Genomic DNA, 576,716 nt, shown 5'->3' on the forward strand with positions numbered 1-576,716 from the left:
CTGTACCCAGCCCAACCTCTTTTATAACGACACTAATTCCATACACAAGGGTGATGTTCTCATGACTTAATCAGTTCCCAAAAGGCTCTAACTCTTTTTTTTGAGACAGAGTCTTGCTCTGTTGCCCAGGCTGGAGTGCAGTGGCGTAATCTTGGCTCACTGCAAGCTCTGCCTCCCGGGTTCATGCCATTCTCCTGCTTCAGCCTCCCGAGTAGCTGGGACTACAGGCGCCCACCACCACACTTGGCTGATTTTTTTGTATTTTTAGTAGAGATGGGGTTTCACCGTGTTAGCCAGGATGGTCTTGATCTCCTGACCTCTTGATCAACCTGCCTTGGCCTCCCAAGTGCTGGGATTACAGGCGTGAGCCATGGCGCCCAGCCTGCCTTAACTCTTAATATATCACGTTGGATATTCTGTTCCAACATATGAATTTGAGGGTGACACCACAATTCAGACCATACCACATACTTAGCATTTATTGCATGTATAATAGGTGCCAGCAACTTTCTCTCTCTCTTTTTTTTTTTTTTGAGACAGAGTTTCACTCTTGTTGCCCAGGCTGGAGTGCAATGGCGCGATCGTGGCTCACCACAACCTCCACCTCCCGGGTTCAAGGGATTCTCCTGCCTTAGGCTCCCAAGTAGCTGGGATTACAGGCATGTGCTACCACATCTGGCTAATTTTGTATTTTTAGTAAAGATGGGGTTCTCCCCATCTTTACTAAACATGGGTTTCTCCATGTTGGTCAGGCTGGTCTCAAACTCCCAACCTCAGGTGATCCTCCCACCTCGGCCTCCCAAAGTGCCGGGGTTATAGGCGTGAGCCACCGTGCCCGGCCAGGTGACAGAAACTTTCTAACTGTACCATATGTATTAACTAATTTAATCTTCATAGCAAGTTTATTAGGTAGATATTACTATTATCTTATAATTTTGTAGAGGATGAACCTGCAGCACAGAGAGGGTTATTAAATCACCTGAGGTTGGAAAGTGAGAAAGCTAGTTAGTAAGTTAGGGACACAAAACTTGAAACCAGACACTTAGATTCCACATTTTCACTCACGTCCATGTGAAGAGAACACCAAACAGGGTTTGTGTGAGCAATAAAGCTTTTTAATCACCTGGGTGCAGGCGGGCTGAGTCCAAAAAGAGAGTCACCGAAGGGAGATAAGGATAGGGCCGTTTTATAAGATTTGGGTAGGTGAAGGAAAATTACAGTCAAAGGGGTATTGTTCTCTGGTGGGCAGGAGTGGGGGTCACAAGGTGTTCAGTAGGGGAGCTTTTGAGCTAGGATGAGCCAGGAGAAGGAATTTCACAAGATAATGTCATCGCTTAAGGCAAGGACCGGCCATTTTCACTTCTTTTGTGGTGGAATGTCATCAGTTAAGGCAAGGAACAGGCCATCTGGATGTATACGTGCAGGTCACAGGGGATATGATGGCTTAGCTTGGGCTCAGAGGCCTGACACACATTATTCTCTTTTCTCCCAGTAAGGCCTTCCCCAAGGGGAGTAGACATTAGCCAGAGTTCATGTTCCTCGTCTCTGTTCCTTAGGCCTGGAGATCCATCTCCTCTTTCTGCTAAATACTTAAAGCCAGAAGCTCTCATGCGTATCAACTTTTGCAGATAAGTGCGTGGGTGTATGAAGCAGGGCTGCCAGATCCTCCCATTTAATGACTTAGGATGTCACAGCATGATAAATTATTCTTCGTCACAACAGGATTATTTCAGATGGAAAAGGATAATATTTTGTCTTATTTTAGAGAAGTTTCACGATCCAGAAAAAAATATTTTTAACTTGTCTCAGGTCACACTTGTTGGAATCAGGAACAAATCTTATTAATAGCTTCTGATGCCAAGGGACAATGAAGTTTTGCATGTAAGAGGATGCTCAAGTTCTGGCCAGTTAAATCTCTGAAAAGAGACAAGAGGACCACTCTCAGTCCCGTTGTGAGCCTGGCTGGGGGTCTTAGAAAGCCATGAGGAAGGGGCATTGTAGAGTTCAAGTGCATCATCAGCAACAAGTGATTGGTTTATATGGGTGCTTCTTGTGATGCTTAGAATTCTTCACGGGGCTTCATTTACATATCACACCACATTCAGAGCAGGGAGTCAGACTGCAGGTCCAGCTACTCAGATATGTGACCTTAAACAAGCTAGCAACCTCTTTGCCTTGGTTTCCTTGTTTGTAAAATGGAGATCATGATAGAAGATATTGCATAGAGTTGCTGTGAGGATTCAGTGATTTAAAGAAAGCACTTATAAATGCTCAATAATATCAGCTACTGCTAGTTTTCTCCATTGTCCTGGTTTTCAAACGTTTTTGTACCTGATCTCTTTTGACAACTTTATCTTACCTACCTCTGTTATGATTTTTTTGGTGTTTTTTGTTTGCTTGTTTGTTTTGTTTTGTTTTTTTTGAGACAGAGTGTCACTCTGTTACCCAAGCTAGAGTGCAGTGGCATGATCTTGGTGATCTTGGCTCACTGCAACTTCCACCTCCCAGATTCAAGTGATTCTTCTGCCTCAGCCCCCTGAGTAGATGAGACTACAGGCACCTGCCATCATGCCTGGCTAATTTTTGTATTTTTTTAAATAGAGACAGGGTTTCACCATGTTGACCAGGCTGGTCTCGAACTCCTGACCTCAAGTGATCTGCCCGCCTCCGCCTCCCAAAGTGTTGGGATTACAGGCATGAGCCACTGCGCCCGGCCCCTACCTCTATTATGAAGGGACATATTTTCCCTATCAGTTTATTATTTATTTATTTATTTTAAGAGACAGGGTCTCGTCATGTCGCCCATGCTGGTCTTGAACTAGACTCAAGCAATCCTCCCCGTTCTGACTCCCAAAGGACTGGGATTACAGGTGTGAGCCAACAGGCCCAGCCTCCCCATCAGTTTAAATCTCAGGGTTTTGTTTTTTGCCCTGGGGAAGGGGAACATGATCTCAATAATGGGCCAATTCAACCAGCAAAAAATTGTAAAATTTGTAATTATATATACGTTATTCCATTTATATAAAAACTTAAAGCTTGCAACACAATATCCTATATTCTGTATGAATATATATGTATGAATACATATGAAGGAGAAGTATGAAAAGATTCATGGGAAAGATGTACACCAAGCAGTGCTGCCTGCTTTTTTTTTTTTTTTTGAGACAGGGTCTTGCTCTGTTGCCCAGGCTGGAGTGCAATGACATGATCATAGCTCATTGCAGCCTCCACCTCCTGGGCTCAAGTAATCCTCCTGTCTCAGCCTCCCAAGCAGCTGGGACTACAGATGCACACCACTATGCCCAGCTAATTATTATTATTATTATTTTGTAGAGATGATTTCTTACTATGGTGCCCAGGTTGGTCTTGAATTCCTGGGCTCAAGTGATCCTCCTGCCTCAGCCTCCCAAAGTGCTGGGATTACAGGTGTGAGCCACCCCACCCAGCTAAGCAATGCCCTCTGGAAAGGTGATAAAGGGGCTGTTTTCAGGAAGTCAGGGTATAGGGGCTTCACATGTATGTAACTGTCTTATTTTTTAAAAAAAATGTTGGAGGCCGGGCACAGTGGCTCACGCCTATAATACCAGCACTTTGAGAGGCCAAGGTGGGCAGATCACAAGGTCGGGAGTTTGAGACCAGCCTGGCCAGTATGGTGAAACCCTGTTTCTACTAAAAATACAACAATTAGCCGGGAGTGGTGGCAGGTGCCTGTAGTCCCAGCTACTTGGGAGGCTGAGACAGGGAAAATCCCTTGAACTTGGGAGGTGGAGGTTGCAGTGAGCAGAGATCGTGCCACTGCACTCCAGCCTGGGGGACAAAGTGAGACTCCATCTCAAAATAAATAAATAAATAAAAAATAAAAAGGATGTTGGTCCTACCTACTTGGGAGGCTGAGGCAGGAGGATTGCTTGACCTCAGGAGTTCTGGGTTACAGTGGGTTATGATCACACCACTGCAGTCCAGCCTGGGTGACAGAATGAGACCCTGTCTCTAAAATAAATAAATAAATAATTAATTTTAAAACTCTGGATAAAGAAGACAAAATGTTAAGACTTGTTAAGTTTAGGTGGCAAGTATGTATTTATTATATTATCCTCTATATCTCATGTGTTTGAGATATTTTACAAAATCTTTTTGAAAATAAACATGTTGAGAGTACAACTGGGCCTTAACAATTCTAAGTAACATTTGGCTAGCATTGTCTTTCCATATTAGCCAATTCCTTGACTAAACAGACTAAATTGTCTTATTTTGTCAGCCCTGGTGATGCATTTATTCTGCCAGTAGAGGTCACCATGCAATGAAATATTTCATTAAACAATAGACTACATGATATAATGCAAAGATTTTTCAATCTTTCTTTTTCTTTAATCTATAAAATTCATTCTTACAAGTTCACATGTAACCCCAATATGCCAAAGGGCTAAACACAAAATGGGGCGGAGGCCTGAGATCCCTGAAGCTGGTTTGAAAGCTACTGTGCAAATACAAGTAACATTTATGACTGCGGCATATTATGTTTGCTTTTCTGGCCTTAAAAATTTCTGCTGATTTCAAAATCTAAGTTTCCTCTATTTGTTCTCCACAGGGCACCAATGTGGAATCTTTTGGAACTAAGTCTATCAGAGGGAGCTGAGGAGCATGGAGCCACCTTTTCAGAGGGTACCTTGGTGGAAAAGGCCAAAGTGGTACCCACTGGCACCCCATGCCCCCACTAGTATTCTCCTCTGCCTCCCAGAAGGGTCCTTTCAATGCTCACTCTGCATCAGGGCTGCTTTTATTTTTACTTACAACTATTCTCTTTTCTATCATAGATAATTTACCTCTCTCCTTGGATCATTTAGCATGATTTTGGTTGAAAATAGCAGAAAACCTCATTTACAATAGTTCAAATCACAAGGAGAATGTATTATATCGTATAACAAGAAGGCTGGATGTGGGTCACTGCCAACGTAGGTCAATCATTGGCTCAGCAACATCATCAAAGGCCCAGGTTCTTTTCATCTCTCCACTCTACCCCACTCGGTGCATCCCTGCCTTCTTTTTGAATGCTCTCCTTCATGGTATAAGAAGATTCGCCAGAGAGAATTCCTCTTGCATCCTGTAGAACAGGGGTCCCCAAACCCCAGGCCGTGGACTAGTACTGGTCTGTGGCCTATTAGGAACGGACCTGCACAGCAGGAGGTGGACGGCAGGTGAGTGAGCAAAGCTTCCTCTGTATTTACAGCCACTCCCCATCCCTTGCATTACTGCCTGAGCTCCACCTCCTGTCAGATCAGTGTGGCATTAGATTCTCATAGGAGTGCTATATTAGTTAGCTTTCTCTAGACGGACAGAACTAATAGGATAGATCAGTTATATATATATATACACACACATACACACATATATACATATATATAACATATATACACATACACACACACATATATACATATATATAACATATATTATGTTACATATATATTATGTTTCATATATATTATATATTATATATATGAAACATAATATATATGTTACATAGATGTAACATATATATTATGTTACATAGATGTAATATATATATATATATGAAGTATATATGAAGGGGGGTTTATTAAGGAGTATTGACTCACACAATAGCAAGATGAAGTCCCACAATAGGCTGTCTGCAAGCTGAGGAGCAAGGAAACCTGTCTTGAGTCCCAAAACCTCAAAAGTAGAAAGCCAAAAATGCAACCTTTGTCTGTGGCCAAAGGCCCAAGAGATGCTGGCAAATCACTGGTGTAAGTCCAAGAGTCCAAAAGCTGAAGAACCTGGAGTCCGTTGTTTGAGGGCAGGAAGCATCCAGCGTGGGAGAAAAATGAAGGCTGGAAGACTCAGCAAGTCTGCTTTACTCTAGCTGCGCTGGCAGTTGATTAGATGGTGCCCATCCACATTGAGGGTGAGTCGGCCTCTCCCAGTCCACAGACTCAAATGTTCATCTCCTTTGGCAACACTCTCATAGACACACCCAGGAATAATACTTTGCATCCTTCAATCCAATCAAATTGACACTCAATATTAACCATCGTAAGTGTGAACCCTATTGTGAATTTCACATGCAGAGGATCTCGGTTTTGTGCACCTCATGAGAATCTAATACCTGATGGCTGTCACTGTCTGTCATCACCCCCAGAAGGGACCATCTAGTTGCAGGAAAAAGAGGTCAGGGATTCCACTGATTTTACATCATGCTGAGTTGTATAATTATTTCATTATATATTACAATGTAATTATAATAGAAATAAAGTGCACAATAAATGTAGTGTGCTTGAATCATCCCGAAACCATTTCCCACCACCCCAGTCTGTGGAAAAATTGTCTTCCATGAAACCAGTCTCTGGTGCTAAAAGGCTGGGGACCACTACTGTAGAAGACAATATTGGCATTCCACCCAGAACCCCTTGAATCTTTTTCTTTCTTTTTTTCTTTTCAACCATTTGTGTAGCCGTTCCTCCTTTTTGCTTCTGATAATCAGCTCCTATCGCTATTAGAACTGCCTTTGGGCTACTGGAGCTACTCAGCCAGCAAGAGCACAGAAGATGTGCTTGGGCATTGTCTTCCCCCTGGGAGGCCCCTGACCAATGACTGGTGGGGCAGGAGTACGAAGTCTAGCTCCCTTGCCTTCATGGGACAGCTCTGTGGTGAAATGTACACTTCCAGAGTTCTGTGGAATCAGGGAGAGTCACCTTTGCTTGGTCTCCTCCCCTTCCCTGTCCTGCTTCCTCCACTTCCTCCCTTGTCACACCTGGGACCACTTCCATGATAAATTATTTGCACATAAATTTCCATCGTGTTGTTAAACCTGACCTAAGCCACATACCTTTAATTTGAAAAGAAATTCTCACAGGAGACCCCCAGCCAACTTCCCCTACCTCTCATTGACCAGAAGAGGGTCACATGTTTATGCCTTAGCCAACTCTACCGCAAGGGGAATGAGATCACCAAGGCTGACTTAGAGAGTAATCATGGACCGTGTGTGGTGGCCCCCATCTGTAGTCCTAGCACTTTGGGAGGCCGAGGTGGGAGGATTGCTTGAAGCCAGGAGTTCCAGACTGGCTTGGTCAACATAGTGAGCCCTGTCTTTTTTTTTTTTTTTTTTTATAATCCAATCTTTATTTAAAAATCTAATCTGCCAGTTTAGCGTTTTCCACCAACTCAGGGAGCTGAAACTTTCACAGGCTTCACAATCTTTTGCTTAGGTGCTGCCTTCGTAGGTGCCTTAGCAGCAGCCATTGCTGTCTTTTTAGATGCTTGCTTAGCCTTTTTTGCTTCCTTAGCAGCCCTGATAGCTTGTTCTCGTTGAGCCTTTCTAACTTCAGGTTTCTGATTCCTCTTGGCCATTATATCAGCAAGAGATGCACCAGTAATGGCCCTCTGGAATTTGACTGCTTGGCGGGTTCTTTTCTTTTGAATTTCTTCCGACTGTCCCTTTTTGTGCTTCCTTCTGTAGAGGACAGTCCAGTTTATCTGCCGAGGATTCCTCTTGGAAAGGAACGCCGACTCGCATTTTGAATTAAGAAACTGGAAAACCTTCCCGTTGGTCCTGGCGTAGCGCCTCCCGTGTCCAGGGTAGATCTTTTACCCGCTAAAACTGCACAGCTCGACCTTCATGGCGACGGCTCCATGGGAAGCAGTGAGCCCTGTCTTTAAAAAAAAAAAAAGAAAGAAAGAAAAGAAAGAGACCAATTATGATTTACCTCTGGAGCTGGAGCTGGGGGAGTTCCGAGTCTCCTGAAGCATATGGCTGTGGATACTGGGGGGTGAGAGATGTGGGGGTGGATATCAGGCTTTGGCCTGCAGGAGAATATTGAGGCAGAAAAAAGGCAACCAACAGTGCCTTTTTCTCCAGGGTCTGACTCTCCATATGGGAGGTAACTATTCTTGCCTAAAAATGCAATAATTCTCCCTTCCCACTGAAATGATAGTTTGAGTACAGGATGCACAAATGGAAATTGCTGGAAGATATTGCTCATTGTCTTTTAGCTTCCAGGAATACTATAGAGAGATCTGATACATTTATAGTTTTTAATCCTTTGTTTGGAAGCTATTTTTTTTTTTTCCTGTCTGGGAGGTTTTACAATTTTCCCTTTATCTCTAGTCATTTGAAATGTCATGATACTGTTCTCTCATGTCGTTTTATTTTTATTTATTGTACTGGACCCTTGGTGGTTATTTTTAATCTGGAAAATCGTATTATTTATTCAATCTCATATGTCGATAAATTGTGTTATTTCTGGTAATTTTTTTCTCTCCATTTTTCTTCTGTTCTCTCTTTCTGGAACTCTTAATAGTCATAAAATGGCTCTCTGACTAAATATTTCAGTTTTTTAAATCCTTTCTTTCCATAAGAATTGTCTCTTGACTGGGCACAGTGGCTCATGCCTGTAATCCCAGTGCTTTGGGAAGCCAAGGAAGGAGGATCTGTTGAGGCCAGGAGCTCAAGACCAGCCTGGGCAACACAGCAAGATCCCATTTCTACAAAAAAACAATTAGCTGGGTGTGGTGGTGCATGCCTGTAATCCTAGCTACTTGAGAGACTGAGGTGGGAGGATCACCTGACCCCAGGAGTTTGAGGCTACAGTGAGCCATGAACACACCACTGCACTCCAGCCTGGATGATAGAGTGAGACCCTGTGTATTAGTCTGTTCTCATGCTGGTATGAAGAAATACCCAAGACTGAGTTATTTATAAAGGAAAGAGGTTTAATTGACTTACAGTTCTACATGCTGGGGAGGCCTCAGGGAACTAACAGTCATGGTGGAAGCAAACACTTCCTTCTTAATATGGCAGCAGAAGAGAGAAGAATTAGAGGCAAGCAAAGGGGGAACCCCTTATAAAAACCATCAGATCTCATGAGAACTTATGATCCCAAGATTAGTATTGGGGAAACTGCCCCCATGATTCAATTACCTCACACTGGTAATTGAAGGATCCACCACATATGGGGATTATGGGAGCTACAGTTCAAGATGAGATTTGGGTGGGGACATAGCCAAACCATGTCATTCCACCTCTGGCCCCTCCCAAATCTCATGTCCTCACACTTCAAAACACAATCATGCCTTTCCAACAGTCCCTCAAAGTCTTAGCTCATTCCAGCATTAATCCAAAAGTCCAAGTCCAAAGTCTTGTCTGAGGCAAGGCAAGTCCTTCTGCCTAGGAGCCTGTAAAATCAAAAGCAAGTTAGTTACTTCCTAGATACAATGGGGGTACAGGCATTGAGTAAACATACCTATTCTAAATGGGAGAAATTGGCCAAAACAAAGGGGTTATAGGCCCCATGCAAGTCCCAAATCCAACAGGGCAGTTCTCAAATCTTAATGTTCCAAAATAATCTCCTTTGACTCCATGTCTCACATCCAAGTCATGCTGATGCAAGAGGTGGGCTCCCATAGCCTTGGGCAGCTCTGCCCCTATAGCTTCGCAGGGTACAGCCCCCCTCCCGGCTGCTTTCACGGGTTGGCACTGAGTGTCTGCAGCTTTTCCAGGTGCACAGTGCAAGTGATTGGTAGATCTACCATTCCGGGGTCTACCATTCCGATGGTGGCCCTCTTCTCACAGCTCCACTAGGAAGTGCCCCAGTGGAGACTCTGGGAGCTCCAACCCCACATTTCCCTTCTGTACTTCCCTAGCAGAGGTTCCCCATGTGGGCTCTGCCTGTGCAGCAGACACCTGCCTGGACATACAGACATTTCCATACATCTTCCGAAATCTAGGCAAAGGTTCCCAGACCTCAATTCTTGTCTTCTACCCACCAGCAGGACCAACACCACGTGGAAGCTGCCAAGGCTTGGGGCTTGCACCCTCTGAAGCAATGGCCTGAGCTGTACTTTGGCCTCTTTCAGCCATGGCTGGAGCTGGAGCAACTGGGATGCAGGGCACAAAGTCCGCAGGCTGCACAGAGCAGGGAAGCCCTGGGCCTGGCCCAGGAAACCATTTTTCCCACCCAGGCCTCTGGGCCTGTGATGGGAGGGGCTGCGGTGAAGATCTCTGACATGTCCTGGAGACATTTTCCCCATTGTCTCATCAGCATTTGGCTCCTTGTTACTTATGCAAATTTTTGCAGCTGGCTTGAATTTCTCCTCACAAAACGGGTTTTTCTTTCTGTGGCATCAACAGGCTGCACATTTCCTAAACTTTTATACTCTGCTTCCTCTTTTTTCCTCCTTTTTTTTTTTTTTTTGAGACGGAGTCTTTCTCTGTCCCCCAGGCTGGAGTGCAGTGGAGCAATCTCGGCTCACTGCAAGCTCCGCCTCCCGGGTTCATGCCATTCTCCTGCCTCAGCCTCCCGAGTAGCTGGGACTACAGGTGCCCGCCAACACGCCCGGCTAATTTTTTGTATTTTTGGTAGAGATGGGGTTTCACCGTGTTAGCCAGGATGGTCTCGATCTCCTGACCTCGTGATCCGCCCCCCTCGGCCTCCCAAAGTGCTGGGATTACAGGCTTGAGACACCGTGCCTGGCCTCTCTGCTTCCTCTTGAATGCTTTGCTGCTTAGAAATTTCTTCCACCAGATATCCTAAATCATCTCTCTCAAGTTTAAAGTTCCACAGATCTCTAGGGCAGGGGTAAAATGCTGCCAGTCTCTTTGCATAGCAAGAGTCACCTTTACTCCAGTTCCCAACAAGTCTCTCATCTCCATCTGAGACCACCTATTGCCTGGACTTCATTGTCCATATCACTATCAGCATTTTGGTGAAAGCCATCAAGCCTCTAGGAAGTTCCAAACTTTCCTACATCTTCCTGTCTCCTGAGCCCTCCAAGTCTCTAGGAAGTTCCAAACTTTCCCACTTTTTCCTGGCTTCTTCTGGGCCCTCCAAACTATTCCAACCTCTGCCTGTTACCCAGTTCCAAAGTCACTTCCACATTTTTGGGTATCTTTACAGCAGCACCACACTACTCCCAGTACCAATTTACTGTATTAGTTCTTTCTCACGCTGCTAATAAAGGTGTACTCAAGACTGGGTAATTTATAAAGGAAAAAGTTTTAATAGACCCAGTTTATCATGACTGGGGAGGCCTCAGGGAACTTACAATCATGGCAGAAGGGGAAGCAAACACGTCCTTCTTAACATGGGCCACAGGAGAGAGAAGAATGAGAGCCAAGCAAAGGAGGAAGCCCCTTATAAAACCATCAGATCTCGTGAGAACTCACTATCATGAGAATTGTATGGGACAAACTGCCCCCAGGATTCAGTTACCTTCCACCAGGCCCCTGGTGGGGATTATGGGGACTACAAGATGGGGATTGTGGGAACTACAATATGAAATTTGGATGGGGACGCAGCCAAATCATATGACCCTGTCCCAAAAAAAAAAAAAAAGGAAAGAAAAGAAAAATTTTCTTTTTATCTTTTTACTTTCTGTGAAATAGTCTCAATTTAAACATTTCTTTTGAAATCCTTATAGCTATTTTTTTTTAAATATCCAAGAGCTCTTTCTTTTCCTCTGAATATTCCTTTTTTAAAGTGGCTTAATGTTCTTGTTTCACAGATGTCAGATCTTTTTTTATCTTTCTCAAAGTATGTGTTATATAGTTTGTCTCTAGCCTGATTACTTCAGTGTTCCCCTCTGACTTCTTTGGTTATTTGCTTGTTTGTCTTGGTTTCTTCTTTAATATTAAATATTTTCCTCAAGTATCTCACAACCCTTGTCCATATTTGAGAATGGAACATGGAGAGGTGAGTTGGGGCCAGTTGTGGTGGCTCGCACTTGTAATCCCAGCACTTTGGGAGGCCAAGGTGGGCAGATCACTTGAGGTCACAAAGTTCGAGACAAGCCTGGCCAACATGGTGAAACCCCGTTTCTACTAAAAATACAAAAATTAGCTGGGCGTGGTGGCACATGCCTGTAGTCCCAGCTACTTGGGAGGCTGAGGCAGGAGAATCGCTTGAACCCTGGAGGCGGAGGTTGCAGTGAGCCGAGATCACACCATTGCACTCCAGCCTGGGCAACAAGAGCAAAACCTTGTCTCAAAAAAAAATAAATAAATAAAAGTGAGTTGGAAGCTGTATATGTTGTTGCTAGGGCTGGTCTACTGTAGGCCACGCTGTAGAATGATTGAGAGAGACCTAGATATTTCACTGGAACTCTAACCTCTACCAATTTTTAGTATCTAGAGGTCTTTTTTTTTTTTTTTTTTACTTGGATGGTTTCTGTGGAGAGGAACCCTCCCTGTAATTTCAGCCAGAATGCCCATGGTCTGGGAGCCAAACTGAGGGAAAGAGCTGGGGTTTAACATTCAGAATATTGACTTTCACACAAAATCTCTGTTTTTAGCACAGTGCCCTACCCTACTTCAGCTGGGCCTGTGTACCTGAGGATGTGGTGGTGAATCCTAGTTGTATACTTGGGTGGGCAAAGCATCTGAATTTATCTGCACTTTTTTTTTTTTTTGAGACAGCATCTTGCTCTGTCACCCAGGCATTGGTGTAGTGGTATGATCACAGCTCACCACAGCCTCGATCTCCCAGGTTCAAGTGATCCTCCCACCTCAGCTCCCACTTCAGCCTCCTAAGTAGTTGGGACTACAGGCATATGTCACCACACCTGGCTAATTTTTAAATTTTTTTTGTAGAGGTGGGTGTCTTGCTTTGTTGCTGAGGCTGATCTTGAATTCCTAGGCTCAAGCTAGCCTCCCAAGTTCTGGGATTACAGGCATGAGCCACCTTGCTCAGCCTATCTGTATCTTTTTGAACCTCACACTTTATTTCTGCTTTCAGAGTTACCTGGTTTGTCTAATTTCTTAGGTTTTCTAGAGTTCTGAAGAATTCCCTCATCCCTGACTTTAGTTTCACGCTTCTGTGATGTGCTAAGTAAGTTAATGACCCCTGATTCATCTACTTTCCATAATTCTGTAGACATCTGTTATCTACTGCTATCTCCCTATCTGTTCTCTATGTTAGCAAGGGCTCTGTCTTTTTATTAAATCACTTATTTACTTTCATTTTAGAGGCATTGCAGAGAGAGGTAAAAATGCGTTCACCCACCATTTTTAACCTGAATTGTTTCATTGAGTAGGGTTTTTGTTTTTGCCATATTACATATGAGAATGTTAAAGCTCAGAGAGATTAAATATCTTGACTAAGCTAGTAAGTGACAGAGAAACTAGCACTTACTCTTATAAACCTTTTTAATAGGGGATAGAAGATAACGTTATGAATATCCACAGAACAGGACAATATTAGTGATGTGACTTACGTGTTAACTACAGTTGTGAGCTGTGTAGCTTTTGGGAAACCTTTCAATCTTGCTGTGAACTTCAAGATCCATTTTCTATTTTGCCTTCCCTAACCTTTATAGGAAATTGTTAAAGCAGGGATCACTTTGAAATAACCAACTAGAATGTACATTGTTAAATGTTTTAAACAGATCTAACAACATAATGGTTCCCAGAAAAAGTTACTTATAAACCACTTAGTTTAATGTATTTACTGCTGACTGATTAACTCAGGGTTGTTTTGTCTTAAATGACATTTGGCTTTCAGTTATTAAGACATAATATAATTTTTTATTTAAACTTCTATCTTCTCCTAGTTTTTTAGCTTCGTTGTAATCTTTAATTAAATATATAACATATGTTAAAATTCCAAGTGAGGTGCTGCCAAAAAATAATAAATATGAAATGTTAAAGTGAGGGACCGAATAATCATTAAGTTTTCAGGTTTTCAGAGGAAATAGCTAAGAACCTATTCTAATTTCCCTCACCTACTTTAAGATTACACAACAGTCCCAGATAATGGAAAAGGGGAGATTTTCTGAAAAAATTTCTTTGTACAGAGCTGTTGTGTCATGAGCCTGTACTTCTTTATTGGAAAGGTATGGGAGGTAGTTTCTATTTCCTTCACATCAGGTCTAATGAAGCTTCCTCAGACACCTGGTGAAGTTTCTCTTACAGGAATCTTAACTTGTGACCACATAGTTGGGGGAGTAGTAGACTGAGATTTACTCCTTTTCGGGAAGTATGGAGGGCAAGAAAAGAGCTCTTGCTTTGGTGGGGGTGGCTAAAAGTCACTACTTTGTTGATTTTGTGGTGCAAAGGAGGTGTGAGTGATCCCTACGGACCAGATGTAGGCAGCACTCAACTGAATCAGTATGGAGTGATCTTGAGTCCTGACCACTAGGCCTGCCTTGAGTAGTGAAGGCACTTCAGCAGCAAGAAGCTGAAGGCGAATTCTTAGAAGCTAAAGAAGCTGTGATTAGGAACAAGCTTTGGTAGAGAAACACCTGCAATTTATCAACGGAGCAGAGAAGTATTGTTGGAGGATATTTTGGTAAAAACTCAACTGGTGTGTATTATAATACAAGTCTAATGCTAATCACCTGGAGTTAGTGTCAGAGACTCTACAGATTTAAGGGCATGCTCTCCAACAAGACTGGTCCCCAGGCTACCTGTACTTCCTACCCAAAGGACTGTATATTTGAAGGTTCTCATGACCCACTCAACTGACAATTTTCTATAATGACTCACAGAACTCAGGAAAGTGCTATACTCATGGTTACAGTTTTATTATAAAGGAAATGTATAGAGTGAGGTCTAGGGGAGAATGCAGAGCTTCTATGACCTGTCTCCATTGAGTCAAGGCAGGTTACCCTCTTAACACATCAATGTGTTCAACAGGCAGGAAGCTCCATAGAGCTTCTCTGTCTAGTTTTCATTGGTCTTTTATCCCCTAGGCATGAATAATTAAATCAATGGCCACATCTTCGAACTCAATCTCTAGCCCCTTTCCTCTCCCTGGAGGTCCAGCTGGCCCAAAGTCTCAACCCTCCATTCACATGGTTGGTCTTTCTGGTGACTGGCCCCTATCTTAAAGCTACCTAGGGACTACCACAAGTCACCTCATTATCATAACAAAGGCATCTCTATCACTCAGAAAATTCCAGGATTTTTAGAAGCCCTGTGCCAGGAACCAAGGACAAAGATCTTACAAATAATTATTATACCGTAAAGGGTTCAGTAGGAACCTCTGAAGAGCCCAAGGAAGCACCAGGAGACAGATATCCGTTTTTTAAACTTCTGCCAGTCCCAGAATGTGAGAAAGCAGCTGATAATGGTAGGAGTTCAAGCAAGACCTTTGCTACTTTTTCCCTTCTTCTCTTCCAGTGTGCCAGCCCTTTAGGGGTAAAACTTAGGACCTAAGAGAAGCAAGAACAGAGAAACAGAGATCCAAGAGAAAATGATGCCAACCAACAGCCTCCCACCCTCACCCCATGACCCCACCCCCACCACCACACCAGGCTTCCATTCTGAACTCAAGCTAGGGCAAGAGATATTTGGAATTAAATCAAATTCAGAGTTTTGATTAAACTTCTGGACTAAATATGCTAATTTGGCCTGTGTTTGTCCATTAAAGTGGCCATAGGACCTAAGAGTGAAGACTAGAAAAGTCAGAGAACTGTCAATAATTTTCAAGAGTTGGAGTACAATTATCCACAGTAAGCAACATTTAAAAGGAAGATGGAATATAAAAAGTAGATGGGTTTTGATTATGTCGTAATTAGTGCTTTTTCAACATATCAATTTCTTTTTCTTTTTTTTTTTTTTGAGATGGAGTCTCACTCTGTCACCCAGGTCGGAGTGCAGTGGCAAGATTTCAGCTCACTGCAACCTCTGCCTCCCAGGTTCAAGTGATTCTCCTGCCTCAGCCTCCCTAGTAGCTGGGATTATAGGCTTGTGCCACCATGCCCGGCTAATTTTTATATTTTTAGTAGAGATGGGGTTTCGCCATGTTGGCCAGGCTGGTCTCGAACTCCTGACCTCGTGATCCACCTGCCTCGCTCATGATCCACCTGCCTCAGCCTCCCAAAGTGCTGGGATTACAGGCGTGAGCCACTCTTGCTCTGTCGCACAGGCTAGAGTGCAGTGGCACAATCTTGGCTCCCTGCAGCCTCCACCTCCCAGGTTCCAGCGATTCTCCTGCCTCAGCCTGGTAGCTGGGATTTCAAGCATGCACCACCATGCAGGGCTAATTTTTGTATTTTTAGTAGAGACAGGGTTTTGCCATGTTGGCCAGGCTGGTCTTGAACTTCTGACCTCAGGTGATCTGCCCACCTTGGCCTCCCAAAGTGCTAGGATTACAGGTGTAAGCCACCATGCCCAGACTCAACATATCAATTTCAAATGTACTTAAACACATGTTTTTGAAAGTTTCTGTTTAAGCTAGGATTTCTCAACCTTAGAATTGTGACATTTTAGGCCGGATAGTTCTTTCTTACGGGCTCTGACCTGTGCATTGCAGGGTGTTTAACAGCGTCCCTGGCCTCTATCCACTAGATGCCGGTGTCACTCCCCCTTGGTGACAACCGTAAATATCTCTAGATATTGCCAAATGTTCCTTGGGGGAGAAACTGCCCCAACTTGGCAACCACTGACTTAAAGTAATGCTTTTCTAAATCAAAGAGTTTTTGTGATTCAAACAATCACCCTCTATTTGTTTTGTAAATCTAGATGGTTGTATGTATGCTTTTTTTTTTGAGACGGAGTTTAGCTCTTGTTGTCCAGGTGTCTAGGCTGGAGTGCAATGGCACGATCTCGGCTCATCGCAACCTCCGCCTCCTGGGGGTTCAAGTGATTCTCCTGCCTCAGTCTCCCTAGTAGCTAAGATTACAGGCATGTGCCACCACATCTGGCCAATTTTGTATTTTTGGTAGAGATGGGGTTTCACCATGTTGGTCAGGCTGGTCTCGAACTCCCGACCTCAGGTGATCCGCCTGCCTTGGCTTCCCAAAGTTCTGGGATTACAGGCATGAGCCACCATGCCCAGCCTGTATGTATGCTCTCTAAAGTAGGACATAGCTGCAATCCCACTTTTGTCACTGTTGTTACTTTGAAACAAATTCATAAGCCTCTTGTGGAAAATTTGTCTCACATTGGTCAAAAACACTGATGGAATTTTGAATAGTCTTTGTTGCTTAGTAGTTATATCATTACAATATCTTTAATATTAATAACTGAAAACTTAAACAATGCTGGCTTTTATTTTGTGAAATATCAAATTATGATTACATTATACCAGTTTGTTATTATTACTGGACTCTTATGTCAAAAGCTTACCCAAGCAAATCCTCTTGCAGTGTCTGATGCAAGGAAGAAAACATACGTATGGCTTGTGTGTGTGTGTGTGTGTGTGTATATGTGTGTGTGTGTGTGAAACTGTGTTTTTAAGAAATTTGCTATGCCTTGGAAGCTTTGACACAACAGTATTGACAAACTATTTTGGCCACACAGATCCTTCCTTTCATATGTCTTGACAATAGTAGGAAGTTAGAGAAGCTGAGGTAGTTGGAGTGATCCCTGCCACCACTTGCTAATCCAGAGGCTTGGATCCAGAAAATTCCCTTCAACATATCAAAAGCACATTTAATTTTAGAGAGAGTTAAGTGATACATACAACTAGTTTTCATGTTTCAACATACTCTACCTCCCTTATCCCATTCATTGTTTATTTCTGGCCAATATTTCAGTTTACTACTATATTAGAAAAAAAGTGTGAAAGGTCTGAGATTTTATAATTCTTACAAGTTAGCCTGTTGCCATTTCATAGATGGTAGCAGAAGGCATGATGATTCGGGATCAGAAACAAAAGACTTTATTCCTCACAGTACAGCAAGCATGAGCATAATATTGCATTGCTCCTCCCTCTCCTCTAACTCCATTGGGGGTGATACAGATGGGTCCAGGTGGATGCTCTGCACACAGTGGGTTGTTACACTGAGGGACACTGAGCTTGAGGGAGCCACTGCTTTTATAGTGGGTGATAAGCAAGCCTTTTTTTTTTTACCTTCAGGGGAATCATTGCCTCAAGATTATAACAGAGACAACCCTGAAAAAATGGTCCAGCTAAAGAGCTGTCAGGACCTTGCATTCTTGGCATAACCAGCAAGAATGTGCAGGACGCTTAGAACCTTTGTCTCTAAGAGGCAATTACCTCTCCCAACAAACAACAACATGTGTATACAGGCCTTCTCAATGTGTTTTGGGCAAGCTAAACAAGTCAGTTAAAACAAACAGATAAACTAATTTGAAGCACTTTGACTTAAAGCATGTGATTTCAGTTTTCAGTGGCTTGGCTTAACTATCCATACCAACCTGGACTATCAATATTTTTCAGTCTACCTGATTTCTTACAGCCAAATGAAAGGATACAAATCCAGAAAGAATTTGGGACAAAGCCTCTTTGTCTCAAAGCAGAAAGACACTTAGCAGTAAAATGTGTGTTTGATCAGTAGGGCCATGTATTAGTCCATTTTCATACTGCTATGAATAAATACCTGAGACTGGGTAATTTATAAAGAAAAAGAGGTTTAATGGACTCACAGTTCCACATTGCTGGGGAGGCCTCACAATCATGGCAGAAGGCAAAGGAGGAACAAAGGCACATCTTACATGGCAGCAGGCCAGAAAGCATGTATAGGGGAAACTACCCTTTATTAAACCATCAGATCTCATAAGACTTATTCACTGTCATGAGAATATCATGGGAAAACCCATCCCCATGATTCAATTACCTCCCACTGGGGCCCTCCCATGACATGTGGGGATTATGGGAGCTATAATTCAAGATGAGATTTGGGTGGGGACACTGCCAAGCCATATCAGGCCAGTTCCAGCTATGTCTCCAGGTCTTTGCAAGAGACTTAGAATGAGGAGTGTGGGCCTCTAATATTTCCTAGCAGTTTTCATTAGGCTGTGGTTGACACAGAACAACCCTGATATTCTCAATACAATTATTTGTTTTAGATTTAAATTAGATATATTTGGATTTCATAGATTATTTCAGGCCATTTAATAATGGAAAGATATTCCAGTGCATGTTGAAAGAAATTCCAATGTATAGTTGCTGGGTTAATATTTATTAATAAGATAACCACTTTGTTGCAGTTTAAAGACATCGGTTAGAGTTTTTAAATAACTCTTTCTTGTTTTCAACCAGAGAGGGAAAGACAGTTTTAAGAAAGTCGGCTGGGCGCGGTGGCTCACTCTTGTAATCCCAGCACTTTGGGAGGCCGAGGCAGGTGGATCACGAGGTCAGGAGATCAAGACCACGGTGAAACCCCGTCTCTACTAAAAATACAAAAAATTAGCCAGGCGTGGTGGCAGGTGCCTGTGGTCCCAGCTACTCGGAGAGGCTGAGGCAGGAGAATGGCGTGAACCCGGGAGGCGGAGCTTGCAGTGAGCCAAGACTGCGCCACTGCATTCCAGCCTGGGCGACAGAGACAGACTCTATCTCAAAAAAAAAAAAAAAAAAAAGAAAGTCTTACTTGAAGAAAATGAAATGATATGAATTGGAAGACAATTTTAGTAGCAAGGTAGCTTTAACAATTTAAAAATAATGGGAACCACAATTTATCGTTCATGGCTACATTGCGGGCACTGTGCTGAATGCTTTATAATATCATCAGGTGAATTCTCATACAATCTCTGTAATATGTCATCCACATATTCCAAATGAGGGAAACTGAGACATAGAAAGCTAAATAACCTGTCCAAAGACAGGTATCTAGTAAGTGATGGAGCTAGGATTAGAGTCTATGTGCACTGATGTCAAACTCTCATTTTTTTACTCTTAGAATGACTCATTGGAATGCAAAAAACATATACAAATAAAATGTTCCAACAAAGAGACTCTAAATTTTCTATACTTAGTATCTTCATTAAGTGATAATCTCAGGAAGCAGGCATTTAGGCCAAGTAATTTTCTAGTTCAATGCTATCCACAGCGTGGTCTACAACTGGTGCCCGTCTGTGAATGATTGATTAGTGACTCGCAAAGTTCAAAGCTGAAATTAAGTGTTTAGAAACCTTATAGCAGGAAATATTGCTAAGACATGCAAGCATATAATCAGTGGACTTGTCTTGTTGAGCAAAGGTCTAGACAAGTTCGGGTGTTGAACTCAATATGGTGAATCTCATATGAACATATGGCAAGACCTGCAAACTAGTCATGCACAGCAGAGATTGGAAATAAAAAAAGAAACTGATCCTTCACCACAGATTGTTGAGGCACTGTTCTCAAATGACTTAAACATATCAATTAAGCCAATTCAAAAATTAGTCAGTGTTACTATTTCAGAAAGATTTCTGAAAGTTATTATACATTCTTTTGGTCGCAAGAAACTATGTTGCAGGTCTTGCACCAGGTCACTACGGGGTTGAAGCCTCTGTGGGTAGCAATGAATGGGGAAAGCAGAAGAAAATGGTTATGGAGCCATCATATCTGGGAGGGACAAGGTTGTTTTTGGGCTTCTGACAAAGAATCCAAAGTATGTGTTCAGGTGGCTGTGGAAGACTTTCCCAGGACCAGTTAGAAAAGCAGGAGAACACACACAACCATAAGATTATAAACAATGGAAAGGCCAGCACAAAACAACAGGTAGGAATGATGTGATTTTCAGGAACAAGGAAGATGATCACACACGAAGGGCAAGAAACCCCAACAGAACTATGGGAGCAGGGCAGGACAAGATTCAGAGAGACAAATATAACAAGGCCGTGAATTATGTTTGTAAAAGTTCCTATATAGTCATGGGCCTGTTCTCTGTGTAGCTTGATCTGAGGCTGGTAGGCCTGGGGATAAGTGAGGACACTGAGCTGGAGCAGGCAGTAAGAGGAAAGAGAAAAAGGCACTCAGTTCTTTCCAGGTAGAGATTGGGGTTGTCTTATCACATTTTCAGTGATGAATTTTTCTTAGAAAACTGAAATGATTTAAAATCTTAGTTGGATTAATTCCGCTGTCAGAGAGGATTATATGTCTGCCTGTCTTTTTATCTATCTACATATCATCTATCTATCTACCTACCTATCTACTTATCTGTCATCTATCAATTTATTCACTCTTCTACCTATCATCCATCCATCCATCCATCCATCCATCCAATATCATTCCACAAAGTACTTACGGCAAAAATAAGACATATAAGAATAACCTGAGCCTGGTGTAGTGGCTCACGCCTGTAATCCCAGCACTTTGGGAAGCCAAGGTGGGTGGATCACATGAGGCCAGGAGTTCAAGACCAGCCTGGCCAACATGGCAAAACCCTGTCTCCACTAAAAATACAAAAATTAGCTGGGCATGGTGGTGCATGTCTGTAATCTCAGCTACTGGGGAGGCTGAGGCATGAGAATTGCTTGAACCTAGGAGGTGGAGGTTGCAGTGAGCTGAGATCATACCACGGCACTCCAGCCTGGGTGACAGAGCAAGACTCTGTCTCAAAAAAAAAAGGTGAAGAAAGAGAAAGATGGTAGTCTTTACCTTACTATTATGATTTTTAAATATTAACTATGTAAACCTCTGTTAATGACAAAAGTATTAATTTCTAAAGATATATCAAATTCAAACCATGGTACTACAAAGGGTAAGGATGTTGACTAGAAATATCCTGATAAATTCTAAGATACCAACTCATGTTTAAAACATTCCGATTGCCAACATAATTTTATTTAGTATGTCAATGGCCTGGTGAAAGTTTCTTGGTATAATTTTTGAGAGGTTGTAATGTAGAAATTCTGAATAGAAATAAAAACCATCATCTAAATGTCTTCTACTAATTTGCCCGGGGGCAATTTTCTAGTGAAAAAAATTTCCTATAAAGCTTTATAGCTGAATACTATATGTATTGATTCTTTAAAAATAATATTCTTACTATGCTGAATGCATCTAAACCTTATGTTTATTTCAAAAGTGTTATGAAAGGATCAATAATTATGCTCTTTTAAGTTATTGCTATACAATCTTAGAATTTCAATTTGTTTTCACTGTGTTATTTTACTGGCTTAAGAACTGTAGATGTTCTTCATGTCAGATTCACAGGTATTTCTGTATAGGTGACCACTAATGCATTGTGACTAAAGGGTCCCCTGGAAGGGTCCATTGTTGTCCAACGATCCCCTACTTGTCTCTCTTTACTAAGTAATCAGGCATGTGAGAATAAGCTATAGAAATGTTTTATCAACAACATAATACCATTTATTAAGGTGCTAATCACCTCAACTCATGAGATTGGATGGATGGATGCATGCATGCATGCATGATGGGTGGATAGACAGATGGGTAGATAGATAACAGTTTTCTATTGTTATGTAACAAACCACTTCCAAACAGTGAATTCATGTTTTTCTCATGAATCTGCAATTTGAACAGGGCTACACTTTGAACAGGGCTCATAGGGGATGGCTCATCTCTGCTCCATACAACATCAGCTTAGGTGGTTTGACTGAGGGGAGGAAGATCTGACTATAAGATGGCATACTCACATGTCTGGCTGAGTTGCTACTACTTGTTGGCTGGGATCTCAGCAGGGGTTAAAAGCCAGGGCTTTAGTTCTTCTCCATGTGGATCTCTGCCTATGGCCTGGGTTTTTCATTGTGTGGTGGCTGGGTTCGAAAGGTGAGCAACTCCCAAAAGTGCTTGCCAAGCAGAAGCTATATTGCCCTTCATGACCTAGCCTAGGGAGTCATAAAGTATCACTTCCACCACACTCTATTACAGGGTTGCTCAGCCTTAGCACTACAGACATTATGCATTATAGGATGTTTAGCAGCAGTAGCACCTGCCCCACCAGTATGACAACTAATTGTCAAATGTTCTCTAGGGGGTAAAATACCTCTGGATGAAAACTACTGCTCTATTATTTGATGCAGTCACAAAGTCCTGCCCAGGTTCCAGGGGAAGAGACATAGCTTCCACCTATTTATAGGAGAATGGCAAGGTTCTGGAAGAGTATGTGAGATAAGAAAGATTGTTGTGGCCATTTAAGAAAATATTGGCCAGGCGTGGTGGCTCAAGCTTGTAGTCCCAGCACTTTGGGAGGCCAAGGAGGGTGGATCATGAGGTCAAGAGTTCGAGACAAGCCTGGCCAAGATGGTGAAATCCCATCTCTACTAAAAATACAAAAAATAGCCAGGCATGGTGATGGGCACTTGTAAGACAAGACTGTCTACCACAGTGACATTTTAATGAATGCTATGAACTGAATGTTGATGTCTCCCCAAATTCATATGTTGAAACCCTAATCCCCAGTGTGATGGCATTTGGAGATGGGGACTTTAAGAGGTAATTAGGTCTTAAGGTGAAGCCCTTATGATGGACTTAGTGACCTTACGTGAAGAGATTGGAAAGAGCACCCTCGCTCTGCCATGTGAGGATAGAGCAAGAAGCTGTCCATCTGCACAGGAAAGGGCTTTCACCAGGAACTGGATCTGCCACCACCTGGATCTTAGACTTTCCAGCCTCTAGAACTGTGAGAAATAAATTTCTGCTGTTTATAAATTACCTAGTCTATGGTGTCTTGTCTTCATAGCAGCCTGAACTAAATAAGACTACTAAGGAGAACAAATTTCTTTTCTTAGTATTTTCAATGCTGATTGTTAAAAATATTTCAGAGTTGTGGTACGGTCTCTGGCTCTAGAGAATTCTCATCTTATTTGTTCTTATTAAAGAGAATATTTTACTCCGAATCCACTATCTTGACAATTTTGTTGATATCTCGATTGTATGAAGCAGTACTAAGGCGAGAGCCCCTAACTAATTAAAAGACATTCTTTGTCTTTTAATCCAAGAAATTGGACCATATACCTTTATTCTGCCCGTTATTCCTAGTGTACAAATTTGTGATGCATAGACATATCTTTTCATCAAATTTTCAATCTTCAGTGATTGTTTTCCAATTTTTAGAGCTGCTTAATTCTCTCTCTGCTTCTATTGCCGTATCTCCTCAAGAGATCCTTTCACTCTATCCCAAGAAATTTAACACCAGTGCCGTTTTTTTTCTGGCCGGGCGCGGTGGCTCACGCTTGTAATCCCAGCACTTTGGGAGGCCAAGGCGGGCGGATCACGAGGTCAGGAGATTGAGACCACGGTGAAACCCCGTCTCTACTAAAAATACAAAAAATTAGCCGGGCGTGGTGGCGGGCGCCTGTAGTCCCAGCTACTCGGAGAGGCTGAGGCAGGAGAATGGCGTGAACTCGGGAGGCGGAGCTTGCAGTGAGCCGAGATCGCGCCACTGCACTCCAGCCTGGGTGACAGAGCGAGACTCCATCAAAAAAATAAAATAAAATAAAATAAAATAACACCAGTGCCGTTTTTGTGTGCTTTTTCTAGTTTATCAATGTTTCTTGTGCAACATCAATAGAAAACAAGGGACAGGCATGGTGAGCGCAGGCCTGTAATCTCAGCTCTTTGGGAGGCTAAGACAGGAGGATCACTTGGGCCTGGAAGCTTGAGACCAGCCTGGGCAACATAGTGAGACCCTATCTTTATTTTTTAAAATTATAATTAAAAACAACAAGTTTTTAGGGGCTTATTTTCATATTGACAGGAAGTTTCAAGAATTCTCATTTAAGAAATAATTGAAAATAGCAGTTTTCTTTGTTAAAGTGGAGCTTAAAGCGCTGCCCAAAAATATTTTCAATTATCATTTAGAAGCATTCCCTCCTACAGATCTATCCAGTAAAAAATGCCCTATAGCATTTCCTCTATAATCCTTCCAGTACTACCATGACAACTCCCTGAAGAAGGTTTGGAGGGCTATAGAATGTGGGCTTTTCATTCTCAGTTTCATTTTATAAAAAGATTTTTGAAGGATATGACTTCATTTAAAAACTTGCAAAGACTTTCCATAAAAACCTATCTCATGCCTTTGGAAAATGAGGTGTCTAACATTTATTGAGTACATTCTATGTAGATTATCTCATTGACGGTTCACAACAACCCAGTGAGGTCCTTACCATCATTATCCCTATTTCACCAACAGGGAAACTTGCCTTGGCTTGCCCATCTTGCCAATGGTGGAGCTCTTAATGACCCCAGCCAGTGCAATTCTAGAGCCTGTGGGCCTCACCATTGCTCTGTACTCCCAACAGTCAAATGGAGCTAGGAGGTTGTGTATATTGTCAGGCCTGACAATATATTGTGTATATTGTCACACTACATGGCATGCTTGGATTGTCAGGCTACTGGTGCTTGTGGTTGGCATGGGGAAGCCTGAGGGACCCAGACCAGACAAACCAGCCAGGAGCCAGATAGGTGAGTTTTTTTTTTTTTTTTTTTTGAGACAGAGTCTCGCTCTGTCGCCCAGGCTGGAGTGCAGTGGCGCAATCTGGGCTCACCACAAGCTCCGCCTCCCGGGTTCACGCCATTCTCCTGCCTCAGCCTCTCCGAGTAGCTGGGACTACAGGCGCCCACCACCACGCCCAGCTAATTTTTTGTATTTTTAGTAGAGATGGGGTTTCACCGTGGTCTCGATCTCCTGACCTGGTGATCCGCCCGCCTTGGCCTCCCAAAGTGCTGGGATTACAAGCGTGAGCCACCACGCCTGGCCACAGTATTTTTTTTTTTCTACTGTCCTTTGCTAGGCAGAATGCTACCCCTAAACTTACTGGCTTAAAACAAAACAGTTATTTCTCACGATTCCATGGGTTGACAATGTGGGTGGTCTTGCCTGGGCTTACTCATGTGTCCACAGTAATCCACTGGCAGAGGGTTCAAGAGGATCTCACATTTCTGGCAGATGGAGTTGGCTGTCAGCAGGGTACCTTGGCCTTCCTCCATGTGGCTTCCCACCCACTAGTAATTTAACCTGGCTTGCTTCTTCCAGCATGGTGGTCTTCAAGTTCCAAAAGTGTGAGAGCTAAAGCTGCAAGGCCTCCTGTGGCCTCGGCTCTGGGACTTGCACAGAGTTTCTTCTGCCACATTCATTATCTTATAGTGAGATATTGCTGTACCTCCCATCAAGAGGTAGAGACCTGTGATAGGAGGTACAGCAATATCTCATTACAAGGGAGCATAGACACAGGGCAGCCTCATGCTTTGGGGGCCGTGATTACAATGGTCTATCACAGTATTTCTGTCAGTTACCTACCGCTGTATAACAAACCACCCCAAAACTTAGGGGCTTATAGTAACTGCTTTATTGCTCACAAATCTGTAGGTCAGGAACTCGGGTGCATCTTGATGGGAATAGCCTTCCTCTGCCCACAGGATACTGGCTGGGACTGGAGAAACTGAGATGATCTCATTCACATCCGGCACTTTAGCAGGGATGGCTCAAAAGACTGTGGGGTGTCCAGGCCTCTCTCTTCTCATGGTATCGGCTGGGCTCATGCATATGTTGGGAATCCTTGATTTTCTTCATGTGGCCTCTCCTTCCACATGATGTCTCTTTCAGAACCTGTCTTCATGGCTTCTCTCTTGAGTAGGATACAGTGGACTTCTTTCCATGGCAGCCAGACTCCAAAATAGCAAACACAGACACTCAAGCCTATAAGGCCCAGGCATAGAACAGCACAGTGTCACTACCTCCCTGTCCCTTTAGTCGAAGCAAGCCATAAGGCCATCCCAGATCCAGTGGTGGACAAGTAGACCCCACCTCTTGATAGGAGGAGGAATGTGCCTGTCTGGGGCTGAGAGGAGCTGTTGAAGGCTATCTTTGCAGACGATGTACCAGAGTGTTTGACTGAATGTAAAAATATGAGAAGTTGGGGTCAAAGTGTTAGTCTAGGCTGGTGGTTCTCCAAGGAGTTGTACCTAATAGCCGAAATGACTCAATGTTAGAGAAGGCAGATAGACATGGGCAAAATACAAATATTTCTATCAAGTAACAAATGAAGTAGAAGGAGACAGAGATTGAGAAAGTAGAGAGAATATGTTCTGTCTATGGCGCCTTCATGCTAGGCGGCTGTGAGATGGTCAAATAGGAAAACCTGAACCTCTGTAGCCAGGAGGAATGTTTAGCTCTTACATAGGAAGCACCAGATGGGGTCTATGTGTGTTCTCCAAAGCCATTTTGTCCTGATCAGACTAATATGGAATTTATCCTCCCACTAAATGGATGAGATCATAAAATACCCCTTCATCACCACAACTTGGGCAGAGCCCAGAAGCAGATGGCCAGACAATATGGAGGCTCTAATTAGGGAGAGAAAGCTGCAGGGCCACCAAAATAGAAGGAGACATCTTCCCCCAGTAGTAACTAACCAGTTGTAGGCATTTTTCAGAGTGTTGTGGAGGAAAATAAAGCCTTATTTTTGTGCGAGTATGTTATACAGGGTCCAGGTGAAATGCTACTCCTCCCAGTGTCTTTTTCGTTTGGTTGTTTTAACCATTCATGCCACATGGAAGTATGTTTGCTTTTTATTTTTAAAGACTTTGAACAATTTCTGATATTCATGACCCTGGCAAAACTGAAGGTGCTAAAAGTTTTCAGTTTTATGTATTCAATATTTTGTGATCCATATAGGCTCTAGTCCCAAGGGCTAGTGTTGTTATGAAAACAGCAAGAACAATAATAATACACAACTGATATTTTAAAGAAATGTTTACCCTTTTCATAGCACATTCACATTTACTTTTTTTTTTTTTTTTTTTGAGACAGAGTCTCACTCTGTCATCCAGGCTGGAGTATGGTGGTGCGATCTGGGAGAACTTGGTTCACTGAAACCTCCCCCTCCCTAGTTCAAGTGATTCTCCTGCCTCAGCCACCTGAGTAGCAGGGATCACAGGTGCATGCCACCATGCCTGGCTAATTTTTGTATTTTTAGTAGAGATGGGGTTTCATCACCTTGGGGTTTCACCATGTTGGTCAGGCTGGTCTTGAACTCCTGACCTCAAGTGATCCACCAGCCTCGGCCTCCCAAAGTGCTGGGATTACAGGTGTGAGCCACCACGCCTCCCCCACATTTACTATTGATCTTATTCTGTCTTGCTGGTGAACCTGGGTTTCTGAAGGCTCATGGAACTCTGGATAGGCCATGAAGAATCAGAAACTGTGAAACAAAATGGTGCCACTCTTGCATTAATTTCCTTTTGATTATTTGGGCATTTTATTATTTCCTTCTCTAATGTAAAAGTTCACTCTTTTAGTGAAAAGCAAAAACATCATATCCAGAAGCCAAAATTTAATTAGAATCCATAAATGCTAATTTCATCTTCCTTTTATGAGAGTCATTACTTGTAGTTCCTCTATGTGTCCCCATTAACACACAAAATGAAAAGTAGTGGTGTTATCAGTTTCATTAGGCTTCGCATTTAAAATTGTGTGTTCAAAGGTTATTAAGGTTTATTAAGAGCCAAGGAGTAGTAGGTTCATCAGATCTGGTTTACTTATAGGTTTACTTATAAGGCAACCAGAGAGAAAAGATTGGATCCACCCCTTCCTCATAGTCCCTCTCTGGATAAGCCTGGGAGCTACTGTGGGGTGTGGCTGTAAAGATGCCCTGAGACCCCAGATTAAGAGATACTTAGCCAGGTGCAGTGGTGCATGCCTGTAACCCCAGCACTTTGGGAGGCTGAGGTGGGAGGATCACTCAAGCCCAAGAGTTTGAGACTAGACTGGCCAATATAGGGAGACCCAGTATCTATAACAAAATAAATAATTAGCCAGGCCTGGTGGTGTGGGCCTGTGTTCCCAGCTACTCAGGAGGCTGAGGTGGGAGGATCACTTGAGCCTGAGGGTGGAGGCTGCAGTGAGCCGTGATGGCAACACAGCACTCCACCCTGGCGACAGAGTGAGATCCTGTCTCAAAAAATAAAATAAAAATAAAAGAAATATTCTTGTCACATGAAATAGGTTCAGAGCAGATCCAGATTTTGCGAAGTCTGAGCTGTTGTCCCTTCAGGGATCTGGAAGAGGCCCTTGCAGTAAGGTGTCCTGAAGCTAAAGTTGCACTAATTTTACAGAAAATGAATACTGCTTGGGCTGCAAGGGCTGCAAGGACTGCAAGGACTGGGCCCTGCAGAACAGAGAGAGGCAAATGAATGGGAGGGGGACTGCAGAGAGGAGTAAGAGGTAAGAAACAATCCCTGGAAGACTGCTGTTTTTAAATGGTTAACTTTATTTTTAATTTTCCCAATTTTAGTCAGCACTCACCAGACCTTTAGAAAATAGCATGGCAACAACTATGTGGACACATTTCGTGTGTGGACACAAAACTCAAACAAAATGAAAAATAAAGTGAAAAATTGGAGTTTTTCTGACACCTGAATTTTTCTGCCTACAATTTGTTCTTTTTGGAAAAGAATCATAGTAAAACATTATAAATTGAAATTGGACTACATTTTGGACATTTGTTATGGTCTTGAATTTGAAGTGAAAGAAATGACAAATTCCCAAGGACACAAAGTAATCGATTCCAAAGCCGCACCTAACCTGGTTGTCTTTCCTCACCCTGAGCCCAAGGGGAAATTCCAGGACTCTCTGGACAGCAGTGGCCTCCTGGGGCCAGCGGGCTGGCCATTCGGGAAGCGGTGCACCTTAGGTGTTAAATGGGTGTTTGTAGTGGTAACTGGAGACAACAATATGACAGGCAGTAAAAGACACTTGTTATCTCCTCCCACTTACTCTCTAGGCCTTAGCCCCAATGTCACTTCCTCTAAGGACATTCCCTGACCTTGCAGGATGGTCAGAGGCATATCCTTTTGTCCCCCTAGTGCCTTGTTTCTATTTTTCTTAGGCCACTCACCATCCTATGCTAATCATTCCTCCCCACTCCATGACTGTCTCTAACGGTTTTTAACTTGTGAGAGATGAGGACTATGCTTTACTTATTTTTTATTTTTTGAGTTATCCAGACTGGAGTGCAGTATCACCCTCATGGCTCACTGCAGCTTCGAACTCCTGGGGTCAAGGGATCCTCCCACCTCAGCCTCCCAAACGGGAGGGATTATAGGCTTGAGCCACTGCACCCAGCCACTTTACTCATTTTTATTTTTATTTTTTGAGACACAGTCTTGCTGTCGCCCAGACTGGAGTGCAGTGGTATGATCTCAGCTCACTGCAACCTCTGCCCCCCCGGGTTCAAGGGATTCTTGTGCCTCAGCCACCAGAGCAGCTGGGATTACCAGCATGCATCACCACGCCTGGCTAATTTTTGTATTTTTTTTCTGTAGAGATGGGTTTTGTGATGTTGGCCAGGCTGGTCTCAAACTCCTGGCCTCAAGTGATCTGCCTGCCTCGGCCTCCTAAAGTGTTGGGATTACAGGTGTGAGGCACCACGCCCGGCCTACTCATTTTTTTAAAGCCCCAGGTCCTCCTTTGGTAACTGACTTTGGTAGATTAAAAAAGAAAACAACAACAAAACCGAACTTTATGAAAGCATTATAATTTACATAAAATAAAATGCACCAATTTTAAGGTATAGTTCCCGGGGGGGTTTTGTCAAATGTATATACGTATGAAACCAACCACCCTAGCTGACTTTTTCTTTCAGCACTTTAAATATTTCATTTTCTTCTCTTCTTGCTTCTTGGGCGGCTCACGACAAGAAGTCCATTGTAATTTTTTTTTTTTGAGTCAAGGTCTTGCTCTATTACCCAGGCTGGAGTGCAGGGGTATGATGCTGGGACACTGCAGCCTCGGCCTTTTGGGCTCAAGAGATTCTCCCACCACAGCCTCTGGAGTAGCTGGGACTACAGAGGTACGCCACCATGGCTGGGTAATTTTTTGATTTTCAGTAGAGATGGGGTTTCACTGTGTTGCCCAGGCTGGTCTCGAACTCCTGGACTCAAGTGATCTGCTCACCTCAGCCTCTCAAAGTGCTCAGATTACAAGCATGAGCCACCATGCCCAGCCCTGTAATTTTTACCATTATTCTTTTATAGGTAAGATGTTCTTTTTCTCTGGCTTATTTCCTGATTTTCTTCTGATCTTTGGTTTTTCCACTTTGAATATGATATGCCTACGTGTAGATTTTTTTGTATTTATCCTGCTTGGTGTTTGCTGAGATTCCTGGATCTGTGGTTTGGTGTCTGCTATTAATTTTGGAAAATTATCAGCCATTATTACTTCAAATATTTCTTCTGCTTTGTTCTCTTTTCTCCTGGTATTCCAAGTACTCATTTGTTATATCTTTCCAAATTGGATTTCACTTCATGGATTTCAGTTTTGTTTCTATCTCTCTGCCTTTCCGTTTGAAAAGTTTCTGTGGACACAGTTTTGAGCTCACAGTGTCTTTCTTCGGTTGTGTGTGGTCTGCCAATGAGCCTATCACAAGTATTCTACATTTCTCTCACAGTGTTTTTGATTTCTAGCATTTCTTAATCTTTTTTAGATTTTCCATCTCTCTGCTTACATTACCCATTTGTTTTTACATGTTGTCTACTTTTTCCAGCAGAGCTCTTAATGTATTAATTATAGTTATTTAAAATTTTCTATCTGGTAATTACAAAATCTGTGTCATATCTGATGCTGGTTCTCATCATGCTTTGTCTCTTTAGACTGTGCTTTTTCTTGCTTTTTACCATGCCTTAACTTCTTTTTCCTGAAATTAGGGCATGAGGTATTCGTTAAGAGGAAAGGAGGTAAAAGACCTTTAGTGTGAGGTTTAATGTTAATTTGGCTAGGAGTTGAGCTGTGTTTAGTGTTTGCTACAGTTGCAGAAGCGAGAGGTTTCAAATTACTCTAGTGTTCTTTTTGTGGTCTTTATTGTCTTTGAACTTCCTTAAGAAGTCCTCCTTAACTAGAGTCTGAGCCTTGCAGCTCTTTCAGCAGCAATCCATTGTTATTATACTGGAGGCTTGCTGAGGTGGTGGTAAAGTGTGAGGGAGGGGAAACATTCTATAATCACATAATTAATCTTAGCCTTTTACTGGTCTTATGTTCCCTAGGTTGTGCCCTTTGCAAGTATTTTTCAGCTTTTTTTCTTCCATCTTAGGTGATACAGTAAGGCTAGGGGGAGTAGAGTTGGATAAATGCCTTTTCTGTAGATGGGGTAAGGCTCTGGTAAAGGCTTTTTGCTAGAGATTTGACCTTCATTTTGGGGAATGCTCTGGAGTACTCAGTGTATTTCAAAATGGTTACAATCCCCCTCCCACTGCCAGAGATATGGGGGGATCTTTCTTGGCTCTCCGATGTGAGAACCTGTTGGAGTTCTTGAAGATAAAGCCCATGAAAGTATGTGGGTTCACCCAAGACTACAGCCCACAGGAGTTTCTCACTCTCATTCTAGTCCATTCAGCCTCCATGTAACTGTTCCTACCACTTTATGACTCCAGTGGTTTCTGCTCCAGGTCAGTAGATATTGGCTGTAATTGTCTGCATTCAGCTGTCTTTCCAGATTTGGGGGTGGCAGTTTGCTCTGTTACCTAAATTCTCTGATGGGTCCAAGAAAAGTCATTAATTTTCAGTTTGTTCCACTTTTTTCTTGTTTTGAGAATGGGAATGATGACTTACAAGCTCTTTACACACTGGACCTGAAACTGAAAGTTCTACTTGACTTTTTGTGACTATTATTATCCTGAATTCACAGATGAGAAAACTGGGGCTCTGTGATACTGTGTGACCTACCCAAAATCACTGAGCTTCCAAATGGCAGAACTGACTTTGAATCTAGATTCTCCTACTCAAATTCAGAGCTCTTTCTCTCATATCTTAGTTAACACACAAAATGCAGTATCTGTATTCCCAGGAGTTTACAGCAGAGCTGGGGAATAAATTTGACTGATTTGGGAAGTAAGTCTATGAGACTTCAGAGAAGAATATAATTGTTTCCGGCTGGAGGGAAACTCAGAAGACCCCAATTAGTAAAAATTCAAAATAACTAAAACTATTTATTTAGCTTTTAGTTACCTTGTTGTTTATTTTCTTATTAAGCTCCTTAATGTACCAACTGAGGTCTCTAAGGCTATTTTAAACTTTATGATACTACTTATTAGCAGATCTTGAAATAAATTTAGTGGGTATCTAAAATTTTGTACAACATGAAATAAAATAGTATAGAAAAATCAGTCTCGGCTGGGCGTAGTGGCTCAAGCCTGTAATCCCAGCACTTTGGGAGGCTGAGGCGGGCGGATCACCTGAGGTCAGGAGTTTGAGACCAGCCTGGCCAACATGGTGAAACCCTGTTTCTACTGAAAGTACAAAAATTAGTCGGACATGGTGGTGTGTGCCTATAATTCCAGCTACTCATGAGGCAAAGGCAGGAGAATTGCTTGAACTCAGGAGGTGGAGGTTGCAGTGAGCCGAGATCGTGCCATTGCACTCCAGCCTGGGCCACAGAGTGAGAGTCTGTCTCAAAAAAAAAAAAAAAAAAATCAGTCTTATCTAGTAAAGTTATTGTGTCATCAAATTTTTATGAATCTTGATATAAATATGTTTGTAGTTTTGTATATATATGTATGTGCTGGGTTACAATGTAAAATGTACTACATATTGTTTGGTTCTAGGACTTAGAGGTTTGTCTATTTGACCATAATGTGAATTTGTTAAATCTTTATGTGAGATGACAGGATTTCCATTATGCAGCTGGACCTGTTAGAGCCAGTTGTGCCAGAAGCCATAGCAGAATGGGTATGTCAAGTCCAAGTTCGGTAACTTGGAGAACTGCCCGAAGGGAACGGTCTTTGATAGTTCATTTTTTCTACTTTGAATATAACTTGGGCTAAAGAGTCTTCATTTGAAGCATTTACTTAACTAATTATTTTCAAATACATATTTGAAAAACTAAAGGAAAACAAATATCCTTATTTTTGTAAAGGTAAGGATCTTTGGAAAGAGAAATGAAATTTTTAATTTTTAATTTTTTAAAAATGGAATCAGATTCTTGCTATCTTGCCCAGGCTGATCGTGAACTCTTGGCCTCAAGTAACCCTCTCGGCTTAGCCTTCCAAAGTGCTAAGATTACAGGTGTCAGCCACTGTGCCCAGCCAAGATGGAAATTTTAAATGAAAAAATTCAGCATGCTGTTGGGGTCCCACTATGTTTCTTCACTTGTGGTGATGTGGCTTTCTTAGTAATAGCTAATGTTATCATACCAAGCAAATGGGCTTCCTGCCTGATGTGCCTAGAAGCCAATACTATGGCACTAACTTTTGAGACAAGAAAGCCTTTATTTTGAGACCTTCTAGCAAGGAGGCAGGAGATGCAGCTTGATTTCATCTCCCAAGTTTGGGGTTTGGGGTTTGGGACAAATTTTAAGGGGTCAGAGGTCAAGGGAAATGATTTAGGAATGTGGGCTTTGCAGAGTCTGATTGGAGGGCTTTAAATTTGACCATTTAAAGTAAGGTATGTTGAGGTAGATTTCAGTCCCAGATCTTCTGGGCCAATGGACCCCCTCACTTCTGAAAGGTTCTGATGTTCAGGTTCTGGTCATGTCTCTGTCTCCTTGGTTCCTTGGAGAGGCATTGTTGGTTCCAGGTATTGTTAGAAGTCAAAGCTTTTTCTATTGCAAATGCCTGAGTCAAATGACTTGCAGTTTTGGTTCTGTTATACCTACAAGGTAACTTGACATTTCGTTATGCACAGAGTAGGCCCAGTTTGGGCTGGTCCTGCAGTTACACCAACACCTTTATTAACACAGGGCCATATACTTTCATGTATTAAATTATTTAATGCTCACATAGCCCTATGAGGTAAGGTCTATTGTTACCTTCATTTTGCAGATAAGGAAACTAATTTTCAGAAAGGTTATGCAACTTGTCCAAAGTCACACAGCTGTAATGAACTGAGGCAGGACATGGACCAGGCACTGTGGATCCAGTGTATGTCCTCTGAAATCAATCCACTCCAGAGAGGAGCTCTGAAGAACTGGCCCAGGTAAAAGAAAGACTTTTCTAGAGCACATGGAATTGATGCTAACAAGCAAAATTTTCGTTGAGTCATTGCTATTGTTCTTAGAAATCACAGATGTTTGCTTGGGACTTTAGAGCTGATCCAAGCCAACCCTCTCATTTTTATAGACAAAGTAACCAAGATTCCAAAAACCAAATACCACAGAATCAAAACATGGTAAAAACAAGTTTTCTTTTGAAAATGACTCTAGAGTCTTAGAGAAAGAGAGTTTTAATTCCTCTTAAAGGTTCATAGTTAGGCAAAAGAATAATATTTTACATTTAGAACTGTTAAGTATTGAATGGACAAAGGAAAAAATCATGGAATCTTTCCAATTTCCCTGACAATTGAAAAGGTGTTTGAGTAAAACAGAGGTTATTAACCTTGGAATAGGTGGTTGTCTGTTGTTTTCCCTGCCCAGCTTCCATTCTGTCTTCTCTTAGGAATGATGACATTCCGATTTTTCTCAGGGAAACACCATCCTTCCATTCTGTCTGTCCCTGTGTGTTCTTGGGTGGGGATGATCTTCCCAGCCCTCAGTGACACCAGTTTGGCCAATCAGAGCTTTGCATTTCTCTGAGCACAGTGATTTGTTCAGGTTTGGGCATGACATCGAGACAATGAGACTCAAATCTGGGAATATTAAGGAGATATGCTTTTTTATTCATGTTTCCAAGAGAACACTCCTGTTGGGGAAAGCCTGCCTGAGAATGGAGCCAACACAGAGAAGGCAGAGCCGATACAAGAGCATTATTTGAGCCACTGGATCCAGCCCTGTCTAAAGCCAGAAATCCCTGTGTTTTTGGATACTGGAGCCCATATACTGTTAGTCATAGGTAGCACTTTTTAAGTGCTTTGTAAGTGCCAGGCACTGTTGTAAGCTCTATATGTGGGTTATCTTGTTTGGCTGTCACAACAACCCTATTAAACAGTCACTGTTTTTATTTCCATTTTATAGATAGGAAAACTGAGATTTGCAAGGGTTAAGTTAGTTGCCCAAGGTACAAAGGTAATAAATGGTAGACAGGTATGAACTCAGGCCATCTAACTCTTGGACTTGTATTTTTAAACAGTTACATTTTTACTAGATTCTAATGGACAGTTCTGACCCCCAAAAAGATTAAAAACCATTACCGCCTGCTTTTAATGGAGACTAGCTAATGAAACTGCCTTTGCAAAGATTATGACAATGAGAGAAATCCAGCATGGCTGACTCCATCCTGCTTCTGGCCTCACAGACCAGCTGTCCTTGCTCTTTCCTGGGCTTAGGTCAAACTAACCATTTAGCTTACAGTTTAACTGTAAAGCAAGGGTGATAACAGTCCTGCCCAACATTTTGTAAACATAATGAAAGGCTCCAAGTTTAGCATATGAGAGGGGTCTAAATTCTGCTAAGATGTAAGCATAAACAATAGCCAGCTGTTGGTCAGGAGGTCACAAGATTTGTAACTTCCCCAATTACCCCGTAGATAACATCACTATTGTAGAACCTAAGGCTGGTCTTTTGAGATGTTTTTCAGAATGACTCCACTCAGACTCATGACTCATGCCTCTACTGCTCCTGTAGCCCCCACCCAAAGGCAGGCTCAGTGCACAAGGACCGTTTTCCACATCCCTATGATTGCATCCCTAACCAATCAGCAGCAGCCATTCCCCGGTCCCCTCCCCACCAAACCATCCTTGAGAAACCCTAATCTAAGCCTTCTGGGAGACTGATTTGAGGAATAACCCTGGCTTCTGTGTGACCAGTCTCATATTAATTTAACTCTTTCTTTACTGCAGTACCACGGTCTCAAATAAACTGGTTTTGTCTGTGCAGCAGCCAGGAAGACTCTGTTGGGTGATTACAAAGATTGCCCTAGATCTTTTCTGTAATTATACTCTATGACTCTATGTTGTATTGTTTTTATCTTTTGCAAAAATGGCAGCTGTTTTCATTTTAACTTTTTGCATCTTGGTTCATCTGGATAAAGAATGTGCCTTAATCTTGTTAAAGCTATTTTTCTTCCCCGGCAAATTTAAATCGGCCTGCTTTTTCTGTTGATGGTTAAACTATTAATAATACTTTGAGTCTGGAATTGCTTGGCCCATCTACAAAACTGCAGCCTAAAAGGCAAGGTAGACAATTTCTCAGAGCCAAGGGAATTATCCCACTACTGCTAAGTCCCTTATTTCCTACTTTGCTGCTTTCATCTATAATGGCGGAGTGGCCACTGTGATGGCAGCTCATTTTTAAAATGGTTACATTTATGAAACTAGGAATAAGTGGACTTGGTGCTTACAAAGAGGAAATGGCTCTTTGGAGAATAATGGTTGATTGCTTGTTCAGTGAGAGCAAGTTTTTCATTTCCACAAAGAAGAATTTTTAGGCTGTTTGGGAAATTTCTTTCAGTGCCTCAATATCTGTGAACTGCCCAGGGCAAATTCAAGCAAGTTTAAAAGGAAGTATAAGGCTACCTCAAAATGTTCACAGGATGTGCCTTTGGAAGCAGAAAATTCTCAGCAGGCAGGTCAGTGGGAAGGAGGAAGCAGCCACTGGGATTGTGCACCGTCAGGGTCCACGCCAGCATGGCACAGAGTCTGTTACCCTACCTTTCCCTGCCACTCATCTTAGTTTGGAGATATTTCCCCGAGGCTTATTCTCTGACCCTAAAACAGTGGTAAGGAGCAGGGTAGGATGTGATCAGGATGAAAGAAAAGGGAAGATGAGCCCAGATGTTCCACCTCACCTCCATTCTTTGCGTTTCTTGAGTTTAGATGACCTCTTGAAGGAAGTCAGAATATTTTACCCCAAAATATATTTCTTTGGCATATTTTGAGATGGCTGCCACAGGGCCAACAGACTGAAGCGACCCTGCCAAGCCGTTTTTTTTTTGTGGAGGAAATTTGCGTCTGTAGAGAAACTCTGTTAATGTAGCCAGGCCTTCCCTTGTCTGGATCTAGGAAAGATGAATTGAGAGTTTGACACCTTAAAGATGTGAAAGAAACATTTATCATGTATTCTTTCTGAAGGCTGCTACCTGTGAGCCTTCATCTACAAAACAAGGCCACCTGTGTTAGCCGAGCCTCTTCCTTTCTCCCTCCTATAACCTATCTTGCCACTAAAGCCTACTTTTGGCCACATTTTGAATGCCCATTGTTTCTGTAACCTCGAGATGGTACATAAGCTTCTGTACCCCACTGCAGGGTTGGGTCTTCATTCTGAAAACTCCTGTGTAAACGTGTTAAATAAATTTCTATGCCTTTTCTCCTATTAATCAATTTGTCATGGGTAGTCAGTGATTTTCAGTGAAGCTTTAGGGATCCAAGGGCCTTGGCACCCACATGCTTGCACTCCAGCTGTGGTCTTTCCCACTTTGCTGCTATGATCAATTTTTTTTCTTGTCTTAAACATTTTTTTTTTTTTTTTTTTTTGAGACAGAGTCTCACTCTGTTAAGCAGTAGCACCCTAACGGCTCACTGTAGGTTCAGACTCCCAGGCTCAGGTAATCTTCCTGTCTCAGCCTCCCAAGTAGCTGGGACCACAGGTGCTTGCCACCACACAGACTAATTTTCTGCTTTTTTGTAGAGATGGGCCTCACTATGTTGCCCAGGCTGGTCTCAAACTCCTAGGCTCAAGGATCCTCCCACCTTGGCCTCCCTGCCAGGCAAGGTGTGAGAGCCCCCAAAACAGAAAGTGATTGTCTCATGGGTAATAAGAAGAATTTACTGACAACAGTATAGGAAAGGAAAGGAAAAGGAAAGTGTCAAGAGAGAACACTGCAGAAGAGTGTAGCGGGGTGCTTCAGTAAAAGAGGACTGAGCTCACTGCCATGGTGGATTTTTCCTTAGGGGTATTTATGGACCTTAAAGCAGGAATGTAAGGGTAATTTGGATCATATTAGTCACATAGGTCATGATAAATGATTACATTTGTAGACATTTTGGTGACTTGACCAAAGATTGAATAATGAGTTTCAACATGCATGCAGTCTGAAGATGTATAGAAATTCTAGTTACTTACAAATTTTTGGGAAAGAAGCCTGGTACCAGATACTTTAGACAATAAGAAAGTCTAATTACTTCTGAATTCCTCAGATAAGTTTTGGCTCTGGATGGTCTGCTTGATGGTCTGTTTGATGGCTACCAGGTAATCTTTGTTCTCCTCACTCCCAAAGTGCTGAGATGACAGGTGTGAACCATTGTGCTTGGCCTGTTTTTTTGTTTCTTTTTTTTTTTTTTTGAGGCAATCTCGCTCTGTAGCCCAGGCTGGAGTGCAGTGGTGCAATCCCACTCACTGCAAACTCTGCCTCTTGGTTTCAAGTGATTCTCCTGCCTCAGCCTCCAGAGTAGCTGGGATTACAGGCACGCCACCACCACACCCGGCTAATTTTTGTATTTTTAGTAGAGACGGGGTTTCGCCATGTTGGCCAGGCTGGTCTCAAACTCCTGACCTCAGGTGATCGACCCACCTCGGCCTCCCAAAGTGCTGGGATTACAAGTGTGAGCCACCATGCCCAGCCTGTTTTTTTTTTTTTTTAATTTGAAAACAAATTACAAGCATGTGAAAAAAAAATCCGAATAGTACAAAAAATTTACAGCAAAAAGTATTAAATCTCCCCAACCCAGCCCTGAATGTTTAGGCTGGCCTCCTTCCCAAAGGCAGCCATGATTACCATTTTATTTTTCATGTAAGAAACTGTCTTGGAGGTACTAATCTACCTTATTATTATTATTATTATTAACAGCTTCATGGAAATCCATTTTCTGTTCTTAGTGTAACCACTCTCGATTAATTGACATTTAAGTTTCTTTAGTGTTGTTCTTTTAATAGATTGCAGTGAATATTCTTGTATACATATCTTATTGTGTGGGAATTTTTTTTTTTTTTTTTTTTTTGAGACGGAGTCTCGCTCTGTCCCCCAGGCTGGAGTGCAGTGGCATGATCTCGGCTCACTGCAAACTCCGCCTCCCGGGTTCACGCCATTCTTCTGCCTCAGCCTCCCGAGTAGCTGGGACTACAGGCACCCGCCAACACGCCCGGCTAATTTTTTGTATTTTTAGTAGAGACGGGGTTTCACTGTGTTAGCCAGGATGGTCTCGATCTCCTGACCTCGTGATCCACCCGCCTCGGCCTCCCAAAGTGCTGGGATTACAGGCTTGAGCCACCGCGCCCGGGCGTGTGGGAATATTTTTTTAAAGATAAACCCCCAAAGATAAATTGCCAGGGCAAATAAAGTTTTAAACTGTTAATAGACATTGTTAAATTTTTCTCCAAAGAAATTGTACCAATTTGCATTCCCATAGTGTATGAGATGCCAGTTTCCTACACAAGGTCCAAACACTTTATGTTGTTATTTAAAACAAATCCTTGCTATTCTAATGGGAGAAAAATATCTCATTGTTGCTCTAATTTCTATCTGATTTGAGTGAGGTTGAGCACTTTCTCGGCCCTTGGGAATTCTTTATTGTGTGTATGTGAACTGCTTCTTTAGGACCAACTACATGCTGTCTACAGGAAATACAGTTTGGAGTCACAGGCACAAATAGGTTGAAAGTAAAGGATGGAAAAAGACATATCATGCAAATAACAGCCATAAGAAAACTGCAGTGGCTATACCAATATCAGAAAAAAATTTATACTTTAAATGGGTGAATTCTATGTCTACACGTTGTACCTCAATAAAGTTTTTTTTTTTTTTAGATGGAGTCTTGCTCTGTCACTCAGGCTGGAGTGTAGTGGCACAATCTCAGCTTACTGCAACCTCTGGCTCCCAGGTTCAAGCGATCCTCCTGCCTCAGCCTCCTGAGTAGCTGGGACTATGGGACTATGGTCGTGTGCCAACATGCCTGGCTAATTTTTGTATTTTTAGTAGAGACTAGGTTTTACTATGTTGGCTAGGCTGGTCTCGAACTCCTGACCTCAAGTGATCCACCTGCCTCAGCCTTGCAAAGTGCTGGGATTACAGGTGTGAGCCACTGTGCCTAGCCAATATAACTATTTTTTTAAAAAAGACCTTTGGACTCCAAATTTTCTGCATCATAAAGTGGGCTAAAGAAGTTGTCCAAACTACCAAAAAGATCATATTCTCCAATACTCTCTTCAGATATGACTGAGGAAATGGAAAACCAAGACTTCTCAAAGCGGGCAGCCAAGAGTCATGGAGCACAGTAGATTGGAGAGCTGTAGAGAGCTATGTCTACGGAGCGGAACCAGGCCCTCATCAAATAATATATCCTTTTCCTAGAGTAGAGAAAATGTGCAAACATTGCCCAAAAGATTTTTGAAATTTTCAGATTGGCAATTGCTGTATGCCTATATGCCTATCATACTTCTCCATTTTGTTTTTCCTTTTTTTTTTTGATGGGGTCTCACTCTATTGCCCAGGCTGGGGTGTAGTGGCATGATCTCTGCTCACTGCAACCTCTGCCTCTGGGGCTCAAGCAATCCTCCCACCTCAGCCTCCTAAATAGCTGGGACTACAGGTGCACGCCACCATGCCTGGCTAATTTTTGTTATTTTTTTAAGAGATGGGGTTTCGTCATGTTGCCCAGGCTGGTCTTGAACTCCTGGGCTTGAGCAATCCACCCACCTCAGCTTCCCAAAGTGTTGGGATTATAGGCATGAGCCACCACACCCGGTCTTCTTCACCTTTTTGAATGGCAGTGTTTACTGCAGTTATTCCATCCCTGTTCTGCCACTATATGGTGGATGTGCTGGGGCAGATAACTTGCTTGGCAGTTCGTAGGCCTTCAGATCAAGTAGAGCTGCAGTTGGACCTGATGTACATTCATGAGATTATGGACCTGATGCAATGATTAGATGAGACTTTTGGGGTGTCTTGGTGAGGGGTGAGGGTATTTTCCTTCCTGGATACGAATGAATCATTTGTGGCAAAGAGGGAGAACTCTGGTGGATGATGATTTTGGTTCATGATTCTTCCTTCCCTCTCTGCTTTTGCCATGATCCACCTGGGCAAAGTATACCTTCCTTCTCAACTGACTTTTGGCTTGGTCATATGACTTGCCTTCACCCGTGGTAAGTAAGCAAATATAATGTCCAATCTGAGGTTTTAAATGCACTTTCATTGTTTGGCTAGCCTCTTTCACTTCTGCCGTCCACCATGGGAATGACAAGCCCTCGGTAGCCATGCATCCAAGAATGAGAGGCAGAGTCAGTCTAAATCTAGACCCACTCCCGAGTCACAGCCATCCCATTTCACCTGTGAACCTGTGAGTGAAAAGATATATTTGTAATTTTAGCCACTAAGATTTTGGGGAGTGTTTCACAGCATTACTACAGACCTGGTGGTGGCGGCCCTGAGGCTAGCAATAGACCCCATTCACTCAGGCCCTGCTTGACTTCATGAAACATCCAGATCCCGTCTTTGACACCAAGAGAAATTACTGAACAAAAGGCTGCTCTACTCCCTGCTCAGGTGTATGTGTGGGAACCAAAGCTGGATTGGGGCCAGCTGCTTCAGGACTGGCCAGTGGAGGCCACGACCAGCAAGATCAAATGACTTAGGTATTAACATGTAAACATTTGAATAATGCTAAAAAATGAGAAAAATACAGTTACCATTAATTTTTTTAAAACCAAGAATAAGTATTTGATAAGCAACTAAATGAGTAAACAGTACTTATTTGACAGAAAATGTGGGGAGGAGGAGAAGAGAGAGCACAAGAGAGACAGAAAGAGACATGATAATGCCACATGGCTGGAAGTTAAGGGAATTTCACATTTTAATACTTTTAAACCACTTTAAAATTTTTCATTTTTAATTATAGTTTTAAGAAAAACTATTTTGAACAACCCCAAATATAGTGCATCTAAAAACTAATGTATATTTGAGTAGACATCACTAATAGTGGAACAGTAAACTATAGTACATGGTAATTTTTCTTTTACTCTTAACATACAATAAAACATGACGAATTTTGCTGTCAAAAATGTAAAGAATAACAATAAATGAAGTTTTTATATTTAAAAAAAAAGATCAAATGACTGAACTTTCTGAGGCATACAGAGCACATCTTAAGCGGGAAGCTCTGGAGGAAGTGGCAGAAGCGGTACTGCCGAAAACTAGGTGTACAACGGTAGGGGGTAAAACCCTTTTATAAACTGGAAATAATAATAAAAATATTTATCCACCACAATAGAGTAAAAATTGAATTAATTTCTATAATTCTCCATAGAAAATGTCCAAAACTGTAATATGAAGAAGTGTTCAAAGTTATTTTAGCCAAAAATATAGAAAGAAAATATTCTAGAGTTGTATCAGGAAGTTTACTACTACTACTACTAATAAAGTATGATACTAATTTTGTCATGTAATGCTTTGGTATTTGTCAGCTTTTTTTTTTTTTTTGTGAGACAGGATCTCACTCTGGTTGCCCAGGCTGGAGTGCAGAGACATGATCTTGACTCACTGCAGCCTTGACCTCCTAGGCTCAGGTGATTCTTCCACCTCAGCCTCCCAAGTGGCTGGGACTAAAGGTGCACACCACCATGCCTGGCTAATTATTTGTATTTTTAGTAGAGATGGGATTTCGCCATGTTGCCCAGGCTAGTCTCAAACTCCTGAGCTCAAGCTATCTGCCTGATTTGGCATCCCAAAGTGCTGGGATTCAGGCATGAGCCACTGCACCCAGCCTTGTCAGTTTTTAAAATTTGTAGTTTCGTATGATTTCTTTTTGCATTCTAAAAGTTATTTTCCTTTATATCTGATTTTGTTTTTCTTATTCTTTTTCTTAAAGGGAGCCACAATGTTATAGGAATCCTGAAACTGAGGCAGCTGTATTTAGTGAGGAGGGTAGAGCTTAGAGCTGCCAAAGCACCACGAGGTGACTGCAGATAACTCTGACCCCAAAGGTGGTAGAGCAGTGGGATCGACTGCATTTGTGTCATTGGTGTCATAGTTTGGGTGGCCAAACAGGCCACACTTGAAATTATTACTGGCACTGGAGTTTTCAGCTCCTGAGCCAGTAAGTTCCTTTTATTATTTAAGCAAATGTGAACCTTTTTTTTGTCACTTGTAATACAAAGTGTGCTAATGGAAATAATGGAGCATAATGCATGTAAAATGCAGTTCTCTAAAATACCATTCATTCTTTTCATTTCTCTTGGGCCTTATTCTGTCCCAGTTCAGACCCTCATTATTTCTTATCTAAATTATTAAAATAGTGTTCTTGCTTCCAAAACTCAGTTTCTAAGCTTCAATTTCTATACTATAAAATGGGTAGCAGGAGTGCCTTCCTTACTCATGTGGCCCTTGTGTCTATTATATAAGATTAGGCATGTCAAACTCCTAGCATACTTTTTACTGCATGACAAGTAAGTGCTTGGTAACTTTTTCCCCCTGTCAAATTTGTCCCATTTGCTCGAATGTCCTATTCGCTTCCTATCAGATTATGACACTCTCTTCTTCAAGAAATCTCATTCTTTATTGTGTAAAGGTGGAATTCCTTAGTATAACTTTCAAGATCCTATAACCTATAACCTCAAGCCACTCTATACCTGTAATGGTTAATTTTAGGTGTCAACTTGACCGAATCAAGGAAAATCTAGAGAACTGGTAAGGCATTACTTCTGGGTGTGCCTGTGAGAGTGTTTCCAGAGGAGACTGGCATGTGAGTTGGTGGACTGAGTGGGGAAGATCCCCTGTCAATGTGAGCTGGCCCCATCCAATCAAATGGGGGCCTGAAAGAACAGGCAGAGGAGAGGTGATTTCCTCTCTCTCTTCTGGAGCTGGGATATTTCCTCTCTCTTCTGCTGTCCTTGGACATCAGAACTCTAGGTTTTTCAGGCTTTGGACCTCAAGTCTCACACCAGCACTCCCACCAATCCCTCCAAGGTCTCAGGCTTTTGGCCTTGGACTGAGACTTATATCATCAGCATCCCTGGTGCTGGGGCTTTTGGATTTGGACTGAGCCAGGCTATCGGTATCCCAAGGGCTCCAGTTTGCAGACAGCCTGTTGTGAGACTTCTCAGCTCCCTAACAGCATGAGTCAATTCTAATAAATCCCCTCTCATATGTCTACTCTATATCTTTATCTATCCTGTTGGTCCTACCACTGGAGAACACTGACTAATACAGCATCTTTACGCATTCTGCAAAGTATTTGCTGCTTCTGGAACACACTGGGCACTGTCTTGTTTTTAATCATGGTGCCCTTCCTTCCTTTCCTTTTTTAGCTCCCCAAAGCCCTTCAACACATATGTTGCTTCCTTGGTGAAGCCCTCTGAGGTCTCCACGCCTCATTTCTACATCCTCCGCTGTGTTACTGTACTCTGCTTGCACTTTGGTCCTGGCATTTATTTTTCTTTGCCTCTATTTATAGATGGTAATTTACAGGATGTAGCTTCCTTGAGGGCAGAGGTTGCTTCTATTTCTCCTTTGTTTTTCCCACAAGGCCTTGCATAGTGTAAGGAGCTCAGCCTGGTGTGCTTTAAGACATCATTCCTCTCATGTACCTCCTAACAAGGGATGCCCCTGTTCCCTCTGTGTGTGTGTGTGTGTGTAAAGCTTTTCTATTTAGCGTAAGGCTTTTGAGATACATCCTTGCTATTCATTTTCTCTTAATTACATTTTTTAAAAAAATTGATAAAGTTTTGTATATTTATTGCATGCAACAGGATGCATTTACCTTGACTTCATTGGATCTATTCCTGCTTTCATCTTTTTGGGATATCAGCATCTCCTTTTCATTTTTCTACCCTCAATTGCCCACTTTTTCATTTAATAAATATTTATTGGGCACTATTCAGGTGCTAGAACTATGGAGATGAAAAGGCAGACTAGGCTCTGCTGCATAAAATGCTCATTCTGAAAGGATGAGGTGTAGTTTGTAGAAAACAAACTACAAATAAATAAAGCAAATAAATAAACATAAGAAAATATCAGAGTAGGAGGCCGAGTGTGGTGGCTCATTCCTGTAATCCCAACACTTTGACGGGCTGAAGTGGGAGGATCACTTGAGCCCAGGAGTTCGAGACTAGCCTGGGCCACACACAGAGACCCTGTCAATACAAAATATCAAATATAATAAATTAGCTGGGCACAGTGGTGTGTGCCTGTAGACCCAGCTACTCGGGAGGCTGAGGCAGGCAGATTGCTTGAGGCTGGGAAGTTGAGGCTGCAGTGAGCTGTAATCATACCACTGCACTCCAGCCTGGGCAATAGAGGGAGACCCTGTCTCAAAGAAAAAAAAAACAAAACTCAAACAAAACAAAACAAAAAACAAGCAATGAAAAAGATTTCACAGTATGATAAACTATGAGGGAAAATAAAGCAGAGGATGTGATAGAGAACAATATGGCTAGGATGGCCAGGAGTTGAGTGTTGACTCTGGCTTGACTCTTGCCCTCAACAGTGACTCAGCTCCTCTGGTGAGGTGCACTGGAGTTGCCTTGGTGATGCCCTTTCTGGCTGCCCCAGGTCCTCCATCCCCCTCTTTGCACCACACCCAGTGATGTGATCACCATCCATGGGGCCACAGAAAGGCTTGCACCCTTGAAAGAGAAGCATCCAATTGATGTTGTTGGCAGACCTCTGGTATCTGGATAAAGTCTCTAAAGGGAGGCAGTGCTTAGGACTCATGATATGCTAGACTTTCTCTTCCCTTGTGGCTTTTCCAAAATGTTGTGCAAAGGGAAAAAAAGGAAAATAAAGGAACAAAAAGACAGATGCCTTTGTGTCTTTTCTTTGTCTGTGTTTCCTGATTTGATAATAATCTTGGTAATTTGTAAATTGCTTTTCCAGTTTCTCCTTTTTCTTGTGTACTTTTTTTCCTCCATTGCACTGGCATGTGCTTTGTTCTTTCCCTAAGATAGTCACTGGAAATTGGAATTCTAGTTTGTTTGAGAAGGTCTATGTTGGCCGGGCATAGTCGCTCACACCTATAACCCCAGCACTTTGGAAGGCGGAGGTGGATCACCTGAGGTCAGGAGTTTGAGACCAGCCTGGCCAACATGGTGAAACCCCATCTCTACTAAAAATACAAAAATTGGCCAGGTATGGTGGCACACCTATAATCCTAGCTACTAGGGAGGCTGAAGCAGGAGAATCGCTTGAACCTGGGAGGCAGAAGTTGCAGTGAGCCGAGATTGTGCCACTGCACTCCAGCCTAGGTGACAGATTGAGACTCAAAAAAAAAAAAAAAAAAAAAAGAGAAGGTCTATGTTATCTTTACTCTGGGTAATGTTGGGGCTGGGACCATAGGTTAGACTTCACCCTATAGACAATGGGTTTAAGAATAGATAAAGCCAGATAGTCCTATGTGATGGAATATAAATGTAAGAATGCCATTATTTAAAGCTGAAAAACAAAATGGGATTTTCTAATTTAAAGCTCTAGCTTATTTGGGAAATGACTTTATAATAAACAATGTAAGGCAATTTCTTGTTGAAATCAGATGCAACATAAATTATGTTTTTTATGAACTCTGCCTAGAAAAAAATTGAATTCTTAAAATGGAAAAATATTGTCTAATGTTTTTCATTGTTTTTATTTCTTCTTTAAATCACTGGGTTTTCAGAATCAGTTTGTGTCTACTGATAATGTATGTTCATGAAATTACACCCATCCTAACATAAGGTATTTCAGCACAAATTAATTTATTCACACGAGTTACAGTAATTCATTTGCGTGAGTTTCCAGGCCTTAACCTTTGCATTATGTCTAGCATTTGGTTTGAGATACATTTGAGAATAATTCTGTAAGCAAGATTTGTGCTTCAGCACAAAAATGTAGATATTCGACCAACAGAGGTTTAAAAATATATTATCGTAAATTGCTTGTCTCCCCCCATTACTGATTTGTCATCTGTGCTAAGTGGATATGGAGACAATTTAATGAATACAATTTACCATAGACTTTAGCAAAACATAAATTTGATTCTGGAGCACCACAAATTATAAAATCTCGGAAATGAAAAGAACACAGAAAGGTCATCTGGTTTGTCCTTCTTCATTCCGACAGGTTTGCACTTCTCATTACAACTGGGGGAGAATCTATCCTAATTCTGAAGACATCCTGGGAAGAAGATCTCACCAGCTGTCTCATTATCGCTAATGTGAAACATCCATCACTTGTGGAAAATTTGTCTGAAGGACATCTAATTTCCTCAGACTGGAGTTTATTCCCATTTCCTTTAAATGAGACTTCAGTGAGGACCACATAAGATTTCTGTTAACCAACCACTTAGAGAAACGGGATTGAAGGAGCTAGGAATGCCTATAAAGCTCTTAGAACAGTCTGGCATATAATGGGCTTTCAAAGAACATTAGCTGCCATAATAGTAATGATTGTAAAATTATGGAGGGAGACATCAGGTTTTTTGTCTATCTGGTGATAAAAACACTGAATAGTTTTGGGATTAGCAGCTCTAACTGCCTGGTAGTGGTTGATTTGGGTGTTGTACCCTGAGGTTACATCCTGGGTCAGTGGCAAGGAACACATGATTAATGGCTGACATGAGTGAGGGAAGGGGGCAGCAAAGGGATGGCCACCTTGCATCAACCGTCTGTCATCCCTGTAATGATGACTGTAAGCTCTTTGAGGTGAGGGACCCCATCTTATTAGTCTTGTGTCCCTAGTACTTAGCACAGTGTCTAACAAAGAAGAACAAAATATGTATTGAATAATTGAATGTTGACTATCTTTAAAAAATCACTCAAGAAAATATAAGTTATTGTATGACTGATATTCCTGTCACCTAGTCTGGTGGTATACTTAGAAAAAAATTTGTTCTTGAACATATTGCTATTTCTCAGGTCCACCTTCTCTGTTTCCCCTTTGCTGTTTTCTTCAATTTGGCGGAGAGGCCACCGTGACTCTCTTCTGGAGATGCTTTAAGTTCATCCAGGGTATTTGTGAGTTATAGAGGCCAGAAGTAAACCCTGTGTCTTGTGACAACCTTGAATACTGTGATGAGTTTGGCTATTTCACGCTATGCACTGACACTTCCTGGTATCACACTGGTTTCTTATGTGAAGAATAATAATGTTTTAAGTCATGTGAGCTGTCACCATGTTCCAGCCAATCAGAGACGTTCATGCAACATTTAGCCCTGATCAGAGTCATTGACCACTTTGCCAGTGGTGCTGTAAAGTTGTTGCTGGGGGACTTGGATAAATTAGCTCTTAGAAGACTGCCAGAGGAGTTCTAAGGGCTGAGAAATGAAAACCCTGGGGCTGAATATGCTCAGTTTTGGCTCCAGCATTCTCTCTGCTATTCTGCAGCCGCCTGAGTCACACTGTTAAACCCATCTGTTTACATGAGGTTGAATATGGAAGAAGGTGAAAAAGGAAGAAAAAATATCCTTTTTTTAGTTCTCTTAGAGTAGATGCCATGCTCTTATTCCCCCTCCCAACTTCATCTTTTGTGGCCCAAATTGTGCACTGTCGGATTTGTTTTTCTAGGGCTGAGGGAAGAGGCTGAAGAGGGCGACTGGAGGAGAGAGAAGGGACCATACCTTGGGGTGGGAATTTTGCATTCAGCCAGGTCAACAGAGGGAAGACCTGTTTTAATTCAATTTTTCTTAGTTCAGATGGAATATACGAGTGGATGACTCCTCCCCAACTTCTCCTAGTTATTTTCGGTTAGTCTGTTTCTCCTGATCTTTCAAAAACAAGGAATCAGGAGATGAGTATGGTGGATAGAAGGGGGAAACTGAAGTGGGAGAGGATTTATATTTCCTTATGTGGACAGAGTGCCCTTTCTCTGAAGACTGCCGGCCCTCTGGGATGACTAAAGAATCCTACCAAGCTTTTGACTGGAACAGCCGCTCCTGGACGGGGGAAGGGGTGTGCAGTCAGGCCTGAATGGTGTGGGTAAGGCAGGCTTTTTAAGTATCCTTTCCTCATCTATGGCTTTGACCTTGAGCTTTGGCCCAAAGTAGAAGGGCTCCTGCAGACTGAATGAGCATGGAGCACACTGCTTCTTGTCTAATTCTCAGAATACGGGACCAAGCTACCCTGCATTACCAGTGCCCACCTCTTATGTCCATCAAAATGCATCTTTTATGTGCTTCTTCCTCTTCTAAACGAAATGGCACCTAGAGTGTCAATTGTTCATGCATTCTGGCCCCTCTAATTTCAGGAAGCTGCATGGTGATATCTGAACCAGAAAGGCAGAGGGAGCAAATGGAGGAATGTGTCATTCCACATATGTGTCCAAAAGCCTACAACCAGCCCTTTTTCCTTGTCACTTCTCTCCTCTCTGTCATTGGTGAAGAGTTGACTTAGAGAGACCAGGCATTCTGCACTCACATCCGTGTTGGGGCACAGATACACCAGCAATATTTTACTCAATATTTATAGACATCTCTTGTTAACTCAGGCAAGTGTCTTTGGCAACAGGAGTGGGGAACGGTTGCTGTGGAGAGCTGCAATTTTTCAAAAGGAGTCATCCTTAAAATTTTTATAGTATTATGCAAAGGTCTTTAAGATAAAGAGTGTAATGCATAGCCCCAGTGCTCTGTTAACAAACAAAATGATAAATTTTTTTTTGATGAAAAGGCATCACAGCAAAGCAAGAGCCAGCACAGCTTCAATGGTCAGGTGCCCAAAATTCTGTAGCCAGGATGCCTCAGTTCAAATCCTGGCATTACTAGCTGTATAACATTGGGCATGCCATATAACTTCCCTGTACCTTGACTTCCTCCTCTGGGGATGATAATAGTACTAGTGTTATGAAGAATGAATGAACAAATGAACATATAGGACTTGGCACATTGTAAGTGCTATATCAGAGCTTGTTGGGCCGGGTGTGGTGGCTCACGCCTGTAATCCCAGCACTTTGGGAGGTCGAGGTAGGCAGATTGCTTGAGCCCAGAAGTTTGAGACCAGTCTGGGCAACTTGGCGAAACCCTGTTTCTACCAAACAAATCAAAAACAAAAACAAAAACAAAAACTAGCCAGGTGTGGTGGCATGCGCCTGTAGTCCTAGCTACTCAGGAGACTGAGGTGGGAGGATTGCTTGAGCCCAGGAGGTCGAGGCTGCAATGAACTATGATTGCGCCACTGCTGTCTATCCAGCCTGGGCGACAGAGCTAAACCCTGTCTCAAAAAAAAAGAAAAAAAAAAAAGGACTTTGTTAAATAAATAAGCCTCTTTCCTCACTATGTGTTAACCTCTTGTCTTGAAGAGACTGAATCAATGAGAAGTCTTATCACTACCTCACTGGTCAGGCAGGACTGGCCATATAATTGTGGGGCCTAATGCAAAATAAAAATACAGGGTCCATCATTCTAAAACTATTAAGAACTTCAAGATGATGACAATAAGGCGTTAAATTAAGTGTAGGGTCGTTTTAAATGTCTGCACTTCCATGCAGCTGCACAAGTCGCACACCCATCGAGCTGGCCCTGGTGTCAGGAATTAAGACTTAATTTACCCAACAAGGACTGTCAGGAAATGGCAGAGAGAGACTACCTCAAAATTATCTTTAAGCTTTTTGATGATCTCACCCCAGAATTTGAACAAGGTGGCTTGTGCTGAACTTTTTAAAAATATCAACCAAATGATACATCTGTTGGCTGTGTAAAAGGATTCATTTGAAGAGAGTACTATCTTTCTTTTCTTTGAACAGCAATGGATCCAACTTTTATTTATTTTTCCAGATTTCATCATTTTATTCTACACTTCCTCCAAAAGCTGCCTGTCTAAAGAGTCAGTAATGAGGTGTCAAAAACCACGGGTTGTTGGGTGGCAGGCATGTGTGCCATGTTTCATGTTAAAGTGGCTTCATGCAGAGAAGCGAAATGACACGATGATTCATTTACACATTTATTTTCTATCTCGCTTATTCTACCAGACTGAAATGGAGAACAATGCCAGCAATTTTATAGACATTTTGACATAAAGTAAACAAGTATTTTGATGTTGAACAATTGTACAGACTACTACATGCATATAGGTATGCTGATTGGTGCAGAAATATTGAGTTGATCAACAAAACTATTAATACGAAATCACATTTCCTTTTTATGAAGTTAAAATGCAGCAGATATGGGAACATTGATACAAACACCATTAAATGGCAGAGAAAGGCATTGCAGTAACGATGCAGGATGGACAGCTGAACAAACACGAGTATGCTAACTCATATCCTCTCTATAAAACTGAAATAAGAACATTTTGTATGCAAATAGAATGAAAGAAAGCATGTTGAGGCAGGTGAATGAGACTAGACAACAAGACTAACCACTTATGTTTAAGCTTCTATTGAGAGTTTGTATTAAAAGTATTTCAACATGGTATAAGATGAAATGCTAATGCTATTATGTGTGTGGACAGGATAGGATAATTCAATTGAGAATTCATAAAAAATGAAATACTGCTTGTGCTTCTTTTTCCCTGCAGCATTCAGAGCATTCATAGACTAGTATGAAAACCCTCTAAAACACTGAAGTTAATAAAAGTCAATGATGCTTCATGCGACTGTACCTAGAAATCTAATACCACGTATAACTTAGAAATAGGAAATTGTTTTACTTACCATATACATAGCAACTTTAAGAACTATTAATTTAATGGTTAATTTCTGATACTCTTTTCCTTAAGTTTAAAAAATAGTTTTGGTATTTTTTATCTGGGAAATGTTAGAGACTTAATAGAAACAATCAAAGCCTCTACAACTTGAGAAAAAATAATAACTTGAATATTAATTTGTTTTGCAGGGAAATCACCCATAATTATTCACAACAAGTTTTTTTTTGTGCGCGTTAATTAGTGACAGTACTGAACAACTTCCTCATAAGTTTTCATAAAATTACTTTGTGAATCTCCACAGAGCTGTCCTGAGTTTAACAATAATCTTATAATTTCAGTACTACATGTCGGATTAATAAGTTTTGGGCATTAGACAAAGTTTTAAAAATAGGACTAGTTAACCAAAAAAGCAGTAGATAATTCAGGCTCCCCCTCCTGACCTTATACACAGACATGCCCATGTGCATACACACGCAAACACATACAGCCTCCTCCATGCCAATCAACTTTTAGAGAATATACCATGTAAACTTTATTTAAGCCTTATTTAACTCATTTAGAGATTTACCTTCCTCTATTAGCTTTTTTCTGTTCTTTTCTTTCCCCTTCCTCTCCCTTCATCTCCTCATCACCCTTCCTTCCTTCCATCCTTCCATCCTTTCCTTTCCCCTCTCCACCAATGCTGGCCTTTGAAAGTCTACATATGTTAATTTTTTAGACATCCAATTTTAATTTTTGGAGACAAAAATTAAAATAAGATGCACTTTTGAATATTGGACCACGGTAGACGGTCACCTCTGAGGTATGTACATCCTTTGACTAGTGAAAGAGCTAATGTCAGACAGGTAAAAATTCACCACAATAGCCTCCCTTTATTTTACACATACAGATAGTGGTGAAAGACACCATTCGAGGCAGGTCTATATTGGCAATGGAAAATAAGCAATTATATGGGAAAATCAGTAGGTATTTCTCTTTAGTTTGTTAGTAGGCAACACTTTTAAACTGAATTACTCAATGTATTTTGACTATGTAGATATGACATAGAGATATTTATTACAAGCCTGAAAAAACAGTTAAAAAATACTACTTCAGTATTTATGGTAAAGAATACACAGATGTAAATGATTCCAACAGTGAGCCAGTTTGACTAAAAGCGTTATTGCACTGCCTCAGACCTTTTCTGACTAGTTGTTGAGTAAGCAGTTGACAGTCACTTTTGTACCATGGCCTATATACATGACACCATAACATAAGGCATTGGCATAGCAAGATGATAGAATCACAATGAGCTTTTAAATGCAGCAGACACGGGACAGTCAACATTGAGTTTTTACATAAGCTGCATAGAGACAGGTATTTAATACATTTAGTGGGCTGGTGGGCAGCATAAGGCTTTATCTGAATACTATTTCATAAACTAGAAACTTTATTTTTTTTGAGAAAACAGAGGAATACAGTATTTGTTAGGCTACAACTAAATAGTAATAAGATCTAAACTGTCATGCAATTATGATTTAGAACATGGATTTTTTTAAGCATCATGTTGATTTCAAGTCCAAACTAAGTAGTGTGTTATACTAAAGTTTTCATAAAATAAATAAGCAAAAAAAACCCTCAACAAACCAACCAAACAAATAAAATACCCCAAATAACCACCTGAAAACCAACCAAACAATAAAACCTCATTAAAATCAAGGTATTATTTTCCTTTTACTGATGATGGCTAGCAGATACTCTAAAAGTGAATTTTTAGTGTATTTGGAAACTCCTTTGCAGTTTCAATGCAAGAATTTCCAGGTTAGCCTATCTTTAGCATTAGTGTTGGCTGCACCCTCCTCGTTCCACAGTGCCTATCTGCTTTGGTTGAGTAGATGCATTTAGATAGTGTAAGGACTGTACAGCGTGCTTGCTGCATTATATGTAGTCCTTGGTCATCACCCAGCTCCACTGCTCTCGTAGAAAATAAGGGCCCTATCTAAATTTATATGACCTGGCATTTTAAACAAATCAGAATAGAAAATGAGCCTCCCTCTTTGTTACCTTTTCTTGATCAATAAGATTGACATTTAAAAAGTAAAAAAAAGTCTCTGATGAAATCAATACAGATGACAATTTAGACTAGATAATCAAAACAAAATTTAATGAAAAAAAATTTTGACACCAAAAGCTTTTATTCTCATTTTATAGTTTATTCCGGCAGATAGCCAATTATAGTAAATCTAGAACCAAACTGGTTATGAATTACTTTACGAAATACATCCTTAGGTGTACAAATATTTAAATCAGAAAGATGGACCAGTTTGTTGAATATTCACATAATGACTAAACGTATTCAAATGTGTGGTAACAAGGAGGCTGTAAAAGTCTCCTCAAATAGATAGTATATTTGAAGTCTTAATAATTTTAAGGGCTGGGTGTGATGGCTCACACCCGTAATCCCAGCACTCTGGTAGGCTGAGGCAGGAGGATTGCTTGAGGCCAGGAGTTTGAGACCAGCCTGGGCAACATAGCAAGATCCTATCTCTATAAAAAAAATTAAAAAATAATTGTAGGAGAAGTGGACAAAGAATTTCTTCCTTAAGGAGAAATTTGTATTTGTCTATTAAACATTAAAAAGTTAAGGCAATTAGGAAAAAGAAATGCACTACTTAGTTTTAATAGAATGTTGTTTGTCCAAATAATGTCAATGTATTTTTAAAGCCACATGGAGTGTATATGTATAATTTATATAATAGTATATACGTATAATTATATATAATATACATATGTGTATTATATATAATATATAATACACATATGTATAATATGTGTAATATATATAATATATATTACACATATGTATAATATGTGTAATATATATAATATATATTACACATATGTATAATATGTGTAATATATATAATATACATATGTATAATATGTATATTATATATAATATACATATTATACATATGTATGATATATATAATTATACATATGTATAATATGTATAATATATATAATTATACATATGTATAATATGTATAATATATATAATTATACATATGTATAATATGTATAATATATATAATTATACATATGTATAATATGTATAATTTAGCAAGTAAAATGCCCTCCATTTTACGTAACAGTGAGTTACACTCACATACACATGTAAAATTTTGACTGTTTAGGAAGCCACAGAAGAATTTTAGAAGACTAAGTCATTAGCATACTAATGTGGATTGAATGATTTTTTTGGAATACTTTTAAAAAAGAAAATCTCTACCTCTTATTTGTCAGACATTGTGCTAGGTGCTTTACTGTATATCATCTTATTTATGCAATTTTTTAAAAAAACCTATATTTATAAGAAAATAAACAGTATTAATTTCAAATGATCACCTAAAAATATTTTTACATGAAAGAATATTAAAAAAAAAGAATCCAAATGCAAATTATTTGTAATTGGATGTATAGCAAAGTACAAATTTTCAATATGGCTTTCTCTCTACACCTAGAATCTTTTGCTAAAGTTTTGCTTAAATTGCTGTTACAGTTTGGCCAAGAACCATATAAAAACTACCAGAGCAATATCAGTTTTCTCTGACTGAACTGTTTATTACCATTGAAAATGATAAACAGTTTGGCGGCCGAGGTGGGCAGATCACAAGGTCAGGAGATAGAGACCATCCTGGCTAACACGGTGAAACCCCGTCTCTACTAAAAATAAAAAAAATTAGCTGGGTGTGGTGGCAGGTGCCTGTAGCCCCAGCTACTCGGGAGGCTGAGGCAGGAGAATCGCTTGAACCCAGGAGGCGGGGGTTGTAGTGAGCTGAGATTGTGCCACTGCGCTCCAGCCTGGGCAACAGAGTAAGACTCCATCTCAAAAAAAAAAAAAAGAAAATGATAAAAAGGGTAATATTGGTATTTTCGCTTTTGTATACTGCCCTGAAACAGGCACACGAACAACCTGTTACACACACAAATTAGATGGAGAGTTTGCATTTAGGATGATGCCTAAATCCTTGTGATAAACTAGTGAATTAGTGACCACCTTTCTCACCAGCCAGCTATTTACCTTTGAAGTTAAAGAACTTAATAGAGGCTTAAAACATACTGTTTTTTGTTTTTTTTTTGTCCATCACGGGGGAAAACACTATGTCCTTGTTTTGTTGGTCAAATCATATTATTATACTGTATAGAGACAGTTCCTTTGTCCTCAGGCCTCGCCACGTTTTCTGACTGCTGGGACATCCTCCTGTTGCTCTTGGCTTTGGGCTTCAAGTTGTGATTGCTAATGGCTCATTTGGTCTTCCCCTTGACCTGGTACCTGATATATTCTGCTCAGGGAGATCCTAGGGAAGGATTGCTGGGGGTACTCCAGACAGGAGAGGAATGAAATTTTTTTTGTATTTTTTTTTTATTATACTTTAAGTTGATACAAATCTTAATTAGCAGGATCTGAAATTTGATCACAAGAATCTGTTTCCAAACCAGGATGGTAAAACTTGACAAAAAGGGGGAAGGGATTGTGATGGCTGAGGCATGTCTACAAATGGTTTCTATTGTACTCCAGGTACAGTAGGTAATGTTAATAAGTTGCCCAATAATATTTCTTTTCAAACATTTTCTCCCACCTACCCTCACTTCTCCAAACAAAACAAATCAAGTAAGCAAACACACAAGTAACAATATCAAACAGAAAGACTTCAGATTGAAATCAATGTGCTAAAAGCAAACATAGCCGCTATGTAGTTAAATTAAAGGTTATTAAAAATGCTTCAGTGTGTTAATGGTACCTCATATTTACTTAGTAAACCTTCTTTACGCATTCACTGAATTTTTTATGGTTTAATGTCATACCTCTTTAAAATTGCGTTGTTTGGAACGTCACTATTGTGTGACAAGATAGCGTCACACACTAGTTTTTGTACGTGTTTTGTAAGTTGCATATTTTTCTTTTTCTCTTCTCTTTGGTTTTGAGCTAAATATTAATAGGAAAATTTTTGCCAGTTCTTTAGTGAGATTTTCATAGAATATGTATATTTTTATTAATTAATTCTGGTGATAGCATTTTGTTGGATAAGTAATTTGGGTAATATCAATACATGTTCCTTTCTGTGTGTTTTCCTTACAAAAATCTTTTAATTGTCATTAAACATTATGATGTGAGTATAATTTACAGGTTGAAAACATAGCGTAACCCATACCCAAATAAAAATGTTAGAAACATCTTGCTTTAAAGATGGGCCAGAAATCTGGCCGTAGTAGAATATCTGGCCAGCACACACAGATGTCTATGGGGAGTTTAGAAACCACTTTTCTTTTCCAAGAGTCAATTCAGGGGTATTTCAGGCTCTACTTGTAATCTTCAAGTCGAATGGAAACTGTGGGTTTTGGAGTCAACCCAAATAGCCTTGTCATTACAGATCCATGATTTTTTTTTAAACCCACCATTTTGAGTTCTTATCTTGCTTCCCACTAATGGCAGAAAGGTTAAAATAGCATTTACTGTGTATCCCAAGTGTAGACTAGGGCACTGCTAAACATTCAGCTACACTTGTGATTTTGTTTTGATTTTGGAGGTAGGAATACTCTGAAAGTGCTGTGCAAAGGGTAGCAAGAGTTTTATCAAATATTTTGGAAAAAGAAAAAAAAACCTGAGATGTAATCACTGAAAAAACAATGGAACTGTGGTTTTGGCTAAATGCAGGGGGAAATGAAGGTGGAAAACAAGGTGGTTTTCAAGTCCTTTCTTGGACTGTACACTTCCACCTTCTCTCAGACTGACCAGTAGAGGGCACTGGACACAGGGAATAACAAGCCGGACGGCGGAGCGCCCCTGACATCCTCTCTGAACCTGTATCTTTCCACGCTGCTCTGTCCTCACTATTCCGTGTCAGTTTCCCTGAGTTTTGATTTTGAAAGTCTATTTTAAGTGTTTGGTATACCATCCTAAGTGTGTTTTAGGTTGAAATGGAGCAAAAATAGTTAAAAGAAAAACTATGTCGCCATACTGTTGGCCAGCCTTGCCCACCGTGGAGGGAAGATAAACATTGCTCAGATGGGCGTTCGGCTTTCATAAAATCAGCAGCTTGGGGTGGCATCTAGCTCAGCATACAGCCTAGGATTTAAAAAAATCAAACAGAACAGTTACGGGAGTATAAAAACGATCATTTTCAAAGTCATTTTTGGCTAGAATTCTATTCTGCTGAAGTGGGAAATGTCCTTATTCAAATACATTGTCACTAGATTTCAGACAGCTACTGCAATTTTAAGCATGGGTGTTTAGAAACCCTATGTGGTGGAAATTCAGATTCTAGATCAGAGAATGGAAAAAAATAACTTGGGTCTGAAGGAAAATAAAAGGGAGTTACAGACATTTTCCAACAACAAACTCAAATCTACTGTCATACTCTTATTAGCTCACTGCAATCCACTGGATTTGGATTTTACTTGGGAATATAACCTCTTAAATATGAAACCTTTGCTAGACTGCAAACTTGAGGGAATGAACTGTACCTATGTTAATTTTGGGCACATAGGTGACCCTCAACACATATTTGTTGAATAAAACATTTTATCAACGGCAATTTGGAAATATCTGTCAGATGATAAGAAATAATTTCTTCAGGAGAGAAAGTAGAATTGGAATTATGGTCTGAATTCTAGATTTCCTATAAATAATAAGTATTTAGTCTAAATTTTATGCAAGTGCATGCCTATATCTAATATAAATTTCTCTGCTTAAAAACATATTTAATTGGCCGGGCGCGGTGGCTCACGCCTGTAATCCCAGCACTTTGGGAGGCCGAGGCAGGCGGATCACGAGGTCAGGAGATGGAGACCATCTTGGCTAACACGGTGAGACCCCCGTCTCTACTAAAAATACAAAAAAAATTAGCCGGGCCCGGTGGCGGGCGCCTGTAATCCCAGCTACTTAGGAGGCTGAGGCAGGAGAATGGCGTGAACCCGGGAGGCGGAGCTTGTAGTGAGCCGAGGTAGCGCCACTACACTCCGGCCTAGGCGAAAGAGCGAGACTCCTTCTCAAAAAAAAAAAAAAAAAAAAAAAAAAAAAAAAAAAAAAACATATTTAATTTATTTACTTACATTTTTCTTAGTCTTTCTTCTTTGTTTTTGTACATGTATCTTTGGCTGGCCTTGGATGACCTTACTATTAAAGACAATCCCTCACTTCCTTTTATTTATATGTGTATTTACAGGTTAAAATTCTTTTAGACTTAACAAGGAAGAGATTATGGTAAATAAGGATTTATAAAATTAAGTTAGGCTGTTTTAAAAAGGCAAGTAGAAGAAATGGTCATTGAAACCACTAAAGGAGAGCATTTATGTCACTATGTCACAATAAATGCTAAACTGAGTAATATGAGGTGTTCACCAAGATTTTGGAGTTGGGACCTTTCCTCTTTCTTAGTAGGGATGGGCTTTTAAACTTTTCAATTTTAATTTAGATTTTGTAGCTTTCTTTTACTTTCTTTTTTTTGTTGTTGTTCTGTTTTGGGGGAGGGCAGTGCAGTGGCAAAATCCATATGGACCTAGAGAATAAATACCTTGAGTCAAACTAAGTAGTTTTTAAATATTGAATTTTAAAAATCTTTCATTTAGAAATTTAGAGGACTAAGCAATGATTAATGATATATCCCTAAAATGTTGCCGATAGTTAATAGGAAGAAAAAGCATTAAAATGCTTTGCTTTTAATAATATAACCATCAAACACACTATTAAAGCATAAACTTTTTAAGACTTTTCCACTAGTATTAAATTTTGCTCTAGTGATTTGTTACAGACTATAATTAGCTATTTTGACAAGCAATATTCTAATAAAAATTATTTTTCATTGTATCAGGTAAGGAAAGACAACCCATAACCTCAATCAGATTAACAATTTGTTATTTCAAGCATGAAATCTAAACTGTGATTCAAAAATAACTATAGATTAGACTTTACGCCATCCATCTACTTTTTAGGAAAACAGTTCTTTGGGAAATCATTTCATTTGTTTCTGTTGTGTGCTTCCCTGGCTTGATAATTGAATGGTTTTTCCATCCTCAGAAAAGACATGTTTCAGTAACCAAATCCTCAGCTTGGTTTTAAGTGGGCCAGGCAGTAAGCTCCATGAAGCTACGGGTTGTACCCTAGCACCATACAGGGATGCTCAACTAGTATTTGAATGAATGAACAGTGAAATGATTATCAAATTCAATTAGACAATATTTTTGAACTTAGAAGTATTTCTAAAGTTCTATTTGCTTTTGTTTCAGATTAAGTGTCTTCCTACAGCCCTCTGCTTAATGAGATGTCATGTGATATCAAGAACAATGAATTCTTTTCTTTAACCAAGGAATGTATATCTTACGGTCAGAATTCCAAATTGGGAAACATATATGCAAGAGATGGTCAATGCCAGTTCTCTCATGTTTTTACCATTTGGCATAATCTACTGCTGCTTTAAACAAACTGTGTGACTATAAATACACCTCCAGTTTTATTTACATATTTTTGATATTATTAGAAAAAAAAACCAAGCCTAACTAAACATACTTTCCTGTAGTATATTGGAATGCCAGACTTGAAGCCAGACGACGTGGATGAGGCCAAGTTCTATTCACCAGGGACGTGTGTGAAATTGAGCAAAATGTATAACCCCTCCAGTCCTTTACTGAATATTCAAAAGGCTGTTGTGAGATAAGAAACTATAAGTACTCCATATACATATGGCTTTTTTTTGCCATTCAAATTTCAAGAGAAAATAGTCGAATTGTTGACTTTCCTAGGCCAGTGTCTATAGGAGAGTGAGACTGTTTGAGAAGAAATTAATGGGAACAGACACTTGGCACATATTCTCCTTGTTAGCAAATGTAGTTATATCAGGATAATACTTGATCAAATGCTTGCTTCAAAGCAGCTGGTTGTGTCACAGTAGAGAGATTTCTAGTAAAAATGTTTAGAGATGAATCAAGTCAATTCCAGGGACCCACTTAGCATAGCATCCTTGTATGTGTGGTCTCACTCAGGACACACATTGATGCACCCATTTCTATCCTCGTAGGATTGGACTCAATCTTTGACCTCAAACAATATTGTGGCAATTTGTGCTGGTTGTTAAGAGAGTCAGAAGAATCAAATTAGCCATACGAGGAACTGAGTTATTTTGTAGTCATTCAAATAATCCTCACTTGTAACAAGGGGTGAGCGCTCTCAGCAGCAGAAACCTCCAGTGGCCCTCAGGGAACCAATCTCTGTTCCTGCCATTCATGCAGTGCATCTCAAACTGGGGATCTATTTTTCCAGGGGATACAAAAGACGTATTTAAAGTTATACAAGTATCCATTTTACTAGTTGGTAAATAATATAAAACATTATTTTTAAAATATTTAAACATATGGAATATATAAAATTATGAATTAAAATGCAGCATTTACATGAATTTTTAGTGTAAAACATAAGACTTCAAAAGAACTCTGTGCTTGGGACATTCCTAGACCATTCCAGGCACACGTTTATTCTCTGCGTTAGGTGCAGTTCATGGAAAAGGCTTAGGAAGTGCTACACAAGTGCATCCTGGGAGCCTTCAGTCCCCACACTGCCTTCGTGTGAAACACCAAAGTCAAAGATGTTTTTTAGAGGAGAATTTTCTTTTTTTCCTAGCTGAAGACTTTTGGCTCAGAGGAATTAAGGGAAATGGAAGGATAAGCTTCCATGCGTTGTACTAGAAAATTCTCTAAAACTTAAATGTACCTTAGAATGAAGGGAAAAAAGATTTTGGGGAGGAATGTCTAGGATTCTTCCACTAGGCAAGCTTTCTAATATTAAACATTCTGGAGTAGTGTTCTCAGCAGAAGGCCTAACAGACTTAGGAAAGGTGGGCATCAGTCAACTCTTAGTGCATTAAGACAAGTCCACTTATACAGAAAGATGAATAAAAAGAGTTGAGATTCATCAATAGGAGATGTTCAAAAATAATTGCTTTATGAGGCTATGTAAATAAAATGATTTTCATAAATTATTTGCTATTCATCTAACAGCAGATATACCTGTTTGACCTTGAAAAACTATAGATAGAAAATTCAAACACTCTATTTACAAAACTGATCAATATTTAGCTTTAGACACTGAAATAAGTATGAGTAATGTAAATATCAACGATTAATGACCAGAAACTCTTAAAGGTTATGTTTTGAAACAAACATGAAAACCACTAAGAAATTCTAAGCACAGTGAAAAAAGAAATGTTTAAAATTATTTTTAGCAGTAGGTCTGCTTGTGTTTCAACTAAGATCAAAAGGTGTTTTCTTATCTGAGATATAATGACCAGATTCTGTTAATAAAGAAATGTTTTTCTTTAAAGCCTTAAATAAGAGTCTAAATATTTGGGCTATTTTTTCCTTTTAAAAATAAAATAAAATTTAGAATTTTTTTCTTTAAACATGAATTGTGTTTTAAATTTGGCCCAGCATCTTCCTATTTCCCTGAATTTTACACACACACACACACACACACACACACACACACAGACGTGTACAAAGTGCATCAGGCTGAGGCAAAATCTGGACCTTCCTGGGAGACCAAGGAATCATATTAAAGTCTTATGGGACCTTGGAAACAATTTTGTCTTGATTTTTACTGGGGCAAAACTGAGACCAAGAAAGGTTGTACAGGCTTGCCTAGAATCACACATCTGGTGGTTGCAAATTTGGACCAGAGCCTTGATTCCTGTGAAGCAAAGTGAATTATGATGACCTGGGTTCTAGCACAGACTTCACCAACAGGGCAATCTCTGGTCAGTGCCTTCACTGCTCTGGATTTCACTGCTCCCAGTCAAAAATACTGAAAGTCATTTTGGACAAAGAGAGTCCCAACCACCCCCTGAAAAGGTTGGAAATGCAAGGGGGTGTTTCTAGTTGCTGTAATTACAGGAGGGTGTGACTGCCATCTGTGCTCTGGGTTCTGTAATTCATATCCTGCAAAAAGAACAACTTCCTCCCACACATTGCGGAGTTCCCCCACCTCTCATCCCATGTTGAGAAATATAGGGTGACCCATTACCACGCCTGGGCTCTTTTCGTAGTAACTGATTTCCCAGCCAACTCTATGAGTGGCGGTGGCAATCTCACTTAAATGACTCTGCTTTTAGTTTGTCAAGTCACTTTTTGGAATTTCCATTTTGGCATATCTGTATTCTATTTTTAGAACTTTAGTTAGAAAAGGTTATGTTATGTTGGATACAAGTGGAAAATACAGTCATCTTTAGGTGGCCAAATTTTTTGACAGAACTAATTTCCAAATGTAGACTGCCATTAAAAACATTTAAGTGTATGATATAACCTTTTAAATAATTTCAGGTTTTTAAAGAATGCATTTCTGTAATCGGCTGTGGCATGACATATAACTTATTGGCAAAATTTCAAATATTTTGATATCTGGTCATTAAATCTTGCCCATGTCTATGATTTATAAATGAATCACAAATGCCACAACTAAGCAGAAGCAAAAAAGTAAAATGCAGCCTATGAATTATATCACAAATAAATAAAAAAATACTGTATTCCTTTAAACAAATGTACTTTAAAGAGCTTTATAACTCAAAGCAAGATATGCGAGATGGTTTAAGGAGAGGTTGCAATTTTGCAACAGGAAGTCTGTACAGCTCCTCCAGGCAGTAGCTGTGAAGGAAATACCTGTGTCTCAGAAACTTGTTTCCATGTGTTCATGACACTTTTGCATCCAGGCCCCATTATTTACAAAGTTATGCATTTTGCAAGCTCACAGTACCTTATTCCTCATAATTATGAATGCATGCGATGACATTTCATCCTTTCATGTGAAAATTCTAAGCTTCATTGTAAAATAAACGTTAAGACTTGAAAATTGGCCTACAATTTGAAATGAAAGGATCAAAAATGTCAGACATTGCAGAATACTGGTTCCTAATAGAGCTCTTTTTATTTGTTCACTGTTCTTCAGTCATTTTTGTTGGTTTGTTACAAAATGTAGTCTTGACTCTTTATTTAAACAGTACTTAAGCTAAACTGTTCATGCCATGCAAAAATAACATTTTATGCACTTTTTTTGGGGAGGGCTTCCCATTTTTTTAGTTCACAGGCATTATTAACCGCATTTTTAAGAAACAAGTTTTTTTTTTTTTTTTTTTTTCAATTTATTGCTTTTGTAACTAGTCACATGCTGGTTTCACGTGTGGGACAATAACCTGTGTCTCCTGGGTTGGAATGAATTTCTGGCGCAAACAAGTGATTTTCCATCTTGCACCCTTCTTGACTACTGTCCTTTTTGACTTCACTCACAGCATGGTAAATGTCTTGCCTACAGTTGTGACCTGTGTCCTGCGGGGAGGAAGAGCCCACACTGCCCTCTTCTCTTAAAGGGTCTCTCCCATCACTAGGCTTATCTGCAAAACAATTTGGGCTGGAGTCCACCTGCTTCTCCTCTCTTGCCCCTGGGAGCTCTAAGAAGTCTTCGTCTTCACCAGTATCTATTTCAGTGAAGCTCCTCCTCTCTCTTGAAGAGAAAGGGAACAGTTTCTGCTTGGGAAACCTGGGGGACAGCCCTTTGGAAGGTCCTTGACAAGGCGCTGAAACCTCAGTGCCCAGCAAGGGTCTGTCTCCCTGGGAGGGGCTTTCTTCTAAGAGGATGGTACTGATGTGCTGTGGGGTGGTGAGCGAAAAGTCAGCTGTTGTGACTGGCAGTGGCCTGGCTGTGCTGGGCGGGGTCTGTGGTGCACTGCCTCTATTTTCCTTAAAGTTCACTTTGAGGGATCTGGACTTTAGTGGGTTGCTGCCTTTTAGAGAGCTCTTAGGACTGTCGGTGGCATTGTCAGACTGCAAAGGACTATGTAGCCCACACTGAGAGCCACTGGCATTGAGGTTCACAGTTATGTCGACTGGGGCATACTCCAGCATGCCATCCCTGGCAGCAGGCCCTTTCTCTCTGGATAGAGTTAGAAACGGGGGGCCCCTAGCTCTTTGGTGCTCTTCTGTCCCTGGGAGGTCGGTTGGGAACTTCATCTGCAAGTGAGAGGCAGAGGGCGGCGGCAGTGGCGATCTCTCTGTCTCTGTGAAGTCGGTGGCACAGCTGGTGAAGCTGTCGATGCTGGAGGTGCTCTTCATGTCCACAATGACCTCGGCCTGTGCCACGGCCAGCTGCTCCTGTGGACACACCACTTCTTCCATTTCGATCTCTTCTTCATATGCAGATGGCCTTTCAGGCTTTTCTTGGCAGTCTGGGTTTGGGTGAGAATGAGGCTGTGTCTTGGTGATTTCATTGTATAGCATCTCCAGTTTCTGGGCACTCAGATGCTGTGGGCTGGAGGAAGACGTGTTGTTCAGCTGCTCGTGGGAGTCTTTTTGGCTAACCTCCTGGTACTTATTCTCGAAAGACTTGTTGGAGCTTGTTTCTGACAGAGCCTTCCTGGCCCACTTCCACCGGCTTGGCGACAGGTGATTATCGTCGGCGGAGTCCTTTGTGTTGGCGGACTCTCCGGCCTTCTCAACAGCCACATCTATCAGTTCCATACTTCGAGCAAAGGCATCTTTTAAGTTCATAGAAACAATGCTTCCATTCCTTTTGGCCCGCTCAAGAGCTTCCCTCCTTTTAATTGCTTTCTCTTGGCGTTTCTGCTCCTTGTAAAACTCAGAAAAATTGTTCACAATAATTGGGATAGGAAGGGCAATAACCAGAACCCCAGCAATACAGCACAGGCCTCCCACAATTTTCCCTAGTAATGTTTTAGGGTAAATGTCACCATAGCCGACAGTGGTCATGGTGATGGTGGCCCACCAAAATGATGCAGGGATACTGGTGAACTTGGTAGCATCTTCATCCTTCTCAGCAAAAAATACCAGGCTGGAAAATATCATTATCCCCATGGCCAGAAACAATATCAACAAGCCCAATTCATTGTAACTCCGCCTAAGGGTGAAACCCAGAGACTGCAGGCCTGTCGAATGCCTGGCGAGTTTCAGGATCCTGAGGATGCGCATGATTCGGAAGATCTGGACCACGCGCCTCACGTTTTGGAACTGCAGCACGCTCTTGTTGGACTCCGTGAGAAAAATGGTGACATAGTATGGCAAGATGGCCAGCAAATCAATGACATTGAGTGGGCCTTTGAAGAACTTCCATTTATTTGGTGAGGATAAGAATCGCAAAAGGTACTCCATGGTAAACCAGGCAATACACACAGCCTCCACGTGTGCTAACTGACGGTTGTCATTGAGTTGTCCAAATTCGTCCGTTTCCTGCAGCTCCGGCAGCGTGTTGAGAGACAAAGCAATGGTGGAAAGCACGATGAACAGGATAGACACGATGGCCAGGATCTGGAAAAGAGAAAAGTCCAAGTCAGCAAATCCTCTTAGTTGCTTAGGCAGCTAGGAGGCAGTTGGGTCGGTGATTCTTTAACTAATATGGAATGCTCCAAGTTCTTCCAAGAAGATTATAAGAAGGTAATTTTACAACTTAAAATTCCCTAACTAACACAAATCCTTCACTTAGAAGCCTAATGTATATTTAAATTCCATTCCCCCCTCCACACTCATTGTTCTTAGGAACATGTGTATGGGCATCCACCATTTGGATGACGGCCACATATGGCTGGAATAGTTTTTTGGGGAGTAATTATCTCTCCTCTCTTAGTTATCTGTAATTTTTCTCTCTTAACCACCTGGTTTGTGCTTCGTTAAGGGAATTGTCTGACATGCCACATACGCTACACAGAATCGATGATCACTAGGAATTTCATTTTACAATTAAAAATATAAACTCAGACCGACACCTGAAGAGAGAACATGGCACTCAGTACAACAATGCTTCTTCTAAGAACAGATACTATTCACGTGGCAAGCACTGACATCAGAACCAAGTCAGTATGGCCTTTGTCCTCAGATGTGTGGACTTCTGGCCAGCATCATGTGGAAAAGGAAGATTATATGCTAACTTCACAGAGTGCAGGAAGGTTTCATAAAGAAGAGTTTGAAGAACATCCCTGATGATTTCAGTGCAGGGCTGACATTCCGGGGGGCGTGATGTCAGACATGGAAGGAAAGAGGAAGAGCTTAGAATGAAGTAAGGAGAGGACTAGTGACTGGGTTTTAGAGTCAGGCAGTCTGAGCTCTGACCCTGGCTTTACCACTTATTGGGTGACCTTGGGCAAGTTATTTAACCTCTCTGTCTCAAAGCACAGATCTGTCGAACAAAGGCAACAATCATAGCTACTCCGCAGCTGTTATAAAAATTAAGTGGTACACAGACATCACTAATTAAATGAAATGACCCAGAACTGCAGTCTGGAAGGACAAAGGCCAAGGACAGGTATGTGGAATATCTGTAAAGCCATATAGGACATAGATAGCCCAAGTGGGGATTTTCTCACCAAATCCAAGTGTTCTAGATTTATGGGGCAAGCAGAAGGATGAAGGTTTGAGGGTAAGGCAAAGGAAGTGCTTCTTTGCTTAAATTGTGTATTTAGTATACTCAATTCTTGGTGGAGCAGGAAACCTCTCTTACCTAGATTAGGTCTGGCTTGGTTTCATCTGACCTTTGCCAGTGACCTTGGGAGGTGTCATTGGTTTCAGTTACCATATGTAGCACTGAGAAAAATATTCTGAAGTGACTGTTTCATTTAGAGATTGAGCATCTAGTAAACATTTCAAAGGGCAGTGATTAGACACTTTGACACCACACAGCTCAGTACACATTAGATTGTTAAAAAATTAGTTTACATCAGGACTTCTTACTTCTTCCTCCCTGCATTTTCTTCTTTTTAATCTCTCTAAATTTCTCCACTTCTGGGTTATTCTCCTTTCACTTCCTCCTTTCTCCTCTTATGCCTCCTTTACTTTTTTTTTTATTTTTGCAGGGGGGTGAGGCGGGAAAGGTCTTGCTCTGTCATCCAGGATGGAGTGCAGTGGTGCAATCTTGGCTCACTAGCTCACTGCAACCTCTGCCTCCCAGGCTCAAGCGATCCTCTGGCCTTGACCTCAGACACCTGAGTAGCTGGGACTACAGGTATGCGCCACATGCCCAGCTAATTTTTTTTGTATTTTTAGTAGATACGAGGTTTTGCCCTGCTGCCCAGGCTGGTCTTATGATCCACCTGCCTTGGCCTCCCAAAGTGCTGGGAGCCACTGTGCCTGGCCCCTTTATATCTTTCATTGTTTTCTTCTTCCTCTTCTTCCAGCTTCCATCTTTCCTCCTTAAATTGCTATAAAGTGAAACAATAGTATAATGCATTTCAGAATGTGTTGTAGAGTAAATAAAGATTTATGGACCTTTAACTTAAAGTGCAGTGTTTTATTATTAGTGTTTTATACTTTTTTTTCTTAGAACTAGGTTAAATACTTTCTACTTGAGAGTACTTCAGAATTTTCTTTAAAAATATGGATCAGTGAATCACAATAGAAAAATAAACGTCCTCTTTAACTCCTCTAAGAGGTTGTGAAGGCTAAAGTTGGAAACTCCCTTGAGAAGATTTAGATAAATCCCTGGCTAATAGATTCATATGGTTTTTAAAGGCAAGTTGGGAATGCTCACTTTGAATCCCTACCCTCAGAAGCCAATGGCAGGGTAACATGTACAATATTCTGCCACTAAAATATTCCTGAAAAATCAGTGCTCAGATCCCATCCATTCCTATGCTCTTATCGTAAGGAACCAAGATATTTTTTTGGGAGGTCACGCTGTTGCTAATACATCTTTGGGCATTTTAAGTATTGGGATTACTGCCATTCTTCTTGTACTGACAATCCATACTCTAGATTTTCCACATCTAATCTGTTCATTTGTTAATTTTGAATGCATTTTACTGATGTGTGTTTATCACTTCAAAGAGAGGAGAGAAGTAGAAATACAAATGAATCCATTCTATTGTCTTCCACCTTTTGGCAAAGGATAAAGTGAAAGGTCCAAGGGGGCCTTCAGTCCTTGATTCCACAATCAGAGCTAGACTGTAGGTCACTTTTCTTCTGCAGCTAATTTTGGGAAATGATGATGAAACATAGTAGAGTCCTGCTGTAGTCTATTCTCTAGTTGACCACAGCTTAATAAATATGACCACTTTAACACTTGGAAATTTAGCATATGCATAACACGACTTAGGGCACATTCTTGAAGACAAATAGTTACTAAAGGAAAAACTAATCGTTCAAGCCCTTAGCCATTCCACATTCACGTTAAAGAGAACCACAGATACGGAAGCGCATTATTATCTGTCTCATGTTAAAATACAATTTGTCAAAACCCATTTGCTCTCAGTTTAGAGGAAGGACTTATTTTAAACATCTTGTGAAGCTTGGAGTTCTCCCAGAAAGACAGCACTTTAGATAAATGATTCAATAAATACCAAGGTGATGTGTGGTGCAATGAGCCAAATGCAAGTTTATTGTCTTATTGTAGAGTTTTTTTTTTAACACAGTAAATATAATAAATGTGAAATTTTGCTTTAAGCTTGAGGATGCACTTCAAAACATGAATATTTACTTTATAGCAAGCTCTTATGGCACTTATATGGCAAGCCAGGTCTCACTAATGCAGGCGTCCACAACAATTGTTTCAGCGCTGACTGAGTGGTTAAGTTATACACTAAAAGCTGAAAGAGCCAATGCCCTTATATAAAGGTTGGAGTGTAACAAAAGCCCACCAAGAGTTTTGCCCAGGCCTTTCCTGGGCCTTGAAGCATGACAAGATAATGAAGGAATTCTTAACAGGACCTGTTTAGGATTAAACAAGTTTTATTGGGGGTCTAAGGGACCTCCCCAGGTCTCCACAAACAAGTTTTCTGGGGGTCTGAAGGAACTCCCCAAACTTCTGTGATTTAGCAGGAGACAAGGGTAACCACCCCAGCACCTGGACCCATTTAGATTAGGCAAATTTACTGAGGCTCCAGAGGAGGGTCTTCAGGACTCAGGCCTTTGTTACAGATTAAAAGAAGTTAATCACTTATGTCTTTAGATGAATGCACACTTACGCGTAGACATATAGCTTAGAAGGTATATAAGCTCTAGAAAACTTTGTAATTTTGAGTTGGTCTGGGGATAATTTCCAGGCCTTCTCCCTGTACCTGGTTACAGAGATAAACTCTCTCCTTTCCCAGTTCCTCTGCATTTCATTATTGGGCCATGAGAATAAGCAGCCTCACCCTTGGTTTGGTCCGGGAACACTTAAGTATTGCTTCACTTACCACAACCATTCACAGGTTAGAATCTCACTGTCTCAGGTGTTTTTTTTTCTGTTTGTTTTTCAGACAGTGTCTGGCTCTGTTGCCCAGGCTGGAGTGCAGTGGCACAATCTTGGCTCACTGCAACCTCCGCCTCCCAGACATAAGTGATTCTCGTGCCTCAGCCTCCCAAGTAGCTGGGAATACAGGTGTGCACCACCATGCCCAGCTAATTTTTGTATTTTTAGTAGCAACAGCGTTTCACCACGTTGGCCAGGCTGGTCTCAAACGCCTGGCCTCAAGTTGATCCATCCACCTTGGCCTCTCAAAGTGGTGGGATTACAGGCATAAGTCACCGTGCCCCACCTGCCTCAGGTTTTTAATCCCTTTCACCTCCAACAACTGACCTCTAGAGCTGGCAGGAGTGAACTATTTCAGCTCTAGCAAACAGAATTATGTGCAAAAATCACAAGCATTCTTATACACTAATAATAGACAAACAGAGAGCCAAATCATGAGTGAACTTCCATTCACAACTGCTTCAAAGAGAATGAAATACCTAGGAATCCAACTTACAAGGGACGTGAAGGACCTCTTCAAGGAGAACTACAAACCACTGCTCAATGAAATAGAAGAGGACACAAACAAATGGAAGAACATTCCATGCTCATGGATAGGAAGAATCAATATTGTGAAAATGGCCATACTGCCCAAGGCAATTTACAGACTCAATGCCATCCCCATCAAGCTACCAATGACTTTCTTCACAGAATTGGAAAAAACTACCTTAAAGTTCATATGGAACCAAAAAAGAGCCCCCATTGCCAAGTCAATCCTAAGCCAAAAGAACAAAGCTGGAGGCATCATGCTACCTGACTTCAAACTATACTACAAGGCTACAGTAACCAAAACAGCATGGTACTGGTACCAAAACAGAGATATAGATCAATGGAAGAGAACAGAGCCCTCAGAAATAATACCACACATCTACAACTATCTGATCTTTGACAAACCTGACAAAAACAAGAAATGGGGAAAGGATTCCCTATTTAACAAATGGTGCTGGGAAAACTGGCTAGCCATATGTAGAAAGCTCAAACTGGATCCCTTCCTTGCACCTTATACAAAAATTAATTCAAGATTGACTAAAGACTTAAATGTTAGACCTAAAACCATAAAAACCCTAGAAGAAAACCCAGGGAATACCATTCAGGACATAGGCATGGGCAAGGACTTCATGTCTAAAACACCAAAAGCAATGGCAACAAAAGCCAAAATTGACAAATGGGATCTAATTAAACTAAAGAGCTTCTGCACAGCAAAAGAAACTACCATCAGAGTGAACAGACAACCTACAGAATGGGAGAAAATTTTTGCAATCTACTCATCTGACAAAGGGCTAATATCCAGAATCTACAAAGAACTCAAACAAATTTGCAAGAAAAAAACAAACAACCCCATCAACAAGTGGGTGAAGGATATGAACAGACACTTCTCAAAAGAAGACATTTATGCAGCCAAAAAACACATGAAAAAATGGTCGTCATCACTGGCCATCAGAGAAATGCAAATCAAAACCACAATGAGATACCATCTCACACCAGTTAGAATGGTGATCATTAAAAAGTCAGGAAACAACAGGTGCTGGAGAGGATGTGGAGAAATAGGAACACTTTTACACTGTTGGTGGGACCATTGGGGAAGTCAGTGTGGTGATTCCTCAGGGATCTAGAACTAGAAATACCATTTGACCCAGCCCTCCCATTACTGGGTATATACCCAAAGGATTATAAATCATGCTGCTATAAAGACATATGCACAGGTATCTTTATTGTGGCACTATTAACAATAGCAAAGACCTGGAACCAACCCAAATGTCCAACAATGATAGACTAGATTAAGAAAATATGGCACCTATACACCATGGAATACTATGCAGCCATAAAAAATGATGAGTTCATGTCCTTTGTAGGGACACAGATGAAGCTGGAAACGATCATTCTCAGCAAACTATCACAAGGACAAAAAACCAAACATTGCATGTTCTCACTCATAGGTGGGAATTGAACAATGAGAACACTTGGACACAGGAAAGGGGACATCACACACTGGGGCCTGTTGTGGGGTGGGGGGATGGGGGAGGGATAGCTTTAGGAGATATACCTAAGGTAAATGATGAGTTAATGGGTGCAGCACACCAACATGGTACATGTATACATATGTAACAAACCTGCACGTTGTGCACATGTACCCTAGAACTTAAAGTATAATAATAAAAAAAGAAATAAAAAAAACAATTAGGTGTGTATATGGCCAGGGAAGTGGAAATTCCAAACAATTAACTGCGTGATGTTGGTTAAACCCTTTGGAAATTTGGATTAGGTCATCTGCAAGGTCACTTAACCTCTAACATTTGGTGATTCTCTGTCTAAACTAAAACATTTTACTAATTCCAGTCATGTCTGTCAACCAAACCCAGGACAAGTCACAGCTGATGCTGTCATTTTAGTTGAACGTCCAAAGTAAATTTTTGCTACATAATGAGTAAAACATTCAAAAGAGAAGACTGAAAAATAATTGAGCTGTGTATGTTCTAAGCATTTAGTTACTGGGAATAGACATTCTTTCTGGATACAACCTTTTTTCCCCTTGAATCACCTGGATGATTACGTTATTTCTTCACTTAGACACAGACATTCGCAGGATCACAGGGAGTTCAGAACAGGGCTCCCAGCACTCGCATTAGTAGAGACCAACATTGGTTGTATTGATTTCTGTTTGTGGGAGGAAGTAAAGCAGCCGGAGACCTGCCTCAATTGAACCAGCTTGTTGATTTTAGTCCTTTGAAGATAATGGACGTTTTGTGGTGGAAAGAAGCACAGGAGCAGCAATTCAAACACATGGTTCTACCTCCGCTTGCTGCATGCAGAAGCCAGGTCCCTCTCTGAGCTTCAGTTCTCTCATCTGCAAAATGAGGTGCCTCATGCTTGCCTCAGCTGCCTCAGAGGGTTATTAAGGCTCAAACTGGATCATGCACATGAAAGCATCCTGCCAAGTGCAGAATGTGATACGTGTAAGAAATGCTGGAGATGTGTTTGAAAAGTGCCTGTAGCCAGCACTGGGAAACAATAAAAAAACAACTGTTTATCTCCCAGTTAAATACAATTCCAGAACTATTTAGTGCTCATTTTTAACACTTTGAAACACATTCACTTAAACAATGGTTTGCATGACAAACCTAGACAATTGAATCTTTTTTTCCTTAGGACTGAACTATCTAGTTTGCCAATGTTTATTAAAGAGTTAAACTGAGGTTTCTCCAGGTGAACTTGACCTGTTTCATGTCTTAAAATATGTTTTTTTATAAAACTGTGTGTGTGTGTGTGTGTTCCATGTAATCGAAAGTAAAGCCCCACAGGAAAGTAATAAAAGGTCATAAAAATGTAAACTTAAGAATGCTGTATATTCCATTTAATAAATGTATATTTGCAAACATGATTTGTTAAACTACCACATACACATACATACAACATCTTAGATATGTGGAGATCTAGAACAAAATAAGAAAGTGGAGGTGGCTCATGCCTGTAACCCCAGCACTTTGGGAGGCCAAGGTGCATGGATCACTTGAGGTGAGGAGTTCGAGACCAGCCTGGCCAACATTGTGAAAACTTGTCTCTACCAAAAAATTAAAAAAAATTAGTCAGGTGTAGTTATGTGTGCCTGTAGTCCCACCTACTTGGGAGGCTGAAGCATGAGAATCACTTGAACCCAGGAGACGGAGATTAGAGTGAGCTGAGATTGCATCACCGCACTCCAGCCTGGGTGACAGAGGAAGAGTCTGTCTCAAAAAAAAAAAAAAAAAAAAAAAAAAAGAAAGAAAGTGGAAAGAAGTCCTCACTTTTCTCCTTATCAGTTTTCTAGCTCTTTGAAAAGATAATTCATGAAAACCTGAGGGAGAAAAAACAGATTTTGAATACTTGGAGTGTTTTGAATTTTTACACCAGGGTATTTATGGCTCTATTCAGATTCTATAACACTCTTCTTTTTCCTGTTGGAAAAGTGTTTTATTTGGTCTCAGGATAATGCTAATCATAAATCTTTTTTTAGAGGGAGGCCTTAAAGGAGTCATAGAGGTTTCTACATAGAAAAGGGATAAAGGGCATTACAGACTGAGGAAAACGGTGGGCAAAGGCTTTGAAGCCCAAAAGACGATGGGTTGCTTAGAAAATTCCAAGTACTTTTCTGTGGCTGGGGCATCCATAAAGAGGCATGACACATAGGGGTTTGTGATTATTTCAGGACTGCTGCATATAAGGGTATAGGCTGTAAACTGGTCAATTCCAGAAAGAACCCATCAAGAGAGTATAATGTGAATGATGCCTCTATCTTTTGTGCAGTGCACAACTTGCACAACCAATTGCGAGAGCCTTGATTTCAGAGAATTGAGTAGTGTGGTGTGGTTGAATGCAGGTAGAGGCACAGAAAAGAGTGGGAGGCCAGTGCAGTGGCTCACGCCTGTAATCCCAGCACTTTGGGAGGCCAAGGCTGGTGGGTCATCTGTGGTCAGGAGTTCAAGACCAGCCTGACCAACACAGTGAAACCCCATCTCTACTAAAAATACAAAAATTAGCCAGGCATTGTGTCATGTGCTTGTAATCCCAACTACTCGGGAGGCTGAGGCAGGAGAATCGCTTGAACCTGGGAGGTGGAGGTTGTAGTGAGCCAAGATCACACCACTGCGCTCCAGCCTGAGCGACACAGAAAGATTCCATCTCAAAAGAAAAAAAAAAAAAAAAAGAAAGAAAAGAAAAGAGTGGGGGTGAGACATTTATGGAGAGTTGGATGATGGACAAATTCTGAAGGGCACTCAGTGTAGTGATGAAGACTTTGATGCGCCTCCTTCTATAGACCAGTTTTCCTCAAGGTGTGGTCCCCAGAACAACAGCATCAGGTCAGCAGCACTGGCTTTATGTGGTAACTTGCTGGAAAGGCTAATTCTCTGGCCCCACTCCATGCCTCCTGGATCAGAAACTCCAGGGAAAGTCCTAGCAATCTGTGTTTTAACAAGTTCTCCAGGTGATTCTGATGCTTGCCAAAGCTTGAGGACGCTGCTGTAAGGAGTAAAAACCATTCAAGGAATTCAGGCAAGGCGAAGCTATGCTCAGATTTGCATTTCACAAAGATTACTGACTGCAATGCATAGGACTGATGGGGGGCTCAGAGTGCAGCTGAAGATAAGGCAATATATTTTTAATGCCATGGCAGCAGCAAAGGGAAAGAAGGGGATACATTATACAAATGTATATGAAGTAGAATCTCGACCCTGCTTGCTATGGAGATAAAAGGATCTAGGACTTCCCACGTTTATGATAAAATTTACCAGGAAGATTGAGTAGCTCCAACAAATCTCCACTATTATCTTATAGATGTAGAAAGAGAGTGATCCTTGACTTAAATCATCATTTATCTTTCTAAATAATATTTCCTTATGTTAAGAAAAGCTAATGGATGCTGGGCTTAATATCTAAGTCATGGGATGATCTGTGAGCAAACCACCATGGCACACATTTACCTATGTAACAAACATGCATATCCTACACATGTATCCCTGAACTTAAAAGTTGGATATAAAAAAATGATAAAATGAAAATAATAAATGTGAACACATTTTAACTAGATTTTATAAGTTGAGAGCAAGATAAAGTTTATGTGTTCTGGAAAAAATATTTCCTCCTGTTAAAGAGTATTCTAATAAGAACTTTAGGCTATGAAATTTCTCTTAGAGTTAAACATTTCTTTCTCTTTTTCCTTCAACGTTTATTTTAAGTTGTTGGGTACATGTGCAGGATGTGCAGATTTGTTACATAGGTAAATGTGGTTTGCTGCACAGATCAACCCATCACCTAGGTATTAAGCCCAGCATCCCTTAGCTATTCTTCCTGATGTTCTCCCTCCCCCAACCCCCAGTCCTGACAGGCCCTAGTGTGTGTTGTTCCCCACAATGTGTCCGTGTGTTCTCATTGTTCGGCTCCTACTCATAAGTAAGAATATGTGGTGTTTGTTTTTTTGCTCCTAAGTTACTTTGCTGAGGATTAACGGCTTCCAGCTCCATCCATGTCCCTGCAAAGGTCATGATCTCATTCCTTTTTATGGCTGCATAGTATTCCATGGTGTATATGTACCACATTTTCTTTATCCAGTCTATCACCATTGATGGGCATTTGGGTTGATTTCATGTCTTTGCCACCGTGAATAGTGCTGCCATGAATATACTTGTGCATGTATTTTTACAATAGAGTGATTTATATTACTTTGCATATAAACCCAGTAATGGGATTACTGGATAAAATAGTATTTCTGCCTCTAGATCTTTGAGGAATCACCACACTGCCTTCCACAATGGTTGAACTAATTTACATGCCCACCAACAGTGTGAAAGCGTTCCCTTTTCTCCACAATTTCGCCAGTTTGGTATCTCATTGTGGTTTTGATTTGCATTTCTTTAATGATCAGTGATATTGAGCTTTTTCTCCATATGTTTAAACATTCCTCTTTTAAACAACAGTTCATTGGTACATGAGAAAATGATGAGATAAATACTATATTATTTACCAGACCTTTCTTCTTTTATAAAATTGTATCTTAAGTGTACATTCTGAAATCACACAGGGAGAAGACCAGTTTAAGGACCTATTTATACTAGCGGTCCCCTGAAAGCATACTCATTTGTTGAATTATTTCTCTGCCACTCCAACTTCCAATTTCTGCAAGGAAGTCTTCTAAATTTCCAGAATTAAAGTGCCATTAAAAGCTGGCTTTGTTCCTTGGACACGTAGTCGGCTTCATCATCTCATCTATCACCATTAACAGAGAATTGCAGGGATTTATTTCCACCATTATCCCCATATCTAAAGACCATGTCCCAGCAGCTTGAAAGAAAGAAAAAACAAAAGCCATAATGCAATGCAATCACTTTTCCTTTTAATGAATCTCTGCAGTAAACCTCTTTTGAAAAGTACTTTTGGGGTCAGCATCATTAAGACCACATTACACAATGCCAGAAAATAGAATATATGGACGGTCATGCTGAAATGGAGTGGTTCTGCCAATGGAAAGTCAGATGGGAGCCAAATCCAGCCGTGACTGCAGAGAGCTTGTGTGATCCACTTTATATCTGCTGTTATGGGAGGCTGCTATGCGTTCCAGGGCCGTATGAACAGTAGTGTCTCACTGAATCTTCTGTTGCAAGCATGACAGGTGTTCTTCCTGTCATGAAGCTAAGCATCACAGACAAGGGCCTTTCATTGAGTCCTATTTAGCCTGTTTGGGCAGCAACCACCAAGGACTCATAATTTGAATGGGCCCAAGCACTTCTGTATTTATTAGAGACTGAGGAGGTGTTTATTGGGCAGAGAGGCCCTGTTTTTTATAGCTGTCTGATGCGGACATTTTCTGCAATCACATAGACACATTCTATTATCTGCTCCTGGGTTCTGTTATGAAGGCTGCATAAGGCCTTGCCATTCAAAATGTGGTTCTTCAATCTTTAGCATCACCTGGGAACAGATTAGAAATGCAGAATCTCAGGCCCCACCCCAGGCCCACTGAATCAGAATCTGCATTTTAGCAAGATTCTCAAATGATTCATATGTGCATTTAAATTTGAGAGGCACTAACCTCAGACATAAATATATGCCACTTAAAAAAAATCAGAATTGGAGGTTCTCCTATACAGTTTTAACCAGCGGATCTCAGTTCTGGGGACAGGAATGGATTCTCATGGGCTATGGGGCTTTTCAACACTGTTTAGAGGTTCTGGGATGGGTGGGTGTAATTAGCTAGAAAAAAACCTTGGAGATGATGCTGAAGTGGTCTCTAATTCCACCCTGACCTCCTCTCCCAGCCTGTGCTTGACAGCCATTGCTTTAAACACTTTCACATAACACAATTCAACTTGGTAGTTGAAAGAATGCTGGATTTTGAGTCAGATGACTTGACCCTCATCCTGGTTCTGTATTACTGAATTAACTGCATGACCTGAGTCAAGACACGGAGCCTGTTTCTTCATCCATAGACTGGTGCTAGTCATGACAATTACATTTATAGTAGTAGGATGTAGTGCTGAAATGATATAATGCATGTGAAGATGTTTTGGAAGTTTGACATTTCAGTATAAATGCCAATTTTTAATGATAATTAATTACATTTTTAAAATAAATGAACTAAAGAGTTTGGGCAGAATTATTAACTACTATATAATGTTAGGGGTAGAAGAACTTTATCCTTATTACGTCTTGTTTGACGTTAGTGCCTCCTTTCTTATATAATTGCCAGTTAGCCCATTTCTGTGCATGTTGCTGCCTGATTTCAATAAGTTTGGTAGAGATAAATATATAGTCTGTAAACCAAAAATAAAATTCTAAGCCCCCCAACCAATTGAATGGACCACCCCCGACTCCTTGACTAAGGGCATTCTAAATTAACCTGAAAAGCTATTTCAGGCCATGATGGGAAGTGGGGGTCGGACATGCCTCACTATTCACTCCACCCTTTGGAATTCAGGGACAGCTGACCAGCATATAACATTAAAGCAGAGACCTTAAGACTGACAAAGCAGACTCTGTAGCAATAAGATACCAACATGACAGATAGCAGGCCCTAAAATAAATCTAAGTGTTTTACCCCAAAACATATTTCTTTGGCATATTTTAAAATGGCCCTACAAAGCTGTCTTTTGTGGGTAAAATCTGCATTGTGTAGAGAATTCCTTTCCATTTCTAGGTCTCCTGCCAACCCCCCTTATCCAAGAGAGAATTAACCAAGAGTCAGGTACCTTTTTAAGTCTGATAAGAAACACAATCTATTCTTTCTGAAGCCTCCTACCTGAAGGCTTCATCTGCATAATAAAAACCTTCCTCTCCACAACCCTTTATCTTAACTCAGACAGTCCCTTCTATTGATTCCAGGTTTTTAGACAAACTCTTTCAACCAACTGGCAATCAGGAAATCTTTGAATCCACATATGACCTGGAAGCTCCCCTACTCCCCAACCCCCACTGCCTGAGTTGTCCTGCCTTTCCAGACAAAACCGATGTACATCTTACATAGATTGTTTGATTCAAGTCTTATGTCTCCCTAAAACATATAAAACCAAGCTGTAGCCCAACCACCTTGGGCACCCATTATCAGGACCTCCTGAGGCTGTGCCATGGGCATGTCCTTAACCTTGACAAAATAAGCTTCTAAACTGATTGAGACATGTTTCAGATCCTTTTTGGTTTACAGATCCCTTTGGGAAATCAGCATACTGGGTTGAATAGTGTAATGGTCTGAATGCTTATGTCCCTCCAAAGTTCATGTGTTGACACTTAATCCACAATGAAATAATACTAAGAGGTGGGGCCTTTTGGGAAGTGATTGAGACAGAGAGGGTCTACACTCATGAATGGAATTTGTGCCCTCATAACAGAGGCTGAAGAGAGCATGCCTGCCTTTTCCACCACGTCAGGACACATCAATGATGCCCCATCTTTGAAGCAAAAAGTGAGCCCTTATCAGACCCTGAATCTTCTGGAGTATTCATCACAGAATTTCCAGCCTTCAGAACTGAGAAATTAATTTCCATTGTTTATAAATCACACAGTCTAAGGTATTTTGTTATAGCAGCAGGAATGGACTAAGGTAAATGACATCTCTCCAGAATTCTTGTACATCCAAAAGCTGAGAGTGTGATCTTATTTGGAAACGGGGTCTTTGCAGATGTCATTAGTTATGACGAGGTCATATTCAGTCAGGATGGGCCCTAAATCCAATGACCAGTGTCCTTATAAGAAGGCCATGAGAGACATGGAGAGGCCCACAGAGGGCAGATAGCCATGTAACAACAGAGGCAGAGATTGGAGTGGTATTGCTACAAGCCAGGATTGTCAGGAACCAGCAAAATCTAGAAAAAGACAAGGAAGGACTCTTTTCTAGCACATTCGGAAGAAGCACAGCCCTGTCCATACCTTGGTTTTAGACTTCTACCTTCCAGAACTGTGAGAGAGTACCTTTGTTAGCCCGAGGAAATGAATATGGCCAGGTTATATTATTCAGTGAAAAGGTCCAGAGTTTAATGAGAGATAGAGCTAAGAACACTCACAGAGCCATTTCATACATTCCTTTCAAAAGTAAATCTAATGTCATTTGAAAAGGAAAGTCACAGGGGTATGGAACCTTAGTCAGCAGGAAAACCAATTTAATTTGGAGAAACTAAGTTGTATTTACTGCTGGAAGTAAATAGTTATGATTTGTTAAATAGGTAATTAACACCTGGATTCTAAATAGCAGCCCAGGACAAGTTAGAACGTGTGGTCCCAGAAGCTATAAAAATCACTTACACCAGGGGAATGAGGGAGAAATATAAATAAGGAAATACTACAAAATAACATATTAAAACAGGTTAGCAACAAGAAATTTCTCTGATGTTAGGAAATTTAAAAACCAATTTTTAAAACACTTCCTCTAGTGGTGGTTTGTAAGTTAAAGGTGCTAAGGACTTCTCATCCTGTTGTCTAGATAAACCCATGTTTACATCCGAAATACCTGTAAGTTTAACTATGTACCATACCTCATCTCTCTGCTATTCAGCTCCTAGTAAAAGCAGGTCCTGCTGAAACGTGGTGGCAGTTACCTATGTGTGGCTCACGAGAACAGCATTTTTTCACATTGTGGGTAGCAATCCGTTGTTGGGTTATAAATCAATTTAATAGGCTTAATCAGCATTTTTTTAAAAAAGTGGAATAGAACAGATGAGAGTAGAACAGAAAATGTAAGGGTAAACAGTGTTTTGTAAAATGTTTGTTGATGTTTGCATGTGTATACTAAGCCATATTCCTACCCCAAATGATGATAATAGTAATTATTAAATTATAATAATTATTACACTTTGAGATTCATATGAAGGTAACATGATCCCAATGTTTCTCAAGCTGAACTTTGGATAATTTCACTCAATAAGAGAGAAGGTAGCCTACCTTCCGCACTCTGCAAAAAGGGACAGAACTCATGCTCTTTTGACATAACTTTAGCTTAGGAGTTCTACAACTTATCTACCTGTTACACCCTGTGTATACCTTATCTACAACTTACTTATATGTGCATAGTTTCTATGTTATGGTCCTATTGGTCCTTTCTTAGTTCTAACATTTGTATTTCTGATCTTTTATTTACTGCTTTTTGTATTCTGTTGCTATTTGGGTTTTGAATAAAGTAGTTTACTTCATAATATTTCCTAGGATTTAAACTGGGTTGATACATTTTCATTAATCACTAGCAAAGCTACTTAGTACTTAAATCTTCATCATAAGAAAATGCCATATATTAAATTACATCTGGTCTTTAGTGCTATATTAGGACAGCATTTTTGTTATTATTTTATATTTTGAGACAGTGTCTGGCTCTGTTACCCAGGCTGGAGTGTGGTGGCATAATCAAGGGTAACTGCAACCTCCACCTTCTGGGCTCAAGCCATCCTCCCACCTCAGCCTCAGCATCCAGAGTAGCTGGGACTACAGGTGCACACCACCACAGCCAGCTAATATATATATATTTATTTTGTAGAGAGGGAGTTTTGCCATGTTGCCCAGGCTGGTCTCAAACTCCTGGGCTCAAGTGATTTGTCTGCCTTGACCTCCCAAAGTGCTGGGATTTTAGGCATGAGCCACTGTGCCTGGCCAGGACATTATTTTAAACTTCTGATGAAATCCTTCAATATTTAAGCAAAGTTAACATTATTGATAGACTATTGATTGATATTGGTTGCTAAATATGTGGGTTTTTTTCAGTTATATGATTTGTCTCAAAATAAGAAAAAAGACCCAATTTTTGATTAGGTAAATGTTTATTGATCTTACATGACTTGAGATCTAGTGATCTTACATGACTTAAGTTATATATAACTTAAGTAATTAATTTTAAAATAATGGATTCAATAGTTTTAAACTATAATATTAGGGTATAGGTCACATTTTGCATTCAAATCTCAGTTCTATCGCTCACCTGGCTATGAGGCATCTACTCTTCAGGTAATAGATGTGATAGCATTGAGATTAGAGCTTAAATATGTCTAGTACCTAGTAAGTGCTTTTAAATAGTGGCTAACATTGCTGCATATATTCAACAAATAGTCTTCATAGATGAAGACATATGTCTGCAATAATATCTGATTATCAAAGCAAAATTTAACCGCCAAGATATTTAGTCTACAGATAAAAATACACCGAGTATATTACGACAAATATCCAGATAATTTTCACATGTAACCTAAACATTTTCATGTTTAAATTTCTTACTTCTTATGTAGAAGTTTAAAATATTTCTGTAATTTCAAGCTAGGGATCCTCACTTGGTCAAATGCAATCAGTTTGTCAGTGGTAGACCTACATATGGTCACTCCATCACAGCCTATGGCCACGCCTTATTTCCTGTAGCCTGTCAAATATTCATCAGCTGCAAAGGGGAGGTGGCAGGTCACGTCTGAAGGATACCACACATATCTTCTCTTCTGATGATGGAAAAAACAGTGGTTGTTCAGAAGCCTATCTTCTGTGTGGTACACAACTATTTTGAATCAGTCCCAGTTTAAAAACTACCCATTCCCCCCCACCCTCCCAAAAGTCTTTCTTAATCTCCATAGTGACAATCACTTCCTTCTGTGGTTTTCAGAAGCCTAGGGGTTCTTTGGATGTGCCTTGGGGGGCCACTGCTGAAAGAAGGAGAAGACTTAGTGGACAGGGCTATGGGAACTCGACTTCGGCCATGAACCAGGTGGAGCTGTTCCTCCATATAGTGCTGAAGATGCTTAAATATGTAAAGAAGTGAAAAATTCTCATAGAAACACCTTATGCTATGGTGTAACATATGCACGCATATAAATACATGCATTTACATATATAAACAGATGTATATCTCCTTTGGAGATGATACTACTGATAAATATTGCTAGCTGTGCTTGAAGATATGGTGGAAAAGACCTGTGGGTGCCCAAAAGCCCCCATTCTATTTACCCACAAATAGATGGTATTTTATTTGTGGTCACAGCTGTTGTTTGCAGAGTTGGTCACTGAGCACAGTGTTGTCTTTTAGACTTCCAGGTTTTCTAAATGCCAGGCTAGTTTTGTATATGCCAGGAATCTAAAATTTGACCTCCTAAAACAGGCAGAGGGCATGACTAAACACATTATATTACAGTAGCACATAAAACTGCAACCCAATGAGCCCTGGCTGCCGCTGGCCAGCTGCACCACATTAAATGGCCTCTAGGAGGCTGAAAGCTTTGTGCACCAGGAGAGACTGAATCATTGATTTTCTCCTACTATTGGAGTAATATTTTATGCCTTTGAATCATTTATATAAACATAATAAAATATACAAAATTCATTTTGCCACATTATTTATAAACTAGTTTAGAATTCCTTAAAAAGGGGAATTTTAGGAATTTTCCCAGATCCGAGTATTTACCTTAAATGCCTATTGAATATGTGTTATTTTTATCAAATTTTTATTTATGCAAATGCAATCCAACAAATACTATCTGTGGCCCTTAGGCTTTCTTTATCTTATTTTCTAAGACATTAAGCTAAGCAAAACAAATTCTAAGCTTTCTACATAAATAAAGGAGTTAACATAATAATAATAAAAAATATGCCCAGGGTCATTCCCACAACCCCATTCTCTCATTGCTTAAATAGTGTTTGCTTCTGAAAGTCTAAGCAGACAAAAGAACAAAGCACAGACAGAAGATGACTTAGCACTGCTACAGAAGACACAACTTTTATGCTGCTTGATCTTTTTGCTTTAAAGTTCTTATCCTAATGATATGGTTGGGAGATTGTCAGGTACCACAGATTTGGCAGATAAATAAAGAACACCAAAATTCACAATAGAAATAGGCTGAAAGGAACTAATTTTCTCTCTGTAAAATCATGACTAGGTAGGTTGAAAACGAGAATATAATTGCCTGTTTGCATATTGGCATTCCTGATCAACCTGGGAAACACTGTGGGGCAAGTTTTATTTACCTTGGATACCCTTCAGCCTGCTTCCCCTTCTCTCTACACCTTTCACATCCCTTTGGGTCCTTTCTCTTCCCTGTCAAAATATCTGCCCAAGCAACCATTGCCTACACCTCCTGTTCTACCAACCTGATACCACTATGAGAGTCAGATTATATCTTGACCCATCAGTAGAATTCCATCATCATCAGTAGAATTTCAGGCAATGGAGCTATTTTTGATTAGTGGGAGCTTTTAAATTATACCACAAAAACATTCACCTATTATACCTAGTTGTAAAGCTGATATTACTGGAAAATATATTTTGTTATAAGGGACCACCATTCTTTTAAAAATTTACCACTTAAATTATATATAACCATCCTTTTCCTTTCCCGATTTCAACACCATTGACAGAATACAAATTCTGTTTGAACTGAAACCAAAATACTATGTCATGTCACATACAATTGCCAATTAAGAATATTTTAAATGGAGTTGATTTAGTGACTAGGTCTCAGGCTTTTAACTCTGGAACTTTTTCTAATTTTCAGTAAAATAACCATATGCTCATTTAATAACAGCATAAATTCTCTATTATTCATATTGTCTCTTTTTGCCTTTTTAAAACATCTGAACATTGTAATAAGGGTGATATCTCACATATTAATGATTACTTTTAGTCAACTGATTATAGTATTTACTCTGTCATTCCACTGGAAGTTTATTTGGTGCTAAATTCAACCTTTTGATCCTTGTTTCTCTTTGCTGTACATGAGTTTATTTCATTTTGATTTATTCACTCTTTAAATCATTTCTCAACTTTAGTACTCATCGAAAAAGCCTCAAAAGGAAATGATTTCCTTCTCAGATTAATGATTTACTATTGTTTATGTCTAGAAACTGATACAGACAGAAGGCAAGAAAATTCTGGGGGGAAGAGGGTGGGTCTGCAGTGAGGGGACCCTCAAGCCCAAAAGCCTGATACTGTGGCCCAAAATGATAAATTCCATCCCTGTTTTCCAGCTCGAATGTTGCCTTTTCTAAAATGACCCATGGCCTGCCCCATCTCCCGTCCTATGCCCATAAAAACCTCAGGCTCAGCTGACAGAGAGAGGAGAAGCAGCTGGACATTGGAGACTAAGGTTGGACACTGGAGAGAAAAAGCTTGACTTCAGAGGGACAGCTTGATGATGTAGCTTTAGAGAGAAGTCTGGCTGGGGATGGCCAAACTTCATGGGAAGAATACCTTCCTGCTCTGTCCACTTTTTAGCTCCCCTTCCTGCTGAGAGCCACTTTCATTAGCAATAAAATCTCCCACATTTACCATCTTCATTCAATTCATTCATGTGACCTCATTCCTCCTTGATGCCGGATAAGAACTTGGGTGCCAGGAGTGCAGATGCAAAAGGCTGTCACGCTGAACCTACACTGAGCTATTAATACTTAAGCTGTCCACGGACAGTAAAGTTAAAACAGCACTGTAGCACTCCTTCTGGGGCTTCAGGGGTTACAGACACCACCCTCAGATGCTGCTGTGGGGCCCCCATGGAGTTTTGCTCCTGCTGGTGCCTAAAAGCTCTCACCCTGGCTCCTCTCACCTGTGCTCCCCATCTCATGAGGGGGTGGAACACAGCGGGACCAAGCAAGTGGAGTCTGCTCCTGCCACCAGTGAAGTGGCTAGCTAGTTCCTGCATCTGTGCACTCCAGTTCCTGCTCATGAAGGGGTCAGGGAAATATCCTGCCTCAAAAATCTCCCTTATAATCAATAATCTTTTATATTTAGCCAACCTTTTCCAAAAGCATGTGGGAGAAAAAGTGATTTAAAATTAACCCTTAATATAAACAAATTAATATCATTTTTTGCATATGATATCAGTGAGCTCCCAAGATCTCCTGGATCCACTCCATGGATCTCCTGGCTTAGAAATGGTCTCCTGAGACCAGTTCCACATTTCCAAATTCTTCTGTGATATTTTCACTTACAAATCAATTGGTCCCTCTAGCCTTACAAATGGTTGAAAAAGGAAACTCATGATGTTGCTTTCTATTCTACCTTCCTGCAAAGAATCCTTTCAGATTTTTCTTTTCTTTCCTTTTTTCTTTTTTTTTTTTTGAGACAGATTCTTATTCCGTTGCCCAGCCTGGAGTGCAGTGGCACAATCTCTGCTCACTGCAAGCTCTGCCTCCCGGGTTCATGCCATTCTCCTGCCTCAGCCTCCTGAGTAGCTGGGATTACAGGTGCCCACCACCACGCCTGGCTAATTTTTTGTATTTTTAAGAGAGATGGGGTTTCACCGCATTAGCCAGGATGGTCTCAATCTCCTGACCTCATGATCCGCCTGCCTCAGCCTCCCAAAGTGCTGGGATTACAGGCATGAGCCACTGTGCCTGGCACCAGATTTTTCTATTTCTGTTAAAAATACTGCCTTTATTTCATTTTTCCACTTGGAAATTAAAGTTTCCCCCCCCTAGTTCTAATATTCTATGTCTATATCTATGTTTATGTTCAGCTCTTCTTCCATAAGCTCTACATCAAACTCCCTAAATTTGATTCATTCATCCTTTACAAATTTTTTCCCCAATCCATACCTCCTTCCCCCTCCCATGTCAATTAAGAAACTTAACTTCTCATTCCCAAACAATAGGATTAACCTTCTACCTGGTTCAACTGCCTCCAGTCTTGCTTGTTTTCTGTTTGGGATAGAATGGATGTGGAGGAAGAGGGAATTCAAAAAGTGAAGGGTGCTTTCCATTGTCCTTATCTGTTTCATTCTCCCTGCAGCTTCTTCCTATTGTTTTAAAGATTAGTCCTGCTGGGCGCAGTGGCTCATGCCTGTAATCCCAGCACTTTGGGAGGCCGATTGTGGAGTCAAGAGTTCGGGGTGGATCACAAGGTTAAGAGTTCAAGACCAGCCTGACCAACGTGGTGAAATGCCGTTTCTATTAAAAATACAAAAAAAATTAGCCGGGCATGGTGGTGTATGCCTGTAATCCCAGCTACTCAGGAGGCTGAGGCAGGAGAATCACTTGAACACAGGAGATGGAGGTTGTAGTGAGCCGAGATCGTGCCACTGCACTCCAGCCTGGACGACAGAATGAGACCCTGTCTCAAAAAAAAAAAAAAAGAAGATTAGTCATTTATCTTATCTTTCCTGCTGGATTACAACTCCTCAATCATCAGGATATGTCTGATTGAGATCTGTTTACAACACCTAACACAACGCTTATACTTAGGTGCTTCATGAATAAACTCTAATCAGTAATATTCATGAATTTATTTTTAATATTAAGTCTGTATCTCAATAGTTGGCTGAATTCTCAACACCAATGTATCGTCCATTAAATTGTTTTAAATTCTTTCATCCTCTCTTCTCCCTTAGATCAAAGTATCCTGTTTGGATCTGAGGTGTAATCACTTTTGTATCATTCAGTTGCACTTTCAGGTACGCAGACTGTCTTACTTTAACTCCAAATTCCACATCGAAACTAAAACCAAACCACATAAACTATTGCATTCAAACAACCCAACTGAGAACTATTTCTTCTAAAGCCATTAAGAGTTTTCAATTATAAGTAAGCACGGCTAGGAAGTTTAGAAAGTTTAAACTGAGAATCCAAAGTGTTTTAACTAATAAAACAAAAAAAGTAATATTGTCATCTCCCTATATAGTTTTATTTTCTCCTAAATTTCATTTTCATTCATCCTCCTACGGTTTGGATGTTTGTGTCCCCACTAAATTCATATGTTGCAATCATAACCCCCAAGGTGACTGTATTAGAATGGGGGAATGCTTTGGGAGGTGACTAGGTCTTGAAGGTGGAGCCCACATCAATGGGATGAGTACCCTTATAAAAGAGGCCCAGGAGAGATCACATGTGAGGACGCAGTGAGAAGGTACCATCTACAAACAAAGAAATGAGCCCTTACCAGACACTAAATCTGCTGGTGTCTTGATCTTGGACTTCCTAGCCTCAAGAATTGTGAGAAATAAATTTCTGTCATTTATAAGTTACTCAGTATATGGTATTTTGTTGCAGCAGCCTGAATGTACTAAGACACATCCTTTTCCCCATTTCTCCTGTCTGAACCCTTTCTCCTAGTCAAAACTTAGGAAAGTACAATATTCAAAGTGCAATCTCAACATCAACCAACTGACATGTCACAAGAGAGAATTCAAACAATTATATATTCATGAAATGTTTGTTGAAAAGTGTCATATCTGAAGAACCAAAGTAACATCTGAGTACTGCAGAAGAGATACAAACATCTGATCTGATAAGACCAGGTCTGATCCTGGAACTCCAGACTGGCTGGGAAGTGTCTGTCAAGGGCAACCACAGACATTTAGAATGATCAGACCCTTAGCTCCTGGCTTCTGAGTTGAGAGTGCCTCGTGGCCCTCTGTCTCATCCATCCTTGGAATGCCAGTGTTCAATCAACAGACACTGTTGATTGAGATGAGAGGAATGCAGGACTCCAGGGACCTTGCACCTAGCCTGGTACTTGCCTCATCCAAGTACAGCTACTTATTGCAGTACCCTCAAAAGTACCTTGGTATTTCTGTAAGGGAGAATAGCAATCCTGTGCTTGAGTTATTACATAAATAGTTGAATACATATGATATTTTCTTTTTAAAATGTAATCTCCTGAAGGGAAGACTCTGTATCTTACAACCATACTGTCCATATCCAATACATTTCAAATGATAATGAGATCATTGTCATTCCTGAAATAAATTATGATAGAAATCTATGAAGTGAGAGTTGCTCTCACCAGTAGGTGTCTCTGTTCGATCATGCTCTGCTAACTTGCCCAGGGTTCTCCTGGAAATATTGATGTTACATAAAAGGCACCTTTTCTTTAGAAACTGTATACTTTATAGAGAAGAGATAAAATAACTTATCTTTTTACTTATATTCACTTTAGCTCTGAGTTTGGTCTTGCTTCACAGAACTGGTTGCCGAAAATGTTGGAGTGCATTTTCAAGATAAACCCCCTTTCACCTTTTGGTACTTAAATTAGCTTTGTTGCTGAGCTTTATCTCACACAAATCAGTGGTGCATTTCTGAGCAAAACAGCAACAACTAAGCTTCTAGGTATGTGAAGCTGTTCAAAGGTAAAAATCTTTCTCCAAAACATTTATTCCCTTGCCCATAAAATGAAGCCCTGGGTTGAGCATCCTTTGGGATAATCTCAGGTGTTAATTACTGAGTGATGGTATAACAGTTAAGTATGCAGCCTCTGGCTCCAGACTATGTGGGTCCAAATCCTGGCTCTGCCTCTCATTACCTGATTGATCTTCTTTGAGCTACTTACTCATTTTGTGCTTCAGTTTCTTCATCCTCAAAGGAGGATACTGATAATGCTAGTACTACATGATAAAGTTGTTGTAGAGGTTAAATTATCTAAAGTGCTCAGAACACTGCAAGACATGATAGATTATATACATCTTTTACATATATAGGATATATAAACCCTACATATCATATTATATATTACTCACATATATATATATATGAATAAAAACTAGTTATCACTTTGCATAGCTGAACTGAGTTACTAAGGTTACTGTAGGGAATATGTGCACCTTTTTTTGTGACTTGTCTCATAAAGGCTATGAATGTTGGAATGGATGTAAATCTTGTGGCCTTTTCCCTGAAGTTAGTTATTTCATCCACCTCATGTATTTTCATAAGAGGAGAGCTGCCAGTCATCTTCTGAACACCTGAGAGGTTTTCCACTCCCCACAACACAGGAAACCCCTTTCCATGTGGAGTTGGGTTACACATTTTGGGTTGTTACAAACACAACTTCAGAAATGAAGACAGTGACACAAATTGGGAAGGAATCATAGGAAAATGACCCACATGAAGATGCACACAACTTTTGATGACAAAGCCCAGGAGCTAGCCTGGTTTTTTAAACAAGTTTGACTAGAATATAAAGTGAATGACGTGAGATATTTAATAATGACAACTAAACACTTACATTCATCAGCTCATGCCAGACTCTTAACCACATTTTAAGGTTGGTACCATTATTACCCTTGGTTGTAGAAGGGGAAAGAGAAAGACAATGGTTAAGGACCATGCACAGTGCTAAATACTTGACATGTGTTAGTTCCTGTTGTCCTTGCCTCTACCTACCAGGTGATACTGTTGTTCTCATTATACAAAACAGGAAACTGAGGCACAAAGAGATTAAGTAAATTGTCCATAGCTACTAAGTGGCCTAGCTGGGATTTGAACCCAGACAGTCTGGCTCTAGAGATGGCCCTGTGAAAAGGAGGAATTAGTGCAGTAGTTCTCAAACTTAAGATGGCACAATAAGAATCACCTGCTGCAAGTCAGCCCATTGAGATGATGCTGAACATTGGAGACTACCATGACAGCTGGAAAGTCCTGGCTAAAAAGGCAGTGTTGGCCTTTCATTTGAAGGCCATAATGGGAAGGGTATTCAGCTTGGGACCTGGCTCTAGTTTGATCAATGATGTCATGGTACAGTCTTGGCTAAAACGACTCATTTTGTGCCTCAGTTTCCTTATTTGTTCAATGCTATTTCCAGGTCAAAGGCTTTGAATGGTGTGTGCCCCTGCATGCACGTGCATGTGTGTATAGGAGTGTGTGCTTCTCTGCATGTGTGTTTGGACAAATAAAGCTTATTTCATTTGAGGGTAAAGGCCCTAACACAGATCATGTAAAATGTCCTCACAAAGATAAATGAATCCTGAGTACCAGTCCCAAATCTGTGTGTTCTCTTTGATAGTGAAGGGAACGCAAGGCTGCTTTCGAATCCACAAAAGTCATTGAGAAGACCCTGAAATGGGATCTAGCGATGCAGACTGTTGTCAGAATTCCTGTCTGATAGAGACCTTATAATGCTGTAAATGGGAAAATGAATTCTCCAAGTGAATACACATGCAATGCAGAAAATTGCTACTGATGCTATATAGAGTTTAATTCCTTTTCAAAAAAGCCTTGAGAACAGAATAAACACATTATACTTGGATGGTGTATTCAAGAAATCTCCTCTATAGGAAATGACTTTAGGATTATTATTTTCCCTTTCCTTCGGCAGTGTCTGACAATGCACGATAAAGAACTAGAATGGAGCGTCCAAATTCAGACCCTGAAGGTCTTTTTGTTACACTTCAAACCACAGCATGAGGCAAACTCAAATTTCAATAGTCAGAATACACTTTTAACTTTGTTCTTATGCTCCTGCCCTGCACTGTTTTTAATGAGAAGTATTTGCATATTAAATAGTGATCCATATCTGGCAACTTCTCTCAACCTGTTATAATTTTGCTTTTATCCCTGCCCTTCTAATGAAACACTTGTCTCAGGGGTCACAGATCCCAACTTGTCCCTGAATTCAATGTCACTTTACAGTCCTTACCTTTATTGACTCTGGTAGAATTTTACTCCACTGACCACTTCCAGTAGAGTTTCTTCAAGCCCTCTCCTCCCTTGGATTCCATGATGCTATGGCACTCTTTTCATTTTCCTCTTACCTTCCTAGCTACTTTTCAATCTCCATTGTGTATGCCCTTTATGTATCCCTTCAATGTTGGTGTTTTTTTCTACACTCTTATCATCATTTCCTCCAGTGGTTCCTGGTATCATCTATGCATTGGTGGTTCTCAAATCCACCTTTGATGGTTCTATGCATTGGTGGTTCTCAAAACTACATTTCTAGGGTAGATGACATTACTACTCCCACCAACACTACTCCCACCACTGGCACTACCACTACTGCCACCAGCAAAGATTGATTGAGGCTAAGTGCCTTACAAAGATTATTTCATTTATTTCTCTCAATAGCCTATGAAGTAGGTAACATTATTAACACATTTTTAGAATGAAGAAATTAAAGCTCAGAAAGGCTTAGCAATGTAACGTGTACAAGCCCACACAACTCATAAGAGACTTGAGCCTTGGTCTCCCCTGACGTGAAAGTCCACGTTGTTATGACTGTTGTATATGCCTACATGTGAGGACTACCAACAAGAGGAGTCACACAGACTATTGGGATCTCTCTCCTTAGCTCCAGATCTGTCAAATCAAGTAGCAGCTGAATATTTCCCCTAAGATGTCCCATGGATACTTTTCACTCAAACATACCTCAAATAGAATTCACCATCTTTCCTCTGGCACTAAATCTATTCCTCCTCCATGTGTCACAGCTTAGGGGAAGGTCCCATCATCCCGTAGTGATGCAAGCATCCTTGATTCCTCATCTCTTCTTCCCTTATCATCCAATCAGTCCCCAAAGCCCAACCAATTGACCCCTTAAATATCTCTCATACCTCCTCATTACTCTTCATCCTTTTTGCCACTACCTGAGTGTGGGACTGCCATCATTTCCTCCCAAGATTCATGCCCAAACCTTGGAACTGTCCTTCCTCCCATTTCTTGCTCCTCGAGTGCATCCACCATGTTGTAACAGTCAGCTCTTTAATACTCCCATCACCTCTAATCTTCCCATTGTTCTCACCATAAAGCTTGCACTCCTGAGGTGGATTACAAGGCACTGTGTGATCTTGTCCTGCTGAACTCTACAGGTTCTCCCTCACCTCTTGCCCCTGTGCCTTCCTGCCACTCCTCTCCTCCACACCATGCTCCAGAATCCCTCTCCCTTCCTCTCACATGCAATGTTCTCTCTTGTCTGTGACTTTTTGCATACTTTGGTCCCTTTGCCTGATGTGTTCTTCTTCCCCCTTCTCCCTTGATTAACTCTCCTCACTGGGTTCACATCTTAGAGCACATGTCTTCTGGGACCACGTGTCACCTGGGACCCATGAGCTACACCCATGTGAGCCCACAGCTCTCTGTGCCTTCCCTATCAGAACACTTACCACATGGAACTGCCCTGGATTATTTGCTGTTGTTTTTGGCGCATTAGTCTCTAAGGTTTGCAAGGACAGTGGCCATATCCACATCAATTAAAAAAAAAATCCTTCTATCCCCAGGACTTGGTACATGACCAGTGCTTAATAAATATTGTTCACTGTCTGACTACATCTGGAATTCCAACTGTCTGAAAAATGGCTGGGAAGAAAAATAGCAAGTCATTACTCTGCTGTATTGCCACATGTGTCAAAACCAAGTTTGGATCAGCCCTTGGTTCAAGTCTATTTTTGTCGTGTGGGTCCCCTGGATCAGGGAGTTTCTGTAAGCCAGGCCCCACTCTATGGGAAGGAGATAATCTTTTAAAGCGTCTTCCTTGCAACCCTGATTACTCTTCCAAGGAAGCAGAGGGATGTGTGAGGTGTTCTGACTCAGCTCCTGTGCTCCTGCTGCTCTGCAGCTGTTGCCTTTGTCTAAACCACATCTCGTTAGCATCTTCTTTCCAGCAAAATAATGTGAAAACACCTTAGCCAGGCTGTTTATAATTTTATCCCATTCTTACCTTTCCAGTCTCATCTACTTTCCCTGCCCAGCTATACTTCTTTTCCTATACTATGCTATGAGCTCTTGGAAGGAAGAAACTATGTTTCATTCATTGACCTATCCATTCATTCATAAAGTACTAATCAGTCCACCAATTAACTGAGCAGTATTGTGGGCCAGGTACTGGAATAAATAGGTGAACAAAATCAGACATGGCTCCTGTTCTAATGTTGGAGAGATAGACAATAATAAAATAATCAATAAATGAGTTGATTTACAACTGAAATCAGTTCTATAAAGGAAACACTGAGGTTCTATGCAATAAACATGACCAACATAAACTAGAAGGTCAGGGATGCTTCTGTGAGGAATTGATGCTTAAGATGAAGGAAAAGAAAGAGTTAAATTAAGTATAAAGTGGGGAGAAAAGTTTATATTCCTTCATAGTTCAAAGATCTCTCCAGTGCATGGCACAAAAGAGGAGCTCAATAAATATCTGCTGAAAGAATCAGGCAAGGTGAAAAAAAATACCCAAGAAAAAGTCAGTTTAGACATTTTCTTAGAGGAAGAATAACCAAGCTATGCACACAATGTGATTCAAAGGCTTGAAATTTTCAGGATGTGCCAGAAGAAGAGATAAATGGTCTTTGTTCAAGTGGAGGATGACAGTTCTTGTAGACAGGTGTACAGCTTTTTTCTTTAACTCAAAAAGGAAAAAATAAATTGGAAGTTAAATGTAAGAACTTATTAATTCAGGTTGTAAACCTTATTATATAACACTCAGGGTATATTAAGGCTATAAACTTTTAAATTTGCCCATTGGGTTCACAGACAGTAGGGAGGCCACCTTCAGCTACCTCTGACTCTAAATGACTAAACATAGGAACATACAGGCAGAGAGAGACTGATGCTTTCGAGCCTACTTTTGGCATGGTCTGACTGCAGAAACTTTTAAACACAGCTTTGATTTTCTATTTGCAAACATTTTTGTGTTAGAGAATCCAAATATGTCTCTGTATTCCTGCTAGGTTGAATTCTCCTTTTAGGTTGCATGAAGTCTTTAGGGAGGGGCTTCAAGCAGAATCTGCTCTGCTGAGCATACCATGAGCCTTGGATTGACTTTATCTGTTCCATCCATCTTCTACTTTGCATAGTGTACAGCTCTTCTTCTTCCTCTTCCTCTTCCTCCTCCTCCTCCTTCTTCTACTTTTAAATAGTTGTGTGTGTGTGTGTGGTTTTTTTTTTTTTTTTTTTTTTTTTTTGAGATGGAGTCTTGCTCTGTCCCCAGGCTGGAGTGCAGTGGCATGATCTTGGCTCACTGCAACCTCTGCTTCCTGGGTTCAAGTGATTTTCCTGCCTCAGCCTCCTGAGTAGCTGGAACTACAGGCATGCGCCACCATGCCCAGCTAATTTTTGTAATTTTAGTAGAGATGGGGTTTCACCATGTTGGCCAGGATGGTCTCGATCTCTTGACCTCGTGATCCACCTCCCTCGGCCTCCCAAAGTGCTGGGATTACAGGTGTGAGCCAACGTGCGCAGCCTTAAATAGTTTTTAAAGGTTGCAACTTGGTTTTATTTATCAAGGATACTTCATGGTTAGTTAAGTCTTCATAAATAAAAGTAGCAAGAAACACACACTTATTAGCAAGTACCTATTTTTACTTCCAAGCAAATAAACATTGATTTGTTTCTCTGCTATTAATGGAAATGTTCTTATGGCAGTACTGATTGTACCACACCTAAGGTTAGAATATGAGGAGATACATCTTTGTAGTCATAGACACCCATGGTCTTAATTGCCCAGTGCGTCCTACAAGGACAGGTAATACGAGGTCACAACTGGTAGCTCTGGTGGCAAAACTGTGATATTTATAATGGAAAACTTAACATTAATTAGAAAGCAATCAAATGACAAGGCAGTCATTGCTGTCGGGAAAGATATATTTTAAAAAGTCAAAACATTGTGAGTCACTCTCTTACGATGCAATTCTCTATTTTGGCTCCACCTCGTTAATTTGCAAACCAACTTCTACTCTAAGAGAGGAAATGATTTTTTACATAAAATCACCAAAGCAGCTTCCTTTCACCATATAGTTTAAATTTAACAGAGTATCTTTTAAACTATTTTTAAACCATTGAACACTTTGGTTGTAAAAGAAATGGAAATAAATACTTTTTTCAAAATTATAAATTCTCTTGTTTAATGTGAGCTAATCCCAGGACTAATGAAGGTGACCCAAACCTCTTCTGGAAGTATTTTTGATACTAGCCAGAGTCACAAGATCTATAGGGGACTGAAAAGCAAAAGATTCATTGGCTTCTTAAAATAGGAGTTTTAGATTAAAAACTATACATGGCTAAAGAAATTAAACCAACAGAAATGAATTGTTTTTAGTGGAAAAGAGCAAAAGGCACAAGGCCTGGGTCTCACTTTGCTATGTATTTCTTCCTCCCCTAAAGCTTCCTTAAATATAGCTAACAGTTTTACTTATGTGCAAAAGCAAAGACTAAGATATTCATCTGAAAATGAAAATGGCAACTTTCGAGCTGCTTGACAACTTAACAAAAATGTTGAGAAGAAAGAAAACTGAATTTTGGCTTACTTCAGATAATAGAGGAGAAAGTCTTGTTCAGGGTGAATCCAATGGGTTTGGCTTGAAATCGTCTCTGCTATGGGCAGTGACCCTGAGGGATTCTAAACTCCTTCATGGGCACCCTTGATCTATATCCCAAACATCTTATATGAATTCCTGATGGTCTGGTGGCATTTGGTAAGCATGCTACTGCATGAGTTCTGGATGGACTCCAATAATCAGTTTCCTCAACGTTCTTGGTGGGTTCAGAGTTAAAGCCAGGCTTTTGGAACACACTGGGCATCTGACAGAAAGCCTTTTTGCTAGAAGGAAGCCTGCCTCTTACCCACAGCAGTTGAAGTGCTCTACTTGCTAACAGACAGTCAATGGCATTGCAATACTCGTGCTCTCCGACAATCAGAAACAAAGGCCCACAGCAGAGGACTGCGGTCGGCTGCACCGAGTGACCCCTCCACCCTGCTTAAGTGCCATTACTCTTCTTGTACTGGAAGCTTCTTCCTTATAAAATTGCCTCATGCCATTAAAATTCACTTAACTTTCTAGCCCTCTTATAATTTTAGTGCACAAATATTTCTATAAAGTTCTGAGTTTCATGTTGATTTTCTGCAATTACACTTCCAAGTGTCTTTCCTTAAGTTCCATCTGAATGGCCAAACTGAAGTAGAGAGCTGTGGAATTCTGGGAACTGGGGATGTTTTAGGTGGCCAGACTGAAGGGGCAAAAAGGACAGGAGGAAATCCTTGATAAAACTCTGTTAATTCAGCCTATGAGTGCATTTCATCACTTGGCTCACTCAGTCTGTGGTGAGCTTTAAAAATATTCAATTACCTTCATTTTCAGAGGTCAAGCTTAGCTTCTAAGAGATTTTGATAAACTTTTAAAGACTTTGGTTCTTAGGTCATAACCATTCGATAGATAGGAGTCAGGAACACTGAAGGTGAAGTCAGTACTTAGCAGGTGTTTCATGGTTAAAAGATCATCATGATGATCATCACTCTCCAGATCTTGTGGAAGAGTTCACTTATAGCTGTCTCTCATCCATCCATCCAGCTATACATCTACCCAATACAAGGTACAAGGAACACAAAAGTGAATAAGACAAGGTTCCTGTCTCCTGGATGCTGTATTCTTGTGCAAAGGAAGGAGGGAGGAAGGGAAGAATGGAGGAGGGAAGGAGGCAAGTAAGGGGAGAGAGGGGTGGGGGGGCATTTGAGCAAGGGATGATAATAAGGAGTAATAAATTTTAAAGTAGATGTTTATGTAAAGTGCTATGGGAACACTAATGAAGAAACATTTTAAAAAATAAAACGTTGTGCACATGTACCCTAAAACTTAAAGTATAATAAAAAAATAAAAAAATAAAAAAACATTTAAACACCAAGGCTACTTAGAGGCAACCACCTAAGCTAATTTAATTTGTATATATCTTTCTTTCTCTTGTCTAATTGTTAAATAATTTCTTTTTTGTTCTTTTTCTTTTTTAAAGTTTCCAACTTTTAAGTTCAGGGGAACACGTGTGGGATGTGCAGGCTTGTCACATAGGTAAACATGTACCATGGTTGTTTCCTGCACAGATCATCCCATCACCCAGGTATTACTCCCAGCACCCACTAGCTATTCTTCCTGATCCTCTCCCTCCTTCCACCCTCTGTGTTAAAAAATTTCAGAATGTCCAAATCTGTTTCAAAGTGCAGAGGAAAAATGGGGTGAAGTTAATATTATACAGAAAGTGAATAACTTTCAAAGAGTCTAAAACGATCTATACACACTTTAAAAATCATGTAGTTATGCATCTGAATAATGCTATACTTATCTGTAAGCACACTGATGAAAGTGATTGGTGATGCAGCCAACTTCTATATACAAGAGTAAGGCATTTAGATAAAGATAGTAATAGATGAAAATAGAAAAAAAGATGGTATAAAAATAAAAAACGAGAAAGAAAAATGTTTCAATTACTCTACTTCTCAAACACTTTTAAAAAATAACCCAGAGGTTTATTTTTACTTATACTACTCAAATGGGAGTAAGGCAGCTTTGGACTGTGGTTATTTGCTTATATTTCCCCACGGTTTTACCTCCCCTTTAGCATGGAGTCTCGTCAAGGGCAAAAAGTTGTGTCTTATCCATTTAAGTACTCTATAAAATTAAGTTTTTTTGAATAAAGAAATATATTTTTCCTTCTAAAACCTAGGTAATCCACCTAGAAGAGGTAGAAGGAGAAATTTATATGTTATTGACATGATAAAAATGGAGGTATCTGGCTTCCTAGATGTCCAGCTTTCATGGGAAAGAACATCTTTCCATAGATGACCTTTGATTTAGAGTCACTGGAATATTTGAGAGGTTATTTCCAACAGCTTGAACCTCATTCTGTGGCCAGGAACTGGCATAATTTCCCTTAAATCGTTTATTTAATTAATTTATTTATTTATTTATTTACTTATTTTTGAGACAAGGTCTCACTCTGTCACTCAGGCTGGGGTGCACTGGCACAATCATAGCTCACTGCAGCCTTGACCTCCTGGTCTCAAGAGATCCTCCTGCCTTAGCCTCTCCAGTAGCTAGGACTACAGGCATGCACCACCATGTTCAGCCAGTTGAATTCTTAGGTTGTCCAGCCAGTGACAGACAAGAGTTGGAGCACAAATGCCCCAGCTTCCTTCCTTGTGTGGGTGGTCAATTATGACCTCCACCTACCAGCAGTCCTTGCCAGGACTCAACCTCAAACACCCACAGTAAAGACCTGGTCCTCAACACACCCAGTATCAGGCTCTTTCCCTTTGCTAATCACCTACTAGTGCTACCAGGGATCACCTCTCAAATAAACCACTTGTCCTCACATCTTTTTTTCAGGATCTGTTCCTGGGACAACTCAAGAGTTTCAGTGTTTGCCTTCAAAGCAATCTTAAACAAAAAGAATTTCAGACTAGATGGGTGAATACAACTAGAATTTTTACTTTCTCAGTTACTTCAAATTCCATACTCAAAGAAACCCAAATTTTAGAATTAGAAATGAAATAGAGGTTATCCAGAACCACCCTTATTTCTGAAGATAAATCAGTAAGAGCTTTGAATAAGGTTACAGGTAGTGAGCAGCAAATCTGGGACCAAATCTCTGATTTCCCATCTTATTGTTTAGACATTTTTCCACTATATATTTCTTCACAGATGGAGGAAAAATAAGATGCAGGGAAAGAAATATGCCAATTTTCCTTACTAGTCAACTGTCAGACAAGATCACAGAACAAGTCAGTAATACTATCTTGAATACTAAAAGTAGATATCACTAACATCCTTAAGTCATATTATCTCCTAAAAGCTGAATAAGTTCCTCCTACAGCAATTGGATTACTCATTCAGTTGTTCATTTAATGATTATTTTATGAACTTCAGCTACAGTTAGGCAATAGGCCCTATCAGAGTGAAATAATAGACATTTCTTCCATTGATAAAATATTTGGTCAAATCTAGCTCAAACCCCAGGAGAGTTCAATATCCATGTAGCATACCCTTCTAACGCCCTAGCATTTCAGTTTCTGAACCTTCTTAACTTGAATTATCTCCCAATTCATCTGTCCACCTCCATTTTCCCACCAGGACTCTGCTATGACCTGGCACTACTCCAGATCTGAAATCTCAAACTCTAAAACTCCACCCTCTGATCACAGCTTCATATTTCTCTGGCTTTCCCTTCACTCTCCATCCACAACACCTATCTTTGGCTCTTCATCATGGTCCTTTGTTCCTTAAGTCCTTTCTGTTTAGGCCGTTTTAGCTTCATTTCCTTCTTCATTCTGTCTAGACTCCATTGTTTTGCCAACACTTTAATTTCATTACCCGCTTGTCTACGTGCCACCCCCACCTTGCCACAGATTAATCCAATCATTTATCATTTTTAAGTCCTATACTTGGTCCATGGACCACTCCTGAAGAAATTTGCCCTACTATGCTGACTAACATTAGGAAAATCTCAAAGAACAGAGTCTTGGCTGAGCCCTTCACATTACTGAATGGTCCTGTCTCACTTGTTGAGTACTTCCCTTTTCTGCTATAACTTCCCTGCTCCCCTCAAGACATCAACTCAAACCTATCTCCTCTATTCACTGGTGACCTTGCTTTCTACTTCAACAGAAAACAAAGCACCAGGCTTAAAGTAGCTCAAATTCCTACCCTGCTTCTCCAACATAAAATTATCTGCACTTGATGGTCATTGCTGATGGGAATGCAAACTAGTGCAGCCTCCATGGAAGGGAGTTTGGCAGCATCCAGCAAAAGTGCATATACCTTGACTCAGCAAACCCACTTCTAGGAGTCTATCCCAGAGATAAAATGGCAAACACACACACAAGCCTATTAATTCTAGCACTGTTGTAAGAAGAAAAGGTTGGAAACGACCCAAATGTTTTTCAGGATCATAAACTATGGCTCATTCAAAATGGAGCACTGTGCAGCTGTACAAAAGAAATGAGGATCTTCATAGATTATAGTGGAGTGATCTTTGGTATTCACTAAGTGAAAAAAGCAAGGTATAGAAGAAAGTCATAATGTACTGCTTTTGGTGCAGAAAAGGTGGTAAAAATATGAATCTATATACATTCTTTTTTATATTTTCAAAAGGAATAATGTGTAGCTCTTTGACTCTTACATCTTGACTACTGCCTGGATATCCCAAGGCAGGGTTTTGTCTCTTTATTTGAAACCCTGCTACTGTTTCTTGCCAGTCACTTGCTAAAATGTGCCCAACATTGTCACTGCCCTCAGATAGTCTGCCACCTCCCCCTCACTGTACTGTTGGAGTCATCTCCTGCAGCAAGTCTACACCTCCCACTGGATCCCAGCTTGCTATTCTTCCTTGCCTGGCTCGTGGTGTTCCCACGGGTCTCTGGCCTACTGCTTCCAGAGTGGAGGAGTGCAGAAGGCCCAAATAATGAAATAATGATGGTTTCAAAAGCTACCACGTCTTTGCTATTGTGAATAGTGCTGCAGTGAACCTATGAGTGTGTGTGTATTTTGGTAGAATTATTTATTTGGGTATATATCCAGTAATAAGATTGCTGGGTCAATTGGTAGCTCTGTTTTAAGCTCTTTGAGAAACCTTCAAACTACTTTCCACGGAGGCTGAACCAATTACATTCCTACCAATGGTGTATAAGTGTTCCTTTTTCTCTTCAGCCTTCCTAATATTGGTAAATATTTGACTTTTTAATAATATCCACTCTGACTGGTGTGAGATGGTATCTCACTGTAGTTTTTATTTGAATTACTCTGATGATTAGTAATGATGAACATTCTTCATGTTTGTTGGACACTTGTATGTCTTCTTTTGAGAAGTGCCTGTTCATGTCCTTTGCCCATTTTTTATGGGCTATTTGTTTTTTGCTTATTGATTTTGTTTAAGATCCTCATAGATTCTGGGTATTAGATCTTTGTCAGATGCATAGTTTGTGAATATCTTCTCCCATTCTATGTTGCCTGTTTATTCTGCTGATAGTTTCTTTTGCTGTGCTGAAGCTCTTTAGCTTAATTAAGTTCCACATGTCAATTTTTGTTTATGTCACAATTGCTTTTGGGGACTTAGCCAAAAATTCTTTGCCAAGGCTGACATTGAGAGGGGTATTTCCTGGGTTTTCTCTTAGGATTTTTATTGTTTGAGTTCTTACATTTAAACCTTTAATCCATATTGAGCTAATTTATATATATGATGACAGTTTGGGGTCCAGTTTTATTTTTCTGCATGTGGCTAGCCAGTTATCCCTGAAACATTTATTGAATAGGGAGTTCTTTCCTTATTTCTTGTTTTTGTCAGCTTTGTCAAAGTCAGATGTTTGTAAGTATGTAGCTTTACTTCTGGGATCTCTATTCTGTTCCATTGTTCTATGTGTCTGTTTTTGTATCAGACCCTGCTGTTTTGATTACTGTAGCCTTGTAGTATAGTTTGAAGTCAGGTAGCATGATGCCTCTGGCTTTGTTCTTTGTGCTTAGGATTGCTTTGGCTATTCAGGCTGTTTTTGTTTTGTTTTGTTTTGAGATGGGTTCTCACTATGTTGCCCAAGCTGGTCTTGAATTTCTGGGTTCAAGTGATCCTCCTGCCTTGGCCTCCCAAAATGCTGGGATTACAAGCATGACCCATGACACCCGGCCTGTTTTTTGGCTTCATATGAAATTTTAGAATACTTTTTTCTAATTCTGTGAAAAATGATGTTGGTAGTGTGAGAGGAATATCATTGAATCTATAAACTGCTTTGGGCAGTGTGGCCATTTTAATGATATTGATTTTCCAATCTATGAGGATGGGATGTTTTTCCATTTATTTGTGTGATCTCTGATTTATTCCAGCAGTGTTTTGTAGTTCTCCTTGTAGAGATCTTTCACCTCCTTAGTTAGCTATATTCCTAGGTATTTCAATTCTTTTGTGGCTATTGTAAATGGGATTGTGTTCTTGATTTGACTCTCAGCTTGAATGTTTTTGGTGTATAGAAATGCTACTGATTTTTGTACATTGATTTGATATCCTGAAACTTTACTAAAGTCATTTATCAGTTTTGGGAGCTTTTGGTTAGTCTTTAGGGTTTTCCCGACATAAAATCATATTTTCTGTGAAGGGAGATAGTTAGACTTCTTTTTCTATTTGGATGACTTTTATTTCTTTCTTTTGCCTGATTGCTCTGGCTAGGACTTCCAGTACTATGTTGAATAGGAGTGGTGAGAGTGGCTATCATTCCCCTCAAGGGGAATGATTCCAGCTTTTGCTCATTCAGTATGATGTTGGCTGTGGGCTTGTTATAGATGGCTCTTATTATTTTGAAGTGTATTCCTTTGATGCCTCGTCTGTTGAGGGTTTTTATCATGAAGGGATATTGGGTTTTATTGAAGGCTTTTTCTGTGACTACTGAGGTGATAATATGGTTTTTGCTTTGAATTCTGCTTAAGTAGTGAATCACGTTAATTGATTTGCATATGTTAAACCTGCCTTGCATCCCAGGATTAAAGCCTAGGTGCCCATCAATGGTGGATTGGATAAAGAAAATGTGGTACATATACACTATGGAATACTATACAGCCATAAAAAATGAAATCACGTCCCTTGCAGCAAAATGGATGCAGCTAGAGGCCATAATTCTAAGCCAAATAAAGCAGGAAATGGAAAACCAAATACTGCATATTCTCACAAGTGGGAGCTAAACATTGGGTACCACGGACATAAAGATGGGGACAATGGAAACAACAGACACTGTGGAGTACTCGGTTGAGAAACTACCTATTGGGTACTATGTTCACTACCTGGATGATGGAATCCACACCACAAACCTCAGCATCATGTAATATACCCATGTAACAAACCTGCACGTGTAGCCCCTGTATCTAAGATAAAAGTTGAAATTAAAAAATAAAAAGTGCATTTCTAGGAAGCTCAACAAAGTTGGAAAGGAATAGGGAAGAGCAAGGGAAACTTCTGGCTTGGTTTGATAAGGGCCCTGGCTTGACTTCAATACATTTGGTAAGTATAGTTTAAGCCAATGTTGCTTTGGCCTTTAATGCAGTCCAGGGACTATTTCAGACAAAATAAGTGGTCAGCTTTCCAGTGTTTTCTTTTTCTTTTTTTTTAATTATATTTTAAGTTTAGGGTACATGTGCACAACGTGCAGGTTTGTTACATACGTATACATGTGCCATGTTGGTGTGCTGCACCCATTAACTCGTCATTTACATTAGGTATATCTCCTAATGCTATCCCTCCCTGCTCCCCCTACCCCACAAAAGGCCCCAGTGTGTGATGTTCCCCTTCCTGTGTCCATGTGTTCTCATTGTTCAATTTCCACCTATGATCAGCTTTCCACTGTTAAAGGTGTTCAGTGTTTCCAAAGAAATTCTCCTCAATTCTCTCCATATATGTCAGTCCTTGTTAGATATGCAAATCTTCCTGAATTCCATAGAGAAATAAATCCCCATTAAAAAAATAGACTTGAAGTATGAAACAAAAGACAGATAATCCATTTCCCAGGGTTCAAGGGCTGCTTTTGGAAAGCCCAAGAAATCCATTAAAAGCTAGAGGTATCAGAGGTGTGCCTTTGAAGCACACAGGCTTTGTCACTACCTAGGGTACCTCTGTCCCTCCAAGAGGGTCTGTGACAGTTTTCTGCAAGACGCACCCTCCATATCTGAGAACAGGGTGCACCCAAGAAGTCAAAATTGCAAATGAAGAACAAAGTGTCAAGGTAAAAATTTCTTTTATGGATGATAATTTATATTGATTTCCCACATTTAGGATTCATTTAAAACAGCCATCCCTCCTCCCCAAGCAATAGTGCTTTCAAAGGTAAGATCAAAACAGCCCAAATGTGGGGGCATGTTGGAAACAGAAGTTATGAATTAACGAATTTGGGACAAATAGACAATGTAAATAATTTGGATCAAACCCTAATCTTCAGTTTTGCATGGCTGTGTCGTTCTGGTCATGGAGCTAATTTTAAATGATTAGCTGCTACCATCTTTTAAATAGGTTCTTAAATAAAACACTTAATTTTGATCTATGATTACACAGATTACACATGCAAAACAAGGAGAGGGCAATGAAATATTCAGTGTGTAATTAAAACTGAAGATGATTTATATTTCAAATATCTTAGTGGCAAAATTTGGTTTTCTGAATTTGCTGTTCAGGTAATTTCTTATATTCTCTACTATCCTGCTAAACTAGATGAGTTAGGATCTGGAGGCTTAATTACTCAGTTTTATTGTGCATATGAAACAGGTAAATTAGATAATTTTTTTATTTTCACTTGATTTTTTATTATTTTATTAGTTTTCTATTATCTACAGAGTAAAATTCAACAAAAATTTAAGGTGGCCACTATATTCTAGGTGTAATGGATTAGACAAAATTAATAAGGTGTGGTCTCAGTCACACTATAGGGGCATGCATAGGAAAGATCAAGGCAATTTCCTACATTGTAATGACATAATAAAAAAAGTTCCATCTGGAATTGTCTAGAATCTAGAAAATGCATTTATGTTACATAAGTCTATGCAATTGCAAGCACAACCCTAGTCTGTATTTTCCATAATACTATTCCAATTTACTAGTTCAGAACAACAACAACAAAAAGCAATTCAAAAATGCTCTTTTGGGGTACACAGATATTGACAATGACAGTGAAAATAAAGTTTCTGATTTTGATGTCTTTTGATGTCTTTGTTAGGCTTGAAGATATGAATGACTCATTTCTTGACTTTTTCTTCCTAGTGACAGAGCCTAGATGTAGAAGAACCCTCAATTAAGATAGTATATGAAAATCAGTCATTTTGAAAAAGCACAGTGAGAAAGGGAATTTCTGAGTTTTAAATACAATGTTTTTTTTGAAATATCTTCTGGATCATTGAAATTAGTGTATTTGATCTAATAATTTAGCACTAAGAAGGCTGATATTTGCTGCTGGCAAAATTAGATATATTAGGATAACCTTTGTATATTTACACAGACACATATCTGCACAAATGTTTAAATGTAGTAGTTTCATACATAAGCATAAAGATTCATACATAATTATGAATCTGAAAAGGAGACTTTGCTCAACCTTTCTGCTGTAATTTGAATGTTTCATTTATTAATTCATGAAATATCATTTAGTGTTGACCTTATGAAAGATAGTGTGCTCACAGCCATGTGGAAACAAAGGTGAAAGGTACATGTTGCATTTGCCCAAAGGAAGGAGAAAATTTAGAGAGGGACAAATGCCAAATCCACAATAATTCCCAGTGTAAGGAATCCAGGTGATGGTATCCTCCTCTAACTTATGTAACAGATAAACAGTGACCTTGTGGACTTTCTGGAAGAGGGACTGGCTGAAACTTGTCATTAGAGTTAAGCTTATTAAATATCAATAGCCACTTGAGAGGATTTCCTGAGCTAACTTTCTTTCAGTCTGGAACATTCAGCAAAACAAAACTCTGCCAGAGTATAGATAATGCTTCATTATAACTCCTCTCAAAGATTTGAGTTTACAGAAACTTATTTTGGAAACCTGAAAAAAATAAAGGCTCAAGGATACTATGCCCTGCAAATTTTATGAGCTGTAAATGACAACTTAAATAGTTATAAAATATAGACTTTTAAAATTAGGAACAAAATCTATCGCTAATCAGTAGTCATATTAATTAGCCCAAATATTTTTTAATTTATACAGAAATCAATCAAAAACATCCCTGTACCCTGCACTAGTTTAGTCAGGCTGCTGGTCTTGAGTATTGGTCTTAAAGGCGTTAAGAGTTATGTTTTGTCTTACCCTCTGCAGAAGGTAAGGTGTTCTATCACAGGTTTTATGGACAAAGATTTGCCTCTTTTATGAAACCCTGAGCCTGTGACTTTATGTTCATCTCTCATCCTTACCTCTTGCACTTTCTAATTTACTCCATGACGTGGAATTTTATTCTGTTGCATTTGTTTCTATTGCTGCTGTAACAAATTATCATTAATGTAGTGACTTACATAGCACAGATTTATTATCTGGCAGTTCTGTAGCTGAAAAGTCTGACATGGATCTCACTGAGCTAAAACTAAGGCATCCTGACAAGGCTGTGTTCCTTTTAGGAGGCTCTAGGAGACAATCCATTTCCTTGCTCTTTCCAGCTTACTTAGGTCATGTTCCCCTTCTTCCATCTTCAAAGGCAGCAACACTGCATTGCTCTATGCCTTTCTTCCATAACTCCATCTTTCTACAGCTGTCTACTGACTACCTCTCCCACTTTCAAGCATCCTCGTGATTACCTGGGGCCCACCTGGATAATCCAGGATAATCTCCCTATTTTAAGGTCAGCTAATCAGCACCTTAATTCCCTTCACAATCATAATTCCTTTCTGCCATATGACATAACCTATCGACATGCCCTGGGAATTAGGATATGGACATCTTTAGGGGAACATCATTCTGCCTCTCACATCTGTCATTATAGATGCCTAATAAGTATCATTCTGTTGTGTTCACCGATTGTTTTATGACTGTTGGTCCATTTTCCCAACCACTTTCTAAGAGCCTTAGGGGGAGGGTCCAGTGGATCACAGGAATATTTATGATCTCAGTCCCTGCACTTAAGGGATCTAGGGAAACAACATGAAAATTCTCACCTGATTACTTAACAATACTTTTCAAACATCCCTCCCTTCCATCTGGGGTCTATCTATCCCCATCATGTCTGTGTTCTCACTGAATGTCCAGATGGTCTAAAATATGCAATGCAAACCTATTGTAAAGTGAAATTACAATTCCTGAAAAGAGGCAGGATTTTATGAACTTATGGAAGGTGATGGAGAACTGCTTAAATCACATGTAAAGCTCTCGGGAAATGGAGTCTAGACCAGTCAACATCCAAACAGGATGAACTGGGAAGGATGCTGCTGCCCTGGATACCTCACAAGAGAGGCCTTGGGAAGATTGATGAAGGTTTCAAATGTGGGTCACACTGCAAGGGGAAAAGTGAAGCCAGGAGGTGATATGATGTCATGCAATCTAATGTAATCAGCACACAATTCATTGTCTTTATTCTAAGGATTAATGCGTAGTTATGATTCTAACTTAAACTTTTAAAACTTAAAGAATATATAAATTGAATCACAACCCTCGTCTTAAAACCCTCCAAGGGCTTCCTCTCACATTTAGAATAAAACACAAATTCTTTGTTCTGGCCTGTAAAGCCCCACGTGGCCTTGCGCCTCCACCCTCTCTGACCTCATCTACTTCCCCCTCCACCTTGACCAGTGATCTCCAGCTACACAGCCTTCCTGCTGAGCTCCACCCTTAGGGCCTTTGCATTACTCCACCTTTACGGTCTTTGTATTAGTTTGTCCCTATACCTGCAATGTTCTTCCTACACACTGTTGCATTGCTGGCTCCTCCTTGTCACTTGGATCTCAGGTTAAATGTTGAAGTGAGACTTTCATCATTCACCTACCCCAATCCCTTATTTGAATTCCTGGCATAGTATTTATCACTCTGAGACTTTTCTCGTAACTAGGCAATTTGCTCCAAAAGAGCAAAGAAAGTATCACTGTGGCTCACTGTTGTATCCTCTGTGCCCAGAACAGTGCTTGGCAGAGGGTAGGGGCTCAATAGTTAGGGATGGCATGAAAGAATGGACAACTGGATTTACACATGACTTTATTATTGTGTCATTTTTGATGGCATACCCCTGGGTTCAAACCTAATTTTACATTGTCATGAAATTTGCTCTGTTCTCTGTGAACATTTCTGTTCACTGGCTATGTAGCCAATCAATTCAATCAAAACATTTGGCTTTTGAGTTTGGATAACAACAAACATCTGTGTTGAAAAAAGAAACTGGCTAGACATTTTGGTGTGTATAGATACTATCTAAGCCTCAACATTTTTTCTTGTGTTATCTGCTAAGGGGCCAAAAAAAGATGGGATAATAGTGATGAGTTGTTTTAATCTTAGTTGCTTCAACTAATTTTGATAAGCACTATACATGGAGATTGAATATGGTGATGCACATATAAAAACACTTCACACAGCTCATTTAGTGCTATTATTTTGTGGAAGGTATTATGGTTAAATTTTAGCTCTTAATTGTGCTTACTAAAAATGAAAGGTTTTTTTTGTATTAAAATAGGTAGAAGTCCCAGAAATGCAAATACAATAACTAAAAGTAAGAAATGCATAAAATATAGGGTATAAAACACTTGACAGAGTTGGAAAGAACAAATCAAAAATACAGTTTTTGCCCCACGTTGAAATAAAAAATAATAAATTTACTGTAATAGTACTTGGGACATGAAATGTATTTATCATGCCCAGAGAGCAAACCGATGAGTGTGATTTTTTTTTAATAAGCAGAATAAATATCAGGGCAGATAAATCTATCACAAAATCTATCACAAAAGCAAACAGAATCTCTTCATAAATAGCAAATTATATACCATGCCATGGCCATCTTGTTTTTTGTTTTTGTTTTCTTTTTTTAATCAACTTGCATCAACCTCCCTCCTTTTACCAGTCCTCAGATCTAAATCACACATACTCACTATCCTAAGGTCAAAGCAAATTTTCTCACTGTGCAGTAGTCCAGTACAAAATCATTAAATATTCCCAAGGGTTGATCAGCTGACACTGCAAAGCTCATAGTTTCCGAAGTGAAATGTTATCATGGCCATTTCCTTAAGCACATTTGCTGCTTTTAAAAATAATTTTGCATACTTATTTGAACAATAATTTAATTTACAACCTAATGGCCATATGTCCAGAGCTATAGGATGGTGGAAAATTTTCCCTGGGTAACAGTTTTCATAGAGGATTTAGAAAAAAATTAACAAGAATTAAGGTATGGAATTTAGGATAAGAAGTAGTATAGGAGAAGGAAAACGGCTCAAGCTTGGGAGTCTCATAGATGGGTTCAAATTCTGGTTGTGCCACTTTGCAAGGACATAAACTTTGAGCAAGCTGTGTAAACTTCGGGAGACTCAGTTTCCCCATCTACAAAATATGGATGGTCTATAAACTTTTCAGGCTGCGGAGGGTTCAATGAAGTGATTTCCATGAAACATGTGGCATATGCTGGATGCCTAGCAAATTACCCTGGATTAACTGAGAAGAGCCAGTTTTCCCATGTCAAAAATGGGAAAAAAGGATGAAGTAGGCTTAGATGTTTTAATTTAATGAAGAGGTCATTTTTGACTTTCTGTGGGTAGTGGTCCAACTGGAAGCTCCTTCCTGACACATTTCGTGACTTGGAACCCTTTCTAAGGTCACTGTTTCTGGGGCTGCCTTCCACACACACAGACCTTGTTATCTCCCCCTTCTTACATGGGTAGTGAGATCACTACCCCTCAGGAATCAAATAGTGAGAGCCCAGTATGGGGAATATACTAATTTTGAATCAATCCCCAGTGGGAGAGGGGTTTAAAATGAAGAACCTAATACAGCTCAGGGAGAAACTTCAGGTTTCCTCTCCTGCTGTTTTGTGTGTGCATTAACAATGAAATGGGGCAAAACTGAGGGTGTTGAAACAATATCTTCGGCTTCCCTCCATCCTTTAACCCACTTTCCTTCAAGCTGCTCTGGCTTCTCAGACCTGTGACCACCTGCCAGGCTCCCAAATTCTCTCCCCTCCACTTGGAGCCTATCAAAATCCCATGTGACCAGTCATCCATCACAGGGATGACATTTGATTAAATTATTCACACCAAGGAATAACGGTTGGTAGAAAGTGGGATGTGTTAATTCCTGAGGGATTATTTTTGTAATTTAAAAGGAAAAAAAAATCTCTAGGTACTTTTGGCCAAAGCATCCCTTTAGATTAGGCTGAAGCATCATCTCCTCTATCTGGATGATGTGGTTAAGTCTCAGAAAATGTTCTATAATACAAAGATTTATGAACTATGAGTCAATGAAGTCATCCATTTAGTAATTTATTCATCGAAGTTCTGTGTGCAGTTTAGGTGTTGTACTTAAGTGCTAAAATGGATCACAAGACACCAGGGTGCCTAAATTTTTGGTGTTGGCTTTCTTGATACCACATTGGAAAGGATGTGATTCTTTTGTAATTTAAGCTGAATGGTTACCATTTCAGAGAACTGCCTCATATGACCCTGGTCCATTCCTAATTGTATAAGCATGTCCTTTTGCTATTAATCCCTCCTAAGTCTTGCTACATAAACATGTAAAATAATTTTGAAGACAGTGGTGGAGCTTTATGGAATGCATCCTGCGTAACCCACAACTATACTGTACATTGAAGTGGTAAACACTACCATCTCCAGCTCTAATCTGGGCTGCTTCTACCATTGCTGCCTCATGACGATATATGACCACAATCTTTACAGTGCCAAGAAAACATATTTATTTTACATTAAAAATATGTAAGCAGCATGTGGTTTTAGAACCATTAAGATTTTTCTAACAAAACACAAAACTGGTGTTCCATTTCAATCGTTTTCAGAAATGACACTGTAGCCTGGCACAATCTGAATGAAGGAGAGGTGACGATCTTGGCCACTACTGCTGTTGATCTATCTGTCGTATGGATTCAGTCTTTGTTTATGTAACTTTATTGGTTTTAAGGACGATGGGGTTTGTGTTGAGGTTATCACACGAGAGAACTACACTTGGTATTCCTTAGGATTCTCTAAGGCAGTCCTAAAATTTATGTAATAATCCACCAGTGTTGACAGTTAGTTTTCTGCCATGAATTGCAATCTACACTAAAGAGTCTCAATTTAAGTAGACAGTAACAGAACTATGTCTATTGTTGTTTACAGTTACTTATGGGCAAAAGCAGTGGAACCAGTGAAACATAATGGACTTTGAGGTCTGGGGTGGCTCCTTCACTTCTTCCTGATGTTAGTACTACCTGACTTCTCTGAGCCTCAGTGTTTTCATCTGGAAAACGGGGTTATAGTGAGGACTCAATAAAATAATGCCCCCTGTAGGCAATAAGAGTTCAAAGTTTATGCACATTTACTTTTTCCTCCACAAGGGGGGGTTCTGCTGATTCTTGTGGTGACTGCTGGGAACAGGTGAGGCAGTGTGATGGGACCGGGGAAGGGACCTGAGCCTCACAGGTCTGAAGAGCACTGTCTGAAGGTAGCTGCAGCTGATGTGCCATAGTCTTACTAAGAAGGCACAGTATAAGCCTCTATTACTGAGGAACAAGGGGCTTAATGTTGTTTTGTTCGGGGCTGAGACTTACTCGCATTGTGTCTGCAAAGCAGCAGACTTCAATCTCCGCCTCTGCCACACCCTTGGGACTGCCAGTCCCCACCCTCAACTAGACGTGAAAAGCTCCTTCAGTGCGTGTCTTTTCATCTTTGTAGTTTTGGTGCCTGGTATTGTTGGAAGAATAAGTGGAATGACTTCTAGATATTTGTATTTAGGTAGATGAATCATCTGCAGTCACTTTGTTACAGAGAATGTTATAGAACTGTAGAATCTGAATCAGATCCTTTGTCAGATGATTAAATTCTCCATCCCTCTCTTTTCTTTCCAAGCCCAGAAATAAAACTGAAAAAATAAGGCCATGCATGTTGGCTCAAGCCTGTAATCCTAGTACTTTGGGAGGCTAAGGTGGGTGGATCATTTGAGGTCAGGAGTTCAAGACCAGCCTGGCCAACATGGTGAAGCCCTGTCTCTACTAAAAATGCAAAAATTTGCTGGGCATGCTGGCACATGCCCGTAATCCCAGCTACTTGTGAGGCAGAGGCAGGAGAATTGCTTGAACCCAGGAGACGGAGGTTGCAATGAGCCAAGATTGCACCACTGCACTCCAGCTGGGCAACAAAGTGAGACTCCATCTATATATGTATATAATGGAGTTTGTTTGGGTGTCAAGAGTTTTACATTTATTACTCCATTTTATTGATTGTTCAAGTGTGTGTGTGTTCTTTTTTTCTTTTGAGACAGGGTCTCAGTCTTACCCAGGCTGGAGTGCAGTGGTGCGATCTTGGCTCACTGCAGCCTCCACCTCCCAGGCTCAAGTGATCCTTCTGCCTCAGCCTCCAGAGTAGCTGGGATTACAGGCATGCAGCACCATGCCTGGTGAAATTTTTATTTTTTATAGAGTCAGGGTGTTGTCATGTTGCCCAACCTGGTCTTGAACTCCTGGATGCAAGCAGTCCTCCTGCCTAAGCCTCCCAAAGTGCTAGCATTACAGGTATGAGCTACCGCACGTGGCTGTTGGTATGTTTTGTTTGTTTTTGTTTTCATTAGGGAAATGTCTGTTTTCCTCATTGAGCGAGGCTGTGTGAAAACGTGCCTCTAGTTTAAATTCCTACCTTATCCTTTAATGCCCTGGGATCATAAGTTATTTAGCCTCAGTAAGTATGTCTTTTTAGCTGTAAAATGAAGATTTCTACATCCAGTGATGCTGGGAATAGTAACAGTGATGTGTTGCAAAGGGATTTTTCAACCATGAAATGTGGTGCAATACCTGGTACCATGCAGCTATCACACTCCCTCTCCCCTAAGAAGCATGGGGTAATGCTTGTCACATGTTGGGAAAGTCCTTCAGAGAGTGTGCTCTCTACTGTGCCGAGCAGCTTTTAGAAGTAATCCAGAACATTTCCTTCAGGTGACAGATCCTGCAGTAGATTTTCCGAGTCCCAGAGTTAGTGTTATACAAACTGCAATTTGTGAATCCCAAATTTCATAAGAGCAGTAGCAGCAGCAGATGGCAAAAATACATTTCTAATTCATTTAAAATCTGCTCCAAGAAATGAGTTCTCCCTGTACTCTTTATACTGTTATTTTTCTATATGTCTCTTCTATGCCTTCTAAATAAAATAATTATGAAGGAGAGAGACTGGCTTATGTTCCCCTCTACTGAGAGGCAGCAGCAGTTTATATCCCATAGTTTTACTGGGGAATTGTGACATAAGCCTTTATTACTGAGAAACAAGGAGCTTAATTTTGCTGTTTTTCAAGTCAGGCTTTAATGATGGCAAAGTACTGAGTATAATTTACCTTTATGTTTATGGAATGTTTTCTTATTTTAAAATGCATAGCTGTGTCAAAAGCAATAGTCAGCCTGAGCCAAGGGCTTAAGAAATTTACTTCAGTCTTGTTTGTCCGAGAATTTTATGTACTAAAAGCAAAATTTTAATAGCTGCTTAAAAGTATCTGTTATAATTATGACTGTGATTACAGGGAGATTAGAAAATTAACTGACTGTGGCCATGTGCGGTGACTAAAGTCTGTAATCCTAGCACTTTGGGAAGCTGAGGTGGGTGGATCTCTTGAGCCTAGGAGTTCCAGGCCAGCCTGAGCAACATGGTGAAACCCTGTCTCTATAAAAAAAAAAAAGTACAAAAATTAACCCAGGGTGTGGTGGTGTGTGCTTGTAGTCCCACTACTCAAGAGGCTGTGGTGGGAGAATCACCTGAGGCCAGGAGGTCGAGGCTTCAGTGAGCTATGATTGCACCACTGCACTCCAGCCTGGGTGACAGAGTGAGAACCTGTCTCAAACAACAACAAAACAACAACAACAACAACAAACTGGCAATCAATCAAGAAATATTTATCAGGAGATGATTATGTGCAAAACACTTGATTAAAGCAGTAAGGCTCTTGCCTAAGGAGCTTAAAATCTTAGGGAGACAAGACACACAGGTGGTATAAGGCAGACTGTGTTTATTGGGTGTATCTTCCAAGTAACACCCTTCGGGGAGCCAGGGAATAGGCTGAAGAGGATTGCAATGGTGTGTTCACACCATCAGGCCTGTTCACATTCCAAGCTCCTTTCTGAGCAGAGAGAAAGTGTAGGGCCCTGGCTTCTATCTGGGGGTTTCAGAGCTGGAGTTGATTGAATGAGAAGAGTTGGGACAAGGTTGGGTTGGATCCCACCTGGGAATGGCAGGAACAAAAATCCGAGAGGCATAACTAGTTAGGTCAGAGAAATAAAGCACTTAGGAAAGTAGAGGCTTGAAATATCTCTGGGAACAACAGTTTGCCTTGGAAGGAAGCCTTTTCCTGAGAAACAGTAGCTCCTCCTGTGTGCAGGGGGCCAGGATGAATCCATTGAGCCAGTTTACACAGTGGCTTTTGGTCAGAAGCCCTCTTCCTGTCTTCCTGTTCCTGGCTAGAGACTGGGCCCATCTTCTGATGAGCTCGTACAGTGTTTATCTGAAATTGGGCCATCCAAGAAAATCAGGAACCATGTCAGCTCCTCTCCTGTATAACTGGTTGGTACACTAAGTTTATTATGCATTTTGGTAAAGTTCCCGCTCTCTGTGCTTTTAGGTAATATTTTCCATCTTGCTTTAGTTTTTGAAAGGTTGGTCACTAAGTAGTCAAGATCCATTGCCCTCATGACCAACTTTCCGATGTAGAAAACTGTACAAGGTGTGATGTTGGACTGAATTTGTATTAGACAAATAGGCCATTCCAGGATGGAATGAGGCATTTCTAATGCCGTGGCATTATTTTAAGGTCTATACTCGGGATCTAACTCAGCTCCCTTACTTGATGGCTCAGAAAGCAGTTATAGAAAATTCTCACTAAGCTGGCTTAAGGTGTCCTTAATTATCCCCTTTCACTAATACAGATCAACCATAAACAGAACATATCCTTTGTCCTAGAGAGTTTGGCACCCAGAAGCAAAATCCTTTTGGCATTGGGCAAATTCTCCTGGCCTGTGTCTCTCTAGCTGAGAGAACATGTGCCATCCCTTGAAAATTAGGGCCCAGCAATTGTTTAATGTGACCTTGGTTAAGCCTTTAGATTATTCTTTTGTCTCTCTTCAGTGCCACTGGACAGCTATTGATTAATATTTACTGAATGTTCACAATGTGCCAGCTGCCACTGCGATGCAAGTAGCTGATGATCTGTTTAAATCGCTGCTATTTTGTTTGGCTGAAAGAGTCTGGACTGTGAACGTCATTGCCAGGGCAGCATCAGGGGAAATTAAGTAGGGTCGAGGCCAGCTCTAGGCTTTGTGGGGATAAGCTGAATGAGCTCAGGGGTGCAAGTAGCTCTGTTCTCTTCCCCAAGGAACATGACTTGGAGAAAATATTTATTTCTGAGCAGAGAGTAGATGGTGAGGACCGATGTTTCCCAGATAGAAAGATGCTTTATGTCTAACTCCTTAGGGGAGACAGAATGTCTAGGAAAGAAAGAGGAAACCTTTCTAAGTAGAACTTTTGGCTAGGAGCCAGAAGACTGTCACAAGAATGCCATGTTCTTTGTTCCTCTTTTTCTGTGTGGCTTGGCTTTCTTTTAGTGTTTGGTAAAGAGAGACTGAGAGAGAACAGGCTTTAGGATAACAGAAATGTGACATGTGCTTTGAGGGGAACAAATCAACAGATTCTACAAGGTGACAACACAGATCGGAGCAACAGGGAGGTGGGGGAGGCTGCAGGGTGCCCAGGTCAGGAGGCGAGTGAAGAGGCTCACCGGCTGCCGTTGAAGTGAAGCACAGTAGTAGGTACACAGGATATCTAAAAAGGAATATGTTTTTAAGCTGAGTTTGATCTAAACATCATCTTTAAATATATAAAGTTGAACAATTAAAATTATTTCTGATATAGGGAAAGATAATTTGTGGGATACGAAGGTAGGGAATAACAGGTTTTTTTCTTTTTTCTTCCAGAGCAGTTAGTTTAGAAGTCCTGGGGTTGAGGGATGGGGTTTGATGGCACTCAAAGCTGCAACATTGATATTTTTAGTCAGAATTAGAAAAATATCTTGGAAAACAGTAGAGTAAAATACCAGGAGACAGTCTTTATCGTAGCATATTCTATTTAAAATCATGAGTATTTAGAAATAGCCCTACATACTATCTCAAAAATAAATTATAATTTCAAAATTGTAGCAGAAGAAATTACTATTCAAAGTTCAGCTTTGTGATGTCTAAATGAAAAAGGAAAAAGGCAGGAGAAAGAGGGAGGGAAGAGAGATGGAGAAGTAGACACAGTAATAGAAACAATATAGAAATTAAAAGGTGGATATAACTACTAATACTGTAGAAATTTAAAAAGTCCATAATATGTTTTGATGCACACCCTTCTGCCAATGTTCAATACTAATATGAAATGTATAATTTCCTAGAAAACAATGACTTAAAAAATGACTCAAGGAGAAGTTAGGCATCTAAATATACCAACAACCATTAAATAAACTGAATCAGTAATCAAAAGGCTAAGCTTACCCAAAATACATAAAACTCAGATGGTTTTATATGTGATGCTTAACAAATCTTCAAGCAATAAATAATCTCTTTATTGCATAATGTGTTTTAGAGGATAGAAAAAGAGAAGGCTACCTAACTCATCTGGCTAGTAGCTAAAAGTGAACAAGAAAGTACAATAAAGTTACAGACTGCTCTCATTAATGAATATAATGAGATATTCCGAAGTAAAATATTAGCCAATTAGGTCAGCAGTATATGTGACCTAGGAATATTTATTTAAGAATGCAAGCATAGTTTAATATTTTAAAATCTATTAATGAATATACTATAAAGGAGATTATGTCATAGACCATATATGATCATATCAATAGACACCAAAAATTTTGATAAAATTCAACACTCATTTAGGATTAAGAATTCTAACCAAACTACAAATAAGAACTTCCTAATTTGCTAAAAGATATCTTTTTAAAATAAAATTACATATTAATCTATAACTGTAATTCCAATTGAAATCCCAATAGAGATTCTTATGACACATGACAAGCTTATCTTAAAAGTCACTGGGAGGAGCAAAAGGTTAAAAAGAGCTAAGATACTTTGAAATACAAAAGATAGTGGGGCTTGTCATTATTATGAAGTCTTGGTGACTAAGACATGTGATCTTGGTGTGGGATAGATTAAAAAGGACAAATGAAACAGAACAGAGCGCCTAAAACCAATCCCAAACATACATGAAAATACATGTAGGATAGAGGTGTTATTGCAAATAAGCATGGAAAGGATAAAGTCTTCAATAAAGATGGAAAATGATAAAGCCCTATTTCCCAACATACACAAATTCCAGAGGGATCAATGATTTAAATGTGAGAAGTGAAATTTGAAAACTTTTAGAAAATAATGCAGGAAAATATATTTATGATCTCCAAGTAGGGAGATGTTTCTTAAACAAGACATACAAAGCATAAGCCATAAAGCAAAGTATTAACAAAGTGGACTCCATTAAAATCAAAACTTCTGTAAAACAAGAGCCCCCACAACACAACACATGCGCACGCACACACAACCCCCCCTCCCCCGGCTAACACACACACACTTGGAGAAGATATTTGTGATGCAGAAAACCTTCAAATGATTGTTACTAGAATTAAAAAGCATGCTTACAAGTCAACATAAAGGAGACAACCCAATAGAAAAAAAAAGAGGAAAATAAAGGAATAGGCAATCTATGGTGTGAGAAACACCCATGGTCCACAAATACGTGGAAAGATGCTCAAGCTCACTAGAAATCAAAACACAAACATTTAAACAATGACAAGATGTCATTTCATCCTCATATTGGCCCAAATTAGAAGCCTCGACAATGCCAAGTACTAGAAAAGAGAAAGAGGAATGAAAGCTCTCACATATTGCTGCTCAAAGAGCTAAAACAATGCAATTATTTTGGAGAAGAATTGGCAATAAAATAAAGGTAAAAAAGTGCTGCCTTGTGATTCGCAATTCCACTTCTGGGTGTGTAAAGAGACCCGTGCACATGTGTGTAGGGAGACAGATGTAGGAACATGCATCGCAGTGTTGTTGGTAACAGCAAAAAGTCAGAAACAATTTATATGTCCATCAAGAAAAGACAATATTAAAATCAGTCATGATGTATTTTCACAGTGGAACACCACATAACGCTTCAAAATGGGCCTGTTGTCAAATGGTTAAATCTAAAAAGTATATTTAAAATAATGCACGAAAAAGATAATTTAGGCTGCTGCTAACCTCTGGAAAGTTAAAGAGAATGGGATTGGGGAGGGATACTGGGGAGAGCTTCAACTATCCTTATACACTACTGTTTTATTCCTTAGAAAAAAAACCTAGAGCCATATGGCAGTGTTAGCTTCCAATAAAGCTGGGAAGTGGTTGGGTTATGCTATTCTCAGTTCTCTTCTATAGATCTGGGATAACTCCTAATAAATTGAAGTAAAGGGACAGCAACAAATGAGTTGCTTTTATACAACTGAAGTGAAATGCAGCAACAAATCCAGCAACAACGGGTCATTGAGTCAGCTGAGAGACTAAGACCATCCTTCCAGCCAGGTCAGTGGATAACTGAGGACAGCAGGAACCTATGCAGAGACTGTAGTTACGCCAGGATTAGATGCTTGTTGGTGGTTGGCACCCCATTAAATAACTGCCTCTAAGTTTCGCCACATAGTTGTTTCATCTTCTTTTCACCGCCTTCCTATTTTTAAAACCTGATGCTCTGAGATAAAAGAAACATTTTTGTGCTTTGTAAACCTAGTGAAGTGGACCCTCCGCCAGCCATGTTCTCAACCATCTGGCCTTGCAGAGACTGAGAATCTGGCTTCGCATCAGATTGTAAAAGCGTTGAGAACGTAAATGACTTCTGGGACCAGGAAGGTAAATAATCAGGATCCAGACGTGGGCAGGTGTAAGCCTGGGGAGTGGAAGGGAAGTGGAAAGGGCCTGGAGAAGGCAGATAAAGAGGGAAGTGGCCACAACTTTAGCTGACTGTGGGCACATGGAAATGAGGCTGTGTCATCAGATTTTCCAACTCAAAGGAAGCCAGAAATTTTAATTCTTTTTTAAAAATGTGAAATCTCCTGATTTTTAAATGCTTCAAGTAATTTGAAGCATATCTTAAAATAATATGTAGCACAAAACAACAAGAGCAACATGAAGCAAGCCTCTCCTGGATTTTTTTTTCTTTTTCTTTTTCCTATTCATTCTATTTCTAGAGCTCCTTGAGGATTTCTGCTAGCAGACCATCATCTTGTTTAGAATTGGCAGAGAAAGCACCAGCTGCTGGAATCCCACGACCGACTGGGTCTCACTACTGGCCCAGTTGCTAGGAACTTCAAGTGCAGAGCAGTAATGAAGACACACATTTTCTCTCTCTCTCTCTCTCTCTCTCTTTCTCACAACTGTCAACAGTTGGCATGGTCAAAAATAAAGTACAGACCTGACATGTCAGCTTTGTAAAATCCAAACAGGACCACTGAATGAGCTGGAAAGAGCAGTGGCACTCACCACGTGATGAACTGTGACTTCAATGTACACTCTCCCTTTTCTGCACAGTCTCCTCCCACTTCCTCGCTTACATGCATTCCAAGGGTAGCCCCTGAAGGCATGTGAGTTTTTCCAGTTCCTTTACAACAGCTTACTGCAGATGGGGAAACTGAGGGCCAGAGTGGTATAGGTGGCCCGTGAGTCACAACACTGCACTGTTTCACCCGAAAAACCACCCCCGTGTGGAGGTGCTGGTGGTATCTCAGGAATCTGATGAGCACTTTGTCGGGCACAGGTGTGCCCTGAGGGTCTAAATAACACCTGATCGCTTCAGCACATTTTTTTTTTCCTGCTAAGGAGAGAAGATTGCAGAATCAGAAGAAAAAATTTAGAATTGGTACAGAACTGCTCTTGTTTGCAGTTATAAAAAGGAACTGTACATTTTCCCAGCCTACCAAAATGATAACGCTGGGTTTTATTTTTGGAAAATGTACTTTTCATCTTGTAAAAATTTAACGGCCTTTCAGTGACAGGGAAGTTCTGAGTGGTTTTCACTGGCTCTTTTCTGGCCACAGCAGAAGGTGGATGCTATGGCTAGGGCCTCCCCCTGCTTGAAGGGACGGCCAGGGAGAGGAAACACGCCCTCTCCATTGTCTGGGTGCTTCACAGATTGTGCCTGTACAACATTCTTTTCTCTTCTTCCCTCTCTGAGCTAGAGGCAGGGCAGAGGTAGCCAGACCTTAAGATAAGATTGCCAATATTAACATCTAACTTCTGGTAGTACTTTTCTGTCTATAGATGTTTGAGTGCCTTAATTCCTTTATTTTTTAAGATTTGCAATGAGCAGAGATTTCCTTCCACTTGGTGTTAATATAAAATGATCATACATCTGATCATTAATATAAGACTTGGACCAGGGCTTCTCAAGGTTGAACATGCATCTGAATCACCTGGGGGATCTTGTTAAAAGGTAGATTCTGATCCTGTGTTTGTGGAGCGGGCTGCCAGGCTGCTATGGCTGCCAGGTGGTGCTGATGTTGCTGGCTCATGGACAGCACCTGGAGGAGCAAGGGAGCGTTCAGGATAACAGAAAAGGAGGGTGAGAAGGAGAAGATGCAGGTTCCCTCTTTTTGTTCTGAGGGTGTGTCTGTTCTCCCCTCACCCAGGATAATCATCCATCATCCAAGCTGGGAGGAAGCCTCGGCTACCAGCAAAGGCCCAGGAGGAGGCTGCGGGTGTGTGTTTCTTTGTGAAAAAAGATCACAGTGCTAGCAGTCATTGTTCTGAGAACAGCAGCTCTGGTTCCTCAGCTCCCCTGACAAATATTCTCCAGGATTCCAGAGCAGCAGCTGAGGCTGCTGAGGCTCACCAGAGGAGGTGAGCCTGCCATCAGAGGGTGTTAGTGGAAAGAAGCTCTGTGGACTCTTGAAAGCAACAAATTATCAGTTGTGTTTGTTTTGAGGTTGTAGCAGACTAGGTAATTGAAAGAGAGGGTGAGGATGCTATTAGTCTGCTCCAAGATTTTTCCTTGTCGCAGACTGGATGGAGTGAAATTAAGCTCTCAAGTGCCAGGCCTTTTGGCCCGAGTCCCTGGCACACAGATGGTGTCACAGTCAGGCCAGCCCCCCTCCTGCTCCTGACACAAAGGTGATGAGGGCCTTTGGGCCTTGTAGGACTGCAGCAGATGTTGTTTGGTTCCAGCAGCTGAGCAGGAGCCTCGGCTGCAATGTAAACATTTCATCAGCTCGGCCAGTTCTTTTGCTGCTCTGCCTTTGAACAACTCCCTTCCTAGAGGTGTCTATGTCCACCTGTCCAGGCTTTGGCTGGTTAGCTACTGAAGGGCAGGGGCTGTGATGCATTTCCAAAGCTTGCCCTGCTTGTCACTTAGCTTTACTGCAGAAGGCCTTAGATACAGACCTACGGGGAAAGCAGACTCACTGACTGTCCAGATGCTGCAGCTGGTGAATCCCACTCACCACCTCTCTCATACACCCTGATAGAGGTGCTGGCTCGTCAGTGTTCATCATGGCTGGAGTAAAATAAAGCTGGCAGCCCTCAGTGTACAATGTCTTCAAAATTTTTAGAATATAACCAACTAATTCTGATCACTCCCTAGGACTAAGTTATACCTAAGATTTTTCCAAAATAATTTTGGTAATGGTAAAGATTTTTTTAAAAATTAGAATGATGTCCTACTCAAATTAAGAAAAATGAGTTAAAGTAAAAGAATAGTCTCCAACTGATAAGAGAGAAAATAATCCCAATTCATTTTAAATTGAAGATCTGAACTAGTAGGAGAAGGCAAGTCCACAGTTGCCTACTGATATTTCTTTCAGAAGTAAGGAAAATACTGCTTATATTTCATGGAATGCCAAATCATGTCAAAACTGTAAATGACACACTATCTGCTATCAGAAAATAAGTTTCAGGACATGCTATTTCTACATACAAGGGAGAAGTTGAAGTCCATAAGAGGAGCTCTGTTCACCTAAAGGTAAATGGGCTAATAGGTGGATGCTGCTGCTTGCTGCAAGTCACCCAATCCCAGTGGAACTGCACGGTGACTTACAGCAGAAGATGTGAATTTCCCTTTGTTCTCAATGGAAAGACTCTTCAGGACAGGCATGCCCACTACATTGTGTAGGACCATGGGTCTGTGTCATTCTCTTTGTCCCCAGTGCTGTCACACAAATACAGAAGACCAGATTATGTATGTCTTACTCTCTTGCCACACTCTCAACACCTATAGTATGGGTTCTTGTTCACCTGTTGGTCGGCTTGGCCTCGCCAGAGGCCCTTATGGATAGCAAATAACATTCATTGAGAAGCTACTTTGCACCAGGCACTTTCATGTACATCACCAAATCCCACCCCAGTGGGGTAAGGAACACTGCTTTCACTATTCTAATTATGAAAAATCCCAAACTTAGAGAGGTTTTCTATTGCTGTTTTTAAAGTCAAAGGCTGCATGGCATGCATCTGAGCCAGGTTTCAAAGTCATGTTGACTCTCAGACTCTGTCCTTTCTATTGGCCCTGCTAAACAGTGAAAGGGTGGGGACTTGCATTTGTGCACCGCCTTGCCGTTCGGCAATGAAGCAGCCTTAATCCACGTGACATGTAGTCCCCTCCCTGCGGCACAAGAGGAAATGACTACAGTGGAGGCTGGCCATTCTGGCTCACTCTCAAGTTTGGATTTTAATGAATGAGGGATTTGAAGACAAAATGTCACCACTGAGACCTTCAGTTGTGCCATGATGGGACAAGGAAGTGGCTGGGAGTCTGGGAGAAGAACCTGACTTTGTGCTGTGCTAAGCATGGGTGCTGCTGCGTCGGTGCACACAGTGGAGCCTAGGTGATTCACCTCATCAATAAACATCTACTGAGTTCCTACTCTGTGCCAGCCATGGGGAGGCACTGGGAATTCAATGAGGAATATTCTGACACAGTCTTTATTTGGGGGAGACATCGTCCTTTGAGGAGATTCAGGACAGCAGGACAGAGCTGGCCCACACAGAGAAATGTAAAAGTTGTGCTAGGCAGATAAGCTAACCCCTCAGGATATTTTAGACTTGTTCTAGAACTTACTTTTCTTCTTGATGGTTGTACTCTTTATCCTAATGAGAGCAGCTTAGACAAAGAATGGAGACCATGTTTCTCATTCCATGCTCTTCTTTTATAGAAAGGTGCATTTGTGTTTTAAAAAGCTGTTCTCTCTTCCATGTAGAACATCTTGCTATCATTAACTGTTATGCACCACTCATGACAATTCACTGGTGATTTTTTAGGAAAGAAATTAGAGTCACAGAAACCTCTTCAACTTGTAAGAGAAATCTACAGGCTTCCTTCTGGGGGAAGTTTCTTCCCAGAACTAAAGCTGATTAACATCCAAACAACTATCCAGGGACTCTTGCAATGCACAAACCACCACCACATTAGAACTGATGGGGAAGGGAGAAAACTGCAGAAGACCACATCAAAGAAAGCCGGTTTATGAGGTTTAACTTTGAAAGGCTGACTGGGAAATGTTGGGGATGAAGTTTTTCTGACAGAGCTATTTGCCTGAGAAAGACGGTCAGAGCTCTTTCTGCTGAGAACTTTAGTCAATTACAATCACAGCTCCACTGCTGAGATGCCAATTTATACTCAGATGCTGCCAAATGGAGCAATTTCCACAAAATGCACCACATGCTTATTCTCCAAAGACACTCTCTATTTTAACAAGCAAATGGTCACTACTTCAAGGATTCAATAGGCTGTGTGAAGCTGACAAGCTGATATAAGATTTCACATTTGAGCACATTGTTCTTGGCCATGGAAGGGCCACTCTCTAAGGCTGAGAAAAGAGCATGGAGAACTGGTCCCATCAGTGAGAAGCTCCTAGATTTGGTCATGATTATGCTCCAAGGTGTAATGGACTTGCATGATGGAAGCCATTCATTCTAGCAAGAATCACTAGTGAATTTCTGAAGTTTGATTTGGGTAAGATACCATATGAGTTCAAACTATTCTACTGGCTCTCCTATGATATAAAACATGTTTTCTCAAGCACTTTTTAGCGGTAAAGGTAACAACATAAATTTAAAATAGAAGTGCAGTAGCCAATTTATCCATTTGAATAATATACCTTGAAAGCCCTTTTTAATTTCAGAGTTTTACTGACACAGAGAACAAAGGGAGAGTTTGCAGGAAATAAGAGAATTAAGAATGATTCATTATGAAGAGATATTATTGAAAGATTGGTTACAAGAGCAAGGGTTATTGAATAAGTTCAATTTGTAAGTACCTGCTTGGTGCCTATTGCATATCAACACTGGGATGGGACATGCTGGGGATACAAAACTACAAGTAATATGTATCTTGCAGAAGCCTTCAATCTAAGACACTTAAATGCTGGCAAAGGTTATAGTTATGGATTATTAGTTGTGATCTCCTTCTCATGAAATTTGATACTATTTTCTAGGGATGTCTTTATAATGCTTTTCACAATCAAGTATACCAATCAAGATTTTGGTATTTCAAATGTTGGGAACTTTGTGAGGCATGCATTCACTTAATTCATTCAATAAACATCTACTGAATAGCTTTTGTGTGCCAGACACTATATACTTCCCTTCTCTACATAATTTTTCAGCTTCTTTGGTAATAATTCCTGTTGTATGATACTTTCAGTTATAATACATGTGTTTCTACATCTGTTATTCCATTCGTTTCAGCAATCCCGTGAGGTTGGCAGCATGGATATTATTACAGATGATGAAACTAAGATTCAGAAAATTTAATTGTCTGGCTCAAGGTCACATAGCTAGTATGTTTGGTGGGAGGGAACAGAACTAGAAGCCATCTATTTTGACTCTACTTCAATAATTTTTCTTTCTTTTCTTTTCTCTTTTTTCCCCCTTGAGACAAGGTCTTACTCTATCACTCAGGCTGGAGTGCAGTGGCGTGATCTTGGCTCACTGCAACCTCTGCCTTCCAGGCTCAAGTGATCCTCTCACCTTAGCCTCCTGAGTAGCTGGGACCACAGGTGCACGGCACCACACCTGGCAAATTTTTTGTATTTTTATAGAGATGGAGTTTTGCTATGTTGTCCAGGCTGGTAGTTTTTCTATATGTCACAAAATTGCTATCCTTATTAAGAGCCACCATTTTTGTAGTGCTTTGTCACAGGCAGTAGGTAAAGTATTTTGTATACATTACCTCACTTAAATCCTCAAAATTACAACTTATGGGGAAGCCAAAACTCACATATATTAATTTGCTTAAGCTCATACATAGGTGGAAAAAAGTAACATTTGAACCCTTACCCTACACTGTTTCCCATTATGGGACACACTGTTTCCTTTCAGATGAGAACATAACATGAGGAATGTTCCAGTTCTGCATTATTGAACTCAAGTTCAGTTAGAAGAAAAACGACTATAATACAAGTAATATACAGTAATGAATCCAGCCTGAATTATATTCATATTTTTCTCAACGCAATTATATAATTTTAATGTTTTTTTAAAATTTGTTTTTACTGCAGTAAGAACACTTGAGATCTACCCTCTTAACAAAATAAGCGCACAATACAGTATTGTTAAGTATAGGCACCATGTTGTACACAGATCTCTAGAACTCATTCATCTTATATAACTGAAACTTTATGCTCATTGAACAGCAACCCCCCATTTCTCTCCTCTCTAGCCCCTGGCAACCACCATTCTACTTTCTGTCTCTATGAATGTGACTACTCTAGGAACTTCATCTAAATGGAATCATTCAGTATTTGTCCTGTGACTGGCTTATCTCAGTTAGCATAATGCTCTCCGGGTTCATCCATATGGTTGTTGCATATGGTAAGATTTCCTTTTTTAAGGCTGGTAATATTCCATTGTATGTATACAGCATGCTTTCTTTATCCATTCATCTGCTGCTGGACATTTAGGTGGTTTCCATGCCTTGGCTATTGTGAATAATGCTGCAGTGAATAGGGGGGTGCAGATATCACCTTGAAATCCTGATTTTAATTCTTTTGGATATAAACTCAGAAGTGGGGTTGCCTGATCAGATGGTAGTCTACTTTCAGTTTTTTGAGGAACTTCCATACTATTTTCTATAGTGGCTATACTAATTTACATTGCAACCAATAGTGTACAAGGATTACAATTCCTCCACATCCTTGCCAACACTTGTCTTTTTGATAACAGCCAATCTGATAGGTGTGAAGTGATATTTCATTGTGGTTTTGATTTGCATTTCCCTGATGATTAGTGATGTTGAGCATCTTTAATATACCTGTTGGCCATTTGTGTGTCTTCTTTGGAGAACTGTCTGTTTAATTCTTTTGTCCGTTTTTAAATTGGGTTATTTTATTTTATTTTTTGCTATTGAGTTGTAGGAGTTCCTTATATATTTTGGATATTAATCCTTTATCATGTATATGCCTTGCAAATATTTTCTCCTATTCTTTTAATATGGTTTTAATAAAGGAAGGAGCCCACAAAAGCAAAAGTGCCTGAGGCCCATGAAAGTAAATATGCAGCTTTATTCCCTTGTCCCCTCCCTAATGTATCTAAACCCTTGAGGAGGGTCTGTGAGTTGAGTTTTCCTTGTGTTTGCTTCTCCCTTCAAACCCCTCTAGCTGGTCTGGAGGCACACATCTACTTTTCTCTGCCTCCCAAGGCCACTTAAACCTGTCGCTGTCATTAAGCTCAAGGCAGGTAACTAAACCATACCCCAGTTCTTATCTCTGTGCAGCTTCCTGAGCTAGATGCATTTCCTCTCTATGTTAGTGAAAGAACTGGTGCTGGCTTTGTAGGGAATGGTCGTCTTCTTGGGGTCTGGCACCAATTTCTCTTACCAACAACTATCCCCTACCTTGCCCCCAATTGATAGTCATCTGCCTAGTTCTGATTTTGATAAATGAGGACTTTGGTGGAAAAAAGGAAGAGACTCTCCTGTTGAAGGGTTGTTTGTGTTGTGATGGGTGGTGGTGATATTGGGATATGGAGAGGTCCTGGTTAGAGCCTTTCGTGGACAAAGATGTGCACCTTTGGCCAACACATGCCCTTCTGATACTCAGCCATTTTTCTCTATTTTGAGTATTTCTACTTTTAAGAACAAATCAGTTTAGAACAACACATTTTATGTCTTGCTGCCTGAGCTATAACTCAGGCAACTAAGGTAGCATTATAAAAATGTTCACTTAAAGTAGACAATTAAACTTCAGAGTTGCTTTTAATAATGGGGTCCTTTTATTTGTGTGTGTTTTTTGCTTGTTTTTTGGGTTTTTTTTTGTTGTTGTTGTTTTGTTTCTGAGACGGTGTCTTGCTTTGTTGCCGGGCTGGAGTGCAGTGGCATGATCTCGGCTCACTGCAACCTCCAACTCCCTGGTTCAAGTGATTCTCCTGCCTCAGCCTCCCGAGTAGCTGGGACTACAGGCATGTGCCACCATGCCTGGCTAATTTTTGTATTTTTAGTAGAGACGGGGTTTCACCATGTTGGCCAGGATGGTCTTGATCTCTTGACCTTGTGATCCACCTGTCTCAGCCTCCCAAAGTGCTGGGATTACAGGTGTGAGCCACTGTGCCCCGCCAGTAATGGGGTCCTTATTAGAATTGGAAAGCATGAATGTGTGATGATTAAAGAGCAAGAATAGGCTGGGTGCAGTGGCTTATGCCTGTAATCCAGCACTTTGGGAGGCTGAGGCAGGAGGATCCCTTGAGCCCAGGAGTCTGAGGCTACAGTGAGCTATGATTGCACCACTGAACTCTAGCCTGGGCAATGGAGTAAGACCCTGTCTCTAAAAAAAATAATAATAATAAAAAAATAAAACCAAAATCAACCTCCACTGGCTTGTAGACTATTATTTCATTGGCCAATGAAATGAATATCTGCCATGTTTGCCAATCATTTCAAAGAACTGGATACAATTTTTCCTGTGAATTCTCATGTCATCCTTATGAGGTAAAACGCAGAAAGAAGATAACAGCCAAATAATGTTGGAATCTATCTACAGCGAGTGGCCATTGCTCCACTGCCCTAGTCTAGAAAATGATAGTAGTGATGTCATCTTTATCTGACATAAAAGAAAAAAAGACTTTGAAATAGGGCCGCTGTCACTGGATGAATGGTTCAGGTCGTACCATGTCTAGTATGTGCTAATAACTAACCTGAAATGTGAGTGGATTTGTAGGGCATGCCTTTTCGAAACCTCAACAAGCAGGAGCAAAAAATGTCTCAACTCACTAGTTATATTCATGACAAATGTAGCTTGTGTCACTGTGGACTACTTTTTACATAGGTCCATAGATCACACACTCATTTGACTAAGTTTAAAGAAGAGCCATTGTTTATTATCAACAAGGTAATCTCTGGCCCACTGCTTTGTTTTGTTTTGTTTTTGGTAGAGAAAGGGTCTCCCTTTGTTGTCCAGGCTGGCTTCGAACTCCTGGGCTTAAGCAATCCACCCGCCTCTGCTCCCAAAGTGCAAGGCTTATAGGCGTGAGCCACCACTCCCGGCCTCTGGCCCACTGTTTTAAGACATGCTCAACACGGTACTTATTGTACGATATAGGTAACAACTTTTTTTATAAATGAGTAAATATTCACATCTGGAGCTACCTGATTTCTCATATCAAGCCATATGTTTCACAATATGGTATTTGGTGACATATTAATTAGGTGTTACTTGTGTAGATACTGTCTAAAATACAGGAAAATTAAGAGGGTTATAAAGGGATGGACAATTGACTCATATCTCCAAGTCATTGGCTAATTATTCATTTATCATTTTTTATTAAGCTTCTACTATATGCCAGGCAAAGTGCAAGATATAGTTTGGGATTTAGAAATTCCTTGGGACTCAGAGCTGAAGGACACAGTCCCTGTCCTCAAGGGGGCAAGTCCTTTGGGACAGTGTGCAATACTGAGATGTGTAGGATGCTGTGAGAGCACAGAAAAGGGCCACAAGCACACACTGGGGGTTCTGGGATGCCTCCCTGGAGAGGCTGACACTTCCACCTGAATTAATTTCGAAGGCTGTGATTAATTTAATTGGGAGTCCCTAACTAAAAGAAAATACCTACCTTCCTGTGCTAAAGCATTAAAATAAATGAGATGAGAATTTTGCTTTTCTTTTAAAAAATAGTAAAATGAGAGGTGCCCATAGCAGCTGTTGGGTTGCTTGTAGGAAGTGCACCCACTTCTATGAATGCTCCTGCAAGTGGGTCCTGAGAGGTTCAAGAATGTTACCTTGACAAACGTGTATTCCCAAAAGGATTGTTCTGAAATGTGTTCAAACAGAGCAACTGCAATAACAAGAATTTTAAGCTTAACTCTCAAAATCAAGTGCTTTTGGAGTGGAAAACTTGATATTTTTGGGATCCTGTGTATGCCTATCTTGTACCTGTTAGGCAAAGATGTTCAGTAGAAACTTAAGTTGGGTAATTGAAGCTGAGGTAGAAATAAATCTGTGCAAACATACTTAAAGGACAGTTTCCTATTTTCTCAGCTTGCTCTATTGACTGTCCCTATGGGGCACTTTACTGAATTCAGATACCATCGATGTTTGAAGCAGATAATGTTTCTGTTTTCCAGTAGAATGCTCTCAGTATTGAGTGGAACTGGGAAGGATGGCTCGTCAAGTCACACATACATTGGGAAGAGCAATGCGAGTGTGTTCCAGGAGCAACACAGCACAAGTTTCACAATAAGAACTATTTTTCTCCAAAGTCAGAATGCTCAGCATACTCAGATGTTTTTGTTGGTCTTTTCCATTACTGATAGCCCTTTGTGGTCCTCATTTCCAACATCTGAATGCCAATGTGCAAAGAGTTGAAATGGGTCATTAATTCAACAAATATTTATGGAATGACCACAATGGGGCAGGTCTTGTGCCAGGAGCTGGGATACATCACGGCCTCTGCCTTTGTGGACATGATAGTATAGGGTGAGAGACAGATGGTATCACACAAACAGATTACTGCAAACAAATAGATGACTACAAGTAGCACTGAACACCAAAAGGAGAGGGACAAAGTGAAGTTAGAGTGGATGGGGGTCAGGGTGTTTCCTTAGGATGGTCAGGGGATGTTTTGCTGAGGAGGTGACATTCAGAAGAGACCAGAAGGATAAGTAAGAGGCAGTGAGTTGAAGAATAGGAAGACAAGAATACAGAAGGCATGAAAGAGTTTAGTGTGTTGGCAACTCTGAAAGTCCAAAACTTTTAAGAAGTAAAGCTTTTATAATTTTGGAGTTCTGCGAATGACTCATATGTAAGCAAAGAAGAAGGGGTGAAGACTAATATTAAGCAATTGTTATGGGACTATTCTAAGTGATTTTATAATGATTATCATCACCATTGTTAATTATTTAGTGAGTGTCAAGTACTATGCTATACGTATTCAAAATACATTTTCTCATGAAATCAGCCAAACAAAATATGTCCTTGGAGTTCCAGGGAACTTTTTTCAGAGAGAGAGAACGGAAAAGAACAATAAGATGGGTCAGACAGGAAACTGAGGCACAGGCCTGGGCACTAGATGCTCTGGGGCAGAGTATTTCTATAGTTAACGGAGGGGTATCTGGTCCTGGTGGAGGGAATAGAATCTCAAGCCTTTGGGGGCCAAGCAAAGGACAATTGTAAGGGATGGGGAATGAAAACAGGAGTGGCAAGGGACTCTCAGGCGTTTCTGAGCAGAGGCCAGGCATGCTTAATTTATGGCTACAACTCAGCCAACAGCAGGATGAAGTAAAGGGAAAGGCCCAGAATAATCCTCAGAGGTCAGCCAGAGCCTGTTGCAATAATTCTGGGAAGAGACCAAAGGCCTTTGCCAGGAGAGTGGCCATAGGCAGAGGAGAGAGACACAGGTGAGACAGGTGGGAGGTGAATGAGGCCCAGCAGGAGGTTGGGGGAGAAGATGAATCCTGTTAGGTGTCAGCAGGACAAACACATAAGTATCTAATGCTGGTTCTGATTCCTTCTCGCACCCACTTCATTAAACCAAACAGAATCCCTTCTGAGAGATTTAATTAACTAGGGCTCTAATAGAGCCTGGCCGGCAGCAATTCCTATTCCTTCACAAATGCTCTTGAAGAAACATCAGATGGCTAATCAAGCCATGCAAGGAAAGAGGAGAAAGTGCTGGGGATGGCTCTATATAACATGCTGTCTGTAGAATCCTATTACAGTCACCTTCGTCTTTCTGCTACTTTCCATATCTCTATTGGCAAATTACATGTTAGCACACATCGGTATTCACAGAATGCATCAGAAACCTCACCTATCTTGAGCCTTAATCATTAGCTCAGAGCTCATACCCCTCTGGCACATGTACACTGTAGGTTGACCTTAATGGAAGTGAAATAAATTATTTATACCTCCTCTACCACAGGCAGAAGGGTGTCTACTAAGGGAACTCACAGGTTTTTTGCTTTGGTTTTTGTTTTAAAGAACCAGGATAAAAGAGAATAGCTTCAGAATAAATGACCCACCTTAAAGACATAAAAGATAGACTTTGGATTGAAACAATTTTGCATTCTCATAGATCTATTTAGTGGATATTTTCCTTGATAGGGAGCATGAAAGGGCCACCATTGTCTTCTGGGTGGACACCAGGGGCACTAGACTCTTCAACCTGATGTTTATTACTCATTTAATGACTTTTGTGTCCTTTAAGTTCTGATCCTTTGCCTTGGCCACCACACAGTCATTCTATCCAGGAAGTACAATTGGTTTGAATCAGGATTAGGGAATCAATTGAGACACCAACTCTTAGATCATTGACCGCTAATGATGACACGATGGTGAGGGCCCAGGTGGGAAGACAGCTCAAATGGCATTGCTGATAGGGATGCTGATACAAATATATGCCTGTTTTTTTCTTTTTCTTTAAAGGATTTTTTAGTTGACCTGGGCTTTTGCATAATAATCTGGTGTGAATTCTGAAATCCACTAAAATATACAAAAACCTAATAAAAATTCCACAAATTCAAAATTTATTATCATTTTGATAGGCTCAAGCTGTGTTGGCTTATTTTTGCTTGGTAAATGCTTTCTTAATAGTGTAAAATTAGTAGTGCAAACCAGATTGCAGAGGGAATGTTTAAAATACTTAAAGGACAAATTGTTTTCAGCACTGACAATCCCTGTAGGAGTGCTGTTTACACAGAAACAAATGACACGCTGCTTCTAAACCATTAGAATTTATTAATTAAATCAGATCTTCCCTACTAGGCAGCACTGAATTGGCTTATTTTGAGTTATTTTATGGTTTTTTCAGAGAATAAAACTGTACTTCTTAACATTATATTGTAATTAAAAAGAATACTTGGAATAGGGCAAAAAACATGGGCTTTGAAATCAGAAAAGTCTGAATTTGTATCACAGGTTTTTAATTTAACCATCTTTGTAACTTTGGTTGGGTGGCTTAATGTCTCCGAACTTTAGTTTTCTCATAGATAAAGTGAAGAGTGTATGCTGACCTTTGTGAGTCTCTATGAAGATACCACAGTTACGTGTAAAGCTGCCAGAACCACTCCTAGCACATAATAAGGGCTCATTAGTGTTTCTACCTGGACAGCCATCGGATTGAGAAGTAAAAATGAAAGTCCCACAGAAATACAATATGGGCCCACAAACTAGAACATGAACAAGAGTGGAGACCTGAGTAATGATAGTAACAGTAAAAATAACAGCTTCATTTACTATCAGCTATTATTGAATCCCCCTTTTCACAGGTGAGGAAACTAGAAACTCCTCTCCTTTATAATTTTAGTGTTAAATCCAATGACCTAGATATAGAAAAGGAAAAGATTCTCAATAAAAATGATCTTAGAAATCATAAAATCTCTTTAATATAAGTATCTTGAAAAACTTCATGTTTAGTAACTACTAAAAATTTTGTAGGTCTTAGGTTTTGTGTAAAAAAAATTGTAGAAAGGAATGGACTATACAGTTATTGGCCACTTTTAACTAATAGCCACAGCTGGCAAAAATACTAGCGCATTCATGACTTTTACTTCTCTTTACACCTGTATTTATACCTGAAAACTAATTATTTGTTTAACTAATTAAAAAGATTAAATTTGCCTTGTCTCTAGACTTGCAAAAATTAAAAATAGCGGCCATTTTTTTTACAAGTTTCTTTGAGTTTCAAATTGCTAGTGTTTCTCAATGAAATGAAGATGCAATCAAACATTTCTTAAGATGGTAACGACTCTTTTTGTTTGATTTTTTGAGACTGAGTCTTGCTCTGTCGATCAGCCTGGAGTGCAGTGGCGCAATTCTCGTGTCTCACCCTCCAGGGTAGCTGGGACTACAGTTGTGCACCATCATGCCTAGCTAATTTTTGTATTTTTAGTACAGATGAAGTTTCAGCACGTTGGCCAGGCTGCTCTTGAACTCCTGACCTCAAGTAGTCTGCCTGCCTTGGCCTCCAAGAGTGTTGAGATTACAGGCGTGCGCCACCGCATCTGGCCTTGGTAACAACTCTGATAAGGACAGTCTTTGGCCACAGGAGACGTAAACTATCCCTATTTTACAGAGGATTCATGGGACATTACGAGGCCACCATAACTAACAGTAAGTAAACTTTAAGCACATCATTAATTTTAACAAGATCAATGAACTTTTTAAAATTAGTTTTTCATTTGCTTTGTTTTTCTGGTCAGGCAGGCCGATTGAGAATTTCCTTTTGGCAGGGAACGTTTATTCCAGTCCTGCTGCAGGCAGGCTGGGTGAGCAGCCCACCAGGAAGGGTCAATGCCGAAACCATCTTGGGCCTCCTCCCACATTCTGCTGCACAAAGGGACCCTTGGTACTCAACAGCTGAGTTTCAGGAGTTTGCTTCTACCTGTACTTTACAGCAGGTGCTGCTGCCTACCCTTGAACCATCAGGCTTCTTTCGTGAGCTTTTATCTCTCAAGACCAGCCTCGGGAAATGGTGCTGTAATTACCTCTGAAAGGATGTCAAGTAAGAGGAACTAGACAGCATTCCTTGGCTTTTAAATTGCGTGGATATGATCAAATTCTTATTTTTGCCAAAATTGCATTATAATAAATGACATAATGGTTTTGAGGTTGGAAATACACAGAAAAATCATGATTTGCAAATTTGATCATTTTGATTTCTTTCCATTGGGGACATTAGCAAATGTGTAGGAGCTCAACAATTATAAATGGACTTTGTTCAAATGAGACACTTAAGCTGAAAAGCAAGAAAAATCACTCTCATTATGGATCTTACTATTTTGAGAATATATAAATGAATGTACATAGAAAAGAAACTTCCGGTGTCCTCCTAGCTTACTGAGGCTTAAGGTGTGGATTCTTCTAAGCCAGATAATTAACTTACTAATGTACTAATTTGTGAGAAGCTACAGTATGCTCTATGTTTTGTAAAGAACTTTAGTGGTATTAAAGAAATGACACAGCTCTTGATTTGAAGTGGCTTATAATACAGTATACACACATAAAAACAACTTGTAAATATTTTCCATGTAAATCGGAAACTTTTCCTTCAAAAGTCTTTTTGGTTCATCCTTCAAGAAGATGCATCATGCATTTGAGAAATATCTGAAGGGATACTCATCTGTTCTTGTGACCATTTAAATATAGATTGAAAAAAGGACAGCGGAATGCATCTTGCCTCTTGATTTCCTTATGCTAGGGGTAGAAATGACTTCTTTTGAGTGCATTTCCTCAGATAGCAGTAAAGGGCCTGCTTGCTATGAGATGCTGCTTCTCCAGACAAATGCAGCTGCAGCTTTATAGATGTGAGCAGAAACAGGAAAGACCAAAAAGCCAATGATTTATTTGAGGGACTCTGCCCATTACCTGGTATTCAACTGGTGTTACTTTTAAAAGTCAGCAGAGAAACTTTTTTTTTTTTTCAACAGGCTTTAATACAAATGACTAGTAAGCACATGAAAAGATGCCCAACATCGTTAGCCATAAGGGAAATGCAAATAAAAACCACAATAAGGTACCATTTCACATCTACTAGGATGACAAGAAACCAAAAGATAACAAGTGTTGATGGGAATGTGGAGAAATTGAGACTCTTCATACACTACTTACTGATGGGAATGTAAAATTATGGAGCCTCATTGGAAAAAAGTCTGATGGTTCCTCAAAAGGTGAAACAGAAGGTACCATATGACCTAGCAATTCTACCTCGTATACTGAAGGAAAAATGAAAACATATGCCCAGACAAAAACTTGTACATAAATGTTGACCTCAGTATCCTTAATAGCCAAAAGATGGAAACAACCTAAATGCCCATCAGCTGATTAATAAATAAATAAAATATCCTATATCTATGCAATGGCATATTGTTTGCAATAAAAAGAAATGAAGGCTGGGTGCAGTGGCTCACGCCTGTAATGCCAGCACTTTGGGAGGCCAAGGCTGGTGGATCATCTGAAGTCTGGAGTTTGAGACCAGCCTGACGAACATGGAGAAACCCCGTCTCTACTAAAAATACAAAATTAGCCGGACATAGTGGCACATGCCTGTAATCCCAGCTACTCTGGAGGCTGAGGAAGGAGAATTGTTTGAACCTGGGGGTTGGAGGTTGTGGTGAGCTGAGATCACGCCATTGCACTCCAGCCTGGGCAACAAGAGCTGAACTCCATCTCAAAAAAAAAAAAAAAAAAAAGGGAAAAAAGAAATGAACTACTGACTGATCCATGCTACAGTGTGGATGAATCTTGAAATCATTATGCTACATGAAAGAAGCCAATCCAAGAGGACCATATACTGTACTGTGAATGTATATGAAATGCTGAGAATAGGCAAATCTAGAGAGACAAAAAGTAGATTAGTGGCTTGCTTAGGGTTGGGAAAGTGTAGAGGTGGGATGAGGAGGTGATGGCTAAGGGATAGAGAGTTTCTTTCTCGGGGTAAAGAAAATGTTCTAAAATTGATTGTGGTGATGAATGCAGGCCTCTGTATACATTGAAAACCATTGACTTGTACTTTTAAATGGGTAGATTGTATGGGATGTGAATTATATTTCAATAACGGTGTTATTTGAAATAGGCATCAATGTATTGATAACTCACAGGACACTGCTGCTTGATAATATTCCACACTACACTTCCCCACTTTGCTTGCTATACGTGAGGAATCTCAAGTCAACTCCTTCTTATGTTTCCCCATCTGTGAGATGCCAATAACCACAGCAGACCACTTCATCCTTTTTCTTCCTCATATGGGCCCAGAGAGACCAAACATTTGTGTCCCAGATTCACTCTGAGAGGTCCTCCTCTCTCTGAGACTCATGCTTTAAAAATTGGAGGCATTAATTGTGAAAACTGAAGGTTCGTAGGGTCAACCTATGAGGACATTTTGCAGGAGCAATCATCTTAGAATTTGTGTAATCCTCTATTTGTGATGGGGGCAAACAAAATTAGAAGCTCCATTCTTGAAGCCAAGACTAATTTACATGAGATAAATGGCATAGCAAACAGAGAACATTATTACCCTTGGAGAATTACATTTATTCAGAGAAAGTTACCAGGAAGAGGAGCAACTCTTATTGTATAAGACAACGCGTATTGAGGAAGAGAGAAGGCAACAATAAAAGCTGTATTTTCGGATGGTCCCATTCTGTAGCCAATTGCAAGGCCACTGGCAATGCTGGCAGGTTCTATTAGAGATTTATAGTGACAACTATCTTGAAACTTCATGTATTGCCCACCTCATTTCCAGATCTTTTCCTGATATTCTTCGTTGTATGAGAGGGTCATAACTACAGTGTCAAGCTGTGGAGAAAAGCAAGTTTGTGCTGCCAGTTTAGCTCTGCAAAGCAGGAAAACTGCCTAGTGCCTTAACACAAAACAATGCAGGTATGAAAACATTATTTAACAAATTTCAGTAGAAAATGGCTAAGCTGTACATTATAGTAGAGAGTCAAAGTTACTTCTTGATCTAAGCATATATATATATATTTTTTTCTTGTAAAACCACACTTCTTTTTTAAGAAAGTTAAAATAGTGCTGTTAATGGACTTGATTATGGTTTCCTTTAAAGACATATCTTAAAATTATGGAAATCTCATAAAATATTATTGGACCAAAGCAATTTAATTTAATTAAACTTTTTAATGATTTTAAAATATTATACTTTAAAAAATGTTATCTATCTGAACTAGAATGTAGTAAATGTGGAGTTTTATGTGTTACCATTCTGTCTGTTAGTTCAAAGTACTGAAATATATCATCTTATGACTACCTATGCATGTAGGAAGGTAATGAAACTAAAAAATGCTCAGTTTTAACATTTAAGGCCAAGCAGATAAGGTTTAACAACTTTTCCAATATAACTTTTAATGTCAGAGACTAACTCCATTTTAACTCTAAAGTTACTCTTAAACATCAGCTAAGTAAGATTCCCTTTTTTCTTGGCCTAGTGGAAAGAATGTAGACATTGCAGGTTGACAGATCAGATTTTATATTCCCGCGCACCCACTTGTTAAGAAATAATCGCAGGAAAGTTACAAAACTGCTCAGAGCTTCAGTTTCTCTATTGCAAAATACATTGTGGGGAGAATGAAATAAGGCAATATATACACAGAGCCTGAAAATACTAGGTTTTTGATGAGTGGATCGCCTTTCCAGGGTTATTGCATTGTGATCATTGGTTCAAACGCAGTTTTGATCTATTGTGTTTAATGAAGTCCTCTAATTCTTTTTCTGACTCTTCATTCTTCTTCCCCCTCTTGTCTGCCACCTTGCCCCATTGCTTCCACTTCATCTACCCACCTCCATCTCCAGGCAGGCACTCTGCCACTCTTTTTAACCCATTGCAAACAACCATCTCGTAGGCACCTGGGATTTTATCATTTTCAGCTCTTTGTGAACTTGACCTCCAACCTACTTCTCCAGCCTCACTAACTGCCATTTTAGTCCTTAAGTTCTACCCTGCACTCTTCATGAGCTTCTTCTCACTCCTAGAAGGGCTAGCTTCTGGAAGCCAAGATAACCATATGCAATCTTAAATCTGTGTCTTCCATATGCTCATTCCTCTACCTGGAATGCTCTGCCCCTTTCCATTCAACTAGTCAACTCTTGCTTCCCCTTCAGTTCTCACCTCAGTGACATTTCCTTAATGAACCTCTGGTCCAGGCTCCATCCTGCTTCTAAAAGCTCTCATACCTTTCACCGTGCGTATTGTTCAAGTCTGACTCCCTCAAGAGGCTCATGTACCTGAAAGACAGTGATTGTATGGCTGTGGGGCCTAGCACAAGGTCTGGCATATAATAAATGCTCAATAAATATTCATTGAACAAGTGACTAAAAGAATGAATGAAATAAGATTATATTTCTCAAGAAATAACTGCTAGTCCTTGAACTAGGTGCAAAGATTGAATAGTCATACTAAGGAGGATTACAGTCTTTCTGCCCATATACTTTACTTCTGCATTTCCATATGTTTCTGTGGTGGGGGAAGGGGGGCAGGAAACTTTGTTGATTCTCACTCACTCTGTGATATTAACAAATTGATCAATCGAGAAAAGCTAAAATACTGATTCTGGGGCAAGAGGAGAAATGTTGCTAGGCAACAGTATTCCAGTTGTTGGCTTTTTTCTTCTGTAATACAGTATTTTCTAAAATTTAAAATATCATCTCACAATGTTCTTTAACCCACTGCATCCAACTACCTCAAATGAATCTGAGGTTTTAGAACCAAGAACAGTGATTCATAAAAAACGGAAGAAACGCTGATTTGACTTATTTTTTCAGGTAATAATGATACAATACTTAAACTATCTACAGATATTATGTAGAAACAAGTAGAGACATTTCATCCCATCAACATAGAAAACCAAATCAGATTACATAAGCATCTAAATTATCATTTGACTTCTTCAAGGTCTTTCCGATGAGGCCCCTATTGATTCTGTTCAATTTAGTTTCAGGTTTTTTCTTTTTTTGTGGTTGCTGACCTTACCTGGATGCTAACTATCTTAGATTTGCACTGTCCAATATGGCAGCCACTAGCAACATGTGGCTCTTGAGAATTTCAGAGGTGATCAGTCCAAATGGACATCTGTTGTAAGTGTAAAATATGCACTAGATTTATGATATTTAGTATAAAAATGTATATATTAATTTTCATATTTATTATATGTTGAAATGATATGTTGGCTATATGGCATTATATAAAATATATTATTAATGTTAATTTCACCTATTTATTTTTACTTTTTAAATATGGCTACTAGTAAATTTAAAATGTGACTTGCATTATATTATATAGTCAGCCCTCTCTATTCATGAGTTCTGTATCTGTTCATTCAACCACCTGCAGATTAAAACTGTTCAAAAAAATTGCATTTGTACTGAATACGCACAGACTTGTTTTCTTGTTATTCTCTAAACGATTCATTGTAACAACTATCTTCAGAGCATTTATATTGTATTAGGTATTATAAGAAATCTAGAGATGATTTAAAGTATATGGGAGGATGCGCATAGGTTATATGCAAACACTATACCACGTTATATAAAGGACTTGAACATCTACCAGTTGTGGTATCCGTGGGAGGTCCTGGAACCATTCCCCAAAGATACTGAGGGACAACTGTATTTCCATTTCACAGTGCTGGTCTAGATTCCTGGACAGTTGATTTAAAGGGTCTGGAAGGCAAACTGACCTGCCACCAGCTCAGTTAGTCTAATAATCTTTTTTGTTTACCAGAAGCTATACTAGTCCTTGGAGATATAGAAAAATAACAGATCATTTATTTGCCTTCGTGGAACTCATAGTTTAGTGGGGGCTACTGATCGACACATAATTGAATAAGTTTAATAATATGGAAAATATAACAAAGAATATGGAGAGATGATATTGGGTCACAGCAGATGACAGATAACTTGTTTGGGAGGGGGCAATGAGAAGTGAGAAAAAGCTTCCTTGAGGAGGGGTTGTTTGAGCTGAGCATTGAAACAGAAGAAAGGCCAGAAGCCTGAAACATTATGGTATGCACCAACTTTGCTGAAAACTTAAAATCAAAAGCTGTCTGGAGTTTCTCAGATTTAATGATACAGGAAAAAACGTGAGATGAGGGTGAAGAGAGTGCAGTTTTGAAGATCTCTCTGTGCAAAACCAAATTTTATTCTACAAGCAAGGATAAACTTCTGGAGGGTTTAAAGCATAACCATGTCGGGCATATAACCCAGGAAGCTCCTGTAGACGATGGATTCAGACTTAATAAATATAACTGTATGATAAGGATCTCACTGCTTTTAGTAGCCTTTGTATGAGAGCCAGCCATTCAGGGCTAAGGAAGGACGATTTTTCAGAGGCAGGTGTGTGGAGGACAGAGTGCAATAGTGCTGAAAGGTGTTGGTGGGGTCCCCACTGGGAAGGCCTCCTAGAACTAACGTGGGCAGTCCCTTGATGTGGAAGACACAAAATACATTTTCACTGGACTGAGATGGATCTTAGCTAGGTGACCTTCCCTTTTCAATTCTGCTCATAGCTTGTCTGGATTATTGCTCTTAGTTTAAATGCTTGTCTTATTATCTTAGGCCTTCTAACCTGACCTGTAACATTTGACCATGTCCCCTCCTGCCACAGTGCCTTTGCACATGCTACTATTTCTGCTTGGGATGCTCTTTCCCCCTCTACTTCCTCCCACTTTTTCTCCAATGTCAGCTTAAAGATTACTTTTTCGGGAAGCTTCCTCTGACAACTTGGAGTTGCTCAACTTTCACTGTTCTTTTAGCACCTAGCACAGGTTAGCTACATTTGCTCATTCTTTGATTAAAGTCAGTCTCATTATCTACACTGCACCTGAAGAGGGCAGGTGTCCTATGTGTTTCTCCTCACCATTGTACCCCCAGATTATTGGCGCAGTGTTCTGCACTTAGCAGATACTTGGTAAACATTTGTTAAGTGAATGAATGAGTTTTTATTCTTCTAGGCATTTTGAAAAATCTGAAAAAGTATGGCCCAGTGTTAGCATTATGAAACATGACAGTCCCAAGGATAAAAATGAAAATCAAAAGCTAAATTTTAAATAGTCTTTTCATAACACTTAAAAAATATATAACTGACACTTGTGTATTATCTCAGATGTATATGCCCAGTGCATATGTAAGAACGTGAGCTTTTACTCATTCCAATTTATTTTGCCTGCTTAGGAAAAATGCATAATATTTAAAAGGTAGCAAGATCCAGTTTAGGGAATGCCATAATAGCCTTCTTGACTAGGTTTGACTAGTCCAGGAAGCAATTAGATGCTCTAAATAAAAAGTAAATAATATCCCATAAATAAGTAAATAAATACCTCATAGGATTTGAAGCAAAATAGCCCTAAATGGTTCTAATTTAATTGAGGGAAATGTTTCAGATTTACAGATGAGTTTTTGTCCCTTTTTTTATTATTTTAAGACAATATCTCATGGATAGTGAGGAGGGTAGATAAGAAAGCTGAATATTGTGGAAATATCTATCTACTTGTATGGAAAAACACTACTTAAAATTTTAACATAAGAGGAATTTGGAAACTGGGAAAATCTTCATTCAAGTCACGTGAAGGTGCAGAGAAAAGGGTTGTCACTTTAGATGCATCCAAAAAGGGCATTTATAGCACACTTTGATGGAGTGGAAACAGTAAGTCTCAGAGAATTACAGGAGTCACTTTATTAGCATTGGTTTTAGTAATAACATTGAAGATGGCTAACATTTGTTTAATTCTTTCCAGGTTACAAAAGCACTTTCACCTAATGATGCACTGCTTAATTCTCACAATAATCCCATGGATCAGTGATTACTCTTATTTTACAGATAAAGAAATCGGGCCGGGCGCAGTGGCTCACGTTTGTAATCCCAGCACTTTGGGAGGCCGAGGCGGGCGGATCACGAGGTCAGGAGATCGAGACCATGGTGAAACCCCGTCTCTACTAAAAATACAAAAAATTAGCCGGGCGTGGTGGCGGGCGCCTGTAGTCCCAGCTACTAGGAGAGGCTGAGGCAGGAGAATGGCGTGAACCCGGGAGGCGGAGCTTGCAGTGAGCCGAGATCGCGCCACTGCACTCCAGCCTGGGTGACGGAGCGAGACTCCGTCTCAAAAAAAAAAAAAAAAAAAAAGAAATAGAGGCCTAGACATTAGGTAAAGTATCTTGGGTCAGGTTTCCTAGAACCGGAGCCTGAGACAGGGATTCTTGTTCAATGATATATTGGACGAGTGCTTTCAGCAGAAGGTGAGTGAGGAAAGTAGGATGGTGCAAGGGGAAAAAGCGATGAAGGAATATGGTCTCAGCTGGAGGTCAGATTGAGCTTGATCCCTCCTGGAGTTCTGGAGCATGCTGCACCACATAGCTGGTCCCACCTGGAGGCAAGGGAACTAGCCTTTGTGTGCCATGTCAGCTCAGCCACAGGCTGCTGAATTTCCTGGACAGCTACTCTTTGGCCTTCCATGAGCTTCCATGCCTGGAGAAGCAAAGAGCTGTGTTCCGTTGGAGCCAACACTCTGAGCAGTTGAGGGAGTAGGACAGTAACCTGATAAAGGGGATTGGGAGGAGGAGCTAACAATATTTACTATAAGCGGCTGTCCAAGATAACACAAATAAGTATCAACTATGCTTTGGAGTCAAACCTACTGATTGCAAATCTAGTGCTCTTTTCAACACAATTGAATAGAAACCAATGATTTCACTCCCTCTCCCCTCCAGAAAAAGAGGCTATTGCCACATGAAGGAGTGGAATTTATTACCCATATGCTAGTGCAAATACTCTCCGAATAGTCACTATTCTGATGCTACTGATTACATTGTATTAATGAGAAAGTGTTATGATCACAGATTTATTTTCTGAGTTCTATGTATGAGAAATCCAGAAGTGAAAAATCCACATTACGAAAAAGTTACCTCATCAACTTTATAAACTTCTAAACTAAACTTCTAAAATGATGGGCAATTAAAAACTTTTTAGTACTTGCTCACTGTTATACATTCATTTATAAAATACCTTTACAAAATGAAATACCTTTACATAGAAAAATAAGAATGAGAAATTAACCATCAGATTCTATTGGAGTATCTCCACCATCCTGTGCAAAAAATGATTACATTTGAACTTATTCAGTTGTAGATTATCCACTGTAGAATATGGCTATTGATGGCTTTTGCATCTCACATAAATACTTAATAATATATTCTGCTATAAAACCAAGATTAATGTAATAGAACTATGGGCCCTGCAATATTTCAACTGTAGTTTGTATCATAGTGGTATAAGCATAAACAAAAAAGTAAATAAAATATGTAATACTGCTGATGAGTAATATAAACCTCTTTTGATTAGTGGAAAAATAGTAGAAATGGTAATGAAAAACATGGTACAATAGTGAAAAGAGGATAATATTGTTTCTAAAAGTTATATCTGGGAAAAAGAACATCAGAAATACATTCAAAATGGTCTTTTCTTTTCCCAGGCAGGGTCTCTCTCTGTCACCCAGGCTAAAGTGCAGTAATGCAATCAGAGCTCACTGCAGCCTTGACCTCCCAGGCTCAAGTGATTCTCCTGCCTCAGCCTTCTGAGTAGTTGGGACTACAGATGTACGCCACCAAGCCTGGCTAATTGTTTCTGAATTTTTAATTTTTAATTTATTTTTCATTTTTTTAGAAACAGGGTCTTCCTCTGCTGCCCAGGTTGGTCTTGAATTCCTGGGCTCAAGTGATCACCTCCCTTGCTCTCCCAAAATGCTGGAATTACAGGCATGGGGCACCATGCCCAGCCTCTGTGTGCCTTTTTATCTTTTACACATAACACACCAGATTTTCTTATATCTAATCAGGAACCTGTAATGACAGTAGGGAAAATCCTGGAACTCAGCAGTACATTTTTTTTTTGTTTGTTTCCTACAGCTTCTACATTAAAAAAAAAAAAAAAAAAGGAAGAAGAAAGAACGCTTTGCTCAATTCAGGTAAACATCAGCTCTCCCCTCCAAAAGAGTGGCAGCATCCTTGCTTAAACAAATCATGCCAATGGTAGTACTGGAATCTTCCCTTCCTTTACATGGAGCCATTGGACAGTTCAGAGGGTGGAACCTGACTAAATGCTCAGTGAGAGGTCTGGGGTGGAAGTCAACTTGCCTGTTCTCGAAGGGTTCGTGCCACTTATGAGAAAGTGATGGAAGTTCAGTTGAGAGGTACACTGCATTTAGTTTTCGGAGGAGAGCTCTGGCTCTGGTACCCATGTCCAATTCTTTAGAAAGATTTAAGGTCATTTGAAATTCTCCACATCAAAATTCATTTTGAACCTCAAATTATAGAATAATGCAAAATGAATGCGAAAATGTAATACAGTGCTAAATAGTACAGTGCAGTCACTTTATCATGCATTGTTCTGTCACCGATTGTCTTAGATGCTACAACTCGTCTCCCCTAACTAGACTTTATTGTCACTCAGTTGTGCCCAGGCCTCAGGCTCAGCACACAGGAGGGGTTTCACATGTACTTGAGATTTAAGGCAGTGACATGGAAGCAGAAATAAGGAGATGTGGAGTTTTATGCAGTTCACCTTTGGAGAGATTCTAGTTCATTCCATAGAAAGAGGCAGTTTGATCATAAACTTTATAGACTTTGCTGCATTAGCTTTAGCTTCTAGGAAGATAATGAAGTTTGGTGATCATCAACTCTTTTTATGGGATATGCTTTAGTGCCTGTGTCTGGATGCCTTGGCTTATGCCATGCCAATCACAGTGGAGAGTTATTCATTGTAGACATATATTAGAAGATGATAAGAGGAGCTCTATGGAATACCGAATTAGACACAGCCACAAATATTGGATTCCCAATCAAACTGACTATAAAAGAAGAATTTTTTAAGATTGATACTCATACAGAAGTCTGTCTTATATGACAATCACACACATGCACACATATAAATGGCAAGAGGTTAGAATAATTAGCCTATCCAATTTATGCCATGTGTTAACTTTCTGCATCTCATTCAGCCAGAGTTATAAAACTATTCCATTACATTTTCCCTTCTGGTATTCTACACACTAACTGGATTATGGAATTTATAGGATTGTGTGGAGAGTACCACATCCCATAAAAGTCTCCATCAAATAATTTCTTTCTGTAAAACAGAATCTGAGTTGTGCACCATAATTACTCATTTGGCTATCATGGGTAAAGAGGCTATTTGCAATTTATTAAACGTAAATGGTGGCTGGGTGCAGTGGCTCACACCTGTAATTTCAATTCTTTAGAAGGCCAAGGCAGGAGGATCACTTAAGCCCAGGAGTTCAGGGCCAGCCTGGGCAACATGGTGAAACCCCATCTCTACAAAAAATACAAAAACTTAGCTAGGCATTGTGGCAGGCACCTGTGGTTCCAGCTACTCGGGAGGCTGATATGGGAAGATGGCTTGAACCTGGGAGGTGGAGGTTGCAGTGAGCCAAGATCGTACCCCAGCACTCCAGCCTGGGTGACAGAGTGAGACCCTATCTACACACAAACACACACACACAAGCGCATGCACTCACATACACTCACACACCCAAATATCTAAATGGCAAGAGCAATCCTAAATACCTTTAATTATGCAAAATTAGATCTATATACAAACGGCCCTGAAAATTTCCTGTTATTGTGTTTATTATTCACTCAACAAACATTTTTTGGGTGTCCACTACTAGATGTCAAAACAGTGCTAGGTTTGGGATACAAAGACAGACTAGATATGGTCCCAGCCCTCACAACGCACATGATTCTATTTGACAAATGGTGGGTGTTGTAGATAACTGACCCTCAATGTACCTTGATGGCAAGACTTTGATTAGCTGGATGCACATAATTGTTAGATGTTAGGTTTTGGAGTCAAAGTCTTAGAAGGATTCCAGACTGCCTCCCAAGCCTTATGTTTCATAGCAGTGAAATAGGATGACACAGATACCTTGCACTGTTGAAGAATGACTGAAAAGAAAAACAGATACCAGGAGAGCTCCTGCTTTTAAAGCATATTTTTGGCTAGCTCTTCTCCAAGCAATAAAGATGCTTAACTTTCTCACTTTAAAAGTCTATAAATTTTCAAAGGAGGGAAGATTTTTTTTTAAAGTAAGCAAGAATGCTGGTTTATATTCTCTTTTTTAAATGATGATTGGCAGATTAAAAGAGTTTATATTTAGGAAAAATGAGTTTTATATTCATACAATATGTGTGCTTAGCATTAGAAAGATTGGTAGAACTCATTCCAGTGTCTCAGGAACAGTGAGAGAAGATGAAAACAGCTAGACAGGAGTAATAAGTTCTAGTGTTCTTTACACTATAGGATGACTATAGTTAACAATCATATATAGTTTCAAATAGCTAGAAGGAGGATCTTGAATATTCCCAACACAAATAAATGATAATGTTTGAGATGATGGATATGATAATTATGTTGATCTGATCATCACATATTATATCTATTGAAACAGCACCATGTACCCTATATGTACAATTATTGTTAATTTAAAAAAATTTAAAAAGAAGATGAAACCAAAGGGAATTATGATTTAGATTTGTAAAATAAAAAAATTACAAGGCTGATGATGGAAAAACCTCTTTTTGTGGCTAAGAAAATGAGTCATAAATACTTAACTGGGCCTTAGAAGAAATACTACATACTTATATAATATATGAATACTATATACTATATTAATATCGCATATATAATTATATGATGTTCAAGATGATGAAAATACTTAAAATAAAAAGAATATTAGATATAGAAGTTTAAAAAGTACAACTTTATGTTAAATTTTTGGTTTCATTTTTTTGAGATATTCTAGTGAAAACATTTCCAATAGCTTGTAAGCTCCTTGATGGTAGAAGCTGAGTTCTTTTCATTACTGTATACCTAGCATTTAACAGTGCCTGAATCTTAATAAGTTATCTATAAGTATTTGTTGAATAAATAGATGGATGAATGAATTAATCAATGAATTTAATATTGAATTTTAGGAGAAAGGAAATGAAACTAGCATTATTTAGACCTATTATATGTTATGCCTTGCCTCGTTTTACATAGGAAGTCACAGATCAGTCCTCTAAGGCAATGCTACTCAAAATGTGGTCCATGGACTGGACCCATCTGCAAACTGTCATTAATACAAGACAAGAAAAGTAACAGAATTGAGAGTAAGCATTTAGAGTTTCTTTTACAGCAATTGTGACATTGCCCAAATAGTCAAGAACATGACTATGTTTATCTCGATTCATTTATTATTATTCTTTACAAAAGTATTGGTCCATAATAAATTGAAACAAAACAAAACAAAGAAAAAAGTAGAAACTCTTCCTTCACCAGAGAGTTTTAAAAACACTGCTGTAAAGTATGTCCTAAAATCCCCACTTTGGAAACCAAAGCCAGTAATTCAAGTAGCTACTAAAGGCTGGGGTGGTTGGAGCCAAAACTCTAAGCACTTTCATATCTGGAAAACAGATAAATCTTGTAGTTAAGGGCTTAACTTTATGACCTATTTTGATTGATAGAATGGAAATAGAAAGCAGTTGTTTTTCTATATTCCAAATGCAAATTGGGCCTCACTGGTGTAAATAACAACCTCCTAGTAGCATTAATATTTAGGATTCCTGCCAGAAACAATGCAATGCAGGAAGAAACACACATGAAATAACAGAAAGTGAAAGCTTTATGCAAGAGGGCAGGCCTGGCTTGTGATCTACGGTGAGGAGAATGAGCGTTTAGGGGGAGAGAATTTAAAATACTTCCCACAGAGATTTCTGTTCTACCCTAGCTTTCCTACTGTAGCAAATATCGCTCTGGGAGGGGCTATTTATAATGAGTTGGGGAACTGAGATAACTATCTGGGTTACATGTGGAAAACATTCATCTAGTGATTCTCCCAACCATTTGCCTGGAATATCTGGGATATTATGGCGAATATATTTGGTGTTTTGTGCCTTACTTTATTTGGACAATCACTTTTTTTTTTTTGCATTTTCTTCAGTTTGAGCATAGAGAAATTCTAATGACGTCTCAGAAAACCAGGGCCTCCTAGATTGGTAGAAACAGATGAGTCCATCAAATGAAATTAAAATCCTTTACACATTTAAAGTGATTTCCCATCCTTGGTTGGTTGTAAAGATGCAAAAGAAATTACAGTCTTGACATAAGAATACTTGAACTTATAAATGAGTTAACGAATATCTGGGAAACCAAACAGCTAAAGTACAATGAAGGGCTGGAAGATGTAAAGAGACTTGTTTGTAGAAGCACTGTTTGCAATCCTAGTGATTAAGATTTGAAAAGCCTGCGAGATTGGCCGTCCCATGTTGAAGTGGAGATGGGAAGACCACAAGGGGGCGATGTTGTAAAGGGTACCAGGCGGGTGCTTGGCTTTCCTAAGGGAACATTGAAGTTTGCTTCTGACCCCAACCTCTTCCTGAAAAAGTGGCCTTTTATTCTGTTTCTTGAGTGGAATCCTGACCCAACTCATGAAATCATTTCACATGTTAAAGGAGCCTTCGCCCCCAGGCTGGCAAGATGGCTGAATAGGAACATCTCTGGTCTGCAGGTCCCAGTGAGATCAATGCAGAAGGTGGGTGATTTCTGCATTTCCAACTGAGTGCATAGTATTCCATGGTGTATGTGTGCCACATTTTCTTAATCCAGTCTATCATTGATGGACATTTGGGTTGGTTCCAAGTCTTTGCTATTGTGAATAGTGCAGCAATAAACATACATGTGCATGTGTTTTATGGCAGCATGATTTATAATCCTTTGGGTATATACCCAGTAATGGGATGGCTGGGTCAAATGGTATTTCTAGTTCTAGATTCCTGAGGAATCGCCACACTGACTTCCACAATGGTTGAACTAGTTTACAGTCCCACCAACAGTGTAAAAGTGTTCCTATTTCTCCACATCCTCTCCAGCACCTGTTGTTTCCTGACTTTTTAATGATCGCCATTGTAATTGGTGTGGGATGGTATCTCATTGTTGTTTAGATTTGCATTTCTCCGATGGCCAGTGATGATAAGCATTTATTCATGTGTCTTTTGGCTGCATAAATGTCTTCTTTTGAGAACTGTCTGTTCATATTCTTTGCCCACTTTTTGATGGTTTTTTTTTCTTTTTTTTGTAAATTTGTTTAAGTTCTTTGTAGATTCTGGATATTAGCCCTTTGTCAGATGGGTAGATTGTAAAAAAATTTCTCCCATTCTGTAGGTTGCCTGTTCACCCTGATGGTAGTTTCTTTTGCTGTGCAGAAGCTCTTTAGTTTAATTAGATTCCATTTGTCAATTTTGGCTTTTGTTGCTGTTGCTTTTGGTATTTTAGTCATGAAGTCCTGGCCCATGCCTATGTCCTGGGTGGTGTTGCCTAGGTGTTCTTACCCAGTTCATCTCATTGGGACTGGTTAGACAGAGGGTGTAGCCCATGGAGGGTGAGCCGAAGCAGGGTGGGGCGTCACCTTACCTGGGAAGCGCAAGGAGTGGAGGAACTCCCTCTCCTAGCCAAGGGAAGCTGTGAGGGACCGTGCCATGAGGAACAGTGCATTCTGGCCCAGATACTACGCTTTTCCCGCAGTCTTTGCAACCCGCAGACCAGGAGATTCCCTCGGGTGCCTACACCACCAAGGTCCTGGGTTTCAAGCACAAAACTGGGCGGCTGATTGTGCAGACACCAAGCTAGCTGCAGGAGTTTTTTTTTTTTTTTTCATACCCCAGTGGCGCCTGGAATGCCAGAAAGACAGAACTGTTCACTCCTCTGGAAAGGTGGCTGAAGCCAGGGAACCAAGTGGTCTAGCTCAGTGGATCCTATCCCCACGGAGCCCAGCAAGCTAAGAGCCACTGGCTTGAGATTCTTGCTGCCAGCACAGCAGTCTGAAGTCTACCTGGGATGCTGGAGCTTGGTGGGGGGAGGGGCGTCTGCCATTACTGAGGCTTGAGTAGGTGATTTTCCCCTCACGGTGTAATCAAAGCTGCCTGGAAGTTCGAACTGGGTGAAGCCCACCGCAGCTCGGCAAAGCTGCTATAGCCAGACTGCCTCTCTACATTCCTCCTCTCTGGGCAGGGCATCTCTGAAAGAAAGGCAGCAGCCCCAGTCAGGGGCTTATAGATAAAATGCCCATCTCCCTGGGACAGAGCACCTGGGGGAATGGGCGGCTGTGGGCACAGCTTCAGCAGACTTACATATTCCTGCCTGCCAGCTCTAAAGAGAGCAGTGGATGTCCCAGCACAGTGCTCAAGCTCTGCTAAGGGTCAGACTGTCTCCTCACGTGGGTCCCTGACCCTCATGCTGCCTGACTGAGAGACACCTCCCAGCAGGGGTTGACAGACACCTCATACAAAAGAGCTCCAGCTGGCATCTGGTGGGTACCCCTCTGGGACGAAGCTTCTAGAGGAAGGAACAGGCAGCAATCTTTGCTGTTCTGCAGCCTCTGCTGGTGATACCCAGGCAAATGGGGTCTGGAGTGGACCTCCTGTAAACTACAGCAAACCTGCAGCAGAGGGGCCTGACGGTTAGAAGGAAAACTAACAGAAAGGAATAGCATCAACATCAACAAAAAGGACATCCACACAAAAACCCCATCCAAAGGTCACCAGCATCAAAGACCAAAGGTAGATAAATCCAAGAAGATGAGGAAAAACCAGCACAAAAAGGCTGAAAGTCCCAAAAAACAGAACACCTCTTTTCCTTCAAAAGATCACAACTCCTCGCCAGCAAGGGAACAAAACTGGATGGAGAATGAGTTTGGCCAGTTGACAGACGTAGGCTTCAGAAGGTGGGTAATAACAAACTCCTCTGAGGTAAAGCAGCATGTTCTAACTCAATGCAAGGAAGCTAAGAACCTTAAAAAAGTTTGGAGAAATTGCTAACTAGAATAACCAGTTTAGAGAAGAACATAAATGACCTGATGGAGCTGAAAAACACAGCACAAGAACTTCATGAAGCATACACAAGTATCAATAGCTGAATTGATCAAGCAGAAGAAAGGATATCAGACATCGAAGATCAACTCAATGAAATAAAGCATGAAGACAAGATTAGAGAAGAAGAATGAAAAGGAATGAACAAAGCCTCCAAGAAATATGGGATTATGTGAAAAGACCAAACCTACATTTGATTGGTATACCTGAAAGTGACAAGGAGAATGGAACCAAGTTGGAAAACACTCTTCACGATATTATTCAGGAGAACTTCCCCAACCTAGCAAGACAGGCCAACATTCAAATTCAGGAAATACAGAGAACAATACAAAGATACTCCTTGAGAAGAGAAACCCCAAGACACATAATCATCAGATTCACCAAGGTTGAAATGAAGGAAAAAATGTTAAGGGCAGCCAGAGAGAAAGATCAGGTTACCCACAAAGGGAAGCCCATTAGAATAACAGCAGATCTGTCGGCAGAAACCCTACAAGCCAGAAGAGAGTGGGGGCCAATATTCAACATCCTTAAAGAAAAGAATTTTCAACCCAGAATTTCATATCCAGCCAAACTAAGCTTCATAAGCGAAGGAGAAATAAAGTCCTTTATAGACAAGAAAATGCTGATTTTGTCACCACCAGGCCTGCCTTACAAGAGCTCCTGAAGGAAGCACTAAATATGGAAAGGAAAAACCAGTACCAGCAACTGCAAAAACATACCAAATTGTAAAGACCATCGACACTATGAAGAAACTGCATCAACTAATGGGCAAAATAACCAGCTAGCATCCTAATGACAAGATCAAATTCACACATAACAATATTAACTTTAAATATAAATGGGCTAAATGCCCCAATTCAAAGACACAGACTGGCAAATTGGATAAAGAGTCAAGACCCATTCGTGTGCTGTATTCAGGAGACCCATCTCACATTCAAAGACACACACATAGGCTCAAAATAAAGGGATGGAGGAATATTTACCAAGCAAATGGAAAGCAAAAAAAAAGCAGGGGTTGCAATCCTAGTCTCTGATAAAACAGACATTAAACCAACAAAGATCAAGAAAGACAAAGAAGGGCATTATATAATGGTAAAGGGATCAATGCAACAGGAAGAGCCAACTATCCTAAATATATATGCGCCCAATACAGGAGCAACCAGATTCATAAAGCAAGTTCTTAGAGACCCACAAAGAGACTTAGACTTGCACACAATGAAAGTGGGAGACTTTAACACCCTACTGTCAATATTAGACAGATCAATGAGACAGAAAATTAACAAGGATATTCAGGACTTGAACTGAGCTCTGGACCAAGCAGACCTAATAGTCATCTACAGAACTCTCCACCCCAAATCAACAGAATATACATTCTTGTCAGCACCACATCACACTTATTCGAAAATTGACCACATAATTGGAAGTAAAACACTCCTCAGCAAATGCAAAAGAATGGAAATCATAACAAACAGTCTCTCAGACCACAGTACAATCAAATTAGAACTCAGGATTATGAAACTCACTCAAAACCTCACAACTACATGGAAACTGAACAACCTGCTCCTGGATGATTACTGGGTAAATAACAAAATTAAGGCAGAAATAAATAAGTTATTTGAAACCAATGAGAACAAAGACAGAATGTACTGGAATCTCTGGGACACAGCCAAAGCAGTGTTTAGAGGGAAATTTATAGCACTAAATGCCCACAGGAGAAAGAGGGAAAGATCTAAAATTGACACCCTAATGTCACCATTAAAAGAACTAGAGAAGCAAAAGCAAATAAATTCAAAGGCTAGGAGAAGGCAAATAATAACTAAGATCAGAGCAGAAATGAAGGGGATAGAGACACAAAAAACTCTTCAGAAAATCAACGAATCCAGGAGCTATTTTTTTGAAAAGATCAACAAAATAGATAGACTGCTAGCCAGGCTAATAAAGAAGAAATGAGAGAAGAATCAAATAGACACAATAAAAAATGATAAAGGGGGATATCACCACTGATCCCACAGAAATACAAACTACCATGAGAGAATACTATAAACACCTCTACAGAAATAAACTAGAAAATCTAGAAGAAATGGATAAATTCCTGGACAGATACACCCTCCCAAGACCAAGCCAGGAAGAAGTCAAATCTCTGAATAGACCAATAACAAGCTCTGAAATTGAAGCCTTAATTAATAGCCTACGAACCAAACAAAGGCCAGGACCAGGCGGATTCACAGCCGAATTCTATGACGGCTGTGGAGCTGGCTATGATGGGTACAAAGAGGAGCTGGTACCATTCCTTCTGAAACTATTCCAAACAATAGAAAAAGAGGGAATCCTCCCTAACTCATTTCATGACGCCAGCATCATCCTGATACCAAAACCTGGCAGAGACACAACAAAAAAAGAAAATTTCAGGGCAATATCCCTGATGAACAATTGATGCAAAAATTCTCAATAAAATATTGGCAAACTGAATGCAACAGCTCATCAAAAAGCTTATCGACCATGTTCAAGATGGCTTCATCCCAGGATGCAAGCCTAATTCAACATATACAAATCAATAAATGTAATCCATCACATAAACAGAACCAATGACAAAAACCACATGATTATCTCAATAGATGCAGAAAAGGCCTTTGACAAAATTCAACACCCCTTCATGCTAAAAACTCAAAATAAACTAGGTATTGATGAAACATATCTCAAAATAATAAGAGCTATTTGTGACAAACCCACAGCCAATATCATACTGAATGGACAAAAGCTAGAAGCATTCCCTTTGAAAACTGGCAGAAGACAAGGATGCCCTCTCTCACTTCTATTCAGCATAGTTTGGAAGTTCTGGCCAGGGCAATCAGGCAAGTGAAAGAAATAAAGGTATTCAAACAGGAAGAGTAGAAGTCATATTGTCTCTGTTTGCAGATGACATGATTGTATATTGAGAAAACCCCATTGTCTCAGCCCCAAATCTCCTTAAGCTGATAAGCAACTTCAGCAAAGTCTCAGGATACAAAATCAATGTGCAAAAATCACAAGCATTCCTATTCAACAATAATAGACAGCCAAATCATGAGTGAACTCCCATTCACAGTTGCTACAAAGAGAATAAAATACCTAGGAATACAACTTACAAGGGATGTGAGGGAACCTCTTCAAGGAGAACTACAAACCACTGCCCAAGGAAATAAGAGAGGACACAAACAAATGAAAAAACATTCCATGCTCATGGATAGGAAGACTCAATATCATGAAAATGGCCAAACTGCCCGAAGTAATTTATAGATTCAATGCTATCCCCTTCAAGCTAACATTGACCTTCTTCAGAGAATTGGAAAAAACTACTTTAAATTCCATATGGAACCAAAGCAGAGCCCGCATAGCCAAGACAATCCTAAGCAAAAACAACAACAACAACAACAAAAAAAAACAAACAAAAAAACAAAGTTGGAGGTATCATGCTACCTGACTTCAAACTATACTACAGGGTGACAGTAACCAAAACAGCATGATACTGGTACCAAAACAGATATACAGACCAATGCAACAGAACAGAGCCTCATAAATAATGCCATACATCTACAACCATCTGATCTTTGACAAATCTGACAAAAACAAGCAATGAGGAAAAGATTCCCTATTTAATAAATGGTGCTGGGAAAACTGGCTAGCCATATGCAGCAAACAGAAACTGGACCCCTTCCTTACACCTTATACAAAAATTAACTCAAGATGGATTAAAGACTTAAATGTAAGACCTGAAACCATAAAAACCCTAGAAGAAAACCTAGGCAATACCATTCAGGACATAGGCATGGGCAAATATTTCATGACTAAAACACTAAAAGCAATGTCAACAAAAGCCAAAATTGACAAATGGGACCTAATTGAACTAAAGAGCTTCTGTACAGCAAAATAAAGTATCATCAGAGTGAACAGGCAACCTACAGAATAGGAGAAAATTTTTGCAATCTATCCATCTGACAAAGGGCAAATATCCAGAATCTACAAGGAACTTAAATTTTCAAGAAAAAAACAACCCCATCAAAAAGTGCTCAAAAGATATGAACAGACACTTCTCAAAAGAAGACATTTATGTGGCCAACAAACATATGGAGAAAAGCTCATCATCACTGGTCATTAGAGAAATGCAAATCAAAACCACAATGAGATACCATCTCACACCAGTTAGAATGGCGATCATTAAAAAGTCAGCAAACAACAGATACTGGAGAGGACGTGGAGAAATGGGAATGCTTTTACACTGTTGGTGGGAGAGTAAATTAGTTCAACCATTGTGGAAGACAGTGTGTTTCCACAAGGATCTAGAACCAGAAATACCATTTTACCCAGCAATCCCATTGCTGGGTATATACCCGAAGGATTATAAATCATTCTACTATAAAGACACATGCACATGTATGTTTATTGCAGCACTATTCACGATAGCAAAGACTTGGAACCAATCCAAATACCCATCAATGATAGACTGGATAAAGAAAGTGTGGCACATATACACCATGGAATACTATGCAGCCATAAAAAAGGATGAGTTCATGTCCTTTGCAGGGACATGGATGAAGGTGGAAACCATCATTCTCAGCAAACTAACACAGGAACAGGAAACCAAACATGGCATGTTCTCACTCATAAGTGGGAGTTGAACAATGAGAACACGTGGACACAGGGAACATCACACACCTGGGCCTGTTGCGGGGTCGGTGGCTAGGGGAGGGAGACCATTAGGAGAAATACCTAATGTAGATGATGGGTTGATGAGTGCAGCAAACAACCATGGCAAGTGTATAACTATGTAACAAACCTGCACGTTCTGCACATGTATCCCAGAACTTAAAGTATTTAAAAAAAAAAAAAAAAAAAAAAGGCTGGGCACGGTGGCTCACGCCTGTAATCCCAGCACTTTGGGAGGCCCAGGTGGGCAGATCACGAGGTCAGGAGATCGAGACCATCCTGGCTAACACAGTGAAACCCCGTCTCTACTGAAAAATAGAAAAAATTAGCCGGGCATGGTGGCGGGCGCCTGTAGTCCCAGCTACTCAGGAGGCTGAGGCAGAAGAATGGCGTGAACCCAGGAGGCGGAGCTTGCAGCGAGCCGAGATCACGCCACTGCACTCCAGCCTGGGAGACAGAGCGAGACTCCGTCACAAAAAAAAAAAAAAAAGCCTTTCAAAGTTTAGCTCAAGCGGCACTCCTCTACTTTTTCTAGCCTTCCCCCGCTGAAGTGAAATGCATATTCTATAGCACCTTTAGGAATTATTGAACATATGTTGTGTGTGGTTTTGCTGTTTTGTTATTAGACTACTTTCATCGGGGATGAGATGGTGTCTTATTTATCTTTCTATTGTGATGCCTAACACATTACATGGCAAGGCATACAATTGGTGTTCAAAAGATATTGGCTGAATGGAAGTTGAATCTGAGATTTTCTAAAAAACAGAAGATACACCTCTTGTATATTTGTGTTCTTTTTTGCTACTTAAATAATGACTAATCATTTAATATTAAAAATAAGACTACATAGAAATGTAGAAAATATTTATTACAGAATTCAGAGAAAAGAACATAAAATATTATGTGCACCATGATTTAACTAGAAAAGGTATACGTTTGGTAATGAGAAAAGCAGAAGAAATTGTAAAATGGAAAATAATTGTATTTGGATAATGAACATCTTATTCTAATGGGGCGATTTTTACTATTATTATAATTGTTTAAAATAGTGTATGTTAGATTACCTTTTGAATTAAAATTTTAAAAATTTCTAAAATAACACAGAAAATAAGTTCAATTACTTTGAAACTTATTTGTGGCTAATGTTATTTTAGAAAAGAAATTACAATAAGCAAATAAAAAAGTAGGGGGAGGATTGTCTTGCTCATTCAATACCCCAAACACTTACTGGCTTCAAACACCTAGAAATTTCATATGAATCAAGGATTTTTATATTCTTTAACCAAAATGTAAGAAAAACTACATATATAAAATTTTCTTTATTTTACATGTTATTATCCATTTTATTGTACACATAGAACTGTATATATTACAATTTAGATCCAGTAATTGTAATGTGAACCTACCATATCAGGATCTAGAACTAGAAATACCATTTGATGCAGCAATCCCATTACTGGGTATATACCCAAAGGATTTTAAATCATGCTGCTATAAAGACACATGCACACATATGTTTATTGCGGCACTATTCACAATAGCAAAGACTTGGAACCAATGCAAATGCCCATCAATGATAGACTGGATAAAGAAAATGTGGCACATATATACCATGGAATACTATGCAGCCAAAAAAAGCATGAGTTCCTGTCATTGGAGGGACATGGATGAAGCTAGAAACTATCATTCTAAGCAAACTATCACAAGGACAGAAAACCAAACACCACATGTTCTCACTCATAGGTGGGAGCTGAACAATGAGAACACATGGACACAGGGAGGGAAACATCACACACCAGGGCCTGTTGGCTGGTGGGGGGCTGGGGGAAGGATAGCATTAGGAGAAATACCTAATGTAAATGACGACGAGTTGATGGGTGCAGCAAACCAACATGGCACATGTATAGCTATGTAACAAACCTGCACATTGTGCATGTGTAACCTAGAACTTAAAGTATAATAAAAAATAAAAGAAAATAGCTATAATACCTATAGAATTTACTCTAAAATATTTTGTTAATGAATATTTTAAGAGAATATAAAGGATGAGTACTTTCCTAAAAATAATATTAATGGCACAAAACCTAACTAATATAAAAAGGTAACACCAGTATGAATATGTAAATAAAACTCCAGAAATAATTATCTAGAAATATATCTGTGTTGTTTAAATATGCATGCAGGCCTAACTTTTGCTAACATATTTCATAGACTTTGTTGGTTAATAAATTAGTAAACAATTTTATTTTTAAAAAGGATTGAAGTTAGCATAGGAAGTACTTTAAAGTGCCTGAAAAATTTCATTTTTAAAAGTCTGTAACATTTCCCTTTGCTATGGATTCATTGCTATGGGGTTGATTATTATGGGATTAAGATCTTGCTATGCTATTACTTGGCTCAACAATATTTTATTGACTAATGAGACAATACATTTTAAACTTATTTTATTTCCTAAAAACCATGGATTCCTAATTGGTGGGATTTTGAAGTAAACAGATTTCACTGTATGTAATTAGTAGCTTTTGCTCAAATAACCTAAGTCCAGAGAAGATTGAAAAGTAATCTGATCAATGAAAATGTCATGGCACAACTAAGGATGGTGCCTGTCTATCTGATTTAGGAACTTGTAAAGCATCAGAGGGTTTTAATGTGAAAAGCTGTTGGTAATTGTTAAAAATCGAGGTTTCTAAGAAGTATCTCTGGAGAGCAAGAGGGCCCAAATTACACAGCAGCCATCGTGGACATAATGGTAGTTCAGCCAATGAACAGAGGCACAAAAGCTTCTAACTGTAGGTGGCACCTCTGGAGACCTCCAGATAGTATGAAGGATGTGGCTGCTCTGAGAAGGACCTACAAACATAGTGTGGCCCTTTTGATTGTGAGTAAAGGGCAGTTATAAGAACACTAGACAGTATCCCAGATAGTAGTTATCAGTAAAGATTTCTCTTGTTCCAGGAACAGTACGTCTAATTCTAAATATATTGAATTGAAAAAGTAGGGCTTAAACACATTTTTATAGAATTAGATGCCATCATCTGGAGAAATGTTCAGACCTTAAGTGGAGGTACCCACTGGGAAGTGTTTTATTGAAGTCTACCTTTAATTTGAAGTATCTGCACAAAAGAAGAAAGCTGTTGATGATATTTTGTTTGTTTGTTATTTTGAGACAAGGTCCCACTCTTTCACCCAGGCTGGAGTGTAGTGGCACGAACATGGCTCATTGCAGTTTCAACTTCCTGGGTTCCAGGATTCTCCTACCTCATCCCCCTAAATAGCTGGGATTACAGGTATATGCCCAGCTATTTTTTGTATTTTTTATAGAGACAGGGTCTCACCATGTTGCCGAGGCTGGTCTGGAAGTCCTGAGCTCAGGCAATCCACCTGCTTCTGCTTCCCAAATTGCTGGGATTACAAGTGTGAGCCACTATGCCTGGCCTCTTGACAATGTTTTGGGTAATGAAAGTAGAATAAGAAGGTACAAAGATAAAAAGTAATATGGAGCAACTTCCTACTCCTTGGAGTGGGGTAGCCATTTTTTAAAGGAACACATTATGTTGTTAAATTTCTAGGAAACCATGAAAACTCTAAGAAGAGTCAACCCAGGCTGGCACCACGACTCGCAACAAGCATCTGTCTGCTGTTGCCAGTAAAGGCATGTCACAGGTCTTGAAAAATACTTCCATTTTCTATTCAGTCGATTGGAGACTTTTTTCAAAGAAACATATCTGACTTTTCATTTTAATTGTTGTTTCATTTACCATAAGTTGATGGGAAAATAGCCTTGTTTGAAAAGAAATTTACTTTTAAATTGTAGCCAGTTTAAAATAAAAGTAAAGTTATAGCTGTGATGGGAACATTTTGAGTAACATCTCTGCAGTGAACCTTTTACTGAACACTGGTTTCTGTTAATCCTGTGATAGGCACTTGGCAAATTCAAGAAAAGAGAAACAATGGCAGGTGAACAGAAGTGGAATAGATGTGGCATTGACATTTTAACATAAAATCTAGAGAATTATTTGAGCAAAACATCCCAATTGAAAATTTTGCTGTTACATTCCAAAATTAGTAAAGGATGAAATGTTAAATATGAATTATTACAAAAAGACAAGGAAAAAGGCAGTGAGGGCAAGACTGACATACATTGGGAAAGTCAAATGTTGAGGCCTGTGTACTCTGAAGTCTGTTCAGGTTCACAGCTAGCACAGCACCTGGTGGATGTAGTGAGCATCAGTAGGATTGCGGAAGGAGTGAATGGGAGTGTGAATGAATGAATACTTTCTATAAGTGAATTTGCAGTGGTTAGGGAAAGAGGTAGGTTTTTGATCTGATTTACTCAGTTTGGCTCTCCATACTATCCCATTAATCAGATAACTGTGAATTTTCAACTCGTGCCATGTGTGATTTGTACTTTCTAGTTTGCTTACAACCTGGGGTCCTTACAAATTACACATCTGGGAGCTTTTTGCATACAAAACTTCAGAATAAGTGCAGATTTTTATTTTGAAGTACAGTAAGTATTGTCAAGTCCAGTTCCTGTAGCTCTCAGTGCCAACCTTAAAAGATAGAGGCGATTCACTTACAGGTTATCCTGCCAGAGTTGTAATAAAGAAAACATGATTCCCAGAACTCTCTGCCTTGGGAACTCTCCATCTTTCATTCGGCATCTTGGAGCTTATGCTTAGCTTGTTAACTTCCTGTTGTCTATTGCTTTCTCTTTCCTGATAAGGCAAAGTGACCATATCCCATAAAACTACAGCTGGTTTTAGTTTAATTTTGAGGGTGGTGAGGTATACTATTTCTTTCTAAAATAAAAATTATTATTTGTAGATGAAATTAAAATGCTTGAAAACACAACTACATTCTGCATTAATGTGAAGTCTCAGGAACATCCTCAGGATCTGAAATACTCTGACAAAGTGGTTTTGGTCAGAATTTGTCCTGATTAGCTTCTGTCCCACATGGATGCTTCATTTGCTTAATTTCCACCCCCTCAGTAATGTATAAGCTGAGTTACTCTACAAAGGTAAAATTGTTGTTGGAACAGGAGGAATGAGCCTCACCAGAGGAACATTCACCAAAGGACTCATCCTATCCCCTTCCTCCTGCCGGTTTTCCATTCATTAGCACTGGCACTATTTGGGGAAATCATTTGCCTTATTTGCTGGCTCCACACAGAGTGACAAAAACAAGAAGGCGATACTATATACATTTCAGGCGTGACTTCCTAAATTATATTCAAAGATGGTGATTGGCTTTTTCTATATCTTCGCAGTAATTATTTTCCTGAAATGTCACTGGGACAAGCAGAATATCACTTCATTTCTTTTATAGAAAGGTATGCCCAAGTTGAGTGCATCCTTTTTATCAATTAATACTAGTATACTGGACACCAAGATCACTCCCCTAGTCTTGCACCAAACAGGAGACTGAAGTTGCCTCAGGAAAGCTCTAGTTCCTTGGAAGCCTGCTCTAGGCCTGGCTCAGGTTTGTGTCTCAGGACTTCCAGCAAGGAATTTTGGTTTCGTTCCACCCCACATCAAAGATTTGAAATTATTTGAGTTCCTGTCAGCTGGGCTAGAGAAGGAGTCCTTGGGAACAGTGTCTCCTGGGAGGCTTAAGTGAAGGCTGATGCTCACATCGCTCCAGACCTGACCCAAGTTCATGCCCTGTCTGCTTCAGTGATTATTTTCTCCTATGAATTGCTTTCCTCTTCCTCTAGCAATGGTTCTCCAAATATATCAAAACTCCAGAGTCATCTCATAGCTTGTAATCTGCAGGGTCAGATGTTTCTTCCTTCAGTGTTTCCTTGTTAGTATAATGGGATATTTTTGCCACCAAGAGACTTGATGGGGGGGACATTAAGGACACTAAGGAAACAATGCAAAGTTTAAAATGTGAGATACTTGATTCCTGTTTAGGTTAAATAATGTCTCACACAGATGCATAAATAAGTAGATAATTAGAAATAATTTATGTGAAAAACAGAATGAATATGTTTCTCAACGAACTATTATTTAAAAAATCCTGTGGGAAGAAAAATGCTTTTGTGGAGAAAACAGTATCTGGTTTGTATCAACATATAACTGCTGTCACTTGGGCAAAATCACATTTGCTGATGTGAGAAAATGGAAGAGCCAAATGCAAGTCTACAAAAAGAAACAAAATAAAGAAGGGTGGTGGAACACTTTGTTGTCCATGCTGTCTTCTTCTGCCTTCATTCTGAGTCAATTGATTGACAGGCCTTCTCCTGACTTCTAAATTTTCTTCATCTCAACTCTGAAGGCCCTTTTTCATTTAGAAATGCTCTTCTGTGGAACTGCATTCCCCTTCTGCAAATATAACATCTGTACCTCCCAGCTATCAGCCACACTTCTGCTGGACAGCTCCTTGCTTTCCACACTTTTTGATTTAATGATTAACTTTCTTTTTTCTCCTAAAGATGGAATTAGTTTAGAATTCCTCACCCCCTAGGCCTTCTGCTATCTCCCACCCTAAATAACTCCTATCATTTGACTCCCCTCTTTCAATTTTCATAGAGCAGAGAGTTACTGGTCAAAGTCACAAAACTGGTCTGATCTGCCTGATTATGAAGTCACACAATCTACCTCTCCTACACTAGAACCTCACTATTTCCTGCAGTCTTTTTATCTGTTCCTTGTTGACATTGTGTCACATTTTTCATAGAAGCTTTTTCATGTCTTTTCCGTCTTACCTTTCCCAGCTCCCAGCCTTGAACCATCCTGGTAGATCTTCACAGTTGGCCTCATCTCTTCATGCTGATCAAAGTTCCTGAAGCTTCCTATTTTTCTTCTTTAAAATTTTATTGTAACATACTCATTACTTTCCTTGATCTCTCCTTTTCTAGATAGAAACAGTTCCTTCTGCTTTCCAAAACCAACATTACCTTCAAGGCTCTTGATTCGAGCTCTTTTAACTCCTTGTCAAACTTTATGCATTAAATAATCTGACAATATTTTATGATCTTCAATATTTCCCCTTCCAAATCTCCTTTACTTACTATTGGGAAACAGTTCTCCATAGGTCTCCTATGTATCTTTCTGTCTCTGAGCAGAGGCATGACTGCCTTTGTTCTGGACTAGTATCCCAAGGATGTTTATATAGCAAATAGCATTGGAAGACAGAGAGTATCTCGCTCTCTGTCTCACTTACTGTCCATTATAAAAGATTTGGGATCTCTAAACCCAGCATTTCTCTCCTATAAAGAGACCCACTGTGTATGTAGGTGTCACTTGGCCTTCTCTCTGTTGCCCACAGGACGGGGACATACAGGAAATAGCATGAGAAAACACTTATCCTCTGGTTACTGCTATTGCAGTAATAAAGTCCTTTGTCTCTGACTCAGGGGCTGCATCTTCTGCCAGCATCCGTGGAACTGTGGCATGCTAACTTGATAGCTTGGAAGCGGGTTAAGTCTCAGACCCTTTACAGCTCTTGACACTTACAAATAATGTAGGTCTCCAAACCCTTAAATAATCTTCCTTCAGCTCTGGTACTGCTTTAATTTTAGTCCTACTTTCCCTGGCATCCACTGTGCAACTTCTCAAAAGTAACATCTATGCTGTTTCTCAAATTTCCCCTACTATGTACTCATTATTACCTTGAACTGGACTTTTGCCTCCAGTCCTTCTAAAACTGCTCCCCGAGAGTCACCTGTAATTTTCTAATTACTAAGTTCAGGGAATTATCTTTTATTGGTCCACATTATATGAAAATATAACCCTGACAATATACCATGTTAGGATGCTTTGATAACTCATTTTCTGCAGAATAAGGTCCAAAGAGTTTAGGCTGACATTCCAGGCCATCCTTTTATAATGTTATCTTCCAAGTTTCTCTCACATGTACACCTTTTCCCTGACAACTTGGATTATATCCTTCACTCCTACAGCATACATTATACATTCCTGTAAAAGTATGTTTCCATGTTAGTTCTTCTGATTCCAATTCTGTCTTTCCTATCTCTCTTAAGCCTTTAAAGATTAGCCGAATAATGTTTCTATTTGAAGCTTTCCCCAATTCTTTTTCCTAACCTTTATGGTATTACTAGAAGATAGTTTCAAAATCTGTCTCTTAAAAGACTGAAAATAATGTTCTAAAATGACCACTTAAAATATAATCTGATTGCTTCTTAGCCTTTTGGCTAAGATCAAGTATAATATGATCTGATTGTGTGAAGGATAGACTCTTCAAATACCTCATGTAATATATAAGGTCTAATTCCTTGCATCTTTTCTCAGACAAAGCATTGAACAGTTACTCACTCTCATTTCATATCTTTGTTAAGGGTTCTTGAAGTATTTCCACATAGTTGGGACCAAAAATTGGTTCAACAACTTGGGAAAGCATAAAAGTTGACATGAACATATTTGCAATGTTTTATTTTAATTGAAAACATATAAATGTACATTCATTTGATAACCTTTTGATATAGGTAAAGGCCTCGTAAATACGCATGTATGTCTGCCAATTCATGTTCTGTGTCCACTGTTTGACTGAATCACACCCATAAAGTGTAATCTTCAGTGTCCCATTTAACTTTCCCTAAAGTGTCTTAAAACTTTGCTAACAATCTTAAATTCTCTCTAGAGTTTTATAGTCTCTTTTCTTAATCTTTTATAACCCATATCTGGTTTGGTTGTGATTTTTTAAAACTTGCTTTGATTGTGTCTTTCTAAGGCATTCATTGTAGTTTCAATAGAAACAACTCTTTCTCTTTGGGCATTCATATTTTATTGGAAGATGTAATATTTACTTAAATAACATAATTACAATACAAATATAAATGAGGCAAATGAATGTAATGGGATTTTGGTGAGCACAGAGCTCTTGCTGTGGTGGTATAAGTGCAAGACCATCCTGGGGTAGCCCACAGCCTAAGCTTTTGGTTTGGGAGGAGGCCCAGTCAGCATGACTGCCCAGGGCATGAGGCGCAAGGCCAATCTGAATAGTTGTTTTTTTTTTTTTTTTGGGTTCTCTTTAATTTATGATTTATTGATGGAGAATATGAAATTTTCATTAAAACGGACTGCTGTTTCTCACTCATTTGTCACATTTTTAATTTGTATTTTAAAACATTAATAAAACTGACACAATTAATTATTTTTCAAAGTGTCAAATATATTGAAGATGTGGGACTGGAATGAAGCTTCATGTTGTAGCAGAATGAGGCATTGGTTCAAGAAAATGATCTCCTGGTTACACTGAGATCTTACCCCTTCCTGAACCTTATGGTCAGATGAATTGTCTCTGATCTCTTAGTAGATATCACTGTTTACAAAGTACTTTCATTTTTTTTTAATCCTGAGATATTTTCCAGTAGTGCTTGGGGAGGTCCTGGTTTATGTCTGTGGTCTTAGTATTATTAATAATGTATCCCTGGACTGTCCTCATTTGTATGACAAATTGTATCATGTTCTGAGTCCAAGACTGTGAGGGCTCTTGAGTTAGACATAACTGGTTCACGTCCTTGGTAGGCACATGACCTCAAGCCTGTTTTCCCATTTGTAAAATGCAGAAAATAATAGCACCAACTTCATGGTATTGTCATGAGTTTAGATGATATGATATAATATGCCTGGCATATACCAAGAGATCAATATATGATTGCTGCCACCCTATTTGTGGTCATTATTATCATTAGACCCTGCATGGGGCTGGTCCAGACTTTGCTCTCAGCCTCACCTCACTCTACCCTCCCTGTTGTAGCCTCTCTCTGGCAACTCTGGACTTCTTTCACTTTGCACCTGCTGCTTAATCTTTTTTAAATTTTTTTATTTTTTATTATTATACTTTAGGTTTTAGGGTACATATGCACAATGTGCAGGTTTGTTACATATGTATCCATATGCCATGTTGTTTTGCAGCACCCATTAACTTGTCATTTAGCATTAGGTATATCTCCTAATGCTGTTGAATAGTTGTTAAAGCAGAAGGTTAAGAGGGCTTCTAATGTACTTAAAATTAATTCCTATTTTATGGAATTGGTATATCTGCAGGACAACAAAACAGAAATTGCTCAAAATTCAAACATAAGTGGCTCAAGACTTGAGCTAAACCTTTGGTAAACCTGGGATTTTATGTGAAGCCACAGACTATTTCAATCTCCTCCTCATTCCAAATGAAGATTAAACGACCAGGCATGAGTCTCGTGTCACTCAAAGTTTTATTGCTCTTGCTTTCTTTTGCCCAGTGCCACAAAGCAGAGATAAAAGATGTCACCTGGGTGAGGTTAAAATGGCATTCCAAACCAAGAGACCAGGTGTTGATTATTAGTTCTGGTGTGCCTATGGAAGGACAGGCATGCATGTCTGCCTGCTGATGTGCCAGAAGCATGATCAAGTACACAGATGGACTGAAAAGCATTCCATAAACCATGAAAGATAATTCAATCCATAGATATTAAAATAGAACGTTACCATGCACTATGGTTAGGAGGGTAAATGAAACATGAAACAAGTTACTTCTGGGATGGGTGGGATAGATAGTAATGAGAACTCGACAACAAGCAGTTCTTACATGAATAAGGAGTGGGCTGACTTGTTCTATTTAGTATGTGATGTCCAAGGGTTCCCTCTTTTTTTTTTTTTTTTTTTTTTTTTTTTTGAGACAGAGTCTTGCTCTGTCACCCAGGCTGGAGTGCAGTGGCGCGATCTCGGCTGACTGCAAGCTCCGCCTCCTGGGTTCACGCCATTCTCCTGCCTCAGCCTCTCCAAGTAGCTGGGACTACAGGCGCCCGCCACCACGCCCGGCTAATTGAACTAGCACCAGGATGGGTTTTGAATAGCCCTGAATCTTTGAATGGGTCCATCTTGGTTGAGCAGGATCTGTGGGTAAGTGAGCACATTTCCACAGGTGAGGATAATCATCTGGATAGAAAAGCTGAGGTCTCGTTCTGTCCTTCTCTCACTCTATTTTCCCCTCCCTCCCTGCCTTTTTTTTTTTGGAAAATATGAAGACATTTTTCAGCTCCAAGAATTTCTGCTGTTACAGCAACATATGTGGGAGTATGTCATTTGAAGGCAAGGAGATTATGATAAAGTGGGCTGTGTTACACTAAAAGCTGAAGGCATAGTGAAGAGGAGAAGAAATACGATTTTGAAGAAGACTGGATATTCTCAGTTGACAAATAGTAGCAATTTTTAGCGACCAATTATGGAATACCTAGTTGGCTTTTTTTTTTGAAGCAGCACTTTTTTTTCCTCCATTTCTTTTTCCCTTCTTACTACCCTTTTATCCTCACAGAGAATAATAATTTTGGATACAATTTTTCACTTTGTCTCCCAGTATTCATATATTGATGGTTATGAAGGCTGAGCACATAATAAAAAGAATCAGTAAGACATTTTAATTTCAGACACATTTTTTTTTGGCTTATTTCAAAGGATCCAGTCCTAGAAAAGGGTTGACAAAACCAAATAGAATAATATGTTAAAGGGTAATATTGGAATGTACCATGGTAAAAAGAAAGTGCAATTTAGAAGCACCAAACCCAGGCTGCAGTTCCAACCCATCATTTAGTAGTAATGTGACCTGAAGCAATATCACCTCATTTCTGCAATTTTCACTTTCCCCATCTGTGAGGTGGTAAAAACAGGATCCTCGTTATACAGCTGTGGTGAGAATTTATGAGAAAATATTTCTAAAAAATTCTTTGGGAACTATGAACAGCTATGCAAATATTAATTCCCCCTCATTATTATCCCATCTACTCTTTATACAGAAGCTGTCTTATCACTGCATCAAAGAACAACTTTCTGACAATATTAGTAGAATTCCATTCATTCTGAAGATTTCAATTGGGTCCAGTGTATCTACCATTTACTGATAAAATAGTTTCATTAATCTAGGCTGCTTTTCTAGAGTGATGTGGCAAGTTGGATGATGACTGAATTCAGTTAAATGTGGAGTATTTCAAGTACATAAGTCCTGTAAGACAGTGTCTTCAGGAATGATAATTCAGGCCTCCAACATCCATAAATTTTCGGGAATTGTTTTAGGCAGTAATATCTAAAATAAATTACTGACTCAACTCTTCATTTCACTTTTCAAAAGATACAATTTTGGCTTTGGGGGCAGATATTTAGAATCTTCTCTGGTCAGAGTCGTGACAAGGGAAATGAAATTACAATGAATCACGGGAGGAGGGATCCAAAAAGCACCTCCAAGTTAGGGCCCAACAGAGAAGCCTAACGTTAACCTGGAGATGATAAATGCACACAGGTCAACATACATTTAATAATATTTTATTATGATACTTTGAATAAGGCTGAGTAAGAAATACAAGGCGGTATTTGCAAACGGTCAAAAATGTTAAGCTTCCTTTGAGTGCTAGAAGGGAAATGCACTAGCCTTACTACTAGTGTGTGTTTTACTTTGGGACTTTTAGGTAAGTAGTATAAAGGACGTTCTAGGCTTAAAGAATTAAAGAACACGTGATTATGGCATCCTCATTCTTAGATGGCTTGGAAAATGAATGATCTTAGCTTGGTTTGAAAACTGTAGAATAGAATATATTTTTAGCATAATAAATCTTTCAATCCTTTCAAAAAACAGATCCATAGAAAGAGCAAACAGATGGAAGCCCATGTGCTGTTTTGTAACATGTCCAGGGTTTTAAAATTGGATAAACACTGAAACCCTGCAGCGGCAAATCTGTCCTTTCTCAGACAAAATCCTATGAGATTAGGAGAGCTGCTGTAATAAAATATGCACATTAAAAAAAATCCAGGTACCCCTGCCAACTTCTCTGCTACGGCCATATGATGAATGGCCTCATAGCATGAACATTAACCCATTTTTTATTAATGGAAATATGTATAAGTACTTATGGGATGCTTATTACTTTAACAACCCAAGCACTCAGGACATTAGACGAAACAGAGAATCATACTGAAATTCCATAAAAACTAAGCTATTTTCCCAAAGGCGCTCAGCCTATTACTTAACAATATAGTAATTTAAGACCATGCATACAATTTGATTATTTTTTTGATTATTAATACTTAAGCTGGGTCCTCATGAGAGAAGTGGTTAGAAATCAACTTGTAGGCCAGGTGTGGTGGCTCACGCCTATAATCCCAGCAGTTTGGGAGGCTGAGGCAAGTGGATCACTTGAGGTCAGGAGTTTGAGACCAACCTGACCAACATGGTGAAACCCCATCTCTACTAAAAATACAAAAATTAGCTGGGCATGGTGGCAGGCACCTGTAATCCCAGCTACTCAGGAGGATGAGACAGCAGAATCGTTTGAACCCTGCAGGTGGAGGTTGCAGTGAGCCGTGATCACGCCATTGGACTTTAGCCTGGGTGGCAGAGTGAAACTCCATCTCAAAAAAAAAAAAAAAAAAAGAAAGAAACTTGTATTATTTAACCTTGTTCTCCCTTCATATATTTCATATTATCCCTTACATCAACCTTTTTCTTTTTTTCTATATGATTGCAATTAGAAAGATATTTTGTTGTAGAAAGAACAATATTCATTAAAATTGAAGGCACAGAACAGAAACGGAGCTCAGCTACAGAAAAAAATGAGGCCTTTCTGAGGCTTGTACCTCCAATATTTGGCCTGTGACCTATTTAGAGAGTGGGCATTCATAAAGGTTTGTTAAATGACTATGTAATTGAGTGAATAAAAGTTGGAGGTTAGGATCTGTTTACAACTCTTGGGTCCCGATGTAGCAATTAAAGCATTTTTCTCATTTGTCCTTTATTGTTCAGTTTTTTTTAAGGTCATGGCTAAGGAAATGTTTTGGTTGGAATTTTTCACCATGGCAGAGTATATTGGTTTAAAAAATCTCTCTGATATATTTTAAAGGATAGATTTGGTTTCCCTCACACATCAAGGATCTATTTAATGGATTACTTGTGGGAAAAAAATCTCAATGTCATATTGACTTCCCAGCATACATCCAAGTTACTTCTCCCCTTTCTTTTCTTCTTCTGAGCAGCTGGTATATGCTCAGAGGGTGAAAACTAATTTTACTAATAGCCAGCTTCCCCAGCCCTCAGTCATCATATGAAGGTCAATCTCTCCCTGCTAAGTCACATGATATATTCTAAAACTAAACATAAATAATTATTGCATTATCTAATATTACAGAAATTCAAGCCAGGACCGTCTTCAATACACTGGCCAGTCAAAAGATGATGATAATAGCAAATAAATGTTTACCACTGTTTGATCCTCTCCCTGCAGCATTCAAATTAAAACAAATATGGCAGAGAACGAAGAAGCAAAAGCAACACAAAGATGCTATGTAGCTATTACTGCTGCTTACATTTAGCCATCATAAATGGCACAGAAATTGTGCAAAGGAAATAGCAACATATTTGGAAGTTATACCTGAGAGTGCTTTGGATTTTAATCCTTTGTGTTCAAAACTACTGACTAGTGAAGAAATTAGTTCCTTTCAAAATATGGATTTTCTTCTGCAATATCATGTCCCAATAGGGAAGACTCTAAGGAGTCAATTACTTCATCCATGCCTCCATTCAACCTCACTTTTATTTTCTTTAAAAAGATAAATCTCTAAAGGAAAAGATTTACCATCCTTGGTAACCTAGATACACACTCTCAGGAAATATCTAAATTAATCTTCCATGCTGCAATTTATACCTATTTCCTTTTATTCTTTCCTCCGTGAGGTACGGGAACAGCTGTCCACAACCTCTGTCATATGCTTGCAAACTATTCTTATCCCCTGCAGCCTTCTCTTCTTCCAGTTGAATACTCCTCTTCCCCTTCCTTATTGTTCATACGCATAAAAAATTCCACTCCTAATGCACTTTCATTAGGATGCAAAACCCCAACATGTAGACCTGCTACTGCAGTAGGATTTGTGTTCCATGGGATCCTACGGGAGGACTGTTGATAATCGGCAGTTCCTACTTCCTGTAGATACTTCCCATCAACAGATGTTAGAATTAGACTCTTCCAGCCTCAGCTATGACTGAGGTACTGATATGATAGGTAATGGATACCAAAGTAAGTGTAAGAGAAAGTTGCATATAAGATTTCCAAAGAAAAACCATGATGCTAGGATCCACAGCAGATTAAGACCTTAAAAAGGATGTCAGATACGTTATACCATATATAAAGATTAACTCAAAATAGACCAAAACCTGAACATAAGCAAATGCGATAAAGCTCTTAAAAGAAAAGGTAATGGAAAGCCTTTATGAATTTGGATTTGGTAATGATTTCTTTGATATGACACCAAAAGCACAGGCAACAAAACGAAAAATAGATACATTGTACTATATCAAAATTAAAAGCTTATATGTCAAAGGACACTATCAAAAGAGTGAAAAGAGAACCCATGGAGCAGGAGAATATATTAGCAAATCATGTGTATGATAAGGGACCGATATCCAGAATATATGAAGAACTCTATAATTTGACAATTAAAAAAACCAAACAATGCAATTACAAAATGGGCAAAGAAATTAGACAGACATTTCTCCAAAGAAGATATACAAATGGCCAGTAAGCACATGAAAAGATGCTTGACATCATTAGTCATTAGGGAAATGCAAATCAAAACCACAGTGAGATACCACTTCACACCCATTGAAACGACTATTATCAAAACAACAGAAAATAACAAGCATCGGGGAGGATGTAGAGAGATTGGAGCCCTGTGTACTACTGGGGTGGACATAACATGGTGTAGCCACTGTGGAAAACGGTACAGTGATTCCTCAAGTAATCAAACATAGAACCACCATATGATGCAGCATTTCCCCTTCTGGATAAATACCCAAAAGAACTGAAAACAGGGATTCAAAGAGATATTTGTACACCCATGTTCATAGCAGCATTATTTACACATACGAAAAGGTGAAAGCAACCCAAATGCCATAGATGGAAGAATGGATAGACAAAATGTGATCTCTCTCTCTCTCTGGAATATTATTTAGCCTTAAAAAGGAAGGAAATCTGATGTATACTGCAACATGGATGAAACTTGAAGATATTATGCTAAGCTAAATAAGCCCATCACAAAAGGACAAATACTGTATGATTCCACTTAGATGTAGTGCCTAGAGTAGTCAAATTCATAGAAAGTAAGCGGTGGTTGCCAGGGGCTGGGAGAAGAGAGAGGAAAGAAGAATTAGTGTTTAGTGGGTTCAGACTTTCAGTTTGGGAAGATAAAAAAGTTCTGGAGATGGATAATGGTGACGGTTGCACAACAATGTGAATGTACTTAATGCCAAAAACTGTACACTTGAAAATGGGTAAAGTGGTAGATTTTATATTATGTATATTTTACCACTATTTTTTCAAAAAGGAGCCAGAGTGCAGAGTAGAGAGTGGGGGACTGTGAGGAGGTCTACGGAGGAAGTCTTGCAAGGGATCCCATCCACTCTCACTCTTCCCAGAGGGCAGGTCCCTCCTTCATTGCAGGTCTAGTGATGGGGAACGGGGGCAGCTGTGGGACACTCAGCTTTGTCTTTGCAACTGGGACGTCATGAACCAGTATCTATAGAGAAGGGGAGACTCATTGCTTTGGTTTCATTACACTAAAATTGCTTCTTTGGGATGGGCCTGCATTTGCAGTTTTGGGAGATGAGAACATGAGTGTGCCTGGGGTCAAGCAGGAGAGAGTTATCAGATTTCCTTAGATACCACCCAAGAGGCTTGTTTTAGAGGTAAGAGGGTCTCAGCAGCAGTGGCTGGCGGCACACCTTGAGATGCCTGGGAGGTGAGAGAAGCCTGGGAAGTGACACCTGGCCACTACAGGGGGGCTGGGGAACTGTTGGGGGCAGAACCCAGCAGGGATCTTCCAGAGTACAGAGACACATGGTGCAGAGTCAGCTTCCAAACCCCTGCTGGGCTGAGGAGCAGGAAGCCAGCTTACAGGGATGCTAGTTCACATAAGAACGGTCTTATTCCCTTGCCTCTCACCCTACTCCTGCAGGACGGATACACGAAGGAGGTGGCATGAAGGTGGCCTAAAGTGAGCCAAGCTGAGAAGGCAGAGATTTGATAATTGGTTAAGTTCCAAGTTTTGACTAATACTTTGAATTGCACAGCTAAGACTGTGTTTGCCACATGAAATAGCTCCCTCTGAGTGAGAAGAAAAATTATGGGGTCTGTGGACAAGAACAATATTACTTATACTGTATAGAGTTCAAAGGGGTGGGAGAAATTTAAAAAAGGCTTATTGTGATTGTCAACCACCTCCCATGCTTGTTGGGTATACCAGCTACAAGGACTCCCAGGGTCCTTGAAGAACTGGTATAGGCTTTCATGGAAAGCCCTTAGAGGTGTAAGTAAAGCCTGTGGCCCTTAGGGTGACAGGACACCTGGGCTTTGGTCTGCTCTCAGCTCCAACACTTAGCTTGCTTTGCATTTCCCATGTCACCTGAGACCATTTACTTAACCTCTTCGAGCCTCGGCTTTTTCATTTGTAAAATGGAGCTAATTATAGTATCTGCCAGCTAGATGGTTCTTAGAATTCATGAGACAATGAAAGTAAATGCTTAATAAATGTGAGCTATAATTATTATTATGGGTAGAAAAATTACAGGTGTTTGCCTCTTGAGAATTTAGTTTCAACAACTTGAACATCATGAATCTTCTATCTGAAATCCTGGAAACTCGCATTTGACAAGGAGCTTGGAAGCAGAGTATGACAGGTATCAAATCCCAGTTCGACTGAACTCAGATCACGATTAATGAAGGACCTTCCATGAACAACACCCTTGGCTGGGTCCAGGGTCCTTTTGGGAGACAGTGTCTGTGCACAGGCTCCAATGCATGATAACCTGTTTCCTCAGGCTGGATTTGCTTCATAAAACCTTTACCATGGCAACAGGGAAGCACTTACAGAGCACTGCAGCTGACACTGTGAAAAATATCACCTGTTCTCAAGGTACTCAAAATTGCACAGCATGACTCATGGTGGCTTTCTCTTTCTGGCTTCTGCTGGGTCATAAATGCTGAGCAAACATACGCTATTCAAGAGGTTCCTGAGTTACAGAGATCCCAGATGAGGCAGACAGCATGTCAATAAAAGCAGAGATGAAGGATTTGCAAAATGACCTGCTCAGAACATGAGGGAGTGCTCATTAATTTAACAAATATTTCCTTCCTCCTTCTTAGGAGCCAAGGAAGGCTGGGCAGTAGGAAAACAGTGGTGAGCCACGTGGATGGGTGCCTTTCGCTCAGTGAGCTGCTGGGATTGGGTGGGGAGGGGTAACAGTGAGAGAGATCATGCACACAAATAAATGATCCCACAGTGACACCTGTCATGGACAGTCGTTGGGAGGTCAAGGAAATGAGGTGGTGTACTTAAGCTGAGATGTGAAAGAAAGGAAAGATCTCCATCTTGGGAAGATCCTGGCAAAGATTCCAGCCACACCGAAGAGCCAGAGGTCAGAGAACTAGGAAGGTCTCTGAATTTGGAGAACCCTATCCTAAGTTTAGATTTTATTCTAAATTTAGTAGAAAATCATTAAAGAGTTATAAACAGGGGAGTGAGGTAAGCTGATTTATAGTCACTTAAAAAAGATCACTGTGGCTGCTGTTGGAGATTAAACTGGCTAGGAGGTGGGGGCCAGGGTGGCGAGAGGTAAGTAGAAAGAGATTGAATGATGAATCATGGCACCTGGACTAGGGTGGTGGAGGTGGAGAGACAGTGAGTGAGAGATGCTGACTGTGCTTGCTTCTTTCTATGAAAGATCAGAACACCTCACTCAACACTTAAGCATAGAGCCTGTGGCACATGATGACTGGATGTTGTCTCAAATGCGTTCTCCACTCTTTCCTATCTGTGTCTTGTCTTTGCAACTAGACTGTCACGTCATTCAATACATAGATACCAAGCACTGGCCCTGTGTGTGGCACTGGCGCTCCCCATCTAGGAGCTTTCCAGAAGGGAGGAAACATAAAGCAAATATACAATTAACCAGCAAACACTACAGCATCTGGCAGGTGCCATAAAGGCAAAAATATCAGTCTTGTTGAAGGAGACGGCAGCAGCCACAGGAACACACAGCTAATTCCTGAAGAAAGGTTATTTAAAATGACCTGGGAGGTCACCAAAGGGTTCTAAGCAAGACAGTGACATGATCAGATTAGCAAATGGATTGGAGTGAGGCTAACAGCGGGACTGGTTAGCAGGCAGTTGCAAGTAGCACGGGATGAGCTGTTGGTGTCGGTAGTGGGGAAGAGGATGGAGGAAAGGCGATGAGTGTAAGATATATTGAGGTGGCAGAATCCACTGGACTTGGTAACTGACTTGATGTGTGTGGGGAGTGGTGGGCTAAGGGAGGAAGAAAGGATGACTTGCAGATTCCCTTTGTCTCTCTGTCTCCGTCCTTCCCTCCCTCCCTCCATCCTTCCCTTCACCTTCGTTATAAAAAAACAAACTAAACAAAGCAACCCCTTTCATTCATTATCTCTGACTGCTTATAGAAGGTAAATTGAATGGTACCATATTTAATTAATCACTGTCTGTTTTTTTCCAATTCCACACACTGTGGGGGCTTGGTGTGTGTGTGTGTATGTTTGTGTGTGTGTGTGTGTGTAGGAACTTACTCTGAATGAGTATACCAGAAAACAGATCACTAGCCTCAAATTCTTTAACAAATTCTATGATGATGTTTCACACTTTGCAAAACTCGTAACAACTCCATTACATAGCTATTATTATCCCTACTTCATAGTGGAAACGGAGGTTTAGAGCAGCTAAGCGTCATCCAAGGCCATCTGGCTACAAGAGGTTGCAGCTGGTACTTGAACTTAGGTCTTTACACCTGAGCTTAGTGCTGCCCCAAGCCCTGCAAAGGTTGTACAGATCTTCTTTAGTCATGTGTTAGCACATTAGCAGACTAACTTTCTAATAATCAGGCATATTAATAATAAACACTAAATATTTAGGCATATTAATAATAAACACTATATATTTAACAGTTTTAAAAAGCAGATCAGACTCCCCTGGGCCAGCATAATGGTCTTTGATGCCTGATGGGCATATGAACAGGAGGGTTCAGTGAAAGGTTAGGAGCAAAAGAAAGTTGCAGTGGAACAAATTCCCCAACCTCTTCTGTGTTTTTGTCTATTGGATAATATTGCCTTTGAGATATGAAAATTGAAGAAGAAAATATAATCTTAATTCAGCATTTTGAAGTATTTAAATCTGTAAGAAAAGAATACCAGAACATGTTACAGAATACTGTAAAAAAACTTCAGCAGATTACAGTTCTTTTGAAGGAGACTAGGAAAAATGTGTTTGGTTTGTATGAAAATATGCCCTGGACTTTATAGCAGGAAATCCTTAAAGGAAAGAAAGAATGTTCAGAAGACACTAGCAGAACCAGTGAACTTATGGAAATAGGATGATTCTGTCTGAATGAATCAGAATCGAAATGAAAGGTTATTATAAAATGATCTGACAGAGAGGATCAGAAGTGGGATAAGAAATTTAGAGAGGATAAGTTTAGTTTTGAAAACTTCAAGAGGCAAAGAAAGTAATAATAAATTAATTTAGAGGGAAAGAATTGAGGTAGAAACAATCATAAGATTCACTACAATCTATTTCACAAACTAAGAAAATGAAAAATTTAAAGGAGAACTGTCACAGAGCAAAAAAAAAAAGTCATAGGTTAGATACAGGGAAGTATATCTAGATACAATTTTGTGACAGACAAAGGCAATGTAACTATGTGCAAATTATCTATTTGTTTTGCAGATGGGAATTGAAAATCCCACTCTGAACATGCTTGAGGAGGCCACCCTGACAGCCCTGCATGCTTAGAGAAATTCACTGTGCAAATTAATTGGAAAGGAGTTCATTGGAATAAATATACTATTTAGGAAAATGGAAAGGTTGATTTGTGAAGCTCTTTATTCAAGGGATATCATTTATTTATGACAAAATTATTTGTGATGACAAGAGGCATGTGATCCAGTACTTGTTGGTGGGCTTACCGTCTAGATAAAAATGTGTTTGTGGGAAAAGTAGCCAAGCAAAGAAGGATATGATTTTGTGCTTTTATGCTAAGTCAGTGGAATAAACCTCAGGCTTGGTGCTGCTCAAAGGGGATGAGCGGTTGATGAGGGGACTTTCTGGAGGAGGAGGGCTTTGCAGTAAGCTGAAGGATGGGTATCTGGAGAGTTGGGAAGGAAGTCAGGGGGCCTACAAGATGGGAGTTTGCCTTGAGTAGAAGCACACAGACCATGTGTAACCCATGCTTTGGGAGCCAGGAAAAAACCAGCCAACTAGAGTGGAGGCATCTGGTAGGAGAATATGAAGACGCAGGTACTTGGTGTCAACAGAGCAGGTGTTAGATTTTAGACAGTTTGCACTTTATTTGATAGCAATGGAGAATCTGCTGAGTTTCAGATAGTGGAATAGATAAGAATAACTTGAAGTCCCATGCAGAGTGACTTGGGAGGGAAGAGATTGGAAGCATATATCAATAAGGAAGGTGTTAGAATGATAATGATTATGATGATAACAACAAAAATAAAAATAGCAGCCAGTATTTATTGAGGGCTTACTGTGTGCCACCTAGCATTCTAAGTGCTGCATATATATTATCTCACAGAATTCTCTCAGCATCCTTAAGGGAATTATATTATTATAATTCCCTGTAATTATCACATTCCTATTGATTCCTATTCCTATTGATATTATCTCATGCAACAGAGACAGTAAGAAACACACCTGTAGTCCCACAAGGATTATTCAACTTGCTACAACAAAGGTAAGCCTACACTAATGAGAACTTGTCAAGTGTCTTGGTAGGAAGAAGTAGGCAGGGGCTTTTTGTAGGTTTTGGTATTGGCGAATATTTCTAAGGGGGCGCTGAGGTGAATGGGGATCACCTCTGGATCGGGTGCTATTTCTGAAGTTGGATTAGCAGAAATGGGGATTAGCTCTGGGCCAGTTGCTGCCATGAAGTGGGGGTAGCTTAGTGACTGGGTAGTGCTGTAATGCTTTTTTTTTAGAAAGCAGAGCAACAAAATGGGTCTTGGGAAGTCATTGATAAAAAAGCAGTACTTGTTCAAAAGAAACGGTGTAAGACATTTTGTGGTTGTGGCATGACCTTGGAAGAATCATTATTTTGTGTTGGCTTTGTCTCTGAATTTACCTACCTGCTATCACAGCCTGATTGCTAGCAGGATGAGCTTACTTTCTCACTTCTAGGTTTTACTATCTCACTATTCTACAGATAAATAATGGTGAATCTGAGACACAAGAGAATGGTTTTACACAACTGGTAAGTAGTAGAACCAAGATGCAACCCTGCAGTTGTTTAGGTGTGAGATTGGGAGAGTCTAAACTTCAGACAGAATGGAAAAGAAAGGTGCTGTGAACAAAAGAATTGGAAAAACTTGGTGATTAATTAAATATGAGAAATGAGAGAGAAGTCAGTGAATACAGTGTATCTTGGCATCCTGTAGGTGTACCAAGGAGGGCATCAGGAGGAGTAGAAGAGGAAGAATTTTATTTTAGGCTACTGAAGGGAAATATAGAGCCTAAAAATTAGCAGATGAATATGAAAGTAAAACTAGATGGTTTCTTAATTAGCATCATAAAATATATTCATTCAATATCGATTAATTTTAAGATTTACATCATTACCTAAAAGATTCTCCCACCCACCTGGCATGGCACTGTGTTAGTTCATATTACTTAGTTCTTAAAATAGCAGTGTATGAAGGAGGTATGACTGTGCATTTTCCAGGGGAGCCCTAGGAAGTTAAAGTGACAGTCTCAAGGTCACAGATCAAGTTAATAGTGGAACTAAGGTTGTATTGGTCTTCTTTGCTGCCTATTACATAATTACTCCAAATCAAGTTCTCTCCTAAGGTACAAACAATATTGGATTTGGATGCATTGTAATAGGAGTAATAGATTTGAATTTATCTAGTTGTCTGAATATCAGAAAATAATATCTTGACATTACTAAATAAGTTATATAATATTTTTGTTACATACTAGGGAGATAGGCCATAATTTTTTTCTTTAAAGATTTTGTTGTTGTTGTTGTTGTTGGAGGATAATAAATTTCCCTTGCCTAGAAATAGAACCATTGCAGGATTTTTTTTCCATTTTGTGGTAGAATCAGTAGCACATTTTAAGAATGGAATCCCACTGGGTAAATCTGTATATATCCGTCAAATGCCTCTTTCCATAATTCTTTACTTGTGAAATGACAGTATTGTTAGCTAATCCTTCCTCCCCAACTCAGATTTCCCATCTGATGACAGACATCCATGAAGATATTTATAAAACACTTTATTGGTTTGAAGTGTAGTAGAAATTATTTATTTATTGTTATTAGTTTAGATTTTAGAACGATTTGAGAATGCGCATAAAAACATTTACAGGTACTATTCTGAGAAAATGGAAGATTTCTGTGAGGAGAGAATTGCAAGCCATTGCCTTCACTTGTTTCAGTCACTGAGGAATCCACTAAAAATTGCTAACAATAAATCCAGCAGGTTAGGCAACTCACCCATAAATTCCTAGGAGAAATAATTTATTGGGTTTCTGTTTAGAAAGTTACTGAAAGAAATGTTAAATTCTGTGGAATGAAACTGACTACTGCAGAGTTTAATGAGGAAAGGTGAAAAACAAAGGACTTAGAAATCTGATAAGTCACCCTCAAAGAAGTTGAGAAATGATGACATTTCCTTTTCGTTATTTAATTTAATTTAATTAATTAATTAATTTATTTTTTATTATACTTTAGGTTTTAGGGTACATGTGCACAATGTGCAGGTTTGTTACATATGTATCCATGTGCCATGTTGATTTCCTGCACCCATTAACTCGTCATTTAGCATTAGGTATATCTCCTAATGCTGTCCCTCCCCCCTCCCCCCACCCCACAACAGTCCCCAGAGTGTGATGTTCCCCTTCCTGTGTCCATGAGTTCTCATTGTTCAATTCCCACCTATGAGTGAGAACATGCGGTGTTTGGTTTTTTGTCCTTGCGATAGTTTACTGAGAATGATGTTTTCCAGTTTCATCCATGTCCCTACAAAGGACATGAACTCATCATTTTTTATGGCTGCATAGTATTCCATGGTGTATATGTGCCACGTTTTCTTAATCCAGTCTATCGTTGTTGGACATTTGGGTTGGTTCCAACTCTTTGCTATTGTGAATAGTGCCGCAATAAACATACGTGTGCATGTGTCTTTATAGCAGCATGATTTATAATCCTTTGGGTATATACCCAGTAATGGGATGGCTGGGTCAAATGGTATTTCTAGTTCTAGATCCCTGAGGAATCGCCACATTGACTTCCACAATGGTTGAACTAGTTTACAGTCCCACCAACAGTGTAAAAGTGTTCCTATTTCTCCACATCCTCTCCAGCACCTGTTGTTTCCTGATTTTTTAATGATGGCCATTCTAACTGGTGTGAGATGGTATCTCACTGTGGTTTTGATTTGCATTTCTTTAAAGTTCATATGGAACCAAAAAAGAGCCCGCATCGCCAAGTCAATCCTAAGCCAAAAGAACAAAGCTGGAGGCATCACGCTACCTGACTTCAAACTATACTACAAGGCTACAGTAACCAAAACAGCATGATACTGGTACCACAACAGAGACATAGATCAATGGAACAGAACAGAGCCCTCAGAAATGATGCCGCATATCTACAACTATCTGATCTTTGACAAACCTGACAAAAACAAGAAATGGGGAAAGGATTCCCTATTTAATAAATGGTGCTGGGAAAACTGGCTAGCCATATGTAGAAAGCTGAAACTGGATCCCTTCCTTACACCTTATACAAAAATTAATTCAAGATGGATTAAAGACTTAAATGTTAGACCTAAAACCATTAAAATCCTACAAGAAAACCTAGGCAATACCATTCAGGACATAGGCGTGGGCAAGGACTTCATGTCTAAAACACCAAAAGCAATGGCAACAAAAGCCAAAATTGACAAGTGGGATCTAATTAAACTAAAGAGCTTCTGCACAGCAAAAGAAACTACCATCAGAGTGAACAGGCAACCTACAGAATGGGAGAAAATTTTTGCAACCTACTCATCTGACAAAGGGCTAATATCCAGAATCTACAATGAACTCAAACAAATTTACAAGAAAAAAATAAACAACCCCATCAAAAAGTGGGCAAAGGACATGAACAGACACTTCTCAAAAGAAGACATTTATGCAGCCAAAAAACACATGAAGAAATGCTCATCATCACTGGCCATCAGAGAAATGCAAATCAAGACATTTCCTTTTCATAAGAGCAAAAACTCCTCACACCAAAATCCAAGATAATATTGAGTCAAACGTTTGATTATTTTGCTTGCTCCAAAGCCATCATAGAAAAATCAATGACTATCTGGACTGTTTTGCTATGTCTCTTTCGGATGACAGTGACATCCGAAGTAGGCAGTAGGCAGTGTCTATTCTTCAGTCCTACAGGGCAGGCCTTGGATGAGCCTGCTCGGTGAGGGGGTGTAGGGCGAGAAGAAGGGGACAAGACTTTTTTCAGCACCACTTGCCACAACCCTAATTAAGGCTTTGCCATGTGAATCACAATTTCCTCTTTCAGAAATGTAAAACCATTGAGACGTTGTCATAAGCAGACACTCTTTGATTCATTCAAAACCCTTTAAAGTATTTTCTAAGGACAACATTTCCCCCCTACCCTCCTGGCCTTGAAAGATTATTTTTCTAAAGGCTGTTTTCTTTTTCAGTACCTAACACATCAGGGTGTATAAAAAACTGGATTTCAGAATTCTCTAACTTTGGATATTTGCAGAATTCAATGATCTTTTCATTGCAGCCATATTTGGGAGTAGAAAAACTCCCCACAGACATAGAAAGACCTGGACATTCTCTGAGCTATCAAAGAACAGTTTCTTCCAAATGGCTTTGGAAGTTCCACATCGGGAGGCCTCGGGATGAGTCACAGTGTGCAAGAAATGGCAGTGGAGGCCCACCATTGGTCTGGTTTGCTTACAACAGGGAAAGGAGCAATTAACATTTAATTCCATTTCTTCTTTAACAGATGCTTCAAAAATAAAGATGCTCCTAGAATCCTTAAGGGAAGAACTGCACTACGACAGGTCAAGAGTTGAGGTTTTAGGGTGAGCTTGGTAGGGCATTCTTTAAGGAAAATACATTATTCATGAATTCATACCACAAAAATATCAAAATGTTCAGCACATCTACATAGTCTGATTAAACTGTTTCAGAGACATATTACCGTTGAATTCATCTGCTGCCAGGCTACTTGAGAAATTGCTGTATTTTGTGCATATTTTGGACTAACTGCTTCAAAACCTTGACAATATGTTTAGTTTGCATAAATCAGGCAAAACATATTTTGTTTTGTTCAGCATGCTCTGAACTTTCACAGTTATTTCATTATCTGTTCAGATGGTCCCTCAGCCTTGCTTCAACTGAAAGGGAAATTGTAAATGTTGTTAAAATAAAACCTGGCTGATGCATTGGCAGCTGTGTGAGTTGCAAAGGACCCAGGTTCAGGGATCTAGCTTAAATTTGAGAGGCTTATCTTCACTAACGTCTCATGGTGATGAGCATTACTATTCATCACATTTTGCAGAAATCTGTTCAATCTTCCCTCTTTAAGGAAATCTATTTTCATTTTAGTACGATCCATGCTACCCCAGCTTCCCTTCTTGGTCTTGAGCATTGCTGATTTCAAGTTTTTTTCTCTTTATAAAATACAGTATTCTAAAATTTGTCCTACTTACAGTGGTGTGATTTAGAATCATTTAATTACAAAAACCTTAATCTTTCTTGTTTTCCCTCCTCTCTCATTGCTATCATTTGTTGTTATTTCAAAACAATTACACTTGAATATTTTTTCTTTTATATTATGTCACCGTTTCTTCATACCCTCATGTAGTTCTCATAAGCTTTTCATAGTAAGGTTTCAATTTTTCGGTTTGCTCTCAGAGTTCTAGGGAATGCTTCATGCCCTCTCCTGACCTTCCTCAAGGACAAAATTGGTCTTCTCATTCTCTCTCTTGCTGTGGAATCCTGCATGCAAAACTTTTCTTTTAGTAAAGAAATTCAGTATAATGGACTAGATTCAATTCCCTGCCTTTTGTTTTAAGATGTAAGGTATGAAAGATGAGATTTGGGAGTTAGTCAGTGAAGGACTAAGGAAAGTATTAACCTAGTCTCAGTCCCTGTTTGTTCATTCACTCATTTATTCAGCAAATATTTATTGAGTGGTTAAGGTGATATGATAAGCAATGGAGATACAATAGAGAACAATGGTCAAAGGTCTCTGCCTTTCATGAGTGCATAGTCTATGGGGAATGAAGACAGTCAGTTGTAACACTGATAAGTGCTACTATAGGAGAAAGCACATGTTATGTCTATTTAAACATTTATACTTAAGAATGAATAGAAAGGTATAAAATAGGCTTTCCTTATTTTTTTTTTAGCACTTGTGTCTGAGTACATTCTGGATAGAGTTTGCAGTAAAAAATTAAAATATCCATATCTCATGAAAATAACTTCCCAGAAACCATTTCAGAATATTCCAACTTCTCTGTTTTACCCCTTCCATTTCCATTTTCTTTCTTCCTTAATATTAAAAGGAGGATGCGCTTAGTATTTGCATTAATGGGTACAATTGGCTGCCACTTTTACATGGGTAGATTTTGTTAAAGAGCTCATGAATCATGGTGGAGAAAACATCCTAAAAATTAAAAGGCATAGTTTTGCAACTTCTTCTTCATGACCTTTAACTCATCATTTTACATGGAATTATACAACCTCAATAGAAAAATATCTCTTTGCTTGGCTCTGCTTTGTTTCTCTTTAATAACTGTATTGACCTTCTGATTGACTTCTTTAATTTTTCTAGTTATTATCATAGCTCAGCCCACTGTTTTCTCTGTAATTCAAACACTATTCTTTGGCTCATTATCTTGCATTATTTATTCAAAGCAATTATTATTACACACACTTGGCGATGTCATTTATTATAGCTATGGTGTGCAGAATAAAGTAGAAATATTAGAATGGAAACATTTAAAAGGGCAAGTCCTCAATGTTAGAACTTTGCCTAGTATCAATCTAAATGAAAATTAATTTAAATAGGGGACTTTTATCCTCTAAATAATGAAGTCTTTGCCTACTTAAAAACTTCCTATTCTTTTTCTTTTTTTAAAAAACGATTCCTTGGCCGGGCGCGGTGGCTCACGCTTGTAATCCCAGCACTTTGGGAGGCCGAGGCGGGCGGACCATGAGATCAGGAGATCGAGACCATGGTGAAACCCCGTCGCTACTAAAAATACAAAAAATTAGCCTGGCGTGGTGGCGGGCGCCTGTAGTCCCAGCTACTCAGAGAGGCTGAGGCAGGAGAATGGCATGAACCCGGGAGGCGGAGCTTGCAGTGAGCCGAGATTGCGCCACCGCACTCCAGCCTGGGCGACAGAGCAAGACTCCGTCTCAAAAAAACAAACAAACAAACAAACAAACAAACAAAAGATTCCTTTAATCCAAATTAGCCAAAGTTTTACAAAGCACTAAACTAACTTTCATTTGTGGATTGCACAGCATGGCTAAAATGATAAAAGATGGGAATCAACAAATGCCATTGAAGATATGGAGCAAAGAGAAGTCTCACATACTGCTGGAGGGAATATAAATTAGTATAACCACTTTGGAAAACTGGTCGTACCTATAAAAGCTGAACATTTGCCTATTCAGTGACGTGTCAATTTCACTTTCATGTATATACCCTAAAGGAAGGATAACAAAAAATAATGATCAAGAATGCTTACAAGCAGTACAAGATATTCATAATAGCTCCAAACTGAAAGCTATTTAAATGCTCATCAGTGTTGGAATGGATAAATTGTAATCTATTCATACAAGGTAATACTTATACAGCAATGATAAATAAATTAATATGTATCCACAAGGCTGGAATGTACAAAAACATTAAACAAAAGAAACTGGATACAAAAAAAGCATGCACTCTTGTTCTCACTCATAGGAGGGAATTGAACAATGAGAACACTTGGACACAGGGTGGGGAACATCACACACAGGTGCCTGTCATGGGGTGGGGTGCAGGGGGAGGGATAGCATTAGGAGAAATACCTAATGTAAATGACGAGTTAATGGGTGCAGCAAACCAACATGGCACATGTATACCTATGTAACAAACCTGCATGTTGTGCACATGTACCCTAGAAATTAAAGTATAATAAAAAAAAGAAGAAGAAAAAAGCATGCACTCATGATTTCATTTACATAAAGTTCAAAAACAGGCAATCTAATTTATGATGATAGAAGTGAGGAGAATACCCCTTGGGGGTGGTTAAGGGGGCTGATGTTTCTATGGGAATGCTTAATTTGTGAGAATTAATTAAGCTATCCACTTTCTATTTGTGCATTTTTGTGTATGTGTATAATTCTTCAATAAACTTTCCGGGGGCAGAGAAAGGGGGAGACACTTGTGAAGAGACAAGCGAATCTGCTCATTGATTGCATCCTGGGTAGACTCAGGCAAATGAGTAAACTTGACAAAGTTTGCCTTTGACAGCCCTTTCTTCACCTTTTAGAACCTCCTCATTAGTCTCACTTTCATGCTGGGGACCTCACAATCTTTACTCTTTCTGTACCAAAATTATCTTTGGGAGATGTCTGTAAGTTTTTGTTTTTTGGGTGTAAACTTAAGTGGCAGTTTCATATCTCCCAGGGGCAGCTGCATTTTAAGTCTTAGGATGTTTCTAATTGACAAAAAAAAAAAAGCATTCAGACTACAACAGGAACTTCAGCAGCAGAGGCAGGTTTGGGGAACAGAGCTTCTGGAGTAACTTCATCTGGGCTTTTGCTTGCCCTTCTCATGAGAAACGCCAACACTGGTTGGGCACGGTTTCCTATTCTCTTTATGAAACCATTCTTCATATTCTCCTAGCACTTCCTACATACTTTCACTGTAGAAACCAATACCCCATTTTTTAATATATTATTGTTTCCATTAGATGGTGAGTTCCTTGAAGATAGGGACCATCCCTCACTCATCTCTGTATCTCCAGCAACCAAGTACAGTGTTTGGCTCAGAGCAGGCAATCAATCAAGTTTGCTGGGAATTTTACCATATAGTTAAAGAGCATCTAGTTCCCCACAATTTATTCTTCTCTAAGGCACAGAAGAATAAGGAAAACTTCCAAATTCCTTTATGATGTCTGCACAACATTGATACCAAAAGCTGAAAAGCACTGCACAAAAAAGAAAACTACAGCTTCAAAGAACTTACGCATATCAATGTAAAAATACTACATAAAATAGTAGCAACCAAGATCTAGCAACACACATTATAATAACACTTTATGACCAAGTAGAGATTATTTCAGAAAAACAAGGATGGATTGGTATTAGACTATTTATTAATATAATTTATTATATTTACAGACTTAGGTAAAACATATAGTCATCTCCATAGACCCAGAAAAGGTAGTTGCCTAAATCCAGCAACTATTTCTATTTAAAAAAACATGATTTAAAGTAAGAATTGATAAATATTTCCTTGATGTAATAAATATATATCTATATTTTTATCTATCCATTTGTCATCTGTATTAGTCAAAAACTGGCATCAAAATTACTGGAGAAACAAAAAAGTATTCCTGCTGTTACAAAGGAGACAAGGATACCCACCATTACCACTATTATTTAACAAAATTAGACCAGAAAAAGAAATTACAAGTGCAAAAACTGGAAAGAAGAAAGTAAATCTGGTACTACTTTTAGATAAGAAAGAATATCCAAAGGGTCCTCTGCTTCACTTTTTTTTGTTTGTTTTTTTTTTCGAGACAGAGTCTCACTCTGTAGCCCAGGCTGGAGGGCAGTGGTGCGATCTCTGCTCACTGTAACGTCCGCCTCCCGGGTCCTGGTTTAAGCAATTCTCCTCCCTCAGCCTTGCGAGTAGCTGGGATTGCAGGCACACGCTGCTATGCCCAGCTAATTTTTGTATTTTTAGTAGAGACGGGATTTCACCATGTTGGCCAGGCTGGTCTTGAACTCCTGGCCTCAAGTGATCTGCCCACCTTGCCCTCCCCAAGTGCTGGGATTACCGATGTGAGCCATGGTGCCCAGCCTGCTTCATCTTTTGACATCAGAGGGCTGGAAGCTCTACCTTCAGATCATGGTAATGCTACCATTTTTTGTACATTGGTACAAAATCTCAATTGCGCATGCAATTTTGTACATGGTACATAAATATCAATTGGGCATGCACATGTTTCTCTTCTCATAAATATTCATGACTCCTCCTATACCTTATGGAATATATATATTTGGTCACCCTGTTCAGCATTAATTCCTGTTCCCTTTGTCCCTCCCTTGAAGTGTTTCTTTCTGTCTTTGGAAAGGAGGCTGTGCTTCCCAGCCTGTTGGAATGGCCACACTGCAGGCTGCAACCCTTTATGAGAAACAAAGATCTCCTTTCCAAATTAAAAAAAGAAATGTTTACCTGGAAAACCCAAGAGAATCAGCAGAAATGCATAAAAACAATGAGAGAATTCAGTAAGACATCAATTAATAGAAATCAATAGTCTCTGTATACATAAATACACGTTAGAAGATATAATTGAAGAAAAGACTCCATTTAGGATAGTATTCCCAAAGATAAAACAATGACAATGTGGAAGTAACAACCTTAAGCCATTTTGGAAGAATAAAAAGTAAGACTTGGACTTGTGAAAAGATGTCCCATATTTTTAGATCAAAATATGTGGCAACAGAAAGCTATCAATTCTCCCTTTCAAAATTTATTATGTTAAATTTTTGGAGATAAACTTCAAATGAACCAAAGACTTACATGTTTAAAAAAAAACCATAAATATTGTAGAAGAAAAGGATAAAATAATTTTAGAACCTCAGAATGGGAAAAGCCATTTAAAAAGCTGACTTCATATCAACAAGGTTAAAAAAAAAAAGAAATCCCTTCTGTATCTGGTATCTGGCATTGTGTGACTTGTTCCAGGTAACTGAAACATTCTATGTAAGATATCAGCTAAAAAAGAAATGATCGAGAAGGTAGGATAAAAGATAACATAAATATGGTTTGGACAGGTGTCTTTTCATGAAATGATGCTCGTTTCTCTTTGCTTTTATGTTCTAGCTTGATAACTGTGACTTGTGCAATAAATTCAGCCATGATTCATATGATCATAACTGACATAATGGATGCCCTGCCTTTCTGACGATTTGATTGTGTTTTAGATAAGAATGTCCATCCCAAAACATGTGGATTTTAGGTTGGGATGTTAAGGATGCTTTTCCTCTGCCAAACATCAAGACTGCTTGATGCCAAACACTAAAACTTTGAAAAATACCTCTTTTTAAACAGAAGTCCTTCTAATGAATATAGGAAATGTTTGGAAGTAACTAAAGGAGGATGGAGGATCTCCTTCAAAAACTTGAGAATAAAGGACATAAGTCTGTCCTCGTCTAATAGCTATACTATAAAATTAACACATAATTGGTCCCATTAGGGACATCCAGGTATATCACCTTAAGGACACTGGCAGTGAAAGACAAGACTTGCCGTATCTGATGGATGGTATTTCCTTATCTAAACAAAGGAAGAAATTCATATGCCCATCACAGGAGGGCTGGTCAGCAATGGAGACTTGGACAAAGAAGGACAGAGATAAAGCCTCCACCACAGCAGAGCCTGCAGGATCGTGTTGGATTCCTTTCCCACTCTGATGACAGTGATCACAAATCTCTGTTTATCGGTGACAGTCCAGGTTTCTGCCTCTTATTATTTATCGTGCCTTTCATTCTCAAAATAAAATGGATGATAAATTAGATGAGCCTCCTGCTCCTAACCTTGCAGCCTTCTCTGTCCCACCTGTTTTCTCACCTCTGTCCCTTTGGTGCTGAACCCTCTGTGGTAAGTTCCTTCAGCCTGATTGGATGATTTGTTCTGATTTTTGACTGGCATTTTCTCAAGACATTCCTCTTCCCCCATGGCATCTTGAGTGCAAGTGATGCACCCACCACACCCACCTACATTCTAGGCAGGAGGCAGCTTGGTTGTACAGGTAAAAAGCATTCTAGGAGGAACAAAGGCGAGAGGGATATTAAGCCAATGGGGTTTTAGTGTTCTGGTCCCATTGACAGTATGTAAAAGTGTGAGGTAATTATAGTTAGAGTGATGGGTATTAAGACTGAAAACTAAGAGATACAAAGAAAATAATAAGAAACAAAGGCTAATAAGAAAAAATGTCTAAAAATGAAATACCTTTGCAAAAGGCATTAAGCAATTATTTCTTTAAAAAGAGGACAGGATAAGATTTCAGTTTGGTATTTGTTTCAAAATTTTAAGGCAGAAGGTCTGATTCCATCCATGGTATACTGAATCTACTGGAGAACTGAGAGCATTTGGGATCTTTGGGGCTTCCATAGGAAGAGTCATTCTTACAAATTGATTACCCTTGCTAGAGAAGTAATAGAAGTCATATTTGAGGGCAATATTAACACTATGAATTCATTTTAAAGATGTATTTCTCTAATAAAGTTGAAAGCAGAAGTCTTTATCTCAGAGACCAATGTCCCTGAGCTAATCAAATTTACTTCCGTTTAATCCTCCAGGGTAATGATAGTTGCTGCAAGGAGTTCCAGGGAGAAGAGCTGTAACTACTCCAAGTTCAACATTGTCTCTTTTGTGTGTTTTAATTAATGTTTAATTTTAATTTGTAAATGTCATATATGCCATTGGGAGAAAATGAGATTTATAGGAGGAAGGACAGCTGATTTTCAGATATTAGAAGAGAAACTGGTTAGGGAAACTGGTTAAAGTGTTTGTCTTAGAAAAGAGAAAGAATACATGATGTTTGAACTTTATCTTCATGTGGAACGATGTACTATCTCCTTACTTAGATCTGGGCATTTAAAGGAAAACACAGGAGTGTAACTTACTAGATCTAAAGGCAGCTTTTCTGACTGCTAAGATAACTTAATGGACCACACAGGTCCTGCACACAAAACCATGTTATACTTCCTGTATGAAGTAAACAAATATTTATTGAACACTCAGTTTTGGCCAGGCACCATGCTAACATGGCAAGCAACATTTTTCATGATCCTGTCCTCAAGGATCTTATGGTCTAGGGTGCAAAGAGTAATGAACTAAATAGATACAAAATTAGAATTGTGTGAACAATTAAAGGAACCTCATCTTCGCAAAACTCCAAGTAGAATCCTTAACAAGGCTAGAATTATGAGTGCAATGAATGTGTACTATGAGTGTGTAAAAGATTTGAAGCAGATTTAGGGTCAGGAAGTTTCCCTTAGGACATGACCCTGAACTAGATGGATAAGGAGGCATCAACTAGCTGAAGAGCTGGCTTGGGGGTGGGGTAGGGCACTATGTCAAGTACATGGGATCTTTGTCTATTTTCTTACTAAATGATCTAATCCTCAATGGTATTAGAAAAATGTCCCCAAAGACACTAAAAGCTTAATGGCTAATATTTCTAATTGCAAGCATCCTCTGAAACTTTAATCCACTTTATAAATGAAGGATATGGATTCTAGATCACACTTAAGGTTTGTACGGGGGCTAGATTACAATGACTCTTGTTAGAAATAGACTCTGCTGAACAGTTTTCATTCAAGAAACATTTACTGAGTTGCCCATTATATGCCAGGCACTATATTAGGTGCTTTTAAAAACTATGACATGAAACAGATCATTTAGTAGTTCATTCATATGAACTACTTTGTCATCTAAAAATCTAAAGCTTTTATTTATAGTATGAAGCTTCAAAAATATTCAAAAATATTGTGAGACTATTATATAGATTTAGATTGACTTCTGATCAAAGTATAGATTCTAAAATTTATCAGTGATACGCAGGAAATTATGGATAAAATCCATCCTATTTCATGGCATTGGAGCTTATATTCGAAGACTATGTTTCAGGGCAGTACTGATCCCTGTCAGCATAAGATTCAGTGAAATCAAATTGAAGGTTGTATTTGGGCAAACCAAGAAACACTGCAACATGAAGATTCTTGGCTCTTGTATAACTTGTATTGAAACTGTTGGGAAGATTAGCATTGGGAGATTGTCATGGTAGGATATTCTGGCAATATTTCAGTTCTTTTCATACCTCACCTTTACTAACTGTCTTTGCCCTTCTGTTTCTTTCTCTTTAATTTCTTATTTATACCAAAGAAATAAGAGTAAGTAAATTAGTATATCCCTTATTAGCTCATCAGAGGATTTAGAAAAATGCTCATTTCTTTACATGTGCTCATTTTTATCTACATTTCTTTCTTTCATTTATTATTATTTATTATCCTGAAGAAATATGTGACCCAAATGAGACACTTATTCTGGTTTTTCATTTGTGTGACACAGAAGTGGCTGGCTATCACCTGCCTAGATGCCATCTAGATGGTGTTTTCTGATTCACGCTGCTGAGCAGTTTTCTGGGACACAGTGAGCAAGTCAAACACAAATCTGTCTGTCTGGACAATGAAAGGTCAGACTTCACCTTTGTAATGCTCTGAGTAGGGTTCCAAGCAAGGTTAGTCTGATACATGCAAAGGCAGATAGAAGCAGGAAAGAACACAGCTGCCCACAGAGCCATTCCGAATGTCTACTTAGGGTGATTGGTGCTTTCAGAAGCCATCAACAAGATCTATATTAGCAGGAAGCACAGTAATAACTTATACCTGCAGGGTGGTCAAGTTTACAAAGGTTTACTCAAGAGCATCTCATATGATTCTCACAAGAACCTTGGATCCCAGAAAACAGCTTGCTTGTATTGGCTTTCACACAGTATATGGTTCATATACTCATCTCAAGAGCTCTTTTGGGAGGAGACGTGTTTTGAGATATAGAACATAACCTACATGGCTGCGTGCTGCGAACCATATCTTTGCAGCTTCCAAAAACAGCTGTAAATCTTCCACTGGCCATTAATGTGTGCATACTTAGGCCTGGTGGTTTTGTTAAAAATCCCAATTATTTTCCTTCCTTGGGGTTTTTGTAGTGGGCTGCACCCTCTCTAGGGAACCTCTCCTCCTTTTCCTTCGTATCATTTCCTTCATGCCAATCTTTATCATTCTAGTCACCATTAAGATGTATGTGCCCCAGAGGGGGTGAGGAGAAGAGGAGAGGGAGGGAAGAAGAAAGAGAGATCTGTGATACCTTCTTTAGCTGTGTGAGCCCCCTTCTGCTGTTCTCTCATTCATCACTCACTTATTTCCTTCAGAGCACTTCCAACAATCTGAAATTAGTTTGCTAATTTCTCTGTTTATTGTCTGTTCTGCCCATTAAAATATATGCTCCATTAAAGACCCATCCTTGTCCACTACCTGTCCCATCACTGTACCTGGTGCAGGTACACACTGGACATTCAATAAATACTTGTTGAATGAAGGAATGAAATAATCTTACAGTTTTCTGTTAAGGATTTTACTCAATTATGTCTTTGATTAAATTATTCATCTTTTTTATTTTTTTTGAGACTGATTCTCACTCTGTCGCCCAGGCTGGAGTGCAGTGGTGCAGTCTCGGTTCACTGCAACCTCTGCCTCCCAGGTTCAAGTGATATCTCCTGCCTCAGCCTCCTGAGTAGCTGCTACCTGGGACTATAAGGCATGTGCTACCATGCCCGGCTAATTTTTTGTATTTTTTGGTAGAGATGGGATTTCACTGTGTTAGCCAGGATGGTCTGGATCTCCTGACCCTGGCCAAATTATTATTATTATTTTATTTTTATTTTTTATTTTTTTTTTAGAGTCTCACTCTGTCCCCCAGGTTGGAGTGCAGTGACATGATCTCAGCTCACTGCAACCTCCGCCTTCTGGATTCCAGTGATTCTCCTGCCTCAGCCTCCCAAGTACCTGGGATTACAGGCACACACCACCATGCCTGGCTAATTTTTGTGTTTTTAGTAGAGACAGGGTTTCACCATGTTGGCCAGGCTGGTCTTGAACTCCTGACCTCGTGATCCGCCCACCTTGGCCTCCCAAAGTGCTGGGATTACAGGCATGAGCCACCGTGCCCGGCCTCATCATTTTTAATGAATTGAGAGCATGAAGTAAAGTAAAACAATAGGGTTTGCAAAGTCTATTGCTGCCCCTTTGCAATGAATAAATTGAAGCTGTAGAAGTTGTTGTTTCTCAAGGTCACAGCCAGGACTAGAGTCAAGTCTCTTTTCTCATCCAGCCCAATGCCCTTTCTACGACATCTTGACTGCTGATAGAGAAGGACATTATTAATGCATGTTTCCAGTAGTCAGGTCTCTTTTTGTGCAAAGGTTACCTTTGCAGGTTTTATGCCGACAGACTACAGAGAAGCATTTCATTGAAGTGGCCAAAGGGGCATAATGATGTTGGTAGGGTCGCATAACTTGAGAACAATTATAAGCATTTTGGTTGGTTATACCATTTAAAAAACCAGACTGAAAATGAGTTTAAGGGTGAGAGGAGCATGAATCAATCTGGTTAATGAGGGGTAAAAAGGGATAATTTTAAACATCTTTGGGTCAACAGACTGTGATAACTCTATATTGCTCTTTCCCAAGATCTTTATTTGCAGCAGGAATAATCTTTGAGAACATAGCTGTATGCAGACAGACTTATAGTCTAAGATAATGTTCTTCAACTCCATCTTCTAATTCCCTTAGGGGATCCACACACCACCATGTTACATTTTCCTCAGGAGGAGGCCAGGCAGAATTTTGGAAAGTGAGAGCAACAATATCTTTTTTGTGGTTGTCTGATTGTAGAAATGATAACTCTCTGATTAGAACCATGGCCAAAGGGAGAAAATATACTTCCGTAGAGGGAGGAGACATGGGGGGAAGACATCTCTATCTTGACATATTTGATCTTGCTGAAGTTTATTTTATTTGTCCTCTTCACTATTGTAAATTGTTTGGCTACTGATCTTAATATTAATGGCAATGATAACAGTGTATGAGGCATGGTTCTGAGCACTTCGTGTGTAGGAACCCACATGATCCTCAGAATTATCCTTGTGAGGTGAGGCTCTCCATTTTTCCAGTGAGGAGACTGAGCTGGTAAGTGAGCAACTGGGATTTGAACCTGGCAATCTGACCCCAGTGCCCAGAGGAAGAGTCGTGGCTATGTCTCATCTTTAACCTAATGACTTGAGATTGATATCTCATTGCAACATCTACTCTAAGGAGCAAAAGACCCACTCCTCTGTGAAATCTGTGGGTTCCAGGACTTCCTTTTCATTTCTCTCACTCAGTCCAATCCTGACGTACCCATTCCATGCTTCTGCCCCAGCTCTAAGAAGCAGGAATAGCTTTTTCCATCTTGGTAGTGCCAACAGTTAGCATAGAAGCCGAATACTACAGACAACAGGTGTTCCAATAGTGTTTGCTCAATGAGGGAATGAATTTTTCAGAACTTAATTGCCATTCCTTTCATTTTATTAATTATGTGGCAAAGCCCCACAAGTCATTTTCAAATGTTATGTTTTAATTAGAAGTTAATTTGGCTTAACCTCAGGGGAGTTGGGGTGGTATGGAGAGCAAGGAAGAAACACATTGATTAAAACTTTTGATTTGGGAAACCTTTAATGGGGGTGCAATCAAATACCAATACTAATCTTCATCAGCACAAGATTTAATTTAATTAATTCTTTTTTATGTTCCTAGGTGTTCAATCTTTCCCCATTGTGATCCTATTTCCAAATGACCATTAGCAGTTTTCATATCCTGATGATACTTTATAACGCAAAATAGACTAGATTTTCTAGGCTCCATATTCCATCACAGCAGTGAGTAAAGAGAATGATATGTCGTAACACGTAGGTTAAAAAAAAAAAAACCGGGAGGAAGGCGGGTATACTTGCTGTTGTTAGCTGTTGCCTTGGACTACTGAAGAAGCTTCCTTATTTTGTTTCTTTTTTGCTTCTCTACAATCTCTCCCCGCTTCAGTATATTGGCTGTACTTCTTTCTGCTAACAGAAATTGCCCTTTTGTTTCAAAGTCCTTTGATTGCTCCCTACTGCCTTGGGGATAGGGGCGACTCTGTATAAGGCCTGCAAGTCCTCACAAGCAGACTCAACTTCCTTTCCAGACCCTCTCCTCCATGTCCACTCATGTGTCCTCACTCTGGCATACTGAACCACTTTCTTTTCTGGAACACACCACTCTCTGGTACCCTTGTAAAGTGCCTTCCTGCCTGCACAGACACACTTCTCTACCTGGAATGGAAAGGTAAAGCTATTGCCCAAAGTCAGGACTACTCGGCTCTTCCTTCCTGCTTTCTCTGTTCTTCCAACCCCATTATACCAGCAGCCCAGAAGAAGCAGTTTGTAACCCTCGTTCATGCTTCTGGCTTCTCTCTGCCCTTGCCAGACATCTCTTCACTCATTTGCATTTCTCTCAGCATTGTATCCTCCTGTCCTTCTGCCAAAACTATCCTTAGGATACTAAATTCTTATGTCACTTTTTTCAGGTAGTGTTAATTCCCTCTCTTTCAGACCCATAAACTCACAGGATTATAGAGAGGAATGAAAGAGGGAACTGATATTTACTAGACAGTCTTATACACCAGGACTTCTTTGGGAGTTTGATATATATTTTAAATATCATGGGTATGTTAAAGTACTATTGTGTCCATTGTATAGAGATGTGATGTTGGTGGTCCAGGTAGGAGGCTACTTTGGTGATGTAGTTCCTAGTTTTCTAGAGTGACTATAATGGCTTTTGGAACATTTCTGCCATTACGGAAGTTTGGGGAAAAATTGGTGAGATGTTATAAAACAAGACATGGGCATCTGAAACCATTCTGGAGTGGAAGCAGCAGGCAATACAGGGAATGTTATGGAGGGTGGACTGCTGTGTCCACAACAAACAGAGGACAGGGAGTTGGCTGGCTCTTGGGGGTCCAGCCTGGGTCAGCAATCATCTGCTCTGACTCCGTGATGCTGATGCTGTCTATCTGTGCTGCCCTTGCTCCTTGTACACCCTGCAACGTGAAGGAAGTGTTTTCTGCCTTCTTCATTTCCGCAGGTGGAGACCATGGACACAGAGCTACAGTTGTCAGCAGTGAGGGTGTGTCTCATGGTGGTGATCATTTTTCTAGGTTGCACGACTTTTCAAAGATTTGGGTGGTACCTTTTAAGGACATTTAGATAGAAATAAATCTTTCACTGAACACCAGTTTTCAGAGATGGATATTTCAGACATTCCACAGCATTCATCAAAAGAATGAAGAAAACCTTTTTTTGATGTGAAAGAGATGGAGAAGGAAGCTGTTTACGTTTCTACTAATTAGATCATTATTGCTTATCCTGGGCCTGAACTTTAACCAAACGTGAAAACCATAATGGATGGCAGAGAATGCTAGTCTCCATTAGGGGTATCAAATAGGGCCCTTAACAACAGTGGCAGCAGTAAGGTGGCTCCCTAAGATGATTGAATTCATGAACGTGCTGAATGAAGTCAGGCTTCAGAGTAGCTTTTAGTTGCAGACTTTCAATATTGTCATCCCCAGTAAGATATAAACAAATAAGTGATGGAAGCAAGAATGGTTACACAGCACATTGCCAAACACAAAAATGACCCAAAAAAGTCCTCTAAGTTGATTGAAAAACCAAATAAGCATCTGTTCTTAGTATACTACAACATGTATTTAAAACTAATATAATCTCAACAAAGAAAGAACATCAATACTTTTGAATGTATATCTAAAGACAATATCTAAGGAAACAAGAATTTTTCTGTGCATATGTGACTTTATAGACTGAAGACAACACTGTGTTATTCTAAGAGCAGTGACTATATGGATGGTAACTATTGTTACCAATAATTAATGCCACATCTATCCATTTAGGGGTTAATTGTCATGTCGAAGCCCTCGCAAATTGTTTTATCTGCCTTATAGGACTGAAATCACTGCATCAGCTGCTGAAAAATATTCAGCTCTGTGGTGGAACGTAACAGCTGTTTAATACCAAATAACAATACTACATAACAATTGAAAAGAAGCAAGTCAAATTCTGAAACTAATTTACTGAACCAAAATTCTGAAACAAACTACACGGATGAATTAGGTAGGAGGAATATAATTATTCCAATTGAGATCTGGGCAGGCTAACATGACTAATAATAAACTTATCTTTTACAGACTTTGATAAGGAAATCAGTTACTTAAATTTTATTTTAAAAGTTAAGTTTTTCCCTTCTTAGAGCCTAGAGGAACAGCTTAAGTGATTCTACATTTGTTGTAGTAAATGTATAAAATTGAAAATGAGGGCATGTTGCTGTTTTGTTTTTTTTTTCCTTTTTCTGTCACATAGTCCTCTTTTAGTCCATCTGGGGAACTTCTACTCCCTCCAAGCTTCTACAGGCCACCTCTTTGCAGACACCTTCTCAGATGTGCCAAGGTAAAGAACCTCCTCCTTGGTGGTCTTATTGCACCCTGATCCTACCTCTATCACAGTCCTCACTGTACCGTATTATAGCGAAGAGTTTACTCAATGGCTGTTCCTCACTAGGCTTGAGGAAGGGACCATGTCATTCATTTTCATTTATCCACTGCTTCAATTCACACTCAATAAATGTATTTTGAAATCAAGAAATGCTTCAGAAAAAAATTAGGCATAGTGGGAACTATTATGACAACAAAATGACCTACAAAAATAAAGCATCTTGCTATCTGACCTTCAAAGGATTCAGTTCTAAAACCTGAACTACAATGGGTACAATATCCATTTTCCCAAGGGGGCTCACCAAAAACGTGTTCAGAGGTGATCAGTGAGCATGTTCTATTCTTTTTACAGAATTAAAATGTTATGTATTTTTATGTTTATTCTTTCAGAAAAAAAAGGACACTGCTAGCAATAAAGATATCTTAGGTGTTTAGGACAAGCATCTACAAAAATGGGTATATGATGACTACTATGCTGTATAACAGTACTATTTAAATCAAGTAATGGCATATTTTCAATTCAAAAGACTCTAGTAAAACTTAGCATTGCCCTCATCCTCTCAAGGTCTAACAGGGGTTTAGCTTGCATTGTGTTCCCTGGGGTGGGGGTAGGGGGCATAAAAACACTTAGATCTCAGTTACAATTTTTCTTGCTCACATTTTGAGCCACTAGTGAACCATCTCATACAGGAAACAGAGCAAACATAATGTGAGGGACACTTGTGAGTTCTGGCATCAACCTAGGTTGGAACTGAAGTTTCACTCTTTCAGGAAGACTCTGCACCTATGGGGAAGTTTTAACTTAGTTGGTATTCTTCTTATTGGAAGTCAAACTCTACCACTTTAAGAGCCATTTTTATTATCAGTAACTGTAAATGCAGTGTCACTCCACAAAGTGTCACTTCAGAAACAGAATCTGAAATTCTATCTGTTATAATAATAAACACAACGGCAGCCAATTGCCTCCTTGCCCTTGAGGGTCTGGGGGACAAAAATAATCTCTATAAAAAGATAGTAAAGATTGTGTCGTTGGCAAAAGTTATTTATGGACTCCCAACAGACAAATTAGATATTAAATCTTTTATGGAGCTCTGGGTAATAACCATATTTTTTCAAATATGGAGCCTAAGGAAGGTAGGGCACTGATTCAAGTGAGCTATTGGCCTCATTGGGGATTCTTTACAAACACAGAGGCTTTTGTTGAGGAATAAACAAACTACTTCAGGAATCTTCTTATCATACAAAATTCAAATTTATTTAATAACAAAAATCATTAGCCAAGAGACACAGTGGCCTATAGGAGTCAGGTGCTGAACGCTGTAAACATTTATGAATTGTAGTTGAAATACAGAGCTGCAGCCTGTTGTATCTTCCACAAAATAAATTGGACTGTTTTCTTGAAGGAGGATAGCTATATTACAATGACATGATGCTTCTGCCAACCTTGGTTTCTAAAGGTCTATTTTTAAAATTATCCTCTCCAGCCTATGAAGCCATTCCAAGAAGCAAAACAAAATATGTTTATACACGTATGTATTTCATGGGACCCTAGATAAAGGCCTGCTTCTATACTTAAATACAGATAATTCTGATCATTTCAGTTCCATGCTCAAAACCTTTCAAAGTTTAAGGCCTACAGATGACATTTAAATTGGTTTTCAACTTGGTTTTCAAGGCCCACCATGCTCTGGCCTCAACCAGCTAGCCCAATGTCCTCTTATCTTCCCTTTTGCACAGGGACCAGGGAAATGGACTGCAGCCTTGCCAGAAAGCACCCCAACAGGTAAACTGTCCTGCTCTAAGCAGGACTGAAAATCTCTTATCCTTCAGGGCTCATATTGAACACAGCCTCTTCCTAGAAGCCTTTCTGACTAAAATTAATCTGAGTCCCCCCACAAATCAAATTTCTCCTTCAATTATATTTTTGTATGTCCACGTCTTCAGATACCTTCCTCTTTCGGTACCTGGTGCAGAGCCTGCAGGTACTGAATACATATTTGCTACTTTTGTGTCACTTGTCCTTCTTTTCCTATCTTTTTAGATACCTGACAGATCAAACATTCTGAGACTCTATGGTCATGGACATCATTGTCTTGTCTGATTCCCTACCCTTTCTTAAAATCCACAATGTGGTTTTCGAGCTTCTAGAAACACAGAAAGGTGCTAAGGAAATTTGTTTCATCAGTGTTTTGAATGTAAATTATTTTTGTTTAAAAGTGTGAATATCGCTATGTTTTGTGGAGTTCTGAAAACCAAATCTGTATTGGATAATAATAATAATGTGCTCTTGAACAGTGCATTTTATTTAAAAAGAGTTGAGTCCTTAATGCATATTTATTTGTTATTTATTTAGTGTTTTAGATGGGGGTCAGGAGGAAAGTGTTATTTTAATTTTATAGTTAAGAAAACTAACATTGATTTGCTGAAGGTGACAGCACACTAGAATGTAGGAAAAACTTATTCTCTAGTACTTTTCACCTGGCTCTCTGAATTGTGCAAAACACGTGTGATGATGTGACCAAGGGGTCATCTATAGAGTTGAGAAGATGGTGATGGGGCACTCTCATGTGGTCTTCACACAGGGACATAGCTTGAGTGTCTTCCGCATTTTGGAACTAAAGCCTATAACTAAGAGAGCTGTGCTCTAAGACTCCCATTAAGATACTTCACAATGATAGTGCCCCCAGAGATGGTGCTCTGTTGGCAAATGTGGTCCTGGAGAGGCAGTCAAGGGGTTGCAAGAAGAAAAAAGATAGCGAGAGATTCTCTTCACTTTTTTGTCACTTCCTTGCCCCACCAGATAGTTATCTGGTAACTTGCTCATCCTGTGCCTCCTCCCCTAAAACACCATTTCTTAAAGGAATTGGGCTTTTCACATTAATCCCCTGGAAACCTACAAATCTGTACTACATGGTAGACTGTCTCTACCATTAGGGGAAGTAATACTGTGGGAATGGGTCCTTGATGAAGTAAGGAAATAGAAATGGAATACCACACCTCCAATGTGGGAGGTGGGAGGTGGGAATGAGCCAGGGGGAGGGAGGGAGAGTTGGCCTTCTTTCTCCCACCAAAAAGAAACCACTCTTTATCAACATCTCTGTTGGTATGTGTTTAAATTTTACCAGGATTCCCAAGTTGGGGGAGGTAGGTTTTAATATTTAGCTATTTGGGGGTTCCCAGGAGTCGAAGGGCAGAAGGTAGAAGTAGAAGGGCCACTTTCACAAGCACTTAGTGAACCATTCTGTGAGCAAGGCATTATGCTGAGTGCTATGTTAGGATGAAATAAGGAATACACACAGAGCCTGCCTTCAGAAAGAGCTCACCTTCCAGTGGGCCTGTCAGGACATTCATGCTTGTGTCACTGAAGAATTGTATGTTTGTTTTGGATTACAACGTCATTGAGATGCAGAGATTTGGGATAAAACTCAATCTTTGTAGGCTAGTCTTAAAACATAACAGGAAAGTTTCCACGGGTATCACTAATCTAGGCAGAGCCTGCAGATTTTCAAACTAGGGGCTATTTTCTTAAAAGTCATAAAAATGCAGAAGATGTAAGTTGCTTCTTAGCATCAACGGCAAATGCAGAATTGCTATGTATTTTCCAACCTTGACCCATCATAAACCATCCTGATGAAAATACTTTGAAGGAAAGAGTTCAGTGTTGTATATGAAGAAGGGAAAAGGTAGGGGAAAAAATGAGATAGGTAAACAATGTTGTAAAGGACAAGTGAGATAGGAAATGGGATCTAAGACATGGTTAGACACAGATATAAAATTTTAAAAGTTTTGGTCATAAAAACACATTAAAAAAATTGCAATGCACTGGGAGTCCTCTTTCAGCTGTTTGCCACCCTCCCCACCTTCCAAAAAGACATCCATGGGGTATGCCACAATGGCATTACACGCAACCCCTGGGAGTTGTCATGTATTCACAGCAGTGGCCATAATCATAATCTAGTTCAGGCTGTGTCCCTGTAAGCGATGTGGATAATTGGTTTCACAGAGCTGAGCTTTGTCAGCATGGGTTATCCCAGATGGATGAGAAAATGCTCTAAACCTGGCAGGTGCTAGATGTTGAATCTCACAAACTTCATTTCACTTTATTAAGCTACTCCCATTTGTAGCACATTTTCTCAGTGATAAAGTTAAAAATATAAGTGGAAAAATAAACTGATCAAACTGACAGGAGGTAAAAGCTAAACTCTTGTGGCCTCTAGGGTGGGGAGAGCAGCCCCCTGGCCTGGAGGTGTTCCACTGCTAATTTAAATATCAATTTTTTATTACACATACAGGTTGGGGGATAATTTATTGGCAGGATTATGTTTATTGGTAAGCCATGGAAGTTGGAACTTCTGGTTTCTGAGGTGACAAAATGGGAAGACTCATTTTAGTATACAGTACGTTTCCAGAAGTCTTTGAGCTGACTGTATTGAGAGACTCTTCAAAAATCTTTTAGGATACTTTTAACAATAATCTTTGCAAATTCAGGCAAACGAGGATTCTCTTTTAGAGATTACAAATGTCATCCCCAGCATCACCTGAATCATAAAATAAGGAGCCCAGTAGAATCTGAGGCTGTCATTATTAAATCATATCATATCAAATGTCATATCGTATAATCGTTATTGACCTGGAGAGGTCATGATGCTCAAATAAATAAATTATTTGTAATTTACAAAGCACTTTCACACACTTGATCCTAATTGGTTATCAGATTCACCTAAAAACATTTCTGAGAGTATCTAGCAAGCTCTGTCTGCTCAGGAATTATCAGAAAATAACTTTCCGGACACTGCAAAATGGAACTGAAATTTTCCACATAAGACAGGCACCCCAGAGTATACTTTTCAGTATTCAGTTGATATCATTTTGGTGACAAACCAAAGTTCTCATACAATTACTTTAGCTACTATAAGATCGAAAATATTTTTTTGGCTTATTTATTCTGTAACAATGGGCCAAAAACTGTTTCCCTGGTATTCATTTCCAGAGGAGTTTTTAGGGCATTTTGATTTACAATTTTTAGTAAGTTAGAGTAAATCTGATTTGATTGGATAGGTACATTAATCCCAATCTCATCTCAAAAAATGACCGATAAATTTCTAAGTTCTCCCACAGCACCAGTGGGAAGCTGAAAACCATAATTACTTTTAAATTTGACATGAACCTGTTTTCTGAAACCATCTAAAAGTCACAGAAATAATGATAAAGTAAATTTATTTTTTATATATTTGGAAAGTTACCAAATCGCTGGCTGTATGATTAACATTAGCCAGCTGTTTGCCTCAATAAAAAAGGAGCAAACATATTTATCTTTATGTCCTTTAATACATAAGATCATATCTTTAATTTCACCTTTCTGTATTTGTGATGAAAACTCAGGGAGATATGAGAAATGCCAGATTTTGGCTGTAAAGAGCAAACCTGAATCTGTGATAATTCAAACACTGACTATCACATTGTCTCCAACCAGGTGGTCACCCCATGACAAACAAACCTGAACAAATATTTCCTTCAGTAAATATTTCCTGGTGATACAAGAGATCATGGGTCATAAATGCGGCTGCCTAATGTAAGGCATGCCAGATGGAGCCTTAAAAGGGTGACTATTATGATCTACTTATTATGTAAGATAGGAGCTTTACTTTATTGGGTATACTTTTTTCTGGGCATTACACACCATATTGCAAGTTGGACAATAGTTTCTGGGGGCCACATATTCATGTATCAGTCATTTGGAAAAAGACTTTACTTCTTTCAAACTCTTTCAAATTATAGAAGCTAATTTGGTTTTTGATGCATAATTTTATGCCTCTCTGAGAGGGATGCTTGCTTGCTTGTGTGCTGTATGAAGAATAACAGGAATATGCTGTTCTTTATCATCAATATGAATAATGGTTGCACCAATATTTCTGGCTTTGTTTGGTATGTGTTTAGAGCCATCTTCAGGAATTTTACAATGTCTTAGGTCCCTTCCCCAGTTCACGCTAATATGTATGAGGTATTTTAGGACATTTGAAGGGTGAAATTCTAATTTTAGTTTTTTGTTTGTTTGTTTTTGGAAATGAAGCCCTCTGATGAACAAAAGACTAAGCTCAAGGTAACTGTAATCCGATTTCCTGTGTCATTGAAACATCTGGCTCCTTGTGTGGCACATGGATTTGCTCATGCATTGTATTTTCCTTTAAACAAATTCAGGTTGCTTTAAAAAATAGCTTACCATTCCATTCACATTACACAACTTTCAGTAGAACTTTTAAAGTAGTAGCAGAAAATATTCAAATCATTTATTTAAAGGGTCATATCGTGGAGTTGCTCCCCTAGTCCCAGAATAGGTCATTTTACGGATTGAAATTTCTAGCCTAGCCCACAACTGTTGTATCTTACATATCAACTCTAGGTCCAGGGGAATTTTCTTTTAAATAGGCAAGTAGAAAATATGTAAAATTTATTGAGTCACTATTTGTCTACTTTGTAACACATCCACTTTTTCTACTTTAGAAAGAAATGTGATCCATATGCTTTTTTTGTCTGGGGTGCTATTAAAACTCTAAATCTTACTACCTCTTAATGATCTTGTATGGATCCCCCCCACACACATCTTTACCATTTTTACCTATATATTTTCAGTCCAGGGCTATTTTGCCAAATGTATCTGTTAACGTGTGGAAAGAATCTTATTGTCATTACCAGTATTTCCTATGGTGACCATATTTCCTAAACCCTAAAATGGAGACAAATTTTTTTTTCCAGTCGTTACTTCTCTATTAGACCCTCAGCAGTATTTGGCCCAGCTGGCCATTCCTTTCTGCTTTAAATAATTTCTCCTTTGGCTGTTTTCTCTCCAGATACTCTTAAGCAATTTAATGACTCTGAATAGTTTCTACATAATGGGGGCTTCTAAATTTGTATCTCTCACCTCAATCTTGTGCTGAACTCCATAATTTTCTATTCAACTGCCTATTAGATCTTGTCACTTAACTGACCAATCAGCAAGTTGAATGACAGATTCTACATCTGTATATTTTAGTCACCTACCCTTAATCTACTCCTCTCCCAGCCTTCTCTATCCTGGGAAAGAATACCACCATCCATGCCTTTTTTTTTTTTTTTGAGATGGAGTCTTGCTTTGTTGCCCAGGCTGGAGTGCAGTGGCACAATCTCAGCTCATCACAACCTCTGTCTCCTGGGTTCAAGCGATTCCCCTGCCTCAGCCTCCCAAGTAGCTGGGATTACAGGCCCATGCTACCATGCCCAGCTAATTTTTTGTATTTTAGTAGAGATGGGGTTTCACCATGTTGGCCAAGATGGTCTCGATCTCCTGACCTCGTGATCCGCCCACCTCGGCCTCCCAAAGTGCTGGGATTACAGGCGTGAGCCACCGTGTCCGGCCACCATTTTTTAACCTTAACCTTAGGAGTCATCCCATCTTCAATCCAGTAAATGTTGTAGACTCTAACTACACTTGTAACTATGCCTGTAACATGACAAACCTGACCACTTCTCTCTACTTGTTCCATACTGGGACAAACCACCATCACCTCTCTTCTAGAATACTGCAATTGTCTCTTAACCACTTTCCTCATTTCTGATCTTGCTGAGTCTGCCCAAATCCATTTTCCACTGAGTGGCATCACTTCCCTTCTTAAAGCCATTCAGTTAGTTAATTCTCATTATATATAAAATAAAACTCCATTTCCTTACGTCCTTACCCTGGCCTTCAAAGGCTTACTTAAGTGGCTCAGTCCTTTCTGCACAAAGCGAACACCTAGAGAAATCAAATGTTGAAACTCTCTGATGAATAAATGACTAAGCTCAAGGTAACTGTAACTGGATTTCCTGTGTCACTGAAACATTTGGCCCTTTTTGTGGCACATGGATTAGTTCATGCAGTGTATTTTCTTTTAAACAAGTTAAAATTGCTTTAAAAATATCATTCCATTCACAGTACACAACTGTTAACGGAACTCTTAAAGTAGTAGCAGAAAACATTCAGATCATTTATTTAAGGGGTCATTTTGTGGAGTTACTCCCCTAATCCTGAAAATTCTGAATTGATGGACTGGGGTGGGCCTAGGCTTTGGTATTTTTTTTTAAAGTGCTCTGGAAGATGCAGTCAGAGTTATTATGGAAACATTGTCTACATGACTGGTTGACTGCCTACCTCCACGTCCATGTCTCCTCTGATTCTTGCTTTCCTTCGTGGTATTTTAGCACACTAAGCCCATTCCTGCCCTAAGGACATTAGCTGTCTGCTCCAAATGTGTTCTCCTTAGATTTTCACAAGGCTGGCTCCTTCTTGTGAGTTGTTTCTTGGCACAATTGTCACCTCCACAGATAAGCCTTCCCTAATCACTAAATCTCAAGTAACTACCCATTAGTATCTGTGACACACTTGCTTTTTTCTTCCTAGCACTAGTTTTTTTCTGGTTCATTAATTTGTTCATTTCTAATCCTCCCTCTAGGATGTAAGTTTGGTAAAAGCAGAAACCAACCCCAGTACTTAGAATCTGATAGGTTCTCACCAAATACTTGAATGAACACATGAATGTGGTATCCGTGTAATCATCAGAATACGAAAGGATATTTGAAATTGATGCTGTACTGGAAAATCCAGGATATTTTAGTTGCTTAACAAACAAGAACGTTTAGAATTGTATAGCTAGTCTCAGGTTTCAAAGCATCATTCTTTGGTTTGAAGAGGGGAGAGGGAAAGGGTGTTATTGTTTATTTTTCTTAAACATCTCAACAACTTAGATTCTAAGATATTTAATCAGAAGGATAAAAAGAATTCCAGGGACCTACGGCTTTATTGATAAGTGCTATTGATTCTTCACTCGCTATCTTCCATATGGCTGACATTATATAAAATATCAAGGTAAGATACTTAACTGGGTAGGCTGGGATGTCTTATAAACACATGATTTAGCTTGCAGGCTATCAGTAGAGCTATCAGATTGTGGATATCAGTGGTTTCCAACTCTAGTTGTACCACAGAACCTTCTAGGGAAATTTAAAAATATATATATGTCTGGATTCCACCACAGGATAATTAAAATAGAATATCTGAGTATGGGATCCCGGCATCAGTATTTTTTAGTTTTTTCCCTAGGCTGCCCAAGTACCATGCAGCCAGTTTAAATGCCACTGACGGTCAATACAATTTGGCCTCGAGAGAAGGGGAAAATCTGTTAAATACATAAATACATTAATACAGGTAGAAAATATCCCTAACAGGAGAAATCTTTTGTTGATAATAAAGATGGTTAGTTTTTACCTTGAGACAAATTGATTTTTACTTCATCATCTTAGCTTACAAAGTCACATATGCTATTATTGGTCATAAAAAGTAAACACACAGCTTGGGAGGTGGGGGAGAAATATTTTTAAAATGCTGATTAAGCCAGAGAACTGTGGGATGTGCAATCTACTGAGAGGCACAAAGAGGTTTTGTTAGCTTAACTATCTGGCCACAAGAAGGCATCCTGGAGCAAGGTGGAGACCAGACCTTAGGCCCAGAGCCCCGCATTGGACACTCTGCTATTGCCAGCTCTGTGACCCTGGACAAACTCCTGAGTTTCTCAGCCCCATTTACTGCTGCTAAATGGGATGAAGACATCCTTCCTCATTGGATTGCTATAGTAAACATGAACCATGTCTATAAAGCCCCAGGCACTCCTTGTGATTTTTCTCTTTCTCTCTCTGAACTATAGGTATACTCACTGGTAGGATTGTGCCTGGCATATAGTAAGTACTAAAGAAGTAGGCCTATTGTTATTAATAGATTTTTAACATGGACAAATCTTATTTCAAGCCTAAGAAGATATTATCTCAACATGTTACTTGAAGTCTTTCCTTTTCTTTACTTTGCAAAGGCGCTTGGATCAGTTTTGTGGCCTCTGGAACAGATAACCAAGCCAGAAAGATTGGAGAGTACTGGCTGCTCTCAAATGATTTTCAGTTGGCAATTCATGAAGAGAGGTGGCCTTTCAGTTTGAACTGATGAAGATGCTTCATTAAAGGGAACTCTGTCATTTCACCAAGGAGAGCTTTCTAATCCAGTTAATTAATTGTGTTTCCTCTAAGGAGTAAGTGAAGCCTGGACCCAAGCGTTCTTTCTTTCTTTCTTTATTTTTTGAGACAGAGTCTCGCTTGTGTCACCCAGGATGGAGTGTAGTGTCCTGATCATGGCTCACTGCGGCCTTGACCTATCAGGCTCAAACAATCCTCCTGCCTCAGCCTCCCAAGTGGCTGGGACCACAGGTATGCACCACCATGCTTGGCTAATTTTTTATTTTTTGTAGAGATGGGGTCTTGCTATCTTGCTCAGGCTGGTCTCAAACTCCTGGCTTCAAGTTATCCACCCACCTTGGTCCTGCAAGTTGCTGGGATTATAGGTGTGAGCCACTGCACCCAGCCCCAAGCATTCTTTACAGCTGTTTGGCATCCCAACAGGATGCCCAAATGGGCTACTTGCAAAGGGCACATCCCTGTTTCTTAGAACTGTAGGTCTCTCTTGTCTGAAACTTAGAAAACTGCCTGAGTCTCTAACATCTTGCCTCATACTAATCATTCTGAACATTTCAGTCACATTTTAAGAATCTCTCCCTGTCAATGCTCTGAACGTGCAAATCCTTGGGAAGAGTCATTTGCTGACTGTTTTTTCCCCAAGCCAGTCTGTTTATTCATGGAAATGCTCACATAGGTTGTTTTCTGTATTCTGATCATACAGTAAACACAAATTAAATAACATTAACAGATTTGGAATACATTTTAATGAAAACCAACAGACAAAGAGTATATGAAAGCATTCTGAACTTGATACTCCTTAGGAAAGACCAGTTTATTAAGACTTTTATGTCACCTGGACATAGAGTAAGTATAAGAAAATCTTCTATACAAATTACACATACAAACACATTTTATTTATCACTAGCAAATGAAAACTTTAAAAAGTATCTGTAAGGTGTTTTTCAAAGACCTGAAAGGTTAGGATATTATTAGAAATATAAGAGGTAGTGGGGAGAAAAAAAACCACCCGTTCTCTCTGGGTCCTGCTTCCCTGCTGGCTGCTGTTACAGAACAATCCTTCCCTCGAGTGCCAAAGTTCTTAAAAACATATTCTTTCTCAAGACTTGCACTTCTTCCTCCCATTACCCACTATAATCTGGCATCTGTCCCCACATTCGAACAACACCACTTCTGCAGTGTCATCAGTGACCTCCTACTTGTCAAATTCAGTGGACATTTAAAAAATCCTCCTTACTTATCCTCTGTGGTATTGAGTCCTGTTACCCTGTTGAATTCTCTTGACTTCCAGAATGCCACTCTGCCCTGGTTCTCTCCTGTGTCTCTGACTCCCCTGGTTAGTGTCTCTTCATTTACTCGAGTTCCTCTGGGTGCTGACCTTAGCAGGGTTCTCTTTCCCAAGCTGCTATCCTGGGGTCTTTCATTTACTACCTTGACTTGAGGTCAAGGCCTATGGATAATTGGTTCCAAATCACCACTTCCAGCCCTGACTTCTTTCCCTGGGCTTCTAGAATTGCATTTAGTGTTGTCTTACAGCAACATTTACTTATATGTCACACAAGCAACTCAGAGTATCTCAATGGAATTCTTTCATTCACTCTGAACCCACTTCTCCTATTTCCCCTCTCTTGCTTCTGAGCATCATATTTCACCCAATTCTTTGAACTAGGAACCTGGGAGTCAGTCTCACCTTCTCACTCAATTCATTTCTCATCTCTAATTAACTGCAAACTACTGGCAAATCTCTTTCTTAAGTATATCTTTTCAACATTCTCCTCCCCAGTTCTATTCCCATTTCCGAAATTCAGATTAATATCACCTCCTGCTTGGCCTACCATAGTGGTGAACTGGTTTTCTTCTTTCTAATATGGTGCAACTTTCTGATATACTGCCCTCTCCATGCCAGAATACCCTGTTAGGGCACCCATCAGGGTGCCCTAACAAAATAGAAAACATTTCATTTTATGTTTCTCTCCTGCTCAAAAAACTCCAGGGTCCCTTGCTGTCTTGAGGATAAAGCATGGTCCTTTCCGTATTCCTGATCTCACACAGGGCTATTCCCTGATATAAGTCCTACTCTCCATGCCTGAGTAAGCTGTGTTCCTTCACGGCTTTGTCTTCCTGCATGTCTGCCTCCCCCTTCTCTACCTGGTCAACTTCTTTTCATCCTTCAACAGCTAGCTCAACAGTAATGTCTCTGCTAGATCTTCCATGGTTCAAAAAGATTTAGATAATCTTTCGTGCTCCCAGAGCAGGGAGACAGTAGAGACTGTGGTTATGAAAATGCACTCAAGAATTGGACACAACTGAATTCTCACCTAAGGTCTATTGCTTTTCAATTATGAGCTGTTGAACAAGACACCTAGTTTCTCTAATCCCATAAAATGTTGTTAATAACAGTATTTAACTCAATATTATTGCAAACATTAGATGAGATGGTGAATATAAAGCATGTGCCATGGTAACTGGGATATCATAGTGAGCACCCAACAAGTGATAGCTATTATTACATTTTCATGGCATTTAACCTTGCAACTGTGTACTAGGTTTCTGGCTCGTTACAATTACTTCTTTACATGTCTCCCTTTCCCAGTGGCCTGTGAGTCATTTAAGGTCATGTTCTAGAAACTATTTCTTCTGTACCCATAGTGTCTGGCACATAGTAGGTAATCAATACATTTTTAATGAACAAATGGAAGAATCAATAAAGATAAAACCAAGGAGAATAAGCTTGTTTTTGCTCCTTGGAATTTACCTTACTTACCCTTTCCAGAAATTTCAGACTAGTTATTATATTAAGCAGTGTTATGTTAGTCCTTTATACGTCCTTTGAAGCAAGTAGATGATGGGCTCATCTACAATTAGGTTTAATGTGTGTATCTAAGAAAGAAGGAAATTAAGTAATTATTGCAATTTCATATAGTGAATGGTAGATTTAAGTATGGAGTTCAGGTTCTCTAATTCTCTTCAATTTGGATCACTGTGGACTAAAACTTGTCCTCTCTTTGGAGAGAACTCTTTGGAGTTCATCCTTCATGAGTAGCTTTCTGCATCCCAAAGCTACTCTACTCTTTATAAGTAGAGTATAAATGTACTAGTGTTTGAACCAACTTGAGTCTCCCCAAAAATACTATTTTGAAGCCCTAATGTGACTATATTGGAAACATGGCCTTTCGGGGGTAATTAGGTAAAATGGAGTCATGAAGCTGGGCCCTAATCCGATAGGACTGCTGCTCTTGTAAGAAGAAGAAGAGACCCCAGGACTCCTTTTCTTTATGTGTGCACAAAGAAAATGCCTTATGAGGACACAATGAGAAGACATCATCTGCAAGCTGAGGAGAAACACTTTACTAGAAACCAATCCTGCTGGTACCTTGATTTTGGACTTCCACCCTCCAGAACTGTGAGAAAATTAGCTTCTGTTGTTTAAACCACTCAGTTTGTGGTATTTTGTTACACAGGCCAAGGAGACCAATGTACCTGGGTTACAATTTTTGCTATAAAATATATAAATTGATATTGTTTATTAAGAGTTTACTGTGTTGTCAGAGATGAACAGAATGCCAAGTCCTTAATATGAATGATCTTATTTAATTCTCTTTACAAACTTAAGAAGTAGATATATCATCTACTTCTAACACAGAGAAGTATTGAGATAACAATGCTCCAGTGATAATTCACAGCCTCTATTTCACAAATAGTGACATAGAAAATCAGAGCAGTTAAGCAGCTTGCCCAAAGTCACAATCAGTAAGAAGCGCCAGATCTGGATGTCTGTCTACAGAGCCTATGTATTTAACCACCTTGCTATGCAGTAAAGCTGACTTATCTGACATGAGTGAAAATAGTAGTAATTAACACAAAAATTGGTTAAAGTGAGAAAATCAGTAAAAAACATAATATATAATTTTAAAATATCATTTTAATGTAAAATGCATAAAAGACATTCATTTGCCAATATTTACTGGGGTGGGGGTTAGGGAAGAGGCAAGGCAACTCTCATTTCTTTGATATAGACAGTTAGAATTCTGCATTATCTTTCTTTCATAAACTGTACTCTGAAATCTACCATTTCCAATCTCCAGTTGTAATTCCTTCAAAGTGAAAAGAGTCCTTAAAGACCCTTGCTATGCAATTTGTATGAAGATCTGTCTGGAGTTTTATACTCTTCCTCTCTCCAATCTTTTAAAACTGCCATACCTATACTAATTAAAAAGAAAAAAATTCAGCCACACACTCTTACTGAATATCTTTAAAGCACCCACTTTAGCTTACATAAAAGCAAAAAAAAAAAAAAACATTCAGATGGATTTATTTATTTTAGAGACAGAGTCCTGCTCTGTTGCCCTGGCTGGAGTACAGTGGCATGATCAAGGCTCACTTCAGCTTCAAACTCCTGGGCTCAAGCCATCCTCCCAGCTCAGCCCCACCCCAAGTAGCTAGTACAGGTGTGTTCCACCATGGCTGGCTAAGTGAAAAAAAAAAAATTATAGAGACGGGATCTTTTTATGTTGCCCAGGCTTACCCATTCATTTAAATGTCATACTTGAGGTTTTCATCTCACTGTTTTCATGGAGTGGTTCCTGTTCTTAGGCAAAGTGCTTATCATTTCACAGTTTACTCCCTTGTGTCAGGGGAAAGGTAGATTCATTTTCTAACTAGAATCAGAGGCAAAAATGATGAGTACTTTATCAGTAGCAGGGGATAGTTCATAGTCAGCAAATGATTGGTGGGGAAAGTACTAGCATGAAGCAATGAAATAAGAGCTCTAGGCATTGATTTATTACCATTTTCATTTGTGAATTTATATCAAATTTGATATCCCTGAGCCCTAGCAGTGTTACTCTGCAGACATAATGAGAAGAAAATGGAAAATGAGATGTCCGTTCTTCCTTAAGAGTCTCTTTTTCCAATGACTATTATTCTCGCCCATTTTTATTGCAGTGCCTTTAAAGACTGCTTTTACTTTGAGATAGACATAATCAGTTTGAAATATTCAGAATTAAGCAAATCAGAAGATATCCTCAAGTTCTCCTGGCCCTAAAGAGGATTAACCGAATTGTCTGATCATGTAAAATAATCTGTCCAATGAATCAAACAGAGAAGTATTGAGATAACAATGCTCCAGTGATAATTCACAGCCTCAGAGCTGAACCACAGCTGAATTTACCTAGTTGTATGGGAAGAGGAGAAAATATCCCATGGAAAATCCTGCAGTTCCAGAAACCAATCTCATATTGCAGTTTTACAAAGTACTTTAGGATGGTTGTTTGAAAATCAAATACACAGACGAGGGAGAATAAAGTATAAAGAGTAAGGCAGTGGGTAGATTCTTAAACATGGGTACTCTTCCTGAGAGCATTTCAAACTCACTGAACAACATTTGCTGAGCCACTTGTCATATATTGCTCATGCTAAGATTGTGGCTAATAAGAGATTTGTCATAAAATGCCTAAAGGATTACAGGGATTCATGAGCAAAATGTGCTCTGGGTCTCATCAGAGATGAGTGCAAATATATTAAATAATACAACTAGGTCAAATTATACTGTAAAGTTATTTTTGTGCTTGTAGGATTTGACATGAAAACCTAGCATAATTTATAATTTTATAAACAGATAAGCAGTGAGCATACTAAATGTGAAAATGTGAGTGAAGTCTTTTTGCTTTTTTTTTTTTTCATTTTTGGGCTTTTTCTCCCTTCACATTTAATTATAAACAAGTTTATTTTTGCAGAGAACTATCGACCTTTCTGTGTCTTCAAGTCACATTTCAATATGGAAATAGTTATGAATTTAAAAATGGAATTGGCCTTTTCAGTACGCTGGTTATGGGGAAATATATCATTAAATATGAAATCCATGATGTGTCTCACTCAGCACCAAAACCAGTGACTGATACACAGTAGGCACTCAATAGTTACTGAATGAAGGACTCTCATCTACATTTAGTTCCTGAATCTATTTAAACCATTGCCAAAGGAAAAATGGATTTATGGAGACAAAGATACTTTGCTTGAGAAGACAATATACCACAAATGATAGAAATACACTAACAAAACAAATGACTTGTTATTCATAGTAGATATCTCCAATCATATAGAACAGGATGTCAAAAAAAATCCCTGATTAAATGGTATCATCTCTCTTTGGGCAAAACAACTTGTTTCAATTAGAGAGCATTATTAAATACCTGTCATTTTTCTTTCTGATTTTATCTGAATTGTTAATTTGATTAACTTTATTTTCTTTCCAGAGAGTGAAAGAACCATAGCAGAGTGTATTTTATTATTTCCTCAATGGCTGTCATCACTCCCAAGGATGAACTTGACAGTCCTAGGGAAATATAAGAAATGGCTAACACAAACGTAGGCAATTCCCAATTATTCAGGAGCTTATTATCCAGTATTTGGGTTGTTTATAATTGCTTTTTTCCTTGCCTTTCTCTCACATTTTGTTAGGAAGACAAATGTACAGAAGTTAAACTCATATCAATATAATTCCTTATTGGTTAGCAGCTTTGATCCAATGTTTGGTGTAATTAATTTCTAAAATGGGGTTTGTGGATTATTTGTGGATTTAGGTTATCCCTAGCAACCACTCAAATTATCTACTCAAATTATTTTTAAAATTATAGCAGCAAGCCACGTTCCCTTTATGTTGAAAATAATTTAAATTGAGACATTAGATTATAAAGGTGTTATTTTTAAAAACTCTGAAAGTCTAAATAATTATTACTAATGAAATGTGGACTAAAATATTAATGGTTGCCATCTGTAGAACACACAATACAACCTGGCAACATAGTCAACTATAGTCAGAATTTTAAGGTTCCTTTCTCCTTCAACAAACTTTTATTGTGCAGGGGCTGAGAGGCAAGCTCAGGGCTGGGAAAATAAAGACGAATAGTCCCTTGCCTGCAGTATATCCCTGTCTCCTGGAAGAGCCCAGCGATATGGTTTGGCTGTGTCCCCACCCAAAATCTCATATTGAATTGTAGTCCAAATTATAATCCCCATGTGTTGGGAGTGGGACCTCATGGGAGGTGATTAGATCATGAAGGCAGTTCTCCCACGCTGTTCTCATAATAGTGAGTGAGTTCTCACGAGATCTGATGGGTTTATAAGGGACTTCACTCCCTTTGCTCTGCACCTCTTCCTGCCATCATGTGAAGAAGGACATGTTTGCTTCCCCTCCCATCATGATGGTAAGTTTCCTGCGGCTTCCCCAGCCATGTGGAACTGTGAGTCAACTAAACCTCTTTCCTTTAAAATTACCCAGTCTCAGGAAGTTCTTTATAGCAGAGTGAGAATAGACTAACACACCCAGCAACCAAATAAATAATGATAAAATGTTGTGATAAGTGAAATAAGCCAGACACAGAAAGACAAATACTGTCTGATCTCACTTTGGAATCCAAAAAGGTCAAGCTTACAGAAGCAGAGAGTAGAATGGTGGTTACCAGAGGTTCAGTAGGGGGTTGTGGGTGGTGGTTGGGGAGCTGCTGATCAAAAGATACAAAGGTTTAGTTATAAGATGAAGAAGTTCTGGGGATATGATGCATAGCATGAGTGGTGATGGATATTTAGGTGGTAATCATTACACAATGTATATGTATAATATATCCAATCATCCCATTGTATATCTTGAATATATTAAATATTTGCCAATTAAATATTTTAAAACACAGTGGTAGAGATTGCAGGGAGCATGATAATATTAGAATATTCGCTTAGAACTGGTTATGTATCCAGCCTGAGGAGGTCAGGAAACGTTTCCTAAATGGCAAGGCAGCTGGACTGGTTTTAAAAGATGATAGGATTTAACCAGAAGACCACAAACAGCCTTTCAGGCAAAGGAAAGCCTAGGAATGAGGTCATGGAATCATGAATATCAGGGCACGTTCACAGAAGCAGGAGCTTATTTCCATTCTCGTGTGACTAGATGTAAGTTTTATAAAAACTTGGATCATAATTTCTCATTCATCCAAATGGCTACGTGCCTGGTGTACACAGGAAACAAAAGGCAGGTCCCTGGTCCCATGGAGGTTACATTTAGTGGAGGACAGCAAGCAAGCAAACAAGTAAGTGACTTCTGATAGTGATGGATACTGTGAAGAGGACAAAACAGTTAATGGGATAGAGATGAAGATTTGTGGGGAGGATGGGCATCTTCAGATAGTGGCTCAGCAACAGCCTGTTTGACAAGGTGACATTGAATTGTACCCTGAGCATCCAAAGACTCAGGAAGGGATTTATAAGCAGAGGGACCCGCAATTGCAAAGGCTTTGAGATAGGAAGAAACCTGCATACTCAAGGGCCTGAGAGATTAGTAGTTTGAAGAACAGACAGAAGAGGCGAGAAGCAGCATGAAAAAAGTCTGGAGAGAGGGAACCTGAGGTCAGTCTTGCAGGACCTTGTAGCTCGGGGTAAGGGGTTAAATTTCATAGGAAGTCACTGTAAGGACATGACTTGACTTATGCTCTAAAAAGATCACCATGGCTATTATGTGAGGAATAAATTACAGGGAAGGGGTTGAAAGTAGAAGCTGGAACCTTGAAGAGGCTAGAAATAATGGTGGGTTGACTATTTTCTTGTGAAGTGGAAACAAATGGATTCCCATAAGGTATCTGTAAAGTTCTTAGAACTATTGCAGGGAACAGTTCTGTAAAACAGAAGATTGGATGTATCTATAATGTAGAGTAGATTGAAGCATCAGATGGTGTTGCAGAAGGTAAACTTTAAAGTTACTTACAACTCTAATTAGCTCTGAATCCATGACCATTCTTATGAATAGTAAAAGCAATCTCTCTCTTATATTATAATGGTAACAATTGCTTGACAGGTTCTTAAACTAAAGCTTGTAGTATAATCAAATGCAGAAAAAGAAAAAGAAAAAAAGGCCCAGAGGGAGAAAAACTTAATAGTTAAATACTCTCCTCAAAAACTCTGCCAAGGTCAACAGAAATTTTTCAAAAGGGAATTGAACTTCAAGTTGAACTTCACTCACAGCCAGCAAGACAAATATTGGGAAAATTATTTGAGGGAAGTGGGTCTTACACAGGAGTTATTCAGAAAAAGTGGATGGAAAAAGCCACTTAGAATGGATAGCTTAGAAGGATGGGGGTCTCATAAAAGCAGTGGGTCATAACAAGGAGCTCCAGGCTTGGGGTCTTCTCGGATGTTTTAATAATCAAAAGGAAGCAATAAGGCATTCCTTGAGCACTGTTGTTGTGCCAAACCTCTATTAAGCTCAGTAGGTAAGGCACCAAGTTCAAGAGGCCAAAGAAGAGACCCAGAGCCAGCAAATGAGACACGGGGTTTTATTAGGGGGTTTCATAGAGGGGAGAGAGTCGTGGTGGTGAAGGGGATTCTCTATCTCGGAACACACATTCAGATGTGTCTTCCATCTCAGGATATGCTTGCTATTGCTATCAGGTTCGTTTACCCTACAATTGTCCCTATATCTAAGCAACTCTAAATGATTAAGGGACTTCCCTGGAATTCTTAGTAACACTATATGAGGAATAGACATCTTGGGAGTAAGTATAATAAAAACTTCATGATGTCTCACACCAACATGCTGTTTGGAAAGGGTGGCCTTTCATTTTTTAAATTTTTTAAATTTAATTTTATTTTAAGTTCCAGGATACATGTGCAGGATGTGCAGGTTTGTTACACAGGTAAATGTGTGCCATGGTGGTTTGTTGCACCTATCAACCCATCAACTAGGTATTAAGCCTTGCATAGATTAGCATTATCCTGATGCTTTCCCTCTCCCCAGCTGCCACAGGTTCCAGGGTATGTTGTTCCCCTCCCTATGTCCATGTGTTCTCATTTTTCAGCTCCCACTTATAAGTGAGAACATCCAGTGTTTTGTTTTCTGTTCCTGTGTTAGTTTGCTGAGGACAACGGCTTCAAGTTCCATCCAGGTCCCTGCAAAGGACATGATCTCATTCCTTTTTATGGCTGCATAGTATTCCATGCTACCATTGACATTCATCACAAAATTGAAAAAAACTACTTTAAAATTCATATGGAACCAAATAAGAGTCCATATAGCCAAGACAACCCTAAGCAAAAAGAACAACACTGGAGGCATCACTCTACCAGACTTCAAACTATACTACAAGGCTACAGTAACCAAAACAGTGTGGTACTGGTACAAAAACAGACACATAGACCGATGGAACAGAATAGAGATCTCAGAAATAAGACTGCACACCTACCACTATCTGATCTTTGACAAAACTGACAAAAGCAATGCAGAAAGGATTCCCTATTTAATAAATGGTGCTGGGAGAACTGGTTAGCCATATGCAAAAAATTGAAACTGGACCCCTTCCTTACACCTTACACAAAAATTAACTCAAGATAAATTAAAGACTTCAATGTGAAACCCAAAACTTTAAAAACCCTAGAAGAAAATCTAGGCAATACATTCAGGACATAGGCATGGGCAAAGATTTCATGACAAAAACATCAAAAGCAATTGCAACAAAAGCTAAAATTGACAAATGGGATCTAATTAAACTAAAGAGCTTCTGCACAGCAAAATAAACTATCATCAGAGTGAAGAGACAACCTACGGAATGGGAGAAAATTTTTGCATTCTATCCATTTTGTATTCTACCCATCTGACAAATCCATCTATTATCTAGAATCTACAAGCAACTTAAATTTAGAAGAAAAAAACAACCCCATTAAAAGTGGGCAAATGACATGAACAGACACTTCTCAAAAGAAGACATTTGTGCAGCCAACAAACATATGAATAAAAGCTCAGCATCACTGATCATTAGAGAAATGCAAATCAAAACTACAGTGAGGTACCATCTGACTTCAGTCAGAATGACGATTATTAAAAAAATCAAGAAACATGAGATGCTGGCGAGGCTGTTGAGAAATAGGAATGCTTTTGCACTGTTGGTAGGAATGTAAATTAGTTCAACCATTGTGGAAGACAGTGTGGAAATTCCTCAAAGACCTAGAACCAGAAATACCATCTAACCCAGCAATCCCATTACTGGATATATACCCAAAGGAATATAAATCATTCTGTTATAAAGATACACGCACACATATGTTCATTGCAGCATCAATCACAATAGCAAAGACATAGAATCAATCGAAATGCCCATCAATAATAGACTAGATAAAGAAAAGAGTGGACTTTCAATGTGATTTAAGCACAATATTAACCTTTAAGAAACTTTGGACTGAAGGAAAAAAATGAGAATTTGTTAATGATTTGAGATTTATGCAATTAACTCATACTTAGGAACAGACTTAAAATCTGGTTCCAAGTTTGGAAAGCTCTCTGATCTTGAATACTTTGTTTTACAGATCTCTTTCTACTTGACAATATTAAATTTTTTTCAACAACTGAATGATATGTGCAGTTATTTGACAGAGGAAATAGAAGAGGAATAATGCAAATGAAGTGGAAAGCATATATTAACCATATAATTTAAGATAAAATGATTTCAAGATCACATTCTTGCAGATTATCTTGGTCTTCATTTGTTAAATTGGCCTCAGATATTCAGTTGTCTCCAAGCATAGAGACAGCCGTAAGTTATACAATAAAGTAAAAGTGTCTGAGCTAAGAGGGCGGCATAAAGTATTTGGCTCATAGCTCTGAGTGTGAACCACTAGATTCCACTTACAGCTTTGAACATTATTAAATAACACTTTAGACATAGAGGCTTTGATTTATAGTGAAACGGCAGCTTTGCAGGACAGCTTTATCGGGAGCAACCACCCAGCATAAATGGAGAGGTCTATTCCATCACCCAAGCACTGTCCATAGTGATTGGAAGATGGGTGGTACATAAATCTCGGTAACATTGTCAAACTAAAGGAATAATCCTGAAATGTAGTGGTGGATATTGAAATACCAAGTCATTGGGAAGGAGCAGTCATTTTTATACAGCTCTCATTATTCAGTTTTGTGCTGAGCTGAGAATAATATTCAGCTGACTTACCCTCAGTATCATTCAATCACCACAGTTTTACGTGTACTGACCTGGCACCTTTTCCTCATTTATCAGTAATTTTCTATTCTAAAATTGACAAGTTGCTTTAAAAAAGAAGAGCTCTAGCCAGATGGTAAGATTTTCAGAGCCATAAAACTCACTAATTGAGTTTTGCAATAATTCCAGAAATGAGAAAATGAAAATTAATAGGATCAGAATTGAAGAACCATGTCAGATATATTTTAAAACTTTTCTTTTCATGTCCTCACTGGTGAACTCAGGTTCTAAGTAGTTTTCAGCTGGCTGGGGAGATTTCTGGCAGGAAGGCATCTGGTTTTAATTCAGCCTGAAGTATAAAGATGCCAGCCTGCCTGGACATTCTGCCCAACAAATAGGAATATTCTGTGTTGAAGCTGTCCTGCATGCAAATATCTGGGTGGCTGCAGTTTTATCCTTTGTTGCTATGGTCAGCACTAGGTGAAATTGAAAAGAGACCAATGCCTTTCTTTAATGGAGGCAAAAACGACTGCACCATAGGATAGAGAAGTGAAAGAAATGCTGCACTATCCTTTGGCTTTGCAGGCTGAGGACGCAGCCCAGCTTTCTCTTCTCGAGTCTCTCATGCCAAAGCCTTGATCGGCATCTACTCAGAAAGCGACAGACTAAGCTGTGACTGAGCCACAGGTCAGGAGGGCACTGGCTCCTTTCCAGCAGTTTGTGTACTTGCTGTGACTGGGGCACAGGGAATCACCACAGAGCTCAGCAATCCAACCACTTCCAATCGGCTGCCTAGGTGCGACCTGGCTTCTTACCACCACCTGCTCTGCAGGTAGCACTGGCAGCTATGTTTAAAAGGGAACACGCCAGCCAAATGCTATACTTGGCTTTCCAAGTGACCCAGCAGGAAATGAGGCTACGAGGTTGTGTTGGGATATAATATGTGACTCTGATATCTCGAACTTTATTGAATTGGAATGAGTTCTTTCTTTTTTTCTTTTCTTTTTTTTTTTTTTTTTGAGACAGGTTCTCGCTCGGTGGCCCAGGCTAGAGTGCAGTGGTGTGATCACGGCTTACTGCAGCCTTGACCTCCTGGGCTCAAATGATCTTCTTCCTGTCTCAGCCTCCTTAGTAGCTGGGACTACAGGTGCATGCCATCACACCCAGTAAATTTTATTCTTTGTAGAGACCGGGTTTCTCTATGTTTCCTAGGCTGGTCTCAAACTCCTGGGCTCAAGCAATCTGCCTGCTTGGACCTCCCAAAGGGCTGGGATTACAGAAGTGAGCCACCATGCCTGGCCCAGAAAAATTTCTAGAGAAAGGGGACGTGGAATCATTTGAGCCACCTTTTAATATTCCCCCAACAAAGAGGTGTACCTTCTTCCACTCCCTCAAGGAAGGTGAGGTAACTGCTGCACCTAATGGATTGGTAGGAAGCCAGGGGCCAATGGAAATAACTTTCTTTTCATAAATCCTCATTTTCCAGGGTAGTAAAAACAATAATACCTCTGTGTGAAAACTCACTCTTTGTTTCCATAATTAGAAAACTAAGCTGCAGAACTATTGGCTGGAAAGGAGAGAGTACTAATTATAAATATCACACAGCAAGTGGTGGTAGTGTTATATGGCCCGCCCACAGGAGCTATTAACTCTCATGGATGCTATTTTAGACAATTCATTTTTAGTCTAACATTAGTTTATAACAAAACATGGAAACAGCAGCACCTCTAATATCCCGTGCTAAAGAAAAGACAGTGGGGAAGAAAGGCTGACTTTAAGAAAGCTAAACAGGCTGTCTGGAATAATGGGACAGATAGTATAGGAGAAAACTTCAAATGAAAATCCAGTATTGAATTTTTCCTCAGAAGCAGTAACAAATTGCATGCTCTATAACAATGCAAGAAATGTATAAATTCCAAAAACATTATACCAGCCAACTTTTTTGAAGAGTGATATATACATTTTTTGTCTTAAAAATGGTAGAATGTCCTGTACTATACTACTTCCTCTTTCTCTCCAATGACCAGTAAACCTGAGTGTAAGAAGTAAATTAGGTATTTTAAGCATACCAACACAAACACGATTTTTAAAGAGTATATTTATAATATAAGCATATTGCACATTTATTTATCACTTTGTAAACATCTGGGATTCTGGAAATTCTTAGAAAAAACATGGTGGCAACAATTAACTGGGACAATACTTTTTCTCACACCAAGTTTATAAACCAAGAACTGGAGACCAAATGAGAGTGATTTTTCTAAGGCACATTGAACCCTTAGGCCCCTGACTTCCTATCGTAGGGGTTACCTTGGATGACCTGGCCTGCTGAGACACTATTCAGTCCTCTCACAGTCTCTATCATTTCTAAATTGGAAGAGCTTCAAGAAAACTTCATCACCCCCATACCTACCAAACCTAAGGGTCTTGTCCTCTCATCTGCCAAGTGCCACATCATACTGGTTCATGAAATGTCTTAGTAGCACTTACAAATATGCAAGGCTAAGATCACAACAAACTCACAATATTATTCACCAGTCTGTTGATCTTTATGTTTAGATAGCACTATTTCACCTCTAGGCACTTGATTCATTGGTATACCAGTACACTACAGAAAGAGGAAGAGAGAAGATACTACTTAAATTAAGTCACATGAGAATTTTTAAAGTCTTGGTGCAATGTGGATTAAATAAAATAAAGAAATTCATCTTCTTTGCTTTAAGATGATGCCTACATTTCCTGTGTATTTTCTGGGGGACTATTCCATTTAAATCATCATATAACACTAGATAAAAGAATACAGTAATGAATCATAAAGTCCTAGAATGTCAAGCTGGAAGGACCCACAAAGGTCATTGAACCCTTTCATTTTCCAATCTAAGGTGGAGAGCTTAGGTCCAACGTTGCTTAGCTGATTCAGCAGGCAGCAAGGTCTCCTCTCTCCCTAAAGACCTTTGCTCAGGCGATAGTCAAGGAGATGCCATGACCTACAACTAACTGATTCACAGCACCTGGATACTGCATGCCGATCTCCGAACGTGTGTGTCATAACCGTCACCCTACACCCTTTTCTTGGCCATGTTAGATTCATCTGCCTCAGGCCTAGCCCTCAAGTCCCTACCCCACATATGTGTGTAAAGGAGACTTGTTAGCAGCAATCACAGAAACACAAATAAGATGCTGTGAACAAGAAATCCTACATTGAAAGCACCAAAAATATTCACCAGCAGAGTTGATAGCATCCTCTCGAGATACCAATGCCCACACAAACCAAACATATGTAAATTAGCACGGGAAGATAAATAAAGAGCAATGTGTTTTTAAAAACACAGCAAATAATCAAATGATTTTTTAAAAATTATACTTTAAGTTCTAGGGTACCTCTGCACAACATGCAGGTTTGTTACATATGTATACATGTGCCATGTTGGTGTGCTGCACTCATTAACTCATCATTTACACTAGGTATATCTCCTAATGCTATCCCTCCTCCCTCCCCCAACCCCACAATAGGCCCCGGTGTGTGATATTCCCCTTCCTGTGTCCAAGTGTTCTCACTGTTCAATTGCCACCTATGAGTGAGAACATGCAGGGTTTGCTTTTTTGTCCCTGCAATGGTTTGCTGAGAATGATGGTTTCCAGCTTCATCCATGTCCCTATAAAGGACATAAACTCATCCTTTTTTATGGCTGCATAGTATTCCATGGTGTATATGTGCCACATTTTCTTAATCCAGTCTATCATTGATGGACATTTAGGATGGTTCCAAGTCTTTGCTATTTTGGATAGTGCCACAATGAACATATGTGTGCATGTGTCTTTAGAGCAGCATGATTTATAATCGTTTGGGAATATACCCAGTAATGGGATGGCTGGGTCAAATGGTATTTCCAGTTCTAGATCCTTGAGGAATCACCACACTGTCTTCCACAATGGTTATGATTTTTAAAGAAAGGCACAGCCTAAGATTTTGTAACCCAAAGTGTGGCCTACCTGGTTATTCTTACCTGTGGGTCATTTTTTTTTTAAAGCTCATTCATACAGCCACTTAATCTCCCCTGTTTATGAATAGAAGGCTGGAAGGGGGGAGGGTCAGGAGGCAAAGTGCTTCTCTGCTGTTGCTCCAAGGCTGAGGGGTGTTGCCATTGGACTGCTTACTGTGAGTCACGAAGTCAAGTCATGCATCTGTGTTTTTAAAATAGATATTTACTTAAAGGGAGAATACAAAACACGCTTTTAAAAACTACATGCACACATCTTATTATTGAAGGGAACACCACAGTTCCTCTTAGGTCAAACTGTTCTCTATTCTGAAGGAATTCCTTGGGGCTTCTCATTCTGGGATGTTCTAACAGGGCTCAAAATTGGCAGCCTGGGTCCACAATCTGGCCGCAGATGGCTTTGCTCTGCAGGCACAGTATTTTTAAAAATTAGAATGTCAGTGTTGTTTGACTTTACCTGCTCTCTCTCCTTCTCTTTGGAGTCCACCGCCACCTCCATATGTGGGCTGGGCTAGCCCCTGGGTGGTTGGGTTTTTCAGTCACTGTTTGTTCCAGGGAAGGACTGCAGGCTGTGGAAGGCCCTAACCGGAAGGGCAGAGCTGGTCCTTCCTCTGCCTCAGAGGCCATGGGAGGGGGGAGGTGAGGAGCTAGTGAGGTGTAGTCTGTGTCAAGAATTCCTTTGGTGTTGGCATCAGGGATGAGCTGTGACTTCTCTGGTCCCTTTACACCTCTCTCACATCCTGATCTCAGCTGCTTAAATGCTTCTTACCTGGCCAATTGTTAATGGGCTGCTCTCCTTTCTCTTTGTGATGCAAACCGGGCTGGGTTGCTGTTTGTCTCTGGAGCCCAGGAGATTTCATTCCTGAGCCACACAGATAAAGAATTCTAGCAGGTCTCTAAATAGGAGGCACTGGAATTAATACTAGATCCTCACATTATTTTATTTGTAGTTACTGCTCTAAACATATTGCAGTGTATATACCTCAGGGTAATATAAATTTATAGTAGGACATGAGAATTCTCTTATGTTTTGATCAATATAATTTTTATATATGTAAATGTTATATATGTGTATATATAATTAAGATGACAGGGCTGGGCGCGGTGGTTCACACCTGTAATCCCAGCACTTTGGGAGGCCAAGGTGGGCGGATCACTTGAGATCGGGAGTTCGAGACCAGCCTGGCCAACATGTGGAAACTCCATCTCTACTAAAAATACAAAAATTAGCCAGGCGTTGTGGCACACACCTGTAATCCAGCTACTCAGGAGGCTGAGGCAGGAGAACTGCTTGAACCTGGGAGGCAGAGGTTGCAGTGAGCCGAGATTGCGCCACTGCACTCCAGCCTGGGTGACAAAGGAAGGCTCTGTCTCAAAAAATAATAATAATAATTAAGATGACAGAAGATGACAAAATATTTTTAAAAGGGTGGGAAGTAAAACTGTAGAAATATTCTCCTTTGGTTCATTTATAAGAAAAATGGGCAGAATGGTATAATCAGGATGGGTTCAGACTCTGAAGTCAGGTTGTCTGGGCTTCAATACTTGGATAGCATTTAAGCCACCCACTAACCCCATGACTCACCATAGGCAAGTTACTTTCTGCGCCTCAGTTTCCTTATTATACAATGGGGTTAATAACAGTAACAATCTCAAAGGGTTATAATGGATTTAATGAGAAATGCATGTAAAAGCCCTTGGTCCAGTAGCATATAATAAGCCCTTGATATTTTAAAATTATTGTTATTATTGCTACTATGTAGTATAATTAATAACCTCACTTGAATGATACTCTTTTTAAGAATCTGAGAAGCTTCACAGGGATTTCACTCCAGGTTCTTGACTTTCTCACTAATTATTATATCTCACATCAACCACAGCTCAGACCTTACAACGAATGAGCAACTTGTAGTTGCATACAAATATTTTAGCACGTAGTTCTATAGTTTAAGTCTGGAAGTTCTTAGGTACAAAATTAATTGTGAAGGTAAATGAACTCTAGGAAAATAAAAGTAAAACCTGACCAGCTCAAAATATTTGATAAGTTGAAAGATTTTACTTAACATCACAGATAATACTTCAGTAATAAAATTTAATACGGCCAAAAACAGCTTGGGCAGACTTTAGGCCCCTCCGCACAATTTCTATTAGTATTCTTAGATCTATCCCACACCAAAAATAATCTGAGCAAAACCTGTACTATCTCCCTTCCACCATGGAGAAATTCTGGAGCCAGCCTAATGTAATCTATGTTAATAAGAGGATGAAGGAATAATTGAATGGTCAAATTTGAGTCATGTTCTCCTCAGGAGACCCACACAGCCTCTACAGGGCTTTCTATGGGATTGCATGTAGATCTCTGACAATCTATTAGTATTGACGTGACTGGATTAGAGTCTGCTTTCTTCCACCTTAACAAAAACTCAGCCTGTTTTCACCACATGGGGGAAGACATATGAGTAGCTGGCAGGCCTGGGCAATACAAAGCAGGCTGAGATTTCATGACGTGCAGCTTAGCAGGGAGGCAGCTGAGTGACTGATTCTCATCTATCAAATAATTCACAGGACAGATGCTAAGCAGTGCTGTCTAGAACATGCCCGGGCCAAGAAAGATGCTAATGCTGTTAAGAACTTACGTGTCACCCTTCCAGATTAGATTCTGGCCAATTGAGAGAATGGACTAAAGAGGAGGATTATTATGAAAAATTCCCCCTACTGAGTAGGGTGAGCTGGACTTGTCACCATTGCCACCCGACCCTTGGCCATTTTAAGTATTAATGACTAGCCAGCAAGAGGGATATTTTTGTGCCTAAGGGCTTTTAGAATGCCTTAGCTGACATCTCAGAGACAGGCATTGACTAGAAACCAGTATTGCAGACCCACCTAACCTAAAATGGAGTTCCCCACAGGTCATACTTGTGTTTGCATAGTGCCACCGATGCTTTGGAACAGAACATCTTTCATCCAGGTATTTATGTGAAATGGACAGACCGGTGTATTTTGTAACCATTACCTTGTAAATCACATGTAGGTATATAACTGTTTCAGGGAAAACACTGAATACTGTAGATATTTCCTACCACCACACTACAAAGAAGTCTAGAAAAATGACAAACATGACCGGAAAAGACCTGGTGCTTAAGAATAAGAAGGTCTTTTGGGAAGTCCAAATAGAAAGGGTGGGGAAGACAAATTTAATCAGCAACAACAGCAAAACAGAAGCTCTGAATGCCTCATCCTCTACTTGGCTTTTCATCTTGGGGTTCCTCAAACTCAGGGAGCTGCCCCCTTAACCCAGGGGTTCTCAATCGGGAAATTTTGCCCACCAGAGGATATTTAGCAATGACTGATTTAACAAATTGGAGACAATTTGATTGTCATGACTGGATGCTCATGGCTGGAGGCCAGGGATGCTGCAGCCTATGATGTACAGGACAGCCCCCACAGCAAAGAATTATCTGGTCCAAAATGGAGTAGTGCTGAGTTTGGGCAACTCTGGCTTAACTCACGCCTATGGGTACGACCTGCTGTATATCGAGGATAATGTTGACCCTGCTCAGGGTCCTCCAGCCAATGCCTCTGGCTGAACAATCAGCCTTGCAACTTAGACCGCTCTGCCCTTGATCCACTGTGCCTGGCTCTTGCCTCCTTTCCCTGTCCCATGTCCCTGCGTTCCTCTGCTGGCTTCCTAACTGGTGTTCTGGTGGGTTCATCACCAACTGTGGTCTTAGCTTTCTTCCTGACTCCTTCAGCAACTTAAGTCCTGAGTCCCACCTACTAATCCTCTGGGCCAGCACTCTGTGGCCTTCCATGGAATCTTCTTGATACTAACTAATCTGTGCTGAGGATATCTGCTTCATTTCCTGCTCCTAGGCCTTCCTGAAGACCCTATGATGACTGAATAAACATGCTTACCTCTCAAATTTCAAGGCCTGGGCTTTCTTTTTATAATATTATATCAAAGGGTCTGCTCTTTCCAGCTCCTTGAATACATGGCTTTTGACTCTGGCAAGACTTCCCTCATACCAAATCTTCTGACACCCTCTGCTTGCACTTGTCTGATCCCAGAGGTCTCCTTGGTCTCTGCACCTACTTGCTCCTTGCCTGGCCTGTCACCTACTCACTGAGACTTGGCTATCACAGAACCTAAAATTCCCCTTATCAAACTTATTATTTAATGAAATTAATGACAAAACTGCAACTACTTTTGCACCAGCCTAATATAAAAACAGTAGGCTGACCTCACCATAATTAATATTTATCAGATATGAATTTCTATTTAAAGAATCCAGAGAATAATCAGCTCCTTTCAAAATCAATTCATTTAATAAAATACAATTTTGAATGTTGATGTGATGAAAGCAGAACTCCATAGCTCAAATAAAAAATATATAAAAAGGAAATCACTTTATCTGCAGGCAGGCAAATTAAATATTTAAGAAAATGCCACAGCAAAACTCCCTGCTTTTCAAATGAGCAGTTCTGTGAAAGGAGGCTTAGGTAACCACTGATGTTAACTGTTGAAAAGGTTAATTACATATCATCTTCCTCCTTTTTATCATCACAACTTTTTGGTTAATGTATCCTTTCCTTAATTATACAGATTACATCCATATCTGGTGTAGTAATTGCAACCTCAGATGATTTTTCTGGAGAAACCATAGACTTCAGCTTGAGCTACTCCAGGTCATGTTTCTTAGCCAATAGCTGAGAGCTTTTTTTCTGCAACGATACATAAATAATCATACACAAATGTAGCTGAGTTCCTATCATAATGGAATGTTTTTAAAATATCATTTGGAGCAATATAAGAACAGTGCAATTTGCCCAGAAGTTAATGTATGTTGCTTAAGGTGAATGTGCATAGCTGTGTGGTTTGGCCATCGACTCAGTTCTGAAGCTTTTATACACAATGAATACACATAATTATTTGCAGTATACTGCATCTATATTGATTTCTGAAGTGAAAACACAAACTCTCTTTGTCCTAGTAATAATAATAGTGATCATTTATTGAGCACTTTGTGCTGGGTAGCAAAGCCTTTTACATGGATTATTCCATTTAATCCCCACAACAGCTTTATGAGATAGGCGTCATTATTATTTCTTATTTTAGAGATCAAGGAAATGTTGCCTAGGAAGTAAGTTGCCCTAGATTATATTGCTGGTAAGTGACAAACACCAAGTTTAAATTTATATAGCATGACCATGCTCCAATACTTCACTGCTATGCTACCCTCCTCACTGCTAATTTTGAAGACTGTATTTCTCTCTTGCAATGTTTAGGGACATTTTCTTGCTCTGTTTTATGAACAGCAGCACTCGGAGTTTCCTCCTTGGAGCTCAGATTGGACATTATAAATTGTTTCCTTAAGAGGTCTTCTCAATTAAGCACACACACAAAACCTATGTCTTAATAATAGAAATCATCCAACACCATTACAGTCTTTGGGGACACAGATGGCACAGGGGGTATAGAGAGTTACAGGTAGGTGTCTGTGTCCTGACTCCATCTGCACAAGAAAAACACTTTTTATTGTTTTCTGGGCTATCCCATGACTGCTGATGAAGGCATATTTTTTAGTTGCTGTAGCCATAGGCATAAGCTGTGGATTTCTGGAGCTATGGTGCTCCTATAGTTTCAAGGGCTGTTACTCCTTTCTCCAAAGAGTAACTAATATGGGGACTGACTCTCCAATTGATGAGAGTTGGTTGGCCTCTGATGAGAAGTTATTCTTTTATCTTCCCCAGGCTTTGGTTTTATCAGGGCTCTGTATAATGAAGGAAGCTTGAGCTGTGATTGGGATCCTTAGGGTGGAAGATTTCCTAAGGGGTAACATAAACACCTGACACCAAATCATAAATATGGGTTGGAAACAATGAAAGTTCTATGATTCTTGGTCAGTGATGCTAGATCTGGGACCACTTCTTGCCAAAGCCAGATGTCCAAAGAGGGCTTAGCAACCTCCCAGAAATTCACAAAACCACTCCTTCCCTATGGTCCTTCAGTGGCTTCCTCTTGCCTATAGAATGGGGCCTAAATTCCACAGGAGACATGCAGAGCTCTTTCCAATCTGATTGCCTGTCTGTCTCTTCTCCAAATACTTTACACCATCCACTGACTCTCCAAGCCTCCAGTCCAGTGGAACTCCCTGTGGGTCGCTTCCCTCCACTCCACTGCCATTTGCTTCTCTCAGAAGTGTCTTTCCCATCTTCCAAGCTGAGCTCAAATTGCACCCCTGGTAGAATTAATCACTGGACTACTATTATGTTTCAGTTTTGTCTGTGCATATCTCTATTAGAACATTTGCTATAGTGCAATTTTTTTTGTTTATCTGACTGAGAGATTGGATAGAAATTATGGTTAATTTACCTTTCTATCCTAGAATCCAGAATACAGGAACTACTTCATCAGTGTCCAATAGAGGCTGAATTAGGCTCTTAAACTACTCTAGGATGTTAACAGTGTCCAGCATATATATCCACCTTATCTGGTTTGCAGTGAATCTTTTAATCAATGAAAATATTACTATTTTGTCTTTTTATGTCACTTAATTTTCTTCCTTTTTTTTTTTTTTTTTTTTGAGACAGGGTTTCACTCTTGTTGCTCAGGCTGGAGTGCAATGGCACAATCTCGGCTCACTGCAACCTCCACCTCCTGGGTTCAAGCAATTTTCCTGCCTCAGCCTCCTGAGCAGCTGGGATTACAGGCATGTGCCACCACGCCTGGCTAATTTTGTATTTTTAGTAGAGACGGGGTTTCTCCATGTTGGTCAGGCTTGTCTTGAACTCCCAACATCAGGTGATCCTCCCACCTCGGCCTCCCAAAGTGCTGGGATTACAGGCATGAGCCACTGTGCCAGGCCATGTCACTTAATTTTCAAAAGAATGAGGAGGGTGCCAAGACAATTTAATGGGGGGAAAGAATAGTGTTTTCAACAAATGGTGCTAGAACAACTGGATGTCCACCTGAAAAAGAATGAGGTTCAGCTCCTTCCTTATACCATACATAAAAATTAACCCCCAAATCAATCATAGAATAAGTGTGAGAGATACACTATAAAGCTTTTATTCTTAGGAAAAAAACCAGGCATAAAGCTTCATGATCTTGGATTAGAATGATTTCTAATGATTTTCTAGCTATGACACCAAAAAGTACAAGCAACACCAACAAAAAAAGGATAAATTGGACTGGGACTATAGCAAAATGAGAAAAGCTTTTGTGCTGCATATAATACAGCACCAAAAAAAAATTACACTTAGAAAGTGAAAAGATGGCTGGGCCCGGTAGCTCACGACTGTATTACCAGCACTTTGGGAAGCCGAGGTGGGCAGATCACTTGAGGTCAGGAGTTTGAGACCAGCCTGGGCAACATGGCAAAACAACGTCTCTACTAAAAATACAAAAATTAGCTGGGCATGGTGGTGCATGCCTGTAGTCCCAGCTACTCAGGAGGCTGAAGCAGAAGGATTGCTTGAGCCTGGGAGATGGAGGTTGAAGTGAGCTGAGATCATGCCACTGCACTCCAGCCTGGGCAACAGGGTGAGACTCAGTCACAAACACACACAAAAAGGTGAAAAGACAACACACAAAATAGGATGAAATATGAAATATTTGCACATCATAATCTCATAAAGGATTTCTATCCAGAATATATAAAGAAGTCTTACAACCCAATAATAAAAAGTTAAATACAATTAACAATAAGCAAAGGATTTGAATATACTTTTCTCCAAAGGAAATATACAAAGGCCGATAAACACATGAAACTATGTAAAACATCATTAGCCCTTAGGAAAATGCAAATAGAAATCACAATGAGATACCTCTGCATACCCAGGAGGATGGCTATAATAAAAAAGACAAGCACTAACAAGAGATGGCAAGGGTGTGGAGAAACTGAAACCCTCTTTCATTGCTGGTGGGAATGCAAAATTATGCAGGCATTTTGGAAAACAATTTGTCAGTTCCTCAAAATGTTAAACATGGGGTTACCATGTGGTGACCTAGTAATTCCACTCCTAGAGAACTGAAAACACATATCCACACAAAAACTCATACATGAATGTTCATAGCAGTGTTAATTCATAATAGCCTCAACGTGGAAACAATCCAAATGCCCATCAATGGATGAATGGATAAATAAGATGTAGTATATCTATACCATAAAACATTATTCAACAATAAAAAGAAATGAAGTAGTGACACATGTTATAACATGGATGAACCTTAAAAACATTATGCTGAGTGAAAGAAACCAGTCACAAAAGACCACATATTGTATGATTCCATTTATATGAAACAGATTAGTGGTCACCTAGTGCTGGGGAGGGAGAGAGGATGAGGTGACTCTTTAATGAGCATGGGATTTCTGTTTGGGGAACAAAAATGTTGTGAACTTACATTGTGGTGATGAGTGTGCAACTTGGTGAATATACTAAAACAATTACATTGTATGCATTAAATAGGTGAATTTTATAGTATATAAATACTATATCAATAAAGATATTAAAAAAAGAAAGAAAGGAACTAGCATGTATTAGTGTAAAGATAACCTGGTGGATATACCATGTGATATGGTTTGGCTGTGTCCTCACCCAAATCTCAACTTGAATTGTATCTCCCAGAATTCCCACATGTTGTGGGAGGGACCCAGGGGGAGGTAATTGAATCATGGGGGCTGTTTTTTCCTGCGCTATTCTCATGATAGTGAATAAGTCTCATGAGATCTGATGAGTTTATCAGGGGTTTCCGCTTTTGCTTCTTCCTCATTTTTTTTCTCTTGCTGCTGCCATGTAAGAAGTGCCTTTCGCTTCCCACCTCCCACCATGATTCTGAGGCCTCCCTAGTCATGCGGAACTGTAAGTCCAATTAAACCTCTTTTTCTTCCCAGTCTTGGGTATATCTTTATCAATGGCATGAAAATGGACTAATACATCATGTCTCAGACAACGAAGGAATAATTCTGTTTCCTTTCTTTACTCCTTATAGATCTTCTTAGCACCCCAAATAGATCTGACGGTCTAGGTGAGTATTTCCTAAGTATCTATGGATCATATTCAGAACTGGTTGCCAAATCTGATGAATATTATGTTTCTTTCCAGAAAACATAAGTGCATGTGTTAATACATTCACATACAAGCATACACACAATTTTATGGGGTTCTCTGAAATTCACTCAAGAAAGTGCTCTTAGAAAAACTGTTCCCTAGTGAAACTGTTTGGGAAATCTCACAGGGAAGAATTGTGATGTGAAGAAATATATTAAGGACCCCGAGGCATCTTGGTGTCAAACAACCTAGTAACTTTGTTTAACTCAGTATTTCTTGGCTGTGTTAGATTAGAAAAATCCACTTATAAACATCTGGTGGACCACAAATTCTCTTGTGGAACATAGTTTAAGAAAGAAGAAATTGGGAAGAGTTTGTTCATAGGCTATCCTTTCAGAGCAGTGATTCTTTGGCTGGATGTGAGAATCTCTGGGAAGCTTTTACGCAACGTCCAGGTTGCACTTAAATCAATTATGTCACCATCTCTGTAGCTGAAACCCGGAAATCTGTGTTCTTTAAAGCTCTTCAAGTGATTCCAACAGGGAGCCAAGGCTTGAGAATAAGTGTCATGGGGCAGTTCATAGGTGTCCCTAGGAAGCTTGTTCATCACTCAGGGCCTCAGATTCACAGATCTGAGATGGACCCCTCTCATTGTGCACAAGCATCCAGGTGAGTTGGGTGTATTTGGCCCTATGCCATTCTATAAGCAGCAGCATTAAGAATGAAAGAGAAAAACATCTGGCTCAATCAATTTATCACCATAAACTACAATTTTAAAATGATATTAATAGTTGTTGGGATAAAAGAGAACTTCTCACAGCCTGGTTTCCAGGGCAGCAGCAATCAACATCACTTTGTAACGCGTTAAAAATTTAAATATTTGGGCCCCATCCCAGATCCAGTGAATTAGGAAGTCTAGGGCTATGGCCCACCAATTTGTATCTTAACAAGCCCTCCATGGTGATTCTGATGCATGCTGAAGTTCGAGAACCGCTGTAGCATTCATTACCTATGTGTTTTAAATAAACTAATTAGTATACTGATTATTTGATAATCAGCTTGTCTGTGCTTATCTCAGCTCTACAGATAAAGGTCCCAATCATCTTGAAAGTGACTATTTTCCATTAAACTTATTCTGACCCTCAAAATTGCTGACAATACACACAAATTAAATTTGTGATATTTTTGTGAAAGAGGTTAAAACTGAGGAGCCTCTCAGAGATAAAGATTTGGATATGACTACACTCACTCTGGTTTGGGGAGAAATATTCCTTTTAACTACATCTGAGCACAAAGGAGACTGACTGAAATTAGCAGAGAATTGCCATTATATTTTGGTTTAATAAGGTTTGCCAGAAAATATAGTGGTGGTGAAACTAATGGCATATTTATCAGCACAACACACAAATGGAAGTCAGATAATTCCATCTGAAGGCTTCACAGGTTTAGGGACTTTTCCCTGCAATTATCTCCCCAATAGGAGGAAACTGTTGACAAACAACTCTGGGTGAGAGTCCATCCTAATTGCTGGGGCTCAGCTTGGCTGTCGGGAACGATGAGTGAAAGTTTAGGACATCGTTTCCTGCAGTGTAGTTCAGGCAACTGGGATCCAGAAACAAGGTTTGCTGATGACTAGACCTAAAATTCCTCACAATTAAACAGAGTTATGTCAGTCTCTTCCTATTTTATAGATTCCTGGGATATTCTGCAGTTGAGAACCACTAACTTCATCAACTTAAAAGAATATTTGTCATAGCTAGTTCGTACTCTGTGCTGGGCGGGGATACTCCTGTCATCTCCTGTCAGGGAATTTCTCCTTGTGAATTTGGCAGATATATTTCGCCCAGAATAGACACTAATTCTGGTCTATGCTTCTGTTGAGTGGAAAAGCACTGAAAACAAGCCAGCCTCTTAGTGCTCATTTTCTCTTGATAAATTTGAGAACATACTCTCCTAAATATGTGCATAAGCAATCAGGAATTGGGTAGGATTATTCTGTGATGATTACTATTGCCTATTTTCTCAACTAAGAAAGAACATAGGCAAATGGAATATAAGACTATACATGATGGCCAAAACAATGGGCCTTACTCACTGTGTGAGGTACACTAGAGGTACACTGTGTACATCAACTGTCCAAAAAGCAATTTGGGGCCCAGGACAGACTCTACTTAAAACTGGAGGCCAAGTGGATGGCACTGCCTCTTTCCCATGGCTGTCATTCCTGACCATCACACTGCTTGATAGAACCATGAGCCCTGTGTGTTTTATCCCTCTTCCAGCTCTTCCGACCCCTAGGGTCCCCTCCTTGGCCATTTCTACCGTGTCCTTTGGAATACAGTTCCCTTACATCTCCAACCTCTTTGTGAAGTGTTGTCTCCACCTCCTTGCCTTCTGCAGACCCTTATTGTCTTATTTGCCAAATCTTGAATAAAGGTGGCACATTCTCCCATATCTTATCCAGTCAGGTGCTGGTTGCCCATCATCCAGCAGTGAAAGTCATTTTATCCATCCTGCCTGTCTCCGTCATTGTGCTCTGCCAACTCTCAGGGCACTGAACCTCTTTCCTTAAGGTCACTGGCGTCTAGCTGAGTCCTCCTTTCCACTTTCACCCCTGAAATCATATTCCAGGATCTCAGTGGTTGTTGGTCATTGGCCCTGGTTTCTGTGGCTTTCTCTGTGGGACTATGGGACTCCTGGCATGGAGAACTACTTGTAATTCCTGAACAAGACAAATTCTCTGCTGTGCCTGTGCCTTGTATATTCTGTTTGCTCTGCCTTGGATGCTGCTTCTCCTCCACCTTCCTACCAACGCCCAGCTCCTTCCCCAGGGGTCTCCTCCTCTGGGAAACCTTCTGTTTCTGTTTTCCAACAGTGTGGCACATAGGCCTTTACAATAATACTTATTGTTTAAGCTTATAATACATTCTTCTTGGTATTTAGTCTTTTATCACATTGAGCACCTAAACTGTGCCAACCAGTACAGGACTTCAGTGATTCAACCACATATTTGAGCAATTTTTTAAAGAATTCTGTTTTTATCAAAGGAAACTATTGGCTTTACCCGCAGACACTCAGTTTCCAATATCCATGCTAAATTATTTTTGAGACATTGAAGTCTGAGTTTTAAATAATCACAACCAAATGGTGCCTCTCTCCTTGGGTTTTGTGTTTCAGCAAATGGCTGTCCAATTCATTAACTGCTTTAACCCCCCATTTAGCTCCATCTCAGTTTTAGAGGATCCAGCATCTGGCCAATGCCCATCTAAGACACTGGATTTTTCAAAAGCATATCTGTCAACATGTAGCTAGAGATAGAAAAAAATCAGTGGTTCTGATACTTTGGTGCTCATTGTAATTGCCTTGGAGAGGAGGGGGAGTTAAAAAAAAAAAAAAGGAGACTCAGGATTCCCTGGAAATTCAGATTTCTTAGGTGTCAGTTGGGCCTAGGAATCTGCACATTAGTGAAATACCCAAGTGGTGCCGGTGAGCTGTGTGCACTGCTTCAGAGTCTTCAGGTTCTACCCTCGAGCTAACATCCATCATTAGCGAGAAAAACTCTAGAGGAAAGCCCTTTCTCAGCTACTACCTGATATCAGTTCCTCAGCTTTAGGATAGGAATGACCCAAGAACAGTTTGTTTAAAAGCATTTCTTTTCCTGTTTTTTTTTACTTCGCAAAGCCCTCGTTGAAGATAACTTAATTCAAAGAAAGGATTTTTCTGCATATATACATATATATGCCTTATTTTGCCATTAAAATGAAAAATTCACTTACTGTGTGTATGTATGTTTATGAATATTTGCACACACAAAATATATATATATTTGTTAATATGATTTACTTTTTGCTTTGTTCTGTTTTTTCCTTAGCTACTAGGAAACAAAGTCAACTTTTCAGTGCTCAAATGGAGAAACAGAAACATCAAATTATTGAGCTTTAGGCTTCCTGGAACAGGTCGGCATACACAGAATAATAAGAGCTAACATTTAATGAACACTTTCTATAGGCGAGCTCCCTGATATATTATTATTTCATTGAATCCTCTAAAATCCCTATGAATATGAATGGATATGAATAACGTATATCCTCACTTTACGTATGAAGAAATCAAGGGATGCATCCCTTATCAGATAGAGTAAGGCCCAGGGTGGTGTGAAGACATTGTGTACCCAGGGGAGAATGGAGATGTTAAGTGTGGAGGAGAACTCAGATGGGATGGATTCTAAGTGAAATTCCATTAAAAATTATTTTCTTCTCAGTTTTTGCTGTCGGCAATATTAAGATAATTTGTCTAAACATGTCAGCAGATCCCTTTTAGATTGTTGATACGCTTATACTGGAATAGGTACGGACGTCATATCATTCGTGCCTGGAAAATGTTAAAGCTATGGCCTCAAATCCACAGCACTTCCCCTCACCGATCACAGAACACTGTCAGAAAGTCACATTGGCTGCGAAGCAGGTGGTAACTTGAAATGGGTTTCTAATGTAAATTCGGTGACATGGTTGCATGTTTGTTTAGACCAGGAGGGTGGCGTTACTCAGATTGACTCATTGGTAGGTAGTACAATGTATTTCATAAAGAACTTACAGAAATACAAATATCTCTAAACCCCAAAAGTAATGCTAGTTTAAAACAAATTTTTGTTTTAGACTTTTAATATAAATATAACTGCTAGTGATCTTATTTATAGACTAGACTCTATACTATATAGTCTACAGGCTATTGATTAAGATATACAAGTTATTTGTGCCTTATGAAGGGGATATACTTTTGCAAGTAGCTCTCTCCTGAGACTTGTACAGGCTGTCAGCAGTAGAGATATTAGAATATGATTTCCTTCTTTTGCAACAGTATTTTATTCTAAAATCAATGCCATAACTTTCAAAGCTAATGGATTTTGTTGGTATGCATTCATTTGCTGCAGAGAAAATCATTGCTTAAATCAGGTTGCTCCAAATAGGATTGACTAAAGCAAGCAAGACGGTATTCTTGTCAAAGCCACCTCATATTCCAATTGACATATTGTATTCTAGTGCTGACAGCTGAAGGCTAGAGTTTTGATTAATCCATTTTCCTCTCATTATAAACACAATCTCTCTTCCCTGAAAGTTCCAGCAATCACTCTAGCAAGTGTTGGACCTTGACAGAACAATGCTTATCCTTTGGCGACCACAGTGTGTACAAGAGAGAAAGAGCTGGTTTTTTTCTCTAAATCTCCTTGGGCATTGTTGGAAGGGGCTCATTTGTGAATGCATGTGTTTCAAGCTCAAGGCTGTATTTTGTTTTTCTCTCACATGGAAGGACTAGGAGAGAGACGGAGCAGGTGTGCAGGTAATCCACAGCATGACAGACGCCTGCTGCAGAGTGATTTCAAAGTCCACAGTGAGGCAGCACCCAATGCACGGCCCCCAGGATAGGTGCAGGGTAGACAGTGGGGTAGCGTCTCCTCCAAGCACACATCTGTTCTGGACTACGTAAGTCAGATATTGTAGACTGACCTTGCTCCCCAAGCCCATAGGCTAAACTATCAAGGACAATTGGAAGCTTATGCTCTGGGCTGCTGCTGTTGATAGTCATAAATGTTTTTGAGAATCTGAGGTTTTACAAGAGTCAAAAGCATCCCAAGTTACCCAGTGACCACTTGATATTCAGTCACCAAATACAGCTGGGAAGAAGGGAAAGAGGAGGTGATGGTGCCCACTAAGAACTGACTTCATGCAGCAGGGAGGTGATGAGCTCTGTTTCTCAAACCTGATTAAGATATGTGATCGAACATATGGTCTGACAGTAGAAAGAATTTGGGAAATTACTGTTCTCCCCAAGTCCAGGACTTTGGTACCATGATGATGTGGACCCCACTTGAGACCAAGATCATGTGGCTCAAAGTCAAGTACTGCCAACACCAAGTAAATCTTAGTAGGTAAATATGACGCTGTACCTAGTATACGCTGCTAATCTGAGGCCTGTGAGCTCCGTATCTGTCATATACTGTGAGTTACTGATCTGATTTACCCTCATACAATAGTTTTTAAATTTCATTTTGCATCAAAATAAGCTGGAGGGCTTAGTGAAACATAGGATCCCATCTCATGTGTTTCGGATTTAGTAGGTCTGGGATGGGGCCTGAGTGTCTAGGTGATGCTGTTGCTGCTGGTCCAGGGAGCAAATTTGAGAATGATGGTTTGAGGTGCTGGGCAAGAAAATGTTTTACTTGCCCCATTTGAAAAATGTGGGACTTCAGTACTGGCCTACATGATTTCAGTTGTTTGACTGTCTATGCATGAATGGGAAAGGGAAATATTTATTAAGACATTCTTATGTGCCAGAAACCTCATACATTACCTCACTGAATGCTCACAGCAGCCTGATAGGTAGTTATTATTGTCCTCACTTCCAAATTAAGAGAATGGAAGCTCAGAGAGGTCAGTTAACTTGCTTAAGTCCATGAAAGTAGCAAGTGCTGAGGCTGAGGTTCACCTTGGTTGATCTGGCTCCAAATCTGTAGACTTTCCATGACATCTGGGCTTGTCCTTACAACAACTTGTCTCCTTTTTGTAAGAAGGATCTTTTAAAGCCCCAAAGAAGGACAAAGTAAAGCTAAGTAAAAACATACATCTCGGTTGACTATGCAGATCACTGATTTATTTGTTTTAGGAAGAGACTGTCCAAACTCTAGACACCACACCCCCAATCACGGTGAGTTTCCTTGCTTCTGCCAGTGACACTGGTTACCTTACCTGAATTCTGATGGCTTTGCCTGCTGACCTTGATTCTGATCTCATCTCATTCAGCTATCCAGTCAGCACTCCTAGCCTTTGAATAACGGGCTTATCCTAAAAGGGTTCCTGATAAATCCTCCCATGAATGATGACTGCCTGCAGAGCCACCTTTCCCATGAGGATGCCATTCTGAACTGGGGCAGACTGAACCTTGTATCACCCTCTCTATCTCTATCTCTAAGGCCCTAGTTATCACTGCTTCCAAAGTACAGGAATGGTGATTTCTGTTACTTTCAATGGTTAGTGTGGATCACAGCATTCCAGATCCGCCATGTTGCAGTTTGGTTAATTCATTCCACAAAAAGACAAGAATATCAGTTCTGTTCCAAGCCTTGCACACTGTGGTTGCATAATTTTGGGTAACAGTGGTAGGAGAAAGAAGGCAGCAGAGTTGGAGCAGAGAACCAAATTATGATGGCCATTATTAAATTATGATGGCCACCTACTAACATACAGCAAGTGCCTATAGGAGGCATGATCCTTTGCAGGATTCTTCCCAGATTGCCCAGGGGTTTTTATCGTTAATTCCCATTAAGACATTTTATGTCTTAATTTCCAATAAATATGGAGAGGTGGTATTCTTTTCTCCACAGGGCGAGTTTCATTTTCCATATTTTATTAGGTAACATAGTATCATAAAGTAGAATAAATGAGCCAAGAACCAAATTTTTTCTATTAAAACAGAAAAGATTCACATCCTTCCCTCTATCCCTCTAACTTTTTTACTGATTAAAATAAGCAAGGTTCTTTTTAAAACAAGAGGGAGTTCAACCTTACCCTCTGCCCCCACTCTAACCCCCTGGCCCCAACATAACACTTTCATTAGTTCAGACTAAGTTCATTAAATACAGGAAAAAGAGCCCTAAAAGTTCTTCTTGTAAAATATTGGCACGATTTTATCCTCATTCTCCAGCTGTCCCTTAATTATCCAGCAGAGCTGGGGCATATAATAAGGTAATCCAGATAAATAGCACTTGGCTTATTTTAAGTAAATGTCAAACCAGGTTAGTCCGCAGAGTTCTGCTTTTTCTCCATTAATGAAATGCCCATGGGAAATAACCAATGTTCTTTTTTCCAAAAATATAGAATTGTGGGCCCTGAGTTTTCAATGACTGCCAATTAAATCACTATTTAAGCATTAGGTACTCACTGCAAAAGTACCACTAGAACTTCAGCTACCTTGCTATCTGCCTGATAACTGTGCAACAATGAGAAGAGAGAGTAGAATATTCTCCTTTCAAAATGGAAATGAAGACTCAGAGGTTTGTGTAATAAACATGGAGCAGATGAGCGTCTTGAATAAAACAAACAGGAGATTTTACTCTCAGGAAAGTGAGAAAATGCCATCTAAAAACAGGCTTGGATTAATTTTCATAATTGTGAGTCATTCATTAGCTATATAAGTGCATGGCTACATTTAGATCTATGTTTACACACATTTGTTTTGAGCCTGTTCGGCTTGGTCTTTCCCAGCATCCTTGCCTGCCTGGACCCTGGACTTTGCCACACCTGCCTGGCAGGATGGATCTCACAATGCTGTTTGTTTGCTGCTATACCTGGACTGCCAAGTTCAAATGGAGATAATAACTCAACCATGAGGACTAATGCTACTACATATTGCTAGACTCCAATTTCAGCTGGACCACTCTTTTATTTGTCCTTGGTCAGCTTCCTTTTCGATTCTTCTCAGTGGCCATTCCAGAACTGTTCCTTTCTCTTGCAGTCTGCTTACCGAACTCCTGCCCCCTTTTGCTCATCAGACACCATGAGTCCTGCCTTGTTCGGAGCAGAGAGAAAGAGCCACTCTGAAGAGGGCAATCTCTCAACTTCCTGTGCTCTCCTTTCAGGCCAGGTAATGGATAACAAAGCCTCAGCTCCTAGGAGTCTCCTTATTATGCCCTTGATTCCCCTCTGCCATGCCATGCACACCCCACAGGGCATGCGGCCTTGGCTTGGTATCGTAATCTTGGCCCCACTTGTAATCTTTGAACTTGAAGATCACTCTTAATTTCCTCAATTTTGAAACTCAGCACTTCTTGGGATTTGGTTTGTGCTCACATCTTGGCTCCTCTGTTCCTGAAAGTCTCACTTTTCCTTTGATGTCGTGCCCAAACTTCAGCATCAGCCCCCATTGTGCCAACCCTGGCCTTCTACAAGGAAAGGCTCAAATAAAAATGTGTTGATACCATAATCTTCCCTCAAGAAACCCTTTCTGTTTCTCTAGGATCACACACACATACACACACATAAAATAAATAAAACAAAGGAGTCCCTTGTGCTCAAAGTTCCATCATCTCTAAATACCCATCCCTCCCTCCCACTAAGGATCCTTGATGTATCTATTATCCATCTCTCTCTTGGAGTTTCAGTCTCTTTATTGGTACTGGTTCTTTCCCTGTAACTTATAAATTCACCAAAAAAAGAAAATTCCTCCCTGAATTCTGCCTTTTCTTCCAGGTACCACTGAGCATCTCTCTTTCCATTCACAACAATTTTTTTCAGAAGAGTAATCTATATTTGCTCTCTCCCTTTCCTCATTTCGTCTCCAACCCCATTGTGGTCAGGCTTCTGCCACTCTGCTAAAATGCTCTAGTGTAAGTCCCCATTGACCTTCACATTGCCAATTCAATAGACACCATACTGGATCTAGCAGCAGCATTGGACCTGCTGAGTTCTCCTGAAACTGTCTGCTCCTTTGTCTTTCATGACAGTTCTCATGGTTCTCTTTTTATCAGTCTGCTTGGCTGGCTTTTCCTCTGCCCTCCTATTAAGCACATTGGTGTTCCCCAAGGCTCTGTCCTTTCCACTCCACTTGCTCTCCCAAGATAATCTCCTTGGCTCCCAAGTTTCTAAGTACCATGCTCGCCAATGATTTCCAAATTATATTTCTGGCCCAACTCTCCTCTGAGCATCTGACAATGCCACCTGGATAGCTCCAGAATTATGTGACATCCAACATTTCCACAACCAAAATTATTTTCCTCATCTTCCTGCCTTCCTTATACTGATTTAATAAAATCTGAATGCATGGCCTCCTCTAGACCCCTCTTTGACTCCCTATTCAATAACTCCTGAAAGCTCTGGTCTGCTGATCCCACCTTTCATGATCACTCAGAGCTGTCCCACCTCTTCATCACTACTGCTGTTCTTATCCTCTTACCTGACCTACTGCAGGAACTTTCCAACTGAGCTGTAAGAAGGGTCAGAGGCTATAGCTAGACCAATAACTTCCCTACTTTCCTCTACTGTGCTTCTGATTAAATCAGTGGTTTTTTAAGCTTGGCCAAACATTGGAATCAATCAGGAAGCTTTAGAAAAATACTGATGCTTGGCTCCCAATTTCGCAAAACATGTTATAATTAGCCAGGGCAGTTCTAGGCGTTGGAATTTTAAAAACTCTGTAGGTGATTTAAGTATGTAGCCAAGGTCAAGAATCATGGGTCTAAACTATTGTTCCAATCACTGTCTTTGCACTACCTCTGTGACATAAAACCCAAGCTCATATACAGGACATAGGATACTGGTATGAGATATCACAGAGGTAAGACTCAGAGTGGAGGATAACTGAGGATTGGGGCAGTGTGATGGGACAGGGGATAGGTAGACAGGAAGGGAGGGAGAGAGTAGCAATAGCAGGAAGTGAGAGGGAGCCACTGCTCCTAGCAACTCACTAGCCTGTGTGGTGTCACAGGGCTCCTGCTTCGTGGAAGGCTGTGACCTGCTTCCAGGTGTTTCAGAGCCTGCTCCTGACTGTGGAACCCATGGAGTGCTTCCCACTACAATGAGCTGGGCTTTTCTTAGCACATGAGGCTTATACAGACCACTTCTCGACGTGTGAGAAGATCCAGACTTTTCTGGTAGTCGTGTCCAGAAAGCAGCATCATATGTACAGCTGAGGAGGGCTACAGGAGCCAGCTTTCCCAAGCTGGCAGGACTCCTGGACACAGCTTCCCCAGCCAGCCTCCCTGCAGGATGAAGATGCTACCAGTTCCTATACCTGTCCGGCACACAGGGAGGTGTTGTAGTGAGTAGGGAGCTGGGTGTGGTGGGGGAACAGTTTTCCTTGTCAATGAAGTTTCAAGGATGGAAAGTTTCTCTTGGCTTAAGAAAGCCAAAACAGTTGCCTTATAAAACAAGCAGCAATCCTTCATTTGTAAGCACACTGGGTACAAATGACAACTAAGACCTCTTGGATTCTAGAATTGTGTACTGTCAGGTATTGTGTAGTAATATCTAATTGTGGTTTTAACTTGCATTTCCCTAATGAGCAAAGGTATTGGGCAGCTTTTCATGTGCTTATTTGCCATTCATATATCCTCCTTGAAGAAGTGTCTGGTCAAGTCTTTTGCCATTTCTTCTGCCTTTTAATGTAATTTTAGAAAATAAACTTTATTTTTTAGAAGAGTTTTAGATTTGTAAGAAATTTGCAAATATTGTAGAGTCCCCCTACATCATGTATTCAGTTTCCCCTGTGATTAACATCTTGCATAAAAAATATGGTACATTTGTTCCAATTAATGAAGCAATGTTGATGCATCATTATTAACTAAAGTCTACACTTAATTCAGATTTCCTTTCTTTTAACCTAATGTGCTTTTTCTGTGGCAGCATCCCATCCAGGATACCACAGTACATTTAGTCATCATGTCTCCTTAGGCCTCTTGGCTGTGACAGTTACTCAGACGTCCCTGTTTTTTTGATGACTGTAATGATTTTAAGATGTACTGGTCAGTTATTTTATAGAACATCCCTCAATTGAAATCTGTTTCATGTTTTTCTAATTAAATATTAGACTGAGATTGTGGGTTTGGGGGAGGAAGACCACAGAGGAAAAATGCCATTCCCATCATATCTTACCAAGAGTATGTTCTATCAACTGTTGATGTTGGCCTTGATCATCTGGCTCAGGTGGTGTGTGTCAGGCTTCACCATTGTAAAGTTATCCCTCCCCCTTTTCATAGTGCACTCTTTGGAAGGAAGTGATTATGCACAACCTACACTCAAGGAGTGGGTAGTTCTGCTCCCTCTCCTTGAGGGCAGACTTATATAAATTTCATGGAATTCTTCTGCTTTTGCTGATTTTTCAACTGAGTGTGTTTACTTACTCTTGAGTCTTAAGAGTTCTTTATATGCTCGGCACACAAGTCCTTCATCAGAGATATGAATTGCAAACATTTACTTTTTGACCACAGTTTGTCTTTTTATTTTCTTAACAGTATTTTTAAGACAATAGTTATAAATTTTACTCAAGTCCAAATTATTCATTTTCTGTTTTCTGGATAGCCAGAAAGCTGGGGTCTAGTCACAACTCTGCTGCAACTGCACCTACATTCAGGGCTAAGCAAGAGGGCAGAGAGTAGGTAGGTCTTCCATACCCTTTTGGGATTACAGCTTCTTGAATTACAATGGAAGGGTCCCCCCCTCAGGGTTTTAGGGACCTGCAGACTAGACTCCTGTTGTGGCTGCTGCAGTGGAACTGTCTGGGAGTTCAGGCAAATAATTGAGAGGAAAAAATTTCATTGGTTGTCCCTTTTGCATGTCTTGAGTTAGACCTAGGGGGCTTCTCCTGGCATTCTGTCTGTCCATACTCAAGGTCCGCTTCCAGGCTTTGGGCTGCCTTGATTCCAGGCTGTGAAATTCCATAGGAAAATGAGAAACCACCATAGTGGTACCTCAAGTTCTGGTCTTGTTTCCCAATTGGCCTGCTACTATTTATTTTTCAGAGTCCTCCAGCAGTGATTCCATGCATTCTATCCAAGCTTGATAGCTCCAGTTCAGAGTGGGCTTGATGAGTCTTAAGGGAGTTCCAGGCCAAGCTCTTGCCAGGAGCCAATCTGTCTTTGTGCTTTCCCAGGGAGACTCTGTTCTCAGGCTTCACATGGGCAGTACCTGAACTGCAGGCCCCTCCCCTCACCCAACAAGTGCAATGCTGCAGGACTCCAGATCCCAGTTCTCACAGATTCAAATAAGCAGAAAATCACCAAGAACATGTTGTTTAATGTGTGTTCTGTTGGATGACTAGAGAGGAAAAAGGAAGAGTTTCTAAGGCTAAATTTTGATTGGCTAGTGACTAATCCTCCCTTTTATCCATATCTAGGATTAATTTCTTCCAAATCATGATTGCTATTCTGCAGTGATTTAGTGGAAAGGGCTTGGGGATTGGAATAAAAGGCTTGATTCTAGTCCTGAACACTTATTAACTATGAAGGCAAGTCTATAAGCTCATGGAGTCTGCTTTCTCAAGCTTAAAATGGGATAACCTATTGCACACAGTTGATATGAGAGACCAATAAAAGCTGTTTGCTACTGACAAGCTTCTCAGTTGGTTACATCCTCTTCTTCCAGGTTCCTATAGCATTCTGTACTTCCCAGTGTGTAACTCTCAACCCAACTGCAACTACTTTTTCAATGACTCTTCTGGACTAGACTATAAGCTCCTTGAACAAGGCAGACACTGCACTTGCCTGATTCACTACTATATTGCCAGGCATAAGAGTTGCTAAATAAAAATGTGCTCGATTGTACTGTTATAAAACTGATGTTGCTAAAATGATCATTATGATGTTATGTCACATATTTAATATCATATTGTGGTATCAACATAAACTCATTAGTAAGCAAAACTAAAGACTTTAAGTCAAAGGAAATAATGAATGAATGAAAGTTAATGTTCTGAAGAAAACATGGATTTTTACCACTACTCCTACCAACAAAAATCTATTCAACTCTATTCAAAGATCCAGGTTTGCTATCCAGATACCTCTAAAAGAAGAAAATACAGCAGTCTTAAGAAGAATGCATCTTTCTTCACGTTGTCAGGTTGACATATTCAGGACAGAATCTCTCCTTCAGTGCTTAACATTTTGATTCATAGACTGAGGTCTCAGATGCTAAAAAAATGGAAATATGTCCTCTAAATGTCAGCACTGATTTTATGATATTCTAGAAGGAAGCAAATAGGAACACATGAGAGCTTAGGTGTCCTGTCTGAGAGTTCAGTGCAGTGTCTTGGAAGAACCTGAGTAGAGTGTGTGTGGCATCTTGGAAGGATTAGAAATTGGAGTAATGATCATTTATCTTGGTAAAAAGCCCTTAGCTTCTGTATTATTCACAGTTCTCCAGACAGCAGACCAATGGGAAATATATCTATATATGTATATAAAATGAGAAATCAGCTCATGTGATTATGGAGGCTGAGAAATCCCATGACCTGCCATCTACAAGCTGGACTAGACTCTAAGCTCCTTGAACAAGGCAGACTAGGAAAGCTGGTGATGTACTTCCAGTATGAGCCCAAAGGCCTGAGAACTAGAGGACCCAATGGTGTAACTCCCGGTCTGAGTGCAGTAGATCATCAGAAGAGATGTCCCAGCTCCAGCAGTGAGGGAGAAAAGAAGGACAAATTCCTTCCTCTGCTCCTTGTTCTATTCAGACCCTCAATAGGTTAAACAGTGCCCACTCTCATTAAAGAAGACCATCTACTTTACAGAGTAAGGGCTAATCTCCTCTAGAAACACCTCACCAATACACCCAGAAATAATGTTAAACTAGACATCTGGGTACCTCTGATCTAGTCAAGGTGACACATGAAATTAACTATCATAGCTTCCATGGTAATAGCTATAGAGTTCTATGATCATCTTTCATGGTGGCTTTATTTTACAGCCATTTTCACACTTGTCTATTTAACTTACCATGTTTCCCCTAAACCTATTCTTCCCCCATTTATTCTTTTTCCTGACAAATGATACCACCTGGCCATCCAAGCCTGAAAGTGGGGAGTTCACCCAGACCTCACCATTCATTTCTATCACACCCATATGCACTGGGCTATCCAATCATTTGAATCCTGAATATTTCTTGCATCCATCTCCTTCTTTATGTTTCTACCAGGTACACCACAGGCCTCGCTCTGTCTGAAGAAGACACTTAAGTTGTTGAATGAAATATTTTCTCCTTCTTCCCTCCTGGCCTCCATTAGATTTCAAGCTTCTTGAGGGTGGGCAATGTCTTTTTTTTCATTTTGTGTGTGTATGTGTATATGTGTTCATGTGTGTACATGTGCATGCAGGTACATGTAGGGGCTCAGACGGCAACCCAAAGAGTGTCAGGCACATAATAAGCCTCATATGGGTATTCATTTAATTAAGTACTAAAATGTCTAAGTGGAAACATTACTAAGCTAGTTTTTCAATGCTGAATTTGGAATTCTGAAGTCAAAGCCGATTGCACGATGTATATTTTTAGGGGAACCAAGAAGTCCTGAGGCACCTCCTTATGACTTGCCTTGGTGCCAGGTCTTTACCTTAGTGTAGTTACTTTGCTGAATGAAGGCAGGGTTTCCAGAAGGTTCCTATTAAAAAGAAGCAGTATAGGGAAGAGGCTAAACTTTTGGGTTCTGTTGTCAATAGACTTGAGTTCAAATTTCAGCTCTATCACTTTTAGCTATGAAATTATCAGTACATTTGTAATCTTTTAGTGTCTTCATCTATAACATTGTAATGAAATATTAATATCCATACATAAGAATGTTTTATAAGTTAAATAGGATAATGTATAAAGAGTGTTTAATAGAGTGGTCCATTTCCTCCATAGGAAGAGGGATGAGCTATGTGATTGTGGTGAGTCTGGCTTGCAGTGGGCCATGGCTTCCAGAGGTGGGGTTGCTACACTGAAATGTAGGGAACCTAAGTCTCCATCTCTTGTCTGTCTGTCTCTGTCTCCTGCCTCCTACCTGCATCCCTTGAAGCTGAATATCCTTTCTTCCTTAGCTTCTTGCTACCAAGTGATAGTCTTGAGTCAGGGCCTGACCCCTGATACAGGCAGGGCAGCCTTCTTAAGTTTCTCCAGGAGTAACTGGAGACAGATTGAATAAGGATGAGGCCAAGCTTTTCCATTTCTCCAATGCAATTTTACAAGCAGAAATGTGATATCATATCTTGATTTCACTTGTTTCCTGGCTGAAACTGGAGAGAAGGATAAGTGAGTGACTGATATCATTTGATTTTTATAAATGTTAGTCAATATTATTATCATTGATAAGGTGGTTATTGCCCCTGTATGAGTAGGACAGTACATGTAGCCATTAATGCACGTGTATTCAGGAAACAAAAAACAAAAACTGTTGATGGAACTAATTATGGAAGAAAACCTTAAGCACCTGGTGCTTGGTCAGAAGGGGCATCTGTGAGCAAACTAAAGTAAAATCAAGTAAAGAAACCCAGAAGACAAAGTTAATGTGCTGTAATGACCTTACTAAGGCCTGAAGTTCCTCCGGAGACCTTGAAAAATAAATAACTCACAGAAACAAGTATTCCCAATGAGTTCAGTGATGCAAACATTGATTATTCCTTAGACTGCTAAGTTTGACATACAAAAGACCAATGGGATACACTGCTGATGAAGGAGAAGGAGGTCTAACTACTTTGGAAAACAACTTGAAATTCAACTGTGCAGGTGAGCATAAGCATGGAATTCCTGTGTATAAGAGAAACACTCATTTATAAGCACTGAGATAACAGCAAGTGACTGGAAACAACACAAATGTCCACTGCTGGGAGAACAGGTAAATTGTGACGTCCATATAAGAGAATGCTATACAGTAGGAAAAAATGAATGAAGTTCAGTGACATGTAACAAAACAGATAAATATTTGACACATAATGTTGTGGGGGAAAGCAAGTCACAGAAGGTTATATACAGTTGTGACTACGTAGAGTCACTATGACACTATGTATGATGTCACTTTTTATAATGCTCAACAAGAAGCACAGCTAAGGAGTATATGGTTTAAGTCTGTAAATATAGATGGTAAAATCTTTGATAAACACAAAATTCACTCTAGTGGACCTCTGTGAGTATAGGGAGGCAGGGAAGGGGCACACAGATATTACTAATATTCTACACCTTCATTTGTGTGGTTGGTTCATGGGTATTTAATTTATTATTATGTTGTAAACATGGATGTGTGTGTAAATATATAGATATATATATACATATATACAATATATTACTTTTTTGTATATGCCAAATATTACATAGTAAAAAAATCTTTTAAAGCAATATCATGGTTTTTTGGGTGTAAAATGTTACCTCTCTTGGCTGAGCAGTTCTAGGCAATAATAAATAGGTTGGCTTATAAGTATTTATATTTATGTTTAAAAATAGTTTCTGGTTCCTTTGCTGAGATGGGCAAAGGACATTATCTATGGAGTCCATAAAAATACAATGATCATTCCTTATCATAAAACACATTCACCAGCTAAAAATCATTTTTTTCACACTCTCAGAGAAAATGACTCGTCAGGCCACTCACAGTGGGTCACTCTTGGAATCCCTTGCTGAGGTGGGAGGACTGCTTGAGCTCAGGAGCTTGAGACCAGCCTGGAAAACATAGTGAGACTGAGACCTCATCTCTTCTAAAAAGAAAAAAAATTAGCAGAGCATGGTGGCATGTGCCTATAGTCCTGGCTACTCGGGAGGATGAGGCGTGAGGATCAGCTGAGCCCAGAAGTTGGAGGCTGCAGTGAGCTGTGATCATCACACTCTGGCCTGGACAACAGAGTGAGACCTGGTCTCAAAAAATAAATAAATAAATAAAATGAAAACGAAAATGACTGGTCAGAGTAGAATCTATGAGTGGACTAGAAAAGACCCTGAGGTTCTGGAGTACTATACACATTATGTACATCAGACAAAACCATTACGGGGAAGGGTGTTGGGAGGTGTCGGTCAAAGGGTACAAAATTTCAGTTAGACAGGAGGAATAAGTTCAAGACATCTACTGAATAATATGATGACTGTGGTTAATAACGATGTATTGTGTTTCAAAAATTGCTAAGAGAATAGATAATTTTAAGTGTTCTCACTGCAAAAAAATGATAAGTATGTGAGGTAATACACATGTTAATTAGCTTCATTGAGCTATTTCATAATGTATACATATTTCAAAACATCATGTACACAATAAGTATATAATATTGTTGTCACTCAATAAAAATAGGAAACAGTAAATAAATTATAAAAATAAAATTAAAAAAGTCAGATATTTTTAAAAAGAATAAACCATTATAATAAAACTCCACGTTATATGTCTTTGACTTCTAATTTCTAAAAAAAAAAAAAACCAAAGTGAATTGAGTACTCTGTAAATTCAGTAGGATTGGAAAAATATTTATTTACTTAACTTCATCCTTCTTCTCTAAGACCCTTCCCCTCAAAGCACTGAATGCTTACAGATCTTTGAAATAAAAATAGCATGAGATTTATCCCGACAAAATTCAATATTATAAAACGAATCAATGACAGTTTGCTCCTCTAATGGATTTGGTGTGCAATCATGCAGAACAGGGAAAGGTTGGGAGGTCTGTTGAAGCTTATCTGATTGAACAAGGCTGAATGACATAAAATCATCTCAGAGGCTACATTTACTTCAGTAAGTGTATTCATAAGGAAAAAAAAATACTTCATGTTTTTCAAGTCAATGAGTCTTGAACCAATGAGGAAATTAACATGCAGGATGTTCAAAGAAGTTATGACAATAAAAATTAAATTCATGTTAAATTAAGATAATCCATGTCCACTTTTAAATTACATTGTTTATTTCTTCTAATCATCTTATTTACTCCTTCTTTGCCTTTTTTATTATCTTACTATCTGTGGGTACCACCCTGTTTTCATTCTAATTTCACACTTGACCAAAGAGCAGGGGAGCTGAACAAAGCTGTTGATATGTAAATAGCAGTTTTGAAGATGGAAGCACCAGATTGTTCCTAAACAGAAGAAAACTGCAGTTGCTTTATTTGACTGAATGGATAAAAAGGTGTCAACATATAATTTCAATTGCTCTCTAAAATAAAAAGTGTATCATCTAGGTTTGAACTTTATACTAAGCATGACAATATTATGGTAAGTTGACAATTATCTTGTTTGTTTCCTTTGCTTTTAGAAATAATCACAGTATTCTTTCAGAAATAAATTTTCTTACTGTAGTTTCAGATTTTGGATTTGCAAAGTCAAAGGGTTTTATTGATACAGAACCTACAGAATCTCTAATTCAGGAAATAAATTAGGTTCTTTGTTTCTTTACTTCTCTAATAAACTTGCTTTCACTTTACTCTATGGACTTGCCTCAAATTCTTTCTTGCAAGAGATCCAAGAACTCTCTCTTGGGATCTGGATTGGGACCGCTTTCCGGTAACACTTTGAGATTTGAGACCTTGCTGACCTGGAAGGACTGACCCTGGAGGGACTGCCTCTGTCAAAGACAGTACACAACTTGTCTTGGAGTTTGCCTTTCATGTGCAAACCAACCAGTCAGAGCCCATACCCCCAACCACCTCCTCTATGGAGCTCAAGCTCTTACGATCTGGGCCACTCACTGTAAATCTGCCCTAATCACCACGGGGCCAGGCACCATGCAACTAGGGACAGCTCCTCTTTCCCAGAGCCTGCTGAAATTATTCAAACTAGCCAGTACTAAACCTGTTTGCCCTGCCTTGCCTGTTTCTTTGGCAGAAACCACAACAATGGCTCCTGCTCCTTTTTCTTCCCTCTCCCTCTGCTTCCTGACACAGCCTCTGGGGCTTCCCCTTTGTGGTGGTGAAATATGTGTCATGCCTCCCATTTCTAGGGATCTGTGAGTATAAAAAAATTTCTTTCATGACAATCATTTCCGCATCGGTGTGTCTTTCTACATCTCAATAAACAAATCCCAGGTACCCTTTTAAAACACCCCACTAAACCCATTAAGATGACATCAGATTTCCTCAGGAATTGTGATCAGAGAAACCTTCACTTGGAATGAACTGGAATAGTGAGAAGGGGTATTAAACTGAGGTGCCAAGACAATAAAATTTAGTTTGAAGAAAATCTAGTTTTCTGGATGGTTGGTCTATGCACTGCTTGGAAACATTTGGGTGATTCAATTTTGTGGCTCTCCACCTCAAATTAGCCGTCATGTGGCCATCATCTCCCACAGAGTTCTTCAGGTCAGTGCAGGCCCAGAAATCACAGAAAGATATATTGCGGCCGTTCAAAGCACAGTGCAATCATTCTGAGGCTGTACCTTACAGCTGTCACACATGTTGGGAAGCAGAGAAGGCAGAGTTTCTGTGTATCGCTCAAGGTCATCTGGAAAACCAGTAGATGAGGCCACACGTCTCCCAGACCATTAGGCAGTCGGACACGAAATTCTCTGCATGATCTCCCCATCGAGTCACCCAGGTTTGTTTTATATTTCTTTGTTTGTTGGTGTCTTTTCTTTAGTAGACAAAGAACATTTTAAAGAGTTTTCAGCAGCCTCTGGTTCTAAATGTTAAGGACATTGAGGTTCTATTTATGACCACTCTCAATTGGACAAAAGGACAAGCTAGGGTTGCCTTTCTCTCACCACTTTTCATAATATTGATGTCATCTGCTCAATGTAACATTTGCCAGGTATAGGCAAATATCCAACATGCCCTTGGTAGAGGAGAGAGGTAGTAGAATCATGATGCTTGTCAGCTAGGAAAGAAGCACACAGAAATACTGCTTGGGAAAGGGGTGCTTAATGCCTAGGATGAATAACAAAAATCTGTAGTACTTTATAATGATGTCTTAAATCCCACAGCTCTAGCCTGCCATGAAATTCAAGCAACAAGTACTGCTTCTGCAATACTCAAGCAACCTAAATTGTACTCAGGACTAGTACACAAAATAGATAATTGATTACAAATCTGATTTGAGAGTTTTAGTATGCAAGCAAAAGTTTGACTGGCTTTTGTCCTTGGTTCTTGGGAGGTAGCCTCTAAACCCTTGAAATTTTCAGAGTGATAAGGGTGTCTTTGTTATTCATGGTGGGCCTCTGAGCTGGTGCCTGATAGTTTATGCAAATGAAGTGACTCAGGAAGGGGACTGGCTATGCTAGAAAGACCAATCATGTGATTAAAGGGTGGGAGCTCCAAGCCAGGTGATATCAACTCCACCTCTGGGGAGGGCAGCAGGGGCTGGAGATTGGAGATCAGCCTTCTGATCTCTTATCCAATCAGTCTTGTCTATTTAATAAAACCCCATTAAAAACTCTGGACACTGAAGCCCAGGTTGAATGTCCATGGTTGGCAAATCTCTGTGTACTGTCACACACCAATGTGCTGAGAGGGGAATGCATCCCTAAGAATGATGAAAGTTTCATGGTTGAAATCACCCTAGATTTTGCCCTATGTGTATATGTTCTAATTTGTATTTTTTTCAGTAAAACTATAATCACAAACACAGTGCTTCCAATGAGTTCTTTCTAGTCAATTATCAAACCTACAAGGGTAGTAGGAATGCCTGAATTTGTGGCCAGTTGGTCAGGAGTGAGCATGGCTCTGGAACTCTGAATTTGTGGCTGGTGTCTGAAATGAGGACAGTCTTATGGAGGACTGTGCCTTTAACCCCTGGGTAACTATGAGCACGCATGCCCTAAAAATATGCATGTTCATTTTCTCTTACATTCCTTCTCTCCTAATTAACACTGCACATATTTTTAGGATTAAAAAACTCCTTAGTGCAGATTTATTTTATTAGTGCAGCTTTTCTACTTGCTAGGTTTCTTTCCCAAGGTGGGGTAGGTAGTTGGCACCAGTTCTTTCTGGATCAGGGAGGTGAAGGGATCCCAACATGCTCATTTAATTCAGGAGGTGAAAGAGAGAGCTGCAGTAGCAGTGTGCTGGGTTCTTTCTGCCTATGTCCTAAGTCTCTTTGGACTCTGTCAACCAGGACCATGCAGCTCAGCGAAGCTGGCAGTAGCCACAGCAGTGGAAGGACAAGACACACAGGATCCAGTGGGGCAGCCTATAAGCCCATTGCAAAGAGAATACATTTCAAACAACTTTCCTGCCCGTGGGTCCTCAGGATCTGGCTTACCCCTATGGCTTTTTCCTGTCATTGTGCATTAGGCTCCAGCCACATTAGCCTTTTTACTACTGCTCAGCTGTTCTCAGTTTGTTCTTGCTTCAGGTCCTTGGCACTTGTGTTTTCTCTCTGGGATGCTCGGCCCTAAGCAATTCACATGGCAGCTCCTTCTCAGCATGGACAGTTTAGCTCCAATATTACTTCCTTCCAGAGGTATCCAGAGGGAGTGGAAAGGCTCCCCATCTTTCCTTTATCTAGCCCCATCCTGGAGCTACTTCCTAGCCCATTACTTGGCTTATTTTCTTTAAAGGGCTTATTGCTACAGATATTATATTATTCCTATATTTTGTTACAAATATATTTCTGTCTCTACCTCTCCCACACAAATAACCCTAACATAAGCACTGTGATGACATGGGCTTTACAGCTACCTTGTTTACACTGTGTCCTTGGCCCACGGAATAGTAACTGGCAGTTATTACTGGATGAATGGTGGAACAGCATTCACCAAGTGCTGCTCACTGTGGTAGGTGGTATGAGGCTTTTAGGAAATGCACAATACTCATTTCTTCTCTTAAGGAACTGTGGAAATTGAGTCACATACACATATGAAAGAGCGAACTGCAGTCATTTCTGTGGCTCCTTCTGCTCTCTACTAGGTCTCATTCAAAGTCCTGCACTTGGTTTTCTCTTATTCCTGGCTTTACGGACCTCTCCTCTCCCAGATTTCAAATAGTATCCCTAAATCACTTTCAACAGTCTCAACAAAATAGATAAAAGGCCGGTTTCTTTTTTTATATTATTTTTAAAGGTTAATATTGTCTCTCTGGAAGCATAAAGTAAAGCTCCCCCCCCCGATAAAAAGAAGAATACAAAATCTGATAAAGGAATTGGGGAAAAATATATAGGAAAATAAGATTTAGGGCTCCCAAATTCACTAAAACTACATTATGAAATATAAGGCCATCTTAACTACAAGAAAAAGACTTATGGAGCAATTATTTTCTCATATTTTTCTAAGGGCAAAGTTTTAGTAGGATTTTATCTGATGTGGTTGACATATTTTAAAGTATAGTTGAATCTGTATAATAATATGTGAAACTTACAGGAAATGTGATAGTATATATACAATATGTCATAATTTCACTGTCTTGTTAAAGATAGAAAAAATACCATTGGTTGGTTGCCTGTCTCAGAAGAAAACATACAGAAAGCAAATAATTTAAATGAGTTACAATTTATCCAATTTAGAATCAAATAAAAATGCCATGGGCTCGGCGCCAAAGATTATTCTTGGACTGGAATTTGTTCAACACCCTAAATTTAACTAGCTGTGATCCCTTTTAAACTGCCATCCAATACAGTCTTTTGAAATAAAGAATGTGCTTTTAAAGGGAAATTGGCATTCCACCTGAATATTTATTCTCTAGATGAACACATGCCGTCTTTTGCAACACACTCAACGTATACTAAGGAAGGTACAGGTCACAGTTAGAGATGACACACACAAGTAGTCATGTGTTTTCTCTCTGGGCCATAACTGCCTAGAATATTGCCACATTTATAACTTGGTTATGGACAGGCAACTTTAGTGTCTAACATTTCATAAGGAATTGTCTTAATGTTTCTTAAAGTCATAATATACTACAGCTAGAAAAGATCTTTCAGAATGTTTAGCTGCAATTCAAGGTCCTCATTTTATATATGAACAGGCTGAGGCCATCATTCTAATACCAGTAAGTGACATATCCATGGTGTCACCTGGAGCCCACGTCCTCTTTCTTTTATTTATGGATGTAGACTGCACTTCATTAAAAATAAAATATGACTAAGAGTCGTCATCTGCCTGAAAGGTGCTCATGGCTGAGTGAGACATAGCCCATACCATGTTTCTAGTCCTGGGAACATATGGGACAGAGCTGGTATAGATTCCACCCCAACCCCAATGGCAACATTTATAAATGCTGTTAAAGTGTAGCTATCATTTTTTAAAAATACAGAGCCAAGTCTGAAAGAAGAATTTATCATCAGACGTCACGGGTAAAGTCATAGGCTGACTGCAGGATCCCGTGCATTGGCTCTGGCCCACTCTGCCAAGGATGGGAGATGTGAGATGTGAGTGGAAGCTGGGATGAAGAATGCTGCGGAAAGCCAGATCTCTGGAGAAAATGCCCCTTCCACGCACAGGAGGACAGGAAACGTTCTTCCGATACAAGTACCTAAGGGGATGAGGAGGTTGATCACCACATTATCTGTGGTGTGGGAAGTTAGAGGCCACCTGGATGCCCATAGCTGGCATGAGGGATCAGCCAGCCAGAGAGGCAGCAGGCCAGCGTATTCTGCCTGTGGCTCTGAAATGTGGTGAAGTGGGAGGTGTCTCCAGCGATAAATAGAAATCCCAAGGCTGCACCAGCCATGGGTGTAAAGTCTTAATTTATACCACCCTTATGGTATTAGGAATCCTAAGCAAAGACAACCCCTATCTAGCTAAACTGTTTTTCAAGTGAGAAAGCAATATTATAAACATGTTCAAAAAAAGACTACACGAATTTTTACAGACCTGTCCTGAATTACTAAAGAATGTACTTCAAGAAGGTGAAACTTGTACTCAGACGGAAAGAATGGGATTCAAAGATCAATGGTGAACAAAAACAGTTTTAAACTATGGCAAAATCTAAATAAGCCTTAATTGAAACCATAATAACAATATAATGTAAAAACAGGGTAGCAAAAATATACACAATTTGAAATATAAGCACATGTTGGTTGATGGGCATTTAGGCTGGTTCCATATTTTTGCAACTGCAAATTGTTCTGCTATAAACATGCATGTGCAAGTGTCTTTTTCATACAATGACTTATTTTCCTCTGGGTAGATACCCAATAGTGGGATTGCTAGATCAAATAGTAGCTCTACTTTCAGTTCTTTAAAGAATCTCCATACTAATTTCCATAGTGGTTGTACTAGTTTACATTCCCACCAGCAGTGTAGAAAGTGTTCCCTTTTCACCACATCCATGCCAACATCTATTATTTTTTGATTTTTTAATTATGGACATTTTTGCAAGAGTAAGGTGGTGTGGCATTGTGGTTTAATACTACTCAGCCATAAAAAAGAACAAAATAATGGCATTTGCAGCAACCTGGATGGAATTGGAGACCATTATTCTAATTGAAGTAAGTCAGGAATGGAAAACCAAACGTCAAATGTTCTCATTTACAAGTGGGAGCTAAGATATGAGGATGCAAAGGCATAAAAATGACACAATGGACTTTGGGACTAGGGGGAAGAGTGAGGGGGTGGAATGAGGGATAAAAGACTACACACTGTGTGCAGTATACATTGCTTGGGTGATAAGTGCACCAAAATCTTAGAAATCACACCTAAAGAGGCCAGGCACGGTGGCTCACGCCTGTAATCCCAGCACTTTGGGAGGCCCGAGGCGGGTGGATCACGAGGTCAGGAGATCGAGACCATCCTGGCTAACACAGTGAAACCCCGTCTCTACTAAAAACACAAAAAATTAGCAGGGTGAGGTGGCGGGCGCCTGTAGTCCCAGCTATGTGGGAGGCTGAGGCAGGAGAATGGTGTGAACCCCCAGGGGGCAGAGCCTGCAGTGAGCCGAGATTGCGCCACTGCACTCCAGCCTGGGTGACCGTGAGACTCCATCTCAAAAAAAGAAAAAAAAAAAAAAGAAATCACACCTAAAGAACTTATCCATGCAACCAAACACTACCTGTTCCTTCAAATCTATTGAAATAATAATAATAAAAGAAATATATGCACAGATAAGAGAGTCACTAATTCTACCTGGGGAGTAAAGAAAGAGTTGATTTTGAACTGAGTATCAAAGGCTGAGTAAGAACTTAGCAGGTAACAGGGGGCAAAAGGAGGTTTTCAGAGGTAAGGCTCCTAAGTACAAAGGTACATGGAACATTCTAGAAACTGTTCACAAGCCAAGTGTTCATGGGGAAGTGGCAGAATACAAGGCTGGAAGGCAGGCTCCAAATCTGGTCTTCTTCCTTTCAAATCAATGTCTTCGGAATCAGCTTCTGTGAAATGTCAGATTACAATAAAAAAGGGATATATAGAAAACACATGAAATTAAAACATAATGGAAAGAGAAAACTCTTCATTTTGGTAATCAACAGTATTTCGGTATTTCAGTTCACACTTTGAAAATGGATCTGAAAAATGAACATGTCTTGAGAATAGAGAAATACAGATTACAAACTGTGAAAGATCTAAGACATCAATTAAAATCCCCAAAGTTATAATATACAGGATGCAATAACCCATGGAACAATTTATAATTCATTTTTCTCTTGCTGCAAATCTCTACCTCTCAGTATTAAAAAATAGTTAAGTCACATAAATTTCAAAATGCTTGATTGTAGTTGGAAGAATTGACAAATATAAGATCTTGTGGGAAGAAAGGTCAGTATTTAGGATGTAAAGATAGGCTGAGGGATTTTCTTTGGCTGTAATTCAGACTAAAGCATTCAAAGGAGAGTTCAGGGCTGGAAGCACATTGTGAAGAAAGTCAAGATTGTATTTCTCCATCTAAGCCTTTTCCTGCTCTGCCCCTTCCTTTTGGCAGCCATTTGTTCATGGGCCTCTCATCTTTTCCCCATGAGAACTTGCTCTTTGGGAAGGGTTTTATAAGCCTATTCATATGAGATATGAATGACTACTATGGCTTAATAGGGTATCTTCCTCTGCCATATTCACTTTTTAGTAGGGGACAGTGGCCTCAATTTCTTATTGAAGAACTTGAAGCCTTAGCCAGTTACATTGAGAGCTGAATCTTGATCAGAGGCATTCCAAGAGCCCTAGTGTTCAATACATGGGTCCCTGTTTATATCCCCTAGCCATAAATCTTGTTCTGAATCTGTTACAGGAATGATCACCTCATTTTCTCTTCTGGGTCAATGTCAATATGTCAATAAAGACAGTAGTTGTTTGATATGACACAATTTCAAACATCATACAAATAATTCAACTTGATCTGAATTTAACTACTATTGAATATTAGCCAGGCTCAAAGAATATCAATATCAAGCAAATTTAGAAAGAAGAAGATACAACACATATGTTCACAAGGAAGTATTTTTTTTCTTAACAGACTCTGAAACTCTCAGAAGAGTATTTACAAAATGTTATTCATTACGTTACTATACTAGGCCCAAAGTATAGCTATCTAGAAGCAGTTGTACTGTTCCAATAAATCAATCAGCAAATATTCACTAAATGTTTGTTTTGTGTACAGTATTGTACATGGCACAATTTTATGTGGTTTCTCTCTTCTGTTTAGTTAGAAAGTTAGAATTCCCATCAAACAATCAGAACAAAAAATAAAGGGATGAACAATATGGTACTGATAGAACTGATGATTGAGTACCCTTTCTATTTCTTCCAAAGCTTCCTTTGATCTACAGGACAAAGTCCAAATCCTTTGCCATGTTTTAGGGAATCCTTTTTCTTGGTCTCTATTTATTTTTTCCAGCATCATCTTCTAGCACATTCTTCTATAAACTCAAAGCCCCAGCCCTACCAAACCATATGTAATTTTCTAGATTTATCATCTGTTTTTGCACCTCCAGACCATTCCTTCTGCTTGAAATGCACTTCCACTCACTTTTGCTTAATTGCTACTTGTCTTTTTAAAAGTTTTCTCCCCTAAGAAGTCTTCTCTATTCCCTAAAAAGTTTTGTGTCCTCCAATTTGTTTCTATTGTATCTATGTCTTTAACCCTATGCCAGCAATTTCACAAAGTATTGAAATAACTTCTCTACTTGTCTAATTCCCCTGTTAACCATAGTTTTTAAAAAGTGAGTAAGAATCTGTACCTCATTTATATTTTTGTCTCCAGTGCCTAATGTGAAACCATGGCACATAATAAGTGTTCAATAAATATTTATTAAATGAATCCCAGTTCTGGAGGGTGGGGGTTGAGAGGAGACAGATGGTAGGTAGATTTTCTTCCAGAGGGCTGAAATATTTGACTATGAAAGAAGAAACTTTGAGTGAGAACACAGTAGATCAGAGTGATTATGGGGTGATACCTATGAAACCATATAGGATATAGGTGAGATAAACAGATATACTGAAATCCACAATATATCCTAAAGCCAGGACCTGTCACTTGTTACTTGAAAGGTAAATTCAAGGAGAAAGAAAATAATCTTTTAATCCTAATAAATGGTATAGTTGGAATACGTAAATAATTTTTTTAAAAAACCTATTAAACTTGATGTCAAAATGAAAACTATATCCTATGTCAAAATGTTCCCAGATGCCCCTATTGAAGAAAAACTCTGGCTAGATGATAGATGTTACTTAATATGATAAAACTCTTTTAAACTTAACTCTTGGTTCAGTGTGTTATTATCTTGCCAGGGATGCTCAAACTTGACCCTCTGTGCCCTGGTACTGAGCTGCATTTTGCCAGAACAACCAAGTCGCAGCAACCAATTAATCTTAATCACCACATGCCAACTGTGTGCAGTTACAGCAAGACAGCAAGGAGTGGAGTAGAGATGACTTGCTTTTCTCCCAGGGATTGGCAGAGGGCATAAAGGGCTTTATGTGGCTCCCCACATTAATGCATTGGCGTATTCAGTGACACATAGCCAGGGCTGGCTCTGAAGGATAGACGCAAACACTGGAGAGAGCTGAGAAGGAGGAAACAAACTTGGGGCTGGCAGTTGCTATCTTAGAAGACAACTTAGACAACAGTCCTTTAAGCATCAGGAAACAATCTTAGAAGTCACTTTTGATAGAATGAGCACGCAGGTTATGATTTGGTGATCAATTCCCAGAGGGGCTTCCTGCCTACAGTCAGAGTTTAGGGTGAGTTAAAGGTCGGAACAAACTTCTAATAAAAGTAGAAAGACACATGTTTGTAGTTCAGAAATTGTAGGTAGCCATTTCCTCTAAAATGAGGGTTCTTAACCTTTCTTGAGGTGTCATGGAGCCTCTGAGAACTTGGTGGACATTATGGATCATCTTCCAGGAGAAAATACACAATTGTTACACGTAACAGAGCATTGGCTACCCAAACCCCATCTCTCAGAGAGCCCCTCAAGTTGAGGACTCTTTTAAAGAATCTCTGAAAACTATATTGGTTTAGAGTATGTCGGTTTGTGTAAAAGGGTATATTTCTGTATGAATAGTCTGGAAATTCTTGATTATACATGGATGGTGCAAGGCTGCAGTGGGTCTAGGGACACCATTTCCAAAATGAGGAAAATCCTGCATCTCATTCGGACATTTTTTTAGTGGTACCTGATAGAGGATTTTCTAAATTATAGTAGAAATGCCATCAAAATTAGGGAATCTGAAAAACAAATGTTAGGAGTAAAAGGCTCTGTAACCATGAAGAACTGAGTTTTGCGTATTCTTCTGAGAAGGAATGCAGACTATTGTCTGTTCTTGAACCTACAGCAAGACAGTCCTCCTCAACTGTTGCCCCAGTCCACCCCATTGCCATGTCCAACTACTAGTTAGTACTAATAAATTTAGTAATCTTCCCATCTTACCGCAGAGGACTCAATTTGCAACTCAGTACCTCAATCATGATGTCTTCCATGCTGCCATGAAGTTTGCCAATTATAATAGTTGAAACTAAACATTGAATCTGGCTATGTACTAGAAAACATCACAGAAGGATCTACATTCTCTTTAAATACTACTATTGAGAACATTTATCTTCAACTAATTTGCATTAATGAACACTGCTAAGTAGCCACGTTTACAAGCTGTGAAGGTGTAACCTTGTCCCATAGTAACTCTGAATTGAAGCCAAGATTTTAATCAGAACAGGCTATCAATTTTGCCCATAAGGAGCATTTATTGCTTAATATAGTTGGAAAAATCCAGATATGATCAATCACAACTAATGGTCCTTAGTTGGAAGGCAAGTACATTGCTGTTTATTTAGTTCAGAAATTATTTGCAAACTAAACTATAATCCAAGCTTATGTTAAAAAATCAGTTAGAACTATCATTAGACTCTTTCACAAAGCTTATTTTATGCTTAAATATCCTGAGAAAGGGTACTTTTTACTAACTGTAAATTTTCAGTCACCTTGGTTTCTTGTATGCCGAATAATACAAATAAAAACAACCATAACAAAAAAGCAAAAAAAAAAAAAATAGCAACTTCATTTCAATGCTGCACAACTGTGAAGCACAATTATAAATTATTTAGCTTAACATGTAACATATATAAATGTATATACAAGGATAGAAAAATATTTATATGTGTATATTCTTTCAAGGAGCATATCTTCCAAGCAATCACCAGTACATTTACTATAGCAGGAATAACACTAAATTTCTCAGCAGTTGAGGTTCCCTGCAGTAGAGTGCTCCCAAAGAAATCTCTGACATCATTCCAAAATAACTAATCACATGTTATGTTAACTTGGCTCAGTTTTTACCATTGTATTTACCTTTATTTCAAATTTCAGTTATAAACTTTAAGCTAATTTAGAATGCATTATCCTTGTATCTTGTTAGTTAGAGACTGAAGCGGGGGTGCTGAAAGAGTTGGCTGGAAGGTAGGGGATAATAAGAAATGAATCTGAAAACCAAGCAAACTCTTTTTCTGTTTGTTTCAAACATGGCATCTTGTCAAACAAATGTAAGGAGAATCCATGGTTCAGTAATGAATGAACATTAACACTTGTCGTGGATTCTTAAGACGAGTTAATCATTTTAGGTTTCAACTAATGAACCTTGGAAACTGATTATCTTGTTATTTTACTAATAACAACTCTTGGGATAAAACCAAGGTAGCAGACAAGTCCTCCAGTTCTCTGTCATCAAAATAGAATAATATATTTCTGGTCCACAACCTCATATCCAAACATCTTGGGGCCAGATATATTTTAGAATTCAAGCTTTTTTTTTTTTTTTAATTGACAGAGAGACAATAGGTTGTATATACTGAATTTGTATAATATGGCCATCAGAGAATCCAAATCATTCATATTTTTTCAGTGAAATGTTTCAATAGTCACATTAAGTGGTGTAATTATACAATAAGTAAAGACTATTAGTAGCCTCACATCAGTTCAGGTCAAGTTTTGCTGGCAAGTGAGTTTTGGTGCAAAACTTGAGAAATATTTCAGTTTTCAGTGTTGTTGGAATTTTGGAATCACAGAATAAAAACTTGTGGGCCTTCACAGATATATGGAAATTGTTTCCATACCATATTCTCTAAGCAGTAGCAATCATCAAACAACTTGTCTATCAACTTGTAGTTTGATTTACTGGGAAGCTACAATTTATATGAAAGATGAAATTTGGCCCACTCTGCCCAGTTTCTGCAATACATCTTAACAACATCCATTAACAACAATCTTGTTGGATCTGAACAAATCAAGAGACTAAGGGACTGGCAATCCATTTAGTAAATGACTGCTATGCATACTGTGTCTATTATATGCATATTCCTAAACAAACTGTGCCCTACTGCTCCCAAAAGACAGACCAGGATTGTTCTTCTTCTTAATATACTAAGCAAATAAAATTAGCTAGTCCAATGTGTATTAATACCTGGAGAGAACACACAGAATAGAAAGGCCAGCCTTGATGAAGTAGGAATGAGATTCAGTGTCTGAATTTTTGCCGATTGTACTAGATGACATTACTACACAGTAAAGTTTGAGAATCACTGATCTAGACAATACCTTGTTACATTATCACCTCAGCTGTTTTTGCATGGGAGACCTTTACCCGAGCTGAGTATCAAGGTTGACGTACAGATTTCTTGCGGGAAATAGGAAATTATTGCCATTTTTTTTGGTAAGATACACAATGACTTTTATGAGCAAAATAATATGTCTTTCTGGGAAATGATGTGATTCTAATCAAAGTACTTTTAAAAGCCTCAATACTTATCTATAGCAAAGCACAAGAAATAATCAAAAAAGTCACTTCCTGGTGACCAATTCTTATTTGTACAAATTGTGTTAAATAAGGGAACTTCATTCCTGGATGCCACTTAGAATTGTGAAGACGGTGGATTGGGGAGTCTGTGATTTAAATAGCTGGGGTGGTATAAAGTGACTATAATTTGACTATGAATCATGGTGATGCTCACAGGAAGATTGTGACAAGGAGACAAAGGGGCCCCGCTGTCCATTATAAACCACTGAATTGCCTTCAGATAAATGCATCTTGTCCTTTGAGTGGAAGCCACCTATCAAATTCCCCCCACAGCCTGTTTTGTTCATAGTAGTGAAAATGCACTTCTTACAGTACAAGCTGCCTAATTCATTAGCACAAGCCTGCATGGACCACCTGCCTCGCCCTGGTGGGGAAGAACAAGGGAGAAAAGAGTTCCGAGTTTTCTAAAATGGCTGACCTTTATCTGAAGCTGTCGAAAATCTTCCTTGTTATTATGAGGAGCTCCATGCACCATGCAGCCAGGTAATCCCCTAGAGCATGCCTTCACTGACTGACATTAATGTCCTCTTTCAAGACGTAGTGTTCAGTCTACTTGGTATTGAAGACATTCAGGGGGCATGGCAATGAGCCTCATTCAGCTTTCTTCTCCCAGGGAATATTCACCCATGGTTACCAGAGACACACCTGGTATCGTATTATGGATCCTGTAGTTCAGACGTCATAGTAGCATCCAGCTTCTTCAAAATACCTTTTCAGTGTGTCAATACAGGTAGGAAAGATTTCAGACAATTCTTTAAAAAATATTTAAAAGCACCAAATGACACAGATGTCCTCCCTTTATACCCAACAGTTTGTAACTTCATATACATGCTCTTTGGAAAGAGCTAGGGGATTCTAGTTGAACCAGTCTGAGTGATAATAATGGGGACATATTTTGAAATGGTTGAAGTCAAAGTTTCATTATAAGAACAAAGACGATAGGCTGCTGGGATGTACTGATGTTGGCTCTTATTTTCACCAAAGCTGCCTGTACAGGTTGAGCCTAGGCTAACAGTATGAAGCACTTTTGAAATGATAATGCTGTGTTTGTAGTCTTTATGGATAAAATACCGTTACGCTGAATCTATGCTACAGTTGATAATGAGACTGCTTTTACATCTTAAAGGAGTATCTAATTACTAACCTAAATGTTTTCTATTCCAGATTGCAGATGATAAATACTCCATAAGCAATCTTCCAAATCAGCTTAGCAGCCTGGGAGAGGATCAAGGAGAGTTGCCTTTAAGAAAAAGCAGCATCTATAAAAAGAACTGGATCAAAAGTAGACGCCCGATCGCACACCCACTGTGGCTGGGCTGACAAAAATAGCCACTTGCACAGATTTAGTTCACTTCAATGTCAGGCTTCCCCCTCCGACCACTCTGTCTCCCTTCCCACCTCCAAGAATTCAGTGCTCATAGCAGGTGCCTTCGAGTCATCCACACCAAATGTGGGGCTACATCAAAAATCAGGGGCTACATCAGAAACTGCAACTTGGGGTGATCAGCTCAGAACACTCCTATTCCTTGCTGTCCTAATGACTACCTTCCTGGAAAAGGATGGTTTTGGAGTGTCAACATGTAGAACATGTCTACAGGGTGCCGGGTACCATTCTGAATGCTTTACAGGCACGACTTCATTGAGTCTGCTGACAGTCCTATATCACAGTCATTATAATCCCTGCTTTACAGATGAGGAAATGTTGACTCAGATAAATCACATATTCAAGGGCATATATTTAATTAGTGGTAGACTCTGCACCCAGATCTGATTGCAGAACCCATGCTTTCAGCCATTATGCTAGGCTGCCTCCTGTTTGGTCAAGAATGGAAGACTCATTGCATGTCCTGGTTGAAAGTCCATCCTGGTTGAATTGAGTATGTCAATTATCTACACTTTGTCTCACACATCAAAGCCAAAGTCAAAATTCTTGAATCTAGTTGGCTTGTATTTTAAAAAGACAATGTAAGTGAAAAGTAAATAAAGGGATATCATTTTGCTAAATCTTTATTTGAAAACTGAACACACTATGAGAACACATAGCTTAAAGGTGATAAATGAAGTTACATCTCTTAGTATAACATCTGCTCAGACTAAATAACAATAACCTTCACGTTTGTATGACCTTCCCTCCTTCTGTTCTTCTTTCTTCCATACCTTCTCTCTATTTTTTCCTCCTTACTCCCTTTCTCTTACATGTTAATTTATCTTTTCATGCATTTATCTGTTCTTTTTTCTTTTCTTTTTTTTTTTTTTTTTTTTTTAGCATCTTCAACACATCAGGCAGAGTGCTAGGTGCTGGAGATGCAAAGATAAAATTACTACTCTCAAAGTGCTTACATTTTAGTTGGGGAAAGAGGTGAGTCACAGGTAAGTGATAGTGCAGGATGATATACTTTATGACATGGACATCTCATGGAGTGCCATCATAGCACCAGGGCTGAGTAGGCAGCCTAGTCTTAGAGAGGTACAAGACGCTCTTACACATCTTATTTTTAATATCATGCCTTATACTTAATATTAATCTCAAGCATGGTTGAAAAACAGTTAATAGATGGAAGTCATGCTTATGCAACCTACTCCTTTCCCCAAGTCCGCAGGATCACCAGCAATGGCTGAAACACCTCAGTTGCTGTAAATATGGGCTGGCTAGGTGCTTCTAAGTACTTTCTTAGCTCATCAATTCTTGCAGTCAAAAATCCTTTGAAAAACAAATCTAGCTATGAACTAAATATCTCAATTCTGTTAGTCACATGTTCTTGCAATGTCTAAATGTTCAAAGGATAGAAAGTGACCAGCACAATGTTGCCAGATGTTCCCTAGAAGCCTGTGGGCTGCCTCTCAGCAGCAGAGTCAGGGAGGAGTGAAGACTCATTACACCACTACAGCTTGTCACATAAGCAGGCTCTGCCTCACATTCACTTGTAAAGTTGGAGTTTGAGTTGACAGACCGATAAACTGTAGTGCTCACAGGTTCTAGCTAAGGAGTAGCACCTTCCAACTAAAGACCTGCAGCTAGACACATAATAAGCTGCCTCCGAATAGACAACTGTACAGACAAGTAAGAAAGCTACTACAGCAGACAGCTCAACTCCCAAGGCCAACAGAATAAAAGAAAACATATTCTGCGGAAAATAAACAAAACACCCTGTACCAGATAGAATCCACTTGGCTGCAGTGACTTCCAACAGAGGCTTCCTCTTGGCATCTGAAGGAGGAGATTCAGCAGGGAACTCACATCTAACTGTGTAGAAACCTTTTCTATTCTACAAAGATGAATTAGCTAAACTCATGGGCACTACCAGATGCTACATATGACTTCAGCAGAGGCAATCTTTAGGCAGCTGGTTCCTAGGAAACCAAAGTGGCCCCAGACTCACAAGACTGAAATTGGCAAAGATCTAGCTTACCAGGCATAACATCAAAGAATCAGAATTTCTAAAATCAATTATCTGTTCAAACATAGAACACTTTCCATTAGAAGTTCTGTGACATATATTGATTTATGATCTGTTTTTCCCTCCTCTTCATTTCTCATCGTTGTCCTGAGAGGAGTGGCCTTAGCATTTCACATTGCCTGAGAGGCAACGGAAGCTGAGAAAGGTCAAATGATATGTTCACACTCACATTGAACACTGCCTCTCACTTGTGACTAAGCGCCACACTGCATCACAGTATTTATCCTTGAGGAAGTGGCCTTGCCCAAAGCAGCTCCTAAACTGGTACCTTTTATATGAAGCTGCTGTCTTCTTGTCTGTGAAATATTTTTAAAAGCACAGTAACACTTGGTTAATGGGCAAACTCTCTTGGCAGATACTTCCATGTTTAACATACAATGATGATTGATGTTCAAAATGAGGATTGCCAGATTCTGAAATGCCTTCTGAATCATTAAAAGAAATTAATTATGTCCAATAGGGTTTTGTCTTCAGCGTATTTAATTGTATGTTAATTCTTAAGTGAACTATTCATCACTGATATATATGATGACTTTCTTGCAAATGAAATATGTGAGTAGCCAAAACATTTCATCCTCTGAAAGTATAGGATAATATATGTACGATGCAAGATGTTTTCCTCTTACTCTCTCCATCTTCCCCACTCACCCTTCCATCCAATCCACCTTTATAGCCCAGCTCTTTGAAGTGTGAGTTTCTGGCCACTGCAACAGAATCATTAAGGATCCACATCTCACATCCAGCAATCATTTCCTAGCCCTTAGTGAAATGACACACAACAGAAGGGAAGGAATAGGAAGAAGAGTTAACCATGGCTTCCTGGTCAGGAAAGCTAAACCCCTGCATCACTGTTTTTGTACAAGAGAACATCTTCTTCTGGTATGAAGTCTTCCCTTTTTTTTTTATAGTCTAAGGTGGTTTGTTTTAGTGAGAGTTATCTGAACAATTTCTTAAAAATACGATTATAAGAAATTGTCCAAGTTGGCTGGTCTTCAGTAGTTCAACATTGGGCTCAATTTTACGTTATGATTCTGATGTTTTAAAAAATTACATGCTATATTCTTTCTCTCTACACATACTATATTTTACTTAGATGATTTAACTCTGCCATTTTATCTTTGGAGGTTCAGTATTCAAAGTAAAAGTATCTAAGAAAGAGCTAATTGCTTTTTTCCCTTCACATCTCACTGTTTATTGAAAAGGGAAAATGAAAAAAATGACATTGACCGTGAAGGAACCAGGACAAATGAATTAGTTTGTGAGTTATTGCCTTATTACGAACTCAGTAAGACTTTGCTAGATTAATAAAAAAGGCAAATCACAACAGGTATAATTAATCAATCATTAAGATAAGCATGATACACTTTGTTATTTCCTAATATGATTTTAGTATTCAATCGACATTTAATTCGACATTAATACAAATTAATCTAGATTTCATCAAAGGCTATTTTAGATATCCAGGTTAAAATTTATTGAAATGTATTTGGAATGGCAGTTGACTGCTTACAGATAAGAAAAGTCGCAAGGGGAGATGTGTCAAAAGCAAAACTATAAATGTACTTTTGACTCTAGTAGGCCCTTAATAAGCTCAACTCCTCCCCTACCCTCTAGGCGACACTGAAAGTTTTGCTACTAATGTATAGCATAAGTTCTCTCCTCAGGAGCAGACAGAATTGGGGGCTTCCTATGTGGGATGATGTCTAGGGGCATCAAGAAGGAACTTTACATTAAACAACACCACCAACAACAGCACCACAGAATTATCAGGAAAATTTCTCTCCCCATGTTTATCAAAGAACTGAAATGACCAAATTAAAAGTTTATTCTCTGCCCCCCATTAAGACCATATATTTATATATATCTATATCTATATCTATATCTATATCTATATCTATATATATCTATATCTATCTATCTATAGATATAGATATATATACATGTATGTGTAATCTTTTTTTTTTTTGAGATGGAGTTTTGCTCTTGTTGCCCAGGCTGGAGTGTAATGGCACCCGCCTCCCGGGTTCAAGCGATTCTCCTGCCTCAGCCTCCCAAGTAGCTGGGATTACAGACATGCGCCACCACACCCAACTAATTTTGTATTTTTAGTAGAGACAGCGTTTCTCCATGTTGGTCAGGCTGGTCTTGAACTCCTGACCTCAGGTGACCCACCCGCATTGGCCTCCCAAAATGCTGGGACTACTGGCATGAGCCACTGTGCCCGGCAAGACCCAAATATTCTTAGGAGATGGAGTTGCTGAACATTGTCAACTATCTTTGTACTTCATAAAATGGATTTGTCTTCCTCAAACATTTGCTAAGAGGAAAGGATGTTCTGGAATATATTGATATCAAGTGAAACTTCACATGTGACAATTTACTGCAGATTTCTCTTTCTGAGTACCCGTGCATGGTCAGGAAATTGGCCTCCCTGTTAGTTAGCATTTAAGAGTCAGTTTTTAACCTTCAGGGTCCTCTATATCCAAAATGCTGGAACAGAAGCCCAAAGTAATATTTCCAAATTAAAAAAATAGAAAATGGACCACTGGAATAGTATTGGTGTGCATTCCTAGCAGAACAATACGCAAACTCAATGGACACTAGGTCTGAAGGTCAACTGAGATTTCCTCAGCACTTCCTATGGGCCATGTGCTTTATACCATCTTTACCACAACTCCATGCAGTGGGAACTCCTCATTGTGCAGATGACAAACTGACACCCAGAGCTGGAGCACAACTAAATAGTGAGCCCAAATTTCAAAGAGTTTCTTTGATCACTTTAATTGCCAGGACACAGGTTTGTCTCTCAGTTTTTGTTAACTGTGAAAGACATCATGGTCTTAGGGGCATCCTAATCTAAACCTAGTCTTTAACGTTGTACTCTTGTTTATAGTTTCCTAACACTAAAGTTTTATTTATTTACTTTATTGCAAGATAAACCACTTAACTTAAATTCACCTCAAATTCTTTGAAGAATAATGTCAGTTAATAATAAACAAATGGTTTATTGCTCTTTTTGCAATACCCTGTGTTGCTTTCTCTGGCAAAGACCTCATGATACTTTCAGGCCCAGCCTAAAAGTTACTCCTTTTCAGTAACTTCTCTTGTATTACTTTCCCTCCCCTCTCCCTTTGCCTTACAGGTAAAAAATTAATTATTAATTTAGGTGCAGCTAATTTTCCCATATTTATATTAATACCTCCATTATAGTATGTATCACATTATATATTATATCATAGATATCTATCTACATCTGCTGGTGTCACAGACCATGGCTACTGTCTCATTTTATATTTTAGAAGAGTATGGTGCTTGAAACATAATACATGTAGGTGTTCATTGGTTTGTCTGATCTAGTCTTTGTTTTTAACTAGTCCTGAATGAGTATTCATTAATCTAGCTCTTATAGATGAATGTATAGATCAAAGAAACAAGACCAGAAAGCAGAATTAACAAGAGCAGGATGGAATGCCATGTATGACATTTCTTGATCAGCTTCTCTGTGAGGAATAACTGAGTGCCATACCTAACCAGGCTAAATGAAAGCATTATAAATAATACCGATATTTGACCCGAATATTTAGTCAACAATACATGGGGTTAATGTTTATTTCCATTCTCTCAAGTGAAAAACTGAGCAGAAATGTCCGGAGAACAGAGACAAACTGAGAACAGGGACATTTCTGGAAGCCCTGGAATTAAAGGGAGAGTTGGCCTCCATTCTTCTGCAAGGTTTTATAACTGCAACATGGTTCAGGTAACAGGACAATTACAAGTTACCCAATAAGGAGACTGCATGCTGTTTTCTGCAGTTTTGAACTGGTTTTTATGCTTTCCAAATTAGTTTCATTTTCCTTGCATTTTTGGATATATAATTCTGGTAGTCGAATAAAGTCTATAGATGGAAAAATGTGCTGTATTGCTATGACTATCATTTATGTGCACTCCATAAAACTGTGCTTTAAAATAGCTAAAGAATCTGTAATCAGTTCCTAGAAATACTAGCAAGTCTATTTCCTTCTTATATAAAGGATCTTCAGTGTTACATTCTGTGTTTTTCAGTCATGATATATCATCTCTTGTCTAATCTTCCTTGTGACTTATTCTACTATGAATTTGTGTGCCATCAGCCATTTCACAGGAAGTCCATGTAATTCTCTTGGCTAATGGTTACTTCACACTTCATATACTTTGTGACAATGGAAGAGAACCACAGCCTTTCCAATTATATACAGACTTTGCCAATACTTCAAACAAGATGTCAAGGTATAAAGACTTTATCTATGCTGAGGGCTGAAGGTCACCTAGCAAATACATAGACTGGTAGCTCTACTTGGCTTTTGAATGTAAGCTATAAAAATGCTTCCACTTTATAACAGTGCAGTAAAGTTATACATATGTGCTACTATAATGAGCTGTATGACAAAAAAGAACAAGGAAAAGAGAAGCAAAAGTCTTGGTTAATGAGCTTACAGCAATAGCGAAGGGAAGATGAGGCCCTTATCCCTATTTCTGAGTTTTCAGTTTTATTGCTAAAATATTTGATAGCTAAACAAATTTTCAAATTGTGTGGAAATTAGGCAAATGAGTGAGTGTACTGGGGATTTAATATAGGTCTAGGGGGGGATGTATAAAAAAGCCAAGTCATTTTCTGCTTGAAACATTTCATTTCGTTTCGATTTCTAAAGGTCTCTTTAGCTCATTAAAAAATCTTTCTGCTTCTACTTGTTAAAGATTTCCTGATTCTTTTTTCGCTTACTAGTCTTTTTAATCCAATGAGCAAAAATATCCAGGAAATTGGCAAGTGAATAGTGATTAGATAAAAAGCAGAAAGAGAGGCAAATAGAGAGCATTTTCATTAGGTGAGGTTCACGTTGCTATCAGAGCTCTGAACTCTGTCTCTTAGTACATCAAGAGGCTACTGGCTGGAGCTGGGAGCTTTCAGTTCTCATGCAGCAAGACTCCTGGGTCTGAGAAGGTACCTCCTGAAGGTACCTCCTGAGCTGCCTCTTCATTTTCAATGTCACTTCCTGGAATGGATGTTGGCTCATTAACAACAACCAACAAAAAAATCTCTTAATTGATTTTCCTGATTACAAAAGTAAAAAATATTTAAAATGCAGAACTTGTAAAAGCACAAAGAAAAATGAACGAAAAATAACCTGTAATTTAATCTCTTAGAAACAATGATTTGTTCACATTTTGGTATATGACCTTGTTTTTTTTTTAATAAATTGGATATGTTGTATGTGTATATAAATTCATTTTTATAAAAAATAGTACCACAGTTAATACTGTTTTATAGTCTGGCTTTTCACTTAAACATAATGAAAATGTTCCCATACTACAAGCCTGCTAAAGAATGACTGCACAATCATCTATGTATGTATTTATTATCATTTATATAACCAATTTCCTCCTCTTAGATATTGGTCTGCGTCAGCATGGGTTGCCATAACAAAATGCTATAGACTGGGTGGCTTAAACAACGAAAACTTGTTTTCTCACAGTTCTGGAGGCTGGAAGTCTGAGATCAAGGTGCTAGTATGGTCGGTTTCTGCTGAGGGGTCTCTTCCTGATTTGTGATGGGCCACCAACCTGCTACGTCCTCACATGGCAGGGTGAGATAGAGAGCAAGCTCTCTGGTGTCTCTTCTCACAAGGGCACTAACCCCATCATGGGGGCTCCACCATCCTTGTCTCATCTTAACCTAATTACCTCTTAAAAGTCCCATCTCCAACTACCAGCACATTGGGGGTTAAGGCTTCAACATATGAATTTGCAGGGGGACGCAGTTCAGTCCACAGTAGATATTTAGGTTGTTTGCACTTTGCAGTAGTATAATAAAGTTGTGATAAACATCCTCATCACATATCTCTGCAACTGTAAAGTCCTCTGTCCTTGGCATAAATTTACAGAACTGTTGGACAAAAGGGTATGTGCTTTTAGAGGCCTTCTAAAAAATTAATTTAGGATAACCAAATCGTATACTCAGTTCATTCAAAATTAATTCAGTGCGCAAACCATTACTAAGGGCTTACTATGTGTAAGTTACTGTGCATACAAGGAAAAAATAAGATAAACCTTGCTCCTAAGGAGTTCACAGTCTGGGCAGAAGGACGGGGGCTGGAAAGGAGGTCCAGCAAGCAAACAATGAGAGCTGAGGCAGTTTATTTTCTCTCTCTCTACAGAAGTGGTTCATTTCAGAAGAATGCATATATATATACACACACACACATATATATATGCATATATGCGTGTGTGTGTATATATATATATATATATATATATGAAGATAAAGAAAGCAAGCCAAATATGCCAGTCCACCTTCTAGAAAACTTACGATGCTCCCACGAGCAGAAGAGAGAGCTGACTTCCCTAAGTGTTAGTTCAGTTTTGAAAATTTGCTAGACTGAATTTGACTTTCATTTGGCCCCAACACTACAACTCTTCTTGTTCTTTTAAATTGTTAGTAATCAATGTGCTGGCTCCATGCCTAGAACTGTCACAAATAATGATAGAAATATCTTTCATTAGATAGAGAAGGAAATAAAATATGTGCATTTGCCACAAACACCCTGTTTGAGGTACAATCAAGATATGAAAATTTCAAAATACCTAGCATTTCTTGCCCATATTTTAATTTTGCAATAATCTGGTAGGGGAGAAAAATTATTCTTTTGCTGCAAACAAAATAATAATTTTCTTTTTTAAACATTTTTTTTTAAATGGAGAAGGATAGTGATTGATTTTCTAGAGATGTAAAGAGAACTAAACCTTAAAACAATTCTGTGGAAGTAAATGTGATATCTCCAAGGTTAGGAAAATAAAAAATTAAAAGTAGCATGTCTTTGGTGCTAAAGCTCTCAAAACTAAACCATTTCTCTGAATAAAAAAAAATTATTATCAGAATGACAACCTGTGACTTTCTAGTAAAGGGAAGGGAAATTAATATATTTTCTTATTGTGTGTTAGGTATTATGCTAGATCCTTCCATTTACATTATCTCAGGAAATTGCTTTAATTTCTCACAACTGCCCTATCTGGTAGAATTACCAGATTTAGCAAGAAAAAATACAGGGTGCATCATTAACTTTGAACTTCAGATATACAACTAATAATTTTTTAGCATAAGTATGTCGCATGCAGTATTTGAGACATACTATTGTTATTTATCTGAAATTCAAATTTAACCTGGTGTCCTAATATTGTATTTGGCAATTTTAGGTAGGTATGGTGATTCATATTCTACTTTCCATATCATGAAAATGATATGGCCAGAAAAGAAATCAAATAAAGGTGCAGCTGTTTGTCTTAAAATATCTGGACTCCACCAATTAAGGCCTAGCTCTCCTCCAACACTCAGATTCAAAATCTTATGGCATATTTGGCTTGCTTTCTTTATCTTCACTTTGATTTAAGTTTTTCCAAAGTGATACATTCTTTGTCCTCCATTTGTAAGCCAAGACACACATTAAATGGAGGAATAGCTGTACAACTGGCATTGAAATATTAATTTGTTTAAAGATTGATTTTCCTGGCCATAACCACTCACTCATATTTAATTTACAGAACTGTGGGTACATAACAAAAATACAAAGCAGACAGTGACACGTGATATCCTCAAGGAAGATGAAATACTGCTATAACATCATGACAAGAGGACAGAGTAAATAGAAGGACCAGAGAGTAATTGAGCAGAAGATGAGAAGCTCTAACTCATATGAGGAAGGTACTCTGAACCTGAATAAAGAAATGAGGAAAGCAGTGCCACTTCCCAGACACAAGATGTAAACATTGTGATAGAACAGCCGGGGAGAAATTGGTTACTCATAATCTGCCCAAAAAAAATTGATACAAGAAGTGATCATGGTAGAAATGCATGCACAGAGAGTACTTGCTCTAATTTAACAAGTCACAGCTAAGCCCTCTAGCCTCTTCAGATAATTGCCAGTGACAGAAATCTGGTTCAGAATGTTTCCATAACTGAATGTCCTAGGTGGGCTTGGAAAATTCTACCATTTCTTGGGTCTCTGAAAGAGTGCGTGTCCAACAGATTTGGATTGGAAAATATGACCACACCGGGCCTTTTGTATTTGGGGCCCTTAGATTGTGAGAGTAAGGGAAGCAATTCTACCTAGTGTCTGAGGCTAGGTAGAGGAGGGACTGACACCAGAAGCTGAGTGGCTACCAACATGACAACAGAGCCCACTGGGTCTCCCAGGAGCGGGAGTGTGGGACACAGGAGGGCTTGGGGCTCCAGGGAGGCCATGAGGACAATCACTTCCTGTGTCCAGGGAGACCATGAGGACAATCACTTCCTGTGAGAGGGCACACAGTCTGAGGTTTGTCAAGAGATGGTTTTTATAGTGGACACTGAAGAAATAAGGATGGTCAATTCATTTGGGACAACAAGGTGTAGTTTTTTAGTGACTATTAAGAATTTTAGTTTCTTTAGTTCTAGTGTTACCCCATTTTAAATATGTTTTAGTTCAAATAAGCACCTCGTGCAAAGCATACTCTCAGCATGCATTAATGCAATCATTCTGATGTTCTACTTAAAGCGAGGCACGGAGGGTGAGTAATTTAAGAGGAATTTCACTTCTGTGCATCTCCCTGTCCAATTGCCAATTTAATTAACTAATCATTTCATAATCAAACAGTATAAAAAGCAAAAATTCCAAATTACTAGACATATTCAAATCAAATACTTCTCAGTCCTCTCAGGCAAATGTTAATTCTTGCAAGAATATGCACTGTTTATAACATCACTAATGTCAAAAGAAGAAGGGAGGCTGGCTCTTCTCAGCACTTTGAGCAGTTTAAGTTTTCAAGTGACTGGTGAGAAAAAGATAGAGCTCTTTCTAATGATGAGGTTTTCTGTGTGTGCTTGGACTAGGAGAATGTGAACAGGGCTTGGCGTATGTACAAAATCTAGCATTCTCCATAGCAGGCATTAAATCCTTTTGTTGAATTTGTTAATCGATAATACATATATTGTATTTAATGTAGTTGACCTTGTCAATAGATTTCTCGGCATGCTTATTTTAATTTAATTCCCTAACTTTTCTGAAACAAAAGAGGTATTGTAGGCATCTAGAGCAAAGTCTGCTTTAACTTGCATATGCCTAGAACCATTTTGTTCATTTCATTTATTTAATCAGCATCTACTGTGCCGGGTGAGCAGAAAGAGACACACTCTGGACTTCTGGAGCTTACAGACACTGATTCAATGACCCCATAAGATACAACTCTGACAAGTACTACAAAGGAATAACAGGTGTTAGCTAGACAAAGAGAGTGGTAAGAACAGTCTGAGCAGAGGGCCCAGCACAGGCAAAGGCTCTGGGCTAGAGGAGAGCACTGCATATCCCAGGGAAGGAGGGAAGGCCCCATGGCTGGTTCAGAGGATAGTGGGAGAGGGAGGTAGGCAGCAGGTCCTTTGGGCATCATGGTGATTTGCCTTAATTGTGCAAGCAATGAGAAGCCATCCAACCATTTGAAAGGATCTTGGCAGGTAAGATTTACAGTTTGGAAGATCATTCTGCCTGCAGGGTGGAGAACAGACTGGAAGGGGGGCCAGAGAATGGGCAGGAAGGTTGGTGAGGAGGTGCATGCTGCTGGGGTGGTTGGCCACCAGGATAGCCTGGACAGATGATGGTGGTAGAGAAAGTGTGTTCAGATTTGAGAAGAAGTGAGGAGGCAAATGTACAGGATTTGAAGATAGCTTTCATAGACGTGGCAAGGGGACTTCAGGGAGGATCCCGGGGTTCCCAGCTGGCATAGCTGTGAAAACCAGGGTGGTTATCACTAAGACAGCACATGCTGGAAATGGATCAAGCACGGACTCTCAATGGAGAAAAGAGTGCATTTAGTCTCAGACAGCTTGCTCTTGGGCCATCAAGGGGAAAGTGTCCAGTTGGCGGCTGTATATTTAGGTCTGGAGCTCAGAAAAGGAGCACAGAAGCCATTGGTTCAAGTTTCTATTGCCCAGTTATGTCAAAGAGGAAGGTGCATGTTTGCTTTTTGGGGGCAGTAGTGGGTAGAACAAGGAACTTCAAGCCACACGACTGATTCCAGACCCTCCCTGCTCCATGCAGACTCAATGTCTGCATTTGTTAAATGAGAATGATGGTGCAGTGTGGGGTCCGAGTAAGGTGATTTCATGTCTGTGAGGGCACAGAGTTAACTGTAGAGTCCCACACCAGGGATGAATGGCTCCATACTGACCACTGAGCCACTGTTACCTTCCCATTCCTTCTGCCTTTGACATCTTATTTTTCCTCTGTTTCTTACATTAGCCCGGTCAATAACCTTACTCTCACTTTCTTTTAGGTAGCAAAGATGTAACAATATTGAGGATGTATTATTTACCAGATTTCTTGCTAGATAGTGGGAATATGGCTGGAATAAAGAGAAGAGGTCTTTGCCCTCATGACGCTTCTATTTTAAAGGAGGAAAGAGCACACTGAACTCATTCCCACATTATCACCATTCAGCAGAGTTCACCAGCAAAGACAGCAACCCCCAGATGATGTGGTGTACGTAGGCTGGGCTTGAGAGAGATCCAATTAAGAAACGTGTGTCATAGAAATAACAGTATACACACCAGAGGCAGTGAGAGCCAAGAACAGGATAAAAGGATGATGTTAGATGATGTTTCAGTTTCAATTTTAAAGTTTCAGTTTTTTTAGTGTATCTTTAATGCAGGCATAGCCTCACTTAGAGATTATGACAAAGTCCAAATTTGGAGTTCTTTGTGAATTCAAGGCCAAGGTTAAATTAAACTTCATCTCTCTCACCATTCTTTAAAAAGCTCTGGTCAGCTAGTTTTATTGTATCTACACAGTACAAAACAAAATGTGAAGACTTAATAGAAATGGAAGAAAACTTACCCAGAAAATTTATATCTAAGTACTAAGTACTTGGAAAAGCATGAGAGTTAAAATGAAAAGTATTTAGATTCACCGATAATTTATAGCATCTAGGGTGGATCATATGTTATTGAGATTGAGTACCTTGGCATGCAGTAGTTGCTCAATAAATGTCTGTCAAATGACAAAACCCAACCTATGTTCACTATGTTCATTCACTCATTCAACTAATTTTTATCAAGTGTCTACTATGTGCTAGTCACTGTGCTGGGCCCTGGGGACACCAAGATGAATGGACGCATGACTGAGTACGGGAGAGAGCGCAGACAACTAAGTGTAATGCACTATGATGAAGGTGACAAGAGAGGTAAACGGAAAATGTGACTACAGTGAGGAAACAAATATTATGGGAAGAGTGTGGAGAGTCGGGAAAAGTTTTGCAAGGAGATAAACTTGACCATGAAGTGCTTTTGAAAGAAAGATTCCTTTTGAAGATGAGTTTAAAGAAATTGGGGAAGACATACTCTGAGGGAAATCTAGAGAAACCACTGTCAGGTGAAGAATTACAGCAAACAGCAAGGACTAAGATGCAGAGAGGTTTTCTCCAGAACAGATGAGGAAATGGAAAGAAGAATACATGTCTTCCATACATGACCATTATCTCTTGCTTTTTGACACCTCCGAACTGAGTCTCAGTAAACTGACCGGCTAATATATCTCCTTCCAAGCACCAAGATATCAGTGTACCTTGAGAGATTGGGACTTAGTCATGTTTGGAGTTCAGTGGCTAACAGCTCATCTCTGAAGAAGACAGCATAAATATATACTTAAAAACTTATGGTACAGTGTGTTGAGGCCAGACTGAAACGTGCAGGGAGATAAAATGGGTAATTAGCCCAGGCTTGGTCATTAACTGCTTTGGGCTTCATTTTTCATAGACATCAAGGAGCACCATCATGAATGCTTCAGAGCCTCTGAGGGTTTTCTTCAGAATACAGACAGCAAAGACTGGCCATCCTACCATCTGTTTCTTAACCACTTTTTTTTTCCTGTTATATTTTCTTATGAAATTCATTTTTCCTAGGATTTTCCTTTTGTCTTTTTGGCTCATTGTTTTTCAATTACAATCAAATTTTCTTTTTTCATTCTTTTGTTTTTTTTTGTTTTTTTTTTTTAAGCCACTAAAGTACTGCAAGTGCCAGCTGCCACTCCCTGCTTATGACGCCTCCCTGGTAGATGGTGAGGGAGCAGAGCAAAAGAGGAAAGTGTTGAACCTTCAGGCCCAGAAGCTTTTTTCTACTTTTAAATTAAAAGGAAACCAATAGGAGGACATTTATAATGACTTAGGCAGACAGAAAAGTAAGAGGCAATCTAGAGGTTTTTTTTTAAATATATATATGAAAACTCCAGCCACTTGGCAAACTAAACTGGTAAGTGCCTAATTGCTAAAGAAATCTATTTAGCAATAAATACAACAGGATATTTTCAGCAGGAAAGATCTGAGATGAAAGGAATGTCATTATTCTCTGTACATTAAAAGATAGACAAAGTAGATTGTTTTATGCTTGTTGTCCCCAAGAAAATTGAGTTTCAGAGACTAAGAGAGCAGGGCCGTATCTTCCCAGTGCTTCCACTATTTCCACAAGAACATGGAAAAGTCAGGATTTACTGGGAGCTGAGTTTTTCCTTACAGATGTGGCTAATACCATGGGTTATGTGCAGGTCGAGGGAAATATCAAAAGGAGTTTAAAACAGTGATTAGAGAGAATATTCCATGTATTCCCATTGCAAGGTTAGACTTGATTCCAGGTCTAACTTATCAGCAAAAAACAAACAAACAAACAAAACAAAACAAAAAACAAAAGAAACACTGTTGCCTCTCTTGAGATGTTTTCTAAAGTCTGTCGTTACTACTATTTGCCATAACCCTTATCTTGACATTTGAGGTAAGTATTCAGATCTACTGAAAGGTGGGGGAAAAAAAATCTCACCTTATGACCCAGCCAATTTATTCTCATAGTATTCTCTAAGCCTCAGTTTTCTTATTCACAAGAAAGAGGGGAGGAACCCCATAACAATACTCACCTTAAAGATTTATTGTCAAAATGAATAATTTTATGACAAAGTCATTATTAAATGTAAGAATATTGAAGCACATAAACTATAATACATGTAAAGCTTGGACCACTGTCTGCGGCATTTAATAAGCATCCAGTCAGTGATAGCTCCTGTTACATAATTGTTACCAAAGAAAACCACATTATCCAACTAAAAGTTAGCCCAGGTCACAGGACCAGCCCATAGAGGAGTTTGGCCTTCTGAATTATGCCACCAGGCCAACTTTCTTCAAAAAAAAAAAGCATATCATAAGATAAAAGAGGGTAAGAAACCTGCCAATGAAATAGGAACCTGTGAGTAAGACACTATTATCCATTCCACCAGTAAGACTGGGGGTAGGCCTTATAGCCTGATGTGGCACCTGGCATGTCCTTAAAAATATGCTCCTTCTTCTCTCCCTTTTCCTTTCCTCTCTTTCTACCACCTCATTGCCTTCTCTTTCTACACTGAGCTTGCTCATATGAGTCTACAAGTTAAAATATCTATTACCAATTATGTGCTTTTTCTTTTATGAAAGTGCTCGTCATTAAATGAAGGCAAATTAAAAGGATATTTGAGCATATATTTAGAATAAGTAACATATTAAACAAGTAATCAATTAGGACAAAAGGCAAGTTAATTCACTTTTTCTTTTTCTTGAGATGGAGTCTTGCTATGTCGCCCAGGCTAGAGTGCAGTGGTGTGATCTCAGCTCACTGCAGCCTCTGCCTCTCAAGTTTGAGAGATTCTCCTGTCTCAGCCTCCTGAGTAGCTGGGATTACAGGTGCCTGCAACCAATCCTGGCTAATATTTTTTGGTATTTTTAGTAGAGATGGGGTTTCATCATGTTGGTCAGGCTGGTCTTGAACTCCTGACCTCAAGTGATCCACCCACCTTGGCCTCCCAGAATGCTGGGATTACAGGTGTAAGCCACCATGCCTGTCCCAAGTTAATTAACTTTTTAAATGGTCCCCTCAAGATCCCAGTGTTTGGCCTCTGGACATGCTGTGCCCTCTGTCAGGAACCCTGTGCACCATCTTTGTCTTTGCCTGGCTATTCATCCTCTAGGGTACATCATAAATATAATATTATGTTCTCTAAAAGGCCTCCTGTGAATCTTGAAAAATGAGCAAGGGTTTCCCTCCTATATGCTCGTGTGTATCCTTCGTTGCAGACCTTACTAAATGTTACTGAAGTTCCCAGTTTATAGATAGACTCTTCAGTGTGAATGCACAGGCCACAGCAGGAGAGACGGTGAGCCTGGACCTTGTAGGAGGCCTGGCGCATGCAGGCAGCATGGGAGTCATGAGTGCTGCTCACAGATACTTCTGGCTCTTGGGAGTATTTCTCACCTGGGCACATGGCAGGATTGCACTTCCTGGCCTGCCCATGGTTGTGTTGGGCTGTGCAGATGCTCTGGTCAAGTAGTTTTGTGTGGAAGTAAAAGGTACCACTTCTGGTCCAGAGTAATCGTCAGTCCAAGACCTTATTCAGCTCTCTTTTCCTCTGCGATGAGAATCAGCAACTTCCTAGATACTGGCTGCTCCATCAGTCAGGGTCCTGCAGTGAGAATGATGCTGAGAAGAGCCCCTCTGCTCAGCATCATTGATGGACACAAGAGCAAGAAACAAATCCTTGCCATCGCAGACTGCCAAGATTTTGTTACTGTTTGTCACTAGCATAACTTAGCCTATCTTGATCCATGAAGCTCGTATTGATGAATGAATAAAGAGGAAATAGCACTCTTCTCCATCCACTTAAATAGCCTTGAGAGGCCTTCTAATCCATTGTTTCCCATTGAGGAAAACCTGTACTTTAATTTTAAGATGAAATTTAAATTTCTTTCTAAAGTATCTAGAGATTTTCAGAAGTATATTTGGATGTTTAATAACATCTTAAGAAATTTTTCTTTGTATCTAACCAAGGAGATAACATAATACATAATACAGCATCTCTGTCCATACTGAAGAGTCCTGTGTAGTTTCACTATGCTACTGGGTCTGGGATATTGTGGCCAGGGCACTGGTAAGTCAGCTCAGTGTGAGGCTGACTGTTGCCATTACTGAGGTACATGGGCCTGCTTGCTCTTCCTATCCACTTTCCTTCAGTTTTTGCTCTTCCTCAACACACACACATGCACACACGCACACCCTTCTATATATATATGTATATGTATATGCAGAGCGTGCACCATAACTAAGGCCATATTCCCATATCAGTTCATTTTTGGCTCTAATTGGTGTCTTTAGTTGAAGCATTTATCATTTTCAAGTATTAGTTTCCTATTTGGGGATTATTATATGATTTGAAAGAGATGATATATGAGAAATGAAGAATTGCAAAGTATTAGCCACATCTTTTGGCATGTGATTTGAAGGGGCCTAGATGGCATAACTGCCCTTAAATCACCAACGTACCTTTGTGTTAGGGTCTCTGAGAAGCCCTTATAAAATTTATATGGCTCACTCGTGGATGGTTGAAAATTTATTCCTTATTTCCCTAAAATATCTGCCAGCTAACATGGTCCTGAGAGCATGGGCACGCAGGATAACAATGTCTTGATGGATCATGGGGGGTGCTTCAATAGGCTCCCTGGACTGGGAAGTGCAGACTGAAGGCCATAGACACCTGGGGCATGGATTACTGAAAATGCAGGAGGTGACAAAGTCAACAGCCCCTACTTTACAGCTTCAACCAGGATCAGGCCAGGCATTTCCCATGACTGTGCAACCACTCAGCTCTAAGAGGCATCTTTGGAAGAAACATCTGTACATTTGAGTACATAGTAACTTAGTGGCTCCATTATCATGAAACAGAGCCATGCCTGACCAGAAACCTGGGAGATTGCAAGAATCTGGTTCTTTAAGAAGGTGATATGGTTTGGATGTTTGTCCCCACCAACTCTCATGTTGAAATGTAATCCCCAGGGTTGGAGGTGGGGCCTGGTGGGAGGTGACTGGATCAGGGGGGTGGATCCCTCATGAATGGCTTAGCACCATCCCCTTGAGGTGATAAGTGAGTTCTCACTCAGTTAGTTCAAGAGTAATCTGGTTATTTAAAAGCGTGTGGCACCTCTCCTCTCATTTTCTCACTTTCTTGCCATGTGACACACCTGCTCCCGCTTCACCTTCTGCCATGAGCAAAAATTCCCCTAGGCCTCACTAGAAGCCAAGCAGACACCGGCACCATGCTTCCTGTACAGCCTGCAGGACTGTGAGCCAATTAAACCTCTTTCTTCATAAATTATCCAGTCTCAGGTATTCCTTTATAGTGATGCAAAATGGTCTAATACAGAAGGCTAGCCAAATTTCACACAATTAGAAATTTTGTTTTGAGAATCTTCTCTTGTCCTTACCACATGCCAATGAAAATTTAAAAATTTTTTGTTTCACAGAGAAAGTGATTGAGACAGCTTAGGGTGATTTTTCTTTTACTTTTGTTTTTCTTTCTGTAGAAAAAATCTTATTTCTGTTCTTCTAGATATATTTAACTGAAGAGGTTAAGCTCAAACAGCTGGCTGCTTGATGAAAATTTGTAAATTGGAAGTAAATAATATTAGTACTTAGAGCAGTATTATCAAAGGGTGAACGATGTGTCTCTTTTTTCAGTGGGTGCCATTTTTTATTAGTGGCTCTTTAACAATCTGGCAGGATATATAGCCAAGCAACATGTTAGGCTACTGATGTCCGTGAGGTAGAAAGGGGATCCTGGGAGACAGTTTGATTTCTAAAATCTCTCATGTAACTAAGGCTGCAGATAAAAATAGGATATGAATAAGAATAACCTTATGCCAGATTCTCATTCTTTAAACTGTGTCAGACTTTGGAAACATATTGCTCCCATTATTAAGAAAAAATAGAGGCAAAAAGACATTATTGTGAGTTCCAAAAGTAGGAACTAGGAAAGATATTTAACCACATGACTAATATAAAACAAGTCTGCATTTGATTCTTGGCTGAGGGGAGCGAGGAACAGGCAGACTCATGGAGATACCGAAATCAAAGACTGAAAAGTAATCAGTCTTTCCACTGTTAAAGGGTAAAATGTCTGAATAATTAACACTGGTACAGAAAAGCTTGCAGGGAGATTTGAGGCTTGTTTCAACCCTTGATGAGAAACATTCCCTTTAAGATAATGCATGAGAAGATGGCATTCTCTGAAATCAATGGCAACTTCCAGTCCATACTCAACTATTGATTCCTTATTGTACTAGGATAAGTCATTTTAGATGATCTCAGCAAAATAGAACAAAATTGCAGATTCACCTCCACGAGCGCTTAGCTGTTTGTCCAATTGCACTGTTGAAATAATGTCCTTTCCAAAGAAAAAAAGAAACTAAGCCAAATAGAGAACACAAATTCCACTTCTTATAAGAAGCCACATTTCTTCTTACCATCTGTGCTGGAAATCTTTCATTTGCTCCCCAAGTTTTCTCCCCACCCTTCCCGATATCTTGCTCTGGCCCTGGAAGGCTACCTGGACTGGACCACAGCAGCAGGTTCCTTTGCACTCCAGCATCCTGTTGGGGTTACCCACTGGGTGTGCTGGGGAGAGACTGGCTGCAGTGGGCTATGGCGTCACACTGGTCTGGATGCCTCCATGGCCCCAGGTCTCAGCTCCTGTCTGGGCCTCTCTATACACAGTCCTTCTGTGGCTGGGTTGTGGTTTCAACTCTTCAGGCCTTGGGGTAGGAAGAGAGCCACTAAACACCACCTCTTGGGGCTCCCATCTCCGTCTCCACCTTTGTAAAGAGTCCCTTTTTTTGCATGCCCTCAAATTATCCTAATGCGAATGTGTTCTGTGGTCTGTTTCCTGCTGGCTGAGACCTTAATTGATGATTTCCTTGAAAGCAAAAGTGTGTTATTTCCCAAATCATATCTAGATGATTAGGAAAATTAGAAAAGAACAGCAACAACACTGTGAGCAGGAAAAACACTAAACCTTACTCACGCTCTGTTTTCTTACTTAGACGGTGTGCCACTTTTCGTTTTTGAGTTCTGGATAGCCTCTTTATGGGTGTTGAATGTTGGCAGGACTTCCACAGGTGTGGAGATGAATGTTCCCCTAAAGCATGTGTTTGTGGGAGTGGGGTCAGGGCTTCTGATACTGTCTAGCTCATATCACTGACACACCATGCCTCCCTTTGTTCCATCTGGGGCTCTGTGGAAATGGAGATTAAAGAAAAGACCCAAGGAACCCAACCAAACAAAAAGCTATGCTTGCAGATCAATGATCAGGTCGTCAAAGGAGAAGCGAAATATGGGGACAATTAGGAGGTTCCTTTGGAACATAAAGGCATCCACCAACTATTTTTCATCTTCGCTGGGCTCCCAAGAAGAATTTAAATTGCAGCAGGAGGAACCTAAATTAAAGATTTTAAGCAGAACCACTTTCTGTCTGTGAGGGTTATTATTTTTTAAAACATTAAAGTGGGTTAGTAAATAAAGTTGTGAAATTACTTTCTCTGGATGTCTTTGTAATTCAGGTTCTTAACTCTCTGGGATGGTTTACTTCTGCCTTATGAAGGCAAGGTTTGAGATTAAATAACCTCTCGTGGTTCCTACGTATCCCATAAAGTACTAATTGGAAAGCACCAACTTTTACAAGGTAATATGCAGAATGGAGTACAAGGTTGGTGTTTAACAAAGAAGTCCCAGAGCTGATCACAGGAAGCAGGCAGCAAAACAGAAGAGCAATTCAGCAGAGAACCAGTCAGGCAATGAGCAGCACAAACCCTTAACAAACAGATTCATGAACAGAGACTGGGACTGTGGGTAGGTTAAAGCAGGTTAATTTCTGGAAATATGTTTTTGAGAAGTATGTGACTTAAAGCAATGAGGCCCAGTTGTTATTTTTAAGAAATTTGTGGCAACTTTGCCCATCCCTATTCTTCAAAGGGGATTTTATAGGTACACAAAAATTATCAGCATATATTTTATTATATGTGAGACAATGAAAAGACCAGTCATGTTTATTTTCCTAACTCATGGAGTGTTCAGCACAGCAGTGTGTATAGATAGAAACAATAAGATTCCAGAAATGGTTTTGTAAAAAGCTATAAATCCCTGTGCCTATATGCATGAGGAAAAACCTGGCACCATGACACTAACTGGTAATTTACCTTTCTAGGGAAATTAAACAGCAATCCTGATGCCTGAACAATTCACAGTCACCTTAAAGAAAAGGCATTTTATTTAATATGGGTCACTGTGGACTATACTTATTTATTTTTTTACTTTTTAAAAATGTTGTATTTGATGGTTTGAAACCAACACTCTGAGCCAAAATCCATGATGCACTTCCATCAACAGATCTGTAACCAAGTATCAATATTTAGCTAACAGAACAGTGCTACAATTATTTGTAGCAATTATTTTTAATTGTGGAAACTCAGGACTTTGGCTGAGTTTAGTGAGAGGAGGGAAGGATCAGAGTCTTTCTTCAGAAGGGTTTTAGACTCATTTCAACAGATACCTGCACTCTATGCTGACCAGATGCATGCTTCTTCACAGTCTTTCAGTTTTGCCTTGGCCCTGGAGGGGCCTTCTCTGGGAGTCGCTGTTTGCCATCTTTCCCTCCCTAGCCAGGTCTGCTGTTGGCTCCTTCTAATAGGGGAGCCTCAGATCTAGGAATGGGCCTTCTGCCCTAGTCCTCTAACCAACTCTGTATATAGTAGCACAATCAAGAACCTGGTCCTCTTCTTGTCTCTATAAGTCTGAACCTGTCTGAACAACCTGCATAGCACCTCAGGTCTTTACAAACTGAGCCTCTTGTTTGCACTCTCAGTTCTCCCATTGAGGGTGCTTGGGGTGCCATTATCTGCTATCAGACACCCTGGTAACAAACACTTCATTCTCATGCTACACATGTCACACAAACCAACTCTGGTGTCTCTTAAGATCCACGGACACCCATATTCTCCAGATGCCATGGTTTAGTTGGCTTGATTGTCTTCCTCCACCAGCCAACAAATTTTGAGTGGGTTCCTCCTGTCTACGGAGCTACCCTACCACTACACTACACCCAAACTTACAGCAGGTTGGAAAAACACCTCCCTCACTTCCATCTTTACAGACACTTGCATGACCTGTCAGTGAGATTTACTTCTGCCCAGGCAGTGTCTCCAATGTTATTAATCTTCTCTCCATGAGTGAGATCTAGCTTAAATGCCTTCTAATGTCATCTGTCATTACTCTGACTTTACATTCTATCAGATAAACTGGATTGGACCATGTATGGGAGGGAATTCCTTGATGGAGTTAATGGATGGGAGATGGTTCCTACATGTAAAATCAGGACAAGATAACTAGGTGGGCTTAGACAACTTTATTAAGCCTGTATGCAACAGAGAGGGGCCATCTCAAGAAAAATGTTCCAGGGATAACAAATCTTCAGCTAAATCACCCTACTGGTAAATAGCTCAAGCTTCCGTCCCCAGAAATGATCAGCTGAAGAACATAGTGAGGAAGTGAGAAAAGATGTCAAAGGAACTCACTCATGCAGAAAGAGAGGGTCCATCTGAGCTAAATAAGATTTAAACCACCCTAGGCTTTGTTACCTCCCACAACTTCATACAGTCAGCCCTCTGTACCCATGGGTTCTGCATCCAAGGATTCAACCAACTACAGATGAAAAATATTTGGGAAAAAAGCAAGAAAAAATAACAATACAACAATAAAAAATTAAATAAAAAAATACAGTATGACAAATGTTTACATAACATTTACATTGTATTAGGTATTATAAGGAATCTAGAGATGATTTAAAGTATAAAGGGGTGTGCATAGGTTATATGCAAATACTATGCTGTTTCATATAAGAGACTTGAGCATCTGCAGATTTTGGTTAACTGTGGAGGGAGAGGGAGGGTTGGAATCAAGCCCCGTGTATACTGAAGGATGACTGTATTTGGTGTCACTGCTAAATTCCTCATCTTTAAAGAGATTACTCAAGAGAGTAACTCCTGATTTATCTTGAAGCCTACTCCATAGTTTTGGTGCTAGGTAGGAGAGTCCCTCTGAAAGCTGAGGTCCTTTTGGGGACACACTGCTCATCTTATCTGCGCCCTTTGTCTAGGATTACTTGGCTGGTTCACCAACACACACACACACACACACACACACACACACCAGCTTTCTCTGACAGTATCTCCGAGAGACCTATAATAGTTTTGCCATTTCAGTAACTCCTTTCAGATGGAAGACCCCTGGCAAAATTTTAGGGTAATGATAGCCCTTAATTGTTGATTTTGGGCAAGTTACTTGCTTTTATGAACTCCACTTTCCTAATCTATAAACTGGGGACACTAACATAACTCATTAAATGAGATAAAATTATGCTAAAATGTTCTATAGAGAATGAAGAATGAGCCAAATGTTAGTAGTCATTAATGCCATTCCACTTTGGTAGTGCCCTACAACCTTTATATAAAAGGTTATTTGCTCAATAAATGCCACTGACTAAATGACTGATAAAATAATTGGGACTTGAACTCTCTCAATTAACTCTAGTAGCAAAGATCTGTTTTTCATGGTCACTGACATTATCCAAGAATAGATTTCGAGCTGTGAGATTTACGTGTGAGATGACTACCCTCTGGAAACTGTACACTGAAAACTCAAACGCAGACATCAGCTTTGGTTCTAGTTCTGTGAACTTCATCTACTATGTTTACATTTTTAAGCATAGAATCACAGGCAATATACTACTAAGAGTGAAATTAATAGAATGATGTGTGGAAGGATTATTAACTCTCTAAGAATGACATATCCTTCGGTCCAGTGCTTCCTCCCTAATCACACATCATTTTCATGGGTTGTTTTTATGGCATTCAATGACTTCATATCTCTTATTCCAGAGCTAACCCCATGGTTTTATTTTAACCACCTATTACAGTGAGATTTGTGTGTGTGTGGGGGGGAGTAGCTATTCTTTATAGTAGACACTAAGGCACGGCCCAGCTTCTCTCCTACCCTGACCTCGGCACAGAAGCCCTCATCCTCTCTGATGCTGGAAGTACATGCAGCCAGCAGCTCTCAGCTGAGACCCTCTCTGGGAACTGTCTGAGGCTGAAGAGAGCTACTTGGTCCAAGATCATGGGACAGCCTGTACCCAAGGACTGGTCAGTGTAGAGGTATACAGGCCCAGTGCTCCTTGTCCCAACTGCTGACAATTGTGAAAGGTCACCCTAGCTCTAGACCAGCTGGAGGTTGTGGCAGTAATGTTGAAGTTCAACTTCTTCCCCTGCCCAGTCCAGCTCTCTGTGCTCCTCTATGTTCTCCCACAGGTGTTGAGTCCAGGGGCACTTCCTAATCACTTACTGCCTGCCAATCTCCATCTTTGAGAGGCTTCCCAGAAGCTGAACCTTGCTACTCTTATCTCACAATAGTGGGAGTGTTTGTAACATTCTGTGTAAGCTCATGGTTAAACTCCTGCCTCCCAATTGCACCAGATTAAGCTTAGAATTATGCAGAAAATGGCATAGCTAGGAAAAGAAAAGACCTTTAATTTCTATACGCTGATGTTGCTGGCCTTCTGATTAAGCCTTCATTGATATTTACATAAGAGCTCTCAATTGTTGCTCCAGCAAGATGAAAAACAAACCTAAAAGCTTTCTTAATAGAAATGAGCTGCAGAAGTGGTCCCTTAATGCTCCTTGTCAGTCTGCAGGCGGGTCCAGGTCACTGTGCAGAAGGGTAGTCCAGACGCAGTGCACAGAAAGCAGATGGAAAGACATGCCACAGGGAGTGGATCCCTGGAAATCCATAGGACATCCGGCATTCTGCCCTAACACCTGGTGACACAGCTGCTTCCAGAGCCTCTTCTAAGGTATAATAGCAGCTCCACATCACAACTCCCTGCCAGAGCTGTCAGCCAGGCTGAAAGGATTCCCTTAAATAAACCACAACATTTAACAGCTCAAGTCCACTATTTTTTTCTAGCAGATTCCTGGCGGAGGCTGACTTTTGAATTAAATGAACAACATGGTTCAATATTTCCACATTATTTCTTTCCTTCCAAGAGTGGTGGCCTGAGACAGTTTGGGTCTGATAAGGTCAGCCCTCCCCTCCTTTCCAATGTGCAAGGAATCCAACCTTTCTGAATGGCCACTAGCAAAGTAATTGACTGCATGTCCTATTTCCCAGACTCTGGGCGACATAACACAAAATGAAAACACACCAGGCCACCTATAGAGCATGTTTATAATTTTAGGATACTGGTACAGACTCCATACTGCCAGCACAATTTGTTTGGTGTTAAGATGAGCAGTGCTGCTCATGTTCAGAAACTCCTCTATGTCTTGGTCTCAGTGGGGAGTTCCCTGGAAAGTGACAAGCGGAGGGTAGGGAAGAAACTGAGTTCACTGGAAATGAGAGCAGTGCTGAGTGAGTTCCTCCAACCTCAAAAAGGAGCTGACACAGAATTTGAACCCAGGAAAGTTAATTTATGTTTTGGTATGTGCATCCTCTGAGAAGATCATGTTGTAACATAGTGCTGGGGTGGGATTTTGGCTTCATTATCAGTGACAGAGATGAAGATGAATTTGTCTGATGTTTTGTGTTCTGCTAAGTATTTTTTCCCCAAGTTAAGATAATCATTGTAGATAACTTAGAAAATACACCTAATTGAAAAGAAGAAAGCTAAAATTACCTGTAATCTCACCTTTCAAAAATAATCATTGTTAATGTTTTGGATAACATACATGATGTTCAAATGTACAATATTACATATCTATTCTATATGAAAAAGTACTGCTTTGTAAGTTTTTTCTACTTAATAAATAATGATATGTCCATATCATTTAAAATGGTTGCACAATTTTTCCTTTTATGTGTGTTCCATAAATCACTCAACCATTCCCCCAACTATTGGACATTTAGGTGTTTCCCATTTTTTGCTATGATAATCACCCTCAATTAATGTCCTTATACCTGAATCTCTGTACACTTGAACTCATGCATAATTATTTCCTTAGGATAAGTTCTTATAAATAGTATTGATAATGATAATTCTGCCTACTCCAGCCTATCCTCTTTCCTAATCTAGGAAGTATGAAAAAAATGGAAGTAGAGGAAAGTTCTTAAAAAATCTACATAAAGGGACAGGTGTAAGGTAAAATACCACAGCTCATACTGCATCTCTGCAGTATCAACATATTGTGGAAAGCAGGGCAGTGAAGATGCTAGAGGATGGTGTTATGAATAGATAATTTGGTCATTAAATGACTTCCACTGCTATGAGATGTGCTTGCTTTTATGTAACTGGTTAATTTCTTGAATATTAAGTGTAAAGAAAATGGTTAAATAACATTTTAAATGTGTAACCAACGGTGCCTTTTTGGTTTTGGTTTGAAATGTGTTCAAGTGGTCATTTTCTCTCTTTTTTTGAAAAAGTAATTTTAACTTTTATTTTAGACTCAGGGGTTACTTGTGCAGGTATGTTACATGGGTATATTGTGTGATGCTAAGACTTGGGGTACGACTGATGCCATCACCCAGGTAATGAGCATAGTACCCAACGGTTAGTTTTTCAACTCTTGTTCCCCTCCCTCCCACCTCCAGTTGTCTTTAGCGACTATTGTTGTCATCTTTATGTCCATAGGTAGCCAAATGTTTAACTCCCACTTAGAAGTGAGAACATGTGGTATTCTTGTTCCTGTGTTAATCTGCTTAGAGTAATGGCCTCCAGCTACCTATATGTTGCTGCAAAGAACAAGATTTTGTTCTTTTTTATGGCTGTGTAGTTTCCATGGTGTATATGTACCACATGTTCTTTATCCAATCCCTGATGGACACTTGGGTTGATTTAATATCTTTGTTATAGTAAACAGTGTTACAATGAATGTGTTCAGTATATGTGTCTTTTTGGTAGAATGATTTTTTTTCTTTTGGATATATACCCAAAAATGGGATGCTGGGTCAAATGGTAGCTCTGTTTTAAGTACTTTGAGAAATCTCCAAACTGCTTTCTGCAGAGGCTGAACTAATTTAAATTCCCTCCAACAGTGTATAAGTGTTCCCTTTTCTGTACAGTCCTGCCAGGATTTGTCATTTTTTGACTTTTGACCAATAAAATTTGTTATTTGTTTATTTTTTTGACAGCTATCTGACTGGCGTGAGATGGTATCTCATTGTGGTTTTGATTTGTCTTCTCTGATTAGTGATGTTGAGCATTTTTTCATAAGTTTATTGGCCACTTGTCTGTCTTCTTTTGAGAAGTGTGTGTTCATGTCTTTTACTCTCTTTTTAAATTAAATTAATTAATTAATTAATTTTACTTTAAGTTCTGGGATATATGTGCAGAATGTGCAGGTTTGTTACATAGGTATACATGTGTCATGGTGTTTTGCTGCACCTATCACCTCATCATCTGGGTTTTAAGCCCCGCACGCATTAGGTATTTGTCCTAATGCTCTCCCTCCCTTTGTCCCCCAACCCCCAACAGACCCCGGTGTGTGATGTTCCCCCCCCGTGTCCATGTGTGCTCATTGTTCAACTCCCACTTCTGAGTGAGAACACGGGGTGTTTGGTTTTCTGTTCCTGTGTTAGTTTGCTGAGAATGATGGCTTCCAGCTTCATCCATGTCCCTGCAAAGGACATGATCTCATTCTTTTTTTCTGGCTGCATAGTATTCCTTGGTGTATATGTGCCACATTTTCTTTATCCAGTCTATCATTGATGGGCATTTGGGTTGGTTCCAAGTCTTTGCTATTGTAAATAGTGCTGCAATAAACATACGTGCACATGTGTCTTTATAGTAGAATGATTTATAATCCTTTGGGTATATACCTGTAATGGCGTTGCTGGGTCAAATGGTATTTCTGGTTCTAGGTCCTTGAGGAATCGCCACATTGTCTTCCACAATGATTAACTTAAAATGGATTAAAGACTTAAATGTAAAACCCAAAACCATAAAAACCCTAGAAGAAAACCTAGGCAATACCATTCAGGACACAGGCATGTGCAAAGACTTCATGATGAAAACACCAAAAGCAATTGCAACCAAAGCCAAAATTGATAAATGGGATCTAATTAAACTAAAGAGCATCTGCACAGCAAAAAAAAACTGGCATCAGAGTGAACAGGCAACCTACAGAATGAGAGAAAATTTTTGCAATCTACCCATCTGACAAATGTCCAATATCCAGAATCTACAAGGAACTTAAACAAATTTACAAGAAAAAAAACCAAACAACCCCATCAAAAAGTGGGCAAAGAGTATGAACAGACACTTCTCAAAAGAAGATATTTATGTGGTCAAGAAACATGAAAAAAAGCTCATCATCACTGATCATTAGAGAAATGCAAATCAAAACCACAATGAGATAACATCTCATACCAGTCAGAATGTCAATTATTAAAAAAGTCAAGAAACAGTAAGTGCTGGCAAGGCTGTGGAGAAATAAGAACACTTTTACACTGTTGCTGGAAGTGTAAATTAGTTTGCTCACTTTTTAATGAGGTTGTTTTTTGCTTATTGAGTTCTTTAAGTTCCTTATGGATTATAGATGTCAGACCTTTGTCAGTTACACAGTATGCCAATATTTTCTTCCATTCTGTATGTTATCTGTTTACTCTGTTGATAACTTCTGTTGCTGTGCAGAACCTCATTAGTTTAATTAGGTCTCGCTTGTCAGTTTTAGGTTTGTGTTGCAATTGCTTTTAAGGAGTTAGTCATAAATTCTTTCCCAAGGCATGGTTTTTCCTAGGTTTTCTCCTATGATTCTTATAGTTTGAGGTCTTACATTTAAATGTTTGATTCATGTTGAGTTAATTTTTTTTATCTGGTGAAAGGTGGAAGTCCAGTTTCTTTCTTCTGAACATGGCTAGCCAGCTATTCCTGCACCATTTATTGAGTAGGAAGTCTTTTTCCCATTGCTTATTTTTGTTGACTTCGTTGAAGATCAGATGGCTGTAGGTGTGCAGCTTTATTTCTGAGTTCTCTATTCTGCTCAGTTGGTATATGTGTCTGTTTTTGAACCAGTACCATGCTGTTTTGGTTACTGTAGCCTTATAGTTTGAGGTCGGGTAATGTGATATCTCTGGATTTGTTCTTTTTGCTTAAGATTGCTTTGGCTATTCGGGTTCTTGTTTCAGTTCCATATGAAATTTAGAATAGTTTTTTCTAATTCTGTGAAAAATGATGTTTGTAGTTTGATAGGAATAGTGTTGAATCTGTAGATTGCTTTGGGCAGTATGGCCATTTTAATGATACTAATTCTTCTACTCTATGAATGTAGAATGTTTTTCCATTTGTTTATGTCATCTATGATTTCTATCAGCAGTGTTTTGTAGTTCTCCTTGTAGAGATCTTCCTTGGTTACATGTATTCCTAGGTATTTGTGTGTGTGTGTGGCTATTACAAATGGAATTGGATTCCTGATTTTGCTTGAGTTTGCTTGATTTTGAACATTATTGGCATATAGAAATGCTACTGATTCTTGCACATTGATTTTGTATCCTGAAACTTTATTGAAGTCATTTATCAGTTCCAGGAGCCTTTTGACAAAGTCTTTAGGGTTTACTAGGTATAGGATCATATTGTTAGTGAAGAGAGGTAGTTTGACTTCTTCCTTTCCTATTTGAATGCCCTTTCTTTCTTTCTCTTGCGTGATTGCAGAATGGTGATTCTCAAACCTCACTACATCAAGATCACCTGGAGGGCTTGTGGCTCAGCTCCAATCCCAGAATTTCAGATAGAGAAGGCTTGGGACTGGGCCCAGCACTGGTATTTCTAACAATTGTCAGATGATGCTGATGCTGCTGGTACAAGAATCACACTTAGAAAACTAGTTTTAGAGGAAATTATTGAAAGAAACTGTAATTCAAATGCTGCCTCATGTTAGAAAAAAATCATTTTTTTATGAGAATAACTGCTTCCCAAATTATCTGTTCAGTTAATTTTAACTCTCTGAAATTGAATTGAATTTTCTGGAATAGTGGGCCCTATTTATTTTTCTTTTTTTCTGTTTTCTTTTAGAGACCGAGGCTTCACTTTGTTGCCCAGGCTGGAGCACAGTGTCTATTCACAGGTGTAATCATAGTGCACTGCAGCCTTGAACTCCTGGGCTTAAGCTATCCTATTGCTTCAGGCTCTCAAGTAGTGATTAGCTGGTACTAAAGGCACCTGCCACCGCACCTTGCTGCTATTTCTAATATAAGTCCAATTTTTAGGGAGCGATGACTCCCTAGGTAAAATCTTTGTTGAATAGCACGTGAGCAGCATTTAGTTGGAGAATTAGGTAATGAAAAGACATAGATAATATCTAAGGTAAAAGTAGAAATATTAATTCATGATGATGATGATGATGACACTTGCTGAGTGCTTACTATCAATCTGAGGCTTTCCCCAAGCATTTTACAAGTATTATCTCAATCTGCACCAGAGTTGCAGGAGCTAGCTGTTATCCAACTCTTTCCTAAGACAGGAAGGCTAAGGCATGTTTCACATATTACGGAAAGAGAATTGTTCATTTAGTAGTTGTTGTACCAGTCTGTTTATTTTGAATATAGGCTTTGAAACACCCCCGATAATGGCAAAGGACAGCATAATAAACTTCAACAATATGGCAGTAGTGATATTTACACTGATTAAATAGTAATTTGCTGTGATCAATACTTTTTAGTCTTGCATATGAATGACTGGGATAATATGAAGTAGCAAAGTTTCTTGGGAGGATAACTCCATTTTAAAAGTATGCAGAAATGATTTTGAAAAACAACAAATTAATTGCACAGAGCCATTCTTTTTTGTTTGCCTTTCCCATAGAAAGACTAGCATATAGAAAAAATAAACCCTTCTCCATAGAGGAAAACAATAATGGATGAAAATGAATTTTATCCGAATGAGAAACTTGTAGCATGTCCATGGTTCATAAAGGTCCCTAAAGTTAGCAGAATGATTTATACAGAAAACTTGCTCTTAGATAATACAGCAGAATCCAAGATCAGAATGGGGCTGTTTCTGAAGATCCTTGTACTTACTCCAGGTGACCTCAGGCTGCTCTCTCCATCCACGGGTTCTTCCACTATACCTTTCCCATCCAAATCCTACCTGATTTGAAGGCTCTAGTCCAATACACATTCTCTAAGAAGAGATTTTTAACCTAGGGTCTAGCCACATCATAACCCCCCAATGCCACTTCCAGTGGTGCATGAGTTCTTTGAGATTATATACATAATGGGAGGTATATTTTTCTGGAGAAAGGTCTATTGTCTTTATCAAGTTCTCCAAGAGATTAATGCTGTCCTTTAATTCCCCGAACTGAAATCATCTCTTGCCTGTGAATTTGAATCCTATTACTTTATGCAACTCTTAGGCCACTCAGCACATGCATCTTCCTTATTCCTGCTTTGTCTCCCAGCTAGATTATAAACCTCTTCAGGGCAAGATCCACATCTGATTCACTCTTGAACTCTTGCCCAAGCACTTAGCACAGAGAAACCCCTTAATAAATATTTATTGAAGGATGTAAAAATAGAGGAAGGAAAGCAAGGAGGGAAACTTCAAAAGCCATCAGATTTATCATCTCGTCTCCTGACAAGGTTACACCAATCTGCCTCCAATAGATGACTCTGCAAGTACCAGTTACTAAATCGTTTTAGGAAAATCACTTTCTCAGTGTGGTTCATGGGCTATAGCCGAGGACCGTGATTCAACTCAATCTATATTCTATCTCTGTTACTAACTTGATGTGTCACCTTGTGCAGCTAATACCAGATTTGCAAGAGGTCTTGGAAAATACGTAACAGATGCAGAAAGCATTAAGTAATTAGGATGAGGAAATTGCTGGAATAACTTGGCTCTGTTAAATAATGGCCAAAGTTTTGTCAGTGATTCACTCAGAGATTATGAATATACTGATGTGTCAAAAGTCAATTCTAGGAAATACATTTGATGAGGTGAATTAGACAATAGAAAAATCATGCCAGAAAAAAAAGAGTAGATATTTGGTACTGTTATTTAATTTGCTGATGGCTCTACCTTTATCGTTTAAAGAAACCTCTTCCTTTGAACATAAGATCATGAATGAATCAGAGGAGATGTCCAATATAGATTAAGAAGACTCTCTCTTTTTTAAATGCACATTGTTAGATTACTTGATTAATATTTAAAAATCTGTCATCTTGGATAGCATTTGTCATAGTCACATAATCATGAACATGGACAAACAGGTCACTCTCTAAGTAAACTCTATACTTATTTAAATATCCGGTCCCTAATTTTGAAGAAGATACTTTATTTCTAAAACAGGAGAAGGAAATTACTGAAGCAAACAATTTCTGATGCTGACAGGGGCTGCTAAGTAGAAGAAACATTGTTAAAGACTCTTCTACTTCATTAAAATGTGAAATATTTATTATCTCTTCATTTCCTTCCCAAACTGGAGGAAATAGTGGGGGGATAATAAGAGAGGTTGATAGTTATTTATATCAAACAAACTATATGCATATTTTGGGCACTGACTTTATGCCAAACACTGTTCTTTACTTAATGTTGATTATATCATTTAGTCCTCAAATGATTCCTTTAAACTTGGTATGTTATTAACCTGTTTTACAGATAAGGGAATACAGGCATATAATGATGAAGTTTTATCATTATTAAATTTTATAAACATTCAGCTTAATACAGTTAAGCTAATATCCTACAGTTAATTTTGACAAAAATGTAGATGTCCTTGTTTTCAGAGGAAAAACATCAGTTTAAGAGCTTGAAACATAGAGTTCAATAAATTGAACAAATAAGGTATTTATTTATTCTATTAACTATTTTATTTTATTAATAATTTATTAATTTATTACCGTTTGTTTTATTAATTAAAAGTGTACTTTTACCTTCTTAATGAGAAAAAGATGGCCATACAGATGCTCTAAAACTTTTTAAATTGAAAACAACCACTACCACTAATTGTTGCTTGATCCAGATTGATAATAAAGGTAATACAACTCAGTATTTTTTAAAAATGTGCTTATCAGTGACTCATACTAATGAATTAGTATTTATTTTCCTCTATTTTGCTATCTTTGGGAAGATATGAGAACACTTTTTAAAAATGTCTGTCTATGTAAAAGTCTCCATCTTTTAGAATATTTTGATCAAGATTTTCCATACACATTTTAAAAAATTGTTGTTAACTAAGAACTGCTGCTACATCATGGATTTATTTTTGGTCTTTAGAATGATCGATTAAGGCAGATTTCTCTTTATAAAATTCAGGAATACATAAACAGGACAAATGCACACAGTATATAAACTCTAGTATTTCTGAATACTGAGGAGGGCTTCCAGTTGGAGAGACAAGAAGAAAGGGATATATTTGTGAGTATATATGGCACGTCTCAAATGCAAACTCACTGATTTGCCTCTAAAAGCCAGTCTTTGTCCTAGCCACCTTATGCAAAGTAAAGGGCTTTGCATGTCTGCAAGGGGATATTTTAAGAAATGACCTTTGAAGAATAAACAAAAATTAAATTAGGCCTAGAGTAGTTCCATATCCTTTAATAGTTCATGATGTAGTTATGATACAATTAATTATTTCTCTTCTCATGGGGACAGCAGATAAAATGCTCAAATTTGATATCGATTTTCTATTTTCTTTCCCAAGGTATGTATATCATTTGATCCTTAAGATAAACATTCTATATTATATTTGGAATCGCGTTCAATTTGATACAAGTGTTCCTGTAGTTTAAGAAATGAAAAAACAATGTCAAACTCTAAACCACAGTATTGTATTTGAGGGAAATCCAGATTTAGGATAATTTGCTGATTTTTAGATAAGCAGGGTTGATAGTTCTTGAATGCAGGGAATGACAGAGACAAGGAATTTTGGTATTCTCTCCCATCCCTGGTTCTTTCTCTTTCTGCTGCTCCTTTTATTTCCTCTCAGGGCACATCCAGCCCAAACTACAACTCTTTGACTATTGGGAAAGCAGGTGTCCACAGATAAGGTTAAACTGGTTAACTTTTAAGTCATTCTGAGAATATTTCTGGAGTATTATGAACTGCCTATATATTTCTGAGCCTGGGACCCATTTGAGGCCAAATGACTGACAATTTGTACAGGGAGTTGTTGCTTTTTTTAGAACAGAGAGCTTGCCCTCTACCCAGCTGTGAGGTGGACGTGCAGGTTGACAGACAATAGGATTTATGCTCCCTGTGTGGCACAGTCTCGCGAGCCCCTGAGAACCTTGTACAAGGGCACAGGAAGGACAGAACTTCACATCAGCAGGTATATGCTCAGACACAAGAGGTGTCACAGTAGTGCTTTTACAAAAGGACATCCGTGCACCAAAGGAGTGGTCTCCACTTTGTTCAAAGAACAGAGACAAACTAAGGTAAGAAAAGTGCTGTGGGAAGTTCATGCTCCCAAGCCCTGCCCACCTTTCCCATGTAAACACAGAGACACGCATATCATCCACCATGTCTGGCTGTAACTGTAAACTGGCCCGCAGCAAACGAGAGGAGGTAAGGCAAAGGGCACCCAATTCTTCTTCATTTGTTCAAATTAGACAAGGCAGCTAAGACTGGTGGCCAAAAGAGAGCTGTCAGAGGCTAATGATATCACAATATTATGATAATCACGATATCTTATTTTTTCATTATCAAAAGTAAGTTATATAATTTTATCATTAGCAAATCCTTAAAACAAAACAAAACAAAACTCATGAGATTCATGTTACCAGCAGTATTATTATTGGACTTAAAATTTTTCAAAGACCTAGACTTTGTTCTTAGTTCACACTCTTGGAAAAAATCTTGCATATTAGAAAATATATAATATATTTTAAAATATAAATGAATATAATGAATAGTAAAAATAATAAATAATAATTAAAATATAATAAGTAATAAAATATTTAGTACTAATAATGCCAAATTAGGAATTAAAACCAGTAATATGGAATACAATTATAGAAATAGAAAAGCTGTCTTATATAATTTGTGAGATTATGTACGTGAGATGGAATGACTTTATTTGTGGGGAGTAGTTTGGTGGGTACAAGCCTAGAATTCAAATGCCTCTTTATTCCAGAATATAATTATTGGATGTTGGCATAATGTTAGACAGTTAATATTATAGACCATTGGAGGAGAAGAACTTCCACACTAACTTTTACAAATAACAACAAACTATATTCTCAGGTGGGAAACATGGGAACCTGTCCATTCTTCCCACTAACCACATATCTCTGGAATGGGGCAGTGTTTCTTAAACTATCTATGCTAAAGAATATAATTCCCCGTCCTACCTCCAATCCTTCACAGGATTGTAAAATACAATAAAAATTAATTAATAGAAAAATCAATTAACAGACAAAGATGTACAAAATATAAGCTTCCAATTTTTTTTTTTTTTTTCGAGATAGAGTCTTGCTCTTGTCACCCAGGCTGGAGTGCAGTGGCGTGATCTCAGCTCACTGCAAGCTCTGCCTCCCAGGTTCATGACATTCTCCTGCCTCAGCCTCCCGAGTAGTTGTGACTACAGGTACCCACCACCACGCCCAGCTAATTTTTTGTATTTTTAGTAGAGACAGGGTTTCACTGTGTTAGCCAGGATGGTCTCGATCTCCTGACCTCGTGATCTGCCTGTCTCGACTTCCCAAATTGCTGGGATTACAGGTGTGAGCCACCGTGCCCAGCCAGCTTCCAATTTTTAAAATTAGATTCAGCAGATATAATCATACTGTGATATATAAATGCTTACTGCCCATTTCTGTATTTATCTCATCACAAATCACTGACAAACAACTAACTTTAAGTTGCACTGGAATAGAAAGTTAGTGGTGTTTAATCATCTCACATGGAAATATTGAAATTACAGAAGGAAACAGTAAGGAATAGAAATGAAATAGAATGAAGCATGTAACTATCAATGGGAGGATGAACCATGACAATGAAGCTGTATTCAAGTTCCCTGATGATTAGCCTTGGAAAGTCAAGAAACTGCCAGGTTCTCCATTTGAATGTCTGGGCTTGAGAATTTTTGAGGATATGAAATTTTTAGTAAGTTGCTACACTTGTAGTTGCAATGTGTACTTAACATGTGGCACCTGCAGATGTTGAATATTATTACAGCAAACAGATTAGCTTATTATGCATGAATAAAAACTACCAGTTACATTCACTAAAATAGTTACAAGACTTAGACCTTCTGAGATTTCAGTGTCTAAAACTCGTATCAACTGGAAGGAGTTTTCCATTGTGCACTGAGATGGCATTAGTTCAAGTACGTAAGACTTTTCTTTTTATGGCAACTTCAACATTGGCTGTTATGAGAGGATTTAAGTCAACTGTTAATTTGGTCCAAAATGGTACTATGTGTCCTCACAGTTACACGACTTCATCTTTATGCTGTGAGAAAGTCTGGTACTCAGGGAGGCACAGTGATGTCTGTTGCTGGAGTTCAAATCAGAGTATTATAGAAAATGACAGGCACTGGGGAAGACAAAGCCTATTTTTTAAAACGCCAAGTTATATAAACACTTAATTCAAACGGGAAACAGATTAAATGCCTCTTAGCCTGGGGGAGTCGAACCAGCCCATCATATGAAAACGGGCACCAAGTCGACTTGACACTTGGCTGCATTGATGCAGCAAGTTCAGGGGTGGCCGTGGGTATTTCAAATATGACAGGCATCTGCGTACCCTCAAGACTTCTACACATTCAGTTGTCATTACTTTCAGGAACATGGAGCCAGAGGATTCTGCAAATGTGAAAGTCAACCACCCCTTTCTGATTTTAAAATGTGAGAGAATTTATGAGATTCTTCTTTTACCTGTGACATTAAAGCATACTGAAAAGGCATCTGAATTAAAGAAATAATGATAATGTACTTTTATATTTTTAAGTTAAAGAAGTATAGCTATGTATTTAATAAAACAATGAAATAAAATGGTCACATAAATTTTTGTGGTAAGTTGTTTAAAGTCCTATCGAAACCAGAAACTGGGCACTTCCAGAAATGATGGTCCTAGCCAAGTAGGACTTGGTTACAGTCTGCGAAGATTCCAGTCTAGTGGGATCAAGAATTACAGAAAGTGCCAAGTGCTATGAGAGATGCAGGCATGTGTATTGGACAATGCAAAAGGCAAAAAGACTTCCTGAGAAATAAGAACACTTATTTTTGGCTTTATTTCCCTAAAGGAGGGATCCTCAATTGGTCTACAGACACAAAGATCGTAGTTTATTTAACTGATGACATTTGGTAATGACAGCAATTTGCTTCTTGGGAGCAATTTGCCTCTTGGGAACTTATTGGGAAACAATAATTATGGAATCATACAGTTGCTTTTACTGGGCAGCATTTTATAAATCTACTTTCAAAGGAATCAAGATGTCTCACACACGTCCATTTCTAAGCAGCGTACGATTCATGGGAGCGAGTGACATGAAATGAAATTCTTTCCAGTTTTCAAAGCTCAGTGAATGCAGAAAATATGGCAGATTGGCTTCAGAAAAAAATATATTTCTTATAGCACCCTACTACAGCTACCTAGCTTTAAATTATTAAGAAGTTTGATTTTTTTTTTTTTTATGGCGAGGGCAAGCTTTTAATGCAGACCTGTTAATGGAATGAGTAATTTCAGGAAAAATAATAGTTTCGTTCTAGCATCACAAATAAAAGCAATTAGGCCCCTGTCTAGTCACCGAGTGTAAAATAAAGACAGATTTCATAGGTAGCAATGCAAAACATAAGCCAGACACACAATCAGAAGAATTTTTTTTTTAATTCCAAAGTTCTTAGCACAAAAAGGGAGACAACCCAAATGACCACTAACTGGTGAATAGACAAAATGTGATATATTCTATAATGGAATGTTATTGGGTAATAAAAAGGAATGAAATACTGATATATGCCACCACATGGATAACCTCAAAAACGTTATGCCAAGGAAAAAACCCAAACACAAAGATCACATACAGTACCTTTCCATTTATGGAACTGTCCAGAAAAGGCAAATCTATAGAGACAGAAAGGAGATTAGCAGCTTCCTGGGGCTGGGAGTGGGAATGAAGAGTGAGTGACCACAAATGGACACAAGCTTTCTTTTTGGGTGATGAAAATGTTCTAAAATTAGGACATGGTAGTCCTTGCACAACTCCACAAACATACTAAAAATTGTTATATATACATTTATAATGGGTGAATTTTATGATTTATAAATTTAACCTCAATAAAGTTCAATAAATGTAAAATGTTAAAGTTCAAGAATCAGTTTATGCTGACCACAGTACTTATCAAAATGTACTACATTTATTGCTTGTGTGTCTATTCATTTCCACCAGAATAAGTTTTGGAGACAGGGACTATCTCTAAATGACTTTCTCTCTATACTGCCAAGCTCAGTGCTTGTCACATAACAGTTGGTCAATCCATATTTATTGATGAACAATTACACAAATGAAATAACTTTTAAAGTACCATCTCTCTCTCTCTCTATCTCCATTTATATCTACTTCCATCTATACCATATATTTATCCTTCCTCAATATGTGAAAGTTATTTATAAACATAATGTACCACAAATTAAAATAATGAATAGGCTGGGCGCAGTGGCTCATGCCTGTAATCCCAACAATTTGGGAGACTGACGCAGACAGATTGCTTGAGGCCAGGAGTTTGAGACCAGCCTGGCCAACATGGTGAAACCCATCCCTACAAAAAATACACAAAAAATTAGCCAGTTGTGGTGGTATGCCCTTGTAGTCCCAGCTACTTGGGAGGCTGAGGTGGGAGGATTGCTTGAGCCTGGGAGGCGGAGGTTGCAGTGAGCAGACAACACACCTCTACACTATAGCCTGGGTAACAAAGTGAAACCTTGCCTAAAAAATAAATAAATTAAAAAAATGAGTAAATTAAGCTTCCTCCTTTCTTTTTAAAATTATGGTAATTATACTCTAAAGTAGTTAATTCATTTATTCAATATTTATTCAATTATTTATTAAGTACCTTGCTAGGCACTGAAATGCAAAGTAAAATGAGCCCTGGTCTCTGCCCTCAAGAAACTTATGGTGCAGCGGGGAGACAAACAAACACTAAAGAATTACAGAAAAACATGGTGAATACTATCATGAAGGAAGGTGTAGGGTATTGCTGGGGGAGATATTTTTTCAACCCAGCCAACCCAAGGAGGTTAAGCAGGAATTAGCTAGATGATGGCCCAAGAAGGATGGGCATTCCAGTGGAAAAACCCACATGGAGGGATGAAACAGCTTGATGTACTTGGGAACGTTGAATAGGTCCTGGGGGCTACAGCAATGCATGCAAACTCAGAGACCAATAGGAAATCAGTTCAAAAAGCTATGGAGCTCAAAAGGGCTCTCAGATTTTTTAACCTGAAAGTTACAGGACCATGAAGGATTTCAAGTAGGTACATGACAATCACATGGGTATTTTACAAAGATCATTTTCATATTAGTGTGGAGGACAGACTCCAGGATATACCTTATGTAGGAGCTGCAAATATAGCGGTGCTCTCAGTGAACGCTCAGGGCCCTGCCTCTCAGGTTTCCAGGCTTTGGTTCTATCTCCAGTAAAGAGGAGATTCGGCCCCTGGTCTTTCCACACTTTGTCTCACAGACTCTGGCCTGAACTGTGCTCCATAGTCCAAACTTCTCCAGCTGTCCCACATAGGATCCCCTGCTTTTGCCTAGGCTGAGAGAAACCCAACTCCCAACTATAGCTCCTTAGGGCAGGCCATTTCTGGGCCTCTAAAACACGGGATATGGAGGCATCATGCACCTTATTTTAAAAGACAGTCAAGTAAAAGCATAGGGATCAATGTCTCCATTTCCAAGGCTCTTTTATCTTTCTAGAATATAACACTGTAGAACCATCACTTGCATAAGGTCAAAACAAAATTACAGAAACAAAATTTTAGTTTGAAAGAACCAACTAATTCTTTAACTATTTGAAACAATTGAGTTTGTGACCTTAGGGTTAATGGCACACTACTTAGACTATGGCTTATTTTTGTACTTTCATTGCTGCAGTTTTACCCTTTATGAATTTCATCGTTGTGACCCCTCCCCACTGAGAAAACCGCATGTCCACCCCAAGAAAGCACACTTGCTGGAAAGGACAAAGACTAAATCTCCTTAGACAGCTTTCTCACCACTCACTGGGGCAGAAGGGATGACAGGTCCAGCTTGAAAATAGGCTAAATATAATATGCCCACAAAATAAAATTACATTTTAGCAAGGAAAATTTTCTGCTATTGTCACAAAGGCTGTCTAAAATTTCCACTGGGTGATGACAACAGAGCTGAAAGAAAAACACTTATACTGTTCCAAAAAATGCTCACCAAGTCATGAGAAAATACCATGAAAAACACTGTACTGATTAACTGAGTTTCTAAAAATTGCTTTGTTTTTAGAAACAGATATTCCAATATGCTGCTATCAGAGACCATCCACATTAAAGAGTAAACTGAATCATATTAATTCATTCCAAATATTTATGAAGACATCATCAACTTCCTGTCAGTGAGAGAGGATGCTTTTTATTATTCTCCATAGCATTCCCAAGTGACTTCCCACAGAGCTCCCTAGGTAACTGATGCTATGAGGTGAGCTCTCCTGTGAATCAGATTTCTCCAGGGAATTCTACAGGAATCTGGAGACAGCCTATCCTCATTATTCCATGCCATCCAGCTTGGAAGAAGACTATTTCCTGGTGAATAAAATAATTTTAAGATGGCTATTTAGGTCATACATTTAATTCTAAGTATTGATCTGGATAAAAATGATGTGGTTTTAATCTCTGAGTTTTGCGCCCAGGACTCTGTTTCTAACCCAAATCACCCAGGATATGCAGTTCTACCATAGGGTGAACAATCCCACATTAGTCTTAGAAAATTATTTATCACCCAGTGACAAGAAACAATTTCTGAGAGGTCATTACCGAACACTCGATGATGAATTGTGTTTGAGGTTGTTTGTTTTCAGGTTGCTTACTATGCTGGCAAGATGATTTATTGATTGCTCTCTTCAATACCAACTTACTGCCCTGTAGCTTTGCTTCTCATTCCCTTTCATGTTTCTTAGATAAGAAAATCGCCAGGCCAGGTGTGGTGGTGCATGCCTGTAATCCCAGTACTTTGAGAGGCTGAGGCAGGAGGATCACTTGAGCCCAGGAGTTAGAGGGGTCAGTGAGCTATGATTGTGTCACTGCACTCCAGCCTGGGCAACAGAGTGAGACCTTGTTTCAAAAAAAATTATCCAAAAAAGGATGATCATATTCTGTTAACTTGGAAAGCCCAAATAGGCCTATAAGACGAATAGCAGGACATTGGTCGCCCAGGCTACACTCCAACAAGCTCATACTGCAGACTCCATCAAAGGGATGGAGTATGTCTTTCTGCATGAAAAGGTCAAGGTCTTGACAAAGTAATATATTGAGACATTTTGTGTTTCAAATGGGAAAAACAATCTTATAGATAAAAATCTCAAAAAAAAGAGAGAAAGGATTGGCATTAAGAGAACTTTCCTTTTCTTGTGCTGCCCTTCAGGCATCTTGAACTTATGTTTTCATACAAGTGCCCGGGTGCCACACTCTCTGACATCTGGACCTTCTTTTTTTTTTTTGAGAGTTTCGCTCTTGTTGCCCAGGCTGGAGTGCAATGGCATGATCTCGGCTCACTGCAACCTCCACCTCCCGGATTCAAGTGGTTCTTCTGCCTCAGCCTCCAGAGTAGCTGGGATTACAGGCATGTGCCACCACGCCTGGCTAATTTTGTATTTTTCGTAGAGACGGGGTTTCTCCATGTTGGTCAGGCTGGTCTCAAACTCCCGACCTCAGGCGATCTGCCTGCCTCGGCCTCCCAAAGTGCTGGGATTACAGGCGTGAGCCACTGCACCCAGCCTGGACCTTCTTATACTGGCATTCCTTTGCCTTCCCGTTCAGACCATGCCTCAATTGCTCTGCCACTCATCTTCAGGTCTCAGCTTTAACATTCCTCTTCTGGGTTACCTTCTTTGACCCCTACATTTAGTTAGGTATGCTTGTTACTTGTTCCCATGGCTCTCTGGACTTCCAGTGTCAGAGCACCCGTCACTCCTCATTTTTAACACTGCACATTGTCTTTCCTTGCACCGCAAACCGAGAGTACAGGCGCCGTGTTGGTACGATTCAACATGGTACATCTAGCTTCTAGGACAAGGCATGGTATATCACAGGAACCTAATAATATTTGGTGATGAATTAATTAACACTGCCCAAATCCTTATGAACATATGTTTTATATATATTTTTTTCAGAAACTGGAAGAAAAAAGCCCCTGAAATTGTTGAAAACACCCTAAGAATATGGGGTGCTGATTTTAAGAGTGATGTTTCCCCAATGCCAAGTCATTCCTTTCAGATACAAATTCATTTCTATATGAATACAAATTCATTTCTATATGGCCTGCCACAGTTGGCTTTATGTCAGAAGTTTTCTTCTGACTTATAAGAAGGATATAATATTCTTAAATCCAACATTTGTGCTTCAGAACAGCAATGAAGTCCTGTTGTACTTCAGAGAAGAGTTTCTTCCTTTTCCTTGCCTTAGTGAAATTATAATTTTTTCTACTCCATGAAAAACTCTTAAATTTGTTTTGACATAAATTATTTAGAGAGGAAACATTCATAGTGCAAAGGAATAAAGATGACTGTATTTGTTCACAGGGCCGAAGCACAATAAAATTGACACTTAAATTATGTTGGGTGGACCCCATAAAATAAATTTGTGTGAATATCTCAGGGGAGAGGTACACATCTCAGAAATCTACTCCGTGACTTTCTACTCTGAATACAGGTCTGCTAGTCCAGTTCTTAATAAACTCTAAATAAATTCTTAATAAATTCCAGTTCTTAATAAATAATAAATCCTAGTGATAGTCTGTTTTAACTGTTGGTCACTGATCAAATACTCTTTTTAAATCTAACATATCCAAGAGCTCCCCATGGTACCAGGATATACTGTACTAGGGCTTTATTTACAGAAAGGGACTTAATTGAATCTCTACAGATTTCTCAAACCTTCTTATCATTTGAGGGTAGGTGGGGATGAGGAGGGGGTGATGCAGGGGCAGCTAACTTTCCTTCTTTCCTCACACCCTGCTTTCTTGCTCTTGCATCTTAAATACTGTGATTCCCAAGGACTCTGACTCTACACCGCTTACTCCTACGCACTCTACCCCTGGTTCAAGGGCTTCAACTACCACGTATATACACTGTCAACTGTCACGTCTGCAGGCCTGACCTCTCGCTGGTTTTCACATCCTTCTACAACACTGCTGCCTTGGCTAGTGCCACCCAGATGTCCCAGGGGAACATCAGATCAATGAGTCAGATATGGTACACCTTATTTTGTATTTCTTCTATTAGTGACCACACACTTGGCTCAAGCCAGGAACCTGAAAGCCACCCAGAATCCTACTTCTTCTTCATGTCTCATGGTCAATCAGTTACCAACCCCTGTAGATTATAAGTATCTCTAGAACCCATCCCCTTCTAACTCCACGGATGCTGTTTTTAGGCCACTTCTCACCATTTATTCTAACTGATTACCTCGCTCCAGCTCTTACCTTCTAATGTGTCCACTGCCTCATCAGCAGACTAATTTTTCTAAAATGATTTTTTTTTCATTAACATCCTTCAATCTCTACCCATCATTCAAGGGAAAAAGTATAAACTCACAAATATGCCATATAAAGGCCTTCATGACCTAGCTCCGGCCAACGTTTCCAATCCCATCTTCCAACGTTTCCAACCCCATGGCCTCGTAATGAGTTAATTTCCTCCTCCCTAAGTGCACCATCTCTGCACCCCCGCAGCACCCTGACCGTGTCTCTAATTATCTGTGTCTAACACTGTAAGACAAATAGCACCCACTTAGCCTCCTCTGTAGCAGGCACCTGCTCTTTTTGCCTGTGCAGTATCTGTTCTCTTTTCTTTGACTGGCAGAACTTGGGAGCTCCTCAAACTCCACTGGAGGGCCTTTCAATCAAGGTGTCCTGCTCTCCCTGACCAAGTGGTGGGTTTCTGATCTAGGCCAGGCCAATCAGAAGCTCCTTCTAGAATTGTAATTGAGTAGAACAACCACAAATAGACGAGTAATGATACACTTCAGCAGCAGTGCCCTGGTGAAGCTGTGCATTCATTCCTGCTACCCAGATCCTACGACTTAGCCTAATTCATGGCATTCCTAAAACTTAGTTCTTTCAATTCTTTAATTTTTTTTAAGTTGCTTGCAAACTCTCCACCTACTTCAAATAAAAATGGATTTTATTGTTTTCTTCTTTCTTTCTATACTGGCCTGGCACAGTGCCTAGAAATCAATAAACATTTATGGAATAAGTAAATGAATTAATGCTTACATGCATGAATAATCAAAACCTTTGAAGGGGAATAGAAAAAAAAAGTGTCAGAAGCAATGGAAAAGGCTTAGGGACAGTGCCAACATTGTTCAATGGTGATAGCTACTTGGGTCTTTTACATCCCTGCTGTTTACTTCGTATTTCCTGACATTACATAGGAAAGAATAAGAAAGTCTTTTCATTATGCCAGGAAAAACACTGTTCAGAAGGATCCACCTATTATTAATCAACACCAGAGCCTGTGATTCTTTTAATTCTCTCTCCTCTTAACATATTATATAGATACACAATAAACAAGAACACAAAACAACTTTTTCTAGTATTTGGAAGCAATCTTATCTCAATGATATTATTTTATCAAAGTTGCTTAGGTGACAATTAGAATTCAACCTTAGGCTAAGCACGGTGGCTCATGCCTATAATCCCAGCACTTTGGGAGGCCAAGGTGGGCGGGTTGCTTGAGCTCAGGAGTTTGAGATTAGCCTGGACAATGTAGTGAGACCTCATCTCTACAAAACAAAACAACGAAAAAATAAAAGTTAGCTGGGGATGGTGGTGTACACCTGTAGTCTCAACTACTCAGAAGGCTGAGGTGGGAGGATTGTTTGAGCCCAGGCAACTGAGGCTGCGATGAGCCACGATCGTGCCACCACATTCCATCCTGGGCAACAGAGTGAAATCCTGTCCTTTTTAAAAAAAAAAAAAAAAAAATTCAACTTTAGTGTCCATGACTCCCTGGACAACTGTGTTGACAAAACGCTGAGGCTGAGTCAGGCAATACAGTGACAAAGAGCCACAGTCAAATATGGAATTTTTTAGTTCCTGGGATTTACTAGAATTGACTTTAGAGCTTAGGAAAATTCCTGGGTGAACATAATGATATTAATATTGTAATTAGCAACTCCTTTATAATACTAGTTAGCAGTTTTCTTAAATTCCAAAAGGTACGGTATAATCAGTAATATATAATTTAGAAAAGTACAAGATATTCTTTGCCTTGGTCTATAGCCACCCGGTAAGTCACGTTGAGCTTTTCAGGAGACTATGCTACATATGTTAGGTGGGGTAGCCATGCTCCAGAGGACGTTTATCATGACCTGAACACATTAGAATGTATTTCAAAAGCTAAGCTTCAGTTATTCTCTAAAATGAATTAGTTTTTACATACAAATCATATAATCAGACAGGTTAATAGTAACATGCTATCTCAGGAACGCTAAACATAAACATGTCTAGAAAATAGGAAAATAGAAACCCTTCTTGTTACAGTCTGTGAAGTCAAATGTCGTTTAATTGAGCAAAGCTAAAGACTTGAAAATACAATTTTAACCCCTAGATTTAGGAGTTTTCTAAAGAACACTCATTGAAGGACCAGGGGATGTTAAATCACTACATAGTTACGCGGTGCATAACAGAGCTTCAGTCAATGATGGACCACATAGATGATGGTGGTCCCATAAGATCATAATGGAGCTGAAAAATTACTATCACCTAGTGACATTGTAGCAGTCACAATATCCTAGCGCAATGCATTATTCACGTGCTTGTGGTGATGCTGGTGTAAACAATCCTACTGTGCTGCCAGTTGTATAAAAATAGAGCACATACAATTCTGTATAGTACATAATACTTTGTATTAAATGACTATGTTACCGGTTTATGTATTTGTTATACTATACTTTTTATTCTTATTTTATAGAGGGTACACCTACTTATTTTAAAAAGTTTATTGTAAAACACCCTCAGGCAGGTCCTTCAGAGGTGTTCCAGAAGAAGGCATTGTTATCTTAGAAGGTGACAGCTCCATGCACGTTATTGCCCCTGAAGACCTTACAGTAGGACAAGATGTGAAGACAGTGACATTGATGATCCTGGCGCTGTGTAGGCCTGGATTAATGTGTGTGTTTGTCTTAGTCCTTAGCAAAAAGTTTAAAAGGTAAAAAATTGAAAATTTTTAATTTATCAGCTGCCAATAGAAAAAAAGCTGTCTTTTTTTGGTGGTTTTTATACCCCTACTGTCTTTTTTCTATTCTAAAGCTATCTTTTTTCTATTCTTAAAATTTTTAATTTTTTGTTACACTGTTTCTTCAAGTTGCATCACCCGTTGTATAACCGTGTCCCCAAGCCAAACTCATTCAATATCCTGATATCCCTTCTCTGCCAGTGTAACCATTTTGAGGGTCGTCTTTGACTTATTTTTCACATTGCCCTTAATATAAAACCAGTTGTCAGTCCCATCTGTTCTCAATCATTGCATGTTTGCTCCTTTATTTCTTTGGCTCCCAGTCTGAGGCTATCACAGGAGGGTAGAGGGAATACAATTGTGAGCACATATCAGACACTTAATATGTCTATCTTTACAACCAGCTTTTGAGGCAGGCTCTGTAATTCTCCCCATCTTCCAGGGAAGAAGGTGCAGCTCAGAGAAGTTAAGGATTGTGCAGCAGACCCCAGCAGCCCGTAGTAGTGAAGCCAGAATGTAAACCCAGGCAGTAGGTTCAGAGCCTCCCTATGCTACTCTTGTCTCTTGCATTTCTGAGGGCCTGGCATGGCACTCTGCTAAACATTATTGTATTTTATCTCATTAGTCATCAGTTTGACCTTATGAACTAGGTCACATCCTCACTTTATAGATGAGGTCTCAGAGTCAGGAGGTAGCTCCCAAACCCATCCTCCTTCCTACCCTTCAATGCCTCATTGCCTCCCACCTGGACTACGGGACAGCCTCAGCTCTGCTTTACCAGCTGTTCCATGCCACAGCAGCCCATATAGGATTCACCAAATCCACGTCCATACGATGCTGCTTTCATCATGTCCCATTCTGGATCAAAAGCTTCCAATGGCCTCACCTTGGCTGCATTGTTGCTTTTACTTAATGAATTCCAATTGTGTCACTCCAGCATTTAGAGCCAAGTGAGAAGGTAACAGGTACATTGCTCCATGTACATATCTGACCTTTCCTATCTTTCTGAGTTCACCTCCCCCACTCCCTCAAACTGAGGTTCTCTATCCCCCTAACCCATCTGCTTCATTTCTTCACACTTCCACCCATGCCTCCCTTGTAAGCTCTTCCTTTAGGGTACCTCAAATGGTTCATTCCCTGGAGTACAGGCCCAGGAAAGCATGTAAAAGAATTAGAGTTGAAACTGTGTTGTAGTGCTTGAGAAATCCAGATAATTACAATCTTATTAGGTATTCAATATTATTACACTAAGTCTTGTGCCAAGGTGAGTGACACCATAATAAAACTTGGGTATAATGTGAACCTTCAGGATGTTAGTTGCATTATCGATCTTAGCTTAATAGAACAGGATGAATAAAACAGGACCCATTACACAGTGATGCATCATTCTATTAGAGATGAGGATTGGATCAGACAGGAAGTTATCAGCTGCCAAGAGCAGCCATATAATCAGGGAGCAGTCTTCATAGGCAGTTAGTTTGGTTCAATAGTTGCCAGAGTCACATCTAACAAAGATGGTCAGTGCTGCTGCTGTCCAGAGATTGTGCAGTGAGCCCCAGAGATCAGGCATTTAGAGTGATGCCAGGTCTCAGGGGCTACACAAAGCCACAAGACAACCATGGTTCATGTTCAGTTTCCTTTTGAGGATTCAGGACAAAATATAGATAATTTAACTGAAAATATCTCATAATATTTTATGTCAAAACATAAAAACTACAAGGCTTATTTGGAGTAGAATGGAAAATTCCATAAATTGTAATAATAAAACACTTTAGAATTTGCTGTTAACTTCTTTGGTTTACATAGCCAGACCCTTAGGAATGCATGTTGCTCTCCTCTGATATTTGAAGTATTTCAGTGGAAATGCTTGAGAAATACTGATGTGATGTGCTAAGTGTTGTGGACCAAGACCCAGTGGAATCTCATTATCATATGATGAAAGGCTCTTGCCAGACATGAAGAGCATGTCCCATTAATAAACATGAAAAGAACAAAGTTGATACTTGCCTTATGTGAGCCTGTGTATGAATAAGAACATAAGAACACTGTCCATACTATTCCTTAAAAGTTGGATGTCGCTTTTACTGCTTTAGGTTATTTAACTGAGGTTTCACAATGTACTTCCAAAACATGGTTTAGCTATCACATTTTGGAAAATATTCAATCTAAATCCCTTTAAAGCAAACCTGCCATGAAATAAGATCATAGCCAAAGAATCAATTTGGGTCAGGATTATAGCTCAAGACTCAAAATCAAAGGCCTAAAAACCAACTATATACTTAATCATTAAAAAAATCATTCATTGACCATGTGATGGGCACTCATCTAGATACCAAAAAGATAAAGACAAAAAAAGATTCCTCAAAGGGCATCACCACAAGAATCTGCACAGAGACCCATGGCAAGGTCCTAGGCAGGATAAAGAGAAGCAAACAAAGGTTTACATTGAGATGCATAGTTGGGCAGGATGAGCACAACATAGCATTGAATGAAGTACAGAAACCTCAGGCTGTTCCTGGAAGTCTCACCTTATCAAGCCCAATCCTGGATCATTCAGTAATTCACTCAACACATACTTATGTGCCAGAATCAGTTCTAAATGGCCCATGATACAAACAAAATCCCGGACATCATAAACCTTTCAGTGTTGTTGTTGTTGTTTTGAACAAAATAAGGCAAGAAGGATAGAGAATAACTAGGCAAGGGTTTTATCAAAGAATGCTCTCTGGTAAGATGATATTTGAGCCAGACACTTGAAGGGAATGAGGAAGTGAGCCATATGGCCACCTGGCAGAAAAGCATCAGAGGCAGAGAGAAGTGCAAAGGCCCTGAACTAGAATCATGCTTGGAATGCTTGGGCAGAGGTCGGGGGTGGGGAGGAAGCAAAGAGGCCAGGTTGGCTGCAACAGAATGAGTGAAGAAACAATCACATGGACCCTGCAGGACTCTATGAGGACCTGATAAAGACTTTGGATGGAAGTAACACGGAAGCCACTGCAGGTGGTAATGTGACTATGTTTTAAAAGGATCTCCCAGGCAGCTATGTAAGCTACAGGGAAATTATTAATGCAATATGGATTCGGTTAGTATAATCTTGCAATAAATGAGTTAAGAGACAATGGTGGCTTAGACAGGCAGTGGGGGTGGTGAAAAGTGGTTAAATTTTATATGTTATTTTCTCATATAATCGATGTGGGGTATGACAAAAAGGGGGGCTACGGATGTGTCCAAAATTTTTAGTTCACACAACAGGAAGAGTGGAGTGGTCATTATTTAAACTGAGGAAGAACCAGTTTAGGGGAGGCAGCTGTAATGTGAGTTGCTTGACACACAGAGATGTCTAGTAACAGACAGACAATTCTTGAATTGAAGAGTGAGGTCCAAGCTAGACACAAATTTGGATGCCTTGGTATAGTGGTATTTTATCTAAAGCCAGGAGGACTGGATGTGTTAATTTAAGAATGAATGTAGATTCAGAGCATCTTATTAGGTCCAGGAGCCGAGACTTGAAGCACTCCACTATTTGTTTATTTCTATAAAAGCTTCATTGAGATATAATTGCAATACAAATGTTTAAGGGCAGCAAAATGGAAGGAATCATCAAAGGAGACTAAGAAAAAGTGGCCAGTGAGTTATGAGAAGCACAAAGAGAAAGCATCCTGGTAGCCAAACAAATGCTGCTGACAGATGGCATAAAATAAACACTGAGATATGTGCCCTAGATTTGGCAGCGTGGAGGTTAAGAGCAGTTTTGAAAAAAGCCTGATTGGAATCAGTTCCAAAGAAAATGGAGGAAAGAAAGTAGAGAGAAAGAGTGTAAGCAATTTCTTCAATAATTTTGCTATCTGAGGGAGCAAAGAAATAGGGCCATAGCTGGAGGTGGCTTACAGCATGCCTGTGTGCTGATGGGAATTCCCATGCAGAGGGGAAATTGTCCTGAGGATGGAGAAGACAATGGCTTGGTGGTGAGAGGTTGTGACCTGTAGTAGATTCCCAGGGCTGCTTTAACAAAGCACCACAATCCAAGTGACTGAAACAATACACATTTATTGTCTCACAGTTCTGGAGCCTAGAAGTCGAGATCAAGGTGTCGGCAGGACTATGACTCCTCTGAAGGCACTCTGGAGAGATCTGTTCCAGGCCTGTCTCCTAGCTTCTTGTAGTTGCTTGGCTTGTGGCAGCATGACTCCAAGCATCACAGGAGTTCTCCATGTGTACATGTCTGTATCCAAATTTCTCCTTTTTTATAGGCATACAAGTCATATTGGTTTAGGGGCCCACCCTACTCCAGTATGACCTCATTTTACCTTAAATAATTACATCTGCAACACCGTATTTTCAAATAATGTCATTGTGTGAGGTACTGAGGGGTTAAGAGTACAACAGATGAATTTGGCAGGGGTGGGGGGAACAGACAAAATTCAGCCAATAATAGGATCCAATATAAAGTGGAAGGGCTGGAGGGAAGGAATAGAATGTGTATGGATTCAGATGCATTGAGGGTTAGCGGTGGTAGTGGGATCTGTGGAAGTTCTCCTGTGATTGCTTAAATTTCCTCAATGAAATACAAGGCAACAGCATTGGAAAGTTAACTCCTGCTTGCCCAACTAACCTAAACCTCTGCTGAATACTGGCCAGTCAACTTATAAGTGAATTCCGCTAATAGTTAATATTTTTTCTTCAGAGATTCTTGTTCTAATCCACTAATATTTAAATGTAAATTCTATGTATCCCCCAAAATCAGCAGTGTTCTAACTGGAATTACAATCTAAGAATTAAGGAGTTATGATCTAGTATATGAAAAAGTTCTTAATACCACCTAGAATGGTGGATTAGTGGATGTGTAAGGAGAAGATAATGAGAGCAAGATTATAGGAACCAGAGAGAGCAGATCATAAGCAGAAACTCTCACCAAGTCAGGAGAAATATGGTGGACTATTTCCATGATGCTTTTGGGAGAGAAGAAATACTCCATGTGGATTTTAACAACCCAGAACAGAGGTACAACAATTTTATTATCCATGGTAATTTAGGTGAATGCACATTGGTTATTGGACTCAATTACTTTCTGATTTAAATGAACTGTTTTCAAGTTTCCATGTTTAGCAATTCCATACTTGGTTTTGCAAAGGAGACCTTGGCAAAACAAATATTGTCATTTCCTCAAAATTTGCACCTCTAATTTTGAAGTTCCATGCATATGTGAAAACTAAGTAGGTTTGGGAGGTGGAGGAGATATATAATGTGAACAAAAACAACTCAACCAGTTTACAATGTTTATTGCTGCTTTACTGAAAACATCCCTGTCTTTAAGTGAATGTTTTCAACACTACACTTTTCTGAGTCTTAATTCTTCTCCAATGCACTCACATAATTGCTATTAGCATTTTTTGTCTGTCTTGAATGTGTAACAAAGGACAATGGAGCTCTTACACCTGACAGAATGATCTCATTCCATAAACAAAAATCAGACTGCAGGCCAGGCGCGGTGACTTACCCCTGTAATCCCAGCACTTTGGGAGGCTGAGGCGGGAGGATCACGAGTTCAGGAGCTCGAGACCAGCCTGACCAACATGGTGAAACCCCGTCTCCAATAAAAATACAAAAATCAGCCGAGTGTGGAGGTGTGTGCCTGTAATTCCAGCTACTCAGGAGGCTGAGGCAGGAGAATCGCTTGAACCCAGGAGGTGGAGGTTGCAGTGAGCCGAGATCACGCTGAACCCAGGAACAGAGGTTGCAGTGAGCTGAGATTGCACCACTGCACTCCAGCCTGGGTGACAGAGTGAGACTCGTCTCAAAAAAAAAAAAAAAAAAAAAAATCTGACTGCAGATTGCCTTATTTCTGCAACAAGCCTCCCATTAATGTCAGGCAAAATGGTGGGAGTGAACCAAGGGTAATATATGGCCTGCAACCACCTAGAATTCTAGACACAGGGAAATGGAAAACATCTATTATATTGTCAGATAGTCCATACCCTGGGGACCAGCACAGAATTTTTCTTATTGCATATTTTGTTCAATTTTCTTCAATATTGCTTTGAAACAAATTAAGCAAAGACTTGCTTCCATTAGGAAACTCATAAACATAAAGCTTTGATTAAAAAAATGCTTGGCAAACATACTTAAATACTTTTTATTAAGTTTTTTTTTCCAATATACCTAGATATACTACCTTGCTTTGTGATGAAAACAATCCATTTTTTCCTTCATATTGTTCTCTTGCAATATGTGTTGTGGCCCCATTAGTCATTTCTACATTTAGTTGTATGCAAGCAAAGGGATGACTAAAGGAGCAAATAGAAGTCAACCTCTCCAGCAAAGTGAAACTATAACAGTTACTTTTGGGTTGTTATAGGAACATGTTTTATTTCTCATACTTACATAATACCTTTTTTTATTTTTACACAAGAAAAAATCTTTATTTTTTACTTGGTAGGACTACATCCAACACTCTGCAATAGCAAGAAATAAACTTTTCTGACAATTCTTTCAACTACTGAAACTTCCTCTGACGGCTTTATGCTTCCAGCACAATTTCATCGCTATACCCTGTAGTTTTCAATCTACCCTTCTCTAGCAGTCAGAAGTTAGTGTTCGTTCCTTCCATGCAAAACATATATTAAATACTTAAACTATGCCAAACACTAGGGCTACAAAGCAAATGGCATATATCTATTGCTAGTGATTTAAACATATAACTTCACATCTTCTTTATTATTAAAAGAGAATTACAATCTTTATCACGATGATATTTATAAGGCATCTTTTTATTTATATTGAACTTTGATAAGCTAAAGTTGCTGAAGAATAAAAGTATGTTTATAAAAGTCTATTTATTTTACACTGCTTCTTCAAGAGCCTAAAGTTGCAAACAGGAAATGCTGGTATACTCTTCCAACACCTGAGTGGACCTTGATATGTCCTTGATCTTTAAATAAACTTATAACCTTAAATGTTGTTAACATAAATGGTGTTTAGCAAACCAAAATGAAGAAAATTCAGAAGGCTTAGTGAAAAATAACTAACATTTTGAACTCCAAGATGTTTAATATTTTAAAACCACCTTTTTAGGTAGATATTGTCATCACCACTTACAGAACAGACAATTAAGGGTAATAATAGGTTAATTAACTTGCCCCACAGTCATCAGAGCTATGCTTAGGGTTCAGAATCATGCATCTGACTTTATAGCCTATGCCCTTATCACTATGACACCACATCATGCTGGCTCTTCCAACAGAGAAGGGCTATCCAGATGCAGAGGGAAAATGTCCCCACAATGACCATGCAAAGTATGTGATGCCACTGAAACTACTAATTCATAGTTTTTTCTCTTTCATTTTTTAAATTATGGTAAAATATACCTAACATAAAAATCACCATTTAAATAATTTTTAGGTGTACAGTTCAGTGGCATTAAATACATTCACATTGTTGTGAAATCAAGATCACCATCCATCTCCAGAACTTCTTCATCTTCTCAAACTGAAACTCTGTACCCCTTAAAATAACTCCCCATTTCCATGTCCCCCAGCCCCTGGCAACTACTATTCTACTTTCTGTCTCTATGAATTTGACTATTCTATGTACATCATATAAGTGGAATAATACAACATTTGTCCTTTTGTGCTGCTATTTTACCTTACATAATGCTTTCAAGGTTCACTCATGTAGCATACAACAGAATGTCATGACTTTTAAAGTCTGAATAATATTCCATTGTAGTCTATAACACATGTATTAGTCTGTTCTCACACTGCTAATAAAGACATACCTGAGACTGGGTAATTTATAAAGGAAAGAGGTTTAATTGACTCACAGTTCCTCATGGCTGGGAGAGGCCTCAGAAAACTTACAGTCATGGCGGAAGGGGAAACAAACACGTTTTTCTTCACATGGTGGCAGGAAGGAGAAGAACGAGTGCTCAGCAAAGGGGGAAGCCCCTTAAAAAAACATCAGATTTCATGAGAACTAACTCACTATCACAAGAACAGGATGGGGGAAACTGCTCCCATGATTCAATTATCTCCACCTGGTCCCTCCTGTGACATGTGGGGATTATAGGAACTACAATTTAAGATGAGATTTGGGTGGGGACATAGCCAAACCATATCACCACTCTTCACTCATCTATTCATTTGTTAGTGGAAATCTGGGCTTTTTCCGCCTTTTGTGAATAATGTGGATTCACCTATTGTGAATAACATTGTTATGCATATTGGTGTACAGATATTTGTTTGAGTCCTTGCTTTCAATTCTTTCGGGTATATACCCAGAGGTGAGATTGCCGGATCATATGGTAATGTTATGTTTAACTCTTTAAGAAACCATCATATAATTTTCCACAGCAGCTGCAGCATTTTACTTTCTCACCAGCAAGGCACAAGAGTTCTAATTTCTCCACACCTTCACTAATGCTTATAATTTCATCTGCATCTTTTTATACTACTACTAATTATTTTTATGTTGCAATGTATCAATAACAGCATGCATGATATAAGTTATAAGAATGTGAATTATTTTTAATGGTCATGAGATCCTCACTTATCTAGGAGTCAGGAAGATTGCACTTGAGTTTGAGATTTATGCTCCCAAAGTGCCAGTACATTTGAGGAAAAATCTTAACAATAAACAGAAGACTTTGGACCCCTTAAGAGCAGTTGCTGTTATATTAAAAAAAAAAAAAAGAGCTCCTTTGTTAAATTCAAGACATCAAAAACAACTTTCACTATAGATTATATTAAATATCAGCGAATGATAATAGGACCAATTATGATAAAAATACATCTTAATTTATCACAATTGCCCAAAGCTTTATGGTGCCACTAGAATTATTTCTCAAAGAGTAATGTCAAATTGTCAAATTTTATGAAACCATCCATAATTCAGGATGTGTTAGCATGTTGATAATTGCTGTTGTGGAGAAGCAGCCCATGTTAATTTGCTGCAACTGTAGTGGAAATGTCTACATTAATTAACCTGAGGGAAATGAGTCAGTTAAGTATTATCTCTTTTATGTTTCTAAATGGAGAAATTCTATAGGATCCAAAACTGCCCTTTGTATTGTTCTAATTCATTTAACCTAATTTAATGCAATAATTTTGTAACAAAATACACTTTTCAGAATATCTTTGTGTATTCAATGAATATTGGATCTAGCCACCCTTAGATATTTAAACAAACAAGAAACCACTACATTTGAATGAATTTTCACTTCCTTGCTAGGGAAGGACTGAGGATTGTCCTCTCACTGTATCAGTTATCTATTGCCACAAAATGCTGCATAACAAACAACGATTCAACCACAGTGGGAGGCAATATCCATTTATTTAGCCCATGAGTCTACCGAGACTGATCTGTCCTGGACTTAGCTGAACTCACATGTCTAGGTGTTAACTGCCCAATAGTGGACAGTTACAACTCAAAAGATTTGGGGAACTCAGCACTATCTTATCCTCCAGCAGGCTATTGTCAGTATGTTCTTGTGATCATGGCAATGAAGTAAGAGAGGAAACAGAGGCAGGCAAGTGCATTTTCAAGCCTCTGCCTGTGGCACAACTGCGAAGATTATATTGACCAAGGCAATCCACGTGGCTAAGCTCGGAATCAAGGGGAAATCAGATACACTACACCTTTTGAAGTAAGAAACTACAAAGTCACATTGAAAGAGAAACTAGATACAGGGAAGGATGGAAGATGGAGCCATTATGGCTGGCAGTCCACTGTATTCACCTTCATATATTAAGGCTGTGATGGAATTTTTCTTACCACAATTTCAGCGGTAAGGCTCTTTTTCTCTTTGGTTCAGTCACAAGTCTCATAATAAGCAGGTTGCTAATCTGTAAGTACTCCAAGGCAATAACCCAATACAGTGCCTAATACAGAGTAGTTGTTCAATAAATGCTGGATGAATGAACCAATCAAAGAATCAAGGTTTTGCAGGCTGTAATAATGCTCAACATTATTAACTTGCAAGAGTATTAGTAACTTGCAAGAATATTATTAATAAGAAGAGTATTTGTACATCTACAATCATTTTTCCATGTTGAGGTATTTGCATCCAATTTATCTAACAAATATGGAATATGCATTGCCTTTGTGCAAGACACTATGGTACAAAATTGGGAAGGTGAGTGATAGTATCTGTAGTGAAGGCAATAGGCTAGATAAAAATTCAACCTCCATCCCTGTTTAGAATTCTGTAGGATGCATAAAACATCTGTCAAATAAGAATACTCTGTAAGGTTTCTTGCAGCTCTGAAATTCCGTAACTTTATTATGTTAGGTACAAAATAATAGAAGGCAGAATATGAGCACTATGGGACAGCCATCCATAATAACAGATGAATTTAAAGGAGAGAGAGGTCATAATCCATTTGAAGTTGGAAAATTAAGTCTTCATGTGAGAGGTAACACATCTCAGCTGTTTTGGGAGAGGTAAAATTTAAAAAGTTGAAGAACTTTAAAAATTAATGAGGCTGATGAAGGTACAGAGGTAGCTGAGGCTGGATGTGGTTAGGGCCAAGGGGTGATCCAATTTTCCTGGAGCAAAGGTAAATGATTAATTCATGGGAGATATACCTTAAAGCCAGGTTGGATTTATATCGTTTATGTCCTTGAATGGCAAGCCAAATAATTTGTACTTATTTCTACAGACACTCCTACTTCTGGAATATTAATCTGATCACACTGCACAGAACTGCCTTGAGTAGGGAGAGGAAATGGGCAATCATATAGGCATTGAAACTGTCAAGGTGGGAGACAATGAGGATCTGAATTAGGAATATGGCAGTGAGAGTGGAGAGGTTCTGAAAAAGAGAGAGCTGTAGGTAAGAGAGGAACAGCCCAGACTGTTCCCATGAAATCTTGTTGATAGGAAGGCAGACAAAGTGCATGCAAAGTTTAGATATTCTACAATAAATAATAGTTCTCAAAATTTCCCCACAACTTTCTATTAGAATTAATCTATTCCAAAACCAGGTTCTAGCAAAGAGAGTAATTAGCCTTGGAGGCACCACTAAAGTAATGAGAAGTTCAAATTGATTTATCTCTAAAAGCAGTGACCACTCATTAGAAGCAACTTGCTGGTCATTCACCTTTGATGAGGTTGAATTGTTCACGTGGGTGGTTGAGCACAATTGAATCTCTTGATAATTAATGAACTCCTCCAGATTATCGACACAAGGAAGATAGTACCCAGGCTTTTAGAGCTGGAAGCAATTTGGAGATAGTCTTGTTCAATGTCCTTACGCTACTAATGAAAAAACTGGGGCTCAGTGAGCTGTAGTCAAGTGATCCAGCTAATCAGAGGAAGGACTGAGACCAGAGCTCAGCTCTCCTCATGCCTGGCAGGTGTTCTCTGTATGATGCTAATTAGCTCTTAGGCACATTCATGTTGTTCATATGTTCAAGTCAATATTCTCAACCCTGGGGGTTCCAGCTAGACCGTAAAATATATGAGGGCTGGAAAAAGTAGGCAATGAGGCTGGCACGGGGTAGTCCTAGGTGATTGGAAGATGAGGCTGTACATAAAAGCTGGTTCTTAATTCTCTAGATCCTTGAATGACATGCCAAGGGTTTTGTACTGAAATAGAAAATGTGCACTCACAGAAGGTTTTTACAACTCTGCTTTATTTAAAAGTACTACAGTCTCTCAAATTCTTGTAAAAAATCTGAATGAAATACATGTCACATGATTTCATTACAATAAAAGAATATTCTGAAAATTGCCATGGGCAATTAGAGGTTTTTTTTTTTTAAATTTCAAAACTGACAGAAGTTTCTGTTTATTACAGTGACATTTCCAAAATTATACACATCACTGTGAATCAGAATCTTTTGAATGTATTTATCTCTTTTCTCTCTGTCAGGTTTTTTTAAACTAAAAAAGATACATTTTTATTCAGTTATTTTTATAGTCATTATTAGTTAAATATATTAGTCAAATTCAAAACAAAATGTCATACTTACGTTAAAGTCTTACTGAGCTATGATACATTAATTCTAGGAAACTCACTGAATAGCACTGGTTCAGTTAAAATGTAAATGCCATACACATGCAATTCACAAAGCAAAGGGAGGGATGATCAAATGATCATATTGGATCTTGAGCTGTGCCCGTAATTCTGGAAAGGAGCTGGAAGAACAGGTGGCTTTCTGCCTGGCCTCTCTCATTCCTTCAGAAAGCAGGCAGTTTCATAAAGAAACACTTGGAGAGATGGAAACTAGAAATTTCCTGACCAGCCAGGTCAGTCTAATTAACCCAAGAGGTTACAGACATAGCAGACAGAATATCCTTACCTTTGAATGCCAAATTAGAATGATTTATAAAACATTCACTAAAATTACTAATAAAATCCAAGGAGAAAAGACACACACACACATGCACGCACACACACACACACACAAATATATATAATATAAAAATAACAGCTTCCATCATTCAACAAATGTCTTTTGAATAACAATCACGTCTCACACAATGTGTGAGGCACAGGAATAACATGAACCCTGTCCTCATGGATCTTCAGATCTAGTTGGGGAGACAAATAATAAACAAGTAAATAAGAACACACAAACATAATCATGACTCAAGTCTTTCAAAGCATTCCAACAGGATTCTGTGATGGAAAATAATAAAGGGAATGGACCTACTTATGTCAGGTGGTCAGAAATGGCCTCTTTGAAGAGGTGATATTTGAAGTAAGATCTGAAGAACAAGGAGGAGGCACACAGGACACTGCCCCAAGGAGGAAAAGGCTTTGGTCTGCTCTAGGAACTGCCAGCTGGTGAGTGTGCAGTAACGGATTAACTCAGCAGGCCTGGGTTGTCCAAACCCTGTATATTCTGAAGGACAGTCTGACCTTTGACCAGCTCCTAAGAAACTACCTCTAAATACTTGGAATACCCTGCCTGATAGTGGTGTCTTTGTCTACATGGGCCATAATCCATGCTAGAGAGTTTATGTTAATAATATGATTTATGGTGGGGACTTGTGGTGTCAATGTGGCCTCTGGAGAAGCTGGAAACTGAGGAATTAAGGTCAGCCACATGGGTGCTTCATGCCTGTGTGGCCGATCCCCAATAAAAAGCTTGGACATCAAGGCTCAGGGGAGTTTCCCTGGTTGTCACACACACCAATGCTGGGAGAATTAAGTGCTATGTGTATGATTCCTGGAAGAGGGCAACTGGAAGTTCATGGCTGGTTTCTCCTGCATTCCAAACTATGTGTCTTTTTCTTTTGTTGATTTCAGCCCAAATCCTTTTGTCACAATAAACCATAACCACGAGTACAACTAGTTTTCTAAGTTATTTGAGTCCTTCTAGTGAATCACTAAGCCTGAGAGTGGTCTTGGGGACCCCCAACACAGTCAGTGAGAGCAGGGGCTAGTGAGTAAGGAATTCGTGATCATGAGGAATCTCTGGTGTGAAGGTTCTAAAGGTTATGGAGTTTACATTTTAAGTGCAACAAGACTCCATTAAATGGATTTTAAGTAAGAGGGTGACATCTGATTTACATCTTCCAAAGATCACCATAATTTCTGTGTGGGGAAGGCGTTAGAACTGGGTAAGGGTGGAAGCATGGAGCTCAGGGAGCCATGCAGGAGGAAGATGATGGTGATTTAGATGGGGCTGGGGTGAGGGAGGTTAGTGAAGATAAAGAGACATGGCAGATCTGAGATATATACTGATATGGAGGAAGCAGAATTTGGTAGTGGGCTGTATTTCAGGAGGGAGGGAAAAGATGAATCACAGATGATTCCTAGGTTTCTGTCTCAACTAGCTGAGCAGATGGTGGTGTTATTTATCAAAACGAAGAAGACTACAGGAAGAAAATGCTTGTGGGATAAAAAAAAATCAAATTTAGACATGTTAAGTTTGAGATCCTGTGAAACATCTAAGCTGAGAGGACCAAACACTTACATTTAGGAGGTGAAAGCAGGTGGACAGATGAATAGTACTTAAAGCACAGTAATGGGCGTGGCCACCTAGAGAGAATGTGTGCACATATGAGAGAGAGGACTCAGCACCAATCCCTGAGGACCTCCATCATTCAGAGGACAGGAAGAGAATAAAGAGGCAGCTTATTATGCTTCAGGCCCAGTATTATCTGCTTTCCATGAGCTAACCCAGGTAATCCTCACAAAGACTCTGCCAGGTGCTTATCATTATCCCTGCTTTTTAGAGGATCAAACCAAGACATAGAGAATTTACATAACTTGCCCGAAGTATCTCAGTTTCTCTCTGTCTTCCTCTCTGTCTCTCTCTGTTCTCTCCATCCCTCTCTGTCACTCTCTCTCTCTCTCTCACACACACACACACACACACACACACACACTTATGTGGAAAAAACAGAACTGAACATCCTGCTCCAAAACCTGTGTTCTTTTTTATTCTACTTCAGTGTTATAAGTAGAAAGGGAAACCAAAAATAAAAGCAACAAAAACAGATAAGAATTGAAGAAATTTCTAGTAGTTACAATTTTCATGTTCAGGAAAAAAAATTTAATTATTAACTGAAGCATAAAATCTTTCTATTTTTTCAGGAGGCTGAGTCAGGAGAATAGCCTGAACCCGGGAGGCAGAGGTTGCAGTGACCTGAGATTGCGCCACTGCACTCCAGCCTGGGCGACAAGAGTGAGACTCTGTCTCAAAAAAAAAAAAAAAAACTTTTTATTTTTTATTTGAAGGTCACTGAAGAAAATAGAAAATTGTCCACATTTCAGACAACTTACTGAATAAAACATGGCACCACAGAATACTGCTTCCTAAACCTTTCATTTAGAATTCAATCAAAGCTTTTGATACTCTTCTTTACAAAATCAAGATAGTGATATGAAAATTACACTTGATAATGTACTCAAAAGTGCTTTTCAAAGTGTTACAGATATTGACCATTATTATTCTCCTAAAGTTTTTAGAGAATGGGCAAAATCACACTTTCTCAAGGTGGGAGATACATAAAATAAAGTGGGAGGGCCTTTTTTCCCTCTTTTAAGCAGCAGAAAGAACTATGAAAAAGGGATCGAAAATGTAGCTTGCTAATGTAGGCAGATGGTATCAGGTGTGTGCTTCTGATGAGAAAATGAGGCCTGCCAGAATCATCTGCATAAAGAATCTCATTGTATTAATTGCATTGTTATTATTTTTGTTTGTAAAGAAAAGAAAGTTGAAGGCTCCCATAAAGCAATTTTAAAAGATCATAGTGTCAAGTAATCTTGAAAAGGAACACATCTTTCTGATTTTACTTAAAAAAAAAATAGACACATAGTCATAGTTGGTCATAGTAGTGGAGCTGTGGCAAGTTAGAAAAGAAGGGACGCTAAACCCTGTCCAGGGGACATGGGAGGCCAGTTCCCTCCTCTCCAAGTGTGTACAACTCCACCGCCCTCATTCGCTGTGGTAACCAGTTTATTTTCACAGCGTGTCAGCTGGTTAGGTGGGGAAAATTTGACTGTGTTTAGTGATTAGCTTGATGGGAGGCAACTAGTCTGTTTTGGCTGGGGCTATGGTTGCTTTTCACTTGAATAGAACATAATCATCTGAATAGAACTAAGTTTTTGGCTGGGAGTTAACACAACCCTATAATTTGTAAATATCCATAAAAACAGGAACCATTTAAGAACAAACGTACATGTTAGTCTCCACACTGGGAAATCCGATTGAACTCAGTGACTGCATACTAATGGAGTACTTGCTCTGTGCCAGGCCCACCTTAGGTTCTGAAGGTATAATGGTGAATAAGAGATTTTTCCCCAAATACTCTGATGATACACCTCTATTATGTTACTTATAATGTTGATTAAAAATATTTGGGAATTTCATATATATATATACGGGTGTTCTAAACCATTTTCTTTCACTTTTTAAATGGGGATAGGAGGGACAAGCAGCAGGTTTGTGACAGGCCTGCTCTGTTCTTTCCTTCCCATCCAACTTCCCCAGCAGTTTCCCACTTCAGTTGATGACAACTCCACCCACCCAGCGGTTGCAGCTAAAAGCCTTGGAAACCTTGTTTTTTTCCAGTCAAGCCCTATACCAGTATCCATTTACTTCTCACCATCCCTCCAGCAAAGACTGCGGTCCTCTTGTTTGGGTTATCACAAATGCTACATGTCTACCTATTCCTTCCTCTCCTCTTCATCCTATTAGTGCAGCACCTCAAGCGGTCATATGCAAAAGCAAGTGAGATTATGGCAAGCACACACCCCTAGTCAATACCCTCCGGTGGCTTCCCAGCTGATATGGAGTAAATGCCGGTGCCTACCTGAGCCTAGATGTTCTTCCCCACTTCCTTTCCCCTTGGCCTTTTTTGCCCTTTTCCTTGGTTCTCAGCACTGCAATCTCTCTGGCTCTTTTTCTGTCTATATTATACTGCAGGCATTCTCCTGCCACGGGTTTTTGTCTTTGCTGTTTCCTTAGCCTATCTCGACATGGTTTGCTTCCACAGCCTTCCCTGATAACCTTACTTAAACTTACAATCCCTAATGATTCCAAACTAGTCTCATGCATTTGCAGTTATTGTTTTCTAACACACTGTGATTTTATTTATTTACTTTGTCTATTTCTCTTCACTGGAAAGCAGTACTGGGTGGGTAGGGATTTTTGTTTTGCTTACTGCTACATCCCTAGTATCTAGAATACTGTCTGAAATGTAACAATCACTTAATAAAGATTTGTTATGTGTATTAATGTTATAATGAAAGAGATGCTTTCTATCTTTCAAATCAGAAAGGGTAGTCTTTCCTTTGAAATAACAGATTCTATAGAAGCAGTCTCTGTGACATAAAAGGGTTTTATTTGGTAGAAGTGGCATTTTATGCTGACCCTCGCCAGCAGGCCATTAATCGAACCAGAGATGATGAAAACTGTTGGAGCTATTGGGGGAGAAGTGACAGGTGTTTGTGGATGTTATCTCTGATGTGTTTATGGCACTTTATTCTCAAGCACAGAAATGCATGCTGGCTTGAACTCAAATTCATCCCTTGCACAAAATGTAGGAAACTCTTCCTTCTTCAGACACTGACATTTTACCTTTATGTAATCCCTGGGCTGGCCCTGCATAGAGTACCAGTGCAGACCTCACCTGGGAGGGCGCTGCAGAGTAAAAGAGCCAGGCGCTGAGCTGACACAGGGTATCCGCTGGACAAAGACAGGCCGGTAAGCCTCATTCTGATCTCCTGGGATCTTACAGCTTTGAAAGCCCAGGTGAATCACATAATTCCTGCAGTGAGAATGAATTCCCTATTTTACTTTAATCTAAAGCAGAAAACTGGAGCATATTGAAAAGCTAAAATGGCCTGACATCTGCTTTCAAAGAGAATTTCATTTAAGGCAGGGCTCCCTTTGAAGCAAGAAGGAGGAGGACCATTTATTTATGGAAAGAGGCTCAGAAGGAGGCAATGATGTTACACTAACAGACAAACTGCAGTTGCTTTTTGGAAGTAATACTTTAAAATGTTTAAGGTCTTTGTTTATAAAATTAACAATAAAAATACAGAAATATGAAAGCTATTATTTTTCAGTGTAAATATCATCCTTTCTGATTGTCCTACCTTTCCTGTTTCCACACCAATCTATCTTACATAAATATCTGCATCTTACTGCAGCGTATCTGGTATCATGTCTCTCCCCTCTCAGATAGCTCCAGTGACTTTTCATTGTTCCAGACAGCAGTCAAACTTTTATACTTAAGCAATAGAACCCTTTCTTGAAAATAAGTGTTATGCTAAATTAAAATACAGATAAAAGTAGAAATGCTTTGCTTTAAGTAGGGTCGGAGTGGTGAGCCTATAGACCAAATGACTGTCTAATACTCTACCCCAACACCCAGCATGGCACACATTCAGAAACATCAGAGCTTAGCGAAGCAGTGTGCAAAACTCCAGCCTGAAGAATTAAGCAGCTTTTTAAAAAACATTGCTACCCAAGATCTACCACAAATAATGATTCCAAATTACCTTCCCACTATTCTCTGATGACATCCAACATATATTCCATATTGAACCAAAGCACCCTACTTGTTACTTGGAATACTTCCTCACTTTCAGTCTTCCATGTCTTGTATTATAAAAACAAATGGGTTATAATCAAGTGTCTACTAGTTGTGCAAACCGTAGACAGGTTATAGAACCTCTAAAAGCCTTTGTTAATCCACCTACAAGAACTAAAAATATAAGTACCTATCTCATAATGTTGTTATGAGCTAACCCCGGTAAAGCAATTGGTTCCCACCTGGAATGCAGAAATGTCCCATAAATGTTGGTTAGTATAATGTGCCCAGGGACAGCCTCCATGGCAGGGAGGAGCTCAGGTGGCCCAGCACTCCTACCACTGCATCAAAGATGATCATTCTGATCATCAGTTTTCTGAAGACTTCTATGTCATTAAACATTTCACCATATTCAAAAAGAGTCTGAAAATCATGCTTTCCTTGCTCACAGTTGAATTGCACAGTCTTGAAATGTATGGATTATGAAAATCTCACTTACTTCCTCTTTCGTTTTTAAATGTAAAATGAGTGAAAGAAGCCAAACCTTCCATTAATCCTCCTGTCCCATTCCCCTTGCTATTCAAGGCAGGCCAGACACAGAACAAAGAACTGAGAGCACAGTTTTCTGTGACCTCCATGGGTAGGATGACATCTCCAGGACTGAGAATGAAATATTTACTCAAGAAAATGAAGAGCACTGACCAGGGTCAGGGGCCTGGAAATCCTCCACCACAGTGTTGTCCAACCAGTAACCCAAATGGGTTATAGTGGGACATTGCTGCTCTTAGTTGCCTGAGGGCCTGGGGTAGCTGGAGCCCCCAGCCATCATCCATATCCTCCAGTAGCCTCAGTTCATATTTCCCAGTGTCATGCGATATTATCATTACCTAGGTATTTTGTGATGTGGAGAACGTTGGTAGAAACTGTCCTCCCTCCCCACCCCCACTGAGGCCTGTGCTGGTTGCCCTATACTGGTTTGGCCCTGAGTGGCATGCTCCCCAGTGCCCTCTACAATCTGTTGTGGCCATTGAGTTCCTGAAAAGCAGGGTCAGGGCCATGGAGAAGCCACAGGTGGTCATGATCCTTTGCACTGTGCTGGCCCTGGAGATCAATGCCAGGAGGCAGTAGTGCTGTCAGAGCCCTGAGACCAGACCCAGAGCCCACGGATTGCTATGGGAGTGGTGGCATTGATAGTCATGGTAGGAAGTTTAATCATTGGAAGTTTAAGCAAGCAGGATGAAGAACTGGATGCTGGAATTTCTGCCCTTCAAGGAGAAGACATCAAATTCTTGAGAGGCTTAACCTCTTTGAAAAAGAAATTTGAGGCCTTTAGTCAACTTTAATGGAAGCCAGACTCTACAACAAATTATCAGAAAGAAAACAAAACAAAACAAAACAAAAGGCAAAACAAAACTGAGATCATTAATAAAAGGCTGTAAGTCTCCAGGTCTCTACTTGGGTTTAAAATAGAGATTTTTAGAGCAGGTCTTTGAGAAGAGAAATCTAAACATTTAGAACAAGTTGAGCTGATGCCTGACATGAAAGAAAGATTCAGTTTTTAGAAGATGCATCAACACACATCCAAGTTTAAGTAGTTGCAACTAAAGCAGCCTTCAAAACATATCAGAGAAATGAAGAACAACTTCAGACAGCACTAAAAGATGCTGTGAATGAAAATTCCACTCCTCAAGGAAGTTAAAGTGGCTTTCATAAAACGATGAGGAATGGAAAGAAACAAACATGTGAAACAGAGTAAAATGGCAGAGTATCCTAAGGTATCCATGAGACAAGTTTAAATGACTACGTCAAATGAGGTTTCTAGATGATCTCTTGCTAAAGATGAGACTGGGTTGCTATTCTTGAAGAAGACAGTACGAATGGTGAGGACATGTGGAATTGGATATAACAAATGCATCAGAGAATGCAGACCTCTTAGAACAGAAATCAAAAGGAGTTCTGAAGAAAACAATTGATATGGCTGAGTCAAAAATGTATTTGAGGTAAGGCGCAGTGGCTCAGGCTGTAGTCCCAATATTTTGAGAGGCTGAGGCAGGTAGATCACCTGAGGTCAGGAGTTCAAGACCAGCCTGGCCAACATGATGAAACCCTGTCTCTAATAAAAATACAAAAATTAGCTGGGTGTGGTGGCCGATACCTGTAATCCCAGCTACTTGGAAGGCTGAGGCAGAAGAATCGCTTGAACCTGGGAGGCGGAGGTTGCAGTGAGCTGAGATTGTGCCACTTGGGCAATGGAACATGACTCCATCTCAAGAAAAAAAAATGTATTTGAAAAATAAAAAAGCAACCGAATGTACACTAAATTAACTGAATAAGACAAAATAATGGATGCACTTAATGATCAAATTAGAAATCTTAAAGCTGAGAAAGTATCCCTGTAATTAGGGAAAGGCATTAGAAAGGAAGATGCAAAAACTCCAGCAGAAACTTTAGCTCCTTTTCTGAACTATATTAAAGAATGAATTTTCATTAAATATCCATTAAATAACAAGTTTAACTCATAAAAACAGAGGTGAATCTATCCAAAACTGATGACAAGATCAGCTATCCATGTAAAGACTGGACACGTATAAAATACAAGCCAAAATTTGTCCACAAAAACTCTAGTAAATTACTGTTATCAAAGCCAGCTATTTCCCATGAAAGAAAAGCTCACGGTGATACTTTCAGAGCTCTGACAGCTGAGAGAAATCCCACTAATCTAAAAAGAGAGATGAAATCAGACAAAATTTATCATGGAAGAATTTAAACATTCCAAAAGGCATACTTATGTCTCTGATGTTGGAAATGAGGTATTTGGTAGGGCTTGCGAGAACCACCAGGGAATCCTCTGGGTGGCCAGGTCCTCAAGGAAAAAGGAGCATCTGGTTGTGATGGCACAGGAAGTCAGGTCCAGCATCCCACGTGAACCAGATGCCACCCTGATGGGGTAAGGACTCTCAGGCAGGATTCCTTCATCGGATCACCTTCATCCTCTACAAGGGCACTCCAAAGCACTTCCCGGGGCTCCATGCGCTGGCAGACACTTGCAACCTTCTTTAGTTTCAACCTTCCCACCTGAAAAAAGTGAGCCACCTTCCAAGTTCATTCTCCTTTAACAAGCATCCTTCTGAAGGTCTAGAACCACAGCAAGAGGCTTTTCACCCACAAGATGAAAATAATTTTGATGTTTCCTCTATTAGTTATATTGCTGTTAAGTGATTATACAATGAATCCAACTGAAGCTTGGTATAACTATAATTCTCAGTATAATGTTTCATAATTAGAGTATTTAAATGTGAATGTCATAGGTTGTGTCTAGCATTTTATCCAACAGTAGAATGACTTTCAAAATTGGAATTAATCTTTTCAAACCCTGATGCTGCATTATCAACTAAGTTTACGTAATATTCTAAATTCTTTGTTGTCATTTCAACAATGTTCACAGCACATCCATCATCTCAAGAAACTACTTTATTTGCTCATCCATAAGAAGGAACTCCTCATCTATTAAAGACAAATCATGTCATTGCAGCAATTCAGTCACATCTTTAGCCTCCAATTCTAATTTTTGTTCTCCTGCTATGTCCACCACATTTGCAGTCACTTCCTCCACTGACGTCTTGAACTCCTCAACTTATTTCAAATTCCTGTTAATGTTGATATTTTGACCTCCTCCCACGAATCATGAATATTCTTAATGGCATCAAGAATGGTGAATCTTTTCCAGAAGGTTTTCAATTTACTTTGCACAGATCCATCAGAGGAATCACTATCTATGGCAGCTATAGCCATATAAAATGTATTTTTTTATATAATAAAACTTGAAAGTCAAAATTACTCCTTAATCCATGGGGTGCAAATTGAATTATGTTGTGTTCGCAGGCATGAAAACAACATTCATCTCCCAGCACATCTCTATCAGAGACCAAGTGCATTGTCAGTGAGCAGTAATATTTTGAAAGGAATCTTTTTCTGAGCAGTGAGCCTCAACAGTGTACTTAAAATTGTCAGTAAACCATGCTGTAAACAGATATGTTGTCATCCAGGTTTTGTTGTTCCATTTATTGAGCACAGGCAGAGAGGATTTAGCATCATGCTTAAAGCCCCAGAGTTTTTGGAATGGTAAGTGAACTTTGGCTTCAACTTAAAAAGTCACCAGCTATATTAACCCCTAACAAGTGTCAGCCTGTTCTTTGAAGGCTTTGAAATCAGGGCTTCACTTCTCCTCTCTAACTATCAAAGTCTTAGATAGCATTTTCTTCCAACAGAAGGCCATTTCATCTACAATGCAAATGTGTTGTTTAGTGTAGCCACCTTGACCAATGATCTTAGCTAGATCTTCTGGAAAACTTGCAGCTTCTGTATCAGCCCTTGTTGCTTCACCTTGCACTTTGATGATATGAGGATGGCTTCTTTCTTTTAACAGCATGAACAAATTTCTACTAGCTTTAAACTTTCTTCTACATTTTCCTTACCTCTCTCAGCCTTCATAGAACTGTAGAGTTAGGACCTTGCTCTGGATTAGGCTTTGGCATAAGGAAATGTTGTGGCTGGTTTGATCTTCTGTCCAGACCACTAAAACTTTCTACATATCAGCAACAAAGTTGTTTCTCTTTCTTATTACTTGTGTGTTGTCTGGAGTACCACTTTTAATTTCCTTCTAGCACTTTTTCTTTGCATTCCCAACTTGGCTGACTGTGTAGCTCAAGAGGCCCAGCTTTCAACCTATCTTGGCTTTGACGTGCCTTTCTCACTAAGCTTAATCATTCCTAGTTTGTGATTGATTTAAAGTGAAGAAAAAGTGACTCTTCCCTACACTTGAACACTTAGAGGCCATTGTAGGTTTACTATTGGCCTAATTTCAATATTGCTGGGTCTCAGGGAATAGGAAGTCCACGGAGATGGCGACAGATGGAGGAAGAACTGATCGGTGGAGCAGTCAGGACACACACAACATTTATCATTTAAATTCTGTCTTATATGGGTGCGAATTGTGTCACCCCCAAAATTATCATTTTTAGGAGAATGTTTTTAGATATACATTATACAAATGTGAATTTTATTAGTGGTTACATCTTATTTTGTTTTTATATTGTCAAACGTTCTTGTTAGAACTATTGAACAAGTCTCTCCTATTGATCCAGAAGCATAGAAACTTTTTTCTTCTTTTCCAAAGTAATTTTGAATTTCCTCTCATTTAGTTTCAGTGCTGTAGTTGAGTGATTATACAATTGCTCAGTGGAAACTGATAGAATTGTAATTCTTAGGAGATTGTTTTATAAATGTACCTTCAAAGTGAATTTCATGAATAAATGTTCCATTTCCTTCCTTTACTAGTTTCAAGATGATATTTCAATTGTTGCTGTTTAACAACTTCTCCATAACGTGAATGTAGTAAGAGTTTTACAAGAGTAATCTTGAAACTGGAGATATTAGTAACTCAAAGTATATTTTTGTGTAACTAGGGCTACATTTACTCAAGATTAATATGTTATTAACTGAATAAATTTTGATTTAAAAAATCCTGTCCATCTTTAAAATGTCATCTTTAGTGCCTTCTTTTCTAAGAATTTGCTTCAGATCTTTTCCTGTAATTTCTCCCTACAAACTCTCAAAGTACTTTATACTTCTTTAGTTGTATATTATCTTGCTAAATCCCTGTATAATTGACCACTGTTCCTACAGATTGTAATTCCGTGGGTTTGTGGAGTAGTAACTGTATTTCAATCTGTGTAGTTTGCACTGTGCCTACCGTATGTTGTAAACACAGAAATATCTGAGGAGGTCAATAAATATTTATTAAATTGAATTAAAAGTAATTTAGTTAAGTGAATTTGAAGGTATACTGAGTGGTTTTCTACCCTAATGAAATAGAGCCTGTGGCCAGTGATAAGTTAGAGGCTGGGAATTCCATCCCACATGTGTGTTTATGGAAATGAACCATTAGCTTTCTGTCTCAGGCAACACAATGCTTCCTTTCTGGTAGTCCGATAATGAGAAAGTGAGCTGCTGGTCCTAAGCTGGATCTGATGAGATAGTCACTGAGGAAATCTATGACCTCTACTGAAAAAACACTAGGTTCCACAGTGCATGTGCTATTGTTTCTATACAGGGAGAAAAGTGTTATCTACAAATACAAAAGATAGTCTGCGTCTATTCCTTAATATGAAACTTCCTGTGAATATAATGTGAAGGCTTCAAACCACAAGGCTTAGCAAAGGACCAAATTGTGAAAATCTAAGATTCTCATTATAATCGTAACTTGACTGTATTACACATTTTTCATATAACAAAACAGCCCTGGAAAGTTTATCCAGATATTGAGAGAGATTATACATATACGATTTGGATGAGTTAACATTACAATGAAAGCCTTTGCTTTTGCATTTCCTGGCTTTTGTGTGCCATTATTATTATTATTTACAGCTTGAATGTTGACAGCCAATTCAGCATTGCATAAGCCATAGAGTAAACAGGTTTCTGCCTTGGGGCTTTCTGAATGAATTAGACAGGCAAAATATTTCATACTAAATATCTTACTTCTGAGGATAGCTCACTCTCAGAGGTGCAAGTTGCTTTGTCTTTAAGACACTTGTCCTTTTCTTGATCCTTTTTAATCTTTTGCCTTAATTTGTACACTTCTTCATTTGGAAAATATCACTGAAAAAATGAAGGGAGATGTCAATTTTCCTACGAAATAGTTGGTCTGAAAGTCCCAGTGCTGCAAAATTGAAAGTACGGGGGTGAAGAAGTGGAGAAAAGCCCAGGACTCTGAGAATTAAAGTAGGATTCTTTTGCCTCTGTGCTTTGGCATGCACTGGTTTTTCTGCCCATAATGTCCCTTGCTTCCTGAGTGGCTCAAAAGTCTCTTCCACTAAGAAACCTTTCTTGACCTTTCTTAGGACCACATCTATTGAAATTGTCTCTCATCTGACTATGCACTCCCTGAGGACAAGGAACATGCCATATTCTGCTGTGTAAAACCAGCATCTAGCACTGAATGCCCAGCAACCATATATTGTAGATGAATAAATAGAAAAGCAAGAAAAGACTGAGTCTCAGGTAGATACATCCATGCCATCTTTTAGAATAATGTGACTGGTGAAATTTCCACTCTTCTATTCAAAGTCTTAATCATTATTATGAACACTTTTTTACTCCTTAAATAATCTTACATATACCAGCAGAATTCCTAATGTATCATGGTCAAAACTATATTTGTTGTTTGCTGTTTGATTAACTTTCCTTTCTGGGGAACCTATTAGATCTATTGGTTTATAGTTATTCTATTTACTTTAGAAAGTAGTAGATATCTGTATGTCTCTTCTTCATTCACTAATCCTGTCATTCCCTAAAACTCTTACCATATAGACATTGAATCCCTTGCTCTGTCCTCCAGATCTTTTATTTATTTATTCATTTATTTATTTTTAACAGTTATTTTAGGTTCAGGGTTTGTTACATAGGTAAATTGCAGGTTACAGGGCTTTGGTGTACAGGTTATTTCATCTCCCGGGTAATAACCATAGTACCCAATAGGTAGTTTTTCAATCTTCATCCTCCTCCCATCCTCCACCCTCAAGTAGGCCCTCATGCCTATTGTTCTCTTCTTTGTGTCCATATGTTCTCAATGTTTATCTCCCATTTATGAGTGAGAATATGCGGTTTTTGGTTTTCCATTTCTATGTTAGTTTGCTTAGGATAATAGCCTCCAGCTCCATCCATGTTGCTGCAGAAGACATGATCTCATGCTTTTTTATAGCTGTGTAGTATTCTTTGATGTGTATGTACCACATTTTCTTTATCCATTCTACCATTGATGGGCATTTACGTTGATTCCATGTCTTGTCTATCATGAATAGTGCTGTGATGAACATACATGTGCAAGTGTCTTTATAGCAGAATGGTTCATATTCCTTTGGGTATATACTCAACAATGGGATTGCTGAGTCAAATGGTAGTTCTAAGTTCTTTGAGAAATTGCCAAACTGCTTTCCATAGTGGCTGAACTAATTTACGTTCCACTGTCTATGTATAAGCATTCCCTTTTCCCCGTAACCTTGTGAGCAGTATTTTTTATATTTTTCTCACAGTTTTCCTGCTTTGTCTTTCTTTCCCATGTTCTAGGAGATTTTTTTCAGGTTCACTAGTTGCTTTTTAAAATACCTATGTTCACTGCCTTTTTACTTCACATTTCTTTAGTAAAGCAAATACTTGAAGAATCTGAAAAAGCAGTAAATGTTACAAAGAATCTAAATTTTTAAAGAAAACCCATGTACCTATCATTTTATTGTTTAGATGGCCATTTGATATTTCAAGAAAATATTTTAAGTTTCTCAGGCCTTTTGATATTTCAAGAAAATATTTTAAGTTTCTCAGGCCTTTAGATAGCACTTCTTTTTATACTGTATTGCGTATTAGAATACAATTACATTTACTAAGTATTGGTTATCTCCCTTGGGTATTATGTTGCACTCTTCTAGAGATTGTGGGGATACAAAAATTATGGCATTGTTTATGCTCTGAAATAGCTGTCACCCTTTCATCTTTACATCTTATGCTAAAATGTAAGATAATGCTTATAATTTGAGAAGCCTGAGATATACTTCATGATATACACTTATTCACAGAAAATGTTGGATGTATGAAATGGCTCCAGTGAGGTATCTAGGTTTACGCTCTTTGGAAGATGATATTTGCTGTGGAACAGAAGCAAAGAGAAGACCCTGAAACCTGAAGTCAGAGCCCAGTGGAGTCCTGGCTTTGCCCCTTACTAGTTGGGTGACCTCATTTTATCTTCCTGTGAAACAGAGAGCATAATATTGACTGAATTGGATCATTATGAAAATTAAACAAGATGGCATACTCTTTAAAGCAATTTGTGATCTAAAAAGTGCATTCTCTAATCTTGTCTTAACAGAATTTCCTCTTCCTCTTTTAACCACTGAAATTAGCATTTATGAATTGCTGTAAATTAGAAACAGAAAAAAAAGAACCCAGATATCTTTCTCTTCAGTGTCAACCCTAAAACCAAATTAAATTTCTCTGCTTAGAAATAACTCTTTACAATAAATATTCAACAAGTATATAACATAACCCAGACACATATGCCATCAACATGTAGTTTTCTGTAAAGTGCCAGCTAGCACGTATTTTAGGCTTTGTGGGCTATATGGTCTCTGTCATGACGATTCAACTTTGCTGTTATAGCATGGGAGCAGCCATAGATGATATGTAAACATATGGGCTTGGCTGTACTCCAATCAAACTTCATAGAAACAAGCGGCAGGTAAGGTTTGGCCAGTGGGACATGGTTTGCTGATTCCTCATTAGGTAATAATGAGATGAAGACAAAGTTCCTGACCTCATGGAGCTTACAGTCAGGAGAAGAATCAATAAACAAAAAATAAAAATAAATAATACCCAATGATACGGCAGGTGATATAAAAGTGTCACCAAAAAAAAAATAAAAATAAAAGCTGAATAAGAGAATCAAGAGTGATGGGGAGAAGGGAAAGCTATTTTAGAGCACTCAGGAAAAGCCTCTCTGAGGAACTATTCCTTGAGAAGAACCTGGGATAAAGTGAAGGAACAATGCCAGCCCTGCCAGGTGAAAAATATTCAGGAAAGAAATTTTACATGCAAAAGCTGCTACAAAGTATAGAGGATTGAACAGTGGTCCTCCAAGAGATATGTTCATGGAGAACCTCAGAATATGACCTTAATGGAATAAGAATCTTTATGTATGAAATTAAATTATGAATTTGGGGACAAGGTCATCCTGAATTGATTAGTCCCTAAATCTAATGACAAGTCTCTTCTTATGAAAGAAAGGAAGGAGATACAGACACAGAGAGGAGGGGACAAGGCCATGTGAAGACAGAGGCAGAGATTGGAGGTATGCAGCCAAAAGCCAAAGAACACCAAGGATTGCTGGCAAACACCAGAAGCTAGGAGAGAGGCAGGCAACGGGTTCCCACTCACTGCCTCTAGAAGGCATCAATACTGCTGACCCCTTGAGTGCAGATTTCCAGTCTCCACAACTGTTGGAGAATAAATTCCTGTTATTTTGAGCCACTCAGTTTGTGGTAATTTGTGAGGGCAGCCCTAGGAAAGTAACATAGATTAAATTAAGCTTGCTATGTCCAGGAGCTGCAAAATCCATATGAGTAGAGTCAAATGAACAGAGTCAAAGTACATACTAAACATACTTATGTCCAGCATGACAGGGCACCAGTCAGTCAGAAAGGGTACCGGTCATTAAGCCCTATCAATGCATACTGATTGTCAGCCTGAGAGCTTGGAGGGAAGACTGGAGAGATAGGCTGAAGCCAGATCTTAGTGAAATGTATAGACCACGGAAAGGAGTTTGGATTTTACTTTCTATTTGAGCATAAATTGAAGCCATTGGAAGTCTTTTAACAGGGGAAGGACAAAATTTGATATATAATTTTGAAAACACCATTCTAGATGCCCCATGGAAAAACACTGACTGTGGCAGGAGGGCAAGAGAGGATATAGGCCAGGTACATAGCTCTTGCAGTAGTCTAGACATCAGATGATGGTGGCCTCACTCAGGGCTGCTATACACAATTCTGTGGGCTTTGCATGACACAATCCCAGAGGTGCAATTTAGGGCATGAGCATGAGCATTATGGACTTGTATATTTATTACAATAGCTTTTCAGCAGATGGGCATAGATATGTTTTCTTTAGAGAAAGAGTGTATTATACCAATATTCTAGCAGTTGATTTTGCCTTGAGAAAGAGATGCCTTTACACAATTTGTCCAAGGGCATTACATGGGCTAATGAAGCTTGGGCCTTGGACTAGTGGTGGGAAGGTATTGAGAAGTGGTCAAAGTAGATTATGGGGATGAAATTTATAGACTTTAGAAGTTGACACAGGGAATGAGATACAAAGAAGAATCAAGAAGATTATTTTTCTGACTCAAACCACTGGGTAGTATCATTTACCAAGATGGGGCAAATGGGATCATGCCCATGTGATGTGGGAGAGGGATGGACTCAAGGGTTCATCTTTGAGACGTCTATTAAACATCCAAATAAAGAGATTGAGTAGACAGTTACATATACTAAATTAGGGGTTAATTTCTGATATGCTCATTTCCAATGTTATTGTATCATGAAATGATACAATAAATTGATGTTACATTTCTCCCTAATAGTGTAAGGTTATTGGATAGACTGGATGCAGATCTGGTGCCCAAAGACAAAAAATAAAAGCATTTTTCAAAAAGTGCTTGGAATTGACTATGATTATCCAGTAAAATTTATAGTGGATGAACCACATCTGGGCCTCTAGCCAAGTTACTACTGAGCCTTTTATCACTGGTTTGTGTGGCTCAGCACTGCCTCCATTGACTTTGGGGGGCAAAAAGTCTCTGTGGATGTTAATGTTAAGTAATCTTTAACAGTAGGGGTTTAATGAGTTGTTTTACTGTTTGATGGTAAGTACTTCAAATTCATAATTCCACTTCGACTGTTTTGTTATCCAACACCATCTTAATTGAAATGCAACTTTTGAAAGAATTCCCAAGACAAAATTGTTTATTATTCCTTTGTCCAAATAGCCTCCCTAGGCCCTCACTGAAAATTATTTACTAGCAGAAATAATGACTTTAATCAACTATAGGTCAAATTGGATATTAATAGAATTATTTTTATAAGGCTTGTAGAAAATGAAATATGACATTTAACTATGCCTCATGTACACACTCTAAACATGTTTATATTGAAAGAAAAGTATTAGGCTACGCTTAGTGTTCTCCTCATTCCCTATAATCTCTTTACTGAAGTTTTCTCAATGAATGCTGCAGAGCACAGGAAAAGACATTTTTTCCAATGCAACCCACAGCCTTGCGACATGGTAATTCTAGGGTTTGGAAAATGAATGTCAATTTTGACAATTCATTTTCCAATGCTCCAAAGCTATCTAGAGGTTTCCAAACGTATTCGTCTATTAAATAGATCTTGGCTGCCATATAGTAAATACAAGTCTCTATGGGGAGATTAAAAGTCATTTTGACTAGGGAGGAGGACCTCTATCAACATCTATCTCCTTGTATTTATTTCTAAATCTTTGCCAGAGCTTACAGACATTGAAAGCAAGGTTAATTCTTTAGAAAGCATGATATGTGTTGACTGTCCTTTTAAAAACATGCTCACATATACCTTATAAATCCTGAAACTGCTCTTTTCCAAGCAGACTCTTATAGATACTAGACACACTCTCTCATCAGTGGGTGACTAAGTCAGTGACAAGAGCTTGGGATGCTGAATGCAGAGTGAGAATAGTACAGGTGGTATCGGAGAGACCTAGTGGTGAACCTTAGCTCTGATAAATGCTGTGAACATGATCTTGAGCAAGTTACTTAACCTCTCTGAATCTTAGTTTCTTCATCAGTGATATGGAGATTGTTGGAAAGATTAAATGATGAAACGTACTGAAATTGTCTCACTCAAAGCCAGAGCTCTTCTAATGTCATTTCCTGTCTCTTTTTATTGTAAGAGCAGGTGAGCAGGGGCAGAACTATTAGAAAAAGGTGGCAACTAAGTGGGAGATAGAAGATGAGGTTGAGGCATCTGGCGATTGAAAGTCCCAGGCTGGAAATTTAGAAAAGTGTCTAAGGTAGTTAAGAAATCTGGAATCATTAGTTGAATGGACTTGTAAAAATAAACACAAGCTATATATAGAAGCTTCTAGGCAAGGACTATAAAACAGCTACAGGGTGTTACTTAACTACTTTTTCCCCACAAACACATATTTCATTTAAATGATTAACTATGTAAGTGACTAGTTTACAGGCTTCTCTGTATAATTGTCTTTCCTTTTAATGGTGCTTTATTCCTTTATGATCCATAGTGACATGAAATGAGGTGGAACGCTGGATCACCCCTCCCTGTTGCTCCCTTTGGTAGGTCTTCCAAGTTCACTGCATTCTTATTACCAGCTAATTGAAAACAGACCTGTCACTCGCAGGAGAACCATCTGTTTAGTGAGATGCAAAAGTCATCCTTTTGGTTGCAATTTAAAGGCTGCACCTGTTGGAGTCATTCCAGGTGGTTCTATTATTAATCACTTGATCATGTCATGTTTAGGACTGTTCAGAATCCCCACAAAGAGAAAAAGATCATGTTGTTTAGGGGCTCTCTGGGATTCTAAAGGGAGCTAGTCTATGACAGAGGGCTAGGATATTTCTCATAATACACTGCTCAACACTTTAGACCCCACACTTCCCATAATGGAAGTATCTATTCTCATTGGTGATTAGTGGAAATCACCTTTTATTTTTAAAGATTAGCTTTTATTTTATTTTAGATTCAGAGGGTACACATGCAGTTTTTCAAACCTTTCTCCCTTCCTCCCTACCCTAGTAGTCTCCAGTGTCTATTGCTGCCATTTTTATATCCTTGAATACTCAGTGGGAAACCCAATGGGCCCATGACTCATCTTCCAATCTCACTCTTATAAATTTACTGATATTGAATCCTTTAAGTGAATGGGAGGCGTTCTAGTATCTGTCACAGAGACATTTAGACCAAGTGAAAAAACAGACTCAGTGATGTATAACTTGAAAGCAAAAACCAATATCCATAAAGCCAAAGTGAAAAAGTTCTGAAAACTATGAATGAGAAGATGTCAAAAAAGCACAATTTATTCCATTCTGTAAAATACAGAGGTATAATAGAAAAAGTATTTTCTTAAGCTATTAGATATAATGAAAACATCCGATTTTAAAAGGAGACAATAAAAAATGTCTTTAATAGAAAAACACAGAAGGCATGGTTTTGTATTATGCACCTATCTGTAAAGATGAGAAAAGTATGCAATCCAAGAAAAAACCAAATAAAAAAACTTGCACAATGTAAAAGGACAATGTCAAATTAATTCAGTAGCAAACATAATTCTTATAAAGTAGTGCCTATTTTATAGATATTGTCTACTAATCCTCAGGTATTACTATTTGTTCTGGTGAATAATATAGTTTTCTATCTGTTTATAAAAACTATTTAGACAAGATGTCATTTCTGAATTATAATTTCTTTCTTTTTTTCTGATATGTGTTATTCAATATAGATTTTTCCAGCTAGACTAATAAATCTTTTTTTTTAATTTTATTATTATTATACTTTAAAGTTTTAGGGTACATGACATGTGCCATGTTGGTGTGCTGCACCCATTAACTCGTCATTTAGCATTAGGTATATCTCCTAATGCTGTCCCTCCCCCGTCCCCCCACCCCACAGCAGTCCCCAGAGTGTGATGTTCCCCTTCCTGTGTCCATGCGTTCTCATTGTTCAATTCCCACCTATGAGTGAGAACATGCGGTGTTTGGTTTTTTGGCCTTGCGATAGTTTACTGAGAATGATGGTTTCCAGTTTCATCCATGTCCCTACAAAGGACATGAACTCTTCATTTTTTATGGCTGCATAGTATTCCATGGTGTATATGTGCCATACTTTCTTAATCCAGTCTATCACTGTTGGACATTTGGGTTGGTTCCAAGTCTTTGCTATTGTGAATAGTGCCGCAATAAACAAACATGTGCATGTTAGACTAATAAATCTTATATCCTACTTAAGTGGGGGAAATTCTGGCTTGTCTAAAACAAGGCAAAAACTGAATATACTACCAAACACCCATTCATTAATGTAAATTTGTTAATATTTTACTCAAACTATTAATTTATATTCTGAAAAAAAAAAAAGGCCAGGTGTGGTGGCTAATGCCTATAATCCCAGCACTTAGGGAGGCTGACGCAGGAGGATGGCTTGAGCCCAGGGGTTCGCGACCAGCCTAGGCAACATAGACTCTGTATCTACAAAAAATAAAAATAAAAAATTAGTTTCGCATGGGTGGTGCATGCCTGTGGTTTTAGCTACTCAGGTGGCTGAGGTGGGAGAATCCCTTGAGGCCAGTGAACCACTGATACTTTCTTCCAAACACAGGCAACCATAGACAAAGCGTTTATCGAAAGTCAAAACTCACTCATGATTCTCATATCTAATGTGACACAGAAGACCTAAAACACAGCTTAAAATCAAACTTTTTGTTGTCATCTCTGCATCTGACACTATATTCTGTCCTATAAAAACATAATATCAAGGGTACCGAGAACTGCAGAAACTCTCGACACGAACATTCCATTCACACCTGTGCACTAAGAGAAGTCTAGTAACCTAAGGCTGCATCCTGGGATGATCCAGCCCCCTTTTGAGCTCTCGTTTGCAAAAGTTCAAGGCTGTCAAAAGAATTTACAGTTCATTCTAGCCTATACCTGAACATTGGCCCCTGACCACTCTTTCTTAGGGCATTTGCTAAAAAGGACTTTGAATTGTGAATCCTTCTGTCCCTCTGAGATCTATATGTATCTATCAAACCTTCAGAGTGCCTTTCTCAAGTACCTGAAAGCCATTTTTTTGAAATGTAATCATTAGGAAGGTTAGAGCCTCTGTTTCCCAGTCCTGGTGGAAGATAGAATCCTGACTTAGATAATTGACAGCTAGGGGGCACAGCTGCCTTAATTGCATTTACAGTAACCAACACTTTGTAATTTTTCTCTTTTCTGACTCTTGAGCCCGGACTCATTCCCACTTCCCACTCCCTCCTTCTCCCTTTCAAAGGCCCAGTCACCTCTGCGCAAATCAGAATGGAACTCCTTTCTGCCCCCCACTGTCAGTGGTTACTGAATAAAATCTGTTTTCACCGCTTTAATGAATGTCCAGCTGTGTTTATCTTTGATAGTACTGAGCTCTCATTTTTTCATGGAAATATAATTATTATACTTATAACTTTGAGTAGGTGTCCAAAGCATTTCAATTAATGTATGTGCCTTTTAAAGCAAATTGAAGAGTAATATGTTTGTTGAAATTGATTTTTAAATTTCTATTAATTTCCTTGGCACCGAAAAAGTTCTAGCAAACTTGACAGATGGCATTTTTCTTAAATAAAAGAAGAAAAGCAATGCTAAAAATTACCCAAACAATTAAGTATGTAAATAGCAGGAATTCATCAGGATATGAAAATGTGGCTATTCAAAGGCCATCTATTTCCTTCAGTTCCTTAGTTTCCTTAGTAGAGAGTGCTAGAGCTGGGATGAGGAGTCAGCATTTGTAACAGAGTTTGCTTTGCCATGATAGGTTTTTAGAACTCCACAACTATTTTAAGACATGGAAGATTCTCTTCAGCCTGCCAACCCCTCACGCATGCTGCCAACCTCGCTGCTGCAGAGAAGGATGCTCACGTGTTCATCAAGACTCAGGGCAAGAGAGACTCGGGAAACCCTCCGTTCCATTTTTAGCTCTTCCATTTATTTACTGAGTGATCTCGAGGTTACTTAACCTCTTTTTATTTTGGAACTTTGGCCAAGAAAATAGAATCACTGTAACTTTCCTTAGAGGATTTCAGTACAAAAAAAATGTTTTCTCATAAACACATATTCTCATTTTTGCATCTCTGTACAAGTCAATGGCATCAAGCACATTCACACTGTTGTGTGACCATCACCACTAACTCCAGAACTTTTACTAGAATGAATTTCTCAAACACCTCATACTCACTAAGCACTAACTCCCTATGTCCACTGCCCCCAGCCCTTGATATCTGCCATTCTATGTTTTGCCTCTATGAATTTGCCTTCTCAAGACACCTTGTATAAGTGGAGTGAAATCACACAACATTTGCCCTCTTGTGTCTGACCTATTTCACACAACACAATGTCCTCGAGGTTCATCCATGTTGTAGCATATGTCAGCACTTCCTTCCTTTTTAAGGCTAAATACAGAATTACTTTTTGGTCAATTTTTTGGGAAGTATAACCCTTGTCTGAATATTATGTTTCCAACTTTCATCATGCAACCAAAGACATGTTGGAAGAGTTATGAGCCAATCCTTCAGTTCTTTGAAAGAGTTTAGTTTTGAGGGACAATCACTATATTCACCCACAAGATATAAGAACTTTAGAAAAAAATATGTCTCTTAACTAGACTTCTCATACGGATTATAAAATGTTAAGCATTAAATATCAGTAAGTAAAACTGCAAATACACAAAGCAAAATGTAATTCAAACAGCATTAATATATAAAATGTATATATTATATTTGAAAATATTATATATTTAACTATATATAGTATTTCTGATATACCTGTATCAGCATATATGTATATATGTACCTTGACATTTATTAAACTTGAATATACATAGAACAATAGTAAAAATACAGTTGATTCACACTCCCAAAACACTCCCTAACTCAACATGGTGAATCTTTCATCCGTGTTTTAAAATGAAGGTGAAATATTCTTGTGACAACACTAATGAAAAACTGAAGAGAAAAAGATCATCAATTGACATTTCAGTGGCAGGTGGCCTAACATACCATTCTGTAACCTGTAATGTACTGTACAGAATATGTGTTAAATATCAATAACTACAGTTGGGAAGACTCACCAATACCATCTGTCATTTACTAATCAAGAAATTTAGATACTGATGGATCAGTGTCTAAAACTGGTAAAGGAAGGAGAATCACTGATGTTTCCACTTGAAGTTTCATCCTAAAGTAGGTGTGGTTTAATTCATGAGTACTTAAAGACTGGAAAAAAAGCATCAGAACATAATTCAGTTCAGTTCAGTTGTGAGGTCACCAGGCACTTCAGCTGATAGCATTTAGAACAGTCCTGTGCCCCTCTGAAGCTCCAGAAGAACACAGCCACCCATAAGTTACTTTGAAATAGGAGCCCAGTAGCTCTGACATCACTAAGAGCTAAGCCAAGTGAATAAAAGTGAACTATATATAATACTTTCTCTGGGTCTGCCTTTAGCAGTACAGGAAGACAGCAGCTTTGTTACTATGCCTAGCTAAGGCAGGACTGAGGCTGTGATATATTAAAAAAATGATGCACTTGAGAGCATAAAATGCACTACTGCCATCTCATAACTGCTCATGTGAAGAGTCCAGGAGCAGCTGATGCCAAGGGATTCCAACCACAGAATATATGGTCTATAAGGAGACTGTAAAATGACAAGTGGTAGAGACCTAGTATATATACTCAGGCCATAAAATGCCATCTCCTGGGGATGAATGTCTGCCTCCATGGTACAGGGTTCTTAGGTTGGAGATAGGATCTAGGGTTCTGCATCATTGCATATTGGAGATGGTCATCACTGGTGTGGCATTAGTTAGGGCTCTTCCAAGTGCTCATTGGCAATGGACCGCATCATGGAGCTGTGGCTCAATTATATTCCATAGAGATCACAAATATAATGTTTCTAATTTCTAAAAAGATGATTGTATAGGAAACTCTGGCACTGTTGCTTTTCTCTACTACAATCTGGGGCATTCTTTTCTCCATCCTTCAGCATAGACTCCTGGAATACTGGAAAGTCGACATGCCTATCACCAGACTTGGAGTCAGCCGACCTAGACTTGAGTCCTCACTTTCATTTAGTTTGGTCAAGTCATTCAGTTTCTCTAAATATCAGTTTCGTTATTTGTAAAGCAAGAGAAACAAACTCACAGGCTTCGGCAAGGACTAAATGAGATAAAGTACATGAGCAATTCAGTAAGGGAAAGTTGTACTCAACAAATCAAAATTAAATTGTAAGATAATACAATTGACATCCAAGAAAACACTTGACACATATTAAATTGACAATTAAAGTGATGGCTATCTACTTTATAACCAGACTTCTTCAAATAAGATGCTAGTCTGAGGCTATGTTTATGTTCCATAGACAAACACGTAGGCTTTCCAGTAAGGCAGCTCCAATTTTGCAAGGCTTGTCCTAAAGCTACAGGAGGAATGGTGGCGATACTTTGGAGCTCCAGTATGTAGTGCCACCATATTACATTGCAAGTTGAATGAATTTTCATCCCTTATTTCTTTCCCTTTTATTGTAAAGACCCAGCCTGCGTTGTCAGGACTGGATAAGTAGCATAGGATAGAAATCCAGTAAATAACCAGTTAATATCACTCAGCAGCACAATTCAGGGCAAAGCGAAATAAAAATGCTACTTTATTTCCAGTTAGCATTCATCTAAAGAGAAGGCGGGTGTGAACTTTTTAAAATCAGGGTTTAATGTGGTTGGCATAGTTACAGTGCACATGGGTAATTAAGTTTTTGGTGTGAATTATTGTTTTCAGAGTATGAAAACAATTGGTTCATATACAGCACAAAACTCTCTTTCAAAGAACATGGCATTTTATGTACAGATTTAGGTTGCTGACCATAATGTTATCATTACTTATTCACTGCATATTCAATTCAATTAACGAAGGGGCATTCTTTTCCCAGATGTTGCAAAGCACTATAACCTACTGACAAGCAAAGGTTATTTCCTTTGATTTGCCTCATTTAAACAAATTTCAAACTGCTGGAAACATTCTAGAAAAGTTTAAACTCCCTTTCTGTACATTTTTTGAAGGGTTCATCTTTTCCTTGAGTACGTGGTGGTGTTTTCCTTACAACTTTTCTCTACAAGCCTTTGCTCAGAGCAAAGAGAAATGGGTCCATCTGATGTGTTTTCCTTTGTTCATGTGTAAGTCCAGTAGTCTTCAAAAATCAGATCTGGATGGGAAGTGTTGAAGTGTCTCCATACTTTCCATTATGAGTTCATGAATTAAAGATAATTTTCAGAAGGAAAAACCTAGCAATGATAAAAAGTGATACAAGCTCAGAAGGAAACGATGAGTAGGCCACAAATATGAGCACTGCATTCTCATCAAAAGGCAAGCCAACACACCTCAGCAGAGTGACTGGGCCACACTCCACACCATAGAGTGCTCTTAATGGTATATGCAGATTTTAGGCCACTCCATGAGTCAGACATACAAAACGGGCAGAAAGAAACCTTAAGGCAAACACTATGTGGTTTCAGTCTAGATTAGGAGTTGATGCAGAGTCTGGGGTGTGCCATACTGTCACAGATGTCCTGGGATGATATTTGTTATCATCTTAAATTACTTACCAGGGAGTTCTAGCCCATCCCATACCTCCTCAGTGACAAATGCTGATGTCTAGCACAGGGCCTGGCATACACGAGAAGTTCAATAATGGCCACTTCCTTCTTTCCACCCTTCTTTCCATCCTTCCTTTCTCTGTTTCCAAAAATGAAGGTGCAAGATGTTGTGTGGTTTTGGCTTTGTGTGGAAAGGGTGCGTGGAAGGCACCCACTATGCAGACCTGGAACACCATGAAAGCATACTCTTGACTGGAAGGCAGAACAGCCACTTCAAATTTGGCATGCATGAGAAGAAAAATAAAGCTCTGGTAGACTAGTTTAAATTTCGTTTCCTTTACTTGGCAGGCTCAAAAGCTATCTATCTGAAAGTCAAAATAGCTATTTCTTGACAAGGCTAAAAGCTTTAAAATGTGCCTTTTTAATTCTTGTTTCAAGTCCTCTATACTGTGGCTTATTTCACATCTGATATTATTTCAACAAAGTACTACAAAATATGTCTCAACTATATTGGCCAAAAGATTACACAAACCAATGCAAGAAATTTTTCTCCAAACAAAGAAGCTCTGAAGATTGCAGAAGCAGCAGCGAGCAGTTTTACCCTCATTTTACTATTTTGATATCCAATTTTGCAGAAGACAAACAAAACTTGCTGTTAAGTTCTCTAAACTGGTTAGGAAAATTCTTCCGTTGCGTAGGCGGGCTTTCAGTGGGTGACAGTCATTGTTACAACTATCCTGCCTCCAACCTCCACCACTGAGTGCAAATGATACAGGTGATCTCAAACCCCACAGGTTATGAACCCAGTCAAGTAAGGTACTGTGTCCCTTTCCTAGACTGTAAGCTGTGTGAGTCCACAAACTGTGCTCACTCCCTGCGCCTCTGTGTTCTTTATAATGATGGATGAGCTGCACCATCTAAAACAGCGCTACCTACTAGAAATTCAATAGAAGCCACATATGCCATTTTAAATTTTCTAACAGCTATCTTTTTAAAAAGTAAAAAGAAATAAGTAAAATAAATTGTGATAACATATTTCATTTAATACAATATATTCAAAACATCAGTTTGACATATAATCCATATAAAATTATTAATGAGATATTTTACATTTTCTCCTTTTACATTAAGTTTCTAAAATCAGCTGTGTATTCTACGCTGGCAGCATAGCTCAATGCAGACTGGCCACATTTTGAGTGCTGAGTAGCCACACGTAGCTAGAGGCCACCTACTGTACTGAACAACGTAGATCAGTCTTCCTCTCCACTTAACTAAATCCTACTTAATGAAACTTCAAGGTTCAGCTTCAAATCCTGAGCTGAGCTTAGCAGAGTCCTATGTTGAGAGGACATGTTTAATAAGTAGTTGACAATTCACTGAATAAGTGTTTCTGGCTTATGAAGGCACACATGTGTAGCTGTTATGGCTTCCTATGAAATTCCTGGTACTGCAGTTAGTACTTAACAACCATCTAGCTCCTCACTTATCCTAGGCACTTGCATATGTTCTTTTATATACAGTATGTTATTGATCCTCATGACTAGCCTATGAGATAGGTAATACGACTGTATTCATTTTACAGATGAAGAAACTGAGTCTTAGTTAAGTAGCCTGCCCAAGGTCATGCTGCTAGGAAGAAGCATTGTCAAGATTCAAACCTAGACAGTTTGTCCCCAAATTCTGGTGTTTGGTCATCATGCACTCATGGCATTCAGATGGCTTAAGGTGATCCAAGTTATCTAGTTTCACTGGTTTATCTTGCTTCAGATGGCTTAAGGAGATCCAAAGTTATCTAGTTTCATTAATTTAATGTAACATAGAAACAAAGGCTAAAAGGACTGGAAGCCTTAGTAATGCGAGTAACTAAGCAAGGAAAGAAGGTAAAGGTCAGAACATCTAGAAGGCCCATTTCTTTTGCCTAACATAGAAACACACAATACATATCTCTCCCTTGAATAGACAGTAAATAATTATATGAATGTGATTTAACTCACCTGGATAGTGACAGAAAAAATAAGTATATTGTGAGGTGCTTTGTAAAATGGAACTTTATGGATGAGAAAATATGAATGCATCTACAAGTAGAGAACAAGTGCATTATCAACAGTGGAACCATTAACACCAAAATGATCATTCCCAAATTAAAGCATATATATGGTACTTTGATTTTCCATCCAGTAAAATTTTAGTGGATTGTAAAGAGGGAACTTGGGTCAGTTTCATCAATGCCATAATTATACAAGGTAGCAACAGCTTGATCTGCACGTCTGCTTCCATTTTCAAAATTCTCATTGTCCCTTTACTCAACTTCTCTGCCCCCTACACACATACCTCCTGTCCCAGTACCTATCAAGATGTGCAAAGTATGAACACTTACCATGTAAGTTACAAGATTATGGCTGGAGAGGGCACTGAAGACCAACTTCTTTTACTTTTATACCATTTTCTTAAGACTAGTTCTGCAACACTTCTACTATAAAATTGAATTAATTGATTAGCTGATAATAGCATAATTTAAAAGACCTTAGGTATAGAAGATAAAGTTTTTCATCAAAATCATGAAGAGTCTATTGGCTATGTTAAAACCAACCAGGATGTAACATCAATAGTTTATAAACTATAATTAAACTCCTTTTTCCTAATATATATTTTTTTTATCATGAGTCACTTTGTAGACTTTCTTATAGTCTCCTATTTAGGATCTGATTTTGTAAAGCTTAAAAACAAAAATTTTAATGAAGTTTCTAAAAAAATCAATATTCCTCGGCATCAGTGTTTCCAGCAGCACTGGACTGAGTGCTACCACAGATATCCACTGAAAGCAGCATTTTCTTAAAAATGGCTAAGTCATAACTTTCTAGAGGATTTCAGTCTGAGAAGACAGGATTTGGGTTGCTTCACTTCCACAATATGCCTTGACATTGGATCACTGATGACCATAATAAAGAAAAAAAAAATACCAGCAAAACAGAGGACTGGCCCATAGCTATAATTCAGCTGTTCGCTTACTCATTCCTCCTTGATTCATTTTACAAGCACATATTTAGCTCCTGCTGTGTGTGTGGCACAGGCACATTTCCATTATTAGAGAAGTTGCTGTCTTATGGGAAGATCAATATAAAAATAATAGGCTCACTTCAGCAAGCATAAACTAGAATCACAGTAATAGTCACTGTCCACTAAACAAAGCACACACCACTTTGTTCCTTCGTTTCTTGCCTAACAAGGCCAAAAAGCCTCTTTATCACAAATCAGGGCCACCACCATACCATCTTGGGCTATAATGCTAGACTCATGCAATGATGCATTTGACCAACGACTCTTGAAAAGACAGTAAAAAAAAAAATTCATGACATACTGACACTCACCCAGTCCCCCCTTCTCTGCTATCAGCTCTCCTTTTCTTGACATTGTGCCATCTGTTTAACCTTTTTGGGTTTCCATTCCTTATTTCTATTTTTAGTTTTATTGTCTGCTACAGGAAAATTCCAGGTGAGTAGCTCTCAACCCGGCTATCCATTAGATTAGCTTGGGGAACTTAAAAAATAGACCGATGTCATGCCCTCTCCCTTGAAATCATGTTTCACTGGTCTCCGGCGGGCCTGCTGCCTACATTTTTCAAAGCTTCCTTGGTGACTTTAGAAAACAACCAGAATGGGTTCCAAATGACTGCTCTACTCAGTGATCATGAAGCCTGAGAATCCAAACTCGGATGAAGTTACAGATTCCCTCGTACCCCTGCACAACCCTCCTTAGGAAAGAGCATGCTCCTATCCGGGAGAGTAACTCAGCAGAGTATCTGGGTGAGAGGCAGAAAAGAAACCAGATTAAGGAGGCCCTGTTGGGCAAATAATACACAAGGCAAACCTCACAGCCAGAGGTAGAAAAGTCTAAAACCAAGGGAAGAAAATGTGAAATATTAAGATGTGTGAAAATAAATGACTTCATGAGAGCTGAAAACGTGTTTGCCTGCCTGAAGTTTGAGGAGTAGGTAATCAGTAATATAATTTGTGGATGTCTGATCAATAGGCATCCTGCTGGTTATATTTCTGTGCTTTTGCTGTGGGTGGTAGAACATGCTGGGTCAGATCCAGGAGTTATGCAGCCCAGGGTTCTTCTCAGATGCAACAAAGATCAAGCTGGGGAAGATGTGTTCATCAGTTTCCAAGGTCAGGGACCTACTCCCAATAGTTCTAGCTTCCTTTATTATCACAGTGGATTTTTTTAACCATAGAAGTATCTGAAATTGTAAAAACCAATTCACATTATCAGCCCATGCCATCACTGGAGGTAGAAAGAGGGAGCTTTATAGGTGATGATTTAAGCACACTGCATGTGCCTGGAAGCCAATAATGAAAATTCAAGGAAGTCACAGTGATCTGCATAAGTTGAGTGATAGATTTAATACTGTCTGAAATGCTTGGAAGCACTTCCTTCAGGCATCTATCCTCTAAAGGTGAGAAGGGTGTTTATTTAGAGTTTTTCCATTTGAGGATGGAAAACAATGCAATGTAGTGGGAAAGGTTACAGGCTCTTCCGGAATAACTACATGCTTAGCAGGTCACCTAACCTCCCCAATATAGTTTCTTCAACCATAAAATTGAGAAAACGGCATTAAATGGCTTCTGAGTTTTTTCCAGCTACAAAAGAGTGTGACTTGATTGAGATTGGATTTCAAAGTGGTTTGGGGACACTGCCGGCTTGTGTGATTTTTGTTTCAGAGGCAGAAATTAGATGGTAGTTCCAACTTTATGGCCAGCTTAAAAATATGTTTGTCTTATACAAGAAAACTACACAAGTAGAAATGCTAATTAGAAGAAGAACCCAGCTTCGACAAGAGGGGCTTTACCTTCAACTGTGAAGAAGAGATCATCATGTAGTTATTTTTAGAGAGAGGTCAAAGAACCAGCAACACTTATGAAGCCCAGTGGTCGGTGTGCTAGGTGGAAATAGCTCCTGGGATTAGAGAGTGAAAAGGCTTCACTTCATTGTAGTTTCCCAATCTTTTGTGAGTTTCCATAGAGGAACAGGGGAAAACTTTAGAGTGGTCACTCTAGTTTCACTGTAATGTGGAAGAATCAATATCGTGAAAATGGCCATACTGCCCAAGGTAATTTATAGATTCAATGCCATCCCCATCAAGCTACCAATGACTTTCTTCACAGAATTGGAAAAAACTACTTTAAAGTTCATATAGAACCAAAAAAGAGCCCACATCACCAAGTCAATCCTAAGCCAAAAGAACAAAGCCAGAGGCATCATGCTACCTGACTTCAAACTATACTACAAGGCTACAGTAACCAAAACAGCATGGTACTGGTACCAAAACAGAGATATAGATCAATGGAACAGAACAGAGCCCTCAGAAATAATGCCGCATATCTACAACTATCTGATCTTTGACAAACCTGATAAAAACAAGAAAGGGGGAAAGGATTCCCTATTTAATACATAGTGCTGGGAAAACTGGCTAGCCATATGTAGAAAGCTCAAACTGGATCCCTTCCTTGCACCTTATACAAAAATAAATTCAAAATGGATTAAAGACTTACATGTTAGACCTAAAACCATAAAAACCCTAGAAGAAAACCCAGGCAATACCATTCAGGACATAGGCGTGGGCAAGGACTTCATGTCTAAAACACCAAAAGCAATGGCAACAAAAGCCAAAATTGACAAATGGGATCTAATTAAACTAAAGAGCTTATGCACAGCAAAAGAAACTACCATCAGAGTGAACAGGCAACCTACAAAATGGGAGAAAATTTTCGCAACCTACTCATCTGACAAAGGGCTAATATCCAGAATCTACAATGAACTCAAACAAATTTACAAGAAAAAAACAACCCCATCAAAAAGTGGGTGAAGGATATGAACAGACACTTCTCAAAAGAAGACATTTATGCAGCCAAAAAACACATGAAAAAATGGTCATCATCACTGGCCATCAGAGAAATGCAAATCAAAACCACAGTGAGATACCATCTCACACCAGTTAGAATGACGATCATTAAAAAGTCAGGAAACAGCAGGTGCTGGAGAGGATGTGGAGAAATAGGAACACTTTTACACTGTTGGTGGGACTGTAAACTAGTTCAACCATTGTGGAAGTCAGTGTGGCAATTCCTCAGGGATCTAGAACTAGAAATACCATTTGACCCAGCCATCCCATTACTGGGTATATACCCAAAGGATTATAAATCATGCTGCTATAAAGACACATGTACACGTATGTTTATTGCGGCACTATTCACAATAGCAAAGACTTGGAACCAACCCAAATGTCCAACAATGATAGACTGGATTAAGAAAATGTGGCACATGTACACCATGGAATACTATGCAGCCATAAAAAATGATGAGTTCATGTCCTTTGTAGGGACATGGATGAAACTGGAAACCATCATTCTCAGCAAACTATTGCAAGGCCAAAAAATCAAACACCCTATGTTCTCACTCATAGGTGGGAATTGAACAATGAGAACACATGGACACAGGAAGGGGAACATCACACACCGGGGCCTGTTGTGGGGTGGGGGGAGGGGGGAGAGACAGCATTAGGAGATATACCTAATGCTAAATGATGAGTTAATGGGTGCAGCAAAATAACATGGCACATGGATACATATATAACAAACCTGCACATTGTGCACATGTACCCTAAAACTTGAAGTATAATAATAGTAATAAAATTAAAAAAAAATTTTTTAGCGTTAAATTTCTGTAAAAATTAGTTTTAAGTTACTAATAAATCTTTGATTTAAAGAAAAAAAAGAAAGATAAAAATAAACAGAAAAAAGAAGAAAGGACAGAAGAATAGGTCCTGACCCATTTCAAAGGTCATAGGATCTTAAATAATCCCTTAAAGAGTTCTGAATGGCGGAGACTGGACTCTATGATGGTGGGGGAAGGGGATAATTCTAACAGTGAATGAATAAAAGTGCTAAGTGCTAATTGCTTTCCATTCATTTTATCACTCGATATTTACAATAATAGGAGATTGGCATTATTATTATCCCATTTTGCAGATAAGAACACAAAGGCTAAGCTGGCCACAGTCTCAGAGCTGGTGAGAGGAGGAGCAAGGAAACACTTATATATGGCCCATGAGTCTTTGCCCTTTTAACTTACTTCTTATTCCACAGCTCGTTCATTTCTATTTTTCTCCCTCTCAACTACCTCCCTATCTGGTCTTCTAGTAGGCTTCTCAGCACCTACTCTGTGTCACATATTCTCCTATGAGGCTGTGCAATCCCTTGATGGCATGTCTTTAGTGAGCTGTAGTTGAACAGTCTTTTAGTCAAGTGCATAGCCACGCAAGTAGTCTGTTAAATGTGATTTGCATGGAAGGGAGATGAGAGAAGAGGGACTCGCAGGGTTCTGCCAAGGATTCTAAGAATTAGCTCTTAAAGAAGTGAGAGAGAGAGAGGCTATAACAGTGACGGAGGGGCGTATCTTCGCTGCATGAGCATCACTGGCAGTGCTGTTTACATTTCCTCATTCTGTATCCTCTCTGCTCCCTCCCATCTCCCAGCCCACATGCGGGCTTCCTGATTCATTAGTAGAGATCAACTGATAGAAAAGGATGAAATTACACTGGATAGATTCATAGCTCCAATTTCCCTACAAAAAAAAGATCTATTCAGAGAGAGGAAGGAAAACACTGTTTATAAAAGCAATGAACTAAATTGTGAAATCTCCTAGTACAACTTGCTAAGCAAAAACAGATGAATTTTCCTGACCGGGCCACTGTAAAATACAGTTTTTTTAAGAGTAGAACTGTTCTTTGTGATCTGGTTTAATCTAGTAACGCTACTAAATTCTGGCCACACAGTGCAGTAAACTATCACATCCTCATATACTTTGGTTATTGTTAGCAGAAACTGAGTCAGAGGTGTAAGACTGTGATGTGGCAGAGGGGCTTTAGCCTCCAAAATCTATGAAGCATGCCAAACCACTTAGCAAGCATAGTATTGTAATACAAACTATAGGCTTGCTTGGCAAATTTACACTCAAGGCAAGAGCATCAACCACCACTCTTACCTTTTGACTCAATAGTGTCCAGAAGCCTCTTTTCTAACAAAACTGTGGGGCTGCCTCTGATTCGGGGAGAAGATATTTCAAGACTGGAAAACAATGATCAGTCTTATGGCATGTTGGTGGCAGAAATGGGCCAGTATTGGACTTTTACGGCTGTTTGTTTTTCTTCTCATTTGACTACTTTGCTTCTGACTTTGAAATAAAACTAAGATCTGATCTATAATTTGAACTGTCATGACAAAAATTGCTCTGAAAGACCATGAGATTTGACTTGATGTAGAGAAAACACCATAGTTATAAAGAGCACTTTATCAGGAGTCAAAGAGAACTAGGCTACAGCATTGCCTCTGCTTCCTTGTAGCTGTGTGACCTTAGGTAAGTTACTTAACACTCTGAGCCACGTATTTCCAACATGCAGTATAACAGGGATCATAATAGTATCTACCATAATATTGCCAGAGTGTACTGAGGACTGATGAGATAAAGTAAAAAGCACTCAATAAATGTCACTGTCAGGATTATAACCTAATCTAATAAAAATGAAAGGATTAGAGCTAAATAGAGGAAAATTGTATCCTTTCCATAATTCATAATGGATACTTGTCTGCAAATAGATTTCTGATTTACATAAAAATCTAGTTTGCTTGCTATCAGTTAATTTAATACCCTTTAGGATAACATATTTGCCATAATAAGTAGGACTTCAACCATCTGTCCCTGAGTGACGATTTATTGCTGGACTCTTTCACATAAACTGTTATTTTAGCTTAACTAAAACCATGGGAGATAGGTATTACAGTCCATGTTTTACAAGGAATTTCAGAGACACTGGGATAGACCTAAATCTATGAAAAAGTCAGAATTTGAACCCATGTCTTCTGATTTCCCTGCTGTTACCTCATGTTCTCTGAGCATCCGAATAAGAGCTAACCTTCCTGGCACACTTATAAATGCCATGCACTGTTCTAATCGCTTCAGATCTGTAAACTTATTTAATCTCATGAAAACCCTATAAAGTACAGTACTACTCTTCCCAATGTGTAGATGAGGAAACTGAGGCACAAAGGAATTAAAATTTGCTCAGTAACACAACGAGTAGGGTAGTAGGGCAGGTATCAGAAATCAGACCTATTCTCTCTCAAGCCTGCACTGTTGGCCACCATGCCGCAGAGCAGAAACAGATGATAAGACACTTTCTGTCAGGCTGAAGGCAGCCGGGAGTTCTTACACTTTGAATTCTTTGTTGACAGAGATGCTTTACCTTCTCTTCTTTATATGCCACACACCAAACAAAGTTTCTACATCCTTCTTCCTAATTAAACGCCGCAGTGCATTTACCAGCATTTGCAGGGGACCTCCATCCTATGAAAATACCAAGTGGCTGCCCCTGATAATACTAGAGGTGAGAACATAAAACTGAAGCCTAGGAACATTTCCCACTTAACCAAAGTGCAATCTCAGCAGCAGAGACGGGGCACTCTTCATTCGACACTGGGCTTCATATTCCCCAGCAGAATCACATGGAGTTCCTTTGGGGCCTTTCCTGTCAACCAGGCAAACTCTGCTGACTGACAGGACGACAAATCCCTGAGAAGATAATTCCTCCATTTTCATGATAACCAAGCCTAATCTTGGTGATTCAGAATCTCATATAAATTGAATTACATTGCTTTAGTAGCACTCTTAAATCCTTTGATCTTGGAAGGTGAAAGACATGGTGTCAGCCTCTTGGGTGTTGCCTCTGTCTACCTTCATTCAGGATTTGCAGCTGACTGCAAAAAGGGGAAGAGGAAGCTTGTTTGGATCCAGCCTTGCCAGCAGACACAGAATCAGGACCACCGGCAGGCAGTTCCCTCCCCAGGAATGCCCAGCCTTCACACTAAGCTTCAAGCATCACAGAGCATTACTGAGGAATTAGCTCTTCCCTGAAATCTGAAAGTGGAGCCTGCACTACACATTCAGACCACACCTGCTGGCAGTTACACAAATGCTAAAATTTCACATTCATACTTCCTGGACCAGCTCCCGATATGATAAAAGCTAGCATGTCTCCAGGCTTTCCAAAGAATTCTAGGGGGCTTAAATGAGATGCAGAGGAGGGAATGAAGGAAGGGAATATTTTAGTTCAGGCCCTAAATGTCTCCCCATCAACACAAATCATTAAACCACATTGTCTCATTCTCCAACTATACTTAAGATATTTTAAAGAAATTATCTTCTTATGCTAATCTTGTCATCAAGAACCTATTTGAATCAAAATTTTCACTTTAAATTACATTATTCTCTTTAATTAGGTTTGAGTTGATTAGAACAAATGGCATTCTTCATGGTTGTTCCTCTTGTGCTGAGGAAATGCAGCATCCTTAAAGTTATACTTAAATCCTAATACCAAGCAAGGAAAGGAAAGCTGAGCTCTTTGACTTTGCCAGTAACATGAATACATTTAACCTAGATATAATAGTTAGCGTGAAAAAAATAACCCTTTGGGAAGAAATTGATTCATTTTGTTCGTAGTCTAAATTCTCTAAATTCTTACCACTCAAAGTGTGGCCCACAGACTCGCAGAGGTTGCGTCATCTGGGAAGTGGTTAGAAATATGAAATTTCAGGCCTCATCTCAGACTCGATAATTAGAATGTGAATGTTAAGATCTTAGGCAATTCATGAGCATGTTAGTGTTTAAGAAATCCTAGTCTGCACTCTGAGGGTCTCTGTGTCAGCATCACGGCCAGTGAACAAAAAGATTATTCCCCATTCCTACTTCCCCTTCCACTTTGCTAGAATTTCCCATTAGTTATTAGGTATCTAGCATTTAAAAATGCAACTATATTTCAGCCTGAACTTCCAAAATGCTTCAAGTTTTCTTACATTTGGATCAAATGTAAGGAATTCTTCCAAACGTGGACATCAACCAGATTTAGATGGGTAACCAGAAACATTACAGTGCACAGCAAGGTGACAATTTACCTATAATTTGAGCAGTCATGAAAATGGATGTATTCTAAACTTCAGAGGGGCAAGGTGTTCCAGTCTGACTAGATGGGCAACCAAGATGCACACAGACCTTTTTTTTATGGCTGCAGCATCAAGCTAAGCAGGCTGTTTACTGCCCAACTCTAGCAGGGTACGTTTATATCACAGTTGATGTATGCAGTGGTTTTCTAACACAGCTGTATGAAATAACTAAGTATAAATGCTTTCAGCTGTGGTGGCTGGGGTCATTTAATTGTGTTGCATGGGAATAACATGGTGATACATCCATGAAAAACTAACTTGAAATGCCAACTCTGCAATAAAAAGAGACTACCAAAGGGTAGTCTTTCCGGGGGCGCCCAAAATGGAAAAGCAAGTGCAGTCCCTAGGGCCAAGTGCTGATCCCTCAGAGTCTTCTAGGAGAAAACAGAGATGCAGACACTCAGGTTAGGAACACAGAACCCAGAGAAGGCGTGCCAGGCAGAATGGCCCCTGAAAGACACCCATGCCCTAATTCCCGGAATCTGAATATGTGAAGTTACATGGTGAATGGCACTTTGGAGGTGTAGTTAAGGTTATGCACCTTAAAATAGGGAGATTATCCTGGATTACCCAAAAGAAACCAATCTAATCACATGAGCCCTTAAAAGGAGAGATTGTTCTCTAGCTACAGGCAGAAGTCATGAGAAGGTCTGAAGCATGAGAAGGGTTTGACATGCCCTTGGTGGCTTGAAAATGGAGGGGGCAATGGGAGCAGGAGTCATGTAGCCTTAAGATAGGCTCCCACCCACTGCCAGCCAGGAAGCAGGGACCACCACCCTCCTTCAGATTGTTGGCAGAAATCAGCTCCTCTTTCCGCCAATAACCTGAAAGAGCATGAAAGCAGGTTCTTCGCAGAGCTTCCAGAAAAAAATGTGGCCCTGCTGCCATCTTGACTTCAGTCTGTGAGACCTGGAACAGAGAAGCCAGTTAAGCCCACTGGACTACTAGCCTGGAAAATTCTGAGACAGAAAACTTGTGGTGTTTCAAGCTGCTAAATTTGTGGTAACTTGCTTTGGCAGCAATAGAAAACTAATAGAGACAGGATTAAATACAATCCCAGTGGATTCAATGGAACTAAATTATTTCAAGATGCAAGTTACACGTGGAAGTTATGTTTAACGAATAGACATAAAATGCTGCCATATTGGGCGGGGGTTGGAGGTGGCAATGACCACACACCTTTCATGCCAGCAGTTAATTCTGTCGATGGAATATTAAGCATGGCCATTAACAGCATCGGTTCTGACTTCTAATTAAATGCTTACTAATTAGCTGCATGATTCTTCTGATAGTAACAAAATAGGCAGAATCATGATGATGCTATAAGTTATGAATGAAGACACCCACCTCACAGCACAAAGGTCGGCAGCATGATGCCTGTCTGCTTCAGTGACTAGGCTGTGTCATTCGGGAGCAGCAGCAATTAGTTGTGAGTGAGGTATAGTTAAGAAAATTAGCATCCTACCTGCAAATGGCCAGAGAGTAAACAGTTCAGGTTTTGCAGACTAACAGTCTCCTTTGCAACTCTGCAACTCTAGCAGCCATAGACAATACGCAAATGAATGAGTGTGGCTGTGTGCCAATACAAGTTTATTTATTGACAACACTGAAATTTGGATTTTATATAATTTTCACTTCATGAAATAATATTCATCTTTTGATTTTTTTCCATTGCCCCCTCCCATTTTTTTGAGACAGGGTCTCATTCTGTCTCCCAGGCTGGAGTGCAGTAGTATGTACACAGCTCACTGCAGCCTCAACTTCCTGGGCTCATGTGATCCTCCCACCTTAGCTTCTCAAGTAGCTGGGAATACAGGTGCATGTGATCACATCCAGCTAATTTAAAAAAAAAAATCTCTTTTTTTTTTAAAGATGGGGGTCTTGCCATGTTGCCCAGATTGGTCTCGAACTCCTGGCCTCAAGTGATACTCCTGCCTCAGCCTCCCAAAGTGTTGAGATTACAAGCATGAACCACCATGCCCAGCCCGCTTAACCCTTTAAAAATGTAAAAACTATTCTAGGCTTGTAGACCATACAGAAAAAGGCAGTGGGCTGAGTTGACTGAGCCCTGTCTTAAAATTAATTCTGCATTTGAACAACGAGCAAAAGGCTGAAGACCAGGTCGTTAAGACATTCTGAATAATATGGAAATCAACTCAGTAGGAATACCTGTTTTTCAAAAGGAATGAAACATTTACTTGTTAGAACTCTAGCTTGACAAAGAACATTTTATCTATTGATATTAGTGTGTGACAATTTAACAATTTAATTACAATGCTGTTATGGGTTGAATTGTGTCCTCCCCACAAAGTTACGTTGAAGTCTTAAACGCCTGTACCTGAGAATGTGACCTCATTCAGAAATATGGTCTTTACCAATGTAATTAAGCTAAAATGAGGTCATTAGGGTGAGCCCTAATCCAATATGACTGATGTCCTTATAAAAAAGGGGAAACTTGGACACAGAGATGCAAACAGCAAGAACACCATGTGAAGATGAAGACAGAGTTGGAGTGATGCCACAGAAGCCAATGAATATTAAGGATTGCCAGCAAACCACCAGAAGCTAGGAGAGAGGCATAAACAGATTTCTCCCTCACAGCCTGCAAAAGGAACCAACCCTGCCAACACCTTGATCTAGGACTTCTAGCCTCCAGAATGGCAAGGCAATACATTTTCTGTTGCTTAAGCCTCTTAGTTTGTGCTACAGCAGTCTCCTCTGATCCGCAGTTTCACTTGCTGGGGTTTCAGTTACCCTTAGGTACATAGGGTAACTCTCAAGATATTCTGAGAAAAAGAGACGAAGAGACCATATTCACATAACTTTTGTTGCAGTATATTATTATAATTGTTTTATTTTATTATTAGTTATTGTTGTTCATCTCTTATTGTGCCTAATTTATCAATTAAACTTTCTCATAGGTATGTATGTACAGAAAAAAACATACTGTATACAGGGTTCAGTACTATCCATAGTTTCAGGCATCCATGGGGGGCTTGGAACATATCCCCTGTAGATAAGGGGTGCCTACTGCACTTTGTGACAGCAGCCACAGAAACTGATAGAAGTGCCTTTATTCCTTTTTGAGTCAGGTTTATCAAGGGGTGTCTTGATGTATCTTCTTTCTCCCCTTTTTACCAAAATAAATGCATGCCAGTACAAAGGACAATGCTAACAAATCTGAGAGTTGAAAACTTTAGGTATAGGTTATTGGCCACTAATTTGGGCAATTAAGAAGAACATAGCTAAAGTCTAGTCTGTTTGTTATGCTAAAAATCAGTATTAGTAAGGTCAAGTCTGATGCTGAAAATTCATACATGTTACCTATAGATGCCTTAGTAATAGAGACACCCTGCTGACACCTTGATCTAGGACTTCTTGTCTCCAGAATTGAAAGGCAATAAATTTCTGCTGTTTAAGCTGCTTAGTTTGTGGTACAGTAGTCTCCTCTCATCTGTGATTTCACTTTGATCAACATGCACCAAATATGAAAATAAAATATAAATTGTACTAAACATATAAGATTGAAGACCTTGGGATTTGGAGTAGAATGGAAGAAAAAAGAAACAAAAATTCTATGGTTTAAGAACTTCCTGACCTGTCACATCTATCCATCTGTATCAATAATTATGTGAATTTTATTAAATACTCTAGAAAAGAAAAAAAAAATTTGCTTGAAGACTAAATTCCTATAACCATGGTAACTGGTGGTATGTTGGTAAAGGTGTAACAATCAGTTCGTGGTGATGGTTGCCAATTTCTACAGTGTAAATACCACCATAGCTGATTTCAAGCTACCAACATTATTTCACTGAATGTTAAGTAGGAAAGAGATGTACCCAATAATTTTGCACCAGCTGGTGTGAGTCAATTCCAGCATACAACTGGTTATAACAGTAATATCCTACACAATTGTGTGCTTAATAGACAACCATGCTTCAAATAGGTCAGCTTGCTATATGAGTAAGGCAAGATGGCATCTTAATATTGGCCATGATTTTAGAGTTTCTAGGCACTGTGTTGGCTCTAACTATCTGGGCAACATTGAAAAATGTGACTTCATCTCTCTAGGCTCAGTTTCCTTACCTGTGTGCTTACTGAATTAATATCCAAATCACTACAAACTAGAGGAAGGCATTGGCTCTGTCTCATGCTCACTCTCACAGGCTCAGTGCCTAGCACAGAGCCTGGCTTAGGAGGCTCTTAAAGGGGCCATCTCATGTTCTTGCCTGCCCAGAACCCATTCCCCTTCTAGTGACAGCACCCCAATTTTCCTTGAGAAACTGCTTATCTTCTATTCTCAATTCATGTGATCCAAGTGAAACTGATTCCTTCCCTGGCTCCAAACTGAGCATGTGCATCAGGCATAGCCAATCAGAGCATCACATTTTCCCGGCCACGCCAGTCATCATGACTAGCCCAGGGCTGGCATAAGACTCAGGCCAGACCAGTAAGGCTGACTGTTGGGTTATAGGTATTATTATTATTTTGGAAATTCTGGAAGAGAAGTTTGTTTTTCATTGAGATACTGTGTAAAACAAAGATAGAATGAGAGAATAGATTGTTAAGTGTGGAGTTTCTAGAAAGCATAGACTCCCATAAGGGGCGAGCTTACCTGACTGATGGAAGCGGAGTTGGGATTAACTTCAGGTGACATAGTGCCTCTCAATAAGGAGTTACCAGACACCGTGGGGACTACTCCTCCTGCTACTGGGACTCTTCCCATTGTTAACACTGAGTCTTCTCTTTAGCGTTTCTTTGAGAATGAGTTCAATTTATTCTTCAGAAATCATGGATTTCTTACTGAGACTTAACCATACCTGGCTTTCCCCTACATCAAGACTATTGTGTGACATGAATGCTTCAAATGTCTTCTTTTTTTTGTCTGTGGTGTCACTGTCTTGCACTCACTTCCTAACAATTGGTTTGACACTCCTCAGTTATATTAGCATTTATTTAGTGCCTAAAATGTTAAGTATGTTATATTTGTAGCTTTCATAAATTCTGGGGCTGCATATAGTTCAAAAACCACAGATATACTTCTGAAGATTTGATGTGGAGGAAGGGAGGCATACAGGACTTTATAAAGGTAAGAAGAGAGAGCTGGCATGGTTACCAGGCCAACCTTAACCTCAGAGTGAGGCTCTCATTTGGATGTTATTCAGCAGCAGATGTGTGCAGGGAGGTGGGCTCAGCCTATTCCCAAATGTTGACCCTAAAAGAAATTTAGCTAGATCTAAGGATGAAATGGGGCATGCTGGAAGCTGCTTTCCCGTGGTACTGGGGCAACACATGTTTATCAGCATAAGTTCTCCTGAGATACCAACCTTAATAAAGGATGAAGTGGGCATCATTCCTTGGAGCTAGCCTCTAGAAATGCTCCTGAAAAGTGTTATTTTGATGCATGGTTAGCTCTTCTTTCTTAGGAAAAATCTGCTAACCTGCTAAACTACTGTGAAAAGAAGTACTTCAAATAATTATTGGCTACCCCTTTAAGTGCATCACACACACACACATACACACATACACACACACACACCCTAACAGGAGAAATCTGCATAAGTGACAATAAAGTCAGTTCTGCAATAAAGTCACACACATACACACACATATTCCTAAAAATCACTGGGCAAAAAATCCTACAGTACTCATCAGAAAAATGTATGCTAAAAACTTCATCAGTGGCCAGGCGTGATGGCTCATGCCTGTAATCCCAGCACTTTGGGTGGCCAAGGCGGGCAGATCACATGAGGCCAGGAGTTCGAGAGCAGCCTGGGCAACATGCCAAAACCCTGTTTCTACTAAAAATACAAAAATTAGCCAAGCATGGTGGCGCAGACCTGTAGTCCCAGCTACTCAGGAGGCTGAGACAGGAGAATTGTTTGAACATGGTAGGTGGAGGTTGCAGTGAGCTGAGATCCTACCACTGCACTCCAGCCTGGGCGACAGAGCAAGACTCCATCTCAAAGAAAAAAAAACAAAAAAACAAAAACAAAAAAGTCATCAGGGAAACTTTTTTTTAATCTAATAAAAATAACACAGTTTACACATGCTAAATGGTTAAGAGATACATAAATACTACAATAAATACTATATTTTATCTTGAAAAAAGACCTGGAGTTTGCTTGCAGAAGTGAGCGTCAAAAGGCTACAGTTAGTAAGTCATTATGAAGTATGGAAGAAGGGTTATCTGAAGTCAGAAGGAAAGTTCTAACACCAGATGTGGATGGGTGCGGCTCAAAGCGCATGGTGGGCAGAGGTAGCTGGCAGATGTTTGAGGTGTGAGCCTGTGTGCAATTTGCACATTCCTACACAGCTCTGTTCATCTGGATGCAGTTTTCTGCATTCACCTAGTGTTATCATGGATAAAAATCATGCATAAAAAAACAAGACATTTTCATTATGCTCAAATTGTTCTCTAATGTATCAAAATGTGTTGGGAAAATTTCCAATTTTCAAAATAAGTAGAGTAGAACCGATGGTACCTTGCTTTTAGATCACATACTTTCTACCATTTCTAGGTTATACACAAGGTTGTCTATGATAGAAAATTTAATTAATTATACAGAAAAAAATCAAATTTGAGACCTCCAGACAGTGTTCTTAATATCTCTGGTAGCCATTAGGCTAAATATCATCTGCCCTGTTCTTCACTCCTAGTGACCTACTTCTCTAAAGAAGATTCAGCATCTGCAATCCTCAAGTTTTTGCATCCTCTTCTCCATAAAAATCTGCTTTCGTGAATGAGTGAGATAAACTTATTCTTACTAAAGTATACATGACTGGTAAGGGTAAATGACTAAGAATAATTTCAAAGCTTTAAGGTAAAGAAATTTGGCATGAGCTTTTAGAATTTTAGGCATTATCAAACTGATGGGGAAGGTCTTGGAAGTAGATTGATCTTCTAAATATTTGATAAATATTAACACACAATGGTTTCCTACTTAGAACAATAGCTCTCGGAGCCCCCAGTTAGCCTGGTTATGTAAAAAGTGATTATGGCATCAGAAGATCATGCCGATATCTTGCCTCTTTCTTAAACTAATTACTTGAAAGAGTTTTTCAAGGCTCATCCCATCACCCCCAAATGCCTTTTGCAGGGTTGTTATAAAGAACAAATGAAAGAACACAGCATCTGACACTGCGCTTGTCACATTAACAGGAGGTGCAATGCATAGTGGTCAAGGGCACCAGTTCTGCAACCAGACTGCCTGAATTAAAATTGTAACCCCAACATTTTTTCATTGTTGGATCTTGCATATGTATCTTAGGCTTTCTAAGGTTTAGTCTCATCTATTCAATGGGGACAATGATCCTTTTAAGAAAATAACATTAAAAACATATCAAAGTGCTCTGCACAATGTCTTGACAGAACTAGTGCTCAACACGTTATTAATAACCATAACTGCAATTCAACAATAGCTAGCTCTATGAACACCTTCTGTACACTGCAATAGAAATGTTAAAGTCATTTAGCTGCATGCAACACATTGCACATATAAGCTGCCCAAATATATTCTGAGTGTGATTGATTACATATTAATTTCAAGAAAACATTTAAGTCTATTCTATAGAATGTGGCCTTAGATTTGTGGTTTCCCGAATACAGTACAGGTTCCTGGTTCCCCAAGTGACTGGCAGTTCAAATTTGCTGGACACTGGGCCTAGGGTGGACTGTGGCCTGTGTATTCTGGGCATTCTGTGGCCCGTGTGCCTGGGCATTCTGGGGCTACTTATAAAGCCAGGTAGCTTGTGTGGAAATTCAAGCCCTTCTTAGCTGTCTTGTCTGGACACTAGAACTAACATACACGTTGTTCATGAATGTGACTTCGATCTTCTGAAAATGCTGAATGAATCCTAGGTTTTCTTTTAGACAATGGTCTGTAGAAATCAAATCACTAAGCTGATTTTGAAATTGCTTTTCTTATTTTGGCGACTTTTGGCAGTTATGTATTTAAGCTTTTCAGTATCTTTTTTTTTTTTTTTTAAATAGTGACATATACTGTATGACTGCATTATCATGGTACTGCAAAGTTCTGATTCTAAAGCTTCAGCCCATGGAGAACTCGTGTTCTATAGCTGACAACCCCTGTCCTCCCATTCTTTCCTTGAATAAGATCACCTGGTAAGTCAGTGCTGAGATATGTCCAGCATTATTTTTCCTCCTTTGGACCAGAAAAGAAATGCTCATTTTTCTGGGTGCAGTGGCTCATGCCCGCAATCCCAGCACTTTGAGAAGCGAAGACAGAAAGATCACTTGAGCTCAAGAGTTCAAGACCAGCCTGGGCAATAAAGTGAGAACCTGTCTCTACAAAAAATACAAAAATAACCTGGACATGGTCACTCATGCCTGTAGTCTCAGCTACTTAGGAGGCTGAGGTGGGAGGATCACCTGAGCCCAGGAGGTCAAGGCTGCTGTGAGCTGTGATTGCACCACTGCACTCCAGCCTGGGTGACAGAATGAGACTCTGTTTAAAAAAATAATAATAAAAGTAAAAAATAAATATTTTAAGTAAATTTTTCTTTCCCATTTTGGGACCACTGAGGTTTTTACGTTGAAATTATAATTGAGATGAATTAAAGCTTCTAAAATGTCTATGTTTTAGATTTATTGAAATACAAGCTCCTCAGAACAGGGACTTCATTTTGTTCACTGCTCCATTTCTAATTCCTCAAAATGTGTCTGGAATACTGAGTGTGTTTGTATTAGTTTCCTGTTTCTATATAACAAATTACCATAAACTCGGTGACTTAAAACAACAGAGGCCTAGCATCTCACAGCTTCTGTGGGTCAGGAGTCTGGACACGGCTTCACTGGGTCTCCCGCTAGTGTCTCACCAGGCTGCTAGAAAGGTGTTTTTGGTTGGTGCTGAGGTCTCCTATGGGACTTGACCGGGAAAGGATCTGCTTTTGTTGGCGGAATTCAGTTCCTAATGGATGTGACCTTGAGGACTTCTATTTCTCACTAGCTGTTGGCTGGAGGCTTCCCTCAGCTCTAAGAGACCACCCTCAGCTCCTGGCTAAGTGGGCTCCCAACACGGGCAGCCCACAGCATGGCAGCTGGCATCTTCAAAGCCAGCAAGGAGAGGCTCCAGCAGGAGGCGCACTGCGATGCTATGTGATGTAACCAAGTACATCCCACTGCCTTTGCCCTCCTCTGTTGTTTTTAGGCAAGTCATAGGCCCCAACCACATTTGAACACCAGGAGGTGGGGGTGATGGGGACTGCCATATGAACCTGCCTACTGCAATGCTCAATATGATGTGTTGGCCAAACAAATGAATGCAGAATCACAGTATCTTGTTAGTGTGATCAGGTAGGGTTAATCTAAATTCTGAGTCCATTATTCAGTTATAATTAGCATATTTTCCATTCCTTGTTCAATGAAAAAAAAAAAAAAAAACCCTGTATCTCTGAGCAAAAACCATTTGTTAAAAGCCATCTCAAGCTTATAAAGAAGGTTTGAGAGACACCACAATGTACCAAAGAATCATAATGTTATCTTTTTTGTTGTTGAAGAAAGTACTTCCCCAAGCATAAAAGGTTGAAATCCTGTGGTAGGCTAAAATCTGTCAGGCAAAAGGCATTTAATGTGTGCTTCTTCTTCGAGGATGTTTTCCCAGTTTTCTGAACATATAGATAATTGGAGAAGTTTTCTACCCGAACTATCCAATTCCATATGCTTTGACTGAGACACTAGCACAGAAAGCCAAGCATGCATGAGGCAGAATGAAGATATTTAAGAACTTAGCATATATTTGTAAAATAGCTTATGTTTAAGTAATTTACTAATATGAACATTATAGAGATTTGATTGATTTAAACAGAAGAGCAGAGTGAGTAGAGAAATGAGGAGGAGGCATGGCTCCTAATTCTGTCTCTAGTAACGATTTGTAGATAAGCTACCTACTGGCATAAGCACTCTTAACTAATGAACATATGCTTATGCACTGATCAGGAAGCACTCAAGCATCTGGGGGGCCATGAAAGGAAGGGGTGATCATGAGGGAACTAAGAAAGCTGGAGCCAGAAAGGACATTTGTGCCAATGAGAGCCTGTCTTTGGGGCCAGCCTCAGTGGGTCTGATGCTTCACAACTGTGATTTGGGGCACCTAACTTCTTTATAAATTCATCTTCTCATGTATTAAATAAGGAGAGTAAAGACCTACCTATAGTGGTTGTCATGAGAATTAATTAACCTACTATAGGTGAAGCTTTTTGAATATGACCAGGAAGATAAATGTGACAAATGAGTTATCTTTTTAATCTGTTCAAGGCCTCCCGTGTGCTGGGAGCCTGGTTCCTCTAAACTAGTTCACTAGGTTGTGACTCATATTTCCCCCTTATAACCTATCCACCTTCCATTTGTAAAACGTTTTTCAATTCTTTATTGTCCCTGAAATGTGTCCAGATGGTTTGGGTTCCAAAGTCTTCTATCAGAACAAACCAGAAACTGCAGATCACAGCCTTCGGTTTTCAATAAGTGACACTTGGTTTTCTTCCCCACTCCGTCCTTCATGTTGCTTCCTTGGGCTCAGAGGTATCTCCCTCTGCTCATCTCCAACCCTCCTCTTCAAAGCTGGAGTTAAGTCTCTGTACTCCTGGAATCAAAACAACTCCAGAAGGGCAAATAGCAAGAAATGCCCCTAAATTGTGACAGGCATCGCTACAATTTAAGTTGGTAGAAGGAATTTATTTGTTTCCTCCAGCTTTGGGGATAACTTTCACCCAATCAATACAGCCAGAGAAAGTTAACCTGAACATTGCCTCTGACTGACTGTAATAGAAGTCTTTACAACAGAAATGCTGCAGTGAAATGGCAGTATAATTCACACTCAGTCAATGAAGACACACCAAAATGATGTTTGTAAACCTCCAGTTTCCTTCTTATTGTATTCTGATTTTGGTAAAATCAGAATTTGGGGACCACTGATTTTGGTAAAATCAGAATGTGGGGCCCACTCCCTTGTTTTACAGACAGAGAAATTGGAACTCAGGTAGATGGTGTCTTGAATAAAACCACATGGCAAGTTCTAGCAGGAGCTGGAACAGAAGTGCTGGTGTCTGGGGGCTCTCAGAGCTTTACTACAGGACTTTCTTACAGGTAACTAAGATGCATGGAGCATTTTAGTAGATAGGGGTCGGAGATAAACCCACTTCAAACCAAATTCTACTGGACACAGGTTATGTTTTAGTTAAGTCTATATAACATCTGTTATATAGACCAGAACAATTAAACAATAAGCTCTCTTAACTTACATAAAACTATGGCATAAACCCTAGACTAACTTTCAAAGAAGCTGCACAGTAGGGTTTAATTATATAGATTATTCACATCCTTCTTCATTCCATTTTTTTTCAATTTGCCTAAAGTATTCAGATTAATAAATTAACCATTTTTGGAAGCTTGACACAGAAAAAGGGCTTTCATCCCCATCTCACTGTGCATCTGTAGGAAGATGTTTATTCCATCAAGGTTGATCATGATATTCATATCACATTATTTCAGCTGTTCTCTATGGCAGATTATGTTAATAACATATTTGAATGTCTCCTATTATTGGAGGGTCAAGAAATGCTCCAATTAGTCTCAATACTCTTGGATTACAGTGAAAGACTGTGTAGATATTATTCAAATGACTAGTTACAGAGGTGTAGGCTTTTCTTCTTCTGAAATCACTTATACACCACTTAAAATGTCTACAACATATTGAAACTATGCAAACATTTTGATTCCTATTTTGATTCCTATAAATCCACAATTTAGGGGCATTTCTTGTTATTTGCCCTTCTGGAGTTGTGATTCAAGGAGTACAGAGACTTAACTCCAGCTTTGAAGAGGAGGGTTGGAGATGAGCAGAGGGAGATACCTCTGAGCCCAAGGAAGCAGCACAAAAAAAGGCCTCAGAACAGTCAAACACTGTTTATTTTCTGTGTACATTCCATAAGGATTAGACTGTTATTTTATTTATCAATTTATCCCCAACATTTCCCAGAGGGCTTGGTAACATCACAGATACTCATGAAATATGCACTAATTGACAAAATGATTTTTAAAAAATTGATTATAGATAATACAAACATGTATTAAAAGGCAAACTGTTAACTATATATAATTTGTCTGAGGGTCTAATAGAGCAGGTGAAATAATATGAAATAGGGAAACGTTGCCTATGCTTGAGGTTGCATGAACACTACAAACACTTATGAGATGTATGAAGACCAGCTTCCAACATTAAACTGGGAGACAACTTTTCAAAATCAGTTTCAAAGGATAGTGAAATGCCACAGATTTCAGTAGATCTTTATTTTACTTGTGTAATTAATTGAGAATTTTAGTCTAAATTTTATTAAAACTGTGGTGTTAATGCCAGATTATTTCTGTAAAAACAAAACGACTGCTAATTAAAATGAGTGCAGGCTCAAGGGGATGGATAGGCCATTCTCCATGAAGTGACTGTCACATACTGCATGCCTGTATCCAAACATGTCATGTAACCTATAACTATATACACCTACTATGTACCCACAAACATTAAAAATAAAAAATTATAAATAAATAATTAAAAATGAGTGCAGGGAAATGTTCAAGTCAAGTGATGTCACTACTATGGTATAAAAAGACAAAACAAACCAACTTTCTAGGAAGCAAGAGAAACAACCATTAGCTGAACTGATGATGGTGTCAAGTTGTTATACTCCATCCCATCTTTCCAGCTTTTTGAGAAAACAGATCTGGAAGCTGGGATCTGGACTGGGGGATTTGATCCTTCTGGGGATCTTGACTACCACGTCCTCCACATATACCATCAGATGGCAGAAGCTTCTTGGTAAGTATGGGAGGTCGTTACTGATATGCTGGGATTGAGTCATTTGGAACAAACAAAAATATACAGGTCAGAAAGGGTTAAGAGATGAAATGTACATATGTTAGCAGGATTCTTTTAAAAACACATTCCCATAAATTTGTGGTCTTATTTCTTGTATCAAAAGTGAAGACTCATATAAACAGAATTACTTTTATATTAATATTTCCTATTCTGGAATATTCATGAACCAGGTGGTTAGGTTTCACAGAAAAACAAAAAATTCTCAGAAAGGCAAAAGTCCAGAGACCACATTCATTTGTGTCTAAGGGCCTAAAACGTAATCCAATGAATTAATGTATCTAAAATATAGTACTGGCCAGACACAGTGGCTCACGCCTGTAATCCCCACACTTTGGAAGGCCGAAGTGGGTGGATCAACTGAGGTCAGGAGTTTAAGACCAGCCTGGCCAACAGGATGAAACCCCGTCTCTACTAAAAATACAAAAAGTAGCCAGGTGTGGTAGCAGGCACCTGTAATCCCAGCTACTCGGGAGGCTGAGGCAGAAGAATCACCTGAACCCCGGGAGGCAGAGGTTGCAGTGAGCCAAGACTGCACCATTGCACTCCAGCCTGGGCAACAAGAACGAAACTCCATCTCAAAAAAATAAAATAAAATAAAATATAGTACTGGAAGGCCTTCCAACTTTGGACAACAATGCTGCTAAAGGGAAATGCTTCAGTTAGAAAGGGACAGTGGGCTTTATCACAAGGCACTGAAATGTCTCCTTCTACTGCACATGTTAGTTCATTTGTATCCTTTAGTTCCAGTAATTTAAGATCCATTAACTTCCTCTAGATAGCACTAATTGATATGGTTGATCTTGCAGAAGAGGGACCCAGGTTTGAATCAGCATGTGCTTAAACAGCCTCTTCTCTTCAGGAGGTGTCTTTGCAGTAGATTCTGGAGAAACAATGATCAGGCTCTCTGGCAGAACATCTAAACTGCCTGTTGGATTTCTGTCTTCCTTGGCAACATTATATTTTAACTATTTCCCTGTAGAGTAACCAGAAACCTTTGTTTCTCTAACATAGTGCTATGTAATAGAAATAGACTAACTTTTTTGGAAGAGGTATTTTTAAAAGTAGATGTAAACAGGTGAAATTAATTTTAATAATATATTTTATCCACCACAGTATATTCAAAATATTATTGCAGCATGCAGTCAGTATAAGAATTTATAAATGAATTATTTCCTTTTTTGTTCTAAGTCTTCAAAACAAATTTGCTGTGTATTTCACACTTATAGCACATCTTAATTCAGACTAGCTACATTTGAAGAGTTTAGTAGTTACCATATTGGATAGTTACCACAGCTCTAAGGTATCAACATCTCCAGTGAATAATTAAATCCTTTAATAAATCATATCAACCAAATGGTTCTGAAACTTTTTACTATTACAGTTTTGAAGATTATTTTGTTACCTGAAGCTAACTGACCATGTCTATACACTGTGAAATATTGAGCAACTCTTTTTTTGTGGATGATAAGATTTAGATAAAATAAAATTTGAAGATAATAAAATAATATCTTGAAATGAAAATTAGTAAATAAGGGGCTTGCAAGGCACTTCTTCCATGAGGCGTTCCATGTGAAGTGGCAGGAGTGGCAGCTATGGAGCCCCAGGAGGAGAAAGAGGTGCAGGTTGCTGTGTGATAAAAAAAAAAAAAAATGGAGGTAATCCCATTCCACAGTATGAGGTGAATCTATGAACCAGAGATTTTACACCACCTTTTAGAATGCAAAAAGCTCCAGGACAGGGATATCTACCTGGTAATACATGACTTGAAACAGACAGAAAGCAAGTGAATATGAATCAGAAGCCAAGCCTCTTCAAGACCTTCTCATGGAGAGTGTGAATTTCTCCCTTGCCAATCTCTCCAGCACTGGCTCCAGGTATCTGAATGCTTTGGTTGAGAGCACATGGCCCTTGAAACTAAAGATACCTCACTAGCTAGGTTTATCCCTGCAGTGAATAATTCAACATCTGATCTTTTCAAACAAAATCCCAAACTAAAGAAATCAAGATTGAATGGGAAAATCTTGAAAAAAAATCTAGCCACAACATTAGTATTAGAAAAATGTCAACAAGAGGATCTCAAGAAAGTAGAGTTTCCTTTGTCTTTGGAAAGGGTCAAAGTCAACGGTCATCTTCAGAACAGGGATGTTCTACAAGCAAAGTCAGAGAAGTTCAGATTTGAAATCAAAGCTGCAGAGGAGCCACTTTCAGCCAGAGGCATGGATGCTTCTTCTCCATTTCATCAGTCCCTAGTAGCGGTATCAGAGAAACTGGCAGAGTTAAAACGACAGACCATACCTTTGAAGAAAAAAATGGAGTTCTATTTAGATTTAATGCTGAATCCATCTCTTGCTCAAGTGAAAATTGAAGAAGCAAAGAGAGAATTAGGTAGAACTGAAGCTGAACTTACAAAGAAAGTAGACACAATGGAACCGTGACCAGAGTCAAATAAACATCATTTTCCTTAAAAAAGTAAATTGAATAGGACTTTACAGACTTCCTTTTTCCTCTTCTAATTGCTTAATAATGTAATTTCTGTGTTTTTAGAAGATAATAATCCCATAATTGATCAAATCATGGTTTCTTGTTGTGTATAGCAGTTTCTGTGTCCAAATACACAATTTTCATATTAAAATACCTTTTCTCTGAAAAAAATGAGTCACTAAAATTCTTTCACTAGTGTTCTATCTCAATATCAACTGCAAAATAATAAAAATTTATGTTTATTAAAATCTTGTAGTTTTATCAACTAGTTGGATACATGACAACACAGCAAACATATTTTTAAACGAATACTTAGGGTGAATTAATGGGCAAGAAAAAGAAGGAGAGTTTCTCTGACTCTAAGGGTACAAGACCTCAAAAATAATTCGGGGGCACTATTTGGTTTTGATCTTGAGCCTACTTCTCTGTTTCTAGTTCCTACAGAAACCTGAATCATTTGGGATGTTAGTTCTTTGGGATTTTTTTTTTTTTAACACACATGTGCAGCTTGCAAGGATTATGAGCTAATGTCAATCTACATTGCCATCTCGGTAGGTACTTTTAGCTTCCCCACCATACAGATGCAGCCACACAAGGGGCTGCAGGAGAAACAGCAGTGTGTGTAGGTACCAAGGTGAGTGGGAGGCTGTGCAGCACCAGCAAGTGCATAATGAAAGACTCCAGATGTCACTGCCGATGCTCCATGCTGTGAGCCCTGAAGTCGTTCCACCACATAGTTATGTCCCTCGCTAAAGAGCTTCAGACGCCGCTTAGATAATATTATGGTGTGTGTTTTCTAAAATAGGCTGTAGACAGCACTTGCCAAAATTTGCTCTATTTTTAATTAGTTGTTTATTTCTTGGGACTGGTGGAGGGGGGCGCGAATTTAGCATCTGAGAAAACCACTAGATGGAGAGTTTATAAGTAAGGGGAAGGCATGCAACCTGGATGACTAAGACAAACAGGGTCAGTTCCAAGTAGCAGTGAAATAGTGACTGAATAATTAAGGGTCTATCATAAAAATGTCCACTAATCAAAATGAGCTAAAGTCTACTGTCATTTTTTTTTTTTTTTTTTTGCACTTCTGTGATGCTAGCCTATACTGACAAAAATGCACTGGTTTCTGCTCCACGTTGAATAAGTGAGGACCAAATGGAAATTTGGTCATGGTCAGGGCATGGAAGTTGATCCTGCCACTCAAAGATGAGAGTTCTTCAGGTCTCTCTGGAGTTGGATAGAGAAGGCAGAACAATCTGATTTGGGTGCCAAATCCCTGCCTTTTTAAAACAATGTTCTGTTCCCTCCATCCCAAATCCTGTCCTTGCCTACCTTCCTTTTCTCTCTGCAACATACATCACTGGCTATCTTTGTTTTGGAATTGGAAATAAGAGTGTTTTCATCCAAAATACTGCTCAGACACTGGGTGGGAAACTATCATGTTGGAAAGATGGGAGGATTGGAGCAACATTAGTATACAGGATTCAGGCAGAAGGTGACATAAGGATACCTCCTAGCTAAGAAAAGTGGAGGAAAGAGAGGGAAATGAAAAGGCACACACCATTTCCCGCTGACCCTGGCCTCATAGATGCATCTGTGACCCTTTATTATTCAGTCACTATTTCACTGCTACTTGGAACTGGCCTGCATAAATCACAATTGTGCAGACACCTGGCTCAAGGTGTGAAGCCACAGAGCATTATGAGAGAGAGGAATTGTGGAAGCTATTTAGTTAAGCAATGTGTAAGAGCCGTGAGATCCATTTAAGCCCCTCCAATCTTCCTCCATCAGATTTCAGTAATAGGCAAAGGACAGAATACAGAGCTCTGAGAAAACTGTGTCTATTATATTAACTCCTCCTCTTCATATATGCAGTAAATATTTATTAATTTTCTCTCTGTGCTCCAGGTATAGCTTCAGGTCCTAGAAAGAGCAATAACCTAAACAGGCAAAAGTCCTTGCTCTGATAACCTTTGCATTCCATGGGAAGAGGAAGACAGTAAATAAATGCATACACAGATAAGAAAATTCCAGACAGTGCTACATGAAATGAAGTGCTTGACAATTCAGACAGTGCTTTGAAAATGAAGCCAAATAAAGTGATAGAGATGAAAGGGGTTCCTTTGCATGGGGTAGTTTGATGAACCCTTAGAACCACATTTAATATATGAACTGAGACCTGAATGAAAAAAGAAAAAAGCCTAAGAGCTAGAGAATTTTATACAGGCTGAGATGTGGCTGACTTTGGTGATTTAAAAATTTCATAAACATTGGAATAATAAAAGCCTGGTAAGACTAACTCTTAACACTCATGACGTTATTATATGTGACACTGTTTCGTTGTTAGCTTCCACTAACCATAAGCAAGCCACTTGCACAATCCAAATCCATATTGATTTTAAAATTACAGCTATAGTTCTACTGCAGATCTAATTTTATAGCAATTCTAAATGGAAGCTTGAATGGGCAAGAAATAAAAGTTGACAATTTGGAAAGGCCCTCCACTTAATTTCAACAAAATGTGCAAACTCAAAAGGAATCCTTCGACTTAAAACCTAAGCGAGAAAAGGTGACATGATTGAGAACCTTAAAATGCCTGAATCTCTTCATGTACCTCAGAAAAGCTTTTTTTCCCTTGTCAATAGGTAGCCTTGGGTTTCATGAACTGGAGATAGTGAAAGATTGAGATAATCCTGTATAGGGCAGTCAGCATTTCAAAAGCAATAAATTATTTTCCGCTCAACTTAAAGTGAAATTATCTTTTGTTCACTAACTTACAAAACTTATCAAAGCAAATTATGATACTTGCAGCTGAGAGCTTAAAGACTCTACTGAGAATAAATCTGTTGATCTTATCTGACTTTCTTCCTTCATCTATTTATTTCATTCACTCACCTTTAAAAACTGTGCCTCACTTGGGCAAAGAAAACTTTTTTGCCCTATTCAACTTGTTATAAACTTTCCAAATTTTAGAGTACAGTAGAGGTATCAAAGTTTCCAGCCTACAATATATGATTTTCCACATTATTAGCTCTTAGTAATCCCCCAAAACACATCCATCCCCAGTGGTCTGGCCTCTTAAGGGGCAGAACAGCAGTTTTCAAAATGTGGCCCAAGGGACCAACCAGCTCTAACCAATCACCTGTATGTTTGTTTAAAATGCAGATTCCAGGCTCCACCATGGGCCAAATAAACTAGAAACTTATGGGGCAAAACCTTGAAATCTGTATTTTAAACCAGTACCCTAGGGAATTCTCATACAACTGAGAAGCCAAACTACAGAGGATTAAAGGGAGTTTTTGCTTCATCTTGTGCCTCGTATGCCCCTCAGTGTGTGATTTCAGAGCCATGTAGCAGTTGGTATTAAGCAGAACCACAGGTTGCCAAGTGCTTTCACACACAACATCTTGTTTCATTCTCATAACTACCCTGTGAGAGGCAGACAGGTCTGTGATTTTCATTTTGGAGATAAGGGAACTGAGATTCAGAGAAAACAAATGATGTATCCACTATATGTAATTAGTAAAAGGCAGACTTGGGGCTGTTTCACGTCTACGGAGCTCCATGCTCCTGTTTTCTGGACAGGCCTTCTTTCCCTACCCACTGCAAACGTGGAGACCAACGGCCTGCTCAGGCAGCTGGTGTTATGTGGGGAGGTTTGGTCTCTCCTCATGGTGTGGACTGATGCTGCTTCCTTAGCCACTTCTATCATCTGCTCATAGGGTCCTGCCTCCTAGGGACAATACATAGCCTCCGCTTCTTTGATATTTTTGGTCCCTCAAAAGTATTTCAGCATTTAGCCACCTAGCTCACGTGGGCCATTGTGTGGTTATATATGTAAGTTATGGCATCTCTGAGTCTCCAAGGAAATCATGTCTCCTCTGAACTTTTCTGTCAGGATGGAGTGGGGACAGGAAATTATTTAAGAAATGAAATAAGACGTTTTCAGAAAGGACAGAACCAACGGAAGGGAGACAAAGACTTTGAGCACCTAGTCACAAGATGACAGATTTAAAGCATCCTGAAGCAGTGCTTATTAGAAAAGTCCTATAAGAGCAGGAGCCTTTATAAACACCTACTCTTCAGCAAAGAGAACAAGAGCAATTGTGTCCACTAACTACAACAGTCAGGGACTGCCATCTGTGCTGCACTCAATCCCCCATTTCACTGTGTGATCTCATTTCACTGTAAGAACAATACGCTCAGGTGAGGAGGATTCCTTTAACAGCACAAGAAATTGAGTTTCCAATTTAAGAACCTTGTCTACCTTCACAGGGCTATTAGAGTAGAGCTAGGATTTGAACCCAAGTCCTCTCTGATTCCACACCTACCATCATGCATTGACCCTTTAGGATGACAACAAATCCTTCAATGGTAGAAACAAATATAAAGACATCATAGATCTCTTTCTGTATCTATAAAATACATACATTTAAAATTAAAAGGTGTTTCCTTGCTGTTTGGCACTAAATCAATATCTAATAAAACGATTTTTACCCAATAAACAGCACTGGGAGAAGAGGTTGTGATGTTATCAGAAACAAGAGCTGCCTACTGCAGATTGTACATTACACTCTTTTTCAGGAGCAAAACTAATTTACATCAATGTGTGACTAGCTACGTTTCCTCATCCTTCCTAGCAGAAAGGCAGCATTTCTACAGGAGAATCCACCGCTACCTGACTAAATTTAGATCGTCCACATTTATGCTTTGAGTTGGTGTCATTATCCCAGCAACAGTGTGGGAGTTTAAACCCATAATCTCTGCGTATTGAGAACGGGTAAGATCCCATCTGAATAACTGCAAGAGCTCAAGAAATTCACTCTTTCACGTTACTTCATTCTGGTGATGAATTTTAAATGTGGACTATTCTGAATTTACAGCAGAAGAAAGGAACTCTGCTAATTGAATGCTCAATGTGCCAATGACAGCAACTAACAAGTGCACTGTTTAGCCACATCAAAGGTTTACAGTGTGACTACAATGGAGGCGTGAATATGGTTATCGGATACCCCTGAGTGGCTAGGAAAGGCCAATGTGGATTGAAATTTACTTCTGGTAGTACAGCTTAGACTGAGGGATGATGTGTCACCAACTGAACACACTCCACAGATGGTCAGATCTTAATACATAGTGAAACATTAATTTGATATAACAGGGATTTTATTTTTATATTTTGTTTCTTCCAAGTCAAATGCTGCTGAAACATGGAACTACTTAGAAACATCTGTTTAGGTGCATAAGACAAATCTTCATAGTCTGTCAGTGACTCAATGTATATTGGATAACAGTGTGAAAGATATTTAAAACATTATTTTTTGAGGAATATAAATTCATAGTTGTCATAGACATAGTGGCAGGTTCCCTAAGGACTTTCAGAGGCCAGATGTGATCGCCTGCTTTGTTGGTTTTGCTTGTTTGTAGGGTTTTTTTTCTTGCTATGATTGAATTTATCTGGAGATAATTGCCTGTTTGAAATCCACTGTTTTCACTTTTATTTTCAGCTTATCTTTCTAAATTCAGATTCACTCTCTCTGGCCACAGTGTGGAAAACACAATAATGATACAGTGTAACAATAATGTTACATATGGACAGAAACAGACATTCCATATGTAACCATGGAGCAGTTCTTGAGCCATTGTTATCTAGTTTTTTTTTTATTCCACGACATTTATTTGTGAGATTGTGTGCACATGTGTGCACATGGTACATGTGTAAATAAAATAATGCTAACTTGATAGAAATGTTATTTCCACAGGAGAGCATATCTTCTAACAATACTGTCATGTTTAATTTTCCAAAAATGCTAAAACATAGAAAATCTAACTTTGATATCTACTGAAAAGAACATTCCTGCTGATTTTCTCATGCTGTACTTTATATTAAAAAAATAATTCTTAGCAAGTTAAAACTTGAAAAAGCTTAGAAGTTCTAAGGACTAAAATCACACTTGCCTCAGGAAAAATCAATTATTTCATCCAGTAGCATTCAGATGTCCATTTTACCTCCACAAAGCCCAAGGCAACTGTCTCTGTTCATCTTGTTCTAGACTTTGACCCTGATGTCTCGGTTCCTAACACTGTCTGCTTCGATGTGTCAGGCTTTATTATGAAGACCTAAATTAGAACCAGATTTTCAGGGGCGAGTGTTTCTAACTACCACAGCATCTTCCATGATATAATTTGCTTAAAAGAGATGGAAAACTTAAAGAAGGAAGAAAGCAGGGCAAAATGTCATCAGAATGAATGACAAAGAACTGGAAGTGATATCTGAGAAATTCATCAGCAAGTCTTCCATTCAGTTTTATTTTTACTTCCTTATGTTTTCAAAGATTATGTTGCTTATGTTTACATTTACTAAAGTTAAGTACCTGTATAACAAGTCTTTGGTCACTTCTGGACAGGTTAAATGTCACTCTTCACAGAGAACACTGCATTGTTCAATCCTTTGATTTTAGAACAATAAATCATTTATATGTGTTAATTAAGTTGGAATGGGGCAATAGTCAGGCTTATGATGTTAATGCTTACTATCACTGGAACTGCTGTAAATTAAGAAGTCACAGAATTTATTGATGGTAAGTTTCAAGTAAAATCTTATAATGATTGCATGGGATATACTGTTTGAGAGTATCTGAAGTTTTTACGGAGTTTTTAGGTTTCTATATACTATTTCACTTGAACTCAAGAGTGAGAGAGCTGGCATTATTTTTTCTATTTTAAATAACAGTTTGCATTTAAGGATCTTTTTGACATGTTTCAGGCAAAAATATTAATTAATTGATTAATAGTTATTTAGTCCTTGTCACAAATCCTATTGTTCCCATTTGAAAATGAAGAAAGTGAGGATCCAGAAAAAAAAAAAATGGGTTTCTTAAGGTTGGGCAGCAAGTGGGCTACCTAGGATTTTAAGCCAAACTGGAGTGAGCCAATGCCTGATCTTTTTTATTCTCATGTATCACCAATATAAGGCAAAAAGTTGCAATTGGCAGAACAATACACTTAAAAGGTGCTATGAAATAGAAGGTATCCTTTCCATAGTCCATTGTAAAGAGCTCAGTGTGCCATGCAGTAAACAGTAAAGCCAGTTGCTACACGCATCCTCTCTGCCTTCCTGTTCCTAAAACGATCATAGGCAGTCCTCGTGGCAAGGGAGTCTTTCTCATCATAGAAAATATAGATCATCGAAAGTCCATATTGCAAGATACAAAGATCATAGGTGATTAAAATAACAAGGAAGACGTTGGCAGATTCAGATACCGAACTTCAGTGTGCTGGGGTCACAAATACCCAAGAGTTGCAAGCTTGAAAGCAGTGAGTCAACTCTGTTCCCAGGGGAGCATCTGAAAATACGGTGACCCTATCTACATTTAAGATACTTGTTTAGATAATTTTTATTACAAAAGACTTTTTGTGAACGGTATTGGCAAAATTAATACAGGTATCTATCTTGTAATACTAATCAACTTTAAAAATGATATTTTAACATTATCCATATGCATAACTGTCAGGAATCTATAAGAAAATACTAATAACATTCTGAGGATTAAAAGATGGTCTCAGTTTTAAAATGGATAGCACATAGATTTTCTTTTTCCTTTTCTTCAGTGCTCCCTACTCCCTACAATCCAAGATTCATAAATTTAGAGCAATCTCAACATACATGTCTTGATTCATTGACTGAGCCCATTATTTTCATCAGGTCAGTGATAAAGTCAATGTTTTGAAGGTGTTCCCTCAACCCTAGAGCAGGCTGAAAGGTCATTACTGATTGGAGACAAAATCATTTTTTCTGACACATCTGATCTCATTGGATTTCACCTGAGGCCTTTCTGTTACCCCTTCAGTGAGATAAGCTGCCTGTCTTGCTTTTATATGTTTTTAATTACCAAAATCCTGTATGTTACATAAACCACTTGTCTTCTGAATTTACTCATTATAATAGTTATTTGCCTTCATTTTCCTTTAGAATGATTCAGTTTTTAATTTAATGATGTCTTCCTTAACCACATTTTAAAATGAGACTAATAATAAACCTTACATCATAGAGTCAGTTGTGAGGATTAATACGTTACTAAATTTTTTAAGTATTTAGGACAGTGCCTTGCATATAGAAAGTGCTATCTATTTTTTTGGTTGCTATTATTATGAGTGTTATTTTTATTGCATACATAAGAGATCATATCCCTATCCTTTTGTTAGGCATAATTTGTCTTAGAAATTTCAGGAAGAGGCAAACAAATTGCATACCTAGGCTTTAAAAAATACTACTTGGTGAACATAAATAAGAAAAAATATAAGGAAAATCTTTTTCCTTAACTTAGAGTTCAGTTTTTAAACACATCAGTTGGAGGAAGAAATCCCACTGATTTAAGCAAGAACACTCGAATGTTAAACCCTTGATGCTGAGGGGATTATATTTCAGTACAACATCTACTTTTCAAGAGATGTGATTTGGAGAGCTCTAAGAGTCATTATCTTTTCTATTCTCTCCAACAACTCCCTGCTCTAATCCTTTTCTAGTCATTGATTTGAAGATTTTTTTTTTCCTGTTGTCTTATCCCAACCCTGTGGTCAGAAAAGTCACCAAATTTTTTTGAAATATTATTAAGTGATTACACTTTAGTAGGTGCAACAAAAATCTATTTTAGGTTTTCAGGATCTTTTACATAAGAAGAAAGAAGACAGCCAGAGCCACAGTTGGTACAACTCCAGGGAGAGCTGTGAAAATATTCCACGTGAACAGCAGCCCCTGAATGCTGGACTTCAATGTAACGATGTCCTGGGTCTGCGCAGTGTGGCAGCACTGAAGATGTCTAGATGATAATGCTTTATTCGACCAGGGACTTTAATGAAAAATGATTTACATAAGTGCACACATAAACATAGTGCTCTGTAGTCTAAAATATTTTACAAATATTCCAAGAACTACAAATAAAATTATACTAAGTTGATCCTAATTGACATTATAATATACAATATTAAATATTTCTTCCTTGGTGTTTTTGCCTGATACCAGATTCTGCTGTAAATTCCAAATCGGATATTATCTATGTCTACTCTAGCTTATGTTCAAACACAAATAAAAGGCAACAGAAAATTCTAATAATATTCATTGTAGAAAAAACTTTTGTCTCTAATGAAAATTATAAACTCTAGTGCAGATATCTATTATGCTAATTTTTTGATTCAGAAAGAGTACATTTTTTTCTTCTTCTATGGTTAAATGTAACTCACTTCATAACGGAACTTCTTGAAAAAGAAGTGTTGACTGAAATTTTATGAATCAAATAAAGCTTGAAAATGCTTCAAGAGAGTTTGTTTTTCAGCATTACTCTTAAATCACTTTTGAGAGCAAATAATTATCAACTACTGCTAAATTGTCCTATGTGCTACATGCACTTAGGAGAATGTATGTGTGTGTGAGTGTTAAGGACATACTTGACCTAAGAAACATGGACCAAGGTTCTAGCTTTGAATATTTAATTAGCTACTATATGATGTTGAACAAATTCTCTTCAATACTCTGGGTCTCAGTTTCCTCATCTTTACAAATGAAAGAGATGTTAGATCATAACCTCTCATACTTCTTCTCATTCTAATCCTCTATGAAACAATTCTACTCCCCACTACATCACTCGTGCCTAGGATTATACTTCATCATAGAAAATTACTTGTTATACATAATTGCACTAAATTGTTATCAAGTAAAATCACTTGTTTGAACATCTTAACTCCGCCTTGTAACCATCCTTTTATGATCTTTGGATGGTTGACATCAATATGATAACCGTAGAAGCCCAAACTTCACAAGTTGGGCCAAGTTATGAAGCTATGTACTCTTAACTACTAGTTTCGAGTTAATTCGTGTGCCCAGTGGTGGCCTAAATGTGGCTGAACTGATGTCTCATCCCTTGCTTTCTGAGACATTCTTATCTCTCATCTTGGAGAGACTCCCTTGTAATTTCTATTCTTTATCAGTTTCCTTTGATGGCCCTCTCCCCCTGCTGGATACCTCACCGTTGGTGGTACCCCGAGGCTAGCTCCTTCCCTTGTGTCTTCTCTCTAGCTTCCAGGAGCACACCCACAGGCATCTCTAACTTACAGCTCTCCAGTTCCACAGCCCTCATCCGAGGCATCAGCACCTCTCATGTACCTGTTTCAACAGCCTCCCAACATGTTCTCTGTTTCCCCTCTTGCTACCCTAGACTCTATTTTCCACATAGGGGCTAGAGTAATTTTTTAGAAATAGAAATTGGATAGCATAATACCTCTGTTTTAACCCCTCCATTGCCTGCCCACAGCAGTCAGAACAAGTCCTGCCTCCTCTCCCTGCCTGGTTCCCAGCCTCTGCCTGCCTCTCTGCCCACTCTCACCTCCCTATTCCAGCCAGTCCACTTCCACCAGGAATGCCCACCCCTATCTGCCACATCTGCCACAGATGTGCACAAGGCAGACTCCTTCTCCAAGGGGCTTTCTTCAACCTCAAGATCTGGAGGAGCCACCCAGAAGTCTCTATCACATCACTCTACTTTGAAATCCCCGAAGAGCTCATCAATACCTGAAAAATTTTCAGATCACTATCTCTCGTCCCCCATGAGAATATAAGCTCCATTAGGCAGGACCTTATCTGCTTGGTTCCTGCTCAAACGCTGGCTCTTTGACCAGTGCCTGACATATAGCAGATGGTCAATAAATGTTTAATAATGATGAGTGGATGAATTTCTGTATTTTTATGTACTAACCCAGTTAAGTAAGTCACTTTTATTTCACACTTATAATTTTTATTTTGTAAGTAAATATGTGATATTCAAAATATGTTAGACAAATTAAATTTTATTTCTAGTGTTTTATATTGTTATTCAAACTTGCTTTAGTCCTAAATTAAGTGCATATATGGGTCTCTATTTTACAACAAATAAAATTTTTTCTAAAAGCAATTATTCAATATGGAAGTGATAAAATTTTAGAGACTATAGGAGAATTTTCTATAGCTATATCTGAGGATTAAAAAACACTTTCTAAACAGATCATAAAATATAAATCACAAAATATTTCCTTGCTTATTGTATTACTGTTAGGCACAGAGACACATGTTTTATCCTCATTATTCTTCATACATTTCAATATATTTGCATTTGCCAGGACATGCCAGCCTGGAAATGCAAAGTAAAGAATGAGTCACTGTAACGGTAACACAATTACATTCTCTAGCTCAGTCTCCAATAAATACATTGCTAAACTTCCAGCCTCCATCTCTCTCCCCGAAATTACTGCATTTGAAACAAGGGGTCCTTGGAGTGCCTTGCAATCATTCTTGAGAAGGATGGTCCTTTCTACTTCAGGAAGCCCACCTTCCTTCCTTCTGCTTCTCATGTGCCTCTCCACTGGCCCCATCCCTGTTCCTCCAACTCCATCCCTCTCTCCACACCAATACTGCTGCTCCTCTGGTTGCCTTTGATATGTGTCACTCTCTTTAGCATTACCACTGCCCATGCTGCTCAAAAACTGTATTGGAAGTAACTCAAAAGCGAACCCAGGAGACATCGGCCCATTTTTGAGGCAGGTACCCAGGTCTTCACCTTTCCTCTCCACATCAACACACAGTACAGTCCACTGCTCTATAACTCATTTTGCCCTGCTCTTTTCTCTAGCCAAGTCTGCACTCTTGGCCATAGATCCCGACTTTAGTCCTCAACACTGATCCCTCAGGTCTGCTCTCCCAGATGCTGAAGCTCAGCTTTTCTCTAGCCTCCAGCCCATAGGAGAAACACTCATTCCCCAGCAATGTCTTAGAATCTAGAACCTGGTTCTCATTTCAGATACATTTTTCCGCCTTAACTTTTACTCTCCCTCAGCAAGGTAGAACTCATCTCCTGGTGCTCACAGGTCACAACAGTGAAGGCATGGATATCCATTTGTTTGGGTCTTTTTCTCCGTGGGGACCCATCCTGGTGGACTATTCATGATCTCTCCTCCTTGGCTTATCAGACCTTCATGCAAATCACATCCTGGCCCAAATGACCAATGAACTGCCTCCGAAGGGACCAATACCACAGGGGATGTGGAGCTGAGGACCTCTTTCTAATGCCTCCACGCTGAAAAATTAATGGCCTGTTTGTTTCTGATGGTGAAATAACAATTACTAATTAGTATGATAAATGTTAATAACAATAAAATCACAAATCACCATTATCCTGCCATGCAGAGATAATAATTAGAACTTTGATGCATTTTCCCATTTTAAAAAATATTATGTTATACAATAGTATAATATTCCATCTATAATTCTGTATTTTCTTTTACTTGGATTATGAGTATGTACATATATCATTAAATATTCATCAAAGTGTACAGAATTCCATGGATTTGTCACTGCTATCTAGTCATTCTTCTATAATTGCTTCTAGTTTTTCCCTATTATAATAATTTTATGAGAAGTGTTTATACCTAATACTGTGAATTTCTTATTATTCCTTAGGACTAATTCCTAGAAGTAAAGCTACTGGGTCAAAGAATATAAACATACTGCTAAATTGTTTTCCAGAAAATGATACCAATTTAACTTATTCTAGCGAGATAATGTATTCTGTATACTCACCAGCTTTGAGTCCTGTTTTTCAAAATCTTTGCAATCTTTGCCAGTGTACAACTGAAAAAGTAGGTTGTTTCAATTTACTTTTCTTCAATTAATTTGTCAATTTTCTTCCTCCTTTTGTCTTTTTTTTCAATTGCTGGGTTAGTATTCCTCTTGTTTTGAAGATATTAAGGATATGACATCTTTGCAGCTGCTATCAAAAAGTTAGCCTAAAAAGTATGATTTTTATATTCCTATAAAGATAAATTCTGTTTAATTACCATCTTGTCTATATTTATGCTCACCTGCCACCATTAGAATATTTATTGAACCACATATCTTGACAAAGTTGAAACTGGAAAAAAGATTCATTTGGAATATTTATTTCCAATGAAATTGGTCTAGGACTAAATTATTTTGTGTGTAACTTCAAAGGTTGAAGCACTTTTTACAGCATTAAAAATACTTAAACACAGCCCTCTGTATAACTGTAACATCTAACTGTTGACTTTCCTTTCCTTGCTAATGACTTAGAAAGCTGTCTTAATAAGACCACATGATTCTCATGAAATCCTATTCTCTTTTTCTCCTATGAAAATCCTTTAAAGCCATGCAATGGTTTTCCCCATAGATAAAAATCTTCATGTCTCAGACTGGTAGTAATGACACAAATAGGCCCAAAGAACAAAATCAAAAGTTACCAACACTACAAACCCCTAATGATGTCTAGTGTGGAGCCCCCAGTGTAGCCCAGACATAACCAGCTGCCAAGGAGCAAGCAGGCCTCCGTGGCACCCATTGCTAATGCCATGTCCCAGCTGCGCTGTGTCAGGCTTGGTAATGAGCACAGCAGTAGTGCGATGGGGCGTTGCATTTCTTCCTGACATTTTCCCCAAGTGACTTTTTATAGCCTACTTCTATTAATTAACTTCATCTCCTAGCCTGGTGCTGCAAATACTTTCTTATTGCATATTTGAGTGGCACACACCATGGTGAACCATGCTTAGGTTGATTGTCTGTCTCCAAAGTGACAGCACAACAGGAACAAAATAAAATATTCTAAGCAAGACTGCTGATAAAGTTATGAGAACAAGAGAAAACCAACTTGGCATCAAGATGCAGTCATGGAAAGCTTGTCAAGAATGTTAAAATCATTTTCTCCTCCTTCACAAAACACAAGAGAAGGTATGATTGATGGATAGTTCATTAAATAATGCAAGATACATTTTTAAAAAATCATGTTCTTCTACTCAGCATTCTAATCCAAGATAGGGATGACCTTTGGAGTCTAAGTAAAAGGACACAAAATTTAAAACCACAAAAACACTTTGCAGAAAAATATAGAATGAACTGCCAAAAATGTTAATTTAAATGGGTACCAAACAATTAATTTATGATCCAATTAACATCTTTTTGAGCAACTAGTATGTTCATGACACTTCATTAGGTGATTTTGAGGAAGAGTATACAGCTCTAATTATTTGAGTACCTACTATGTGTCAGATACATGTTAATTTCCATAGGAATACTGCAAAGTTGACAATATTTGTTTATTTTGCAGATAAGGCAACTGAGGCTCAAATTTAAGTAACTTGTCCAAAATCACATGGTGGTTCTTAAATGCCACACCCCAAACTTGATCTCAAGGTTTTTGTTTTTCTGAGCACTGACTCTTTCTGCTATGTCATAATGCTTCTCAAAAAGGTACAGAAACCAAATAGGATATGATCTCTACCTTAGAGGAGGATTCATACGCATAAGTATCAGTAATAGATTATAGATGGAGCATTCATTGTGTGTAGGTTGTGTTCTAAGTAGTTACTGCATCTTAATTCGTTTAATGTATATAAAACTCTATGAAGTAGGGTTGATTATTATGACCATTTTACAGATGAGAAAACTGATATACAGACAGGATGAATAACTTGTTCCAAGTCATACAGCTCATTTATTAATTTCTTAGGGCTGCCATAACAATGTACCACCAACTAGGTAGCTTAAACAGCAACATGTATTCTCTCACAGTTCTGGAGGCTAGAAGTCCAAAATCAGGGTGTCAGCAGGGCCAAGCTTTCTCTGAAAGCTCTGGGGGAAAATCAACACCATATCTTTCTCCAGTATTCTGGTATCACCACAGTACTTGGCATTCCTCGGCTTGTAGATGCGTCATGACAATTTCTACCTCCAAGTTCATATGGCATTCTCCCTGTGTCTCTTTACGTTGTGCATGTCTGTCTCTGAATTTTTTTCTTATAAGGATACCAGCAAGTTTGGAGTAAGAGGCCACCCTACTCCAGTATAATCTCATCTTAACTACTGACATCTGCAACAAGCCTATTTCCAAATACAGTCACATTCTGAGGTTTTAGAAGGATGAGGACACTAATCAACCCAGTACAGCTAATAAGTTGTGAAACCAGGATTCACTCTGGGACAATCTGGCTCAGAGTCTGTGTTGTTGACCACTCTGCTCTGCATCGCTGACACACAAGAAATGAGTATCAGCAAAAGAGTGATCTGCTCCTGTACTGATAGTGTAAGCACAGTGTTATGGGAGTGCAAGGCAGGTGACATATGAATGAAAATTTGAAAGGTGAATAGGCCACATTAGTAGGTAGATATGGGGAGAAGGGATAATATTCAAGGAGAAAAGAGCTGCTAAGTATATAGTCATGCAAAGGCATGCTGCATTTGGGAAACAGTATAGCCAGAGTGCAATGGAACATGACAGGTAGCAAAGGGGTTTGGGGTGAGCTGGGAAGGGAATGGTGGGTGTCATGGTTAAAAAGAAGACTGGAACCAAATAATGGAGGGCCTCGTGTGCCAGGCTAAGGCCATTGGACTTCGCTTCATAAACCAATAGGAGCCATTGATGAGAAGTGACACAATCACACATGTGCTTTAGTATAATGATTTTGGCAGTAGTGGAGAGGATGCGGGAGACAAGGATACCAGTTAGAAGGCTATGCAAGAGATGTCCTGAGGTTAAATTTGAGAGGTACAACTCAAGATGATAATTTCACTGGCTGTAGAAAGTAAGGGATGAATGAAGTATACATTAGGTTTGTATACATCAGCGGGCATGCTGCCTTTTTTTTTCAGTACTTAACCTCAAAGGAAACTAAGTCGACTAATTCATTTGTGACAGATCAAAGATGGCTATGAATTCCCTGACACGGAGAAGAACTATCCTACTGAAGAGATCATATGGAAAGACTTGGAGATGACATGGAAAGGGAAAGGATCCCACATAAGCCCAGCCTTCCAGCTACTCTCATGAAGGTGTCAGGCTCATGAGCAAAGATCAGCCAACTGTCAGCTGAATTCAACAAGCTGACTTCAGTGGAAGGTCAAATGAAAAATTGCCAAGCTATGTCCTGCCTGAATTCCCAACCTGTAAAATTGTGAGTCATAGTAAAATGGCTACTGCTGAAGCCACTACATTTTGGCTTCAGCAACAGTCATTTTACTATGCAAAAGATAGTGCCTATCTTTAATACTAAAAATGACTAGAGTCTGCCTATATAATAAGGTAGCATGATTCATTTAATCTCTCACACGGAAATTATATAAAGCTAAATGAACAAATATTGGTAAGAATGATAGAAACTAAAATAATACAAAATGCACAGTCCTCCTTTGACTATTTAGCAGGGCAGCAAAATTCTAGCCATGATTCAGTAGCATCTGCAGCAAAATTCTACTTACTGATTTTATCATGCAACCCTGAAAAAAAGGAGTGAAGACAAACTTGAGGCCACCTACCCAAATTTAGGCTGGTATGATCACAACAGACCACTCAGTGACTGATTCTGATGTTCTGAGAATTAAATGCTCAGGTTTGTTTTCCCTGAATAGATTTTAAAAATGGCTGGAGCTGCCTAATATCAGTTATTAGTATCAAGAATCAAGCTTCTAAGCTAAATAGAATACTTTTCATTTCAGGAATGACAACAAAGCTTTGCCAGGATTTCTTCCCCCTCACTGCCCTCCCCCCTCGCAACCCAGGCACACAGTGAACAGAAATACAACATACCTAGGGAAGCATAATCCTTCAACTACTTGATTGCTCACCAAACTTGAGTTGCAATTCTGAAGATCAAAGCAAGTTAAAATGCATGTGTAAATTTGTGCAGGCCTGTAGTGCTTCAGTTCGTGACTTCATGTCCTCATTAGTTGGCTGCCAACATCACTTAGGCTTGTTCAAATACTGCTTGGGTGATATCCTCAATGGATTGTTTTTGTGATAAAGTGTTCTGTACTGAACTGGCATTTCAAGCCACTCAGGTCAAGAAACCATATTAGTACCTATTTCAAGAGTTTAGATTTACCTTGACAGGATAATAGGTGTATTTCCAGTAACATAGTGACAACTCATCTTGCCTGAATATTTGCCCCTTAAACACTTCACAGTGGAAGTTCAGACATCAATCAAGTTGTAACGAGTCCCACCATCCAGCAATTAATGCAAGATTTAAACTTCACATAAAGGGGGTTAAAGATTCGTTTTTCATGTATATATTACCACCAAAAAGAAACAAATAACATTTGTAACCAGAACTTCTAATATTACTGCTGGATGAAAGGCCTGTGCCTCCAATTTTGCCTCCTTTTCTAAACTCAGTTGGTTCATGATTCTCCCCTCTCTCTAAATGACGAGGCAAAATGCTAATAGATGAACATCTAATGACAGTATTTCCCATACTCTCCACTGGAATGTACATTAACAACTTAATTACTAAAGTTTTGTCTTTGAAATCATTTCATGAAAAAATGCTTGTTATTGATAATCCCTTGCTAGCAAATATAAGGCCGATGTTATAAACACAAATGGTGAAATCAAGTACCTCAGTTCCTACTGAGAGTTAAAACTAGCGTTAATTAAGAGAACATTAAATGAAATGCTCTTAATTTGCCAACTAAAACATATAAAAAATAATGAACAAGTTTGCTGATACCCTTTTTTTTACAGGTAGCAATACAGTCTTAAGACCAAAACACAGAAATGGCTGTGACTAGAACTTACCACTTTAATTTCTTTTTTTCTTTTTTTGACTTTTATTTCAAGTTCAGAGGCACATGTGCAGGTTTGTTATACAAGCAAACTCATGTCATGGGCGTTTATTGTACAGATTATTTCATTACCCAGGTATTATGCCTAGTACCTATTAGTTATTTTTTCTGATCCTCTCCCTCCTCCCACCCTACACCCCACTGGTAGGCCTTAGTATTTGTTGTTCCCCTCTATGCATCCATGTGTTCTCATAATTTAGCTTCCACTTACAAGTGAGAACACATGATATTTGATTTTCTGTTCATGTGTTAGTTTGCTAAGGATAATAGTCTCCAGCTCCATCCATGTTCCTGCAAAGGACATGATCTCATCCTTTTTTATGGCTGTATGGTATTCCATGGTGTATACATACCACATTTTCTTTTTGTTAATTTTATTATTATTATACTTTAAGTTTTAGGGTACATGTGTACAACGTACAGGTTTGTTACATATGTATCCATGTGCCATGTTAGTGTGCTGCACCCATTAACTCGTCATTTAGCATTAGGTATATCTCCTAATGCTATCCCTCCCCCCTCCCCCAACCCCACAACAGGCCCCGGAGTGTGATGTTCCCCTTCCTGTGTCCATGTGTTCTCATTGTTCAATTCCCACCTATGAGTGAGAATACGCAGTGTTTGGTATTTTTGTCCTTGTGATAGTTTGCTGAGAATGATGGTTTCTGGCTTCATCTACGTCACTACAAAGGACATGAACTCATCATTGTTTATGGCTGCATAGTATTCCATGGTGTATATCTGCCACATTTTCTTAGTCCAGTCTATCATTGTTGGACATTTGGGTTGGTTCCAAGTCTTTGCTATTGCGAATAGTGCCGCAATAAACATACGTGTGCATGTGTCTTTATAGCAGCATGATTTATAATCCTTTGGGTATATACCCAGTAATGGGATGGCTGGGTCAAATGGTATTCCTAGTTCTAGATCCCTGAGGAATCGCCACACTGACTTCCAGACTTCCACAATGCTTGAACTAGTTTACAGTCCCATCAACAGTGTAAAAGTATTCCTATTTCTCCACATCCTCTCCAGCACCTGTTGTTTCCTTTTTAATGATCACCATTCTAACTGGTGTGAGATGGTATCTCATTGTGGTTTTGATTTGCATTTCTCTGATGGCCAGTGATGATGAGCATTTTTTCATGTGTTTTTTAGCTGCATAAATGTCTTCTTTTGAGAAGTGTCTGTTCATATCCTTCGCTCACTTTTTGATGGGGTTGTTTGTTTTTTCTTGTGAATTTGTTTGAGTTCATTGTAGATTCTGGATATTAGCCCTTTGTCAGATGAGTAGGTTGCAAAAATTTTCTCCCATTCTGTAGGTTGCCTGTTCACTTTGATGGTAGTTTCTTTTGCTGTGCAGAAGCTCTTTAGTTTAATTAGATCCCATTTATCAATTTTGGCTTTTGTTGCCATTGCTTTTGGTGTTTAGACATGAAGTCCTTGCCCATGCCTATGTCCTGAATGGTATTGCCTAGGTTTTCTTCTAGGGTTTTTATGGTTTTAGGTCTAACATTTAAGTCTTTAATCCATCTTGAATTAATTTTTGTATAAGGTGTAAGGAAGGGATCCAGTTTGAGCTTCCTACATATGGCTAGCCAGTTTTCCCAGCACCATTTATTAAATAGGGAATCCTTTCCCCATTGCTTGTTTTTGTCAGGTTTGTCAAAGATCAGATAGTTGTAGATATGCGGCATTATTTTGGAGGGCTCTGTTCTGTTCCATTGGTCTATATCTCTGTTTTGGTACCAGTACCATGCTGTTTTAGTTACTGTAGCCTTGTAGTATAGTTTGAAGTCAGGTAGCATGATGCCTCCAGCTTTGTTCTTTTGGCTTAAGATTGACTTGGCAATGCAGGCTCTTTTTTGGTTCCATTTGAACTTTAAAGTAGTTTTTTCCAATTCTGTGAAGAAAGTCATTGGTAGCTTGATGGGGATGGCATTGAATCTATAAATTACCTTGGGCAGTATGGCCATTTTCACGAGATTGATTCTTCCTACCCATGAGCATGGAATGTTCTTCCATTTGTTTGTATCCTCTTTTATTTCATTGAGCAGTGGTTTGTAGTTCTCCTTGAAGAGGTCCTTCACATCCCTTGTAAGTTGGATTCCTAGGTATTTTATTCTCTTTGAAGCAATTGTGAATGGGAGTTCACTCATGATTTGGCTCTCTGTTTGTCTGTTATTGGTATATAAGAATGCTTGTGATTTTTGCACATTGATTTTGTATCCTGAGACTTTGCTGAAGTTGCTTATCAGCTTAAGGAGATTTTGGGCTGAGACGATGGGGTTTTCTAGATATATAATCATGTCATCTGCAAACAAGGACAATTTGACTTCCTCTTTTCCTAATTGAATGCCCTTTATTTCCTTCTCCTGCCTGAGTGCCCTGGCCAACACTTCCAACACTATGTTGAATAGGAGTGGTGAAAGAGGGCATCCCTGCCTTGTGCCAGTTTTCAAAGGGAATGCTTCCAGTTTTTTTCCATTCAGTATGATATTGGCTGTGGGTTTGTCATAGATAGCTCTTACTATTTTGAGATACATCCCATCAATACCTAATTTATTGAGAGTTTTTAGCATGAAGGGTTGTTGAATTTTGTCAAAGGCCTTTTCTGCATCTATTGAGATAATCATGTGGTTTTTGTCTTTGGTTCTGTTTATATGCTGGATTGCGTTTATTGATTTGCATATGTTGAACCAGCCTTGCATCCCAGGGATGAAGCCCACTTGATCATGGTGGATAAGCTTTTTGATGTGCTGCTGGATTCAGTTTGCCAGTATTTTATTGAGGATTTTTGCATCAATGTTTATCAAGGATATTGGTCTAAAATTCTCTTTTTTTGTTGTGTCTCTGCCAGGCTTTGACATACCACATTTTCTTTATCCAGTCTACCACTGATGGACATTTAGGTTGATTCCATGTCTTAGCTATCATGAATAATGCTGCAGTGAACATATGCATGCATGTGTCTTTATGATAGAATGATTTATATTCCTTTGGGTATATATCCAGTAATGGGATTGCTGGGTCGAATGGTATTTCTGTTCTTAGGTCTTTGAGGAATTAGTACACTGTTTTCCACAATGGTTGAACTAATTTACGCTCCCACCATCAGTATGCAAGCATTCCTTTTTCTCTGCAACCTCACCAGCACTTGTTTAATTTCTTTTTTAGCATTTTTGGGTTGGGACTTCCTGGCTGATAAAGTTACGGATGAATTCTAGAACCTTGGATCCAGGACAAATTAATATTCCCATATGGGACCAGTACAAACAAACTTAACTACATCATTATGGCTAAACTGTACTCACCTACCCAATAAAGTTAATTCTTCTTCTAACAATGGTTTGAGGAATAAAATGCTCTACCTCTCTGCTAAGTTTAACTTTCAAGAAGTTGGGATAGATTTGAAGCAAGACTGTAAAATCAATTTCTTTTTTTTTTTTATTATACTTTAGGTTTTAGGGTACATGTGCACAATGTGCAGGTTTGTTACATATGTATCCATGTGCCATGTTGATTTCCTGCACCCATTAACTCGTCATTTAGCATTAGGTATATCTCCTAATGCTGTCCCTCTCCCCTCCCCCGACCCCACAACAGTCCCCGGAGTGTGATGTTCCCCTTCCTGTGTCCATGAGTTCTCATTGTTCAATTCCCACCTATGAGTGAGAACATGCGGTGTTTGGTTTTTTGTCCTTGCGATAGTTTACTGAGAATGATGTTTTCCAGTTTCATCCATGTCCCTACAAAGGACATGAACTCATCATTTTTTATGGCTGCATAGTATTTCATTGTGTATATGTGCCACATTTTCTTAATCCAGTCTATCGTTGTTGGACATTTGGGTTGGTTCCAACTCTTTGCTATTGTGAATAGTGCCGCAATAAACATATGTGTGCATGTGTCTTTATAGCAGCATGATTTATAATCCTTTGGGTATATACCCAGTAATGGGATGGCTGGGTCAAATGGTATTTCTAGTTCTAGATCCCTGAGGAATCGCCACACTGACTTCCACAATGGTTGAACTAGTTTACAGTCCCACCAACAGTGTAAAAGTGTTCCTATTTCTCCACATCCTCTCCAGCACCTGTTGTTTCCTGATTTTTTAATGATGGCCATTCTAACTGGTGTGAGATGGTATCTCACTGTGGTTTTGATTTGCATTTCTCTGATGGCCAGTGATGATGAGCATTTCTTCATGTGTTTTTTGGCTGCATAAATGTCTTCTTTTGAGAAGTGTCTGTTCATGTCCTTTGCCCACTTTTTGATGGGGTTTGTAAAATCAATTTCTATAATGGCATGGTGAATGGTATTTCCAGTGAGCAGCCATATTTTTACTTTTAAAAAATGTTAATGAAACTTTCTTATGGTTCCTGATAACATGCAGATGCTTCATCTGGAAACAACAAAAAAACAAGAACAACACAAATCCAAAAGCTGTAGACTCCAGACTTTCATATTCCTTTATGCAGTGGGTTGATCCTGTCATTTATAAAAGTGAAAACATGGGCCGGGCGTGGTGGCTCACGCCTGTAATCCCAGCACTTTGGGAGGCTGAGGCTGGCGGATCATGGCTAGGTAGATCAAGACCAACCTGGCCAACATGGTGAAACCCCATCTCTACTAATGTCTCTACTAAAATACAAAAAATTAGCTGAGTGTAGTAGCGTGCACCTGCAGTCATAGCTACTTGGGAGGCTGAGGCAGGGGAATTGCTTGAACCCAGAAGGCAAATGTTGCAGTGAGCCGAGATCGTGCCACTGCACTCCAGCCTGGTGACAGAACAAGAGTCCGTCTCAAAAAAAAAAAAAAAAGAAAGAAGGCAAGAAAGCATGCTGGTTGGCTGTTTCCCAGTGCTTCTGCAATGTCTGGACCAATAGCAGAGGCAATAACAGCAGAAAATAAACCAGCAGAAAATCCTTAGGAGGTAAACCACATGTTGATTCAGGCATCATATTTGGCATCATGCATGTGATATTTGGAAAACTGCAAAAAGTAGCCAAAGTTCATGGCAATAATGATGGAAGATGATTTTTTAGCTCATCACAGAAAATAAGATATATACTTTGTGTTGTTTTAATATGGCTATATCTTGAATCACTTCCTTACCTTTGTAGAGTATATAGAACACTAGACAAATTATCACTGAAAATCCTCTTTGAAATTAGGTAAAACGTAAGTTATAAATAGAATGCAATTTCTTGAAAATTCTGAAGCTGTTAGTAACGATTTTGAGGCAGCCTTATATAACAATGATGGGCATGTCTTCATTGTTTCATATGTGTCAAGTGCTTCAAACATTATATGCATAATATCTCATTTAAACTTCACAGCATCCCAGTAAGACACTAAAATCATCGCATTTATCATACGTGGAGACAAAAGGCCAGAGAGCGTAAACAACTTCTTATAGCTGTGGAAAATTAGGCACAGAGCAATTCAATGACTTCCTGGATAAGGTCAGAAAAGTAGTACTCGGTAGAGCCAGTATTTGAATCTTGCATTCTACTGCCAGAGGCTGCTCTTTGCTGATGACATAGTACATAGTCTCTTGACATCAGAATACCTTACTACAAAGGAAATATGAGGTCAAACTCCAGGTAAGCCATTTAAGCTTGGTGACATTTAAGAAATCATTTATTCACCTTCCTTTCAGTTTCTCAACTACAAATTGGGTATAATAATAATGCCTTCTTCCTAGGGCTGCTGTGAAGGTTACATGAACACCTAGGACATTGCTTAGGACATAATAGATGCTGACTAATTATCTTAATTTTATTAGATTCAGTGGTGAACTTGGTAGACATACTGCTTGTTCTTCAGATCAGGAGTCAGGAAGCTTTTTCTGGAAATGTCCAGATAGGTCTTGGTTTTGTGTGACATACAGTGTCTGTCTCAACTAGTGAACTCTGCCACTGTACCGTGAAAAAAGCCATAGAAACAAGCATGATTATGTGCCACTAAAACTTTATTTTCAGAAATAAGCGAGAGCTGGAGACCAACTCTGCTTGAGACCATTAAACAAGCAATTGCAATATAATGTAGCCTGGGCCAAATACGGGAATACAGGGTGTTATGGGAACACATGACCAAGACAACCTTACTCTGTGAAGGCTTCTCAGAGCTAGTGACATATAAGGTGAGAATTCAAGTATGTTTAGAAATTAGCAATGACAGCCAGGCGCCATGGCTCATGCCTGTAATCCCAGCACTTTGGGATAAAACTACTTATTTAAATGCTTTAAAATGGTTTACTATACTGTTTTAAAAAGAGAGTAAGTCAGTTGGCCAAGGAAACTTATAAGTAACATGCAGGGCAGGGATGAGGGGCATCTGTACTCTTTTACTCACGAGGTCAGGAGTTCGAGATCAGCCTGGTCAATATGGTGAAACTCTGTCTCTACTAAAAATACAAAAATTAGCTGGACGTGGTGGCACATGCCTGTAGTCCTAGCTCCTTGGGAGGCTGAGGCAGAAGAATTGCTTGAACCTGGGAGGCAGAGGTTGCAGTGAGCCAAGATCACGCCACTGCACTCCAGCCTGGGTGACAAAGTGAGACTCTGTCTTAAAAAAAAAAAAAAAGAAGAAAAAAGAAAGAAGAAATTAGCAAGGATTTCAGGAATTAGCAATCAGAAAGACCCAGAGGCAAGAGACACATGATGCACTTGAGGGACATGTGAGTGAGTTCAAGGGCTGGAACAGAGTGGGAAATGATGGTGGGCAGGAAGAAGCTTGGCGGTGGGGAGGAGCACAGGAAGGGCTCTGTTAGGGAGTTAGGAGTTGTTGCTAATGGCAAGATGTTGATTGTTCTCCATTGTGTGACAGGATCACACTGCAAGGCTGATCTGTAAAATAGCAAGACCCTCGGGAACTTTCAAACTATGAAGAACAATCCTCTTACCCTAAATGGTCCCAGGTTGCTGAGCCTTTTGTTCTTGTACCAATTCTTGTTTTCTGTCTCCTCTGTTGGCCAGGTGTTTTTTAACCATCACTTTTGACTAATGTGTATACACTAAGGAAGTTTTTCCTAATCTAATTTAGTGCTTTGAATCTGCTATAATATTTAAAACTACTTATTTAAATGCTTTAAAATGGTTTACTATACTGTTTTAAAAAGAGAGTAAGTCAGTTGGCCAAGGAAACTTATAAGTAACATGCAGGGCAGGGATGAGGGGCATCTGTACTCTTTTATTACACGTGTTTACTGAGTTGGATCTTCTGAGTCAATGATTCTCAGGTATGGAAAAGTGCTGCTGTATTATGAGCATAGAGCTTGCTGAAATTTTTATAGCTTTTCCACTGACACGTTCATCTAGAAATTTTGGTCATTACCAAAAGAAAAGCCAAGGCTACAGCTACCAAAATAAAGTACTCTGCTTCCTTGTTTCTCTAAACATCAAAATATATGTGAAATGTCAACTCCCCAACCCCCTCTCCACACGTTCCCAACCAAATCTCCAAGACTATTCATCACAAGCTAAAGCAGTTTGACAATTCTTCTACCTGATATATCTTAGTGATATAAGCATAACTGGACCAGAGAAGGGGGTGGACCATTTGAATAATGCTCAGTGGCAGGGATTGAGGAGGATAAGGGGGGTGCAAATTGCTTTGCTTCTTGTGGTAGAGGTAAATTTTTAACTTTTTGGAAATTGAAAACATCTTAACTTCTTAATAAAAAGGAACTTGTTTTATCTTCTTATTGCCAGTTTCAAATCCTTTGAAGGCTATCATATATATCAATAGAGCTGAGTCATCTGCAATACCAAGATGAGGTATATAAATTATCATTTCCTCAGATAGACTCTAAATTCCTTGAGATGGAGGCTAGTTTCACTCATCTTTCTACCCTTACGGTATTTAGCATAATATCTGCTCAATTAATTACTGTTGAGTTAAGTGAAACAATCCTCACAGAAACTTAGTGAAAAGTTTGTATTAACTGACATTCTACACAGAAATTTTCTTTTTCTTTCCATCTGAAAAAAAAATCAAATGTTCTTCCTATGAGCCCAATAAACAGAGCAAAGTCATTTGGCAGACTCTGGTTCGTTCAATATTTAAGTCATTAACCATAACCCAGCAGATTCTATCATTTTAAATGCCACAAAAAAATGGCCTTAACAATTGAACACCATAAAATCAATTCAGCCATGGCAGCAGGTTATGGCTCAGATCAAGAAGGGGTTATTGGAAATTCACTCAGCCCCTGAAGTGGCCCTTACTCCCTGTGGTCCTATATCTGACACAGCCTCCTAAAGGATCACAAAATGAGAAACGGGTCAGAGCCTAGTCTGGATCTCGCATCAGTTCTAAACTCTCTCCCTAGAGTTGCCCAGGAATTAAAGCAGAGATAAGAGAGAAAACTAGATAGACTAATTTTCTCAATACTGACCTCAGTAGTGACACATTCTGTAAAAGCTAGTCTTTTCTCTCACTGAATTGCCACTTTTCTCTTTAGTTGCTAAAGACTCCAGAGCCAGTTTCTTTTGCCTTTTCCATAACCAAAGAGATAATCTAACACATCATAATGTGTCTACAGCTCCCAAAACAAAATTCAGTGTACCTTAAGGACTTGAAGAATTTAATAAAAGTCTTTGAATAAGTCTTTTATAGTTTTTTATACTTTAAAATACTTCTGTCCACACAAATATTTAGGCTCAGTACATCTTTCTAAAACATAAATATTACACAAACTAAAGGATGTCGACAAACAATCATGAATACTAAATATAGTACTCGCTATTTTCTAATTTAAATTACAACCACTGATTATCAGGCATGCCAAATACTCAATGTAATCAAATCAAACTTCCTTTTATATGTTGTCTGTTCTTATGACAACTTTATAAAAGAAGCCTAAAATAAAAGTCTACCAATTTCAAAGTAGCTCAAATTCAAAGTCTTTTATTTATTTGTATTCCCTTAGATTCTCTTATAAATGCTTACACCAGACCAACTTGCATTTTCTTTCAGGGAAACAAAACAAAAATAACCTGTATGGATATTTTTGGTTGTACCAAGGTATGTTACATTAGGTTAGGTTATGCTGCTATAACAAAAACCCCCAAATTTCAGAAGCTTAGTGCACGAAAGTCTCTGATTCTCACTACATATGTCTAGCATGGACCTTCAGGGTGTTCACTTACCAAAGTCACTGAGAAAGCCTGGCTGAAGGCAGATCCATCTCAACGTACACATTCACATTCACCAAGACAAGAAAAAAGAAATGTGTAAATGGCACACTGATTCTTGAAGTGTCTTTCCAGCAGTGGCACCCACTACGATATTCATATTTCACTAGCCAATGTAAATCACATGGCCATGCCTCACATAAAAAAATATACTTGTGAGCAGCCCCAAAGACAACATAATTTTAGGTAGACTTTACGTGCAGAAATGAACCATTCACACACACACACACAGACACACACACACAGACACACACAAAGTTGATAATTCTAACCCCTTAAATCATTTTTCTGTTTTTTAACTCCAAGTCTTAATCGTTTTCAGCTAACCCCTATGACATGCAGATATATACTGATGTATTGTTTGAGATATTAGGTTAGGAAAAAGAAAAACCATTCTTAAATTTAGTATTAATGCAAGCACTTACTCTACTATATTTAACTCCATTTTTTCTCTTTTAGAGTGTAGAGGAAAATCACAAAGTCATTCTTAACCCAAGTACAGATTTCACAATTTCCTTATCATGAAACAGAGAGAAGATGACTCTCTCTTTCTATGTTTCTATGTATCAAAGCATGAAGCAGATGAATAATCCATTGAATCTTTCAATTTGGCTCATAAGAACCTAAATATATCCAGTACTTGAGCAGATGGACATAGCATAATTCAATAATAATGTGAATCTCCTAAGCCAAAATGTAAATTTCTTATGCTTTAAGTTTTGCATGTATACTTTATGTAGCTAAATATTCATTTCAAGAGATTATCTAGTTTTTAGTTATGTAAACTTATGTAGGATTATTCTCAGTGATACTATTCTTATAATTCAAAAGGCTAACATTATAAATGAAAAACTTTGCATAAAATAATAGCCAAAATAATCTAAATTTGCTAAATATTCACTGAATGTCTACTAGGACCCATGCTACGTACACAGGATCCAAAGTTGAATGAGATATGACAATATCTTCAATCCATTGGTAATCTGGTCTGATTACCCTTCAGTGAATTTTCTCTATTATGTATAGGAATCTCATCTTTCTTGAATCCGCTCCTTAAAATCTTGAGAATTCAAGTCTAGTGAACAGGAAAATTTGAGGAGAATAAGCAATGGATCCAGAAATAGAAATATATAACTCTTGACTTTTTCTTCACTGATACCTAAACACATCATGAAATTCTATGGTTTTGCCATTAGGATTACTAGAATAAAATTTCACTCCCATAGTAGATAGCAGGTTTAATTTTCCATGACTTGTGAAAGAAGTCCACATTCTTTTATGCCTGCATCAGTTTCCAGCTCAGTCCCAGACTGTTAAGGTATATTAGGCTGATTTACATATTTGTAAAGAAATCTTTAAGCTCCAAAACAATTAATATCCTATTGGATGCCCTGAAAGAAGCAGATCAGTGTCTGGCTATAGAAATCTGTGCTTATTTGAGTCATCGGATTTGAAGCTACGCAGCACCTTAAGGGACTTTTTAAACCTCTGAATGCCTAAGAAACTAGATCAACTGAATATAAAGTGTCTTAGCATTGGGAAAGTACACTTAGGAGGTACTACAGTTACAAGAGACTTTCAAAGGAGTTAACAAAAAAGAGCTGACTGAACAAAAGGTGTCTCCAAGCAAAAAGGGTAAAGGATTTTTAAAAGTTGAGTGAAATATTTTCATTTTTACCTCTCCCAAGGTGTGACGCATACTTATGAAAGGATTTCCTCTTCCTTTCCTTCATTAGTCCTTTGTTAAATGTCAAATTTAAATCAGAACCAAAGGTTTTAGCTACTATAATTAAAAGAAAGCAGTGGCTATGGTAATATTATGCTTAGCTGCGATTTTAACTTTTGTTTTTGTTTTAACTGGAGTACGTAAGCAGCTACAAAAACACATCCTGAGAAATCGAATGAATCCCAGAATTTTTGCTTGTTTGTGACACAGGAAAAGGGAACGTGCCATTTCTAAGACTCAATAGAATGCATTCATCTTGTGCTCATAGCTTATGGTTCACTTTCATTAAGCATTTTAAAAAATGAAATGGTAGTGTTACCTCTTGCAAACTGCAAATAAATTGTTACAAGACATCACAGGAATGATTTGACCCAAATCAACCTAAGGTGTCACCTTATTCTAGTCCTTGCTATACTCATATGAAAGCTCATTATGCTCTGATAGAAATACATTTCTGAAAGGATTCATATTTCACGAGCCATGTGGCATGTATGTCATATGATATGCTGGTTACCATGGTGAAAAATGAGCTTTTCTTTTAAAAGAAGTAACTTTGCCCTTTTGCTCAATGGTATTAGCTCCTTTTTGATTCCAATGTTCTTTCAGAGAGGAGCTTAAAAAAAAAAAAGGCAGCAGGGAAATGAGAACTATCTCAGGAAGATACCTCCATTCTTATTTTGTTTTTGGATTTGGTAAAATTCAAACCAATTACAAAGCAGGTAGATGGTATACATATATATCTTTGCTGTACCACATGATACCTAAAAAGGAAGTAATTCTCAGGTCATTAAATTACTTATGGTTAAAATTGCTTTAAAATTTTGAAGAGTAAAATGACTCTGGGTGTCTATGGCTCCAAATGGAATTGAACCCAGGAATTCTGAATTCTATCACTTGTAACACCTCCTTTGAAAAGCATCATTTTGTGTGGCCTCTTTTACTATACTTTAGTGAAATTTGTGGACAATCTACACATACACTTTAAAAATCATTATAAGAGCCTAATGAGCTATAATATAAAAACGATAAAAGGAAAATAAGTTGTAGTAAAGTAATCTGTATTTCCAGAATGTAAATGCTCACGCTAGACAACCAGAACAAAGTGGTCACATGCCTGCCCTTAGTTGTATAATCACCATGAAAGCAGTATCTGCAGATGTATGTTATTAGTGATTCAGACAACATAGGCAGTGTTGCAACTGATATGCAATTTCTCAGAAAGACTGAACATCCCTATAAAATTCAGAGCAAAAGAAAGTACAATCAGCCTTAGATTTACACTTTTGTTGTATTCCTGAAAAATTCAGTGTTTACTAAAACTCAGTTTAAAAATATGTCAACAGAATTAGGTTCTAGGGTTAGATAATTAGACATGCTTTTGAAGTCTATCAGGTCCTCCTTCTGTAGGATGGCTGTAAGCATGGCAGGAGGTAGAGTATCCCAGTCCCCACTACCAAGCACTGATAGTGCCACAGTCACTGAGACGATCCCCCTACACACACACTGCCTCCTTATAGAGACGTGCCACTCCTATTGAGAGGCATTGTTCTAACTCATATACTGAACCAACAGGACAGCATATGCTGAAAAGCTAAATATACACTTTTCTCTATACTACAAACTTTGACGCAAAACAGGCAATAGACGACAAATAGTCCAAAATTACAAATAAACCCTCTAAGTGAATTAAACTAATGCATTTATTTGCCATCATCCATTCTATATGTTCTGCGGAAGAAGCAACCTACACTCACACATTCAGGGTCACCTTATACTGTTTTGGTCTATAAGAAATAAACTGTTGGTGTGGGCTCTGGGCTGCCTATTCAGCTGAGCTCCCTGTCCTTTCCAGGATTGCCTGTCCTCTCCTTGTTAGTATGTTTTCCTCCAAGTTTTTGTACTGCTGCCTGAGTGGAGCAGTGTGCACAGTGATTCAGCCCAGAGAATCTGGTATTGGACTATGAGTTCAATCCCTAGCTAAGCCACTGACCAGCTATGTGACTCAGGGCATGTTTCTTTTTTTGTTGCTTTGTTGTTGTTCTTGTTTTTGAGATGGTGTCTGGCTCTGTCACCCAGGCTGGAGTGTAGTGGTGCCATCATAGTTCACAGCAACATTGAACTCCTGGACTCAAGCAATTCTCCCATCTCAGCCTCCAGAGTAGCTAGGACTATAGCCTGGCTAATTTTTAATTTTTTTTTTTTTTTTTTGTAGTGACAGGGTCTCATTATGTTGTCCAGGCTAGTATCAAACTCCTGGCCTCAAGCAGTCTTCCTGCCTTCACCTCTCAAAGCACTGGGAATACAGACATAGGCCATCATGCCTGACAGGCCATGTTTCTTAATTTGTCTGTGCCTCTGTTCCCTCACCTGTAAAATGGGATGAGAAAAATATAAGAAACCTGGCAGGCGTGGTGGCTTAAGCCTGTAATCTCAGCACTTTGGGAGGCCGAGGTGGGAGGATCACCTGAGGTTGGCGCATCACCTGAGGTCGGCAGATCACCTGAGGTCAGCCTGACCAACATGGAAAAACCCCGTCTCCACAAAAATACAAAATTAGCCGGCGTGGTGGTGCATGCCTGTAATCCCAGCTATTTGGGAGGCTGAGGCAGGAGAATCATTTGAACCTGGGAGGGGGAGGTCGCGGTGAGCCAAGATCACGCTATTGCACTCCAGCCTGGGCAACAAGTGCAAAACTCTGTCTCAAAAAAAAAAAAAAAAAAAAAAGAAAAAGAAAAAAACCCAGAGAGACTCAGAATCCTCACACTAGAAGAAAACTTAGAAAATAAAAATCAAAAACTCTAAAATGTGCCACTGTAAAAATTTATGAGGAAGACAGAACTTTCAGGTTTAAGAGATGTGACCATGTTTCCAGAGCCAGTTCTGTTCTAGTCCAAAAATCAGGATAATGGCTTTTCAGTAAATGTGTTCCACAAAAACAGTGCACAAGGAGCATAACATTAACCATTTTTCTTGAAAGTGAATAGACATTTAAATCCATTCTCTTTCAGATTGTCAATGAATGATTTTATAAAGTCAACTCTGGCTGCAGCTCATGGACACATGCCCAATTATAAAGAAATATTTAACCCTATTTTCTTCATGTAATCTAGATGTAATAACCTTAACAACTTTAACAAATAAAAAGTGACTTAAAATAAAGTTTCATCCTGTTATGGAGTTTACATTTTCTTTTCTTTCCTTTTTTTTTTTTTTTTTCCATTGAGACACAGTCTAGCTCTTTGGCCCAGGCTGGAGTGCAGTGGTGTGATCATGACGACTCTCAGTGTAGCCTCAACCTCCCCAGCTTAAGCGATCCTCCCATCTCAGTCTCCTGAGTAGCTGGGACTACAGGCACAGGACACCATACCCAGCTAATTTTTGTATTTTTTTTATACAGCCCACATTTCACCATGTTGTCCAGGCTGCTCTCAAACTCCTGGCCTCAAAAGATTGATCCTCCTGCCTTGGTCTCCCAAAGTGCTGGGATTAAAAGTGTGAGCCACTGCAGCTGGTCCTACATTTTCAATATTTGGACTAAGACTACGTAATTGTATTTAGATGTAACAAAGTCATTCACTGCTTCTTTCACTGAGCCACCATCCACAGAGAACCTACCATGCTGTCACTGTGCAAGGAGCTGGAAATCATGAGCTAATAGCTATACTCCCTGTCTTCAAGAAGCTTTCAGTCTCGGGAGGTGGACAGGCTGACAAGTGGATTGTCATTCAGGGTGAAAAGCCAGGAAAAAAAACAAGGTCCTGAAGCAGCCACGCTTTGATGACCTGTTTCATCAAGTTTACAAAGTCAGGATTTGTTATTTCTGCACTATCCAGTCTATACATACTGAGTAAATTCCAAGAAAAAAATCTCCAGAACTGTTTCTTTCTTGACAGCAATGCACTGTAGTATAAAGTCAAACAGAAAATTTAAGATTCATCTTTGCTGTCGATACGTCTTATTTTAATAAAGAATTAAAAGAGGCCAACACCAGGTTTGAGAATACCTAGCAACCTTTGAGAGGATCGTATGTTATTCATTCTGTAGAGTTTACTTCCTGATGGCTAGGAAATTGAATACATGACCCTGGAAGTGACCCAGGTCCTAGGACTGGAGGCAGCTTTTAAAAAATGTGATGTGGTTGGATTGTTGACTACAGTTTGCCTTCTTTTTTCAAGGGTTATTTACAACATCTGGACAGCATGGCTGATGGAATTACTCTAAACAGAATTTGAAGTTGAAAATGCCCCTGGTTTTGTTACTTAATCTCTCTAAGCTTTAGTTTTTCATCCTCAAAAGTAAGAATGAGAGCACCCAACTCAGGGGATTATTGTGAGACTGAAATACGATAACATGAAAAGTATTATGGTAGACAATTAATGCTTGTCTGTTTCCCAGACATCGTGTCCTTCTGCACTATCAGGCTACCAGGCTTTTCAATTTCCTTAGTTCTTTTCTATTGAGAGGTTTTTCTTTTCTCCCCCTCTGTGACTACGTGCAGGAATTACAAAGCATTGAACACATTTGTTTCAAAAATGATTTCAATTTATAAATTTTCTTGTCTTTCTTAGAGCTTTTGTATACAATAGAAAAATTCTAATTTAACTACCACCTGGAACTCTAAAACTTCAACCATAAAAAGTGGCTACAAATGGAATCTTTTCATTCCTCAAAGACAGTTGTTCAAAGTAGAGTTGACACACGGTAATGGATTTGACACTGGTAACCAGCCTCACAGATTTCCAAGTGGCTAATTTTATAAAAGTTTTTCTTTTCTGCAGTAAGAGGTAGGGAATGGAAATGCTGTAGGAATTCATTCTGGTAAGCCTAAGGCATCTGACAGTGCGGACACTTTCTTCTCCACATGGAGAAACATCACCATGTCATTTTTTAGGAATGCTGGTGGATTAATAAGAGTCTACTTAGAGTGAAAGAGAACATAAGAAATACCAATTAATTTTTGGAAGTGATCTGACTAGATAGAAATACCATACCCTTTTAAATGTTTCAAACTACTGCCTTTCAAACTGCCAGTTTCCTTTTTCTTTTGAAAATATAGATTTTTAAAATATCAAATGACAAATTCAAACAAATGTCAGTTGCCATTATTTGGCTGAAATAAGGTATTTTCCAAATCTGCTCAGAAAAACACCAATAGATCTCTGTTACAAAACAATCATATTTTGTCATAATCACTCATATGTAAAATCTTAGGTTTTTCTCTTTTTTCCACCATTGATATAACTTCTGTCTTTAAAGAAAACATCCATTGGGCATCACAGCTCATGCCTGTAATCCCAACACTTTGGGAGGCTGAAGCAGGAGGATCACATGAGGCCAGGAGTTCAAGACCAGCCTGAGTAACATAGAGAGACTCTGTCTCTAGAAAAAGAAATAAAGAAAACATTGAAAAACTGAGCATTTATTGATCATGTGCTTAATGCTTTGCAACACATTCTAAACAGTAATTTGAGCATCAGAGAGAGAGAGAAGATAAAACAAGAAAATAAAACAAGCCTTCAAGGGGTTTAAGCTCTAACTGAGGAAATGAACATATATTCACAGAAAATGCAGTCAAGAAGAAACAAATAAATGCATGGGAGTTTCTTAAAAGAAAATTGTATCAACTTATATATTATGAAGAATTCCTAGGGAATTCCTGGCAATTCCTCTGTGTTAGTTGGGAATTGTGTACAAAGCTTATTGCGTCTCTTGTCTATAGTCTGCCACTTGGCCAGGGACAGAAACTAACAATAACAAAAAAACACCCTTATTTAGTGCTCCCTATTTGCCAGGTATTATGCTAAGCCATGTCACATGTATGAAATCATTCAATCTTCAGCAAGACTCCATGAGACAGAAATCATGACCACCCTACCTTAGAGATGAGCAGCCTATGGCACAAGAGGTGGGTACATCCCTGGCAGAGCTCCAGAGCCACGTTCAGCAAGGTGAGGCTCCAGAGGCCTCCTCCAAATGACTTCAACCTCTTTGTGATAATCTGGACTAGGGAGCCAAGAGAGATGGGAGAGATGGGGAGAGAGAAAGGAGCAAGGGTTTCTGATTTTTTTTTCTTTATCTTTAGCAACTCCAAATCTGGGCTCCAGATGGTAGTTGGTAGTTTTTGTTAAGAGCAAATAACCACAAAGCAAATACCAAAGGGTTTTCCATGATTTTAAGCATTATAAATGTATAAGACCATGCCTTTTTCATTCAATAGAAACAATGTTTTACCTGCTTACTAAATCAAAATCACAATATTTGCTGTGGTTTTCCTGATACATAGTCCATGTTCCTGCAAGGTCATGGGTGGGCAGCTGAGAGTGGTTTATGTTATCATTCGGTGAATCTTGGTCTAAATTTAAAAAATATATATTTTTCACTTCCTATAAATCATGACTGCTATTTATAGTTAGGGAAGTAGTAAAAGGTAAGAGATATTTTTAAATAGTTTTTTTCTCTGTTACATAATCAAACAAAAACAAAAAGGACTGCATCCTTCATTTAAATGGAACTAGCCCTGAGGAGCAGAGGTGAGAAAAGGCCATTAGGAATGTCAGCTCTGAGCCTCACTCCCAGGCTCCAGAGCCAAACAGGGTCCAGGGCATTTCCGAGACTTTAACTTGCCCCGCTTTCATGGACTCCCTCATATTTATCTTTGTCTGGCTTTGCCTGTTTGTACGTGTGTCTATATGTTGTCTCTGATTGACTTTTTAAAAAAAATCCTCTTTAAATGGCCCTTAAAAAAGGTATCTAGATCTGTCTGTGCCTGGTTTTACTTTTGTCTAAATGTTCTTTTTCTCTAAATGGTTTTTTTCTGTTGTTGTTGTTGTTGTTGTTTTTGACAGCACTAAACAATGATAATTATGAGGATTGCTGAAAACAAACCTACCACCACTGGCATTCTTAAACTGGTTTAACTTTAAAAAGAGGTATTTTTGGTTTTGGTTTCGGGTTTTGTTTTTTTTTTTTACATTCTATTGCTGCAACTGTTGAAATCTAAATTATGAAAGATAGCACTTTTTTCCTCATAATTAAAAAAATGGGTATCTAAGACAATGCACCCATAAACCACAGTTTTAAGATGAAAGGCGTGAAATGTAAATATTTTAGATGATTTTTCATTGAATAAATAAATGCACTAATTCTATATAGTTTTACCATTTAATGGGATTCAGTCTCTCTCCAGAATTATTACAATAGTCTCCGGGTTCATCTTTTCAATTTTCTATTTTCAATGAAGGAACTGGGGGGAGCCTGGTGCCCCTGGTGCCATGTAAGTCAGATCACTACTGCTCAGAACTCGCTCAGGCTTCCCATGATCTTTCAGGGAAAAAGGGCAAAAGCCCTGCTAAGAGGCTACACAGCCCTACAGGTTCTAGACTCCTTTGATGTCTCTGAGCTGAGGCCCTACCACACTTCCCCAGGATCACTCCAGTGCTCCTTGCAGTAGACCAGGGCTTCTCAACAGTGGCATGACTGACATTTTGTACTAGATACTTTTTGGTCCCAGCGGGCTGTCCTGTGAACCATGGGAGGTTCAGCAGCAGCCCTGGCCTCCTAGCACCCCAGAGTTGAAAATTAAAATCTCCCGGCATTGCCAAAGTGCCTGAAGGACAGAATCTCCCCAGGTGGAAAACATTCAGAAGTTGGCTCAAAAGCAAATATTTTTCAGTGAAGCTTTCCCTGGGAAACCTACTTGAAATGAAACTACCAGCCCCAAGCACTCGCTGACTGCATTTCTTGCTTTATTTTACCCCATATTTTTTACATCTTTTTAATATGTTATATATGTATTCATTTATTTTGTGTATTGCCTATCTCATCCCTCAAGAATGAAAATTCTGTGGTGGTGGTGGTGAGCTTTGTCTGTTTGTTCTGTTCAAGGCTGGAACTCCCGGGAATCTAGAACAGCAGCAGGCACTCAGTAAATATTTGCTCAATAAATGGATGATCATCCCGAAGAGCTGACCATAGACACCTCCTCTTAGTAGGAGGAACCTACTAAGAAAGGAATCTAGTAACAGAAGGCCCATGTGCCCTGCCTGAAAAGTACAGATTATATAGAATTTTGTTCTTTTTATTGATGTTTTCCTGTTTGCTTTAGCACTAAAAATCGCTCGGTCTGTATCCTCCCTCACCAGGTATAATAGGCACTTGTTTTATGAATTTTTTATATGCCAGTCTTCCCAGTTTTGTCTTGATTTTGCTACTCATATTTTCCTTTCACCTATCTATCTATCTAGTCTGTCTTTTTATCTAGTTTATCTTGTCTATCTCTCTATCCACAATCCATTCAGTCATTTATTATGCTGTCATGTTATACATATTTGCACTGCTTTAAATAATTTGGGGGAATTAAGACCTGGTAATAAATGAACTACCAGCCCCAAGGCACTCCCTAACCTTGTTCTTAATCAAGAAGATAATTTACCAAATGCTAATCTAAATACGACATCTGAAATTTTGGTTGTGAGATAATTTTTATTTAAATTTACATATCAGAAACACTGTGCCACTTCAATCTTAAATTCAGAAAATGTGGTTCCTTGTGAAAAACTAGTAATTAAAAGCTTTTTAAAATAAATAATGGCGTTCTAATAACTCCCTAGTTATTATAGCATTTTTGAATAAATTCAAGACTTCTTGCAGTTCAGCACGGACAGATTTTATAGATGAGAATATATTTACATTGAATCCAATTCTTCCTGAGACAAATAATTATTTGCAATCAGACATATTACTGTTAATGCACCATAATGACAAGGCTTTAGATCAATGATCTGTGTTCAATTTCATACCCTACTAACAGATACTTGCATAGGAAATAAGAACCAATAGGCCCTACCAGAAAGTGCAAAGTGAGTCTGATCATTTCCCTCTCTCAAAGCAAAGGCACTGCTTGTGAACAAGAATAAAACTATTTACAATTGCTCAATTTCTAGGCAGTTATATTATTTTCAGTGATTAACATGACAGCAACCATCAGAATGGAACATTTAAATACATATGCTATAATGTAAGCAAACTTTGGAATGGTCAGTTCATTCTTTTTTTTATTTTCATTCTTTTTTCCATTAACAGAATCCATTTTTTTTTTAAAAAGCCCTCTTTAAGATTTAAATTTTAATTTGTATTTCAGGATCCATTTATCTAAAGTATCATGTTCATGACAATTTGGACAAGTCAACAAACATTAATTAACTGCCTTTAAAGGGTTAGCTGTAAAATCAGATAAAAATAGTTTATTACCTATAAGCAGATGTTGTCCTTCACAAACTAATAAGATTACTCAAATTGCAACAGAAGAATAAATATTTATGGAAAAAATCCCTCTTTGTGATGGTTCAGAATAAATTAGAGTAATAATGGTAACATAATACATGCTAGCTGTGTGTGTGTACTAGGGATTCAGCTAACTAGATCATTTAATCCTCACAATCACTGTGTTCGGTACATATTACTGTCACTTCACTATTCAGCTGAGAATCTGAGGCTTAGCGAGGTCACCAAGGTGGTTAAGCGGCAGAGTGAGCCTCCATTCCAAGTTTGTCTTACCCCAGAGCCTGTGCCCCTCACCTGTGTGCCCACCTACCTAGCTGCTTCCTACCAGCAGCTGACACCTATAAGGCCAAACCTCATCCACCTAGGCCCTTCTGTATGGATGCAGACTCTCAGGTGGGTCTCAAACCAGGGCAGTACACGGACCTCCCTGGCCCTTCGGTCTGATTCCTACCACCGACAGTTTCCCTAAAGTACCACTGCATGCACTGGACACCTTCCTCTCTTTCCTTTTGCCTTTGTTTACACTTTCTTCCTCTACTCTAACCATTTTTCTATTCCTGCTACTTTATTTTTCTATTCCTGCTACTTTATTTTTCTATTCCTCTTATTCACAAAGCTTTCTCTATCTGATAAAATTTGCATAATTAGATCCCTCCTCTGAAATTCTAAATACTATACCAAATAAAAGTTTACTCAAATCTATGTTACTATAAAGAACATTTTCTGTTCATTTTATGTTGATCAATTTCATCTCCTATAAAATCTTGTGATCTCTTCAAAGATTGCTTTTCCTCTGATCAGTGCACAAATAATTAACAGCAGAACTGAAAATAACGTGACAGTTTATGTTTTTATTTTTTTGCCACAGAATTTTGAAAGAATTAAATTATAATACAATCTACTAAAAACTCAAAAACAGATATCATGTGGAAGGTTTAAACAAGTGAATACAATTTTACTCTTGGCAAATATCTCATTAAAATTCTTAGAAGATGTATATAAGGCTTAAAGATTTCTAATGCACAAAATAACTCTTCAAACAATAATTTTATGAATTTTTAAATTGAAACAAGTCAGAATTTAAAAGAGACTGATTAAGGCTCTTTCTGAAAAGCTAAATTAGAGAATCCCATCAGTAAGGTCTGAAATACCAGAATAATATTTGAATTGAACATTCTTTATCACCAAGTAGCATGCTGATAAAAAGCATTTTTGAGAGAAAAAGGAATGCCTAATATTTATGTAAATCCTGAACTTAGGAGTTTCCAGAAAATATATATTTTTTTGGATTACAATGAAAGTCAGTTCCCCTAAGCTGATACCATTATTATTCTTTTACCTTTTGTAGTAAAAATAAAGATTCTTGATTTCCCCTTTTCACATCACACCATTAAGAATGTATTTTTTCAAAGTCAGGCATGGTGGCTCATGCCTGTAATCCCAGCATTTTGGGAAGCCTACATGGGAGGCTTGCTTGACGCCAGGAGTTTGAGACCAGGCTGGCAACATCACAAGACCTCGTCTCTACAAAAAAATAATTTTTAAAAAATTAGTTGGGTGTGGTGGTGCTCATCTATAGTTCCAGCTACTCAGGAGGCTGAGGCAGGAGAATTGCTTGAGCCCAGGAGTTTGAGGTTACGGTGAGCTATGATGGCATCACTGCACTGTAGCCTGAGGAACAGAGCAAGATCTTGTCTCTAAAATCGTACAAGTTTTAAAAAGAACTTATTTGTTTCAGACTATCTTCAAATCCTCACAAAAAGACATTATCTTGGAGGTCTATCTTGATTCAAACTCTGGACTTATCCACATTTGTGACTTCTCCTGAGTACTGGGATAGCTCCGAGGGACAGCTCCCCGGGTGGCCTTGTATCAACACAGGCCCCTCCTTTCTTGCTTGTAGCTCTCTAGAATAACTGTAGAATGTGCTGGAAGTGCAACATCTGAGACAGGGACTGGCCAGAACAGCCAGGGCTCTATTCCAGTCTCCCATAGAAACAGGATGCCTTTCAATGCGTTAGTTCCTTAAAGCCCAGAAAAGGATGCCTTCTGAGGTCCCTCTGCTGCAGTGCAAGTGGGGCACATGCAGATAAGATTCCATCTGCCCTGGGCAGCTTTCCTGAGCCTTGGGGGATGCAGCTTGCCCTGACTTCTAGGTTGCTATTGTCCCTTGCTGCCTATCTGTAAGTAATAAGTCTGCTTCATGTACCTTATATGTGGGGGTGTTGTGTCTCATTAGACTCAGACGAGTTGGTAACCAGTGCACTTGAACCTGCTTCACAAACTCCACTTGGGGCCCAGGTCCTGTAAAGGGTGGATGGTTGAATCTAAATAAAAGATCTATCCATCTGCTATCAGTGGTAGAAGGGCTGCCTATCCCCTGGGGGTCAGATCAAGCTCTCCTCCACATAAAGGCTATATTTTACCTATGACAAGAGTTCCCAGAGCCTACAGTTCCGACAACCAAATGAGCAACCCTAGCAAAGCAAAGCAAAGCATCTGCAAACCTGCCTGTCAGAAGCACCTGATTCCTTTCTTTGCATAAACCCTGTAGCATACAGAGCAGCCTACACTGCTATTTTAGATGGAGAGTTTATACAATGTAAAAATGTAAAACCCACATCTGCGGTTCTCAGCCTATATCGAAAACGTACAACCATTTAAAACCAGGAAGACATCCGGCTTTCTTAAACTGTTGAAAACAAACCCAGCATTACTCAGGTCTAATCGCTAGAATCAGATACCCAACCTCTATCTATGCTATTTAGTCTTCACAGAGAAATAGGAATACTGTGAAACATTTAGTTTTGCTCTTATTCCTGCCCTTCTGTGCCATTCGGAGGCACAGTCAGTGTTGTTTATGTGTCAGGAGCTATGCTAGTTATCAGTAATTGAAGACAAGAAACAGGTCGGATTCTTCAAGTGCTGCAACCTAGCTGAGCAGTTGAACACAGCACAGTCAAAATCACGAGATTACAAAGATGAAGAGAGAACTAGGGGAAAACAGGTGAGGGAGAGAATCAGGCAGACCTCACAGGAGCGTGACATATGAGCTGAGACAGAAAGAAGGACAGAGAAGGAAGTAGTGGTGGCCATAGGGGTGTGGCTGTGCCAGGTACGTGCAGGTGTGGCTGCAGCTGGTATATGAGGCACATTTGTGCAAACTAGAAAAAAATGATGTCCCTTCTGGATGGATATAGCCATGTGGAAATACTCTGTTGAGTTCAGTGAACAACCTGTCTAGACCAGAGCCCTGTTTTCAGGAATGGTTGGTAGTCTGCAACACCTGGGTCACTGTGTTTGAGAAGTGGTAAGGCATGTGGTTATATAGGAGGGTTGTGAGGGATCATAAATGCAATGCTAAGGAGTTTCGACTAGACCGCAGGCAGTGGGGAATCATTGCAGTTTTTAATTCAGGAGTGGCCCACAAGAAAGACATACTTTAATTCTGTTGGCTAAATGGAGAATGGATTAGAATTGAGGGGGGAGGCCGGGAATGAAATGAAAATGCCCAGTTCATGACTTACAACAATAGTCCAAGCATGAGATGATTAAGGTCTAGATAATAGCAGTGCATCCAGTGGTCCTAACTCAGTAGAAAAAGAATAGGATAAGTAAAGGTAAGAGAACTTGCAGTAGGGACAAAGCATAGATTTAGTGGGAAATGGAAGGGGGCTCCATGGCTGTAAAGAGGATTCAAGATCCCAAAGACAGACTAGTTTTATCCATATGCTAATGGAGTTCAAAATGTGAAATATGTAGGGTGGAATTTATGATTCACTGTTGTACTGTGGGATAACAAGTGGGTAAGGTATAAGATGATTTTAAGTGATAAACCAAAGCCTTCAGTGAATATCAAGAAGTGATGAGACTATTGGACAATGATAGGAAATGAATGAAAAATACAACTAGAAATACAACTGTGGGAAAGCCAGGCTGTGGCTAGATTGGGTATGAATATCAATATGGCATTAGTGTGGGGCACTTGACACACATTTGATATTTCTGGGTTTCAACTGTCTAATCTCTGTAATACAATTAATGCTGTGTTCTCATAGGGTTGATATAAAGTAGTGGTTGGCAAACTATGGCCTGTGGGCTAAATTCACCTGCTGTCAAGCTTTATAGGAACCCAGCTACTTCCATTGGTTTCCATAGTGCCCGTGGTTGCTTTCTCACCACAACAGCAGAGCTGAGTAGTTGCAACAGAAACCTTATGGCCCACAGAGCAGAAAATAGTGACTCTCTGGCCCTTTACAGAGAAAGTTGTAGAGTCAACAGCAAAAAGTCACCAAGTTCAGTGTATGGCACAGAGCAGACACTTAATATAAATATAAATTTCTCCCCTCCTGCTATTTTGAGAAAGTCATATTAATTACTAAGGATGTGAGAAAGTGCTTTTCACTTCATGACCCTGGACTGCAGGGAACAAATTCCTTTTTTTCCCCAGGTTGGGCAGGAAGAAGTATTGTTAGAAAAGAATTGGTCTCAGAATAAGAAGATAGAGTAAGGGTTGCAAGAACACTCTGATGATACTAGGAAGTTGTATCCATACCTCACAGAGGACTTTGATAACAGAAGCTAATACAGCCTTGTGAAAAGCATCTGTTACTATATTAGGTATCAATTAACAGTCTCTTTCCCCAGAGTTAAAATTCTGCCCAAAACAGAAGGCTCTGGGGATAGTGACGCTATTATGAGAAAGCGGAAAGTAAAATCAGCTTAACTTGCACAGCCCGAGTTCACGGATTAAGGGAGGGCAGAGGGTGGGCGAAGAATCAGCTTCTCTCAAAGGGAGAGGAAAAGTATTATGTAGATGCTGATTTTAAAGGGTTGACAAGAGAAAATTCTACTTGTCTCAGCCACTGATGCTTTAGGATAAAGAAAAACACACACCTCCTTTATAGGTTAAAGTCCAAATGAAATCCATTCGGAGGGTGAGCTAGCTTCTTCAATTTGGACTCTTAAAATACTCAATTTTGTGAAAATTTAAGTAGACATCAACTCATGAAAAGATTTACAACCAGATGAAAAATAAGTGTGAAGTCTGATTGGAGCCAAAGAAATTCAACAGGAAATCAATACTGTTCAGTAAAGTATAACCCAAACAGTCCTAGGTGAGGAGGGCTCTCGAGGGGCTCAGTGGGGCTCTGAGCAGAGCAGGCAGTGGAACAAGAGCTAAGAAGCAGGTATGTAGAGATGAACAGAACCTCCTCAGGCAGAGATAAAATAATGGCTGAAGGAAGAAAGAAAGACTTTTCCTTATTTGGGCCGTGCTGCAATGAAAATGACATCTGGATATTTTCCAAATTTCCATTGGTGGCAATATGGTGCCTTAGAGAACCTCTTCTGCACAGAAAGTACACCATGGGGCCACCCCACCACAGCCAGGTCAGATAAACAGCAAAGGCCTGTCATCTGATCTTCAGGCTCACTTATTTTTAAATGTATGCATCAAAGTGCAACAGGGGAGAAAAGCTCATCAAAGCTTTGACATTTGCCAAATAACTCAACCAAGATGGGTAAACAAAGAATCCAAAACAGTTTTTTTCAATTATAATATGTATTTCTTTAAGTTCATAAATACACTTAGTATATTGTTAAAATCTGCCTATCAAAACAGTTCACTGCCTTAAAGTTTCCTCAGGCTAATCTGTATATAAAACTATTTTTAAAAGGTGTGTGTGACTAGCACTTGGTAAATATTCCATGTTATTTAAAATATTTATAATGGCTCATGGGCTAGAGTCTGAAAAATAAAGACCAGGGCTTAAAATTGATTTTTTTTTTGCTTTGAATTTTAATATTACTCATAATGCAATTACTTTACTTACATAACACAATAATTTTCACACCTGCAGAATTCTTTTAAGAAATATAATAAAGTGTGTTAGCTTTTTTACATAGCAAATATTAAATGGCAAATTCATGTTATCCTAGACTCTGGCCTACTATTTCATATTTTCACTGCATACACAGTTCATTCCATCTGTAGTATGGCAAATTATCACCTTTTAGAAAGTAAGATTACCTACTAATGTTTTTCTGCCTCTAAACTAAAAAATGCACTGAAACAGAACAGGTTGTTCAACTCAAAGATATTATGTGGGGCCTCTGCTAGTTTCCCAAAGTAAATTTGCATTGTATTAATGAAATACATCTAATTTATCACAGCATGACTCTGTTGCTGTTCTTCATAGTGTCATTGATTTATTTTTTAATTCAACCAAATCCTGAATAAAACTACATGCTCTGACATGAATGTACAAGTCAGATGGTCCTATACAAAATGTTGCCAGATACAAATGCAATTCTAAGATATAAACTAAAATGTGAGTGTTTTAAAAAATCTATATTTGAAGAATCCATTTGCTTGAGAACTTAACTTAGATGACACCAGATAAGACAACTGCCCTTCAATATTCCAAATTGAGCTCTAGATAGTATATTGATTAAAGCTAAAATGATGACTTGAAGGCTAGGGTTCTTCCTCTCCTGTGCAAATATCCTGAGGTTGGTTGCAGTGACGGATGCTGCAACCAACAAACCCGTCTGGAGCTGCACCGGGTTGACTTGGCTGTCCTTGGCACTGCTGTGGCTTAGGCTTGAAGTAGCTATTAAAAGTGGCATCCAACACTTGTGGTTGCATCACAAGTGACCCAATGAGAGATAAGTTAAAGCGTGAAATCTAGGGTGGCAATGACCTCTAGCATCCTGAAACAAAATCTTGGGAGACTAATAAAAATATTTCTTCCTTCTATTCTTGGACCATTAGAGCACTTCCTATGAATTTTCATGCCCTATCAGGTTATCACAAAAGTTTGTATTCTGAATGGGCTGACTGTCTTATTTGGATGACAAAGTTCCATCTATTCTAAATTGCCAAATACATGCTGAAGTTCATTGCTTTTTCTGCAGGTGGGTTCTTTATAATAGAACATACTCTCATGAAGAGGTGGTAGTATAGATGAGTAACATCCCTCTCTCTCTCTCTCTCTCTCTCTCTCTCTCACACACACACACACACACACACAACAGACTTTGTCTGGGTACCACTCAGTGAGGGCTGCTGCTACTGTCTTCAGCCACCCTAGACACAGAACTTGATGACAAACATCAGTTGGGTTCAGGTACCTGTCCTTAGTAATATCCAGAGGAATTCTTTTACTTAAAACTTTGTAAAGACATTAAAGGAGATGATTTAAGTGGAAAAATACATTCATTTTATGCATTAGTTAAGGAGTTAACTTAAACCTAGATATATGCACAGCCAAAAATAAATACTATATAGGTGCAAAGTCTGGTATAGTTCTGATATTAGTTCCTAGTATCTCCTGGAAAAACTTTAGAGAGATGAAAGCAAATGTCTTCCTCTTCCATTTTTCTATTTCCTGCCTCTGTGCCAGTTACTACATGTCTCTGTTCTCATTCATCCATAAGTAGCTGTTTTATTCTAGCTTCATTATGTTTGTGTTAAGCCTGACACAGCAATTGCAGAGAAGTCTCAGTCTCTTCAAGTCCTTCAATGTTCTGCTTATAAACTCTAAAGTGATCATCAACTACAGTCCAGGAGACACTGGGAAAGGAGGTTAAGAACTGGATGTTGCTGATAGATACAGTAAGTGCAGCTTGCCTCTAGTGCCCACATACTATGTGGAACAGCTTGCTGGTGTGGCTTGGGGTCACCTTCATCTTTTTGTGTCCTGCTGCAGAGGGAGAAAGGATTTTAATGACCAACCAGGCTGTTAGAGGGCAAAAATAATTCCCAAGCTTACTGCTATCTTAAAAAGTTTCTACCACCTCTTAGAATACCGAGGTAGAATATTTTTAATGAGGGATGTGTCCTGAGAGCTTTATAAATCTCTACTATGCCACATAATCTCCCTTATAAATACAGTAACATTTAACGAGAGCTAGTACAAATAACAATGAGGAGAAAGAAACAAATTGGGTAAAGTGGACAGCATTGGGTGACCAGCTAAGCTTGCTCACTCTCAAAGTCACTAGCTCCTACACACCAAGCTTTCATTATACATAATGCAGGTTTATGCCTCAGGGCATTACAGATTACCAAATGCCATGGAACTCTGAGGTTATTCTCAAATAGAATCAAACCACCAATGCTAAGTCAATGCTCAAAATAAAAATAACTATTGTAATCTATGGTTATTTCATGAGTTGTACTTTAGCAGCTGCTTTGTTTTTTCCTATAGAACAATGTTTTGATCACAATTCTTTTTTTTTGTTGTTTGTTTTTTTTTTGTTGTTTTGAGATGGAGTCTTGCTCTGTCACCCAGGCTGGAGTGCAGTGGCCTGATCTCGGCTCACTGCAACTTCCGCCTCCCGGGTTCACGCCATTCTCCTGCCTCAGCCTCCTCAGTAGCTGGGACTACAGGCGCCCGCTACCACGCCCAGCTAATTTTTTGTATTTTTAGTAGAGGTGGGGTTTCACCGTGTTAGCCAGGATGGTCTCGATCGCCTGACCTCGGATCATAATTCTTTTCAAATCAATTTTGTTAATTATGATAAAGGAAAACACCTTCCTTTATCCGAATGATCAATTCAAATGGGTATACAGATAGAGTCTCTCAGTTAGGAATGGCTCTTACTTGGGATCAGTTAGCAATGTCAGGTAGGGCCAGAAAGGCAAGTTTTAAAAATTATGAACATATTTTGTTTATGAATTTCAAACTCTTTAAAAAAAATTATAAGATTGTCATTTGTTAATTAAAATAATTTGAAACATTTCGTGGAAAACAAAGCATTCTCTAGAGTTACTGTGATGATTTAAAATACATTTCTTCTAGTTCTATTTTTTGCTCTAAATTATTTTAAATTTTATTTGAATAATTAGTGTATGTATTTCTAGTGGACTGCCTCTTTTGTGGAACAAACTAGAAATGTAGAGGAATTAAAAATTAATAAAGTGCCCAAAGCTGTTTAGTTTCCATGATTCAATTTATGCAATATTTAGCATTCAATAAAATATTCAATATTTTATATGTGATATGTAATATTCAATAAAACTGACTAATTCAACATTCCTTAACAAACAATCCTATAGATTCTCTGGGAAGAGAATATTTTGTTTCATATTATATGCCAAATATGTCTAAAAAACATAAAAGTGGCTAAGAAAAAGGAAAATATCAGTGGCATTCAAAATAGCATCTTCTCATGTTTAGTCCCAGTATAACTAACTGCTGTATCTATACCATATCACAATCACAATGCTAATCAATAGTATGACTATTAATATATCAATATATACCATATATATCAATGTATCAATCCTTATAAGATTCTCTGTAACATGCTGGGGCTGGGACGGGGAGGGGTGGGGGGGGAGGTGGGGGGGTGGGGGGTGGGGGTGGGGAAGCTAAATAGTAACAATATAAATAAACATGGATAAGACAATGACAAACCATCTCCTTGAGGAAGCAAAGCAATTTCGTGTATTTATTAGATGAACTTTCAGATTGAAGTTCCACTAGAGAACATTAATGCTTAAAAGTAAACAATACGGGGTGGCTACCTGAAGTCAAGGTATATGCCCCATGGGAAATTTCTTATAAACTCTTAGCATTTGGAAAGTATTTGTTTGTCTTCTTCCTTTTAATGATAGATAAAACTCAGATAAAAACACTTAATCAAAAACATTATTCAAACCCTTCTAGAGTCTTCCAAAGTGAAGAGTGTTAAATACTGCAACCTTCCTTCATAATACTTATGCTTACCTAAAAGAGTAGATCATTTATTTTACAAACTTTCTCACTTGAAATAAAGAAAACAAACCCGCTAATAATCAAAGCAGTGTATATAAATTTTCAAAGTCAGAATATGTAAACACTGTTGATGTACTCAATTTTGTGATAACACTAAGTAATATAGAAAGAACTCCTTTTTTAATGTTGAAAATGATAATTAATGTATTTATTGAGGTTTAAAAAATAAAGCTTGAAAAGAATCTGATGTCTTTTAATATTAATGAAAACTAATGATTTTTCTAAAGAGATGGAAAAACTGCTTGGAAATTAAGACTGGCCCTCTTCAGATGCAACCAAGAAGCAAAGAGGAACAAAAAAGTGCATGATTCTTGGGTAATTTACTTTTTCAAAAATATTCACTTGCAAGGTGATGACTTAGTTCATTGTGCAAACTGGGACACTTTGAAGAGTAAAAAGAGATGCTATTAATAATTAGACTGGGACAAAAAGCATTAGCCAGTACTATCTCCATAACCTATGGCACCTTAGGTCACAATGGGATGTGGGGGTGTGAACTTTTTATGACTTCCTCTTCTTTTCTTGCCCTTCTCTCCCATGATCAAATGTGGCCAACTGAACAGAGTGGTGAGTTTTCAGGGCAGCCTTTCCGGGAAAGCAAAGAAGCATGGATCTGGAAATAGGATCGCTGTAGCTAAAAAACAATATTTGAGACATTTAAACCAAAACCCAATGGTGTTTTCTATTTTATCTGTTTTATTTTCTTATGCCTTACTTCTTTCAGGTTTATGACCCGTTAGTCTTCATGGATGATACATTTTAAGAAAGGAAAAAGTAAATCTTCAAGCTAAACCCCTGCAGATTAGCCAAGTTCTTTTAAACTCTATCATCTCCTGTTAACATCTCTGAACTCTTATGCTATGTGGTTGGAAGAACACAAACAGCTTAATCTGTACAGATGGGATGTAGAGAGGAAAGGAAAGAAAGGAAAATGGTAAACCACCAATACAGAAACAGTGCGACTGGCATGCTAATTAGCCCACTGCAGATAAAAATGACAGTACTGCGTACACAGAGGTGCCTCAATGTAGAGGAGAGCACTGCACGGTACACAGAGGGGCCTCGGTGTAGAGGAGAGCACTGCACGGTACACAGAGGGGCCTCGGTGTAGAGGAGAGCACCGCACGGTACACAGAGGGGCCTCGGTGTAGAGGAGAGCACCGCACGGTACACAGAGGGGCCTCGGTGCAGAGGAGAGCACCGCACGGTACACAGAGGGGCCTCGGTGTAGAGGAGAGCACCGCACGGTACACAGAGGGGCCTCGGTGTAGAGGAGAGCACCGCACGGTACACAGAGGGGCCTCGGTGTAGAGGGGAGCACCGCACGGTACACAGAGGGGCCTCGGTGTAGAGGGGAGCACTGCACGGTACACAGAAGGGCCTCGGTGTAGAGGGGTTTCTGTGTTGTTCACACTGCACCACTTCATGTTTTTGGCTCATTTGTGGTTTTAATGCCTATTGTTATATTTTCTTACCACTAAGATGGTCATCAGAAAGCTAAACGAAGAGTGTTATACAGCCCAAGCTGTTCACTTGGCTGGATCTACTTACAAGCACAACATGTGAAAGTTCTGTTCTTGAACTGAAAGAAAATCATTTATGATTCTGTTCCAATGCCTTCCTTCATTTTTCATTCAAAGCATTAGAATAACTGATCCATATACTATAAATAGAATGAGAATGTTATGTATTTTTTTCTCCCTTGATAAGTACAAAGGAGTTTTTGTTTTATTTTCTTTTTACTATTTCTGTGGCTTGAAAGGCCTACACTCTAATTTAGTTGGAATAGGGGGCTAGTTCTCAAGGAGTTATTAGCAGGGCAACCAAACAGGTACCAGCATCTAAGAAACTCATAATTTGGACCCCTGGCTCTGTGGAGAGCTGAATTTCCAAGCACAGACTGCCTATCTGCCACGAGCACCTCCCGACTTGATCCAAGGGTGGCTAAGGTCTCCTGGCCCTTCAGCTGCCGTGCTGCACCATGCCAACGACAATGGACCTGTGGATGTGTGCAGGGAGTAAGATGCAGGCAGTAAACGCGGTCATCTCCTTCCCTCCGTCCCATGCATTTTCAGGGGGAGAAAACTGGTGCTAGTGAGGAGGAATAAAAAAACTTACATAGTACCATCATTTGTGGCCCTCTGAACTCCATTTTTCAATTTAACTTAATTTTTCTCCTTAGGGAGATATTGATGAAAAAAAGTGTTGAAATATTTCTCTAGTCAATCATTCCCCGCTTTTCTTAAGCTAAAATAAAACCAGTTCCTGAGGGGCACAAGATATGCTTGTGTGTGTGTGTGTGTGTGTGTGTGTGTGTGTGTGTGTGTGAGAGAGAGAGAGAGAGAGAGACAGACAGAGACAGAGAGAGAGCCTGAGAGAGAGAGGAGCAGCAGGTAGAGGAGTAGGGGAAAGGGAGGGAGGAAGTGGTGGCTATGGATAAATGAGGAAATTGAGGAGTGGGAAGCAGATCCTAAACCATGCCCCACTTGACCTGTATGCCTTCCTGAAAAAGCTGCTGGGTGCTCTCACTGTTTGGTTCAGATGAATAGAAATGTGTTTCTGCAGGTTTTGCCTCCTGCTGTTCTTATCCAATAAGGGCTGCTTATGTTCTAGCTTCCTGACCTGACACCTGAGATCAGCCTGTTGTCTGGCACTACCTAGCACACACATCCACTTATGCTCTTAGAGTGAAGCTTCCCTCAGAGGACTCAGCCATGAGCCCAGGTAGCTGGATTTGCCAGAAACCCAGCTGATTTCCTTTGTTCTTGACCTTCTTAAGACATCCAAAGTGAGGGCCCTGTGTGGTACTGATGAGTCTAGTTTCTTTCAGATCTCAGGTGGGCTGTGCTACTTCCTGATTGTTGTTTCATCCCAAAGGCTGAGAATATTGCCTGCCACAAGACCCATTTCTCAAATATGCTTTTAAACACCTCTTAGACTGAAGTCACTATATGCAATATTTACAGGGAAATAGCTACTGCAGTTTCTTTGGGAAGAGGCCAAGGAAAAGAGAGAAAAATGTTTCCAGTCCAGAGACTGACTAAATTGCCCTGGCCTGGAAGAGGTACAGGATCAAGTCAAATTCCAATTTTTGCCCAGGAAACTGGCAGCAAGTTGAGCCCTTTTCTTCCCCTTGCACGATCCTATGAAAGGCACATTAAAGCCAGCAATTCCTGTCATGGTAACCCAGGGAGTTGTTCCAGTCATGCCCTGGGCCCATTCAGCTGAGCCACACATTCATAAACCACCTCAAATTTAAACTGGGTACATTATTTCTATATGAGGACATGTAGAGTCACCAAGATACACTGACAAGAGTCAAAAATGACAGAGTCCATCATATAGATATAAACCTGTGTCCCATTACCAAATCACACCATATCCCAGAGAACTAAGAAATAAGTATTTCTATTAGCCTTGTCATTATATTTTGAATAGTACGATTATATTTCATGGTTTTCTATATATGTGCAAAAATGTTAATTTGTTAAATGTAATATTTCAGATATACCACATTGTTAAACCCTGTTTTGGCTTTTTTTCAGTTATTAATACACCAGAACATCCAAGTAAGAGAAGTGGCTCCTTATGTGACACCAGGGAACATGTTCCATAGGAGTTGACTTGTTATTGTCAGAGAAATACCCAAAGACAAAAATAATAGGTCAATTGACCTTCTAATAATTTTTGTATCATAGGGGATGCATATAGCATGGGCTGAACAATTATTACTTAACTGATTATTGAATATTTTATTTTATGTCAAAGAATAGATATTTTAGCCTGTTATGTAACACCTGATAGAGAGGGTCAAGTTTTTCTTTCCATACTAGGGATCTGGCAAATAATCTTATAGCTTTTATACTTTCTTCATTACAGGAATCTATTAAATTATATAAAAACTGAAAGAGAAAAGCACACAAATATTTTCAATAATATGAAATCCCAGTTAAGAGAATATTTTAAGAATATTTTTAAATTCTGGAAAGAATGGAGTGTCTAAGTATCTACTTTGATGTGTGTGGCACACATAGAGCATATGTTCAAATTACCATACTGAATAAGCAAAAACTGGAAAGGCAAGGTTCACAGATATTCTGCTTTAAAGCTATCTTACCTCCCAAGCAAGTGAGGATGAACACGAAGGTTCCAAGCATTCCTACACAAGAGCTTCACAACATAGAAAATAGCCTGATGTACCCATACAATAAAGTAAATAGTGAGGGCTAGAATATCATTCTACTGCAGCTGTAATATTACTACTTTTTCTTAAGTTGTGAAAATACTATACACACATACCTGCATTACCACTCCCTCACCAAGAATTACTCCAGAAAGAAAAAAAAACAAGTTATAGGACTCGAGAAGACTACAGGAAAAGGTAGTGGTTTATATAAGACATCACACAGAGCCATTTTAAAAGGCTCTAAACCTCAGACAAACGAACAATAATTTCACTAAACTGCTATATAATCAAATGTAAACAATTTCCATAATATTTCACTATTCAAACAGAGAGGAAAATATAGACATATAAATAAACAAACATAAATCCTGTATGGAAATTTAGTAAAGCATCAACTTATAGTGAAGATTGACTTAGCTTGATTAACAATGTGGAAACAAATGTACCATTTATAACTACATAAAATTTTCCAAAACCAATGTCTTTGGCTGCTGGGTAGAGTTTGTAGGCAGATTTCTTGTCTATACATACAGACATAATTTGAAGCAAATTTAAATAATATGTTGGATACATAGGTAAAGGTCTATTGTAATGAGCCATGGTCATATTACCTTCTTAGAGATTAAGAAATGGCTATTTCTTCTAAAATTTACAGATTAAATAAACTCCCCTGTGTAGGAAATCAGGTTATTGACCTTATTCTATCCTTGTGAGAAATTCTTCAGGAATACATACATATATCTTAAATTTTTTCTGTAACAGTACTTAACTTTAGATATAGGTTAATAATGTCATTATGAACAAATAAACCACAATAACCTTTCAAATTTTCTTTGACTTAATTGCTTTATTTTTATATAGTTGGCTAACTTTCTCTGGAAATTTTGATGGAACAATGATTTACTCCTTAGTTGCCTAAAGTCTTGAAAGAATTCATTTAACACCCACAATACTCACTTAAATCCAGAATCTGTCTCATTCATTTTCAAAATTCACTCCGTATTTTTAGTAGTAACTCGAGTATGTACCTAAACACTTGATATTGGAAAGAGCAGTAGCCTTTCTCAATCAAAACCCACAAATGCGGCACATTTATTTTTTTCTTACAAGTAAAATGAAAGTAAACAACTTATCCAAAACTACAAAAAAACCTAAAGTCTTCTATTTGCCACGAAATATGCATTTCTTTGTTATACACAACAGATTTCATTTTATTTCACTTAGGTGCATGTGCTGGCTGGAAAGTAAAATGCCTTTAGAAGTCAACCAGAAAGAAAATCAAACAAAAAGCAGTTTTATGATCACCTGCATTAGCTGATTATTTACATTATTTATGTGCTATAGATTATCATGTAGAATCTTAATTTCCAGTCAAAAATCTCATATGTTCTATTATAAATTCTAAAATCATTACTGTTTACAAGAGAGAAGATTTTAGAAAAAACAGTAAATCAAAAGAATTCATGTGATGACACACTCTTCCCTTCTCCATCTCGTACTCCATTTTCATCCATTATGCACAAAATGTCAATACTATACTCCTGCAGCTAAAGATGGCTTTTTGAATTCTTACTTATCATTCATACTGCAATACAGAACTAAATATATGGAGTGGAAATTGGTTTGAGCTAACCTTGAAAGCTCTAGATAAAATCAGACAAACAGAATCACGCAGTTGAATTACATACTGGAATTAGTGACAAAAAATTTACTGTGAGATTTAGATATATGCAGTCACAATGGGAAAATATGAATTTACCTTCATTTTAAGCAAATATTTTATGAACTCTGATACATGGTAATACCTCAATTGTAAAAAAAAAAATTAACAGTCAGAAACATGCACTGTTAAAGGAGGCCTCACAAGGGGAGGTACGTGGATGCATTCTGGACATTGACTCATTTTTCACACAGCTTAATAAAACAGTCCCTTCCTCATGTGTGTGGCACTTGCCCTCTGAGCTACCTGGGGCCATGCTCTCGTCTCTTTCCTTGAACCTCTACATAGCCAGGCTAAGAGGTACCTCCTCTCCTTCCAGTGACAGTACCTTCCCTTTGTTCAAGATGGAGCTCAGGCCCTCGTCTTCCACAAGACTCAGTGCCTGATGGGTCTGAGCTAGGGCTTTCTCCTCAACCTCCAAGTCACCAACATGATACAGCACCAGGAAAACCAGGATTCTCTTTCATTCTCTGTTGCCCAGGCCCCTTTCTACAGACAAATATTTATGAAAGGGTAATGCCATTTTATGTCATTAACCAGGATGAATGACTATATTGGACTAAATAAGATTTTGGAAACGATTTTTTCACTGTCTGTGTAGCCACACTTTGTTCTGTGTTACCAAAACAGTAAAAAGAAGTTATACTCTCTAGAACGTAGATAGCATCTTTTCTGACCACACACAGGCAAGCAATACCATGGGTTTCATACCTTTGCAGCCACTGATGAGTTAGGTTTCTCCAGCAAGTCCCACAGTTTCTTCCTTTTATCAGGGCAGCAGGTATTATCAAACTCTTCTCCTTCTCGCTCTCGCATAGTCTCTGCCTCTCGCCTCAGTTCTTCGTTCATTTGTTCTTTTTTTTGATGATATCTGGCCTGGCAACAGGACTCCAAGTAGATCTCATCAATCCCCCAGTAATCAAGTTCTTGGCCAAAAGAAAGTGCACACATTTCTTCCATCATATGGAGTTTCCCTGTCCGGTAGAAATTTAAAATGGAAGTGAAGGCTCCTGGATGCCGATCAAAGAAATACTCGTTCTCATTCAGATTATAGTCGTCGCACACTTCCAGGAGGCTCTCGTGTGTGTTGCAGTCTCGAAGCTTCCCCAGGCGCGTTCTGGGCAGCCTGTCCAGCGTTCTCCACAGGACTTCGTGGTTGAGGCCCCCCACGTTGATTTTAACTCTCCTGGAGCATGTTTTGCTCCGGATAATGTCCACAGGCTCTGGAGGAAGAGAAAGTGTCGACCTTGAAGTCTTCCTGTTTAAACCCGGGGGAGCCTTTTCTGCCATTTTGAACTGGACAAAGCTGCAGAGCCAGGGTCCTTAAAAAATGAGGTCAACTGAAGCAATATCCCTCTGGGGCAGGCATTTCCACTGACAAAGCTGGAAGAAAGCAACAATCACTTGGTTACTTGCATTTTCCTAGAGTGCTTCCTGTTCTATGGAATCATTCTGTTGTTACAACCAGAAGGTACAATATTAACGACTAGATACTTTTGGAGATACACATCTTTGCTTTAGTATATAGGAAAGGGGGAAAAGACAACACAATGTACTACACAGAAAAGGTTGTGTATTCAGTGATGTACACCTATAGGCTGGCAACTCCCAAACATGTCATGAGAGACCTCTTTCTCAAGCTGCAGACTAGAAGATCCATGTGCTTGATCAACTCTTTTTTTTTTGAGACAGGTCTCTCTCTGTGACCCAGGCTGGAATGCAGTGCCACCATCACAGCTCACTGCAGCCTTGATCTCCTGGGCTCAGATGATCCTCCCACCTCAGCCTCCCAGGTACCTGGGACGTGCCACCACACCTGGCTAATTCTTATATTTTTTGTAGAGATGGAGTTTCTCCATGTTGCCCAGGCCGGTCTTGACCTCTGGGGTGCAAGCAATCCACCTGCCTCAGCGTTCCAAAGTACTGGGATTACAGGGTGAGCCGCCACACCTCACCCTGACCAACTCCTTCTAGATAAACCACAGACATCTTTAGCTAAACTGACCAAGGTGCCAATCTGCCCAACCAGTTCCTGATCATTCTCCATCTCAGATTTATGGCCTTCCCCACCCCATACCCAGTCACCCTCACTAAAACTCTGTGAAATCCTGATCCATCCAACCACATCCAAATAAGCACCAAGTCTTACCAATTATACCTCCTAACCATTGCTTAAGGCCTCCAACACTGTTACCAAGGTTCCTATTACCACAATGCTGGTTCGAACTCTCAGCATCACTTGCCTAGACTTCTTTTCTTTTCTTTCTTTCTTTTTTTTTTTTGAAACAGAGTCTCACTCTGTAGCCCAGGCACAATCTCAGTTCACTGCACAATCTCAGCTCACTGCAACTTCTGCCTCCTGGGCTCAAGTGATCCTCTCACCTCAGCTTTCCAAGTACCTAGGACTACAGGCTTGCACCACTATGCCTGGCTAATTTTTGTATTTTTTTTTTTTTAGAGACAGGGTCTCACTATATTTCCCAGGCTGGTCTGAAATTTCCAAGCTTAAGCAATTCCCTGGCCTTGGCCTCCCAAAGTGCTGGGATTACAGGCATGAGCCACCGTGCCCAGCCCTTGCCTACACTTCTAATACAGCCTTAAATTGGATCCCAAACTTGGGTTTTGTCCACCTAAAAACCATTCTCCACATAGCTATTAGAATGCTCTGCTAAGATACAAAGTTGACCTTGCCACTTACATGCTTTAAACCCTGCAAAATGTCATCATTATTGGAATTTTATTTTTGAAGTCCTACCAGCACTTTAAAGCCTAGTTAGTCCTAGTAAGTCCAGCCTCCTCTCCACCTTCACTTTTCATCTTTCCCTCATCACTATATTCCAGCAATCCCAGATTGCACACAACATTCCCTTTCAAGCTCCTGGCCTTTCCATACTGTGTTCTAGAAACATTTTCTTGTTTCCTTCTAACTAGTACTTGCTTTTCAAGACTCAGCTCAAACCTCACCTTCTAGAGAAAGCGCTCTGTAATATTCCCACTCTGGGATCATGAAACTTCCACCATACCATTGCAACATACCTTTCCCATAGTATGCTGGGAACTCTTGAGGACAAAGACCATCTTCTCTATTATTACATTCCTATCACCAAGCACAGTGCTTATACAGTGTAGAAGTTTAATAAATATTAAACAGTTAATCCATTCTTTAATTATTTTCCACAAGAGAGCTGACCCAAGTAATATATGTGGCCAGAAAATGCAAAAATGGGGTTATTGGGATTAGTTATTTAAAATGCATCTGTGTTTATATGTTATGTGTATATAATATACATCAGAATGTGTGTGTGTGTTGTGTGTGTGGTGTGTGTGTGTGTATATTCTTCTGCTTCATAGCTCTTTTCTCCTGTGTACTAATTCTTTAAAGCATTACTGCTCTTGTAGTCCCTCTTATTGATCTGTTATTCTGATCTGCAGCAGCAAGCATCGTCTTAAGTTATCTTCCCCTCATGTTTTTGCAGAAAATCATAGAGCTTCAAGCAATTCATCCAAAATACCACCTTTAATGTAAAATATCATGTTTCACACAGTCAACAGCTTATACTAAAGGGAAAAACTGTTAGATTTAAGAGGTCCTTATAATTAGAACTCTCTTTAAGGATACACACCAATTTCTGCATGCCTCTGGCTTCTCCATCCTGCAAGTTAAATTTATTTCTTGTTCTGGAGGCAAAGATCCTCTTGAATGAATATAAGTCAAGGTAATGAAAAATGTAGATGGACTATATAAGAAATACTTCAAATGTGGCCAATAAATATACTTGCAGCAGGAGTTTTTTCAACTACAGAGTTACAGGAATATTTTAAGCATATATGTATATATATATATATATATATACACACACACACTTTCATCACACATGACAAAAATGCTTATCTTTACAAAAATAAGAAGATCTATAATGATTGACTAAGCAACCTAAATTCTCTGGGCTTGAATTTTCTAATCTACAAAATAAAGACAATAGTATCTATTTCATGCACAGTATGATGATGATTAGATGAGATTGTTTATGTGAAATGCTTACTACAAGGAGGTATATCTGAATAGAGTAAGAATATTCATATTTCTCCCTAAAGTTTGGTTTCCAAGCACTGAAAGAAAACTAAGATTAAAGCTATATTAGTGTCTATTAAATAAATTCTAGCTTTTAAGTTTTCTCTTTACATATATGTTCTGTCTTTCCCATTGAATTATAAAGGCAGGCCTGGGATTGTGGGTCCAAACTTTTCTCTACTGAGCCCTCAGCCCACACATAACAGGCACCTCACAGCATCTGTCTTTGGCGCCACTGATGTTCATGTTCTAATTTTATATTCAGGTGATGATGAACTATATATATGTTAAAAATTGAGCAACACTATCAGGATCAGGCAAAAACAGCTGAAAATATTAGAGATGGGGCAATTCCAGTGATTAATCTGAATGTGGAGTCTCCATTAAGTAACTTAGTTGTAGGTACACTGTCATCTCAACAATCAATCATTGAATTGTTCACATAAATAACAAACTGTGAGCTGATGCATTTTGAATTTGAATACAAATAAAAATAAAATAAATGTACTCTTTTTGAACACCATGTTTTATGCTAATATGAAGAAGATAAATCATTTTCAAACTGATTATAATATCAGATAAGAGGTTTTCCAGGAAGAGAACTAACTCCAGAATGACACAAATATCTCATTTGTTTTTGGCAAAGGGCATGATGTGACTTGCTATTTTGAAGAATTCATTAAAAAAGGAAATGCTATACATAGTCACTGGTAGGTCACTATTTGTCTTAAATAATTTCACGTGCATTGTGTATAGTGAATTTTCCTTTTTGTAGGGTGTGTGTCTCAAGTGAAGAGAGGTCATAAGACTTAACTTCCAAAATATCTTCTTCACTGATCAAGAACTTTCTATTATAAGAGATCCAGTGTTGATTACAAGTCCCGCAATAAAAGACAAACTGAAATTCAATGCCCTTTCTTCATAGCAAGGATAGAGAAACTAAGGGTGAGAAAATGGCCTGTTGATTTGATTTTCTTAAGACTTAAAAATGATCTGCTCTTATTATTGTTACCATGGTTAAAAGATTTTTTATTCTCCCTGGGCAGAATGTTCTGCTTGTTACCTGATAAAGGGTGCAGGCTCAAAGGCCTAAGTTCCTGAGCAGTTGAAGACCTGTGAATAGTATTCCAAAAGTTAATCAAGCCTTCAGAATAAGCCCATAATAAATGCAAGCTGCAGAGCATAGGCCCTGATCAACAGTGCCTTTGAAAGTCACTGAGCCTTTCTCCTTGCCTGCCTGCCATTTTCCCTTCTATCTCTTCTTCTGTGGGTTTCTCTTACTTTCCCCCATGTCTGTTATGCCACATGCTACCTATCTTTCTTCCTTTTCTTTCCCTCCTTTCCTGTCCTGATCCCTAGATCTTTCCACCCTCACAGCCACTTAAACAAGCACAAAACCAAACTGTATTTTTTCAGACTTATACATACTTCATTAAGTTTTCTGTAGCCAATCTTAATACAGAGGCCTCCTAGGCTGAAAATACCTTCCAGGAGATAAAAACATCTAAACAGAATTGGAGGTCATATGGGATCATAAAAGGGGCTCTGTCTGAGGCTCAGGACACCTCAGTTCCACATCACCCTCAATTGCTAATTGAACTTTAATTTCTTCACCCATTAAGTGGTGGCATGTCCATGCCTAAAATTCTTTTATTTCCCATGACGCTTAATTTTTTCCTTTCACTGTGATTCTGCCCCTTTTACCTCCCCATGCCCTCTAATCACCATCCTTACTTTAGACAGAAATAAACTTATCATGCTGCCTCACAGTCAATGAAACATTTTCCATGTCTAGTTTCTTGAGGAAGGTGGTTTTCATATTTCATTTCAATAAACTTTACTTTAATATTTATCATGGCTTGAAACAGACTACCTTCAGAACATCATGAATGTTTCATTTATTTTATTTAGTGTTTAGTTGATTTTCTATCCTTTAACTTTTCATTTTAAATTTATGTCCTTTTCTGCCATATTAATTTTACTTCTAGCAATGAACTTGCCAGTTCCCTGTGGGTAAGGGTATTGTGTTTTACAACCCTAGAGTGTTCGCAAAATTTACGTTTTTAATTTCAGTAATTAAAGTGGATATGATGTTACATTTTCTCACATATACTTTCATAAGTGAATTTATGTCTATCATAATGATTTTTTACCCCATAAAATTAATCATGTAGTTCAATTCTGTATATAAGTATAATATAAAATGCAATAATTCAATGCTTAAATTGTGTAGATATTATGCAATTGTGAATAATTTATAAACATAAATTGTCAGTATAAACGGAAGGCACTTTTGTTTGAGACCTCAGAACAACTGTTTTCATGTCAAGGGCAAAATCTTAGTGAATATTTTCTTTTGGCAGTTTGTTGATCTATTTCACTTCGTTCAATCAATTGAAAGTTAAGCTTGCTACAATCAGTCAGCCAGTGCAAATGTACTCACCATCCCTTCATTAGTCTTCTAGAGAAAAAAAAAAGCAGCTCTATAAACAATAAACAACAACAAACATTTAAGTTTTGCACAGCTGCACCCTGCTTCTACAGCAGCGTGGCATTATGCTGCCACCCGCTCAGGGCCAAAACTGACAAAACACAACTTTCTTATCATGGCATCCTAATTACAGCTTGAGGCTCCAGGTTTGGAGGGGGAGTGGGGTTTACTGTAGTCTCAAAAATACTAGCATTATGTCATACACTTGACACCTCTTTCATGGAGCCAGGCAGGGTAAGTCACATGTGCGATCCTGTGAAGATAAAAAGCAAACCTTTCTAAAGATGTAAGTGATGTTTAACATTTCATTTTTGTGTTGCTAGAACATGCTGAGCAGGCACTGCAAACAAACAGCTCTGAGACCTTTAAGTCTGTATCACTCCATATATAGCTCTAAGGCATTTTCTTAAATTTTCATGTATAGCATTAAGTAGTAAGTTTCTGTAGAAACTATGTTTCAAAGAGCCACAAGATGATTTGCAGTAGATATCTGAAGAGAAAGGCATCGTAACTGCTAGCTGAAGATTAAATCAAAGTAAATTTTTTAATTCTATTGTTAGCTGCAATTTTTAAAAGCACCTCCGAAATTTACTAATAAAAACCAATAACATTATAGCAAGAAGTTAAAAACATATAATTCATATATATATATATTTTAAAGTAAGGTCCTGGAAATTTTCAGCTATTCTAAGAAATTCAACAAACCTGCAACCTGCATTACTTTAGAACCTGGTCAGAAATATTTAATAAATTTCATACTGTTTATTATTTTTTAATACATAAAGTTCTAGGAATAACTGAAATGCTGTCCTTGTCCTTAGAAAGTGGAAGGTGATATTTCTTTTCTGCAATCAAAGGCGGCTAATATCAATTTGTTCCTCAAATTTAGCACAACTATATACTCCTTAGTCTAAAAAAAAAATAGAACTTTTTTGGGAGGCCAAGGTGGGCAGATTATGAGGTCAAGAGATCGAGACCATCCTGGCCAAAGTGGTGAAACCCCATCTTTACAAAAAATACAAAAATTATCTGGGAGTGGTGGTGCACGCCTGTAGTCCCAGCTACTCGGGAAGCTGAGGCAGGAGAATTGCCAGAACCTGGGAGGCAGAGGTTGCAGTGAGCCGAGATTGTGCCACTGCACTCCAGCCTGGTGACAGAGCAAGACTATGTCTCAAAAAAAAAAAAAATTAGAACTTTTATCCTTGACATAACCGATGCTATTTTTAGATACACTCAGATGAAATCCTAAAAGCTTTCCTTTCAGTGGTCAAAGGAAGCATTGTGTTGCAATAAGAAGGGGACAAGTAATAAATAGGATATGTAATATGAGCATCTTTCAATATCATAGCTGTCTCCAAATTTATAAATAAACTATTTTGTTTAGACCCATAATATAAATTTTCTTCATCAGGATAATTATTTAAAGAATTAGGCCCTAAACATATATGTTCACTAAAATTACAGAATAAAACACCAGATTTGTCTTTAGAAAAATGGCCTTTTATAAAACATAGCTGACCAGAAAAAAACCTTTCTTTATTCTGAAAAATATAATATTGAATTATAAAGCATCTTGGACCTTTTATAGACTACAAGGTATAGTGATGGCTGGAAATTTTTACTGTGCTTCAAAACGCACACAGAAAAGGGCTCACATTTTTATATCCACATTCAGCTATTCAGCTAGTGGGTTTTCTATTATGATGGTAAAAGTGCCCTTTACACTGGCACCCAAGGTGTGTCCTTCTAAATCTTTCCTTTTGCAAGTCTTCCCAGTCTCACAGTGTAATGAAGGGGATAAAGATGCAAGGTGATGAAAAAAATAAGGAAGGCAACCAACAGAGAATCTACTGGTACTACTGAAAGGAATGGGAAACAATGGGCCACCCAGTAATATCCTGAAAAATAAATCACGAACTTCAGTCACTACCTGGTATTCCACATGGATGACACAATACACTATTTGGGTGAATGACATAAGTTTTACATTCCATTTGAATGTTTGGCATAAGATAGACTTATCCTCTATGAAACCAAATATGGAAATGTTCATGAAATTTGGATAGGATTTGAACAACTTGTTAGGTCTCTTCCAGTAAAAATTAACTTTTAGATCATGTAATGATTGGTTTGAAATGTTTAGTAGTAATATTCATGTACAAGGACTGTTTCTCAGTGGGGTTCTGTCTCATAGTAAAAATACACTTTAAATTATCATTCCGTTCCTATTTCTCCATAATCAAACACATTATATGTAATGTGCCTGTATTAAAAGCTCAAATACTGAGAAGTCTCTATGATTTAAGTATTACGCCATGCTTTATATACCTCCATGTTTTGAGACTACAATCACAGAATGTGGCAGAAGGGAGTTTAGATATGATCTGGTCCAATTTCTTTATTTACATCTTTTAAAACTGAGGTCGCATGACTTGACTGACCTCAGTTGATAGTTGCTGAGCTTGAACTAGAACCCAGATCTCTAGTTGTCTATACAAGCCTCTTTCCATTAAATCCCACCTCATTATTTGCTTTTCACCTTCTAGTCAGAGTTTTAAAAAACTTTTATTTCTTAATCTATCCCCATGTCAAAATACTAATCCAAACTACACCAAGTTGAGATGAGTTATCTCCTACATATTGTTTGTTGCAATAAAGGGTAATGGCCACAGTCAGGCAACTTAACTGTGTTCTTGCAAAGAGAGGTGTACTTCCTAGAACTGCTCTTTCCTTATCTCTGCTTCCCTAGCACTGGTTTTGATGGTAACAACCTCCTTCTGCCCTGGATCTCTCCAGTCAGTTCTGCACACTACAGCCCAAACACCATCAGCTCAGGGCCATCTCTTATAGAAGATGCTCCCATGGCTTCCTGGATCTCAGGATTAAGACACAACACTGGCCGGGTGCGGTGGCTCACACCTGTAATCCCAGTACTTTGGGAGGCTGAGGCAGGTGGATTGCCTGAGCTCAAGAGTTCAAGATCAGCCTGGGAAACACGGTGAAACCCCGTCTCTACTAAAAATACAAAAATTAGCTGGGCGTAGTAGCGCGTGCCTGTAATCCCAGCTACTCAGGAGGCTGAGGCAGGAGAATCACTTGAACCAGGTAGCGGAGGTTGCAGTGAGCCCAGATCATGTCATTGCACTCCATCCTGGGAAACAGAGTGGGACTCCATCTCCAAAAAAATAAATAAATAAAATAAAATAAAATAAAGAAAAAAGAAGACACAACATTATACAAAGACTTCAAGGTCTATATTTCACTTACTTCTGTGCTTCTACATGTCCCTTGCTGCTTCCCCCAACCCTCTCTCTCTCTCTCTCTGTTATAGATCCTTCTTTCATTTCTTTAATGTGCTATTCTCCCTCTGCCACAGGGAACAGGGAATTTGTACATCGTTTCTTTCCCCTCTTTACCTTCAGATATCAACTCAAGGATCACATCTTATTGTCCCCTGACCTCCTTGACGATACAATAATCCTCCTACTGTAAGAACTTATAGAACCAGGTACCTTTCATCTGTAGGAGCATTTGTCACAACATCAATTTTATATTTGTTGGGATGATTACTTTGATTATTTGATAAATATCCATCTTCTTCACAAGATTCTAAGTTCCTGGAGGGCAGGGATCACATCTGATCTTATTCATCATTGTGCCCCAGGTGACATGCAATAAATATTAGTTAACTAAAAAAGTAAATAATCAGGTTTAATTATGTCCTTCCTTATTTATTTAAAATTCAGTTTCCTCTCATTCCCACTACCTCGTGTTACCTGCCATTCCCCAAATTCAATATGACTTCCACGTATGAAATGTTCTTTTCCGCATTTTCCACCTAATAAACTTTTACTCATTATTCAAGATCAAGGATAATACCTTCCCAGAAAGAATTAATCTTTCCTGCTTCAGTGGGTTAGAAGTTTGTTTTATCTATTATAGTGCTTTTCTCATTATAACTATTATAATTATTATAACTATTCAATTAGAATCCTTTCTTATCATGCAGCAAATATGTATGAACCCCTACGCTGCTTGAGGCACAGTCTCTGACATGGTGCAGCTTACATTCTCATGGAGGTAGAAAGATATTCTACAAACATGCAAGCAACTAACTACAATTCTAATAAAAGCAACAACAGCAAAGTACAAGTGGCCATGAGGGCTTAAACCTGGAAACATCTACTTGACGTGAGTTATTTATAATTGACAAACATCTCTGTATCCATTTTTGCATCTTTTCTACCTAGCTATTGTGTCACCTAATATGAATGCTTAACACATGTTGTAGACTACCCCCAAAAAATGAATGAATAAGTAATAAATTTCAAAGCACTAGTATCTTGTTTGTTTTGTTAGATATTTTGGTTAACATAATATAATACCAATTATTATGGATAACCTCCAATTTATTTAGAAGTTCTGATGACCTTTATTTGCCAACTTTAACAAGGCCTGGGTTAAAAGTAAGAGCTGGATTTCCTGGAACTAGGTAGAAAACAACTTGTACATATATAAAACTCTCTAGTAATTATTGTTGCCCAACAATGAACAGTGCTACCTCAAAAAACTACCAGGCTCACTGCCTGGCAGTGTTCATGTAGACCCAGGTGATCACCTGTCAGGTATACACAGGAGAAACTCCTAGTCCGTGGATGTTGACAAGATGGCCCTCAAGTGCTTTCTGTCACTGCAATTTTATGGTTCTGTGAGATTTCTGTGTGATTACCACTCATCTACATTTTCCACTGGACTGATGAGGAATAGGAAAAAGTTGACTTTGGTAAATTTCTTAAATTTAAAATGTTGTACGAGTGAATTTTCCATTTCTCAGCTTATACTTACTCCTAGAAAAGATATTTCATGTCTGGTGAGGGTCTCTTCAATATGATGGCATTTTCACCAATTAAAAAATAAAAGAAAAGAACGTATCAAAGTTAGCAAGTCCATTTTTTTCTTCAAAATATAAGCTTATACCTGTCAACAATTGTCTGTTTCTGAATAATAGAATGTATTTCCATGTGCGGCCTCAAAGGAATAATCCTATAATAATGGAAATACATGCTGGGCAGTAATCGAGATGGGAAAATCCTGTGAGGGGAAAGGTGAGAGTCTTTCCTGATGTATTCTAATCACAATACACAGGTGGCCATGTACTATGGTCTGAATGCTTGCATCCCATCAGAATTCCTATGTTGAAATCCTGTTTCCCAAGTTGATCGTATTAAGAGGTGGGACCTTTTGGGGGTGATTAGGTCATGAGAGCAGGGCCCTCATGAATGGGATTAGTGTCTACAGAACAGGCCCCAGAGAGCTGCCTGTGTCCTTGACACAGCAAGAAGACACCATCTTTAAGGAAGAGGCCCTCACCAGACACTAAATCTGCCAGCACCTTGATCTTGAACTTCCCATCCTCCAGAACTGTGAGAAATAAATTTCTGCTGTTCATAAGTTACCTCGTCTAAGATATCCTGTAGTAATAGTCCCAAGGGGCTAAGATACCATACCTTCAGCCTCAAAGCAGACCGCTTCCAAAATTCACCTTGGGACACTCGGCATAGCATGAACTGGAGGTCCCTTTTTTTCTTTCCCTGACTACTCGTACTCGAAACACTGTGTTCTAGATTCAAGCATTAAAAACAAGTTTCTAACAAATCAATGGTATTATGGAATTAATTTAAAAATTGGACTTTGTCAAAATCGATTGTATGCTTGATTTTTTTCTATTCATTATTAGATATTATTTCTATTCATTGTTAGATAGAAAAGGGAAGAGGTTCCCTGAATTATAGACACCACCATCTCCACATTCCTTGGGAATAATGTTTTCCATCCATCCTTGTCATTAGCGAGGATGACTAAACAGCATTTTTTAACCATCCATCTGTGTATGGCACTTTATAAATATTCCTTCCCTCACCCCTGCCCCCTCTGTCAACCTACCATGTGTCTCTGTTGTGTAAAACACTAGGAAGCTACAATAATAATAAATAATTAATGGTAAAAAAAGTAAGGCAGATGAGCAAGATGACCTACTAGCATCTATGAATCTTAGGATGTTAAATTTACTGCTAGAAATATAATTCAGCAAAATTTGATAAGAAAATATCAAAGCATTTGGTGAGGAACATGAACTCATCGATTTCCATCAACATTTTCTAAAATAAAAATATAAAAATTAGGGACCACAGATGGACCAACTGAAGCCCTGAGTTCACATGACTTGTACCAGATGATGCAGTCTTGAAATAAATAATGAGAAAAACAGTGTGGAAAAATCATAATAATTATGGTTGCAACAGTATATAACAGAGAATGTTACTATGGACAAAGGGAGAACATACTCAAAAATAAATGAAGGCTATTATTCTCATTGAAAGGAGTAGTGTGGTTAAGGGTTGTGAAATTATGGATTCTATTTTCCTTTAAAAAATTCTTCTTTAATATTGTTGTGGGTTTTCTTCATTTTTTTTTTCTTCAAGGAAAGAACTAGTTTTTCTGGATTCAGAGATGGTGATATTTAAAGCACTGTTTTTCATCTTTGCAAGATGCATGTAGTCAGGATTATAATAAAAGAACATGTCGGTGTAAAATAAGCTATTGTGATGGATTCAGTTTTACAATTTGGATTTTATTTCAGCTTAAGATCAAAATGCCCATAAGTAAAATTTACATTTCCTAGAAGGTAGGGATATTCTTAGAGTTGTATCTGACAGAGAGCCAAAGTTATGATCTCATTTGCTTTGTGAATTTTGTTAATGATTATCATTTTCATCACCTACCAAATATTGAGTGATTATTATATGTAGCCACTGTGCTTATCGCAGTTAATTCGCATGGTGAGAATTCTCATTATTTCTCATCCCTCCTTGGCGTGGGTATTATTATCTTTTATTTACAGGTTAAGAAACTGAGGCTCAGAAAGGTAAGTTTCTTGCCCACAACACAACTAGGAGGTGCTGCCTCCGAGATTCCAACCCAGCATTATCTTAATCCAAAGACCATGTTCTTGACCTTATAAGACACTGGGAATTTTCCTTGAATTGAAGGATTCTGGATGCCTATAATAAATAAGCGGAAATATAGGATCAATATTGAGCAATCCTAGTAGCATGATATTGAAGTTAAGAGTGAAACAAAAATAATTCCTATAATATTTTGTCTACCCCTTGGCCTGAAGGACATGTATAACATCGACTATCACGTTACAATTCTCTTATGGATAGAGATGGTAGAATTGGCAACTGTTTTGGCAGCTCTGAATTTTTAAAACTAAACATAAGTTTTAGTATGTGACTTTCAGAAGTAATGCTAGTAGTCTTAGTATTCAAGATTTATGGTCAAAATAGATGCCTGCCAATATTTTTTAAATGTTGAAAATACAAAATTTATAGTTAGAAGGGGTCCACTGTAACTAGGTGAAAAACACTGGTAGATTTAAACAATCTTCACAGGGCCTTTTCAGCATCAGAGCCAGTAGCTAAAGCTCCTGCTTCTGAACCTAGTTCTTTGTATTAGACTTTGCTACCGCAGAGCACCAAAAATAAATATACAATTTAAACAATGGAAGAGAAAAAATGTGAAGCAAGAGTAATCTGACTATCTCATACCCAGTGAAACCTATAAATACTGGTGAGTTGAACCTTATTATTAATGATTCCTGGCTACAACATAAGTCTATAATTTCTACTATTCCAATAATGGTCAGAATGGAAAAAGACCATAAAATATAAATAAGAAATAGTGATTTAGATCCATTATTCCTCTCTCGTTCTGTCTCCTCCTTCCAAAACAATGTTACTTGACTGTCACTATGTATCGAGCATGGGGGATGATGCAAAATTGGGTAAAGTAGCCCTTTGCTCTCAAGAAAACCATAGGATCACTGCAAAGAATATTACAGGAACTTTTGGTTTTGTGTTCTAGCACGTGTTTTGTAGGCCCAGATAACATTATGGACTTGAATATGTATTTAACTAGCACCTAGTTGAAACTGTCTCCCTGATTTAAACGTATCGCTGTAAAAGAAGAGAAACTAATATAAAGTACCAGCAAATGACATGGATATTTTAATTCATGGGGCTTTGTGGAATATAGTATGCATTTATGGACACAATAGTCTTAGCCCCCATTTGTAATTTTAAAAACTCTTTGAGGTTTTATTAATTTGTTAATTCATTCAACAAATATTTATCGAGCATCTACTACCCATGAAGCACTGTATTCCGAATGTTATAAAATGCCTGCAATAAAATAGCTCCCCAGATGTAAAAAAATGACAAAAACGATTACCATAATGTTCTACTTTAGCTTCATATAGATGTTTACAAATTGTGTTTATTATGCTGGAAACTATTTGGCTGGGCTGGAATGAAACCAGAAGCCAAGTTTAAGAAGTAGCTTCTAAATAGCTTCTAAGCTTTCTATGTGCACTCTTTCCATAAAGCCTAATGAAAATGCTCTCTTTAGATTTAGAAAAAAAAGTAGGATTCCAAATTTAAAATGACATTTATCTCAAAGGTAAGTTAATATTTAATGATAGCCTGATTAATAATCACGATTTTATGAACTGGGAACATTTAGCATGAAAGCCCTGAGACACATTTGTTCTAAGCTATTCAGACTAAGGAAAAAGGAGTAAAGATAGACTCTTTCTTTGAAAATGTTACTTTATTATGATATTTCAGATTTTTGCCTTCTAAACACCACATTCTTATTCTGGTATTTCCTCATTGGAAAGTTTTTTATTTGTGGAAAGCAGGGCAAAGAACTCAAGAGTCAGACAAATGGGCAATTTCAAAGGATTAAAAGCAACTACCATGTTATCTAGGTGAAAACTGGGAAAAACCAAATGCAATGCCTTACGTTAAATTCTTCATATATTGATATTGAAATTATTATATACAATCAATATCCAAAATGTATGAATCAGCAAGCCAAGAGCTATCATCATTTCTGAGATTTTGTTGTTGTTGTTAATGATTTGAACTGGATTTTGGTCTGTGTGGTTTTCTTTAAATTTTTTTTGTTGTTAAGGATCTGAACTGATAAAACAGCTTATAGAAATAAACACAAAGGAAAATAAATGAATGTGCAAAAGAAAAGGAACTTGTTAAAGGACACAGTGTTGTATCTTTGTCATTTTAGATGTCAAAAAAGGAAACAGTAAGAGAGGAAGGAGAGAAACAAAGAAGAGGGGAGGGTACAAAAAAAAAATCCTGCCTGGGAAAAGTGGATGTGAGACAGTTATATGACACAGATACTTACAGAGAAAGTGTTCTACATGTGTACAATACTTCACATTTTGTACAGCCTGCCTAAAGATAGAAATGCCCTCAATAAAGAACAGTGCCAGTGGACAGAAACAAGAGATAGTTCATTCAAATCCCTTCAATAGGATGTGCCTAGGAGATACTCATCAAAGTCAAACTGGCACTGGGCACCAAAGATTGCTTACATGTTTATATGGTAAACTGGAGGCCAACACTGGTTGTAAATGAATTGTCTAAAATTTAAACCATACTGCTTTTGAAACTTAGTTTCTTAAGGTAGTTCATGCTAATAATAGTCTAGACCTATATACTTCTAGCATGGTAGCCACTAGTCACATGTGGCTATTTCAACATAAATTAAATAAATACAAAATTCAACTTCTCAGTCTCTCAAGTTATGTTTCAAATATTCAATAGCTCATGGGGCTAGTGACTACTGTACTGGAGAGCACAAATATAGAACATTTCCATCATCACATCAAGTTCTATTGGAAAGCACTGGTCTAGACAACTTTCCATGAAGTTATGAGGCTGAGTTCTGTTCTTAAATAAGAAATAAGTTCTGTTCTTAATAAGAATGGCAGAAAAAATTCTGTTGGAAGCACATGTTTTGCCTTGACTGTGTTTCTACCACCTTCTACCTCTACTCCCATTCCCAGCAGTGGTATAACCTGGGCCTCCACTTACAAACTATACTTCCTCTTGGGTTTTAGGACCATCTTGGTCTTTGTCAAGAAGAATATAAAGAGTTCATGAGTGTAAATAGTGCACGGTCATGGTTTGGCGCTTCATGATCAGGCAGACTTGCTCTGGTCCTATCCTGCCCTACCCTGAACAGCAGTTCTTGGGAACTGGGCTCCCGGTTCCATTTTATGACCTAGAACTTGACTTGGGCCCCAGCTCCATCCATTCCTTCACTCATTTATTCAACAAACAAATAATAAGCATCTGCTATGCGCATGGAGCTGTGAGAGGTGCTGTGGATAAAGAAGTGCATGAAAGCGGCAGTCCCTGCCTTCATTGAGTTTATATTCTTGCAAAGGATGCTGATATTAGTGTGAGAAAGCTGATATTAAATGAGTAAATGCCTGAAATTTTAAAGTTAGATTTAGGGTAAGTGCCATAAGGAATCAGGGTGCTGGAAGACAGCATGATGAGAAACCTCCCCTGCTCTGGGAGCCAAGAAGACTTCTTTGAGCAAGTGATTTTTGACCTGAGTTCAGAGACATGAGTAAGAATTTATTAGGTGAAAGTGGGAAGAGAGAACATCCCAAGTAACTATGTGTGACGGCCGTCTAGCAAGAAAGCCCAGCACACTTCAGATGAACTAAAATAAAGCCAGAAATTGTAACAGAAAACAAGGGGTGAGTGGTGCCTGAGATGATGCTGGCGACAAAGGGCCAGACTGACCACAGCCCGTCATGTACAACAGCCTTCTACTAGTGATGCTTTGGAAAATGAAGGAGGAATATAATGGCCCCCAAGTTGAAGGTTTAGGACCTTATCTTAAGAAAAGTGGGAAATCATTTAAGGGTTTTAGGTAAGTGAGTGACACAATCAGATTTGCTTTTTGTAAAAAATAAACAAACAACAACAACAACAAAAGGGCAAAATTAATTGAGAGGACAAGAGAAGAAGCTGAGTCCAGTTGGTAAGGTATAGTGGAACATCAGGAAAGTGGGGTTGGTGCTTTGGTGATGGCGTAAGAAATGGTCCTGTCCATTGTGCCTGGATCCCTTCATTAATGAAGTGAACATCACCCTGTTTTCCTGAGAATGGAGATGTCTTAAATGTGTAGGCCCCTGCTAGCTACTTAAAAGAGGCTTCTTCCTAAACTCTATGTCCCCTCCAGCAGTAGCATTCTGAGCCCATGGGGCTGGACCATTCTACCCCTGCCTGTCTCTGTCAGCCCTGCCTGTCTGAATCTCCAAATATCACCTGCTCCCAGACACTGCTTACCATATTCAGCCAGGACATTCCCTAGGAAGAAAGTCTAACTTCCTGTCTACTGGGATTGCCATCTGTCATTTGCTCTATTCTCTCCAGATGCCACTTTCCCATACCTGGCTGATCTCCTTTTAGGACTGGCTTTTCCTGACTGTTAGAAAATAGGAGCAGGGAGTGTAAAAAGAGCCACATAGCTTAAGACCTGGAGTCTGCAAAAAATAACTAGGTGACCAGAAGCAGAGCACAGAATTTATCTCTGGGAAATAATAACAGCACAATGTCTCAACTTCCCCAATTCAGCACACCACAGCCTGCATGCTGCTACTCCCCATCCCTTTCAAAATACTCCACAACCCAAAGAGTTATCAATTGTTTGGACCTCACTGGGCAAACTCACTGCAATTAGCACTGCAAGGGATCTAGGGGTTCTATGTTTGTTTTCAGGCAGACCATAAGCCTCGCAAGGGTAAGGACTAAGTTTGCATAACCTCATGACTTAGCAGAGTACTTTACACCTGAAAAGTGTTTAATAAATATTAGCTGAATGTGCACCTGTAAAAAGCTGGCTACAATTTCCAGCCAGTTAGAGTATAAGAAGCAGTAAGTCCTCCTAGGGAAAGAATTGCTTTCTCATTTCAGCAAAAAACATAATGGGCTATTTGGCTATTACTGGCAAGTGCTCTTGGGCAAGTCAGAGGCAAACAAGAGTTAAATAGTTCAGCATAATGAAATACCTCTGTCTTTTGGAATCATCCACTGTCACCTTGAGAAAGGATAGTGGGAAAATTCTGGATGAAGAGATGGGAGGAAGTGTCCAGAGGAAGAGAGAGACCTAGCAAATGGCTGGTGAGGTGTCTAGAAAATGGCTGGTACCTGGGCCCCAGTGAGATATGGACCAGTGAGAAAACTCCTGTGATGAGAAATGGTAAATGCATTTTTAGGAGCAGTGACATCTAACATTTAATTAGAATTAGTTTCTTGTCTATGCTATAATTATCATGCTTTATCCCAATGCACTCAGCCAGAGTCTTTTATATATGAGGGCACTATAATACTGATTGCTTAGAGAAGGAAGGGAGATGTATCCCAGAGGAAGACATCCCAGAGGTCTGAGAGGAGCCAAAGAGAACACAGGAGTGTGGTGAAGGATGTGCCACAGCATGGATTAACCAGTCAGTGGATGCAATGCAAACACTTTTCCCCCTTAATTTATTTTGAAGAAATATGATGACAGCAGGGATGGCCAGTTGTCTATTTAAATTTATAGTTCACCTTATATAATTGCCACTGAGAAGTTCCTGTTGAACCAAATATTACATTTCACAGCCCCTACTCCCAGCCCCCTCATCTAGGCATCTAGATAGAGGGGTATCTGACTAGTTCTCATCAGTGGAATATAAGCAGAAGTGTTGTTGTCACACCTGAGTCAAGATGTTTAAGAACTGGTTGTGCCTTTTCTGTGCTCTTGCACTCTTCATTTGATTGTTATGTGAATGAGAAATATACATTTGTTATGCCAAATCGCTAACATTCTGGTGTTTGTTACAGGACGAGCTAGCATTATCCTAACATTGATACCTTGATGTTAGGGGGCGTGGGAGTCCTGCCTTTACAAAAATTTAATTATGTGGCATTGCCCCAAGCAAGGAAAGGGATATAGAAGACGAGATGCCTGGACCCTGCCATGCCCTGACACAACTGTGCTAACTTACAAGGCAGGTCTATAACTTCAGAAAAAAAGATTGCAAAGAGCCAGAATGTTACTGTGTGGTGGTTGCTCCTCACTGCCTGTAGCAAAGTATTACAAAACGATTGAAACAGAAGACCTCAGGAAGCTGCAACAGCCCACTCTTTAGGGAGGATAAGGGTAAGAAATAACAATGAAAAAGGCTTTGAGTAACAGAAGTCCCTTATAACCTCCCAGTTCGACAAAGTGACTCAGGCTTGCAGTAAATATCTCATTAATGAAGTGACCTAACCACCCAAGCCTATTTTTGAGATGAACCCAACATAACCACTTAAGACATAGGTGTATAAGACATGAACAAAGGAATGAAACAGCTTCAAAACTAATGAATAGGAAAGAACTTTCACTGTAGCTAGTAGTGTAACTGACAGAAAGCAAATATATAAGTAACTTATGAAAATTTTGAGGAAATTGTATTGTCAAAGAAATTAAGAGCCAGGCCTAACAAAAAATAAAAAAGATTAAAAAAAACCCCAGTGACTTTAAAACCACCTCTAGGTATCCAGGCTTGGATTGGGAAGAAGCAGGCCTATAAGGCCCTGTAAGTTCCAGGAAGGGTATACTTCCCAACACCCATTTTGCATGTGGCGTGGAGAGTAATGGACAATGAAGAACCTCCCAGAAGTTGGCCTGGACTACATAGAACAAAGAATTTCTTCCAAGATAGCAAACCAGGGTCCAAAGAAGGAATGTGCCCTATTGCCAGGACAGGGGTCCTTTAACAATATCCAATAGGATTTCTTCCGTGTTATGCATCAATGACTGGTCTATGTCTCCCATTGTTCACTTTTCCAAGTGGAAATTTTAAATGCAATCATTCCAAACTTCATCCATCATTATACAAGCATACCTCAGAGATATTACAGGTTTAGTTCCGGACCACGGCAAAAAAGCAAATACCTCAATAAGGCAAGTTACAGAAATATTTGGTTTCCCAGTGCATGTAAAGGTAATGTGTATAAAATACAGTAGTATTTTATATTATTTCGATTAAAAATGTTCATACCTTAATTAAAATGTTCTATTGGGGAAAAAAAGCTAACAATCCTCTGAGCCTTCAAGGAATTGTAATCTTTTTGCTAATGGAGGGTCTTGCCTTGATGTTTATGGCTGCTGACTGATCTCAGTGGTAGCTGCTGACGATTTGGGTGGCTGTGGCAATTTCTTAAAATAAGACAACAATGAAGTTTGCACAGTTGTGTCTTCCTTTCACAAAAGATTTCTCAGTAGCATGCAATGCTATTTGATAGCATTTTACCCACACTGGCACTTTGTTCAAATTCGAGTCAATTGTCTCAAATCTTGTTTCTGTTTTATCAACTAAGTTGGTGTAATATTTCAAATCCTTTGTTGTGATTTCAAGAATGTTCACAGTGTCTTCAACCAAGAGTAAATTCCATCTGAAGAAATCACTTTCTTTGCTCGTTCATAAGAAGCAACTCCTTCTCTGCTCAAGTTTGATTATGAGGTCACAGCAATTCATGAATATCTTCTGACTCCACTTCTAATTCTACTTCTCTCCACCATATGTGCAGTTATTTTCTTCACTGAAGTTTTAAATCCCTCAAAGTCATCCATGGGGGTTAGAATCAACTTCTGCCAAATTCCTGTTAATGTTGATATTTTGACTTCCTCCCATCAATCACAAATGATCTTAATGACATCTAGAATGGTGAATCCTTTCCAGAAGGTTTTCAATTAACTTTGTCCAGATCTATCGGAGGAATCACTATTATGGCAGGTATAGCCTTACAAAAGGTATTTATGAAATAATAGGCTTGAAAGTCAAAATTATTCCTTGATCCAAGAGCTGCAGAGTGGATACTGTGTTAGCAGGCATGAAAACATTAATCTCCATGTACATCTCCCTCAGAGCTCTTGGGTGATGGGAAACATTGTCAAAAAGCAGTAATATTTGGAAAAGGATTTTTTTATAAGCAGTAGGTTCCAATGGGGGGCTTAAAATATCAGTAAACCATGCTGTAAACAAATGCATTGTTATTCAGGCTTCATTGTTCCATTTCTAGAGCACAGGCAGAGTAAATTTAGCATCATTCTTAAGGACCCTAGGATTCTCAGAATAGAAAGTAAGCAATTCAACTTAAGGTCACCAGCTACATTAGCCTACCAAGAGAGTAAGCCTGTCTTTTGAAGCTTTGAAGCCAGGCATTGACTTCTCCTCTCTAGCTATGGAAAGGCCTAAATGGCATCACCTTTCAACAGAAGCCTGTTTCATCTCCATTAAAAATCTGTTGTGGGTAACATAGTGAGATCCCGTCTTTTTTTAATTAAAGAAATTTTCAATAAAAAAATTATCCAGGTGTTGTGGTGCACGCCTGTAGTCCCAAGTACTTGGAGGGCTGAAGGGGGAGGATCCCATGAGCCCAGGAGTCCAAGGCTGCAGTGAGCTGTGATCATACAACTACAATCTAGACTGGGTGACAGAGTGAGACCCTGTCTCTAAATAAATTTTTAAAATCTATTGTTAATGGTAGCCACCTTCATCAATGATCTTAGCTAAATCTTTTGGATAACTTGCTGCAGCTTCCGTATTTAACACTTGTTTCTTCACTTTGCACTTTTTTTTTTTTTTTTGAGACAGAGTCTTGCTCTGCCACCCAGGCTGGAGTGCAGTGGCGCAATCTCGGCTCACTGCAACCTCCACCTCCCGGGTTCAAGCAATTCTCTGCCTCAGCCTCCCAAGTAGCTGGGATTACAGGTGCCTGCCACCATGCCTGGCTAATTTTTTTGTATTTTTTTAGTAGACACAGGGTTTCACCAAATTGGCCAGGCTGGTACTGAACTCCTGACCTCGTGATCCACCCGCCTCAGCCTCCCAAAGTGTTGGGATTACAGGCATGAGCCACCACGCCCGGCCCATCTTGCACTTTTATATCATGGAGATGGCTTATTTTTTTTTAACCTGTGAACCAACCTCTGCTAGCTTTGAACTTTTCTTCTGTTCAAATAAACAGAAGAACAAAGAACAAAAACAAAGAATTTCTTCTAAGATAGCAAACCAAGGTCTAAAGAAGGAATGTGCCCTATTGCCAGAACAGGGGGCCTTTAACAATATCCAAGAAGAACTCACAGAAAAACTCACTTCTCTCAGCCTTCATGGAATTGAAGCGAGTTAAGGTCTTGTTCTGGATTAGGCGTTGGTTGAAGGGAATGTTGTGGCTGATTTGATCTATCCAGACCACTAAAACTTTCTCCATATCAGCAATTGGACTCTTTTTCCTTTATTATCATTCATGTGTTCATTGGAGTAACACTTTTAATTTCCTTCAGTAACTTTTCCTTTGCATTCACAACTTGGCTAACTGGAACAAGAGGATAACTCTCAGCCTATCTTGGCTTCCAACACGCCTTCCTCACTAAGCTTAATCTTTTCTAGCTTTTGATTTAAAGTGACAGACATGTGATTCTTCCTTTGACTAGGATATTAAAGGTCATTGCAGGGTTATTAATTGGCCCATTTTCAATATTGTTGTGTCTCAGGGAATAGGGAGGCCCAAGGAGAGGGAGAGAGTTGTAGGAATAGCCAGTCAGTGGAGAAGTTGGAACCCACACAACATTCATCCATTAAGTTTACCATCTTATATGGGCACAACTCATGGTGCCCCAAATATCACTGATCATGGATCACCATAACATATATAACAATAACATTTGAAATATTGGGAGAATTAGCAAAATGTGACACAGAGATAAGAAGTGAGCACTGTTGGAAAAACGGCGCTGACAGACTTGCGTGATGCGGGGTTGCCACAAACCTTCGATTTGTGAAAATCGCAGCATGTGTTAAGCACAATAAAACAAAGCACCATAAAAATGAGGTATGCCTGTATATTGGAGGCTGATAACTTGCCTTTTAGTACAAAAGTTTCTAGACAATGAGGGGCCATATCCAGACTAAATGGTGGCGGGCACTCAGCATCAGCCATAGAACCTGGACTTTGAGATGGATACAGTGACTAGATGAGATTCAGGTTGTTTTCTGGGGTTGAGGTTTTCCTATCTGTAGCCAGAGAGCAGAATATAGTAGAAATTTCTGTTTAGCAAAATCTATGCTTCCCTTTCCATGATACAGAAATATGACTGGAAAGTGGCCTCCCACCCAGAGGCTGCATACTCCAGCCCTCTTTGTATACAGACAGAGCAATGTGACTATCTCATCAACAGAATGTGAATGGAAGCCAGGTGTGTCACTACTTGGGTGTGCCTTCTCTATGTTCATTCTCTTCCACAATGTCAGCTGGATACAGAGAACTTCATGTTTCTAGTATCAAGAGCAAGATTTGGGTCCCCAAATCACTGCACTGAATGCACACATTGGACTCTCATATAAGCAAAAATTATATGTCCACTCTATTAACCATTGAAATATGGAAGTTTAGTACAAAAGTTCAAGTTACCTCAACTAATATAATCCCCATTGAAAAGCAAAAAAGGAGGGTAATGCCTACTATGATGACCTGTATTGGGAGGTGGAAGACTTGGAGACCCTTAGATTCCAAGTGTTTGCCATCAGGAATTCAAACCCTCCTCCCCTTCTTCGCCATCCCTGTTTAAAGCAAGTCTTAGTTGTATGTTAGTTGTATTCCTTGAAAGACTCCTAACTAGTCTCCAAAGTATCAATCTTTTCTCCTGTTAAAGTTCATCCTATTCACATTAGCTCAGAGATCGTCGCCAAAAATAAAGTGGACTACGCCACTTTTTAAAAATTTTCCGTTGACCCTCTCTCCCCCAACAACCTGTCTTTCAGGATAAAATCCAAATGATGTAGGATGGCATAAACACCTTTCACATCTAATCTCCAACCTTCTTCAGCCTCGTCTCCCATCACTTCCCTACAACTGCCAATGCTGAGCTTCAGTCACCAGCCAAGCCATTTTTATGACATTGCTTTGCAAATGCTATTCCCTCTGCCTAGAATGCTCTCCATCTACCTCCTTTTCCACCTGGGGAATGCTTACTCATCTTTTAAAAATGAACTTAGATGTCATTTCATCTGTGAAGTCCTGTCTGACTATCCCACGTAGAAAATGAAACTCTTCACAGTGATAATTAAATCATCAAATTGTGCCCACTAATAGGATGTCCCTAATGTTTAGCAAACTACATAGTTTGATTTTGTTGCTATTTATTTTGTATTTAGTCAGCTGCTAAACTTACCTTCATACTAAAAACATAGAGAGCTCAGCTTTTTCAAAATAGCCACCCACACAGTAGAAATGGATTGGCTTTCTTCAATGGGAGAATATAGCCATAATCAGTGCTGCTGAATGAGATGAATATGATCCTTTTGAGTGAGTTTCCTAAAGTTGTCAAGTGTTTGAAGGGCAAGGCCCAAGAATGCAGGAAATCCTGCTTCCTCCATAACTTTTACACATCTCACCAGACACCTATGTAAATAAAAAACTTGCTTACCGTCATCTGTGACTAGACCCTAGCCCTACTGTTCATAGCATGTTTTTACACAGGAATTTTCTAGGAATGATAGAAGATGCTATCACCAAGATTTGCTCACCATTTTGGGAAGTTATGTCACCAGCTATCGTGCTGCTCCTGTTAACTGATTCATTAATCCAGTACATGCACATCTGTTTGCAATTGCTGCTGTCACACTCAATGAATATATTTATTTTGCTCTTATTTCAAAGTGCCAAATATACAAAAGTGTTACCAATATTCAATTGAATATTATCATCTTATCCAAGTTTATATTCTAATCTTATCTGAACTTATCTTCTTATCCAAACTTATGCATTTTAAGTAGCAAGCATCTATTTTAGTACATCTTTTAGTGTAGTTATATCTGAGCATACACATATTGATAAGCCTACTATTTTATCTTAAGCTGCTTTCTTCTTATTTACTCTATTACAGATAGGGAATTTATATTGATTTTAAAATGTTATATGTGTAGATATGATTTATTATCTATAAATATTATTTCAGGAAAGTAAAGAGGACATTACAAAGTACTGCTTATAAAAAGGGGCTATTGGATCTGACTGAGTAGAGTGTTGTGGCTCTAAATATATTTAGAAATTCAAAGCAACTGTATTTTCTTACTGTTGGGATGCTTCTGTCATACAACTACTCCATTGAATTGCCATCCCACTCTATCAATAGCATTTATAATATTGGGTTGTGATTTATTTCTCTACAAATGTAGGCTGTGAGTGCATGGTGTCTTATGCATATTTATGTCTCTAATAACTGGCTTAGGACTTGGCACACAGAAGCTGAGTAGATACCTTTAGGATGAACTACCAAATGAGAACCCCGACGGGATTGCAGTCCCTGGATTTCATGGTAGAACTCTGAATCAATTATTCAGTACTTTGCCTCCATCGGTCTTATATCGCTTCCTTCATTCTACCTAATGTCAGTTACTTGTGTACAAATACCCTCTCCATTTTCTCTTCTCCTTGTGGGCCTAGGCAGTACTGCATTCACCTCTGTATCTCAAGTGAGTCTCACACAAAGGAAGCCAATAAACATTATGTAAATCAAATGATTCCTCAGGAGTATTGCTATACGTAATGGCTGTGGGTTTTTTTTAATACTAACAGTACTGTACTTCAGGTATATTAGTTATTAAAAGGGCTTTGGTGGATTGGTCTGAGGACCTAAACATCATTTAAAGTACTACTTTTATAAGGAAATGTACACAAGTTCTAAAATACCCAAATTTTAAAATGAAATTTTATCTAATAAGCCAATTGTAGGTTCAAGGTTGGCTATACAATGTGATTGAACCTGTAAGACCTAATAATTGTGTGAAAAATTAAAATGTCAATCATGAGGATATATCTAAATATTTGATTCTATGGCTTCCTGCAGGCAATATTTAATCATTTTAGCTTTCAAATTTAATCTGGATGACATTGTTCACATAAACAGAAGTTGTAGCTATTTAGAAAAAACTTTTCTTCAAATATATAAACTTTTCTTGATGAAAATCTCAATTTATGTTTTCAAAATGTTATCATAGTAACTCTGTACTTAATAAAATAAATGCATTCTAGAGACTATACTAGTATGTAAATCTGTTAACTATATTTTAATTTCCACTAAAATATTCACGTTATGTTTTACAGGGAAAAAAATGGGGACATGCATAAAAAATTATATTTCAGAACTAATAATTTTAAAAAAACAAATAATTCTAAAAGTAGCTAAATTAAACTTATTTGTAATACCATGTTCAAAATAATTCACAAACTTGTTTTTAAAAAACCTGAAAATGAAAATAAACTGACTGATCAGATCATCTGCATCAGCCAGCCTCATTTTCTGTGGTCACTGTAAAGCTAGTAATTTCTAATGTGTTAGCATTCTGATAAAATCCCACCTACATTATAAAAATCTAAACTACCCTCTTATTTCAAATTCATGTTGAAAATATGAGGGTTTTCTATTACTTTTGGCCTTTTTCTAGCATCCCCCTGTAGTAATAACCAGGGCATCCTTTGGTGAGTGAGAAGATACAGTTCCAAATAAATCTAGGAACTGCAAGCATTTTTTCTTGTTCTGCCTGGGCTCGTTCTTAACACTTCTGAATATCATAGTGGTTAAGTGAAGCCACAGCGCCTAGGTTCAAGCTTCACTTTACCATTTATTTCCTATATGACTTTAGATAAGTCTCTGAACATTAGGTTTCATATCTATATAATAAAGGGCATTTCTGACAGCTACCCCAAAGGGTGGTTGTAAGAATGAAAATAATAATATTTGTAAAATGCTTAAAACAGTATGTGCCTCAAGTAAGTGCTATAATAATAACTTTATTTTATATACATCAATAAAATAGTATTACTTATAATCATAATCCTCTAATTTAAATTTAAAATGAAATATTTTAATAAAATTATTATTACTATTATTGTTATTGTTTTCTAACAACTGCCAAATGCATAGTTTGTGAAAATTTTCATGATCTTCTTCATGGATTTGTCTTAATTAATTAGCTAATTATAAAATTATTAAGTGCATTTCTGTATAAAAGAGATCTTTCATTTTGAACTATAACTGATTTTTCAATTAGTTTTTCAAGTTTATTTTCCCCCTAAAATATTCTTGAGGGCAGGGCCTAGCTTCTATATTTTTTACATTTGTTAAATTCTATTCAAGCACTCTTCTCCTTATATATATATTTAGTAAGTAATAAATGAATTAATGAATGAGTCAATGAGTGGCTATGGGACATCAAATCAGATAGCGAAGATAGTTAAAATTCAACCTATAGGAATTGGCACTTTTTAAGATAATATAAGAGGGTTTGGCTTACACAAGTCAAGGGATTCCTGGTCTCACACACATGGCTTTCTGCCCCACAACCCGTACTTGCAGTAAAGAGTTTGTGGGAATACATATTTAAGAAGCACAAGGAGGAAATAAGCAATGAAACAGAATGGCCTACAGATGTAGGCTATAAAGATACTTGTAGAATGTGGCTAAAAAATTTAATGCTGCCCTGCTATATAAAGTTTATTCTATCACTTCGGGAGTAACAAGGCCATAATCTCTAGCCTTAAAAAAACAAAAAACAACAACAAAAAAAACCTCTGGGCTAAAAAAGAAATCACATATAATGCCTTTGTACTGTCCACTTGTCTGAAGCTTCTGTGAAAATAATAGGAATCACGATTTTATGCAAAATCAATCTGAAGAATATAAACAAATCTCAAAAAATTACATTTTGAAATAAGTAGAATATCTTACCCTTATATATTTTCCTTAAAATATGCGTGAGATTTCCTATCAACTTTAAGAATCTTCCTTTGGAATTAATGTTTAAGAGATAGCAAGTTTTAAAGGAACTAATTAGTTCTTTATGAAGAAAAAAATGCATTAGGGCAGAATGAAGTATATCTTATAGGTTTCCTAGATTTGGGTCTACTTTCACAATATGTTATACACATATACTGATCTCTCTACCATATAAGAATGCCAGACACGCATTCAAGAAAAAAATATTTTTCAACGTTTAACGAAGATCCTCTGCAGACTTGCACATTTGTAGACATGCAGGCAGGTATACAAAACACCTGGACAGACACACTCTTAAGTTGAGAAACGTGACCGAAACCATATCCTGCCATTTCATTATTCTAGCAATCTCACTTTTAATATCATACTGAACGTTAAAAAGGCAGGAAGTTGCCCTATTGCCTAAACAATGAAGTTTTAAAAGCCAAACAGAAGGGAATGGATAAAGTAATAATTTCTACTAGCTCCTCTGAATATTCAGTAAATATGTATGCTTGGAAAGTTGAATTGTTGGACTTGGAGAACAGTGAAATGCAAAATAGTTTCAACTGATGCATGGATTGATTCTATTTGGAAAAACAGAAGAAAAGAAAAGAGAGGCAATAGAAAAGAAAGATGTGAGATGAGAACTCTCAAAGTGGCAGGCAGGAGAGTGATTTTTCTGGAGTCAATACGTGTGGGTTTGTATATGAGGGGGATCTGAGAACACTAACATGGAGAGGGAAAGGTGAAGGTTAAAGGAGCAAGAAAACAAACAGAACTGCCAAGTTCTTTCTCCAAAAGTCTGAGTAGTGCCAGAAAAGGAAGAAGGGTACATTAGACAGAATCCTATTTGTGATAAACAATTGTTCTAAACCTGAAGGCAAGAGGGAGGGGATTATGGTATTTACTTTGTGGAAGCATATTAACTCTTCTAGGTGATGAGGATGCTTTTCCTTCAGTGGGGAAGGAAGTTATTTCTACGTTGAACCTTCAGTATTTTCAGAGTCCATGCAATCACACAAGTAAGCACTTTATCCATGCCATTAAATTAAAAACACCACCTCAAACAGCAATTAAATGCGCATACACACGTGTAATGTGCCAAATTACTAAACTGTTTGAGTTAATTTAAGAACAAAGAACTCTCTAGCCTAGATGTCTAGTCTAGATGGGTTTTATTCATGTATTACGTTAAGCTTTGGACAACTTTATATTTATTGACACACACACACGCACATGCCCCTAAAGAGTAAAATAGACAAAATAAAACGTTATTTTCTTTATATGTAACTTTAGAATGTTACCCTCTTTTACAAAATCTTTCCTGTAAGTTATTCAGCACTGACAGGTAAGACAAGATTTTTGACCGAAGTCTATCTCTCGCTTGTCCTATGAAATGTAATATATTGATTGCTGTTTATTGGTAAATAAACCAAGAGACTTCCGTCCCACACTATACTACACATTTAACAACAATAACAATAAAATGCTTACTCTTCCTTTCCTTCGGTTTCAAAAAATCAGATTCCCAACAAAATAAAAAAATTAATCAATGCAAAAATGAAAATATGATACGACACTTAAAATCTTGACATTACTACACAACTTGATTAGAAGGAATGTTGGACCTGAGTGGAATTAACTCAGTGTATGTGCATACTAAATATGTAATCTTGTATGCATTATTACTTATTGTTGAAACACATGTGCAGTCATAAATGTTGCATAAATGGCATGTTTGTGCATATTGCACACTGACAGTTTTTATGAATGAATACGCATAAATGCTCACAACTCGAGAAAATGGATGGCGGCATACTATTTTGAAGAGGATCATTAAGCATCGGGAGCAAATGATGAGGCAAATGGTCGATGTCTTTTGGTGATATTCAGGGCAAACGTATTCCCAAGTCCCCTAGCAGAGTGTGTTGGAAACAGCCATGAAGCTCTTTCCTTAGAGACCCGTTCTCCCTCTCAGGAATCGTGCTACACAACGTAGACCGCGCATCGCTTGAAGAATAAAATGCATGCATGTCTCTGTGTTCTGAGGATCGTTCATACATCAGAGATATCACACTCCCTAAATCCAGTCCCACAAGTGTGTGCATGTGAGTGTGGCATTTACCAACAAATGGACGGAAGGCAACAAGAGCTCGGCTCCTAGAAATAACATCCCCATCCCTTCCCAGTCAGGCTGCTGGGAAGCTTTTCAGGGGCTAACACTTGAGCGTCTTCCCCACCGGGAAGGAGCCTTACATTAAAAACCCTCTCAGGGCTAAGTCAGCTTTGTGTGTAAGTCCACTGGGCGCCATATGGCAGTTTCCAATTCCTTTAGCAACTCAAGTCTGGCTAGGCTGCCGCGATGATTCATTCTTAAAGGAAGACCCCCTTCGGGGAGCAGCAATGCCCCCGCCACTTACCTAGCTCCCACAGACCCCGCTCAGCAGGCGGCACGGACTCGGGCACCACAAAGGGCTGTGGGATTCCCCGCTCCCTCCGGGTAGCCTCTCCCCGCGACGACTCCCTTCGCCAATGATCTGTCGCTGGAAATCCCCCTCCCCTCCACAGAGAGGAGGGTCTCCCCGGCTGGCTGGAGCTCCTGGCGTGCTTTCCCCCTGTCTTTACATCCCTGACTCTGGTTCACGGTCTCTAGTAGGAAGGCTCAGAGGAGAGGCGGCGGGAGGAAGCTAAGGCATCCTTTAAAAGAACAATAATCTTCATAGATCTTCACCCCCTTCCCCACGCGGGGTCCCCATCCCCCTGCCGCCGCCACAGCCACCCAGACGAGAGAGGGCTGGAACAGAAGAGGAAAAATCGAGCGGGGCTGAGCTCGCCGCGCGGAAGGAGCCAGAAAGCGAGCCGCGCCAGCCCGGGAGTTGCCGCTCGCTGGGGCTGCCCGAGGCGCAGCGGCGGCGGCGGCGGCGGCGGCGGCCGCGGGGGCGGAGGGCGGAGGGCGGAGGGCGGTGGGTGCTTGGTGGGTGTGTGTCTGTGGCGGAGCAGGGTAGAGGCTGCGCGCGGGAGGCTAGGCGGGGCGCTCTGGGGCGCCGCTCCCCCGCCCCGCAGCTCGCCGGCCCGGCGCGCACACACGGCTGCGGCCACCCCAGCCTCCCGCTCCGCCTCCTCCCGCGCTCCGCGCATCCGCGGGCTGGAGCGGCCGCCGCCTTCTCTTCTTCCTCCTCCTCCCCCTCCGCCTCTTCCTCTTCGGCGCTCGCGGCTGTCAAGGTGGGCGGCAGGGCGGGATGGCTGGGCTGCGCGAGCCGGCGTCGCACCGCCGGGGACGCCGGGGCTCTGCCTCGCGGCGCCGGAGCTGTGCGCTCGGCCGGGGACGGCGCTCTGGTGCCCAGGGCGCGGCTGGGGCGCGGGCAGGCACCGCCCACACCTCGGCGGGGTGCCTCCCTTAGCTTCCGCGCGCCCGCCGCTCCTGCTGCCCCGGGCCTGGCTCCACACCCACCTGCTTCGCTCTGCAGCTCCCACCCGGCTGCACTGGGCTAGAGGGACGCAGCCCCCGCGGCTGCCGCGCACCCGGGACCGGGAAAGCCCCGGGACGCCCCGGCGCGACGCGCTCCGGCGGCTTCGCGGGATTCCCTCGGCCCTTCTGCTTCCAGCTGCAGGGCTGTCCTCCCGCCCGCCCACAGCACGACCCTGACCCGGGGCTGACTGCTCGACCCTGGGGAACTGGGGCGAAGACAGATGGCTCTGGAGTGGTGGTGCCAGGATTATTTTCCTGCAGAAAGAGCTGCGGAGATAACTAGGAGCGCAGATAAGATCTGACTTTCCTCGGGGCACCTGCAGCCCCGCTCGCTCGGGGGCCGTCCCTAGCCCCGAGTGACCCAGCTTTCCTGGGTTTGAGGGTAAAGCCGGGTCCGTGGCAGCCTTAACTCTTGCTTCTCACGGTGGCGCTCTTCATACCCTGCTTTCTTTCCTTTGCCTATCAACTTACCAGCTGGAAAACTATGCCAAGTTACCCCTTGGTGAGGCCGACGGGTGAACACTCAGACCCGTACCCACTTCCAGGGCTCGGTAAAGACAATGAACTTTAATAATAACACTGAGCCTTACATATTCCTGACCCCAGTGCTCCTTCACAGGCACGAAATAGAGACAGCTGGCACAGTTACAGGGGCTTTCAGGAAAACAAAGTAGCTTAAAACACCTTTTAGAAACGAACGCAGGCCGTGACAGTCTATTTAAAGCTGGGACTCCTGAGTTTCTATAGACCAAGAAAGATGGCTGTTGAGGAAGGCCCAGGTACACTGTTTTAAATATACTCCATGTCATCCTTGCCTTAGTTTTAGCCCTGATATGCCCTGGAATGCGCTATCCTCTCTAATTCTCTGCACCTTGACTTCCTACCTCCCTATGGGGAGGTGGTCTTACTTTGTACTGAGGGTTTTTGGTTTTGTGGTGGGCTTTTGTTTTGTTTTGTTTTGTAGTTTTGTTTTGGTGGTGGTGGTGGTGGTTGTTTTGAGGTGTCAGACGTTGGGCAGGATATTTAGCATGGAGGTTGGCCCTTCTGATGCTGTCGCCCTCCAGCAAGAAACTGCCCTGCCCTTTGCTCTTCTTGGGGCTTCTCGATTATGAACACTAGGAAGAGGACACCCAGATTCCCAAACTCTTATCCCCAACTCTGGCCTGGCCCCAAGCTCCAGCTCTACATTTCCAGGGACCTGCAGGCAGTCCATTCCCTCCCGCCCAGCTTTTCCACCCTCCCACACAGTTTAAATACTGTCTGCCAATTGCTTTTCCCCACGCAAAACCCTGACCATATCATTTCGCTACTCACAAATATTCCCTGGTTTCCCATTTCCTACCAGACAGCGTCGGCACACCTCTGTGCCACTGCATGCGAGTATCTGGGATACCCTTCTCCAGGTCTTACGTCCAAATCATTACAGTCCTGGAAGAGTCTCTTCAAACTCTGCCTCTTCCATGACTTCTCCCTTTTGGTGTCCATTGCACAATGTCCCAGCAATCTTTTTAAGACATATATCACCTTCCACTTCCTATACCATGTATTTACTGTGTACATTTCTTAACATTTTAAATTCTAGGTTCCTCCAGAAACAATTCCATGTCCCTTTATGGTTTGCATTCTTTATGTCTAACCCAAAGCCACACATGTGAGAGATACCTATTCGTCTAACAAAGATTTGTAGTTTTTCTCAGTCCCTCAATATTTGTTAATTGAATGGAATTTACAAAATACTTTTAGGCTAGAATTCTTCAAATTAATTTTGAGTGTGCCTAAACTTAAGTTAGCATGACTTTTTATAAATTTGGGGTGCCAAAAATCTTTCTTTAGTAGCTCTCTATCAACATTAGTGATCACCTTGCTAACAATTTAATAATTTGACAAATATTTGTTTTTTACCTTAAATTTCCATTAGATTTTGGAAATCTGAATCCTTTTGCCTACTATCTAAGTGGTCATTAGTCAAGAGAGTAAATTATCTGTTGGGTAAAACACAATGCTGCTATCTCAATTTCTGGGAAGCAGGGTACTAGGAGTAAGTTAACCATCAGCTCTGAGCCCTGTGTATGAGCATGCAGTGACAAGAAAAAAGAATCTTTGGGGGGAAAATAAGTCTAATTTTGCTTCCTAAATAACTCATAGCTCAAATGGATTATAGAATCACCCCTGGTATACAAGTTGTTTGGAATAGCAGAGTTCTTCATATGCACAGCTTGAATTCTGGATGGCTGCAGAGACTCTTGTGTTGATTATCATCATGTGGCTCCACTTCCTTAGTAAATTTGGGTAATTTGGGGTTTTGTTCAGTTGTTTGCCAAAGAAAAAATTCAAATGATCTAGCTGAAAAGTCAGACATGTTTTCACATTGCTCCCTTTAAGTCTTTTGTTTATCTTTATTGATATTTACGGAACTGTTCCTTTTGCTTGTATTTCAATTTCTCAGAATTACCTTGAGTTATGACTAAATTATATTACAGTAAAGGAGAGAAATATCTGTTTGGGATGTCAAAATGCTTTCTTCATAATGCTTGGTAAAATAAATAACTGTAATATAAATTTAACCTGAAATAGCCGTATGCATATCATTAGATGCAATTTAGAGGAAGAATGTGTTTCCTCATGTATCATATGCTGGTGTATAAAAATATATATGTATTTGTATACAATACCAAACATAATAGATTCTTGGTATTTTTTGGCTGACTGAAGTATCTGAGCAAAACCAATAAAAAAAAGATACACCTGCAACAACATGTTTATCGCAGCACAATTCACAATTGCAAAGATATGGAGCCAACCTAAGTGCCCATAAACCAATCAGTGGATAAAGAAAATGTGCTATAAATATAACATGGAATACTACTCAGCCATAAAAAAGAATGAAATATTGTCTTTTGCAGTAATTTGAGTGGAGCTGGAGGCCATTTTTCTAAGTGAAGTAACTCAGTAATGGAAAACAAAATACCGAATGTTCTCATTTATAAGTGGGAGCTAAGCTATGCATACACAAAGGCATACAAAATGGAATAATGGACATTGGAGACTCAGAAGGCGGAAGGGTAAGAAGGAAGTAAGGAATAGAAAACTATTCATTGGCTACAAAGTGCACTGCTCCGGTGATAGGTGTACTAAAATCTCAGACTTCACCACTACACAATTCATCCGTGTAACCAAAAACCACTTAAACTTCTAAAGCTATTAAAGTAAAAAAAAAAAATAAATTAAAAAAATGACGTGAACCCCATTAAAGGGAGAAACATAAACATATATGTAAATGTGTCTGTGAGTGGGTATGTGTGTATATTCTAGAAGGATGTATATTAACAAGCTAAAAGACTTATCTCTGAGTTGAGAGGCAGGTTTTGTTTTATTTGGTATAAACTGGTTATACAAAAAAGGGTGGATATTAATCTTCAAATTTCAGAACCATGAAGACACTACTTCTATTCTTTTTTTTTATTATTATACTTTAGGTTTTAGGGTACATGTGCACAATGTGCAGGTTTGTTACATATGTATCCATGTGCCATGTTGATTTCCTGCACCCATTAACTCGTCATTTAGCATTAGGTATATCTCCTAATGCTGTCCCTCCCCACTCCCCCAACCCCACAACAGTCCCCGGAGTGTGATGTTCCCCTTCCTGTGTCCATGAATTCTCATTGTTCAATTCCCACCTATGAGTGAGAACATGCGGTGTTTGGTTTTTTTGTCCTTGCGATAGTTTACTGAGAATGATGTTTTCCAGTTTCATCCATGTCCCTACAAAGGACATGAACTCATCATTTTTTATGGCTGCATAGTATTCCATGGTGTAGATGTGCCACATTTTCTTAATCCAGTCTATCGTTGTTGGACATTTGGGTTGGTTCCAACTCTTTGCTATTGTGAATAGTGCCGCAATAAACATACGTGTGCATGTGTCTTTATAGCAGCATGATTTATAGTCCTTTGGGTATATACCCAGTAATGGGATGGCTGGGTCAAATGGTATTTCTAGTTCTAGATCCCTGAGGAATCGCCACACTGACTTCCACAATGGTTGAACTAGATTACAGTCCCACCAACTGTGTAAAAGTGTTCCTATTTCTCCACATCCTCTCCAGCACCTGTTGTTTCCTGATTTTTTAATGATGGTCATTCTAACTGGTGTGAGATGGTATCTCATTGTGGTTTTGATTTGCATTTCTCTGATGGCCAGTGATGATGAGCATTTCTTCATGTGTTTTTTGGCTGCATAAATGTCTTCTTTTGAGAAGTGTCTGTTCATGTCCTTTGCCCACTTTTTGATGGGGTGGTTTGTTTTTTTCTTGTAAATTTGTTTGAGTTCATTGTAGATTCTGGATATTAGCCCTTTGTCAGATGAGCAGGTTGCAAAAATTTTCTCCCATTCTGTAGGTTGCCTGTTCACTCTGATGGTAGTTTCTTTTGCTGTGCAGAAGCTCTTTAGTTTAATTAGATCCCATTTGTCAATTTTGGCTTTTGTTGCCATTGCTTTTGGTGTTTTAGACATGAAGTCCTTGCCCATGCCTATGTCCTGAATGGTATTGCGTAGGTTTTCTTGTAGGATTTTAATGGTTTTAGGTCTAACATTTAAGTCTTTAATCCATCTTGAATTAATTTTTGTATAAGGTGTAAGGAAGGGATCCAGTTTGAGCTTCCTACATATGGCTAGCCAGTTTTCCCAGCACCATTTATTAAATAGGGAATCCTTTCCCCATTTCTTGTTTTTGTCAGGTTTGTCAAAGATCAGATAGTTGTAGATATGCGGCATAATTTCTGAGGGTTCTGTTCTGTTCCATTGATCTATGTCTCTGTTGTGGTACCAGTACCATGCTGTTTTGCTTACTGTAGCCTTGTAGTATAGTTTGAAGTCAGGTAGCATGATGCCTCCAGCTTTGTTCTTTTGGCTTAGGATTCACTTGGCGATGTGGGCTCTTTTTTGGTTCCACATGAACTTTAAAGTAGTTTTTTCCAATTCTGTGAAGAAAGTCATTGGTAGCTTGATGGGGATGGCATTGAATCTATAAATTACCTTGGGCAGTATGGCCATTTTCACGATATTGATTCTTCCAACCCATGAGCATGGAATGTTCTTCCATTTGTTTGTATCCTCTTTTATTTCATTGAGCAGTGATTTTTAGTTCTCCTTGAAGAGGTCCTTCACATCCCTTGTAAGTTGGATTCCTAGGTATTTTATTCTCTTTGAAGCAATTGTGAATGGGAGTTCACTCATGATTTGGCTCTCTGTTTGTCTGTTATTGGTGTACAAGAATGCTTGTGATTTTTGTACATTGATTTTGTATCCTGAGACTTTGCTGAGGTTGCTAATCAGCTTAAGGAGATTTTGCCTGAGACAATGGGGTTTTCTAGATATACAATCATGTCATCTGCAAACAGGGACAATTTGACTTCCTCTTTTCCTAATTGAATACCCTTTATTTCCTTCTCCTGCCTGATTGCTCTGGCCAGAACTTCCAGCACTATGTTGAATAGGAGCGGTGAGAGAGGGCATCCCTGTCTTGTGCCAGTTTTCAGAGGGAATGCTTCCAGTTTTTGCCTATTCAGTATGATATTGGCTGTGGGTTTGTCATAGATAGCTCTTATTATTTTGAGATATGTCCCATCAGTACCTAATTTATTGAGAGTTTTTAGCAAGAAGGGTTGTTGAATTTTGTCAAAGGCCTTTTCTGCATCTGTTGAGATAATCATGTGGTTTTTGTCTTTGGTTCTGTTTATATGCTGGATTACATTTATTGATTTGCGTATGTTGAACCAGCCTTGCATCCCAGGGATGAAGCCCACTTGATTATGGTGGATAAGCTTTTTGATGTGCTGCTGGATTTGGTTTGCCAGTATTTTATTGAGGATTTTTGCATCAGTGTTCATCAAGGATATTGGTCTGAAATTCTCTTTTTTGGTTATGTCTCTGCCAGGCTTTGGTATCAGGACGATGCTGGCTTCATAAAATGTGTTAGGAAGGATTCCCTCTTTTTCTATCAATTGGAATAGTTTCAGAAGGAATGGTGCCAGTTCCTCCTTGTACCTTTGGTAGAATTCGGCTGTGAATCCATCAGGTCCTGGACTCTTTTTGGTTGGTAAGCTATTGATTATTGCCACAATTTCAGAACCTGTTATTGGTCTATTCAGAGATTCAACTTCTTCCTGGTTTAGTCTTGGGAGGGTGTATTTGTTGAGGAATTTATCCATTTCTTCTAGATTTTCTAGTTTATTTGCATAGAGGTGTTTGTAGTATTCTCTGATGGTAGATTGTATTTCTGTGGGATCGGTGGTGATATCCCCTTTTTCATTTTTTATTGCATCTATTTGATTCTTCTCTCTTTTCTTCTTTATTAGTGTTACTAGCTGTCTATAAATTTTGTTGATCTTTTCAAAAAACCAGCTCCTGGATTCATTAATTTTTTGAAGGGTTTTTTGTGTCTCTATTTCCTTCAGTTCTGCTCCGATTTTAGTTATTTCTAGCCTTCTGCTAGCTTTGGAATGTGTTTGCTCTTGCTTTTCTAGTTCTTTTAATTGTGATGTTAGGGTGTCAATTTTGGATCTTTCCTGCTTTCTCTTGTGGGCATTTAGTGCTATAAATTTCCCTCTACACACTGCTTTGAACGTGTCTCAGAGATTCTGATATGTTGTGTCTTTGTTCTCGTTGGTTTCAAAGAACATCTTTATTTCTGCCTTCATTTCATTATGTACCCGATAGTCATTCAGGAGCAGGTTGTTCAGTTTCCATGTAGTTGAGCGGTTTTGAGTGAGTTTCTTAATCCTGAGTTCTAGTTTGATTGCACTGTGGTCTGAGAGACAGTTTGTTATAATTTCTGTTCTTTTACATTTGCTGAGGAGAGCTTTACTTCCAACTATGTGGTCAATTTTGGAATAGGTGTGGTGTGGTGCTGAAAAAAATGTATATTCTGTTGATTTGGGGTGGAGAGTTCTGTAGATGTTTATTAGGTCCACTTTGTGCAGAGCTGAGTTCAATTCCTGGATATCCTTGTTAACTTTCTGTCTCATCGATCTGTCTCATGTTGACAGTGGGGTGTTAAAATCTCCCATTATTATTGTGTGGGAGTTTAAGTCCCTTTGTAGGTCACTCAGGACTTGCTTTATGAATCTGGGTGCTCCTGTGTTGGTTGCATATATATTTAGGATAGTTAGCTCTTCTTGTTGAATTGATCCCTTTACCATTATGTAATGGCATTCTTTGTCTCTTTTGATCTTTGTTGGTTTAAAGTCTATTTTATCAGAGACTAGAATTGCAACCCCTGCCTTTTTTTGTTTTCCATTTGCTTGATAGATCTTCCTCCATACCTTTATTTTGAGTTTATGTGTGTCTCTGCACATGAGATGGGTTTCCTGAATACAGCACACTGATGGGTCTTGACTCCTTATCCAGTTTGCCAGTCTGTGTCTTTTAATTGGAGCATTTAGCCCATTTACATTTAACGTTAATATTGTTATGTGTGAATCTGATCCTGTCATTATGATGTTAGTTGGTTATTTTGCTCGTTAGTTGATGCAGTTTCATCCTAGCCTCGATGGTCTTTACAATTTGGCATGTTTTTGCAGTGGCTGGTACAGGTTGTTCCTTTCCATGTTTAGTGCTTCCTTCAGGAGCTCTTTTAGGGCAGGCCTGGTGGTGACAAAATCACTCAGCGTTTGATTGTCTGTAAAGTATTTTATTTCTCCTTCACTTATGAAGCTTAGTTTGGCTGGATATGAAATTCTGGGTTGAAAATTCTTTTCTTTAAGAATGTTGAATATCAGCCCCCCACTCTCTTCTGGCTTGTAGAGTTTCTGCCGAGAGATCAGCTGTTAGTCTGATGGGCTTCCCTTTGTGGGTAACCCGACCTTTCTCTCTGGCTGCCCTTAACATGTTTTCCTTCATTTCAACTTTGGTGAATCTGACAATTATGTGTCTTGCAGTTGCTCTTCTCGAGGAGTATCTTTGTGGCGTTCTCTGTATTTCCTGAATCTGAATGTTGGCCTGCCTTGCTAGATTGGGGAAGTTCTCCTGGATAATATCTTGCAGAGTGTTTTTCAACTTGGTTCCATTCTCCCTGTCATTTTCAGGTACACCAATCAGACGTAGGTTTGGTCTTTTCACATAGTCCCAAATTTCTTGGAGGCTTTGTTCATTTCTTTTTATTCTTTTTTCTCTAAACTTCCCTTCTCGCTTCATTTCATTCATTTCATCTTCCATCAGCGATACCGTTTCTTCCAGTTGATCACATCTGCTACTGAGGCTTCTGCAATCTCCACATAGTTCTCGAAACTTGGCTTTCAGCTCCATCAGCTCCTTTAAGCCCTTCTCTCCATTGGTTATTCTAGTTATCCTTTCTTCTAATTTTTTTTTTCAAAGTTTTTAACTTCTTTGCTATTGTTTTGAATTTTCTCCCGTATCTCAGAGTAGTTTGATCGTCTGAAGCCTTCTCTCAACTCGTCAAAGTCATCCTCCATCCAGCTTTGTTCCGTTGCTGGTGAGGAACTGCGTTCCTTTGGAGGAGGAGAGGTGCTCTGCTTTTTAGAGTTTCCAGTTTTTCTGCTCTGTTTTTTCCCCATCTTTGTGGTTTTATCTACTTTTGGTCTTTGATGATGGTGATGTACAGATGGGTTTTTGGTGAGGATGTCCTTTCTGTTTGTTAGTTTTCCTTCTACCAGACAGGACCCTCAGCTGCAGGTCTGTTGGAATTTACTCGAGGTCCACTCCCGACCCTGTTTGGCTGGGCGTCAGCAGAGGTGGCTGCAGAACAGCGGATTTTCGTGAGACCACAAATTCAGCTGTCTGATAGTTCCTCTGGAAGTTTTGTCTCAGAAGAGTACCTGGCCGAGTGAGGTGTCAGTCTGTCCCTACTGGGGGGATGCCTCCCAGTTAGGCTGCTCAGGGGTGAGGGACCCACTTTAGGAGGCAGTCTGTCCGTTCTCAGATCTCCAGCTACGTGCTGGGAGAACCACTACTCTCTTCAAAGCTGTCAGTCAGACAGGGTTAAGTCTGGAGGTTCCTGCTGACTTTTTGTTTGTCTGTGCCCTGCCCCCAGAGGTGGAGCCTACAGAGGCAGGCAGGCCTCCTTGAGCTGTGGTGGGCTCCACCCAGTTCGAGCTTCCTGGCTGCTTTGTTTACCTAAGCAAGCCTGGGCAATGGCAGGCGCCCCTCCCCCAGCCTCGCTGCCGCCTTGCAGCTTGATCTCAGACTGCTGTGCTAGCAATCAGCGAGACTCCATGGGCATAGGACCCTCCGAGCCAGGTGCAGGACACAATATCCTAGTGTGCCATTTTCCAGGCCCATTGGAAAAGTGCAGTATTAGGGTGGGACTGACCCGATATTCCAGGTGCTGTCTGTTACCCCTTTCTTTCACTAGGAAAGGGAACTCCCTGACCCCTTGCGCTTCCCGAGTGAGGCCTTGCCTCACACTGCTTCAGCTCACGCACAGTGCGCTTCACTGACTGTCCTGCACCCACTGTTTGGCACTCCCTAGTGAGATGAAACGGGTACCTCAAACAGAAATGCAGAAATCACCCGTCTTCTGTGTTGCTCAGTCTGGGAGCTGTAGACGGGAGCTGTTCCTATTTGGCCATCTTGGCTCCACCCCCACTACTTTCGTTCTTAATCATAAACCACGTATATACACAGACTGGGACTGTACTTTTTAAATTTATTTTTTTATAAGAGCAAATATTACTATGGTACTTATTGTCATACAAGAAAGTGACCACTGAAGGGTACACAGAATTTATCATATTGTTAAATGTAATATGCCTTCTTTTCTTCTTCTAAATAAAAATATAGGAAAGCTTGAGCAATTTTGAGCAACTCACAGAATCTTAGCCACTGAAATCCTACACTAGCACATTGCTGTGAAGGCTTGAAAAATAAATGAGCTGTCTGTGTGTTCTTCCTTGAGGAGATAAGTACTATCTCATTGATTCTTTCATAGTTAGTTGAGATTTGGCTGTCCTTTGATGACTTAAAGTAAGAGATGAGCTCCAGACTGACTGTATTTGTATTTTTTTAACAGTTCTTATTCTGAGTGTGAACTTTTTGAAAAATGCCAGATGTTTAAACACATATTTCTGCCATGTAATAGCATGACTATAAGTATTGTGTTTGAATCTACACTTAGACCAATGTGCAGATATCATTAGTGTCTAAGCAGGCTCATTTGTTCTTAGGAATCCATGAAGCTTAGGGTAAGGGGTTTCTGGGGTCAGTGAACTGGAAATGTTAAAAACATGCCACGTAGGATCTGAAATTTAGCCACATTATTCCAAGACATAGTGGAACAAGGATTGGATTCCTAGTCGGATTCGAGTCCCATCTCTCTTATGTAACTGTGCTGTGTAGTCAAAGATAAATAAAAGGCCTTACTACATGTCAGTCACTGGTCTAAATTCTTTATAGGTATTGGCTAATTCAATCTGTAAAATAGTTATTTAAGGTAGATAATATTGTTGTTATCCCAGTTAATAAAGGAGGTAACTGAACCAGAGATAATTTTTGACTCAGGATCATACTTAAATGAATTGGAATTTGACCTAAGGCTGTATGACCTTAAAATTTTAGGCTATATTATGCCTACTTCACCCCACATTGATAACATCTTTCTGTTGTCTCATTACATTGTCTGTAGTTAATGTGGGAAACTATTATATAAAATATTATATAGATTATATTTTATCAATATAAATCTTCATTTATATTGATAAATTTATCTTAATATAAATATATAATTATATAAAATTATATTAATATAAATATTAAAATAATACTATATTGTATTAATATGATATACTAATATATTAACATAATATATTGCTAATAGGTTTGTATTAATATATTTGTATTTATATAAATAAATTTATATAATTATATAATTATTGTATATTATTATATACTATAATTATATAATTATTGTATATTATTATATACAATAATTATGATATTATATTTTTTATTTTTAGGTATAAATGTGAGTGTTGTCAAACACAATCTATGTAAAGATTGTTAGTCATAAAGGGTGATGGAGGTAGATCATGAACCTTTTGTTTTCCCAGCAGGCAGACTGGTGCTGATCCACCCACAGGGCTCACTAGTTGTCTAATGACTTTTGTCTGTAAATTTGATCTGAGATGCCTGGGCACTTGGGGCACAAGGCATATTGCCTTGGACTATGATGAAGGGTTTCATGCTTACACAGGGAAGATACCTATGTGGATCATAATCCACCCAGTAGTACTAAACACTTCAAGATTTTGAATGTAACACCAACACAGTGGAGCAAAAAGCTCTGGGGCCCTTAGAAATAGCAAATTTAGGGCCGAGTGCAGTGGCTCACACCTGTAATCCCAGTACTTTGGGAGGCTGAGGTGGGGAGATCACGAGGTCAGGAGTTCAAGACCAGCCTGGCCAACATAGTGAAACCCCGTCTCTAGTAAAAATACAAAAATTAGCCAGGCATGGTGACGGGTGCCTGCAGTCCCAGTTACTTGGGAGGCTGAGGCAGGGGAATAGCTTGAACCCAGGAGGCAGAGGTTGCAGTGAGCCGAGATCACACCACTGCACTCCAGCCTGGGCAACAAACCGAGACTATGTCTCAAAAAAAGAAAGAAAAAGCAAATTTACAGCACTTCCTATGCTTTGAACAAGAGGAAATGGAATCATCAACAGTAGAGGAGATGTAACCAGTTACAAGTGAAAGAGGTGCTTTGCAAATACAAGGGCATTATTCCCAGCTCCAGACTTCACAGCGCTATAAACAAAAAGTGGATATAATGACAGAATATGTCCCTACTGGCCAGGCAAGGACCTTGCCTGTCAAAAGCCATAAAAAGCAAGATTAAATTAGCTACCCTCAGTCTTTTCTGATAAATTTCCGTGTGGACACAAGACTCAAAAAATCAATTGAGTTTAAATTGTGGTAACTAGTCCGAATAGTGCTTTTGTTCCCTTCTGGGAATAAAGCATGAACTGATAATACATTCAAGTGAAACCTAGTTTCAAAGGTGTCATTAATTCTAAGAATGATGAAAAAGTAATGTTGCCACATTTTTTGGTTTTCCTGGTAGTTGGTACTCTTGTACCTTCAAAATCTTCTTTGCAGTATCAAATAGAAATATTGGTCATTCCTAGGATCTATAGCTTGACAGTGATCATTTCCCAGAACTAATTAAAGTTATGTTGTAATGTTTTTTTCTAAATGAAATGTATTTTGGTAATAAGTATAAAAAAGTCAAGAGTGTTTTATAAGCATCCTAACATTGTATATTCAATAAAATTATGTCAAGAACTTAACACAATGATTATTGAAGAACAATTAGTATTAAAGATAAATAGATGTGAAAATTGATAAACTCATATGAGAAAGTATATGAACTCAAATATAAGCACATTGTGCTTAAAATACCACTACAAAGACAAAATAATTATTTTTTTTTCAATAATGCCACCCTGCAGGTTGCTTGATTGCTACTAACAAATTGCCACTTTATGGCTTGAATACATTTACAAATTATGGCACTCATATTCAATATTTGACTTCATATGTTACATATATATTATTTGATGTAAAATATTATCAAGGTGCATTTTAGGTGTTTGGTTCTGTTTAATCATCTATTTCTAGTCAATAAAAAAAGAAGATTTGTTTCAACAAACACAGGTATGTATTTTAGAACAAAGAGCAAGTGATTTTGACTGAAATTTAAAAAAACAGCAATGAAAAAATTTTAAAGCAAGACTTGTAAATGACCATTCCTCTCCACCACCACTTCTATTCTAGACATAGCTAAACAAGGCCAACCAGATTTTAGAATTTGTTATATTTCATATTTGGTTTAGCTAATCACAGTGCTTACAGAGATAATCGGATATGGAAAAGGAGAATCAAACATGGAAATTTATCTAGCTAAATGAGTCTAATTAGCACAAAAGCAATCTAATTTGACTTTCTGCCCCTGCTTTCGAATAAGTTCCCAAATTGCCACAGCAATTGATCAATTCACCTGGCACTTTGTGGGTGATATTGGTTTCATTAAAGAAGCAAATCTTCATGAGATTTAAGTTAACTATGACTCATCTTTTCATATTCCTTTCCACCACTTAAGAAAGTGAGTGTAATAGAAAACTAACCTCTCCTGAGAACAGCAACAAAAATAAAAAAAACACATTCCTGTTGTGGTTAATGCTAATTGGATTAGGGGGATGAAATCTTACTTGCATTAGAGAATTTCTCTTGTTCCTTCTTTCTGTACTTATTCTCACCACGAAAATTAAACCTTGATATGATAACCAGAGGTGTACATCACTACTATCAGGTGAGGGTCCCATCTATAGTACCCAGAGAAAAATGTGTCAATCTTTCATATTGTTTTAAAATTACCGAATGCAATAGTCATGACAACTCCATTTGATAACAGTTGATGCAAAAGAAATCTAGTGTAATCTCATCACATACTCTAAGTTGCATTAAAATATTTCTAATAATTGCATTCCTATGAAAAATCTCTGAGGTTCAGCATTTTGCACAAAAATCTGAAGGGTACTATATAGGATATCATGAAATAATTGTCTGGAGAAAAATGTGTTTCTGTATAATACATAAAATGAAATTTACCTACTAAGAACTACAAGCTCAAGAGACTTCCCAGGCATAAGACTTTCAATACAGTGCGAGGTTATTGGCTTATGTAATTTTCTATATTGCTTATGGCAATTACCAATAGTTATAGAACTAGAAACTAATGCAAAAAAACTTAATGAAAAAGCAGAGTGGATATACTGAATTAGTCAAATAGCCATTGCTGAGGAAGGAAGAAACACTTTTCTGTCTCTTTACAAACTCTCCAGTTTATTCCCTGAAGCATGAAATTTGAGTGCCCATAGACAATATTATTGTTTGGCTTTCAGAGCTATAAAATACTCCTGGCATCTCCATTTGAAAAATGTGGCTGCTGACATTTAAATGACTCTGTTAAGATTTGACCTGGAAAATTACAGTTGATGCTCTACACTTTATTACCAGAAGAACGTAGCCACATTAGAAGGAGTTGGAAAAGAGTAATACAAACAATTAAAGTGGAAGATAGGAAGAGGGACATTAAAATTGTACTACTAAAAAAATGATGATGAAACAGATATGGAAGTCGTATGTCCAAAGAATTATGATGTAAGTGTGAAGATAATATGGAGATTATATTCAATTGTTTAAAATGCATACAATAAAACATAAGATTAAAGAAAATTAAACCTTCTATTTTAAAAAAGATGCATTTTACAATATACAAAAAATTACAAAATACAAAGTATTATTCTTTAGGTGTCAAGTATAGTAAGCCCCTCTTAAAAGAAAACAAAGCGAAACAAAATAAAAAGATACTTAGACTTACAGAGGATAACTGCTCATGGCAAGGAGTTACTTTTGTCATACTCTCAAAGAAAATCCCCCAAACTCCCCAAAATGCTGTTTATTAGAACATTTTTTTCTGATAATGCTCAACAACATAATGAGCAACTGAGATGTGATGCTTTCTTTAATTATTTAAATAATAAGGCACATTAGATAATATATCTTGGGGCCTCTTTTATGTTGAAAATGTATAGTTATATCAGGTACTATAAGCATTAACATTATTAAATACTTGGACTACCTATTGCTATATCCTGTCATACTTATGTATTTGGAGAATTAAAATTCTAAGTCGTGTCAAAATGAAAATTTACTTGGCTATCTCATAGTAAATGATTTCAGCACAAAGTACTGCATTTTTTTCCCAAATAAATTTGTAGATTTAGCAAGGTTTTTAGTTTTCCTATTTAACACTCCTTCCTCCTCTTCTTCATATGATCACACTTGATGAACAATTTTATATCTACCAATGTTAGACTTGCAGTTTTAGTCGCTAATAAATACATACTCAATTCTACCACAAGTTACGTTATTCCTTGGAAAGTTGCATGGAAACAGTGAAATGAAAGACAACTAAGTGTTGAGTGTGTCTTCCTCTTTGATGTCCCTACATTTTTCTCCCTTGGGAACCACTGCCACCCCTAGAACTTTCATCTCTATGCAGACAACTTCCAAAGCCATGTTTTCTAACCTTTGAACAATTTTCTAACAATTAGTGTTATGTTTCCAACTGTCTTTTGGATCCTTCCACTGGGATATTATGCCATGATCTCAAATTAATGAGGAAACAGATACAGAAATCCTGAGATATTCAGAGATATGAAACCCTTCACAAGTAGCTAGGTATAGAAATCATTATTAAGAGCACTTCCTCCTTATCACCATGCCTACCGATGATATCACCATCACCCAGCATCGAAGCTTTGACAGTCATCTTAACTCATTGCCTGCTCCTCCCCACATTGTTACTTACCAAGTCTTGATTTTTCTTTCACAGTGTCTTCTAATCTAGGCTTGCATATGCACAAACACACACACAAACACGCACGCACATGCACACACACTGCCTCATTCCTTGCCTCATACCCACAGTTCCCTCCAGTGGAAATTTCCTTCCCATCTCCCCTTCCAAAATCTTTACTGTTTGGTTTAAGAACATTGCAGCTGGATTTAAGAATGATTCCCTGTTGTCTATAGGATAAATCCCCAATCTGTAGCCAGAGGTTCAAAGGTTTCCATGATTTGACTCTATTCCCATATTACCACCGTCATTCCCAACACATATTCCTGTAGTCACTATCTGTCAAAGAGACGTGGACTTTCTCAGTTCCATACTTTCAACTGCCCCATGTTCTTATCTTGGAATACTCTTTCTTTCCTTCTTCACCAATCAGAATTCTGAAAAGTCCCACTTAAATCTCATTTACACCCTGAAGCCTTTCTTGGCTACTTTAAGTAGAAGAAAGTCTCCTAAACTATAACCTATTATCTGCTACTCATCTATTCTAGAAAATGGTAACATTTAGAATAGACATTTTTTTCCATCATATATTAGATTTACCATATATGTATTAATTACTGTCTCATAATTACTTTTCATAGAGAATTTCAAAGGCCATCTATTTGTTTAATTAGATGATCAGCATCTTAAGAGAAATTTGGTAGAGAAATAATTAAAAACCACCAGCTTTGAAGTCACAACCATCTATATGGCTCAATAAAAACTCAAAACATTACCATGAGAATGGGCAAGTTATTTAGCTTCTCAAAGCCTTGGGATATTGGTTTGTAAGAAGGAAGAAGATATACCCATCTTGAAACTTCATTTGGGAGAAAATGTGGTATATATACATAATAAGATACTACTCAGCCATTAAAAATTGTAATTTGTAGCAACATGGATGGAACTAGGGGTCATTATGTTAAGTGAAATAAGCCAGATGCAGAAAGACAAATATCACATGTTCTCACTCATATGTAGGAGTTTTAAAAAGTTGATTTCATGGAGGCAGAGTGTAGAATGAATGTTAGAAGAGGCTGGGAAGGGTGGGTTGTGAGATAAAGGGAGGTTGGCTAATGAGTAAAAATACACAGTTAGATAGAAGGAATAACATCGCCTTCAATAGCACAGTCAGGTGACTATAGTTAACAATAATTTATTGCATATTTCAAAAGAGCTAGAAGAGAAGATTTGAAATGTCCCCAACACAAAGATATGATCAGTGTTTGAAGTGATGGTTATCCTAAATACTCCAATTTGATAATTACACATTGTATGCATGTATCAAAATATCATATGTACTGTATAAGTATGTATTATTATGTATCAATTTAAAATAACATATGTAAAGATGTCAATCCTGGAAGGCACTCAATAAACATGAATTCTTCTTTCTCTTTGTGTTTTCTCAGTAGCTGACTCACAGTGGGGACTTAGTCAAAATAAATTAATAACCCAAATTTTTGTAACAATTTAAATTTTTATCATTTCTTAGGAAAAAAGTAGCTCAGTGTCACTAGAGCCAAAGCACATACAGAGATTGGAGAGTAATAGAGTTAGCAATGAAAGTTGGAACAAGACTGTGGAAAACCTTGTTTGTCAAGCTATACACTACTTTACTCACTTACTCTGAAATAAGACATGCTGGAACACTTGAATCAAGAGTCTCCTCTTTTAAATTTGCCCACATTATAATATATGGAAAGCAACCAGAATAGGTGTTAGATACTTGCAAAAGCATGAAGGTGGTTTCAGAAGGCTGGGCTAATATCCCGGCCTTGACGATGAATAGCTGTGCAACCCTAGGCAAATCCCTTTACCTCACTGAGCCTCTGTTTTCTTATCTATAAAACAGGAGTAATAATTCCATTCTTATGGAATTTATTTGAGGATTAAGTAAGATTAGGTATGTAAAATATTATTCATAAGATGCAAAAACTACATGAAAGTAAAATATTAAGAATGCCACATGTGTCCTACTTTAGAGATTATAGTATTATTAGAGTTAGATTTGGTGAGATACATCAAAGGGTTTGTAAATCTTCACAAAAAATTTAAGATGCAGGTCTACGTTTACGGTGGAATGGGAGTTTAACAATAACGTGATGATGGAGTTGACTCCCATTTCAGAGGAGGGCCACAGCTACAAAGAAGGTAACAGTACCAAAAGCAGTGGTCCCTGTAAGATGGGCTCATTCAATTGCTATTTGTCCTTTTCTTCTTTTTCTGATCCCAGTGCTGCCAGATTTCAACAGCAGGCTAAAATCCCATAAAACAAAATAATATAATGTGACTGTTTACTAAATGTGTAAGATAACATTGACTACTGGAAAAAGTAATAGCATTACATCAAGTTAAACTAAATCCAGTAGGCAGAAAATTCAATAGAATGTTGCAAAACAAAAGCATGCATCTTGCTTTGAGCCCTAAAGACCAACAAGGGAATGGTGGTGATGGTCTCCATGTGGAAACATTGCCTTGAGTTTCTGCACTCAGGTATGAGAACAGCTGATTGTAGTACCGTAGTTGACTGTGTTGCTATGTTGCTGGATATAAAGGTAATTAGGCCCCAAATCTCTTATTGCTTTAAGGAGTAAAGATAATTCAATTCAAATTCTGAAATCAGCCATCTGAAGTTGCTCACAAATTGTAAACAGAATTAAGGCGCAAGTAATAATCATTAACATTGTTTATGTTTCTTGATATCATTTAGGAGGCATTCATCATTGACTTTCTGGTTGCAGGAAAGATTATATTTATTTATCTAGTAATAATAGGTAACATAAAAGCAGTGTTGTATAAGCTTATGGATGTGTGGGTTGTAATGTCTATTATGTACATAAAATATTTAGAGGACAACTCAACTATGTTCATATTATTAGTTACTGAAAATGAACTCAGAGCATAAGTACATAGAAAAAGTGTACTCGAAAGTATAGCCCTTACCAATATATTTAATTATTTCTGGTTTGTGTTTAAGCCTTCAGGCTTGGTAGTCTTCTCATTTAAAGGAAGAAAATGAAAAATTGAAACACATCATTTTAATTAAAATTCCAGGATCAAAACATATTGAGCAGTCTCCCTTGATAAAATCAGTCCCAACAGTGCTTTTGTCTTTACAGTTAATGATTAGTTTCGTGGTTTTCCACGCTATTTTTTATATAAGGATCTATTGTCCTTAATTAGGAGGTAGGACTTCAGTATTTCTAAGTTGCTACATAGCATAACAAGAAAAATATACCCACATAAGATTCAAACTCCTTATTCTAAGAGGTATGGAAAATCTTGTCTTAATTGGAGGTATATGGCCAATTGGTTGCAGAGATCTAAAACTCGTGGGGATGACGTATTTTTAAACACCACAACCAATTTTTGGCTTTGTTTTGTTTTGTTTTGTTTTGTTAAATGGAGTCTCACACTGTTGCCCGGGCTGGAGAGCAGTGGTGCCATCTCGGCTCACTGCAACCTCCACCTTCCAGGTTCAAGCGATTCTCCTGCCTCAGCCCCCCGAGTAGTTGGGATTACAGGCACCCAACACCACGCCTGGCTAATTTTTTGTATTTTTAGCAGAGACAGAGTTTCACTATGTTGGCCAGGCTGGTCTCGAATGCCTGATCCACTCACCTTAGCCTCCCAAAGTGCTGGGATTGCAGATGTGAGCCACCGTGCCAGGCCTATTTTTTAAAATTTTATTTATTAGTAATTTGTGTATGTATTTATTTTTAAATTTTAATTGACAAATAATAATTGTACATATTCATGGGATACACAGTGATGTTTTGATATATATAATCCACAGTGATAAGCTGCAGGTAATTAGCATATCCATCGTCTCAAACATTTATCATTCCTTTGTGTTGGGAATGTCCAGTATCCTCATTCTAGCTATTTGAAACTCTAAAATATATTATTGTTAATTATAGTCATCCTGCAGTGCATAGAACAGGGGTCCCCAACCCCCCGGTCCCATACTGGTGTGGTTGGGAACTGTGGCCTCTCAGGAATTGGGCCGCACAGCAGGAGGTAAGCTGCAGGCAAGAGAGCATTCCAGCCTGAGCTCTGCCTCCTGTGAGATCAGTGGCGGCATTAGATTCTCATAGAAGCGTGAACCCTATTGTGAACTGCGCATGCGAGGGATCTAGGTGTGTGCTCCTTATGAGAATCTAACTAAAGCCTCACCATCTAAGGAGGAACAGTTTCATCCCCAAACCACCCCCACCCTCTGCCCCATCTAAGGAGGAACCGTTTCATCCCCAAACCACCCCCACCCTCTGCCCCTGTCTGTGGGAAAATTGTCTTCCATGAAACTGGTCCCAGGTGCCAAAAAGGCTGGGGACCACTAGCATAGAACTTTTTCTTCCTATCTAGGTGAAATTTTGTATCTTTTAATAAATCTCAGTCTATCTCTCCCCTCCCCTGCCCTTCCCAGCCGCTGTTCTATTTTTTACTTTTACGAGTTCAACATTTTTTAGCTTCCACAAATGAGTGAGAGCATGTGGTGTTTAACTTTATGTTCCTGGCTTATTTCACTTAACATCCTCCAGTTCCATCCATCTTGCCTTCAATGACAAAATTTCACTCTTTTTAATGGCCGAATAGTATTCCATTGTGTATATATACCACATTTTCTTTATTCATTCATCTGTTGTTGGACACCTAGGATGATTCCATATTTTGGCTATTGTGAATAGTGTTGCAATAAACATGGGGGCATAGAGGTGTCTTTGATATGATTTTCTTTCCTTTGGATAAATTCCCCATAGTGGAATTGCTGGGTCATATAGTAGTTTTATTTGTAATTTTCTGAGGAACCTTCACACTGTTCTCCATAGTGGTTGTACTAGTTTACATTCCCACCAACAGTATATAAGAGTTCTCTTTTCTCCGAATTTTTTCCAGCATTTGTTATTTATTTATTTATTTATTTATTTATTTATTGTCTTTTTGATGATAGGCATCCTGCGTGGCTCATTGTGTTTTGATTTGTGTTTCCCTGATGATTAGTGATGCTGAACATTTTTTTCATATATTTGTTGGTCATTTGTGTGTCTTCTTTGAGAAATGTCTGTTCAGATAATTTGCTCACTTTTTAATCGGATTGTCTGGGTTCTTTTTTTTTTTGCAATTGAGTTGTTTGAGTCCTTGTGTACTCCGGATAACAATTGTCTGTCTGATAAGTACTTTATAAATATTTTCTCCCTTTCTGTGGGTTGTCTTTTCACTCATTTGTTTTCTTTGCTGTGCAGAGGTTTTTAGCTTGATATAATCTCATTTGTTTATTTTTGCTTTTGTTGCCTGTGCTTTTGAGGTCTTACTCATAAATTTTTTTCTTAGACCAATGTCCTGAAGTGTTTCTCTTATATTTTCTTGTAGTAGTTTTGTTGGTCTGGGTCTTACACTTAGATCTTTGACCCATTTTAAGTTGATTTTTGTATAGGGAGGGATGGGAGTCTAGTTTCATTCTTCTGCTGATGGATATGCAGTTTTCCCAGCACCATTTATTGAAAAGACTGTCTTCCTTAATGAGTGTTCTTGGCATCTTTGTCAAAAATGAGTTGACTGTAGATATGTGGATTTATTTCTGGGTTCTCTATTCTGTTAGATTTTTTTAAACAGGTAAAGTAACCATAAGTTAAGTTTGAAGCTTTATCCTTTGTTGAAAATATAAGGGAAAAGGTCACTCTGAATTTCTCATGTCTTCGGTAGGTAGGTTTTACTTTAAGAAAACATGCTACATTCCCAGGAACTTCTGAGATTAAAATGAGAAACCATGCTGTCTTCAGATTTTTCACAGGAAAAGTCTTTAGATTTCTGAGTAAAAGCTATTTTCAACCTAGAATTTTGACACTTTGCTGAACTATCAATAAAGTCTAAGGGAAAATTAAAAAGATTTTTAAGGACTCAAAATATTTCCTTCTCACTCATCATTTTTAAAACATATTCTAAGTAGCTTATCCTATTTTTCCATATTCTTAAAATTTTTACTGTGGTAAAATACACATAACAAAATTTACAATTTTAACAATTTTTTTTCCTTTTTTTTGAAATGGAGTCTCGCTTTGTCCCCCAGGCTGGAGTGCAGTAGCACAATCTTGGCTAAGTGTATGATTTATGTAGTATTAAATACATTTCCGTTATTATGCAACCATCCCCTATCCATTCTAAAATTTTTGTATCATGCCAAATAAAATTTTGTATCCATTAAACAATAACTGCCTATTACTCCCCCCCATGCAGCCCTGGTAACCACTATTCTACTTTCAGTCTCTATGAATTTCACTATTCTAGATATCTGTTATAAGTGGAATCCTGTAATATTTGACCTTTTGTGTTTCACTTGTTTCAATTAGCGTAATATTTTCAAGGCCTATCCATGTTGTAATATGTATCAAAATTTCATTCCTTTTATTGCCTTCATAACATTCTGTTGTATGCTTATGTTGCATTTTGTTTATCCATTCACCTATCAATGGACTTTTAGGGTGTTTCCACTTTTGCCTACTGTGAATAATGCTTAGATGAATATTTGTGTGAAAATATCTGTTCTAGTCCCTGCTTTAAATTCTTTTGGGTGTATACCCAGAAATGGAATTGCTGGATTATATGGTAATTCTATGTTTAATTTTTTGAGGAACTTCCATACTGTTTTCCACAGCAGCTACACTATTTTATATTCCCATTAGCAATGCACAAGTGTTCCAATTTCTTCTCATCCTCCCCAACACATATTAGTTTCTGTTTTGTTTTGTTTTATAATATTATGTTGGTTCAAAAGTAATTGTGGTTTTTGCCATTACTTTTTTAATATACATATTTTCAGTTCTGGGATACATGTGCAGGACCTGCAGGTTTGTTATGTAGATATACATGTGCCATGGTGGTTGCTGGAAAAGTACTATCACATTGTGGTTTTGATTTGCATTTTGGTCGTTTATTTTTTTGTTTTTGAGTCATAGAGGTTTTTTATATTTTCTGGATATTAATCCCTTATTAGCATATGATTTGCAAATATTTTCTCCTATTCTATAGGTTGCCTTTTCAGCACCATGATTTTGTCCTTCAACACTAAAGTTTTTTATTCTGATGAAATTTAATTTTTTTTCCTTTTGTTGTCTGTGCTTTTGATATCTTACCTAAGGAATCATTGCCAAATCCAATGCCATGATGATTTCCTCTATTTTTTTTTCTAAGAATTTTATAAGTTTAGCTCTTACATTCAAGACTTTGATATATTGAGTTAATTTTTATATACAGTGTAAGTTAAGGATCCAACTTAATTCTTTAGCATGCGATGTCCACTTTTCCTAGCACCGTTTGTTGAAAAGACTATCCTTTCCTCATTGAATGGTCTTGAATACCTCGTCAAAATAGTTTGACTATATATGTGACAGTTTATTTCTGGGCTCCATGTTACATTCCATTGGTCTATATATCTGTCTTTATGATGCTCATCATTTCTTAAAAAGTTACTTTAGGCGGTATTCCAACCAAACTAAGGAAGAAGACAAGATAGGCTTTGGGAGATGGAAGTACCAAACCAGAATAACAATGTATACAATCCCCAAATTACAATTTTGCAGAAGCCTGAAGAATAACCAGTCCAAACAGGAGCAAGGGGGGAGAAGTTTTCCAATACTAGTCTTAGGGAGAGAAGGGGATTCAACTAATTAGATAGAATGAGGGTTTTGATAAACTTGAGAATATGGTAAAGACATGTGGTGGAACAGAGAAAAAAATAATCCATTCCAGCCTGACTGTAGAAATGTTTCCTTTGAGTAGCACAGCAATTGTGCTATTAGATCTTAGAAGAATACATGTAATCTCTTTTTCCTGTCTTGAGACGGAGTCTCACTCTGTCACCAGGCTGGAGTGCAGCTGCACAGTCTCGGCTCACTGTAACCTCTGCTTCCCAGGTTCGAGTGATTCTTCTGCCTCAGCCTCCCGAGTAGCTGAGAAGAAATGTAATTTTATCACACAACTTGGTTCTGCAGAAAGCAAAATTTACACATTCATGGTACTACAAACTTTGAATTTTTCATTATACTTTCAATTTTAAAAAGTAACCAGTAGACAAATCAGGGACTTACTGTATTACATAAAAGAATGTAAGGGTTATTACCTTAACAACATAAAAGATAAGGACTTGGAAAATGGTACTGGAGTTGAAGGAATGAAGAGAAAGCTGGTGCATCTATATCCTGATCACTTACAATGAAGGGAAAGTGATAACTGTCTATGGTTATTGGGCTAGAAAGCAGAAGTTTATGCAAGTTGTTTAAAATTGTGTAGATATCCAATGAAAGAAATATGAATAGTGATAAAACAACATGGAGGTAAGGAAAAAATAAAGGTGAAGTGAGGAGGTATAGATGAGATCAACCCTCATCTATCATAGTAGGAAGTCAATAGACACTGTAAAAAACTTGTAAAACCACAAACAACAATAACTAATGAGCCTTAATGAGCAATTGGGAGATTGTTGCAGCACTCCAAAGGCACTAGAAATGAACATTTTTTTAAATTTTATTTATTATTATTATACTTTAGGTTTTAGGGTACATGTGCACAATGTGCAGGCTTGTTACATATGTATCCATGTGCCATGTTGTTTTGCTGCACCCATTAACTCATCATTTAGCATTAGGTATATCTCCTAATGCTGTGAACATTTTTAAAGTGTTGCCTCTAAAGAGCAAGCAAGTGGGTTGGAAAGAGGAAGCAGCAGGCTTCTTTTCATTACAAGCCCTTCTACTTAATTTTCTAGCCATGTGTATATCTTGTTTTGATAGTGTAAGATAAAATATAAAATGCAATGCCAAATAAGAAAAGAAAATATAAGATCAGATAAGAATTCATAAATCAGTATAATCTGAGGTAATTATTTGATTACAAAACAATATTCGGCTTGCTAAGGAGTCAGTGATGTGTCTCTTTAAATAGTGAGCGCTCCATTTGCATTTTACTGCTAGTCCTAAATCATATAAACTACTTAATGAAGAAGGTGTTCAAGCTAAAGTGGTCGAAGAAGGTGTTCAAGCTAAAGTGGTCAAAGAAGGGCCACTCAAAATTCATCTTCAAGCATCTCTGAAATGAAAATGTAAATCTCTGGCTTAAAAGCTGTTCTTTAAAAATGTAATTCATAAATAGCTTATCTGTGAAGGTGATTAAAATACTGAGATTATGTCTGAGTCTATAAACAGACTCATTGATCCAGAACTCAAGGATCTGAGTCCTTAACCTATCCTGAAAAACACACCTGAATCAGGATATAAACCGCAAAGTTCTTAAAAGACATGAAGTTCATGTTTCAATATTTTACCAAGAGAGATTCTCAGCCCCCTCCTGTAAGACATGTTAATAGCTATTGATGTTAATATATACACACAATCCTAAAAATTTTGTTAGCTGATTTCTATGTACAGAGTTTCTTAAAAATTGGGAGAGAAAGGGAGTATAATAGTGGATCCTTGACTGCATCAAGTGACAACTAAAAGCGAGGGAAACAATGTTAAATAAACAAAAAACAATAAAGCAGGCACAAGAGTTTTAGAAAATAGGAACTGGAGGACATTTAGTTTGCCTGCAAACTGCCCTCTCCATCAGAAAGCCCAGAGAGCTGGTGTCACTTTAACATTGCTATAACTAATGACACATCGCTCCCTGTATGTTGAGGACTCTCACAACTAGATTTCTAACTTGGACCATTCTTTCTTGCTCCAGACACATTATTCAACTGTCTGCTGAATGTCTCCATCTGAATATTCCCCAGGCTCTTCAAATTCTTCACCCTCATTTCTCTTTGGAAGTGGCAACATCTCCTCCTGATTTCCTATCTCAGTGGTCCGATTCCTGAGCACTAATCTAAACGTTCCACCTGCATGGTTTTATTCACACTGTTTTCTCAACTTGCATTGCCGTTTTCTCTTGCACAGATCTCCAGCTGTGGGGAGACTGCTGGAGCAGTCTGAAGGAACTAGAAGCAAGTACCTACTCATTTACAAGACCCAGCAACAGAAGCATCACATGCTATATTAAGGTTTACCATGCCATCCTGAGTCCCCAAAAGCAGCTAATTGTGCTCTGTTTAGACAGACATTTCTCCCAGTGCCACTAACACTTTATCACTCAAATTTGCACATCTCCCTCTCCTGGACTCTTTGAGGATACAATATGTATCTTAATTGCTTATGACCACTCAGAATCCAACTTAGTCCCAGGCACATACTATCTGTTCCACAAATTTACTGAACAAATGAATGAATTACATAGCAGAACACGTTGATTTTGATAAGAGAAAAAGATACTAACAGGCAATTCTCAGAAAACACAAATGCTTAGTAAACACAGGAAAGACGCTCAAATTTGCAAGTTTCAGGAAAATGAAACACACACACACACACACACACACACACACACACACACACACAAAGATACCAGTGATTTAAAGTGTCAAAGATGGAAAAGATGGATAACTTCGAGTGTTGGACAGGATGTGTGGAATACTACAGAATTAGTAGGAAAATGAAATATTACTACTGTTCTTGCAAGCAATTTGATAAGTCATTAAAATGTAAAATGTACATACTCTTTGACCTAGAAACTTCTGGGAATTTATATGGCAGAAGTAAAAGTGCAGCACATCGGGATTAATATACAAGTTTATTTATTACAGAATTGTTTTAGTAGCAGTTTCTCCCTAAACAAACAAAACAAGATGACAACAAACATACGAACAAAAACACTTCTGGAAAATGAAATCCTTATCGATAGAATAATCAATATAGTAGAATATCTGGAAAGATAACATTTTCAGAGGAGAGAAGACTGATTTTGCTTTGTATACTTATAAAGAATTTAAATTGTTTTTTAAATGTTTTAAGGTAAATAGCTGTTTAATATGTGGAAAAATACAGAAACTATGACACTTGTCTACCCATCTGTTAAGTATATAAAATGGCAATATTTTGACATATTTTCTTCAGCTCTCTTTTTCAAAAAGGAGTCGTGTCACACAGATAAAGTCATTTCACCCACATCCCTGTTCAATTTCCTCCTCCCACTCTCCCCAGAGGTAACCACGGTCTTGATGTGAGGATGAATTCTTCCTGGGCCTGATTCTATAATTTGCACGTGCATGTTTATGTATGTATTCAGAAACAATAGAGATCTCTTTTTGCGTGTTCATATACTTGGTATCATTTTTACCTATCATTCTGATACTTGTTTTTTGTGCTCAAGGTTTCTTTTCAGCATTATCTATGTTGATGTTATTAATTCATTTTTATTGCCTAAAGTGTTCTATTGTATAAACTTACCACAATTCATTCATTCTGCTCTGAATGGAGATGAATGATGCATGTTGTTGTTTATATCTTCTTGTGGGCACATGCCAGAGTTTCTCCAGGTTATGTAGCTAGAAGTGGAATTGTAGGATCACAGACCATTTCTTTTGGAAGGTTTTCTCTGTTCCCCACCTTTTTACCCTTTGACTGGTTTAGTATTACAACTCTTTTCTTATCTATTTAGTAATTATTTTTACATTTTTAACATGCATACTTAACTCTAAAGAACTAGTATAATCAATATTCTTCATCTTGAATAATAAGAGCAACTTGGAACACTTGAATTCAAATTACCATGCTTCTTATCTTCCATGCTGTGGCTGGTGAAGTATTTTAATTTAACCTTCTTTTCAAATCATTTCACCCTACATTAGCCTTTCTTTTTGTTGTTTTTACAGTCAATGTTTATTTAGATTTATGCAGATGTTTTCCAATGCCTTCGTTCACCCATTTCTTACATCCTCCTCCTTCCTTCCATGTTCAATTTACTTATTTCTAAAACACATCCAGTCATATTTTTAAAAAACATTTACCTTAAAATGTATTTATTCTTGTCTAATTCTTTTTTTGTTTTTGTTTTTCATATTATATGAAGATATATGTATATTATATATATCTTTGTCTATGTTCTATCTATCTATCTATCTATCTATCTATCTATCATCTATCTATCATCTATCTATGTATTTGTATAATTCCTAACTGATAGTTTAGCTACTTTTAAAATTCAAGATGACAGCAATTTTCTCTTGGCAGCTTGAATATATCCCCAGTTTTTAGTCATACAGAAACAGCTATCAGGATAAATATTTCTTCGTTGACAATCTAGCTTTCATCTCTGGGTGATTTTTAATAATTTTCTCATTGTTATCAATGTTCCATACTTTTAGTATGATTTTTTTCAGGCATGAATTTGTTTTTATTTATCCTAATTAGGCACTTTGTTCTTCAATCTGAGGATTTGTCTTAGATAAATTCTGAATTATTTTTAAATTTATTTTTAAATTTACTTTAAGTTCTGGGATACGTGTGCTGAATGTGCAGGTTTGTTATGTAGGTATACACGTACCATGGTGGTTTGCTGCACCTATCAACCCGTCATCTAGGTTTTAAGCTCCGCATGCATGAAGTATTTGTCCTAATGCTCTAAATTCTGAAAATGTATCAGCCATGATTTCACTTAGTAGTCCTATTCTTTGTACATTCTTCTTCTTATTTCTTGTCTCTTAAGAAGTGTTTCATATTTTCATATATTTTTCTCTTGCAGCATTTCACTAAATTTCCTTACATTGATATTCTAGCTCATGAATTCTTTCTTCTACTCTGTCTCATCTCTAGTCTAATTTATTCAATGAGTTGTACATTTCAAATAATTAAATTTTTATTCGTAAGTATTCTTTTTATTATTTAAGAAAAATCTTTTAAAACTTTTCTATAATGTCCTGTTTTTGCTATGTTTCTATTTTTTTAAATGTCTTTTACATTCTAGGTATAACTACTTTTGAGACATTATATATACACTAAGATCCTCAAAGTCCAACCTCAGAGTTTCTTATTTTTGTTGACTCTTACATATAAGGTGGATCATTTCCTTGTGCATTTTATAATTTTGGAAGGTGAGTTTATCACTGATGAAGATTGTTTTTCTTGAAGAACCATGTATACTTTAGGTTGAAGTCTGCTGCATAGTGCTTGTGCATTTGTTTGTGATTGGTGCTCCAAGTGTTTCCCAAGACCAAGGCTACTTTTTGACATAATTTTTTTTGTTGTGGTGGTTCCCTTACTTTGCATTTGGTAAAATTCACTGGTGCATGGCTCAGACTTTTGTTTATTTTCTTCTTCATTCACAGCTTCTTATCACTTCCCTGGGTAGAGGTGTTGGCAGAGAAAGTTTTTCAACGTTCCCCTTTTTGAGGAGGCAGCTGTCCCAGGGCTCAGTTTTATGCAGGTGTCTCAGGTCCAACAACACACCTAGAGCAGATGGGCCCCAAAGACACAATTTCTGTCCTGGAACCATGATTAAAATCCCAGATCCTGCACCCTAGAGCTTATCTGTAAGTAAGGTATTCCGTACCTCTCCAGGATCCCGTAACTTCAGCTCATGAGCTCACAGCTCTGCTATTAGGTTCTCCTTTTGTTTTTAGCACCAAGGATTTCTCTTCTCTTTCTTTCAGATCTGACATGTATTTTTTCCCAATTTGTTTATATTGTATTCCTTATTTCTTTAAATTTATAATAATAAAGTTTTATTAGTTTAGCCTACAGTAGTGCCAAAATCAAGAGGCCATTTATAGTTTGAATTGTTACAAAACAGTTATCAGATTTGTAAATTCAAGGGATAAATATAAAAGCAAGCTTAATAAAATAGGAATACTTGATATAGAATAATATCTCTTCAAAATTAATACAATTTTCAAAGTGGTTGATCCTTAAAATGCTGGAATTTTCCAGAATTCTCTCTGGAAGAATTTGTTATTCCCAATAATGTACTCCAACAGGATTGTGGATATCCTAGCATTTACTACCTGTTTACTTCAGAAATGTATACACAGTCATCCCTCAGTATCCACAGGTGATTGGTTCCAGGACCCCCATAGCTACGAAAACCCATGGATGCTCAAGTCCATTATATAATATGGCTTACAATTTTCATGTAACCTATGCAGATCCTCCTATACTTTCAGTCTTCTCTGGGTTATACCTAATACAATATAAATGGTATTTGAATAGTAGTGCTATATTTTTATGTGTGCTATTTTTTATTGTTGTATTGCTGTTTTTATTGGTTTTGTTTTGAATATTTGTTATCAGCAGTTGGTTGCATTCAAGGATGTGGAACCCACTGATATAAAGGGCTGACTGTACATGACTTTATGATATGTGTGTATTATCTAGATCAAAATACATGTCAGGACTTATTTTATCATAGAGACAGTATCTTAACTCAGTGAGGAAAGGGTGGTCTATTCAGTAGTGGTGATGATATAACCGTTTACCTCTTTGTGAAAAGAAGATAAACTCTTGAGAAAATGAATTTCAGATACATTAAAGGCCTAAGTGTGTGTTGAGGGGAAAACTTTAAGCCTAAAAAATATAGTGGTATATCTTTATGACATCAGAATAGAGAAAGTTTGCAAAGCCAGAAGTATCCAGAATATGTAAAGAATACCTACAGATCAACAAGAAAAAGACAAAAAGAGTATCAAAATGGGGAAAGGATATGGACAGACATTTCAGAGGACTGAAAACCCTACTTGCTAGTAAGCACATTAAAAATTGATTTATCTTCTGACATGTAAAATTTTAAGTAGGAAATTTGGTTCTCATTAACACCTGGTCAAAATGGAAGTTCTCTTGTGTCAGTAATGTACAATTATAAATGTACATTTATAAACATACAATTTATAATTACCATTACAAATATACCATGCATTTTTAGGAGATTTAGACAAAATGGAATTCATGATAATTTCTGCATTTGCAAAGTACAAACCTGCAACAGTACTACAACCATGGTGTATGTGTGAAGTCATATGTTATATGTGTCTCACAATTATAAAGACAATTCACCAAGGCCAGAGGATCACTTCAGCCCAGGAGTTCAAGATCAGCTTGGGCAATGTAGCGAGATTCTGTCTCTACAAAAAAAAATAAAAAATAAAAATAAATGAGCCAGTGTTGTGGTGTGTGCCTGTAGTCCCGGCTACTTAAAATACTGAGGTGGGAGGGTTGCTTGAGCCTGGGAGGTTGAGGCTGCAGTGAGCTATGATTGTACCACTGCATTCCAGCTTGAGTGACAGAATGAGATCCTGTCTTGCAAAAAAAGAAAAGAGAAAAACATTTGCAATCAATCTTTCAGGAGAAGGAATTAGTTATCCTTCTGTTTTTCTCTATGAAAGATGTTTTTTAATAAAATAATGATCATATGAAGAAATGAAGACAAGGTAGAAAAAATATTGTAGAGGTGAGGCGGTTAATTAATAACAATTTTATACTAATGTTTTTGGATTTTGTAATTATTTTGATACTTTTTCAGCCTTAACATTTTGGAACTTATGTTTTTTTGCTAATTCTTAAAAAATCATTTTTATAACAAATGGTATATTTTCAATGTTTTACTTTTTTCTGTTCTTTTCATTTTTTTCTTTTTCTTTTTTTTTTTTTTTTTTTTGAGACAAGGTCTTACTCTATCACCTGGGCTGGAGTGCAGTGCCACAATCATAGCTCAGGGCAGCCTCAAACTCCAGGGACCCTCCTGCCTCAGCCTTCTGAGTAACTAAGACTGCAGGCACACTCCACCATGCCTGGCTAATTTAAATTCTTTTTTTTTTAGAAACGGGTTCTTTTTTTTTTATTATTATTATACTTTAGGTTTTAGGGTACATGTGCACAATGTGCAGGTTTGTTACATACATATCCATGTGCCGTGTTGGTTTGCTGCACCCATTAACTCGTCATTTAGCGTTAGGTGTATCTCCTAATGCTGTCCCTCCCCCCTCCCCCCACCCCACAACAGCCCCGGAGTGTGATGTTCCCCTTCCTGTGTCCATGAGTTCTCATTGTAGAAACGGGTTCTTACTATGTTGCCCAGGCTTGTCTCAAACTCCTGGGTACAAGTGCTCCTCTTGCCTCAGCTTCCCAAAGTGCTGGGATTACAGGTGTGAGCCACTCCTCCCACCCTGTACTCTTTTACTGAAAGAGCACCCTTCCAATTAAATAAGCACTAATCTCCATAAGGCCTGGAACTACCCATGGCTAGGGCTTCATAGTTGATTAAGTTTTAAAATTTGGTTAAGTTTATTTGTAACATAGTTACAAATTTAACACTCTGTACTCAGATTGGGGGGGGAAAAAAGAAAAACTTCTTACCAATAACTGTTCTAATTTCTTTATGACCTCCCCTCACTTAGGAACTTAAATGGTCTTTTGCAGTAACTGAGTCCCTTTCAAATAAATGCTTAGTCTTTCAGATTTTATCTCCTTTCCCCTTCTTTCCAAGTCAGTGTTTGGATGATTTGGGTGTTGGTAGGGCTTTGGACAAGGTTTGTTAGACATTTTTATACAAGGGGATAATGGGAGAGGTTTGGATCCATGCATTGGAACACTTGTACTGGACAAATGATGTATTGGTTAGCTATTGCCACTGTAGTGCTACATAACAAACACCACCACCCCCAAAATTAGAGTTTTGAAAGAATAATAATTTATTGTTATGAATCTACAGTTTGGCCAGGGAGCTTCTGCAAATTTCAGCTGGACGCATGTGTGAGTCTGCAGTTGGTTGGGGTTGGATTGTTGAGGCAAGTCTTGTCTGGGCTGCTCTGCTTCAGGCTGCTGGTCTTCCTGTTGGCCAGGCAGCTCTGATCCATGTCTCTCATCCTCCTCGGACAGGCTGGGGCATAGACTTCTCATGGTGAAAACAGAAGCTTAGAAGAATAAGCTCAGGTAAACAAGTACTTTCTAAATCTTTGGTCATGTTATGTCTACTAGCCTTCCATGGTCAAGAGTGACCTGGCCAAGCCCAGGTGGTGGGGGGAATCATATTCCACCTATGGAGGTTGAAGAGGAAGGAGTGAATATTTCTGAACAATAATCTAATCTACCAAAATGATATAGCATTTTACTTTCCAATGTAGTCGCAGAAAACAAGACTGTTGTTTAAATCCCAGTTCTATGACTTAACCTCTCTGAGTTCCATGTTTTCATCTGGAAAATGGATGTATTCATAGCACCAGCCATCTCAGGGCTGCTCTCAGGAGCAGTGGAACCATATGTGCAATACTTAGAACAAGACTTAACTCGTGGTAAGACTTAAATACCTGGCAACTTGTTTTTGCTGTCCTCTAGCTCCCCTTGTTTCTAAGCAGTTTTCACTGCCTGGTCAGCTGCCATCTGGTGGAGATGTCTGAGGCCGGTGGTTCATCTGTACCTGGGGTCCTCCCTTTGGTGACTAGCCCCAACATGGCTTCCTTTGGGTCTGCAGACCCCTGGGGTTTTGCTGTGACTCGTCTTTGGTTCCAGCTTGAGCCATGTGTACTGTAGTCTCCAATGTGGAATCACTTTTCTGCATTGCTGTGACAACCTCTGGCCACACAAGCTGTGGGATTGAAGGCGAGCAGATGGTCTCAGGCTGCTTCCTCCCACATAGGATTTGAGTGTGGCTGAGGAGCATTACCCTGAACCCCTCCACACCGCGACTTTACTATGCCAGCCACATTAGAGGGCTTCCCTTCCTTAGCTGTTGGCTTCCCTGTGCCTAGATGCCTTCCCACTCTGGAATTCTGACCCAGAAATGCAGGGTGAGAACAAGCTTGTCTCACAGACCAGCTTCTCTTACACAAGCCTCCCTTCTTCTTCCTGCAACTCATGAGGTCAAGAAGGTGTGGGCTACCAACTTCCTCTTCCTTTCTGAGGTGCATTTTATCACCTTTCCTGAGGCAATACTGATGATTGGTTGCCAGGGAACGTGTTTTACATAAAGGGAAACAAAAAACGCACCTTTCAATATTTGCAAATGATTATCTTAGTTGCATTTTATTTTAATAAACAAATTCCACACTATTGCCCCTGAGAGAAATAAATAGTATGTTGGAGACACAAATTCCATTTCTGAATAGTTAAAGAACTATAACATTGAAGAGAGATTAAACTTGTTTTGGATATTCCTGAAGAGTCACACTGGGACCAAAGTGTAGACTTTATTGAGAAACAACTTGTCATCCAAAAGGCTAAAAACTGGTATTTTTGTTTGTATTTTATTCGGAGGGGAAATGTTTATCCTAAAAAAGAGTTTACAATAAATTAATTCTGAGGGATATTTTAACATATAGCACTACATTTTTAACAAGTTTTTCAGGCATGTGTTAGAGATGCTGTCGATGAAAAGATGAAGCAGTTGACTTTAAGGCCCTGGCCACCTGAAGACTCTGCAATTCTTTATTTCTTTCTTCTCCCTTTTCCACCCCATCCGCTATTCTCCTCCTAATTACCTTACTTACCTAAGTTCCACTAAGCCTTTATGTTCTTCATAGACTTGCTGGAGGTTGAGAATATATAACTGGACAAAAATGCCAGTTTTCTCAGCACATCTCAGATGGTGGCAAATTAGGATATTCAGCTTTCTGAGAAGTGGCTGCCATGGTGGGCTCAGTCTGGGACCAGGGTACCAGTGAAACATGAGCAGCAGGTAGTTTCCAATGACTGGTGCGTTAAGAGACCCAATGTTCATGGACAGGTACAAGTTAGGGGCCAGCTTTCTGCCAGTGTCAGCCAAAGCCAGAGAGATTGCCCTTTCTCCCCACTCTTCATGAAACATTTGGACATTTTATAGCTTCTTTCTCCTTCTAGGCTACTTTGGGATTAAATTTCATAAAATGTCTCCAGAATAGCAATGTGCAAGCAGCCATCTTGTGAGTTATTCTAAGTCCTAAAGCTTCTACATGGGTGGCCCTGGACCCATGGCTATTTTGTTCACAGAAAAATTTGAGGATGGTAGTTTCCTCTCCTTTCAGATTGCTGAAAAGCTATCCTTCCTTTCAAATTGCTTGAGAACTCCCACCACTAGTTTTTTTCTCTGTCATAAGCCACGAAGGCAGGCTATTATCTTGATATGAAGTTAAAATGTTATATAGTAGGTTTTATCTCCTTGGAATGTAAGTGGGGACGAGACCTTCTCTAGCACAGACTAGTTTTTGTTAGAAGGTGAAGAGACCTAATCCTAATCAATGAGATGCTGACCAGATGATTCAGAATGAGGAAGAAATGAGAGCACTTAGAAACTAAAAGGGGAGTGAGCGTCACTAGTAACATAGGGGTAGACATAATATCATTAAGAGGAGACAGAAACATATGTGTGAGAGAAAAGGCTGGCAGCTTTCGGAGAAGGAGCTCTCAGGGGATGCTCTGATTGTCAGGATTCCATAGAAAGGTGGGGATTTCTACTCCTCCCTTGAGACAAGGGAGACCTAAAGTAGACACCTCTGGCACATCTCTGCCCTCTCACCCATGAAGCAGAAGGGGATTATTTAAAATTTGAAACAAGTGCTTTATTTGTACATAGATGTTTGTGTTTCTTTAAAAATTTTCTAGATTACTTTTTTCCTGAAAAGTTAAGCAAAACTTACAAATTAACAATTTCAAAGATAATCTAATAAAAATAAGAGTTTTAATGAAAAATATTAGGTGATTTATTTTCAGTGCTGGGGAGAAGCCCAGATGGTAGGTTCTCTGCAGCCAAAAGCAGGTCCCATCAGTTCTCTGATGGTAGACTCCCAAAATGCAGGCATCACATCCAAGATAGATCAAGCAACCTCAACAGGCCTGGCCTACATTATGATTAAAAAAAAAAACAGCACTAATATAAGTAACAACAATGTGCATTGACCTTCATATGCCAGATACTACACTTAGTATTAGACGCATGTTATCTCATTGATTCTCTTACTAGGTGAAGTGGGAGCTATTATTATTAGCTGTCTTACAGATAAAGAATTAGAGGCAGAGAGAGCTTAAGTAGCTCACTAAGTCGTAAATAGTAGAGCTGGGATATGAACTCAGGTTATCTTATACCAGATCCTAAACATTCATCACCATCAAAGACAAATCTTACCAACCTTGCCATTTTGCCTTGATTTTCCTTAGCAGGATAATTCTATTCCTAGGTTTCCCTCTGCCCCTGTCTCTATAATGAATGAATCATTTTTCTAAGTATTCCTTTTTTTTCCCAAGATCTAGTATGTTTACGGATGCCTATTTATCCTTCAAGGACCGTTAAACCAAACCCCTTTGGTTAAACCTTTCTTGATGTCACATGTGGTTTTGTTATAGTGCACTGACTTGATTGTTTCCATGTCTGTATCTCTCAGAACACCAGGTCTGTATCTCTCAGAACACCAGGAGTAAGAGGCATGAGGCCAGGAGTTGTGTAAAATGATGCATCCAGCGTCTCCAGGAAATACATGAATGAACGTGTGGGTCAATTGCACCAAGGAGTTAAGAGAAGAAATCAGCAGCTGTATTTGGGGGTCATTTTCTATATATGACATGTTAGTATTTTCTTTATAACATTATTTCTGAATTTTACAGAAACCTAGAAGTTTAGTAGTCCTAGAAATATGCAACCACTTTGCCTGTAAAACCTTTTATATTCTGTTGAAACGAGAGAGGGAGAATAAAAAGGAAGGGCTCGGGTTTTGAAAATAAGGCCAATCCAATGGACCAGAAATGTATATCATTGATTATCTACTCTTACTTACTAGTATTTATGTCTCTTCATAGACATATGTAGATGTAAATATACATGTTTATATGATTGTGGTACCTATACAGTAAGTCTTCAATGTCATCCATAGGTTCTTGGAAACTGTGACTTTAAGCAAAATGATATATAACAAAACCAGTTTCACCATAGGCTAATTAATATAAGCAAGACTTAAGTTCCTATGGCATATTTGTGGTCACAAAAATATCACTACACTTCTAAATAAAGACCCATACACTTCTAATATTAAGCAGTGAAATAAATATGAGCGATACATACATTTAATAAAGACTAATAAAAACAAGTAAGATAGTTATTTAGCTAATTTTTGGTGAATCACTGAGTGATGATAGCCATAGTGATGGTGGGTTAAATAAAGGAATGAATGTTTGCAAAGTGAAAATTTGTAAGGAGCACCTCCTGCCACCTTGCAGTTCAAAAACAAACAATAATAAAGAAGCAGTCTTGCTGAGCACTTTCATACTGAATCACTTATTGTTGTGCATTTGTATAATTATTGTATACCATACAAATTTTTATTATAATAATTTACATTTATTTTCCAACCCACTTTTCGAATTCTGGGTGGTGGGTGGCCCTTGCCCATCCTGGCAGCTCAGGGTGCAAGGTAGGGACTGACGCTAGACAGGGTGCGATCCCATCCCATCGCAGAGTGTGCTAATGGGCTTCGGGATGTAGGAGGAAATGGGAGGACCTGGAGAAAACCCACACAGACGTGGGGAGAACATGTCAACTCCTCACAGAGAGTGGCCCCAGCCAGGGAGAGATGTTTTTCTTATCAATATTACAACAAAATGATATTGAATGAAAATACATTATTTGGGGACCTGCAGTGTGTGTTTGGATGAGGAGCATAATTATAAGGAACGGTCATTCATTACCTCTTTCATTTATCATTAGATGACTGACATATTAACATTATTAATATAATATATAATAATAATAATATAAATTAGATAGATGAAGTAGCAAATGTACAGCATGCTCCAGTGCAAAGTTTCCACTATGCTTGGGCTCTTTACATTACGTACTCAAAGGCTTTTAAAAATTTAACCAGAGTCTATAACTCATTCAGATTTCCTTAGTATTTAATTAATGTCCCTTTTCTGTTCCAGAGTGCTATCCAAGACATCACGTTACTTCTCAATGTTATGTTTTCTTATGTTCCTCTGGGCCGTGATGATTTCTTAGACTTTCCTTATTTTGGATGACCTTGAAAGTTTTGAAAAGTATGGGCCAAGTATTTTGTAGAATGTACTTCTGTCAGGATCTGTTTTTTTTTTTTTTTTTTTTTTTCTCGTGATTAGATTAGACTGGAGTTACGGGTTTTGGGGAAGAAAATCACAGAGGGAAAGTGCCATTCTCATCACATCACACCACTGACGTGACTTATCACTGTTGATGTTAATCTTGATCACCTGATTGAGGCAGTACTTGTGAAGTTCCTCCACTGAAAAAATACTCTTTCCTTAGTTTTCCACACTGCACTCTGGAAGGCAGCCACTATGGGAAGCCCACACTTACAGAAAGAGGAGCTATTCTCCTCTACCTTGAGGGGCAGTAGCTATACAAATTATTGGAATTCTTCTGCAGAGGATGTTTGCCTTTCTTTCTTTCTTCTTTCTTTCTTTCTTTCTTTCTTTCTTTTTTCTTTCTTGCTTCCTTCCTTCCTTCCTTTCTTTCTCTCTTTCTTTCTTTCTTTCTTTCTTTCTCTTTCTTTCTTTCTTTTTCTTTCTTTCTTTCTTCTTTTTCTTTCTTCTCTTTCTTTCTTCTTTCTTTCTTCTTTCTTCCTTCCTTCCTTCCTTCCTTCCTTCCTTCCTTCCTTCCTTCCCTCCTTCCTTCTTTCATCATTTTTATATCAGAGTGGACTCTCAGATATTTATTCTATACTTTTGGTTATAATCTGTCACTACTGTATTTTGTTGCACAAATTGTTTCAGCTTTGGTCATTGGGAGATTTTTCAGTTGGTACCTGATATTGTTTGGCTGTATCCTCATCCAAATCTCATCTTGAATTCCCACATGTTGTGGGAAGGACCCGGTGGGAGGTAATTGAATTATGGGGGAAGCTTTTCCCCATGCTGTTCTCATGATAGTGAATAAATCTCAAGAGATCTGACAGTTTTATAAGGGTGAGTTTCCCTGCATAAGCTCTCTTTCTTTGCCTGCTGCCATCCATGTGAGACGTGACTTATTCCTCCTTGCCTTCTGCTGTTATTGTAAAGCTTCCCCAGCCACGTGTGACGGTGAGTCCATTAAACCTTTTTCCTGTGTAAATTACCCAGTCTTGGGTATGTCTTTACTAGCAGTGTGAAAACGGACTAATACGGTACCTATGTCTCTTTGATGTATCCTCAATATTGTGGGGTTCTTTCGAGCACATCCTTACTTTCTGGCTCAGATGCTCCAGGCTCATCTTGTGTATTTCTTACTCTACTCCTATAATCAGCAATTCCCTCCAAGGAGCCCTGGTTCCTAGCACTGAGGAGTGGTATTAGAAACCAAGGTCTGGACTTTGGGTGTGCTTGTTGCTACTGGGGTGCTGTTATTTCCAGGCCTTCTCAGCTGATAGAGCAAGGAAATACGTATGTGCATCCCAACTCCTGCACATACACAAATCTAAAAATACATCTATGTATCCATCTGTATTTATATTAAGCTAAATATGAGTTCATACTGAAGTTTCCAACTCTAAGATAAATATGAGTTTGTACTGAAGTTTCCAACTCGAATCTATTATCACATGGATCATTCTAGCCTTTTCCTGTTGCTTGTCTGGAATGTCCCACTCCACCAGTGAGAAATTTGGCTCTTACCTTCTGCCATTTATTTACTTAATTGTCCAATTCCAGTATACATGTAGAGTGGTTTCAGTTTATAAGCTTTTATTGAAGACAGTTGAAACCAAGTATTCATTCTTAAGTGCCATTGTGGACTGCCAACAGCAATGATAATAAGCATTGATGTACTATTCTTAGTGCCATTTGGAGAGTGTTAAGAAAATTAAAATAATCATCAAATATTTGTATTACATGTAAATGAATTCTATTCAATTCTACAAACATTTGCAAAGAGGCATCCACATGGCAGGTACTGACTAAGGTACTGGTGGAGTGAAGGAACCCTTCAGAAAACAACATACGGTGTAGATATTCATTGAGTGCCGACTGCGTGTCAAGTATTTTTCTGGGTATTAGGGAAATGAACTTGCAAAGGATCCATTCTAAGACCCTAAGCTGTAATAGGACAGACAGACAAGAAGCAGGCAGAGAGAGACACACAGAGTCTGATAAGTATTAAAATGCTTGTATAAGCAAAGGGAAGGGAGGGAGTGCTTTTTACTGTGAAGAACAGGGAAGGCTTCACAGAGCTGGTATTTGATCTGAGCCTTGAATACAGGCAGAAATTCAATAGGAGATAGAGGTAAAGAGAGTCCTGGGCCAAGAGAATGGTACATACTAAAGCACAGATGCATAAAAGTGCACACTGTTCTTAGAGAATTCTCCGTATCACATTACATTACCTAATAATATTGTATTACCACTTAGCAACATTAGTTCTTGTTAAACCATAAGCATACATGATTAATGGAGGTTTGTGCTTTGGAAACACAATGACATTTATAACACCTGCACTATTTCCAGTGTGGGACAAACAGTGCAGAAGTGAGGTACTAATAGCATCCTCAGAGAATTAACATCTAAAACAACAGTCACAGAGATTATGCCAGAGGAAGCAATGGAATAATTAGGTTTTGTGACCTCTTGAGTCTAATGGAACAAATCACTTCATTTTTTGCTTGAGACTAGCCAGAGGCCAAACTATATTTTTTTAAATATCATAATATTTATCACAATATTTCTGAGTATATGACCCCAAACACTATATAATCTCTTCCAAGGTTATATGAACATAGGAATTATTTACTTTTTAAAAGCTGAAATAGCTATTTCCAAAATTTTATTCAATTTTGTTTGTTTGGATTTATCATGCTTAACAAATAGATTGGTCCTATTTTTATGAAGGTAGCCTTCATCCCTCTGTAATGATGTTATGCCCACATGTTCTTTTTGCTTCTTGGTTGTCATCACCACAAATAGTTTCCCCATTATGTCACACAGGTACCCATCAGCAATCTAAAACTAGATTCATATACCATAAATACTAAGATTTCTTTACAACATTAACTTTGGTAAAAAGTAATTTTGGTGAAGATGCCATCAGTAATGTTACCTTCACTCCAAAATATTGAGCTTAAATCTAGAAAATATAGTAGCATGGATCCTAAAGTCTTACATAATAATAATACTAGTACTAAAATGTTATCTTTTGAATTAAAGTAAAGAAAACTAACTGTAAGGCATAAAATAAATGAATTTAAAACATAGAAAATTCCTTTTGTGAACAAGAAGTCATAAAAGGAAAAGTATAAGAACTGAGGGATTGATAAATATTATATGCATCTGTACACATCCTGTACAAAAATACAGAGCTTGCTGGATTGTATTTGGGGATTGAATACATCTTTTTATTGGCATCAAGCCTTGCTCTTGGATGGGAGGGTTGCTGTTGCATCTGACAGTTGATGGGGCTTTGAGCTCCATCTGCCTATGCCTTTGGTGAGTACCATGCTTGGACCTGCTGTAATGGATTATGTTGGTGCTCTGCTCAGTGCCCCTCACAGCCTTTTGCCATCCTCCAACTTCAGTGCTCTTCATTCTACTGGATTGCTCCTGCAATTTTCTTCAAGAACCGCCATGAGGCTATTCAAGTTGATTCATGTAGATAGCTGAGAGATGGAAGAACCCAGGGATTGACTTATCCTTCTCCCAACCTGCAGCAACCCACTGACAGATCGAGAAATATGAAAGACCAGCTTACTTCCTCAAGATGGAAAACACTCTGTGCTGTTATTATACTATCTACCTCTCTGCAAGATCAGGCCAAGGCTGAGAATTCACCTGAAATCACACTTCACTTGCCAGTTGGGGCCCTTGAACATGGCAGATCCCATCATGCTAGAAGGATTTTTTGGAAGATAAAAAATGCCACATGGAATCTCTGTCAAGCCACAATAAAACAAACAAACAAGCAAACATAAAAACAGGAAAAGAGATGTATCCCAGTAGATACAACATTAACTATAAACCTATAGTCATTAAAGAATGCAGGATTTGTGCAAAGATGTAAAAAATTGGTGAAAACCATATATAACTGATTTTTAGCTTTTACTATGTGACCTGTATTGATCAAAGTAGTAGCCTGTACTGATCAATAGCAAAGTACTAACTCAATTCTCACACAGCGATATGAAATACATATTAACCATATGGGGAGCTTAATGTCTTGCCTTTCTGGAACTGAATGAATAACTCAGAAATAGACTCAAGTGTATGCGCTTTCTTGGTTTATGATACAAGTAAGTATGATACATCAGTGGGAAAAGACTTGACTGTTCAATAAATAGTGTTGCACACATGGCTTTCCACATGGGAAAAAATGAAATTAGTTCCTGACCTCATACTATATACATTAACCTCATATCATATACATAAAGCTCATATCATATAAATTCTAAAAAATACAGAAAATTATTAAAATTATATATAGCAGAATATACTCATAACTATATTGTTCATGGTCTGGGCAGGAAAAAAAGCAGTAATCGAGGACAGTTAAATGAATGGACTAGTTATAAAGTTGTGGAGACAATTAAGGGAAACCAACATAGGATGGTGAAGCATTCTGGGGCTGGCGAGAACAAACAGTCCTTACTGTTTCAATCTCTAAGCTTAAAGGGGAAGGTGAAGGGAATGGTCACATGAAATGTGGAGACCTCTAGTTGCAGAAAAAGGGCTACTCAATAGAAGCTATGACCTTAGATAGAGAAATGCAACATTTCCAAAATTTCACAATCAGGATTACAAATGCGTCAATTTTCTCTCCTCCCATCCCTTGATCTCCTGCAGATGTCTCCCATTGATCAAACCCAAGAGGAAACTAGAGGTCAAGGGAACTCAACTGATGCATTGTGTAGAGGTTCAATTTACAGAGCACAGAACAGAATACAGAAGAGTGGTAGGTGGATCTGGGATGGCAAACAGCAAATATACAACGCAATGACTGAATGTGAAACATGAACTTAAAATAATTCCATTTTTATTTTAGATTCAAGGAGTGCATGTGCAGGTTTGTGACAAGGGTATATTGCGTGATGCTGAAGTTTGGGGTATGATTGAGCCCATCACCCAGGTAGTGAGCACAGTAGCAAAAAGTGGTTTTTCAACCCTTATCCACCCCTTGCCCTCTCCTGTCTTATAGTTCCCAGTGTCTATTGTTCCCATTTTTATGTCCATGTGTACCCAATGTTTAGCTCCCACTTATAAGTGAGACCATGTGGTTTTGGTTTTTCGTTTCTATGTTAATTCACTAAGGATAATGGCCTCCTACTGTACCCATGTTGTTGCGAGGGATATTATTTGTTTCTCTTTAATGGTTGTGTAGCATTTCATGGTGTATATGTACCACATTTTCTTTATACAATCCACCATTGACAGGCATCTAGGTTGATTCCATGTCTTGTTATTGTGAATAGTGTTCGATGAATGTAAGAGTGCATATATCTTTTTGATAGAGTGATTTCTTTTCTTTTGGGTATATACACTGTAATGGGATCACTGGGTTGAATGACAGCTCTAATTTTAGTTCTTTGAGAAATCTCCAACTGCTTTCACAGTGGCTGAACTAATTTACATTCCCGCCGACAGTGCATAAGCATTCCCCTTCTTCCACAGCCTCGCCAGCATCTGTTGTTTTTTCACTGTTTAGTAATAACCATTCTGACTGTTTCAAGATGGTATCTCATTGTGGTTTCAATTTACATTTCTCTGATGATATAAATCAAATCAAAGTGCTGTTGAGCATTTTTTCATATGTTTGTTGGCTGCACGTATGTATTCTTTTGAGATGTGTCTGTTCATGCCTTTTGCCTACTTTTTAATGAGACTTTATTAGGTCTTTTCTTGTTGATTTAAGTTCCTAATAGATTCTGGATACGAGACCTTTGTCAGATGCATACTTTGCTAATATTTTCTCCCATTCTGTAGGTTGTCTGATTACTCTGTTGATAGTTTCTTTTGTTGTGTAGAAAATCTTTAGTTTAATTAGGTCCCTCTTGTCAATTTTTGTTTTTGTTGCAATTGCTTTTGAGGACTTGGTTATAATTATTTTTTGCCAAGGCCAGTGTCCAGAAGTGTGTTTCCTGGGTTTTCTTCTAGGATTTTTAAGTCTTTAATCCGCCTTGAGTAGTATTTTTATATGATGAGAAGTAGGGGACCAGTTTCATTCTTCTGCATATGAATAGCCAATTATCAAGAAAGGACTTTTGGATAAGATCCAAAAGAGCACAACTCTTACAGGAAAAGACTGATAAAGTTGACGATAATCAAGTGTAAAACTTGTATGATAATCTAGTGTAAAAGGCAAACAGCAGTCTGGGCACAGCCTGTAATTCTAGTACTTTGGGAGACTGAAGCAGGAGGATTGCTTGAGCCTAGAAGTTTGAGACCAGCCTGGGCAATGTGGCAAAACCCTGTCTGTACCAAATAATAATAATGACAATAATAATAATAATAACAGTAATTAGCCAGGCATGGTGGCATTCACCTGTTGTCCCAGCTACTCAGGGTGCTGAGGGGAGAGGATTCCTTGAGCCTGGGAGATCGAAGCTGTGGTGAGCTATGATCATGTTACTGCACTCCAGCCTGGGCAACAGAGCAAGACTCTGTCAAAAAAAAAAAAAAAAAAAAGGGAAACATTAGATATTTGAAAGATGATATTTGAAACATAAACCAAAATTCTTATCCAGAATATATAGTTATGTATAGCTACGTGTTTAGATATATGTATGTATACATATATGTATGCATATGTATGTGTTACATACAAAAGCATGTGAGGAAAACAACTCACATACTGCTGTGGTAATGTGAATTCATGCAACCATTACAGGGAGAGTAACTGAGCAAAATCAAGTGAAGTTAAAACTGTGCATACCTTCTGATCTAGCAATTTCTCCTCTAAAAATATTGTCCAGATAAATTCTTGCAATTGTGCTCCAGGAAGTCATATTTTATGAATATCCACTATAGTGTTTTTTTGGAAAATGGAGAAAAAACTGCAAAGAACTAAATATTATTCAGAAGGAATAAATAATTGTGGTCTAGTCATAAAGTGTAATTTTAGATAGCAGTTAAAATTCATGAACAGTACACTAATTTTTGACAATATACATAGATCAAAATACTAGACTGAATAAAAAAATGAATTGAAGAGTTTTTATTTATTTATTTATTGAGATAGGACATGGTGGAGTGCAGGGGTGTGATAATGGCTCACTGCAGCTTCGACCCCTTGGGCTCAAGTGATCCTCCCACCTTAGCCTCCCAAGTAGTTGGGACTACAGGAATGCACTACCATGTCTGGCTATTTCTTATTTTTATTTTATTTTTTATAGAGATGGGATCTCCCTATGTTGCCTAGGCTAGTCTTAAACTCCTAGGCTTAAGCGACCTTCTCACCTTGGCCTCCCAAAGTGTGAGGATTACAGGATTAAGCCACCACGCTTGGCCTTGAACAGATCTTTAGTACAGTATGGTAGTACTTATGTAAAAATTTAAAAACACAAAAGAAATATAATGCCCATGTATATTTAAGAAAAATGTAAAATATCAACTTGAAGAATGTGCATCACATCTTTAAAAGTGGTTCACTCTGGGGATTGGTCTGGGGAAGGAGAATTAAAAGTACATTAATTTTATTTAAAACATTTTATTTATAATGTGCAAAAAATTAAAGACAGATATACTAAAATATTAATAGTCAGTGCCCCTGGAGAATGGCATTTGGGGCAGTATTTGTACTACTCTCTATTTTTCTCTATTTTTCAATTTTTCTATTATAAAATGACCAAGTATTATTTTTATAATTTTCCCCTATTTTTTGAACCATTCACATTACTAGTAACAATCGTGGAATCTTTCATTTTAGAAGAAAAACTGGGTAGCAGTCAGCATTGGATATAAGGAAAGCCTTGTCATCTACGCTTAATGCTCTTCTTTGGCCAGGTGAAGGTCACGGTGGGCTTGAGATGTTAACAATTTACAATGTTCTGACCTCAGCAGCACATATGATTCTTTCCTTATTTTGTACTTGGCAAATTGAGAAAACTACACCTAAAGCCATGGTTTCCATTACAATTTTTCCAGGGTCACATCCTGGTTAATGAAATATATGGATGAATCCCACGTGATTGTGTACATATTTAATGCATGCATTTTGTTTTTAAGCATACGCAAAAATAAGGCTTTTTAGATACTCTTACTACATTTGTTTTGCCCAGATTTTTTTCTTTTCTCAAAGTCTTCTCATGTTCCCACAATTAAACCCCTTAAATCAGTTTTTCTGTTTCCACATGCCTCCCATCTTGTCCATCATTTTTAAGTCAATCAAGCCAAAAAGGAGCATGTCACAATGTGAGGAACATGGGATTTGATATGGGAAGTCATGGGTCTGAGTTCTGCTTCTTATTAGTTGTATGACTTTGAGCAAATGATTGTCTTTCTGAGCCTCAGTTTATCTCCAAGTTGGAGATTATATCACCTGGACCTCAGGTGAATAACCTCATCAGAAAAACCAGTTTATAGATGTCAGTGTGATTTGTAAACTATAAACTGTCAAAGTTGGGGCTTGCCAGCTTAATTGGACTAGGGGGGTTGCTCCCAGTATATCAAAGGAGTAACAAAGGAGAAGGGCCTGGCCACATTCTTCACAATCAATGAGCCAAAAAATTTGTACTTAGTTGTCCCTGGAAACAAAGTATTAATTACTCTGTGAAAATATGCTGCTATTTAGATGATCAGTGACCATATAAATCCTAGGCAGAAAGAGCAGATCGACGGAATCAATACCCATTTATTATAGCTTTACTTCCTTCTATTCTTGAGTTTTTTGACCCATCTTCCATGCATTCAGTTGTATACTGCCACAATCCAAACCAAATGGAAATACAGAAGAATTAATATTTATTTATAAAATTAAATGAAATTTTCAAAAGCATTTTATTATGTTCCAGGTACTGTTTGAACCCCAGTGAACAATGGACTAAAACTCTTGCCCTTGTAGAGGGAAGCAGGCAACAAACAAAGTAAACCAGTAAATAATATAGACTATTAGAAAGTAACATGCCGGGCGCGGTGGCTCACGCTTGTAATCCCAGCACTTTGGGAGGCCGAGGCGGGCGGATCACGAGGTCAGGAGATCGAGACCACGGTGAAACCCCGTCTCTACTAAAAATACAAAAAATTAGCCGGGCGTGGTGGTGGGCACCTGTAGTCCCAGCTACTCGGAGAGGCTGAGGCAGGAGAATGGCATGAACCCGGGAGGCGGAGCTTGCAGTGAGCCGAGATCACGCCACTGCACTCCAGCCTGGGTGACAGAGCAAGACTCCATCTCAAAAAAAAAAAAAAAGAAAGTAACATGTATATGGAGAGTAATAAGGCAGGCGTAAGCGACAAGGAATAAACGGCTGGGCTGAGACTTTACATAGGATGGTGTGGAAGTCCAGAGAACGTGCCTCACTGTCCTCCAGCTACAGAGGGTGTGTATTAGTTTTCCACTGCTGCTGTAACAAGTTACCCCAAACCTTGTAGCTCAATAAAACACACAATTATTATTACTGTTCCTGTAGGTCAGAAGCCTGGGCAGGCTTGGCTGGCTCTACTGCTTTGGATCTTACAGGGCTGAAATCAAGGTCTTGATAGGCCCGGCCTCTTATCTGGAGGCTCTGTTGGAGAAATCACTTCTCAGCTCACTCAAGTCTTTGGCAGAATTCAATTGCCTGCAGATGTAGTACTGATTTCCTTGCTGCTTGTCAGTTGGAGATTCTCTTGATTCCTAAAGGTCACTTGCTTTCCTGCAGCAGCACAGCAAGCCTTTCTCGTACTTTGAATCTCTCTGATTTACCCTTCTGTCACACTTCTGCCTTTAGTCGGAGAACATTCCCTTTTGCCACATAATGTAATATTTATAGGTTACAGGGATGAGGTTGTGGACATCTTTGGCGAATATTCTGCCTATTACAGAGTTCAAGGGCTCCAACTGCTGCACCTTGAAATCCATCATTGTGTTTGTGCTGAGGACATACTTTCCATGGGCTGCTCAGTGATGGAATGCGGCAGAGATACTAAGGCAGGCCCATTCCTAGGATGCATGGGACTCCGCTGACAGCTGAATTTGGCTTGAGGACTTCCTGAGGGCTTTGCAGAACCTCCCCTAGACAATGCAGCAGTCTACGATGCCTCCATCCAACCTTTCTTTCCTCTTTTCTTTCACTCGGGTTAGGTTAATATCACAGGAATTTACACTAATAAAATGCATGTGAGTTTAATCCCATTTTGGCATCTGCCTCTTACAGGACCTAGACGAACAAAAGTGGTACCATCAGTGGTCCTAGGAAAAAAGCAGTAATATGGGTATTTGGGCCTGGCTCACCCATCACCCAGCAGCAGGTAGCGATAATGCTTTCCTGGTCAGTAGTTGGGACATCAGGTAGCACCTCCATTGCTAAAGTTTTCACTGGTGGTGACCTGTAGCCATGACCTGCTGGTAATGGGAATGCCAGAGCAGGTGTGATACTTATAGGCATTTGCAAAATATAAAGGGATCAGCGCCTACAAAGACATTAGGAATTGGTAGTTATTGCTAAGTTGAATTTACATCTTACATTAGGATAATGAACAAATGAGGCTATCAGCAAGTGTGACAATCTCAGGGCTTACTTCTAGCATTCAAGGAATGAATGCTACTTGGCAGGGCAGACATAACTGAAGGTAGGCTGAAGACCTAATTACTATAGTCACAGAGATGTTTGGATGCTCAGCCTATTCAGGTCTGCTATGCAAAGACCAGGGGATTCTGAAAAATGGGATGTGGATATCTTTATAGATGTCCTGAGAATTTGATCTTATGACCCCCTTTCTGCTATCTCTGACTTTTATGTATTTAACATTTTAAAAAAATTTTCTAAAACATTTTAATAGACATATTTTCAAGAATGTTATGTACTGCAGTTGTTTACTGAAGATTCATTAAGCATCCATTTATTAACTGTCCTCTATTGCTGAGAACTCTGCTGGAAGGTGCTAGGTAGGCCCTTGGGACACAATAGTGAGAAAGGGAGCCTTAGTATAAATTTCATGGAGCTTACAGCCTAAAGGGAGAGACAAAATTTAAATAAGCAAGCCCAGAAATGAACAATATTAACAATTGTGACAAGAATGTCCCGGGAAAAAGAATAAAGATAAATAGAAGGGTCACATGGAGGAAACCACTTTAGATAGAGGAGTTAGAGAAGCTCTCTCTATAGAAATGACATGAAGTTGAGAATAAAATAATAAGTGACTCTTGGTCCAGTGAAAACTGGGGAAAGACCCTTCCAAGTAGAGGACAACAGTCTGCCTGTGTGTGGTGAGGTAACAAAAAGCCAGGTGCTCTGGGGCAAAGACAGAGGGCTGATGCGTTGGAACTGCCCACCTGTCTACAGCACTTGTACCCAACTCCCTTTCCTCTCTCCTTCCCTCAGGGTCAGCCTGACATAATTCTTTTAACGCTTCTAGTTCTAGACTAATGTTCCTTTATAGGTGTTTCTCCTTATAAAATCCTTGCATGCTTACCGCCATCCTGGTATCTGCTTTTTGGAGGATCCATATGAACACAAGCAGTAGAGGAAGGCCTCGGTGAAAAGGTGACGTTAAATTCAATTGAGCCTAAAGCTGTCTTCTTATATATTTTAAGTTTAGTCTAAAGATTTCTCTATGCACAGGGAACTGTATCCTAACTGGATGTGTAAACAGACTGTAACCTACTCTTGTGTCAATCACACAATATTGGCCAATCACAGGTGGCCAACTGTTCAAATCATGTTCAAATAAGGCAAATGTTAAGCTGTAACCAACCCAGATGTTTCTGTACCTCATTTCCTTTTTCTTTAAGTCGCTTTTCTTTTTCTGTCCATCTATGTCATCAGACAACGTGGTAGCCCCAGAGTTGTTCCGAACCTATTCTGGTTTTGGGGGCTGCCTGGTTCACAAATTGTTCTTCCCTCAATTAAATTCTGTTAAATCTAACTTGTTTATCATTTTCCTTTTAACACTGACATTTGAACAAGACATGCAGGAGGTGAAGGAAGCTAGCCAGGAGGGTATTTGGAGAAAGAACATTCCAGGCAAGCAAATAGCAATAGCAAAAGCTTGGAGAGGAAGGAGTGTTCCCTGCTGTCCTCAGAGAGAGCAGGGTCCATGGAGAAGTGAGTGGGTCAGGTCATAGCAGGCAAGGCCAAAGAGGTGGGTAATGGGGACCTTTTACTCTGAGTGAGAAGGAAGAAACTGAGGCTTCTGGGTGGAGAAAGGGCATGACATAACATAAGTTTTAAAAGGATCTTTCCTGCAGCTATTTGAGAATTTGATTGTAGAAGGCCCAAGGTGTAAGCAGAAATACCAGTGAGGAGATGATTGCAAGATCCAGGTGAGAGATGACCAAACTGGGCTAGGGTGGAAGTGATGAGAAGTGATCAGAATGTGGATGCTCTCTTAGGGGAAAGACAACTGAATGTCTTGAATATTGGGTGTGAGATGTAAGATGAAAAATCATGAGAAGGATGGAGATGCCGCTTATGAAAATGGAGTCATGAGCAGTTGCAGGAGGCTTGCGGAGCAGGTCAAGAGCTTGAGACATGTTAGGTTTGAGCTGTTTATTCAACATGTACGTGGAGATGTTGAGAGGCAGTTGGATATATGAGTCTGGTGTTCGGGGGAGAAGTTTGAGCTCGAGACATAAATTTGGGAGTTGTTGATGGTAAGATGGTATTTGAAGCAGTGAAACTGGATAAGCTCACCAGGGAGTGATTATGAATAGCAAAATTATGTAGTTAATAAAATCATATATAAGCAAGTGAATTCCTATCACTCACAACTGAATATCAGTGTTCAAAAACTAACAGAATGCCTGTATGTTGTTTTCGCTATATTTGAATTTCTGAGATGCAAATTCTAAACTGATTCACTCTACATCTCTGCCTAAGAACCAGTGGAATAATTTTTTACCTCTAGCTTTCCTTCTTGATTAACGAATTAAGAACCAAACATGTTACTGAGTAAAAAAGGTTTTTTTTTTACATAGTAATTCTACCTGCAGAACTGAAACCTAATATTAAGGCTGGAGGCCAATTTACTTATGAAGTTCATTTCTCTCTGTATTTTATACCTGAATTACACTCATCATTATTTTCAATTTTCTTCCATCTCTGCTGCATTCAGACTAAAATAAAATCTATTTTATTTTATATGTTTAAAAATTGTGTTAACTATTTTGAATCAAATAGTTTTCACTGAAATTCTTTGAAGGGCAATCTCACACATATACTTCACATATACTTCACACATATATTTCACAGAACAATCCAAAAGAAATGTTCTTATTTCCATTCCTGGAGAAAAGATGTACTGAGTAAATATAATCAGCCTGTACTGCAAGGAAGCCTTGATGTAGCATGGCCCAAGCTAAGAAGCACATCAGAGTTCCATCTCACTCATCTTCCCTTCGTTCCTCAAAAATACATTAGGTAATTATTTAGTGCAAAACCTTTGTAGACTCATGAATGTTTTGGGCTGGAAGGAATCATTATGATCACTTACTAGTGCCTCATTTTATAAATTATGTAAAAGTTTAGGACATTTTCAAGTACTTGCAATTCTTGCTTGTTTATCTTCTTTCCTCATATATTTAGGTTCATAGGGCTGTTGCAACAAATTGCCACAAATTTGGTAGCTCAAGATAACATAAATGTATCCTTTCATAGTTCTGGAGGGCGGAAGTCTGAAATTAAGGTGTTGGTAGGACCATGCTTCCTCCAAAGGCTCTAGGGAAGAATCTTTCCTTGCCTCTCCCAGCTTCTGAGTCCAGGTGTTTCTTGGTTCACGGCAGCGTAATTCCAATCTCTTCCTCTGTCTTCCCATGGCCTCCTTTCCTTGGTGTCTATGTGTCTCAAATATCCTGCTTTCTTCTCTTATGAGGACACCAGTCATTGGATTTGGGCCCACTCTAAATCCAGAATAATTCCATCCTAAAATCCTTATCTTAATTACATCTTCCAAGACCCTATTTCCAATTAAGGCCACATTCACAGGCACTGGAAGTTAAGACTTGGACATATATTTTTGAGGGACACAACTTAATTCCCTCCCTCCCTTCCTTCCTTCTTTCCTTCCTTCCTTCCTTCCTCTTGATCCACACCTCACATCAGTCAGTTTCTTTTATCCTTTCATGTTCTACATTGATTCCAATCTGTCACTGACTCTTCAAGGTGGTTACAATTTCTCTTAAGAAAAAAAAACAAAAAGACCTAGGTCAGAAGAGTTAGTGGAAAAAACAATAGTCCATACTTCTGTGGTTTGCTTGGTCAGGCCATAGGTGTTTTCCATTATCTTCATTTTCCACTATTTATTCTATTATGTAATTTCTTCACCTCTGACAATTTAGGTCATTCTAGTCTGGTTTGCTTGTCCGGAAGAACACAGGCTTTTACCCCTAAGGACTCTAAGCCTTTGGTAATCTTGCCTTTATCAGGCTGCAATTGTGGCAATTGCCTGTTTGCTGTTATAATGAATATGTAAGCAACAACAGATGTTTTGGTGAATCTGCTATGTTTCGTCGTTCTCCCTGGTCCCATTATATAGCAACAGTCTTAGGTCATCATGATTAGTAGGGCTGATTGCTCTTCCAGCACAAATGCTTTCTGGTCTGCCAGCAAGAGGATCTCAAAGTGAATGGTAGTAATCATAGATTTAGGTTCAGTGGAACCGTTGCTGTGTTTCCTGATGGAAATGTCTCCCACCTCTGTTGGAACTAGGGCCTCTGTGTTATTCATTTATTGTATCATATGCCATCTCAAAGCTCAGTAACCTCTAACAGTAAACATTTATTATAGTGCTCACAGATCTATTGGGAAACCTCTGTTTTAAGCTGTGGGCCTCGTGGTGGCTGGGATGATTCTGCTCCATGTTTCCCTTACTCATCTTGGAAAGGCAGGTTACCTTTGCATGTTCTTCTCATGGCAATGGCAGAAACATTGGGTGGTTGATGGGACTGGGCGCTGTGGAGCAAGGGGTGGCGCTCGTCAGGGAGGCTCGTGCCGCACAGGAGCCCATGGAGGGGGTGGGAGGCTCAGGCATGGCGGGCTGCAGGTCCCGAGCCCTGCCCCGCGGGAAGGCAGCTAAGGTTCGGTGAGAAATCGAGCGCAGTGCCAGTGGGTCGGCACTGCTGGGGGACCCAGTACACCCTCCGCAGCCGCTGGCCTGGGTGCTAAGCTCCTCATTGCCCCAGGCCGGCAGGGCCAGCTGCTCTGAGTCGGGTGGGCCTGCCAAGCCCACGCCCACCGGGAACTCCAGCTGGCCCGCAAGCACCGCGTGCAGCCCCAGTTCCCGCTCGCGCCTCTCCCTCCACACCTCCCTGCAAGCTGAGGGAGCTGGCTCCCACCTTGGCCAGCCCAGAAAGGGGCTCCCACAGTGCAGCGGTGGGCTGAGGGGCTCCTAAAGTGCCGCCAAAGTGGGAGCCCAGGCAGAGGAGGCGCCGAGAGCGAGCGAGGGCTGTGAGGACTGCCAGCACGCTGTCACCTCTCATTATCAGGTTAGGGTCCCCTTCCTTATGACTTCATTTAATCTTAATCACCTCCCTAAAGGTCCTGTCTCCAATTACAGTCACACTGGGGATTGGTACTTCAACATATGAATTTTAGGGGACACAGTCAATCCATAACACTAAGGATATGAAACAATGAAAACTCATAATTTCCTAGTGGTGGTGTGTGTGTGGCATATTGCTTCAGCAATTTTAGAAAACATTTTCATACTTCAACCAACAACCACAGAATATACATTATTCTCAGCACACAGAACATATTCTAAGATTAGCCACATGCTCAGTCATAAAGCAAGTCTCAACAAATTCAAATAAATTAAAATCAGACCAAGCATCTTTTCAGACTACGGTGGAATAAAAATATAAATCGATAACAAGAGGAACTCTCAAAATCACACAAATATACAGAAACTAAAAAATTTGCTCCTGAATAACTTCTGGGTAAACAAATAAAATTAAGGCAGAAATAAAAAAATTCCTTGAAACAAATGAAAATAGAAACACAACATATCAAAACCTCTGGGATGCAGCAAAAGCAGTGTTAAGAGGAAAGTTTACAGCACTAAATGCCTACATCAAGAAGATAGAAAGATCTCAAGTTAAAAATCTAACATTACACCTAAAGGAACTAGAAAAACAAGAACAAACTAAACCCAAAGCTGTAGGAGAAAAGAAATAATTAAAATCAGAGCACAACAAAATGAAAATACGACCAAAAAAATCATACAAAGGCTCAACAAAAAAAGGTGTGTGTGTGTGTGTGTGTGTATGTGTTTGGAAGAATAAACAAGATTGATAGACCACTAGCTAAAGAAGCAAAGAAAAAAGGAGAAAAGATCCAAATAAGCGCAATCAGAAATGACAAAGGTGACATCATAACCAATTCCACAAAAATACAAAAGATCCTCAGAGATTATGATGAGCGTCTCCATGAGCACAAACTAGAAAATCTAGAGGAAATAGCTGAATTCCTGGAAACGTACAACCTCTTAAAATTTAATTATGAAGAAATTGAAACCCTGAACAGATCAATAACATGTTAATAAACTGATTCAGTAATAAAAAACCTACCAAACAAAAAAATCCCTGCACCACATAGATTCATAGCAGAATTCTATCAGACATACAAAGAAAAGCTGGGACTAATCCTACTGAAACTATTACAAAAAATTGAGGAGGAGGGATTCCTCCCTAACTCATTCTACAAAATCAGCATCATCCCGATTCTAAAATTAGTCAAAGACACAACAGAAAAAGAAAACTACAAGTCAATCTTCCTGATGAACACAGATGCAAACATTCTCAACAAAAGACTAAACAAACAAATCTAGTCACACAGCTGAGAGATAATCCACCGCGATCAAGTGGGCTTTATTCCTGGGATACACCATTGGTTCCAAATAAGCAAATCAACAAATGTGATTCACCATAGAAACAGAATGAAAAACAAAAACCATATGATCATCTCAATAGGCACAGAAAAAGATTTCAATAAAATCTAACATCTCTACAAGATAAAAATTCTCAACAAAATAGGCATGAACGAACATACCTTAAAATAATAAGAGCCACTGATGACAAACCCACAGCCAACATCACACTAAACAGGCAAAAGTTGTAAGTATTTCCCCTAAGAACTTGAAAAAGACAAGGTTGTCCACTTTCAACCTCGTACTTATTCAACATAGTACTGGAAGTCCTAGGCAGAGCAATCAGGCAAGGGAAGGAAATAAAAGACATCCCCAAAGGAAAAGAGGAAGTCAAATTGTTTCTCTTTGCTGATGATATAATTTTATATCTAGAAAATCCTAGATATTCCACCAAAAAATTTCTGGATCTAATAAATGATTATAGTAAAGTTGCAGGATACAAAATTAATTTACAAAAATCAGTAACATTTCTAAATGCCAATAACATTTATCCTGAGAACTAAATCAAGAATATAATCTCATTTACAATAGCCGCAAAAAGAATAAAATACCTAGGAGTATGTCTAACCAAGGGGGTGAAAGATCTCTACAAGGAGAACTACAAAACACTGTTGAAAGAAATAATAAACAACACAAACAAATGGAAAAACATTCCATGTTCGTGGATTGGAAGAATTAATACCGTTAAAATGTCCATACTGCCCAAGGCAACATACAGACTCAATGCAATTCCTGTCAAATTACCAACATCATTCTACACAGAATTAGAAAAACACTATTCTAAAATTAATATGGAATCCAAAAAAAGCCCAAATAGCCAAAGCAATCCTAAGCAAATAGAACAAGCTGGAGACATCGTATTACCCAACTATACTAAAGGCTATGGTAACAAAACAGCATAATGATAGTGTAAAAATAGACACATAGAATATGGAACAGAATAAAGAACCCAGAAATAAAGCTCTATACCTAAACTCAACTGATCTTTGATGAAGCTGACAAAAATAAACAATGGGGTGAGAACTCCCTAATCAATTAATGGTGTTGGAATAACTGGCTAACTACATGCAGAAGAATGAAACTAGACCTCTACTTCTTACCATATCCAAAAATAACTCAAGATGGGTCGAAGACTTAAATGTAAGACCTCAAAGTATAAAAATCCTAGAAGAAAACTAGGAAATACACTTCTTACGATCACCCTATGCAAATATGTCATGATTAAGTCCTCAAAAACAAATGCAACAAAAATAAATATTGACAAATGGGACCTAATTAAACTAAAGAGCTTCTGCACAGCAAAAGAAGCTATCAAAAGAATAAACAGACAGCCTACAAAATGGGAGAAAATACTCACAAACTATGTATCTGACAAAGGACTGTACTCAGAATCTATAAGGAATTTAAACAAATCTATAAGCAAAAAACAACTAACCACATTAAAAAGTGGGCAAAGAATATGAACATACACTCCTTAAAAGAAGATATACAAGTGGCCAACCAATATATGAAAAAATGCTCAACATCACTAATGATTAGAGAAACCCAAATCAAAACCACAATGGGATACCATCTCACACCAGTCAGAATGGCAATTATTAAAAAAGCCGAAAAATAACAGATGTTGGCAATGTCACAAAGAAAAGAGAATGCCCATCCACTGTTGGTGGGATTGTAAATTAGTTCAGCCTGTGTGAAAAGCAGTTTGGAGACTTCTCAAATAACTAAAAACAGAATTGCCATTTGACCCAGTGATCCCATTACTGAGCATATACACAAAGGAAAATAAATTGTTCTACAAAAAGACACATGCAGTTGTATCCTTTTCATAGCGCTATTCACAATACCAAAGACATGGAATCAATCTAGGTGCCTATCAGTAGTGAAATTGGATAAAGAAAATGTGGTACATATACACCATGGAATACTATGCAGCCATAAAAAGAACAAAATCGTGTCCTTTGCAGCAACATGGACACAGTTGGAGGCTATCATCGTAAAAGAATTAACACGGAAACAGAAAACCAAATACTGCATGTTCTCACTTACGAGTGGGAGCTAAACATTGGGTACACATGGACATAAAGATGGGAATAGAAGACACTGAGGACTCTAAAAAGTGGAGAGCGAGGGAGAGGGAAAGAGTTAAAAACCTCCTTCTTGGGTACTCTGTTCACTATTTGAGAGATGGGTTTAACTGAAGCCCAAATCTCAGCATCACACAATTTACTCCTGTAATAACCTGCATGTGTACCCATTAAGTCTAATTTTTTAAAAATAATTAGAAGTAAGTAAATTAATGAGCAAACAACTTACTGTGAAAGCATTTACCACCAAACAAGCAAAAAACTTAAATAATAAAAGAACATTTGACAATACCTAAAGTGCTAAGGTTGTGCATTCTCCATGGCTTAGCAAGAGCCTGGCATGAGCACTCTTTGGCATGAGCATTTCATAAATTTGCTAGATTTAGCAAATAAAAATGTAGGCCACCTAGTTAAATTTAATTCCAATGATATGACAAAGTAAATTTTAGTATAAGTATGTCCCAAATATTGCATGAGACATCGTTGTATTTTAAAAATTATTTGTTGTTTCTCTAAAATTCTATTTTAATTGGGTGTCCTATATTTTCTTTGGCAACTCTAGACATTTGTTTACATGTGCACAGGAAATATGTACAAGATTGCATACTGTAGCATTGTTTGTAATACAAAAACAAACGAACAAACTAGCAACAACTATGCAATTGATAACTGGAAATTGTATAAATAAACTGTGGGATATTTAAAAGCAAACATGTCTCAAATGTTACACCCGCCTTCTAGATGAATGTCATGAACTTGACACTGAGAGGAAAAAAGCAAGTCACGGAAGAAATATACATAGACTGATTCCACAGATGTAACTTCAAAGTTATACAAAGGAAATAATTCATTTTTAAAGACTTGTTTAAATGTGGGACTACAATGCAGCTATGCAAGGGGAAGATGCACACGAAATTCAAGATAGCTATCACTTCTGGGGAAGACAAAGCATGAGACATGGTAGGGAGGAGCACATAGGGTACTTTGAAGGTGTGGCTACTATTTTTTTTTCTCCTGGGCACATGAGTTTATATTTTATCTTTATAATTTTTTAAACATATTCAGGTGTATGTGTCTGTGTGTATACGCATATATTTGTATTCTTCTGGATGTTTGAAACAACTTTATAGGAAATGAAACATCCTGAGGCCAGGCACGGTGGTTCATGCCTGTAATCCCAGCACTTGGGGAGGCAGAAGCGGGTGGATCATCTGAGGTCAGGAGTCCGAGACCAGCCTGATCAACATGGAGAAACCCTGTCTCTACTAAAAATACAAAATTAGCTGGGCGTGGTGGCACATGTCTGCAATCCCAGCTACTCAGGAGGCTGAGGCAGGAGATTTGCTTGAACCCAGGAGGCGGAGGTTGCGGTGAGCCAAGGTTGTGCCATTGCACTCCAGCCTGGGCAACAAATGCGAAACTCCGTCTCAAAAAAATAAAGAAAGAAATGAAATATCCTATTTAATAAGAGCTTTAGTAAATACATTTTTCATTTATTTCTGAATGAATAAATTTAAATCAGAATTATATATATACATATGTATGTATATTTTGTTCATTCATTTCTGAACTAATATATGCCAGACCCTGTTCTAGGGAGTCCATCCTACCTATTCAGAACAACATTCCTGTAATTAATTCCTCATTTGTTGCGTACACTTGCTCCATGCCTGGTATGGAGAAGGTGCTTATCAGTGATAATTGGTATCATGATCACAAGTCCCTGAAGGGTAAGTAGATTGCCTTAGGCAGCATAGTTAATAAATTGTGAATCCAGGATGGAACCTAGGTCTGATCTCAAAGTCCAGGTCTTTTTTCCAGCAGATTTTACGTGTAAAGCCTTCCACTCTAAGGAAAAAAATGGCCTCAAGCACTCTTTGTTAGTTAAGTTGAACTTCTATATTCACAGTCATTAAATATATCATATTATGGAGACACAACAAAATAGCATAGGAATAGAAAATGCCAGAGTGCATTATACATAATAAGGGTAATTACTGCTACATCAATTTTGTTTTCATATCTGTGTCTATGTGTATAATGATGCAAAATTTAATTCCTACTATGGGTCATAGTCAAAAAACTTGCAGGCCTCTAAAATAGAGAAATCATTCTTTCTTCCTCGTTAGACTTTTTCTAATTTTCTCCTAATTGTACTTTTAACAAGACTAAAGAATAGAAAGCCAACACAGAGTGTGGACGTCTTTCAGTTGACCTACCAATAATTCCAATTTTTAAAGTCTCCCAAACTGACTTCATTAACTTTTCCAACATTCCCTGCCTTGCTGAATGGCCGCATCAGTTCACACATAGAGACCATATTCTGTTTTCCTGCATTGTCTTCGCCACTAGTTGACTTTTTGGGCTACCACCATCATTGAACCTCTTCAAGTAAAGCCTGTCAAAATAGGTCTCTCAGTCTCCTGTTTTTGTTTCTGTTTATCTTTTAATCATTTTAAATTGCTCCACCTTGCTATAGAAGATTGAACTTTCTGAAGGGCACATTTGATAGTGTTACTCCTCTGCTTACAGCTTTATAAGTTTCCTTATGTTCAAAATGGGGTTCAAACTCCTTGGCAGTACACAGAATCCTAGCCCCACCCTCTCTCTGCCCACTTTGTAACATTTCCTTCATTCCCTCTCCAACAACAACCGGCCACTGTGGACTTTCTGCAGTTCCCCTGGTGCACCATACCCACTGTCATCTCGACTACTGAGTGCCTGACCTCAACAGTCTCTGACAAGCCCAACCTAAGTTAGGATACTCTGCACTTTTCTTTTTCACATCTTGTGAAGGCATTTGAATTAGATTCTCTTGTTTTCTCATCTCTACCATCATTACTGGCCTGCAAGCTCCTTGAGGTCATGGATGGAGATTGGTTTGCTACATCATCCCAACACCTAGCCCAGTTCCAGACTCACAGTCGATCTGGGAATTGATTGAAAAAAAATATAGGCAAATAAATGCATAATGAATTCTAAAAAAATTAATTCTGAAAGATTTTGGATCAGGTTATCTGTAACTAGTTATTCAAAACTGACCTCTCATTAGGCAGCTTTTGTGAATATGCACCCTTCAATGATAACAGCAGTTCTGAAACAGTTCTCAGAGGTATATAAATAAACAGTGAATTATACAGTGGTGGGTTGTTTAATCTTTTCCAGAATCATACTGATCCTACCAGTGGATGGAGGACTTTTCCATGGTAACATTCCTCTGAACACAAAAGAACTCCGCAATCTGAAAGCAACTACTTAGGGATGCTACTCCTGCCAACTCCAAGTCCTGATTAGCTGGAACCTTGTATGGAAAAGAGTGCCCACAGAACAAGTGATACCTCATGTTCTATTTATTGATGAGATGAAAAGAAGACACAAACTGTCACTTCTATATCTCTGCGTTATGATCATTGCCACAAAACACCGGTAAGCAATACCTGCTCTAAGTAAGAAACCAAATACAACAAATACATTCTTTATGTTTAAATAAATGAAACAATAGTAAAGTCAACTGACTCTAAGGTCCCTTCGTCCTCCTCAAAGATTCTGTGCCTCCCACTTGCATATAAATTTACAATTTATAAGGGTAAATATTGGATAAGTCTCTAACACTCTTTGAAACACCCAGAATTGCTGAGACACTCAATCACTAATAGGAGTACAGAGAGGCAGGAGAGATAAAATGTCAATAGTAATCTACTGCTATAGCTTTGATGCTCCAGCTTTAAAAAGATAGAGAACAAAATACGAGGCACAGTGAAGTCCAACCAGTAATTAAGGTGATTACAAGTGCCCAAAAACCCATAGACTTAAATATTTGATTTTAGACATATTCAGTTTAGATTCTCTGTTTTGGAGAAATTTGGATGCAAACTAGGAATAAAGGCTTTTGTGAAATAGTAAATAGCAGGATTGTTCTGTCCATAATTTCTAAAATTCATCACAATACTCTGGAAATGGTTGGAAGGAATCATTACGTAAAAGCTCTATGAGATAGGTTACCCCTTTGTGGGGTTAAAGTCCATAAATTCCAAAAATGAAATAAAGTAATTCATTTAACTAATGTGTATAGAGGGCCTATTACGTATCAGGCAATGTTCTAGACTTTTGAGATATAGAGTGAGCAAACAATGCTCTCAGCCCTCTGGAGCTTATATTTCTAGTTATTCTAGAAATATAAAATTATTATGAATGCATAAGAACTCATAATAACATAAAATATAAATTATTATGAATGCATGAGAACTCATAATAACATAATAGGAACAAGAGAGAGGCTAGAATGACCAGAATGTTAGTTATTTTATTGGTTAAGCTAATGCAATGGAATCTTAGTGCTTTATCAAAACAGAAACTGTTTTTTTGCTCACATAAAGTCCAGTGGGAGAAGAGGCAGTAGCTCTCCTTCACTCAAAAGTCCAGGCTGATGGTTGTTCTGTTATTATCAACATGTGACTTTCAAGGTCACTCTGGACATTGATATCCAGCAGGTAGTAGAAAAGAATATGAAAGATTTCAAGAGATTTTAATAGACCAGGGTTGGGGTGGCTAACTGTTCTTGTTTTCTCAGCATTGAGGGGTTCTCCCAGGGTGTGGGGCTTTCAGTGTTAAAACCAGGACAGTCCTGAGCAAACCCGAATGGTTGGTGACTGTAGGCCAGGCCTACAAGTATATCGTGATGAGCCACATGCCATGGCCAGAAGTCAGTTACACAAGCTCACATGATACAAAAGGGCTTAGAAAATGCAACCTAACTGAGTACCAGAACAGGAGAAACAAAATCAGACAAGAATGGGGAACAGATTGCAAGAAACAGGCCGTTGGATGGACCTTGTATTATATTCTGAGAAGAGAAGAAATGACGAGGAAAGGATTAATATTTTAGTTGTTGTACTTTTTTATTTGATAATACACATATCATTTTTTAAATACTAGGCACTCATAATAATTTACAAATATTTAAGTAATTTAATCCTCTTAACAACCTTATACAATAAGTACCCCTATTGCTCGCATTTTACAGAGGAGGAAACTGAGGCACAGAGAGGCTTGCTAACTGCCCTAAACTATTGAACTGTAGGTGATGAAGCTGGCATTCAATCCAGGTAGTCTGGATAAAGCCTGCATGCTTTTAATCACCTATTCACCACCAATGTAATTTCCAGTGTTTCGCAGGATCCTCAGGAATGGAAGTAACAAATGTGACTTGTCTATTTTTGGCCCATTACATCCAAGAGCAGCCTTCCCTCTCCTGTATGTGGTCCTGTCATTCCCCAAGGTGGTCCCACCCTCCCCATAAATATCTCTTCTCCAGGGGATTGATGGCCAAAAGCAAGAACCACGGTGTACAACTTGTGATGGACGGAACAACAGAGAAAGAAAAGGAATGATACTTTTACAACAATCTCAAAGGCCTCTGCCCACTACTGACTCCCAATATCTTTTTATTTTCTTTCTCCTTATTTCATGTCAGATTAAATTCTTTTTTCTATGTATACATTTAGAGGGTACAAGTGCAGTTTTGTTACATGGATATATTGTCTACTGGTGAAGTCTAGGCTTTTAGTGTAGCCATCACCCAAATACAAATTACACTGAACCCGTTAAGTAATTTTTACCCTTCACCCTTCTTCTACCCTTCTGAGTCCCCAGTGATGATTATTCCACACTCTATGTCCATGTGTACACATTATGTAGCTCCCACTTACAAGTGAGAGCATGTGGTATTTGACTTTCTGTTTCTGAGTTACTTCATTTAAAATAATGGCCTCTAGTTCTGTCCATGTCGCTGCAAAATACATGGTTTCATTCTTTTTGGTGGCTGAGTAGTATTACACACACATACACCCACACCACATTTTCTTTAAATTTTCTTGCCTAACAACATGGAACTTTTGCTTTAAATTCATATACATTTTGCTTTATTATAATTTACTTAAATATAATTTCATAATTTAGGCTCATGCTTTCATGAATGTTTTAAATAATAGTGTCTAAATGTTGGAAAATCCTGCCATCTGCTAGCATATACTATCAATTTGAAAATAAGGTAAAGTAAGCTCTGTGAATATGTTGAGTAAACATTCATTCTCTCTCACAACCAAAAAGTGTTAAAGACATCAAAAGATAAATATGATACATGGTTCATTTCCTAAATAACCTTTAAAAAATGAGATGCTCTGGAAAAAATCATGGTGATAGCAGTGTTAAATACCAGCAGATGGAAAAAATATTTGAAAAACAAACCAGACTAGGGCGAGACAGTCAGAAAAACTCAGTATGAGCAACAAAGAAAAAAAGCATACTAATCTTGGGATTAGGAACTGGGTAAGAAATAGATCTCCCTGGGAGCTGGTTACAGAATGATTAAGAAGGTCAGGTTACACTTCCTATCAAGTCTCCATCAGGTAAATTGATGGTTTTCAGTTGATCTCTGCCAAAACAAACAGACAAACAAACAAGAAAAAACAAAAACAAAACTCATTTAGCAATTTTTGTCATTAGATAAAACAAGATGTGTTTATATATGGAGAATAAAGCAGGTTCATTCCTCACATAATTTTTAAAAATAAAATCAAGGGAATTCACCTCTCATAAGCTTGAATATTATAAATATTTCTAGTAGGAGTGTGGAATTGCTAAAACTTCCTTCTGAGGACTGAACTGAGTATTTAATTACTTGGCTACATTGGCAGCATTGCAAGGATATAATGAGTGTGCTTTTATTTCATTTATAAATTAAGAGGAAAATGCCTTTCCAAACCTGATTAGTGAGTTATGGACTTGGCTTCAGGGCAGACAGTAAATCTAATGAATATAAGAATATACTTCCTTTTATCAGTGTATTATTACCAGAAAATAAAGGAATTAAGAGAAATTCATGGAGCTTATAACATTAATGAGCTTCATGTAAAATGAAATTTACTGGTAGCTTTTAGTAACCAGGTACAAACAAATTTGAAACAGGAGTTAAGCAGTGCAGCTGCAATTTTCTTATTTCAGACTCATATTCTGGGGAAAAGCAAGATGTTTACATACATCTCAAAATTCTTAGTCTCCAAAATAAGAGTATGTCAGATGACATATTGAGGTTGAAAAAAATGATTAAAAGTTATATTTGTATGTATTTAAAACTTATTAAATTATTATATATTATATTGTATTGCATTGCTATCTATATATGTTTATATTCTATATATATTATATTGCACAGTTTATACAATTTAGCAGTGTTAAAATACTTGTAATTTATAAATAACAATATACATATATTTGGATTAAGTTCTCAATTTTTTAAAATTGATAAGGCATATAATCCAAAAAATGAGGACTTACTGAATGTCACATGATACTTTTCTTATTTTTTATACATTGGTATCTTTAGCTACTTTGATGTGAGAATGAAATAAGTAAATTATCCCCAAATGGGCAAGAGGGTAACAGCTAAAGTAGAAACATTCCTGCTCAATACAATGATACAAAACAGTTTTTCTGCATCAGCAGCAAGTGGTCCAGCTGCCCCAGCGCACGCCCTTAGCTTACCTCTGATTTCAGTGATAACTGTGGGCACTGTTCATTGGGAGCTCAGACTCACACTGACAGTTGCCACTTCCAGTCTGGCCTTAGTCTTTGCTACTTTCTGCCCCTCAGTCTTCCCTAAACCACGTTTCACTTAAAAAAATAATAATAATCTAGGAGGGGACAAGTAAGTGTCATTGTCTATGCACATTTGTTTTGTTATGGAATGGATGTTGGCAACGATTAGGTATTTCTGGTTTAACAATATGGGTATGAATAATTTATTTTTATTTTATGTTATTATTTTTAGAGACAAGGTTTTACTCTGTTGCCAAGGCTGAAGTGCAGTGGTGTGATAATAGCTCACTGCATTCTCCAACTCCTCGGCTCAATCCTCCTACCTCAGCCTCCCAAATAGCCAGGACTACAGTGGCATGCCACCATGACCAGCTATTATTTTTTTGTTTTAATGTAGAGACAGGGTCTCACTATTTTGCCTAGGCTGGTCTCCAACTCCTGGCCTCAAGCCATCCTCTGCTTCCCAAACTGCTGGGATTACAGGTGTGAGCCACTTGCCTGGGTTGGTATGAATTATTTAAATAATAAGTAACCATAAACTGCAGGTTCCAAATATTGTTTATGTGAGCACACAACACTCTTTTTTCAGGATTAACTAGGTAATTTCAAACTAACTTTTGAAATTACTTATTTAATTTCAAGTTAAGTCAAGAAGATAACTTGTGAGTGTTTTTTGTAAGTAAAATGTAGGAATAGCCGTGAGTGGAAAACATGGCCAATTTAAGACAACACCAATAATGTATTTGGAATGAATGGTTCTTCCAGAAAATGAATCGGTTGCAAAATCCAACTAGCTGATTGTGCATGTGCACAGTGTAGCTCTTCAGCATTGCTCAGCTTTGTATGGGACCCATACTGAACTTTAAGGATGTGCTCATCTTACATAACATAATAGGCTCCTTGAAAATTACTTAATTGTGTGTAAAAATGAACATCCATAGAAATATATATGATCTTACTGATACAAACTAAAGAAAGGATTTGCATTTTGCATCAATTCTCAGCCCGTTCGAGACCCTAGCAGCAGTAGGCCACTGACTATACCTTTACAATCACCAAGGTTGGTGTTTCTAAAGCAGTAAAGGGTAACATCTCTATACTCTACTGGCTGAGGGGGCTTTATAGCCTCACTCGCAGAAGAGATGATGTTGGTTGAGCCTTTCTGTCTTATTTGCTCTTGTTTTTAATTTTCTGTAGTTATATTTTAATCTTTCTTTTATCTTTGGCTTTTTGCATTTGCACACTGCTGAGTGGGAGACAGTACCCTTAATCTATTTTGGAAAAACAAGACTCCTCTTTTTATCTTTAGTAAGCTGTGCTTGAGCTGTCTTCATCTGTGCCGGGCTTACTTTCCAAGTGCTCCTCTAACTTCTGGATTGAGCTCACTGCACTTCTGTTTAGTGATACATTTTGGGTTTCACATAATACTCAGGCCTGCTAGTCTTTGAGGGATCCACCAAGAGCAGCACAGCTGTAGAATCATGATCTCACCCAGAGCACGTTTTTTTGTACTTGTCAGCCAACTTGGCCATCTCTACCATTTTGATCTCAAAGCCAATTTCCAGTTAGTTCTAAGCAAAGGTCTCAGTTCTTTGGTCCTATTCAACCAATGTAAGGTTTTAACGTAGAGGGGAAAAATTATGCTTTAAAAATACAAATTTATAAAGAATTTCATTTCAACAGTTTCATTTATTAATAGTAATAACAGTATTTATTCCAAATTTACTATTTATGAAAATCTTTAAATGTGTTTTCTCATTTAAATTAACACAAGTAATCTTATGAGATAGATTTTTTTTGCCTTTTACAAATGCAGAGTTTCATAATGATTTTTAACAATTCTTAAGTTGAATTACATTTTCCATGGATCACACAAAACACTACTTCAATCTGCTTGTATATTTTGGTATTCTAACTTACATCTCCATTTCAAAAAGCAAACATTATAAGTCTATGAATTGTAGATGGTGGGAGATAGGTTTCTCACTATGGAAGAGAGAGTAAGAAGGGAAAAATAGAATGAACCTCATAATACTGGATTAGAATCAAGAGACAACAGTGTGAACTAATATTTATCTTAATAGTTCTACAAATGGATAGACATAGAAATAATTATAAAGGTGTGAGTATGTATGTATGCATATGTATGCATAATCTAGTAGTTCTGCCAGCTCAGAGAACCTAGAAGCAGTAAGCCCCAGTAGCAATGAGCATCCCAGTGCCCAGGTCTTGGTTTCTAAAAAGAATTCTCCAATAGAAAGAACCAGGGTCCCTTGGAGAACTCACTAATTCTAGGGCTAGGACAGGGAAAGTACAAGATGATCCTGGAGCATCCTGTAGCACCAGAAGGTAAGGAAGTGCTCAAAAAACAAGAGCATGGAGCATGTCAAAGGGACACGAGAGCCATCATCAGAGAGCTCCCAATGACTAAAGCAGAAATAATTCAGGCAAAAAAGAAACAAATGACGTATTACCCAAAGAATAAAATAAATATCGATCCATAATGATTTTTAAGTGATTGAATAAATAAATACATTGTAGAGAAAGGATACATTTTCCTTAAAGAATAAGTCTTAAAACTATAGGGAGGTACTCTCTCCTTTTCCAGGAGGTAGAACTTAGTCTCTCCCCAGCTTGAGTATGGACTGGATTTAGTGAACTGGCTTCAGAAGAATAGAGTATGAAATGGAAATAGTAGTAATTTAACAGTATAGAGATCTGGCAAATACTGTCTTAACCAAGTAATCAAAGTTACCATCACTATGTTGTATCATGTTGATATCAAATACCTCTTCCAATACCTCAATTACTTCTGGACATAACAGGATGAGAAGGACACCTCACCTCTGATATTCTTTCTAAAACCCCATAACCTTAGTTTAATCATTACAAAACACACCAGACAAACCCAAATTGAGAGACATTCTATAAAATACCTGAGCAGTACTCCTCAAAGCTATCAAGGTCATAAAAAGAAAGTGACTGAGAAACTGTCCCAGAACAGAGGAGACTAAGGAGACATGAGAACTCAATGCCATGCAATGCCCTGGATTGGACCTGGGGAAAGAAAAAGGACATTGATGGGAAAACTAGTGAAACCAAAATAAAGTTTGGAGTTTAATTAATAGCAACGTATCATCACTGATTACTCAGTTTTGGCAAATACAGCATGGTAATGTAAAATGCTGACATTAGGGGAACCTGAGTGAGGAGTATGAGGAAAGTGTCTCAATTACCTTTGCATTTTTTCTGTAAAAATATTCTAAAATAATTTTATCTTTAAAAAAGCAAAGTGGAGAATTAGGATAATCATTTCTGTCAAATATCCATTTTCCACTAGCAACAGTGATGAGGTCTTCAAAGTTTGCCATGATATCTGAAGGTATTGCTTTCAAGTAAGATGATGAAAGTTAACCCATTTCAAACCAAATGCTAGTATATTCAAAAAATGTTAGAATCTCTCTTTCCATTTTAATTAGAGTTCTTTTTTTTTCTTTAACAGAAGCTTTTGAGCAGCAGAATAAAGAGTCACGGGAAAAGTGCTCTTGATATGTATATATTCTTAATTTTCTGAGTGCTAAATGATGCTGCAACCTGGTATCTAGTGGGTGCTATTTAGAAAAAATATTTGCAAACCCATCTCTCCCCATAAGGTTCTCAAAGGAATATATTTTTCAGAAGTTATTAAAGCAAGTGAAAATTTTGAGTGTCCCTTCCTTATGAGAGGGGGTCTGGCTCATTGCTATAGTGGGGAGCGCTCTGATGACCTGAGCCAGGACAAGTGGCTTAGGCTCATGGCCCGGGGGTAGTTTCTTCTCCTTTCCAAGGGCAAGACCAAATCTCATCCCAAGTTCCAAAAACTGAAGTAATAAAACCATTCAAGTATGTGATATTTGTGCATTTACATTTTATACCCAGAGCATCTCAAGTTTAACAAGTAGGGATTTCAGGTCTTATGAATCTCCCCTGACTTTGGGCGGTGAGTGGGTGCCTTATAGTGGGTGGCAATAGTTTCACAGCACCTTGCTTCTGCAGAAACATTTTATCTAAGTCTCTGTGGGAAGGGAAGGTACTGAGGGTCTTGTGAAAGTTGACTCTGTAACCGTATCAGAGCAAGTTTGAAGAAGGGATGTTGTAACTGGTTAGTTTTCTACTTTTTCCCTATCCCAAATCTAAAAGCTGCATTTTTATGTACTTTCTCAACATTAAGGTATTGGCTCGTATGCTGATATACTGACATTTTCATGCTTTTATTAATTAGCAATTAATGTCAAAAATGAGGAGCAGGCATTTGCAAAGAGGCCAATTAAAGACTACATCATTGTCAAAATGTCTGAAAGCCAGAAACCCAGCAGGCAAGAGAGTCGTGGTAGGCAATGCCCCACTGAGCTATTGTTCTTGTTCAGATCCTCTGCAGTATGAACACTTGTCAAGCTGCCTTGAAAATACTTTCTCCTGGGCTGATACTGGTGGAGGTATTATAATCTTAGTCAAGTTCATGAGGAAAAAATTGAAAAGCAATGCATTCAACATACATGTCTGTATTTCAGTTTCGAGCAATGCTGAAGAAGTTTCTCTCATAATTAAAAAAAAATCCACCAAGCAGACACTTAGAATAATCCAAATAAATGAGATACCTATAAACCTATTCCACATTTTAATGATATAGACTATTTCATCCAGAAAGCCACAAGTTTGATTTTACATTTTGGGGCCTGTCAGACCTAAAGCTACATTTCCAGTCTGCTACTTAATAGTTGTGTGACCTGGGAAAATTATATTCCTTTGTTTTATTATTTTGAATTTGAGTTTTCCTGTTCATAACATTGAGACAGTAACACATATCACCTTGTGTCACTGTGCTGACTTGATGTTAGGTTTGATTTTTTTAAAAAATTTTATTTATTTGAGATGGAGTCTCACTCACTTTGTGGCCCAGGCTGGAATCCATCTCTGCTCACTGCAACCTTTGCCTCCTGGGTTCAAGTGATTCTTTTGCCTCAGCCTCCCTCAGCCTCCCAAGTAGCTGAAACTACAGGGGCCCGCCACCTAATTTTTGTATTTTTAGTAGAGATGGGGTTTCACCATGTTGGCCAGGCTGGTCTCAAATTTCTCCTCTCAAGTGAACTGCCCGCCTCAGCCTCCCAAAGTGCTGGGATTACAAGAGTGAGCCACCACGCTTGGCCAGGCTGGATATTTTAAGATATTTTTATCCTTGCACTTTTTCTCACCTTTTCTTCTTTCTTCCTTCTGCCTTTTCCAAGTGGATGGCTCCCTTGACTTAACTTCTGTCTGGGGTTGGGGAAGGTGTGAAGCAAAAGTAGCCTGGAACTCTATCTGGATTCATTTTTCCAAAAGCAAAAGCTCATAGGAGAATGTGCAGACTGTGCATAGGGCGGAGAAAGAAGAAAGGAATAGAAAAAGAAAGAACCTGGAAAACTTGGCAGGAAAAAGATTTCCCTCAGTTTACACAAATAACCCTGTGACTGCCAGAGGGGCAGACAGAGGTCTGTGGATTCTGAAAGCAGAAGGTATTCATGCAGCTTTCTGGCTGTATCCAGAGAGAAAGCAAAACTCCAGAGAGGGGAGTGCCTACATGGTAAGTACAAGCTGAGGAGACCACAGAAAACCTCACAACAGCACCTGTCCCATGTGTGGCCTGGGAGCAGCTAAGCCCTGCGGGACTTGAGAAGCCCTTCAGGTAGGGAGGATGCACAGTTCAGTGGGACCTGTGAAGATACATTATCAGCACACAACAGTCCTCCCAATCTGTTTTTTTGTATGATCCTAGGCAGTAGTACAGCTCTGGGGTTGGGGAGGAGAAAGCCAGCAAGTGACTGACACTAAGGTTCCTGCCAGCCAGAGGAATGGGCATTAAAATAAAATTTACATTGATTTATTAAAAATACAGATCTATTTCTTGCATTCTTGACTATGTGGAATGAGACTCATACCATATGTAAAACAGTGCTATCTCCAGTTTGTAGAAGATGCTCAGTTAATATTAGCTGTCATTATTTATCAGCTAGCATTCATTTAATATTAGCTGTCATTATTTATCAACTGTTTTCTTATACCTTCTTAACTCCCCAAAAAAGACTCTATTCCATGGGAGCCAAGTTTGGATATACTGCACATATTTTCTTTGAACTCACAGTTGGAACTCATTTTTCATTGTAATATTTAACTGATTGTCAGAATGGTTGAGATATGATTTAATGTCTTGGGGGAGGGAGAAGAGTGTCAGTAGACAAATATGACTTTATAATTTGGATTTAACACAGTTACTCTCATTTAACTGAATAATAATAGGGCCTTAACACATTAATCCAAGGGCTTTCTGACTGTTTAGGTTTTGCTTTTGGTATTTAACTCTGTTGACATTAGTGGTGGGAATCTTAAATGGGTAAATCGCACCATTTTGTGTAGATGATGATTTTGACTGGTTTGGTGAATATAGTATTGAATTGAGCTTCAAAACCAAGGAATCTGAGTCTTGGTTATGAACGTTGAGCTCTGTTACCTAGGATGAGCACAGGAGTCACAGCTGGGGAGGAACACTGGAGATGCCTTGAGTTTCCAGCAATGGCTAGTGTGCATTTTAACCTATTTTTGCTGACCTTCTTCATGAATAGCTTCCTGTCTGGCATTTACCCTTTCAATCTTCAGAAGTCTTTGAGTTCAGAGATCTGTCTGGAAAGAGTATATTATGTTACTAAAATAACAGTAGCTTTTCATTCAGGCAAAAAAGGCAATGGTCATTTTTCTATTTGAATTCTTCTAACATTTGCCTGGTTCTATGATTCTGGGCTAAGAATTCTGTCTTGCATGCTAAGCATGGAAAATATGGGCAAAAGGGTTAAGAAGGTAGAGGTCATCTTTGACCTTTCTCCAGCAGTTGTGCCTTGTGCCCAGTCCCAACCTCCATGGGTCCAGGGGATTCAGGATGGCTTTGGTTGTTCATCTGAGTCCTTCAATACAGGGTTCCACTGTATGCCTGTGATGATCATATATTTGGTTTGCCTGGAACAGTCTCACTCTGCTTGTGAAATTTTCCCTGTACTACCTTCTAATTTTAATATATATTTTGCTGTCCAAGATGGCAATTTTACTAATCTGATCAATCAGTTCATTATTATTGCTGCTAATAATACATACTCATTTAATAGATTATAAACATCCTGCCTTCATGATAATAGATGAATTTGCCTCTCTTAGGTTAATATATCCATAGCATATCAAGTCTGCAGATAATGCCACCTCTCTATGGTTCTTAACTGGGAGTTAAAGCTAAGGAAACTGTGAAAATGTGGGGCAGCATTTTTGGCTATCCCGGTGAGGGGGAGATGTGCTACTGGTCGTTGATACCCCAGAGTCCAAGGTTTCTAAATGTTTTGATAACAATGCCCCATTGAGAAATAATAGAATGTCTAATCGAAAGAGTGGCTCTAATAAGAACACCTCAAGTCATGTTGGATGGGATGGGATTGATGGACAAGCCAGGAGGTAAGATAAGATGGAAACTTATGGAAAAGCCAACGAGTTTCTCTCATCTTCCTTGAATGACCATAAAATTTCAGCCCAAACCTAGGAAAGTGAAAGCAAACTTTTTACCTCTGAGTCACAGACATGAGGGAGAATCATTTTCTCTTGGTCCCCCTCAATCTAACAAAATCTTAACTTTTTGAGGTCACCCTGTGAAGCAGACTCCTTGAAACCAACAAGGACACTGACAACTTTTAAAGATTTTCTCAATTCCACTTGACAAATTCATTAGGCTAGAATTTATCTAAATGATAGAGTATAGTGGTTAAAGGCACAGGTTTTTGAGTGAGCCAAAAGGGTTTAAATTCCAGCTCCACCATTTACTATGTGATCCTGTTCAATCTACTTAAATTCTGAGCCTATCTTCTCATATATAAAACAGAGAGTGAAAAAGACAAATAGTGTTTTTGTATTATTTTAAAAATAGTTTTGAACTTGCAAGCCCCCTGGTAGGATCTCAAAGACCCCCAGGGATCCCTGACTACATGAACTAAGCCATAATATTGTGAGAACTCCTTACTTAAGCCGTAAGATTGTGATTAAGAATTAAATGAAGAAAATAGATGATAAGGATTTGCATGCCTGTGCATAATAGAATTTCAGTAAAATGTTAACTATTCAATTCATTTACTGTTAGTCACAAAGACTCTTATAATGCTGAAGTAAAACTGTACCCTAATGATACTGGACATGATGAGCTACGGCTCAGAAATTTACCAGCATGCCAGGTCAATGACGTTTCTCCTGTATTTCCTGCTGTGACGTGGCCTGCCAAATATGCAGATGTTGAATTTTCAAGACTATCATTTTATCTCATTGGTATTCTTTGCACTTTCGTATTTGATGGGTTAACATTTATTTTTCATTTCAAGCATAAACTATAGTCATTGTAGAAAGTTTGGAAATTAGAAATGCAAAAAGAATACCACGTTCAAGAAAGAGACCACAGTGAACATTTTGATTTGTTTTCACCTAGTCTATTTTTTGTATGCAAGCATGTGTACCTTAACAGGACTGCTTATAATGTACAAAAACAAATTTTGTTTGCACAGTTAATGTATGTATTTGAATTAGCAAGGTTTTCAAACTAAACATGTATTTGAATTTATCACAGTTTTAATCAATTGTTCTATTCCTGATTTCAAAACTTGTCAGAATGGCTTAGGTTTGTCATGTCTTGCTTGGTTCATCAGGAAGATGGAGTACTTTGCCTTTGGTCCCACGTGTGGACCCAAGTTGCTTCTATGGAGTCAAGGTGTTATTAGCAGCCATGGAATGAAAGGTGATGAACCCGCCTCCAGTGAAACCTGACATAAAGATCATTAAATTATTATAATAGATTATAGAAATTCACAATAGAAATTTCTTTAGGCTTCCACATATTTAACAATATTCTCCTATAAATTTAACAGTAGTTTTTATTGGCTAAAGCTTTTTTTTTTTTTTTGAAACAGAGTCTTCTTGCTCTGTTGCCAGGCTGGAGTGCAGTGGCGTGGTCTCGGCTCACTGCAACCTCCACCTCCCGGGTTCAAGTGATTCTCCTGCCTCAGCCTCCCAAGTAGCTGGGATTACAGGCACACACCACCATGCCTGGCTCATTTTTGTATTTTTAGTAGAGATGGAGTTTCGCCATGTTGGCCAGGCTGGTCTTGAACTCCTGACCTTGTGATCCACCTGCCTTGGCCTCCCAAAGTGCTGGGATTACAGGCTTGAGCCACTGCACCCGGTCTAAAGCTTTTAAATATATACAGTTGACTCTTGAATAATATGAGGGTTGGGGCACTTACCACCACACAGTCAAAAATCTGTGTATAACTTTTGTTTCACCCCCAAAATTTACTACTAATAGGCTATCATTGACTTGAAGCTTTACTAATAACATAAACAGTTGATAAACATATATTTTGTATATGTATATATATTGTATTTTTATAATCAAGCAAGAGAAAAAGGAAAGCATTATTAAGAAAATCATAAGGAAGAGAAAATATATTTACTATTCATTAATAACATAAGCAGTCAATTAATACATATTTTATATGTTATATGCATTCTTTACTGTATTTTTTTAGGTCTATTTATCTTTTACAGGGGAAAACTTGTCAGGAAGTGACTTGATTGTGTGTTGCCTCAAGAGACATACTGAGATCACTACCCATTGTTAAGGCTCTGAGACTGGCTTGAGTACATACATTGGAGCTACTGAGAGTAAGTGACCTACCCTCAATCCCCCAGCTCAGGCAGAAGCTGGAAGACCGCTTAGTTGTTAGGAGTGTTGTTAGTGAGGGGAGGCTGAATCACCTCTAGTTTCATCTAATTTAAAAATAACCAGAAAATCTGGTTGTGGTGGTGCACACCTATAGCCCAGCCACTTGGTAGGCTGAGGAGAGAGGATCACTTGAGCCCAAGAGTTCGAGTCCAGCCTGGACAACATAGCAAGGCCTTATCTTGTTTTTTTAAAAAAAGAATGGCAAAAAGGAAAGAACTCAACCTATTGGGGAAAAAAGAGAAGGCAATTCTTAGAACCAAATTCTAAATACAACTTAGTATAGCAAGCAAGCAGGGGAAGCATAGAGCCATTTGTTCAACTTCCAGAAAGAGTTATTCCATTTACCTCTTTTAAAAATCTTGAAGGGATACCAAGTCTAACACAAGGAAATTAAGTCATTGGATGAAATATTCTGTCTATTTCCTTTTCTGGTGTGGGCCACTTGAGGAAGCAGCTACTATCAATGATGTCAGTGATGTGCTGTATTCTTAAAGTAAGTGTGATAAAAAAGACAATGTTACTAAGAAAATAATAAGGTAGAGATATTCACTATTTGTTAAGTGGAAGTGGGTAATCATAAGGGTCTTCATCTTCTCTATGTTCACATTGAGTAGGCTGAGGAGGAGGCAGAAGAGGAGAGATTGATCTTGCTGTCTCAGGGGCAGCATATAAGTAGTAGTCCCACACAGTCCAACCTGTGTGGTTCACAGTTCATCTGTATACTTTTCTAGCAAGCTATTTTTTTACAGTTAATGTTTACTAAAGATTCAGGGACTAGGTCGTACAGAGCCTTGCAAGCTGTTCTAAGAGGTCTGAAAATTATTCTATGTGGGATGAAGAGGCACTGATGGGTTTTAAGGCAGAGAGTTATAGAATCTGGTATTTTAGCAAACAATCTGGGTAGAGTATGGATTACAAAGGAACATAAATAGAGCACAGAGATCAAGGCTGCTGTTGTTTTAGTGCATATGTGTTGACATAGCTTGGGTATGGTGGAGCCAGCAGATATGCATAGAAGTGGATGGAGCTGAGCTGTGCTTTGAAGATAGAACAGACAAGACATAGTAATAGATTGCTGGTGGTATGCGAAGGAGTGAAAGAAGCAAGAATAGGTCTTAAGTTTCCAGTTTATGCAACTGATGAATGGAGACATCATTTATAGGATGGAAAATATGGATGGAGAAATATATTGCAAGGAAAGGTCAGGATTTCATTTTTGGACATGCTATTCTCACTATCTTGATTCTCATGATCCTGACATCCCATCTCCTCGTGTATGTGGCCCTACATGGGGCACATGCCCCAGTTAGTGCTCGTAGGAAACATGTTGCCAGGTAGCTGAGTGTTGAATGAATTCACAGTGTGGTATCTGTGTCTGGTGGCCAGTAAAATGCTGGAAGACATTTACTGTATTGGGATTCTTTCTGTTTTAAATGGAGAGACCCAGTTTAAGAAAAGTTATTGATTCACACATCTGAAAAGTTCAGAAGTGCTTCAGACACAACTACATATGCAAGTGTCCAAATGGTGTTATCTCTCTCTGTTTCTCTCTCTCTCTCTCTCTCATCTCCCTTTCTGTCTCCACCTCTTTTTGTTCTGTATTGCTTCATTCTCAGGCTTTTTCTCACTAAGAAGATGACTGTTAACTTCAGATTCACAGACCTCATAGCTCCCAATCTCCCACATCTCCTGAAATATATGAGCCTCTGCCCCAGGGCCCACATGTCCTGTGCCAATCATGTCTAATTACCATAGGAATGGAGGAGTTCTTTGAATAGCCTGGATCACATGTTCAATACTGGGCAGGGCAGAGCTTCCTCCACTAGAACCACAAGAAATACGCTCTGCAAAGAAGAAAGTGGTTGTGTTCCCAACAGAGGGAGGACTATCAGGCTGGCTAAAACCTAGTCAATGGAAAGAAACAATGACTTTGTTTTCAAAATTGTTTTCTGCAGTTCTTCTCTTTGGCAGGAATTGCATTGCCAGACTAATTGTCTATTAAAGCTAGATAATCACACATCTTTATCTTCTGTATGTACAAGAATGTTTACATTTCTATTTGTAGAAGGCATGCATCCACACCATTCAGAGGTGGTATCTAGTAGTCAAGCTATAAATGCAAAGGAATTGTGGAAAAAAATTCAAAAAATAATAATAATCTGGAGGAGAAGTGGGAGGTAGATTGCAGAATATAGATGAAATAAGAAGGTAGAAATAATTATTGGAGCTGGGTTATGAGTAAATAATGGTTTTTCTATACTGTCCTATTTTATTTGTATATGTTTGAGTTTTTCCTTAATAAAGGGTAAAAACATTTTAAATGGTAGGGGTTGTTAGTGAGTAATAGGCAGAACACATCAGTTTTTCAAGGACAACTGGAAATTATTGTTTCCTATTTCAAGATGTCATTCTTCCTGAACTCCTGAAATAGAATTATGCCACGGGCTTGGGAATCTGCACTAAATTAATTCATCGTAGCCCATAATTAACTGATTACCTGAGTCAAAGGCCACAAAAAGTTAAAAAAGAACTGTAAATAACCTTAGAATAGTCTCAGCAGGTTCCTCTAGAACATGATAATGTACATGTAAGTTGCCATAATGGAAATGCCATATGTTAGACCTGTCTGCTCTTTGTCTAGAATTTTGACCCACTGAGTCCAGGTTAAGAGTCTTTTAAAAAGGAGACAAAAATTTCAAATGGAATGTGTTAAGCTATTAGGTTTAATGTCATGAGAGCACTAAACATTCCTTTTAAAAAAATAGGATAGCCTGTACTGTGAGTTCCAAACATGGAGTTGAAAAGAGAGAGAAAAAAGAGGAAAAGAAAAATCAAGGACCAACACCCACTCATCCACCGCAGTCCCTGTGCAGTCCTGAAGATGAGAGAATTTTCCACAGACACTTTATTTAGCTTAAGCCTTTTAATACTCTCTAGCATAGGAGTGAGCAATACCCACATCTAGTAAGGAATTCTATAAAGTCCATAGCTCTTGACCTTGGTTTATAGAGTTGAGTAAATAAATTTCCTATGAGTTAAGCAAGAATAACCTAAGTCTCTCTTTGATATTACGCACAACCATCATACCTTACATATCTAAATTTTTCTATCATATCCAGTGGCCAAACTTAGGTCCTCTGTCATGCATTTATTATTTTTGTTTCACTGAAAATGACTTAAGACATAAGAGTTTTAACATATTTTGGTTTTTAAAAAGGCTACAGGTAGTTTACTTCAATTTTTGCTTAATATGTCACCTCACTAACTTGGCTATGGTATGTAAGTGTTATGAGGGTGTATAGGCTAAAACAGAAACACACTCACATGGTAAAATAGTGTCTAGCATGTTGTAAACATGTTATCTATTTTATTTGAACAATTTTCCTTCGATGAATGTTTCTGTTGATCTGACTTCATCTGTATAAAAATATTATGAAAAAGGGAGTATGAAGTATGATTTATTTCACCTGTCCTCTTGCTTGTATGAACTTAAGGAAAAAGAAAGTCAGAAAATGTCCTCTGAGGGTAAAGTGTTGGCCAGATGGCTGACCTCTAAGTCATTCTTAGTTCTGCCATATTGATTGGAAACACCACCTCAGAGAAAAAGGATCTGAGTCTTTTGTCATTACTATCTTATTTCCTTTGTCCTCTGTTTTTGCTTGGTAATTGATATGGTTGGTATACCAAGAGGAACTTTTAAGCACTGGGCACAGATTTTCACATCCAAAAATAAACAAATAAAGAGATTCCAGCCAATACCACTGAGTGCAGAAGCTCACTACAGTCAAGTGGGATGTAGCCACACAATGGTTATGTGTTAAGTTGATAAACGTGTCCTTGCACTGATGCATTTGCTTCTGTGCTACATTTGGCACTAAATACAAACCCTTTCCAACAGTAATTTCAATTCCTTCCATTAAACTCTCCGTGTTCATCTCTTTTGTTTTTCTGACCATCTGTCATCAAAGTTACCACAAAATTTGAAAATGTCTTCGCTAAACTGAACAAATCACTTTTTCATGAATCAAAAAGATACCTTTTTTTCAACGGCCCAAATCCTTTAGAACAAGAGTAAAAAATTTAGTTTCTTTCTTCCTTTGAAACTAGTAGTAAATTAGTAAGTGAATTGAGGCCACACATTTTTAAAACATCACTGATTTTCACCATTTTATAGGTGTAGATTTCTTCTTAGAGCTATTTAAAACATATTAAATAAATTATAGTTCATTTTGTTGTTCGAAGGATTTTAGGTTCAATATTGTACCAAGTAGCCCGTAGTCTAAGCCCCTAATGCAAAATCTTATATGTTGTAGACACTCAAAAACGATTTGTCAAATAAATAAATTTAAAAATTGAATATTGCATATTTTGTTGAATTACAAATAATGCTTTTAAATGCCTAACACAAGACTGGCATACAGTAGGCATCCAATAACTGCTAGGTAAAATTAACACGCATATTGAACAATAATGTGGTTTGGCTGTGTCCCCACCCAAATCTCATCTTGAACTGTAGTTCCCATAATCCCCATGTGTCATGGAAGGGACCCAATGGGAGGTAATTTAATCATGATGGTGGTTACCTCTATGCTGTTCTTGTGATAGTGAGTGCATTCTCACGAGCTCTGATGGTTTTATAATGGGCTTTCCCCACTCTCCTTCACTCTGCACTTCTCCTTCCTGCCACCATGTGAAGAAGGATGTATTTACTTCCCTTTCTGCAGTGATTGTAAGTTTCCTTTAGCCTCCCCAGCCATGCTGAACTGTGGATCATTTAAACCTCTTTCCTTTATAAATTACCCAGTCTCGGGTATGTCTTTATTAGCAGCATGAGAATGGACTAATACAAACAACTAGATATAATAGATGTAAATAAATGACTTTATTCATAAATGCATTGATTCAAAAACTTTTTATTAAGAACCGATTCTTTCCCAAGGATGGTTCTAGTACTAGAGAAAATAGAGGTGCAGTCCCTGATGCAGCAGATTTTACATGCTGTGGGACAATAGATATTAACACAATAATTACTCTTAAGATTGAGTGATGGGAAAGTACTTTGAGAAAGAAACCTGGTTGTGTGAAAAAATATAACAAAGAAATATTCTGTGTACTGGAGTTGGACAAAAGCTCAGGAAGACTTTCCTGTAGAATTGATTAAGCTGAGACCCAAATGATAAGCAGAAAAGATAGCTGGAATGAATGGGGGTTTGGAAAAGGAATAGTGTGTCTGACATGATTCTGAAGAGTTAGGAAAGGCAAAATTATGTAGACCCTTGGAAGAAAGCTACTTAATGATTCTGAGTGGTGATGCTAGAGGTGTAGTAGGGTGGTACACATGTGAAGCATAACTAAAGTTTATTTAAATTGTTCATCTGATTACAGAATTGAGAAGTCAAATGAATGGAAGGGACTTACATGATTAAAAGAACAGTGACCTCTCCAAGTTGAGTTGAAGACAGGGGAGTGCTGGAGCCCACACATGTACACTTGGAAGACCAGACTGTGTGTATCTCTTCCTAATGCTGCATTCAGTGACATCACATTGGTAGTTTGAAATCAACCATAATGGAGGTATTTATGGAAATTGGCAAATGTTACAAATGAAAACTTTTCTTCCCTGGAAAGCCAGTTGTTGAACATTCACCAGCACATCACTGATTGAAGAGGAAGGAAGATGACTGGGTCGGGGAAGTGGAGGCGGCTAAGGATGGTGGGGTAATTTGATTTGCTCAGTAAATGACCTATGTCTTTCAAACTTAAGTTAATAGTTCCGGCCATCTGTGAATCTTCCATGATTCAGTAACTTTATAATGACAGCAATAATAGTAATACACCTTTGTTGCAAGTGCCTACTGCGTGCCAGCAATGTACTTGGTGTTCTTCCTAGGCACCTTATGCAATTTTAGCAACTTTATTAGTGGAGAATTATCATACAAATCTCACATGGGACAATTCTGAGATCAAGACGTTTCAATGACTGCTCAAGATCAATAATTATTGAGGAAGAGGATTTGAAGTCAAGGCTTTCTTCTTCAAAAGTCCGAGTTTTTCTTACATTCCGCCTCTCTCCTTTTGTCCCCTGCCTTCACTCCCACATGCACAAAAGTGTTTTTTTTCCCTCCGCCACTTTAGCTTCCATAGCTCAAAATATCATTGCCACCAGGAACCAAGATATCAGAATTAGAATAAATAAAATAACAAAAGGAGTTTGAAAATATCAGATAACATAGTGCTATGGTTTGAATGTTTGTGTCCCCTTCAACATTCGTATGTTGAAACCTAAGGCCCATTGTGACAGTATTAAGAGGTGGGACCTTTGGGGAAGTGATTGAGTCATGAGGGCTTTGCCCCAATGAATGTGATTAGGTGCTATTATAAAGAGGCTTAAAGCCCTTTCTGCCCTTCTGCCTTCCACCATGTGAGGATACAGTGATTGTCTCCTCCAGAGGACATGGCAACAAGGCACTATGCTGAATAAAGAGACTAGGCCCTCGTCAGAAACCAAACCTACTAGTGCCTTGATCTTAGATTCCCAGCCTCTAGAACTGTGAGAAAATTTATTTCTGTTATTTATAAATTACTCAGTCTCTGATGTTTGTTACAGCAGCACAAACAGACTAAGTAAGACAAACAGTAAAAATAGTGCTGAGGCCCCTGAAAGAAATAAATAAAGTAGAGCAGGATTGGAAAGTAATAACTTACTAGAGAGACTAAACTTTTATCTAGATGTTGAAGAAAGCAACAAAGTAAAAAAAAGTTCTACCCCTGAACTTTTGTTATGCAAAGCAACGAATTCCCTTCACTTCATCAAAATTAAAAATTTTTGCTCATCTAAGGCCATCACTAAGAAAAAGAAAAGCAAGCCACAGACCGGGAGAAAATATTTGCAGAGAACTCGTATCCAGAACATACATTAAGAACTCCTGTACCTCAAATAGCAGAAAGATACATACTCCATGAAAACTGGGCAAAATATTTGAATAGGTATTTCATAAAGGAAGATGTACGAATCATTAATAAGCACCTGAAGAAGGTCTTACCATCTTCAATCATTAGGGAAATACAAATTAAAAGTGTAATAAGATACAACTATACACAATAGAATAGAAAAATTCTACTTTTTTTGTGTAAATTCATTGCTATCCTTCTTCAGACTTACATTTGATTCTATCTTAGATTTACACGAGGTTTTAATTATTTTAATTCCTTCAGAATTATTTAAATCAGTTTTATTTTTGGAACACTTTTGATTAGCTTTCTTGGTTTCTTTCTTTTTCTCCTCAACTAGATTTTTAAAATCGATTTCTTTTTTAGTCTGGGGTTTTTATCTTCTTTATTTTCTTTTGTTTCAATGCTTTGCTATCTTCATTAGAGAGATTGGAATCAGAATCTGAAAGGTCATAAAAATGTTTCAAATCCTCTCTAGTGCCGTGGTTAATGGGGCGCCCTCTTTTATCCACAGCATAGTTCAACTTGAACTTCTTGTCATGAAACATGGCTCGAAATCTCTTGTCAATTTTGACTTTTCGATCCTCTTCTGCCATTTCCCAAAATCTCGGGTCCTTTGCAACCCGTCTAAACCTCTGGTCACTCATTATTTCTTGTTTGGATGACATTTTTAATTTTTAATCTTGCTGAACAAATGCTTGAAGAAACCAAATACGTCCGGAGTTAAACAGCAGACATTTATTGTCTCACAGTTCTGGAGGCTAGAAGTCTGAGATCAAGGTGTCAGCAAGGTCAGTTCCTTCTGAGGCTGTGAGGGAGTTTACGCTGGCTTCTAGGGGTTTGCTGGCAATCTTTGGTCCTCCTTGGCTTGTGAATACATCACCCTAATCTCTGCCTTCATGTTCATGTCATTCTCCCTATGTGTTTATCTGTCTCTATGCCCCAATTTTCCCTTTTTATAAGGACAAAGTCATATTGGATTAGGCCCACTCTAGTGACCTCATCTTACCTAATTACATCTGCGATGGACCTATCTCCTAATAAGGTCACCTTTTGAGCTATTGGACGTTAGAATGTCAACATATTTCTGGAGGCTGACACGATTCAACCCATAAAAACACCAAATGTTAATGAGTATATGACAAAATCAGAACTTTTTTATGTTGTTTGGTGGGAATATAAAATGGCACAGCCACGCACGGTGGCTCATGCCTATAATCCCAGCACTTTGGAAGGCCAAGGCAGGTGGATCACCTGAGGTCAAGAGTTCAAGACCAGCCTGGCCAACACGGCGAAACCCTGTTTCTACTAAAAATCCAAAACTTAGCCGGGCAGTTGGCATGCACCTGTAGTCCCAGCTACTTGGGAAGCTGAGGTAGGAGAATCACTTGAACCTAGGAAGTGGAGATTGCAGCAAGCCAATGTTGCACCACTGCACTCCAGGCTGGGTGACAGAGGAAGACCCCATCTTAGTATAATGTAATATAATATAATATAATATAATAAATATAATATAATATAATAACTACTTTGGAAAATATTTTGACAATTCCTTACAAAATTGAATATTTACCTAGCTTACAACCCAGCAACTCCACTAGTAGCTATTTACCCAGTGGTTTGCTGGATAAATACAAGCTTGTATGAGCTGATTGTAATTTTTTTTGAACTTTATTTTTATTCAAGGGAAAACATTTATATCTACACAAAGCCTTGTAGAAGAGTGTCCATAGTGATTTCATTTATAATATCCCCCAAACAAAAACAACCCAACTAGCCAAATATCTAATTATTCAACAAGTAAATGAGTTCTCAAGTTGTATACCCATGTAATGACAAACTATTCAGCAGTAAAAAGGAACAACATTTACTATAAAATATATCATATAAACTTATTTTAAAATAAATTATATTAAAAACAAAGGAAATAAATACTCAAAACATCACTTTCTAAATATTTTATCACATTTTACTACTATCTATGCTCTCAAGGTTATATATGCCTATTTTATTTGTGTGGTGGAAATGTTGTATAGTAGTGTGCTAGTGTACATTTCTTCCCAACTCTGCATTGAGATAAAACAGGTTGATAACTAGAAATTGGTCATAGTGTGAGTATTTACACAAGAGGAATTGGCAAATTTTACACATTAGGCCTGGATATATTGTCTGGTTGATTGCCTAAACTTGAGAAAGTGAAGAATGTCAATAATGCACAATAAACTTAAAAGTGTGCTATATTTAAAATAGAAAACATAAAATGTTTAGGAAAAATCAGAGACAAAAATCTTTGGGACCTAAGACAGGTGAAGATTTCTTGCACCTGACACCAAAAGCACCATAAATAAAAGGAAAATTTGATAAATTGGACCTCATCAAAATTAAAAGCTTCTGCTCTATAAAAGTCCCTGCTAGCCAGGCACGGTGGCTCATGCCACTTTGGGAGGCTGAGGCAGGTGGATCATGAGATCAGGAGTTTGAGACCAGCCTGCCAAGATGGTGAAACCCCGTCTCTACTAAAAATACAAAAATCAGCTGGGCACTGTGGCGGGCATCTGTAATCCCAGCTGATTGGGAGGCTGAGGCAAGAGAATTGCTTGAACCCAGGAGATGGAGGCTGCAGTGAGCTGAGGTTGTGCCACTGCACGCTAGTCTGGGTGACAGAGCAAGACTCCATCTAAAAATAAATAAATAAATAAATAAATAGTCCCTGCTAAGAGGACAAAAAGACAAATTACAGACTGGGGGAAAAAATTTACAAACCACATATTTGACAAAAGCGTTTGTATTTAGAATAGTATCTGGAATTCTCCAAAGTTAACAGTAAAAAAACTAAACAATCCAATTTGAAAACAGGCAAAATACATGAATAGACATCTCACCAAAGAGAATACACAGATGGTAATTAAGCACATGAAAAGATGCTCAATATCATTAGTCATTAGGGAAATACAAATCAAAACCATAAGAAAGTATCAGTACAAACCCATCAGCATGGCCAAAAAAAAAATGATAATACCAAATGTTGGTAAAGATGAGGAGAAACTAGATCATTCACATATTCTCATGGGAATGTAAAATGGTACAGCCATTCTAGAAAATAGTTTGGCAGTTTCTTTTAAAACAAACAAATATATATGTACTATTCTACCCAGCAATTACACTCTTAGTATTTATTAAGAGATATGAAAACTATGTTCACACAAAAACCTGTACAGGAATGTTCATAGCAACTTTATTCATGATAGCCCCAAACTCAAAACAACCCAAATGTCTTTCAATGGGTGAATGGTTAAACCAACTGTGGTACATCACGTATTGTGGAATACTATTCAGTAATGAACAAGTATGAACTGTTAGATACATGCAACAACTTGGGTAGGCCTTAGGAGAATTATGTTGATTGAAAAAAGCCAGTTTCGAAAGGTTATATAGCATCCTGGATGTAATGAAATTATAGAAACGGTCACAGATTCCTGGTTGCCAGGAGTTACTATTTGGGGGCCAAGAAGGGGACAGGTATGACTATGAAGGAATAACATGGGCATATTTGTGGTGATGGAACAGTTTTGTATCTTGATGGTGGAAATTTCATGAAGCTCCACAGGATAAAATTACGCACACATGAGTGTAACTGGTGAAATCTGAATAAGCTCTGTGAATTGTAGCAATGTCAATTTCTTGGTTTTTATATTCTCCTATAGTCGTGTAAGGTGTTAACAGTGGAGGTGGAGAAGTGAAGGGTGTAAAATTTTTTACTTTTGTGAACCTCTAATCATTTTGAAATAAAGTTTTATTTTTATAAGTATGTATACTCTGTAGCTATCACATTGTAAATAACAGAAAAAGTGATCAAATCATAGATGTATTGCAGCCATCATTGCTTTTGGATTTAAGAATTTGGCAAGAGTCAGTGAAAGCATTCTTTGAGAATTAATTGGCTAAATGAAAATTACAGTAAAGAATATAATGTATTTTAGTTGTTTAAAGTGGTATGCTACATACATCTTTTATATCAGTAAAATTCATAGTCAACTTCTCTCTATATAATCATGTATATATCTGATTTTTAAAAGAGGGAGGGAGGAAGATCAGAAACCTCTTCTTTATTGTGTAATGCAAGCTAATATCTGTAGGAGAAATGATAGAATTTTTTTTTGATTTATAAAGAACAGAAGTTTATTTCTCACAATTCTGGAAGCTGGGAAGTACCAGATCAAGATACCAATAGGTTCAATGTCTGGTGAAGGCCTCTTCCTTATAGATGACACCATCTGTGTCTCTTCACATGGCAGAAGGGATGGAGGGGCAAAAATCGGGGGTACAAATAATATTTCTTCACATGGGAGAGGAGCAAAAGAGAGTGAACCCACTCCCTTAAGCCCTTTTATAAGGGCCCTAATCCCATCCATGAGACCTCTGCCCTGATGACTTAATCACCTCTTAAAGGCCTCTCCTCTTAACATTATCACATTGGCAAATAAGTTGCAACATACAAATTTTGTGAGACACATCTGGCTTAAAACAACAACTAATTTCTTATGGCTCAAATCTTGTCTGCCATTAATTCAGATATGTCTCAGCCAGGCGATTCTATTTTTGCATGATATTGACGGAGGTTTAAGAATCACAATTTGACAACAATGAAGGCAATACATGACTCAGGAAACAACCACAGATGGAGTCCAAAACCACTGGGTGAAATGTTTTTGGAAAACAGGTTATTCACATGGTTTCAAAGTACTTCTTCTCAGATTATTGATTAATTACAAAGGAACAACGTTACCTTTATTGTGAAAATGCTTTGTAGACATGGCCTTAGCCAAGTAACAAACTAAATATCAATATTGGGACATGTTGATCTTGTATACTTCCTGATGTGAAGAATGAGAAGTACCCATCGCTGATGTACTGTTCTTGAGAAACGTGATTAACCTGAATTTAAGCTTGAGGAAACAATTGATTAAATCTGGAGTATGGGTAGTTCTTCAAAATAGAATGTCAGTGGGGAAAATGTGAGTAATTAGTGGCTAAGGTAAAATGGGGTTCATATTATAACCAGGTGCATTAGCTATCTATTGTGGTGTAAAAAATTATCCTCAAACCTAGTACCTTAAAACAATAAAAATAAACATTTTCTTTTTTACATAGTGATGTGGTTTGGCTCTGTGACCCCACCCAAATCTCATGTCAAATTGTAATTCTTAGTGTTGAGGGAGGGACAGAGGGGGGGTGATTGGATCATGGGAGTGGATTTCCCTCTTGCTGTTCTTGTGATAATGAGTGAGTTCTTAGGAAATCTGGTTTTTTAAAAGTGTGTAGCACATCCCCCTTCACTCTCTCTGTCCTGCTCCACCATGGTAAGATGTGCTTGCTTCCCCTTCACCTTCCACCATGATTGTAAGTTTCCTGAGGCCTCCCAGCATTGCTTCCTGAACAGCCTGTGGAACTGCGAATCAATTAAACCTCTTTTTTTCATAAATTACCCAGTCTTCAGTAGTTCTTTATAGCAGTGTGAGAATGGACTAATACACATAGTTCTGACCAGCAGGAATTCTGGAGCAGCTTAGTTAGCTAATGATTCTGGCTCAAAGCCTTTCATGAGATTGTAGCTACAGCCATTTGGAGCAGCAGTCAGCGCATAGCAAATAGTTTTTATGGACACCATCATTCTTTGTCATATCGTCTTCTTTTTGTTCACCTCCTTTTAAAAATGTAAAATCATTCTAGGCTTTAGGGCTATACAAAAACAGGCCACAGGAGGGATTTGGCCTATGCACTATAGTTCATTGACCCCTGTTCCAAGCTTGATTAGGGGTACAAGATCTGCTTCCACAGCAGCTTGTTCACCTGGTTGTTGGCAGAAGGCCTCAGTTCCTCGCCATGTGGACCTCTCCACATGGTTGTTTAAGAGTCTTCCATCATTAAAAAGTCAGGAAACAACAGGTGCTGGAGAGGATGTGGAGAAATAGGAACACTTTTACACTGTTGGTGGGACTGTAAACTAGTTCAACCATTGTGGAAGTCGGTGTGGCGCTTCCTCAGGGATCTAGAACTAGAAATACCATTTGACCCAGCCATCCCATTACTGGGTATATACCCAAAGGACTATAAATCATGCTGCTATAAAGACACATGCACATGTATGTTTATTGCGGCACTATTCACAATAGCAAAGAGTTGGAACCAACCCAAATGTCCAACAACGATAGACTGGATTAAGAAAATGCAGCACATATACACCATGGAATACTATGCAGCCATAAAAAATGATGAGTTCATGTCCTTTGTAGGGACATGGATGAAACTGGAAAACATCATTCTCAGTAAACTATCGCAAGGACAAAAAACCAAACACCGCATGTTCTCACTCATAGGTGGGAATTGAACAATGAGAACTCATGGACACAGGAAGGGGAACATCACACTCTGGGGACTGTTGTGGGGTGGGGGGAGTGGGGAGGGACAGCATTAGGAGATATGCCTAATGCTAAATGACGAGTTAATGGGTGCAGCAAACCAACATGGCACATGGATATACATATAACAAACCTGCACATTGTGCACATGTACCCTAAAACCTAAAGTATAATAAAAAAAAAAAGAGTCTTCAAGATGAGGCAGCTGCCTTCCCCTAGAACACAGGTTCTAAGTGCAAGACCAGGCAGGAAGACATAATTCATCTTATGGCCTAGTCTTGGAATTCATACATGGTCTCTTTGGCCATATTAGAAGCAAGCCATTAAGTAGCTCTCACTCAAGGGGAGGAGGACTCACCTTTCAAGGAAAAAATTGTCCAAAAAATTGTGCGCAAGATTTAAAACTACCACCCTAGCCTTGTCTTCTATGACTATCACTATAATCCTAATACTGAAATAATAATTAGCAATCAGCACTGGGCATTAAGAAGAATTATCTTGTTTACTTCAAATACCTTTTGTATTTATTAACTGAAGCAAAAGACATTTAGACAGAAATATCTCTTTTAAAATGGCTATAATATTGACAAGTATCTTAAAACCAAATTAAAGTTGGCCTTGAAATTTGAACCAATGCTAGCATAAAAACTGGTAAGGCGAAAAGGAAAGGTGAGTTTCAATGTCCCTCTCAAGGTTTTCATGCCTGTTATCACTGAAATAATAATCATACTATTGTTTTGTGGGTCAGTAGCTACAATGTATATGATACCATCTAGAAGATTGATTAGCACATAAAAGATACTCATTAAATCTGATATTATTTCAACAAAGAAGGGTAGCCTGTATTTAAGATATTACAACTTTGGAATAACCATTGGAAACTAGCAGGGTGAGATGTCACCCTCACCTCTAAATTAAAAACAGAAGCGACTACAAAGCAACACATAGAAGGAATAGTGTCATTTTTGTCCTTGTCATAGCAGGCCTGTTACATTGAGAAGTACGCCTGCATTTATAAATGGACTAAGAGATGAGTATACTGGCTTTGTGTCCAGGATGTGTGGTCTTCCTATTTAAAGATTATGATGCTTCAAGGACTCTAGAACAGGTAAGCCAATACTAACTCTATTAATATGGGGCTTTCACATCAGCAGTAGTGGGTGAACTTAAAATAAAGCAGTTAGAATTCAATTGCTTTTAGAGAACACACATTTTTTTTGTTAGCACTTAGCATAAACACAAAATTACATTTCTTTTACATCAGGGATTTTAACTATAATACTGAAATAATGTGTCAAACTAAACTACTGTGTCAAAAAATAGTTTTGAAGTTGTTGATTTTTATGCAATTGAACAATGATCATCATCACAGAAAGGTCACCTCGACATTAGGGCTTCTATTGACCATTTTCACCATGTTAACTTGAGGCATTACATAAACAGCTCAGGTGTTTAAAAATGAGCAGCTTATGTAGCTGAATGTAGTGGCTCTTGGCTACAATTCTAACTACTCAAGAGGCTGAGGTGGGAGGACTGCTTGAGGCCAAGAGTTTTAGACCAGCTTGGGCAACATAGGGAGGCACTGTCTCTAAAACAAACAAACAAACAAACAAACAAAATTTAATGACCAGATCCAAAGAGTGGTAAAGCTAGTAATTTATCATGTGTATATCAAGAACATCAAGGGGCATAGGAAAAAAGCCCACATTGGCATTGGATGTTTAAGGTTTCCAGAGGATGTCAAAAATTACTTTTAAAAATCTTTTTAAAAGAACCCCAAAATCTTTTACAGGATTCTTATGTAACTAAAGGCACTAGTTTCAGTATTTCTCAGGTTTTTCTAAGATTCTTTGGAGGAGAGGGAGAAAGGAGCCATCCCTTTGATATAAGTTGTTATGACCCTTAAAAGATTTCTCAAAGGCAAAGATCGTTGGAGTGACATGATAAAACTAAACCCACAATAAGTCAGAACAAAGGTACTATTTCCTCCTAATATTATGAGCAACCTTGTTGCTTTTGGTAACTTTAGATTCTTGGAAAAGACTAATCAAATGGTAGCACTGCCACAGCTCAGCTATCAAACACGATGGTGCTAGAATAAATTAATAATTTATTGACTGAGTCCTTTGGGGACAGAGGAGCATTGCAAATAAACGAACTGGAATATAACACCAGGAGATGCTTTTGACTCATGCAATTTTCCCTCTTACTTGGTTTTTTCTCCACTATCTGCAAAGCTGTTTTTAAAAAACCCCAAAATCCAATTTTTTATACATCTTTCAGAAAATGAAACTGAGAATGATTGTAATCTTAGGAGATAGCTGAATGTTTTCAGAAGGATTTCCTTTTGCCCATCATTGGTGTGCCAGCTTTGGGTTTTCTGCTGCAACCTGAAGATAAAAGGGGGTGATTGGAGAGTTCTTGCTTTCCGGTGGAAGCATTTGACAATTTGGTTTTTTTTTTTAATTTCTTTTCCTTTTGAATTGCTTCTGTATAATGTCACATGATTTTGAATACAAATCTACAAATCTCCACTTGTAGGAATAGTTTCAATAGTAAGGCTTTGATAAGGTCCAAGGGGAAAAGTGGGGGCCATCATTGGGGGTGTGTTATGCTGAATGAAGGCCCTAAACATTGCTCATGTATTCATAAGCACGTTCATAATAAAGTGCTATGATGTTGTAAACAATAGTTGGTGACAACACTGTGCATATGAGGCTGGAAGAATAGTCAGACTAAAAGGGAGAGAGTTTTGATTTATACAAAAATACTCTGGTGGTTATCACCAGTAAAGGAAAATGAAATACAGCAAAAAAAGTGTATTTTGTTTTAATGGACTTCTGAAAAATATTTTTAAAAGTTCATTTGAATTTGTTTTAGTGCTCCTTGAAAACTTCAAGAAACTTGATAGATGGAGATCTTAAAAGTTAAATTTTAGCCAGTTTTGAAATGATAATACCATATATTTTACAAAATTACTGCTTGTCTTTCTGTAGAATGCAACTTCAGATAGTGCCCAAGATTCAAGAAAAAATGGGAAAATGTGCCTGACAAAAGACTGGAACAACATAAATCATCTAATCTTGGAATTCTTAAAATTGGAAATCAGAAACTTATGAAGGATTTGTAGCTGTGATCAGGAAATAGCTTAAAAATATGTATTTACAGCTGTATTACTCATGAAAGATATGTAGAGCAAACAACCTGATATCATTGCAGCTTTGTCATTTGAGCATTGTAATAACAAGTTCAACCAAACTAAATAATAACACAATGATTTTTTTTAAAATAGCCATGCCACAGTCCAAGAAGTGTATTTTAAACATCACAACCAATGCTCTCTTTTCAGTGGTGTGTTTCATTCATCTATCTATTCATTCATGTGCTCAGTCAGTCATCACATAGTACGTTGAGCCTCTCCTACATGAGAGGGTCTGTGCTGGTCAGAGACAATAAAATAATGGGGAGGTTTGGTATGGTTCTTGTCTGTATGAAGTTTATATTCCGGTGAGGGAGCAAACAATCAGCACACCACTTAGAAAATCAAACAGAAAAAAAATGTGTCATAGTAATTCATCTGGGGGAACTGAGCAAATGCTTCCAGAAAGAGACTAAAAGAGGAAAACCTATTTTTGGCAGCATGATCAGAGACGGCCTCTCTGAGGGACATATAAGGTGAAACTGGAAGTGGAGGAGGAGTGAGGAATCACGCCAAAGGGAGAAAAGGATACATAGGAATGAGGAGCGAGCAGGTTGAAACATCTCTTCAAATATATTTGGTTGAGAAAGGGTGCAGCAACCATGGCAGTTGCTGGAGAGGAAGATGCAGGCAACAAAGATTTGACCTCAGCTTCCTCTCCAGCAGGAGGTTTCTTTGCTTTTAGGAAGGAGATGCTAGAACATATAAATATGCTGATGAGAGTTATCCTATAGAGCAAGATGGATCGATGATGCAAGAAAATGAGGATATAATTGCGGGCTGGGGAAGTCCTTCAGGCAGTAAGAATAGGTGAAGACATACAAAGCTTGAGGGGAGAAGAACATCCCCCAGGAAAGATGCAGGTGTGAGTTGTGCAGCTCTAGTGGAAAGAAGGGGAGTGGGTTTGTGTCTGACGGTTTCTTTTTGCTCTGAAATATGAGAGGAGGTTCATCCACTGTCAATGAGAGTGGAGGGGCTTTAGGCAACAAATGAGGAGAAAAGTGTATAACCGCTGGGAGCCTCCCGAAGAATGAGATGATATTATCATAGCCATTCTTTAATGCACTAGTTCAAGATTGAACGCTTATAAGCCTCTAACTACTTCAAAGATATCTTCCTATAGGTCTTGGTTGCTCACTTGTCAGTGAATTCGACATAGGAATTATGTCACGTTTCTTGATGTAGATGAAGCCCTAAGTCTCTCTCTTGTACTGGGGAGTTAAACTGGAATTTAGGAACTAAAGAGACATAGGTCATTTGGAATAAAATTTGTTACTAAGAAATTAGAATAACTGCTGGTAGCATCACCACTCTTCACACTCACTCCAAACAAGGGGGGCTGTCATTACCTTCCTAAAGGCCCTTAGAGAGAGCCGTGCTGAGGGGCACCAGAAAAGAGAAAGTAATCTTAGGAACCCCCCCAACCCATTTCTTAGGGGAAGGGTTAGGGCAGAAAAAGGGCCAAGGAAAATGGACTTGACTGTTCTGGAAAGATGTCTGAGCTTCCGCCAGACTTAGGAGATGAAGGAAGCCAGGTATCTCCCTGGGACTCAGACCTCCACATGAGAAATGCCACAGGATGCTGGCTCTGTGGTCAGAGGAGAGGATAGGCACAAGGGAACCTTAGGGGTTTCCTGAAGTGGGTGGTGGGGACAGGAGAATAACCAACTGGCCTGAAGCCAATGTAACAGTACCAAAGAAGGTGGTGCCATAGACCCAGGCCTTGGTGTTCAGACACCATGTAATTCTGAGATTTCCATACGGTCCCACAGAGGAAAGAAAAGTGCCTCCAAATTGACATTGAATACATTTCCATCCTGCCCTACGTGAAGGGTTGGGGGAGCACGGGACATTGGAAGAGTTTAAATTTTAAGAAATAATTGTGAATGTCCTGCTTCTGATTAGTATGTAGAAAGCTGCAGGATACAGTCATCACCCTTGAATGGTGAGAAAAATCTGGACAGTGCACAAAATTGTAACTTTTCCTGAGCCTATGAGGGAGTTGAGTAGGTAAGGCATCCAGGTGTGCTGAATTCCAAAGAGTGACAACTCCTCCAAGGAGAGATGGGGTGCCTTTGGCAGAGCAGGGGAGGAAGAGGAAGAGGAAGAAGTAAATAGCTGAAATGTTAGTTTTAAAAGGCAGAGTATAGGCTACCCTGGCAGTTAAAAATCTGGGGAAGCCACAACACTAGGCGAGTCTGTGCTCCCTCACGAAGTCTGTGCCATGGGCCCTCACTGAGTTATCTCAAGACTGGAGGGTGCCCTCTTGGAGGCAGTTTTAGTTATCTTTTGCAGTGTAACAAGTCCTGAAACTTAGCATCTTGAAACACCAAATGGCTAGTATCTGTTTCTGAGAGTCAGGAATCGGGGCATGGCTTCTCCAATTTCTCTGATTCAGCCTCTCACAGGCTGCAGTCAAGCCATCAGTTGGAGCTCCCAGAATATCAAGGCTCAGCCTAGGCAGGATCTTGTTTCAAGCTTGCACACGTGGTTTTTGGTAGGATTCACTTTCTCCTGGGTTGCTGGACTGAAAGTCTCAGTTCCTCACTGAGAGAGAGAGAAAGAGAGAGAGAGAGAGACCATATCACTGTCTTTCATAACCTAATTTCCCAAGTGATGACCTGTCACATTTGCCATATTCTTTTCCTTAGAATGAAGTCACTCACACCCAAGATAAGGGGGTTATACAGAATAAAACACACACACACATCCGTAGGCAAATGAATTTGAGTCAAACTGCTGAAAACTAAAAATACAGAAAATACTTTTTAGGCAGCCAGAGGAAAAAAGAAACATAGAGAAACCAAGATAAGAATTAAAGCAGACTTATCCCCATAAACTATACAAGTCAGCAGTTTATACCCAGTGACAGTATCCTTCAAAAATAAGGCAAAATACTTTTCCAGACAAACAAAAGCTGAGAAAATACATTGTTGGGAGGAAGGAGGATGGAAAGCATCAGTATAAATAGCTAATGCATGCGGGGCTTAATACCAAGGTGATGGGTTGATAGGTGCAGCAAACCACCATGGCACACGTTTACCTATGTAACAAACCTATGCATCCTGCACATGTATCCCAGAACTTAAAATAAGATATAATTAAATTTTTTAAAAAAGAAAATACATTGTCAGCAGACATGCACCATAGAAAATGTTAAATGAAGTTTTTCAGGCAGACACAGTATGATACTAGATGGAAATTTTAGTCAATATATGGAAAAATGAAGAGTGCCATAAATAGTAAAAATGGTGTCACACAGAAAAGATATTTTTTTCTTAATATTAAACTTTTTAAGAGCTAGTTTAGTTTTTAAAGCAAAATAGTAATAAATGTGAGTTTAAAACACAGGTAGACATTTCCATACTCACCATTCACCATTTAAATGTTGTTTCAGCATTCAAAAATCAATATAACTCACCAATTTGACAGCTTATAAAAGTAAAACTACATGTTTCACTTAATAGATACAGAAAAATAATTTAATAAGATTTAACACCCATTCATCATAAAAATTCTCAGTAAACCAGAAATAGAAGGAAAATTCTAGAATCTGATAAGGATCATCCATGAAAAACCAACAGCTAATATTAGACTAATGATGGAAGTCTAAATGCTTTTCTTCTAAGATAAAGAACAAGGCAAGACTATCCACCCTCACCACTTCTATTCAACATTGTATTGGAGGTCCTATTCAGTGAAGTAAAGCAACAAAAAAACAAAAGAGAGGCAGATTGGTAGTAAAAAATGTTGTCTTCATTTGCACATTTAATCCATATATAAATAGAAATAATCCAAAATACCTACAAAAATATAAACATCAATTGTTTTTCCATTTAATAGCAACAATCAGAAATGTAAAAGGTATGCCATTTATAATAGCATTAAACCAGGAAATATTTGGGGAGAAAGCTAACAAAATATGTGTGAGACACAAATTATTTGTAAAAATAAAACATTGCTCATGAAATACACCATATTCACGTTAGAAAACTTAAAATTGTAAATATGTCAATTCTTCTCCAGTTGGTCTATAGATTAATATATGTTAGTATAATCCTAATTAAAATAGCAGCAGGTCCTTTTCTAGAAATTGACAAGCTCTTCTTACTGACATGGAAAATCAAAAGACCTAAACTAGCCAAAATCTTTGAAAAAGATAAAACAAATTTGGGAACCCACATTACCTGATTTCAAAACTTACCATAAAGCTATAGTAATTAAGACAATGGAAAAACATATTGATCCATAAAACTAAATAGAATTTTGAGATAAACTTATACATACACGGGCAATTGACTTTCAATAAAGGTGCCAAGGTAATTCAATGAGGGAAAGAGTAGTCTTACTGAGAAAATGATGTTTGAATGATTTGACATCCATATGAAAAATAACTCATGCCTCATGCCACATGCAAAATATTGCTCAAAATTGATCACAATCTTGAATGTAAACCATGAGGAAGTAAACATAGGAGAAGATCTTCCCAGATGAGAACACTGGCTTTTTGAGATTGAGGATTTTGCTGAAGTATACGCAGGTACTAAGTGGAGGAGCTGTGATTCAATCCAACCGTTTGACTCCGTAGTCCTACTTCACTTCTAAACTCCTTCCCCAAACTTCCCAGCTTTTTAGCTATTGCTAGGTAAGGAGTCTTCTGGTGCCAGAAACATGAAGTTCTCTTGTGGATGGTCTCTCTTCTTCATTCCATTACTGCTGTTTCGGTTCATCCCTTCTTTAAACTACTATACCTCTCTCTTAACCTGCTTCCAGTGCACTGTAGAAAAACGACTGGATTACTTTTCTAAATAAGCAATATTAATCACATCACTTAACTGACCAAAATTCTCTGTTAGCTTGTTATTATAAAATATAAATACAAATCCACACCTATAGCGTTCAGGGACTTTCACTTGTAGCCATGCCCCACACACTTCTCTCTTTTTACTATCCATTCTCATGCCTGCCATGCTAGGCTTCCAACCTATCTCTTGGGAAGACAGACCCTTTGTTCAGACTTTCTTCTGCTTGAAATATATCTTCAATTTTGCCTCTTTGTGTCTGTTAGGAGTGCTTTCAGCTATAGGTAACGGAAAACCCGACCATAGTGTTGAATACAAGATTGGGCTTAGGATTCTAGGAATTAGAAAGCCTAGATTATTTTCAATTATGTAATAATAATAGCTAATAGTAAGTAACACTTATTAGGTGCCCAACACTCTCTTAAGTACTTTAAATCCTAAAACAAGCTCATGACAGAGGTACTTTTATCATCCCCATTTTACAAATGAGAAGCCTGGGACACAGAGAGGTTAGGTGAGTTGCCCGTGGTCATACATTTAACAAGCAGTGGAGCTAGTCCAGCTCCAGAGTTGATGTTGTTAACCATTATGGTGTAATCTGCAGAAAGCTACTTAACTTCTCTGAGCTTTAGGTTTTACTCACAGCATATATCCAGCTATGGGGAACCAGGATGAAATCCTTCAGGATCATCAAGAAATCCTTCCCTGCAGAAATATGTGTAATCATAAAACCACAAACCTCTATAGTCTTGTAATCCAACTTGCAAACCCATGCAATCAGTTACCTAAATGATTAACCAATAAATATTTTGTGAGTACCTAACAGGCAATAAACAATAAGAATATTGGGATGAGCACAACAGCACTACTTGAATAAGTGAATATTAAGGAAATTATTTTACAATTGTATAACTGAAAATGATAATAATAGTTTGAAAGAAATATTTGTGATGCATTGAGAGTATAATGGGAGTTACAAATTTAGGTGGATTTATGAGATCAATCATGAGGAAATATATGTAATGGCACATGACTGAAAGCAAATCTTGAACAATTAATTGATAATTAGCTCAAATGACATTGCTACTTGCAAATCAAAAAAATTAAATTCACAAAGCCATGACTGATTTAACTTCGGAGGCTACTTGCATTGAGGCTTTGGAATATCATAAATCTTCTTTTTTGAGACAGCTGGGCTTCCTTCCTGAGTGACCCTTACCACTCTCTAGGCATAGTTTGTGGTTTACGTTTCTTTGCCTTGCACAATCTTGAAAGTTATGTGACTGTGACTATAAACATGAAAGATTTGGGGAACTCCAATTTACTGCTGTTCTACTCTAATAAGCTTTTTCCTAACACTGACTGCTTTTAGTGCTGCTCTTGCTCTCTGAACTAAATGGAACTAGAACTAATAAATGACTCAAAGCCTCTCTGAGACAGATAGAAGTTCAAAGGAGATCCTTGTAACATAAATGCGGGTAGCAGAGCCCCTATCAAGAGGATTTGCAGGATGGCATGATTGGTGAATTTAACATATGAGGAAGAGGCCCTTGGCCTTGCAGATCCAGAAATTTTTTTTTTTTTTTTTTTTTTTTTTTTTTTTTTTTTTTTGAGACGAGCTCTCACTCTGTCACCTAGGCTGGAGTGCAATGGCGCCATCTCGGCTCACTGCAACCTCTGCCTCCTGGGTTCAAGTGATCCTCCTGCCTCAGCCTCCCAAGCAGCTGGGACTACAGGCACGTGCCACTATGCCTGGCTAATTTTTTTTTTTCGTGTTTTTAGTAGAGGTGGGGTTTCACTATGTTAGCCAGGATGGTCTCCATCTTCTGACCTCATAATCTGCCCACCTCAGTCTCTGAAAGTGCTGGGATTACAGGCGTGAGCCACCACGCCCGGCCCAGATCCGGGTAATCTTACTGGAGTCCCGGAACTTATCAGACTTGAGAATATGATTTAAATTTACAAACTAAGCACACATGAGTTTGAAGTGTGCAATAAGAAATATAGCTTATTAATAGACAATGAGAAATTTACCAGTCTAAATATAGCAGTAAGTCAGACCAGGGTATTTGCTCCCAGCGAGATAAGATACCTAGGAATCCAAATTTTCAGCATGGTAATGGGGAGTGTGAAGATGGGACAAAAGGAGTGATCTGGATTATCCTAATAATTCCAACTGATTCTATTCCCTATGTTTTGGATCTATCTATTCTCCTTCTTCCCTGCCCACACTCTACTTCTGGATGCATCACTTGTTTTCCGGACTCTATACAGCAATGGCCCACTCACAATCATATTAGTGGAGTGAGTTCACTGAAACATCAATCAGATCATACAAATTCTCTGCCTGAAATCCTTTTATTGGCATCCCATTCTTCATAAGACAAAGCCCTGGCTCTTTTTTATGGCTTTCAAGCCCCCAAGCGAACTGGCGCCTGCTAACCCCTCCAACCATCTCTACTGATCATCCCCCACTCATGCTCATTCATTGAACTTCTTTAATTTCCCATAATGCACATGTCCCATCTCACTTTTAACATGGTATTCCTGGACTTTTCTTGACCACAGTGTCTTCATCCCTCTATTGTACTGGATAACTTTTATTGATCCTTTGGAAATAAGCTTATCCTCACTTCCTCTAGAAGCCTTCCTTTCCTTGGTTCCCTCTTCGTCTAGTTGAGTTGCTCTTGCTGTCCTCCATAGCAACCTTTTATTTCCTAGTTACTCAAATGTCTTTCTCACTAGACTACATGGTTAATGAGGGCTGGGGTCACATCATTCTCTGAACAATCTGCAAAGGCAGAAGCTATGTCGATCTCATTCACCATTGTATTCCTGGCACCTAGTAGAATGCATGAGGCTGAGTAGATGCTAAATAACATCTGGTTAAATAAATGCATATATTCCAATATACATTAGTATCAAATTATTATAAACTGATTGTACATTTTCATACTTGCCAGATAACTTAGTAGTCTACTTCTTATTGCTGTACCTCGATCCAATGCCAAAATATGGCTCTTAGGTTTCCCCCCCAAGATAAAATCTCCTATGTACTACTTTAGATATATCATTGGCAGCAGTGAGTTTAGAGAGAGCTTCTTATTCTTATTTCTGGAATAAGAAAAAGATTATCTCCAAATAACATTTTGAATGTTATTTGCTACTATCTATTATGGTTTCATTCTGTACTTTAAATATTAGGGGTTCTTTGCTGTTACCCCTGCCAACAGACAAAGCCACTGAACTCATCACTAAAATAATGGTGACAGAGCTGATTCTTATTATACTGAGGTAATGAAGAGAACATTAATTGGACAGAATAAGAATGAGCTAGTAAGGGAAAGAATGCACTTTACAGGGATAGAAATTGTTCCTGAATCGAGATCTTTATTAGTTGTTCCCAATGCTTGGTCCCAAATGGCTTTCTCCCTGATTTTCAATAAGAAAAGTAAAAAGTAAGCTAAGTTTAAGAGTATAAAAAAAGTTATTTAATTTAACTGAGATACCTTAAGTTCTTCAGGACAAGTCATGATAATTTCCCATGACACCTAGACAGCGTCCTCCATCTTGCTTGAAAATAACTATTTTCATTCCCCTCCAAGGCTGTTCTCAGGTTTCAGACAGAGGCACTTGTTTATATTTGAAACTTTGAAAATTATTAAATGCTTATGAAGACATTTCTGGAAATATCGTATTTTGAAATATTAAACACATGGTGTTTTTGTATTAGTCAGACTTTGCTGAAGTAATAAACAGCTACAAAGCCCCAGGGACTTATAACAACAGATTCATTTCCCTATCCCATTATAGGTGGTCTGCAGGTTGACCTGCTGTCTTCTCTGTCTGAGCTCCAGGCATAAGAAGTAGCCCCTATCTGGGATGTACTGTTCTCATGGAAGAGCAGAAAAGTGCAAGAGACTAAATCCAATCATGCAATTGCCTTTAAAGCTTCTATGGGGCTAAAGCACACAGCACATCTATTCACATTCCACTGGCCGAAGCAAGTCACATGGCTAAGGCCAGGATCCATTGCACAGGAAAGTATAACCCTCTTACAGTTATTAAGAAAGTGAATTATTAAGAACAAAAACATTATTACCACAGGTGCTTACCCAGACACCGCTTCTACTAAAATTTTCACTCAGGAATGTTTTTCGGCATATCAAATTTATCACATAGTTTTAATGCCATTATATAGATCATTGTAGATTTCCAATACTTGCTCCATATCATACTTTTCATGAAAATTATCTTTAATGGCTGCATAATGTTTCATTAAATTGAAGGATCCACGATTTCTCTGTAATGTGGCTATTTAAATTTCTCCCAGTTTTTTGCCGTTATAATGATCCCTAATGGTTTTATGAAAATCTTTGTCTATAATTTTTTTTCTGGACATAAAATCCTCTCTCTTGATTAGATGCCCGGAACAATAATAACTGGGTCAAAGAGTGAATATTTTTAGAGTTCTTAAAAATAATTTGACAAATTTCTTTTCAAAAGCATGGTAGCAATTTTTACTCCTATTTGCAGTATATAAGAAGGTCCATTTGTGCTAAATTCTTACCAGCAGTGGTATTATTAATGATACGAAATATTTATGAAACCATTTCTTGCCCAGGTATATGTGACTCCTTCTTTGATTTTCTTTGCACCTCTTTTTCCTATTTGAGTCTTTCTCTCTTCACTGGGCTGAAACCTCACAGGTCAGGGACTCTGGGTGTCCAGTAACTAAATTATCATCATCTTGCATGTGCCTGTTTAATAAAGGCCAGTTGAATCAATCAACTGTTGAATAAGTATATAAAGGAGTTAAAATGGAACCTCAGGTTTTTTTTTAAAAAAATATTTCTTTGTTTACTACAAGGTGAAGCATTTTATTTTTATTTTATTTTATTTTGTTATTTTTTTAAGTTCCAGGGTACATGTGCAGGATGTGCAGGTTTGTTACATAGGTAAACGTGTGTCATGGTGGTTTGCTGTACCTATCAACCCATCACCTAGGTAGTAAGCCCAGTATGCATTAGCTCTTTTCCCTAATGCTCTCCCACCACCTGCCCTCCCCTAACAGGCCCCAGTGTGTGTTGTCCCCCTCCTTGTGTCCATGTGTTCTCATTGTTGAGTTCCCACTTATAAGTGAGAACATACAGTGGTTGGTTTTCTCTTCCTGCATTAGTTTGCTGAGGATAATGGCTTCCAGCTTCATCTAAATCCCTTCAAAGGACAAGATCCCATTTCTTTTTATGGCCGCATAGTATTCAATGGTGTATATGTGCCACATTTTCTTTATCCAATCAATCATTGATGGGCATTTGGGTTGCTTCCACGTCTTTGCTATTGTGAATAGTGCTGCAGTGAATATATGCTTGCATGTGTCTTTATAATAGAATGATTTATATTCCTTTGGGATATACCCAGTAATGGGATTCTGGGTCAAATGGTATTTCTGGTTCTAAATCTTTGAGGAATCACCACACTGTCTTCCACAATGCTTGAACTAGTTTACCACCAACAATGTAAAAACATTCCTAATTCTCTGCAACCTCACCAGCATCTGTTGTTTCTTGACTTTTTAATAATCGCCTTTCTGACTGGCATGAGATGATTTCTCATTGTGGTTTTGATTTGCATTTCTGTAATGATCAGTGATGAGCTTTTTGTCAAATGTTTGCTGGTCGCATGTATATCTTTTTTTGAGAAGTGTCTGTTCATATGTTTTCCCACTTTTTTAATGTTTTTTTTTTCTTGTAAATTTGTTTAAGTTCCTTGTAGACTCTGGACATTTGACTTTGGTCAGATTAATATATTTCAATTTTTTTCTCCCATTCTGTAGGTTGTCTGATAACTCTAATGATAGTTTCTTTTACTGTGCAGAAGCTCTTTAGTTTAATTAGATCCCATTTGTCAACTTTTGTTTTGATGCAATTGCTTTTGCCAATTTCATAATAAAATCTTTGCCCATGCCCATGTCCTGAATGGTATTGCCTAGATTTTCTTCTAGGGTTTTTATAATTTTGGGTTTTACATTTAAGTCTTTAACCCATCTTGAGTTAATTTTTGTATAAGGTGTAAGGAAGGAGTCCAGTTTCAATTTTCTTCATATGGCTAGCCAGTTCTCCTAGCATCATTTGTTAAATAGGGAATCCTCTCCCCATTGCTTGTTTTTGCCAGGTTTGTCAAAGATCAGATGATTGTAGATGTGCGGTTTTACTTCTGAGTTCTCTAATTTTTTCATTGATCTATGTGCCTGTTTTTGTACCAGTACCATGTTGTTTTTGTTACTGTAGCCTTATAGTATAGTTTGAAGTCAGGTAGCATGACACCTCCAGCTTCGTTCTTTTTGCTTAGGATTGTCCTGGCTATATGAGCTCATTTTGGTTCCACATAAATTTTAAAGTAGTTTTTTCTAATTCAGTGAGAAATGTCAATGGTAGTTTAATGGGAATAGCATTTAGTCTATAAATTGCTTTGGGCACTATGGCCATTTTCATGATATTGCTTCTTTCTATCCATGAGCATGGAATGTTTTTCCAGCTGCTTGTGTCCTCTCTGATTTCCTTGAGTAGTGGTTTGTAGTTCTCCTTGAAGAGGTCCTGAACTTCCCTTGTTAGCTGTATTCCTAGGTATTTTATTCTCTTTGTAGCAATTGTGAATGGGAGTTAATTCATGATTTGGCTCTCTGCTTGTCTGTTGTTGGTGTATAGGAATGCTTGTGATTTCTGCACTTCAATTTTGTATCCTAAGACATTGCTGAAGTTGCTTTTCAGCTTAAGGAGCTTTCGGGCTGAGTTGATGGGGTTTTCTAGATATAGGATCATGTCATCTGCAAACAAAGACAATTTGACTTCTCTTCCTATTTGAATGCCTTTATTTCTTTCTCTTGCCTGATTTTCCTGGCCAGAACTTCCGATACTATGTTGAGAGACGGCATTTTTGTCTTTTGTCAATTTTCAAGGATAATGCTTTCAGCTTTTGCCCATTCATTATGATATCGGGTGTGAGTTTGTCATAAATGGCTCTTATTATTTTGAGGTATGTTCCTTCAATACTTAGTTTATTGAGAGTTTTAACATGAAGGGATGTTGAATTTTATCAAAGGCATTTTCTGTGTCTACTGAGATAATTAAGTGGTTTTTGTCTTTAGTTCTCTTTATGTGATGAAGTACATTTATTGATTTGTGTATGTTGAATCAGCCTTGCATCCTGGGGATGAAGCTGACTTGATCATGGTGGATAAGCTTTTTGATGTGCTGCTGGATTTGGTTTGCTAGTATTTTATTGAGGATTTTTGCATCGATGTTCATCAGGGATATTGGCCTCAAGTTTTCTTTTTTGTTGTATCTCTGCCAGGTTTTGGTATCAGGATGATGCTGGCTTCATAAAATGTGTTAGGGAGGAGTTCCTCCTTTTCAATTGTTTGGAATAATTTCAGAAGAAATGATACCAGCTCCTCTTTGTACCTCTGGTAGCATTCAGCTGTAAATCCATCTGGATCTGGTCTTTCTTGTTTTCTTTTTTTTTTTTTTTTTTGGTTGGTAGGCAATTTCTTACTGCCTCAATTTCAGAACTTGTTATTGGTCTATTCAGGAGTTCAACTTCTTATTGGTTCAGTCTTTGAAGGGTGTATTTGTCCTGGAATTTATCCATTCCTTCTAGATTCTCCATCTTTATTCGCATAGAGATATTTATACTATTCTCTGATGATTGTTTGTATTTCTGTGGAGTCAGTGTTTGTATCCCTCTTTTAATTTCTGATTGTGTTTATATGAATATTCTTACTTTTTTTCTTTGTTAGTCTAGCTAGCAGCCTACCTATTTCTTTGATTTTTTTCACAAAACTAGCTCCTATATTCGTTGACTTTTTTGAAGGGATTTTTTGTGTCTCTCTCTCCTTCAGTTCTGCTCTGATCTTGGTTATTTCTTGTCTTCTGCTATCTCTGGGGTTTGTTTGCTCTTGATTCTGTAGTACTTGTAGTTGTGATGTTAGGGTTTTGATTTCAGATCTTTCTAGCTTTTTGATGTGGGTGTTTAGTGCTATAAATTTCCCTCTTAACACTGCATTAGCTGCGTCTCAGAGATTCTGTTATGTTGTCACTTTGTTCTCATTGGTTTCAAAGAACTTCTTTATTTCTGCCTTAGTTTCATTATTTATCCAGAAGTAATTCAGGAGCAGATTGTTCAATTTCTATGCAGTTGTGTGTTTTTGAGTGGGTTTCTTAATCTTGAGTTTTAATTTCATTGCAGTGTGGTCTGAGAGGCTGTTTATGATTTCAGTTCTTTTGTATTTGCTGAGGAGTGTTTTACTTCCAATTATGTGATCAATTTTAGAGTAGGTGCCATGTGACGCCAAGAAAAATGTGTATTCTGTTGATTTTGGGTGGAGAGTTCTGTAGATGTCTATCAGGTCCACTTGGTCCAGAACTGAGTTCAAGTCCTAAATATATTTGTTAACTTTCTGTCTTGATTATCTGTCTAATACTGATAATGGGGTATTAAAGTCCCTCACTATTATTGCGTGTGGGGTCTAGGTCTCTTTGCAGGTCTTTAAGAACTTGTTCTATGATTCTGGGTGCTGCTGTACTGGGTGCATATATATTTAGGACAGTTAGCTCTTCTTGTTCAATTGAACTCTCTACCATTATGTAATGCCCTTCTTTGTTTTTTTGACCTTTGTTGGTGTAATGTTTATTTTGTCAGAAACTAGGATTGAAACTCCTGTTTTTTCTGCTTTTCATTTGCTTGTTAAATTTTCCTCCATCCTTTTATTTTGAGCCTATGTGGGTCTTTGCACGTGAGATAGATCTCTCGAATACAGCACACCGATAGGTTTTGACTTTTTATCTTGCGATTCTGTGTCTTTTTATTGAGGCATTTAGCCCATTAACATTTAAGATTAGTATTGTTATGTGTGAATTTGATCCTGTCAACATGATGCTGGCTAGTTAATTTTGCAGACCTGTTAATGTAGTTGTTTCATAATGTCATTGGTCTGTCTACTTCAGTGTGTTTTTGTAATGGCTGGTAACAGTTTTTCCTTCCCACGTTTAGTACTTCCTTCAGGAGTCCTTGCAAGGTAGGCCTGGTAGTGACAAAATCCCTCAGCATTTGCTTGTTTGAAAAGGATTTTATTTCTCCTTTGCTTATGAATCTTAGTTTGGCCAGATATGAAATTCTGGGTTGGAAATTCTTTTCTTTAAGAATGCTGAATATTGGCCCCTGATCTCTTCTGGCTTATAGAGTTTCTGCTGAGAGGTCTGATGTTAGTCTGATGAGCTTCCCTTTGGAGAGTGACGTGGCCTTTCTCTCTGACTGCCCTTAACATTTTTTCCTTCATTTCAACATTGGAGAATCTGATAATTATATATCTTGGGGTAGATCTTCTCATGGAATATCATACTGTGGTTCTTTGGATTTTCTGAATTTGAATGTTGGCCTGTCTTGATAGGTTGGGGAAGTTCTCCTGGATATCCTGAAGTGTGTTTTCCAACTTTGTTCCATTCTCCCCAACTCTTTCAGGTACTCCAATAGGTTCAGTCTTTTTACATAGTCCTATAGTTATCAGAGGTTTTATTTATTCCTTTTCATTCTTTTTTCTCTAATCTTGTCTGCCTGCCTAATTTCAGCAAGATCGTCTTCAAGCTCTGATGTTCTCTCTTTCACTTGGTCGATTCAGCTATTGATACTTGTGTTTGCCTCATGAAGTTCTTGTGTTGTATTTTTCAGCTCCATCAGGTCATTTATGTTTCTCTCTAAACTGGTCATTCTAGTTAACAGCTCCTGTAATCTTTTATCATGGTTCTTAGCTTCTTAGCATTGGGTTAGAACATAATCCTTTAGTTCAGTGAAATTCTTTATTACCCACTTTCTGAAGCCTGCTTCTGTCAGTTCATTCATCTCAGCTTCAGCCCCATTCTGTACCCTTGCTGGAGAAGTGTTGCAATCATTTGGAGGAGAAGAGGCATTCTGGATTTTGGAATTTTCATTGTGTTTGTGTTGGTTTTTCATCATCTTCATGGATTTATCTAACTTTGATCTTTGAGGCTGTTGATCTTTGGATAGGTTTTTGTGGGGCCTTTTGATTTTGATGATGTTGTTGTCATTGCTTTCTGTTTGTCTGATTTTCTTCTAACAGTCAGGCCCCTGTTCTGCAGGTCTGCTGCAGTTTGCTGGGGGTCCGCTCCAGACCCTATTTGCCTGGGAGGCTGCAGAACAGCAACAATGGCTGCCTGCTCCTTTCTCCAGAAGCTTCTTCCCAGAGGCACATTGACCTGATGCCAGCCAGAACTCTCCTGTATGAGGTGTCTGGTGAACCCTGTTGGGAGGTATCACCCAGTCAGGAGGCATGGGATCTGGGACCTACTTAAGGAAGCAGTCTGATTGTCCCTTAGCCAAGCTGGTACGCTGAGCTGGGGGAATCCCCCTTGTCTGGATCAGCTGGACTCTTTAGAGCCAGCAGGCAGGAAAGATTAAGTCGGCTAAACCTGAGACGGTGGCCACCCCTCCCCCCAGGTGTTCTTCAGGGAGATGAGAGTTCTGTCTGTAAGCCCCTGACCGGAGTTGCTTGAATTACTGCAGGGAGGCCCTGCCTGGTGAGGAGGAATGGATCTAGGTCACACTTAAAGAAGCAGTCTGGCCACGATCTGCCACAGCCACTGTGCTGTACTGTGAGGAGTACTGCCCAGTCCAAACCTCCCAGCCTCCCTAATACTGGCCGGGAAAACTGCTGATTAGAGCCGCAGTAATGGTGGTCACTGCCCCACCTCCCTCAGTCATCCTAGGCAGACTCCAGGCTGCTGTGCTGGTCAGCAGGGATTCCAAGGCAGTGGGTCTTAGCTTGCAGGGTTCCATGGGAGTGGGACCCACTGAATGAGGCCATTTGGCTTCCTGGCTTCAGCTCCCTTTCCACAGGAGTGGATGGTTCTCCTGCCTCACTGGAGTTCCACGTGCCGCTGGAGCATGTACAAGCTTCTGAAGCTCAGTGCCTGTCCGGACAGCCACTGACCGGAGCAGCTGCCATGGGTCTGCCCAGTTTTGTGCTTGAGACCCAAGGCCCTGGTTTTGTAGGTTCCCAAGGGAATCTCCTGATCCACGGATTACAAAAATCTGTGGGAAAATCATAGTACCCTGGGTGGGTAGGACAGTTTCTTGCTGTCTCCCTTGGCTGGGGGAGGGAAGTCCCTTTGCCTTGTGCAGCTTCTGGGTGAACCATCACCCCACCCTTCTTTTCCTTGCTCTCTGTGGGTCACACCAACCACCTAGTCAGTCCCAATGAGATAAACAGGGTACCTCAGTTGGAAATGCAGAAATCATTCGCCTTTTGCATTCCTCTCGCCGGAGCTGCAGACCGGAGCTGTCTCTTCTCGGCCATCTTGGCTCCTCCCCCTAGTCAGCTGTTTATTGACTGATTTGTTAAAACCAGTGAATACATATTTATTTAGTTCTTAGTAAAGATTCTAGGTGCAGGGGATGAGAGGTGCAAGGAATACAGCTGAGAACAAAAAAGACATAGAAGCATTTTCTATATTTTTATCAACTGGTCATGTTTTCTCTTTGATTATTTAAGAGTGTCCTTGTCTTTGGCCTACTGTCTTATCAGGCCTTAGTGTTTTCTTTTTAAAGTAAGTTAACTACCCTTCTATAAAAAATAGTAATCCTTTCCAATATAGCAAACAATTTTCTCCAATACGTTGTTTGACTTTTAATTACTATTGTATTTATTAGAGACATTTAAAGTTTTTATGTACTATAAATATATATATTTACAACCTTTTATTCTGTAATTTCTCCAGTTGCTTCCATAGACATTTTTTGCCTAAATGTTTGATGAATAATTGCATCTATTTTTCTATATTTAACTTTGTATTTATCTCTTCCACATATCTAGAATTTGCTCTATTGTAGGGAGTGAGATGAGATTATAAACTAATTGTTTCATCTAAATGATTGATGAATTTGTTCCTTTTAGGACTCACAGACTCCCTTAGCTGCATTCTGATGAACAAAATTGAATAAACCTCGTGTATCTTATACCTTAAACTACTTAAATTCTTAAAATTTCTTATACGATAAAGGGGTACGTCACCAAAGATGGATTTACCTTTAATTTTTAATGATTAGTCTGTCCTCCTGAGCCAAGTTCACAGTCTGACTAGCTTTTCTTGCTAAGCACAAAAGAAACTGGACGGATCAGCACAAAGCTATCATTTCCAACAGAAAAACCATGCTTAGAAAGTGCCCTGACCTCAGTGAGTCAGGAAAGCCAACTACATGTCTGAAGGAAATATTTAGCTCAGAATTACGTAATCCAAGTCCATGGTGATTTGCATTGCGAGGGTCATGGTCAGATAGCACATAGAATTGTGGCTGGAATTTAATATGAGGTAAGTGGCTGTTGTCGATTAAGCATTATTCCCAAGAGCCACTCTAGTCATTGTGACCTTCACCCTTCCAGGATGACTTCACCTACAGAGGAAAGATAGGAGGGCCTGGGAACAACTGGCTGCTCCAGAAACACTGCAATGGGCCCCTCATGTTCAATGGACCAATATATAAGCTGTGGAAGAAAAAAGACATTGCCTTTTGAGAAGCTTCTATAAAATCTGCTGTACAATATTGTACTTATAGTTAACTATATTGTGCACTTAAAGTTTGTTAGGAGGGTAGATCTCTTGTTAAGTGTCCTCGACACAAAGGACATTTAACAAAACAAAACAGAAAATAACAAAACCAAAGGGGAAAGAAGAAACTTTTGGAGGTGATGCATACATTTATTGCTTTGATTGTGGTATTTTTCCAGTGGTATACATACATATGTCAAAACTCATTGAACTGTATACTTTAAATGTGCATATTTTTGGTGTATCCATTATACCTCAATAAAGCTGTAAAAAAAAAAAAAAAAAAAAAAGAAAAGAAACAACTCTTGTCTGTCCGGGTCAAGCTGTTGGATGCTTTTTGAAATTAGGGATATGGACTCTGATGAGAGAAGTGAGCCATTAGACGCCAAGGTAAATACCATCCTGACAAGTCTCCAGGTGCCTAGGAGAGTGCAGGGCCAATTCAGATGATTGAGGGAGTAACTGGGGGATCATGGGCATGGTAAGCTTAGGAGAGGCTTTGAACCATATGGTGTGAAAACCCTGCTCTGAGCTGTAGGTGAATGTGGAAGATTTTGTTTCATTACTAGTAAAGCCATTTGAAATGTGCAAATGTGGCAGTGTCAGACTATCCAGTAAGACCGTAATGTTTGTTAAAGATCAGTCAATAAATATTTATTTAGTGCTTAGTAAAGATGCTAGGTGCAGGGGATGCTCGGTGCAGGGGATACAGCTGAGAACAAAAAAGGTATAGTTTTTCCCTCTCGTGGTATTTACAGCCTAAGGGAGAAACAGACATTAAACAAGTAAGTGTAAATAAGGAACTGAACAACCAAAATAAGCAAAGTAATCTTTATACCATGGAAGCCTCTGATGCACGTACTATTTTCTGGATTCTTTCAGAATACACAGTTAATGCTGGCCAAAGCTGCTGCAGGTTCTATGCACCTTTGTTTGATCTCTTGAAAACAAAATGAATTCCAGCTGTATTTCTTCTTTTTCACTTTGAGAAAATGATTAAATCTTCAATTTTATTAATTAAACACAAATGACTCTAACCAAGTTTCGTTAACTTTCCATCTGTGATAGGCAGACTAATGGCCTCTCAAAGATGCCCCTGTCCTGATCCCCAGAAACTGTGATTATGCTAGCTTACATGCCAAAGGGGAATTGAAGTTGCAGATGGAATTACAGTTGCTAATTAGCTGGCTTTAAAATAGGGAGGTTAATCTGGATTACCCGGATGGGCCCAATGCAATCACAGGGGTCTTTAAATGTGAAAGAGGATAGCAGGAGAATTAGTTTAAGAGTGATGAGATGTGAGGACACAACCAGACATTGCTGGCTTTGAGGATGGAGGAAGGGGCCAGGAGCCAAAGAATGTGGGCTCTGCTAGAAGCGGGAAAAGACCAGGAAACAGGCTCTCTTATGGAGCCTCCAGGAAGAATGCAGCCCCACCAACACCTTGATTTTAGCCCCATCAGAGGTCAGATTTCTAACCTTCAGAACTCTAAGATAGTAAGTGTGTTATTTTAAGCCACTGAATTTGTGGTCATTTGTTATAGCAAGTACAGAAACTAATACCCCACTCTATCAGTTCAATATATCCAACATTCCCTCCTTCCTTTCCTAATTCTGAATAATATAACTTTTTTTCTCATTTTCAAGTTGATCTTTTTACCTGCAGACTTATTTTCATTGATCATCTTGTCTTTTTTAAAAAAATATTTCTCTGATCTCTCTCCCCTCTTCAGTCTGTACAGGGAATTCTATTTCTTTCTCTTTTAAGTTACCAAAGGACTTCTAGTTGTTTAACATAAAAGCTCCTACTAAATCTTCATTAATTTCACTTTTCTACTTTTTAATGAATTTTCCGAAACTTTCTTTACTGGCTTCTAAATCATGAAAGAGAAAGAGAGAGAGAGGGAAAGAGAGAGACAGAGGGAATGCCATACAAAGTGAACAGAAAGACTGAACATTTTCTGAGTGGAGGAGATGTTAGTCATTTCTGTTTTGTTATTAAGTTCAGAAGTGAAACAATGGAAAGGTCAAAAGGTCATGGGTTTTTACATGATAGCTGATAGCATGAGACATGTCTTTGGCTGAACTTAGCCCTAAGGATACTGATTAATGATCCAAGTCAATCTGGGGTGAAATCTCCCACTTTGATAGGTCTGTGCAGTGCCTTCCTCCCCCAACACATATGCACTTCATCATCTGCTCATTTTTATTATCAGAAGCTTTCTTGGGTGAGCTGTACAACTTATTGTAATGAAATTGAGAAATGCTAACTGGCCCAGTGGGGGTGCTGAATCCCCAGCAAGATGAGGTAATTTGGGTGATAGCCTTTTATACTCTCACCGTCATCATCTTTTCAGTAAGGCAGTTCAACTCCAGGCCCTATCCAAGAGCACAGAGTTGTTAGAACACCATAGAAGTCTTATTACCAAGTAGGGTCATGTCTAAAAAGGCCCCACACTCTAGATTTGGAGTAGAATTAGTGGAGGGTATCAAGAAATTTCTTTTCCTATATCCGGACATGGAATACATCCATTACCTAATACGTACTTTGATCTTTTCCTTGAGAAATTATTATATCTCAGTAAGACCAGACATTATTTTTTGGTCATCTAAAGCTAGTTTACTCCTGCAAAATAAATAAAAAATCTTTTATGCTTTAACATTATGTGAAACTGATGACCACTCACTTCCAAAACCAATTCGTGCCCCATCCACTCTTTCTTCACCAGGCCCTTCTGTCTACTCCCTCCGACTGTTGTCAGGCTATTTGTCTCACAAACTTATTAGCAGCTCTGGGTATGTTCTGACAGGTGAAGAGAGCCATGGTGTGAGGCACACAGCTGAACAGCTGGCTGTTCAGCTCCAGAAGGCAGAGAGGCGATCAATGAATGGATAGATATTCTGGTGGGGCAAGTTGCAGCTCAGTGTATAAAGGAAGTTCTCTTAAAAAATTGCACAGCCATGGAGAGTGTTCCCTGGTGAGCCTCCATGCTCTTCCTCCCAGAAAGCTTTCTAGAGAGGTTGATGTGGGGGGAGACCAGCATGGTGAGAGAGGTTGGATTACATTATCTCCAAAGGCTTCTTAACTCTGCATGGTTAAGTATCTATATTTCTATCATATCCAATTTTTCTGTGGCGTCAATAAACTTGGGTTACTTGAAACTGTAGACCCTCAATATTATGCAGCCCTAGAAGGTCAGAAAGTATAATCCTCTAAACTTATATCTAATATGAATTAGTAAAAAACATTGATGAGGCATCTTAGATATATCTCACCTTGGTGGATGAAGATTTTGCTGATGAGTGAAAGGTATCTCCTAAATATCATCGAAGAGGAGATCATTTGATTAATACAAAGTGAGCATAAGCAAATTAAACCTAATTATTTCAAAAGGGTGCGTGCTTTTTCTGTTTACAAAAATAGTAATACGGTTTGGCTGTGTCCCCACCAAATCTCATCTTGAATTGTAGCTCCCACAATTCCCATGTCTTGTGGGAAGGACCCAGTGGGAGGTGATTCAATCACGGAGGCAGGTCTTTCCTGTGTTGTCCTCATGATAGTGAGTAAGTTTCACAAGATCTAATGGTTTTATAAAGAGAAGTTCCCCTGCACAAACTCTCTCTTCCCTGCCACCGTGTAAGATGTGACTTGCTCCTTGCCTTCTGCCATAATTGTGAGGCCTCCCCAGCCATGTGGAACTGTGAGTGAATTAAACCTCTTTCCTTACCACTATGATTTCCTTTGTAATTATAAAGTCTCAAGTATGTCTTTATCAGTAGTGTGAAAATGGACTAATACAGTAAATTGGTACCAGTAGAGTGGGGTGCTGCTACAAAGATACCTGAAAATGTGGAAGTGACTTTGGAACTGGGTAACAGATAGAGGTTGGAACAGTTTGGAAGGCTCAGAAGAAGACAGGAAAATGTGGGAAAGTTTGGAACTTCCTAAAGACATGTTGAATGGCTTGGATCAAATAATGATATGGACAATGAAATCCAGGCCAAAGTGGTCTCAGATGGAGATGAATAACTTGTTGGGAACTGGAGCAAAGGTGCCTATTGTTATGTTTTAGCAAAGAGACTGACAGCATTTTGCCCCTGACCTAGAGGTTTGTGGAACTTTGAACTTGAGGGAGATGATTTAGGGTATATGGTGGAAAAAATTTCTAAGCAGCAAAGCATTCAAGAGGTGACCTGGGTGCTATTAAAGGCATTCAGTTTTTTTTTTCTTTTTTTTCTTTTTTAATTTTATTATTATTATACTTTAAGTTTTAGGGTACATGTGCACAATGTGCAGGTTTGTTACATATGTATACATGTGCCATGTTGGTGTGCTGCACCTATTAACTCCTCATTTAGCATTAGGTATATCTCCTAATGCTGTCCCTCCCTCCTCCTCCCACCCCACAACAGTCCCCGGAGTGTGATGTTTCCCTTCCTGTGTCCATGTGTTCTCATTGTTCAATTCCCACCTATGAGTGAGAACATGTGATGTTTGGTTTTTTGTCCTTGTGATAGTTCGCTGAGAATGATGGTTTCCAGTTTCATCCATGTCCCTACAAAGGACATGAACTCATCATTTTTTATGGCTGCATAGTATTCCATGGTGTATATGTGCCACATTTTCTTAATCCAGTCTATCGTTGTTGGACATTTGGGTTGGTTCCAACTCTTTGCTATTGTGAATAGTGCCATAATAAACATACGTGTGCATGTGTCTTTATAGTAGCATGATTTATAATCCTTTGGGTATATACCCAGTAATGGGATGGCTGGGTCAAATGGTATTTCTAGTTCTAGATCCCTGAGGAATCGCCACACTGACTTCCACAATGGTTGAACTAGTTTACAGTCCCACCAACAGTGTAAAAGTGTTCCTATTTCTCCACATCCTCTCTAGCACCTTTGTTTCCTGACTTCTTAATGATCACCATTCTAACTGGTGTGAGATGGTATCTCATTGTGGTTTTGATTTGCATTTCTCTGATGGCCAGTGATGATGAGCATTTTGTCATGTGTTTTTTGGCTGCATAAATGTCTTCTTTTGAGAAGTGTCTGTTCATGTCCTTTGCCCACTTTTTGATGGGGTTGTTTGTTTTTTTCTTGTAAATTTGTTTGAGTTCATTGTAGATTCCGGATATTAGCCCTTTGTCAGATGAGTAGGTTGCGAAAATTTTCTCCCATTCTGTAGGTTGCCTGTTCACTCTGATGGTAGTTTCTTTTGCTGTGCAGAAGCTCTTTAGTTTAATTAGATCCCATTTGTCAATGTTGGCTTTTGTTGCCATTGCTTTTGGTGTTTTAGACATGAAGTCCTTGCCTATGCCTATGTCCTGAATGGTATTGCCTAGGTTTTCTTCTAGGGTTTTTATGGTTTTAGGTCTAAGATATAAGTCTTTAAGCCATCTTGAATTAATTTTTGTATAAGGTGTAAGGAAGGGATCCAGTTTGAGCTTTCTACATATGGCTAGCCAGTTTTCCCAGCACCATTTATTAAATAGGGAATCCTTTCCCCATTGCTTGTTTTTGTCAGGTTTGTCAAAGATCAGATAGTTGTAGATATGCAGCATTATTTCTGAGGGCTCTGTTCTGTTCCATTGGTCTATATCTCTGTTTTGGTACCAGTACCATGCTGTTTTGTTTACTGTAGCCTTGTGGTATAGTTTGAAGGCATTCAGTTTTAAAAGGGGAACAGAGCATAAAAGTTTGGTAAATTTGCAGCCTGACAATGCAATAGAAAAGAAAATCCAATTTTCTGAGGAGAAATTCAAGCTGGCTGCAGAAATTTACATAAGTAACAAGGAGTGAAATGTTAATCACCAAGACAATGAGGAAAATATCTCCAAGGCATATCAGAGGCCTTTGCAGCAACCCCTCCCATCACAGGTTCGAAAACCTAGGAGAAAAAAATGGTTTTGTGGACCAGGATCAGGGTCCCTTTCTGTGTGCAGTCTAGGGACTTGGTGCCCTGCATCCTAACTGCTTCAGCCATGACCAAAAAGGGGCCAACGTACAGCTCAGGCCATGGTTTCAGAGGGTGGAAGCCCCAAGCCTTGGCAGCTTCCACATGTTGTTGAGCCTGTGGGTACACAGAAGTCAAGAATTGGGAACCTCTGCCTAGATTTCAAAGGATATATGGAAATGCCTGGATGTCCAGGCAGAAGTTTGCTGCAGGGGCAGGGCCCTCATGGAGAACCTCTGCTAGGGCAGTGCAGAAGGGAAATGTGGGGTGGGTGCCCCCCACACAGAATCCCCACTGAGGTACTGCCTAGTGGAGTTATAAGTAAAGGGCCAGCATCCTCCAGACCCCCAAATGGTAGATCCATCAACAGCTTGCACTGTGTGCCTGGAAAAGCCACAGACACTAAATGCCAGCCTGTGAAAACAACTGGGAGGGAGGCTATACTCTGCAAAGCCACAGGGGTGGAGCAGCCTAAGGCCATGGGAGCCCACCTCTTTCATCAGCATGACCTGGATGTGAGACATAGAGTCAAAATATATCATTTTGGAACTTTAAGATTTGACTGCCCCACTGGATTTTGGACTTGAATGGGGCCAGTAGCCCCTTTGTTTTGGCCAATTTCTCACATTTGGAATGGCTGTATTTACCCAATGCCTCTACTACCATAGTATTTAGGAAGTAAATAACTTGCTTTTGATTTTATAGGCTCATAGGCAGAAGGGATGTGCCTTGTCTCAGATGAGACTTTGGACTGTGGACTTTTGAGTTAATGTTGAAATGAGTTGAGACTTTGGGAGACCGTTGGGAAGGCATGATTGGATTTAAAATGTGAAGTTATGAGATTTGGGAGGGGCAAGGACCTGAGCGATATGGTTTGGCTGTGTCCCCAACCAAATCTCATCTTGAATTGTAGCTCCCACAATTCCCACATCTTGTGGGAGTGACTCGGTGGGAGATAATTGATTCATGGGGACAGGTTTTTCCTGTACTGTTCTCATGACAGTGAACGCATCTCACAGATCTGATGGTTTTATAAAGAGGAGTTCCCCTGCACAAGCTTTCTCTTCTCTGCCACCATGTAAGATGTGACTTGTTTCTCCTTTCCTTCTGCCATGATTGTGAGGCCTCCCCAGCCATGTTGAACTGTGAGTGAATTAAACTTCTTTCCTTCATAATTACCCAGTCTTGGATATGTCCTTATCAGCAGCATGAAAACGGACTGGTACAAATAGTGTATGTTCTCTGTCAAAGAAAACCATGCTTTACAAAAATATATAAAATTAGGAAGTAAATATTTCATGTTCTCTTAGAGATAACCTGTTAACAGGTTGGTGTAGTTTTATCCAACTTTTTCTATACGCATACTAGAATATCAAGCCAACTAATTTAAAAATATTCTCATGACAGGAGAGTATTATATTGCATAGCATCTTTAAAAAAGGAAACCTCAGCAGTAAGACTTTTTTCTGTGGCTCTACCCCTTTCCAGAGAAGAAGCTAG

The 576,716-nt window shown here is 38.9% G+C and overlaps 1 protein-coding gene, 1 long non-coding RNA gene and 3 pseudogenes across 3 annotated transcripts; 1 reads left to right on the plus strand and 4 right to left on the minus strand.

Annotated features, from left to right (window-relative positions):
- Positions 1 to 7,105: 7,105 nt before the first annotated feature.
- On the minus strand, positions 7,106 to 7,635 carry LOC100591775 (annotated as a pseudogene). The gene has a single exon (XR_179527.3). The product of XR_179527.3 is annotated as a 60S ribosomal protein L24 pseudogene (transcript).
- Positions 7,636 to 63,971: 56,336 nt separating this feature from the next.
- KCNB2 (potassium voltage-gated channel subfamily B member 2) lies at positions 63,972 to 461,172 on the minus strand. The gene is made up of 3 exons (XM_003269422.2): positions 460,500 to 461,172; positions 430,496 to 431,167; positions 63,972 to 66,382 (listed from the first exon to the last, which is right to left on the minus strand). The coding sequence occupies exons 2-3, from the start codon at positions 431,072 to 431,074 to the stop codon at positions 64,226 to 64,228; spliced, it is 2,736 nt and encodes a 911-aa protein (XP_003269470.1). The 5' UTR covers positions 431,075 to 431,167; positions 460,500 to 461,172; the 3' UTR covers positions 63,972 to 64,225.
- LOC105737646 lies at positions 247,273 to 267,283 on the minus strand. The gene is made up of 3 exons (XR_001113334.1): positions 267,227 to 267,283; positions 249,556 to 249,623; positions 247,273 to 248,834 (listed from the first exon to the last, which is right to left on the minus strand). It is a non-coding gene; the product is annotated as an uncharacterized LOC105737646 (long non-coding RNA).
- LOC105737634 lies at positions 375,347 to 376,195 on the plus strand (annotated as a pseudogene).
- An 81,211-nt stretch (positions 461,173 to 542,383) lies between the features above and the next one.
- Positions 542,384 to 542,885, minus strand: LOC100598247 (annotated as a pseudogene).
- Positions 542,886 to 576,716: the final 33,831 nt, after the last annotated feature.

The sequence above is a fragment of the Nomascus leucogenys genome, chromosome 16 (assembly GCF_006542625.1).
Source record: "Nomascus leucogenys isolate Asia chromosome 16, Asia_NLE_v1, whole genome shotgun sequence".
In the NCBI taxonomy this organism is placed as follows: Eukaryota; Metazoa; Chordata; class Mammalia; order Primates; family Hylobatidae; genus Nomascus; species Nomascus leucogenys.

Bases quoted from the DNA above. Each gene is read 5' to 3' on its own strand.
- KCNB2 (XM_003269422.2), bottom strand. From the start codon at position 431,074: ATGGCAGAAAAGGCTCCCCCGGGTTTAAACAGGAAGACTTCAAGGTCG. The intron at 66,383-430,495 runs GTATGAAACCCA...TCTCTTTTCCAG, and splicing joins ACTCATCAGTGGCTGCAAAG to ATCCTGGCCATCGTGTCTAT.